Source organism: Boleophthalmus pectinirostris, unplaced genomic scaffold (genome assembly GCF_026225935.1).
Source record: "Boleophthalmus pectinirostris isolate CB_2022bp ecotype Guang Dong unplaced genomic scaffold, ASM2622593v1 HiC_scaffold_12, whole genome shotgun sequence".
NCBI classification, from domain to species: Eukaryota; Metazoa; Chordata; class Actinopteri; order Gobiiformes; family Gobiidae; genus Boleophthalmus; species Boleophthalmus pectinirostris.
In genome coordinates this window covers 15,499,143-16,016,795 of record NW_026571018.1, presented here as the reverse complement: position 1 = coordinate 16,016,795, position 517,653 = coordinate 15,499,143, and the positions used below count along the sequence as shown (strand labels likewise).

Below are 517,653 nucleotides of genomic sequence, written 5' to 3'. Positions count from 1 at the left end.
AACCCCAGACCACCCCAGATGTCCATATTGGAGCATCTTTTGTCATTTGAAGGCAGTTTGGGGCCAAAACCTGACATGGCCAAAAATGACATTTTTCGTCAGGACCGGCCCTGTCGTTTCGGCTCAAATTTGACCAAATTTTCAAAATGCTCCAAACTGGCTGGAAACGTCCCCAAACAACCCCAGACCACCCCAGATGTCCATATTGGAGCATCTTTTGTCATTTGAAGGCAGTTTGGGGCCAAAAAGCTGACATGGCCAAAAATGACATTTTTCGTCAGGACCGGCCCTGTCGTTTCGGCTCAAATTTGACCAAATTTTCAAAATGCTCCAAACTGGCTGGAAACGTCCCCAAACAACCCCAGACCACCCCAGATGTCCATATTGGAGCATCTTTTGTCATTTGAAGGCAGTTTGGGGCCAAAACCTGACATGGCCGAAAATGACATTTTTCGTCAGGACCGGCCCTGTCGTCTTCGCTCAAAATGACCAAACTTTCAAAATGCTCCAAACTGGCTGGAAACGTCCCCAAACAACCCCAGACCACCCCAGATGTCCATATTGGAGCATCTTTTGTCATTTGAAGGCAGTTTGGGGCCAAAACCTGACATGGCCAAAAATGACATTTTTTCGTCAGGACCGGCCCTGTCGTTTCGGCTCAAATTTGACCAAAATTTTCAAAATGCTCCAAACTGGCTGGAAACGTCCCCAAACAACCCCAGACCACCCCAGATGTCCATATTGGAGCATCTTTTGTCATTTGAAGGCAGTTTGGGGCCAAAACCTGACATGGCCAAAAATGACATTTTTTCGTCAGGACCGGCCCTGTCGTTTCGGCTCAAATTTGACCAAATTTTCAAAATGCTCCAAACTGGCTGGAAACGTCCCCAAACAACCTCAGACCACCCCAGATGTCCATATTGGAGCATCTTTTGTCATTTGAAGGCAGTTTGGGGCCAAAACCTGACATGGCCAAAAATGACATTTTTTCGTCAGGACCGGCCCTGTCGTTTCGGCTCAAATTTGACCAAATTTTCAAAAATGCTCCAAAACTGGCTGGAAACGTCCCCAAACAACCCCAGACCACCCCAGATGGTCCATATTGGAGCATCTTTTGTCATTTGAAGGCAGTTTGGGGCCAAAAGCTGACATGGCCAAAAATGACATTTTTCGTCAGGACCGGCCCTGTCGTTTCGGCTCAAATTTGACCAAATTTTCAAAATGCTCCAAAACTGGCTGGAAACGTCCCCAAACAACCCCAGACCACCCCAGATGGTCCATATTGGAGCATCTTTTGTCATTTGAAGGCAGTTTGGGGCCAAAAGCTGACATGGCCAAAAATGACATTTTTCGTCAGGACCGGCCCTGTCGTTTCGGCTCAAATTTGACCAAAATTTTCAAAATGCTCCAAAACTGGCTGGAAACGTCCCCAAACAACCCCAGACCACCCCAGATGTCCATATTGGAGCATCTTTTGTCATTTGAAGGCAGTTTGGGGCCAAAACCTGACATGGCCAAAAATGACATTTTTCGTCAGGACCGGCCCTGTCGTTTCGGCTCAAATTTGACCAAATTTTCAAAATGCTCCAAACTGGCTGGAAACGTCCCCAAACAACCCCAGACCACCCCAGATGTCCATATTGGAGCATCTTTTGTCATTTGAAGGCAGTTTGGGGCCAAAACCTGACATGGCCAAAAATGACATTTTTCGTCAGGACCGGCCCTGTCGTTTCGGCTCAAATTTGACCAAATTTTCAAAATGCTCCAAACTGGCTGGAAACGTCCCCAAACAACCCAGACCACCCCAGATGGTCCATATTGGAGCATCTTTTGTCATTTGAAGGCAGTTTGGGGCCAAAACCTGACATGGCCAAAAATGACATTTTTCGTCAGGACCGGCCCTGTCGTTTCGGCTCAAATTTGACCAAATTTTCAAAATGCTCCAAAACTGGCTGGAAACGTCCCCAAACAACCCCAGACCACCCCAGATGTCCATATTGGAGCATCTTTTGTCATTTGAAGGCAGTTTGGGGCCAAAACCTGACATGGCCAAAAATGACATTTTTCGTCAGGACCGGCCCTGTCGTTTCGGCTCAAATTTGACCAAATTTTCAAAATGCTCCAAAACTGGCTGGAAACGTCCCCAAACAACCCCAGACCACCCCAGATGTCCATATTGGAGCATCTTTTGTCATTTGAAGGCAGTTTGGGGCCAAAACCTGACATGGCCAAAAATGACATTTTTCGTCAGGACCGGCCCTGTCGTTTCGGCTCAAATTTGACCAAATTTTCAAAATGCTCCAAACTGGCTGGAAACGTCCCCAAACAACCCCAGACCACCCCAGATGTCCATATTGGAGCGTCTTTTGTCATTTGAAGGCAGTTTGGGGCCAAAACCTGACATGGCCAAAAATGACATTTTTCGTCAGGACCGGCCCTGTCGTTTCGGCTCAAATTTGACCATAATTTTCAAAATGCTCCAAACTGGCTGGAAACGTCCCCAAACAACCCCAGACCACCCCAGATGGTCCATATTGGAGCATCTTTTGTCATTTGAAGGCAGTTTGGGGCCAAAACCTGACATGGCCAAAAATGACATTTTTCGTCAGGACCGGCCCTGTCGTTTCGGCTCAAATTTGACCAAATTTTCAAAATGCTCCAAACTGGCTGGAAACGTCCCCAAACAACCCCAGACCACCCCAGATGTCCATATTGGAGCATCTTTTGTCATTTGAAGGCAGTTTGGGGCCAAAACCTGACATGGCCAAAAATGACATTTTTCGTCAGGACCGGCCCTGTCGTTTCGGCTCAAATTTGACCAAATTTTCAAAATGCTCCAAACTGGCTGGAAACGTCCCCAAACAACCCCAGACCACCCCAGATGTCCATATTGGAGCATCTTTTGTCATTTGAAGGCAGTTTGGGGCCAAAACCTGACATGGCCAAAAATGACATTTTTCGTCAGGACCGGCCCTGTCGTTTCGGCTCAAATTTGACCAAATTTTCAAAATGCTCCAAACTGGCTGGAAACGTCCCCAAACAACCTCAGACCACCCCAGATGTCCATATTGGAGCATCTTTTGTCATTTGAAGGCAGTTTGGGGCCAAAACCTGACATGGCCAAAAATGACATTTTTCGTCAGGACCGGCCCTGTCGTTTCGGCTCAAATTTGACCAAAATTTTCAAAATGCTCCAAACTGGCTGGAAACGTCCCCAAACAAAAACAAATGTGGCCATTTGGAGCAACTTTTGGCCATATGGACCAGGAGCTGGGACCAAACCTCAGACTGATTCCATTGGGCAAACAAATCGGGACCCATGAAAAATTTGTTCAGGAAAATGTCGGCTTCACGGTCCTGATTTCAGCAAAATTTGGGGTACAAACCCTGCAAAACTTGCTACAGGTAACTTCACCTTCATTAAATCCAGAAGTCCAATTGGAGCATCTTCCTCTGCCTTTTTGAGCAAACTTTTCAATGCCAAACATGGAAAACCAGACATACAGCACCAGATGATGATGACAAAATTGGCATGAGCACATTCTTTTTCATTTCAGGACATTTCAAAAGGCAGCAAATTGCCAAAAAATTCAAAATGGCTCTGTCGTTCAAAACAAAATTGACCCAGGCTCATGAATTTCAGGTCTAAACAAAAAATTTCACCGCTCAAAATGCTCCAAAACAAATTTTGGCTGGAAACGTCCCCAAACAACCCCAGACCACCCCAGATGTCCATATTGGAGCATCTTTTGTCATTTGAAGGCAGTTTGGGGCCAAAACCTGACATGGCCAAAAATGACATTTTTCGTCAGGACCGGCCCTGTCGTTTCGGCTCAAATTTGACCAAATTTTCAAAATGCTCCAAACTGGCTGGAAACGTCCCCAAACAACCCCAGACCACCCCAGATGTCCATATTGGAGCATCTTTTGTCATTTGAAGGCAGTTTGGGGCCAAAACCTGACATGGCCAAAAATGACATTTTTCGTCAGGACCGGCCCTGTCGTTTCGGCTCAAATTTGACCAAATTTTCAAAATGCTCCAAACTGGCTGGAAACGTCCCCAAACAACCCCAGACCACCCCAGATGTCCATATTGGAGCATCTTTTGTCATTTGAAGGCAGTTTGGGGCCAAAACCTGACATGGCCAAAAATGACATTTTTCGTCAGGACCGGCCCTGTCGTTTCGGCTCAAATTTGACCAAATTTTCAAAATGCTCCAAACTGGCTGGAAACGTCCCCAAACAACCCCAGACCACCCCAGATGTCCATATTGGAGCATCTTTTGTCATTTGAAGGCAGTTTGGGGCCAAAACCTGACATGGCCAAAAATGACATTTTTCGTCAGGACCGGCCCTGTCGTTTCGGCTCAAATTTGACCATATTTTCAAAATGCTCCAAACTGGCTGGAAATGCCCCCAAACAACCCCAGACCACCCCAGATGTCCATATTGGAGCATCTTTTGTCATTTGAAGGCAGTTTGGGGCCAAAACCTGACATGGCCAAAAATGACATTTTTCGTCAGGACCGGCCCTGTCGTTTCGGCTCAAATTTGACCAAATTTTCAAAATGCTCCAAACTGGCTGGAAACGTCCCCAAACAACCCCAGACCACCCCAGATGTCCATATTGGAGCATCTTTTGTCATTTGAAGGCAGTTTGGGCCAAAATCTGACATGGCCAAAAATGACATTTTTCGTCAGGCCTGTCGTTTCGGCTCAAATTTGACCAAATTTTCAAAATGCTCCAAACTGGCTGGAAACGTCCCCAAACAACCCCAGACCACCCCAGATGTCCATATTGGAGCATCTTTTGTCATTTGAAGGCAGTTTGGGCCAAAACCTGACATGGCCAAAAATGACATTTTTCGTCAGGACCGGCCCTGTCGTTTCGGCTCAAATTTGACCAAATTTTCAAAATGCTCCAAACTGGCTGGAAACGTCCCCAAACAACCCCAGACCACCCCAGATGTCCATATTGGAGCATCTTTTGTCATTTGAAGGCAGTTTGGGGCCAAAACCTGACATGGCCAAAAATGACATTTTTCGTCAGGACCGGCCCTGTCGTTTCGGCTCAAATTTGACCAAATTTTCAAAATGCTCAAAACTGGCTGGAAACGTCCCCAAACAACCCCAGACCACCCCAGATGTCCATATTGGAGCATCTTTTGTCATTTGAAGGCAGTTTGGGGCCAAAACCTGACATGGCCAAAAATGACATTTTTCGTCACCGGCCCTGTCGTTTCGGCTCAAATTTGACCAAATTTTCAAAATGCTCAAAACTGGCTGGAAACGTCCCCAAACAACCCCAGACCACCCCAGATGTCCATATTGGAGCATCTTTTGTCATTTGAAGGCAGTTTGGGGCCAAAACCTGACATGGCCAAAAATGACATTTTTCGTCAGGACCGGCCCTGTCGTTTCGGCTCAAATTTGACCAAATTTTCAAAATGCTCCAAACTGGCTGGAAACGTCCCCAAACAACCCCAGACCACCCCAGATGTCCATATTGGAGCATCTTTTGTCATTTGAAGGCAGTTTGGGGCCAAAACCTGACATGGCCAAAAATGACATTTTTCGTCAGGACCGGCCCTGTCGTTTCGGCTCAAATTTGACCAAATTTTCAAAATGCTCCAAACTGGCTGGAAACGTCCCCAAACAACCCCAGACCACCCCAGATGTCCATATTGGAGCATCTTTTGTCATTTGAAGGCAGTTTGGGGCCAAAACCTGACATGGCCAAAAATGACATTTTTCGTCAGGACCGGCCCTGTCGTTTCGGCTCAAATTTGACCAAATTTTCAAAATGCTCCAAACTGGCTGGAAACGTCCCCAAACAACCCCAGACCACCCCAGATGTCCATATTGGAGCATATTTTGTCATTTGAAGGCAGTTTGGGCCAAAATCTGACATGGCCAAAAATGACATATTTCGGCTCAAATTTGACCAAATTTTCAAAATGCTCCAAACTGGCTGGAAACGTCCCCAAACAACCCCAGACCACCCCAGATGTCCATATTGGAGCATCTTTTGTCATTTGAAGGCAGTTTGGGGCCAAAACCTGACATGGCCAAAAATGACATTTTTCGTCAGGACCGGCCCTGTCGTTTCGGCTCAAATTTGACCAAATTTTCAAAATGCTCCAAACTGGCTGGAAACGTCCCCAAACAACCCCAGACCACCCCAGATGTCCATATTGGAGCATCTTTTGTCATTTGAAGGCAGTTTGGGGCCAAAACCTGACATGGCCAAAAATGACATTTTTCGTCAGGACCGGCCCTGTCGTTTCGGCTCAAATTTGACCAAATTTTCAAAATGCTCCAAAACTGGCTGGAAACGTCCCCAAACAACCCCAGACCACCCCAGATGTCCATATTGGAGCATCTTTTGTCATTTGAAGGCAGTTTGGGGCCAAAACCTGACATGGCCAAAAATGACATTTTTCGTCAGGACCGGCCCTGTCGTTTCGGCTCAAATTTGACCAAATTTTCAAAATGCTCAAAACTGGCTGGAAATGTCCCCAAACAACCCCAGACCACCCCAGATGTCCATATTGGAGCATCTTTTGTCATTTGAAGGCAGTTTGGGGCCAAAACCTGACATGGCCAAAAATGACATTTTTCGTCAGGACCGGCCCTGTCGTTTCGGCTCAAATTTGACCAAATTTTCAAAATGCTCAAAACTGGCTGGAAACGTCCCCAAACAACCCCAGACCACCCCAGATGTCCATATTGGAGCATCTTTTGTCATTTGAAGGCAGTTTGGGGCCAAAACCTGACATGGCCAAAAATGACATTTTTCGTCACCTGTCGTTTCGGCTCAAATTTGACCAAATTTTCAAAATGCTCAAAACTGGCTGGAAACGTCCCCAAACAACCCCAGACCACCCCAGATGTCCATATTGGAGCATCTTTTGTCATTTGAAGGCAGTTTGGGGCCAAAACCTGACATGGCCAAAAATGACATTTTTCGTCAGGACCGGCCCTGTCGTTTCGGCTCAAATTTGACCATAATTTCAAAATGCTCCAAAACTGGCTGGAAATGCCCCCAAACAACCCCAGACCACCCCAGATGTCCATATTGGAGCGTCTTTTGTCATTTGAAGGCAGTTTGGGGCCAAAACCTGACATGGCCAAAAATGACATTTTTCATCGTCGTTTCGGCTCAAATTTGACAAAATTTTCAAAATGCTCCAAACTGGCTGGAAACGTCCCCAAACAACCCCAGACCACCCCAGATGTCCATATTGGAGCGTCTTTTGTCATTTGAAGGCAGTTTGGGGCCAAAACCTGACATGGCCAAAAATGACATTTTTCGTCAGGACCGGCCCTGTCGTTTCGGCTCAAATTTGACCAAATTTTCAAAATGCTCCAAACTGGCTGGAAACGTCCCCAAACAACCCCAGACCACCCCAGATGTCCATATTGGAGAGTCTTTTGTCATTTGAAGGTAGTTTGGGGCCAAAACCTGACATGGCCAAAAATTACATTTTTCGTCAGGACCGGCCCTGTCGTTTCGGCTCAAATTTGACCAAAATTTTCAAAATGCTCCAAACTGGCTGGAAACATCCCCAAACAACCCCAGACCACCCCAGATGTCCACATTGGAGCGTCTTTTGTCATTTGAAGGCAGTTTGAGCCAAAACCTGACATGGCCAAAAATGACATTTTTCGTCAGGACCGGCCCTGTCGTTTCGGCTCATGTTGGCAGTGCAATTCCAGCTCCCACAGATGAATGCTGTCGTTATGTCCTTGGGAAAGACATTTAACCCTCCCTTGCCCGTGGTGTCTGCGTACAGAGGTGTAGGCATATGAATGTTTGTGTGAATGGGTGAGTGGTTCCTTGCAGTGTCTTGCAGGTGAAAAATATCTGTATAAAAGTGTGGCCATTCACTATTTTACTTTTTTAGATTTTAAACTCAACTTGTGTGAATGAAACAAGCAAAACTTCTGGTATGTTTTTAATGAGGAAAGAATAGTAATATGGGTCCTTTAAAATCTTACTTAGCGTCACATCTCTGGGGAATGCTGATCTCAATAGTTTACATCACATATCACAGAATAAGAGACAACATAATGAAATATTTATACTTTTATTTTGCAATTAAAATGTCTTAATATTATAAATGCTGTGTGTACATGTGTACAAAGGAGGATTCATTGAGGACGTATTGAAACATTAATTAAACGGGCTTAATGATGGGTGATGCAGATCACAAAACATTATTTAGAATGATTAGCAGTGATATTTCCTCTTGTACAAAGTTGTTATAATTATGCAAATGAGCCGCAGCCCAAAACAAAAAGCAATGCATCAGCCCATTTCCAAACTGAATTGTGATCGTGCTCATAATCCTGTTACTTCTTTATCAGCGGGAAAAAGATGCATCCCAAGTGAAGGAGCGGGGCGCCTATAGAGTATTTATCAGTTTTGTTTATGATAAAGATTGTAAATTGTTATTAAAGCTGGTCTATTATGCAAAATGGGCTTTGCAGCGGATTTAACAATGTTATAGTTGTTTACCCTTCCATTTTACCCTCTCGAACTTGTATTTGGAGTTATTTGTGCATGTCTGAACAATCTTTAAGCACTTATTTTCAAGACGTCATGTATTGCAGATCAATCATTGCTCTGTTCTTACTTCATTCTTCAGTTCTCTTAATCTGTGATAGACGCAGCATTCGGCAGTGTTGTGTAGTCATTTTGAAAAACAATCTGCTGCTCGCTAACGTGATCTGCAGCTATCCACCAGAGACGTAGAATCTTTGTTATGATGATGTTTACGGTGACGCTCCCACTGGGCACCACAGTTTTTCAGTGTGGAAGTCAGCAGACCTGTTTCTTTTATCAAGTCGTTTTAGATGAATATTGTGATTTAAAATGTGCTAACATAATAATCCAGTGTCTCAAGCACAATGTGTGTCCTTGGATACATTACAGTTTGTTTTAGATTGTATTTATCAAGGTTAAAGGTCCATGGAGATCATCAGAAAAGTTAGTGCTCAACCTAAAATGTTCCAGAGTATGGCATTAAGCTTCTCTGTCTTGCATTCATTCAATTACAGGTGTATTTGTAACCCAAAAATACCTCGAAAAACATACATTTATACTGTGAGTGGGTAGGATTGCCTTTCCACAGATCAGACCTATAATTTGGCCTGGTGGAGTCACCTACTTATCTCCATGGAGATAAGGCAAGCTCAGTGCCATACTGTGGAACATTCTAGGCAAAGTAATCAGATCAGATGGCACCTTTAACACTGTGGACTTTAACAAAGCCACACTCTCTTCAGGAGCAATAATATCGTGTCAATATATATTTTAGAACAATCTGTAAAACTGTATCACTAAATGTGGCTGTAATAAAATGTCGGTTTGTTTAAGATGACCTCTGCTAATCTAAGAGTACGGTGCGAAGTGGGAGTGATGCATTATGGGAAAGCTCTGATTAGCGGCATAATGCCTGGTGATGATGATGATGATGAAGGGCTCATTTTGTTCTTCAGCTCTAATGGACTCAGGGGTCAAACTGTGGAAGTCATCACAGACACAGACACAGACACAGACTCGAACATAAACACATACGAACACATTTATTAAAAGCAGAATCATAACAAATGTGCACTGTACAGGTTTTTTTTATTTTTACTTACTTATTTATTTAGCCATTGTTGCATTAGCTCGGAATTCCGCATTTGTAGTGATAGAAATGCATATTTTTGTTGTTTGGACATACATACTAGTAGATGCTGATTTCTAAGGTCTAGTCAGTAACAGAAATTATATTTTGAAATTTCCTGTTACATATTTCTTTTTCTACAATGTAATGAAACCTGGATTTTGCCCCCCATTTGAAATATGAGGGGGCACAGTGGCTCAGTGGTTAGAGCAGGGGGCTCTCATGTTCTTGGTGTGGTGGGTGTGACTGGTGATAGTTTGAGGGGCTGATGACACTGAATGGGTCAGTCTGTCCCAGGGCAGCTGTGACTACAGTAGTATCTTTCCATCACCAAATTATTCATGGAGGGAATGAAAAATTATTACAGTTGAGGGGCTTTGATAACCCTAGCAGTAGTATTAGTATTAGTATTAGTAGTATTAGTAGTAGTAGTAATAATAGTAGTAGTAGTAGTAGTAGTACTATCGTCACATTCTAGAATCTGAAAATCACCAATAACCATTTGAATTCCACAAGCCCAGACTTTACAAAGTAGCTGCTACTGCAATGACTCAACTCTTTGATGTGAATATTGTGTGTAGTGTGGGCAGTGAAACTAAGTGAAACTACTACAGATGTGGAGGTAAAAGGAACATTGTTCAAATGCACATTTGTCTTTGTGTTTTGGGTTGTAACACAGTGAGTTCTGTCTCTTGCCCCGATCTAAGAATATCACATCATCCCATTTTAGAATCTGATAACCACCTGTAGGTGAGTCTAAGATTTAAGACGCTGAACTTGAGCTTGGAGTAGAGACACTGCTCCCTCATATGGACAGAAAGACCCCCAAAACTCTGTAAATGAGATTGTCAGAAACATTTTAAACTCTGGTCTGTCTTACACAAATTTACTGGAGAGGAGTGACTGTCCTGGACCCATGGGAGGAAGAGGAAGAGGAAGAGGAGGAGGAGAGGAGGAGGAGAGGAGGAGGAGGAGAGGGCCCAGGGGAGAACGGGACACACTACAGGGACAGTCAGTGTCTGGGGGACTAGAGATGCCTCGAGCTGAGTACACTGTTTCACTCACAGGACACTGGTTTGTAATGAGCTGCATGATATAAGTGGTGCAATATTATGTCACAATATTATGAGGATTTCAAAAAAGCAAAACCTCCAACTCCAAAAGACAATTCAATGGGATTCATTGTATTATTTTAATATTTCTGTTGCAGTTAAAGGTGCAAGTAACTTTTTTGGTGAGTGCTCCAACACTTATTGCTTTGCTTATAATGCCCTACAGTAAAGTATTAAAGTAAATTTCCTTTTGTTTCAGTGTTTTAAGAATACCTTAAAGACCATGTGTGCATTATAATGTACATACAAGGCTTTATGTTTGTTGAACTGTTTATAATGCATTTATTTATCACTAACTAAAGAAGGAAAAATTGTACCTGCACACACACTGAGCTGTGTTCACTATTGTTCTTCCTAATTCAAAAATGAACTGTGAACTTCACAGAATTAGTAAGAGCAATGGAGAACACAGATGAATACTGTCATTGTGTCCTTGGGTAAGACACTTAACCCGCCCCCAGTGTCTGTGTACACCATCTGCGTACACTGGTGTATGAGTGTGTGTGTAAATGGCTGAGTGCTTCTTTGATGTAAAGTGCTTCGAGTGCCTTGAAGGTGGAAAAGTGTTATATAAAAATGTGACCATATATCAAAGTCTAAATTGCATAATCAACTATTGTAATGTACTCCTTAGATTTTAGGACAGTAACTGTATTCTGAATACCACCAAATAAAAAACTGTACTGGAATACAGCTACTCAAAAGTGATATTCTGTAGACATATTTTTGATACATGTATTTAGTTACTTCCAAATACTGATCCTGGATATGTAGTATTTATAGGCTCTATTCACGCTTACGTCACAAAACAGGAAGACGTTTGGAAAGACAAACAACTTCTGGTGTACAGTAATTACCGACACTGGGCTCACCTAACATGGATCTATTAAAACCGACTGGGATATAATCCACTGAAGTAAATGTCATCAGCGGTAAAATGAAGACTGCTTGGAATCTTGAATTTAGCTCCCTCATCTCTTTTAATCGCATGTACCCAGTGCGCTCAGAGTTGTGTGTCAGTTGAGAAATGATGAAAACTGAGGTATGGTTGTAATTGTTGATTAGTCGAACATAACGGAACGCTACAATGACATGTACATGAAGAAAACTGGGCCTGGGAAGTTGTAATCGCATCTTTCCAAACGTCTTCCTGGTTTGTGACATAAGCGTGAATAAAGCCTGTACTCTGAATACTTAAGTTTACTTTCCATCACTACAAAAACCATCATATCTTACTGAACATATGTGTATAAATGTTCATAGATTATATAAGATTCATGCACGCATTCCTACATTCCTGTGTTTTTGTGTTTACAGATAAATTGCATAAGCTGCTCATGAGGTCAAGGTAAGTCTGCTGTGTACTGTCTGAGCTTTCTTGTCAGAGAATCAGGAAGTGTGCAGTTAGCATGCCAGTTGTTGTTAGCTTTAGTTAGCTGTGACGTCAAAACTGTCTGAAAATTTGTAATATGTAACAGAGGTGGGACCAAGTCTTTGTTTTGCAAGTCTCAAGTAAGTCTCAAGTGTTTGACCTCAAGTCCAAGTCAAGTCCTAAGTCAAATACAGGCAAGCCTAAATCGAGTCTCGAGTCACTGGCCCATAAGTCCAAGTCAAATCCAAGTCGTCTGCTTTGAGCTTCAAGTCATCTCAAGTCTTTAAACCAAAGTACCTTTCACTTTTAAGATAAATTGTACTTTAAAAAATCATAGTATATTTATATATGAATATTTATAGAGTATATAAGAGTTGTAGAATTTAATTTAGTTAATTTTACCTTTTTAAATGTCTTGACAAGATTTTAGTGTGGATCATTTTGGTCAGAATAGAAAGAATTCGGATTTAAAAGTGCTTCTCAAGTCTTCTCAAGTCACAGTCAGAGTCAAGTCCCAAGTCACTCACCTTCAAGTTCAAGTCGAGTCCCAAGTCTTAGTCCATTTTATCAAATCAAGTCTCAAATGCTAAAATAGTGGCTCAAGTCTGACTCGAGCCCAAGTCACAACATGCAAGTCCCGCCTCTGATATGTGGTACAGATTATTTTGGCGCACTGTGTAACTTTTTTGGTGGACGGCCCGTCAAATGCTTTTTTCCATGGTTACTGCTTTGTCTGGAATGCTCCGCAGTATGGTATTAAACCTTCCTATCTTCATGGAGACCAAACCAGACCAAGTTACAAGTCAGATCTGTGGAGAGCAAACCCCCGCTCACAGTCAGAATGTTGTTTTTCTAGGTATTTTTGAGCTATAAAACCAACTGTAATTCAATAAATGTAAGGTTGGGCTGTTTAATGTCATACTGTGGAACATTCCAGACAGAGCAACAAAGGTGACAGACCCCTAACCAAAAAGTTACACAGTGCACCTTTAAGTTTACTTTCCCAACACAACAAAAAACCATCATATCTTACCAAAAATATTCCTATAAAAGTGCATATCCTGTAGATTATATAACTTCCATGCACATATCCCCTCTATATTCCTGTGTAGTTATGTTATGGCTAATGTTTATCTCTTTGCCAGTTGCATGAAAAATGAGAGGTCCGGGGACTGACCTTCTAATGCAATTTCCAGCTCATTTCTTGTGGAGATGATGCGTTCAGGATCCATAAAAGTGTACTTCCCCTCACCACTCTGTTCTGCTGCCTGTTTAAACATATGGTCTTTTTTTTGTGTTAATTACGGCTGACTTTGGTTAATTAAATGCCAGGTTAGCTGAGGAGATGCGTGTGACGGAGATGCTCTCTGACAGTTAAGCTAATTACACGAATGCGCTTTGAAGAAATCATAGCACCTTCTCCAAATGAGCGACATGTGATCACATTTTAACAAGTGTGGCTAATTAAAACACTGGCACTAACTAAGAATAGAGAGTTTGGGCAGGATCTGGATCGAAGTATGAGGTGCAACAAATTTTTAAGTTTTGAAATCAAATATGAATGAATATGTGATTTACAGATCTCCTTGAAGTAACCTTAGGTGCTGGTTGTGAGTTAGGTGCTTTTATTTATGGGCAGGCGTCTCTTAAAGGGCTCCTATTACGCCATTTTCTGATCTGTGTTGTAAAGTTTCCCCATCAAGAACATACCTGGAGTTGTGTTTTGTTTCATTCACACATGTTCTTCCCTCAAACTGAAATCACTTGGCTCCAACTTGTGATGACATGTGGTGAGCCAGGAAGTGTAAGCCCCACTGTTTTTAAACTCTGTTCACTGTTATTATCATTTTGGATAATTTCAGCTCTGGGACCTCTGATCTCTACTAAAAAAAAAAAGTACAAGGTAGCTTTTAACTTGAAAACTACTGATTCATGACATCACAAGGTGGAACAGAACATTTTGAGGTTTTTTGGTTACTTTTTTGATGAGGTAACAACATTATAACATGGTTTAAAGCTCACAAGAATCAATTTCGTGTAATTTAGGACCTTTAAATATTAATGAACTGTGTGATTTATAGATCTCCTTGGAGTAACCTTAGCTGTTTGTTGTGAGTTTGGTACTTTTATTTACAAGGGCACCTGCCTCTTAAAAAGTGGGAATAGGGAAAGTGGGAAGTGAGAATAAAAGGTTGTTGGAATTTGCCCAACAACCTCAAGGTTATCAGAAGTTCAATCAAAGATCGGACCAGTGCATTCTGTTATTGTGTCCTTGGACAAGACACTTCACTCTATGAATGTGGTCAGTGAGTCAGTGATTGGTGGTCACTGATGGTTAAAAATGGACTCTTGTGAGCTTTTAGCTATGTTACAATGTTGGTACCTGCTCAAAAACATACCTGGAGTTGTGTTTAGTTCACAGACTGTATAAAGAAGTGGACTAAGCAAGTGTGACATCACCCACAGCATTTAGCACCCAAATTAATCTTGCAATGCTAATTTGGAGCCAGGTTCTATATTATGAAAAGGATTTTTTTTGACAGACAAAATGGTGAAAAAAAACTAAACAAAACAAAAACAGGATCATGTAGAGAGGGTTAATGCGAACATTATAACATCAAAATGACAAGGCTCACAGCAGCAGTCACAGAGAGAGAGGGGGAGGTTTGAGTAATCCATTATTATTAGTCTGTTTACATTGCCAAAGCTGAAAATGCTCTGTTCCACCTTGTGATGTCATTAAGTGGTAGTTTTCAAGTTAACAGCAACTTTTTATCTTCTGTTCAGTAAAAATTGTCAATTCGAGGGTTGAAATGATCCAGATGTTTCTAGTGAAGGTTTATGGGGTTTAAAAACACAGTAGAGCACTTCTTGAAACAGAGTGTTTACTGTTTGAGAGAAGAACTCAGCCTAAGGGTCTGTTTACACGAGAATGCCTGCAGGTAAAAATGACAAAATATTTTATCAGAAGTGCCTTTCATTTAGACGGTGTTTTTGGGGCTTAAAAATGCAAAAATCTGAAACCACCCTCCAGAGTGGAAAAGCTGAATACGCTCCGCTGTAGCATTTCCGTCTACACTGCTCAAGATGCAAAACTCTGGTCAGATCTGCTCACGTCGTGTACACGTTTACATCACATACTTACAGTACACAGAAACAAACATGTCAGGTCATTTCCATGCGTCGGACATTCAAGCTGCATTGGCAACTCTACTAAACTTACAGGAGGCATCCCGACAAATGTACAGAATATGCAGAGAGACTATTAGTGGACAGAGAAGGATCTGCAATTACCTCTGACAAATTCTGTATGCACCAGTTTGTCGCAGGCGAGCCAGACGGATATGGACAAGACCTGGGATTCCACACACTTTTGTATCACCGTATGCACGCGGATTTCCTCCCGTTGTCTAAACATGGAATAAAAAGTGAAGACGTGATGCCACTTTTGCATCTTCTGTTCAGACCGTCATCATATAAATGTAGCCTAAGTTTGTTGAATTTGTGTGTTAAATGTGTGAACGAAACAAAACACAACTCCAGGTATGTTTGTGATGAGGAAAGAACATTATAACATAGATCAGAAAACAGCCTAATATGAGCCCTTTAATTCATTAATCTTTTTACATGTATTTCTTTTATGTTGATCCAAAACATTTCAGATTCCTTTCACTTAACCCAAAATATTTAGATTATTTATAATATTTAGATCACAGTACCTGTCTCTCCGTCTCCTACATTAGCCTCGGGGTTAGCATTTCGCATGTGCTGCCGGATTTGTTCCACTCCACATTATTAGCTCATGCATACACTTTGGTCTGTTGTATCTGAAATGTCAAAGCTTTTATTCACCTCTCTCTGATGTAGGAGCACATTTGATCACAATAACTGTTTGTTGGAGGATTACGCGCAGGCCCTGAAAGCGGCACAAGGTTTTATAAAGATGGTTTAAATGGAAACATGGATTAAAGGCTGGTGTTTGCTAACAATCCAGTGTGAATAGAGAGAGAGCTGAAATCTCCTCCCACACAGAGTCTCTGGGCGCGTGGTGCCTCGGCTCACACACAGGCGCACTGTCATTACTGCAGGGGGGGGCGCTAATTAGCAACAGACCACACACAAAAGGGTGAGCACAGACATGACAAGTACAAAGTATTTTAGTTTTCATAGTTCAGTTCAGAGACGTGGTTAACAGTTAGGGAGACCAGATGTCCCTGTTTACCGGGACACTCTCAGTTTTGAGCCCTGTGTCCCCTATCCCCGCAGATATATACAAAATCATTCATTTGTCCCAGTTTTATACAAGAAATGTCCCAGGTGTCCCCATTTTTGACCAATTTGACACCCACTAACAGTAAAGAGAGGCATAAATTGTCAATTGTTTGGGTAAAATACACATAATACTGCTTAAAAATTACCAAAACACAAATAAATGTGACTAAACTGACTCACATGTTAGTTGTGAATGGGCTGCAGTACAGTTTTTCCATAATTATACACTCTTTTTAATTTTAGTCTAATGAGGTTCATTTGGTCTTTTGAAAACTTATGTTATTGGATTCTTTTTTCAGATCAAGAGTTTGTTTTTATACCTGACAGTTTCGGCTGCTCACTAACACTCTTCCTCATAGTGATCACGTGATGTTGCTGTGACGATTTATTGATTTATATATGATTTAAACAGGTTTTATCACTGTCTTTCTACTGGAGGAGGCCGGATGACAGCGCCATCTGCAGTCCGACTTCCTCAGGACAGTATTCCAGGTGTGTAAGAGTAAAAAAGCCCCCTCGTCCCAGTTTATAGTCCCCTGGGCACGTTTCCAAATTTCGAATGCCTCTTTAATCCAGCTCTTTTAAAAAAATTTTTTTTTTAGGACTTTTTTTTTTTTGTTCTTTTTTATTACCAACCACCACAAACCAGGGGTTTAAGTTTTTAATTTAGAAAATCTGGTCACCCTATTAAAACTGCACAGTGAAACATTCCTTGCATGCTAATCTCTATGGAGATGATTGGAGAGACTGCATTGCCTAGAATGTCTCACAATAAGGAATTCAATTTATGAATTTAGCATTTATTCATTTACAAAAAAATAGCTTAAAAACATATATTTTTGCTTTGGGCAGGTTTGTCACTCCACAGATCTGAACATGCTCATCTAAATTGTAAATTTTTACTTTTAATGTCAATAACATCACCATGGAGACAAGCAGAAAAGTTGCATAGTGCACCTTTAAAGGTCCTATATTATTAAAATTGACTCTTGGGAGCTATAAGTCATGTTATAATCTTCTTACCTCATCAAAAACAGACTCGGAGTTGTGTTTTGTTTCATTCACACATGTCTGAGTAACCATTTATTACGAGTGTGTCTACATCTCCAAAGCTCAAAATGCTCTGTTCCACCTTGTGATGTCATGAAGTGGTAGTTTTCAACAACTACATGTACCTTTTACCTTTAGTTCAGTAGAGATTGGCAATTCCGGGGAGGAAATTATCCAAATGATTCCAGTGAAGGTGTATGGAGTTTAAAAACACAGTAGTACACTTCCTGTATTACCACATGACATCACAAGGTGGAGTGTTTTTGGTTTGAGAGAAGAACTGAGCTAAATATGCAGGATTTGTGAGTTAAACATGTGTGATTGAAACAAAACACAACTCCAGGCATGTTTGTGATGAGGAAACAACTATAACATAGATCAGAAAATAGTGTGATATAGGCCCTTTAACTAAACTGCACTATGGCTTATAGGGATAGAAAAGCTACATAGTGTATCTTTAAATGAGTTATCAGAGCTTTTTACCCCAGAGCTAAACTGTGTAGCTCCAAACCTTCCCATTTAGTCCCCCATCCTTAAATGTAATAGTTGTATTGAATTCATCTGTAACGACTCCTTCTTTTATTAGCACCACATTGTCTTGGCTCATGTTGCATCAAATCTGGCCTGGAGTTTTTCTTCCAAGTAATTTCCACAATCTGCCACTATCTGTAGAAATAATTTAAATTTCAACAAGTTCTGCTGTAGTGGTTGCTGTTCGTTCCTTCTGCTAAGCCAGTTTAATTACAAATACTTTACATTTACCATAATATAAAGTTTTATACACCTCACAAACATACTTGTGTACTTCTACTGGACAGACAAAAATATAATTAATGGAAACGGGAGTAAAGTCTTGTTAGCGTCATGTCAGTAAGAGCTGCTTTTAAAATTAATCAGCAGAGGGCGACAAACATGAAACCCAAGTCTTCTCTGTTATTTTCTCATATTTGCTTCCTCATCAGAAACATGCCTAGAGTTGGGTTTAATTTCATTCACACATGTTTAACACACTAATCCTACAGGCTGAGTTCTTCTTTCAAACATAAAACACTCTGTCCCACCTTGTGATGTCATGTGGTAATACAGGAAGTGCTCCACTGTGTTTTTAACCTCCATACACCTTCACTTAGAAGTTAGGACGATTTTGGCCCTGGGATTGCCAATCTCAACTGAAGAAAAGTTTTAAAAAATAGCTGTTAACTTGAAAACTACCACTGCATGACATCGCAAGGTAGAACAGAGCATTTTGAGCTTTGGAGATGTAGACAGACAAATAATAAAGGGTTACTCAAACATGTGTGAGCTCCAGGTATGTCTGATGAGGTAAAAGTGACAAAACGCCACAATGTCCAAAAGCTTTTTTTTTAATTTTAAATAACGTTTTGGCAAAAAAAAAAAAAAGCCTTCGTCAGATACTTTTCTTTCTTTGGACCACAGTACACATGTGTCTGATGAGGTAACAACATCCACACGGCTTAAAGCTCACAAGAGTCCATTTTGCATAATATAGGACCTTCACCTTCAACAAAATTACTGAACTTTTCAATTCACGTTTCAAAAAGATGCACACATGTGTCCAGCTCAGACCTGTAATCTGGCCTGGTGTCATTGCCTCTTTGTCTCCATGGAGATAAGTTTCAGGCCAAACTGTGGAAATTTCAGGCTAAGCAATAACATATTCATGGACCCTCCTCCAGAAAAAAGTAGCATAGTGCATCTTTAAGCCTAAAATACAAAAATTAAATCACTTTAGAAACAGAAACGCTTGTCCAAAAGTGTTAAATCTCTACACCACATGAGTCCAGTCAGAAATGAATATAATAAAAGTGTAATTTAAACTGTCATTACGCAATTGGGGTTCATTTGAGGTATTAAAGCATTTATCTTTAGACCGGCCAAACAGTCAACCAATCACACACATTTAAACAGATGACACCACAATCAAGAATCATTGCCTCTTTCTCTATATAGACTCAAATGAGAAAGTCAGATGGCTGGCCGTGCAGACGAGGTTACATCACTGGACAAAACTGCAGCTCACGTTTCTGTTAAAACCTTTATTTTTGGGTCAGTGGAGGATCCTGGACTCTCCTCATGTCTCTACAGTGCAGCAGTGGTTTTGGAAAATGAGACAGTGTATAAATGGTTTGAGCTGGGGCAGGAGCCAGAGCTGTGGGAATACTGGGAATACTGGGAGTACTGGGGTTTGTGGGCGAGCGGTGATGAGTGTGGACTTCACCCAGGAACATAACTGTGAGTCGAGTCAGTGTGTGGCAGCTGTGGAGAGAGAGTTTCTCAGCTAAATGAATCATCAGATTTATGGGAAAGGAATGTTATTGGTGTGTTCAGAAATATACACATCATCAGAGAGATGAAGCGGTACATAAATACAAGCTTTTCCATGGCTAGAACACACAGTCATGGAAGTTTTACTTTTAACAATGTCTGTTTTGTGAGAGTAATTTTTAAAGGGCCTATATGAAAAAACACTATGATGTCATGTCCAGCCATTTTGGTAGGCAAAAAACGTCCGTATCAACAAGTCAGCATCAACATCGTCAACAGTTATCGCCGCACAACATCAGCAATCGTCATACAACAGTACAACGTCAACATCGTCAACAGTTATCACCGTACAACATCAACATTGTCAAGTTATTGGCGTATAACATCAACAATCATTTTACAACAGTACAACATCAACATCGTCAACAGTTATCGCCGCACAACATCAACATCGACAAGTTATCGCCATACAACATCGTCAAGTTATCAGTGTACAACATCAACAACCGTCATACAACAGTACAACATCAACATCGTCAAGTTATCAGTGTACAACATCAACAACCGTCATACAACAGTACAACATCAACATCGTCATACAACAGTACAACATCAACATCGTCATACAACAGTACAACATCAACAATCGTCATACAACAGTACAACATCAACATCGTCATACAACAGTACAACATCAACAATCGTCACATACAACAGTACAACATCAACATCGTCATACAACAGTACAACATCAACATCGTCATACAACAGTACAACATCAACATCGTCATACAACAGTACAACATCAACAATCGTCATACAATAGTACAACATCAACATCGTCAACAGTTATCGCCGTACAACATCAACATCGTCAAGTTATCAGTATGCAACATCAACAACCGTCATACAACAGTACAACATCAACATCGTCATACAACAGTACAACATCAACAACCGTCATACAACAGTACAACATCAACATCGTCATACAACAGTACAACATCAACAACCATCATACAACAGTACAACATCAACATTGTCAACAGTTTTCGGTGTACAATATCAACAATCATCATACAACAGTACGTCAACATCGTCAACAGTTATTGGCGTACAACATCAACAATCATCACAACAGTACAACAACAACAATTGTAATACAACAGTAGAACATCAACATCGTCAACAGTTATCGGCAAGTTTTAACTTTTCAAAGTAACGTTTTTGATCCTCAACATTCAGTGACTTAGAGTAAGATGATGAAATCATGTCAAAACAATTAAATGCAAAACCTATTTCAAAATAAGACAAGTTATCTCATGACAGACATACACAACGCAACTGTCAACACAAACGAGTGACCCTACTGACTTTTTGCATACCAGCCACTGTGCATGAGTGGAAAAGCCGGATCTAAACAAAATCAACGTTTTCTAGTATACTACACTTTTTTCTGATCTGTGTTAGTGTAGTTTCCACATGAGAAACATACCTGGAGTTGTGTTTTCTTTCATTCACACATGTTTAACAAACAAACCCTGCATATTTAGATTCTTGTTGAGTTCTTGTCTGAAACAGAAAACTCTACCCTGGTATCTTCCACTACTGATTTAAAAATTTTATTTCCAGAAACCATCTATGCACGGTTTCATAGTTAAAAAAAAAAAAAAAAAAACCTGCAAAAACCCTGCTCCACAGTGTTTCCATGCCTCAGTCTGTTTTGATGAGAATTCTCTCTAAGCAGAATCTTATTGGAATTATACATGAACTCAGGTAAAGCAGTACTAGGGGGTAAAGGATACTTCTTTAACCAGGCCCCAGTCCCAGTGCAGAGAGGGGCCCTAAAAAAACTCTATAATGTGCTTCTTTTTTTTCACATAGAAAACAAATAATGCTGACCTACCAAGGAGGTCTGTACCCCGGGCTATACGGACGACTGGCATAACTCTAAAAAAAACTTTTGACTATTGTTGATCATTTTCTTTTGTGATGATACCTGGACGACGGAAAGATTACACAGATATTTAACTTGAGGAATTTCCTCGACCACTACTTGTACTTTTATTCAGAAGTAACTTTACTCATATATATTTTTCTAATCTTCTGTTTCAAAAAGGCTACCCATTGTTCATCCAATCAAATACTTTAAGGTGCACTGTGTAACTTTTTGGTTGGAGGTTCGTCAACAGCCTGTTTCTATGGATATGTCCTTGCCCTGCCTGGAATGTTCCATGGTATGACATTAAACAGCTCGATACATTACATTTATTCAATTAAAGGTGTTTTTTATCGCTCAAAAAGACCTAGAAAAACATGCATTCTGACTGTGAGCGGGGTCGCTTCTCCACAGATCTGACCTGTAACTTGGTCTGTTTTGGTCTCCATGAAGACAGAAAGGTTTAATACTACACTGTGAAACATTCTAGACAAAGCAATAACGTCTCCATGGAGAAAAGCATTTGACAGAAAAAGTTACACAATGCACTTTTAAAGTTCTGTCACTTTGGTAACTTATACACAGAGAAGTTCATGTACAAAGTAAAACATAATGAAAATCCTTAATGTTTGCAGGCAGTGTTCACTCAGAGAGAAAGTAAATACAATCTAAGAAGCACTTGTATACTCAACAGAGCACATGTAAGAACTACTTCAGTGAGCACTTTTTATCAAGCAAAGGAGTTCACTTATGTAACTCTTGCTGCAATGTGCTACTTCTGTTTTTTTTTACAATTCAAAATCTTTTAAGGACAACAGTAATGGAACATTTTTAAAAGCATAACAACATTTAGGATAATTTTGTGATAATAAGAATAATTGCTGTTCTTTTTTTTTTTCTTCGCTATGATGTACAAAAATATTCAGTATGATCATTTGAACCGTCACCTTATCGTGGTGGAGGGGTTTGAGTGCCCGAATGATTCTGGGAGCTATGTTGTCGGGGGCTTCATGCCCCTGGTAGGGTCACCCAAGGCAAACAGGTCCTGGGGGAATGGCGTCACCGGGGCCCCACCCTGGAGCCAGGCCTGGGGTGGGTGCTCGAAGGCGAGCGTCTGGTGGCTGGGCCTTCCCCCATAGGGCCCGGCCGGGCACAGCCCGAACGAGGGCCCACCACCTGCAGGAGGATCCATATGGGGCCGGTGCAAAGAGATCTGGGCGGCAGTCGAAGCGGGGGCCTCGATGACCGGATCTCCGGACATGGAGACTAGCTCTGGGGACAATAAATGTCACCTCGCTGGGGGGGAAGGAGCCTGAGCTTTTGCGGGAGGTTGAGTGTTACCGACTAGATATAGTCGGCCTCACCTCCACGCACAGTTTGGGCTCTGGAACCCAACTCCTTGAGAGGGGCTGGACTCTCCATTTCTCTGGCGTTGGCCACGGGGAGCGGCGGCGGGCTGGTGTGGGCCTGCTCATTGCCCCACAGCTCAGCCGCTGTGTGTTGGAGTTCACCCCGGTGAACGAGAGGGTCGCGTCCCTGCGCCTTCGGGTCGGGGACAGGTCTCTCACTGTGGTGTCGGCCTACGGGCCGAACAGCAGTGCTGAGTACCCGGCCTTCTTGGAGTCCCTGGGAGGGGTACTAGACAGTGCACCTACCGGGGACTCCGTTGTTCTACTGGGGGACTCCAACGCCCACGTGGGCAATGACAGTGACACTTGGGGAGGGGTGATTGGGAGGAACGGCCTCCCTGATCTGAACCCGAGCGGTGTTTTGTTATTGGACTTCTGTGCTAGTCACAGTTTGTCCATAACGAACACCATGTTTGAGCACAAGGGTGTCCATAAGTGCACATGGCACCAGGACACCCTAGGCCGGAGGTCGATGAGGTCTGTGGTGCCTGTCGCGGCGGCAATCCCCGAACCCGGTGGTGGACACCGGAAGCAAGGGATGCCGTCAACCTGAAGGAGTCCTATCTGGCCTTATTGGCTTGTGGGACTCCTGAAGCAGCTGACAGGTACCGGCGGACCAAGCGTGCTGCAGCTCGTGCGGTTGCGGAGGCAAAAACTCGGAGCTGGGAGGAGTTCGGGGAGGCCATGGAGGAGGACTATCGGACGGCCTCAAAGAGATTCTGGCAAACCATCCGGCGCCTCAGTAGGGGGAAGCAGTTCTTCACCAACACTGTTTACAGTGCAGGGGGAGAGCTGCTGACCTCGACTGGGGACGTTGTCCGGCGGTGGAAGGAATACTTTGAGGATCTCCTCAATCCCACCGTCACGTCTTCCGAGGAGGAAGCCGAGCCTGGGGACTCGGAGGCGGACTCGTCCATCACCCTGGCTGAAGTCACTGAGGTGGTTGGCAAGCTCCTTGGTGGCAAGGCTCTGGGGTGGACGAGATCCATCCTGAGTACCTTAAGTCTCTGGATGTTGTGGGGCTGTCTTGGCTGAAACGCCTCTTCAACATCGCGTGGCGGTCGGGGACAGTACCTCTGGACTGGCAAACCGGGGTGGTGGTCCCTCTGTATAAGACGGGGGACCGGAGGGTGTGTTCCAACTACAGGAGAATCACACTCCTCAGCCTTCCTGGTAAGGTCTATGCCAGGGTATTGGAGAGGAGAATCCGGCCGATAGTTGAACCTCAGATCCAGGAAGAGCAGTGTGGTTTTCGTCCTGGCCGTGGAACACTGGACCAGCTCTACACTCTCCATAGGGTGCTCGAGGGTTCATGGGAGTTTGCCCAACCAGTCAACATGTGCTTTGTGGACTTGGAGAGGGCATTCGACCGTGTCCCTCGTGGTGTCCTGTGGGGGGTGCTCTGGGAGTATGGGGTCCGGGGCCCTTTGCTAAGGGCTGTCCGGTCCCTGTATGACCGGAGCAGGAGCTGTGTTCGCATTGCCGGCAGTAAGTCAGACCTGTTCCCGGTGCATGTTGGACTCCGCCAGGGCTGCCCTTTGTCACCGGTTCTGTTCATTGTATTTATGGACAGAATTTGTAGGCGCAGTCAGGGGCCGGAGGGGGTCCGGTTTGGGGACCACAGGATCTCATCTCTGCTGTTTGCGGATGATGTTGTCTTGTTGGCTCCATCGAACCAGGACCTGCAATGTGCACTGGGGCAGTTTGCAACCGAGTGTGAAGCGGTTGGGATGAAGATCAGCTCTTCCAAGTCCGAGGCCATGGTTCTCGACCAGAAAAAGATGACTTGCCCTCTCCGGGTGGGTGGGGAGTCCTTGCCTCAAGTGGAGGAGTTCAAGTATCTCGGGGTCTTGTTCACGAGTGAGGGAAGGACGGAACGGAACGTGAGATTGACAGGCAGATCGGTGCAGCGTCTGCAGTGATGCGGTCTCTGTATCGGACCGTTGTGGTGAAGAGGGAGCTGAGCTGAAAGGCGAAGCTCTCGATTTACCGGTCAGTCTTCATTCCTACTCTCACCTATGGTCATGAGCTCTGGGTAGTGACCGAAAGGACAAGATCGCGGATACAAGCGCTCGAAATTAGTTTCCTTCGCAGGGTGGCTGGGCGCTCCCTTAGAGATAGGGTGAGGAGCTCAGTCACATGGGAGGAGCTCGGAGTAGAGCCGCTGCTCCTCCACGTCGAGAGGAGCCAGCTGAGTTGACTCGGGCATCTGTTCCGGATGCCTCCTGGGCGCCTCCCTTGGGAGGTGTTCCGGGCATGTCCCGCCGGGAGGAGGTCCCGGGGAAGACCCAGGACACGCTGGAGGGACTATGTCTCTCGGCTGGCCTGGGAACGTCTCGGGATTCCCCCGGAGGAGCTGGAGGACGTGTCTGGGGTGAAGGAAGTCTGGGAGTCCCTGCTTAGGCTGCTGCGCCCGTGACCCGGCCCCGGATAAGCGGAAGAAAATGGATGGATGGATGATCATTTATTTTGTAGATGAATGTCCATGAACTTGGTGCAAATGGAAATAAGGGTCTGCACAATATTTTAGTTTGTTTGTTTTTTTTGTAATTTTGTCTTTTTGTTGTTTCTTAAAGTGAGCAAGTGTGTTCAAAATTACAAATATACTTAAGTTTGAGTGCTGTACATGTTTTCATAGTTCTATCACATGTCCATAAATATAATTTTCTTTCTCCAAATATTTTTTAACCTATAATTTCTTGGCCCCCTTTTTATTATTTTGATCATGCATCATTCTTATGTCTTTGCTTCTTTTTTAATTATCATATTTGTTTAGCAAATTTTATATTATTGATTTAATTTTTTATTATTTAAAATTACTATATTATGTTTTATCACGTGTTTATTTTGCAGTTTTATACTATTAATTTGAATCACATTGTTTGGAATTCATATTACAGGCTTTAAAGGTGTTATGTGTAACTTCTCTGACTAATAAAATACTTGATTGGCTTTACCATTAGTCTGGAATGTTCCACAGTATGGCATTAAGTTTATCTATCTCCGTGGAGACAATTAGGTCAGGCCATGTTATGGGTTAGATCCGTGGAGAACAGATCCTGCAAATGTTTTTTAAAGATATTTCTGTGTTATAAAATACCTGTAATTGAATAAATGTATGATAGAAGTTTAATGCCATACTGTGGAATATTCTCCATAGAGACAAGGAAACCCTCTATCAGAAAAGTTACACAATTCATCTTTAAATTCCTGAGCATAATTTTAAGGGGTATATAGGCAGAATAAAGCAAAAAAAAAAAAAAAAACATAAATCAGAATTCCAGCTTATTTGTTCTAGAAAGTTTTAGTTTTATTAATTTTATACTGAAACTAACATATGTACATTGTAGTGCGTTATACAGTGATGAAATAAAAATAAATGAATGCTTGAGTACAATTTTGGCTCTGCACTACACAACACAGTATTTGGAGTACACAGGTCCACAGCCTCTCAGCGTGACTAATGAAGCAGGAAGTGAGTGAGGCACAGATCACTGAAACAGGATCACACCTGCTTCACCTGCTGCACTGTAAAATGTGACACTGTTGAACGGCTGCAACTCAAAACCCAATGAGCAGGCCACGAACAGACATCTGATCCAACTTCAGCGCATAAATCACAAGCTCACGAGTCTGCAGCCAGAGGGGAAAAAGAGGACAAATATAAGGTGAGAGATTGAAATATACAAGATACAAGTTATACAAGATGCATTTTATGAGTCACTGATCTTAGATGGGAGTAGTGTAGTCAAAAGTATGTTGAAAATCAGATAGCATATGAAAACTAAAACTACTAAAACTTAAAGTGAAACTAGACACCCATTTGTCCAAGTATCGATACTAAAAAGAGGCAATGGTGGCTCAGTTGGGAGAGTATTTGTCCATTGATCCAAAGGTTACCTACACAAAAAATAACATTGTTTGAGATCCACTGGCCCATAGGTTAGTGGTGCCACTGCAGCTCCAATGGATGAGTGTTGTCGTTGGGCAAGACACTTACCTCGCCCCCAGTGTCTGTGTCCTCTGGTGTATGAATGTGTGTGAGTGGGTGAGTGGTTCCTTGATGGAAATTGCTTTGAGTGCCTTGAAGCTGAAAAGGGCTATATAAAAATGTGACCATATACCAAAATATATACATATATCATGTACAGAAAAAAGTGACTTTTCCAGTTTTAGAATAATTTTGAGCTTCGTCAGAACTGTTATAAGACCATATGGTAACACAGAAGAAAAAAAAATTTAGTGTTTTGTGTTGAAAATTATGTTCTATTGTCTAATAAAAACAGTGTTTTTAATGATCATTGTTTTGTTGTTTACCTTCTTGGGTTCTTTTTAAAGACAATACATTAAAGTGTATTTGCCTTGTTCACATGTTTCGGCTGTAAGCCATCTTCAGAACCGTCCCCGGTGTTGGTGGTGACGTGTCGTATATCAGCTGTTGTTACTTCCTGTAGGCGTGGTCAGCCTGATGGACCTGGCAGGTCGCTCAGACTGACCACACCTCCTGTCGCCCGGTGTTCTCTGGAGGAGGGCGTCTCAGGTGTGTGAAAGGAGGAACACTCCATCATCACATCATGTTTCCTGATTTCAGTGTCCTCCCTGATCCAGTGTTTGAACTTTGTTGTTTTCCGATCCAATGACCCAAGCCCCGTCCCAATCCATAAGGTGGTTCTTTCTTTTTCAGTGGTCCAATATGGCGGATTTTAGGTTTTCCTGTTCTGCTTTGTCTTTTTGTGTTCTGGTGAGTCTCCCTGATGTTTCCTTTTCACATTCCTTTTGGTGTTCCTTTTTTCAGATGTGGAATGCCCGTCCCGTTTCCCCTATGTATGATTTATTGCACGATTTTCATTGAATTGTCTGAGCGACCTGCCAGGTCCATCAGACTGACCACATCTAGAGGAAGTAACAACAGTTGATATACGACACATCACCACCAACACCGGAGACAGTTCTGAACATGGCTTGCAGCTAGCAGCCAAAAGATGTCAACAAGGTAAATACATTTTACTGTATTGTCCTTAAAAAGAACCCAAGAAGGTAAAATACATAAGAAGACAAAATGAACATCTTTGGATAAATTTTTTTGTTGTGTTTGTCCACTGATCCAAAGGTTGGCAGTTCGAATCCCGCTCTTGACGTGAACATCACTGGTAGAGTGGTTAGATCCACTGAACCACAAGCTGCCGGTGCGATTCCAGCTCCCACAGATGAATTGTGTCCTTGGGTAAGACACTTAACCCTCCTTGCCCGTGGTGTATCAGTGCGTACACTGATGCTTGAGTGTGTGTGTGAATGGGTGAGTGGTTTCTTGATGTAAAGCACTTTGAGTGCCTCGATGGTGGAAAAGCACTATGTAAAGAAAACATTTACCATTCCTTATTATGGAAATTGAGTTAAGAATTGTAAACACTGTGGTTCACGGTTCATTCTGAGATCAAGACTTTAAGATAATAATATATCTGCGAGGAGACACTTCTTCACCTCTTCAGTCCCTTTGGCAGTGATTGGCCCATTCTCTACTTATTCTCTGGCTTCTTTAATGATGAGAGAAGAGGAGGGGGGAGGTGCATTATGGACATGGGTCATTTGGCTGGACAGACCTGCAGTAAATCCACAGTGTACATCTCCGGCCCAGACTCCCATTAGCACAGACTCACATTAGCACTATATTACACCCAATTTAGGAGATGACTTCTGTATAAGACGCATCAAAAGGCTGTGTCCTGAGATTCAAAATGGGCTCTTTTTTATTATCACTTTTGACCACTGTCCAATCCTCTTCAGTCTGATCTAACACTTTTCCATGAGCCAAATGGACCAACTCCACTTTGTCTGACAGTTTCATTTCACCAAAAGATGGTGCTATATTCCATAAACTACTTCAAAAGTATGTTGTGGAGTTTTTGTAATTGTCTTCAAATGGAGAAATTTGTCTTGGACATCGGGGGCACAATGAAAATAGATCCAAACACAATTTCAGACAAAATACAGGACTTCCATTCCTCTGGCTGAGCACAGTCCACAGACAATGGTCACTTTTAGAAGAACACAAAAAGGACTTTGATTTTCCTGTCGATAAACTATGAATAGAGTATTAAAGGTCCCTTATTACGTTTAACTGACTGTGAGACTTTATAGTTGCTGCCCTGTGATCACAAACACATCTGGAGCTCTCTCTCTCTCAGTCAACGTCTGTGTCATGCACACGTTACACAACACAACCTGGACATGAATTATTCATGTAGTATTTTATGAAATCCTAAATAAGACCTAAATGCACCTTATATACCTTATATACCCTTAACAAATACACCTTATACTCTTAATAAATACACTTTATATACTTGCAGTAAATACACCTTATATAAATACGCCTTATATAAATATACCTTATATATCCTTAATAAATATACCTCATATAAATATATTTTATATACCCTTCATAAAGCTCAAAGAAAGACTTGATCTTGAACAAATAATTTCTTAAACTTGAGGCTTAGAAACTTCAGAATAAGTATCCTAAATCCAAACTCTTAATGAAATCCTGAAGCAGCAGCATGGTTGAGTGGCTAACATTCACACTTCACTGCAAGAAGGTTGCAGGTTTAATCCCCAGATCGCCTGGACCTCCCTGTGTGGAGTTCGCATATTCTCCCTGTGTCTAGGTGGTTTCCTCTGGGCTCTCTGGTTTCCCCCATCAACCCAAAACCTGCATCATAGAGACAATCCTCCAGCTGAGTCCTGACCAAACCTAGCAACAAGATCATGGAGATGGGTCCCTGAGCACTGTGCTGCAGCGCCCACTGCTCCTGAGCAGATCCCCCAGGGGTGAGTCAAATGAAGAGGATCTTAACCATAGTAAATAGTGTAGTTGTTATAAGGTGCATATTGACTGTACTTTACAACAAAACCAATTTTGTTGAGTTCTATTTTTAGTTCTAGGATAAAACAAAGAAACCTAAAATAGTCACGTGTATAAATTGTGCGTCACCTGCCTTTGACACCAGAACCTTGCACTTTTAAGTGTGTGTTCTGAATAGAAAAGGGCGTGTCCACAAATATTAGGCTTATGTGCTGTTATACTGATCCATTTTCCTTGAGGCCAGATCTCATTGAAACATGAATGACAAACTGATAAATGAAGAATTTGAAACCTCAGGTCACGTCTATAATAGCACAAGTCCTGACTCATGACACAGCCTCAGGTCTGGAGCAGGAGAGGCGGAAGAATTATGGTAGATGGTCAGGTCCAGTTATCATATTCTTCTTCTGCTTCTGTTGCTATGAACATCCCTGAAGTGTTATCTTTTGGCATTTTTAGACTTAGACAAACTTTATTGATCTCAACTTATGGTGTAAGTTGAGAGAAGGCTAGTAGACGAGAAATGTGTTTTTTAAAGTTACTTGTTAACCACCCAAAAACATTTCCCTGCCTAACCTAACCTTGAATGTCCTAATTTATACAAAATGGATTCTTGTGAGTTGTAAGCCATGTTACCTAATCAGAAACATGTTTATGTGTTTTTTGTTGTCTTTCTTATGCCATGTTTACATTTTTTGTGTGTTTGGGGGAAGCTGTGCAGGTTAAGGGGCTGTAAGCTTTCCTTTCGACTTCTTGTATAACAGAGATATTTTTATTACTTATTTTCTATTTTATTTTGACTTGTACATATATATTTATATAATTACGCCTTATTGACACCAGTCTTGTTACCTTTTTTGATACTTATTTAGAATTTATTATCATTCATGTTTGGTCTTTGTTATTATAATATATTGTGAGCTGCTCTGTCCAAGTAATTTCCCTTGTGGATCAGTAAAATTGGTCTAAGTCTAACATCTGTTTTATGTTTTGTTTTCATGTTTATTATTGTATCATTCAATGTTTTATTCTACAGTTGGGTTTCAGATGACACCACAGCTTTCTATAGGCCAATATTAATGAATACAAATGGGGCAAAAAAAATTAATATTGTTAAAATGCCAAATGATGTTGTAACACAGTGAGTTCTTGAGTTTAGTCAAAATACCAGATTCAACATTTGGATATTTCTTGACAAAGTACAGCGTAATCAATATGGGAAAAGAAGAATCACACTCACATCACTTTTTTTTTTTTTTTCAAAATGTACACTTTATTGTCAACAACAGTACAAAAACAAAAGTCTGTATTTACAACACTACTATGGCCTTCTCATCTTACCCTCTTTGGTTTCACTGCTGACCTGATTATTCGCAAAAATGAACAAAAGACGCAACGGACAATGACGCAGAATGACCTACAGCTCTCGGTTGTGCTCGCGCTCCTCTGTCTCCGCACTCACGGTACGCTTCATTTCATGTACAGTCCTTCTGAGGACAGGTTTAGTGGGTGTAAAAGAGACATAGCAGGAGACAGAGAGTTGGAATTGTACATGGCGCGTGCTCCTTCTTGTTAAGTATTTTAACAGCTTTTCAAGTCCGTGACAAGTGGTGTGCCGTGTTATATTACGTGCACATACAATTCAACTTCCAAAATAGCTTCTATAGTCTGACACTGTAACGCTCAGACATAAATATCTGCACAATTTCTTAAAGCCGCAGTGTGGAGAGTCGGTCTGCTTGTCTGCTTGTTTCCATGGAGATGCTATTGCTTGGTCTGGAATGTCCCGCCGTACAGCATTAAACTAAAGACAAGCAAAGACAAGCCACTGGTAAATATATATGGAGACGATTCACAGTAAGAATGCGACTTTTTCAGTGTAATTACGAGCATTCAAAATATGTGTTATAAATGCAAGATACGCAAGTTTAATGCGATACTGTGGGATATTCCAGGCAAGGAATAGCTACACCAGAAATGTTACATAGTGCAGCTTTAAAGGAGATGGCTCAATATTTATTTATTTAATTGTAAATACTGGTTGGAATCCTTTAAGTAAACTAAACATTTCAGTAATAACAAATATTAACTATCCCTTTAAAGATGCACGGTGTAACTTTTCTTGTTGAGGTCAGACCACCTACTCGTCTCCATGGAGATTATTTAACATTTCCCTAAGTTGGTTTAAACATATTTGTCTGGTTGGAAATTAAAATGTAGATTTTTTTTAGACCAGATCCGTGTAAAAACAAGTGTAATTACATATTGCAGCTTTAATGTGTAATGCGCGAACTGTCCTCTGTCACTCATCTGTCTGTAGCGTTGCATTGTGGGAAACGGAGTCATTTCTTTTCCTTATGTCCAATCAAAACCAACAAGACCTACTAATAACAATAATCATTTAATACAGCAGAGTTTGAGCCTGGACACTACAGATACTGTCTTTAGTGGATCAGTACAGTACCTACGCAACACTTGATGCAAAAAAAAAAAAAGAATTATTAAACATGGTGCAGCACAGCCATCCACATTATAAATACATCAAAAATTAAAGACAAAACAATCAAATCAAACATGGCATCAGTAAAGCTTTCAAAATAAAACAACAAAACTTAAGAGGATGACCTAGAGTGGCTTCAGATGAAATTACGTAGTGTGTAACAAAATGAAATCATCTTACAATTATTTTCTTAAGTTCAAACATACCGGCATAGCAACCCGTGTACGCATAGTGTGTTCTATGTGTCAAAAAAATTATTATTATTATGTTTTTATTCACCATGGTGACAAGCCATATACAAGTGTAAGAAATAAAACATGAGCAGAAGATTCAGTATAGTTCACTAAATAAAGCCTGAAATGTTTTTAGTTTTAAATGTCAACAGGTCCGGTTTACAGCAGTGAAGTTATTTTTCTCAAACTAAGGCCTTCTTATCCACACAGCGCACAGAAAAGTAAAACTTAAAAAAATAAAACTTGGCATGCTCAGCCAGGGCACACGCATAATTGTAGATTTCTTATACAGGCCTTTAAAAAGTGTACAGGAATTTACATTCTTTGAAGAAATCCACAAACAGAATCTTTAAAAAAAAAATAAAAATTGAAAGAAATTGTGAAAATAATGGCGCCGCACAGCCTTACACACAGAAAATCGCTCGAAGAGAAAGAACAAGGAGCATTCACCAGGAACACAGAATTTGGGAAAGAAAATGACAAAATGACACAGTAACACGGCAGCCTCAGTGCAGATTGGGTGGGTGGGCATGGGGCAGGGAGAGGAGAGAAGGAAAGAGAGGAGGAGGAGGAGAGAACGAGGGGAAGAGAGCAGGGAGGAGGAGAAATAGAGGGGAGGAGGTGCAGACAGGGGAGAGAGGGAAAACAGAGAAGAGAGGAGGAGAGGAAGATGGGCACGGGAGAGAGTGGGGAGTGGGGAGGAGGAGGGGAGGTGGAGCAGAGTTCTCGGGGTGTAGCTGCTTATGTTGTTGCCTGGAGTGAATCAAAGCAGCCGATTGGGAGTCTTCCGGAGAGGAGGAGGAGGTGGTGGAGGAGGAAGAGGAGGAGGAGTGATGCAAGGCCGCCTTCAATCGCTTCTGTACATGAAAACAAACACAAAACATGACATTAGCAACCAGATCAATTACCCGGCAAACACACACGTCAACCCTGTTAAAGAATCATTTTGCTTGCTTTGCCTGAAATGTTCCACAGTTAGTTAGTTAGTTTATTTTCTTTGGTCAGTTAACATAATCATACATCATCAATATGGCATTAAACTCTATACTTATGGAGGAGCAGTGTTCGAGATGATCCCCTCACAGTAAGAACAAAAGAATGGATAAAATAAGGATGAAAGATGTTCTTGAGCAATGAAAACACCTATAATTCTATATATGCAGGAAGATAAGATTAATGCCACATTGTGGAAGATTCCAGGCAAAGCAAGGAGACCAGCAGACCCCTCATCAGAAAACTTAAAGGTCCTATATTACACAGAATTGACTCTTGTGAGCTTTAAGCCATGTTATAAGGCTGTTATCTCGTCAAAAACATACGAGTTGTGTTTTGTTTCATTCACACATGTTTGAGTATTTTTTTATTTGTCTGTCTATATCTCCAAAGCTCAAAATGCTCTGTTCCACCTTGTGATGTCATGTAGTAGTATTTTTCAACATCTACCTTTTACTTTTTGTTATGGAGAGATCGGCATTTCCAGAGCTGAAATCATCAAAATTATTCCAGTGAAAGTGCATGGAGTATAAAAACACAGTGGAGCACCATATTTAACAGAGTGTTTTCAGTTTGAGAGAGGAACTTATCCTAAATATGCAGGATTTGTGCATTAACCCTTCTAGACTGACGGTGTCCAATAGGAACTTTGTCTTCCGCCAAACGCCTGCGCTCCATCCATTCTGATTGGGCCAAACTTTGCCAAAGAGTGTAGTGAGTCAAGATGATCGACTGCTCTGAGCGTCTGTGTTCTTAACAACTGAAAAAGCCGCTCTAAGTGCAGTTACTTCTCAAATAAATGGCAAATTATGCATCTTGGTCTGCATAATTGCGCATCGCTTGCTATTTTTATTTGAAAGGTTTATTTCACTTACAATGTACAAATACAAAAGTAATATACAGCATGGAAATATAGGAAGTGATGTGGCTCTGTGCCCTGGACCTGACACGAGCTGTTATCTTCACTGACACCAGTAAAATCATGGGGCATTAAGGATATTTTTTGTTTACTTACAGTCTTGATATTTAGGAATTTTGTAGCTAAGGCCCTAACTTAAACATTTTTTATGTGCAAAAAGTAGTTTATTTATTATTAAGTTGTTTGCTGTATGTTTTATACGAAAGAGTGTGTATTTTATTTTCCTTTTTTAATTTATTTTTCCATTTGTATCTCTGGTCCTATAGCTTTTATTACAGCCCTATGACACAATTACAGCATGCAGATTGTGAAATAACAGGTTGTACTGAAAAAGGATGTATAACACTTCATTAGGAGGTAAAACAGGGAGTTTTAATAGCAAAATTTAGAAAAAAATTCAGGCGAAGAAAAATGCACTAAATAGGAAGCGTTAAAAAAAATTCTGGGTATGTTTTTAATGAAGAAACATTGTCATAATACAAATTTGAAAAAGCATAACATGGGCCCATTAAATAAAACACAGAGCCAAAACTATAATCAGCATTTGGTTCTATATTTACAGGTACAATCCCACTAAACTGAGTAATAATTAGAAAAACACAAAAAGCTGTCATACACACTTTAATTGGTTCTGTAGTGAATGCTAAACGCAAAACATGGCATTAACAATCGGTTCAATTAGCCAGAAAATGTACACATCGGGCACGTTGAAGCATCATTTAGCTAGCATGGTTTCATAATTGCGCTGATTCGGATTGTGTGGGGCAGATTGTGCGAGCTCCACTGGTAATGATGCGATTTATGAACATTTCCGTTAGCGGCCGCGAAGGAAATGTGTGTTTGAAAATAGAGACAAGCCATTAGCGTGGACTTTAGCGGACACTTTATTAGGCACAGATGATGAGTATTCATTAAAGGTCAACTTAGGATATTTAGGAAGTTCAGATTTGACTGTATTTAAAGTTTACTGTGTAACTTCTTGGTAGGGGGTCCGTCACTGCTGGTTTCTATGGACATGCCATTTATTTGCTGGGAATGTTACACAGTGTGACATTAAACAGTGCTACCTTACATTTACAGGTGATGTTATAACCAGGGGTGTAGTACTTCTCCCGACGAGATATATAAAAAAATAACAAATATAAAATAGCTACAACTTAAATGTCAAACTGGAGATATAGGCAACGGTGAAAACAACCTGCACAGGCTCATGAAATCTGCAGTACTGTCCTATAGTGACCTGAGACATGAGGGACCAGGACTAAACCAGGACTAAACCAGGACTAAACTAGGACTAAAGGTCTGGAAGGGCTGCTCCCATCCTCTGTGCTCGAGGGCTGCAGCTGGTTCTGAGGTGGTGCAAAGAAGCGTAAGTCCTATTGGTTGGTTATATATTATTCTGAGCAGTCTGTCCTCCCTGCACTTGGGTCTTCTCTGGAAAAGTGCTTCTCAGGCAGAGGCACTTAACAGGACCAAACTAGGCTCCAGCTCCTCTGAGCCCGGCCTGAACCGGAGCTGCAAGAGTCTGGTTTGTATCTAAACCGACTGTAGCATTTCTCACACTAGGCTAAAAGCAGGGGATTTTTGAAATTGATAAATTGACGAGGCTATTGCCTATTGCCATAAAATTATTTGGTTAATTAATAGCCTAAAATAACAAATGCTGGTTGCTACGTAAACATGGGGAACACCGGGAACACCCCCCCCCAATTTTGACTCACTGTGGAGCACACTGGTATTTGCTCTGATCTTCGTGTATTACATTCTCTATCTTGGCCAATGTTGGCAAAATATCCAATTCGGAAATGAGTGGGGACGTCATCGATGATGTCACGAATTGCGCACCCCCACTTAAAAAATCCCCACTACACCATTGGTTATAACTCCAAAATAACTAAAAAAAACACAGATATGACCTTGGTCTGTCCATGAAGATAGAAAGGTTTAATACCAAACTGAAATATTCCAGACAAAGCACTGATGTTTTTTCAATACAAAATGAATTGGATGGAGGCAGCATATAAACAGTCTATGCATTAAACTTAACACTCTCCATGGAGACGATGCAACCACGCCAAGCTACAAGTCAGATCTATGGAAAGGCTTTCTTGCTCACAGTAAGAATGCTTGTTTTTCCAGGTATTTTTACCAACAAAAACGTCTGTAACTGTAACAGCAAGATAAGAAGTCCCAATGTCATACGGTATAAAAAAAAGCAATAAAATCTCCACAGAGACAAGGCAGTAGCAGCTTCCCAACAAAAAGGTTACACAGTGCATCTTTTTCACTGTTGTTTTGTTGGTTGTATTTATAGAAGGTTCTTATGGAGGCTTTGGTTTCAAAAATCTATTCATGACATTTTCATTTTCTACTAAACCTTTTAGCAATGTTCACTATATTTAAAAACATGTTCTAATCTATGTTATAATGTTGTTTCTTTCCACATAAATCCCGCATATGTGATGTCATGTGGTGATACAAGAACTTCTCCACTGTGTTTTTAAACTCCACACACCTTCACTGAAACCATTTGACAATCTCTACTGAACAAAAGGTAAAATGTAGCTGTTAACTTGAAAACTGCCACTTCATGACATCACAAGGATGAACACAGCATTTCCAGCTTTGGAGATGTAGAACACTGTTTCCCAAAGGCTTTTGCGACCCTCAGGTGGGTCACAAGATTTTTTTTGGGCCGCCTGATATGCTTGTTACGCTCTCCTCCTGCACCATGAACTGGAATGCTCTACAAAAAAGCAGACAGGCCCACCTATCTCATTAGAAATATTGACATGTTTTGTATAATTTCTAATCTTTTTGTAATTATTTTATTGAGTATTTTGTTCCAACATTGCTTGTTCAATTGAATGTTGAAAAGAAAAAGAAATGGGAAGCATTTAATGTCCAAATAGGCGTCATATGGATCCTTTTATTCCTGGTTCAATTACTGTTTTTCATTGTGTAAAACTTCAGAGAGAAACAATCACTCAGTCAACAATGAAATATCCTCATTAATGTTCAATAATGATCAAATCCACATTTATTTTGTGATTTATGAATAATATCTATTGACTTGGGTTGCAAAGGTTTGTGACTCTTAAAATATGGGTCCCCAGAAAAAAAGTTTGGGAAATACTGATGTAGACAGGCTAATAACAAAGGATTACTCAAATGTGTGAATGAAATAAAACACAACTCCAGGTTTGTTTTTGATGAGGTAACAACATTTTAACATGAATACAAACTGGCATTAGACAATTTTGTAGAGAGACTGCATTCACACTTTCACACAAACTGGGATTAAACTGGAAATTTACCTCAACTGAACCAAGACTAAATCAAGACCAAACGAACTCTACATCAGAACTAAACTCAACTCAAACCAGGATCAAATGAGGACCCTTACAGTTAACTCACATTGAGAAGTTGCTTTGAACCTTTGACGCAGCCTTCCTTAAATAGACAGATAGTAGACAGTCAAATGAATAAATGAAAATAATCCCTTGTACAGGCGATTACACACTGACTGCTTGACTTTCATCCGTACTTGGGCAGTCATCTCCTGCTGTGCTTGTACTTGTTGTGAATAGTTTAAAAATGAGGAATTACACTTGGACGAAAAAACTCAAAATCTGGACACTCTGGCCTTCAGTCCACAGCCGACCACAGAAGTCCAGTCTGAACTCTAAAAATAGCTCTGAGAATTCAATTACTGTTGGCATGCTTCATCTCATTATGGGTATGACTCGATCTTGTGTGCAGCAACAGCCCAGTGCTTTGGTAACGCTGTCTCTGTGTAGCTCTGTGTACTGTCTCTTTAAATGTGAATGTGCCAGATGTTTGAATGAGAATGGACGGGACTGTTTAAAGACACACTAGGTAACTTTTTAGTCGGGGTTTCTATGGATATGCGATTGCTCTGACATTAAACAGCTCTACCTTACATTTATTCAATTACAGATGGTTTTATAGCTCAAAAATTCCTAGAAAAACAGGCATTCTGACTGTGAGCGGAGTTGCCTATCCACAGATCTGGCCTGTAACTTGGTCTGGTTTGGTCTCCATGAAGATAAAAAGGTTTAAGCAATAACATCTCCATGAAGAAAAGCATTTGATGGACCCTCCACCAAAAAAAAGTTGCACAATGCACCTTTAAAGTGGGAGTAAACACCTAAACTCCACCCACAAGCACATTTCAAATAGAGACGCTAAACTGGGGCAGTACCTGGAGGACTAAACGGGAGAGTGAGGGGGCAGAGGCGGGACATATAAGGACCAGTGTGATTGGTCTAACAGGTATCCACACTTCAAACTCCCCCCTTGCAGTTAGGTGTTTGTAATCGAAACACATGGCAGTCTTTTGTGATGTCACCAACTACTGGAAATTGCAATGACTACTAGTGTCAATACAAACTTAGATTTTGGTGTTTTTGATGAGAAAGCTACAAAAAAATAAATAAATAAAAGGCCAACAATAGTAGATAATGCTATAAAGGGACAGTGCAGAATTTTGGACATAGGACCTCATTTCCTAGTGAGCCAGAGTGTTGGAGATGTGTGGAGACACTTTTTAAAATATTCCATCCAGTCCTTGTATTTGCACAAGTCGCTGGTGCTAGGCTAGTGCATGTCAATGGCCACAGTTATCCTGCCACTAAAAACAGTCTTACCCACTCCATAAAGCCCCCGAAGCAAATCTATTATTACGCCAGACTGTCGATGTAAATGTCTGTGTTGATAGAATAATTTTAGAAGTAAAACCAACCTTGCATTTGAAGGATTTATGTCTCAGCAACAGCAGCCAGTTGTACTTCTTGATAGAAAGCTCGGCAGCGGCAAACTGATAACACCTAGCACCTATCTTACCGGCAAAGTTAAAATTCTGCTGCTGCTGAGAAAATAGTCCCAGCATGTGACAATTCATGCGATGCAAGACTAGTTTTATTTCAAACATTATTCTATCGACAGACATTTACATCGACAGTCTGGCATAATAATAGATTTGCCTCAGGTGTTTTGTGGAGTGGGTAAGACTGTTTTTAGTGGCAGGATAACTATGGCCATTGACATGCACTAGCCTAGCACCAGCGACCTCTGCAAATCCAAGGACTGGATGGAATATTTTTAAAAGTGTGTCCACACGTCTCCAACACTCTGGCTCACTAGGAAATGAGGTCCTATGTCCAAAATTCCAGACTGACCCTTTAAAATCCATATAGAGTTTAGTGTTTACTTGAAAGTGAGAAGTTATGACAAGTTAGATTACAATTTTTTTCACTAAAACATGAGACCAAAATGTGTCTAAATTACACCATAGTTATGATTAGACTAATAAAAATAACTAGCAAAACATTAATTTTAATTTAAACTATCAGCAAGTAATTTAAGTTGACAACATTAAATGAGTTTACACCGCTCCTTCAGATAAAATCATTTTTCATATTTTTGTAAAGACCAGATTTTGTGCATTATTCAATGTTTTGTCCTTCAAATTACATTAACTTTAAATTATACACCAGACAGTTACTCTTTAAGTTACTAGTCGTTTTCCCAGATATTTTGCGACTCTCACTTTTGTTATATTATTTTAAGGTAACATTACTCTTACTTAAAGGTGCACTGTGTAACTTGTTTAGTGAGGGTCTACCACTTGCTTGTTTCCATGGAGATATTACTATTTTGCACTGATTGTTCCACAGTATGGAAATAAACTAGGTAATCACAATGGGGACAGGTTAATGGTCAGATCGATGGAGAAGCAAGAAGTACTTCAGGTATTTTTGAGCTATAAAACATCTGTAATTGAACAAATGTAAGATATATTTTTAATGCCCTACTGTGGGACATCCTTGGCAAAGAAAAAACATTGCATGGAGAAAAGCAATTAGTGAATTCTCCATCTTAGAAGTTACACAGTGCACCTTTAAGTATAATTTTTGTCTTGTCCCACCTCTGTACTTTGTGTATCTCAGCCTGATGACTGAATGCAGTGTGCAGCAGCGGCAGTGTCCTGGTGCTTTGGTGCCGCCTGTTCCTCTGTGTACTGTCTCTTTAAATGTGAGCGTGTCACAGTTTGAATGAGGATGGGACGGTGCTGTGCTCGCGGTCATGGAGACAAATAAACACATTATAGCGAGGCTGTGCACAGAGTAATCAGGTGAAGGAGTTCTTTTAAAGTTTGACGTCTGCGATGAGTGGGACTTTAAGTTAATGTGCAGCCCGCAGTGCCTCCCTGTCTCACTCCCTCTTTCTCTCTACCTCTCTCCTTGTCTCTTTCTCTTGTCCACATTCTCTCTATCTCTCTCTTTCTCTCTCCCACTCCCTCCCTCTCTCTCCCAGTCTCTTTCTGCCTCCCTGCTCTCTTTCTCTCTTCCTTTCTCCCTGTCTCTTTCTCTCGCCTACACTCTCTCTGCCTCTCTCTTTCTCTCTCCCTCCCAATGTCTCTCTCCCACTCTCTCCTTCTCTCTCACGCTTTCTTTCTGCCCCCCCCCTCTCAGTCCCACTCTCTCCCTCTCTAGTTCTGCCTTCCCCTCTCTCTCAGTCCCACTCTCTCGTTCTCTCTTCCCTCTTTCATTCTTTCCATCTGTCTCCTGCTCTCTTTCATTCTCTCTCACCTCCTCTCTTTTTCTCTGCCTCTCTCTTTCTCTCTCCCACTCTCTTTCTGTTTCTCCTCTCTCTGAGTCCCACTCTCTCCCTCTCTTTCTCTCTCAGTCTTTCTTTCTCTGTCTCCTTCTCTCACTCTCTCTCTCCCCTTCTCTCTCATTCTCTCACCTCCCTCTCTTTCTCTCTCCCTCTTTCTTTCTGCCCCCCCCTCTCAGTCCCACTCTCTCCCTCTCACTTTCTCTGTCTCTCTCTCAATCTCTCTCCCTCTTTCTCTCTCTGTACGCCTCTCTTTTTCTCTCCGTTCCTCTCACCCCTTTCCTCTCTCTCTCCCTCTCTATCTCACTTTCTCTCTCTCAAACTCTCTCCCTCTTTCTCTCTCCCTACCTCTCACCCTTCTCCTCTCTCTCCCTGTTTCTCTCTCAGTCTTTCTTTCTCTCTTGCTCTCACTCACTCTCTCATTCTCTCTCCCTCTCTCTTTCTGTCTCCCCCTCTTTCAGCCCCACTTTTTCCCTCTCTCTTTTTCTCTCTCACCCCCTCTCTCTCTCTCTCCCTCTCGCTTTCTGCTCTCCCCTCTCTCTCTCAGTCCCACTCTCTCTCCTGCTCTCTCTTGTTCTCTTTCACCCCCCTCTCTTTTTCTCTCCCTCCTTCTCTGTCCTTCTCTTTTTCTTTCTCCCACTCTCTTTCTGTCTCCCCTACTCTCTCAGTCTCACTCTTTAACTTTCTCTCTCTCTCCTTCTCCTCCCTCTCCTCCCTCTCTCTCTGTGCTTCCCTCCCTCCATCTCCCTTTCTGTGCTGTCTCTCTCTCAGCTGGACCTTTTGCACTATGAGGGAAATGCACTGATTTATTAGCTCTAATGAACTCCGTTGGGCCACTGTTTAGATTCTACAGCTGTGAAAAGAGGAGCTCTGAGCGCAGAAAAACATTCACATTATAAGGAAAGAGTAAAAAGGCTTTACATGGTCCATAATGATGGTTTAATATGAGATAAATTACATTAATAGGTGCATAAGAGTTTGCAAGTGGAGCCTGTGTGACCTGTGCCACTTACTGAACAGTGAGCGAGCAGAAGCGTGGGGCGCTGCTAATTCATGTAGGTATATTTAAGAGTGGTTAATGGATACTATTTTTGTATAGATAAATAAAAGAAAAATAAATATTACAAAAATACTTGAACATAAACAGTGAGCTAAGGCAGCCTTCAATACTTAGTCATTGAAATTGAGTGAATGAATTCTAGGTACTGGAAACGCAACAAAAATATACAAAGATAAATACTGAAGCAAGCATACATTTAAAAGTACACAGTGTAATTTTTCAGATTTTTCTCCATAGAGATGATTTTGCTTTGTCAGGAATGTTCCATAGTTTGGCATTAAACTTGTCTATCCTGCATTTATTTATATTTAATTACATGTTTTTATTGCTCAAAAATACCTTGAACATTCTAACTGTGAGTGGGGTCGCCTCTCCACAGATCTGAGCTGTTACTTGGTCTGGTGGCACATCTTGCTTTTCTACATAGCGACAGATAGGTTTAATGCTATACTCTGGAGCTTTCTGATGATAATGATGATGATGATGGATGATGGTGATATGTTTATTCAGATGTTTCCATAAAGAATAAATGATAAATTGCAATATCATGCAGTAAATGATAAATTTCCTTATTATGCAGTAATCAACAGATAAATGCAATTATTTTAGATTGCTCATTACAAATATAATGTCCAAAAGTAAAATAAAAATAAAAATCTATCAATTCCAGGCAAAGCAAAATCACCTCCATGAAGACAAGTAGATGACGGACCCTCCACCAGAAAAGTTACACAGTGCACCTTGTTGCTTGTTGCTGTTATTGCTTTGTCTGGAGTGTTCCACATTATGGTATTAAACCGTTCTTCTTCATGGAGACCAAGCCAGGCCAAGTTACGGGCCAAATTTGTGGAAAGGCAACCCCACTCAGAATGCTTAGAATACCTATTAGTATTTTTGAGCTATAAAACCACACATCGAATAAATGTAAGGTAGAGCTGACATATTCAAAGAAACATGCAGGTGACAGATCCCCAACCGCAAAGTTACACCTCTAATGATTAAGTACTTTTTAAAAATACTTTGTGACAGATGAAAAAAAATTATCAAATGATGAAAAAATGGCACTGTCTTCCCAGTTGAAGTGTGAGGACTATGACATGGCAAGTTTTCAGACTATAACAGCAGCACTAAGCACAGGTCCCTTTTGTCAGATGAGCTCATAAAACTCCAGAAGTCTGTAATGTACCTGAACGCAATTATAGAGCGAGTCTTATCCAAAAACGTATAACGTGTGAAAATCTGCGGGTTATTGACACAGCATGGGTGATTTAAAAGCACTTTAGTATTCCTAATCCTATAGACACCCATGGGAGTCCTGACGTAAAGTGGCACCTTCTTCATTTAGAGCAGCAGTCTCTGTGAGGAACTATAAAGTCAATTACCACCACAGCACAGAAGCAGTTATCATTACACAGGCCAGGGGTTAGATGAGGAAAAGAGATAATTGGACTATTAGACTCAAGCTACACACACACTATGATAACTATTTACATATTGTATTAATGACTTTGTTCTAGATCATGTTTATGTATGGAGTTTGCATGTTCTACCTGTGTTTGGTTTGAGTTTGAGTACTCTGATTTATCTGAAAGTATGCAAAAAATTACTAATCTCCCAGCTAGATGATCCTGACCAAGATTCAAGCTCAAGATCTGAAGATTAAAATGAAATAAAATTAATAATATATGTAATTTGACCGGCGGTACAAGCTGTTTCTGAATGAATGGGCTGCGTTCATGTTTTAGAATTTGATTATAATTTCAGATGGAGGGCAGGAGTTTATATAACTCTATGGGAGGTTTACTGTTTAGGAAAGAAATATCCAAACTTATGATCCGCAAATGTTTACTTTATCATTATTTGTTAGGGGATCGACTCCACAAACTTGTCATATTAACCTCAGGGTTTAAACTCAGTTCAATTGTGAATAATGGCGTTGAAACTATTGTGAGAAAGCAATTTCACTTTTGTTTATTTATTCTGTCAGAGAAGATATTGAACTGAGCTGAGAACGTACAGAGAAATTAACAATAAACCAGGTCAAAACATCAAAACATGATATGACAAGTTGTGGAGTCAATGCTTAACAAATAATGGTGAGGTTCAACATTTGTGGATCATAGGTTTAGATATTTCATTGAAATCAGTTTTTTTTTATAGCTCAAAAAAAAACAACAAGAAAAACAAGCATTGTAGTGTGCAATACAAGCATTGTACTGTGAGCAGAACTGCCTCTCCACAGATCTCACCTGTAACTTGGTCTAGTTTGGTCTACATGAAGATAGAAGGGTTTAATGCCATACTGTGAAACATTCCAAACAAAGTAATAACATCTTCACTGAGAAAATGTTTGACCAGAAAAGTTACACAAAAGTTGCACCTTTAAGAGAGCAGTGTAATCACATTTTGTGTAATTATCTCTTCATAATAAAGTGTCCAAAATAGGGACGGGCATGATTAGTCGACTAATCGATAATTGATCATTAAGAATTTAATCAATTACGTTCATTTTTAATCTACAAACCGATTGTAGGTTGCTGTACGTAGAGACAAAGCTGCGTCTGACAGCACAAACACTGGAGTCTAGGCCTCACAGTCCCACATCTGGGCTCTGGCACCTCCTTGGAGATCACTGTCCCACTCAGTGAGTGTGTTTACATGCACATCAGTCTCCCAGTTTCATCATGGTGCATGTACACGCAGTATCCCGGTTACTGCAACATAAAGGGCTGCGCTAAACCTGCACACGTACAATCTTTGAAAACATCACAACACACACAGAGAACAGACTCGCCTTCAGCATCAACATCCCTCTGTTACAGAAAGAACACTCATATTCCACTGAGTCGCGTCCTTTAGTCCGACAGAAGCGGAACTGCACCAGCGCACAAGAGCGTTTTTTTTCTCCACTTAGTTTATGCAAATTAGCCAGGCGGTTTTAAGTTTTGTTTCTGTAAGACTTGGGCAAAGCTGCATTGAACACATTCTAATCTCAAACAGGCTGATGTGGCTCTATAGTGGTGATGGTTTATATGTTGTAAAGTTTATTTTTGCAGATTAGTAGTGCAGATAGTAATAATAATGATGATACTTATTATTATATAAGAACGTTAATGATTAATCGAAAATTGATCGTTAATTCTCCCGACCATGTAATGCCTAATCGATATATCGGTTTATCTTTAACATGAATGCAACCTCTTCACCTCTCACTCACACTACCACTGGGGCATATAAGTTTGAAGTGGTATCAAAGTGAGCAGGCAGTGTAGCTGAAAGCCCCTGCTGTTTGTACTCGTCAGGTGCTGCTTCATAGGTGGAGAATGTGTGGTGCAGGGCCAATACAAGCAGAGCCTTGGCACAGACTGTGGGGGTCAGCTCGCAGGCTTGTGCTTAGGATTTGTGTTGAGGCCCAGGGGAGGTCACGGCCCCTCTGCTCACGGCACAAAAGCAATCTGGGAGTTCTTCTAAGGTGAGTCACTTCTCCCCTCGGCCTCCAACACCTCGTCTTACCCATCAGGCCCGGCAAATCCCACTCTAACCCTGAGATGTAATACAAGGAATACAGTGGGCCCAATAACGCCAATGTGCTGCTTTAAAGTTTGGTTCTGCCTTCAAGACGCATTACCTGAAACTCCACCGAAACCTTTGTTGAACTCAACTTTTTCTTTTTGAATTACTTTTGCAGTTAAAATGTAGTAGAAAAATGACTGCAATCACACCATATTCTCAGCTGCTACTATCTGCCAGGGTTCATATTACACTATTTTCTGATAATGTTGTTCCCTCATCACAAACATACTTGGAGGTGTGTTTTATTTTATTCGAAACATGTTTAACACACAAACCCTGCATAAAACACTTTGTTTCACCTGCATTTAGACCATAACTGAAGAAACAGCTTGGATGAGCTGCGAAGCGTATTCGACCAAATAAACTTTTTAAATTTCTCCTTTTGCCATAGATTCTACCTGAATGACTGAGGGATTTTACACAGATCACTAGATGGACCAAAGCATTTTTTTGTTGTAGTGTCAAGAAAGTGATTCATGAAGTTATTGCTTTACCTATAATGTATGACTTTTTTTTTTTATGAAGACAACCTGGTGACAGTCCAAATTACAGGTCAGATCTGTAGAGAGGCAAGCTCACTCACAGCAAGAATGCATGTTAATCAGTGTATTCGTTAGTGTTGGAAGCACCTGTTGTTGTATAAATGCAATCTGTATAATTTTAAAGTCATACTGTGGGACATTTCAGTTAAAGACATCTCCATGGAGACAAGCAGCAATCAAACAAAAGGAAGCAGCTATTAAAAAATAAAACATAAGCATAAACAACTCTTCCATCTGTAAAAATCAATACTTGAAATGATTTGATGTTTATTCGAGATCTCATAAAAAGTTGCTTTAAAGAAATCCCTACATACTCTACCTTAAATATCAACTATAAGGGCATATTATTGATTCTCTTTACTTTGCTGATGATCGTTAAAGCAATGTTTAGGCTGTTGATTTGATTTATATGAAATGTAATGTACACTATGCAGCTAATGAGAAAACCTTATTGTACTGCAAACCATAGATTTGCAAGCAGTCATAAAAGTATTGGATACAACTGTGAAAACTGTTCCAAAAATAATCCTGCTCTTTAATTAATTATTGCAGCATGCTTATAGAATGATGAATACATGTTTGTGAAATCGACTGAATTGGGGTGAAATCGTGTGTGTGTGTTCGTGTTAATGGGGGCAGGTTTTCCAGGTCACATATCATGGCTTTGTTTATTTCTGCTCCTGTCTGAAATCTAAGGAGCTGCTATTTTCATCAAGCAATTAATTTTACACAATTAATGTTTGTTATCAAGATAATTACCTTCTCCCTGTTGTGTGTATTGATATGGTAATGCAAAAGGGACTATATTACACTATTTTCTGATCTATGTTATAATGTTATTTCTTCATCACATACCAGGACTTTTGTTTCACTCACACGTTTAACACACAAATCTTGCATATTTAGGCATATTTAGAGTTCTTCTCTCAAACACAAAACACTCTGTTCCACCTTGTGATGTCATGTAATAATACAAGAAGTGTGTTTTTAAACTCTATACACATTCACTAGAATCATTTGGATGATTTCAGCCAGGCTGGCACCACCTAGTGCTTCCGTTCAATTTCATTTCTCTCCAGTGACCAGGTCAGGAATCAGAATACACTAGACAGTTTGCAAGAACCATGGAAGTGCAAGTCCAGGCAATATCCAATCAGCGAAGTGCCATACATTCTGTGGTGGCAACAATTCCCGAGATCGAGAATTTAAAGCCGGAACAAAGAGAATGTTTGGTGAATTTTATCAAGGGGGAAGACATTATTGCCCATATTACATATGTCACAACCAAACAGCAGCGATTGGTTAAATTTAAAAAAGTACACGCCTACCGTTGAGAGAACGAATTCTAAAGCTGCAAGGTCAGACGGTTTCCACAAAGTGAAACTGTCTGTTAGGCTGATGAATCAGACTAGATAGATAGAATTGCCAATCACTGCTGAACTAAAGTTAAAAATTAACTGTTAACTTAAAAACTACCACTTCATGACATCACAAAGTAGAACAAAGCATTTTGAGCTTTGGAGATGCAGACAGACTAATAATGTAGGATTACTCAAGCTTGTGCGAATGAAACAAAACACTACTCCAGATATGTTTTTAATGAGGCAGCAACATTCTAACATGGCGTAAAGATCACAAGAGTCAATAGGACTTTTAAAAGACAAAATATATATGTGGGAGCTACGCCTTACATAGCATATCTCAATTCATTTTAAACTATTATGGTTGGTTGGGTCTTGGCACAACATGCTTGGAACAGCTCCAAACACATTAAAAAAGAGGATTTGCGGGCCAGTGGTTACCAATTACAGGCTATCATAAATATTTGGCTGATCTATTTGATATTCATCCAAGCTAAATGAAGTTGGCCATTTCATACTTCTGGACCACATAACTTTCTGGAGGTGGTTGGTCTTTTGAATAATTCCATGGAAATATGAAGTTAAATCTATGACTAATACTTTGGAAAATTCTCCATGAAGATCAGTTAGTTTTATGCCATACTGTGGATTTTTACAGCAAAAATAACATTTACATGGAGACAACCAGGCAAGTATGTGTCAAGTTTGTGGAGATGCGAGCCCAGTCACAGTAAAGATGCACAGATGCATTTTTCAGTGCAATAAAACAAACAAAATGAAAAATATAGAAAGATATATTTATTTTACTTTTTTTGGCTAAAAGTGGTAGAACGTACTCCACTGTGTTTTTAAACTCTATACACTTTTACTTCACTAGAATCATTTGGATAATTTCTGCCATGGAAGTTCCAATCTCTACAAAAAAGATAAAAGCTAGCTATTAACTACCTCTTCATGACATCACAGAGTTGAACAAAGCATTTTGAGCTTTGGTGATGAAGATAGACTAATTACTTGAATTATTTAAATGTGTGAATGTAAAAAAAAAACACAACTCCAGGTATCCTTTAGATGAGGTAACAACATTATAACATGTCTTAAATCTTACAAGAGTCATTGTTGTATAACAGTTTTAAGAAAACCCCATAACTGTGAAGTTGCATGTGATGTTAAATACCTCTTTTATTCCAGTTAGTCGAGCCAAGGCGGCCTTTTAAACAGTGTGATTGTTCTCCTCTAGCTTCTTGCTCTCCTCGGATGTCCCCACTTCCTTCTCGTTCGTCTTCCAGCTTCCTTGTCTGAAAGAAAACACAAACTCAAAATCGTGACCTGCCCCTCCTGCTCCAGACACTAGGGTTGCCAAAAATATGGAAAATCAAATACTAACCAATACTAAAACTACTATCAAAACTAAATACTCATTTCAGCAGGTATTGATACTAAAAAAGTCACACTCACAGGCCAGACACCCATGGATCACTATTTATGACTGAGAGATTATATAGATATAAGATGACATTGTACTTTTATTTATGTTGAAAAATCACATTCTATTGTCTAAAGAAATATGTATTTAAAAAAAAAAAAAAATCATCATGGTATCAGAATCAGTACTGAGCATCAAGTCTGTTCCTTAGTAGGGATGTAATGATATCCAAGTCTCACGGTACAATATTTTTCACGATATACATCTCACGGTATTTATTGTGGGAGGCCAACAAAATTGTAAATATGCTTCTTTTTCCTCTTAACATACCTTGACAAGAATTAATTCAAAGAACTAAGATTTAAGAACTTAGATTACACAATGATCAAACTAATAAAATAAATGACAATGCCTTTATTTTGTTCAATATTCAATCTTTGTTTAATATATAATATTAATAGTAAAGTGCCATCTTTGCATATAAATTGAGATGGACTTGAAATCTCATTGTGATAACACAGGCAGAGTGATTCTGTTTTAGAAGTCAGCACTACTTCCTGTATTTTTGTATTTTCTTCTCATCTTTTTTTTTGACTCAAACTGGCACTTAACTCATGTCTAAATAAAGAGTTTTTAAAATGATCAATGTGCTATCGGATTCAGTATTTAGCACTGAGTATATTCCTTGGTATTGAAATTTTAGTATTGTGACAGCACTTCCAGATACACGATCAGTCACTTGGCAGTATTCTGAACTCTTATCTCCTCTGTAAGGGAGCATCACTCTTTCTGCTAACTCACAACTCCGCTCCATCACCAGAGTACCGCCTGCCAGGCACCGTCCCCGCACGATAACACCAACAGCTGCTTATCGCCATGCTGACATATGTGATCATTTGAGGGCACACGTTTCATTTGTTCCATCTAACGTCTGTGCCTCTGTGCTGCTAAATGTTTCAGATTATTATTATTAACTAGGGATGGGCCATATTTCAGTTTGATTTCAGCCAATACCTGAAAATATGGCTTTATGAAATTATTTTATACCCCAGACAAAACCATTTTCTTTTTATTTTTACCATAGACTGTAAAAAATGTTGCTCTTCTCTCTGTAACTGCTGCTGTCAAGGTCCTCATCTTGGTCTTAAAATGTTCATATTAACTCACTCTACATGATTCTGGTGTTTTTATTCCTATATCTCTGCCACCACTCCACAGCGTTAGTATTATTTCATTTCATTTCATTTACATTAAGTTAATTACAGCACACATAATTTAATTCCTTTATTTAGACTTATATTCTAATTTGGGTGCACACATTTTAGTTAATATAAGACTGAGTTATTTACTTACAATTGCTCTTTTTTGTTGCTTGAGTGGCCAAATGGAGGACCCTTGGCAGAGACCATCCACGCCGAACAAAAGCGGGGAGCACTGCTTAATTAGTTTTACCAAGTTTGTTTGTCTCGTTTGTTTAAGGTTACTTTATTAACACTTATTATTTTCTGCATTATACTTATACCGGTAAAAGTTTTAGAACACCACACTTTTTCCAGTTTTTTACTCTTTACTGTTGACCAAAACATATTCTAAACTTTTTATTCATTAGTGTCCACCTTTGGCAGATATAACAGCTGAACACATTCGTGGCTCATTCTTTCTACAATAGAATATCAAATATTCTTCAGAAAGTTCTTTCCAAGTCTGTTGCAGAAGGTCCCATAAATGTGTGGCACTTGTAGGTTGCTTGACTTTCACTCTTCTGTCCAGTTCATCCCAAAACCAGCTCGATGGAGTTTAAGTCTGGAGACTGTGCTGGACACTCCAAGTTTTCAAAAGTTTACCATCTTGTTCGTTTTTCCTGAGGTAGTTTTGGCAGAGCTTGGACTTGTGTTTTGTATCTTTTATCTTTTTTTTTTTAACCCTCTGGCTGTTCCGTACTTGCCTTTGTACCATTTCAAGCTCTTCATTGGACTTGCACGACTTGAACTGGAATAAATAACTGGAAAAATTAGGGTGTTCTAAAACTTTTGACCAGTAGTGTATTTGCCTTCTTGTTACTTTGATTAAGTTAGTAATTTTAGTTAATTATTTCACATAATTCCCCCCTCTTATGTTCAGGTTTAGTTGGCCCTCATATATTTAAACACCCTTGTTTTTTGTCTGGTGGGATTAGTTTTGTTCTGTTCAGTTTGATTTAAGTTACCCCTGTTGGGCCTGGCTTTTTGTTAATGATTTACCAAATTAGAGCCTTTGTTAAATAACATATATTTTTTTTAACTTTATTAAATTTAAACTTATTTTTATGCCTTGTCATTGCCTTTCTGTTTGGCCCACTACAGGAGCCAAACATTATAGGTAGGGATGTGCAAAAATATTGAAATATCGATATATTGTATTGTTTAATGTGATGATACAGTATCAATATTGGGGACTGCTGTATCGATATATCACCAAGAGTATTTTTTGCTGTATTTTATTAAATTATTTTGTTACAGAGCTACAGTTTTATTGCTTGTTTAGAGGAAGGAATCCCATTTCTGCAACACATTTGACATTTTCACTGTTTTGATGATTTAAATGGGAGTGTTTCATATTAACTTTGCACAAGAAGTGGTTTAACAAAGACTTTTAGTATCACAGCTGTGATTTAACCTTTATTTTTATTGAACCATATCAAATCAATTTGAAATATATTGAAACAAAAGCTCACTGTATCGTATTGTGGCCTATGTATCGTATCGGTAACTTCTTAATTATCCCCAGCCCTAGTTATAGGTGATGTCACCCTCCCTCAGTCCACTGGTCTATACAGTCTATGATTTAAACAAAAGTGAAACCTTAATTTGTGACTTTGTGGGGCTTGCTATGGATTTTAAAAGCTAAATATCAGTATTGGCAGGCCAAATATCGGTTATTAGTAGAGCTGGGTATCATTAAGTTGCCGATATGATACATACCTCGATACATAGGCCAAGACACGATACATATCTCGATACAGTGCACTTTCGATTCAATATGATAGATTTCAAATTGATTTGATAAGGTTCAATAAAAAATAAAGGCTAAATCATGGCTGATACTGAAAGTGTTTATTAAACCACTTTTTGTGCAAAGTGAATATGAAACACAACATTTTAATCATCAAAACAGTGAAAATGCCAAACGTGTCACATAAACAAGTTTCCTTCCACTGAACAAGCAACAAAACTGTAGCACTGTAACAAAACAGTTCTGTAAAATATCCCAAAAAATACTCTTGGCGATATATTGATACAGCAGCCCATGATATCGATACTGTATCATTACATGAAACGACATGATATATTGAAAATTTTTGCACACCCCTAGTTATCAGTTTAAGAAAAAAAAAAATTAAAAATTAAAAATCCATGTCGAACCGTCCCTCCAGCTAACTACCACTCTATCCACCACATTATTATTCCTTGTTTTTCCGCTCCTGTTTAGAATGCAGGGCTAACTAGCAGAAGTGCCACAAACGCTCCGGCGGGGACTTGCAGATGTGATTGTGAAATGCTAATGTATGCATGCGCGGAGGTGCTAGCCAGCGTACCTTGAGTTCTTCATGTAGAGCCAGTAGATCAGAGCCACCACTGCAGCGGCGAGAATCAAACCCACAACCACGCCCACTATGAGCTTGGCCTGGTCATCGGACTCCTCCTGAGAATCTGAGAGACGTGCAGATCATTAGCAACTGTGCCAAGAAATCCACTGTCACTGCAAATGAGCAATACAGTTTCTTCAACAGAACAGAGCAGAAAACCCACAGAAATGATCCTGGTTTTGATACAAACAGATAGATGGATAGATTAGAAGAAAAAGATGAAGAGGGAGGAGAAGGAAAAGAAGAAGCATTAATCTAGTTTTGATAGAAATAGACAGATAGATAGATGGATAAGAAGAAAAGAAGGACAAGAAGAATTATTCTAGCTGTACTAGAAATATAGATGATAGAGAAGAAGAAGAAGAAGATAAAAAAAGGGAGGAGAAGGACAAAAAGAAGAATTATTATAAATTATTAGTTCTGATAAAAATAGATAGATAGATAGATAGATAGAACAAAGAAAAAGAAGATTATCTTTCTATTCTAGTTTTGATAGAAATAGATACAGTAAATAGATGATAGATAAGAAAAAGAAGACGAAGAAAGACAAAAACATTTATTCTAGTTTTAACAGATGGAGAGACAGATAGATAAATAAGAAGAAAAGGAAGAAGCAGAAGAATTATCCTAGTTTTGACAGAAATAGATAGATGATTAATAGATAGATAAGAAAAAAGGACAAGATGAAGAATTATTCTAGGTTTGATAGAAACAGACAGATAGATAGATAAATAAATAGAAGAAGAAGCAGAAGAAGAAGATAAATAATTATTCTAGTTTTCAATAGATGGAGAGATAGATATGTAAGAATAAAAAGAAGCAGAAGAAGAATTATCCAAGTTTTGATAGAAATAGACAGATAGATAAAGAAGATTCTAGTTCTATTCTACTTTTGATAGAAATAGATACAGTAAATAGATGACAGATAAGAAGAGAAGAAAAAGAAGAAGAATGACAAAAAATTATTCTAATTTTAATAGATGGAGAGACAGATAGATAAATAAAAAGAAAAAGAAGCAGAAGAATTATCGTAGTTTTGACAGAAATAGATAGATGATTAATAGATAGATAAGAAAAAAAGGACAAGATGAAGAATTATTCTAGGTTTGATAGAAATAGACAGATAGATAGATAAATAAATAGGAAAGAAGTAGTAATAGAATAAGAAGAAGAAGAAGAGTTATTCTAGCTTCAATAGATGGAAAGATAGATAAGAAGAAATAGAAGAAGCAGAAGAATTATCCAAGTTTTGATAGACAGATAGGTAGATAAGAGGAAAAAACATAGATTAGAAGAAGAAACATTTTTAATCACAAACCTCTCTGAACACTACTGGACATCATGACACCAGCTAATACATATATAGTTAATAAATAAGGAGTTTTAAATATTTCACTGCCTTATTTTTAATGCATGCTCTTACTTTAATTGATAACATAGTTTAAAAGTTCAATTATTAATCAGTGCTTTATGTTTTATGGATAAATACAAATAAAATAGTGTGCCCAAACCAGCTTTTGAATTCTGTGGTCCTTGCCAGTGACTTAGTAGCTTTATGTAGTATCTCTAGTGCTTTTTATTTATTTATTCCAACTTAATTTGACCAGGGAAAATGCTGGACGGTTGAGAATAAAAACATTTGCAAACATGACCTGTTCTTGACCAGATCTCTGCTTCTAAAACAGCTATATTTGATCTTTCTAATGTGCACTTAAAACGCATTGAAGTGCACTTGACACGGAGAGCCCTATATGCCGGCTGTCCAATCAATTACACTAAACACCGAAGACCTAATGAGTCAGAAACCATCTTCAAAGTTGGTGATTATTTAGATGTATATTCATGTAATCATCTTGTGAAGCTCATTCAGAAAGCTAACTTAACTCTGAGCCCCTTATCTCATTCTAAAATCCTATTAGCACAACATGGTGGCTTCTGATGAGAGACTGGCCATCCTGTTCTGGAGTCATTCAGGAGTGTCGCTAAAATGAGTTGTATATTTTTATGCAAAATAGAAGACCTTGGACCTTAAAATAATATTAAACCTAATATATTAATGCATAATGGAATCTTCAGGCATTATTGTGGCATATTTTAAGCATATTTAGAAGCCCAGTGTTCCGTGTTTCTCATTTTTTTCATTAGTTTCTCTGAAGATGAATTTATAACATCAAAATTATTAGCTGTGCTTTATTGCATTTTCTGTGAGTGCCAGAAAATGTTTTTAGTTGGGAATTTTCTTATAAAGATTGTGACTGCGTTTTGATTAGCGTTTATTTTGGGATAGTCGAATTCTGTTCACATTTTAAACATGCCATTAAAGGTGCATTAAAGGTGCACAATGTAACTTTCCGGTAGTGGGTCCGTCACCTTCTTGTTTCTAAGGAAATGTCATTGCTCTGCTTGGAATACTCCACAATATGGCATTAAACAGATCCACATTACATTTATCCAATTACAAATGGTTTTACAGCTCAAATGGATTTACAGCTCAATAAAAAACAGGGATTCTGAGTGTGAGCGGGGTCGCCTCTCCACAGATCTGACCTGTAACTTGGATCCCGTTTACACCGAAACGAATTCGCATATCAGTGTATCAGAAACGATCTGCATCCACACACGTCATTTCTGTGTCCGCAATCCTTCCTTATGTGCACAGCTTTGAGCGTATGTTATGTCTTTACAGAAACAAATCTTAAAACCCCATGGCTAATTTGCATAAACTGAGAGAGCAAAATAGCTCGCTATTGTGCGCTGACGCGATTCAGATTCTGTCGCACTAAAGGACAGGACTCAGTGGATTATATGTGTTCTTTCTGTGACAGAGGGGTGTTCTGCTAATGGTGAGTCTGTTCTGTGTTTCTACTGCGTTACAGATGATTCATGAAACTTTTCAGAGATTATTCGTCTGCAGGTCATATGCATGGACAGTATATATGAATACATGATATCCTCTTAGCGTTTTGGCCATGAATTAGCTACTTCGCAGTTTCGGTGTATCAGTTTTTCAGGTGTCCACACAGTGCAGATCAGATTCATACTTAGATGAATTCGTGGGAGCTGACGGCACCAGATCATTCCGTCTCTGGAGCCGTTTTCAATCAGATTAGTGTGGACGAACACTGCAGTCACAACAAAATCGGTTCGAATACGTACTAGCATGGACAGGGCCTTGGTTTGGTTTGGTCTCTGTGATGATTGAACGTTTTAAAGCCATACAGTGAAACATTTCAGACAAAGCAATAACATCTCCATGAAGAAAAGCATTTGATGGACACTGAAAAGACCCTGAAAAGATCTGAACTGCTACACTAATACAAGAATCCCATGAATTTCACAACATTTCTCTAGAGGTCTGAACTACATGATTAGCGGTTTTTAACATAATAAGCCAGTTGTTTGCAAAGGAAATAATGTTAGCTTAATAATTACAGCCCTTGCGCTTTGCTAACTGAGACTATTCAAATTTTGATTAGATTGGAACATATCTTGCAGCCCTAATATCTAATCAAGTCTGAATTTAATATTGTCGTGAATATGTAGTTTTCATTTCACCATGTGTTGTGAAACTCAGCCCCCAGATAATAAAAATCTGACACCACGTTCGAATCCTAACGTGTCTGTGTGAAACGTGGCAGGCGGTACACATTTTTTATAGCGTGCCTCGAATGAACTCTTTGTCAAAGCCTAAATCTCCAAACACTTTATTGCTAGAGCCGCTGTTTATATTTCTGCTTCTTGTTCTCGTGGTTATTGTAGCGACGGAGGACCCTGGAGCTTTTCGTGTACATTCTGGGAACATCAACGGCGCTCCATGATGCCCAGGATATTGTTAGGCCTGCTACGTTCTTTTAATAGAACAAAACTGCAATGGGATATGCTTTAAAGGGCCCACATTACGCTGTTTTCTGATCTGTTATAATGTTGTTTCCTCATCCAAAACATCTGGAGTTGTGTTTTGTTTCATTCAAATATTTAATGCATAAATCCTGCATATTTAGGCTGAGTTCTTGTCTCAAACTGTCAATGCTCTGTTCCACTTTGTGATGTCATGTGGTAATAAAGAAAGTGCTCATGTTTTTAAATGCCATACACATTCAGCAAAATCATTTGGATGAGTTCAGTCCTGGAATTGCCAATTTCTACTAAACAAAAGGTAAAGGGTAGCTCATGCAGCTAATATCCGGAATAATCTTCCTAAAGATGTTAAACAGGCCTGTACTTTGATGCAATTTAAATCCAGGCTCAAAACTCTTCTGTTTAGCTGCATATGACTGAAAGGTTTTCATTTTTCATTCCGCACTCTTCTCTCTAATTTAATGTCTCTCTCCCTTTTTAATTTTATGATGATTATATATGTTTTGATCTGTTTGTATTGTAATTTTAAAGTATTTATTTTTCTCTAAAGCACTTTGAATTACTTTGTGTACAAATGATGCTATACAAATAAACTTGCCTTGCCTTTACTTGAAAACTACAGTTTTGTGATGTCACAAGGTGGAACAGCAGAGGTGGGACCAAGTCGTGGTTTTCCAAGTCTCAAGTAAGTCTCAAGTCTTTGACCTCAAGTCTGAATCAAGTCCCAAGTCAAAAACAGGCAAGTCCAAGTCGAGTCTCGAGTCACTGGTCCATAAGTCCAAGTCAAGTCCAAGTCATCTGCTTTAAGCTTCAAGTCATTTCAAGTCTTTAAACCAAAGTACCAAATACCAATACAAAAGTACCAAGCTTAGATATTTTTTGCAATTTATATGAATTTTAAAATAAATTGTACTAATACATTCAAAGTATGTTTATATATGAGTATTTATAGTGTATATAAGAGTAGAAGAAATACACATTTTTCCATTTTAAGTGTCTTGACAAGATCTTAGAATGAATCATTACTGTCAGAATAGAAATAATTCAGATTTAAAAGTGCTTCTCAAGTCTTCTCAAGTCACAGGCCTCAAGTCAGAGTCAAGTCCCAAGTCACTGACCTTCAAGTCTAAGTCACATCCCAAGTCTTAGTCCATTTTATCAAGTCAAGTCTCAAGTCCTAAAATAGTGACTCAGGTCTGACTCGAGTCCAAGTCACGACTTGTCCCCACCTCTGTGGAACAGAGCATTTTGAGGTCTGTAGATGTAGACAGACTAATAATAAAGGGTTACTCAAACATGTGTGAACGAAACAAAACAACTCCAGGTGTGTTTTTGAGAAGGTAACAACATTAGAACATGGCTAAAATGGTAAATGGTCACATTTTTCTATAGCGCTTTTCCACCTTCAAGGCACTCAAAGCGCTTTACAACAAGGAACCACTCACCCATTCACACACCAGTGTACGCAGACACTGTGGGCAATGTGGGTTAAGTGTCTTGCCCAAGGACACAACATTCATCTGTGGGAGCTGGAATCACACCAGCCAACCTGTGGGTCAGTGGATCTGACCGCTCAACCTGTGATGTTTTTGTCAAGAGCTGGAATTGAACTGCCAACCTTCAGATCAGTGGGCGATTGCTCTACCAACTGAGCTACTGTCGCCCAAATAAAAGCTCTCAAGAGTCAATTTTGTGTAATATAGGACCTTTAACATTGCCAGTTAACTGTGTACTCTCTGTTTTACACATGTCTCAGTCTAGCACAGCGGGGGAGGAGCCTGTCGTAACGCATTATTCATATGGGCTGTGTTGACATGTTGTGACTGCATGGGGGAAGCCTGTGGGACCTGCTTGTTGTTGTTGTTGTTGTTGTTACTGATAACTGGTGATGTCTGTCTGTGTGCAGGTACAAATATGGAGTAGCAGATGGCCAGTGTACGATCCATATGTTCACGCTTCTGTGTGGATTGTACTGTATTTCACATAGATGCAGAACGTGTGACTGTCTATTGTTGGTCTTATATTCACTGTATAAGCTATTATATTATTATTATTATCAGCTTGTTTCTATGGAAATGTCATTGCTGTGCTTATAATATTCTGCAGTATGACATTAAACAGCTCTACCTTACATTAATTCAATTACAGGTGATTTTAGGTTTTATAGCTCAAAAATACCTAGAAAAACAGGTATTTTGATCCCGAGCAGCGTTGCCTCTCCACAGATCTGACCTGTAACTTGGCCTGGTTTGGTCTCCATGAAGATAGAAAGCTTTCATGTCATAGTGTGAAATATTTCAGACAAAGCATTAACATCTCCATGGAGAAAAGCACCACCAGAAAAGTTACACAATGCACCTTTTAAGGGCATGTATCTGATTTTGTCCCATGTATCTGAGTTAATTTTGTCTTGTCTCAGAACAGATGTATTGGATAAGTAGCCCTTGAGGTCAAAATATGTGCGCTGCGTGCTGTCTGCTTTTTATAAGAAAGCATTTTATTGACCGATAATCAGTAAGTGCGCATTAGCATGTGGTTGTTGTTAGCTTTAACGTCATGGCAATGCTCCACACTGGTCTCTGAGAGTTTTGAAAAACACCCATAAGCTCACTGCGGTGAATAATTAGGATGCTCTGAATAGAGAGACCGATATTTGCCCTTTTTAGCGTATCAGCTATGGGCCATAAATCTCCAGTAGAGGCAGATATTTTGTTTGTTTGCCCCGACCAGCAGCCTAAATAAACATAAAAAATATATGAATAAAGCTTTGTTTGAACACTCTAGTCCAAAGAGGATACTGCAAAAATGTGGCCACACTGGACTCTACACAGTTTGCACTAAAAGAAGGTTGTGGATGAATTTGTACTATATTTTAATTTAGGAAAAATGACTCAAATCGGCTCTACATAACGGCCCAAAAATATCAGCAGAGCTTATCGGTGATCAGTTCCTTTGGATTCTAAACAGTTTGTCTCAGTATCAACCAGAGGTGGGACCAAGTCTTTGTTTTGCAAGTCTCAAGTAAGTCTCAAGTCTTTGACCTCAAGTCTGAGTTAGGTTCCAAGTCAAAAGCAGGCAAGTCCAAGTCGAATCTCACTGGCCCATAAGTCCAAGTCAAGTCCAAGTCGTCTGTTTTGAGCTTCAAGTCATTTCAAGTCCAAATATATCTTAGATTTTTGCTATTTATTTGACTTTAAAAATAAATTGTACTTAAAAAATCATAGTATATTTAAATATGAGTATTTATATAAGAGTTGTAGAAATACATTTAGTTAATGTTTCCTTTTTAAATGTCTGGACAAGTTCTTAGTGTAAATCATTACTGTCAGAATAGACAGAATTTGGATTTAACAGTGCTTCTCAAGTCTTCTCAAGTCATAGGCCTCAAGTTGAGTCCCAAGTCTTAGTCCATTTTATCAACTCAAGTCTCAAGTCCTAAAAATAGTGACTCAAGTCTGATTTGAGTCAAGTCACGACTTGATAGTCCCACCTCTGGTATAAACCATGAAAAAGACACAAAATGCCTCGTATACTGTACATATATTCCTATCTAAACTCTCATAAACCAAATACAACTCAACAGTGTAATTCACTTAAGTGACTTTAAACACATATGTTTTCTTTTTAGACCATTGCAATTGTTTTAACTGAATGCCTATAGGTTCAACAAATATGTATATGTACATTTTATTATGCATTTTTATAAATTTTAAATCTTTTATGTTTTTAACTATGTACTCATGGCCCTTAAAAGTGAGGACTTAATGATAAGATAAAATTTAATTGAACTGTATAAGAATACAGATTAATTTAGCAATTTATCCCTATGATCCCAGCGGAGAAGAAACAATCATTAAAATGTGTAAGAGGACGTGTGTGTGTGTTTTTCTTATTTACCCAAAACTATGCACATTTTTATTAATCCCAGCATCATACTCCTGATAATCTGGAGTCTATAATCTGTTTTATCTCCCTCTTACATCTTATTAGCATGAGAGAGAGCGGCTCAGAGCAGTAATGAAGATGGAGACAATGAGATGAGCGCACACATACACAGACGCTGCGCTTGTGTACCAAATTAAACCGCTGGATGTTTACCTATAGCGTCATCAACCAAACCATTAAACCCAATCTCTTTGTAAATATTGTTTTGGGAGAAAATAAAGTCAAAAAAGAAAAGGATAAAGCAAAAAAAACCAAAAAAAAATCTTACCTTTTTTTTCTGTATCTTCATTAAAAACTGAAACCAAACAAAAGTAAATTAGAAATCATAACAAAACTAAAACAAAAGAAAGATGCAGTGTAATGTAATGTAGCGTAGAGCAGACGATGCCAAGCAAGATCAAAGTTACATCCCCTTATTGTACCTCACAGCGGTAATCTTGGCACATTTTGAATAGCATCTACAGGCTAGAAATTATATGCTTTCAGGACATAAAACAGGGCAGAAAAAGGGAGACAGGCTTAGCTCGCAAACAACAAGAAACCCAACCCAAAAGACACACGGATTACTGCACATTCAGAACAGGAAGGAAAACGCGATGGTAATGTGGTGTTTAGCATGAAATGAAAGAGGGCTTGCATTCAGCATTAGCCTTTGACAGTCTGACCATTCATTACATAGGCTTATTTTGTTGTATTCTGTATCTGTAGTGGGCTCGGTGGTGTAAATATGCAGTGTAATTGGTCCTTCTGTTCGCGCATGTTTTTATGGGAGCTGCTTGTTGTAAACACCATTTCTCAGAGGTTTCATTCAATAACTGGCTTTTGATAATAGTGGGAGAAAATGGATCATAAACAGCATTATTTAATTATTGCTAATGTATTCACTGGAGAGCATGCCGAGGTAAAGGATGTGTTGATTGCGGTTTCATTAGTGATTTTATTTGAATGTTTGATACAAGTAACGGCAATTAATTAAAGTCAGGAGTTGAGTCTTTTTTCTATTTGCGATTCAACATAAAAGATCTGTCTACTCTGTGCTTAATAGAAAGTATAGCTCACATCCAAAAATGTTTTAATGACTAAACTTCGGCTCACTTCGGTTTAAAGGACCCATATTACGCTATTTTATGATCATATAATAGTGTGTAGTTTCCAAGTTAAAGAGACAGTCCAGAATTTTGGACATAGGACCTCATTTCCTAGTGACCCAGAGCATTGGAGACATGTGGAGACACTTTTTTAAATGTTCCATCCACTCCTTGTATTTGCAGAGGTCACTGGTGCTAGGCTAGTTCATGTCAATGGCCATAATTTGCCTGCCACTAAAAACAGTTTTACCCACTCCACAAAGCAACTGAAGCAAATCTATGATTACACCAGACTGTCGATGTAAATGTCTGTGTCGACAGATTAATTTTAGAAGTAAAACCAACCTTGCATTTGTCGGATTTATGTCTGAGCAGCAGCAGTGAGTTGTATTTACTGATAGAAAGCTTGGCAGCGGCGGACTGATATCACCTAGCACCTATCTTACCGGCGAAGTAAAATTCCACTGCAGCTGAGAAATTAGTCCCTCAACATGCAGCGATTCATGTGATGCAAGGCTAGTTTTATTTCAAACATTATTCTATCGACACAGACATTTACATTGACAGTCTGACATAATAAGTGATTTGCTTTGGGTGCTTTGTGGAGTGGGTAAGACTGTTTTTAGCACCAGTGACCTCTGCAAATACAAAGACTGGATGGAACATTTAAAAAAGTGTCTCCACATGTCTCCAACACTCTGGCTCACTAGAAAATGGCGTCCTATGTCCAAAATCCTGAACTGTCCCTTTAATAGCTACCTTTTACCTTTAGTTCAGTAGAAATTGGCAATTCCAGGGCTGAGATCATCCAAATGATTCTAGTGAAGGTGTGTGGAGTTTAAAAACACACTGGAGTATGTCCTGTATTACACCATGACATCACAAAGTGGAACAAATTGTTTTCTGATTGAGAGAAGACCTCAGCGTAAATATGCAGGATTTGTGTGAATGAAACAAAACACAACTCCAGGTATGTTTTTGGTGAGGAAACATTATAACATAGAGCAGAAAATAGCGTAAAATGGGCCATTTATATGAACAAGTCACTTCCTCTTCAGTGAATACAAAAGTGGCTGCTCCTACTACTACTTATACTACTAATACTACTACTAGTATTTTCTAATGCATAAATTTCAGCTTATACTGCCCTCATAGGGGGTAATAAATAAACCAACCCTGCCACTTCCTCTTCAGCGAATACAAAAGTGCTGCTCCCTGGTGAGACATTTTTCTTGTAAATAAAATCAGTTTGCGTTGACAAAGTACATGAGCATACATTTTGGACTCACTTAGTAACCATGTCTACTCCACACCGCAGCGCAGGGTAATTACTCGAGAGCCAGTAATCTGAGCCTCATTATGTCCAAAAAGCAAATAGCCCAAGCGCTCCTCGCAACATCTGCATTGCCTTTCATAGGATATAAGCAGGAACTGACAGTATACACCAAAGAAATCAATACTCAAACTACGTCTGCTTCTTTCTATGCCGTCGCTGCCTAGAGCCCTACACAATACCGCTGTGATGTGATGGAGATGTGTGAATATGGTTGATGACAATTTAAGATTTGTCTCTTGCTTAAAATACTCAAAAGGGAAATGACGTAAAATAAGACGCTTTCTATTTCACTAGAATACGTTCTTTCTATGTGATTTGATTTAATATTGTGTGCATTATTCAGAGGTGAAAAAGCAATTAGAGGTATTCAACTTTTTGGGGAAATTTCAGAGGAAGTTTTAGCAGTGGCAGCAGACGATGTAAGTATCAGTAGTGGGAGTAATACTGGTTTGGGTATAAGTACACATAGTCCACATTCAGGAGCAGTTGCAGGAATAATGCTAGTAGTAGCAGTTTGTTAATTGGTAGTAGTAGTAGTAGTAGTAGTAGTAGTATACAGTAGTGAGAAGTAGTAGTAGTACTATAGAGCAGTGAGAAGTGGTAGTAGTAGTAGTATAGAGTAGTGTGACGTGGTAGTAGAAGTAGTAGTAATAGTCTTAGTGGTAGTAGTAGTATAGACTAGTGAGAAGTGGTAGCAGTAGTCGTAGTAGTAGTAGTATAGAGTAGTGAGAAGTGGTAGCAGTAGTGAGAAGTGGTAGTAGTAGTAGTATAGAGTAATGAGAAGTGGTAGTAGTAGTACTAGTAGTAGTAGTAGTAGAAGTAGTAGTAGTAGAAGTAGTAGTAGTAGAAGTAGTAGTAGTAAGTAGTAGTAGTAGTAGTAGTAGTAGTAGTATAGAGTAGGGAGAAGTGGTAGTAGTAGTAGAAATAGTAGTAGTAGTACAGTGTAGTGAGAAGTGGTAGTAGTAGTAGTAGTAGTAGTAGTAGTAGTAGTAGTAGTAGTAGTAGTAGTAGTAGTAGTAGTAGTAGTAGTAGTAGTAGTAGTAGTAGTAGTAGTAGTAGTAATAGTAATAGTAGTGGTAGTAGTAGAATAGAGTAGTGAGAAGTGGTAAAAACTTTGCGCAAATTATTGATAATTTGCAGCGAGATCACACCGGGGGATGTTCTACATGTATCTCTATGGTGGAATGCTCAGCAGTTACCATGGAGATACAATGCACAAAAACTGTTGGCTAATGCCAGCGTACAAGACTTGTTTAACAGCGCAAATCACCTCACCTGCTGTAGCTCCAGCCAACTCAGTTCTTTACGATCAGATTGTGTTAAAATAAAGCTCAGATTAAAGTCTAACAAGCCTCAGACAGAGCAGTGCCTACAGTTGGCATCACACCCCCAGGAAACGTTGATGACATCAGCTGCAAAGTATCAGAAGTGCAATTACACGTACTTGATAGCGCATCATTCTCAAAGCCAGTGTAATATGTTATGTGGTATGTTTTCATCTCCTCTTCTTCCTGTAGCTCTTTGTGCTTGTCACGGCTGGTTCTATAATAACTATACAATGTACACTGACTTGGCTCCATTTAAATGACCCAGTTTTCGTAGCTGTGCAGAGCCTATCATTAAACTTCCTTATCTCCTGGGTGGGTTGATCATAAAAGATAAGCGTCTCAACACAGAGCTTCTTTGCGTAGCTGTTTGCTCTACTTCCCCTGCACCGTTTAATGTCACTTCTTTTGTTACTGCGCAGAATAGCATTGTTAAAACCAAGCAGTCATTATTAAAATGAGCCTTCAGAAATCAAAGAAGGAGCTGCTGGCGAAAGAAACCAACTCCAACTGCAATTTGATATTGCCACTAATACAATGGAGTCACCGGCGGCCCTGTGTGTTCCCCACAGAGCTGAGCTACACAAAACTGGAAAAGCGAAATAAGTGAAGGTCAGGGAGGTTAGCGTCTGGAAAACAATGTCCCGACAGCGAATGAGATTACGCTGATTTAATGTTTTAATGACTGTCAAAAGCAATGTTTAGAGAATGCAGCATCCCTCACCACACTTAAGCTCAAGATTAATTTGACTAATTTCGCTCTCTCTCTCATTTCGGCTAATGCGTCTTAATTAGTGCTAGCCAGCTTGATACATTAACTGGCACAATACAAAATGACTGCAAAGCCTATGCTAATGTCCCATTTGTATCTGGAAATGCCCAATATTGTGCATTTTAGTAGAAGAAGAACAGTACCTTAAACCTAATAAAAGAGCCAAAAGCACGAATAGTGTAAAATAAAGCTGTAGTTGCAGTAACAGAAGTTGCAGTACTGTAAATATTTTTTTTAATATTACCATGTTTTTCACACTGTAAGGCACACCGGATTATAAGGTGCAATATCAATAATGATGAATTCTCTCGTCTGTTTTCAAACATAAGGCGCACTGGATTATAAGGCACATTGAACGAAACAAACACTTGAGACTGATCCCTTAGCCCAGGCATCCACGATACATCGACAGATCATGGTGTAACTCGCCCAGCGTTGCCTCCCTGTCTTGGTGAGTAAGTATTATGAATGTTAATGTGGGAGACTAATAATAAGTTTGTTTTTTTTATTTCCTACTAGGTGGACTCAAATATACATTGAGTAATAATGTGTTTAATGCAGCTTTGACCACATTTGTTTATGTTTTACAGAAACAAAACTTAAAACTACATGACTACTTTGCATAAATTATAAACGCTGAAAAAATAACTCACTCCTTGTGCCACAGATGGGGTCAGCTTCTGTCGGACTAAATCTGCAAGCCTCCTGACTATGGTAACGGTAGTCGTAAAGCTCCGACAATCCATCAAGCAGTACGTCTCTGTAGCTTACCAAAGTCGTACTAAAACATTTTGACAGATTTTTGAGCGCCGTGTACCACATAAAACTGATTCAAGGTCAGTAAACACAACCTGAATTAATACATAAGGTGCACCGGATTATAAGGCGCACTGTTGATTTTTGAGAAAATTAAAGGATTTTAAGTGTGCCTTAGTGTCTGAAAAATACGGTAGTAATAGTAGTTTAAAGGGCCTGTACCAGATTTTTGCCATGTATTTGAGAAAAATTTGTCTTACCCCAGTACAATTACAAGCAGCTCTTGAGGTCAAAATACGTTAGCTGCATTTATAAGTCCAATAATCAGGATGTGCGTGTTATAAACTCATCGCGGTGAATAAGTAGGATCCTCTGAATGCATAAGGAAAGTGAGGAATAACTATGGACCCCTGCAGACAATTGAACTAGTGGCATTTTTCAAGATTTTTTAATACAGTAAAATCAGGTACAGCACCTTTAATAAAAGTGTAAGAAACTGTAGTAGAGTTGTGTGTAAGGTTCTCTATAAGTTCAAGCAGGAAATATAAGAAAATGTGCATCTAAAACTCACCAGAGGAGACGTTGATAGTCATGGCATCTTCTCCTAGCTTGTTGCTGACGATGCAGGTGACGGTAAGGTTCACCTTGGGTATTACGGTAATTTTATGGGTAGCCTTGCCTTTGGTATATTCACTCCACTCCTGCTGGGAAATGAGAAAATGAATAACAGGAAGCACAAATATTTGCAGTAAAAAAACCACATGGCGCTCCCTTTACACATTATAGACATACACATTCACGTTCGGTTGGAAGTGAAGTGATGAGTTGGGATGGTGACAGAGCAGATGATTGCGGGACATATAACTGAAAATGGAAAGAGGAGGTTGGATATGCACTCGCTCAGAATGAACATAACATAAACAGAACGTAAATATTTCTCATCTCATCCAAAAACACAACAGGTCAGAGGAATGGAGTGATCACAAAATGCATCAGTGCAAATGTGATCTGCACTAAGGCGGCACTAATTTGGAAAAATATCAAATTGCTGGGTTTTTTGGTATATTTTTTGGGCATTTTTCACAATATTTTTTTCTGAATTGTCATGACTTAGTGATTTATGCACTGTCACTTTTCTGGTGGAAGATGAGCAACCGCCTTGTCACCATATGTCACCAGATGTTATTTTTTTGCATAGAATGTTCTACTACATGACATTAAACTAATCCTGCACACATATATACAACTACAGGTGTTTTTACTGCTCAAGAATACCTTAAAAAGATTATTTCAGCATTCTTACTAAGAGGGGGTCTCCTCTGCACAGATCTGATCAATAAACTGGCCTGGTGTTTGTTTTTACAGAGATGGATAAGTTTAATGACATACTGTGGAACATTCAAAGCAAAGCAATAACTTCTTTGGAGACTAGCAAGTGACGCACCCTCCACCAGAAAAGTTACACAATGCACCTTTAAAGGCAAAGAGAGAAAACTGAAATATGAGCTGATAAACTAATATAAGAAGCATATACACTACCGGTCAAACGTTTTAGAACACCCTCATTTTTCCAGTTATTTATTGAAATTTAAGTCGTGCAAGTGAAGAGCTTGAAATGGTACAAAGGTAAGTACTGAACAGCCAGAGGTTAAAAAAAATATAAAAGATACAAAACACAAGCCTAAGTTCTACCAAAACTACCTCAGGAAAAAAGAACAAGATGGTAAAGCTTGAAAACATGGAGTGTCCAGCACAGTCTCCAGACTTAAACCCCATCGAGCTGTTTTTTGGGATGAACTGGACAGAAGAGTGAAAGCCAAACAACCTACAAGTGCCACACATTTATGGGACCTTCTGCAACAGACTTGGGAAGAATATTTGAAGAATATTTGACTTCTATTGTAAAAAGAATGAGCCACGAGTGTGTTCAGCTGTTATATCTGCCAAAGGTACACTTTCATGAACCAAAAGTTTAGAATACGTTTTGGTCAACAGTAAACATTAAACTGGAAAAAACTGGGAAAAGTGTGGTGTTCTAAAACTTGTATTTCAGAACATGTTTGTAGAGGTCAGAACAACAGGGCAAGCATTTTGTTTTTTACATAATAGAAAGGAGAGGAAGTTTTGCTGCTTAGATAACTGCTGTCTTGCGATTTCCTAATGGCGACAACTAAAATTGAGATTTCTATTCGAATATGATTTATCTTGCAGCCGTAATCTGCACAAACAGTGGGACAGTAGCTCTGGGAGATTAAACAAAAACAGTTTCTACATGTCTTCCATCCATAGACTGTAAAAGTGGACAACGCTAACCTACTAGCTGCTGCGTTTGAAATAAGAAAATGAAGCCTGGCTCCAGTTCACATTCTATTGAAAAATTGACGAACATTAATGAATGATTCGTGAACATCAATAACAAACTCCCATCTTTCTCCAAGGTCGGCTCCAGGTAGTGTTAGCAACTGGTTTGATTGACAGCTATCGTGCTTCGTTGCTATGCGCCCGCCCCTTGACAAACTAGCGGCGTGGGCTGGTGCCTTCAGCGCACTCGTAAGTCTAAATATGAAACCAGCTCCAAATTATTATCCCCTATAAATGCAAGCCTCGGTAGGTTTCAGCTGTCTAGAGTCGAACAATATGGCATCTCTTGGTCCACGTCTATATAAAATTTATGGTTTCATCTTATCATTTGTTGAATTTAAAGGGCCAGTATTACACAAAATTTACTCCTGTGAGTTTTAAGCCATGTTTTAATGTTGTTACCACATCAAAACATGTCTGGAGTGGTATTTTGTTTCATTCACACATGTTTGAGTAACCCTGGATTAAAGCCAACAAACAAAACACCACTCCAGATATGTTTTTGATGAGGAAACAACATTATAACATAGATCAGAAAAAAGGTGTAATATGGGCTCTTTAATAACACTTTGGACATAGTTAAAGTATTAAGTTTATATGTGAGTAGTGATGTGTTGTTCGAAGTTTGTGGTTTAAATTCTTGTTATGTGATCTCGACTTGGCAGCAGAACAAAACTCAGTGATCAGAGAATAAAAGAAAGTTGTTGATGCCACTGAACCATGCCAACATGTTTTTTTCATTCAGACAAGCAGCCCAGAGTGTACCCCCACAAAGAAACCACATTTACAAGGTTAGACTCCAGTACCCACCACTTCTAAGTCGAACTGCAGATGTAAAAGGATGAATGATTTGTTTAGTGTAGTTTTTAAATTGTGGAACTCAGTGTTAATTGTGTTCTTGAACCAGTGAAATTACTTCAAATAATTAAAAGTTCTTTCTGGTCCATGGTAATTTTTGTATTTTCATGATTTTAGATGATGAAAAACAGGCTGTATAACTACTACACCTTAATAAAGCGTACTTCATAATAAAAAAAATAGTTTATTAAGATTGATTCAGGCTTGGTAACTATTTAAAGGTGCACTATGTAACTTTTCTTGTGTTTGGTCCGCTACCAGCTTGTCTCCATGGAAATGTTATCTTTCCATACTTTGCCATTAAACGTATCTATCTTGCTTTAATTAAATTATAGGCGTTTTTACTGATGAAAACCTTGAAAAAAAGTGCATTCTTGCTGTAAGCGGGGATCTTTCTGCAGATCTGATCTGTAACTTGGCCTGACGGCTGTCTCCACAGACATAAACAAGTGAAATGCCAGACTATGGAACATTCTAGGCAAAGCAGTAATTTCAAAAAACAAGCAGGTGATGGACCCACTTCCAGAAAAGTTACACATTGTACCTTTAATTAAAAACACCTAACACTAAACCCTACCGTGCCCCTAAGTACCGTATTTTTCAGAGTATAAGTTGCACTTTTTTCATGGTTTGGGAGGGCCTACGACTTGTACACCAGTGCAATTAAAATTTTCACACTGACAGCCTCAAGAGGATGCTCTACGCTTGTGTGCCAGTATCTGCTATTCCTGTTACTCCTGTACCACTGTCACTTTGCACTTTACTGCACATGTCTCCTGCAGAAAGAGCCGCTGTCCTGTCTGTATCATGTCAGTCGATCACACCATTACTTCTTTACTAACTTCTTTACTGATTACTAATTTTAACATTTAAACAAACGTAAAGACAACCCACACCAACCTGTCGGGATTCAGAAAGGCCGGAATAATTCTAACTAGAACTGAAGCTGAGTCTGATGACAGCTACACAGAAGAGGAAGTGGTGCTCCGTTTACCTCTAGAGGTCACGGAGTTGCACAGAAGTGACACTGAGGATGAAGTATTCAACGGATTTAGTGATTTGGAGTGAGTTGTTTATGCCATAGTTAGTCTGTTGTTCTCTGGTCTATTACTATTACTATAACTTGCGTTTCAAGATGAGATCAGTTCTTGGTCCCTAATTTTATAAAACAAATTTCCCCCAAAAAGTGCGACTTATATATGTTTTTTTCTTCTTCATTACGCATTTTTTGGCTGGTGCGACTTACTGAGTTATTCCTAAAAAAAATATTGATTCATTATTAAGTAGGTCTGTTTTCAAGCTTTAAGGCTGTAAATATATTATACTGTACAATAAAGTGTTACCAAAAAATACTGCTTGGGAATTCAGATTTTCTAAAGGTTTGAAAATACTGACTGCTTCTAACACACATTTCCATATTCCCATGAGGATCAACACAGTCCCTTGAGTGAGGATTGGGACAGAATAAATTATGACTTCTTGATATAAAACTAATTATTAGTTAATATTTTCCTCAATAAAAATTACTCAAAAACTCTTTTACGGAGTGAGTGGAAGACAAGATTTTCTACTTAGCTTCGGAATAGCGATAAACACAGCAATCTGTATAAACATCTAACGTGGCTTATCTTTAATGTAATCTGAAATACGACATAATAAGATGTGAAGACTTTGGACTTCAGACTTCCTTTAATGATCTTTCTCTGAAGTGCTCGCAGTCAAAAGCTTTCCTGAGAGAGAACGCTGCCCCTAGTGGCCTCTGTAGCGCTGGACAAATATTAGTGAGCTCCTTTTAAGATCCCCTCTCTGCTGTGCTTTCATCTACAGCCCTGTTTGATCACAGACTGTAAAAGTTTACGATGCATCTCTGTGCACACGCAGACACTTACAGCAAAGTTCAATAGCAACGTTAAGTGTATCTAAAGGTGCGCTAACTTTTCAGGTGGAGGAGGCCATAAGTTGTCTCTGTGGATATGTTAGGAACCATCACCTTGCATTAAGTGTTAAGGTGCAATTTGTAACTTTTCTGGTGGAGTGTCTGTCATCTGCTTGTTTTCAAGAAGATGTGCCTAGAATGTTCCACAGTGTGGCCATAAACTTACTGTATGAATCTCCAGAGAAACTTGCAAAAGCCAAATTACAGGTTAGATCTGTGGAGAGGTGACCCCACTTGCAGTAAGAATTTATGTTTTTTAGATATTTTTGAGCAATAAACAACACCTGTAGTTGAATAAATGCAAGAGAGCCACAGTGCACCTTTAAGTTTAAGGTACATTTTATTGTCACTGTGGAGAAATTTGTTCACTACAATTAAAGAGAGAAGCAGGGAGCAAACCCCCCACCAGAAAAGTTCCACAGTGCACTTTTAACTCAACAACTCATGAGGGTGTTAGTGAAGATATTATCAAATGCTTTATGCTTTTTTGTGTCTGTAATCCAGGGTAAAAACAGCAGTGTACAGAGCTGTCAGACTGAAGAGGAAAAAGTGAGTAAGGGAGCCCAGTAGGAGCCCTCCTTCACTTTTTGCTTTTCCTGGAATGTTCCACAGTAATGCGTTATACCTCTATATCTCTATAGAGACAAGCAGGTGACACCACCAGGCTGAGTTAAGGTACAGCACAATTTATTGTCGCTGTGGGAAACTTTGTCCCCTGCTAGACTTAGTCACACTGCCACCATTACAGACTGTTAGAGAAAGTCCATTTCTGTGCCACATCTAAGGCAATTACTGCCAGCTCAGTCCTTGTTATCTTCATCTGCATCATCAGAGGTATAATACTCCCTACAACAGAAGCATAGCCAGGCTGGACTGTACTAGACTAGAATGGACAACACTATCACAATGTCTTGAGGGCTCTTATTTCAAGGTGCTGGGTCCAGTACAGATGTAAATAAACCTTTCTATCTTCATGGAGACCAAACCAGATCAAGTTACGGGTCAGATCTGTGGAGAGGCAACCCCGTTCACAGTCAGAATGCCTGTTATTCTAGGTATTTTTGAGCAGTAAAACCACCTATAGTTGAATAAAGGTAAGGTAGATCCTTTTAATGCCATATTGTAGAACATTTAAAGTAGAGTAATGACATAACTATAGAAGACCCCAACCAAAAAATTACATAATGCACTTTTAAATAACTGGCATCCTGTGATTTTCTAATTATGATCACTCAAATTACAGTTACGACTGATGGCAAATAAACTCTCCTGTGTTAGAATACCAATCAGATCTGTGGAAAGGCAAGCCCACCCACAGTAAGAATGCAAGCAATAAAAACTAGGGGATGTAACAATAACCAAAATATCGTGATATCGTATCGTCAAAGTTCTCACAATAATATCGTGTATATCAAATTACAAGTCTCTTTGCTTAAATTAAGAGTTATGGTGCAGCAATAGCTGAAAAAAAGACAGAGGGAACTACATAGACCATGATCCTTTGCTCCATTTCAGTGTAGACTACATGAAGAAATAACAGTTCTAAGCACTTTGAAGTCTTAGTTCTTTGTATTAAGTCTTGTCAAGACATTTTAAGAGGAAAAAGTAGCATATTAACAGTTTTGTTAGCTTCCACAAAATATCTCAATAAATATAGTTGCGTGAGGTTCATACAGTGACGATATCGTATCGTGAGACTTAAATATTGTTACACCCCTAAAAACAATACCTTTATTTGAATAAATGCAAGCTAAATAAGGTTAATACCATACAGTGGAACATTCCAGGCAAAGCAACAACAGCTATCGGACCCTCAGCCAGAAAAGTTACATAGATCTTACATCTTTAATTTTGTTGTCTTTGACTCTTGTTTAGTCCTGGTTTGTTCTTTATTTTGTAATTTAGAAGCTCTTGTTGTGAATGGTCAGCACTATTCAACAATTATACACAAGCAAGTAGCAGACCCCCACCAGAAAAGTTCTACAGTGCAGTTAATCCTATAATTGATGTGGGTGTTAGTGAAGATATTATCAGATGTTACTTTATATATTTGTCTCTGTAGTCCTCAGCAGATAGTGGTGTAAAAACATCAGTGTACAAGGCTGTCAGACTGAAGAGGAAAAAGTGAGTGAGGGAGCCCAGTAGGAGCCCTCCTTCACTTTAATTGCCAGAGCAAAGTGAACTCTGACAGAATCCTCAAAGAACACTTTAATCACAAGACGCTGTTTGCTGTTATGGGCCTTCCTCTTGCCAGCAGCAGCAGGAGGGGCCTACACAGACACACAGGCTTTGAGACTGTCACTATTTAAACTAATGTGTTCAGATACGAGAGGCGATCATTTTAAAATCCCTTCATCTGGATGACACTGTTTATGGCTCTGGTTTATTATGGTTTGTGCACAGCCTAATCAGAAATGAGGAGGAAGACTACGATGAAGACCACAACAAAAATCTGTTTTTGACCAGTGACTTGTCCTCTCTTGGATTTTTGTTTTGGGCTCTAACAAATCGAATTTAAAAGTACTGCTACTGCTGTAACTTGTCACTACAGTTACTACTTCTTTTTTTCCTGACAAATACAGAATAATAACTCCCTGTATTTCTTTTCTTTTCTTTTAAAAAAAATAGATTTTAATATTTTACAAAAAAAATTTAAACAGACAAGAAATAAAACATCTCATCTCTCTTTTCTTATACAGAAGGCTGTCAATCTGGTCCCCACACACTCAACTGTGTTGTTTGTGTAATTAGAAACTTTTTAATTTTTTTCCTGATGGAGAATGCATGTCCCTCATCTAAAAATGTACTAAAGAACTACCATATTAAAGTACTGAAGGAGTGTGTACACTGGATCCCAGAAAAATTATCCTGGGCTCTAACGAATTTAATTGAAAATTACTGCTACTGCTACAACTTCACTATTAATACTACTGCTACAACTGTAATATATTTGGATCTCATGGTTATGAGGTAAAACCAACACTACTGACATCTAAATGCCATAAGTATTTTAGTTATTTAGAAATTTGACAAGAAGTATGTGATGAATATATTCAGAAAATAGCTTTATTCACTTTGTATCCATAACCATAATATATAATAAGGGATTCAAATCTGTTTTAGATGTTGTAATGTGTGTTTCCATTGACCATTAATGAAAAAAGGAATGGTTTTCTGTGTGAAAGTGTAGTTTGGCATAAGGCTCCAACTAACGAGTATTCATATTTTGATAATCACATCATCTGTCTTTCATTCTTTATAATACATGATTAGCTGATGCAATCATGAATATGAGACTTTGAGTTTTTCTGAGATTAAGCTAAAGAGATTGCCTGTTGAGAACGTCTTCAAAATTGTTTTTTAATTAAATCACTAATTTAAGTCTCATTTTGACAGGAATAACTCTTTATGCTACTACTTTATAACAATAAAACAATAAATATTTTTGTAGATAGACAGTATCATTGAAATATATACAGAATGAAACAATATTTAGCCACAGAAGTGACTTATTCAACCCTCTACAGCTCAAATCTTATGATATTATAAGAAAAATAACAAAAATCTCCACAAAAATTATTGAACCCCAAAATATAAGTCAATTTGTAATAAATCTGGCCTAAGCACATACACTTGTAAAATCTGTAAATTGTAGGTAGTAGTATAGTAGTATGGTAGTATGGTGGTAGTAGGAGTAGGAGTAGTAGTAGTAGCAGTAGTAGTTGCTGCTGTAGTAGTAGTAGTAGTAGCAGCAGTAGTAGTAGTAGTAGTAGTAGTAGCAGCAGTAGTAGTATAATGTAAGTTGGTGACTTGTACTTACGTTAGAGCCATTGACGCTCCATTGGAAGATGGGCTCTGGTACTCCCTCGGCTTCACAGGTCAGGACTTTGTGGTTTCCATCTGAGGAGCGCTGTTTGGTGAGACCGGTGATCACAGGTTTACCTACAGAAAACAGAAAATACAGAAGCAGTTTGAGGCGGTGAGGCTGTGTCAGTGTGGGCGGGCTACACTGTGCTCTAAACAATGGACACTGTAGCAGTGGGAGATGGGTCCTGTGCTGTTCTCTTATAGAAAACACAAATTCTCCAAAGTTTAAAACCGAACTTTTTGGTTTGATGGCTTGAGGTTGCATTACCTTTGCATGACTCTACCAACTCTAGCAACAACAAGCGTGCAGTTCTGTTTTTTAAGTTGCACAGTGTAACTTTTCTGTTTGGGTATACTGTCCATCATATATTTTCAAGAAGATCCAAGGAGATGTTATACTATGGTATTAAAGTTATCCAGCTTGCTTTCATTCAATTACAGGTCTTTTTATGGTTAAAAATACATGAAAACAGAGATCCTTTCTGTGCTTTGGCTCGCCTCTCCAAAGATTTGATTTGTAATGGCGTAGTTGTGTCACCTGCTAGTTTCAGTGGAGATGCCATACTGTGAAAAATTCCAGGGACAAACTGTTACTGATACTGGTATGCAATATTTATGCCAATCCAGGAAATTTGGCTGAACAGAGTGTCAGCCCCAAGATATCGGTTCATCAGATATCCTGTTTGGGCCTTTTCTTTGATGTAATAAAACTGTTTACCGGACGGAACTGGCTTAGAACTTCTTATACTGTTTGAACTTCAATTCATACAAAGCTGTTCAGCTTCTTGCAGGAAAAATAACAGCTACAGAACACAACTGAATCCATTTTGTAATAAGTTAACTGAGTTTTAGGAGGGAAAAGGCCATTCTAAGTCCCTACACTGGTATAATTTAATACCAAGTATTGGCAGATACTTAGAAGATTGGACTGATTCACTACAATTACATGTGAAAGACCTAAACTGAAGATATATATTTGTGACCCCTTGTGACTATAATATTTTTTATGAGAGACTTGTTTAACTGAAACCAGGAATGAGTGGGACCAAAAAACATCCCTTCACTTTTCCCCCACAAATCAGCCTACAGTGGAAATTGAGGACTGAGGGGTGAGGGGGGTTGACGCTCAATTTGGGACGGTTTATTATTATCCAGTGCAGCAGACAGCCATTCTGGAAATAGCCAGTCCACCCCTGATTCCAACTATGTCACTTCTTTATCATCAGATTGTGTTCAAACGAGGATCAGAGTGAATTAAAAATAGAGCTTCATACAGAGCAGTGCTTCTAGCTAGCTCCACCCCTTAGGCAATGGTAATGATAGCAGTATCACAAAGTATCACAATTGAAACAAACTGCAGTAAAATGAAAACGCCCTTTTACCCTCAACCACCAGCTCAAAGCTCTGATGTCTGGTGACGGCTTCAGTGGTCACTTCACATTTGTAGACTCCAGCATCCAAGTACGTCAGCTTGGTGAAGACGGGCTCCTTCACAGTTTTCCCATCCTGAAAAGAGAAGTGGAGGCCACATTACTAGTCTGTATTTTCCACCACATAATGGGCCTGACACCGCCATTTAATCGTAAACGCAACTGTTGTCACGGTAATTATAGCTTCCTCCCTTTTAAACGCCATCATTTGCACTTGTCCAGCTGCTCCCACACAGCGTTTCACGGGCACGATTCTAACTCACTGTCTCTTCGGGTCACGAGACTGTTCCAAGCTATAACAATACAAAGCTCATATCTCATCTTTACTTTTTCCTCATTTTCTCTGAGCGTTATCTTGAGCGAAACCTATTTTTGCAGTCTTAATGACCAAACCCGGCCTTCACCTTATCTGGAATATTATCTTAACATTCATAGGCTGCTAAAGTTGTACAATAAATCAGCCATGACTTCTTCTGGTTCATTTTAGCTTCATATTTTAGCTGTGTTGAAAATTCATTGGATTCTCTGTGAAAATGTTTCCACCTGAGTCATTCACTGTTATGATAGTTCTGTAGATTAGGGAGGATTCACTGTCAAATATACAAAGTAGAGCAAATGTCCAACGAAGTCATAGCTCAAAGCGCAAACTGTTTTACAAAATGGTGAAATAAGGAGGCTTTTTTCTATATTTCAACACATCTCAATACTCTTTATTTCAATAAGATTAGCATTGTATTACACTGTGTCTTCTTTGTATTGGTTTAGGATATTGCACATTTAGTTCAGGAGTCTGCTTTAAAGGGTTCATATTATATTGTTTTCTAATCTAGGCTATAATGTTGTTTCCTCATCAAAAACATACCTGGAGTTGTGTTTTGTTTCATTCACACACGTTTTAAGGGTTCTTATATTTATCTACTGTATATTTAGGAGTTCACTCAAACAAAAGCTACTATGTTCTATGTTGTGATGTCATGTGGTAATACAGGATGTGCTCCACAGTGTAATTTCAGCAATGGAACTGAACTTAAGATAAAAGGTAGCTGTTAACTTAAAAACTACTGCTTCAAGGTGGAACAGATCATTTTGAGCTTTGGAGATGTAGACAGCCTAATAATAAAGGTTTACTCAAATGTGTGTGAATGAAACAAAATGCAACTGTGGGTATGTAGCATTATAACATGGTTCACAAGAGTAAAATTTGCATAATATAGGACCTTTACACTTGTACATTGAGGTAAAAGCTTCTTTGTTATATCAATAACGACAAAACAAACCTAACAAAGAACATTTACGTCTGCTATATAATTATGATCTATTATATGATATGAACATTTTAAATAGCTATATTTATCTAAAATAACCGACGTGTATCACCAATTAAGAAAAAAAAGAAGAATGAAGTAAGTTCAAAGCAGTAGGCGTGTAGGGCGGTTGGTAAAAACTGACTTTTTTTTGACAAATGTGAGTAGTTTGAGTGATTCAAAAATGAATCACTCAACAACTACAACTTAGAAAATTAGAGGAAATTATAGCATGACTAAAAGCTCTCACAAGTTAATTTTGCAAAATAAGTCTCCTTTAAATTATGCTGCATAATACTCAAGATGCATGCTAAAAATTTGGATTTCAAAATATGTTTTTGGTTGATTTTGATTATTTTGCCCAAATTATGCAATTTAGAGGACCTATATTAAACAAAATTGACTCTTGTAAGCTGCTAGCAATGTTAAAATGTTGCTGCCTCATCAAAAACATACCTGGATTTGTGTTTCGTTTCAGTCATGTTTGAGTAATCCTGCATTATTACTCACGTTCTGTACTTCCTGTATTACCACATGACATTGCAAGGTTGAATGTTGAGTGTTTTGAGTCTGAGAGAAGAATATATATACAGGGATTGTGTGTCACGCATGTGTGAGTGAAATACTCCAGGTATGTTTATGATGAGGAAACAACATTATCACATAGATCAGAAAATAGCGTAATACAGGCCCTTTAAATTGAGCACAAACTCACCCACCGTCTTCTTTTTTATCCACAAACCTATAAAAGTGCTGTGTAGTCATGTTTTGTGGTCAGCTAAAACAAAATATCTCTGGTCTGTCTCTACGAACCATTTTCTTACTTGCTAACACATAACCAAATCCATCAAATAATTTCAAAGCTTTACTCAGTTATTAGAGCATCAAGTTTCCTTTTTCGTTTTATTTTTCGGTGTATCCATTTGGGAGAGGTTTTTTGGTGGCCTTGCTTGGAGCTTTTATAGTTGAGGATGGACTCTCTATCAGACATATAGTGCAGACTAAGTGCAGGGGCTAAGGAATGACCCTATCATCTACTAGGGGAAAATTGCTACTATTCACAGTCTATAAGAGCGGTGACAGACTTTCTTCAGTCTCCTTTGATTACCGACCGCAGGGAGAAAGTAAACAGGCAGTTAGACAAATCACTCTGTTCTTACAAACTTTTTCATTTCCTCTTTGCTTCTATCTTGCCGCGCAGTTTCCCTCTTTGATCAACGGCCGACCTCAGTGCCACTTACCTTTCTCCATGACACGGTAGCTTCGCCCGAGGAGCTCTTTTCCATCTTCACAGACAAGGTGTCCCCTACTGTCTTCACCACCCTCCCGGTTGGACTCAGAGACAGGTCCAGGTCTGCACAAACAAGTTACAAAAAGCGAGGTTAGCTGAGTCACATCGGAGAGGTGAATATGCGTACATTAACAGCGCTCATTTCACTCCTTTTCTTATTTCTGTTAAAGCTGCGATGTCATAACCACTTCACAGGGGCTTTTTATGTAAAATAATTACAGTAAATTCTTTTGAGGTTATACTTTCATGTCTCGTGGCAAAAAGTAGGTAGAATAGTCAAAGATTGAGTAAAGTTAAGTAGAAGTGGAAGTAAGAGCAAAAAGTACCACCGCTTAAGTAAAAGTTATTGTAACTGTCAGGACATAACATCTGATTTAAAATGTGTTAGTTTATTAAAGGTGCATTGTGTAACTTTTCTGGTGGAGGGTCTGTCAAGTGCTGTTGTTGCTTTGTCTGGAATGTTTCACAGTATGGTATTAAACCTTTCTATCTTCATGGAGACCAAACTAGACTAGGTTACCGGTCAGATCTGTGGAGAGCCAACCCCTCACAGTCTGAACACCTGTTTTTCTAGGTATTTTTGAGCTATAAAACCACCTGTAACTGAATAAATGTAAGGTAAAGCTGTTTAATGTCATACTGTGGAACATTCCAGGCAGAGCATTAACATATCCAAAGAAACAAACAGGTGACGAACGCTCCAACCAGAAAAGTTATACAAATGCACCTTTAATAAACTAACAAATTATAAATCAGTTGTTATGTCCTGACAGTTACAATAACTTTTACTTGAGCACTCATACTTCCACTGCTCTTACTTCCACTTCTACCTAACTTTACTCAATCTTTGACTACTGTACTGACTTGCCACGAGACAGAAACAGGTGACGGATGCTCCACCAGAGACGTTACACAATGCACCAATAAGTTGATGTAATTGGAAAGACAAAACCTTAAGTAAAAACAAATGTTGTATTTTCATAAATACCATGAAAATTTGAAGAATTAAATCATACCTGAATGAATACAAATGCTCAAATCATTTTTGTCTGTTAGTCTGTCCCAAGGCAGCTGTGGCTACAATAGTATCTTACAATCAGCAAGTATGGACTGAATGAACAATACAATGTAAAGAGTGTTTTGAAAGGTGGTGTTTAAATCCAATATATTATAGTTATCAACAAAAAGTGTTGTCAGTTAGGCCTACAGACTTATTCTCAGTAATCAAAACTTTTACCTAAGTAAGAGTATAACGTAGGTTGACCGTGAGCGGCTTGGGGTTCAGTGAGCAAGGTAAAAAACAAATCCAGACACAGACAGGTAGTTGTGGTCCACGGTTTACTTTTGTTTCTTCAATGATTATAAAGTGCAAGTGCAAAAAGTGCAGGGTGCAAAATGGAGGCAGGCAGCAGTTTCCTCTCCAGCAGCAGAACACAGACTGATCTTGAAGGCGCCTTTTATGCCGGTCCTACTGATTGGATAAAACCACTATGCTAAAACAGGGATGGTTAAAATTATCATTAGCGTAAAATCAAAACCTAAACCTCCATAAAACAACCCAAAACCCAGATAACTAACTAAAACCACCAACTATATACATAAAACCCTAAAACCATTACACCAATTAAATGTTAAAACCCATAAACCAATAAAACACCTAACCTAAAACCCCTGTACAAAATGTTACACGTGGTCCAGCCCGGAACCATAAAAGAGGGAGCTCGTTTCCGGGGGACTCTTTTCACACCTGGACAGAAGATAAAAAGGGGAGGTAAGTAAAAGCAGATCCACCATTCATTAAAACACAATAAAATACACTAAACACATCAACACTTAAAACATTCTAAAACAGATATTGCACCATATTTATTGCACAAAGTCAATTTAAAATGTAATTTGTTATTGTCTCCCTTTTCCTCCAGGGACAAGCAACTTTCAATTAAAGTGCTGTGCCTCAGGAATAAAAAAATGTTAAAGGAAAGCCAATAAATATTTTTTAAAACCAATTGTGTGCAATTTATTTTGTGATGTGCAAATATGTTAAAAGTGCTAAGAAAGTGCAGTGTTTTAAAGTGCTCTAGTGAAGGGTGAAGGTGCTAAGTGTGGTTTGGGGTAACAAACCAGCCTGTTTGTTACAAAGAGTAATGTACTTCGAACTAAATATTACTCAGGGTCCTCTCACGTGCTTGCTTCTATGGATGTGTCATTGCTCTACTTGGAATGTTCCACAGTATGACATTAAACAGCTCAACTTTACATTTATTCAATTACAGGTGGTTTTACAGCTCAAAAATACCTAGAAAAACTGGCATTCTGTCTGTGAGCAGTCCCACCTCTCCACAGATCTGACCTGTAACTTGGTCTGGTTTGGTCTTCACAAAGACAGAAAGGTTTAATGCCATACTGTGAAACATTCCACACAAAGCAATAACATCTCCATGGACAAAAGCATTTGACAGTCCCTCCACCAAAAAATTTACACAATGTGCCTTTTAAATAAAATTACTCAAGTATAAGTGAGTACTATCCACCTCTCTTTATGGCTCTGCAGATCAGTCTTGTATCTCTACATTCTGTTCATGTACACACTGACTCTGCCTCCCACATGAACAGAACCAGACTAGTGTGAAATTAGCATAGCCCTCACGCTGAGTCTGCCAATGGAAGCCAGTATTGTGTCTTTGTTAACATTAAATACAGGGGCTATGGCTGACCAAATTAACTTATATGTTAATTCATTAGCCTCATAGCATTATTATCAAAGTCATCTTTCAAGGTTTCCCGGAAAACACAAAACTAAGCAGCTAATGTAACAAGATTAAACTGTAAAACTGAGACAAAAAACTCAATTTGGGAAAAAAATGACGATGAATTTGCAGAATTTTAAAATCTTTTCTTCATGGAGATGTTATTGCTTTGTCTGGAATGTTTCACAGTATAGCATTAAAGCTTTCTATCTTCATGTAGACCAATTTAGACTACGTTACAGGTCAGATCTGTGGAGAGGCAACCCCCGCTCACAGTCAGAATCCCTGTTTTTTAAGGTATTTTTGAGCTTTAAAACCACCTGTAACTGAATAAATGTATAGTAGTGTGTGTTTAAAGTCATACTGTGGAACATTCCAGGCACAGTAATGACCTATCCATAGAAACGAGCAGGCGACGGATCCTCAACTGAAAAATTATACAGTGCACCTTTAAAGATTTTCGCAAATATCCACAAAACTGTTAACAAAATGTAAATCTGCTTGGTAGCTGTGCCAAAAAGTGCATCACCTAATAACAGAGCTGTTTTCGAACAGAGGGCGGAGGCTGAGTGTTCTGTGCTTTCCTAAATTAAACTTCATTAATAATATTGTATACTAAATGAGTAGGCCCATTTCGAGATGACAAATACACTTGGATGCCACACTGTGAAACAATCAGACTAAATGAAACACTGTCAATAGCAATGGGCCTGTTTAAATGTGCGTAAAAGTTGTGAACATTTCGGTGACCAGATAGAAACATATATTTTTAACTTTTATGATAGAGGGTTTTGACATCTGCTTGTCGTCATGGAGATATTATTGCTTTGCCGAGTATGTTTGGATTGTATCTTGTATTTAATTGATTACAATTGTTTATCCGCAAAACGACCTTGAAAATAAAGCATTCTCACTGTGAAGAGTGTACAGTGAGTGACGTCAACCGCTTGTCTCTATGAAATCAGATAAGTTTAATTGCCATATTGTGGAACATTGTAAGCAAAATAATAACATCTCCATGGAGACATGCAGGTGACAGACTCTTAACCAGAAAAGTTATGCAATGCAGGTTTAAGACAGAACTTAATTGAGCTCACCGTGGATGAAATATGCTATATTATGCTATTTTCTGATCTGCAGATAAGTGTTTTTTTCATTCACACATGTTTAACACACAAACCCCGCATATTTAGGTTGAGGTTTTCTCTCAAACTGAAAACACTCGCTCCAAAGTTCCACCTTGTGATGTCGTGTCATACTACATGAAGCGCTCCACTGTGTTTTGAAACTACATACAACTTCACTAGAATCATTTGGAAAACCTCAGCCCTGGAATTGCTGATCTCTACTGAAGAAAAAGTAAATGGTAGCTGTTAACTTGAACACTACAACTTCATGACATCACAAGGTTTGAAGATGCAGACATACTAATAATAAAGGGTTACTCAAACATGTGTGAATAAAACAAAACACAACTCCAGGTATGTTTTGAGGAAGTAACATTATCCTAACATGGCGTAAAGCTCACTTGCGTACTATAGGACTTTTAATAAGGCAGCTCTTAATTCACAGTAAGGTGCAGATGTAAGGATAACAACACTGATAAAAATAATAACACCATAAAAATACTAAAACCAGCTCGAACCTGACTAAGACTCTCCTGCAGTCAGAGCCAGTCTATTATACAGCAGCTGTGGGTTAAGTGGGAACATTAGAGCGTCTTCATGTGGCCCGGAGGAGCACAGGCCCAGAGCCACGAGCTACAATGTGTGTTAATTACTTTTAGATAATTGAATTAAATGGATTAAGGCACCAAACAGGCCAGAGCGATAAAGAGTGGACGACTGCGCAGAATTATACTTTACATTTCTGTTGCTTTAAATAATTTTTTATGCGGTGCATTTAACAAAATAGATTTGGGCTGAATCCAATTAGTAATGATTCAATACAAGTGCTGATCTACAGTCCCCGAGCACAGAGGGGCACGAGGTTTATGAGGGTCCACAACTGATTTTTGCCAAAGTCAATTTAGTGGATTAGACTGGTCCTGGCTGAACTGATACAGGGCGAAGGCTGCTAATATTTAATCCTCTGAAAAGATTAAATCTACAATGAATCCAGTGAGTAGACTGAGACATGAGGTGCATTTGCATGGCCAGAAAATCAGATAACTAGAATCATCACATAACCTAGTAATGAGTTCTAATTTTTGAGTTTACATGCATGAAAGAAGTCTGATAATAAAAACACCTGGTGACATGTGTCAGTGAATCAATGATTTTAGAGTAACTGTTGTATTTGACACAGACAAAGTACAATGGATAAAAAAAATAAAAAAAAACTCTTTCATTCTTTAACATTTTCTCTTTCATGTTTCCATAATTACCCTTGTCAAAACCTGCACAGGTCTGAACAATCAGAGAAACATGATTAAAAAGATGTAACTGCTCACATTTAACAACTCCAGAAATCAGAAAATGCTGAGATGCTTGGTGTTCACGTAAACCTCACAGATGAGTCCGCTTTTACTTTATCTAAGATCCTTGCAGCACTAAACATCCAATATAATGTTAACTTTGAGGGGTAGTATAAATTAACTACTTTCATTAAAATGTTTAATGAAGGGTTTTCTGTAATACAGATGGTAAAATGAGTTTGGAATTTATGAACACAGAGCAGACGTAGTAGCAGAAGTGATAACAGTAATAGCACATATTTAATTCATTATAATAGTAGTAGTAGTTGTAGTATTCGTTGTATTAGAACAAATACGACTATGACATTTACATAGCTCTTTTGTACACACCGTGGGTACTCAAACTGTATCAACAAACCTTCATCACACTCACAAACACACACAATCATACATTGAGCAAAAACACTACAGACAGGTGACGTACTTTGCCCAGTGGCATCGTGCACTGATGTGAGGAGCAATTGAACCAGCAACCTAAAGTGGACAAACACTCTGCCAACCACTACTGCTGCTCAAAGTTCTGGTATGGTAAGGGAGTTAAAACTTCTTGATGACTTTTATTTTCACTTTAACCACTGCTCGCATCATTTGTTTGAGATAAGTAGTGGTCTGTTATCGTGTCATGTCAGATTAAGTTTTCTTTAAACAGCACTTAGTGTTTTGTGTAAACATGGGTCTTGTGGAGGACAAAGCGAGCGAAAGGTAAGAGTGACACTATTGTTGTTAACAGTGTTGTTTCTCAGCCATAGCTTCAGCTTGTTTTGACACAGCTGCACGGTGATGCCAAGTTGAAATGTCACACAGCCTGTTGGTAATACCAATTACCACTGGGAGCCTGACACCATGTTTTCCACAGAGCCCCTTTAAATTCAATATAAAATCAATCTGGCATTTTCTGCCTTTTACTCTGGTGATGGCGCCAGGTATGAGCTGTCCACAGGAACATCCATATTAGTCCAATGACGGCTGGCCAAAGGATAAAACAAGATAATGATTTTCACCAGTGGTAGAAACTGACAATTCAATGCTGAAGTAGTATGCAAAATGGACCCAGAACACCCTGAACAGTGATGCATATTCAAGGGTCAAATAAAGTCCACAGATGATCAGACTTCATTATACATAAACAAGTGACTGAATGTTCTGACTACACATTTAACAGCCTTAATAAATCTTGAACAAATACTTAATAATGAACTAATAGTTTTTAAATGATTTAGGCTTAGTGACTACTTATCTAATACCCTCACATGGTCACAGGGCAGCTGTGGCTACAATTGCAGCTTACCACCACTGAGTGTGGAGTGAAAGAATAATGATCTGTAAAGCGTCTTTGTGACATGAGTCAGTGAAAAGCGCTACATAAATACAAACTTTCTTACTCACATTTTTATACAGAGCTTTTCCACCTACTAGTCACACAAAGCACTTTACATCACACAAAGCACTTTACACACACACTCATACACCAGTGTGCACAGGCATTGGGAGCAAGGAGGGTTAAGTGTCTTGCCCAAGGACCCAACAACAGTAACTACCAACCTTGGGATCAGTGGACAAACACTCACACTCAAACCAAGTGAGCTACAGTACCTACTTAATCAATACCCTAACCCTTTAAGTAGCGTTTGAACCTGAATCATTCTTAATTAACTATTTGTACATTGTGAATTTAACTTTTGTCCATGTATTATTGAGGATAATTCAGTGTAGTTATTTTTAAGTGGTACCAGCAACTGAGTGAAGCCCTTTCAAAATAAGTTCAAACAATTATCAAGATACAAAAGCTATAATAATGCAATCCTTCATCATCTTTTCACAAAAAAACAAACCTATTACAATAAAGCTATACAATATGACTATTAACACTTCCTATAATTGATAGTCTATTCACCTCGGCACTTTGTAGCTTAATAGCGTTCCACATTATTAGTGCTAAGTTGACAATACACATGCATGTTGGTGTGAAAATGCAGTATAAGCAGAGAACTTCAACAGGAAATGCCGGTAATGGCGTCTAATTTATGTAATGAATTGAAGCTAGTTTTTAAAAAATCCATATTGATGTTTCTCATTTGTTTCCTATTTAGACTAAGAGGTGCTTTTAGAGGTGGAAAACAATGCTAGTCTGCCATTGTAAATTGCTTCTCCCGTGTTGGCACGGTAATTGACCATATGTATTTCAAGATTTGTTTATACTTGCAGCTAGCGCTTTTGTCTTCCCATAGTTAAATCAGCCTAGAGTTTGTCAGCACCTGGGAAGAGTGTGGAACAGCATCAACTAAATACTTAAAGTGCCTATATTACGCTACTTTCTGACCTCTGACCTATTTGTTTGTTTTGTATCGTTCACACATGTTTAACACACAAACCCTGCATATTTTGGCACTTCTTCTCTCAAACTGAAAACACAGCGCCCACGGCAACTGCCAGAACACAATGAATATGAGCAATAAAAACACTTAGAACTTGATAAATGCATGTTAGATACGTTTAATGCCCTACTGTGGAACATTCCAGGCAAAGCAATACATCTCTACATCAGTGTTTCCCAAAGTTTTTTTCTGGGTACCCATATTTTAAAATGTAAGTAAGTAAGTCGGTCTTTATTTATATAGCGCTTTTCACAGACATTTTTTGTCCCCAAACACACTTTACAGAGCATTATTCAGCATTATTCATTCACTCTATACCCTGGTGATGGTAAGCTACTATTGTAGCCACAGCTGCCCTGGGACAGACTGACAGAGGCGCGGCTGCCATGCCACTCAGCGCCATCAGTCCCTCCAACCACCACCATCACTCACACACACCTCTTTCATACTAGGCAATGTGGGAGAAGTGTCTTGCCTAAGAACACAAAGACAGAATTGATTGTATTTAACTGACCTTTTTTTTTTTTTGGAGACCTGTAACATGTTTTAGGTTGATGGGGGAAACCAGAGCAGGGGAAACCCATCCAGACACGGGGAGAAACATGCAAACTCCACACAGAAAGGCCCGGGCAACCCGGGGATCGAACCCAGAACCTTCTTGCTGTGAGGCCTGAGTGCTAGCCACTCAGCCACCATGTTACAAATCAAAGTCACAAACCTTTGATTTACGAATAGACATTATTTGTAAATCACAAAATAAAGGTGGATTTGACCATTATTAAACATTAATGAGGATATTTTATTGTTAACTGAGTGATCGTGTCTCTCTGAACAGTAATTGAACCAGCAAAAAATTCTGATCCTTAAGTCGCTTATTTGGGCATTAAATGTAGCCCATTTCTTTTTCTTTTCAACATTCAACTGAACCAGCAATATTGGAAAAAATATAGTCAATACAATAATAACAAAAAAAAAAAGATTAGAAATTATACGAAATATGTCTTAACATTTCAACAGTTCTAATGAGATAGGTGGGCCTTTCTGCATTTTTGTAGCACGTTCGAGTCTGGGGTGCAGGAGGAAGTGCAGCAGCAGTTCAGACTCAGCATTCAGTCTGTTTCTGTGCTTCGTCTTCATTTTGGTGAGCACAAAAATCTTATGTATCAGAACTGTACATTGCAGGTCTACTGTACATGCAGATCATGACAAGGCGACCCAAAAAAACTCTTGTGACCCAGTCTTTCGAAACACCGCTCTATAGAGACAAGCAAGCGGCAGATCCCTATAGAAAGTTACATAGTCCACCATTAAAGGAGTACACAAAATCAATTCTTGTGAGCTTTATGTCATGTTATAATGTTGTTACACCAACAAAAAAAAACACCTGGAGCTGTGTTTTGTTTCATTCACACATGTTTGAGTAACTCTGATTTATTAGTTTGTCTGTATCTCCAAAGCTCAAAATGCTCTGTTCCACCTTGTGATGTCATGAAGTGGTAGTTTGAGAGAAGAACTCAACCTAAACATGCAGGGTTTGTGTTTTAAACCTGCTTGAACGAAATAAAACACAACTCTGGGTAATTGTGACAAGGAAACAACATTATAACATCAGAAAATAGCATAATATGAGCCCTTTAATGTTCCCAGCCATCAAGCAGCCTGGGGTTTAGCCACTTATTTTTTTTTCCTGTATAAGTAAATAATTCTCAGGGGGACTCACAAATGCACACACACTCGCAAAATATCTTAAACAATTTAGAAAGCGATTGTTTTTCTCTGCTCTGCCACAAACTCAATTTAAAAGTTGTGTGTTGTGAAAAACCCACTTCTTTGTTTAAAATGTGTGAAGGGCATTAGGATCCATATGGGACAGTGGAGAAGGGAGGATGTGTCAGACTTATTTTTATTACAATCATACGGCCTACTTGAACTGAAGCCTTGCAAACGTTCACCTGGGGAGAGGGCAGTAATTACGTAAGGGAGAGCTACTGGGAGGGAGGATGAGGAGGAGGAAGAGGAGGAAGAATAGTAAGAGAATAAAATGGCGTTTATCAGTTTGCCCTGGCGTCTTGCCCACCCAAACACTTTGTCACTTCTTCTCTTTCCGTGTCAGAATTTTCTAATTAGTTCTCCTCCTCCTCGGTACTGCACTGAGACTCCCTGCCAGGCTGGGTTCTCCAAAGTTGAAATTTGATTAGCATCGCTCCGCTTTCATGACTTTATTTACAGTGAATGAGAGACGCTTGTTACGCGGCGTGTTTATATATAGAAGTATTTAATGGGCCCATATGACGCTGTTTTCTGTTCTATGTCATAATGTTGTTTCCTTGTTAAAAACATACCTGGAGTTTTATTCACTCATTCAAATATTTACACAATATTTAGGCTGAGTTATTTTCTCTGCTAAACAAAAGGTAAAAGATAGCTGTTAACCTAAAAACTACCACTACATGGCATCACAAGGTGAAACAGAGCATTTTGAGCTTTGGAGACATAGAAAGACTAATAATGCTAAAATAAATTATAAAAAAAAATAAACTAAAGTAAAATTTTGCATAACATAGGACCTTTTTAACTACATAATTAGGGCTGGGTATTGTTAAGAAGTTGCCGATATGATACATATCTCGATACAGTGCACTTTCGGTTTGATACCATATATACCATTTAAAATTTATTCGATACAGTTCAATAAAAAATAATGGCTAAATCATGGCTGTGATACTAAAAGTCTTTGTTAAACCACTTCTTGTGTAAAATTCATATGAAACACACCCATTTTTCTCATCAGAATAGTGAAAATGTCAAATATGTTGCATAAATGAGTGTCTTTCCTCTGAACAAACACACCTACACATAATCATAGCATACAATAATATACACTGACGGGAAGAATACTATTTAGCTATAGTATTCTTCCCATCATGTATTTAGTTACAGAATACTGAATACTTGAATTAAAATGTATTTTGTATCTGTATTTTGTATACATTGTCCAATCAGAGTCCTGTATTCTGAATACTTGGAATGCTCTTACATCAAGTAAAATTATAGAGTAAAGACGCAACATAGAGGTAAAAACATCTTGATGTTTGTTTCACCATTTCTTTCACATTTCCTATCAATAACTGGAGAAGGAAAAATCACACATGCACTCACCACAAGAATGGTGTTTCATATTTTTCTTGCTAGTTATGTGCAGTTTGAAATTCTGAGATCCCACAATATATTCCAATGATTTTAGGAAAGTAACTGTACTCTGAATAATACCAACAAATGAAAAAGTAACTGTACTGGAATACAGTTAACTCCAAACTAGGGATGGGCATTCGATGAAATTTTCTTAATTGATCGTTGGAAGAATTAACAATTGATTATCGATTAATCATTAACGTTTTTATATTAAAATGATCATCATTATTATTACTATCTGCACTACTAATCTGCATAAATAAATTCAACTTTACGACATATAAACCGTAACGACTCTAGAGCCACATCAATCCGTTTGACATTATAATGTGTTTAATTCAGTTTTGCGCAACTCTCACAGAAACGAAACTTAAAACCGTATCGCTAATTTGCATAAATTAAGCGAAAATAAAACTACAGCTCTTGTGCGCTGATGCAGTCAATTTCTGTCGGATTAAAAGACATGACTCAGTGGAATACAGGTTAGTGTGACCAGGACACCGTACGGGGGATGGGAGGTGGGGACTCGTCATCGACATTGCGCGACTCTCACCTGGCAAAGCCTTTTCCCACTGGACACCGAAACATATGTTCCTGCTTTGTTCACTGTGCACATGGACTCACACTTGTCCCAAACGCAACGGAAAGCGTGGAATTTCTTGTACAAATCATCGTTAAATACGCCTTTGTGCTTCGGTACGTTGCAGACTGACCGACTGTTTCTGTTTGCTCGCTCCTTCTGAGTGCAGAGAGCTACATGTACGGACCGCTGTTTGGTCACGCTACGCACAGCAACCTACATTCGGTTTGTCGATTAAAATTAACATAATCGATGCAATTCTTAATGATCAATTATCGATTAATCGATTAATCATGCCCACCCCTACTCCAAATCAGTATTCAGACTACGTATTCTCTTGTATTCAATTAGTTCCCAACACTGATAAAATGCAATAGAAACTAAATTAAAAGAAAATTCTGAAAGTGTCATATCAAACTTGAACTATAAACAAGCTCCCATAAAAAAGCTAACTATTGCTGCTCATTTACACACAGTTTAATGGAAGCAAGCGTGAATGATTGTGCAATGACTAAACACGAGGCGTTTGGCAACTTTAAATACGAGTCTGGAACAACACATACACTTATATCATTTGTTCAATTCTCCCAAACTACACAAACTAAATCCCCCGCAGTGTGGCAGTCTGTAACGTTCTTGTAGCTCTATGAAATTTCTATCATGTAGTGCAGCTTGGAGGAGAGAGGGGAGGGAGAGGAGGGAGATGCGAGAGAAGAAAGAGAGAAGGAGAGGAGAGAAAGGAGAGGAGAAAGGGTAGAGCGAGGAGAGAGGAGAGAGAAGACAGAGGAGAGGAGGGGGGGCGGGCTAGAGGGAAACCAGGGACAACAGTTGGATTTGTGGGCTATGTCTGTTGTGATTTCTTGTGTTTGATAAGGCTCCCGTATGTCATGGGTACTCACAGCTGACCACGATGCTCTGGGAGGCCTCCATTTTCTCGTTGTCGGCCAGTGCACATTTGTATTCTCCGCCCGCGTCGCGCCCGATGCCAGTCACAGTGTACGTATCAGAATTCTCCACCAGCGTTTTCTGGCCCTGGATAAACGGAGGGAGGGTTTATTTCAAATCAAGGAGAAAGGGAATGCATAGTTTAAAGTGCATATGACAGGTTAGACTGCACTCAGCGCTTGCACACGTTGTACGATTCATTTCCAAGACATTTTAATGCAATCATGGCATCTACAAATACATAACCACCCTATGTTTTTCTAGGCTATACCCAAACTCCATGATGATTGCAAATTAGTTATACACAAAGACCAACACACAATTCACACAATTTTCCGATGTGTTATGATTAGGGCCTGACCAAGATGGATTTTTTTGGATCTGATATGAAACCCATATAACCGATATAACAGTGATAGTGATGTTCAAATTCACTGTAAGTCTTCAGCTGATTATAAAACTTAGGTTTGACTCATTTGGCTTTAAGATGGGTTTGTTTAGGCTATATTTACTGTTATTTTACCTCTTTATAGTCATATTTAAAGACAGTAGGTCAGCCTAATGGGATTTTTTGCATGACATTCTTGCCTGTAAACAAAGTAAGTAAACTACCACTTAGCCTTTAGCAGTTGTCATAAATGTGAGCCCGCACCACAATAATTATTAAATGCGTAAATTCATACTTCTAGTCACAGTTCATTTACATATCAATGTAGGTCCAGTAACGTGTATACTGCCACTATAGTCACTTTAAAATAGACCAATGTAAGAGAAAAAAGGTTGTTTATATATAGTAGCTAACAATAGCTCTCATTGGTTAAGTGTTAACCAATGAGAAAGAATGAAAAGAACTTCTAAAGCCGACACATTTGTAATGCTCACCGCTCATACAGGCTCTTCTCAGATCACAAGTCTTCACAAATAAGTGTCCTTTTAATCCTGACTCAAAATGACTGTGCGTAAAAAGAATATAATCCAGCATGTCAACAACAGCTGTGTATGTCCTCTGTCTGTGGGAAAGTCCTCTCTTCTCCGCACTCGCACTTTGATAAAAACAAGCCGTAGTTTTGTTGCTGGCCTAAACTTCGCTTAAGTTAACTTTTACTTATAGGCATTATTGTTGATCAGACACAAGAGCATTTAAAGTTATCGTCTCAGTGTTGCGCACTGGTGTAAACAAGAACACTTGAGTCACTTGAGTCTGGGTTGCATTCAGGGGCAGTACGGCATCACATACATACATACTCCTCTGATAAATACTGATGTGTTGCCACATATTAGGACATTTATCTGTCTGTAAATTGGGTTAAACAGATGCAATACAGACAGTAGAAGACTTATAATGAGATATAACATGCCGGCGTGGACCCATATTGGCAAGATTTAGGCAGATAGCTGATATGTCTCCAAGTGCCCATATCGGCTAGGCCCTAGTTGTGATCGCATTGTATATTCATACATGCGTATGTACCATAGACCATATATAAATGGACATAGCTAACCCACTAGCTGCATTCCAAATAGGATGTGTTCATGGAGGCGCTTGAGGCTCCTTCGACTCTTTCCAATTGACTTTATTCTGAGAAATTGTCATCCCTCTCTCCGTAACTGCTGCTGTGAGCCTTGTCACTTTGGTCTTAAAACATTTGTATTAACCCACTCTGCATGTTTTTATTTCAACATTTTGCTGTTAATGAATTCCTATTTCTAATAGGAATTAATTTACCCCTATAACCGCTCGTCTCGGTGATCTTAATTTGAATGGAGCCGAACGGTATGGGTGACGTCACACTCCCTTAGACCACCTTTAGTTTGACAGTTTTTGGTGACATTTATAATTTTACTTCCTGGTTGGACACAGGCAGCAGATGTGCCATTTACAGACATAATTCTGTAACTCCTACTTAGCAACCATAATGTTTAACAAGCGCTAAAGCTTGTCTAATTTACACAGTAGGTATGATCTGACTAAGAAAACTATTACTTTTGTTAAAACAAGGTTTGAACTGTCAGAAAAATGTCTCTGCATTTTGAATGGAATTTTGTGTATTGAGATTCCTTTTTTAGACTGAACACTATTTTTTTCTTCCAATTTTTATTGGAAACTGCCTCTTGACTGATGTGAAACTACGATAAAATAGTAATAATTAGAAAAAACATGTGAACCTTTCATATGCACTAAGATGAGATGACAGTCAAAACATAACGTGATTTGCAGAAGGACTTAATTGTAGTCAGATTAAATTTAATTAAAATGAGATTGGCTTTAGTCCTGGGACCTATATGGCATTACAAGCTCTCCCAAATATGTCAGCTTCATCATGACCCCCAAATTGAGCTTCTTCTGTTCGTCTATTCAAATATATGATAAGCTGTAACAAGTGGCTGGGAGACTGAATAGCAAAGAGATGGCAGACTTCACAATGGTCCAGTATTATTCTTGAATTTCAACAGTGCTCGCCTCACTGACCTTGATGTGGAAGTAGAAAGCTTTGGGCGGGGGGTTGCCATCAGCGTGGCACTTCAAAGTCACGTTATCGCCCTCGACGATGGGACCCTTGCTCAGGACCTGGAGGCTAACTTTCTCCGATGGATCTGCAATTAGAGAGAAAAGATAGAATATTCAACAGACTGAAGCACAAGCACAGTCTGCATCTGCATTGCAAAAACAAAAATCTATCCGAGTTAAAGGTGCATTGTGTAACTTTTCGGGGGGAGGATCTGTCAAATGCTTGTCTCCATGGAGATTCGATTGCTTCATCATGGAGATCACACTAGACTAGTTGTGGAGAGGTAACACTGCTCTATTTCTGAGCTATAAACACAAAAAGTAATATAAGGCAAAGGTGTATTTAATATCATACTGTGGAATATTCCAGGCAGAGTAATGACATATTCATAGAAACAAGCAGGTGATGGACCCCCAACGGAAAAGTTACATAGTGAACCTTCATTTTAACTTACCTAGATATTGCTTTTTGCAGTGTGCACAATAGGGTCAATTCTCCACACAAGCTCAGCAAAATAACCATCCATCAGGTGTTACACAAAGTGACCCACCTGACTTGGATGTGCGCTCGGAAAATGTTGCCTTGAAGCTAACAAATTGGAAACTCCCCACTGAACCGCCAAGCCCTCACAAGATCCGGTGCTTGGTTTTATTGACTCCCCATCTCCTCTTCAAAGTCCGAAGATGTGAATGCAAAATTTTGAGCTGCACCATACTGACAAAATATCAAGTTTTTCTGACAAGCATGGAGATTAGATGTGTGATTTATGTTTTAATAGTTGGTTTCAAAGAGTACATATAAACATATCCACGAGCATTAACATTTGAGAGACGATTTAAATGAGAACACGTATATTATAATCCCATACATTTCAAAACAAGTTAATTGAGGTCTAAACTAGAGTTGGCAGAGTTGTATACATAATAAGACTGGATATTGGCTTAATTCACTTTTCACTTTTCTGGTGGAGGGTCCGCTACCTACTTGTCTCCATGGAGATGTTACTGCTTTGCCTGGAATGTTTCATGATATGACTTTAAACATTTCCATCTTTCATTTATTTATTACAAGTGTTTCTTTTGCTAAAAAATACAACAATTCCTTCTTTGAATAGACCTTTTAGACCTTTTCACAGGTGCCTCGATGTAGGGTAAACAGCACTTATGTTAATGCTTTTCTATGGCAAAATATCTGAGGAAATGTCTCGCGTATTTTCCACCAGCTTCATAAATCTGTCCCATCACCAGATCTTCATCCAACAAGGTCCACAAAAGAAATATTCTGTCCATGAAGAATTTATCCACAACTATCAAGGTAAGAAAGACGAAAATGTAAATGCTAACAACAATGAGCATTAGTGAACTACTCTTGAGCAAAACTAACATTATGGTAATGAATAAAACATAAGTAATAAGTAAATCATTAATAAGTAACTTGTTGCAGATTTATGAAGCTGGTGGAAAATAAGGGAGACATTACCACAGATATTTTGCTATAGAAAACCATCAACGTAAGTGATGTTTACTCTACATCTACATTGTGATAACTAGGTTTAATCTATACTGTGGAACATTCAAGGCAAAGCAATAACATTTCCATGGAGAGAAGTACGTGGCGGACTCCACTAGAAATGCTACATGGTTCATCTTTGTGATTTCCTAATTGCAATCATTCAAATTGCAATTTAATTTTGTTTGCAATATATCTTGCAGCTCTATACAAAATAATAATCCGCAACTGATACATTGCAGCTGACGCCATTTACATTCCTTGAGGGTGTGATGCTAACTATAGGCACTGCTCTGTCTGAAGCTCTTTTACTGAGCTTTGTTTTAACAATCTGAAAATAAAGAACTCGAACTACAAAAGGTGAGCTGATTTGTGCTATTAAACAAGTCTCTTCTTCTAATAAAATTACAGTTCCAAGACTTTTGTTGAAAATCAAACTCCTAAAACAGCACCGTGACTTGTATTGATTTTGTGTTTTGTTTTCAGACAATTTAAAATCTTTTTTGACAGTGTTTGTTAATATGTGCATTGTATCTCCACCTTCTGAACATTCGACCATAAAGATACAGGTAAAGCACCCTCAGCGTGCTGCCACTACAAATTATCAACAGGTATTCCCACCTCAGCAACACTCCAAATCCTGATAAACCATAACTGAGAGGTCCACATTGTTCAGTGTTTTGTTATTACAGTTACAAAGCCCAGTGACAAACCTGCCACACACAGAGCATTGTTCTTCTGTGTACACACAACACAGCCCCAAAAAGGCTTCTCTGTGGAGCTAATGCTAACAGGAGTCTCATGTGAAATGAATACAAATATACGGTTATTTACTAGGGACTTTGACTGAAAGAGCCTAGATTTATTTGTCCTTTATTTCAGACACAGTGTAAACATTGAGCACGGGGAAATGGCACTCACTCCTTATGACTTCTTATGTAGCTGCGTCCTTGAATAGCACTCAAAGAATATGTTTCAGAACATTCTTCATTTTAAATGCAATTGTGGTTAAAGAGAAAGCATTGTGATTTAAAACCTCAATTTGTAAACAGCAGGAATAAATTTCAAATAGAGTTTCTTGTGTTAGTAGCATGGTGACTGAGTGGCTAGTGCCCTCACCTCACAGCAAGAAACTCACAAACACTGCAATTATTTACAGGGCTCATTTTATATTAGATTATATTTTCTGATCTATGCTATACCTGGGGTTGTGTTCTGTTTCATTCACATGTTTAACACACAAACCCTGCATATTTAGGCTGAGTTCTTCTTTTAAACAGAAAACACTCTGTTCCACTTTGTGATGTCATGTGGTAATATAGAAAGTGAAATTTCATACACCTTCACTAGAAGCATTTCGATGACTTCAGCCCTGGAATTTCCAATCTCTACTGAACATTAGGTAATTGTTAACTTGAAAACTAACACCACATGACATCACAGTGTGGAAGAGAGCATTTTAAGGTTTGGAGATGTAGACAGACTAATAAAGACAATAAAGGGTTACTCAAACATGTGGTGTGGGTAACCATGTTACTTCCTCAAAAACAGGTATGTTTTTGAGGAAGTAACAAGACTACAAGATCACAAGGGTCAGTGTTGTGAAATAACAAACATGTTATGAAATGCATATGATTCTTGTATTAGTTCATGAGTTCACATTTCAGTCTCAAATATTAAATGCTCCTAGGTTTGTCAAAAAAAATGGCTATAGGTATTAGTGTCTGAGTGGGTTTTGCTCAGGGCAGTTTCACCCATCAACCCTAAGCATGCACAATACAAAATCCCCAGGCTAAGGTACTGTAGTCCTGACCAAACCAAGCTCAAGATCTGGAGATGAGTCCCTAACAAGTTTCAAATAGGGTCAAATGAGGACACCCAGAGGACAAATTTCCTGCAGGGACAATAAAGTGTAACCTGGCATGCTTTACTTCCTTGGATCATCTATGAAACTTTGAACAATGAAGTTTTGTTCAGTGGACACTGAGTTTCGATAAAGCTATAAGGAAGTGTCTCTCGCAAAACCAGGCCGGACATTTTGCTCCAAGCGTCTGCAGTCTGTTGAAATAACAAACCACTTCTTGTACTGGGACTATAGGGTATTATCTATGGCCTGTGGTCGTGGATTGCCTTGTTAGCTTTGGTTTAGCTGTGTTTGCATTCACCTGTTAAATATCATCATCACATCCACATTGTCTCATTGCACAAGACATTCATTGATTGCTTCCCCCTATTATGAGCTGAACTACCTAGTCACGGCGCCAATAAACCATGATAGAATAACCCTTGCTGGGGATGAATAGTTTTATTCATTTGAAATAAGTCTGTCTTGTTCCCACTGCTGCAGCCTGACTAGGAAATCAGTCTCGGCAGGAAACTAGCAGCCACAATCTGCCAAGTCTTCAGCCCACAGTGAGGTAGAAGAGAATAGTGAAACAGAAGACTTGTTTTTGCAGCAGGGACACAGAGCTGGTACGTTTCCATTACCCAAAATAGTCCAAATTATCCTGCTATGAGCTGTGCCATGCTAGTTTTGGGGAAAGCTATCCGTGGGTTTTCAAAATGATAAAACATGAAAACTGTTGCCATAGAGATTAGCAAGTTAAAGGGTTCACATTATGCTTTTTTCTGATGTGTGTAATTTTGTGCTCTCATTACAAATATACAATATCTGGAGCTGTGTTTTGTTTTATTCACACATGTTTAACACACAAACATTAGGGATGCAATGATACCCAAATCTCCTGATACAATATTATCACAATATGCATCTCACAGTACGATATTTATTACGATATTTTGGAGATGCTGAAATAATTGTAGATACGACACTTTTTTTACTTTTAAAATACCTTGACAAGATTTTGGTGTGAATTATTTCCGTCATAATCCCAAGAATTCAAGTAAAAAACATATTTCTTCATGTTGTCTGTGCTGAAATGAATTATGGGATGTGTAGTTCCCTATATTTATAAGCTGTTGCAACTATAAAAACATGCATTTAAGCAAAGGAACTTGTGATTTGATATATTGCCCACGATATTATTGTGAGACTTTTGACGATACAATATCACAATATTTTGGTTATTGTTACATCCCTAACAAACACACAAAAGTTCTTCTCTTAAACTGAAAATACTCTACAGGAAGTGCTCCACTGTGTTCTTGCATTCCACACACCTTCACTAGAATTGGATAATTTCAGCCCTGGAACTGCCAATTTCCATTGAACTAAAGCAAAAAGGAAGCTGTTAAAAACTGCTGCTTCATGACATCACAAGGTGGAACAAGAGAATTTTGAGCTTTCTGAGTACAGACAACTAATAATAAAAGGTTACTCAATCGTGTGAATGAAACAAAACACAACTAAAGGTATGTTAATATTAATATTATTTACAGCAGACACATAATTAACATGTTTAATATAAATTTGTTAAAAGTGCCACATGTTTATCTCCATAGAACTGTTCTTTCTTTGTCTGGGATGTTCCACAATGAATGCAAGATAGATAAGAGTAATGCCATAATGTGGAACATTCCAGGAAAAGCATTGAAACTCCACAGAGACAAAAAGGTAGCGGACCCCTCACCCAAATTTCATATTGCACCTTTAAATGAAAAAATGCCAAATGTGATAATGCCATGTTGCTTTGACTCACAGTGCACAGAGAAAGGTCCCACGATGGCAGAGTCGTCGCCCAGCTCATGTTGGGACACACAGGTGAAGACAGCCTCTGCGTCCCCCTTAGAGGCCACATACTGCAGGATGGACGAGGTGGTAGACAGGCCAGTAGAGGGCTCCACCTTTGTGCTGGTGGTGATCACGATGGCTACAAAGAAGAGATCAAAGCTGTTAGTAAAGCGCAATAGACAGCAGCCTCAGGTGGGATGACAGAGCGCAGCAAATAGTTTTGTTTGTTGTTCTTTTATGGCGAGTCTGTGCTGTGTCATACCAGAGGGACGCGAAGGCAGAGTGTACATACCTGTGTACAATTGTCATTATCTTCAAAAGAAAGGACGTATTGTCAATAGTGAAGTATTTTTTGAATTTCGAGCAGCTAGAATAGTCAAAACCTGCACAATCACCAAACCAAAATTTTGACTAAAACAGGACTAAACTTGGACTATAACAGGATTAAAGGGCCCATATTACACTATTTTCTTGTCTGTTATGTTGTTTCCTCGTCAGTAACATACCTGGAGCTGTGCTTTGTTTCATTCACACATTATTTATTTATTTAAGTTAAGATCTTCTCTCAAATTTCTGCCTTGTGTTGTCATGCAGTAACCCCAGAAGCACTCCACTGTGTTTTTAAACTCTGTACACCTTCACTAGAATCATATGGATGAGTCTTAAAATTGTCCATTTCTGCTGAACTAGGCAACGTAAAATAAAAAGAGCCGTTAATGTGAAAACTACCACAACATGACATGACTAATAATAAAAGATTACTTAAACATGTGTGAATGAAACAAAATTAGATAACAATATTATAACATGGCTTAAAGCTCACAAGAGTCAATTTTTCATAATATAGGCCCTTTAACTCAGGACTAGAACAGGATTAAACCAAATCTATACTAAAAACCATCTGGAGTCACAGTCACATATTCAGATGTGAAATGTGATAGTAAAATTATGCATGATAATACTGTGACTGTAATGGAGGTCATATGACTGTTATAAAACAAAAGAAATAAAGTCATAAATTGCCATAAAGTCATCTATTGCCATAAAAAACAAACATGAATAAACAACCCTTTGGGCATTAGACATTTGTTTATTGGGGGCCCATTGATAAGTATGTAAAAATGATTGCGCTAGCTATAATACAAGTGAATAAAAACAATGTTAAGTACAAAACAATCCAAGCGCCTAGTGTTTTTATTGCTACTTTTGACTTTATTTACTATCTGTATATCCCGAAGTAAATTCTAGCTCATAAATGTATTTTTATCTTTATTGTGACCACCCAAGAATGTGCAAAATGTTTATGTATTAAGCTGTTGTCTATGTTAATAATAATGTTGTTCCCGCATCACAAACATACCTGGAGTTTTGTTTCATTAACACATTTTTAACACAAACTGCATATTTAGGCTGAGTTCTCCCAAAACACTCTATTCTACCTTGTAATGTCATGCGGTAATAACATGCGCTCCACTTTGTTTTTAAACTACATACACCTTCACTAGAATCATTTGGACACTTTCAGCACTGAATTTGGTCATCTCTATGAAACGTGAGGTAAAAGGTAGCTGTTATCTTGAAAACTATCACTTCATGACATCACAATATTGAGCAGAGCATTTTGAACTTTGGAACTGTAGACTAATAATGAAGGATTATTCAAACATGTGAATGAAACAAAACACTACTCTGGGTATGTTTTTTGATGAGGTAACACCATTGTAATATGACTTAAAGCTCACAAGAGCCAATTCTGTGTAATATAAGACCTTTAAAAACAAATCAAGCACTTCCTTAATGACATTCTGCTAATGGCTTTGTTTACTTAACTCGAAATGTCTTTTATGTCTGTTTGTCAGTCTGGAGGATGCTAGCGACTATGTACATAAGTGCGCTCTTGGGCAACAACTGCTCTGTCATCAGGTTCTTGTACGTTTGTTTCTACATACCACTACAACTCCAGCTGCTACTGTTTGAAGCTCAGATTTAGTCCAATGAAAACGCAGTATCACCTTTCCTACCGCACTGAAATTTCAATCCCTCGGGGGACAAGACTACAAGACTATTGTTTAAGCTGCTGTGGCGCGCAAATGCGATATATAGAATGACGGATTGAATTTTCTTTGTGTTTTTGACAGCTGGTAAAAAAATAGCAACACTGCGTCCACCTGAGGGGAGACTCTGGACCAATGAGATATTAATAAAAACTAGAGAGGTCATAGATTTTAAAGATGAGGCAGTTGTGGTGGCCATCTTGTGAGTGGAAGAATAAACAAATAATAATAAATAAATATAATAATAAATAAATAACAAAGCCAGGAAATTTATTGATTAAAGGGTGTAAACTGACATATCTCTGTATATTTCTGGTCCTAACAATGCATCTGTCAAGACATTTTTTTCTCCAACTTATAAAAATGAATACTTAAAACCAAAGTACTGGTCCATACACTGTAAATCCAAATAAATTACCAGAACTTAAAATAACTGAGACAATCGATTGACTCAATTATTCACAATTAGTCACATATTTGCAGTTAATATGGCTCATAATTATATATATATATATATATATATATATATATATATATATATATATATATATATATATATATATATATATATATATTATATATATATATATATATTTCAGCCCGTTTGCCATTTGCCTTAATCAAATGATTATGTTGTGTAATTGCAGTTTATTTCTTCTGATAGATTTTAGTATTTATTTGCTGAAGCGCTTTGAAACTGTATTGTATTTTAGCATGTACTATATAAATTAAGTTTATTTTTAAATCATTCCTCTTTGCAGCGTTTAATTACTTAATTCTACTAAGTTTGTACCTCATTTGTGTTTTTGAGTTATGATCACTTATACCCACAAGAGTCCCCTTTAATTTAAAAAAAAAGTTAAAATTACTCAAAAAGAAGAGCATGTTTGACATAATTAAGTTAGTAGGATTATTTCTAAACTTTGAGTATATACAACTTAATCTTTTTAATTAGTTTGAACATTCGGGTTTACAGTGTATTTTATACAGAAAAAGCATATTTCTTCTTTTGTTCCCCCACATAGTATGGTAGGACACATAAATAAAGTACATGGATGATATGAATGATACAAAAAAGTCCAGTTATTGAAGTATGTAAGAGATATGCTAGTTAGCTTGAGTTGAGTTAAATCCTACAGTCACAACATGGCGGCTGTAACTGAATACTCTTACTCTAGGTTACCATGCCGACGAGCTCTCTAGCCATTTTTAATACTTAATCGCTTAATCGTTCTGTACATTTTGTGGGTGGTGTCGAAATAAACGTACCTTTATCGTCGGCTACCAGGGCCTGCCCGTTCTTCTTCCATGTGATGCTAGCTGGAGGGTTAGCATCTGCTACAACACATGTTCCCACCTAAAGAAAACAAGAGAAGAAGAAAGGCTGTGAAAACCAACTTCCAAAAACGCCTCTGCAACTGAAAAAATATATATAAATGTGTGCTATGATAAATTTAATTAGCACAGGCAGTGGAGGTGAAATAACATATTTCTATAGGCCTGACAATGACTTTTATCTATTTCTATGCAACAGTATAAATGATGTACTTGCTTCATTAACAGTGTTACCATATGGTCTTAAGATTTCTTGTTTTTGTAGTTTTGTAGACAAATGTGTTGTTTTGTATGAGAAAAAATAGTTTAAATTGCCTTACAGCCATTTGTAATCACTATATTTTCAGTTAGCCTGATCATTGATCATAAAAAGCAATAATTAACCAACACAGTTACATTAAAAGGTGGACTATGTAACTTTTTGGTTGAGGGTCTAACACCTGCTTGATTCTATAGATATATCACTGATGTGCTTAAAATGCTCCACAGTATCACATTAAACAGCTCTACATTACATTTATTCAATTATAGGTGGTTTTATAGCTCAGAAATACCTAGAAAAACAGGCCTTCTGACTGCGCCTCTCCACAGATCTGACCTGTAACTTTGGTCTGGTTTGGTCTCAGTGAAGATAAATACTAGATTTACATAGATTTTATACTAAATAGACAAAACAATAACATCTCCACAGAAAAAAGCACAGACCTAAACAATGTCTTAATGGTTTAATATTAGGGATGTAACAATATCCAAATCTCTGTACTATATTATCACGATGCACATCTCACGGTACGACATTTATTGCAATATTTTGGAGAGGCTGATATAATTGAAGACAGGACACTTTTTTGCTTTTAAAATACCTTGACAAGATTTTGATGTGAATTATTGCCATCATAATCCCAAGAATTCAAGTAAAAACATATTTCTTCATGTTGTCTGCACTGAAATGAGTCATGGGATATGTAATTCCCAATGTTTATTAGCTATTGGTACTAGAAAACAATGCATTTAAGCATTTAAGGATTTTGTAATTCGATACATTATGACAGCCCACAGTATTATTGTGAGACTTTTGACGATATGATATCACAATATTTCCGTTATTGTTACATCCCTATTTAATACATGGCTAAACCACACTTATATAAATATTCTCACTCTCTATTTCACACTAAAATGCTGCACTGATTCCAAAAAGAGAGTACAGTACTACAAATGCATCTATTTAACACAACTCCATTCAAACTAACTCGTAGCTTTGTGGTAAACCCCCATTGGTGCTGAAGAGGTCTCTGTGTTATCAGAGGCACAAACACGGGTTGTATAGAGCAGTGAATGAGAGCCTCTTTTCATCAGATCACTGTCTCTCGGATACATTTACAGAGCTGAAGGTCAAAACATCCGCCACAGACAGAGCGCGTGTGAAACAGATACAAACTCAGTCATAAGAACATTCCTCTCCCATATTCTGCTCCTCAGTGTAGAATATGGCCCACAATTACAGCTAAAACATTTTATCACAAAACACATCCTGCCGATCTAAGGACACCGAACTTCAGGAATCAAACCTCTAACCTTCAGGTCAACGAACAAGTGCTCTAACCACTGAGCCCTTGTTGTGCATTTAACAGTTCAAAGTGTCAATAAGGCTGCTTAGTGGTAGTTTTTATAATATTTGTACTTGTTTCGGGTTATTTAAAGATGCACCGTGTAACTTTACGGGTACAGGATCTACCACAAGATTGTTTGCCAGAAAGGTTTCACAACATGGCATTAAAACTGATTTACACTACTGGTCAAAAGTTTTAGAACACCACACTTTTCCATTTTTTTTTTTAAAAATTGTTTCCTGTTTACTGATGACCAAACATATTCAAAACTTTTGATTCATTTGATATAACAGCTGAACACACTCGTGACTCGTTCTTTTTACAATAGAAGTCAAATATTCTTCAGAAAGTTGCTAGAAAGTCTGTTGCAGAAGATCCCATAAATGGGTGGCATTTGTAGGTTGCTTGGTTTTCACTTTTCTGTCCAGTTCATCCCCAAACCATTTTTTTTTTTTTTTTTTTCCTGAGGTAGTTTTGGCAGAGCTTGAACTTCTGTTTTGTTCTTTTATCTTTTTTTTTTTAACCGCTGGCTGTTCAGTACCTACCTTTGTACCATTTCAAGCTCTTCATTGGACTTGCACAACTTGAATTGCAATAAATAACTGGAAAAATTAGGGTGTTCTAAAACTTTTGACTGATAGTGTATGTTGCATTTAATCAATTACAAGTGTTTTAATGCTCAAAAAATACATTAATTCCTATAGTAATTCCACAGATTTGACCTGTTACTTGGCCTGGAGGGATTGTGGGCTTGTCTCCATAGAAACAGATAAGTGTAATGCCATACTGTGGAATATTACAGACAAAGCAACAACATCTCCATGGAGAAAAGCATTTGACGGATGCTCCACCTCAAAAGTAACACAATGCACATTTAAGTTACAGCTATAATTTCTTCCTCCACTCGCTCTGAGCTTTAGAATTAGCAATTTGACACAATTTGCCAAAATCTGAGTCTGCCTCCCCTCAAAACTGAGAAGAAAACCGGCTACAATCACAACATTCCACATTTCATATTGTCCCCATGTCAAGATACCTCACCAGTTATATGATATGGCACGGATGGACTCACAACAGCCATTAGTCCATAAAAACATGTGAATTCAGAATGCCCGACAAATACTGTATGCAAACTAGAGCTGTTTAAGTGTCAGGAGGAAAATAAATGTTGTCACTGAGTAGGATTTTTGGAATAGCTTCGGGGTAAAATGGAGGAGTACGTGGCCAACTTGCTCTCACTACTCCCTGTCAGCTTGTGTGGATCTATTTTAGTGAAACCCAGAGAGGGAGGGAGTAATAAAAGTACAAGAGCCACTGTGCCAGAGACTCAATCTTACAGCTACTACAGCACTGTACTTTAGTGAGCAAGAGATACAATGGCATGGGGCATTTTTGAAAGAGTATGTGGAAATGTGTCTTATTCACATGGGTTATCAACAATGTCTAGTTCATGTCTAAATAAAAGTGATAAATAAAGACAGTTTTCTTGTCCTTCTGGCTGTGAATTGTCCGAACTGACCATTTAGTATTTTTTTACAGCAAACTTTGAGATACTAGACCTTTAAAAATCCATTATCAAACATTTTAGTGTGTCCCATTTTGGATCTGAGCCTGAATAAAGTCACAGTGGTCCAGATATATCTGAGCAAAATGCAGCTATTTCAGGATCAGAGAATGTTGTACTGCCAGTGTTAATGAAATTCACAGATAGAATTTGCCTCAGACATAGTAACATAATACACTGAAGAATAATAGTAAAATGTTGAGACACAATTTGTAGCGTGAAAGTACAAAGGAACAACAATCTCTTACACGTAGCTTTAAAAATATATGTGATAAATATGTGTTTAATATCACACGGATAATTTCCCATAAAAGCTTAATGTTCATATGTGTATTAGGGTGTGTTCACACTTCTTTTTAGGTCCTAGTTTAAGCCCAAATGTAGGCTTGGTTTAGTCTGTTCCAGTACTAGTTTAGTCCCAATTTTTATGTAATGTGATGTAATATTAAATGACAATGACAAATCAGACTGATATAGGGCTTTCTTGGACACACAAAAACACTTTACAGGACACTATATGCACTGCCCTCAGACAGACTGACGGAAGCGAGGCTGCCAGTCTGCCTCATCGACCACCATCAATCATTCACACCACTCTCATTCTAGCCAATGTGGGTGCAGTGTCTTGCTTAAGGACTTGCTGCTAGCGCCCTACTGTGGCACCTGGAATTCCCAGCGGTTTCCCACCCAAGTACTAACCAGGCCCGCCTTTGCTGAGCTTCTGAAATCTGATGAGATCAGTCTTTGGCAAGTTACCATGGCCATGAATATGTGGTCGCACCCGTACACACCCATTATTTTGAGTTATTATATTTACACATTACATTTTATTAAAGGGCCTTAACTTTGCTTCCATGTATTTCAGTTAAATTTGCCTTGTTCACTGTCTACTGTCTAGATCTAATTCTAAAGATTTATTGTGTCCAAGAATCAGGAAGTGTGTGGTTAGCATGTGACAGCAAATTTGTTATGAAAAGCCCATTCTAAACTCATTATGATGAATAATTAGGATGCTCGGAAAGCAGAAGGTGAACAAGGAATAACTTTAAACCACTGCAAACTGTTTAAATGGTGTAAACTGTAGCTATTAACTTGAAACCTACCACTGCATGACATCACAAGGCTGAATGGAGCATTTTGAGCTTTGGAGAGGTAGACAGACTAATAATAATGGACTTCTCAAACATGTGTTATTGAAACAAAACACAGCTCCGGGTATGTTATTCATCAGTTAACAACATTATAACATGACTTAAAGCGCACAAGAGTACTATATTCATACACAATCGTTCAGAGTGAGCACATGGTCGCATGACTCTGCTGCTGGCTCTGTGTGTAACTGATCTATTGACCTTAGCTGTGAGACTCCATTGGCCCTGTGTCCTGTGCAGCTCATTGTGTCCACAGTCTGTAAGTCTTAAACATATTTACTCAGGAGATGACTCTGGAAAAGAAGGAACGCTGATGTGAATCCCTCTGCTTTGATCCTTAGACAAGCAGTCCATTGACACTCGGGTCCTGTGTCAACCTCTGCCATTTTCCTTTCGCTGGCGTCTGATAATGAGCGGGTCTGAATGATAAATTACACTGGTACAGAGAGTATCTATATCCAGTCTGTCAGTGCAGGCTCTGGCACTTGTCAATAACCATGTTTCTGCTATTTAGTCTCAATGTAACTGGATACTTTTAAGCATATGTCACTATGAAAATTGTCCTTCTCTAATTTCAATTTCTTTTAGAGTACTAGAAAAGAAAAAGAGTAACTAAGTAGTAATATGTGTGTATGTGTAGTAACATGTAGTTGCATTATGTGAAATCTGACCTGTTTAAAAGGCCTCATAGGGAATTAGCCTATATGCTGTTGTGTTAATCCAGGGGTCACCAAACTTTTTTCTTTGGGGGCCACATTATTGCCCCTGACTGTGATGGGGGACCAGGGTCGGGTAGGCCGTATAATAGAATTTTATGACCCAGACGAAGCAGATTATTTTCTTTGAAAACCGCCACACTTTCTTTATTAGACAAACTGCACGGTCCGTACACTGAACAAAAAAATAATCGGTAGTCCACTGTTCTCTGAAAACTCGGCATGCTCTGTCTCTGTTTTCGTACTTTAACACTAGTCATTTTGCTGTCCTTAACTGCACTACAGAACTCTGCGCATGTGTTGACTGTCACTGTTTGATCTCGAGCTTGTCAGGTGATGAAAATTCAGCGGCAAATTTAAATATAAATATAAATACTTCATATAAATATACATTTTTAATTGAACAAATCAAAAAAATACAAGAGGCAGACGTGTTGTTATTTTCCAAAAAGTAATTTAAAAAAATAGGTCATTGCAACTTTTGAGGATTGCCTCATGGGGCCAGTTCAAGTGGTGGGGGACAGAGGGGCTGGGGTCAGGTCAAAGGAGTGTGGAGGGCTGGAGTTCGCCTGAGGGCCTTAGTTTGATGACCCCTGTGTTAATCCATGTTGAATCTGTCCCTATCACATAAATTTAAAAGTGCATTATGTAACTTTTTGGTTGGGAGTCCATCACCTGCTTGTTTCTATGGATATGTCATTGCTCTGCCTGGAATGTTCCACAGTATAACATAAAACAGCTCTTACATTTCTTTAATTAGAGGTGGTTTTATAGCTCAAAAATACCTAGAAAAGCAGGAGTTCTGACTGTGAGTGGGGTTGCCTCTCCACAGAGCTGACCTAAAATGTCTCATTGAAGATGGAAAGGTTAAATACCATACTGTGAAACATTCCAGACAAAGCAATAACAACTCCACGGAGAAAAGTATCTGACGACCCTCCACCTTATACACCTTTATATTTAAATTATACAAAATATGCTAGTATGCTGAACTCCTGCTGGTTTGTTCATTTTTGGCTCCATTTTAATTCAAAAAATTAAACTAACTCCAGTTTGGGAACCACTGCATAAAGGTCCGTTCAGACTGTGGTGTCAAAAAACGCCCTGGACGCCTCTATTTAGATGCCTTTGCATTTGAGTTTAGACACCCCCAACACACATCTTGGATGCCGTGGACGAATGGGAGAAAAATAATTGATGCGCGTCCATTGCCCTGGAAACAAGTGCCATTTCCCAATATTTTCCTGGTTTAGTCCTGGTTTAGTCCTGGTTTACTCCTGGTTTACTCCTGGTCCAGTTCTGGTTTAGTCCTGGTTCAGTCCTGATCTAGTCCTGGTTCAGTCCTGGTTCAGTCCTGGTTGACTCCTGGTTTAGTCCTAGTCCAGTCCTGGTGTAGACCTGGTGATCGGCTCAGTGGTTGTGGCGTGTATATATTTATACTCCGCTAATGTTTGTGGATTCCTGAATCTTCCTCTTTCTTCTTCTTCTTCTGGACAATAACATCGTTACGTCACTGGATAGTCATCCCTGATTGGTTGACGCCAGATTCGTGCCACGCTGACACTTGAAGAAAAACACAGGATGCCCAAGACGTGCGTCCACATAGACTTTGCATATAAACTGGACGCCTTGACACCCCAGTCTGAATGGGCCTTAAGAGTACGTTTACTTAGTGGGCTGTGGTCCTTTAGTGATTTGATGTTTTTATTATTTATATTATTCTGTTTGTTTTATTAAGGTTTATATGCACATGTCATAAAGAAGACAGCACAGAGAAGTTTTGTATTTAAGTCACTCTGAGTTTGGCATTTTGGACGTTACTGAACAGCTGAATGCTTTCTCCCTTACGTACGAGCTGTTTACTTCTCTGTATATAATGGTTTATTATATAGCGAGGTCATAATAATTTTGAAAGTTTTTGTCAGCGCCGCACTGCTCCCTCCTTTAATAGATTCATCAATGCACGGGGCATATCTTTAATCGATTCTTTGGTTGACTACAGCTCCAGAGCACAGCGGCCTCTCCCTCCTCTGCTCATACATTAGCTAAGCAGGGTGTAAAACTGCCATAAATAGAATTATGGCATGGCTTTATTGTTTCAGGGCCAACAGTGCATCACTTTTCCAACTGTAAACAACGTATGGCCTATGCTGAGTTATGAGTCAAAGATACAAATGCTACGAGTTACATGAGTTAATTAAAGTGATCGTCAACGCCCCATAAGGACTAAGCAGGCTATGTACCCCCATGATAAATCCAAACGCAGACTTATTGTTTCGACTCTGGGCCTATTCAGCACTGTATCTGCTCTGTTTTTTTTTCCGCTGCTGGCCATTTTCTCATAACTCCCTCGTCCATCACAGTGCAGTTGAAAATGCCATTAGGTCGCAGGGAGATGGGGAGTGCCTTCAAACAAAATGCATGCTGGGTGATTTTTCTGGCTCCAAAACAAAGGGAGGAGGGAGTGGGGAGGAGGGCGATGGATGCGATAGTTGAGAGAGTGACAGTGATTAAAGATGTCTACAGGTAAGAGCATTAGGTGGTGTAGAGCTGTGCAGTCAGTGGGACATAGGTCTGTGACAGGCTTCTGCTGGTTAAGAGTGGGTGAGCTGAATCCTCAGTCTTACTCTGTACAAACAGTAAAGTGAGTTTCATATACACTATATAAGAGCGAACAGGGCCTCACTTTCTATTCTTAGTGAGAGTCTGTATATGAGGCATCACTAACAGTAAAACCTAGTCTAACCTTTACATATATTATGCTTAATGTTGTGCTTACGTGCTTTTGTCTGAATATAAGACAGATGTACAATAGAGGTATACTATATTGCTGTTTTCCATATTTTAGCAGAGGTGGAAGGTAACCATGTACAAAAGTAAAAAAGTTTCTAGTTTACTGAAGTAAATTTTACAGTGGATGCATTTTACTTTTACTTTACTACATTTGAGATCATGCTTCTGTACTTTCTACTCCACTACATTTTAGATCTGAACCGAAAAGTAAAAAGGACTTTGAAATGGCTGAGAGTTTTTTTTAGCATATTTAATTTGCATCTCCATCCCACTTTGAGCAAACCAAATACATAAAAACAGCAAAAAAAAGTGTATAAAATCAATGGAATCACTTAAAATTAGCTAAATTCTTTATCAAAATCACAATCACTACATTTCATCCTTCAATCTCTACAAAATACTTTTACTTTTTACTTTAATACCTTTATTTAAGTCGATTTTTTTCATTTGATACTTTTACTTGAATAACTTTTTGCCCCCATATTTGTACTTATACTAAAGCAACAAAACTGAGTACTTCATCCACCACTGTATTTTAGTATGTGATTATATCGTCCTTTCAAACAAGCAGATAGTTTTTCAGATTCAGATTCAGAAAACTGTATTGTCCCAGTGTGCACTCCTTTTACAGCACTGTCAGAGCAGTTCTCACCTTCACATAACAATACACTACAACAATATATCATAATGTGAATAAAAACACTTCCATCAGAGTTGAGTCATTTAATAGCAGAACGCACGAAAGAATAGGCCTGTCATGATAATTACTATTTTGACTTATTGTTCAATATATGAGAGACGGAACAATATTTCTTTGGGATCAGTATTTATTGTGTATTTTTTCTTTGTACTACGGGGGATGTGTTGGTTATGTTTTTTATCTATATGATCATATTTGAGCTGTAGAAGGTTGAATGACTCACTACAGATGCAAACTAAGTACAAATGGGTTTCATTCTGCTAATTATTTGTTACAGTCATGTTTTTTGTTTTTTTTTTAATTTTGTAGATATTAAAAAGATATTAAAATATTTTCATGGTATAAACTAGGGCCTGACCGACTTTTTTGGATACAATTGGAAACCAATAAAACAAGCTTTGGAGCTGCCGATAGCCGATAAAACAGTCGATATATTTAGTGATGTAAAAATTAACTTTACATCTCCTTTTCATTATAAAACTTAGGTGTGGCTTTATGGGATTTTAAATTGGGGTTGTTATTTTGCCTCTTTACAGTCATTTTTAAAAACAGTAAGTTGTAAGTAAGTAAGTAAAAATGGCATTTTTGTATGACATTCTTGCTTGTAAACAAAGTAAGTAAACTACCGCTTAGCCTTTAGCAGTTATCCTAAATGCGGGTGCACAGTGGTAATTAATTATATGCCTAAATGCCGATCATTCACACCTCTATTCATGGGTCATTTGCATATCAATTCAGGCCCAGTAGCATGTGTACAGACAATATAGTCACTTTACAGTAGACCAGTGTAAGAGAAAAGAGACTGTTTATGTGTGGTATTTTGCAGCCACTTAGAGCTAAACAATGAGGAATAATGAAAAGTAGCTTTAAAACCGACACATTTGACACTCACATAGGCTCCTCTCAGATCACAAGTCTTCACAAATAAGTGTCCTTGTAATCCTGACTCAAAAAGATCGTCCATAAACAGAATATAATCCAGCATGTTGACAGCATCTGTGTGTGTCCTCTGCTCCGCACTCACAACAAAACAAGCAGTAGTTTTGCTGCTGGCCCAAACTGTGCTGAAGTAAACTTTTATTTACACCCAGTATCAGACTACAAAAGCATTTAAAGCTAGCGTGTCAGTGTTGCCTCGGCAGAGAATGAGATTACTCAGGTGTAAGCAAGAACACATGAGTCATGTGACTCTGTGGGGGTGCATTCAGGGGCAGTACGGCGTCACAGACACAGACATATTACTAATCTAATACATATTAATGCGGTGCCACATATTAGAACATTTATCTCTGAGTAAATTTAATAAAATTTACACAATATAGAGTCTAAGCTTTATAAGGACGTATAACATGCCCACGTGTATTATTGACAAATATCGGCTAGATTTAAGTGCCCTTATCTGCCGGTAATATCAGCCAACTGATATATTGGTTGGGCCCTAGTGTAAACCTGCTTTAAAGTTATTGTGTGGCATAAAGTAAGTTTCAAAATTATTGTTTATCATCTATATTTACTTCATTAATACAACACACATTAACATTTGTTATTGGGACACTCCTGTGAAAGAATTACAGAAGTGATTTGTCTTCCATACCAAACGAACGCCCTGTAGGCATCATGGCAAAGTCAGGAGCCAGAGGATTTAGGGGCTGAGCCAAGAGACTCTTTGCTTTGCTCAGCACCTGCTCCTCCCACAGAGAATGCAGCTCTCTCATTTCAAATAGTTTTTTGTTTGTGTGTGTTTTTTCCATGATAATTGCATAAAAATATACAAAAGGAAATCCCAGCATGTGAAACCTCATTTTAATCGTCACTGCAAGGTCCTTGAACAAAATGATCTCAAACAAAACAGAGAAGTAGTAAACAGCCTCTTCATACATGAAAAGTCAAATTACACGGTCAGTCCCAAAAATTTAAGGGCCCATATTATGCTATTTTCTGATCTATGTTATACTAGTAATGTTGTTTCCTCATCTAAAACAGACCTGGAGTTGTGTTTTTTTTTCATTCACACATGTTTAACACTCAAACTCTGCATATTTAGGCTGAGACAGTTACTCCTTGTGATGTCATGTAATGCAGAAAGTGCTCAACTGTGTTTTTAAAGTCCATACACCTTCACTAGAATCATTTGGGTGATTTTAGCCCTGAAATTGCCAGTCTCTACTAAACAAAAACGTAAAAGGTAGACGTTAACTTGAAAACTACCACTTCATGACATCCCAAGATGGAACAGAGCATTTTGAGCTTCAGAGATGCAGACAGAGTAATGACCGGATTACACAATTACTCACGTGTCAGGGAAACAAAACACAACTCCATGTATGTTTTTAATGAGGTAGCAGAATTATAAAATGACTAAAAGCTCACAGGAGTCAGTTTTGCATAATATAGGACCTTTAAGATTATTCGCTCCATGAATTATCCTTGCTACTATGGTCCAAACATCTTCATAATACTAATGAAATAATAATTAGAAATAAAATAGTTAGAATTGCAAAATTGGACTGAGAGATTAATTGACTAAATGACGAAAGGCGTACAGCTCTGCTCGCTATACACTCTAACAACAAAAATCACCATATTGGCAATAGCAATGTTTCCTGCCCAAATCTCATTAAATATTATAGGCTTATATTGCAGAGCCTGACAACGGGGACACTGTGAAAAAAATCCTGACGACTACCAATGAAGACTTCTTTTTTGGCTATGCTCCATTATGTTTATGTTTATGTCTTGTTCAACAATATTTTTATAGCCATAGTCATGCACTTTACTTTATTGGGATTATGCAACTGAACCACAGCAGAAAGGAGAAGGCGGAGTGTGATTGTTACCGCATCAAACACATACCTGGAGTTGTGTATTGTTTCATTCACAGGTGTTTGAGTAACCCTTTATTAGTTATTCATCTGTCTCCATCTCCAAAGCACAACATGCACCACCATCCATCAGAGGTGGGACTAATTATTGTTTTGCAAGTCTCAAGTAAGTCTCACGTCTTTGACCTCAAGTCCGAGTCAAGTCCCAAGTCACAGTCTCAAAAGTCCAAGTCGAGTCACGAGTCACTGCCTCAATAGTCTGTCTAGTCCAAGTCATCTGTTTTGAGCTTCAAGTCATTTCAAGTCTTTAACCCAAAGTAGATTTTTGCAGTTTATATGAATTTTAAACAAAATTGTACTTAAAAATTCATGGTATAATTATATAAATATTTATATAAGAGGTACTCTGCACTGAAATGGAAAGGATCATGTTCTCTGCAATTCACTCTGCTTTAATACATTGTACTGTACTGTACTGTAGATTACTGTAGTACATTTGAGGACACCATATCACTGTACTTCAGTTTCATCCAAAGTAGCAAACAGAAGTGGGAGGGACATGTTCCAGTTTGTTCCTAAAATTAAGCACCGCATTTATCAACTGTAAAGAGAAAAGTATTTTCTAAAAACATACCTTTTATTAGAAGCGTCAAGTCTTCTCAAGGCACAGGTCTCAAGTCCAAGTCAAGTCCCAACTCACCGATCTTCAAGTCCAAGTCAAGTCCCAAGTCTGAGTCCAAGTTGAGTCCCAAGTCTTATTTTATCAAGTCAAGCCTCAAGTCCTAAAAATAGTGACACAAGTCTGACTAAAGTCCATGTCACAATTTGCAAGTCCCCACCTCTGACATCCATCTACCTTGCGATGTCATGAAGCAGTAGTTTTCAGCTCTTCAGCAAGTTAACAGCTATCGTTTATCTTCAGAGATTGGAAATTCCACGGCTGAAATTACCCAAACGAGTCTAGTGATGGTGTATGGAGTTAAAAAAACACAGTGGAGTAGAGTGTTTTCTGTTTGAGAGAACAACTCAGCCCAAATAAGCAGGATTTGTGCGTTAAACATGTGTGACTGAAACAAAACACAAATCCAGGTATGATTTTTGATGAGCAAACATTATTAAAAAATCAGTGTATCATTCGTTTATTAATTTTTCAATATAAAACCAAAAATAAGAAAACAAAAAAACAACGGTTTTCTTCATTATATGTCTCCAAAACCAAAATGAAAAAACAGATAATGATTCATTTTTTCAGTTTTCGATTTTGTGTTTAAATGAATAATGGGAAAATATAGGAAAAGGAAAAGTTTTCTTAAACTGAGTGCCGGACTTCTGCGCTGCATATGGACTGAACCAGATCTGAACTTCCGGTCTGGTCCTGGACCTGGTTTAGTCCTGTTTTAGTCCTGGTTCAGTCCATATGTGGTGCAAAAGTCCGGCATCGCAGTTTAAGTCATGGAAACGGGAAACGGCTGTTATCCATTTTTTCGATTATTCATTTAAACACAAAATCAAAAACTGAAAAAAAAAAAAAAAAGTCGTTATACGTTTTTACATTTTGGTTTTGGTGACAAATAATGAAGAAAATAATTGAATAAATATAAGAAATAGTTTTCTTATTTTTGGTTTTATATTGAAAAACGAATGAACGAATGATACACAGATTTCTATAACATAGATCAGAAATAGCGTAATATGAGCCCTTTAATTGTTGCACAAGGCATGTATTTAGTCCACTAAGGATTTTTTCAGTCGGCTGCTGCTTCTGTAACTCCGGCGGTATCCTATATAACTGTGCGTTATGTTTTTGTTCATTTTCTTCTCTTCTCTATTCTTCTTCTACTCCCGCTGTGGTCTGGTCTTAATATAGGGCCCTGTTGTTTAACTCTGGGGCAGTTGGAGGAGAAAAAATCACTTCGTCTCACCGTCTGATTCAGATAACACAAAACCCCTCCATAGCCATTCATCCTGCGCAAGTCCTCACAAATACAGCGAGCTTTTAACATATGTCTCTTCATACGCCAGCAATCCTCCTTTAAATCACCAACCAGCCACTCAGCGCTGTGTCCTATACGTTCTCATTCGGGGGGAAATGCAGTGCCTCGCGAATAACAAATTATCCAGAATTCCTTGTAAAACAGCCTCCCTTCTCATCCTCCATCTTATATAACATTTATCTCCAGGCAACGAGGTGGAAAATAATGCCGCAGTGTTTTGTTCGCAAATAATTAGATACAGGTAAATTTGGATCTTCTAATAAGCACGGTGTAGACATTGTGGAGTAGAGAATGCTGTCTCTGCTAAAATGAGCCGGTGAAGTAAGCATTTTAGTTTCATAATGTTCAGTTACAATTATGGAGTTTACTCAGATACAACTTTTTCATAACATTTTACTTCTCTGATTGAGTAATATCTTGACATTGTAACAACATTCTTTAGGGATGTAGTAATAACCGAAATGTCATGATATCGTATTGTCAAAAATCTCACAATAATATCGTGGACTGTCGCAATATATTGAATTAAAAGTTTCTTCACTTAAATGCATGGTTTTATAGAAGCAATGGGAACTACATATCCCATGGTTCATTTCAGTGCAGAGAACAAGAAGAGATATGTTTTTTACTTGAATTCTTGGGATTATGACGTAAATAATTCACACCAAAATCTTGTCAAGGTATTTTAAAAGCAAAAAAGTGTCCCATCTACAATTATATGAGCCTCTTCAAAATATTGCAATAAATATCGTACTGTGAAATGCATATCGTGATAATATCGTACAGTGAGATTTGGATATCATTACATCCTTAACATTCTTACTTAAAGGGCCCATATTCTGCTATTTTATGTCATAATGTTGTCTCCTTATCACAATCATACCTTGGAGTTGTGTTTTGTTTCATTCACACATGTTTAACACACAATCCCTGCATATTTAGGCTGAGTTCTTCTCTCAAACTGAAAACATGTCGTTCCACCTTGTGATGTCATGTGGTAATACAAGAAGTGCTCCACTGTTTCTTTAAACTCCATACACCTTCACTAGAATCATTTGGATTATGTCAGCCATGGATTTGTCAATCTCTCTGAACAAATGGTAAAAGGTAGCTGCTAACCTGAAAATTACAGCTTCATGACATCACAAGGTGGAACAGAGCATGTTGAGCTTTGCAGATGATCAATCAGATGCTATTGTTTTCAAGGTTTTGTTGTTTTCAGTGTGTCGGGTGAAGTCTTGTGTGCATATTAAAGACGTGAGTAGTGGTTTAAAAAATGCACACATATACCTCAACATGTTTGCAAGTTTTGAAGTTGTTAGCAATAACAGATTATAGAAAATGTGTGTTTAAGAGCCAATTAGATGTTAGGAAATGCTAAGTGCCAGGTGCTAAGAGCCAGCTAACGACCCGGGATTATTACGGAGCTATTATCCCTTGTTTCTGACGTGTGTGTTTGTATTTATAGAGTATATTATCATTTATATTTTTTACCCTCTGTTTGTATGTTTCAGGACTACACACACATACAAACACACGCCCACACAAAGTTCAACGTTTTCAATAAAAGTCATAAAACGTCATCATCTCTTATCGTGCATTCTTACCGATGCCCCCTGGTGGTTTCAACAGTTATAAGCCACACAACGAGCGCTCCCCACAACACAGGATTACTCAAACATGTGTGAATGAAACAAACCCAACTCCAGGTATGTTTTTGAGGAGGTGACTGCATTATAACTTGACTAACCTTAAACTCATTTGACTCATTTGTGAAATATAGGACCCTTAAGTAAAAGCTTTGGTTACTCTTCCTACCTGTGAGAATAAGGGACAAAAGCTTTATGTTAACAATATTAAATTAGGTTTTAATTTTTTTACATATCCTTTGAAATACTAGATGTTTTGTCCTTTTAATTTCAATAACTTATAAAAGAATGAGAACTTCGCACATCAATTACTTGAGAAGGGTGCGTTGGAGGAGACGGAGCAGCCCAAGAACATAGAGAAAAATCCCGCACACCATCTTACTTGCAAATAGTGCGATTTATTAGGACAAACTGTGCAACGTTTTGGCACTAGGCCTTTTCTCTTATTTTTCTCTTATTTTTCTATTATTGTTCAATTTTTTTCTATCATTCAATTTTTCTATTATTGATTTTTCTACTATGATTAATATTTCATCATTATTATTATTGCAGTGTATATTAACTGTCTTTGTTTTTTGAATTATGGTGTTTTGGGTTCACTGTTTCTTTATGACCTGTCACCCCTGGGTGCTTGCCACACCCTATTTCAGATGGCCACCTGAGCTCTCATTCTGTTTGCCTGATGAAGGCCTAGTGCCAAAACATTGCACGGTTTGTCCTAATAAATCTCACTATTTGCAAGTAAGGTGTGCAGGATTTTTCTCTAATTTCAGTAACTTAGAAATGATGAATCCTGTGTTACGCTCAGGAAGCTGAGTAGTTACCTCCCTAAATATGTTTTGTAGGATGTAACAATAACCGAAATATCATGATATCGTATCGTTAAACTTCTCACAATAATATCATGGACCATCAAAATATAATGAATTACAAGTATCTTTCTTAAATTAAGAGTTATGGTGCAGAAATAGCTAATAGACCATGATTCTTTGCTCCATTTCATTGCAGACTACATGAAGAAATAACAGTTCTACGCACTTTTAAGTCTTAATTCTTTAAATTAAGTCTCGTCAAGGCATTTTAAGAGGAAGAAGTAGCATATTAACAGTTTTGTTAGGCTCCACAAAATATCGCAATAAATATTGTACCAAGAGATTTGGATATTGTTACATTCCTAATCGTGAGTCTCCCCACCATATTGTGAGCTTTCCCAAGATATCGCAATAAATATCGTACCATGAGTTTCATACCGTGACGATATGCATGGTGAGACTTTGATATTGTTACACCCCTAATGTTTTCTTCTTTCCTATATCACCACTTTGTACTTCTACTTGACTAATACCATTTAGAAGTAACTTTACTCTGACATGAATACAATTTTGGCTACACCTGTGGAAATAAACAACATAGAAATGAAAAACATATTTTGTGGGCCGTGCTGTCTCTCTGTCTCTTTCAGTCAATTAGCCACAGCCACGAGAAGCAACAAGCAGAAACTCAAAACAAATCACCAATTCATAAACAGCATTCGGACTGGGATGAATAAAGGCAGATCTGGGACCACTGGCGACTGCAGGGCGAGGTGCATGAAATGTCAAGGTGTGAATACATATAGTGCACTTGGCATTTAATAGTGAGTCTAAAAGTTCAAATAAATATGAGATATAAATTATGATAGACTGGCCTTCACTTTACTTGTGCTTCATTTGAATTTCATATCATAGATTCGTAAATGGTTAATGGTCACACTTGTATATGGCAACTCATGAGTCCAGTGCTTAAAGGGGCCATATTACACTATTTTCAGGTCTATATTATACAGTCAAGTTATTTCCTCATCAAAAACATACCTGGAGTTGTGTTTTGTTTAATTTACATTTACTGAACACACAAACCCTGCAAATTTCTTCTCTCACACTCAAAACACTTCATGGCCTCACAAGGTGGAACAAAGCATTCTGAGCTTTAGAGATGCTGACAGACTAATAAAAAAGGGTTACTGAAACATGTGTGAATGAAACAAAACTCCAGATTTTGATTTCTTAAAAAAAATCAATAAGCAAATCTGCGTGCTTTCAAGCCCAACATTCGCTGCGGAGTATTTTCAGAAATAAAAAACTATGAGAATGTGAGGCAAGACGATCAAATATCCTAACGACATAAGTAGTAAAGCTCTCTATGTGCTATATAAATCCTACGATGTGAGCACAGTCCAACTATTGACTCACAGAGCTTTGAAGAAATCACAAGATCTGTTACTAAGGCCACTGGCGTACTGAGAGGGGATGTGGAGTCCCTATCTTTAGTCCGGTCTCAAATAGGCCCGCAGCAGACAAGTTAGCAGAGAATAGGGCTCCAAGATTCATCGTGATCCGAAATTGCAGTTTGAATGGACGCAATTAGCAAATTGTGAGGGCTGCAATTTCTGTAGTACCCTAATTTCCTCCACAAACAATGAAAACGTGTCTACTCTACACTATAATGATGGATAACCTTGAAGTTTAGATCTGTACAAGCATTTGTAATATTTGTCATATTTCAGTATTTTGTCAGTGCTTGTAAGACAAAATTACAATTATATGTCAATTTCAACCCAAAAAAGACCACAATAAACTACAAATAACAAGACAATTTTGCTTCAAGTTCAGTTAAAGGTGAATTGCGCAGCTTTTTTAATGGACCACCTGTCACCATATGTTACTGTTTTGTCCAGAATGTTCCACAGTATGGCATCTGAGTGTATCTATCAAGCAGTTATTTAATCAGTGGTGTTTCATTGCACAAAATACCATGAAATATATGCAATCTTACTATGAGAGGGCTTGCCTCTCCATAGATCTGACCTGTAACATGGCCTATACAACATATAACTAAGGAATATTTTAGAACATTTTAGGTAAATCAATCAATAAAAAACAACCAAAGGGCATTATATTCTCTAGAAAAGTTACACAGTGCACCTTTAAGCAGTATATTAGAACTTTATTACGTCAAATTGTATTTTGCGTTTCATGTATTTTATTGAAATTAAAGCTAATTTAGACAAGCTGAGGCATGCCACAGTGGGACTTAAGTGAGACAGGTTCTTTAACTTCTCACAGCAATGCAGTATTTTCAAGGTTATCCGACGGGAACAATCTTTTAACATCTTCAACTGTCATATTTGAAAATCAATAAAACCTAAAAGTATATGAGATACTGTCAAAAATACAGACATCTGGACTCTTAATTCACTGTATATAGTTCTTGACTTGTTGCAAACACAATTTTCTCAGTTAAAGTGGGACTAAACACTTAAACTCCACCCACAATCATAATTTGAATAGAGCCGCTAAACTGGCCAGTGCCTGGAGGACTAAAAGGGCGAGTGAGTGGGCGGGGACTATACATATAAGGAACAGTGTGATTCGTCTAACAAGTATATAGATGTAAAACTCTGTCATTACACCCAAGTGTTTGCAGTCCATGCAGTACAGTGTGATGTAATGTACACTTTCAATTTTTGACTATTTCATTAACACAAAACTGCAAATTGACCTTGTTTGTACTAAAATGGTCCCCCTAAAAAGGGAATGGGAACAGCAGACAATGTTATTAAATACTGTATACTTTTGACCTCTTGTATATAGCTGAAAGTTATATATTACTTCAGTCTCTTGCTATTTTTGTTACTTATATTTAATGTATTATTACCATTTATCATTTTTCTGTTTGTTGTTACAATACATTGTGATGTGTGAGCTACTGTGTCCAAATAATTTCCCTTGAGGATCAAATAATTATGTCTAATATACACAGTTTAGGTGTGAAAAAATTTGATTTAGTGTTTACTTCCATCTTAAAACTGCAGCAAACACTTATATAAGCAAATATCTCCACAACACTCTAATAAATAATGGCATTCATTCTGGTACGTTGAGTTTAACCTCTGTGACGAGCGTGTGTTTGTTTCCAGGTGGATGTCTCATTCAGAACGTGCAGTGTTTGACAACGCTCCGTCCTTGACAATCTGCAGCTTAACAACAAAACAAACAGGATCTGGTACACTGTGTGCTCCTCTGCTTTGGGAAACTTTTCACCTTACTTCATGCCTGCACAAAGCAGGAAATCATATACTAATAATTATAGTAAAATTAGTATCAAAACTCATTTGAGCAAGAATCAACTCTAAAAAGTCACATTCACAAGACAAAAGTGAACCGTTCCTGAATAGCATTGGAATAATCTTGAGCTGTATTGGAATAATAAAACCACATAGATTAGTATACACCCCCAGCGATTACAGCTAACAATATCTGAGGTTTTAAAACTTGTCTTAAAAAGAGCTGAGTAAGACTCTGTCTTATTCACAAGGGATATCTTTTAAAGTGCTCTTTTTTGCTCTTTCAATCTTATCTGCTGATCCAGTGTTGTACTTTTATAACTGTCTGTACTAGAATATTTGATTGCATTTTTAAGTAATGGACCCCAAAAAGAGTAGTTGCTACAAGATAACAACTATTGGTTTATATGGATCATATAAACAAATAAACACCTTACATAAACACATACATTTTTATATAACACTTTTCCACCTTAAAGGCACTTCAAGTGCTTCACAAAAAGGAACCACTCAACCTTTCACACACACACACTCACACACCAGTGTACACAGACACTGGGGGCAAGGTGCATTACGTGTCTTGCCCAAGAACACAACAACAGCATTCATCTGTGGAAGCTGGAATCGCACCTCCAACCTGTGGGGTGATGGATCTGACTGCTCAACCAGTGTTTATGTTGAGAATAGGATTCAAACCGTCAAACTTCAGATCAGTGAACAAATGCTCTATCAAATGAGCTTCTGTTGCCTCACTGCTATTAAAATATCGAGTATCGAGTCTATTCCTTAGTATCGAAATCGAGTTGTGTCCTAGTGACAACGCTAGTACCAAGTTTTAATGAAAGACCAGATGGTTCACATTGCTGATTTTTGCTACCTGTTTGCAGTTTTTACAGCCTTTTCTGCTTGACATGACAGTTTTGCCCTAATTTGAGATTCCTCTTGCGTATGAAGCATCATTCTTCCTCTAAGTTATCAAAACTGAAATCCCCCCATCCATTCCCTCGCCACTCTCTCCTCTCCTGCCTCACTACAAAATGCTCAAAGCTGTTGAATAGCACCTGGATTTTTAGATGGGAATACCAATGCAGACAGCGGTGCTCACTTGATCCATAATAAATGTGAGTGTGTCTGATGCATGGGAAAATTGTGCATTGCTTGCTAGACTGGAGCTATGGAGATGACCGCTGTGAGTGGGGCTGCCTGCAGCTTTTCCAAACTTTCTCTCCCAAAGAAACATTCCAGCCTGGCCCATGTGAGGCGTGTTCAGGAAAAATAAACAAGAAAACAGGATTCTTGCAGGAGCAGCTGTTTAACTATGAATCAAAGGGAGTTCTCAAAGTGGGGAAATGCATGTGGTGTCTCAGTGACGTAGGAGGGTTGAGTCACTGGCAGTGTGCAGCTAAAAAGGGGACATATCTTCAAGACTCTCAATAACAGGTGAAAACAAATGCTATAAAAAGAAAGGCAGGTGGTTTTTATGTAGGGTGATACTGACAGAAATATCAATGTGCTTTGTGCATTGTCGCCACAACAATATTACAACAATATTTTAAAAATGTCTAGGATGAGGTTCACGTCTAGCATAAAATGTGAACGTATAGTGCAGGGGTAGGCAAACTTTTTGACTCATGGGCCACAAAGGGTTCTAAAATTTGACTTAAGGGTCGGACAAGGAGCAGACGGATGGAGTGTTTTGGTAATCCACCTCATAAGAGAAAAAATAACATATGGGATATGTAGAAAACATGTGCTTGAATTTCAATTGAAAATCATTACAAATCATTACAAAGCATTTTAACTTTTACAACATTATAATTTATTCAAGTTCGGCGGGCCAGATTAAAAAGATTAAAGGGCCGCATTTGGACCCCAGGCCGTAATTTGCCCATCCCTGGTATAGCGTGTAACTTAGAAGTGGAAACTGCATAATTCCATGGAAATAGAAAGTTAACACCATAGTTTGGAACATTCTCCATGGAGGTAGATCAGTTTTATGCCATAATGTATATTGTGAATATTGTTCCTTGCTGACTGTACAGCACTTTGTAAACATAGTGTTTTATAAATAAAGATTTATTATTATAATCTTGTAGCGAAAACAACATTTCCTGGAAGGCCCTCCTCTAGGACAGATAAAAGACAGCGCGCAGGTTTTTCTAAGTTTTCAGTGCAATGAAAACATAAACATACTTTATTTCTGCACTAAAAAGTTAAATATTGTGGTTTTAACCAAATATGCCTTTATACCTTTGTGTGGGAAATTACACTAGATGTGTCTGTCTTACTTTGAGATCATGTTAACAGTTTCAATTACAGACTATATACCGTACTCAATATTCAAATTTTCTATTTCTCCAAAACAACAATTTTTTCTTTATATATCCCACCTCAACCATTTTACTGTTAAGACTTTCTCAGTTACCTGGGTTTAGGATGTCACATATTGTAAAGACCAATCATTTTAATGGAGACAAGAGAAAAATCTAATTAAAAGTATAAACAAGAAGAGTTTTGTTCTGATAAAGTTGAAGGCTGGAGTCAGGAAGCTCAACCAAAAATCTCATACATATTTGTACATTTCCTGCCAAAATATCATGTAATCAATAAGAAAAATAGATTCTTGTTCCCACACCTGAAAGTATGGCATTGTAAAATTTAAAATCCTCCACTATGCAACTCCACAGCAAACCTTGCACATTTTCCACACTGCTAACAAAAAACACACACAAAAAATCTATGAGCTTCCTACATAAAATCACATTCAAGCTAACTGTAACTGAAAGCTCCACTGCCAATAGAGTCCAAAAGTTCTATTACATAAATCGCAGCATTACACAGTATTTAGTTTCTTGTTTTTATACAGAGGCTGCATTTTCCAGTTGGTGGTTTCCAGGTTCAAGAATGTAATGATTTCATACTCCCAGATGAGGGACAAGAATCAATTTTCCTTATTAATTACATGATATGTTTTCAGGAACTATACAAATATGTTGAGCCTTTTTATTTATCTTGCTGTTTATCCATGGGTTTCAGAATGATGAAAAAATTAGGACCATTGCCATAGTGATAAAAGGTGCATTGTGTAACTTTTCTGGTGGAGTGTCCGTCAAATGCTTTTCTTTATGGAGATATGTTTGCTTTGTCTGAAATGTTTCACAGTATGGTAATAAACCTTTCTATTCCAAACTGGACCAAGTTACAGGTCAGTTACAGATCTGTGAAGAAGCAACCCCGCTCACAGTCAGAATTAGGACTGGGTATCAATAAGAAGTTGCCGATACGATACATACCTCGACACGTAGTAGAACAAGATATGATATATATCTTGATACAGTGGGGCCCGGTCAAGCAGAAGTAAACAGCAAGGCCAAAAATTTAAGTTAATGCCTCTCATATAAAAAATGTATTCAACAGATACATATGTACTCTAGTTTATGAAACTGTTTACCTTTTTTCTGTACCATTTTTGGTTCTAAAGTTACATACGTTTTAAACAGACCATGTATGAAACATGGAACAAAAATTATTTCCCAAATTTCAAAGACCTGCAAATCATGTAAATAAATGAATGTATTTCATCATATCTTGTGTTATTCCATCTTTGAACTGTTGATGAAGGTACATGATTTTTCAAAAAAGCATGTATTTAAAATGATAAAAATTTGCTTGGAAGGACTGACATATTTTATAGAAATAGTTACCTTTCATTTTGAAGTAATATTAAAGTATCCGGCAGAAAAAATTTTCTCAGTTTTCCCTCTATTACTTTTCCCTCCGTTACCATGACGTTTCTTAATAAAAAATCTCATTACTCAAAAAGTAAAATGTTTTTCAACCTAATCTTGTCCATATGGTAGAAAACTATATTAAGCAAATATTCAAACCAGTTTGTTAAGGATATGTAAGTGAGAACCGCTAGTTATCGCTGTTCGTATTTATTGCCCAAAAAGTGCTGCATATTTCATTCCCTCCGTTAAGCAACATGAGTTTTTTTATTTTTTGTCAACAACTTGAAAGAATATAGCAGCGTTAACTTTACCCTGTTGGAGTGTTAACTCTTTCCTACATTCTGATACCTTTACTTATTTCAATAGTCCCTCTAGTTTCTGAATAAGAGCTATTTGAATCTAAAAAATCTGCCCCTGTTTCCCTCCGTTACTGCTTGACCGGACCCAGTGCACTTTCGATTTGATATGATATATTTCAAATCGATTCGATACGGTTCAATAAAAATAAAGGCTAAATCATGGGTGTAATACTAAAAGTCTTTGTTATAACATTTCTTGTGTAAAGTTCATATGAAACACACCCATTTTACTCATGAAAACTGTGAAAATGTCAAATGTGTTGCATAAATGAGTTTCTTTCCTCTGAACAAGCAACAAAACTGTAGTGCTGTAGCCAAATAATTCAGTAAAATATACAAAAAAATCCTCTTGGTGATATATCGATACAGCAGCCCATGATATCAATACTGTATCATCACATTAAGCGATACGATAAATTGATATTTCAATATTTTGGCACACCCCTAGTCAGAATGCATGTTTTTCTAGGTACTTTTGAGCTATAAAACCACCTGTAATTGAATAAATGTAAGGTAGATCTATTAAATGTCATATTGTGGAACATTCTAAGCAGAGCAATGACATATTATCCATAAGCAGGAGACAGATGCCCAACCCAAAAGTTACACAGTGCACCTTTAAACAAAACAAAAACAAGACATCTTATGAGAAAAGATCCACAAAATGTTGCATAAAGCCATACATTGATCACACTGGATTTTTATTACTATTTCTACTAGCGACTGGCCCTTAACCTCGCAAGATAATAACAATATTTTGTCTAACAGCAACACTAGTAATTTTACCTGCCGCATCTCCATTAGATATATCTGTATAATGTTGTGTTGTAATGTCAAACCCAGCAATATGGCAATTAACTGGTCTGTCCCATACTGGGCTATCAGATATCATAAATAAGCACTTTGTATATGCCCTGGTGGTAGCTGCCAGAGGACATAATCACAGTCTTCATTCGAGTGTTAAACAGAGAATAACAATTAAGCAACAAGCCGGATCGCTCTATTAATAACCCCATAGACAGTCTCGTCACTTGTGTGGAAGGAGACACGTGTTGGAAATGTAATTAGCTGTTTGGAGCCTATCGCCGCTGACGACCTGGGGGCATGCACGCGCGGTTGGAGTGTGCCGTGAAGCCTAAGCACTAAATCAATGCTATTAGTTTACCGCTATGGTCAATTTAACCCACGGTAAATCTCGACTATTTCCCCATTAAATTGACTTTGATTAAAGGGGTGCTGCGTAACTTTCAAGATGGCGGGACGACTACCTGCCCGTTACCGTGGAGATATAGATTGGCTTGGATATTCTATTGTACAGGATGAAACTCTCTACCTTGCATTTATTCAGTTACAGGTGTTTGTATTGACTATTTCTCCATTAACTTGACTTTGATTAAAGGAGTTTTATGTAACTTTTAAGATGGAGGGGCCATTACCTGATCTGATGTCACCATGGAGATGTTACAGATTGACTTGGATATTCTACAGTATAGTATAATCTATATATCTATCTATCTTATGCATTTATTCATTTATAAGTGTTCATATATCGGCCAAACGATATATCGCACCGATATCTTCACTTGGAGACACATTGGCTATGTTATCCAGCCTGGCCCCTCATTATCAAGCTTAGACTCTATATATTATGTCCATTTAATCCAATTTACAGATAAATGTCCTAATATGTGGCACCGCATCAATATTTATCTGCTGAGTAATTTGTCTGTGTCTGTAACACCGTACTGCCCCTGAATGCACCCCCAGAGTCTCGTCACTCACTTGCGCTTATTTACACCCTTGCGCAGCCACAGATCCATGCGAGCAGCACTGAGGCACTGGCTTTAAATGCTCTTGTAGTCTGATCTACGATACTGACTATAAATAAAAGTTAACTTCAGCGCAGTTTAGGCCAGCAACAAAACTACTGCTGTTTTAATCACAGTGTGAATGCAGAGAAGAGCAGACTTTCCCTTAGAGAGAGGACCGACGCAGCTGTTGTCGACACGCTGGATTATATTCTTTTTACACACAATCGTTTCGAGTCAGCATTAAAAGGACACTTATTTGTGAAGACTTGTGATCTGAGAGGAGCCTGTGTGAGAAGTTAGTGTTGCAAATGTGTCCATTTTGATACTACTTTCCCTTTTCGTTCTTTCTCATTCAATGTTCAGAAAATTGGTTAGTCAAGGTGGTGGAGATATGGTATCACAGTGTGAATCATTCTAACCACTGCGGGTGTTTGTATTGCTAATTTGCTTGCTTGAAAACCATGCATTCTTACTGTGAGAGCATCAGTGGGAGTGCATCTCCACAGCTCTGACTTGTAACTTGACCTTGTCAAGTCATCTACTTTTCTCTATGGATACTAGACAAGTTCAATGCCATAATGTGAATCACAAAGCAGACAAGCAGGCGGTGGACCCTCTACCAGAAAAGTTACATTGTACATCTTTACAAAGTCATGTTATTCCATTTTGTCTAATAAAAACACTACTGTTGGAATCCAGCCGCAATACAAGAACGAACTGGCACCAGAGGAAAGCAAGCTGTAACTCATCAATCATAATCAGACTGCATTTTTCAATAAGTGTCAGAGCAACAAAAGCTGTCTGCCAAAATATGCATTATCGACTATGTGGGCATCCAGATATGTAGTGAGGCAAGAGCTCATTTGAAGATGTCAAGTATCACTATTGTCAGATTTGTCCTTGAATGCAGCCATTGAGTGCCTCATCTCAAGGCTGGACCAAGCCAAAGCAAGTCAACTGTTACCTAGATACGCTGTAAGAATTTCTCTGATATGAATAATAGTGCTGCATTTATGGGGATTCTCATAAATTTGGAAACTGTATTGTAATCCTTCAATAATTTCAATGCTAATGTTGCATCGTTAGCAGGGCACTTCAAATTTCAAAGCAACATTGCGGAACTTTTTGGAGGTGAAGCGTAGCCTCCTTGGAAATAAAGGAAGTTAAAACCATACTTTGGAACATCCTCCATGGAGATTGGTTAGTTTAATGTGGGATATTAAAGCCCTGCTAGAGGCCAAGTAAAAGTCAGATTTGTGGAGATGCAGGCCTGATCCTAAGGAAGCATGTGTTTTACTAAATTTTTCTTGATAAAAACATTCTTTACATTGGTGTCTTTTAGGTAAAATGTGTCAATGAAATGTAATGCCTGTCCATTTGAAGTGCTATGTTGACCAGTGTGGTGGCACTCCTTGCAGATATGTAATCAAAGTAATGACTTAAAAACAAACACTAACTACATTAATACAACATATTACATTTGATTGTATGTAGCCCAGCGGTCCACAACCCCTGGGCCGGGGAGCGGTACCGGTCCGTGGATCGTTTGGTACTGGGCCACACAGAAAGAATAAATAACTTACTTTATTTGCATTTTATTTATTATCCGAGTCTGAAGAATGTTTTATTTTGAAAAATTACCAAATTCTCTCCTGACTATGACTCACTCTTGATTCAAGATGCTTGTCTTGGTCACGTGACACATTAATATTAATATTAAACCCACAAGCTGCAAAATAAGTAAAAAACAGATGTCTTTGGAAATATGTATTATTATATTTACTATATACAACACCACAGTTTTTGTTTTGGTCGTATCATTTTATTTTGTGGTATTTATCCATCACACCTTCAAGGCCGGTCTGTGAAAATATTGTCTGACGTTAAACCGGTCCATGGCACAAAAAAGGTTGGGGACCGCTCATGTAGCCACTTGAACTATTTATCCTACTTACATTGTATTTCATTCTACTTTACACTGTGTAACTTTTCTGGTGGAGGTTCTGCTTCCTGCTTGTCTTCATGGATATGTTACTACTTTCCTTGAAATGGTATGACAATAAACATGCCCATGTAGCATTTTGTCATTATGTGAGTTTCTGTTGCTCAAAAACACAATAGTTCCTTCTGTGAATAGAGGCGACTCTGCACAGCTCACTGTTCAAATCATAAAACATAAAATAAACAACCTATTAAAATTCAAATTAATTGAAATAAACACTACTCAGTTTTGTTTATATGTAGAATACTTCAGTTCCTGGTGTTGTTTAATATTTATTATGCCTCAAAATTGGGATTAGCATTTAGACACAAACATCTCTCGTTTTATACTCTGAAGTGTCTCCTTCGTGACAGATAAGTTTAATCTATACTATGGACCATTCCAGACAAAGTCATAATATTTCCATGGAGACAAGTAGATAGTGGACCCTCTGGCCAAAAAGTTACGCAATGCAGCTTTAACTATTTTTATTTCATCCAAATTATCATCTTTGGCAAAGACATCAAGACACTACTACAACTGATTCCCTCTGGTTTCTTAGCATGCAAACTGTAAGTGAAGTAGATCACGTTGTCTTGTTTGTGGCATGTAGTGCTCTCTCCTCCACTTCCTCTTACGCCTGGAGCTTCTTGAACTGTGTAAATTATATAGTACTCCTTTGACCACTGTGGACCTCTCCTCTTCTCCTCTCTGCCTTTCTTGTCACGAGGTCCGCTGTGTTGACCGTGGGCCGTCGGCAGCTCATTCAGTCCGACAAAGTGCAGTCTGCACGCTGGGTAAATATTTACATAGAGCGCATACATTACTACCGCGACAACAACCTCACTCAACCTTACCATTGTTGGCTTGTCTTTTTGCAGCACGTCAGCCTTGTCCATGACCTGCACCTGGGCCGGCTTCTCTGCAAACGTGAAAAAACAAAAGTCAGCTCCATGATCAATACTGCAAACTTTACTACAGCTATTGATGCTGATGTAAGATGGATATAACATTGCGAGGTGAACCCGGGCGATGTGAAAGAAGCTGTATAAGTATGTGCAAACTTTTACAATCCGATCTGTCCATCTGAAATGCTCGGGAAAAAAACTTATAGCATAGTTAATATTGCGTCTGTAGGACATCATTCCAACATGGCCGCACTTAACTACAACCTAATGCTATCTCCAAGGCCTATTGAGCGGCTCTCCTCATGTCCTATTTCACGCTTGGTTTTGCAAAACCCATTAGCAGGTGATACATGGACATTTTTGGGGAGTAAAATTCAGATTCACAACTATATTTCTCCAAGCATGAAGGGAAGCGCAATGACACCCCGGCGTGGCTAAAAACAACATTTCAACGCAATTAGACACAATACTGGTAAGCTAGCGTCTCCACATATCGTCCATGTATCCGTGAATAAGCTTTGCAAATGTGATTGTCTTCAGTGGAGGGCTAATTAGTCAGGGCTAATGCTTCTGTTGAAATAATCATATCAATGGTTTCAGAGACTTGTAGTTATTTGTCTGTGCATAATATTGACTCAATTAATAGACCGCTTTGGTGCAGATTTATAAAAAGAGTGAGTTGAGATGTGAGTTGCAAAAATAAATAAAAAAGCTTTGTTATTTAACTGTGTGGGCGTATTATTTGCCCTTATATTTAAAGCAAATATACACCGACTATATACAGGTTTTGTGCAATTAGTTCAAGTCAGATGTGTTTCTTGAGCTTAAGTTTTCATTCACTGGTCTCCATAGCAACATCGGTAAAAATTTTTCCTATATTTTACACATTTATTATTTATTTATTACTATATATTATATTATTATTATTATATTATTGATTTATTAGAGTTTATTATTCAGCATTTTTTATTCATTTTAACATTTACATTTTTTTTTCATCTTTGCACTGTTTCTCTTTACGATCTCTTGTACATAGCATTGTATTACTATATTTCTATATTTTATTTTTACTTGTACATTTACATTTATATAATTATGCCTTATTTGACAACAGTCTCTTGCTATTTTTTTCTGTGAGCTGCTGTGTCCAAATAATTTCCCTTGTGGATCACTAAAGATTAAACTTGTCTATCAAAACTATGTGAAATTGTGTGCTACGATGTGTTTCTTAACTTTTGTGGTTAATTTTATTGTCCATGTTACTACTTGAACCTCAACCAAGACATTTACAAGCAGGTTTCGGCACATTTTAAATTTCCCTTTTCACATTTGATTTCTAGGAAGACAACACATGCTAGTGCGTACTTCCTGATTTTCAATAAGTGTGACTGACAGTTGTGTTTACCAGTTAGAGAATCACATGGTCTTTTTGTGCTTATGTGTAAAAATAAACATAACTATATATATTATTTTATAAATCAAACTTATTAATCAGACTACTCATTGTCAATGTTGCACCTATAATTTTTGGAACAGACTTCAGCCCCTCCCATAGGCTGTATATATGAAGGGACAAAACTCCAAATAGGAAGTAAGCGTACTTCCAGCTCCATCAACTCTGTTTCCAGTTGACTTTACATTGAAAATTTGTCACCCCTCTCTCAGTAACTGCTGCAGTGAGCCTCGTCATTTTGCTCTTAAAATGTTTGCATTAACCCACTCTACATGATCCCGGTGTTTTTATTTCATTATTTTGTAAAAAAAAATGGAACCGGATCCAAATTTGCCCTATACCCCAGTAACTGCTAGCCTGATGAGCTTGATTTGACTGGAGCAGCACACTATGGGAGACGTCACACTCCTTTAGTCCACTTCTTTATACAGTCTATGGTCCCTCCTGACCTCTACTGGGACAAAGTGTGAGAAAATGGATGCGTATACAAAACAGTGTCTATAGTTATGAAGTTATGAATGAGAGTTCTCACTGTGCACGGAGACAGAGACAGGAAACTCATTGAGGTTGGTGGCAGACACGACCATGCAGGTGAAGACGTGCTGGTCCATGAGCGTTGCCCCAGTGATGAGGAGGTTGTACTTGTCGTCAATGCTGACTCTAGAGGCGTATCCGTCTGTGGCCTGGACTGTGGCCTCCTTCTGGTTCTGTTTGACCAGCAGATCACCGGGCGAGCCGTCAGCTTTCTCCTAAAGTCGCCACAAACACAATGAGATCAAAGTTAGGGCTGCAAGATATATCACAGTCTAATTGAAATGGCTGCAAGATGGAAGTGGCAGGTCACCTATATAATTCAATGAAAATATAAAGTTAAAACCAAACTTTGGAACATTCTGCATGGAGATAAAAAGGTTAGACAAAGGAACAGGAGCGGCGCCACACATTTGTGGGTCAAGGCGCTATAGGGGTTGCCAGTCTGTTGCCACCTAGTGCGTCCGCTTAATTTCATTTCTGTCCATTGTCTAGGTCAGGAATCAGAATACACTAGATGGTTTGTAAGAACACAAGAAGTGCGAGTCCGTGCACCAGTCAGTCAGCGAAAAGCCATACATTCTGTCGTGGCAACGATTCCCGAGATCGAGGATTTAAAGCCAGAAGAGAGATTTGGGTGAGTTTTAGCAAAAAAGTCGTGGCAGACGATTCCAGAAGAGGAGGATTTAAAGCCAGAAGAGAGATTTGGGTGAGTTTTAGCAAGGGGAAAGCCATTATTGCCCTTCTTCCTATGGGATTTGGGAAAAGCTTAATATACCAGTTAGCCCTGTTAGCGGCGCATTACATACATCATGGCCAAATAGCAACAATTGGTTAAATGATAAAAAGTACCCGCCTACTGTCGAGCCAACGAATGCTGCGAGGTCAGACAATTTCTATGAAGTGAAACCGGCTGATAAATCAGGCTATTATAGGTTTGCTTCATATTTACATTTTAGACACTCTGTGGTCAAATTTGAACATTTTGAGTCTAGTTTGAATGTCTTATGAAAATGAACATTTTTTTGTTATCTTTGGGGGGCCATGGGGGTGCCCTTCTCCAAATAAGAGTCAAGTTTTGTGGAGATACAGGCCTGCCCACAGTAAGTACACACGCTTTTCTATTATGCTTTTTCTTTGTAACTGTTTTATTTACTATTTACTGTCTTGTATTGTCTTTGATTATCTGTGCTGCATTTTGGAAACTGCTAGTTTATGTGCTATACACATAAAGATGACTAGATTTTCTTTGTTTTCCACTGTAATAAATACAACCAAAATAAATAAAACATGCTTTTATTTAGGTCTATTTTAAGTAACATAATTTCCTCAACCAAGAACAAAACACAGTGTCTAATCATGGCTAAAACCTGCTAGCCCTGTGCCTGAGACCTCTACAAACATGTTTTGAAGTACACAGGATTTTTGTATTAGTTTAGCAGTTCAGATTTCACTCTCCTCTGAAACGTTAACACTGCTGGAGTTAAAATGTGCACTGTGAACAGAACCTTACTGTCAAAATATAAATAACAAATGTAATCACAATTGCAAAGTTTGTGAGAGATACTGCAATTAGATGTTTTTCCAGTTCCAGAGTTATCGTCATAGGAGCAGATCACAGCCGCGTGTAGTGCAGTGGTGGGAGGAGGTGTCTGTATGCAGCTATGGAGCCTGTTTCATCTGTTTGCTCATACCCATGATTCATTTCTCTGACATCTCGAGGCAAACAGAGCCTACAGCTTCTCTGAGGCTGTGCTCGGCCATATAAAGGAGGGGCAGGCTGGGACTTCAGGGACAAGCCATGGCTGTGTTAAACCAAACAATAGTCACTTTAAAGGAGTACTGTGTAACTTTTCTAGTCGCGGGTACGCCACCTGCTGATATTGAAAATTCTGATGGATCAAATATCGGCCAGAAGATACCGGTTCATTTGACATCCTATTTTCGTTTATAAATTGGTGTCAACATTCATAACTGTATTAAGTTTCAAATCTATAACTTTGTATAATTTGGTGTAATAAGAGGATTTACTGACTACTGTTGGCCTAAAACACCTCATAATAGGGGTGGCCGATATCTCAATATTTAAAATATATCAAGATATTTTTAAACACAAAATGGATTCTGACTAACCCTTAAATAAATTTCAATAAATGTGTGCAAAACTACTTTAAACATATTATAATCTCACTGATGTGGCTCTATAGTAGTTTTTATGTTTTATATGTTTAGTAATGTAAAGTTTATTTATGCAGAAGATTTTAATTAATAATCTGCTGCAGTGTAGAACTTGTACAATAGTATTTGGAAATGTTCGGTTTGATCTGAGCAGTGGATTGTGGGATACCTCAGAGCTTTTTACCGCTGGTTAGGAACATGGATGTATTAAAATAAAGCACCTCATGAGCTTCCTCTGCTAAATATGATGAGATGAGTTGAGTTGTTTTATTTTTGAATAAAAAGAAGGCAATATGCATTATTTCTTCCTTATTTTACAGTTAAATTATGATTTTTGTATACAGGGCTTTTTTATTTAATTTTTTCATGTCACAGAAGCACTTCGTTCGAGCATGAACTGCCTACCTCTGTGCACTTCGATAAAAAAGACCTTGTGGAATATGGCATATTTGTTTTTGCAGGATTATTTTTCCTGTACAGATATCGAGATTATATTGTATATCGAGATATCGCAAAATATATTAAGATATATTTTTTGCTCCATATCTCCCAGCCCTACCTCGTAATACTGGACTGGCAAAGTTGTTCTGTAGTTACTTTAAATGATAACAGTTACAAAACATATTTGGAGTGGATATCGCAGACACTTAAGCCATAGTATCGTCATCAATATTGGAAAAGAAAAAGCTGGATCGGCATCGTGCAGTCCTCATTGAGCTATTACTGTTTTGTGAGCAATGTTCCGCAATATGGAATTAGAGTTGTCTATTTAAATGCAACATGAGGGCAAGACACAGGTCTGATCTGTGGAGAGGCGACCCTGCTCATGGTAAGAATAAATGTTTTTCAAGGTATTTTAGATCAATGAAACATCTGTAATTGAATAAATGCATGATAGATACATTAACGTCCTATTGCATATACTAATCAAAGCCAGAACCACAAAAGTTACACAGTGCACCTTTAAGTTTTCTATCGACAAAGAAGGTGACTATTCTCTATATTATTACATTATTGAGAAGTGTTCCGAAAAAGACATTTGGCCACACTCGGTACATTTATTATTATTTACATTACAACACAGAGCATAAATTATTTTATATTCACTGCAGATGCCCTGAGTTTGATCCCTCCATCTTTCTCGCTGTTAGACGTGTTAGCGCCTTTACGGTAATCTGCACTCTCGAGTGTCTAGTTGGATTCATTTTTTACGGCTTATTTACAAAGTGGTTTATATTGTAAATTGCCTTTTGTTTCCACAAGAGTTTGAAATAAATTGAGTTTTTAAAATGTGCAATACAACCTTTTGCATCCCTCTATTACAGAAATGCATTAGTGTAATTGTTAACTTCAGAATCACTCAATGTTTAATATAAGGGCCAGACTGTGCCAAGTCCCATTGTCTCGGCGAACATTAGCAGCCTCAGACTGACAGCTCCTCATTTCTTTGGCTAATTACACCAGAGACTATGACGGCCCATATTTACTGCCATCAGGAATCCCAGGCACACATCCAAGGCAGATGCTGGGTTTCATTTGTAACGTTTAGTCAAAGACCATCCATCAGTTTCCTCTGAACACAAGCCCTGCGCTTGGACAGGTACGAGTATCTAGTGTTCTTCCGATACCTTTTTTTGGTATTTGATCTGATACCAATACTTGAAATGTACCTTAAGTGTACTTGTATACTTTCATTTTTCATAATCTGCTCAAAATGAATAAATTAAAAAATGAATACTCGTCCATACTGATATCAGTCCAATACCGCATAGTGCGAAGAAGGAGACAAATTTTGTAATTCCGTAACAGGACAAGAGCAAAAAATAATGACTAAAAGGCCATCTCTATAGAAAATGCACAAGAATGTGATTTTGAGGCCTATAGTATTAGAGTTATGACTTAAGCACTTTTTACTTTTCTACTATAGAGCGTAGATAAAAACAGCAGTGTTGCCTGTAAAAAGATGCTCATCCTCAGAGCATATGGCTAATTAAGCAGAGTAAACAAATTCTGAGTTAGCCTGTTTTCGGCACTGCCCTCTCCATAGCTTTGTGTTAGTACTAAGTTCAGCGTCCACACCAAAGACAAATAAAGGTTTCAAAGAGGTAACACAAATGCCTCTTATTATTAGGTGTTTTAAGTGTCTGCAAAGCCTCCACACAGTGTATTTAACCTAATCTGGGCCTTAACATCAGGCGCAAATGTCAACAGAGGCTGCTCACATCTGTGGCTCCTCATTCAGAAAAATACAGTCATATCGAATCAGTGATTTGGCCTAAGTACTTGCTGATAAGATACCTGAAAAAATGTTCAGTACTGGAGCTTTTGCTGATGAGTATGGGTATCGGAACAACCCTACGAGTAACAAGGCTGTACTAAGAGAGGAAGCTGCAGTTCAGATAGGAAAGAAGACCCAAAAATACCGGAGTACGCTGAGTAAAGTCAATTTTCCTCAATCAGACACACACAGTACAGTCTGTGCTGGAGCAGCCCTGAAACACAGCTCTAAAGCACTATATGGAAAATAAGAATGGAAAAGAAATCTCAGCCTTTTTATTTGACATTAGACTTCATTATAGTTTTATATTCTGAGAGACAGATATGGCTCTCAGGTTAATTGATTACTGTGTAGAACTGAACTTAAAAGGTTCTTGTCAAGAGATGGGGACCAAATCTCAAAGCTCATTTGTCAAATTATCCCAGATGACTGGGACTTTGCTTTTAACAAACTAAGTTAGTTCTGTTATTATTTTCCATTATCTTGCAGTAGTACAGAATCCTTTCAAAACTCCACCATCTTTTTCAGTGAAAGTTTCAATAGTATTTTATTAATAATGTGTGAATCATTCAGACTGTACAGACCTTTCTACAATATGTCAAGTTGTATTAATAGTATTATACTCATATATTCATCTTTCCTGCGATGTACTTTGAGAAGCTTATTTTGTTTAAATTTAAAGGGAGAGAGTGGTCTACAGAAAAGAAAGGTCAGTGCTGTCACTTGTCTCTTTCTTCCTGTGTGATTCTCAGTGAACCCAGCCCGGCCCTGTCACAATCTGAGCACTATTGACTGCATATAAATATATATACACACACAGTATATATATTTACAGTGTATATCTATTGACTTACATATTTCCACTTGATGAACATTAGCTCATTCAGAGGCGGTGATCCTCCATTGCACGGAACAACGATGGTCTCTCCATACAAGGCTGTCACGCCATCCGAGGCCCACACTGCAACAGAGAAAAAGAAAGAGAACACACATTTAGTATAGGGAGAAATATCACACTTGTCAGTCTAAAATAACACTGAATATATTACAGGATAGAACAGGTATTGTGTCCCATGGATAATAGGGATACAAAGATGCCGATATTGGTACTGAATATGGCACCAATACTGAAAAATTAGCTGGATCGGGTATCAGTTTTATAATAATAATACATTTTATTTATATAGCGCTTTTCATTACACTCAAAGACACTTTACTAGAGCCCGACCGATATGGATTTTGTTGTGACCGATATGAAACCGATATAATGGGAGTTGGCGCTGCCGATAGCCGATATAATCGCTGATATATTTAGTGATGTAAAAATTCACTGTAAATCTTGAATTGATTAAAAAACTTAGGTTTGGCTCTAGTGGATTCTAAATTGGGTTTATTTAGGCAACATTTATTGTTATTTTGACTCTTTACATCAGGGATGTCAAACTCATTTTGGTCCGGTGGCCGTATCCAACCTACTTTGATCCCAAAGGGGCCAGATCAGAAAACTCATGTCATATAAACCCCAAAAATAGCAATAAGTTCAGATATTTGTGCAGAGAAACACAAATCTTTTACAGAAATCTTTTTTAATTGATGAAATCTTTCTTTTACAAAATATTATAATATTATGAACAACCTGAAACTTTAAGAAAATGCTATTTCAACACAACATTTTAAAAATAACTTGTATGAAAATAGGAATAAGTCAATTTTTCTTGTAAAATCCTGCACTCGGCTCCACTTTTCTCATGTTGGACATTTTGTTGATGAGGGTGTCACTGTCAACAGTCAAAACGATTGTCCTTTAAGAGCGTTTGGAAAGAGACAAGTCTTCATTTGTGCTGCTCTGGTGGGAGGGGCCACGTACAGATGCTGGAGACACTGCTATACTAACCACCGCAGAAAATTATAAATTAAACCAATACTTTAATAGAAAACATAAATAAAATATTTTAGTAGAAAATCAGCCGAGGGCCAGATTAAAAGTCTTGGAGGGCCGGGTCTGGCCCCCGGGCCTTATGTTTGACACCTGTGCTTTACATCATATTTACATACAGTAGATTGGCCTAATGGCATTTTTGCATCACATTCTAGCTACTGTTACTGTCACTGCTAGTGATGGGTATTCCAGTTTTTTTTTTTCCGGCTCGGCTCACTAAAGCAACTGGCTCTTTCGGCTCCCAAGCGACTCTTGAGATGGTTTTGTTGCAAGCAGGACTAAACTAGAACTGAACCAGGACTGAGTGTCGGGACTCGGTTTCTATCTCTCTCCTTCACTCAAGCCCAAGTTTAGTCCTGGTTTATTCATTTTATGCTGAACTGCAGCCAAATATGCACTTTTTTATCCTATGCACACGCAGATTTCTGAAAGTTTCGTTTTCAGCCGCTGCTGCTGTCAAACTACAGGTCTACATGCGGCATGAAGAGAAAAAGTGAGAAAAAGAGAAAACACGGCTCCCAATAAGAAGCAGGCTCCTGTTGTTCGCTTCAAAGAGTCGGCACTAAGAGCCGCTTCGATCGCGACCGACCCATAACTCCTAGCTAGTAAACTATCGCTATTAGCCTTTAGCCGTAAAAACGTGCGCACCGCGGTAATTAATTATATGCATAAATGTGGATCATTCACACGTCTATTCACAGCTCATTTACATATCAATGCTGGTCCAGTAACAAATATACGGCCAATGTAGTCACTTTACAATAGACCAATAGAAAACAGCCTGTTTATGTGTGGGAGCTACAGCAGCTAACCGCTAACAAAACCTAAACTAGCTTCAAAGTCGATGTATTTCCAACACTCACCGCTCACACAGGCTCCTCCTCACATCACAAGTCTGCACTAATAAATGTTCTTTTAATCCAGACTCAAACCGATTGTCCGAAAAAGAAAATAATCTCAGTGTTGCGCACCGCTGCGGGTGTAAACAAACACACGCGAGTGAAGTGACGTCACTCTGTGGTGTGTTCAGGGACAGTACGGACACAGACACAGACAAATTACACCGTAGATAAATACTGATGCGGAGCCACATATTAGGACATTTATCTGTCTGTAAATTGGATTAAATGAACATAATGTAGAGAGTCTAAGCTTTATAACGAGGTATAACATGCCCACGTGAAATATCGGCCCATATCAGCAAGCATATCGGCCGATAGCCAATATGTCTCCAGGTGCCCATATTGGCCGATAATATCGGCCAGCCGATATATCGGTCAAGCTCTACACTTTACAGAACAAATTAAAACAGTCAAAAGAGCAATAAACAAATAAGAGAGGAAAGATGAAGCAGTGACTCATACTGAGAAACGTTACACATTAAAAGCTCTTCTAAATAAAATGATATCGGTTCAGTCAATATACTGGTTGGGCCTTTAACTGGATATAACAAGACTATTCACAGGCTCATTTTGGCCTAGAATGTCTCATAAAGTTTGAACTTTAATTCATACAGAGCCACTGAGTATTTATCTGAAGGATAAATTACAGTTACATAACACTACTGGACATTACTTTAAGGAAATAAATGTTATTTTCCATCCCCGTCCCTCTCGTATCAGTTAATATCTGGAATTGCCGGATACTCAAAGTCAGTATCGATAACTAAAAAGGCTGGATTGGTGCATCCCTAGTGGCATATAAAGTGACAAATTTTAAATGTCCTCTATCTGATTTTGTTCCATATATTTGAGTAAAATGTGTCTTTCCCCAGTACAATAGTAAGAAGCAGCATGAAATTATAATGTGGTTTATTTTCTGAGAAGCAGGAAATACGCGGTTTTCAGCTTTCATTCTCATCTCTTCCTCAAGTCGAAAGCATTTAGAAACTCATCGTGGTGAATAATTAGGATGTCCTGAATGCATAAAGTTACACATTTTTATGCAGCAGAAATTTTGCTGAAATGTGAAACGACAGTAACATTTGTACAACGTCAAACCAAATCAACAATGTTATTATGGTAACTCTTAAAGGTGCATTGTGTAACTTTTCTGGTGGAGGGTCCATCGAATGCTTTTCTCCATGGAGATGTTATTGCTTTGTCTGAGATATTTTCCAGTACGGCATTAAACCTTCTATCATCATGGACACTAGCCTGCTGGAAAGCGTCTGTCCTCGCAGTATTAGGATTTGTTCACTCGACGGTAGGTGGGTACTTTTTTATTTAATCAATTGCTATTTGGTCTTGACGTATGTAATGCGCCAAATCCCGTAGGAAGAAGGGCAATAACATCTTTCCTCTTGATAAAATTCACCAAACATTCTCTTTGTTCCGGCTTTAAATCTTCGATCTCAGGAATCGTTGCCACACAGAATATACGGCTTCGTCTACATCCATCTCGACCGCTTTGTTTACTGTTGTGCTGTACCACAAAAAAGACCCAGACAGGCGCTTGAGTGTGACGTCATGGCTTCACAGCTCTTCACTGATTGGCCAGTGCACGGTCTACAACTTTCAGAGTTCTTGCAAACTGTCTAGTGTATTCTGATTCTTGACCTAGACACTGGAGGGAAATGAAATTGAGTGGGGGCACAAGGTGGCGCAAGCCTAGCTACATGGACACCAAACCAGACCAAATTCACAGTCACAGTCAGAATGCCAGTTTTCTAGATATTTTTGAGCCATAAAACTGCATCTAATTGAATACGTGTAAGGTAGAGCTGTTTAATGCCATATTGTGGAACATTCGAAGCAATGACATATCCACAGAAACAAGCAGGTGAAGTTACATAGTGCACCTTTATATCTTTTCTCTTTTTTGCACCACCTATATATTCAATTCAATTCAAGATTATATTACAGTTTTACATATGTATTCAAGCCCCTGCTCAAAATCCATTTCTCAGGTCCCAGCCCATTGAACAAGCACTTTAAAGTCTCTATCTAGTTTGTGCATTTGGGCCATATTGTACAATACTTATATGCTATAAGGTGAGTGAAGTAAAATGGTGGCAATTCCAGAGCTGCAGTTTAAGAGCGTGTTTTCAGAACTAGTTTCCCAGAGCCAAAGATCACAGGGACAAAAATAAAATGAGAAAAAGTAACTCTCAGATGGCTGCTATGAGTAAGAAGAAGTTTAAAGGTAAAATGAGAGTTTTGACTAAAGGTAAACTTGTAAACTATGTTGTGGTATATTTAATCACTGGTTAAAGATATTGGAAGTGACTCTGTGGTAATGTTATGATGGAAAACTTTTTCAGCTGTTTTCTCATGTACTGATCTTAAAGGTGCATTGTGTAACTTTACTAGTAGGGTCCACCAACTGCTTGTATGGAGATGTTATTGTTTTGGGCTGTGAGTATACCGTATTTTCTGCACTATTAGGCACTCTGAATTTTAAGGCGCACTGTCATTAAATGGTCTATTTTTGAACTTTTTTCACAAATAAACCACACTGGACTTTAAATGAAACACAGTTAGATGGGTCAGTGGGACTTTGTTTGCCGCGTTCACGGTGACTCTGGGCTTTGTTCAGTTGTGGCGTGTAGGGAGGGTGCTGTCTGGGATCGCTGGATTCTTGGCGTGTTCGCAGTGACTCAGTTGTTCAGTTTTGGCTAGAAGTGGCACATTGTACTCGCTTTTTCGGTTCTTTCCTCCGTTCCATTCCTCGTCCGCGTGGAGTGATGAGTGTGGCTGCGGGTGTTTTTCGCTGTGCGGTTGCTGTCTGCTCTGTGCGCATTTGCGTGCGCTGTGGGTGGTGAGGCATTGTAGTTTACTGAAGTCGTGCTGGGACACCCGAGTGGACTTTTGTATAGGGCGCTCTGGACTGTGGGGCGCGCGGTCGTTTTTTCATGGGGTTGGAGGCTTAAGAGCGCACCCTATAGCCCGGAAAATATGGTAACGGCAATAATCGTATCTCCATGGAGACATTCACCAAGCCATATTACAGGTCAGATCTGTGTAGAGGTGACCCGAGTAACAGTAGGAATGCATGTTTCTGTGGATTTTTATTGATTTAAAAGACCCAGACAAAACAAGCAAGTGACACATGAAAAGTTACACAAGCTGTATTTTGGCATTTATGGAGTTTTGCTATAATAGGTTTAACTGACACTAAATATATTACTTTAAAGGTGCACTATGAGGGTCTGAAACTCTTTTTTTCCATAGATATTATTATTGTTTTGCCTGGTTCAACAGATATTTCCATGGAGACAAGCAGCTGACACCACCAAACCAAGCACTTATTTGTATTAAAATCACCAGATGTAACTGAATAGAAGAGGCAAGATAGATATGTTTAAAGCCACACTGATGAACATTCCTGGCAAAGCAATTCAATTTTCATAACATAATCAAGAAATGAATAAGAAAACTTACATAGCGTACTAATAGCAAAGCCACTTCCAGCTCAGTTATTGTTATATGGTCTACATCCTCAGAGGTTATAACATTCTCTGCAATGGAAATATGGGGAGACTTCAGTGGAAAATACTACCACAATGTGTTGAGTGTCTCCAGGTCCCTTACTGATGATAAATACACTTCTCTCGCATTAGACTCCAGCCTCTCTTAACAACTCTCGAGCTACTTCAATTATTCTTTAACATACGCCTTAGACCTATTAACAGTATCTTCCAATTATGTAGATGATTTGAAATCCACTTGAGACCGGAAAAAATTATATTAGCCAATCAAGCCAGTCAATCCAACCCCATTCTTTACTTGCGAAAAGACATAGTCAAGGTCTTATATTACACAGAATTAACTCTTGAGAGCTTTAAGCCATGTTATAATGTTGTTAGCCAATCAAAAACAGACCTGGAGATGTGTTTTATTTCATTCATACATGTTTGAGTCATATTTTTTTATTAGTCTGTCTACATCTCCAAAGAACGTGTGAATGAAACAAAATAAAACTCCAAGTATTTTTGATGAAGAAACAACATTATAAAACAGATAATGTGTAATAAGGGCCCTTTAAAACTAAAATGGTTACACAACTATACTAAATGTTTCAGAATAAGAAAGTTTTAATGATGCGCTTTGATTTGTGTAAAATTTAACTGAGCATAATAATTGTGTAATAAATATAAACTGAGATAAAATAAAAATGTGCATGAAATAGTGTCAAAATAAACATTAGATAACAAACATCAAGATCAAAATACAATAAAATAAACCAACAAAATTGCTGGGTTAGCTGATATCTAAAGCACTTTTTATTTGACATTAGACTTCATTATAGTTTTATATTCTGAGAGACAGATATGGCTCTCAGGTTAATTGATTACTGTCTAGAACTGAACTTAAAAGGTTCTTGGGGACCAAATCTCAAAACTCATTTGTCAAATTATCCCAGATGACCGGGACTTTGCTTTTAACAATGTAAGTTAGATCTGTTATTATTTGCCCTTATCTTGCAGTAGTACAGAATCCTTTCAAAACTTCACCATCTTATTCAATAATGTGTGAATCATTCAGACTGTACAGACCTTTCTATAATATGTCAGGTTATTATTAGTATTATACTCTGTGATAATGTACCATATATGATTCACCTTTCCTGTGATGTGTGTGTGTGTGTGTCTCAGGCTACTTCAATTATTCTATAACATTCACACTAGGCCCATATTACACTTTTTTTCTGATCTATGTTATAATGTTGTTTCCTCAGTTCCAGATATCAGTACATGACATCACAAAGTGGAACATAGCATTTTGAGTTTTGGGAAAGTAGACAGACATATAAAGAGTTACTCAAACATGTGTGAATGAAACAAAACACAACACCAGGTATGTTTATGATGAGATAACCACATTATAACATGTCTAAAACCTCACTAGAGTCAGTTTTGTCTAATATAGAACCTTTGACAGATCAAATCCAACAAATCAAAAATGCTGCAGAGTTAACTAGTATTATGTCTGAATAGAGTTGCTTTACGAGAGAAACTTATGAAGTCATCTTAGGTGGGCTGTCTGTGTGACCAAAGCAGTCCAAACTAGAAGAATGCCAGTCATTCCTTTGACTCTGAAACTTTTGGTCAACGCAAACTCAAAAAAAATAAATAAAATAAAAGTATAAATAGCTATAGCTCTCGGCTTTTGCACCCCGATGACAAAAAGCTCCAGGTCCGAGACATCACATTTGCAGCTCGCCTCCCATTACGCTTAGAGACAGAGGTGACAGGGGTCGAGTGAGGCGGGTCAGAGCTTGAGCATTTGAGAAGAGCGCGGCGGAGGAGTGGTTACCGTGGCAACGCAGACCAGCCGTGTCCAGCGTGGGCGGGGCCGGTGACAGAGATAGATGGACAGGGGTCAAAGTCTTCAGAGTGCACAACAAAAACTAAAATCTTGCCAAGCTGAAATGACTTGAATTAAGAGCTTATTATATTGATATGAGTAAATTTCACATAAGTAAACGTTTTCTACCAATGGGACAAGTCTTTTTGTAGTTGAAATCGGAAAATACACTCAAACAGTGAGAGATACAGGACTACAAACGGATAATACTCCCTACAACTGTATGACAACTCACCCTTAGGTAACAGATAATACTCCCTACAACTGTACAACTCACCTTTCTGTAGCAAATAATACTCGCTACAACTGTACAACAACTCACCCTCATGTAACAGATCATACTCCCTACAACTGTACAACAACTCAAACTTATGTAACAGATAATACTCCCTACAACTGTACAACTCACCCTTATGTAACAGATAATACTCCCTACACCTGTACACCAACTCAAACTTATGTAACAGATAATACTCCCTACAACTGTACAATAACTCACACCTATGTAACAGATAATACTCCCTACAACTATACAACAACTCAGCCTTATGTACCAGATGATACTCCCTACAACTGTACAACTCACCTTTCTGTAGCAAATAATACTCCCTACAACTGTACAACAACTCAAACTTATGTAACAGATAATACTCCCTACAACTGTACAACTCACCCTTATGTAACAGATAATACTCCCTACACCTGTACACCAACTCAAACTTATGTAACAGATAATACTCCCTACAACTGTACAATAACTCACACCTATGTAACAGATAATACTCCCTACAACTATACAACAACTCAGCCTTATGTACCAGATGATACTCCCTACAACTGTACAACTCACCTTTCTGTAGCAAATAATACTCCCTACAACTGTACAACAACTCAAACTTATGTAACAGATAATACTCCCTACAACTGTACAACTCACCCTTATGTAACAGATAATACTCCCTACACCTGTACACCAACTCAAACTTATGTAACAGATAATACTCCCTACAACTGTACAATAACTCACACCTATGTAACAGATAATACTCCCTACAACTATACAACAACTCAGCCTTATGTACCAGATGATACTCCCTACAACTGTACAACTCACCTTTCTATAGCAAATAATACTCCCTACACCTGTACAACAACTCACCATTATGTAACCGATAACCCTATGTCCTTATCTTTAATTTTTACTTGTACATTTACATTTATATAATTATGTCTTATATTTGACTCCTGTCTCTTGCTCTTTTTGCTTCTTATTTAGAAGTTAATTTACTATTTATATTTCTGTTCTTTGTTATTATATTTATTGTGATGTGTGAGCTACTGTGTCCAAATAATTTCCCTTGTGGATCAATAAGGTTTATCAAAGTCTAAGTCAAACTAACAAAAATAATAAATCTTTGTGCCTGAAATAAGAAACTAACTCGTATTGTTGTTTGAATTAAGAAAAAAAAGACTTAATCCATTGGTAGATAATTTTACTTGTCAAGTGAAATCTACTCAAATCAAGTGAAATCTTGGAACTTACTCAGATATTAGTTTTTGCAGTGTGTGAGTAAGGATGAAAGAGAGAAAGAGAGAGAGGGGAGGGGGTGGGGGGTTTCTATGGGGGTCTTCACGCTCGAAATCGTTTCTCTTTTGAGTTTTCGGTGCTAAACTGGCAGAACTAGACGCACGTTAACATTCTGGTCATTCCACAGCGATGAGGCCGGAGAAGTGCAGCTGCTGAGTGAAGTAGCTCCTCTCGTCTCCTCTCCTCCTTCGTGACACTTTTTAGGGTAATAACATGGATCGAGTTAGGTCAAAAATACTCCGAAAGACAAGAAGGCTGAATTATTTATCAAGAAGCCCAGCAGTTTGAGGAGTCGTCTAGTTCGAGGTGACAAAAGCACACATGAAAGATGTTAATGTCGGGGTAAAAGTGTTTTCAATTCGTTTTCAATTCAATTCATTTTTTTGTAGAGCTCAAAATTACACCAACAGTGGCCTCGCAGGGCTTAGCAAAATTGTTATAAAGTTAGAAAATCAAACAATGAAACAGTCTTTGAAAACACTCTGTTCTACCTTGTAATGTCATGAAGTAATACAGGAAGTGCTCCATGGTGTTTTAAACTCCTACACCTTCACTAAACTCATTCGCCTGATTTCAGCTTTGGAATTGCCAATCTCTACCGAGTAAAGGGCAGCTGTTAACTTGAAAACTACCACTACATGACATTACAAGGTGGAACAGAGGATTCTGAGCTTTGGAGATTAGAAAACAGGAAAAAACAGGATTACTCAAACATGTGTGAATGAAAAAAGAAACAACTCCAGCTATGTTTTTGATGAGTTAATAACATCCTAACATAGCTTAAAGGGACAGTCTGGAATTTTGGACATAGGACCTCATTTCCTAGTGAGCCAGAGTGTTGGAGACGTGTGGAGACACTTTTTTAAATATTCCATCCAGTCCTTGTATTGGCAGAGGTCGCTGGTGCTAGGCTAGTGTATGTCAATGGCCATAGTTATCCTGCCACTAAAAACAGTCTTACCCACTCCACAAAACACCCGAAGTAAATCTATTATTATGCCAGACTGTTGATGTAAATGCACTAGCCTAGCACCAGCAACCTCTGCAAATACAAGGACTGGATGGAATATTTTAAAAAGTGTCTCCACACTATATACAAAATTCCAGACTGTCCCTTTAAAGCGCACAAGAGTCAAGTTTGTGTAATATAACCCCTTTGATGCTACGAGACAGGAATACCGATTGCTAGTGTTTACAAACTTTTCATCCGATCTTATTTTCCTCAGAAACAATCTTGGACTTCGACAGTCTTCATAATCTACACATAAATCATTGTGAATTGCTTTGAATAAAATATGGTGGATGCAAGGCCGTGTTGTGATACAAGCTGTTTATTGCATTTTTACAGTAATTTATCACACTGCATTGACCTTAAAGCAAACTCAGAATTACAAACCCAGTAATTCTGCATATCCCAAACCATGAAGCTTGAAAGATCTTGTGTCAAAGAGGAATATGCGAAAGACAGCCATAATGACCACTTTAGTGCATGGTAAATAGATTAATTGCGGACCAGAAATTCCTTCATTTAGTCGTGGCAATTTCCTGAATTACCTAATCACAGCTGCGGAGACGGAAAACAGACTCAGTGCCGGTGGTGGTGCGATATTTTTTACCCAGCTCCTGCTTCATTAGTCAAAACGCTGTAGCTTTAATACCTCCAGCTAACCCACTGCGCACTCCTTTAACAACAACTATTTGTTTGTTCAATTGGCTCTGACGGTTCGGCTGAAGTGAATGCTAATTGAATGTGCCCATGTGTTAAAAGGAAGAGCTTGTGCGTTTTCGGAAATTGAAAGTGAAGGTAAGGGAAGGGTCACTTTATTATGATAGAGAGATTTGCCTTCTGCATTTGGCCCAACCTTCAAGGTCAATGGGACAACCTGGGACCCATCTCCAGATTGTGAGCTACAGGGTTGGTTAGGACTATCTTAGCTGAAGGATATTAGCTATTGTGCATGTTTTTGTAATGCAGTATTTAAACAAAATTGAACAAATATTTATACAAACTAATAGAGAAAAGCACTAATGAGTAAACTTTAGAATGGTCTATGTCTATCAGAACTAATATCCTCCTAAGACCCGAACTCTTGCATGGCACGCTTCATTGATTTCTCTTTGTTATTTGGGCTGATTGGGACCTGATTAGTGCAAAACCAAGGATTTATATTTTTATAATATTTTTGTATTTATATGTCCACGTATGATATATAAAGCATTAATTTTATGTTTTAATTATTTTGATGAACAAATGAAGTCACAATTGAATAATGATTTGCAAAAACTATTTATTAAGTGCCTAAACAACCCAAAATGTGTGAATGCCAGGTCCTAGGAGGCTGCAAGACCTCATAGTAACCTTTAAAGGTGCACTATGGAACTTTTCTCGTGTAGGGTCCACTACCTGACAGTCTCCATGGAGATTAGTACCTGAAACAATGAAGTAGTGCTGTCTATCTCTCAGAATAATGTTAGACCTCTTAGTAATGTTTGAAGATGCACTATGTGACTTTTCTTGAGTAGAGTCTAATACCTGATAGTCTCCATGGAGATGTTATTACTTTGTCAAGAATGTTTCACAGTATGGCATTAAAGTTGTATATCTCCGAAGGAGACAAGCTAATGACACCTCCTGTTACTTACAAGTCAGATCTGTGAAGAGGTCAACCCGCTCACAGTAAGAATGGAGGTTTTGCAGTAAAGATTGAATTGAATAAATACAAGGTGGATACATGTAATGTCATACTGTGCAACATTCCAGGCAAAGCAATAACATCTCCATGGAAACAAAAAGGCCACCGCACCAGAAAAGAAACTTCTATTACTTTGTGCTGAAAAGTGCTTTTTTAATATCATTGTGAACTCAAAATTGGTATCGTGTATCCAGCCTTTTCCTTTTAAATTTCAGTATTAAATTCAGCACAACAATAAAATCTTTCTGTATAATCAGATCTTTTTTTTTAGCTACAAATCCCCATTTTAAAACGTTTGATCCATATCTTCATTTGAGTCCCAGACGTTTTTACAGTGCCTGCGTTGAATCGCTCATGTTTTATGTGGCATTAAGCATATGGTCTTTTTAAATCGATTTTCACAAAGCCTGCAAAATATTCTGGTGAGTAATGAGATAATCTGTTATGTCAGCGTATTTGAGCAAAAAAAAAAAAAAAAGGGTGAACTTCAAATAATGCAAGTCGTATTGATTTTCTGCATGCAAATCACAAACAAAGCACATTTAAATGAAAGGGAATGTGTGTACGCCATGTGCTACTCTAGATGTGCTATAATCAGTGATGGATGAAGTGCTCAGTTTTGTTACTTCAGTAGAAGTACAGATACAAAGATAAAAAGTTACTCAAGTAAAAGTATCACATGAAAAAATCTAATTAAGTAACAGTATTAAATTACCTGTTTAAAAATGTACTTAAAGATTCAAAAGTATAAGTTTTTTGCTGAGATTTTTTTTAACAGTTAAAGGATGAAATGTAGTGATTTTGAAAAAGAATTTAGCAGATTTTAAGTGATTCAATTGATTTTATAATTTTTCTAGCTGTTTTTGTGTGTTTGGTTTGCTCAAATTTGGGATGTTAACTCAAGTTAAATGTGCTAAAAAATAAAGTCTCCACCATTTTAGCATTTTTGCTCTAAGATGTAGTGGAATAGAAGGTACAGATACACATTCTCATATGTGGCGAAGTAAAAAGTATCCACTGTAATGTACTTAAGTAAACTACAGATACCTAAAATGTGTACTTAAAGGTGCGCTGTGCAACTTTTCTTGTTACACTGCGGCATGTTATTACACTGTGCCTGGGTTAGAATTGCCCGGAATGTTCCACACTATGGCATTAAACTTATCTAGCAAATATTTATTCAATTAATATGTACTTTTTTCCTTGCCAAAAATACACTGAAACATCACGGTCTTGCCTCTTCACAGAGCCATAACTTGGCCTGGTGGCTGAATGCTGTGGAACATTCAGGCAAAGCAATATTATACTTATTATGAAGACAAGCAGGTCGTGAACCACAATGCAAAGTTACATAATGCACCTTTAAGTACTGTACTTTTATTTTTGTACTTAGTTACCTTCCACCACTGGGTATAATCACGAGGAAAAGGCAGAATGCATTCCTGGTAAAGCAAAGGCACTGGCCGCTTGGGAGTTGTGCTAAAAGAATCAGCTATATTTATCTCCTAACAACAACAAAAACAACGACTATTGGGAAGAATTCATAGAGTCTGAAGAGAGTATGTGCCAATTATGAAAATATCTATCTGCTTGTACCACAACAAATGTGCTGTACTGAAAAGTGTTAATGATTTCACAGGTTTGACTGGGGCTAATTTAGTCTCTGTGCCAAGAAATATGCAAAAGGATGGTTTTATTACAGGAAATTAGGGCTAATAAGTAAATAAAAGAATGAAGTAAGGTTGTTAAAAGTATTGAAAATCAGATCGATACTAAAACTAGTACTAGTATTGAAACTACAATACTAAAAAGTCACATTTACAGAACAAAAATGAACTTTTCCTGAATAGCTTAGAGCTGAATCAGGACAAGTATAAGAGCAAATAGACTAGTATATGCCCATGGACCTCTGTGGAACTCACTTGGACAACTGAGGGACACAGATGGTGATATATAAGAAAGTACTATGATTTAATGTTGGATTATACTGTCTAAAAAAAAAAGAGTGTTTTACAATCATCGTGGCATCGGAATCAGTACAAGTATCAAGTCTATTCCTTTCTTTCAAAATCAAGTTTGAAATTTCAGTATCGTCAAAACACTAGAAACATACCAGGTAAGTCATGTAAGGTCCAGCTGCACATAGTTTACAAAGAAAAGAACAAAGGTAAGACAAACTATAGATCAAATCGCAATCACATTTGACCTACAGACACTAGATCAAACTACCTAAAGCCAAACTCTGGATAAAAATGATGACCATTTCAATGAATTATGATTAGGGATGCATCGATACCATTACTTGTATCGAATATCTGTGCCAGTCCAGGAAAATTTGCAGTACTGGGTATAGGTTCAGTCAATATCCTGGCTGGACTCTTTACTAACATTTTTCCACACAATTCCTACACTGGTATCGCTTAATATCGGATATCAGCAGATACTTAAAGTCATAATATTGAAAACGGTATCACAACATGGACCTATTTATAATAACAAAAGTAGGTTATGATTTAGAGAAAACATTAACAGCTTAAACAAGTAAAATCACTTCCTGTTAAAAATCACAGATCTGACTGATATCTTCCTATGTTTTTATATAGATCACTTATCATTTATAACACAAATCACAAATAAAGTGACATTTCTCTCACCTCAAAATAACAGTTCAGTGTTTCGCTCAGTGATTCTGCTGAAATTCTGACTGGCACAGAAAATAGAGCAGTGGGTGGAGATGGGTGGGTAGATGAAAATAGGATTACTCAAACATGCATGAATCAATCAAAAATAAAACTAAAGCTAATGACGAGGGAACACTGTCATAACAGAGTTTGCAGCTTATAAATGTCAATTTTGTACAGTATGTCCCCTTAAAATTTGCAAAATACAAGTCTCTAACCCCATTATAGAACCAACTACTGTGAACATTCCCCCGAAAACTTCCTAATAATAGTAATGGATTTGATTTATGTCTCTACAATCCTGTCAAGTCTCTCATAGCTCTGATACATTATTCATTCACTCACTCAAAAAGGTGGCTGCCATTCAGGCTTCCTCCACCACCATCAATCACAATCAGCCTAACGCGTCCGCACATCAAGAGGTTGAAGAGTGGAGCAGTACGGGAGGGACTGAACCGCGAACCTTTCAGAGAGTGGGCTCAGGTTTCACTGGTTAAAATGGTGTAGTAGTAGTAGCAGTAGTAGTGCTAATGTATTTACTTATTTTTTGTTTTTGTTTTGTAAAATATTCTAATAACCAGATACTATTGTTGTTTTGTGAGTCTCAAGTAAGTCTCAAGTAAGTCTCAAGTCTTTGACCTCAAGTCCAAGTCAAGTCACTGGCCCATAAATCCAAGTTAAGTCCAAATCGTCTGCTTTGAGCTTTAAGTCATTTCAAGCAGTTAAACCAAATTACCAAATATAACTTAGATTTTTGCAATTCATATGACTTTTAAACTAAATGGTAAAATGTCATGGTATATTTATATGAGTATTTATATATGAGCTGTAGAAATGTAAATTTTTCCTTTTTAAATGTCTTGACAAGATCTTAGTGTGAATCATTATGGTCAGAATAGAAAGAATTAAGATTTTAAAGTGATTAATAACTGTTATTTTGTCATATAGTCTGCACTAAAATGGAAGGATTGTGTTCTATGCAGTTCCCTCTGTTTTTTCTGTATTGTACAGTAGATTACTGTAGTACATTTGAGGAGACCACATCACAGTACTTCAGTTACATCCAAAGTAACAAACAGAGAAGTGAAAGAGACATGTTCCAGTTTGTTCCTAAAATTAAGCACCACATGTACCAACTGTAAAGAGGGAAGTATTTTCTAAAAACATATCTTTTTTTTAGAAGCATCAAGTCTTCTCAAGTCACAGGCCTCAAGTCCAAGTCGAGTCCCAAGTCTTGGTCTATTTTATTAAGGCTCAAGTCCTAAAAATAGTGACTCAAGTCTGACTCAAGTCCAAGTCATGACTTGCAAGTCCCCGCCTCTGACAATTAGTATCAGATTGACGTACTCACTGGAACAATTATGGATCTATATTAGAACTAGTGTAGAAAATTACAGTCTATTGTCTAAGAAAGAGCATTTTTATTATTATGGTATCAATTATTAAAGGTACACTATGGAACTTTTCAGGTAGAGTGTCCACCAGTTGCCATGGAAATGTTATTACTTTGCCTGCAATGTTGGGCAAGTATGGCATTAACTGTAGTGTGCCAAGACTTCTTAAAGGCCCTGTTCCTAATGTGTGTGCTGTCTGCATTTAAATATAAAGAGTTTTATTGTCAAATTATCAGGAAAAACGTGTTAGCATGCTAGTTGTTGTTATCATGGTGAATTATTAGAATGCTAACGAGGCATAAGGGAAGTGAGGAGTAAGTTTGGACCACTGCAAAACGTTTAAAATAAACTAGTTCAGTTTTTCATGTTGTTAAGACAGTATCAGCCCCTTTAAAACACGAAAATATTGCTTTACCACTTCAGTTTTGACTTTCTTCATAAGGAGAAGATAATCAGCATTGTAAACTTTTATTGATAACGTACTATTCTAATAACTGTCTCCAAAAATACTACTTCAGAAAGTATGAATACCATTAAACGTCATATTAAACAAAAAAGGGAATCCCGAGCTTGCAGTTTCTCTATAACATGATAAAACCAGCCGGGTCCATCTGCCATGTTGCACAGAGAATAGTTATTACGCCTGAAAGTGTATAAAAAATACATTGTTAGAGGCAGCAGCTATCTCTCTCTCTCTCCCGGGAAGTACTGCGCGTAACTTAGCAGCACTGAATGAATCTGACCAGATATCTCAAGTCTTAGTGCTCACTTTTATAATGGGTTTTCCTTATGAGAATACATAGCTGCGGGCATACCTCTAAAATCACTCTTTTTATTAATGTTTGGACAGCACAGTGCGTGTATATCTATCAAAAAGCTAAGTATGCAGAAATAATGGCGAAATATAAAAAAGATTATGAGCAAAACTGTACTGCGCTATGTAAACAATGGCAGCGAATAGTATGATAGCGAGAAATAGGAATGAGATGGGGAGTAGGTGTCCAAATATTTTCGTTTATGTACCTGCATACCAAACGATATCACGCCAGACTAGAATTCAGAACAGATAAGGCGCAGTGGAGTCTGCATATAGACTTATGTTTAATGTTTAACCATAGAGGATCTCCTACTGTCATGTACACACACTGGATGAATGGTTAACAGTAATGTGCTGTGCGTCATGCTCAGGTTTTGAATACAAATTTACAATCTATTATGTTCAGTCCACTAGTAGAACAAATTAAAGTAGTAAAGTACACTACCTAAGTATACATTTTAGGTATCTGGACTTTACTTGAGTACATTTTAAGTCTACTTTTTACTCTTACTTTACTACATTTGAGAACAAGTATGTGTACTTTCTGCTCCATGATGTTTTTGGACAGGACTGAAAAGTAAAAGTATTTCTTTATTATAGTTTGAAATCTGCTGAAAAGCCTGAGGGTTTGTTTTTTATGTGTTCATAGTTTGAGCAGAAATAAAAAAAATCACAAATAAAAAGAGATGCTGAAAAATCATCTCAATTCCATACTAAATACTCAATACTTTTACTTTTTAGTCTTTAAGTAGATTTTTTCATGTGATACTTTTACTTAAGTATTTTTTTCTGGTATCTTTACTTTTACTGCTCAAAATCTCAAACTAACAAAATGTCCTCACAAAAAAAGTACAAAACTAAAAATATAGAGACACCAAAAATAGTTTCAGCTCTATGTTACTGACCCATCAATACAGTAATTATTGTGATAGGCCAAGCTAAGTTTATTTCTGCACACATTGGAGGTGGAGAGTCTGCCACCTGCTTACCTTCATAGAAATTTTGCTTTGGAATATTCCACAGTATGGCATTAAGCATGGCAATTTTGCATCTATTCAGTTACAGGTGATTTTATTTCTCCACACTACATCGAAAAACTTGAAAAATCTCCTCAGATTTTAGCTGTAACTTGGCTTGCTGGCATCACATGTCATATCACGTTTGTCTCCATGGAGATAGGTAAGCTCAATGCCATACTGTGGAACATTCAACACAAATAATAACATTTCATGGAGGCAAGCAAGTGTTGTACCCTTCAACAGCAAAGTTACACAGTGCACCTTTAATGAGAGTGTATTAAATATAAAGTGCTCAAAAGCCACTTCTGGAGCTTGGCAGGTTTGCTTTTCTGTCAGGGTCACCCATGTTTACAAAACAAGCCCAGCTAGTACCAATGTCCTTTGTGGAAATGCAGATGAGCTCACCTGTTTTATGCAAACATGTGCCCGGTCAAAGCTTCCCAGAACGCACTGAATATTCTCACCCATTAAATCATTTGTTAAACCAATATTATGTCTTTTGACACAAATGTCAGAAAAAACATGCTCTCAAAACATGCTGCGCAAATAACAAAAGCGTAATTGTGAATTTTCTGACAAGTATTGAGACGATTAGACTCGTGACATATGTTTTAAAAGTAGGATTGTGCTCAGAGTAAACATTGTAAACAACTAAACAAAGGCTGAAATATGAGCTGATAAACTAATACGAGAATCCCGTGCATTTCAGAGCATGTTTGTAGAAGACTAAACTACGCATATAATAAGACAGGATATTTTGTTCTATGCAGAGGACTTCCTATTGTCTAAATAATTGCAGTCTTTGTGGTTTGATAATTGCGGCAACTCAAACTGCAATTTTGATTCATTTACGATATATTGTTCAGTCCAACACAAACACAAGACAAAACGTTCAGTTCTTGATTGTTATGATCTATAGCAGGCTATATCAATAATCAGATACTAATCAATACTAAAAGTAGTATCAAAATTCACAGAACATAAGAGCACACAGACTAGTATACGCACATGAACCACTATGGAACTACCTGGACCACTGAAGGATTACACAGATATAAGATTATAAGGTAATATAAAAGAAAATAAATTATCAGTGATTATCAAAATTATATGTACAATTGAGAACTGTACGTCTGTTTGTCCAACAATTTATGTTTTTTTCATGATGTTTTATTGTCAAGCTGTTTCAGTATCTTGTACATCAAATTAATTTTAAAGGATAGGCAATATAGAAACTAGCCAGGCTGGCACCACCTAGTGCCTCCGCTCAATTTCATTTCTCTCCATCGACTAGGTCAAGAATTGGAATACACTAGATGGTTTGAAAGAACCCTGTAAAGTTGTAGACCGCGCCAATCAACGAAGAGCTGTGAAGGCATGACTGGGTCCCTTTTGTGGTACAGCACAACAGTAAACAAAGCGGTTGAGATGGATGTAGACAAAGACAGACATTCTGTGTTGGCAACGATTATCAAGATCGAGGATTTAAAGCCAGAACAAAGAGAATGTTTGGTGAATTTTATCAAGGGGAAAGACATTATTGATCTTCACATTACATACATCACAACCAAATAGCAGTGAATAGTTAAATAAAAAAAAGTACCCACCTACGAACAAATCCTAATGCTGCTAGGTCAGACAGTTTCCTCAAAGTTAAACACACACAAAAAAATGTGTTTATATGTTTGATTTATTGAAAAAAATATTAGTCAAAAAGTGTAATTTAATGTGGAAATCAAATCAAATTCTATTGCCTAAAGAGTTTTTATCTTTGCAGTATCAGAATCAGTATTTCTAAGTACTAAAATCAAGTTTGAAATTTTTGCATCGTGACAAGTGACTAGTTCACAAGGGAATTACCTTACAGCAGACATTATAACCCTAATAGCAATAGAAAATACTACCACTTGGCTGATCTTGGGTGGAGTCTGTATCTGTACTACATATTCTCTCTCAGGAAGCACAGGAAGCAGTGCCAGCGCCCACTACCCCAGCTTATTGTTCTGCAGGTGGAGAGGAAGTAATGGCACATTAGCCTCCTCCCTGTGATTAAACAGAGGTGAGTATGTGTGGTCCACTTCTTAGGGTTTCAAATTGCGGGCTTGCACTGACCGCTGTGTGAATTACGATTTCAAGTCCACAGAGCTTTGCGTAAACATCCTCTTCCGACTGACGGGGAGATGACATGTTATGCTAAACAACCAGCACAGCGTCAGATTCTCTTTAGAAGCGCTATTAAAAAGTTTTGACACCAAATTGCTTAAGCCATCGTTTAATTTTAATGAGTAATTATACATTGAGTGACTGCCTGTTGTGCTGGCTATACTGCAATTTCAGCGTCAGTCTTTGGGCAGAAATAATAGTATTCAATCTCACTGTTGGTGCAGAATCCATAAGGGTTAGATGTGTTTTTAGAGAGTCTTATTTAAAAGTGTGTCTGGATAAAGACAGTGGTCCATTGAGAAATAAAATGAATTGTAATTGTTAAGAGTGGCTGCAGTAAATAGGACTTAAATAGGACTACCAAAGGGTTATGCTTAAGCCCAGGTTTGTACATTCAATATAAATAAAGAGCTGTGGTAATGGGTGGGTTCAGTATTGAGTTGGTTCAGAGACAGTTCAGTGGATTATAATGTTTCTAAAACTGTGCTGCTCGAGCTTTCTGGTGGTCCTCGACATTTGTAACAAGTGCATATGATCAGAGGTAAATATTTATCATAGTTTTATGTTAGTTAAAGGTGCACTGTGTCTGCTTGTCACAGTATGACATTAAATAAATTCTTGTATTTCAATTATGTTGTTTTGTTTTATTTATTATGCAAAAACATATTAATATTAGGGCCTGCTTCTCCACAGATCTGACCAGTAACTTTGCCTAGTGATGTGGCTTGCTTGTCTTCATGGAAATAGATTTAGACTGAGATTTAGGCGAGGATGAGAATTTTTTTTTTTTATGTGTGTTCCAAAGTGTATAAATACCTATTAGACATACTTAGAGTGATTCTGACACCTGTGAGTAAAACTATTGGGTGTTACCTTACAAAAAAAACCAAAAACAAAACTTGTTTATATGCAATTGAGGGTTCACTAATGGCAATCATTTTAGTTTGGAGAGGTCAGAGCAATTTCACAAAAATGTCCTGGAATTTTATGAGGTTAAATATAATGTCATACTGTAGAACATTCAAGTAAAAAAACAAAACAAAACAAATAAACATCTATATGGACTCAAGCGGGTTTCAGACCTTCTACCAGAAAAGTTACTCAGTGAACCTTTAAGTGAAAAAGTTGCGAAGAAAAGTACATAAATACAGGAAGTAGCGTACAATATTTATTGCAATATTTTGAAGAGACTGAGATAATTGTAGATGGGACACTTTTTGCTTTTAAAATATCTTGACAAGATATTGGTGTGGATTATTACCATCATAATCCCAAGAATTCTATTAAAAAACATATTTCTTCATGCTGTCTGCACTGAAATGAATCATGGGATATGTAGTTCCCTATTTTTAAAACTATGCATTTAAGCAAAGGAACTTGTGATTCGATATATTGTGACAGCCCACGATATCATTGCGAGACTTTTGATGATACGATATCACGATATTTCAGTTATTGTTACATCCCTTGGTAGTAGTACTAGCAAGTAGCAGCGAGTTATAAAATGGAATACCTCTATCATTCTCATCAACTTGAAAATTTCGATTCAAAATGCAGGGACAATTTGGAGACACTTTTATCCCTTTTTGGTCAAGTATTGGCTAGAACTACAATAGCAGCAATATAGTCCATTTTTAGACCTGGTTTAACCCTACTTTAGACCTGGAATAGACCTGTTTGAGACTGCCTTTCAACACGCAGTAATGCAGTGAGTCTTTGTACAATTTGTTCTATGTCATTGTTTAATGTTTTGCATGTCTTATATTGTGTTGATTTTAATGGAAAACACTTTGGTCACCTTGTGGGCACTACAAATAAAGACTGATTGATTGTTATTGACCTGGTTTAGGTTTGGGGGTTCTGTGCAGTCTAATCTTTTGTTAGGTGGTCGATTGTATATTTATGGCCTATTATATTCTCAGTACATTCTTAGGAACAGTATGGCTTAATGTACAGAGCATTTACCACTTAACTAAATAATTCACATTCAAGGTCTGTATCCTCATTATCACACTGCATTAAAGATAATGGCAGCTTGATAGGTACTTATAGTTACTCACTCAGCACTTTTAGACCCATTCTGCCCCGCTCAAGGCTTTCAATCTAATGCACAATCCATCAGTATTTTTAAAGTACCTGAGCAGATGTAGCGGATTACTGGGATCCTGTTTCCGTATTCCTAAAGTTGATGCCTCCATTTAGATGTGAACGATCTGGGGAAAATATCTGAAAGTAATTCTTCAGAAAAGCATTGTGAGTGTGATTAGAGTTGTAATTTATGTTTAAATAATGAGATTTTGTTCAATTTGCCTGTGAGAATTGAGAAAAAGATGGAAATAAGCGGACTGACAAACTAAGACAAAAGTCCCATTTCAAAACAGGTTTGTACAGATCTAAACTCCAGGGTTAGCAGTTTTTACGCAGAATTAGACGAGAAATGTTTTGTGGAGGAAAAATGATGGTACTTGAAAACTGCTGCCTTTGCGTTTTACTAATTGCATCCATTCAATTTGAGATTTTGATTTGTTTGCAATTAAGGGCCCATATTACATTATTTTCTGATCTATGTTATAATACTGTTTCCTCTTCATAAACATAATTAGGCTGAGTTCTTCTCTCAAACAAAAAACAGTTCCACCTTGTGATGCCATGCTGTAATAAAAGAATTGCTCCACTGTGTTTTTAAACTCCATACACCTTCACGGGAATAATTTGGTTAGTTAAATTGCCAATCTCTGCTAAACAAAAGGTAAAAAGTAGCTGTTAATTTGGGGTAGGGAATGATTATTAAAGAAATGTTAAATTTTTTGATCTGTGAAAGGAGCAGGGTTTATATAAGATTTGTCTTCTTCCTGTTCCTTTTGTTCTTGCAGCAGAGACAAGGTAAATAATGGTAGACATATGTATTTATGTTAATTGTCAGATTTGTTGTTGTTGTTGTTGTCTTTAAATTGATCGAAACAAAAAAATAATAGCATGAGCAATAAATAAATAAATAAATAAGTAAAAACGAAAATAAAAAAACTACCACTTCAAGACAGACTAATAATCCAGGATTACTCAAACATGTGAATGAAACAAAACACCACTACGGGTATGTTTTTAAAGAGGTAACACCATTTTAACATGGCTTAAAGCTCACAAGAGTCAATGTTGCGTAATATAGGACCTTTAATCTCGCATCTTTACCGCCATTCACAGTTAGTGGATTACTCATTTGAGGTTTAGGCTCAAAATCTTCTTAAAAGTTTTCAGCACCCCCCGCTTTTGTCTCGCCAGTCTCGATAACCTCCTTTTCTAAACAAAAAGCTGCTACCAAGCGAGCCCTAAAGGCACCATTTTGTTTGCTCGGGCAGCTCTGACACAATGCCTCTTATCTGAAGATCTTCCAACTGGAGAACAATGCTCCTGCCCACACGGAAGCAGGAGTATTAGGGAGTCCCATCGAACCCCCCCTTCCACATAAGCCCCGAAAGTGGGCAAACTCAGTGCTGCAGTTTCAACTTTCCAACTGAACGATACAACTTGTAGACGACTTGGGTTTTTTGCAACTCAAGAGTGTTTTGTTTCATTTATATTGTGTGGGAGTGTCAGGAGAGCTGAGAAAAACGTGCATGTTTAATCAGGAAACTACTGTGACATCCCCTTGATCAACCAACTGACGCCGTGTCCTATATTGCTTCGTTACCAAGACAATTTCTTACAACTGAAGGAAACGTCAAGCCCAAAAGATGCCTTAAAGAAGCTTGTCTCCATGACGATGATTGCTTTGCCTGGAATGTTCCACGGTTTGGCATTAAACGTATCTCAAGTTAAGCAGGACATTACCAAGCATGTTTTTTTCAAGCAATAAAAACACATGTAATTGAAGTTTAATGCCATATGGTGGAACATTCAAGGCAAAGCAATAACATCTCCATGGACAGACCCAGAAAAGTTACTTAGTGCACTTTAAATCTTGGTGTAGTCTTAAAATGAACCTTACTTGTGATTTTGTGATTAATATTGAACCAGATTTAGCGATTCTAAAACAGATTTCAAAAAGTGGTGCAGAATTATAAGTAGGATTCAGTGCCGACGTAAGTTGATTCTTTCTTCATTTTCTTGAGTCTTATGTGGAAATCCTCTCTTCTGTGGAGCTGGTTTTCTGTTAATACAGCCCCAACGTCTGTGGCATGCAAGTCAACATTATGAAATATGTCCTCTTTAAATATGTGCAGTCACAAATAAGCCCTACTTTTGATTCTGTTGTTAATATTCAACAAGCCTTAGCTATTTCTAAAATGGATTTCAAAAAGTGGTGTAGAAATATTAAGTGGGATTCAGTGTTGAGGTTGGTTGATTCTAACTTTGATTTTCTTGGGTCACATAATTAGATCTTGATCCCTCTGCTGCTGAAAGAAGCTTCAAGGTGCACTGCGCAACTTTTCTGGTTCAGGTAATGCTGCTGCATGGGTTAGGGTTGCCAGGAATGTTCCAAGGTATGGCATTTATGTATCTATCAAATTCAATGAAATGTGTGTTTTATTGCTCAAAAATATATATTGAAAAACATGTAGTCGTATTTTAGAGTGGGCTTGCCTCGCCACAGACCATAACATAACTTGACCTGGTGGCATTACCTGCTTGTCTCCATGGAGATATAAAAGTTGAATGCCAAACTGTGGGACATTCAGGCAAAGCTATAATAGTCATCATAGAGAAAAGCATTTGACAGACCCTCCACCAGAGAGTTACACAATGCACCTTTAAGTGCAGTGACAGTAAAGGTAACAACAACTAGCATGCTAAGATGCACTTCCTGATGATCAAACAGTAAAACACTTCAGATGCAGACAGCATGCAGCAGACTTTTTTGACCTCAGCAGCTGGTTACACAATATATCTGCACTGGGGCAAGACATGTTTTGCTCAGATACATGGGAAAAATCTGATACAGGGCCTTTTATAACCAGGGGAATTCAAATTTGTGGTCTAAGTTGGATTTAATGTTGTTCATGTTTAATGATAACTTGTTTCAGAGAGACAGTATTTAAATTTACTTCAGTGGTTTTCCAACTTTTTACACCAAGTACCAGTCCACCACAAAAAAGATTTGGCTGAGTACCACCACATATAAATCAAGTGTATATCAGGACTAAAGCTCTTATCTCATTACACCTTACAAATGATCCCTCTGCCACTGAAAGGAGCTAAAACTAGGCCTGGTTTTATAATACAAATAATCGTTTTTCATGTTTTTCTAATTACTAAGGTGCAATAAAACTTTTGATAAACTGTTCTCCATATTCTTTTCAACAGTACCAATACACATTTCTCCAATACTTTTTGAAGATGTGAGTCTGGTCACCAGTGAATCTCGCAGTTTTCAAATGGGTGTAGACCAGGTGGATCAACCAATGGGGACACACATGGTCTGTCCATATTGGGAAGAAGAAAGGAATCAGAGAAACATAGCGGATCTCACGTTCTTTTTGCACACACAGGGCAATTACAATTTTAATTGAATTTGTCAAAGCAGGGACTGCTCGTCTTTTAAACGGAGGAATATCTTTACATTTTAATTTTGATTATATTCTATTATTTAAGAAATTCTAAACAGTTTTCAATAAAATTTGTATACATATCTACCTGTAATTGCACCATAACCTTGCTTTGCAAGTGAGAAAGTCAGTAAACTTGTTTCATAATAATTCTTGAGTTATGTTTCAAAATCTCAAGTATTAAAAACCTGAATTCATCAAATGTATTTGATGAATTGCCCAGCCCTAATCTGAGGGACATACAGATACATCTGATTTTATTTGTAAATCATATGTGACCCTTGAGCTCCTTCCTTTCACGTGTCACTAAAAAAAAAAATTATTGCACCCGTTTGACCGGGTTACAGATGCAGTGGACTGGAGTAGGGACCAGACTGATAGCAATCTGTATAAAAATACAGATAGTTCTCATTTTGGATTTACCAGGCACACTATCTTTGACTCTTAAGCAGAAATCCTGTTTTGCGAGTCTGTCTGTGTGTCAGTCCAGGGCCCGTGTCTGTGTCTGGCCTTGCTCGAGTAAAGAGAGCCACGTCGCCGTAGGAACAGCTCGCTTCTCCGGTGCATCTGGTTAGTCACATCTTGGATGTGTGCCACGAGCGACAGGGACACAGAGCTGTTCAATGGAAGGATTATTCTGCTCTTTTCTTTTTCCACCATGTTTACACAGCATCAGCCTGGGGTCAGCTCAAACCAGACATGGAATATAATAGGAATAAAAAACAGGCAGTGTAAGCTGGTGAGGATGAACGCCAAACCGAACATAGGAAGCTGATAACTTGATCAAGATTTTAAACTGTGTAACTGTGATCGTGATTACTTTACAAAGTACATTTGAAAGTACATTTTCACTTTTACTCCACTATGTCTCTGAGCAGGTATCTGTGCTTTCTACTTGAACAGGACTAAACAGTAAAAGTATTTTCACAGATTGAGACTTGCTGGAAAGAGGGTTTATTTTTAGCACGTTCATAGTTTGAGCAAACAAAAATATAACAACTAATAAACAAATAAACACAACCTCGCTCACAGTCAGAAAGCCTGTTTTTCAAGGTATTTTTGAGCTTTAAAACCACTTGTAAATGAATAAATACAAAGTAGAGCTGTTTAAAGTCATACTGTGGAACATTCCAGGCAGAGAAATGACATGTCCACAAGCAGGTGACCGACCCCCAACCAAAAAGTTACATAATGCACCTTTAAGTAACAAAACCGAGTACCTCTTCCACCACTGCCTTAAAGCAAACTCCACCAAACACATTAACATTTGAGAGAAGACTGAAATATGAACTTAAGAGACTGTTCTATTATCAAAATAACGTCCACCTTTGAGATTTCATAATTACACAAATCCGACAGAGATTTCACTGCGATTGTGACATATTGTGCAGCCCTAATTTGAATAAAAATATTTTGCTTCCTAACATGATTGTAATGATAATAATAATAACCTAAAACATCAAATTACGCATCTGATTGAGCTATTCCTCTGGGACTATGTTTTCAGCTGTGTCCAATATGGAAGAAGATGGCGCCATTTTACATCCAATATGCAATCTTCATTTTGAACTGTGAGTAATTATCATTTTGCTGAGCAGCGGCTGCATTTTGATAGGAGCAAAAGCTAAGCCCGCGAGGCACATTTTTATGAGTGTATAAAGCAGACAGGTGGAAAACTATTGGGACTTAAACAGGTCTAGAAACGAGAAGAATGTCCTGAAAAGGTAAAGTTACAGCACTCCTCTCTCTTCTCAAAGAATTCACTTCATTACTTGTACTAAATAAACATGACAGCCACGTTTTGATATATGCGCATAGACAACAGAAATCTGCCAACAAAGACAAAGAAAACACTATTGGGCCAATCATGACACCGTGGGATAATAGAGCAAATCACAGAATGAATGGATAACACTTTATAATATCCACACTTTAATTAGGCTTAATAAAGCATAAAGAAAGACATACTTCATAATAAACTCTTTCTTAATTAAGAATCATTCAGGATTAGCAACTACCAGTGAAAAGTTTGGGCACACTTAATGTTTTTCAATGTCATTCAATGTTGTTTTTTTTCTTTTACTAGTTTCTACATTTTATATACACACAGAAGACATCAAATATATGATTATGTATGCAGTGAAGATAAAAAGTTTTGCAGTACTTTATACTCAAGTCCTCAATGTAGCCACTCTTTGCTTTGTTGGAAGTTCTTTTTAATTATTTTTATTTTTTTTAATTTACTACATAATTCCATTTATCTTGCATCATACTGTATGTTATGACCCAGCTCGCTAGGGTCAGGGAAGTAAGAAAAAGAAAAACATGGTGGAGAATGGAATAAATTAAGTAATGTTTAATTAACAGGAAAGGGAAAAGGGTAACTTGACAAAACAGGCTAAAATATGTACAGAAAATAACCTAAACTAAGAAATAAAATAACAGGATTGACATTTAAAATGTTTTGTGCCAAAAAACGGGTCCCGCAGGTCTATACAAAAAACGAGGGATTAAACTAAGGGACACACAACTAAACTAAATCACAAGTGCCCTAAAATAAAACCACATAAACGCACAAACATAATCGAGTGACAAAATAAAAAGGCACAAAACAGAACTAAAGAGGGACAAGAAAGAATTTAAAACACACACAAAACAAGTCAAAGAAGTGGAGGCCAGGAGATTTGATGTCTTCTGTATGCCAATAAAATATAAAAAGCAGTCAAAATAAAGAAAAAATTATAAATAATGAGACTGTATTGTACTTGTATTGTGCCTGTATTTTCCTACACTTAATGAAGTACTTACTAAACTTGAAGAACTCTTAGTAAACTATTATATTCAATTAAATCTTTTGTCATTATTTATTAAGAGTGTATATTATAAACCAATATATGGACTGTGTTTTCTGATTGGTGGTTGTTTTGCCTGAAATGTTTTACCATGTGACCGTAAACTTATTTAACTCCAAGCAAGTTACAGGTCAGATCTGTGGAAAGGCAGGCCCGCTCACTGTTGGATAAATGTTTAATGTAATTTGCTGTGAAACATACAAGGCTAAACAATCATTTCTGTGGAGATAAGCAGGCGGTAGACAATACATCAGAGAAGTTACACAGTGCATCTTTAAACTCTGACAGGTTAAAGTTCCGATAAATTGTGTTTTTGATCTATGGCGTGTCATTTAAATAGTGAAAATGAAAAAGTATAAGACAAAAAGTGACGCCTGAGGTTAAAATTTTGCATGACTGAACACAGCACAAAACTATATATGGATTTTAACAAGAGACTATATACAGACTTCCTTGAGATATATTTCAAATCAGTCTGCCTCTCCGACATGTCAAACTATTATAGAAGATGGGTGAGGGTGAGCGCGCATATGGCCCCAAACTACGCCTGTGCACGGTTGTCACTGTGAAATGTGATTCGTCGTGTCAAGCAAGTCCTACCAATCAAACTGAAGCTGTGATTGTACCTTATAGATGATCCCAGCGACTGAAAGGAGCTTAAAATCCAGGAACTTTAAAACCAGAGGGGGATTGGGGCAGATTTAAGGGTGAGTGACGATGTGAGGAGACAATAAACTGGTCTGTTCATCCTTCATCCTTCATCACCTTCGGAGCGTGGCCCAGGTGTGGACTCGGAGCTCTGAGACAAAGCCCACCAGCTCTGTGTGGACACTGTCTTTTGTCTTGGGCGGCTAAGTCAACAGTGAAGGAGTGATATGAAGAGACAGCCAGTGACCGGAATGTAGTGCTTGCATTTAACACTTCCAGTGAGTTCAAATAACAAAAAAAAAGATTTCTTTCTTACACTCACGATAGATTCAGTTGACTTATTGTGTGTTAATACAGTTAGGCAAAATAAGTGTTAAAGGAATCTGTGTATCATTCGTTCATTTGTTTTTCAATTTAAAATCAAAAATAAGAAAACGAAAAAACAACAGCTTTCTTCATTATTTGTCACCAAAACCAAAATGAAAAAATGGATAACAATTATTTTTTTTCCATTTTTCAATTTTGTGTTTAAATCAATAATGGAAAAAAGGGATAACGACCATTTCCCGTTTTCGTGACTTAAACTGCAAAGCCGGACTTTTGTGCCACACACGGACAGAACCAGGACTAAAACAAGGCTAAACAGGACTAAAACAGGTCTAAACCAGAATTGAACCAGGACTAAACCAGGTCTCAGTCCCAGTCTGGTCCCGGTCTCAGTCCTGGTCTTAGTCCCAGTCTGGTCCCAGTCTAGTCCCAGTTTCCTGATGACCCGACAGTCTACGCGGGTGCATGTCTTGGCCAGTCCCGACACTCCTTGTTCAGTCCTGGTTTAGTCCTGTTTCAGTTCTGGTTTAATCCTAGTTTAGGACTGAGACCAGGACTGGGACTGAGACTAGGACTGAGACTGGTTTAGAGCTGGTTTAGACCTGTTTTAGTTCTGTTATAATGTTGTGCCCTCGTCAAAAACATACTTGGAGTTGTGTTGTTTTTTTTTGTTTGTTTGAGTTTTTTTGTTTTTTTATTTACACATGTTTGAGACAAAAAAAAACCTGCCTATTTAGGTTGACCAAGGAAGTGGTCCACTGTGTTTACGTGCAGTTAATATGATTAGCTGAGATTCAGGCGCAGGACCACACCCCAACCACCCTCTCCTCTCACCAGTGAACCACAGCTCACCTCGACCACACCTCTAATTTCCCAGAAGCCTATTTGTAGCAGCCTTTCCCATCATCCCAGTTTGTCTCGGCTAACTCAACCCCTACTTCCCACCTCCTATCTTGTTTGTCTTTCAGTCATAAGACGCCTACGAGGGTGGTCAATTGAAGACTGAGACGGAGCCCCCACCCAGAGTCTCAACCCAGCCATCTCCGCCCCACTTCGTACATTACCAATAAACTTCTTCTTCTCACTGTGTCATTGTTAGCGTGGTCCTTGCAAGTGAATAGAATCATGTGGATAATTTCAACCTTGGAACTGCCAATCTCTGCTGAACTAAAGTCAAAAGGTATAGCTGTTACCTTGATATTTTCCACCATTTCCACCACTTGGAGATGTTGACAGACTAATAATACTCAAAGTTAGGCTACGTTTATATGGTGATAGTCGGAACAGAAGTGGTGTTACGGCTTCACTTTTTATTCCGTGTTTAGACAAGCATTTTCAGGAGGAAATCTGCGTGCATACGGTGATGCAAAAGTGTGGAATTTGATTGGGTATGCAAGCCAGGCGGCTGGGTAGTGATGTATGTGTTGTAAATGTGTGTGCGACATGAGCAGATCTGACCAGAGTTTTGCGTCTTGGGCAGTGTAGACAGAAACACTATGGCGGAGCGTAATCAGCTTTTCCACTCTGGAGGGTGGTTTCACATTTTTGCATTTTTAAGACCCAAATCTCTGTCACAGTCTAAACAAAAGGCACTTCCGATCAAATATTTTGTTGTTTTTACCCGCAGGCGTTCTCGTGTAAACAGGTCTTTACTCAAACATGTGTGAACGAAACAAAACAAAACTCCAGGTAAGTTTTTAATGAGGTCGCAACATTAAAACATGGCTTAACACTCACAAGAATCAAATTTGCTCCCAATCAAAAGTAGACCGTGGAGTTATATTTCCAGATGTATGTGAGATATGTATCTATAGGCAACTAATTGAAATGCAAGCTAGTGTGTCAACGTGTATAAAATGTGATGCCTGTAGAGATATGTGATTCTTTGATAAATGCTTAAACATGGCCTAACAGGATTTCAATTCAAACAGCAGCCTCTGACATACTCCACTTTGTAGCTGTTTGAACCTGCCGGGCTAATATGTATTCCCCACTGCTAATCTAGTTACACAAGCCCTATGTTCAAAGAATACACCAATGCCGCCAGCTTGGCACACCACAGAGGGTTGCTATAGCATCCTTCGCTGGTTTTTGGCATGTTTGTCTGAGAATGGGCACGAATTGTTTCAAAATTTGGAATTTTGTAAGCATGCCTATTTCTCTGCAAACATTTTTTTTTTTTTTATCTCAGTGGATTTGACCAGTATGAACTGTTTTGAGATGGAGAAGAACATTTCTTTGATTTGTTGATTTCTTCTTCCAAAGCAGAAATTGTCCAAACCAAAAAATGAAAGGAAGAGAATGACAATTTCACATTTTTGGAGGAACAGTTGCGAAATGGACTGTCAGTTTGACCCTGAAGTTACTGAACAAATAAACATCCAATCAGCAACGCGCAAAGTTTTATCTCCGGTTTGAATTCACAGCAGAAGCAGGTATGCTGTGTATACCTGCGCTAGTATTTTTAGCCACAAGTCATTACACTCCCATTTGACAAAAAGAGAGACCCCTGATACATATTAGGTGCGTGGCGTCTGGCTCATTTATCAAGCTGGTTGGACGCTGCGTTGATGCATTCATGTATAAAATGCCACCGTGATCATTTTTCTCAGCTTCTCTCAAGCTCACGGACAGCGTCTAAAAATATTTGCATATGCGCTGGCTCACTCCAATATCAGAAATGTGAGGGTAAGCGTCCATTCTGTAGACGAGTTGATTAACATGTATTAGCATAACAACAGGTCCACTCGTCTGCACTTGGAGACATAATGGGCCCGGGCTTGACTTTGTATGATGTCAGTGAAAGCAGCTGGACACTCCAATTTAAAGCACTGCAGTGTGTTTATGACTTTTTCTTAGCTTAAAGGGCCCGTAGTACACGGTTTTGTGGATGATTTCAGCTCTGGAAGTGCCAATCTCTACTCAACTAAATGTAGCTGTTAACTTGAAAACTATCACTTCATGACATCACAAGGTGGAGATGTAGACAGACAAATAATAAAGGGTTACTCAGGTATGTGTGAATGAAACAAAACGCAACTTCCAGTATGTTTTTGATGACACAACATGATTTAAAGCTCACAACATAGGACCTTTAAGGGCTTTAAACACACAAAATGTGTCTTGTTCCACCCATTGCATATATAGTATAAGCAACTCAAGGTCAAAGTATGTGTGTGTTAGCATCCTAGTTGTTGTGTCTGTACAGTGATGGGAAAATTCTTTACTGGTCGATTGTTTATGCACTCATCAAAGTGAATAATTAGATTCAGAAGCCATAATTACATGAGAAAAAACTTTGGATCACCACAAACCACTTAAAATTAACTAGTCAAGATTTTCTCATTTAAGACGATTTAAGTGCTGTTAAGTGAAAAAAGTGCTTAATTATAAAAACCTGCTTGATTATTTGGGTAAACAGCATTCACCAGTGCAAGTCACTTATAGTCATGAGGTCTAGAGCATTGTTTTCCAAAGACTGGGTCACAAGAGATTTTTTTTGGGCTCGCCTTGTCACTATCTGCATGTAGGTCTGCAATATACATATACATACATCTCTGCGCACTCCCACTCCTCATTTTTTCTCTGTGCACGGAATCTCCACGCACCCGCCGCCCCCTCATTTCTTCTACGTGCATGGAATCTCCGTGCCACGCACCCTTCTCCCCCGCCTTGCCTAACCAATTTTCAGTGGGAAACACTGATTACTGTTTTTCATTGTTTAAAACTTGAGTAATCCTAATTGTTCAGAGAGACACGATCACTCAGTCAACAATAAAACATCCTCATTAATGTTCACTAATGGTCAAATCCACCTTTATTTTTTGATTTACGAATAATGTCTATTGACTTGGGTCACGAAGATTTGTAACTTTTAATGAGAAAAAAAGCTTGGGAAACACTGGTCTAGGGTATATAAGCTAGGTATCCATATACATATACTGAATATGTGCTATATAAATGTAGTGGCCGTACACCAGAGGATTTAAAATGTGTGAAGAAAATTCTCCACAGTCTTTCGCAGCAGTGGTGGAACATAATAAGATGATTGAGACCATCAGCTTCACATGAGCGGAGTGCACGCTTTTGGTTTTGCAGTTGTAAATGGGACTCCTAGATGCACGGAATAGAGTAGTTTAGATGAATTAGTAATGGTCTGCGAATGAGAAAGTTTTTGCAGCCAGCGTGGTGTGCGATGTTTATTTAAATTATGAAAACACAGCACAATGACCAAAAAACCAGCCTTTACAATGCAAATAACAGGGTTCAAAGCAGGCGCGCTGTGTGAATTAATGAAATGTGACACACGCTCATGTAAATATGTAATTCTGTTTCCAATTCCAACTGAAATGGTGACAGAGGAGAGAGCAGCGTACAATTTGTGTCAGTCTAATCATCAACTCACTGACTTCGCCATTAAAGGGTCCATATTATGCTATTTTCTGATCTGTTATAAATTTGTTTTCTCATCAAAAACATGGAGTTCTGTTTAGTTTGATTCATACATGTTTAACACACAACTCATTCTATGCCACTAACATTGTCTGCTAATTTATTTACCAAACTTAACATTCTTAATATTTATGATATTAATATTTATCAAATTTGTATTTTTATGGATAAAATTCTTTATAATTCAACAACGATCCCGAAACATTTCACATTTTACTTTAAAACCAATTCACAGATACAAAACTCGACAAAATCATAATTTTCATGTTACAAAATGTGTCACATCAAGAGCTCAGTTTTGCTACGATACAGAGGCTGTAAATTCTGGAGCCAGTTTTCACATCTGGTTAGTGACGGCACATCAGAGGCGTTTAAAAAGAGTTTGAGGAAATGTTTGATATTTCATGGTAATGTTTGATAATAATTCAATTGTGGATGTTTCATTGTGTTTTAATTCATGTTTGAATCAAATGAATTTAATTCATGGGGTTTAAATGTAATTTTTATTTTATTCTTTTCAATGCACAGCAATAATGTTAATTTTTTAATGTATTCAAAAGGTGGAGGCTTTAATATAAACCCTTTTGGGGGGCTTTGCCTCTTCTGGCACCTACTTTTTCATCTAGTGTGCTTTTATATTTATGTTATACGTGCAAAATAAATAAATTAATTAATTAAAAACCCTGCACATTAAGGACTAGTTCTTCTCTCATACAGAAAACACTTTGTTCCAACTTGCGATTTCATGTGGTAATACAGGAAGTGCTCCAGTGTGTTTTTAAACTCCATATACCTGCACTAGAATCATTTGGATAATTGCAGACCTGCAATTGCCAATCTCTACAGAACAAAAGGTAAAAAGTAGCAAATAGATTTGTCTTGCCGACTAGATAAATTGTATAAGCAGCTCTTGAAGTTAAAATGGGAAAGCTGTGTATTGTCTGCATCTAATAAAGCGTTTTTACTGTCTAATAATCAGGAAGTTGTTAGCTTTACTGTGACCGCAAAACTCCGCTCTGGTCTCTGAAAGTTGTGAAAAGCGCTTATAAACTAATTGCTGTGAATAATTAGAATGCTAGGAATGCATAGGGTAAGTGAGGACTCCTAGGAACTGTTTAGAATAAAATAGTTCTGTTTTTCACATTTTTAAGACAGTAAAAATCAGGTATAGTGCCTTTAATTTGCCTTTTCACACATTAAGATGCTTTGTACTTTTTGCTCTAAACCTAATGAGCTTACTAGTATTACGCCATTCCCCTTTTAGTCAATTAATCAACACACAGGGCATGTCTTTAGTCAACCAGGATTATCTTTAGTCGACTATAGCCCTAATAAAACCAGTGTATAAAACAATATATGGTGTTGTATCTAATGTTATGAGCTGGGGGAGATTTGCAGTTATTTCCTGACGTGAGTGGAGCTTCCAGTGTGGTCTCCACTGCAGTGAGCCATCTGCTTGAAAGATTTGACAGTCTGGTCATTCTCCACTGACCTCTGAATACAACATGATATTTTCACCCCTGCAGCTCTACCACCCACAAAATATTTTCTTTTTGGAACCTTTCATGTGAAGAATAAGGCTGTTTATGAGTTGGAGATCCTGCTACAACAAAGCCAAAAATCTGCCCTGAAATTTTGCACTTAAATCACCTTTTGTGCCATGTAATCTGTTAACTTAAAGATGCACTATGGCAGGGGTGTCAAACTCAAATTCACAGAGTGCCAAAATTTAAAAATGGGACTAAGTTGTGGGCCAGACTAAATATTTATTGAAAAATTTCAACAACATCTGCATGTTTTCTCTTCTTTCGAGATATGTAATGTTAAACCTTTTCTTATTAAAATAAATGTTTAATAATAGTTTTGCTTAAACACTGAATCCAAAACAAGCAAAATATAAAATAATAACACAATTTTAAATAAATAATGTCTTTATAGCCTATCTGTAGCTTTGGAACTCATTTTAAATGTTTTTATATATTTTTTTTTTTTTCACAAGCCAACAACCAATCAAAAATAACTTGCTTGAATGAAAATCCAATCTTTCAACTATGAACAACAACAGTCAAAAATCATAAAGAAAACATTCATCCAAGCTCAGTTTGCTAGACTATGATTTACTCTGATACACATGGATCCGAAGCAGATGCAAATACTTGGCATCTCTTCTTAGATACAAGTTAATCAAAGTAGCACTATTAGTAGTAGTAGTATTAGTGGCGCATGAGCCATACTGGCGTGGCAGGCGGTGGGCCAGCTCTAATACATATTTGATATGAGCTCACAGGCCGAATATAATATAACCGTGGGCCAAATTTGACCCACGGGCCTGAGTCTGACATGTCTGCACTATGGTGATGTTTTTTGGTCAAATTTTAATATAGCACTTTTCTTCACGGAACTCAAAGCGCTTTACATCAAGGAACTAGAGGTCTGCGCAGAATTTTCAGTCAGAATATTCAGAATTGTAATGTTCATTCCCACTCCTGCCCGCATCTGTGATATTCTGTCCCACTCCCGCCCGCAAATTCCACAAGATGATGACGTTTGCTTTCTTAAGCTCTATTAAACATGGAGAAGCGGAAAGGAATTGTCTAAAATGTGAGTAAAATTAGAAACATCCACAAGTTTAGGCTGCTTAAAAAGTTTGTATTAATGCCAAATAAAATATCCAGCACAAATGATATATGATAGGCATACATTAATCATTTGTATACTTTACTTTACACTCAGATTTAGTTTGCGGGACTGCAGTTTATCATCCCACCCTCCCGCTCCCGCATTTTGTAGTTTTAAAGTTTTAAAAATGTGTCCTGTGCCGCACTGTTCTGTGACAGGTCCTGCAGGTCTACAAAGAACCACTCACACATTCACACATATTCAAACACCATTGTACGTAGACAATGGTGGCCAGGTGGGTTAAGTGTCTTGCCCAAGGACACAACAGCTGCATTCATCTGTGGGAGCTGGAATTGCACAGATGAATCGTAATTTTTCTAATGGAGGATTCCCTCACTCCATGGAGATTGTATTGCAGTGCCTTGAATGTTCCACAGTATGATTTGCATTTATTCAGTTTCAAAAAATGTGAATTCTTACTGTGAACGTTTTAAAAATGCATTGTGACTGGTTGCCTCTCCATAGATCTGACCTGTGAGAACTTGGCCTGGAGGTATCAGTTGCTCCTCTACGTGGAGAATGCCAAATAGGTAAAGCTATAATTTCCATGGAGCAGACTGTCCAACAGAAAAGTGAAACAAAGAACCTTTAAATTACTTCTCTTTACCATTCTAATATTTTATTTAATTTATTTTTTTGTTTCTACCATGCAATGTGCTGAGTACAAACTTAAACGTAGAAGCAGCAGAGCAGATGTATTTCATTTACTTCCCATTACGCTCATATATTGAAAACAGACCAGCCACTGAATAACAAATGGTATCTGTTTACATTAGTCAGTTATGCACGTTGTATTTCCTTGTCTGAACTCAGGCTTTTGTGCTTGAAAAGAATATTTCATCTGCAGTAACATGATGCAGACCTCAGCCAAATTGGCCTGTACTCAGACACACAGAAGCTCATGTTGTGAATGCTGACAATAAACAGACATTTTACAAGAGGGTCAGAGTGTTTTATCTCGTCTACGGGGGAAAGTTAGTATAAGTCTTTTGTACAACAAGCTGGAGCATTGTGGTGAGGAGAGCGCTTGGGATTTTTGCATTTAATTTTATGTTTTGTTATCTTATATATGATGATAAATTGTCACATTTTTATACTGCGCTTTTCTACCTTCAAGGCACTCAACGCGCTTTGCACCAAGGGACCACTCACCCACTCACACACCAGTGTACGCAGAAACACAGAGTTAAGTGTCTTGCCCAAGGACACAACAACAGCATTCATTTGTGGGAGCTGGAATCACATCGTCAACATATGGGTCAGTGGACTCTACTGTCACCTCGTTATAATAAAGTAAACGTTTAAAGGTACACAATGTAACTTTCCTGGTAAAGGGTCCAATCCCCTAGCCTGATTCATGAGCCGGTTTCAATTCATGGAAACCGTCTGACCTCGCAGGATTAGGATTCATTTGCTCGACGAAAGGAAGGTACTTTTTATTTAGCCAATCGCTGCTATTTGGGCAGTATGGGTATGTAATGCGCCAAATCCCGTAGGAAGAAGGGCAATGTCTTTCCTCTTGATAAAATATACCAAATGTTCTCCTTGTTCTGGCTTTAAATCCTCGATCTTGGGAATCATTGCCACAAAATGTATAGCTTCGTCTACATCCATCTTGACCACTTGACCACAAAAGGGACCCAGACAGGTGCTTGAGTTTGACGTTATGGCTTCACATCTCTTCGCTGACTGGCCGGAGCGCAGTCTACAACTTCTGGGATTTTTGCAAACCATCTTCCGATTCCTGACCTTGTCACTGGAGAGAGATGAAATTGAGCGGAGGCAGTAGGTGGCACCAGCCTGGCTATCCACCGCCTGCCTGTCTCCATGAATATTCTTTGCTTTGCCTACAACAGTGTTTCCCCCAGCACTTTATAGTTAAGGCCCTGCCTTGACTACGTCCCTCTGAAACACATGAATCCTTGCAAAACTACGGTCGTTTTCTCCGTGCACTGAATCTCCACGCACTTTTTCTGCAGCACCATCTTGCCTAAGCAATTTTTTGTGGGAAACACTGTATAATGTTCCACAGTATAACAATAAACTGATATCACTATAGATACAAGCAGGCAATGCTGCCAGGCCAATTAATAGGTTAAATCTGTGAAGAAATGCTCCCACTCACTATAAAACTTTAGGTTTTAAAGGTGCATTGTGTAACTTTTCTGGCGGAGAGTCAGTCAAATGCTTTTTGCCATGGAGACGTTACTGCTTTGTCTAGAATATGTCACAGTATGCTATTAAAACTATTTTCATGGAGACCAAACTAGACTAAGACTAACCCTGCTCATTTCTATGATGACAAGAACGTGGTAGACCCTCTATTAGAAAAGTCACATAGCGAGACTTTAAATTAGACTAAAAACTAGCTGTATCATTCTGAAGGGTCATTCGGGGTAAACACAACAGCAGACGGTTCGATTTATAGAAAGCATTAAAAATATATGAAGCGTTGACTTGTTTTTCTTGTAAACTTTTACATTGCCGATATATCAATTTTCTCCGGCGCTTTCAGGCATATTTTGGAAGCAGATGTTAATGCAGGTTCAGAACTTGTGCTGATGCTGCTCTGGAACATATCGTTAAGAGCAAAGCACAAACCCACGGCTGTGAATGGGGCCAGCCCTGACGGTGCACACAAAACACTGCTATTTGCAATAATGACACACGAGGCCACCCAACATGATGGACCGGATCAAACGCTGTAATAACCACTGAGATACTGAGAGTGTGTGTGCATGTTTGAGTGTGTGTGTGTTTGTGTGTGTGTGAGTGTGTGTGTGTATGTGTGTATCTCTGTGTTTGTGTCTCTGCGTGTTTGTGAGTGTGTGTGTCTGTGAGTGTGTGTGTGTGTATGTGTGTATCTCTGTGTTTGTGTCTCTGCGTGTTTGTGAGTGTGTGTGTCTGTGAGTGTGTGCGTGTTTGTGAGTGTGAGTGTTTCTGTGTGTTTGTGAGTTTGTGTATGTCTGTGTGTTTGTAAGTGTGTGTGTCTGTGTGTGCGTGTTTGTGAGTGTATCTGTGTGTTTGTGAGTTTGTGTATGTCTGTGTGTTTGTAAGTGTGTGTGTGTGTGTCTGTGTGTGCATGTGTATCTGCGTGTTTGTGTCTGTGTGTTTGTGAATGTGTGTGTCTGTGTGTTTATGAGTTTGCGTGGGTGTTTATGAGTTTGTGTGTGTGTGTGTCTGTGAGTGTGTCTGTGTGTTTCTGAGTGAGTGTGTTCCTGTGTGTGTATTGTGTGTGTGTCTGTGTTTGTGTCTCTTTGTGTGTGCACAAGTGTGTGTGTCTGTCTGTTTCTGTGTGTGTGTCTGCATGATGTGCGTGTGCATCTGTGTGCGTGTGTTTGTGTGTGTAGTGTGTGTATGTATGTGTGTGTGCGTATGTGTGTGTCTGTTGCTGTGTGTGTGTTTGTGTGACTTGTGTGTATGTCTATGTGCATGTGTCTTTGTACATGTAGCTACACGTGCATGTGTCTGTGTGTCTGCATGTTTGTGCTTATGTGTTTTCGTGTGTGTCTGTGTGTGTCTGTGTGTTTGTGCGCGTGTGTGTTTGTGCGTGTGTGTGTTTGTGCGTGTGTGTGTCTGCCTGTGTGTCTGTGTGTTTGTGTTTCTGTTTGAGTGTGTGTCTGTTTGTCTGCATGTGCATGAGTTTATGTGTTTTCCTGTGTGTGTATGTGCTTGTATGTTTGTGTGTGTCTGTACGCATGTTGTGTATTCACATTGTCTTTGCCTATCTGCATTTGCCATCAAAGTGCGGTTGCCATGGCGGTGATCAAAGGAAGCTCAAAGTCAGACTCGGAGCTTGTGTAAAAATGGCTGCTCCGACGAGGGAGGGTCGAGGCAGTGATCCCAGCCATCTATTCCACTGTGTGTTTGTCATCGCCAGGTACCAGGAGATGTTTAGAATTCGCCCACGCAACATCTCTATCCAGATATGTGACACAAACTGGACCTCCTTTAATGGCGATGGGGCTGTCGCTAGGTAACAATGCGGAACTTTTTTTCCTCTTCGCGACTGTCCTCGGTGCAGATTGATCGGCGATGCAGCAGGGAGCGTGAATGTTGGCCTGTGCTGCTTGGTTCTAAAAGGTCCAGAGTGGTTTTGCCTTGTGCATGGCCTTTCTCTGTGGAGTCAGCCATGTTTATCCCTGCGTGAGTTTGCTCTAAGTACTCATGCTACTATTGAGAAACTCGGCCAAGCAAATAGTCACTGGTCAATTGATGCCTGCTGCTCAAAATAAGTGGATGCTAATTTTACCAAATTTTATTCCTGTTGATTTAACTGTGGCCCATTTTCAAAAGTAGTGAGATTATTTATTTTTTTAAAACCAGTTTTAAGATCATTTTAGGACTCCATACTCCACATAAATCAACAAATAGTACAATGTTTCATATTAATAAGAAGAGACTAAACTGGCCTCCCATAGTGTGGTATTCTCCCCCATAGACTAAAAACAAAACCACACTTTGTTGCACATTGTCTTATCATAAACAAGTAAAAGTAACTACACTGGGATAAAAAGACTGCTTTAAGATCAAATAAAGGCAATAAACGCATTTATACTCAAACAAAAACACACACAAATGATTAAAAGCTTGTGCCACCATAATCTCTTTTAGTTTGTATTACTTTTAGGTCCAACACAATTGAAATTCATGGTTTGATTATTTTTATATCTGGTGTTACTAAGCCTTTCTTCAGATGTATTACAAATGAGCACAACTGCAGAGAAAGTACTTTGAGTAACGGATAGACTCATGTACAGGATGTTCTCTGATAAAAAAATAAAAACAAACAGTCTTTGCAAGATGCATTATCAGGTACTTTTATTTCAGAATAATTCAATATCTGTTCAAGACTCCAATTCCCACTGTCATCACTGTTATCAAAAATAGCAAGTAAACAAGCAGCATTCTACTTCCATCACTAAATTACAAGCATTACAGCTAAAATATCAAAATACCGCAATACTAACCCTGGTGGTACAGTATCATTATCATGGGCTGCTGTATCAATATATCGCTTGGTATTTTGTGACAGTGTTACAGTTTTGATGTCTGTCCAGAGAAAGGAAACTTGACACATTCACTGTTTTAATGGTTATAACTGGTTTATTCCATACTAACTTTGCACAAGTAGCGTTTAATAATGAAATACTGTTATTAAAATGTATTTGGTTCTTAAAAATAGTGATATATTGCAGAATATCATGTGCAATATTTTGATTATTGCATGTATCACCAGATTGTGATAATAACTTGAGCCATGTATCAAGTATCGTATCAAATCGTAAGTAACCCAGCGATTCCCAGCCATAATTACCGCTGTCAATCATCCATGGGTAGTTAAAATTTCAGCTGCTGTGTGTGTATGAGTGATAAAAGTTGTATATTTTTTCCCAGTACAGGTTTCCTGTGCAAAGGTCAGACCAAATCCCCACGGCAATACTGATTTTACAATCATAAGCACTTTACAGGCAGCAGCTTCTCCGTCTTTCTCCTCTTCACTGCTCCGCGCCCACAGTGCCAATGCATCTCCAATACTTGGCCATATCAACATGAGACGGATAGCTTAAAACCGCTATCTCAGCCGTAACCAGTCCCACCGTTGTGCACTTGAAATCAATAAGGCCTATTAGCAGAAGTCCAAAGAGAAATTTGGAAATGCTCCCTCACATAAGATGCTATCATTAGGGCCGAGGACACTTTACAAAGGGCACAGCTCGTCTTGTAAGATATCTGCTGACGTGGAGCCTGCCACAACCCATGTTTTAAGTCTCACTAAGTACATGGTGAACTTGTTCTGTCAGGGTGAGATGTGGCACTTGTGTTGAAAGCGTGCATTTAAGGACTGCAGCCCAGGTCCAAAATGTAAGGCGTAAAAAGCTTCCTGAAACTTGTGCGATATGTAACAAGTGAGGCCATTTTTTGAGATGAAAAACTAAAATGGACAAAAGCAAAGGTACTTCTCAAAGGTCAAAAGTCGGTCGGATGGCTAATGCCAGGGTTGGAGTGAGAAGAGAACAAATACAGGCTGTTCTATGAGGGGAAGCTGTGTCTAAGCTCCATCCGAAAGAGCAGAGCAATATCGCTTTAATGGTCTGAGCCCCGGACCCCAACATCAGCGCAGTGGGGAAAATAACCAGCTGGCACTTCCTTCACTCGCGCATAATGGTCCTCACCTGGTGGAGACGCAGCCATACAAGAAGCCCGCCCAGCCAAAAATAAAAATGAAAGCTGTAATCTTATTTGGAGGGATGTAATTGAAAACAAGCCAATGTGCCGAAGCCAGGAAGTGCAAGTGAGCAGATGGTAATTAGCTGCTGCGTGATCCATGGATCAGATTAAGACCAGACTCACACATTAGCAGGATGTCAGCTCTGGGAGAAGATCTCATCCACAGTTTACGTTTTCAGTTCAGCGCTGTATGACTAATTTAAGTATCACTCTAAAAGAAACCCGCCTCCTCTCTTCACAAATAAATCCTGCATTCAACTCTTCATTCAAATGCTTTTGCCATTCCAGGAAAACGCTGTGTAGCATATTGATAAGATGTTAAAAAAAAGTAGCGTTCTCCCACTCCGAGTGAGATTAATTATTCTTACCAAGGTCATGTGCCCCGCAAAGAAATGAAACATCTTCAATCACTGCTGTCATGATGGCTAGAAAAATAAAAGGGAATCTTAAAAAGCTATTAGGAATCCAATCTTTTGCCAAAGCTGAGAAAGTATTTCATTCATTGGGATTGTTTTTGTAGAGGATCTGGCTGGTTTCCCATCAGAGCGTCAGGTTAAAACTTCAGGGACTGGGGTGAGGTCTCAGAGGTAAATGATGGCTACAGTGTCAGCACTTAAAGGAGACACTTGTACCAGATGCATGTAAAGCTACACCGCTGTGGGACCACCTCCAAGCTGTTCTGCTCGATGCCAAGAATGGATTGGGTTTCGAGCTCTTAACAGATAATTTGTCGCGAGCATAAATGGCAATCAGGAGGCCATATGTATGTCAATGTCTTTGTCAATACCTAACGGCTGCACCATCTGTATCAATCTGACATAAAGCGAACGGGAAAACATTTAACTCTGTAACTCCCCCGACTTCAGTGTCAAAGTTGATATCTGACCTGCTATCGTGTTACTCAAAGCACTTATCATAATGCTTCAGATTCGTGTGACTTTTAGAGCACCGTTTAAACCTTTTTATTTATTGAATTGAAAGAGAGAACGCAGTGAGATCTGTCAAAGAGCTCATATTGCGCTATTTTCTAGTCTTTGTTGTAATCTTCTTTCCTCATCAAAAACATATTTACAGTTGTGTTTTGTTTCATTCACACATGAATAACACACAAACCCTGCAACTTAAGGCTAAATTATTCTCTCAAACAGAAAACACTCAGTTCTATCTCATCTTTTTAAACTCCATACACCTTCACGAGAGTCATTTATGTAATTGCAACCCTGGAATTGCCAATCTCTACTGAATTAAAGGTTTTAAAAAAAAAAAAAGAGTTAACTTGAAAACTACCACTTCATGACATCACAAGGAGGAACAGAGCATTATGAGCTTTGGAGATGTGTAAAGACTAATACTAAAAGATTACTCAAAAATGATGATGGTGAAAATCATATTAGTTAAGGATAGGGACTAAAAAATGTTATTAAAAAATGGAATGAAAATAAAAAATGTAAGGGGGCCTAGTGGTGTGTTTATGCAGCACTACCACATTACTTTTGTTTTATTTAACCAAATTTGTGTCGGTGTGTGGTCTCTCTTGTACTTTGTTAAATGTTATATTCTGTTGTCTTTAATAAATAAAAAAAAAAAACATTACTCCAACATGTGTGAATGCTACTAAACACAACTCTGGTCATTTTAACATGGCTTAAAGCTCACAAGAGTCAGTTTTGCATAACAGGGGCCTTTAAATAGTCAATACAAAAAGACATAATCATAAAACCCAGGTATGTGATTTGATTCAAGCCAAGGTTTTGCATATAAATGACTTTATCATGTAAATGTCTCAAGAGGTAACAATAAACACAGTCACGGTTTTTATTGTGTTTATATATTGTGCAATGAGTTCAGGAAATGTTGGCCTCTGTGGAGAAAACAGAAGTTGCTTTGGGATTTAAAGTTTAGTACTGTAGAGCTATGTGTGTTTTATGCAAGTTTCTAATTAAAAATGTTTACAACCACAAGTGAATCAGTTGTTTCAATAGATCGGGTGCGTTGTTCCCACAGGTAGCTACATTCCTGCCTGTATAAAACATATTTACATATTATGCATTATTAGGGGTGTGCAAAAATATAGAAATATCAATATATCATATAATTTAATGTGTTGATACAGTATCGATATCGAGTACTGCTGTATTGATATATCACCAATACTATTTTTTGGTATATTTTACTAAATTATTTTGTTATAGTGCTACAGTTTTGCTGCTTGTTTAGTGGAAAGAAACTCGATTATGCAACACACCTGACATTTTCACAGTTTTGATAACTAAAATGTGTGTGTTTTATTTGAACTTTGCACAAGAAGTGGTTTAACAAAGACTTTTAATGTCACAGCCGTGATTTAGCCTTTATTTTTTATTAAACCGTATCAAATCATTTTGAAATATATCGTATCAAACTGAAAGTGCACTGTATCGAGATATGTATAGTATCGTGGCCTATGTATCGAGGTATGTATCGTATCGGCAACATCTTAATGATACCCAGCCCTATGGATTATATTGTCTGCAGTCTTCTTTATGTTACTGTTTACTTTGTCATACAATGTTAAGGCCAACTGATACTGTGCAGCAGATGTCAACAACATTCGGTGGGGGTGTGACGCTAACTCGGCATGTTTCGTCTGAGGCTTTAATTAGAGCTTTATTTTAACACAGTCTGACTAATATAAGTATAACTATTGGCTTAGTTGGAACTACAGGGACCCCAGAAAAGCGGAAGAAAATGGATGGAACTACAATGACAATGATAGGCTCCTGAAAACTTTGTTGTTTATGTTGATTTTGTATTTTTTTTTTATCTTAACCCATTAACGCCTGAATTTATATAGATGTATATGAAAAAAAAATGTTTTGTGTGTTTTTGCCTTCAAGTAGATGATAAATCAAGTTGAGATGATTAATTTGACTATAGCAAAAAAGAAAATAATAGAAATTTGGGTATGTTACAAATTTGCAACAAATAGAAATAAGTGGTTCCTAGGAAGGTCCTACATATGCCAGGGGTCTCCAACCTTTTTTCTCCAGTGAACTACCTTTACGAAACAAAAATGTCAGAGAGCTACCAATTTCAGCTGTCACAAAGAAACTGAGTAAATATTAGAGCCACAGCCTTAGATGGGGAACAGTTTGATGCTTATAAAACATAAACCATTATCCATTTATCAGTGCACCAAGTTGGGCATCAAATTAATATATGGTATCATATTTTCCCGGCTATAGGGCGCGCTCTTAAGCCTCCAACCCCATCAAAAAACGACTGCACGCCCCGCAGTCCAGAGCGCCCTATACACGAATCCACTTGGGTGTCCCAGCACGACTTCAGTAAACTACAAAGCCGCACCACCCGCAGCCACACTCATCACTCCACACGGACGAGGAATGGAATGGAGGAACGAACCGAAAAAGCGAGTACAATGTGTCACTTCGAGCCACAATTGAACAACTGAGTCACTGCGAACACACCAACAATCCAGTGGTCCCAGACAGCACCCTCCCTACACGCCACAACTGAGCAAACCCAAGAATCACCGTGAACGCTCCAAACAAAGTCCCACTGACCCATCTAACTGTTGTGTTTCATTTCAAGACTGGTGCAGTTTATTTGTGAAAAAAGTTAAAAAATAGACCATTCTTATAATCCAGAGCGCCTAATAGTGTGGAAAATATGGTAATTAATCAAATTTTACTTATTATCCACAATACACAGAATTCAGAAATCCCTTGGTGGGCTACTTGGAAGGGGGTGGAGAACTACTGGTAGCTCCCAAGCTCCAGGTTGGAGACCCCTGGCATATGCACTGTCCCATATTTGTGACAGTCAGTGTTAAGGGGTTAAAACTTATTTGGCCATGTTAGCTAATGTGTGTCTTGTGTCTCGATGGTAAAAGCTGAACATTCCACCACAGCGATATATGTAGAACACCTCCAGCATGATCTCACTGCAACGTATCAATAGGCTGGGATCACGTGGCATTGCAACCTTCTTGAACCCTAAAGTTTAAGATTGAGCTGTAGGTCCCGTTCACTGTTTCACTGTCAGATTGAAGATTTCTTTACCTGGTTTACGGTTCATATCTCTGTAATTACTGGGCCTATCCATGAACAAAAACTGGCACAAAGTTCAAAGTCTTCTCTTTCAGTATAAATAAACAAGTTTATTTCTTCACAATAGCCTCAGAAAGTGGTAACATTCAAGTGGTGTCTTCAGGCATTGTCTGTTGAAAGGACAGAAGAATAATACTGCAGGTTTGTGGAGTCCATTTCTAACCATAATGATACGAGTGAACATTTGTGGATTTCTATTTTGGATATTCTCTCAAACCTTTTTGCCCACCATCTGAGCTTATGTCATCATTAAATTCTAGGGTGTGAACGCAACTTTTCCATGAGTGTCAGAATGAAGAGAATCCAGGAGCGTTGCAGTAGCGATTAACAATTGAAAACAAAAATATTATACCTTTTGAATGGGAATAAGTCTTCAAATTAGACCTGTCATGCTAAACAATTTTCAAAGCATGATATATATAGTGCTACGGAGAAATATTAAATTGAATATTGAAACTATTTTATGGCACTGACATAGGAAGTAGGATAATCCCAGCAAACCAATTTTTATAGCTCAAAAATACATAGAAAAACAGGCATTCTGAGTGTGAGCAAGATCACCTCTCCACAGATATGACCTGTAACTTAGTCTGGTTTGATCTCCATGAAGATACAAAGGTTTAATATCACTGTGAAACATTCTGGACAAAAGAAAACATCTCTTTGGAGAAAAGCGTTTGACATGCCCTCTGCCAGAAAAGTTACACAATGCACCTTTAAATTCTATAATGTGAACTCAACCCGCACATTAGTTGAGAGAATGAAAAGATTCTAGGACTGTTGCTAAGGCTGTGCAATTAATTGATTTGATCGGGATTTCGATTTGTATGTCATTCAATCTCCAAACTCATTTAATCAAGTTGAAACCATTTAAAGCTTAGCACAGTTTATTTTGGGATATTTTTTAATATAAAGAAGTATATTGATTTTACTTTTTAAATATAAAGATTGTACAACAGCTGGATATATAGTTTATTTTGGATTATGTTTTTCTATGCTTTATTTCATATTTAAAGTATATTTTATTTATTTTATGTTTTATACATTGCAAAATTGCTCTAAGGTTCATATTTGTAGCCTACATTTGTTTTCAATTTAAAAGTTTTGCATAAATTATCAATAACAAAGTGTTTTTTTTTTTTTTTTTTGAGAGAGAGAGAAATGTTGAATAATGCATCATGTAACCAAAAAAATTGTTGTATGAATAAATGTGATAAAAATTCAATATTGACCAAAATAATAATGATAATGATTTTTTCCATAATCGAGGAGCACAACTGTTGCCATAGTGATTAACAATTTAAAACAAAAATATGACGTATTTGAATGGGAAAAAGTCCGCAAAATGTTGCATATAACAGGAAGCTGAAACCCATGAATACAGCAACTAGTATAATCTATGAAAACCCAAGTAGTAAAGTAACCCAACTCCAGAGGTAGACTTAGTGCCCTTAAAGTCCCCGTCGTAATTCGTCTAACTCCCAGCTCCACGGTCTCCTAAATGCTTACAGTAAAGTAAAGCCCAGCTCAGCGTTTTCTCAGGCATCTCTAAGTCTAATTGATTTTTCAGAGGCTCATTTGTGGGGTCTGTGGCGCTCTAATAGGAGTAATAAACATGTATACATGGTTTCCACTCGCTGGGACAATCTGCTCGCACAGGCTAACAGCTCCCATGATGTCTCTACAAAAGCGGCGTTTACGGCTCACAGTTGCTACGGCGATGGTGCTACACGAGCCCCTCACAAGTCGGGTTAAAAATGAATAGGAGAGGTTAGAGGATAAAACATACATAAGGGAGACTTCCTCTGCTGTGAGGCTGTGTCAGCAGAAGAGATTCAAGATGCTTTAGTTCATCATAATTGAAAATGTATTCTTTTTTCACACTGAAATAATAAAATAATGCAATTACAATTTCGATAGAGCTGTGGTGCCCCTGCCAAATAAGTTAATTAAAATCTGGATGGAAAAAATATATAGGCACAGGTATATAAGCGTGATGTGAAAACTAATAATGCCTGGAACATCAATCTTCCATGGATTTACAGCTGAAGCAACAAACCTTTTTTTTCTCTTAAATATAAAATAGTAAATAGTAAACAGTAAATTTTGTTTTACAGCATGCAAGTTATTGTTTAAGAAGACAACATACTAATTAATACCATACTGTGGAACATAAAAGGCCAAGCAATAGCATCTCCATGGTGATGGACCCCCAACCTGAAAAATTACATGGCGGACCTTCGGCTTCGTTCAGACTGCAGCCTGAAGTGACATGATCCGATTCTTTCGCCCTGCATCTGATCTTTTATTGACAGTCTGAACAACACGGATCCGATTTTTTCAAAAGCGACTCAGACCACTTGGATATGTGCTCTTAAATCCGATACATATCCGATCTTTTGACCCACCTACACGTCAAGCTCGGAGAGGGAAAACGAGGTTAGCGAGTTAATTAATATTTGGGGGGACTGCTGTATTCAGGCCAAATTGGAGAGGTCTTGGAGGGAACTGGGCGGTTTCTGAAATGATTGCCAAAGAAGTGGCCGAGTGCAGCTACAGGCAGTCCTGGCTCCAATGTCAATGAAAAATAAAGAGCCTGCGAGCCAAATACAATTAGGCTAAACACTCAAACAAACGAAGCAGCCGTGGACGTGTAACCTGTCTGTTTTACACATAACTGGACCATTTTGGGAGACAAGCCTAGCATTTAGGCGACTTCCGTAAACACTGAGCATGCTCGCTGCGTGTGATGTCGTGTCCTCCAACGCACATTCCAGACTCTTCTGAGGTGTTTAAAGTTCACAGTGGAGATCACAGACAAGTTGCATTTAATTGGAAATGTGAACGACCTCAAAAAAAATAAAAATAAAAAATCGGATTTCACAAAAAATCCAAATTGAGCAATAAGCCCTGCAGTCTGAACACAGCCTTTAAACACTTCTTCCTTTCATGGTTTGAAAATCAGGTACCCTATCTTTAATCTTACAGCCAGTGGTCTATATCTAGAGTCTCGATGAAAACTGTCACTCAACTATGAAAACTTTAGCATATTGGATTTTTGCACTATAAAGACCTTCTGGAAAACCTATGAAATCACTGTTTAGTTACGATACAGAAAACATGCACAGTAATGGAAGCTTCAGATGTTGTTTGAAAAAGCAACTATAGTTCATGCTCCCCATGTGAAAACATGCTGGCTCAGTTCCTCTTAAGAAATCGAGGTTTACTTACAGTTATTTTTTTACAAGAGGGAAAGTCTAGGTTAGCACGCAACCTGAACAACAAAGCTGGAAGAGTGGGGACAGTGGATTGACCTTTGACTGAGCGCCTCATAAAATCAAAAGAAACTGGGTGTGGCTGTGTTTAAAAGGGAGTCTTCGAGCAGCTCTTGGGCTCTCGCTCCTCTCTGCCCTCTGCTCCTCCCTGCCTTATAGCATCTCCTCTCTCTTCTTCAAAGTTTTCAGCGCATTCCAACACAAGCCGTAAAAGAACCAGTTTAAAGCTGGTTAAGACACGTCCCAAACACACCAAAGCAATGAAATGAAAGAGGTTATGGCAGGTTATGTTACTTATTTTCACTAAAACGTATTAAACATATTTATATTTAAGATTCAACCCCAAAATGAATAAATTTCATTCATTTATTATTCTTTATTTATACGCCTGGGAGTGAGAAACACAATTTTGATTCATTGTATGAAGAATTGATGATATACTTTTTTGAAACAGTGTACTTTCGATTCAATACAACTCAATATGATATAGTTCAGATCGATTTGATACAGTTCATTGAAACAAAGGCTAAAGTCTGTGTAAAGTTAGTATGAAAATCACCCATTTTACTCAAAACTGTGAAAATGTCAACACAACTGCATCTCTCACACAAAATAATTAAATAAATATACCTAAAATGATTCTTGGCGATATATTGATACAGCAGCCCACGATATCGATACTGTATCATAAAATGCAATATATAGATATTAGAGGAACCACTGTGTTTTTAAACTCCATACACTTGTACTTGAATCATTTGGAAGATTTCAGACCTGGAATTGCCAATCTCTACTAAACTAAAGGTAAAAGGTTGTTGTTAACTTGAGAACTTCATGACAAGGTGGAACTGAGCATTTTGAGTTTTAGAAATATAGATAAACTAATAATATAAAGTTACTGAAACATGTGTGAATGAAACAAAACACAACTCTAGGTCTGTTTTTGATGAAGTATCGTTGTTAAAACATGGCTTAAAGCTCACAAAAGTCATTTTAGCATAGTATAGAACCTGAATCTGAAACTGATGTAAAACTATGATAAATATTTGCCACAGGTACTATCCACCAAACTGAGCAGTAGCTAGAAAAACCTGCCATACGCACTTTGAATCAAATGGAGGCTTTTGACAGGGTCCTGGTGAGGGGAATATCAGGTATAATGAATCTGAAGTGTACTTAGCGGCAGAACAAAAGCAGACACAAAGGCGCTTAAAACTTATTGTTTACTTTTGCATTATTCAAATCTGCCCCGCGCTGTCATTACGCGCTTCTGTCCGGACGCTTTTGGGGAAAAAAGACAGGTTTTATGACAATTCTTCTACCCTCCGAGTGACTTTGTGATGCCAGCTGGAATTGACAAAGTGGGAAAACTGCAGGTGATGGTGACTTACCAAAACATTAGAAAAAAAGAAAGTTCGTATCTGAAAATGTCGAGATTTCTTTTCTTTCTTTTTTCTTTTTTGTCAACAGCTCCACCAGTGTCCAAATGAATGCTTGTGTGCAACCACCTACAAATACTCTTCACGTTTTTGTTGTGTGTTTGCTGACAGGGTCTTGTAACGCTTCATCTGTCACTTGTGGACTTTTTTCACTCTTATTCTGTTTAGACCACTCCAATTCCAAAAACATTACTTTTTATTGATATTTGTTGGCAATTATTTGTTGGATATTTTCTTCTGGACCAACAACGATAATTGCTACATCAACTTTAAACGTATGAAATATATATATCTATAAATTAAAGATGGAACGATATTTTTGTCCACAATTTTTGTCTGTATATTTTCTTTGTTAGTTACATACAGTAGTTTATTCTTTATTTATTAAGGACCATGTACAATTTCATTAATTTCAGAAAAGAAAAGATGATTTGTACCAAATTTAGCTTTGGCTACTTTCCATCTGCCATCCCTGGGCAGGTGAATACACAAAAAATACACATTTCATTACAATTAGACTAACTAAAATACAATAAAAAAGCTATAAATCCAAACAAATACAAAAATATGATTGCACTAATGGAGACACTTTTTGTTATTTTTCTTTTTATATACTACAATATCATTTGAAGTAGATGTTTGTATAAGTAACGTTTATGACTCATTAGAGATAGTGGCTTTAATCATTACACACAAACACAAAAATAACAAAATGTCTTCCTCCAAAGTCTGAACTCTTCTCCAGACTCATGATTCACAGAGTACTGCCAGTAGTTCCCTAGCCTGATTCATCAGCTGGTTTCACTTCGTAGAAATCGTCTGACCTCGCAGCATGAGGATTCATTCGCTCGACAGTAGGTGGGTACTTTTTCATTTAACCAATCACTGCTATTTGGTCATGACGTATGTAATGCACCTCTAATGGGGCTAAGTGGGATATTAAGCTTTTCCCAAATCCCGTAGGAAGAAGGGCAATAATGTCTTTCCCCTTGCCAACACAGAATGTTTGTCTTTGTCTACATCCATCTCGACCGCTTTGTTTACTGTTGTGCTGTACCACAAAAGGGACCCAGACAGGCGCTTGAGTTTGACGTCATGGCTTCACAGCTCACAGCTGATTGGCCAGTGTGTGGTCTACAACTTCTGAGGTTCTTGCAAACCGTCTAGTGTATTCCAATCCCTGACCTAGTCGCTGGAGAGAAATGAAATTGAGCAGAGGCACTAGGTGGTAGATCCCTCCATTAGATAGACCCAAGTGATGATTGACAACTGAATGAATGATTCTTGATCTTGATAAAAACATTAAAAATTGCAAAACCCTCATAAACACTGATGCATATGGAGAATCCTGGAAGTACATTGGCTAAATGTATGATATATTATGAATTTAAAGAGGAAGAAATCCAGATTAGGGCTGAAAGATGAATCGAAATTTCAGTTTGAATTAGCAAATGGCAAAGGCTGCAATTTTTATAGTACCATAATTTCCTCCACAAATAACAAAATAACAAAATATCCTGCCTTATTCTGCATAAAGATTGCTAACCTGCTACTTCAGATCTGTACAAACTTTCTCTGAAATGTGCTTCTTGCATTAGTTTGTTTGTTCTTATTTCAGTCTTTTTGTAAATTCTGGATGAGCTCAAAATGTGGGCTTTATAAAACGCAAACCAGAAAAAAACACACTAACATATTTTCCCTAAATTGTTCAGGTAAGTGCAGGTAAACAAAAATTATTTTCAGAGTAGTCTAGCAGAGGCTATGTTAACAATAGTAAACACAGCTTTTCTTAGAAGGCGCTGCTGTATCCTAAGAAAAGTTGTGTGCCTCTGGGGTGTTTAAATGACTACCCATGTCTACAACCTTAAGCATAACACGCAGAGTTCAATAGAAGCTCCTGGCAGTCGGACTGTCTGGCTCGCTCACAAATGTATACACAGTTTAGCAAACAATGTCAAAACACCTTCCTCTAAACACTATCATTGAAAGGCCAGGGTAGGATTTACTGCGCCGCCTTGCCTTAGCCCAAATGCTAATTCCCTCTCCTCAAATGCACTCCCCATAGCGATCGAGCATCTCTGATTAAAGATACACTGTGTAACTTTTCTGATGGAGGGTCCACTAACTGCTTGTCGTCATTCCCTGGAATGTTCCATGGTATGACATTAAACATATCCAGCTAGTATTTATTAATTACAGGTGTTTCTATTGATCAAAAATACGTTAATTTCTTCCTGTGAATAGAGGTGCCTCTCCACAGATCTGAACTGTAATATAGCCTAGTAATGTACTGTATGAGAGATCCAGGACTTCATTCATACCATACTCCATACAACAAGTCACCCTTATGTAACAGATAATACTCCCTACAACTCACCCTTATGTAATGGATAACCCTATGTCTTTCTATGACTTCTTGTATAAAGCTGATTTTATATTTTATTATTTTTCTATTTTATACTGACTTGTATATTTACACTTAAATAATTATGTATTTTCTTTTTCTTTTTTTACACCTGTCTCTTGATATCTTTTTTTGTTACTTATTTGGAATTGATTATTACCATTTATATTCTTGCTCTTTGTGATTATAATATATTGTGATGTGTGAGCTACTGTGTTCAAATAATTTCCCTTGTGGATCAATAAAGTTTGTCTAAGTCTAAGTATCTGCTGTCTCCCTCATGATAGACAGTTAAATCTATATCTGTGGAACATTCTAGGCCAGACATGTCAAACTCAGGCCCGGGGGCCAAATTTGACCCGTGATATAATTATATTTGGCCCACGAGATCATATCAAATATGTATTAGAGCTGGACATTATTTATTTAAAATTTTGTTATTATTTTATATTATGCTTGTTCTGGATTCAATGTTTAAGCAAAACTATTATTAAACATTTATTTTAATAAAAAAGATTTAACATTACATATCTCGAAAGAAGAGAAAACATGAAATTTTTCAATAAATATTTAGTTTGGCCCATGACTTAGTCCCAGTTTTTAATTTTGGCCCTCTGTGAATTTGAGTTTGACCCCTGTTATAGGCAAAGCAGTAACATTTCCATGCAGATACGCAGATGACAGACTCTCCTCTAAAAATGTTTCATAGTACACCGTTAACATTTTCACAGCAAAAAGCAATATTTAGGTAAGTTAAAATTACTTAAATTAAGACAATGTCCCTTTAAAACACTTGTTCCATTGGAGGATAATTTTACTTGTCAAGTTCAATTTGAGTAGATTGAACTTGACAAGTAAAATTATCAAGCAACATTAAATTTGGTTTCTTATGTTAAGTCCAAAGAGTTGTTACTTTTCTTCTCTTAAGTGCAGCAAGACGTATTTTCATATTTTAAGTACAAAAAGCCTTGTTCCATTAATGGATCACTCTAATTGCCAAGTGAAATTTACTCAAATCACGATGAAACTTTCTTAATTCAACTCATTTAATTTGGCTAGATTTTAGTTGGTGTTGTGTTTTCAATCTGGCTGACCTGTGCCGCATCTCATTTTCTACAATACAGTGGAACTATTTGGAAATACTTTTACTTTAAAGGTGCACTGTGTAACTTTTCTGGTGGAGGGTGCGGATATCTGTCTTGTCTGGTATATCCCGGTGTGGCATTAAAGATATCCATCATTTACTCAATAACATGGGTTTTTTATTGAACTAAAAGCTTACTGTGTGTGGGCTTGTCTTTCCACAGATCCACCCTGTAACTTAAATAACAAAATACATGTAATGCCATACTTTGGAACATTCTAGTCAACATCTCCATGGAGAGAAGCAGGTGATGGACCCTCCACCACAAGTTACACAGTGCACCTTAGAAAAATAATGAAAAAAAAGGAGATGTTTGAGTAATTTTTCAATATAATTGGAGGTACATAAAGCATGAAAATGATTGGAGACAGTGGTGGTGTAATATTGGATTGTTTTTGTAAAGTAGAATTGATCTCGATATTCAGAGATATGTTAAAAGCATTTGAGCACAGGATTCACATCTTAATCAATTTGTGCTGTTCGGCGTGAAATGAAACAGCAGGTGTGGGTTGACATTGTTCAGTAGCTTTGTCTAATCTAAGAAATCTAAAGAAAAGAAAAGAATACTTAAGAAGGTGCCTTATATGCATACATACTATACAGCTCTGATTGCAGTTGATTGGAGTGGCTGCCCCGGCCTACAGGCTATAGGAAACTGGAATATGAAGGAAACTGAAAAGTAGTTTAGTTTATCCAGGTCAATTTAAATGTCATTGTGTTGTAAAAAAACAGACTTTATGTGAAATGGTGATGTGGGTGAGAAGATGAACTAATTTGTTTCAACTGTTTGAGGTGTTTTTATCTGGTGTATAACAGCAATACAGGAAGTGCCCCACTGTGATTTTGAACTTCATACGCCTTCACTAGATTTATTTGGATGATTTCAGACCTGAAATTGCCAATCTCTACTGAACTAGAGGTAAAATGAGCTGTTAACCCTTCCAGACTGACATGTTTTACATTGCATAACTTTAAAACCATAAAAGATAGAAACTTACTTTTTAAAAGCTGACAGTTGCGGCTTTTCAAGCATATTTGCGGCATTATCTAGCACATGCTGCGTGATGATGTAGGCAAAACAAGGAACAACAGGAACTTTGTTTCTGCCAAACGCATGCGCTCCATCCATTTTGAATGGTCCATAGTTTGCCAAAGAGTGTGCTGTGAGCTGTATGTTTTCAATGAAAACACACAGCGCTGTTTGTTTTTTTTCATATGTATTTCTGGTCCTATATCTTTTATTACAGCCACATGACACAACTACAGCATGCAGATTGTGAAATAACAGGCTGTACTGAGAAAAGGATGTATAACACTTCACTAGGGGGTAAAAGGGGGAGTTTCAATAGCAAAATCAACGAAAAAAATACAGGCGAGAAAAATGTACTAAAATTGCCCTTAGGTCTGGAAGCGTTAAATTGAAAACAACCACTTTATGACATCACACTGTGGAACAGATGTTACATTATAACTAAATGCTCTGAATGAGTCAATTGTGCATAATATTGGACTTTTAAACACTTTATACCTCTGTAGCCTAACACACTACAGAGGTAAACCTAACATCAACTAGCATGCTAACAGCACAGTTTTTTGGAGAATAAAAACACATAATTAGATGGAGACATCACACAGCTGTTTCGTTTTGACTTTAGGAGCTTCCACTATAAATGCACAACAGGGCAAAAAATATTACATGAAAAAATCTCAGGTACAGCCCCTTTAAGTGTAGAGACTATGACATATGATTGTCTGTCTAAAAGAAGCTCTATAGGCTCCATCTTGTCTGCGGTCTCGAATAAGTGCAATCCGCAATCAGGTAGTGGGGCCTAAAGGACGCCCGGAGAGTAAGGTCCATCCACCGGAGAGACGGTAGTGTGTGTGGGCAGGTATTTCGCACAGTGTGGGGACTAAAATCTCGATAAACACTCATTTCATGGGGACCTGCCACACTTACGGGAACACTATGACGTAAATGTTTTATTATTGGGTCAACAACATGGTTTAAAGTAACGATGTGGGTTACGGTTAGAGTTTAGGTTAAGACTATGGTTACATTAGGATCAGTCTCCAGGAAATGAAAAAACTGGTATCAGACATTGGAACTGATATTGAAAATTCTGATGGATTGGATATACAGTATGTCCCAAGATACTGGTCCAGTCGATATCCCATTTTAGTTTATAAATTGGTGTAATAAGACGATTTACTGGCCAATACTAGCCCAAAACACCATGTAATATCGAACTTGCATTTCTTGTGTTTTTGTTGTGTAGTTCAGACCACTTTTTCATATAATTGTTTTCCTTTTGTGTTAATAATATTCTCAGTCTCTCCCCTAGTATCGGTTGATCGAGTATACGCAGATACATAAACCCAGGGTATCAACATCAGTATCAGAACATAAAAAACTTGATTGATGCATCCCTAGTCATGTATTGTCTCCAGGAAGTATGGAAACTCAGTGTGTGTGGTTGTGTGTGTGTGTGTCTGTGTGGTAGGGGGATTGTGGGGTTTTGTGGTTGATGTAATGGCGTGTCTCAAGGGAGGGACTTCTTTCACCTCCCTGTTTCTCCGCAGGTTTTCTTCATCCATCACTGGGCTGCAGTTAAATGATAGGCCATCAGGCGCACATGGCTGAGTGGAGTGACTCTTTAAGCCCGATCATTATGGATCATTACAGAGCTTTGCTAATTAGCAGTTGTTAGTCTGTCGCTAAGTGCAACAAGCCCCCGCCTTGAAAACAACATACATGTCTGGTTGGAGAAAACTACACCAGCGTTTACAACAGCCTGAAAGCAGGGTTTGGCGGTATTTGGTGGTATTTGTAATATGGAGACAGAGAGGCGCACATCCAAACCGTGAGCTCAAACTGTACAAAATACAGGACTACATTCATACTATACTCCAAGGGTCTAATTTGGCTCACAAGGGGGCTCTGAGATTTTAAGAAGAATCTCTTTTAAATCAATTTTGTATTGAACAGACAGTCCAGGGATGGGAATGGGGCCAATCCTGTCTATTTCCTAATATTTTAAGTCCATTTAATCATACATTTCTTTGTAGAACAACATTTTTATGTGCAAAATATCATTAGATTTGGCCTTTGACCACTAATGCGCATTTATTTTGGCTCATCGAAGGAAAAACTTTGGGTACCCCTGCCATAGACCAACTGTACAACAACTCGCCCTTATATAATAGATAACCCTGTCATGTCTATGACTCATTCTCCTTAAATCTTCTTGTACATAGTTAAAATAATGTAAGAGCTGCTATGTTGTGTGTGAATAAAATTTGTCTAAGTCAAGGTTCAAAATTTCAAAACTGGACAAAGAAAGTAGATTCGCACAGTAGTTCTTTGGCTCTGCATTTGTATTTTTTTTTATAATTACACCACCAGTGATGTCTCGGGTCACAGCCATTGCATTTGTAAACGGAAACTGCTTTGTAGCGCTCTAAGATTTATCCAAATCAAAAACACAATTTGAATGGACGCAATTAGCAAATCGCAAAGGCTGCAATTTTGGGGGCGGCCCTGTAGCTCTCTCTCTCTCCTCCAAAGAGTACCGTAATTTCCTCCACAAACAATAAAATATCCTGTCTTATTCTCTGTAAAAAACAGTTAACCTTGCAGTTTAGATCTGTGCAAATATGTTCTGAAATAAAGAAAAAAAATGTGATTTGAGTATCTGTCTGTCGATTAAATTCTCCTGGACTTGTTTAAAAGGGCTATATTACACCATTTTCACATCTATATTCTTATGTTGTTTCCTCATCAGAAACATACCTGGAGTTGTGTTTTGGTTCATCAACAAAAGTTTAGCACACAAATATTGCATAGTTTTACCTGAGTTCATCTCTCAAGCTGAAAACGTTCTGTTCCACCTTGTGATGTCATGTGGCAAATACAAAAAATGCTGAACGTTTATAAACTCCATACAACTTCCCTAGAATTATTTTGATAATTTCAGGCCAATCTCTCCTGAACTAAAGGTAAAAGGCAGCTGTTAACTTGAAAGTAACTTGAAAAATACCACTTCAGGTGGAACAGAGCATTTTGAGCTTTGGAGATGTAGACAGAATAATTAAAAAGGATTACTCAAATAAGTGTGAATGGAAAAAAACACAATTGCAGGTATGTTTTTGATGAGATAACAACATTATAACAAGCTCCCAAGAATCAATTTTGTGTAATATTACCTTCAAACTGTGAACTTTGGACGAAATTCTATTATTTAACAAAAAGAAAAAGAAAAAAACACAAAAAGAATCAGATATTTTACCAAGCCTTGCTGCTTTGTGTTTACACTGTGTGGAGTTGACGACAAGCTACTTCAAATAACTGAAATAACCAGGGCATCACAAGTTGCATTTCAACTTGGTGTGAACTTCTCAAAAGTTGGGCCGTCGCCAATAGCAAAATTAACAGATGCAAATAAATCCTCATGTGTAGCTTTGAGTGGAGGGGATAATAAGCTCTAAGTACTGCTGGATAAACGGCTTCATAAAAAACACATAGCAGAGTGTTTCTGTTGTAAGGCCTCACAAAATTACAAAAACAAGGTATTTTTCCGTACAGAATCTTCCAGAAATTACTTTACCAGCTATTTTTATATTAAACATTGTACCCATAGACTGTATATATAAATGGTCAGCAGTTCCAAATAGGAAGTAAGCATGGGCGCACTTCCGGTTCCATCAATTCTGGCTTCAGTTGACTTCACATTGAAAAATTGTCACCCCTTTCTCTTTAACTGCTGTACTGAGCTTTATCGTTTCGGTCTTAAAATGTTCGTATTAACCCGCTCTACATAATCCTGTGTTGTTGTTTTTTATTTCGCTATTTTATCCATAAATAAATTCACAGTCTATGTTTGTACCTGATTATGACACGAAATTTGATGAGTTGAGCTCTTGTTGTTTTCTCTATGTTGATACACAGTTATCAAACGGCTGCTATATGGAACACCCGAACAATATTACAGCTGCAATAACCTTTGTGAAATAATAATGCAGATGCAGATATTGAGATGAAATGATAAATTTGAAATACCTAGCACAGGCTTGCGTTTAATGGAGTGTGGAGAATAGAAAAAGTGTTCGCATTCAAGCCAATGCTGTAAATGTCAACTCTATCTAAAGGCAGAAGCAGTACCGAACTGACTACAAAGGACTATAATAAAAAGATGAGAATTATTACTTTAATAACTTATTTGATTGAGTTTTTCACCCCTGGGCAGATTTGGAAGGGTGAACTTCTGTAGTTTGAATTTTCTTTAAAAGGTCTGATATTGCGACATTTTCTGATCTATGTTATAATGTTCACAAACATACCTTGAGTTGTGTTTTGCTTAATTCACACATATTTAACACACAAAACCTGTGCATTTAAGCTTTGTTCTTCTTTCAAACAGAGAGCACTCCCACCTTGTGATGTCATGTGGTAATACAGGAAGTGCTCCACTGTGTTTTTAAACTTCGTACATCATTACTAGAATCATTTGGGTAATTTCAGCCCTGAAATTGCTGATCTCTATTGAGCAATACGACTGGGTATCATTAAGAAGTTGGCAATACAATACATACCTCAAAACATAGGCCACGATACGATACATACCTCGATACAGTGAGCTTTCGATTCGATACGATATATTTCAAATCGATTCAATATGCTTCAATAAAAAATAAAGGCTAAATCATGGCTGTGATACTAAAACTCTTTGATAAACCACTTCTTGTGCAAAGTGAATATGAAACACAAACATTTTAATCATCAAAACAGTGAAAATGTCAAATGTGTCACATAAACGAGTGTCCTTCCACTGAACAAGCAACAAAACTCTAGCTCTGTAACAAAATAATTCTGTAAAATATCCCAAAAAATACTCTTGGTGATATATCAATGTAGCAGCCCACGATATTGATACTGTATCATCACATTAAGCGATAGGATATATTGATATTTCGATATTTTTGAACACCCCTACTGAGCAAACACAAAAGGTAGCTGTTAATGTGAAAACTACCACTTCATGACATCACAAGGTGTTACAGAGCATTTTGAGCTTTGAAGACAGACTAAAAACAAAGGGTTACTCAAACATGGGAGTAAAACAAAACACAACTGTGGGTTTTTGAGAAGGTAACATCAATATAACCTGTCCTAAAGCTGGCAAGAGTAAATTTTTTGTTACAGTTTTGGGAAGGCTATGGTTCTTGGCAATTCTAATAATATCATAGGATCCCATTTGAAGGGACATCCCCAGTTTTCAACCCAATAGTCTCCCATTATTAAAAAACCATGACAATATCCTTTGCCAATTACCATCTTTTTCATCTGCTGCTTGATATCTCCTCTCATGCAGTCTCTGTGGTATGAAGAGGAGCCTACGTCTTGACCCCCATTTAAGAAAAGCGCTCCCGGCAGTCCAATTAAAACATGTCGACTCGGCTATTTTTACCCACAATCCCCAGCAGTTCTAATCATATCACAAATAAATACTTTGACTGTGAGAAAACACAGCATGGATTCACGTTTAGATGTGATGGATGAAGTATTCAGTTTTGTTGTTTAAGTACAAGTACAGACACAGGGGCAAAAGATTACTCAAGTAAAAGTATCTGAAGTACCTGTTTAAAAATGTACTAGTAAAAAGTAAAAGTATTTTGTTGAGATTTTTTAGAACCATTTAAGCATCAAATATAGTCATTTTAATAAAGAATTTAGTTGATTTTAAAGGATTTCTTAATGTTTTTCAGCAGTTGTTGTGTTTTTGTGCATTTGGTTTGCTCAAAGTTAGGACTTTAACTCAAATTAAATGGTCTCAAACCAAAAAGAAAAGTTTTTTACTTTTTATTTTTCAGTCCAGATCTAAAATTTGGCAGAGCAGAAAGTACACATATATGCTCTCAAATGTGGTGAAGAAAAAATAAAGTTTACACTGCAAAATGTACTTCAGTATAGTACAGATACCAAAAAATTTAACTTGTGTAAGTATTGCACTTTAACTTTTATATTTTGTTACATTCTACTACAGATTTTCAGCTGTATTTTTAGCGCTTCAGTTGACAAAGATCTCAGTTTTGTGGGAAAAATGAACAAAAACACCAACAGAATGAGGATTAGAAGTAAAATAAATATGTTTGAAGCCAGCGCCAACACAGCCAGTTCGAAACAGTAGCTGATTGTCAAAAGCGTATTCCCAGAAGACATCAAACTTAAATTAGCATATGAATTTATTTATTATATTTAACTCTGATTAGGCAAGCTTGTCGCGCAAATCGGCACCAGCTCGAAAGATTAGCGGATAAGCACAAGGGACTCAAAACATTACCACAGCTCTCCTGCTTGGAATACAAAAAGTTGTGAATATATTTTCTCAAGCTATATTTAAACATGAGCTTGGCCGATGTTTGCACTGTAAATGTAGAGTCACAGAGCGTAGACGAGTCAGAGATGTTCAGGAAATGTGGACAAATGTGAACACGGGGTCTCTCAAATACAACAAGCTAAAACGACAACATTTTTTATATGGAAAGAAACAACAGAAAAAATGAAATCATAAAGCATAAAGGTCAAAGGGTCCTGTAGGGGATGTGCAGGGAGGGTGGGGTGGACTGAGAGGGTGGGAGGGATGAGGTTGGGGATAACTAGGCTGCACAACAAGGTCTATTTTGGCTAAGCTCTTGGTTGACTTGTTATTATTTTTCCGTACCCCTTATTTCTATTTCTGTCATATGTATCTGCTTTTCCCCATTTATGAAAAGGAAGGAAAACATTAATAAAAAACTTATCACACACACACACAAAAAGTAAATGTGGTAAAGACAAGCATTGTTCTGTTTGACTAACAGCCGTAATATTCAGCGTTACAAAATTATCCTGTTATGTTGTTTTTGAGCTTTCACTGTCCGCGTGATTCAAGTTCACAAGTTCAAAAGCGCAATTATGGAAGATGAGGAGAGGACAATACTGGGTACAAGCTAAGAGACAAGGTACACAAAAATGTTTTCTTATATACATTTGTTGGTTTTCCCATTGATTATACATGTGCTTGTATAAGAAATATCCACCAGGTAAATGTATAAAAGTTAGGAATGTAACAATAAAGTGATATCGTATCATCAAAAGTCTCACAATAATATCGTGGGCTGTCACAATATATTGAATTACAAAATCCTTTCCTTATCAATACCTAATAAACATCGGGAACTACATATCCCATGATTCGTTTCAGCGCAGACAACATGAAGAAATTTGTTTTTTACTTGAATTCTTGAGGTTATGTCAATAATAATCCACATCAAAATCTTGTCAAGGTATATTAACAGCAAAAAAGTGTTCCATCTACAATTATATCACCCTCTCCAAAATATCATAATAAATATCGTACCGTGGGATGCACATCATGATGATATCGTACCGAGAGATTGGGATATCATTACATCCCTAATAAATGTTGAACCTGATCATTACTATTATCGACAATATACATTTTTGCTGTACTTCTCTGTGTTAAATAGTATTGGCCGATATTGTTGTCATCATCACTGATGTCATTTGAAATAATAGTAGTAATATTTTCATACAAAAACACTGTAAGGTTTTTAGAAAATGTTGTATTTGTAAGATTTAAGGATAAAAAACAAACATAACAGCCTGCAATGCTTCCTTTCAAAAACAAAACATTTCCTTATAAAAACAACATTTTCGCCTGCCACAGACAGAAAATGACTTAATAAACTTAAATTAAAGTTTCTAGAAACACTCTTCTGTGTAAGAGACAATACTTCTTTTCTAAAATAAACTACATTTAATAAACATTTCCTTACAAATATAACACTTCACTGCCTTATTAAATAAAGATAACTACTACCATTATTGCCAGCTACCACTTCACCACCGAGGAGAAGAAAATCACACTTAAGTAAAAGTTCCTAGAAACTTTCTTGTGTGAAAACATTCCCAACCATATCAGATCGCACTAAGAGCTGATTTCACTGCCACGCTCTGCTTTGTATGTGTGTATTATAAGCATATTAGAGACACAGACGTCCCTTTCTACCAGCTCCTACCACTGCAGAGAATCACATCGGCTTCACTCTTATGATGTGGCCATGACGAGCAGAAATAGGCCGGTTTTCATTCATAGGGGCAGTTATTATAATGATGGAGTCGTGACCCCTGTGTTGTGATGGGGTAATCATGGCTAATAGTGCCTTGTAGTGAAGAGACCCTGCTGTGGAGAGGGGCCCCGCACCAGTACCTGTCTGTATAGCGTATTTTCAAGTGTAAAATAGTGCTACATACAAATATGATAAACAAAGCTACTCTAAACCTACTCTCGTACAATAACCCAAAGCAGGACAGTACCATACAACTTTCCTAAATCTACAATATTGTTTTAAAAAAAAGCTGTAATAAAAAAATAAAGAATAAAGAATGTTATTTTTATGTGGTATTAATAGGGTTGGGTATCATTCAAAAGTTGCCGATGATACATACCTCGATACATAGGCCACGATACGATACAGATCATTCAGTACGATATATTTCAAATCAATTCATTATGGTTCAATAAAAATAATGGCTAAATATTGGCTATGATACTAAAAGTCTTTGTTTTAACCACTTCTTGAGCAAAGTTCATATGAAACTCACACATTTTAATCATCAAAACAATGAAAATGTCAAATGTGTTGCATAAAGGCGTTTCCTTTCTCTGAACAAGCAATAAAACTGTAGCACTGTAACAAAATAATTTTGTAAAATATACCAAAAAATACTCTTGGTGATATATCGATACAGCAGCCCACAATACCACTACTGTATCATCACATTAAACGATACGATATATCAATATTTCAATATTTTTGCCTACCCCTAGGTATTAAGCCTAAAAAAATAACATTTGAGCTGTAGTAGTAAGTGTTGAATAATTAATAGGCAGAACATTCAAGTATTGTTGTGCTATCTATTGGTTGAAAATATGGTTCACTTAGAAAAAGGTTCACTGGTGTTATCCTGCTTTACGCTTAATGTGTCAGGGATATAAATTTGTTTAATATAATCGAGTATCGTGATATTTTTTGATGGCAAAACTTCAAAATTTGTTTCTTGATAAAGCCCTGTGATAACTGTCTGGTCACTGGTTATATGTGTCTCAGTTCAGAAGGACATGATTGACAGGTGGATTAGACAATCAGGGACAGAAGTGCTAAATTGGTATCAAAATAAATATGGCTACTAAAGTGAAAAAAACAAAAGGGAAAAAAATCACAGAGGACTGAAAAAGAGCTTGTATTTCTGTATAATCAATGAGCGAATCATGTTAATTACTAGACTGACTTATTGTTCATTACATGTTAGATGGAGCAATAATTTTTGAAGGTCTATATTTATATTTATTTATCGTGGGGACTTTTTTTTGTACTAGAGGGGAAGTTTTTGTTATTTTTTTCTGCTGTACGATTAGATCTGCGCTGTAGGGCTGAATAAATAACTTCTATGACTCATTATAAATACAAACTAACTACTAAAGTGTCTCATTCTGCTATTTCTTTATTGCAATCCATGTTTTATAAAAACTTTTTTACAATATTGTACATTTAAAATTGTTTTTTGGATGTATTCCTGTTTTAAGGTTCCACACTATTCTCTCTAATTTATGTAATTAATGTCTTTCTTTCTTTTTTTTTCATTTTAATCTTTAATTTTATGATGATTTTTATGTTGTGATTTTAATGTATTTCTTATTCTGTAAAGCACTTTGAATTACTTTGTGTATGAATTGTGCTATACAAATAAACTTGCCTTGCCTTACTTTGCCTTTAAGGTTGTATAAGTGGCATAAGTAAAATATTTAAATATTACAGTTTATCGTCTACATTTTCTTCAGCAATACATCACACTTCAAAAATTCACACAAACACAACGAGACAGGCCGACTCCTTCGTTTCACATCTGTCACTGAAATAAACAAATCTGACTGCACGGTGCTGTGTGAATCTGGCTCAAGGCGCGACACAGTGCGTGGTGACCTCTGGATAAAAACACACACATATACCAGTCTGGACTTAGCGGGCAAATGAGACAGTGCTCAGTGGGAGAGGGTGGTACCACAATGCCTTTCCGCCCACACCTCCTCGTCCACGAAGCGACTCCAGCCCCGAGCAGAAAAGCAGCCCGTCAATGAACATCAACGCTTCATTATAGCGCGGGCATTACGCCAGATGGCACGCCTGAGAAACACTGCCCGAACCTGTAGTTCCCACAGTACAAGAAAGCACAGACTAATATTTTGGTTATCCTTTGTTTCACAGGACAATGAGGAGCGTGTGAGAGATTTGTGCAACTATTTCAACAAGGGCAAAGGCGGGCGAGGGGAGGTAGGTGGGGGGACGATGCCTACGGGGTGGGGGGTCTGTCGTGCGCTGGCAAAAGAAATATAGTTGGTGTTTTTAGGTGACAGGTGGTCAGGTCTGGTATTAGTACTCACTTCAATGGACAATAGATATTTTAATTGTCATACAGCAGATGCACTGTGTAACTTTTCTGGTGGAAGGTCGTTTGCTTGTCTCCATAAAAGTGCTGTGGTTGAAATGTCCCACAGTATGGCATTAAACATATACGTAACTTTTGCTTGGAGGTTCGTCACCTCCTTGTTTCTATGCAGATGTCATTGCTGTACCTTACATTTATTCAATTACAGGTGGTTTTAGAGATCAAAAATACCTAGAAAAACAAGAATTCTGACTGACTGGGGTTGCCTCTCCACAGATCTGAACTTGGTTTGGTGTCTAGAAAGGCTTAATGCCATACTGTGAAACATTCAGAGCAATAACACCTCCATGGAGAAAGGCATCTGATTGACCCTCCCCCAGAAAAGTTACACAATGCACGTTTAAGATACAAAAACACAAAAAGATCTTAAAATAAAACATTAATTTGTCATGATGTAACAATAACCGAAATATCGTGATATTGTATCGTCAGGGTTCCCACAATAATATCGTGGACAATCAAAATATGTTGAATTACAAGTCTCTTTGCTTAAATTAAGAGTTATGGTGCAGCAAAAAGAAAGAGGGAACTACATAGACCATGATCCTTTGCTCCATTTCAGTGCAGACTACATGAGGAAATAACAGTTCTAAGCACTTTTAAGTCTTTGAATTAAGTCTTGTCAAGGTATTTTAAGAGGAAAACGAAGCATATTATTATATTATATTGCAATAAATACCGTACCGTGAGGTGTACAGTATATGGTGAAAATTTCATACCGAGAGATCTGGATATTGTTACATCCCTAATCGTGAGTCTCCCCACCATATCGTGAGCTTTCCCACGCTATAAATATCATACTGTGAGGTTCATACAGTGACAATATCTTATTGTGACACTTGGATATCGTTACACTCCTATTCATTTGTGATCAGGCTGTTTTGTAACTTTGTGAAGTGTTTGCTATCACAGCACTGCACAGTACACACTAATATCTCTAGTAATATTCGCAAGTGAAAGTGTTGGTAATATAAAAGTTTGTTTGACATTTGGATTAGGCTCACACAGACTTCAGCAGAATCCCCCCAGGGTGAGCTTGGACCCCAGATGCACCAGCGGTAGGCTCTGTTGGGGCATAAGCAGAAGAAGAGCTCAATGCCTACAGCTACATAGACTCCGCAGCTCTGCAGGTGTTACAGGACGGGCCTATCATTAGCTCCCTCTCCCTCCTCTCTACCCCTTCCCCTCTCCCCTCCCTCCATGTGGGCCCACCCCGCTCACTCATCTGTCCCCGTCCGCCTCAAACCAGCTCTAACCCTTGAATAACAGCTTTGATCCAGACCTAATCCTTTACCATTGCTAGCTGGAGAAGAGAAAATTGACAGACAGCCCATAATCCCAGTCTCCCTCAGACACGTTACCTGGGCCTGTTCAACAACCCTTCATCAAAATCAGTGGGGACAAACTAACTAACTGTAATTTGTCACACAATGCCCTGATTATGATAATGTCAAAAAAGTACAGTATTTGTGAAAGAGAGCCCTGAAATTGGATTCACTACTTGTACCACCAAATAAGTATATCTTTTTTATATGTTAGATAAAATTTCAGCGTGGAAATATAAGATTTTTTAGCACCTCTTAAATAAAAGCAAACCAAAGTCAAAATTATGCGTTACAATATAGGAAAACAAATGATCCAATGAAAAAGATAGAGTGCTCAAACTTTTTAGTGCATGCCGTGTCTGATTTTCCAAGTCCTTAAACACCCTGGACTTATGTTACTCCATGTATTTGAGCAAAATTTGTCTTGTACAGATATTGTGCAGTTATATTGTAAAAGCAGCAATGCAAATCCTTTGTGTGTATCTAATGATAAAGCCTGTTATTGTTAAGTATCAGGAAGTGCACAGTTAGCATGCTAGTTGTTGCTAGCATTGATAGCTAATAAGGATGCCCAGAAAGACTCATTAATAAGTGAGAAATAACTTTGGACCATTGCAAACTTTTTAACTGGTTCTGTTTTTCACATTTTAAGACAGGTGATACAGGAAGAGCTCCATTGTGTTTTTAAACTCCATATACCTTCATTCGAATCAGAAATCAGATGGAATGTGTCCCTGACTAGAAAGTGCCCACACTGTAGAGTCCCTCTGGCTGGAAAGTCCCCCTGAATTATACCCTTAATGAAAGTTAGTTCATCTTAATCTTAATATATATATTGTATTAATTACATATGCAAGTATCTATACCTAAACACATTTGTTCATGTTGAGCATTAGCAAATATTCTGATTTGGGAAGGATGAGCACCCTGCTTTTATCCCCTGTTGCATGATATGACACCTGACATGAGCTGATTATGTTCATGGCAGGTAAGGAAATAATGAATATTTATTCCCAAATCCTCAGTTACAGATGCTATTGGACATGGGGAACAAGAAAAAAGTATTTAAAATTTGATTTCATAGTAAACTTCTGCGAGCAAATGAGGATCATATTGATACTAAAGGCCAGTGAGAACGTAAGCCCTCTCCTGGGCACAGCAGGTACCCATGTGTCACCCAAGAAAAAGGGGGTGCCCGAAGAGAGAAGGGGAATGTTCCTGTCAAGAAAGTATGGGACGCTCGATCTGGTATTCCTAGAATCATTTGGGTGAATTCAGCCCCGGAAGTACAAATCAGGTACAGCATCTTTACCTGACTCAGGCCAAATCTTCCAAAGACTGTGAGCTATCATAGGCCAAAATATATATTCCTTTATATTCTTCTGCTTTTCAAACAGAGCATTCCAACATCAATATGCATACAGTGAAGTGGATAATAGGCTTTCGTTTATAATGACATTGACACAGCCCAAATCCTCCAGCCGTACCTCTTCTTTTCCATAGCTGGGAAAAACCTGATTGACAGCTCATAATCCCTTTACCTGCACACGCACTTACACACATGGACGCTACCTGGTTGTCCTCAAAGACCATTAATCAGAATCAAAAGTCCAGTGTGAAACAATGAGTCTTTTCTTTGCAGGAGAGGTTGTGACGTAGTAGACGGGATGAGGAGGAGAGCGAGATAAAGCTGGTCTCTGTGTTTGTCTCTTTGCTGAGGTGGCACTCCCCCGGGCATACCTAGATAACACAATCTGGACAAGCTCAAATCAGGTGGCATAAATACTGGCATACATTATTCACTCGTATTTCATCTGAAGAGGAGTGCAAGTGAAAGGAAGTGGGAGTCTCTTTATCTAAACTAAGAAATCCTTGAAATGGTAAATAGTGGAAGCATAATCAGAATCAAACCAAAACAGCAATTTGAATGAGCGTAATTATTTATAAATTTTCAAAACCGAAAAGATTTATTGGAACTTTACACATTGAAAATCATGTTTTAACTACAAAAAAACCCCTAAAAAGTCATTACACAATCCAAAATAGACAATATCTGCTCAGAGGTTCAGCCACATTCATAAAAAAAGAAAGAAAAGAAAATCTGAAAAAATATTATGAAATTTTGTCTGAAATCTGTTAAAGGAGTGGACCTTGGGAACAGAACTTAAATTGTGACTCTTTTTCACTTTAAAAAAAAGTTTAACATTTTAATTCTGGGCAGATACATGAATTATGATGTTTATTTTGGGTTATAGTACTTTGAAATACTTTGTTGTTTCCTTTTACTATCTTTATGAATATGAATGATGCTATGAAGCAGAGAAATAAAGGTTAGGCCGAACTTGTTGGTTTCTACATGTTAAATATGACTGTTTCTGAAATAATATACTTGTCAGAATATACTTGTGACCAAAATAAACAAATCAATCAATCAATAAGCAAATCACAATGGCTGCAATTTTTGAAGTAACACAAATATTCAGTCTTACTCTGCCAAAACAGTTAACCCTGTAGTTTAGATCAAGCTCTGAACCGTGATCTTTGTATTTGTTTATCAGTTTATGTTTTAGCTGTTTGTCAGTTCTTCTAGACGTTTTAAAAATGTAAACTCTGAACCGAATCCCATTAAAACATATGGATGCAATTTGATATTTTTTCCCAAATTGTTCAGCCCTACTTCACTTCACTTTTAATTCATGTGAAGAGGAGGTAAGCACAGGGATGAGGGAGGTTTCCTTATCTAAACTAAGTCCTTCAAATGGTAAAAATGTCTCTGTCTGGCAACAAAGTTCAACGCTGAATGAAGCAGTGTTGAGCTATAAAACTGTTTAAAAAAAACTACAAAAACGAATGAAGTGCTTTGAAACCAGGCACCAGGTGTAACGGAGGAAATGGGAAAAATGTTACGTAATGACAGGGCAGTAAAGAGGATTACTAAAATAATTTATATTACGGTTTAATGAGATGGATATCACCAAGAATCCATTAAAAGTGAGAATAAATTTGCTTTAAGTTTCAAAGTCCACTGTGAGTTCTGAGTCTTCTTACACTCACGGTTGCCTCATAAAATACAGCTCTACAAGAAGATTCCTTATGCCAGTAAAATATGGACATCTCAGTCTATTAAAGTCAGCTTTATAGCACATTTCATGGTTTAGACTGTGAGGGGGGAAACGGTACAATGGTACTTCAGTGTGCTCCAGGTTACACTGAAGCAGACAATGTATCATACAAAAATGTGGAGGGACAGTACAATAAAAATACACTATAAGTCAAAAGTTTGGACACATTTTCTGATTCAATGTTGTTGTTTTTTTATATATGTTAACTACTTTTTATATTTTATATATATACAGAACACATCAAATATTTCTAAGTAAGTAAGATATATAGAAGGTTAAAAGTCCACTATGATTGGTTTGCCTGGAATATTCCAAAGAATTCAGGGATGTAACAATAACAAAATATCGTGATATTGTCAAAAGTCTCACAGTAATATCATGGGCTGTCACAATCTATCGAATCACAAGTTCCTTTGCTTAAATGCATGGTTTTATAGTAGCAGCAGCTTATAAATATTGGAAACTACATATCCCATGATTCATTTCAGCGCAGACAACAGGACGAAATATGTTTTTTTACTTGAATTCCTGGGATTATGACAGAGATAATTCACACCAAAATCTTGTCAAGGTATTTTAAAAGCAAAAACAGGCACAAATCTATAATTATATACACCTCTCTAAAATATCGCAATAAATATCGTACCATGAGATGCATATCGTGATGATATTGTACTGAGAGATTTGGATATTGTTACATCCCTACAAAGTATGTTATTAAAATTGTCTATTTTGCATTATTTACTCCATTACATATGTGTTCATTGCTTAAAAATGCCATGAAAAGAGGCATTCTTAGATACACTGAGACGCCGCTCCGTAGATCTGACCTGTATCTTTCTGCATCTTTCTGCTTATCTTCATGCAGATCGATGAGTTTACAGCTCCATGGAGACAAGCAGTTGGCGGACCCCCTACGAGAAAAGTTACACAGCGCACCTTTAAATAACTCTACTAATTTTATAAGTATATAATTTATAAATCCTCATGTAGTCGCCCTTTGACTTGTCTTCGCAGAACCTTTGCTACTGCTCAAAAATTCAATAACGCTCTCTGTGAATAGGGGCATAGGGGCGCCTCTCCACAGATCTGTACTGTAATATAGCGTAGTGCTGTAAGCTGCTTGTCTCCATCGTGATAGATAAGTTTAATCTATATGCTGGAACATTCAAGACAAAGTAGACAAGCATGTGGCGGATAGTCCACTAGAAATGTTCACTTTTAAAGCTCAAGATCACTCTTTTCAAACTGTCCAGGAAGTTCAAATTTTGCTTTTTTACTTCCTTATAAGTGGATCTTGTTTCGATACTAGTTTTTAGTACAAAGCCGTATCTGATTTTCACTATTATCAACCCTATTTTACAGCCCTAATTTCTTCGTTTCTCACCACTATGCCAAAATCTATCACTAACCACCCGCTCCCACAGTCTGAGAAACCCTGACGCAGCACTTTCAAACTTCCATCTGTTAAATAAACAACTCCACAGCACAAAAGGAAGATTTGGACAAACAATCATTGAAATGACACCACAATCCACAACCCCACCACCAGCAGCTGCACAGATGTGAAATTAACCAAAAGTCCTAAACAACAAACAAACTCAGAATTGTGGTATTGTGGTGATTTGTGCTCGACAAAAGAGAGGAGCTTTGTTTTGCTGCAGAGCGTGGACTGTGAGGGCCAAACTCGCGTAATTAGAGTGGGCACCTGTGCACTCCGTCGCTCCAGGGAGGAAGAGATGGAGCATTTCTACTGGCCAAAAGCGGCCATTTTCAGTTCGGGCTGCTCCCGATGACTGCCGCAACGCTTCTCATATTAAGAGGGTATAAGTCCACGCTAATGAAATTTGATTCTGAGCCACTGTGGTCAGGGATGTTATTGTTTTAGAAATAGTAGTGTTAAAAGGCGCAGTGAGTGAAAATTTAACAAAAATAAAAGTGGTATTTTGTTTCTGTTTTTACTTTGGATGTTTTTAAAACATGTGTCCTTACTTTGAGCAGGCTTGCATCTCCACAAACCTGACTCAATGTGAAGTTTTTTTGTGTTATTTTTTCCCCAGAAGTTATTGTGTTTGTGCAATGTCTTTCTTATTGTTTATTTAACACAAAAAATATCATAAATCTCATTAAAAAATCATAAATAATCTTTAGGGATGTTCAATATATCGGTACCAATATCATTATCAGACAATATCGATATTCAGTACTGCGATTTTTACTCTTTTTGAACTGACTAAAGAGGCAAGATGGAAATAGAAATGCTCCATATGGCTGTATTGTTCCACAAACATGGAACTAATTATTTTATTTCCCACTAAAAAACAGTTTGTTATTATTTTTACAAAAGTTAAAAGTTTATTTGTGATTGTTACTTTAACCCTCTCCAGGCAGGCGTTGCAGATTTGCAACAGCTAAATTCCAATTACCTACTTACTCTAAATCCATATTTTATGAGCTTTTTTTACTCAGGAGCGTTTTCTCCCATCCATGCTGATAAACGTGGACGATGCAGACTGTGCAAGAATGGCTACACACACAACGGCCTGCCAGAAGTGCAAAATACTTTTTTTGTTTACAAAGGATAAAAAAGTCAGGATTGTATATTACTACCCCATATTATAATTTTCCCCAAATATCAGATTTTTCCTGATACTAAAAATTAATTTGAGCCTGAGAGGGCTAACTTTAACTAAATGTACGGGCCTTGCTATGCATTTAAAATGTGAAATATCAGTATTGGCGAATAACAGTTATTGGTCACAGCAGCAGGACAAATATCAGATATTAGAATTGGCTCAAAATAAATAAATAAAATAAAACAAGTAATCCATATCGGCCTATAATGATATAATAATAATAAGAATAATAACTTTTCATGTCATAAAATGTATCCACGGAATCAAACAGGTGATATGCCTCCTCCAAAAAGTTACACACTGTACCTTTTAGATACAGTTGCTTCATGGATAATAGACAAGATAAAGATAATAAACACTGATCAGTACAACAAAACCTTTAATGACTCCCCACCTCCTTCAAAACCGTCATTTAAAAATCCTTATGAAATGGACTGTGGCCCTTTAGACTCTGCGTTCTTAAAGTGAGATGACATTGGGAAAGTGCTTTGGTTTAAGTAGCGGATACTTATTCTGAAAGTTGTAGTCAAACTACTTCAGAGATTGTATTTGCTTATGAAAACACTTTTAAGTTAGTATAAACAACACAGTAATTGTCTTAACAGCATCTGAAAAGTGTTTTAAATTTTAGACTTGGTACAACAAGCCAGTGGGAGCACTATCAAAACACAGCTAAGTTTAGTACTCAAAATATGAAAAATGTCTCCAATATTGTAATGTAGAAACAAAGGATCAATCGATGGCTGCTTTCATGCATAACTGTTCATCAATTCTTTATGATTCATATCAGAAATGGACCGAGCCCGGCTATTTGTTCTGCAGTAATAGGCTCAGCATAAAGCAATGTTTCATAAAGTTCTGAGTCTTGACCAAAATTTCAATAATGATTTGATACCATAATGATAATAAAAATGGACTGTAATTTCACATAAATCTTATAATATTACTTTCTTCATGTTACCATATGCTGTTATACTAGTTCTGATAAAACTCAAGATCATTCAAAAGCTGTATCTATTACGGATGTAACAATAACCAAAATATCGTGATATCACATCACCAAAAGTCTCACAATAATATCGTGGGCCATCACAGTATATCAAATTAAGTCTCTCTGCTTAAATAAATAGTTATAGTGTATCAATATTCTTAAATATTTGGATTATGACAAAACCAAAGTCCTGTCAAGGCATTTTATTGGTAAAAAGTAACATATTCACAGTTTTGTTAGCCTCCACAAAATGTCACAATAAATAATGTACCGTGACATGCATATCGTGGTACTATCGCATCGAGAGATTTGGATATTGTTACATCCCTAGTTTCTAGTATATAGTTGCCATTAGTTTTAGTGTCAAGTAGAGTTTTGCTGCTTCTGACAGCCACTTTCTATGACTCTGAAGGTGTATGGCCACAAATGAACTCCCTGGATATTCAAAAGTTTCACTGAAGTATTGTAATAAAATAATGTAGAAGACAGATTAGAGGTTTTGACTCTGAATCAAGTTAGGTACGATACAGAATAGAGCACTAGAACTGTACAACTATATGAAAAATGAGAGAATAAGCAGTACTCATTCATATCATACTCTACATAACTGTATAACAACTCATCTTTATTTAATAGGTAACTTTATGTCCTGTCAATCACTATTTTCACAGTTTCTCCTTACAACCTGAGATATATTTGTATTACTATATTTCTATATTTTATTTTACTTGTGCTGATACATTTATATAATTATGCCTTATTTAACACCAGGCTCTTGCTATTTTACTGCTTATTTAGAATGTATTATTACCATTTATATTTTTGCTCTTTGTTATTATAATATACTGTAATGTGAGAGCTACTGTGTTCAAATAATTTCCCTTGTGAATCAATAAAGTTTGTCTAAGTCTAAGCTGAAGAACTATATATGAGAAGTCAGAGTACAAGCAATACAGCCTGTCTTTTTCTATGACTCTGAAGATATACAGCCTGGAATGAGCTCCATGGGAGTCCAAAAAAACGAAGATGCCATAAAGGACCCAGCCCTGACCTTGGCGTTGCCCGCACCAAAAAAAGCCCCCAGCCGTGTGCAGCAAATCATAAACGCAGCGCTCGGACATAGGACCACAGGCTCCGAATGTTTGGAGTGTTTTTCCATTCCTCCATCAGCTCCTATTGTTTGAGATTAGATTCCCTTCATTCCCACAGACACCTGCTGCTGGCCCAAAACTGTGCAGCAGCGTTCCCAAAACAAGAGCAGTGCGATGTCTTAACTCGTTTGGAAATCTTTCTCGGAGCAGATGTGTGGAATCTCGACAGGTCAGGTGTAAGGACATAACATGATCACTGAGAAGGTCATGGAAATGATCAAAACAACCGTAAACCTTTTATTTTAAAACTCTTGTAGTTGTTTTTTTCCATGTATTTCAGCAAAAATGTTCTTGCCCCAGGCAGTACGGATATGTGTTCAAAATAAGTATGCTGTGAATCAGGAAGCTTGTGCTTAGCATGCTAGTTGTTAATGACATACCATGATCACTGAGAAGGTCATGGGAAAGATCTAAAAAATAAATTTTTAAAATCTTGTACCTGTTTTAATTTCATATACAAGAGCAAAATTTGTCTTGTGGTCAAAATAAATAAAGCATAATTTTGTCATTTTGAGCGAGAATCAGGAAGTACATTGTTAGCATGCCAGTTGTCATTAGTATTATTGTCATGGCAAAAATCTGATCTCTGAAAGTTGTGTCTCATTTTAAAGTCTTGTACATTATTTTTTTTCATGTATTTGAGCAAAATTTGTCTTGTGGTCAAAGTAAATAAAGCGTCATTTTGTGCAAGAATCAGGAAGTACATTGTTAGCATGCTAGTTGTCATTAGCATTACTGTCATGGCAAAAATTTGAACTCTGAAAGTTGTGAAAAGCGCTAATTAACTCATCATAGTGAATAATCAGGATGATCGGAATGCGTTAGAAATAACTTGGGAAAACTGCAAAGTGAATAGTTCTGTTTTTCATGTTTTTAAGGTAGTAAAAAAAAATCAGGTACAGCACCTTTAAAGCAAACAACAGTTCAAAATGACAGCTGAAAACATATGGCCTTAAACTATGTGCGTGGAGTTCAATGCGCCCTTTTCAAAACACTTCGAAAAATGCCCTCTAACTTTCTAGGCAGCTTGTAAGCTCGTCCTTCAGGTCACGCTTTGTTCTTTGCCAAACGGAAGAAAAAAAATCATATTCCGGATATTATTTCTCCTTGCAAATTTGAGTTTCAATTCACATTCGGCAAAAGTATACGTTTAAAAACACCAAATTGACTTGGACCGCAGGAAGGAGAAATAACTTTTTTGCTCAGGCAGAAAATGGTCGAAGTACCAGTCCCCCGCTGTTATCCACACCCCCTGCTGAAGGAGAGACGCTATGCTAAAAGTGGGGGAAAAAACAGTACTTTGGGAGCTGAAAAGGTGTTGTGGAGACCCTTTTTTGTCGCTAAAAAGCAGAACATTGTCTATGCAAATTCCGGACGGGCAGACACGAACACTCAGCTGGAAGATAAAATGCCGAACAGGTGGTAAGCCGGAAAAAAAACAGGGCTCTCTCGGAAACGCAGCCCTGAGCCCAAATGGATGGTGGAGGTCGCGGGGGTCAAACAAACTGTTCCAGCCCCTCTGAAGTGCCTCGGGGGGAGGAGCAGCGGAGGAGGGGGTGAAGGGGGTCGCGGTGGATACTTCTACCTGACAGCTGCTTTTGTCATTACAGAGCTACCTGGCACAAAATGGACGGTGGATATGTGACTTCTGTTTGCACTTCTGTTTCTACCTGACTATTAGATAGTTACTGCTTCACAGACACACTTGGCAAGTTTTAGTTACTGTGAAAAGATTATATTAAAGGTGCCGAACCTGATTATTACCGCATTAACAATGTGAAAAACAGAACTTTTTAAAGTGTTTGCAGTGGTCCAAACTTATTCCTCACTTCTCTAACCCGTTGCTAGTATCCCTAATTATGCAGAGGAATGAGTTCATAAGTGCTTTTCACAACTTTTTCTTTTCAGAAGCCAGAGTTGTGCAGTCATGCCACTGCTAGAAAAACTAGCAAGTTAAGCGCACTAGTTTTACTTTCCTGATTCGTGGACAATAAAAATGCTTTATATCTTTTTATTATTATTATTATTTTTTTAATTTGATTACTATTAATATTTTTTTTATTTGTTATTAATAATAGTAGTATACGTATTATCGTTCTATTTTTATTACATTATATGACGCTACTACTAGTAATTTGTTTTTGTTAATTAGTTTTGTAAGTTTTATCTGATTAAAAATTTAAAAAGTGTGTGTACATGTGTTATTTGTATGACATCTCCATCTGTTTACACATGAATAAAAATATGAAACCAAAAAACACTTTATAATTTGATGTAGACCGCACACAGTGGTCTCAGTTTGACCATGAGAACTGCTTTCACAACATTGCCTGGGGGAGCGATGCTAACTGTAGGCACTGCTCTGTCTGAGGCTTTGTTAAGACTTTAATCTGAGCTTTATTTCTACACAATCTGTTCAGAAAGAACTGATTTAGCTGAAATTACAACAGGAGAGCAATGTCAATCAATAGGGCACAACAAATTTGACTCTATTACATGATAGTATAAAGTCATTATTGTAATGTCAATATCACAGTGCAAAAGTTTCAAATTTAGAGCTTTTAACTTGCTCTGTAGTCTTAATTTTGGCATAGTAAGTTTGTAATTTATGTTTTATCCAAAATCAATTGCACCTCCTTTACACCTCATCGACGAGTCATACAAGCACCGCAGTTTATTAAAGGGATCAATATTACACTCTGATCTATGTTACAATGTTGTTTCCTCATCACAAACACACCCGGATTTGTGGTTTGTTTCATTCACATGTTTAACCCTGCAGATTTAGCTCGACGTTCTTCTCTCAAACCAAAAAACTGGTGTTGTTTATTATTTCATTCACACATGTTTGAGTTATCCAGGGATTATGACATGTCTTAAAGCTCACAAGAATCAATTTTTGCATAATACAGGACCGTTATCGCATTGTTCAGAGCAGTTGGATTTGGTTTAGTTCATGTTGGGTACATCTTGCTCACTTCTTCCGAGGAATGCGTGTTACTGAAAGGTCCGATGGGGTCAGCTGTTTATATTAGCACCATGACAGAAAGAAGGAGAGATTGATTATGCGACACCTCTGGGTTTAAGTCCAGGCAGAACAAAAGCCGAGTGTGATTAAAAAGCAATTGACCCCAGAACTAAATGGTAGCACGGAAGACTACGCGAGGCCTCCTTCAAGAGTGCAGGCGTAATGAATGCATGGGGTTACTGACATCACCTTTAGTGGACCTGAAGTTTAAGATACAAGGAAATTAACCAGGAATCTGCTGGCCATTACAAGATTCTATTAAATTCTGGTTCAATAGCCCATCACTGCAGTGTTTCAACAGTGTAATGTGATGAAGAAATGGAGAGGCTTTGTATTTGGTTTCAGACAGTGCAGCTCTAAAAATGTAGAATTATATGAAAAGTTTCTCCATGAAGATGTTATTGCTGTGTCTGAAATGTTTCGCGGTATCATATTAAACCTTTCTATCTTCACGGAGACCAAACTAGACCAAGTTACAGGTCAGATCTGTGGAGAGGCGACCCCTCTCCACAGATCTGACCTGCAATTGAATAAATGTAAGGTTGGGCTCTTTTGTCATACTGTGGAACATTCCAGGCAAAGCAATAACATCCTCACGGAGACAAGCAGGTAACAGACCCTCCTGAAGAAATGTTGCACAATGCATCTTTAAGAAATAAGTGTTGAAATGCAAACATAAGAATATGCAGATTAAAAACACCCATACTGATTACTGACAATTAGAAATAACTGAATCTCTATGCTGTACTGGATATGTAGTTAGAAGATGATTAAATTCATTTTCTACTACGGCTGTGCAAAAACATTGAAATATTGATATATCGTATCGCTTAATGTGATGATATAGTATTGTTATCATGGGTGCTGTATCGATATATCACCAACAGTATTTTTTGGTATATTTTACTAAATTATTTTGTAACAGTGCTAGTTTTGCTGCTTGATTAGTGGAAGGAAACGTTTATGCCACGCATTTTCACAGTTTTGATGATTAAAATTTGAGTGTTTCATATTTACTTTGCACAAGAAGTGGTTTAACAAAGGCTTTTAGTATCACAGCCATGACTTACCCTTTACTTTTTATTGAACCATATTGAATTGATTTGAAATATATCGTATCGAATCAAAGGTGAACTGTAACGAGATATGTATCGTATCAGCAACTTCTTAATGATACCCAGTTCTATTTGCTGTAAAACATTAGACCAATTTCAAATATGTCCTCCTAGGACTGTAAGCCTTTAATTGTTTGGTTGATTAATTGGCCAATAGCGTTTTAGTTGACCAATTTTCTTAATTAATTGACTAATTATTTTATTTGGATTAAGGATTTATATGGGACAACAGCAGAAAAGAGAATTTATGGTGTTTATCAGGATAAACAATAATATTGCAACTACTTTATGGCACTGTCACAATAAAAAATAAAGTAAGATAAAGCCAGTAAACCATTAAAAAAGAAAAAAGTATCATTAAAAAGCCTGAGTTACAACAAATAAGTAGCAGAAAGAACCAGTAATTAGTCCTAGATGTTACTTTTTTATCCCTCTACAGCTCAAATCTTATCATATTACATAAAACATAGCAAAAACCTCCCCACTATTGCAACAAAAATATAAATAAATCAATATAGTAATTATTGTGACAGGCCTAGCTGCAGTCTTTATCTCTCCACTGTATCCACGACACCATTTGGACAAGACTTAGATCCAGGCAAGTCAGGCTTTATCTTGTGGTGGAACAGGTTTTTTGGGAAGTGACACAAGCGCCCTGTCATTGCTCTTATCTCTTGTCTATCTTCTGTCTGCTCCTCGTCCGCTCATCCCTCTTCACCCTCCTCTTCCACCTCTTCACCCCTTCCTCCTCCTCCTCCTCCTCCACCCGTCTCTGAGACTCTACTGATGTTGTTTGAGCAAGTTTTCTTCAACAGTTTTGAGAGTGGAGCTGCAACTAACAAGTATTTTAGAAGTGGTTCTTTTTTTCAGTTCTATTATATTTTCTTATTATTATTCTGAGTGTAAATTTAGATATTGAAATAACTATATATATATATATATATATATATATATATATATATATATATATATATATATATATATATATATATATATATATATGTTGATTTAGTGATACAATTCAGTTCAATCTTCATTAAAAACACAGAATATATTGTTCATTTTTATTAAATATGAATAAAATTTAACATTATACATAATAAATTTGGCGTGTTTTAATATATAGAGATAGCACAGCCAATGTCTCCACAATTTACCACTGTCTTTGAAATAAAAAGGTCTTTCTGTTAATGTTTAAGTGTAAGTATTTAAGTAGGATTATGATACGATCTTTTTTTTTAGTTGATGAATCATTGTGATGCTTCCAGGTTAACTTAGGTTTGTTTTATTTCCAGCCACAAATGCCCTGAGATGACTTAGTTCACAAATTGGTGCAGGCACTCGGCAATTAACAGATGAAGACAGGCCAGAATAAAAAGATGTGAGATGTGAGCTCTGTGGAGAATCTGCTGTAAGGAGGTAGAGCCACCATTATGTTTGAACACAAAAGTGATACAGAATATAAAAAAGCCGTGGCTAAAGGAAAGGCTGACAAGCTCACAACAATTCTTCACAAAGAACTTCTTCCCCGAGCTACACAATATGAAAGAAAAAAAAAAAAAAAGATGCAAATGGTGCTCCTATTGTGAAACTACAAAACTCACCACTCTTATTTCAGAAATGTTTCCAGAAAATGTTCGGTAATATGAAGGAAGATGTATGTTCACTAACTACAATGACAGTCAAAGGTTAATTACCTACAAATGATCAGCGTATAATACAAGAATCATGAAAAAAATTGATGTAACAAAAGTATATTATTTGTTTTGTTCCGCTGTTGTAATGCTTTGACCAATCAGATAAAAATGTTCTGTTTTTTTTTCTAATCTCTTTCAGCAACAGCCATCCCAGATTGATAAAAGTGTAGAACTCAATTCAAAGACAATAAATGCAAATTAGCCACATTTGGGCATCATTGCAGCTAAGGATATACTCAAAATATCATCTAATATCCTGAATCCTGTATTGTATTGTCTTATGAAGTTCTTGGTAATCTTCAGCTCTAATTGCAGAAGTGCTCTGAGGTCAGCTACAAAGCCACAGAGGAAGTGAGATGAGCTCGTGTTTGGTCAAAGCGATGAGGAAATGGTGCATAGTTGGTATCACATGAACTTCACCTCTGGATCACATGAAAACCACACTTCAGCCACACAAACACTGGAGTTTTGCCTACTTCCCATCAGAAAAACCAAAGCTGAGGAGCTGATTCTGATGCAGTGTGGAGTAGAGCGGGTGGAGTTATATGAGAGCAGAAACCTAGCAGAGAGATTTGGGAGTGAATCATGAATTTACCCAGCTATACTAGAGAGATTTTCTAGTATTTTTTCTGTTTAAATAATTTTGCATGAGCTCCAGTACAATAGGGGCAGAACAAGATACACTTTCCATGAGAGGAACCATGAGATGGGATCTTCAAGAATGAGACAGGATGAGATTTAGACATTATTTGATGAAGTACATTTTGCATAATATATCCAAATCCAAATCCAGTTTATTTATAAAACACTATTAAAAACAATATAAAACTGACCAAAGTTCTGTACAAGGAGATAAAAACATATGTATAATACAGCAAAAAAATATATAAACAACAATTATTTAACAGTAAAACCCTCAAAACTTGTTAAAAGCCAAAGAAAACAAGTGTGTTAAAAGCAAGAAGAGAGTCAGCTTTGTCTTATGTGAATAGGCAATTCATTCCTTAATTTAGGCCCAACAACAGAAAATGCACAGTCTCCTCTAAGCTTCCTCCTGGGCTTAGGAACGACGAGCAGAGCCTGGTCAGCAGATCTGAGGGAGTGCTTTGGAGAGTATGACACCAGCAGGTCAGCAAGGTATTGAGGGGCAAGGTCATTATCGGTATTTAGAAACCAATAAAAGTATTTTAAAATCCACTCTGAAACGAACAGGGAGCCAGTGAAGGACAGACAGGATTGGGGACACGTGGTCATATTTCCGTGTGCGAGTTACTACAGGACATTTAATTAGTTTTTGCCACACCACCTTTTTAGTCATTATGTAACTTTTTAGTTAGGGTGTCACCTATTTGGTTCTATGGATGTGTCATTGCTCTACCTGGAATGTTCCACAGTATGACATTAAGCATTTCTATCTTACAGTTATTGAATTACAGGTGGTTTTATAGCTCAAAAATACCAAGAAATTCTTTGAGCGGCGTTGCCTTTTCACAGATCTGACCTGTAACTTGATCTAGTTTGGTCTCTATGAAGATAGAAATGTTTAATACCATACTGTGAAACATTTCAAACAAAGCAATGGAGAAATTTGACAGACCCTTCACCAGAATACTTACATAATGCACCTTTAATCAACCACATTTTTTTTTTTTTTGTCGACTACAGTCTTAGTGTAGCTCTCTGTCTCACGGGCCCATATGTTATTACTGCAGTGCTCTTCATATAAACTCTGTGATGATCAGCAGCTTGGCCTTCTGTGCTCTTGTGAGTGGTGCCCTGTAGTAAAAGGAAGGAGATGGAAAAAAGCTGTCCCTGGAGAATTTGGGCTAATTGATTCTATATGAGAAAAATGCCCTGTGCTGCTTCAGCAGGCTGGCGGGCTCCAGTTAGTCTGCCAAACACACACTGAGCTCTTCACAAAACATCACAACAATATAAGAGGCTATTGTTAAGAGAATACATGTGAGTGCTTTTGATTAAATGCACTGATTGGTCAATTCAAGCCAAAACAATGCTTTTTCCAATTTAATTTAGGACAACATCAAGCTGTTATGAACATATCCTGATTTGCCCTGTAATGAGATCTGCAGTGGAATTTGAGAAAACAAAATGACCCATCACCTATTAGCATATTGAAATTAAGTAGAAATTGGTCATTAAGGATCCGCAACTAACTATTTTAAAGAGGAAATGCTGACTTTCCAGAAAGTTAGTCACTCACTTTCTGCAATAGATCATGTGCAATTGGCAGCTGGTACAAACGCAACGATTGCAGACATGTTTGTTTATTTCAGATTCAAAACAGCGCCACACAGAGAAATATGATACAAAACTGAAAGGACGATGTAGCTTCAGAGATCAATTCAAACAGAGTTGCTCTTGTGTAGTTTCAAGACAATTCAATAATTGCGTCATTCAAATGGGTGCATTTGAAAGAGCTTTGACAGAAAACCTATTTAAAAGGACCTGGAACGGTAATTTCAGGTCTATATCACAATGCAGTGTGACGCTGTTGAGGTAATAGGGGTAGAATTATTTACATATATAATGCTAAAGTACTCTGCCTATGATCACTCGGGTCACAGTTTGGACACCCTGATATGGAGTCCTACATGTATCGTAAGTGTCTTGAATATGTGTTACATAGTTGAATCGTGTAGTTTCCCTGTTGTGACGTCTGTATTGTGAACGTGCACTGGGCAGTGGAGGGAGCTGATAACACAATTGCCCACTCAGAGGTGGTCCATTACAGCCCAGAGTTAACTGGTGGCACCACTCAGTTTTTATCGGCTGGATATTAATGGACGTGGCCTGTCAAGTGATGCACTCCAGCAAATGGTTAAAAAAAGGTCCATCAGACGCTAAATACAGTGGTCACAGGCTGACAGCTTGGCCGATATGGAACAAAGAGACTAAACAGCGCTGTGAATGGACACTTTATCATGATGAGGTCTGGAGATGGGTATCTCCACCCTCTAAATCCACCTCATCCCTGATACTGCTGGGAAACTGACCGTCCAATCCGTTTACCTGACCAGCCAGAACCCCTCGCTTTGGCAAAACTTAACAAAGACAAATGGATCTGGAGCTGTTTCCTTGATTTTAGAGGGTGTGATTGACAGGTGGATTAACCAATCAGAGAAACGTATCCTCTGTTTATCAGTTCATCTGTCAAAAAAGTAGAAATAACAACATAAAAGAATGACAAACAGCGTGGATTTGTACAGGATCAACAATCGAAGTACCAAACTATTACTTATCTCAGGTAAAAGAAGTTGTATATTTTGTTCTGAAGCTTGCAAGAATTTTGGAGAGGAGATGTCTTCCGCATTTGAGAAACACGTGCTACAAATTAGCAGCTGTCTCAAGATTGGACAGAGGATTTTCCGGGTTCCAGTCCCTTTTGGATTCGAACAGAATGTAAAACGGACTAGGCTGGTCAGACAAACAATCCATATCTCCCAACTTTGTAGATATATCAACAGGATTAACCAATAAGCACGAAGCTAAAGGTGTTTCTCAAAACGCCAAGCACAAAATGGATGGAGGAACTGACATTTAGAAGAAAAACTCAGGTCCAGATCAAAGTTTTGACTCAGTGATAAGTAAAGTCAAAGCATTCGGCGCTCTGCCAATACCTCACAAATGACATCAGCGGTCCCAGCGTGGCCGGGATCCATTACAAACATGATGTCAGACATTTGTGAAGTTTGTGCCGTTACAACTGTTCCTTTGTGCACACGGCTCTGCTCCCGCCGCACCTGTCGCTCATTGTCTCGTGCCTTTTTCTTTTCTTCTGCAGCGGCTTTGGAGATGACAGGGCGCAGCTGCCGTAAATACTGTCTGGCAGCTATAAAATGACAAGCTGTAAATAGGGCTTTACTCCATTCATTCATCATCACATGACAGGAAGTTCGCCGGAGTTTTGACTAGTGGAGTCGACAATGGAGGACATAGTTTAGTTAAGACTTAAAACGCTCCTTGGAATTAAATTTAAATCCATATTCAATTGCAGAGATTCAAAACATGATAAAACATACAACAAAAAATTTATCATACAAGTACAATTAATTATATAGTATTGACCGATGACGTAAAATGTGTACTTTCATGCACAATCGAATTAAAAAATGAAAGGTTCACTGTGTAATAGAGCCCAACCGATATATCGGCTGGCCGATATATGGGCATCTGGAGACATATCGGCTATCTGCCGATATACTTGCTGATATGGGCCGATATTTCACGTGGGCATGTTATACCTCGTTATAAAGCTTAGACTCTCTACATTATGTTCATTAAATCCAATTTACAGACAGATAAATGTCCTAATATGTGACTCCGCATCAGTATTTATCTGCGGTGAAATTTGTCTGTGTCTGAGTCCGTACTGTCCCTGAACACACCCCCAGAGTCACGTCACTTCACTCACGTGTGTATTGTTTACACCCGCAGCGGTGCGCAACACTGAGATTATATTCTTTTTACGGACAATCGGTTTGAGTCTGGATTAAAAGGACTTTTATTAGTGCAGACTTGTGATGTGAGGAGGAGCCGGTGTGAGCGGTGAGTGTTGGAAATACATCGACTTTGAAGCTAGTTTTGGCTATTTGTTATTAGCGATTAGCTGCTGTAGCTCCCACACATAAACAGGCCGTTTTCTATTGGCCTATTGTAAAGTGACTATATTGGCCGTATATTTGCTACTGGACCAGCACTGATATGTAAATCAGCTGTAAATAGACATGTGAATGATCCACATTTATGGATATAATTAATTACCACGGCGCGCACGTTTTTACGACTAAAGGCTAATAGCGCTAGTTTATTTACTAGCTTGTAGTGATGGGTTGGTCGCGATCGAAGCGGCTCTTAGATCCGGCTCTTTGAAGCGAACAACGGGAGCATGTTTCTTATTGGGAGCCGTGTTTTCTCTTTATCTCTCTTTTTCTCTTCAAGCCGCTTGTAGACCCGTAGTTTGACAGCAGCAGCGGCTGAAAACGAAACTTTCAGAAATCTGCGTGTGCATAGGATTAAAAAAAAAAGGTTAATATTTGGCTGCAGTTCAGCATAAAATGAATAAACCAGGACTAATCTTGGGCTCGAGTGAAGGAGAGACCGAGTCCCGACACTCAGTCCTGGTTCAGTTCTGGTTTAGTCCTGTTTTACACATGGTTTAAATCTGTTTTAGTCCTGGTTTAGTCCTTTTTCAGTCCTGGTTCAGTTTTGGTTTAGTCCTACTTGCAACAAGAGTCGCTTGGGAGCCAAAAGAGCCAGCTGCTTTAGTGAGCCGAGCCAAAAGAGACGGTTCTCCAAAAAAAAAAAAAAAAACTGGAATACCCATCACTAGTAGCTAGAATGTGATGCAAAAATGCCATTAGGCCAATCTACTGTATGTAAATATGACGTAAAGAGTCAGAATAACAATAAATGTTGCCTAAATAAACCCAATTTAGAATCCACTAGAGCCAAACCTAAGTTTTTTAAACAATTCAAGATTTACAGTGAATTTTTACATCACTAAATATATCGGCGATTATATCGGCTATCGGCAGCTCCAACTCCCATTATATCGGTTTTATATCGGCCACAACAAAATCCATATCGGTCGGGCTCTACTGTGTAACATTTCTAATAGAGGGCTCGTCACCTGTTTGTTTATATGGAAATATTCATGCTTTGTCTAGAATGTTCCACAGTATAGATTAAATTTATCTATCGTGATTCATATCTGTGGAGAGTTGCATCTATTTCCAGAAGGAATTATTGTATTTTGGAGCAATAGAAACACGCGTAATTAATAAAAACTAGATGGATGTGCTTAATGTCATACCATGGAACATTCCAGAAGGCAAAGCAATAACATCTCCATGGAGATAAGCAGGTGGTGGACGCTCAGGCCTGAAAAGCTGCGCAGTGCACCTTTAAATAAGACAAGCAGAAATCAGTAAGTGAAAAAGAAAAAGCACTTGCGTTTTCTACTGCAGACTGAATGTAATTTGTAGTATTAAAAAACATGAAAAAAGTTTTTAAAATGAATCATGTCAGTACAATTAACTATCCAGAATCGACAGATGAAGTAAAATGTGAACTTCCATCATTAAAAAAGAACAATATAAATAAGACATAGACATATTTTCGTGAAGTAGAAATCGATAAGTTAAAATGCACTGCCGTTTTTTACTGCCGACTGAATGCAATTTGAGCAAGCCTAATTCAGTTTCGTGTTTTATCACTACGGCGATAACTTGATTAGCGAGAAATAAGAGTAACATGTCTGAATTGGGACAAAGGTCACATAATGAGGCTTTTAGCTGGAATCAGAGCATGGCCCATGTGCTGTTTAAGATGTGAGACACTAGAGACTTCTCTGAGTGTGTGGCAAGAATGTTACTCTGCCTGTTATTCATGTCTGTAAGTCTGTTTAAAGATGCACTGTGCAACTTTTCCATTGGAGGGACAGCTACCTGCTTGTCTCCTTGGAGATGTTATTGTTTTCCTTGGAATGTTCCATGGTATGACATTAAAAGTAGTGATGTAATTATATCTAAATCTCACGGTATGATATTATCACGATACGCATCTCACACTAAAAGCAAGTAAAAAGCATATTTCTTCATGTTGTCTGCACTGAAATGAATCATGGGATATGTAGTTCCCCATGTTTATAAGCTGTTGCTACTGTAAAAGCATGCATTTGAGCAAAGGAACTTGTAAGTCGATATATTGTGATAGACCACAATATTATTGTGAAACTTTTGACGATACGATATCAAGATATTTCAGTTATTGTTACATCCCTAATTAAAAGACCTATTAGAGTATTTTCTGATCTATGTTTTAATGTTGTTTCCTCATCACAAACATACCTGGAGCTGTGTTTTGCTTCATTTACTCATGTTTAACTCACAAACCTGCATATTTAGGCCTTGTGATTAGGGCTGGGTATCTTAAGAAGTTGCCAAAATGGTACATATCTCGATACAAAGGACACGATACGATACATATCTTGATACAGTGTACTTTTGATTCAATATGATATATTTCAAATTGATTCAATATGGTTCAATAAAAAATAAAGCCTAACTCATGGCTGTGATACTAAAAGTCTTTGTTAAACCACTTTTTGTGCAAAATTTATACAAACACGCCCATTTTCATCCTCAAAACCGTGAAAATGTCAAATGTGTTGCATAAATGAGTTTCCTTCCTCTAAACAAGCAGCAAAACTGTAGCACTGTAACAAAATAATTTAGTAAAATACACCAAAAAATATCTTGGTGATATATCGATACATCAGCCCACAAGATCGATACTGTATCATCACATTAAACGATATGATATATCAATATTTTGATATTTCTGCACACTCTTGTGACGTCATGTGGTAATAAATGCTCCACTCTGTTTTCAAAATTCATACACCTTCACTACAACTTGAAAACTACTGCTACATGACATCAAAAGGTGGAGAAGCATTTTGATCTTTGGAGATGTAGACAGACTAATAATAAAAGATCACTCAAACACGTGTGAATGAAACAAAACACAACTCCAGGTCTATTTTTGATCAGGTAACAGTATTATATCATGGCTAAAAGCTCACAAGAGTCAGTTTAGTGTATTATAGGATTTATTATATTTAATCTATACTATGGAACATTCTGGACAAAGCAATTAACATTTCTATGGAGACAAGCAGGTAGCAAATCCTCCATCAGAAACGTTGCGCAGTGCATCTTTAAGACGCGTCACCCTAGAGACTACGCCAAGTGCGTGGCAGGAATGTCACTCTGCCAGTTATTCATGTTTGTCAGTTTGAGGATTAAAAGAAAACAATGACAGGAAATCAACTACAGCGTGGAAGCAATCTGTTTCTGAGGAAAAAGACGTATCCTGAAGGTGATGGCACCAATTTATACAACGCCAACAGCAGATTAAGGGGGAATTAATAATCTGAGTTTTGGCAGACGAAGGTGATTTAGGGACTACGCGGCGCCCCGTAATGACAGTCTGTTTCTGGGCTGACTTGAATTTACGTTGATTTATACTTTTTTTAACATTTTGTACAAATACGACAAACATAACAGATTGACAGTAGTGGGAGGAGGCCTACAGAGCGAGGTAATGGTTTTAATAACAGCAGAAAATCAGCATTTTACAACACTCCTGATTTGAATGGTGATCGTACTTTTATCCCTTAACCTGTTTTCTTCTTCCTAGGGCTGAACAATTTGGAGAAAAATCTCATTTGAGATTTCTAGTAAGCATTGTGGTTCTAGTTAGATTTATGGTTTAATAATAGGATTGTGTTCAAAATTCATGCAACCAGAAAAACTGACAAAAACACTGAAACTGAGAAACTAATACAAGAATCACAATTCAGAACATGCACGGATCTAAACTAGCAGGTTAGCAGTTTTTATAAGAAATAAGAAAGGATATTGTGTTGTTTGTGGAGGAAATTATGGTACTTCAAAAACTGCAGGATTTGCTACTTAATAATTCAAATTTCAATTTTAATTTGAATTATTAAACGTGAAAAACAGAACTAGTATTATATATTTTGGATGGAGTGTACTTGTCCAAAGTTATTCCTAAATTACCTTATGCAGTCCGAGCATTTTAATTATTCAGTACAATGAGTTTATAAGCACTTTCAGAGGCCAGTGCGGAGTTTTGCTGTACTAACAATGCTAGTGCTAACAATAACTAGCATGCTAACTGCACACTACCTGATTCTCTGACAATAAAATGCTTTATAATTAGATGCAGATAGTACACGACATGTTTATTTTGAGCTTTTACAATATACCTGCAGATTTTTTGCTTAAACACACAGGTCCTTTAAAGGTGCATTGCATAACTTTTCGGTTGGGCGACCATCACTTGCTTGTTTCTATGGATATGTCATTGCTCTACCTACAATGTTCCACAGTATGACATTAAACAGCTCTATCTTACATTTATTCAATTACAGGTGGTTTTCTGGCTCAAACGTATCTAGAAAAACAGGCGTTCTGACTGTGAGTGGGGTCGGCTCTCCACAGATCTGACCTGGTTTGGTCTCTATGACGATAAAAATGGTCAGTATCATGCCAAAAAAGTTACACAATGCACCTTTAATCTTACAGCCTCCACGTGTCTGCAGTTCTTTTACATATTCTTATCACTTTCATATTGTTTCTTCTGAAGCCAATTTAATTCCAGGAACTCGGAGAAATCAGAAGACATTGGATATTCACACAGATTTGGAGCGAGTTTGCAGGATATTGGTCTGATTAGGTGGGCTTTGCGTTTTAAAGAATTCTGCTTCTAACAATCTATCAAAGGGGGATGCTTTTCTGATGGTGGCATTAGCATTGGACTGGTGTGCTAAATTACTTCACAAATATCACATAATAAGCTGCAAATGTTCCCGCAGAATTTCAAAAAGTCTGTATCATTTGTGGCTGCTTTCCAGAGAACACTAAACAATTGGCAAAGCTTAAGCAAAATTGTGCACAACGAGAGGACAAAAGCCATGACAAAAGTGCAAATTTTGACTTTTGTGGGAACTGAAAGATGTGTGTGCAAACTGTGAATATACAACTTGTATGCCCCGAAGCTTCCAGGTAAAAAGCCTCATATTACCATATTCGTCCATATTATATTAAGCAGTACTTTTTCTACTAGTTTTAAAAAATCGACCTGATTCTATCCTGTTGTAAGTGCAAATATCTGAATTGTACACTACTTACCACCAGTCTATGGAACTCAACTGGCTCTTTGCTTCATCTAGGTTTTGATATGCCGCTCTTATGAAATAAATTGCAATATAATGTAAAATCCTGTAGCATAATTTGAATCATTACCACTGTAATACACTGAAATCACTTAACCTTCTATTTATTCAGAGCTGTATTATACAAAGACAGCCATACTGTACAGAATATAGTTGAGTATCCTCATATTTTATTCTACACTTGAGTTATATTTTCTTATTTTTATGCCAATATTCTAATATTCAAGTAAATTATTCTAGTTTCTGTCTACTTTTAAGGGTTGTATCTGTGTGATTGCATTATCTTTATTATTCTATTGTTCTCTTGTTATTGCAACACTGGACAAATAAAGGCTTGTCTTGTCTTATCTTGTTACCATGTCGCTCAGTATTTAGTTAATCAGTGAGATCCGACAACAGACACTGACCAGATGCGAAAAGATGCTAAAAGATGCAGAATATTAAAGGATTAGATTCTTGTGAGCTGCCAGTGAGTTGGTTTAGAACATTAGGGTTTGGATTTTGCGCTCTGAATGAAGCACAATATGAACAGACTTTTTCTCTAGATATTGCATACTATTTGCTACAGATGGGACAGGTTCTGGCGCCTCAATATCTTGCAAGATAAAATATAAACACAGTAATTAATTAAAACTTGTGAAAACAGGTCAACGTGACAATTGTGTGTTGACCTGGTTATGTCAAAATCTTCTCAGTCTGATTCTCCTGGACAAAAGCTTATGTCTTGTTTCATCTTGTGAAAATTTGTTGTGTCCTATCCTTAATATTTGTCCTAAATATAAATATATAGATGACACAGTAATATTTAGACCATCTGTCAATATAAACAATGTGGAAAAAATAAAATAGCCTGTTAAAGATGGATTGTGTATAATTTTTCTGGTGGAGGGTCTGTCAAATGTTGTTATTGTTTTGTCTTGTTTTATATTTATGGAGCCAAACCAGACCAAGTCACGGGTCAGATCTGTGGAGAGGGAACCCTGCTCACAGTCAGAATGCCTGTTTTTGTTGGTTTTTGAGCAATAAAACCACCTGTAACTGAATAAATGTAAGGTAGAGCTGTTTAATGTCATACTCTGGAACATTCCAGGCAGAGCAATGACATTTCCGTTGAAACAAACAAGTGACAGACCCCCAACCAAAAAGTTACACAGTGCACTTTTGAGTTCTGAATCGTACAAATGGCCATGTGGACAGAACTCAAGGTCGTGTCTGTGGCGTTATCTGTGGCGGTGTGAAAATCGTCGGCCCAGGCAGGAGGGTGGGTGGACATATCAGCATGTGAAGCTCACAGTTGGATCTTTAGCGGTTTCTCCTCCTCACAATGGGAGATTTCTTCAGCTCTTACTGCACAACTACGCCTTCTGTAGTGTAAAATGGACCATTACGTGCAGGGGGTGTGAAGGCAGTCTATGTATTACCTGCAAACTGACAGTGACAGAGGCCAGAGCAGAGTGACTCAAATATAATGGAAAAACTATTACATTTTAGCTTTGAAAGTGCAGGTGTCAACAATTAAAGTGCTGTACCTGATTTTTGTGGGGTTTTTCTTTTTAGTAATTCACAGTGCTTGATTCCATGTGTGTTATTGTTTTTTTTTCCCTAGAATGTTCCACAGTATGGCATTTAAATTAACTATCTCCATGGAGACAAGCAAGTCACATCACAAGGCCAAGTTACAAGTCATATCTGTGGAGAAGTGGGCCTGTTCACAGTAATAATGTATGTTTTTACTGTAGTTTTCAGAAAAAAGAACACCTGTAATTGAATAAATACAAGATATTAGGGATGTAACAATATTCAAATCTCACGGTACGATATTTTCACGATATGCATCTCACGGTAAAGTATTTATTGCGATATTTTGTAGAGGCTAACAAAATTGTGAATATGCTTCTTTTTCCTCTTGAAAATGTCTTGACAAGACTTAATCCAAGGAACTAAGATTTAAAACTGCTTAGAACTGTTATTCCTTCATGTAGTTTGCACCAAAACGGAGCAAAGGATCATGGTCTATGTAGTTCCCTCTGTTTTTTTAGAAGAAACTTGTAATTTGATATATTGTTATAGCCCATAATATTATTTAGACTTTTGACAATACGATATCACAATATTTTGGTTATTGTTACACCCCTACAAGATAAATTGGTTTAATGCTATACTGTGGAACATCCCAGGCAAAGCAATAACATCACCCTGAGACAGTTAAATTTTTTGATCTGGGAAAGGAGCAGGGTTTATGTATTTATGTTAAGTTTCAGATTTTTTTGTTTTCTTTAAATTGATCCCAACAAAATAATAGCATGAACAATAAATAAATAAATAAAAAATAAATAATTCCATCAGAAAAGTTGCGTAGTGAACCTTTAAACTGCAGATTACCTAACTTATTCCTCTATTAACTTTTAACTATTATTAGCACATCCTACTTTTAAATTTTAGAGCTTTTAGAGGCCAGAGCGAAGTTTTGCTGTCACGGTAACACACGTTAACAACACTTTATAATTACTGTAGATGCAGACCGCTCACTGCAGTCTCACCCAAAACAATCACTTTTACAATCTGTACAGAGAAATTTGACCTTAGTGAAAAATCTGTACAACCACTTTGACCTAAAATGAACAAAAGATAAATTAGTATTAGCAGGCGTTCATTTGCAAAAAGAGATAAGTGCCATTTGAAGCAGTTTCCTCTTAATACAGTAATACTTCCAAAAGCCAAATAAATTTTACTGCTACTAAAATATAATTCCACACCTTCTTGTTAAAATCCACTATAGATTTTTGTCATAGTCTAGAAAATGGGGATTTTTCAAAACCCATCTGTTTTTGCAATTGAACTCTTCATTTTGATACCACAAATAACTGGCAGGAAGTTAGGTGGTTTGGCTTGTACTGTAACACTGTCCAGAAATACGCAGAGAGGTGGCCGTTATACATCATGATGGCATTGCACAGCTGCTAAAGACACACAATGACGCTGTCCTCCAACTATTTGTGGAGCGAGAGGGGCTGTTGACTCTGGGGAAGGTCCCATTGTCACTGTCGTGTGTACCTGGAGTGTTTACAGTGGTTCAAAACTATACTCCCTGGCTCACCTCTCCTGTCTGCTGCAGAAATACATTATATATTTAGTCAACGGTTGGTCTCGCCACATTCGCCGTGACAGATATTTTACAGAAAAGTGTTATCCTCAAACTGTCACGATGGCGCTGACAGAAAAGCAGTGAGACGAAAAAGGAGAAGGAAGGAGCCAGCCAGGTGTTGGGCCAGCGTTGCTATGGATCCGCTGTTTACAGCGGCTTTGAACTTAGTCCTAATGGGGTCTTGTGTCATCAATAAAACTACTGCGGAGTCCATTAACAAGAGAGCAGTTGGTGGCTAATATTTGTTCTTAAACTGTATCAGTGTTTCCACATTAAGAGCCCATGTTACGCTATTTTCTCATCTATCTTGTAATGTTTCCTCATCACAAACATACCTGGAGTTGTGTTTTGTTTCATTCACACACAAACCCTGCAAATTTAGGATCAAACTGAAAAATCTGGGATGTAATGTGGTAATACAGAAAGTGCTCCACTGTGTTTTTTAACTCCATACACCTTCACTAAAATCATTTGGATAATAATTTCAGCTCTGGAATTGCCAATCTCTACTCAATGAAAAGTAAATGGAGCTGTTAACTTGAAAACTACTGCTTCAAGACATTACAAGGTAGAAAAGAGCATTTTGATTGGGATGTAACAATAATGAAAATATCGAGATATTGAATCATAAAAAGTCTCACAATAATATCACTGGCTCTCACAATATATATCGGATTACAGATTCCTTTGCTTAAAAGTAATATTTTATAGAAGAAAAAGCTAATAAACAGAGAGAATTACAGTACATATCCCATGATTCATTCCAGTGCAGACAACAAGAAGAAATATGTTTTTTACTTGAATTCTTGGGATTATGACAGTAATGATTCGCAAATCTTGTCAAGTATTTTAAAAGCAAAAAAGTGTCCCATCTACAATTATAGCCTCTTCAAAATATCACAATAAATATCGTACCATGAGATGCATATCGTGAAAATAGATTTGGATATTGTTACATCCCTAATTTCGATCAATGGGGATAGTCTAATAATGCAGGATTACTCAAACATGTGTGTGAATGAAACAAAGCACAACTATAGGTGTGTTAGTAAGTATATTTAATATATTATCTTTTTTTTTCAGGGGGGGTATTAGGAGAATTTTTGTTGATATTGTAAACAAAAAAATGTTACTGAGAAAAAAACAAAAGCTTTTAGTTTTTCGACCTCTGCGAACACGTTGTGAAATGCATGGGAGAAAGTTTCAGCAGTTCATAATTCAGTCGTCTCTCAAACTTTAATGCTCCTGGTTGAGCTTGAACTTTTATTTATTTAAAAAAAATGTTCAATATTTAACAGAAGAATACAGTTGGGGGTTAGATAACATATTTGGATCTATTTTGTGATATTTTCTTCTGTGTTTTAAGGAAATAGAGAACATCTGTTTGTCTTTGCTGTCTCTGAGTCATTTACTCCGGCTTTATTGGAAACAGCAATTTCCAGGTGCAATAACAGCAAAACACAGTGCTTATTTCTATGAGGGACAGCACTAACGCTACACAAAGGCTACCAACACCTGCACATAAACTTTTTCCGTATTTTATTTGAAACACCAACGCATTTTCAGCACCACAGGCAGTCCGCTATTATATAGAGTAAAATTTCAACACAGTTTGACAAGCAGATGAAAAGAGGCAAGAAGTAGAAGGTTCTGTATAAAAAAGTTCAAAATCAAAGTTGCATAAAGTGGTAGGCAATGAGTTCTTTTAAAACATTTTAAAGGGCCTATAGTTTACGTTAAATCAACTCTTGTGAACTTTAATTTATGTTATAATGTTGTTACCTCATTATAAACATACTTAGTGCTGTGTCTTGTTTCATTCACACATGTTTGAATAACTCTTTGTTATTAGTCTCTAAATTTCAAAATGCTCTGGTCCACCTTGTGATGTCATGAAGCTGTAGTTTTCAAGTTGCTGCCTCTTAACCTAGTTCAGTAGAGATTCAGTAGAGATTGGTAATTCCAGGTCTGAAATCATCCAAATGATTCCAAAGAAGGTGTATGGTAGGGCTGCTCGATTATAGAAAAAATTATTAGCACGATTATTTTGGTCAATATTGAAATCATGATTATTCAAAGGATTATTTTTTAGTTACACAATAAATTTTTTCAGCATTTCTCACTCAAAAAAACACTTTATTATTGATAATTTATGATAAAAATATTCAAATTGAAAATAAATTGAGGCTACAAATATGAACCTTAGAGCAGTTTTGCGATGTCTAAAACATAAAATGAATAAAATATACTTTGAACATGAAATAAGGCATAGAAAAACATAATTGTATCCAAAATAAACTATATATCCAGCTGTTCTACAATATGAATATTTTAAAAAATGAAATAAATATACTTATTTAAATAAAAAATATCACAAAATAAACTAAGGTGCTAAGATTTAAGATTTCATTTCAAGTCAATCCAAATTTAGATTTCGATTAATTGTAGAGTCTTAGTTTAGGGAGTTTAAAAACAGTGGACTACTGTATTACCACATGACATCACAAAGTGGAACAAAGTGTTTTCTTTTTGAGAGACGACCTCAGTCTAAATATGCAGCATTTGTGTGTTAAACATGTGTAAATGAAGCAAAACAGAACTCCAGGGCAGGTTTGTGATGAGGAAACAACATGATATCATAGATCAGAAAAGAGCGTAACATTGGTCCTTCCAGTATGCAAAATGATTACTTGGAAGTGAACCCTAGCCACCTCTGTGTCTAAACAGGAAACTACTTGTGTGTTTCAGAACATTTTGACAACTCGCCCTGGAGCTACAGCATATATCTCCACCTTCAAAGGCTGTAAAAAGAAGACAAGTTTGTGTTGCCTCTAAATCTCTGTGACTACTACATTATAAGCTGCAGCTATTGATGAATGTCCATTAAGTCATAGTCAGTAAAAGAGCCTTATGTCCTGAACGTGGCTCGTAAATAAGACTGGGAAATTTGTGGAAAATATCTAAAGCATTGGGATTCTGTTCAGGATTGCTTTTCAACGTTCACACAGGAGAATTAAAGGGCCCATGTTAGGCTACTTTCTGATCTGTTATAATCTTTCCTCATCACAAATATCTGGAGTTGTGTTCTGTTTCATTCACACATGTTTAACACGCAAACTCTCAGGTCTCTCAAACCGAAAACACTCTGTTCCACCTGGAGATGTCATGTCATCACAAGATGTTACAAAGCATCATTCTGAGCTTTGGAGATGTAGACAGACTAATAAGAAAGAGTTATTCAAACACAAGTCTGGGTATGTTTTTCATGAAGTGACAATGTTCTAACGTGGATAACCTTTAACAAAAAGACAGAAAGATAAACTAACAAACTAATACAAGAATCGCCTACCAAAACATGCTTATACAGATCTAAACAGCAAAATAAGACAAGTTATTTTGTTGTTTGTGGAGGATTATGGTATTTAAAAAAGTGAAGCCTTTGCAGTTTGCTAAATGTGTTTCATCAAAAAGTGTTTCTGCGTTTGATCACCATTAATCTTGTGGCCCTATTGGCAAAAACATAGCCCAATACAGAGAGAGTTACTGTTCTGGTTTGAACATAAAAGGTGAATTAACACATTGAGAAAATATTTGATCTGCAGAAGTAACAGATCCAACAATGACGGTGTTGAGATGATGATAACACTCACCAATACAAAGGTCCTGGAGGAAATGACAATATCTTCTAAGCAAAACAAAAAACCTTCAACTGAGTTTTATCTCGAAAAAGGAAAATTGTCAAGGTTGCGAAGCTAAAATGTATAAAAGTTAGTAATTACGTTGCTACACTGCTGTTTCATATTATTCCGCGGATGTCATGTCTTTTCTTAACCTTTGAAGAAACTTTAAAGGTGTGATTCGCTCCTCTTTCGACGTGGTGAGAATTGAGAATCTCTGCCTCGATTTCCGAAAATGTGCACGATTACGGATGGCAATGGCTTTGAAAATGACTTCCCTTGTCCAATTTGAGGAAGCAAAAAATTTCTGGCCTGTGAGATGGAAGTTAACATGAAAACCAGCGCGTTTCATCTGGATTTCAAAAAGGTCAAGTGATGTGCCAGGGTTGTTGGCATTCGTTGAATCAGCCAGCCCACTCATGAATAAGCAGGTGAGGCTTATTATCAAAGAGTGTGGAGAGAGAAACTGTAATATAATGCCAATGTGTCAAATGTAGGGCTGCAAAGTTAATCGCAATCAAATCGAAATTGCAATTAGAGTGGACGCAATTAGCAAACCGCAAAGGCTACTGCTTTGTTTGTGTGTTATGGTATTAAACTCATCTATTACAGAGCTCAAATATACCTTGAAAACTACGCATTATTGCTGTGAGGAGAGGGTCACCACTCCATAGATATGACCTGTAACTTGGCAGGTAGACAGAAGTTAAATGACCCACTGTGAAACATTACATCCATTCATTTTCTTCTGTTTATCTGGAGCAGTCTAAGCAGGGACTCCCAGACTTCCCACACCCCAGACACTTCCTGGGTTGAGGGAAGTCTGGGACATTCCTGACAAGTAATAACATCTCATCAGGTGGTGGACCCTCCATAAGAAAAGTTGTGAAACATGTGAACTTTGAACTGAATCCTCTTAATAAAACATAAATCCCAAATCTATTCACACCGTTTAATAGAAAAATCACCTTTAGTGCCCTATTACAATACAAACGTACACTGGGTTTGTCTGCAATTTAGAAAGTACATGTCAATCCTTTGCTCCAGCGCATCATTTCTTATTAACAGGAAGTAGTTCTGGCTCACCTCATCAATGGAGCATCTAAAATTTTATGTATTAATTATTTTGCGCCTGTAACCTCAGACGCGATGCAGCCGAGCGCGAGGCTTGTCTGGTTTTCCAAAGACCAGTTGGAATTCTCGCCCGGAGGCACTTTACACATAGCTGTCTACGAGGAGCTTCTTCTGAATTCTGCGAGTACAAACTTGACCAAATAGGAGTACATGCTGTTCTAGTCAATACATCAGGCTCATACCCAAAATCTTTTGACCTTTGCTCAGAAATGTGCTGAGTGTTCTTTAATTTGCGTGAATAGAAATACCACAAAAGAACAAGTGGGATTAAAAACAAAATATGTAATGTACCAGCATCTTGAAGTGTACATCACTCTCTTTATTGTTACTGCTTAGCCTATGGTTTTTCACAGAATGGATTTCAAGATGCATTGTGTAACTTTTCTGGTAAAGAGTGCGTCACCTGTTTGTTTCTATGGATATGTCATTAGTCTGGAATATTCCACAGAATGACATTTAACAGCTCTACCTGACATTTGTTGAATTACAGGCAGTTTTATTGCTCAAAAATACTAGGAAAAAAAAGAATTCTGACTTTGAGCAGGGGTGCCTCTTCACAGATCTGACCTGTAACTTAGTCTGGTTTGGTCTCCATGAGGATCGAAAGGTTTAATGCCATTCTGTGAAACATTCCAGTCAAAGTAACAACATTTCCAAGTAGAAAAGCATTTGACAGACCCAAGAAAAGTTACGTACATCTATCTTGTTATTTCAACTGCATGTGTTTTTATCTTATCTCCACGGAGATTGTTAAATTTTATGCCATTTTGTTTGCCTGGGATCAAGAATACAGACTTCTTCAACTCTTGACTGAGTCTGGTCACCTCCCAGTTTTCAGATGGGTGTTATTGACAGGTGGTTTGGCCAATCAAGGACAAGGATGGTTTGTCAGATTGGAAAAAATATCACAGGGGGCTGAAAAACATTGCGGATTTCTGTAGAAACATGGAACAAAGCACTCAGTTCCGTTAATCTGAGGTTAGATACATTTGTTTTCATTTGTAAATGATACGTGACCAATGAGCTCCTTTTTTTCACGTGCGTCACTGAAATAAACAAATCTGATTGCACGATGATGTTTGGAAGAGCTTCAGATGCAGTGGAGGGCGTGGAGACCAGCCTGATATCAATCTGTATAAAAAATACAAAGAGACAGATAAAAAGGGACCATTTTGAGGAACATTCCAGTCAAAACAACAACAGGAAGAAAAGACCACATCATCAAAAACTTAAATTTAGTCAACCACCAACTTTATAACGAGAAACTATTCAATTCAAACTGCTGTCGACCATAAGTTCTACCAACTACTGTTAAAAAAAAGTAGAAGAGATGAAAGCTAGTTTATTCATAACTCAAGTGCACGTTTTGTCATAAATCATTTTGTTTATTCATTTGAATCTCCATTAGCTGAACCTATGGGCCAGCTACTTTCCCAGAGTCCATTTAAAACACATTAAGCCATTATTTTATTCCATTAACAAACATTTTATATAAAGTACCGATCAGTTTGAAAGAGAAATAGAGCTATATGTCATATTTACAGCAATGGAACTGAACTGCACTTTCTGACTGTCAACAGTAAAAAATATAATTTGTACCTTACAGTCAAGCCTGAATCGTGATCTGACTTTGCTTGTTATCTCAAATGACACGGGGAGATGACTTTGTTCCCCGGGCAACCAATTTATTTATTTGGCAAATAATTAACACAATTGAGTGAGCATCAAAACCAGTCAACAAGCCTATCAGGGCGACATCGGGCTGATTTCAAAGCGCCCTGTCACACTTCCAGCCCCGTAAGAGTGAAAGAGAGGTAGAGCTGCAGAACAAAGCCCCAAAGCTCCAAGTTATCTTTGCCTGCATTTTGGGTTCATTTGCATATCACGTTTTCCCTTCCTTCTGTTCATGGAAGCAAGCCGTTCTAACTTTACAACAATGTAACAGAGATGAGAAAAGGTGCACTGCGTAACTTGTCTGGTCCAGGGTCCCTCAGCTGATTTTCTCCATGGAGATGTTATTGCTTCGTCTGAGATGTTTCACAGTATGGTTTTAAAATTTTCTATCTTTACGGAGACCAAACCAGACCAGTTACAAGTCAGATCTGTGGAGAGGCAACCCTGCTCACAGTCAGAATGCCTGTTTGTCTAGGTATTTTTGAGCTATAAGCCCATCTGTAATTGAATAAATGTAATGTAAAGCAGTTTAATGTCATACTGTGGAACATTCCAGACATTCTGGACTCACATCTTTATAAAAACATATTACATTTGTGCAGACAGAGGTATAACAAAGAAACTATAAAAAAAATAATCATATCACAGAATATGCTGTAGAACAGGGATCTCCAACCTGTAGCTCAGGAGCCACTAGTAGCTCTTCACCCCCTTCTTAGTAGCTTGCTCGAGGATTTCTGAATTAAATGTGTTGTGCTTAATAACGACAATCAGGTTTATTTCAAGTAAAAGTGCCATTTTGATGCCAAACTTGTGCACAAACAAATGGATAATGGTTTGCGTTTAATGAAATGAGTAGCTCTTTGGCATTTTTGTTTCAATAAGGTAGCTGTAGAATACGTGCTATATATAAATTATCACACGTATTGTCATATCTTGAAGTTATCTTTGTGTGCATTTGGATTCATTTGCATTAGGGGTGTGCAAAAATATCAAAATATTCATATATCGAATCGTTTAATGTGTAGATAGAATACCAATATTGTGGGCTGCTGTATCAATATATCATAATTTTAGGTATATTTTTACTAAATTGATTTGTGTAAGAGCTACAGTTGTGTTGACATTTTCACAGTTTTGGGTAAAATGGGTGTTTTTCACAAACTTAGAGGACTTTTAGTATTAAAGCCTAGTATTTGTCCTTTTTTACACTGAACTGTATCAAATTGTACTGAATCGAAAGCTCACTGCATCGAAAAGTGTATCGTATCGTGGCCTATGTATCGAGATATGTATCGTATCGGCAATTTCTTAATGATACCCAGCCTTAATTTGCATATCATGTTTTTTCTTATATTTGAGTTATATTTGAGTTTAATATTTGAGTTGACAGGGCTGACACCATCGTCCTCGCTGTGTCGTAGCTCTCGTCCCTTCTGATGGAGCCACACAAACAGGAGATAATGTGAAAAACAGTTACTAAACAATGAGGAGTTTAAGTCTGCGCGAGTCATGATCTTACCGCGTCTGACTCATTGATCGAACGCAGAACTTGACAGCCAAATTGATCCAAATCTCCGAATGGTTTTGGGAGCTTGTGTTATTGATGTCTCAAAACACTTTCGGCTGAATTTTGTCTTTACAGATGATGGGTGGGGGCTTTTTAAATCCCCTTTGCCGGCAACCGTGAATCCATCTTTGCTTTAAAAAAAAAAAAAAAAAAAAAAAAGGAAAATTTTTCAAGGATACACGATGCGCAGCGGTGAGAGGAGAAAAATTTCAATGTTTTAAACAAAAGACGGAATAATGGCGATGATTTAAAGGTTGAGACACTTTGTTGGTAATGAGTGGGATTTTTAAACATGGTCTCGGCCCACTAATCATCCCTAACTAGACCATCAATGACAACTTCCCAAGCACCAGGGGAATGCATGAAAAATGTAATTGGATTGCAGACTGTAATTAGTTTTTGTGAGACAGAAAATTACACACCTGGATGGTTATTTTGCACTATTACAATATCTCCGGGGTTTTTCAGGTAAAATGAGGAGTTTTCAAAAGGGTAAAAAAAACAATTTTACTTTTTTTTTATTTAATTGGAGAAACACATTTGAGTAGGCTGAATATGTTGGCAGACTGCAGCATATGACAATTGGTGCTTTTTTAGTTTGTACAATTTTGTGTTTTGTGTTTACTTCCTGTATCGTATCTTGGGATTACACAGACATTTCCACACTATATCCATGACTAAAAGTGCCAGGGTATGACTGTTTACAATGAAGTAGCATATTCTCAAATGCTGAACAAAAACAAGGGATTTCTTCCATATAAAAATGTTTACGTGATATATTTCTCTCTCTCTTTTTTTAAAATTTCTACATGAAACAATTTGTAAGGACCCAAAAGCACATACATTAACACAGACATCAACAACAGAATTGGATGGAGTAGGGGTCCTTGATTGTAGGGATGATTTCGACACAATTCCTTTTTAAAATCAAATAGGTTCTGTGCTATAATATTGAATGATTGATATATATTTCATCATATTAAATTTGGTGATTCAGTTTTGTTATTGTGGGCTGTTGTGTTGAGATATATATATCTGGTTTTATTGCTTGTTTAGAAAAAAGGAAACTTGTTTATGCAATATATTTGACTCATACTTTCATGATTAAAATGGGGGTATTTCATATTAAGTTTGTGAGGATTGTGGTTTTACTCTGAAACCTCCCAGTGGAAATTCTTCTAGGGAGTTGTCCTTTCATCACCGATCATAACAACAAAGCGAAATAAGAATGAGGCTTAGAAAACGCTTTCCTGTTGTGTTTATCTGGCTCCCACTGGATGCTCCTGTGAAGCCCTGGGCTGTAGGACACAGAGGAGGGACACTTTTGTTCAGAGGGCTGTTCCTCTCCTCAAAGTGCCATGACACAGATCTGCTGACCCTACTTGACAAGTCCTCCTGTTGAACTGCACTGAGACCTTTGAGAACTTTCATGACCTAAAGTGAACAGCACCCTACATTTTTTTTTAGAAGTGATCATACTTTTAGGACTAAATATGAAATGTTGACCCTTTCCACTCACCTTATGGTTTGGTATTATAGTTTTTTAACATTCAAAATACTGTCAGTGCATTTATTGTCGTCTCTTTTAAACAAAAGGCGCATGCATTCATCAAATAATCATAATAGCCTAATGATAACTTAACAGAACGCTGTAGTTGAGTGAAAGAGATACTACAATTCCATGACTTTTCCAAAACTTTCATTGAAGTTACAAAATTCCAGGGCCTAGAAAATAACATTTTCAATTTCCATGACTTTTCCAGGATTTCCATGGCCGTGAGACACAAACGAAACTGAGAAGCGCAGTCCATTTCTGCAGCTAAACTTGAATTTCCCTCGGGATCAATAAATTCTCTCTCTTTCCACCACTGATTATCTTATGTATTACCACAATGTGATAATATCATATTGTGAGCCATGTATTGTAACAAACCACGAGGAGCACTGTGATTCCCAGCCCTGTTTCAAATTCCACTTCTAGATTCTGAGCTAGCCCGAAATGGCAAAGCACTATAGCAGGCTGGTACTTAGTCTCTCACCGACCACATTAGTAAAAAGTAGCAGTCGCCAAGTTTCCGTTAGCAGAATGTTCGAGCTGCTTTATCCCCCCTGTCCAGACAGATCAAGAGGCGGAGGGGGCTCTCTCTCTTCTAAAGTCATAGCCCAACTGCAGTACTGGAATATAAAGAAGCCACGGACCATAATGTACTTACACCGGGGAGCGGACAGAGACACCAAGAAGTCCGAGAAGTGAGAGAAAACTCCTGCTCAGGGGAGAAGCCTATTCCTCAGTGGCCGGGGCTTTGCTTTATTAGCCGCTGTACATGTCAGCAGGAGACAGGCGGCACCTTTTGCTCCGCAGCTGTGGGTACTTTTATAAATGAGCACCGATGTAGCGCTCCCCCATTCTCACACACTCACCGGAGAGCCACGGATGGACCCTCACTATCGAGAACTAGTGTGCGCACTTTGTCATGCTCCACTAGGTAAGACACAGATACAGATCCCCCCCCCTCCGAAACAGAAATCCCACCCTGGTTTCTTATCAGTGGAAAACACGCTTGGAGAAGAAAAAAAATACTTGTAGCAGGCTTTGGTTGATAGAGTTAAAAGCCAGGAAATGTCAGACAGTGTTTCGGCTCTTACGCATGGCTGTTGAGTTAAAGGGCCCATATCACGCAATTTTCTGATCTATGTTATAATGTTGTTTCCTCGTCACAAACATACTTGGAGTTGTTTTTTCCTGCATATTTAGGCTGAGTTCTTCTTTCAAACGGAAACACTCTGTTCCACCTTGTGATGTCATGTGGTGATACTGTGTCCGGCCCAAACTCTGGAACATCCCCCACAGTAGAAAGTTTTAAGTTTTCGTCTTCAAACCCACGTTTATTTTCTGGCTTTTAACACTACGTGAGTTGTGTGGTCCTCTGTGGCTTTTATTTATTTGACTAATTACTGATATTTTGTAATTTTTATGGTTTTTGCTTTTATTTTGATTTTCTCGTTTTATTGTTTTCAAACTGGTATGAACAAATTTTAGCTATTTACTTTTTTGTTGTCTTCATTTTAGGATCTCTGTGCAGCACTTTGGAAACTGCTTGGTTTGTAAAATGTGCTACAGAAATAAAGTGGATTTGGATTTGGATTAATACACAAAGTACTCCACTGTGTTTTTAAACTCTATACACTTTCACTAGAATCATTTGGCTCATTTCATCCCTGGTTTTGCTAATCTCTACTGAACCAAAGGTAAAAGGTAGCCGTAAACTTGAAAACTACCACTGCATGATATGAAAAGGTGGAAAAGAGCATTCTGAGTTTTGGAGATGTAGACAGACTAATAATAAAAGTATTACTCAAACATGTGTGAATGAAACAAAACACAACTGCATATGTTTTGGATGATGTAACAACATTACAACATGGCTTAAAGCTCACAACAATTTTGCATAATACAGGACATTTAAGAGTGAGAGAGTAACAGGGGGGGGAGAGGCCAACGCACAATACTTGCCAAAGTGTACTAAGATCAATGGTGCAGTGGAAGTTATCTAGGAAGGTCTACAGGAGATCACCCTGGTATTTCCTCAATAAGGGGTGAAAGAAAGAGAAGAGGGAGAGGGCAGAGTGGTTCCCATCCAGCCCTCGGGTTAAAATTAGACTTTAATTCCCCTGGCTTCAGCGCAGGACATCAGGGGAGCAGAGGATCAGGGCGAAAGCTGACCCCACCGTCTCTCACAGAGCCCTAAACTTCAACACACAAATAGAGATGTGCGGAGGATCAAAGTTAGTTTAATATTTCATCGGACGGGCCCCACGGTGAGGCTGTCTGAGGGAGATGGTCTCTTCGAACATGCCATGAAATCTCTTAAAGGTGCATTGTGTAGCTTTTCTGGTGTAAGGTATGCCACTTTTTTTTTCTTTAGGCTTGGCAATAAAGTCTATTTTTGTTTATTATTATTATTGTTCAGAAATGCTTGTCCACCAAACTGATCTGTGCCTTGGCCTGCTTGCCTCCATGTAGACAGAGAAGTTTAATGCCATAATGTGACACATTCTAGGCTGAACACTTAAGTAAATTTAGTGTTAAATGTAGTGCATTCTCCCCAAGAAAAGTTGCACAGTGCACCTTTAAAGATGGTGGATGTGAAATTACAGTAATATGGAATCTCATGTTTTGATGGCTAAGACTAAATCAGGACTAAACCAGGACTAAACCAGGATTAAAGCAGGACTAAACCAAGACTGAACCAGGACTAAAACTGGACTAAACCAGGACTGAACCAGGACAAAAAAGACTAAACTAGGACTAAACTGGGACTAAACTGGGACTAAACCAAGACTGAACCAGACCTAAAGCAGGACTAAACCAGGACTAAACCAAGATTGAACCAGAACTAAAGCAGGACTAAACCAGGACTAAACCAAGATTGAACCAGAACTAAACCAGGACTAAACCAGGACTAAGCCAAGACTGAACCAGAACTAAACCAGGACTAACCCAAGACTGAACCAGGACTAAACCAGGTCTAAAGCAGGATTAAACCAGGACTAAACCAGAACTAAACTGGGACTAAACCAGGCTGTAGATGTGTCCAGGACAGGGTTCAAATCACAAAATTGAAATTAATCAAATTTCAAAATAATCTGTTTTTCCCCAATCCAGGTATGTTGCTTTTCGGGTAAAAATGAAGCTGTGATGACAAAACTCCTTCCTGGCCACACTAATAGTTGCAAAAAGCACATATAAACTTGAAAAATTGGGATGTAGGAAGCCGATAAGAATAACATTTGTAACATAAACTAGTAAATAAACTAAACTAGACAATAAACTCATATTTTTTAAAGTTTTTATGACAGTGAAAATCAGTTACAGCGCCTTAGAAATACAGTGAAAGCATTTTAATGGCTGAGGAGATAGAAAAGGTTGAAAGTTCAATCTCCACTGAGTTTTAATTAGGCATAGATACAAAAAAGACTATCTCTGGGTATTTATCCTTGTTAACTGCCAGCGTTGGAGGTTTTGTAATTTAATCAAAACAATAGTACATTTTCTTCTAATAGCACTCCCCTCCAATTAACTGGTGATGCACATCTGTTAAGAGCTATTTACGTCCATTACAACGAAGGCTCCATGACCTCTGGCTGTCAGGTTCAGCTGCTTTTCTGGGGTCAAAGGGTCGTGAAACCCAAGCCTAAAATCACTGTCAGTCAATTTGAAAATCTATGGTGAAAATAAACAGCAAATAATTGGATACAACACTGATTCAAAGATAGATAGTTTGACATGAGATCTTTTTCTAAAGTTTTATAGGAAATACATGATTTAATAAAAACAACAGACTACTTTGAAATTTGATTAAGTTCAATTTTGTGAATAGTGCCTGTCCTGGACACACCTACAGCCTGGTTTAGTCTTGGTTTACTTCTGGTTCAGTCTTGATTGAACCCTGGTTTAGTCCTGGTTTAGTGCTAGTTTAGTCCTGATTTACTTTCGGCTCAGTCCTGGTTTAGTCCTGGCTTGGTTCCGGTTCAATCTTGATTTAGTCCTGGTTTAGTTCTGGTTTATTTCTGGTTCAGTCTTGGTTTAATCCTGGTTTAGACCTAGTTTAGTCCTGTTTCAGTCCTGGTTTAGTCCTGTTTTAGTTCTGGTTCAGTCTTGATTTAGTCCTGGTTTACTTCTGGTTCAGCCCTGGTTTAGTCTTGTTTTATTTCTGGTTCAGTCTTGATTTAGTCCTGGTTTAGTCCTGGTTTACTTCTGGTTCAGTCCTGGATTAGTCCGGATTTAATCCTGGTCCAGTCCCTGATTAAGTCAAAGCAGATAGTTCATGACACAAACTCTACTTCTAAAGTTTTATAAGTAATTAATAATTCAATAAAAACAACAGGATATTTTGAAATGTGCTTAATTTCAAAAAATCCTGGGCTGGAATAGAAAATCTGAGCATCAAGTATTCTTCACAAAGTTTAGATCTATGACAAAATAAACAGCAAATAATTTGATACACTATTGATTTGAAGCAGATAGTTCATGACATGAGATCTTTTTCTAAATCTAAAATAAACATTTTTCTTTATAAGTAATAAATGATTCAATAAAAACAACAGACTATTTTGAAATGTGCTTAATTTAAATTTTGTGCCTGTCCTGGACACATCTACAGCCTGGTTTAGTCTTGGTTTAGATCTGGTTCAGTCCTGGTTTAGTTCTGGTTCTGGTTTAGTCATTTTTTACTTCTGGTTCAGTCCTGGTTTAGTCCTGTTTAAGTCCTGGTTTCATCCTATTTTAGTCCTGGTTTAGTCCTGATTTAGTCCTGGCCCAGTTCTTGTTTAAGTCAATGCAAATTGTTCATGACACAAGCTCTACTTCTAAAGTTTTATGAGTAATAAATAATTCAATAAAAACAACAGGCTATTTTGAAATTTGCTTAATTTCACAAAAATCCTGAACTGCAATAGAAAATCTGAGCATTAAGTATTCTTCACAAGGTTTAGATCATGGTGGAGAGAGACGTGATGAGCGCAAAGGGGTCGAACTGGTATAAACATATCTTAGAGGCTTATTTTAAGATGTCTGAATTCTGGTAGCGGGACTTCAACTCTAGAATAACTCTTAAATGACAAGCGATCCTGTCTGGCCCTCTCACTATCTTGTCTCCACAGTCCATGTCTGTCCTCGGCTAATGATTTTTAATGCATACTCCAGCGAGCATCAGAGCCCAGTTCTGGTATATGTTGTGGACCCCTGAATCCTGAAGAGAGGGGATTTTCAGACACTGACAGTCGCTGCAGACAATGCCATCTGTACGCTCGGCTGGGCATAGCACCGCAAAAAAACTGCCTAAATCCAAAAATCCAATAGTGAGAGGAGGGAAAATGGCACAAAGCTGTTCCATCGCTGCAGCGATATGACAAGAGTGACATTATTAACATTTGAGTCAGGTACCAGGCTGTAGTGCTGTTTGGATCACGGATAATTGACCATCTCTGGCTGTGTTCTAATGAATAGCATGACACTTTCTGACAGGGAGCTGACAGGGAGCAAATTCACAAATTTGTCATGCTTTGTATCACCAAGCTTAATATCAATTTAGCCAGACTATTCTTCAAATGTGAGTCAGGCAAAATATTGACAAAGGTCTTGAAAGTGTAAAAAAAAAAAAAGTGCGTAGGTTGGTTATGTTGATGTGTTGCAGTAAAATCATGGTGGGGGTGCTCTAAACATTCCACCAAAACACAAAATGGATTTAAGCAACACATTTCCAGGAGGCTGTGATCAATACAAGCATTCGTGGTCCTGTTTAGGTGTTTGATTTTCAATAAAAAGGTGGGAGTGACTAACAGAAAACCTGTTGGCTAATGCTGGCTATCAGCAGACTGTAATTTTACATGTGTGACACTTGTTTAACATCACAATCAGCTGACCTGTTTTTTTGGTCTTTCTGGTCAGATTGTGTTAAAGTAACCCTCCGATTAAGTCTAATTTGAGTAACAGAGCTTCTAACAGAGTAATAGTTTCAGTTAGCTTCTGGGAATGTGGATGAAATGAGCTGCAAAGTCTGAATAGGAATGTAGCATGAATAGAGTACTGGTCAACAGAAATAAACGTGACGCCTGATTCTGTGTGACCGTCAAGTGACTCTTCAAAGTTGTGGAATGTTGTGTGGTGATTATGATCCACATAGTTTAAAGGAATACATTAATTTGCTCCACGAGATATGTTTTACAGTATAAAATCAACTCATGGTCAAGTTAAATAGATTTCAGTGTGACAAACTTCTCTTAAGTCAAGTTTGTTCAATGTGTTGATGTCATAGGTTACGTTCAGACTGCAGGGCTTAATGCTCAATTTGGATTTTTTAGTGAAATCAGATTTTTTTGTTTACATTTAATTACATTACATTTTTTTTATTTAATTTACACTTAAATACGACTAGTATGTGATCTTGTACCATTCTCACAGGAGGAAAAACATTGAACAAAACATTGGCCTTGGGCTGTATTGACAACAGGTGTTTGTCACCGCGTTGTTATGACGTGTAGGTCCCATGAATGCAACCTGCCCGTTCAGATTCAAGTCGCATGTCAGAAGATCGGATATGTATCGGTTTTAGAACCACATATCCAAGTGGCCTGGGTTGAAAAATCGGATCTGAGTTGTTCAGACTGTCATTAAAAGATCAGATACAGGTCGCATAGGGGCAAAAAAAAATCAGATTTGGGTCACTTCAGGCTGCAGTGTGAACGTAGCCATAGTCTAGATGGGGGCAAAAAACAGTGCATGGATGAAAAACAGTCCAGAACTACCAGAGGAACTCTCATTTCTACAGTAGGTATAGTAAGTAAAAATCATAGGAATTTTAACAGACATTTTCACAGACACGGATGATTCGAGAGGGACTAGAAGCACAGACAACAGTCATAATTATTACAATGACCTGGGGTCCCTAGGTGAAACTAATCTGTGAGAATTGGTCCTGTTCTAGTCCCATTTTAGTTGTAGTCTGGATGTAGTGTGTCTACAAATGTGGACACAGCCTAAATGGTAAACTGTCTGATTTAATTGTGACTGTCTGCTCCTTCAAATCAGGCCAGTAACTTGCTGCAATGAATACTTCCCTTACCCCAGAAATCTAATAGAGCCTCCCTTTTACACAACACAGAGCCAGTTAAATCTAGACTATAAAAGGAAGGATGTGAGCTCATAAAAGTTCACGTCTGTGTCAAATGTTTATAGATAGAGCTATAAAGGGAGCTCCAACATGGTGTGAGTTTGATTACATAGTGGAGTAGTCTGGTCTTACTGTGAATGGATATGTGTGTCTGTCCTGGACACATCGACAGTCAATCCTGATTCAGTCTTGGTTTAGTCTGGATTTAGTCCTGGTTTAGTCCTGGTTTAGACTTGGTTCAGTCCGGGTTTAGTTCTGATTCAGTTCTGGTTCTGTTCTGGTTTAGTTCTGGTTCAGTCCTAGTTCAGTTTCTTTTAAACTTCTGGTTCAATTCTGACTCAGGCTTGGTTTAGTCTGAATTTAGTCCTGGTTTAGTTCTGGTTAAGCCCTGGTTCTGTTCTGGTCCAGTCCTGATTCAATCCTGGTTCAGTCCGAGTTCAGTCCTGGTTCAGTCCTGGTTCAGTTCTGTTACACTTCTGGTTCAATTCTGATTCAGGCTTGGTTAAGTCTGGATTTAGTCCTGGTTTAGTTCTGGTTAAGCCCTGGTTCAGTCTTGGTTCAGTCCTGATTCAATTCTGGTTCAGTCCTGGTTTAGTCCTGGTTCAATCCTGGCTCAGACCGGGTTTAGTCCTGGTTCAGTCCTGGTTCAGTTCCGGTTTAGTCCTGGTTCATTTCTGTTACACTTCTGGTTCAATCCTGATTCAGTCTTGGTTTAGCCCAGATTTACAGCTGGTTCAGTCCTGATTTAGTCCCGGTTTAGTCCTGGTTCTGACACATCTACAGCCTCTCCGTCTCTGTGAGTGGATTTCGCTTTCACTGTGGTCCCCTTTTAAATTTCGCTTTTTTCCCTCTGGATTTTGGACCCTCTTAGAACAGGGGGCGCTCTGGGAGAGTTTTCCATTTGCTGATATCCTGTGAATATTGGTTAATTTCTCTGCTACTGAACAATGACAGCTTCACTATTTGAAATCTAACTTTGTGAACCCCTGAGACGCGACAGCTGTTGTCATTTTAGGCTATTCAAAAATAAAGTGAACTGAATAGTCTAACATCTCCCAGGAGGAGAGAACCAGAGCCCCGGCCTGTCTTTCATGACTTCTCCCAAGAAAGAGTGTGTCCGAGCAGCATGGCTGAACACAGCAGCCCATTCCTCACCTGCATGACTGCCCCATGTCAGACAACATCCCGTTTTACTCAAGTCTCCTGAAGCAAAACTAAATCAGCACCAGTGACTCCCCAGCCATCTGCTCCGGAGCTGACCCCAAAGATAGATAAAGACAGAACTCGCCTCCAGTGGGGTTTAATAAGAAACATTACATTATTATTATAACGAAGTAGAGAGGCACGGTAAAACAGCTGGGAGCGCACGCAGCAAAAGAGCTGGAGTTTTACAGTTTACATTTCAAATCCTTAACAGAAGTCGGATCTACGGACAAAGCTGTGCCCCAGTACCAGGATGATGAGCACTGTGCACCTGGCCATGGTTTTATAAAAAGAACAGAGAAAAAAAGAGAGACAAAGAGATTTAGGAGCAGGTATATTAAATTTAAAGATACAGTAACATGTAACTTTTTAGATTAAGAGACTACAATAAAAGCTTGTTGGGTTTTTTTGTTTAGTTTTTTTCATTTTGGTTGTGTTTATTGCATTGAAAAACCCATGTCCTTACAGTGCGCAGGCTTGCATTTCCACAAACCTGACTCTTATGTGGCCGGGGAAGGTCCTCAGTTTTTGTTTGCTATCTTTCTCTGTTTGGCATAAAGGTTATCTGTTAGGGTTGTAACGATATCCAAGTCTCGCGATACGATATCGTCACGGTATGACCCTCATTGTACGATATTTATTGCGATACCGTGGGAAAGCTTGCGATTAGGAATGTAGCAATAACCAAATCTCATGGTACGATATTTGTATATATTTTGTGGAGGCTAACAAAACTTAATATGCTTCATTTTCCTCTTAAAATGCCTCGATAAGACTTAATCCAAAGAACTAAGACTTAAAAGTGCTTAGAACTGTTATTTCTTCATGTAGTCTACACTGAAATGCAGCAAAGGATCATGGTCTATGTAGTTCCTTGTCTTTTTTTTTAGCTATTACTGCACCATAACTCTTAATTTAAGCAAAGAAACTTTAATTATAAGTAATTAAGTAATTCGATATATTATGATGGTCCATGATATTATTGTGAGAACACTGACGATATGATAGCACAATATTTCGGTTATTGTCACATCCCTAGTATCTATCTCCACGGAGTTTGGAGAATGTTCCAAAATATGGTTTTAACTTCCTGTTTCCATAGAAAGGAGCAGGTGATGTGATTTTTTTGTACTTTTTTCAGTTCCTATTTTTGTTCATTATCATCTAAAAGGACAAAAGACAATTACAATATGCATTACTCCCTTTCTATAGTGCTTTCCCAGGACCCACGTGGCATCAAAACTTGTTATTATAAGATAAATAATTCTTTTGGTACCAGTTTTTGTTTACATTTTCTGTTTTACCCAAATCTAATTCTTCTGTACAACACTGTTACTTTTAAGCAACATATTCACAAGCCAACAGAAAAAACACATATTTTTTGTTTTGATGTTTTTCTAAATTTTGTTTGCATGAAGTTTTTTTTCTCTTTTCTTTTGAGTCGCACCCAACAACATGCAAACAAAGCAATGCCATGGCCCACTCTCTGACAGTGCTGTACTGATCTGGAGAGGCCTGGTTCGGAGATGGCAGCGCAATGCAGAAAAATCCGAGGAGAGGAGGAAAGCACAACACCCACGGATCACTGTAGAGTCTGGAGACGGGCTGGGAGCGCTGAGCAGGAGTTACAGGCGCGCATTGTTCCTGGGTTTATTGGAGACAAAGAATAATCTCACAATTACAGTATAGACCTGGTAAACACGAATAGCACAAGGCCAATACCGGCTCATTTGTCACTAAGCTGCTGTGTGTTGGCCATCTTTGTTGAGTGAAAATCAATAGCTGCATGGACGACTTAGCAGTATCCTTTTGTGCGTGTGTGTGTATTGATACCTTGCAGTTGATGTCATCAATGTTCCCTGGGAGTGTGACGCTAACTGGAGGCACTACTCAATCTGAAACTCTGTTACTCAAGTTAGACTTTAATCTGAGCTTTGTTTAAACACAATGTGACCAGAAAGAACTGACTTATTTGTACTCTTAAACAAGTCTCTCACACGTGATATTAGTCACTCTCGACCATAAACGCTTGTATTGATCACAGGCTCCTAAAAATGTGCTGCTTAAATTCATTTTGTATTTTTTCTTTTAGTATTCAGACTATGTTAAAAAAGTTATTCTGGATGCGTTTGCTAATGGGTGCATTGTGTCACCATTGTAACTACATGTACAAAGTATTTACAAGATTAATGGTGCGTTCAATTATCCATCCGTATCCCACTCAGACCTCAGATATGACGTCACGTCCAAACTTCAAGCGTTTAATTATGTTTCGCGCATAGACTGTATATGAATGGACATAGCTAACCACCCCACTAGCCACCCCATTCCGGTTTTGCGTGTCCGACTTGAAGAAAAACGTGGACACCAACCAGAAAGCTGTTATTGTTGTTGTTTATCTTCTGTTAGCAACCCTCGGGATGTTTAGCAACACCTGTTTAAACAACAACTTTGTTCAATATTGGCCTCACCACAACACCAACTGCCAAACCCAACTGCAGTAATACACAGTAATACACATGACTGAAATTGTCATTTAAACCACCAAAGCATCAAACACGATGAAAACATTTCATACTTAAAAGTGACACTGGGTGCAGTCACTTTGGATTCTATCTCAGAATCTTTGCTCGGTCATCATGGATCTATCCCATGGATCTATAATAAAAATTGGATAAGGCATTCCCCCTCTGTCCCAGCTCGGGACCAATTGATACTGCAGCTCCCAGGAGCTTGGGCCCAGAAAGAAAGTCTCCCATAGAAGCACAATGCATTTTTTGGGAATTAAAACTGCCCATGTTTGGCTGACAGGGCATCCACAACTTTGACAAAGGTTGAATTTTGTAACTTTGTAAGAATTCTTTTCTATTTTCACAAGATAATCTTTTAAAAATGTTTAAATCCCCAAAGCGCCTAAAAGCCCCTATTGAGGAAGTAAATGCGGAAGTGAACTTTTTTTTAGGCCCATGCACCAGTGAGCACAGACCACTGAAAACAATACGACACCATCTTGGGTTCACCTTCCAGATTTTATTATAGTCTCTCACTTCTTCCGAGTTCTGCTGTCAGAGGAAAAGGGGCGTGTCAGTGCGTGTCGCTAGGCAACGTCCTCGGACCTCTGAGTCGGATGGATAATCCAACGCACCATAAACCCTTGCACAAGCCTATTACTTTTTGTGTTTGTCATAGTTGACAGCATCTTCATTTGTTGTCCGTGATTGGATGACAGGGTAGTTTTACTGTTTTTACCGTTTTACAATTCTCTAAATAGAGAACTGTCCAAAAATAAAACCTTCTAAAGTAGTTCCATATTTACAAATGTCTCACTTAAATATAATTTCAATCGCACGCATGACACTTCAGTATTAATATTAATGACATTTTAGACTTAGCTTGAAATGTTGCAGCAAAAATAACTACAAGGCCTTTGACAGAGCAAAAAGTGCTGTCAACATTAACCACTTCTCCACTTATTCAAAGCTGTGTTTAATGCTCAAAGTGAATGCAGCTCCAATGTTTTTCAATAAGGGACGCTACAGAAGCAGTATGGACTTGTACACATGTTAAAGATGCACTGTGGATTTTTTTTTAATGGAAGGCTGTTATTGCCTTGAATGTTCCACAGTTTGGCATGAAACATCTATCTTACACTTATTCATTTACATTTTTTATTGTTTGAAAATACCTTGGAAAACATAAAGTTGTATTGTATTGTACTGTTCGTATCAATTTATTAAAGGTGCACTGTGTAACTTTTTCTGGTTGAGGGTCTGCCATCTGCTTGTCTCCATGGAGATGTTGCTGCTTTCTTTAGAATGTCCAGTATGGTATTAAACATATCCACCTAGCATTTACTCAATAACATTGTTTTTTATTGATTTACAAACTTGTGAGTGGTTCGCCTCTCCACAGATCTGACCTGTAACTTGGGCCTACTTGGTCCCACGGGAAAAGTTACACAGTGCATATTTAAGTTAATGACTGAAGAACATAAACAGCAACTACCACTACTACTTCTAAAGCTTTTTTCATGCAGATAGATAAGTTTAAAGCTACATTCAGCAACAACATCGCCATGGAGACAAGTAGATTATGGATCCTCCAACATAAAAGTTACACACTGCACCTTTGATAATAATGATTTGTTTTTATTATTATTTGGTTGACACTGACCTGACCCTTAACAAGAAAAGGAAATGACTAAAGCCCTCACATCCTGTTTGAACCTGTGTTTTGATTCATTGCTAAACCATTGAAATCAAGAGATCTTTTCAGTCACTTCTTTTTACATCTGAAAGTTACACAAGTCAAAAGTTTGCACCCTTCTCAATTTTTTAACTTTCTACATTTTAGATACAAACAGAAGACATCAAATACATGAAGCAAGATATAAAAATGATGTAGTCAAGAGTGGCAGTGAAATCATTTTTAACAAAGCAAAGAGTATTAATTTCACTTTTTTTTGCTACACAATTCCATGTATCTTACTTCATATATCTATATATCTATATGTCTACTGTGTAGGATTGTAACGTAATTGTATCACGACATGCATCTCACTGTACAATATTTATTGAGATATTTTAGAGAGGCTAATATAACTGTAGATACAGTAGGACACTTTTTTGCTTTTAAAATATCCTGCTTGCTTTTAAAAAGAATTTGGTGTGAATTATTTCCGCCATAATCCCAAGAATTCAAGTAAAAAACATATTGCTTTAGGTTGTCTGCGCTGAAATGAATCATGGGATATGTAGTTCCTAATTTTATTGCAGCTGTAAAACCATGCATTTAAGCAAAGGGACATTGTGATTCAATATACTGTGATGGCCCATGGTATTATTGTGAAACTTTTGATGATACGATTATGGTTATTGTTACATTCCTACTACTGTGTGTATATAAAATGTACGAAGTAGTAAAAAATAAAGACATTAAACACTGAAAGAGATGGTTAACTGGTTGTGTATTCCAGTGTTTTAACTATAGTATATCTTGTACAATGAATTAGTGTGAATACAACATCATAGTCAGTGATTAACTCCTATAGAAGTTAATTGGAGCGAGTACGTCTTGCCTCCAGTTGCGGATTACATTAAGACACAGTGCAATTAGCAGAGATGAAGTTTTTTTGTTGTTCTTTTTTCTTCATCCCTGCTTTGTTCTATCACACTTCTAACTTGTCATCTGTGATCAGAGGTTAAGGGGGTATCTCTCGTTTCAACCGCTCCGTTTAAGACTTTAACGCTCGATAAATACAGATCTTAATGTTCCCGGGCGTAGCAATGGCACACTTCAAAGCTCGGAGTCTCTGCTAATCCTTTTAAGATGTATTCATTTGAAACTCCTGCAGATTGTGTGAACACAGGGCTCAGGCGCGGTTGAAACCCGAGCAGCCTCGCAGTGACAGCACCACAGAGCCAAAACTAATGTCATATGTGAGGTATTCACCGTACCTCCACAAAGCAGGGCTAGATGTCAAGCTTTAGAAGAAAAAACCCAAAGCCAGGCTAGCGTGGGGTTGGGGATGGGGGGTATAAGGTTTAGGATTACCAACAGAAACAGCGCACTAAAAACAAGTTCAGATGAAGCCAGGCCAAGAACGGTGCAGTCATGTGATAGGGCTTGAGAAATGTTTTGTTCGACTGACTTTTGTTCAAAGGTGTAAATTCCAGAGGAGCAGAAGACACATGACCCCATTATTAGTTATATAATACTCTACAGTCTACAGTGTTTAATCTGTACTATTTTAAAGGCACACAATGTAATTTTTCCAGTAAAGAGTCTGCCACTTGCTTGTCTTCATGTTCCATAGTATGGCATTAAACTTATCTATCTTTGTGGAGACAAGCGGCTGTTTTTCAAGGTATTTATGAGCAACAGAAACACCTGTAATTGAATAAATGCTAGATAGTTTAATGCAATACTCTGGAACATTCCATGTGGCAGACTATTCTACTTAAAAGTTACATAGTGCACCTGTAGAGAACCTCTATGTGACTTTTCAAATGGGGAGATGTAATTTCTTTTCCTGTTATTTTCCACATTATGGTAATAAACTGATTTAATATGCATTGATTTAATTAAGAATTATAATTGTTTATTTTTCTCAGTAATACCTTTAAAAACATTCTTCCCATAAGTAGGGCTGGGTATAAGTAGTTGCTGATACGATACATACCTCGATACAGTGCACTTTTGATTCGATACGATATATTTCAAATCAATTCAATACAGTTAAAAAAAATAGTGGCTAAATGATAATAAAAGTCTTTGTTAAACCACTTCTTGGGCAAAATTAACATGAAACACAAACATTTTAATCATCAAAATATCAAATGTGTTGCATAAAAGAGTTTTCTTCGTCTGAACAAGCAACAAAACTGTAGCACTGTAACAAAATAATTTAGTAAAATATACCAAAAAAAACTCTTGGTGATATATCGTTACAGCAATCGCCAATATCGATACTGTATCATCACATTAAACGATACAATACATCGATATTTCAATATTTTTGTACACTCCTAGCCATAAGCTGGGTCACCTATCCACAGATCTGACCTGTAACTTGGCCTGGTGGTGTCTCCTTCTTGTTTCAATGGAGAAAGATGCAGTAAGTTTAATGCCATACTGTGAAACACTCCAGACAAAGCCACAAAATCCACGGGCGGCATGCGCTCTCCCAGAAAAGTTACACGATGCAACTTTAAATGCTTCACACTCTCCACATCTGTTACGCTCATTAGACAGAGTTAATGAATGAAATACCCTTGCATTGTACAACAAAGCTTCACTTGATGCTTTAAAGATGAGACAGAATATTGAAGTATTTAGTAAAGTTAAACTCGGTACACGTGATACTGCGAGACACGAGCACAGACTGATAATGTGCCTGTAGTGTTCAGAGCACAGAGGAGAATTTATAGCCTGAAAGAACACATTTTTTCTTTAAACTAAGTCACACTGGCAGATGCTGACACTTGTCTAAATGAACTACAAACCCTCAATGAAACAAGCATGCGTTTATAATATCCCTCCACTGTCCAAGGTCAGGCTTTGAGTCGCTCCTGTTTAAAATTCTCAGCAGAGAACTGGTGCCTCATAGCATTGCTCTGGTACTCCTGGCAAATATTCAGTGTTTTACATACTGTAGGACTGTTTATTCCAAGCGTATCATGAGAGTTCCAAATATGTTCTGAAAGAGGTGGGACAAAATGGATGTAAATTAAATGCAAATGAATTGGCTTTGTAACAGGGTCATTATTCACAGGAATTCTGAAAAATATAGAGGATACACAGCACTGGTTACTGGAGCTGGGTATCGTTAAGCTTGCGATACGATACATACCTCGATATATAGGACATGATACGATACATATCTCAATACAGTGCGCTTTCAATTTGATACAATATAAATTTCAAATAAATTCAATAGGGTTCAATAAAAAATAAAGGCTAAATCATGGCTGTGACACTAAAAGTCTTTGTTAAACCATGTCTTGTGCAAAGTTCATATGTAACACTCCCATTTTAATCCTCAAAACAGTGAAAATGTCAAATGTGTTGCATAAACGAGTTTCCTTCCTCTGAAAAAACAATGAAACTGTAGCTCTGTAACAAAATAATATAGTAAAATATACCAAAAAATACTCTTGGTTATGTATCGATACAGCAGTCCTCGATATCAATACAGTATCATCACATTAAACGATACGATATATCGATAATTCAATATTTTAGCACACCCCATGGTTACATTAAACAATTACATATAGAGAAAGGCCTGGACATCCGATTGAAGCATCTTAGTTCTAGTTTCTAATTTAATGGGCCCATGTTACGCTACTTTTTAAATCTATGTTATGTTGTTTCCTGTAATTTGTTTCATTCAAGACACATTTAACACACACATCCTGCATATTTAGTCTTAGAAATTATTTTTGAGGACTCTGCACCAGAAAAATCAGGCCCTTTTAAGCCCTCTAAGTTCATAATTGCTGTTTACAATGAACAAAATGTAAAACAAAGGTCTAGTACTAAATGTCCTCTTAGTGGACATGTTTTGTCTGGAATGTTTCACAGTACAATTAAACGTTCTATATTAATGCAGATTAAACCAGACCAAGTTACAGGTCAGACCTGTGGAGAGGCAAGCCCACTCACAGTCATAATGCCTGTTTTTCTAGGCATTTTTGAGCTATAAAAGTACCTGTAATTTAATAAATATAATGTAGAGCAGTCATACTGTGGAACATTCCAGACAGAGCACATATCCAAAAAAAAAAAAAAAAAGCATGGACAAACCCCCACTCAAAAAGTTACATAGTGCTCCTTTAATATATATATATATTGTGTTTGGTACAAGCTAGTTTTAAAAAATCCTCAATAGAGACTTGTTTCACTTTGGCAGGAAAGTGAAAGTGCCTCGTAAATACTTAATTCATTTGAACTCCATTGGAATGCTACTGACGCTTTTGTTAATACAACATGTTGACCCAGTCCATCAACCGTGAATGTGCTGGAATGAGGAAACTCTTTGCTAACTACTCCTCACATTAAGGTGCGTTCATCATGCTACGCCTAAGCAAACTCCATTTAGGCCACTCTGGTAAAACAACAGAGAGACACAGCACAGCGAGTTTCAATTTGCTCCTCTTGACCCACTTGCTGTCTACTTTACAAGTCCCTTTTATTTATTTATTTTTTCGGTACATTTCTGTGTTCTCAAAGATTTGTCAAGCAATCACGTTCGTAAGCAGACCTCGGAGAAAACAAGTTCTTCTCCGTCAACAGGCTCCTTCATACACACACGAGCTAATTATTCTGCGATGCAAATCCACAGCGGTTGCCCTTAGCAACGCTACAACCCACAACAAAAAGTATCCCGTAATAAAGCTAAATTATTTTATCAGCGCTGTTTCTTAAAGGTGCATTGCCGGCATGGAGATATTATTGCTAGAAGATATGTAGCAGATTTATTGTTTATATGGCTCAAAAACGCCGTAAAATAGGCATTCTTGCAGTGAGCGGGCTTGGCTCTTCACAGATCTGACCTGTAACTCTGGTCTGGTTGTGCCACCTGCTTATTTTTACGGAGATCGATAAAGTTAATTGAATGTCTGAGGAGGAACTTGGCCTTAGACGTCGCATTGTGGTGTCGTTGAAATTGAAATTTGTGAGCTTCAGGGAGCTGCAGTGCGGATCTCTTTCCTTTTTTTGTACTGATTTTGTCTTTGGACCTAGCGCGAAGTCGGAATTTTGTCAGATGTGCATGTCTCTATCTACCAATATCGATAAAGTTAATGCCATACTGTGGAACCTTCTTGGCAAAGCACTGACATCTCCTAGGAGACAATCAGGTGATGGGCCCTCTACCAGTTAAGTTACAGTGCACCTTTAATTAAAAGTATGTCAAGATGTTTTGTGAGCTGTCAGTCACTTTGCAAACTTCAAACTCACGTGTCTTTTGGTGGGTTACTGGTGATATGATGGTAATCCTTTATTTTTAGCCTTAAATCCAAATCTCCAAAGCTCAAAATGCTCTGTTCCACCTTGTGATGTCACGTAGTAATAGTTTTAAAGTTATCAGCTGCTTTTTACCTTTTGTTCAGTAGAGAATGACAATTCTAGGGCTGAAATTATCCAAATGATTTGAAAGTGAAGGTGTATGACAGAGGTGGGGGCAAGACATGACTTGGACTCGAGTCAGACTTGAGTCACTATTTTTAGGAAATGACACTTGACGTGATAAAATGGACTAAGAGTAAGACTTGGAACTTGACTTGGTCTTGGGACTTGATTCGGACTTGAGGCCTGTGACTTGAGAAGACTTGAGAAGCACTTATAAATTTAATAGAAGCACTTATAAATTGCAAAAATCTAAGCTATTTTGGTACTTTGGTTTAAAGACTTGAATCTACTTGAAAATCAAAGCAGACGACTTGGACTTGACTTGAGCCAATGACTTGAGACTCGACTTGGACTTGCCTGTATTTGAATTGGGACTTGACTCGGACTTGAGGTCAAAGACTTGAGACTTACTTGAGACTTACAAAACAACGACTAGGTCCCACTTCTGGTAGATGAAGTTTAAAAACACAGTGGAGTGCTTCTGTTTGTCAAAGTGTTTTCTGTTTGAGAGAAAAACTCAGCCTAAATATACAGGGTTTGTGTGTTAAACGTGTGAATGAAACAAAACACCACTCAACATAAGTCTGAGATGAGGAAACACTATAATATTAATCAGAAAATAGCATAATATGAGCCGTTTATTGTTGGTAGCAACCACAGCACCAAAAAACAAATAAATGAGTAAAATCGTTATCATACTATTTTTTTAAACCCTTATCGGACATTCCCTAGCCTGGATTTGAAACTTGGCCATTGCAGGAGACAGCTAAAGTGGGTCATGTTGACATTGTTTGCTACTTTTTAATTGGCTGGTCTCAGTTCCTTCACAAAAGCGCGCATTCATCTGGAGCGCTCCCCCTGAAGGCTGCTAATGCCTGATGAAAGCACTACAGTTGCGGATCACCATGTTTGTGTTAAACCTCTCCTGACTTAAGTGCCTGCCACCTTCTATCTCTACGGCTCTCGCATTCTTTTGTCAGATAATGCTCTTCTTGACAAACAAAAGACTTTGAGTTTGGGGAGTTTGTGAAAGAAGTGATTGGCAGCTACACTGCAATACATCTTGACGTAGTTTTAATTAATCGCTGCCACTGGTGAATGATTTTGTTTTATTTCAGGTGGGGATGGTCCAATATGGATTTTTTGAGCTGATCTTCACATTTCATATTAGTCCAAAAGTGGTTTTAAAGGTGCATTGAGTAACTTTTTTGTTGTAGATGTCATTGCTCTGCCTGGAAAGTTCCACAGTATGACATTAAACAGTTCTACCTTACATTTATCCAATTGCAGATTGTTTAATAGCTGAAAAATACCTAGAAAACAGGCATTCTGACTGTGAGCGGGACTGCCTCTCCACAGATCTGACCTGTAACTTGGTCTAGTTTGGGCTCTATATAGATAGAAAGACAAAGCAATATCAGTTCCATGGAGCCAAGCATTTGACAAAATCTTCACCCGAAAAGTCACACAATGCACCTTTAAGCTTTAAAAATCCTAAGAACGGACCACAATTATTATCAAATTAAATTAAAGCAGCACTATGTAACTTTCTGTAGGAGGCACATCAACTCCATGATTCCATGGAAACAGTGCATTAAAACCATACTTTGGGACATTCTCCATGGATATATGTAAGATTTATGCCACTGTGGATTGTTATAGCCAAAATAACAACATTTCAGTGGAACCAAGCAAGAAAACAGGCTCTCCTCAAGGCCAAGTAAGGGTCAGGTCTGTACAGGTGCAAGCCCACTCACAGTGAGGACACATGTTTTTCTACATTCTTCAGCGCAATAAAAACATCCAAAAAGGAAAAAAAAAACAAAAAAAACATGCTGCTATTTTGGTCAATTTTTCAACCAAAAAAGCTTCATCATAGCAAGGCTTATACATTTACGTTAAGTTAAATTAAAGTTCATAAATAAGCAATCCACTTTTGTAATAAACTGTGTCTATCTTGATATAAAACCATTTGTTCCATGATTGAGTCAACATACCATGTAAGCATATTTTTATCCTAATTGCTGTTCTCTCAATACTCTGATTAATAAGGCACCATAAGGAGCTATCTTTAATTTGTTTGCTTCATTTTGTTGTGATATTAGATACAAAAAATATACATAGGGGATTTCGGATATCTTATTTAGTATTTGAGAAAACTTGACATTGAAAAATTTCCTAAAAATGTTTTGGATCAGTCTTAAAATTAGATAAGAACAAATCCATCTTTATGTTTCATCACAATTATGTTAAGTGCAAGACTGCAAAGTTTGGTGTTATGTTGGTGCTACTTTTTGAGGTGGGAGAAAATGCATTTTGAGAAAGCTGACTTTGAAGTTACAATGCACCATATAATTCCACAGCTGGATGTTTATTAAATATTAAAACTAGGGCTGGGTATCATTAAAAAGTTGCCAATATGATACATACCTCGATACATAGGCCACAATAGGCATTTTTTGATACAGTGCACTTTCGATTCAGTACGATTCCATACGATATATTTCAAATCGATTCATTACGGTTCATTGAAAAAAGACAAAATCATGGCTGTGGTAATAAAAGTCTGCTAAGTTTCTGCAAAGTTAATATGAAAATCACCAATTTTACTCAAAACAGTGAAAATGTCAACACAATTGTAAGTCTTACACAAAATAATTTATTAAATATACCAAAAATTACTTTTGGCGATATATCGATACAGCAGCCCACGATATGGATACCGTATCATCAAATTAAATGATACGATATATCAATATTTCAATATCTTTGCACACCCCTAATTAAAACATCTTCTGGTGCAGATTGGACTATTTTGTTGTTTTCACATGAAAGCGTCCATGCCACGAAACCAAAAAAATTGAAAAAACAAGTTGTGCCTGTAGTGTCTCCTTTTAGAAAATCTGATACAAAGGACAAACTGAACTATTTGATATGTTTGTAGTGTATATGTTTTGAAAATTAATAAATAAACAATCCACTGATATCACTGATACCAATACTGAAGCTAATATTGGAACAGATACACAGACATATCTCAGTTGGTGCTGATAACACTCTGCCTGCATTCCTACCACAGCACAACACAGAGCGGAGAAGCAGCATGGTGCCCTCTGCCCGCGGCCATGTTTGTACCTACCTCCGTATATACATTGTGTAACATGATCCCTGGGCATGCCAAGAACGGCTGCTCACATCCAAACGCTTTTAAGAAGATCACGACTCATCCCAGACTGACAAGCTGTGTGTTCTGAGGCTGATCGCAAATATTGGAGCACAGACTGTATGTCAACAAGTATAGAAGTGTTACACATGGGACGGCTTCAAATATTGATATGGTGGATGTTGTTTTGAAGTAGGGCTGTCAAAAGGATAAAATAAAGAGTGGATACTATCTATATTAAAACTAGTATCAACACTAGAGCAAGCACTCAATACTGAAACAATCACATAACTGGATAAGACTGGACATTTCCTGAACTGTTTTATATTATCTTTTATATTATTTTATATCATGTTATATAGAATGAAAAATTGCAACTATTTGGTGTTAAAAATGACATTAAAATGATCATTTGTGTATCAAAGTCGGTATCGTGTTTCGAGTATCAAGTCTCTTGTTTAGTATAGTGTAAAGTTTAGTATGGTAAAACACTATTTTGAAGATATGCAAACTTTGTAGACTGCGTATATGGTTTATAATTTAAAATGTTGGGGGAAAAAAAGCAGATTAAAAATGAAAATATGTGAAAATTGTATGAGAGGCCACTGGGCTTCACTAAATTTTTGAGTTCTACGAAAATACATTGATATGAATGAAAAAAGAAAACTTGCGCTCTAAACTTCCAAGAAAGAACGTGAAGTGATAATTCTGCATTTTTTTTGGTAATTTTACAGTCATTTGTCACTTAACTTTATACTTAAATCTTAATTTTTACATCTGAAGGCATGTTTCCGTTGGATTTTGTTTGAATATCTTTATTAGGACACTACAAAAAAGCATTACGTTATAAATTTTTCTCAATCTCACGATCCCATACTGAAACATCACACATAATCTAGTGTTATAGCATTATATCTGTCCACATACACTTAACATTCACACACTTGAAGAGGTCACACTGTCAAAGTCTTCTTGAGAACTCTAACTACTCCTGAAACATTGTCCATCAAAGTGTCCTCTAAAATGCCACGTTAATTTGTCTTGGCGCTGATTAAAAATGTTGCCAGCCACTTTAAAGGTGCACTGCGTAACATTTCTAGACGAGGGTCCACCATCTACTAAACGTATCTATCATGAAAGAGACAAGCAGGTTACAGCACTACGCTACATTAAAATTCAGATCTGTGGAGTGTTGTCCCTTAGCCAGGCTGGCGCCACCTAGTGCCTCTGCTCAAATTCATTTCTCTCCAGTGACTAGGTCAGGAATCGGAATACACTAGACGGTTCGCAAAAACCCTGGAAGTGCGAGTTGGGGCAAAAGCCAATCAGTGAAGAGCCATACATTCTGTCTTGGCAACGATTCCAGAGATCGAGGAGAAGAAGCCGGAACAATGAGAATGTTTGGTGAATTTTATCAAGGGGAAAGACGTTATTGCTCTTCTTCCTACAGGATTTGGGAAAAGCTTAATATACCAGTTAGTCCTGTTAGCGGCGCATTATATACGTCACAACCAAATAGCAGCAATTTATTAAATGAAAAAAGTACCCGCCTACCGTTGAGCGAGCAAATTCGAACGCTGCAAGGTCAGACGGTTTCTATGAAGTAGGGCTGGGTATCATTAAGAAGTTGCCAATACAATACATACCTCGATACACAGGCCAGGATACTATACATATCTCGATACAGAGCACTTTCGATTCGATATGATATATTTCAAATCGATTCGATACAGTTCAATAAAAAATAAAGGCTAAATCATGGCTGTGATACTAAAAGTGTTTGTTAAACCACTTTTTGTGCAAAATTCATATGAAACACAAACATTTTAATCCTCAAAACAGTGAAAATGTCAAATGCGTTGCATAAATGAGTTTCCTTTCACTCCACAAGCAACAAAACTGTAGCACTGTAACAAAATTAATTTAGTAAAACACACGTAAAAATACTCTTGGTGATATATTGATACAGTAGCCCAATATCAATACTATATCATCACATTAAACGATACGATATATATCGATGTTCCGATATTTTTGCACACCCCTACTACGAAGTGAAACCGATTGATGAATCTGGCTAGTCGCCCCTATTCTCAGGAGGAATTACGGTATTTCTGGGTGATAGAAAGACCCATAATGGATAAATGTTAGATGGAAATGTTTAAAGTTATACCAAGCAAAGCAAGAACATCTCCATGGAGACAAAGAGGTAGCATACCCTCTACCACAAAACTTGCATAGTGTACCTTTACCACATCTGAATTCCAAGGACGAGCTCATGTATGGCAGTAACTCAGTCGCTTGCATAACTTCATTTTTAGCACAGTGCTGCATATCTGACCTGTACCTCTGAGGAATGAGGGTCAAACAACTAATCAAAACCCTGGAGTATCCAATGTCAACTGGACCGGTGATCGTAAACATGTGAGTGTGTTTAGCCACTATAAAACTTAACACTTGTGCTTAAAATTACTACTATTGTGCAAGGCAGAACTATATTATTATTCTTATTATTATTATAGTTTAATTTAGTACAGTACACATAAAACCTACTACAGAAAGAGGTATAAAGAGGTTTGAGTTACACAAAAGCTGCTAATTTCTCCTTCAGTCCCTGGATAGGTTGTGAATGGGGTACATGCCAATAAAAATACAATGTATATTAATGCAATTATTCATCCAGTCAATCAGTAAGTAAAACTAGTCTCATTCAATCTCAGTCCTCGCATTTACATACTATATTACAGTTCATTTTGCTGCATTATACTACTGCAATCAAATCAAAATTGCTATTTGAATTGGCACAATAATCAAATCACAAAGGCAACAATTATTTAGGTTAAAGAGAAGAGAACAAAATGCCCTTTTTTTATGTAGAAAAGTCTTCCTGTAGCTGCAGTTTAGGATTGTCAAAAGTATCAAAAATCAGATTCTGATCGATACTAAAACTAGTATCGAATTAGACTAGAGTATTGATGCTAAAAGGTTCATTTCTGTCAACAGGACAGAAATGAACCTTTCCTGAACTGGACATAACATCAATGTAGTACTACTTCTACTAGTAGTAGAAGTAGTAGTAGTAGTTTATTCGGTCATTTTGCAGCACTACAAAACAAAGCAAAACTAAAACATAGACTACAATCCCATAGATCATGACTGAAAGGGCTTAAGCTGAAGTAAAATGTATTTATAATGCCAAACCCTTTTAAACAATGGCAGAATTCCAAGAAAAAAGCAGTGTATGAACAGCAAGTTAACATTTACAATTTCATTTACGACTTACTGTATTTATCATAATGTAATGTATATGTGGTATCAATACTGACTGAATAATGAGTAGTGTCGAAATTTTTGTATCCTAGCAACAGTTTAGACCTCAGCAAAGTTCTGAAATGCATGTGATTCTTTTATTAGTTTATCAGCTCATATTTCAGCCTTTTTCAATGTTAAAGCTCCTGAAGTTGTTTACAATGTTCACTCTGATACATACATATATTGTAAATCTAATCATAATTGCAATACTTGTCAGAAAAATCACGCTTAATTTTTTTTCCAAATCATGCAGCCCTACTGAGTGAGTGCATGCACTGTTTACTTTTTATGACTGCGTCTTGTTTATTACATTTGTCTAGATCTAATCCCAGATATGTTACCCCCAGGAATCAGAGTCATTTTTTATACATGGATTTACAATCAATTTCCTCAGGCAAGTTTTCTCTGGTGCTATAACTTCAGACATCCTCCGCTGTGATGACAGATTGACAATGATTCGACGGGAGGGTGAGCTTTTTGTCCCAAGGCCTTCTACGGAAACACTGCAGATTGTCCCAAACACGATTTTTATACGATAGCATTAGTCTCAAGTGGAGCTGATGCTCTGTCAAAAGGGGAAAGCGCATTCGGGCACGTCAAGCAAAACTGAAATTAATTCTCATTGTCAAAATACAATCAGAGAGTGTTCAATATGAAGTATGGCAACGCTTTGTAATGAGGCAGCTCTATTTCTGTTATCTGTTTGAAAAGTCGTCTAGGTGTCACAATATCAGATTTCAGTGTTAAAGGTTCTATATTACGCAAAATGATTTCTTGTGAGCTTTAAATCATGTTATAATGCTGTTACCTCGTCAGAAACATACCTGGAGTTCTGTTTTGTTTCATGTACACGTTTGAGTAATCATTTATTATTAGTCTGTCTACTTCTCCAAACCACAAAATGCTCTGTTGCACCACCTTCAAGATAATTTCTACCTTTTACCTTTTTTTTAGTAGAAATTGGCAATTCCTGGGCTGAAATCATCTAGCCTGATTCATCAGCTGGTTTCACTTCGTGGAAACCGTCTGACCTCTCAGAATTAGAATTTGTTTGCTTGATGTTAGGTTGGTACTTTTTTTTATTAAACCAATCGCTGCTAATGGGGCTAACTGGTATATTAAACTTTTCACAAATCCCGTAGGAAGAAGGGCAATAACGTCTTTCCCCTTGATAAAATTCACCAAATATTCTCTTTATTCCGACTTGAAATCCTTGATCTCGGGAATCGTTGCCAACACAGAATGTCTGGCTCTTCACTGATTGGCTGGTGCCCGGACTCGCACTTCTGGGGTTCTTGCAGACCGTCTAGTGTATTCCAATTTCTGAACTAGTCGCTGGAGAGAAATAAAATTGAGCGGAGGCACAAGGTGGCACCAACCTGGCTAGAAATTATCCAAATAATTCTAGTGAAGGTGTATGGAGGTCAAAAATACTTCTTGACACTTTGAAAGATGAATTCAGCCTAAATATGCAGGATTTGTGTGTTAAACGTGTGAATGAAACAAAACAAAACTCCAGGTATGTTTTTGATATTTTTGAGTATAAGTATATATCATTCTTAATAAGTATATCATTCTTAATAAACTACTAATAAAATATATGTTTCTAAGGAAGAAAGTTTTTCTTTGTTCTTTATAAACGCTAATTATGTAGTGTCGCTATTCTAAAGCGTATCCTATTTGTTTAGTTCTTATTCGTAATTATACTGTACCCTGAATTATCACAATTATCGATTCATAATAATAATCTTGGCATTTCTGCTGCAGACTGAAAAGGCCTCTTTAGTTTTCACTGGATATCAAATGCAACATAAAGCAGGTACTGTGTCCATTATTAGGCCATCCTTCATCGCTGTAATGTCCGCAGGATAAATTGCTTGTTAAATGGTGTATGACCAAACTAGCAGATCTCCTCTTCTATCGCCATAGCTGCATCCTGGTTGCCTATTCACTGGGGTAATTGGAGGCTTTATGGATCAGTGTTAATCCTATAGACTAGCGAAGTATTATGGTCTAGTTGTAAATTGGTGCTCGGGCTGAGCAATGTGATAAAAAAGTTAAAGTATTAAACCCATACAGAAATAATGACAAACAGACTGAAGTTTGAAATGACAAACAAAAGAACCACATTTTAGAAGTTGTTTGTGCAGGTCTAACTGCATCCATTGCGATTTGATTGGAATTAATCCTGCAGACTAGTATTCAGTATTCTTGTCTAGACTTTACAGATATGTGTGCCCATTAGGTTTGTCAAAAGTGTTGATATTAAAACTAGTATCTAAACTAGATACTCATTTGGACAAGTATCGAAACAAAAAAAGTCACATTCACAGCACTGAAATGAACTATTCCTGAATAGCTTTAGAATGATCTTGAGCTGTATTAGAACAAATAAAGGACCACTATGGAACCTACAGGACGACTGAGAGATTGCACAGATGTAAAACCACATGGCAGTATAAAACACTATAGTGGCCCCCCATAGCATAAAATTCGACACCGTACTCTAAAAACCACCAAGACTATACATTGGCATCACAAAATCACAATTCTTCCCTATTGTCATATCATAAACATTTAAAAGTAGCTTTAATGGTCTAAAACAGGAGTGTCCACACTTTTTTCATCAAGGGCCACATACCTAAACACAGACAAAGCAGAGTGGCCGTAGACTGATGCTCAGCACAGTGAATAATTGAAATATGTGCATGTTTAACATGTTAGAATGAGCCATCAGTCTTTATTCATGCTAAGATCCTTAAAACCACACACTAAATATTAAATATTCGCTTTATCAAGGTAGATTTTCAAAAAACTTGCAGTAAAAAGTTAATTTTATTTGATGCAAGGTCATTTGGGCCAATTCACCTGGAAGCCTGAGGGCTAAGAAAAATTTGTCTGAGGGCCGCATTTGGCCCATGGGCCATAGTTTGGACATTCCTGGTCTAAAAGGACTTCTTGAAGATAGGAAATAAACAGCATTTATACATTACAAATCATAAATGAAATAAAATGAAATTATTGAAATCTTGTGGCATCATAGTCTTTCTAGAATCTATTGAACAAGAAAGAGCATTTGTTAATTATCATCCTAGTATCAGAATAGTTATCGAGTATCAAATCTACTCCTTGGTATCGAAGTTTGAAATTTTAGCATCGTGACAAGACTATCCCACACACACAAACGTCTTCATTATAAGTTAATTTCCCCATGAGGTGCACAATATGATCTGAGCTAGCAGCAGTCTGACATATGAAATCTCGAGGGAGGATACGGGGCTACTGCTGTTGCCGGTTGATGGCTTTTTTCCTGTGGACCTCTCCAACTCAATGCCGATGGGATTTTCTTTCTTCTCCGTTTCCTTTCTGGGGCCACTCTCGGCAACATCCGGTAAATTGACATCTGAGGCGTAGGGAAAGGCGATTGGCTGTTGGGGTTTCGAGGCCAGTTTCCTTTCATGGATATTGATTTGTGGCGTTTGGAGGGGTGGGGATTAAGAGGCTCCCCCGTGCTTTTCAAATATTTAGCTCACAAATCCCTGCTGGAAGAGGTAGTTAGTTAATTGTCAATTTGAAAAGCGTATTCAGTGTACTAGCAAGGTCTGTAACAGAAAGTAGACAGGAGGTTTTGGTTTATTTTGGGGGTGAAATAAGCTGAATTGAACCTCTTGAATCTAAGTATGTCTGGTCCCAAGGGTGGCCAGCTGAGAGTATTTTTGTCTACAGTTCCTTTACCAGTTTTGGCTAATAAATTCTATGACTACAAAGCGAAAGCACATTGCAAATACATTTATTCTATCTTTTATTTAATAGTTATCTAACACCAATTCTCAGTAGCCCTCTCAGAGCTGCTTGGTTTGGCGCTTGTGGGTAGAAAATACCTCTTATCTTCATAAATAATGGCCCTTCCACCCCCGCTGTAAATGCTGGCTGTAAAAGTAACGTGACCATTTGGGATTTTATCAAATGTAAAATTTTTCTCGGCACCAACATGAAAAAGAATCCTTGAAGCAGTTCTTTCTTGGGCTTGTTCTAAACTGAATGAAGAATCTTGTGTAAAAGTTTAATTTCAATTTGCATGAACGAAGAGGCTCCTCAGGGGAAAAGGCAGGAAATTCCCCTGGAGTCTTAAGCCTAATAGCAGGTCCCATCCCATTTTGTGGCTGATTAAAAGTGCTTTAAAATGCATGTAAACATCTCAAAGTGTGAGTAGTGACTGGAATAGAGTTGTAAGAAGGACACTATGACGCTGCTTATTACTGCTTGTACATCTAGTTTAGTCTATTTAAGTTTTTAAAGAACACATTAAAGGATGATTTTATGAGCTCTGGAATGGCTTTATTGCTGATTTCATAATAAACATAGTATCTAGTTATTAAGATTTCAATTATCGTGTTGTCTATTGTGTTTTTAGACACTTAAAAGAAACAATATCAAGTTCACACGCATCTATTCTGCTGAATTTCACTTTACATCCTGGCTGGACATGTTACCTAGCAGCCATAAAGTTAAAGGCCAAAACTTGCTTAAAATCCACAATAGTTATGATTTGACATCTTTATTTTTTATGAAAAATGTGTCCCTTGTGCATAAATTGTCCCTTCCTTTTTGGATGGAACTTTCTGTGTTGATGACATAGGTAGTTCTCCGTTTTGTAACTCTACTCTGCTTCCTGTATTTTTTTTTTTACTTTTCTTCTCAACTTTTCCCCCACAAACTGCCGCTTAAATGACAGTTCTCAATGTTTTACTTACATTGGTGGGAGGATAATAACTATTGTAAATATAAATTATAGTTTTGCTCCAATCAAGAAGCAGTTTGTGAGGAAAATCTGACAAAATGTACAGGAAGCATATTGATAACATCACACTAAGGAGAATTCTGTACAAACTTTAGGCACAATTTGTATGCAAGACATGATTTCAACAAAATAAAAGTGTTTTCTTATTATTTTATTTGTCATAATAATTTCTGTGTGCATTAGAGGAGTTTTGGGAGCCCAGTGTACAACATGGTTGCAGGGAAACAGTTACGGAATATATTAGTGTGATTATTTCCAACCAGGAAGTTCATTTGTAGACCTAAAATAAAGGCCAAACTGGGAATAAAAAAAAAAAAAAAGTAGTTAAGTAAGTAGTCTAACCTGTCATAGGCACTTTAGGATTATGGCATCTATATATCGACAGCAGTATTTTCTGAAAGTAGCAGAAAGGTTTGTCCAGACACATGTTTCCTTTTACTGTCATGGTGCTCAAGAGTGAAGCATTTTTATGACTTTATTGCTTTTCTATCAGCGAGGGCTCAGCTCTTAGCCTGTGAATAGACATGAACAACCCCACGTGGCTCTCAGCTTCCCTGTCACTATCTATTCTCGTCAGGTGGCACTCCTTAATAGATCATCTAATCATTCCAAAAGTAACCCACTCTGTTTACAGCGGTGACGAAGGACACAGCCGAGGAAAACCACCACTAACTTCCGAGAGGGGAACGGTTGCCCCATGAAAGGAATATCAATTTCTTTCTATTGACTTGAGAACACAGCCAATGCATAAAAGCACCTCCACATTAGATTCAAACCACATTGCTTGAGTCCTTTTTTTTTTTCGTCAACAGGAGAGTCAATAAATCAGAATGCAGACGGATGATAACGCTACTTATTTATCTGCTTTCACTTCACTTTTACTCACCGTTTTTCTACTTAAAGCTGCACTGTGTAGCTTTTCTGGTGGAGGGCCTGCCACCTGCTTGTCTCTTGTATATAGAAATATTTGTATTACTATATTTCTATATTTTATTTTGACTTGTACACATACTTTTATAACTATGCCTTATTTGACACCAGTCTCTTGTTATTTTTGCTGCTTATTTACAATGTATTATTGCCATTTATATTTTTGCTCTTTGTTATTATAATATATTGTGGTGTTTGAGCTACTGTGTCCAAATAATTCCCCTTGTGGATCAATAAAGTTTGTCTAAGTCTAAGTAAATATGACTGTTTTTCCTTGATTATTCCACACTATGGAAATATCAATCTCTTTCTATTGACTTGAGAACACAGCCTATGCATAAAAGCACCTCCAGATTAGATTCAAACCACATTGCTTGAGTCCTGCTTTTTCCATCAAAAGGCGAGTCAATAAATCAGAATGCAGACGGATGATAACGCTACTTATTTAACTGCTTTCACTCACTGCTGGCCCATTCTAGCTTCATTTCCCCATGGACTTTTTCGTCTTGGCGAAAGGTGGACTCTATCGAATTTTAATTTTCCTGTGCGTTGAACAAAGCTGCGGCCGTGGCGTGGAGATTGGGAGCAAACACAGCAGTTAACTTGTTGTTTTGATACGGTTTTGCTCTCGGCGCCGGACCTGTCCAATGAGTTTCTGGGCATGACATCATTATGGGAGGAGAGCGGCGAGCCCGACTCACAACTAAGACTGGCCTTATCAGACTCCTGGAGATTTACAAAGGGAATATGCATGAAATCTGGAATACTGTGAAAACCTAGGGTGACTTAAAGGTGCACTGCGCAACTTTTCTGGTGGTGGTTCTGCTACCAGCTTGTCTCCATGGAGATAACACTGTTTCACCTCGATTATTCCACAATATGGAAATAAACTTGGTAATCACTTTATATCAAGTTATAAGTGCAGAGCTGAGTTTTGCCGTCACAGTAAAGCTGACAACTAGTATGCTAATGTGCACTCCCTGATTACAGACAATAAAAATGCTTTATAATTAGATGCAAAAAACATTATAAATGTTATTAATTAAAGATACATGAAGCAGAACTTATAGCTATAACATAACTAGTCCAAAACAAATGTAGCCTTAGGAATCTATAGGTTTTAGAAACATGAAAATTTAGGACTGTTGCCATAGCGATGAATAATTTAAAAGAAAATGTATCTTTATAATGGGGAAAAGTAAAATGTTGCATGTAACAGAAGCTGAGACCTATTAATATGGTCAATCATATGATTATTACAAATGTTCTACTGTTCTATTTACATGTTTCTATATTCATGTTAGAACATGTGTGACTGTCAAATGTTATTCATTTATTTGCACTGATAATTTTGCACAGTAGTTCTGCCCATACTGTATTACCGTTCTATTTGTATATCAGAGTCTACTTTTATTTCCCCCATGTTATTGCATGCCCTTATTTTAATGTTATCATCATAGTTCATCCTATTTCTCATTGTTTTATGTTTCGCCATAGCGCTGAAGTAAGTTCCTCAAGTCTGCCTGTGAATCTTTTTCTTTTTTTTTTCTGATAATAAATGTTGGCCATATCACTGTGCCCTACTAAACATGGGCAAAGTGCAGTGATACTGAGTCATGTGATACTGAGTCATGAGTGCTCAGAGTGTTTTCACTGGGCTTTCCCATGCTTGAATTTACTTTCATTTTAGGCTGGTATTTTAGTTCAGTGGTGAATGAGTAGCTCTCTGTGTTGACCTCAGAGTGTGGTGCAGGACTGCAATTACTACTAACAACTTCAGCATATGACAAATGGGACAATCATTTTTGGGGCTTAGTATGTATCATGTGGACTTTTTCTTTGTACTAGAGAAGAACTTTGAGGGTTTTTTTTCTATATATGATAAGTTCTGAGCTGTAGAGAGCTGCATTAATAACTTCCATGACTCATTCTAGGTACTAAAATGCCCTAAAGTTTCTGGTAGTTGGTTTTGATACCACAATGATGGAAAAAATCTAAAACACGTACACAATAGAATGATAATAATAGTGCTTTAGTTACCGCATGGTGCAAGATTATTCAAAAACTGTTCAAGAAAGCTAAATTTTTCATGTTTAAAGGATTGTTTTCAGTACTGATACTTGTTCATTTGAGTGTCTATTTTAATACTGGTTTTAGTATCTGATTTTTGAAACTTTTGACCACCCTCGTCCAGAATAATACAGGTCTATGTGGGCAGAGTGAAAGGCCAGTGGGGTGACCCTCTCTCAGACTGGGCCCCAGCATTAGACACAGTTCTAACCTTGACAAAGAGGACTGGCGCAGCTAAAGCCCACTGAGCAAATCTAAGTTTCAAAGATGGTCACAGTATTTGCATTTTCTCCTGCTGCTCTGTGCACTTGTGAATGGGGAAGGGCTGGGTGACATAGCAAAAAAATAGACAATTTGATTGTTTTTTCTCTTTTCAAAAAGAAAAAGGAAGGTGCATTGTATAATTTTTTAATGGTGGAGGGTCAGTCACCTGCTTTTCTACACAGAGATCTTATTGTTTTGTCTGGAATATTTCACAGTATGGCAGTAAAAAATTCTATCACCATGGAGATCAAACCAGACCAAGTTACAGGTCAGATCAGTGAAGTGGCAACCCCCCTCACAATCAGAATGTCTGTTTTTCTAGGTATTTTTGAGCAATAAAACCACATGTAACTGAATAAATGTAAGGTAGAGCCGTTTAACATCACACTGTGAAACATTCCAGTTATGTTTCCGTAGAAACTGTGACAGAGCCCCAATCAAAAAGTTACATAGTGCAGTATTAATTTCCTGGACAATCATACATAATTCTTCTTGTATACAAATCTCTGTAATTAGTTCTAACATTGTATTGGGTGAGCTACTGTGTACAAGTAATTTCTCTTGTGGGTCAATAAAGTTTATTGATCCAAAAGAGAAGTCAAAAGTCTAAACAAGACAGACATTAAATTAGTGCAATGTGAAAGATCTGTACCTGATTTCAAACCATGAGTCAGGAACATGTTTTAGTTAGAATTTTTAGCCCTGCCCACTTTGTCCTTTTGTCATTGTGATTGTGCACCCACCGTGACACAGAAACTGTCTGGGATAGTTTCAGGCAGTTGGATACACATAATTCTTAGAAACAATGTGTCTGATTCAAACCTGTCAGCAGCTTCTGTATTAGTTATTACCAGAGGAAATGCTATGTAAAATGAAGAGATTATATTTTACATTCTCATTTTTTCTTATTTAGCTGCTTTTATCTTGACAAGAATCAATTAAAACCAGGTAAAGGTCCTTTAACGCCCAATTTATTTGATCAAAATCCAAACTCTACTCCAACCCATCCTATACTGACAGAGCAACGGCTGTGGACCTCTCAATTAAAACCACTCAAGCTGGTAATTGACGATTAAACCTGGATTTCAATTCAAATTCAAATCACTGCCCGGCCCTAGAATGGGGTATTACCTGTTTTACCAGAGAGTCTGGGCCAAAACAGCGTCTCATAAACATTAAGCGGCTCCATTTATCTAAATTAAACTGTGGAGACAGGTTTCCTTTCGCCCCTTTGTCATAAAGCATATTAGCCCACTCAGGTTTGGCTCGCGCTCCGGTGCTGAGCAGTCTGTGAACCTGGCCGAGCGGACGCTATCTCTGCTAGCTGCTAAACGTCAACACAGATGTGAACTTCTCCAGGGTGTTTCTGTAGAGGCAGCATTTGTGTCCTTCTTTATAAGAGTTAAGAGTGAGGCAGGCTTTTAAAACACAGAAGGCTTTCAAAAGGTTTTAAAAGTTAAAGTTGTTTCGCTGCAGTGTTTTTCAGGTCAAGGCTCATTTACAAAGCCTATCTGTGATTAGGGCTGTAGTCGACTAAAGGAATTCTTGGTCGGCTAAAAGTATGTCCTACCTATCAATTATTCGACTAAAAAGGAGGTGTGACAAAAACTCCCAAGACTATTATATATCTCTGTGTGTCTTACCCAAACTGCACTCACAAAATTACAACTGCACGGAAGTTTGAAAACAATTATTTATGCAGGAAACGTACTAGGAAACAATGCATTTATATAAAGACAGATTCATTTGTTGAATCTGCCCTTTTCCATATAATACCAAATAATTTAAAATCTTCAGCTAACTTACTCACTAACTTCTCCTTCCTGCCTTTCTCCATATAAATTAGGGATGCATTGATCCAGCATTTTCGACACAACAGCTTGGTATAAATAAAAGTTCAAACATTCTGAGACTTTCTGGGCCCATTATGTCCAATCATCCTGACTGTCTAAACCATTATTTGGAAGCCGATAGCCTCATCCAGCAATATTTCAGTATCAATTCTGATTCAGTACCGAATGCAAATGTACCTTTTGGTCGACTAAGACACCATAGACCGATTTATCGACTGCATGAATAAAGGTCTACTGCCCAAGTGCAGAAACGCCTGGTATATTTTCTCAGCATCGGGGAGGACACATTATTAAAGATTTCATCTATTCGGCACTCCTCTGGGACCTCTATTGGACAGTATGTTTGCATATATACACATGAATGAGGGAAAACAAGTGAATTAATTAACTGGCACCACATAGAAGCTGTCAAGGCTGCTGACTGAACTGTTAATCCAGCTCAGGGCTCCAGGAGGGAAGTGTTCAATCAGCCCTATGCTCAGACTTACTGCCAAGGCAACATGCAGAGGTACAAGCTACAAATATAAGAACAGGGTGATTTGTGATCTTATCATTATGCACAGTGTGATGCAGATTTACAGGGCTTTTGTCAGGTGCAATGGGGACACTCTATGCTTTAGTGAGGACTCAGAACTCAAGGTTGATTGTATTAAAAAAATATTATACAAACTCTGCTGAGTAGTGTTACAACATAAAAATTTAAAAGGAATAAATTTGATTCACAATGCTGATTCCGATAAAACGGTGACAGTAAAACGCTTTATTTAGACAGTTGAATCTCATTTTGCACATTAAATCATATTTTCTTTTTTATTACCATGTGGCCTTGTATGTATCTGTGTAATCCCTCGTCGTCCATGTAAGTTCCCTAGTGGTCCATGGGTGTATACTAGCCTATGTGCTTGTATACAGCTCAAGCTCATTCTAAAGCTATTCAGGAAAGGTTCATTTCTGTCCTGTGAATGTGATTTTTAGTAATTTTTTATAAGTATCAATGTCTGCTTAAATAAGTATCTAGTTTCCATACTAATTTATGTTTTGATTTTTATCATTAGTATCTGATTTTTTGACTGATTGTTTGGATCTTCTTTCTTCACTAAAGGTTCACTCTCTGTCTTTCTAATTAGTATCTTGGGCAAAAACTACTATAGAAGTACAAGTAAACAGGAGGGATGTAACAATAACCAAAATATTGTGATATCGTATTGTCAGAAGTCTCACAATAATACTGTGGGGCATCACAATATATCGAATTACAAGTTCCTTTGGTTAAATGCATTTTTATAGTAGCAATAGCCCATAAACACTGGGAACTACATATCCCATGATTAATTTCAGCACAGACAACATGAAGTTATGTTTTTAATTTGAATTCTTGGACTTAATTCACTATGGACATAATTCACACCAAAATCTTGTCAGGGTATTTTAAAAGAAAAAAAGTGTGCTGTTTACAATTATATCAATTTCTCCAAAATATCATGATAATATCGTACCGAGAGATATCGTTACATCCCTAGTAAACAGCATTATCATAAAAGGCAGATTAAACTGTCACGTCAGTCCCAAAACTCCAGCTAACTGACCCCATGCTCTCTCCTTTCTTGTTGTGGTGCACATAAATGCTTATAATCATGATAAATAATGAATCAACTAAATGACTAAAGGTCTACAGCTCTAACAATGACACCCACTCAAAGAAAAGTTTGAAATAAAGTGACACCAGTTTAAATAATTAAGATCAGTCGGGAACAACTGGTAGCAATTGTATACCAATATTTTGCATATTCAAATTAGGTCCACAGAGTTAGGTAAATCAGTGTCGTTGCGGTATCTAACAGACGCAAGACCAGCCCACAAGCCTATGTAAACCAGGAAGCTCTCTGTGACACTCCCCAACAAAAAGCGATGTAACTTTTTGGATTGGTTGGCGGTCCGTCACCTGCTCTTTTCTATGAATATGTCACTGCTCTGTCTGAAATGTACCACAGTATGACATTAAACAGCTCTATCTTACATTTATTAAATTACAGGTGGTTTTATAGCTCAAAAATACCTAAAAAAAAAAACAGGGATTCTGATTGTGAATAGGTCACCTCTCCATAAATCTGACCTGTAATTTGATCTAGTTTGGGCTCCATGAAGATAGAAAGGTTTAATATCATACTGTGAAACATTCCAGACACAGCAATAACAATATTAGCAATAACAGCACCAGAAAAGTTACACAATGCATCTTTAAAGTCAAGTCTTCAGAAGGATATAGTGATCAAAGCTTGAATCGCTGTGACGACTGTATATCCGACACTTAATTCTTTCAAAATAATGCCACCTCTTGGGACTTGCCATTATTCTCGGCCCAGAGCAAACACTGTCAACTTTAACCCCCTTTACATGACCCAGGTGAATTATGGGACGTTTACGGGACATGCCTGAGCTGGGAGGGGGAGTGGGCAACAAAAGTCTGTGAACAGCGGATCAAACCAGAACCATCTGAGAGAAAGATTTAGATGGTGCTTCAAACAGACTTCGACCTTTCATAAATCGCGCTACTGGGGGTTGTGGATAGAAAGCTGACCCCCCAAAGCCCCTTCTTTGGACCCTCTCATATTTCAATATTCTTTAGCCTTTACCTTTGCACCCCCCCATCGAGGTATTTCCCCTGCAGAAAAGTGACGATCGAGGCTACATGTCAGGGCAGAGGGAGGCAGCATACAAGCTATACTCGTCCCCTTAAGCTACAGAAAGTGCATACCTTACACATTATCCAGTCTGGGTGACCTGTTTTATAGCTTTAAGTTATGGTGCGTTCACTCAGATGTAGGGTGGGCTTGATTAAAGGGGTGGTGCCTGGTTTCTTTTTTTTCATGAGAAAATTAAAATGAGTAAAGTAAATTTCTTTAAATGAGTAAAGTAAATTTGTTTTATCCCAGTATAGAGATATTGTAAAAGCAAGTTCTGTAAGTTCAAAATGAGGCCATTGTACGTATGCTGTTTGTGTTTAATTATAAACTGTTTTATTATCCGTGAACCAGCAAGTGTATTGTTGGCATACTAGTTGTTGTTGTTAGCATTACCTGGCCTTGTGGAAAGCATTTATAAACTTATTGCATGAATTACGTTTACACTCAAACAAATCACAGTATCACCATATTGGAAACGATTTGCGGCCCGACATGATCCACACAGTAACCCGAAACCACCTGAAACGCTAGTCACATGACATGATTAGGCTGGCGTCACGACTTTACAACGTCATGTGGGCAGTAAAAACAAGCAAAGGAGCACCGTGTCTGAAGTTGTAGCAGCGATTTCAAGCCGAGGAACATGGCAAGCATGAAAACAGTCTTTTCTTCTAGCAAGTAGCTCTGTTTCTCGTTTGTCTAGGGTTTGTTTAAGCTGTTTTCTGCAATAGCGTCACATGACCGATGTCACAAACCCAGTGAATCAGGAAGGTGCAAGTCACAGTGACGTGGTTCAATAATTACAGCAACTAGAGCTCCTACGTCAGCGTATCAGCGTTTTCAGGAGTCCACACAATGCCAGATCAGACCCGTACTCGTAGATGAATTCATGGGAGCTGGCGACACCAGATCGTGTGAATGAACACTGCATCCACAACAAAAATTACTCGAATGCATACTAGTACTAGTGTGGATGGGGCCTAAGTAGGATGGTCTGAATGCATAACGTAAGTGGGGAATAACTTTGGACCACTGCAGAACATTTAAAAACAACTTATTCTGTTTTTCACATTTTTAAGACAGTAAAAATAATAAATAATAACATTTATAAAAATCCACATCTAAGAGTCTGCCAGAAAGCCAGAAAGTTAGCTAAAAAAAATTATACAGGTATAGTGTCCAATTAAACAGTTGAAATTCAAATGAATACAGACTTTAACTAGTTTTTCCATTCACAGCACCAAATAATATCCCCGACAACCATAAAATCAGAATAATCATAACACTAAAATTTAACAGTCCCTCCCTTGGCACAGGGGGAGTAGAGGCGCTATCCTCCTTAGGCATTCTTGCACTTAGGTCCATTTCAAAGCGCATGTGTGTGGAATATAATTACAGGCTAGCTGCTATGAGTTATAATGCGCCAGGCAAGGATCAAAGCCGTACACCAAAGGGCCAGGTAGAGTAACGCGCCTGGGAGAGGAGGTCTGTGATGGGAATGGTTAACAGGGGAAATGTTCTGTCCATTCAGATGAAGAGATGAGTGCTGTGTTTTGATCTGGTGTGGTATTAACTAGCAGCTGGTTAATGTTCAATTATGCGTCATTTGATTTATTGAGACGAATGCATTAGGGACGGCCAGTGGGAGCGTCAGAGTTCTTATGGGGTTAAACAGGCGGGTCTGTGCTGATATCATTAAGTACTTATTGCTCTGTGGTTTTATTACAGGTTTTTTAGCTTGACGTTTCAAATTACAGATGAGTAGTACACACCTCATAGTCCTAACTGTTAAGTAATCCTCTGTTAAAATGTCTATAGATAGTCGTAGACGGTGATTAATTTTGTTTTATTTAAAGTGCACTGTGTAACATTCTGGTGGAGGATATGCCATGTGTTATTTCTTTGCAGGGAATGTTAAAGAGTATGGCATAGCAAAACTTATCTATTGCCATGGAGACAAGCAGGTGACACCACCAGGTCAAGTTACAGGTCAGATCTGTGAGGATATGCCAAAATAATGCAGAGATTTCAAGGTATTTTCCCATTAAAATACTTCTAAATTGTAATGTCATTCTGGGCAAACCCCCCCCTCCCAACACATCACCGTGTTACCGTCTATTGTTTTGAAAATGCTACATGCGTCAAATCATTAACATGTTTAATAAGTTTCACTTTCATTTTGGAGCTCTGAGTCCGCCTTCAGAGCACAGTCGCAGCACAGCCAAGGTGCATCCTGCTAATGAAATCTTACAGCTCACCATAAGGAGGGTTCCTATAGGGCACAGAAGAGATCGGTAAATTACTCAAGCAGGCATGAATGACATCTAAATCCTCTTCAGGCATGTTTTTGATGAGGGAACAACGTTATAACAAGGTAGAAAGCTATGAAAAAATCAATTTTGCATAATATCCTTTTAACAAATACCTAAATATGAAACTCTAAATATGAAAGCAATATGTTTGAATCGAAACCTTGCAGAGTGACTGAAATGAAAATTAAAGTGAAATATGACATCCAGCTGTCTCGAGATGGTAGATCCCCAAAGAGTCTGAACCTAAACACGCCGGTGAAAATCCAGTCTTAAATCCGTGTCACTTTCCGTTCCACTTAGTTTGAGTTATCCATTTTGTTCTGCCACTTAATGCCACTTTAAAGCAGAACATGAGAGCCACGTTTTGTGACCTGCCATTCAATATAAGGAACATGAAATAACATTTGACAGCAGTGGCTCACAAAATGTGTTTCTAATCAAGCTGTGGTGTTGTGTGGTGGATCATGTCTCAGGCTAGGGGAACATGGAGAGGGCGTCTTTGAGGAGATGACAAAGAAGTCTGATTGGAGTCCCACATGTCTGAACTTGCTTAAGTGGGTCTGGGTTACTCTGTGCTACTTACTACAAGAGACACAATGAAAAGCATGTCTAGTTACTCAGTCAGATCCTAGAACAAATCATTACAGGGACAATCCAATCATTACAAAGACAATAGAGAAATGACAGCTGATCTAAAAAAGTCCCACCCTGGTCTTAAGTCCTGTTAGCACCACAGGGGATCAATCTGAATTATGTTAAGTGCTTTTAATTGTACCAAACTTCAGAGTGTGTGCTACGGCTTTTCTTCAAATGTCATTCCCTGTCACTAATGATGACTTTGTCTAACAGTGTTTACTATGCACCTCTCTCTCTGTTAACAGCCCATTTGTGCTGTATCCTTCACATCTGCACTGGCAGCATACCACGCTAAAGTCACCCTGAAACGCCTCCTGTGGTTTCAAACTTCTAAGTTTCCAACTGGCTTTGAAAGTCCTCACTCTTTGATGTGTGGAATGCTACAGATCAAGCTGGAAACTGACTTGGGCTGCTATCTGCGCTGGTGCTATCTGTCATTATGTTCAGGATAAATATGGATTTCATCATGAATGAAATGTGACCAGAGATACAAAAAAGTGTCCCCCTCTTTGCCTCCGTGAAGTCAGTGGAGCGGAGCCGGTTCAGATCAGATCAAGTGATGGAGATGGAGCCCCTGGCCGTCCAGCTATGCCACCAATCACCCCCTGCGCTCCGCCCACTGTCCCCCACAGACAGAACGCCCACTGCCCCACACATACACTACGCCCAGCCCCCCACCCCTTCCCTCCTCCCCCCCCACACACACACACACACACACACACACACACGCACATACACTACGCCCAATGCCCCTCACACACACACACCAAGGCAGTGGCCAGACAGGCTGCCTGCCCTCCAGCCGCCTGACAAAGAGCAGCTCTGTGAATGCCAAGAGATGGCCACTGACACAACACAACTCATGAGATAAGGGCAGAGAGAAAAAAACATTTATTCTCACTTATCCAGGGTAAGTGACACTGGCCGCTGTCACGGTGCCAGTCCGGGTGATACTTTGAGATGCTTTTAGGAGCATGCTCCTTGTTTTTCCACCAAGAAAAGACATTCGCTATCAGCCTTTGAAATTAGACAGGCTGAGGCTGAGGGCTGCGTCCCAAAATAGGAGTTAGACAGCCCCAGGAGCTTTGAATACAGTTCCCATACAGACACAGAATTATCAGTGACATTACAAACATACCAGGCTATTCTTATTAGATGTGTGGGAAAAGATTAGTGCTACAAGTCCAACTCATTTGTGTGTTAGCCAAGAGTCACATAAAGACAAAAGCCATTAACTGTGTGTGGCATTCTTCTCCTGGTCTTTTTAAACACTGCCAATAATAAACAGGCTGCACAAACCAAGCCACGCTCTAGACACACAAACAGAGGCTTGGATTACACGTGGATCTAAACAACCACATCCACTAATTACAAACAAATGATCTGATAGCAGCGACCACATCTTCACCCCGGGGTTCACATTCAGCACCATGACACCGCATTACCGCTCCACGGGAGAAGGGAGAGGAGGAGGGGGCTCTGTTTGTTTGGTCAGAGACGGTCAGGGAGTGGGCTTTATTAAAGTCATTACCCCCGGGGCTGCGCAGCCTGAGCACACCTGCATGTCGTTTACCTGTTTATTTACAGTCTAGTGCGTAAGGTTGACGCGGGCAAAATGCTCCAAAACTCGTGGCTGGAGGCTATAAAACTCATCAAAAACGAGTTTTTTTCCCTTTGGGATATTTATACCCTGACAAACTGCCAAACCTTTCAGTAAATATGAGCTGTATTGTCTATGAAAAAATAAGTCATTGATCAGCTATAGTCTAAAACAGCAGAAGCGCAGTCAGGGATATCCATCACTGTAACAATGTCAAAGCGATAACTTCAGGTGCAAGTTATTCGCTGCCACGGAGTTCCTCGCCGGAGTAGCCATAGAAAAGAAATAAAATACGGAAATCTACTCATTGCCTCTTTAAATGCACACTTTGGTGACCTGAGTTCGGCAGCATATTATAAGAACGAGTCTTACCTTGAAGAAGCGTCCCAGCGCACACGGAAAACAGCAACAGGAAAGCAGCCGACTCCATCCTTGGAAAGTAGACTCAAGGTCCAGGGAAAACCTCTGGCGACAGACGGTGATTTGAAGTCGGAGTGAGGAGATCAAATAGCCTAGAGCCCGGAGATATGTCACTGTAGCGGTGAAGGCGGCGTGGAAAGTCCGAAAGGGAACCCCGAGTAGTGGTGTTGTCAGCCGCGGAGCGCAGGTGAAATAGAGAGTATGGAGCGGAGCGCCAGGATAGAGCGCGAGAGGAGGGAGGAGGAGGAACCAGCAGAACCAGCAGCTCATACACGGGGCTTTTGGCCTGAAACAATGCCCTCTGCAGGCGCTGGGGGAAACAGAAACAACGTGTCAGTAAGTTTTGCGCGGGGCTACAAATAAAGTGACCACTGAACTCTCTTTAAGTTATTCTACAAAACAAGCTCCCAATACCTCGTCCTACTTATTAGAACAATACCCTACTTTTTATTGACGCCACGTGAGTTATTAAAAGTGAGATTTAGATGTTTTATTTCGGGGTTTTTTCCCCTCCACCCTCACCCTCTTTTTCTACTTATCGAGGTAGCCACCCTATCAGCAAATAACCTTACAGTGACTCTAACAATAGAGTTCACAACTATCGGTCATCTGGTAAATCTATAAATGGAAGAGGAAGAGAAAATTCCACTTAATCAGATTACTCACCACGACTGTCACAAGAATCAACAGTAAGGGCAAACAAATTGTAAGTAATGAAGGCTAACCGAATTAATCACACAGTCAGCAATGTGGTCACACTGGTACAACCACCTAACGCGCAATAGCTTTATTTTTCCCAGGAAACCATTAATCAAGCGCAAACACGCGTTAAATATTTCTTCAATGACTAAGAAAAGTGGACAACTAGATAAGTGGTGTGTCTGCACAGTAACACTAAATTATCTGAGTAATTATGCACCTGTTAGCGTGTTATTATTCTTTTTTTTATGGGTGGTCATTTACGCAGAAAACGTGGCCCAATTCCCGGAAGCGCCTCGGTGAAATGGTACGAGCGCATGTATTTGTGGTTAATGTTAAGCAGATCCCTCCTGAGACTGAAAGGAAATGTATCTGGTTTTGTTCATGACTCAAGAAGATAAGAACAAATTGGTGTTTTCCCGCCAGCAATCTTGTTAAGTAACTTTTTATTGGTCTACATGACGGCTGCGGAGGCTTACGAAAGTGTATATTTAGTATATTCAAGGGACTATATTACGCTATTTTCTGATCTAGGCCTACGTTACAATGTTTCAGCATCGAAAACATGCCTGGAGTTGCGTTTTGTTTCGCTCACACTCCCACCTTGTGATGTCATGTGGTAATTCAGAAAGTGCTCCACTGTGTTTTTAAACTTCATACACCTTCTCTAGAAACATTTGGATGATTTCAGCCTCGGAATTGCAACAATGGACAGAGCATTTTGAGTTTTGGAGATGTAGACAGTAGAGGTGTAACGATATCCAAGTCTCACAATGCGATATCATCACGGTATGAACCTCACGGTACGATATTTATTGCAATATTGTGGGAAAGCTCACGATATGGTGGGGAGGCTCACGATTAGAGATGTAACAATATTCAAATCTCTCAGTACAATATTTTCACAATATACATCTCATGGTACAATATTTATTTGCGATATTTTGTGGAGGCTAACAAAAAAATCCCTTAACAAGACTTAATCCAAAGAACTAAGACTTAAAAGTGCTTAGAACTGTTATTTCTTCTTGTATTCTGCACTGAAATGGAGCAAAGGATCATGGTCTATGTAGTTCCCTCTGTGTGCTTTTATCTGTTGCTACACCATAACTCTTCATTTAAGCAAAGACACTTGTAATTCGATATATTGTGATGATCCACGATATTATTGTGCGAACTTTGACGATACGATCACAATATTTTGGTTATTGTTACATCCCCTAGTAGACAGACTAAAATAATAAATCAGGATTACTCAAACATGTGTGAATGGAACAAAACACAACTCCGGTTACGTTTTTGATGAGGTAACAACATTATAATATGACTTAACTGTCACAAGAATCAATTTTGTGTAATGTAAACCCCTTAATATACAAATATAATGTTGTAAATACATAGTCCACGATACAGGTTTATATGAATTTGAATTTATTTGTTTGGAGGATAAGCCCCTTGAGATGTGTCACCATCTCGTTTTCAAGGGGGTCCTTGTATTATACGAGTTTCTGCGCCCCTGGTATTGCAGTAGGTTATGGTGTAGTGTAGTAAATACCTTTCATAAGGCTATATCAAGCTCTGAAAATTGTTCAATACACTATAAATGGTCTTGGCTATTGGCGCACTCAAGAGGTTATTCTTTAGTGAAACACACAGTAACTTAAGCCTAGAAGAAATACTGCTATAACCTAAAAGCAGTAGCTCTTGCTGTGGTAGCACTAGCCTTTTTAATGCAATAGTTTCGATATTATCAAAAGGATTTATGAATTCGGTGTATATGGATACTGAAGAAGTAGTTCTGTTTAGTATACTGGGTGTTTTCAAAAATATATCTTTTATGAATCCTTATAAACCATACTTATGAGCAGAAAGTGAAGAATGTGTGAAGTTAAATCAATGTCCAATACACATTTCATTGCTGATATTTCCCATATATCTCTACAGACTACCGAGTGCCAATCACTTTAAGTACTGACTGTTTTTATATTTAAACAGGCCTGCAGTATGGAGCCGGTAATCATTCAGCCTCACTCAAGGACACTTGATCTGTATGGAGCTCTGCAGGAGTCTTGACCTAAACTCATCCAGCTGTTGGAGTGTGGTTGGTATAGAAGTCAGGTAAGTAAAGCAAAATGAGCAAACATAGAGTTAATTTAGACATGTATATTATTAATTGCATTACGTTGTCCCATGGTCAGAGAAAATACCAATGGTTAGCTGTTGTGCATATGTTTCAGATTAATCTCAAATTTTGGCTTAATTTTGTTGAATAATACTTGTTGTAAATGTAAATTATAGTTTGCAACAACCAAGAAGCAATTTGCAGAGAAAAGTTGAAAAACGTGTTGAAATTTACAGAAAGTAGAGAGTTCTATTTTAGAGATACTGATAAAATAGTGTTAGGGAGATTTCTGTTCAAAAGTTCGGCACAATTTTTACTTACAAACCTTTTTTTTTTTTTTACTTGTAATTTTATTTCTGCAAAATAAAGGTATACAGTATGGTGGCTAGGGATCAGTTATGGAATTCTCCAAATGGGAAGTAAAATTTAATACCTAAAAAATGGCCAAATTGGGAAAAGAAGAAGAAGTAAAATCTAAAACATAATGATCTTAATTGTGTTTTAGTGAAATATGTTCTGTCATAGGCACTTTAATACTGCATAATAACGTTAATACTGCATAATGCAAGTAGTCCGGCAACAGTTTGGCTTAAATCACATTCAATATCACTGCTCAGCGGCCATCCCCAACAAACTGCTGTGAGTAGGAAGTAGGAACTAGCTTCATTTAAAATGCTGAAATAACTTATATTTTAGACATTTATAGACAGTTAACAGACTTTTCAAATTCACAGGTGAGACATTTCAGCTTGTAACATGGTATAAGCACATTAAACAACTCGGAGTCATGCATTATGCAGTTTTAACTTGAAGTGCGGCTCCTCAGTGTTTAATGCTTACTTAGGGATGCACAATTTTGGAAATAAATCTAATTGCTTTTTTCAGAGAGAGAGAAAAAAGACAGAATACTTAGTTCTTTACAGAAAACATTCTATTATATAAATAATTGCAGCTTTTGTGATTTGATACACACCAACTCAAACTGCAGTTTTGATGTCTTTTGAAAGTATATTGTGCAATCCTATTATTAAGAAATATTACAGTCAGCTATGACCTTTGCATTGTAAAGCACCCTCCAATAATGAACACTTGTAATTAGCCATGAGTAGCCCTAGATCCAATTTCACAAAGTAGTAATGACATAATCTTTTGTGCCATTTGACATAACCAGCACTGCAGCAAACACACTGAAATAAAGGTGCATTATGTAACATGTCTGGTGGAGGATCTGCCACCTTTTCACTATGGAGATGTTATTACTTTGCCTTGAATATTCCAGAGTATGGCTTTAAATGTATCTATCCTCCCTAGTGATAAACAAGGTATGCCATTTAAACAAGTCACAGGTAAAATCTGTAGAGAGAAAGTCCTACTCGCAGTAAAGATGTGAATTTTTCAATGTCTTTTTTTTAGCAACAAAAACACCCAGAATTGAATAAATGTTATTGTGATCCATATAATGCTCTACTATGGAACATCCCCGGCAAAGCAACAGCATCATAGCAGCCCCCCCAACAGAAAAGTTACACAACACATCTTTAATCCTACAGCTGTATTTTCAACAAGTTTGTCCAAATTAAGTCAAAATAAAGGTGAACTTTGAAAAGGGTATCTGCTACTGTCCAGGTCACTCTGTGGGTAGCCTGCTGCGGTGACTGTAAACAAGCCCGACCAGCAAAGGTGGCTCTAACCTGGAGAAAAAAATACAGCTATAAAGCAGACTGACCAGCAATGACCTAGAGAGAGACGTCACACAGGCAGGAAGTTCATATAAGAGGCCAGTCAGGTGATCATTATCCCGGTATCCCAGCGAGGGCCTCTGCTGGACAGGTAGTGCATAACTGGTACTGCATGAAAAATGACACAGAATTCAGGAGGGAGTATTACGTTTCACCAACCCCCAGACAGAAATTTTAATAATTATCATGACGCCAGACTTTATCAACGTCCAGATAACAGATAACACACACAAAGTAAAAATGAAAATAATACGAGTGGAAGAACTGAATGGAGGAGAGAAAGAGAGAGAGAGCAGGTGCCATGGTTGGTGAAGCGGAAAAAACAAATCTGATAAATCGGCGACTGGCAGCAAAACAAATGAGATACACACTAAGTTTCAATGAATGTTCAGCTCAACGAATATTGTTCAAAAAAAGGAACGCAGATGCTAGAACAAGGATCACTGTTTAGTGCATGAAACTGTGAATACAATACAATTATGGTGACCTAGTGTTGTCACAATACTAACATTTAAGCTTGATTTTGATACTAAGGAAAAGGCTCAATACTCGATAGCGATTCTGAAGAAAAGTAGGTTCCATAGTGGTCCATGGGCGTAAACTAGTCTATGTGCTCTTATATTTGTACTGATACAGCTCAAGATCATTCTAAAACTATTCAGATAAGGTTAATTTCTGTCCTGTGAAAGCAACAGTTTTATGAGGATCTAGTTTCAACACTAGTTTTAGTATCGATTAGTGATTTTCAGTACTATTGGCAACCCTAGTGTGGTTAGTGTAAAACATGTGGCATCTATTTTCATACTTGTTCATTCAGTCTTATGTTTCTTCTTGTTCTTTATTTATACTTGAAGTTATTACGAAAGTTATATTAAAACGCGCATTGTTTGTTTTCGACCCCCCTGGTAGTTTCTGGTCCTATTGTAAGGGGCCCAGCTATAGACTGTTTAGACTGTGCACAATGCAAACTAATGAAGGAGTTGAGTGATGATTTTTACTTTAAATGAAAACCCCTAGCAGAGAGCTTTAATTAAAAGTCTGCAGTCCGCATTCACCACACTACGGGGTATCAAGAGTGTATTAATATATCTATGTGTAATGAATGTACTAAATTACAGCAGTGTGTTTTCACAAGGTAAGGGCCAAGTAATGTACATGCAAGAGGGAATGATCAGAGTGCCTCCTACTGGGCGAATAAGGAATTACCTAAGAAACAAATGGAACAAACAGAAACTAGACCTGTGACGGTAATCACTAAATGTATTTATCATTCAAAAACAAGACATAGAACAATATTTCAAGGTTCAGTAGTTATGCTTTGTCATTTTTTGTAGTAGGCTTGAATAAATTAGACTTTATTTTGAAGGGACAAAGCACAGAGATTATTATGAGTCATAGTATAACCTCAGTGACTTAGCAAACAGAACAGCTAAATAAACTGTAAATGACATAGGAAATGCCATTGAATGTTATTAATAATGACAGCTCTATCGGTTTGAGTTCATTTGTTTGCTTTATTTAGAGGAACAATGTACAGAGATTATTAAAGAATAACTTCTTTGACTCTAAATCAACAACAATAATTTCTATATTAACTGATCTTTCAATATATGAAAGTTAGAACAATATTTTTGGGGGTCAGTGTGTACAATTTCTTTGCACTACTGGGAAATTCTTGGTTATTTTTTGGCTGCACGGTAAGATTTAAGCCATAAAAGTTTGAATTTATAACCTGTATGCATCAAGACAGATGCAAATTAAGTATTATAGTGTTTCATTGTGCTGTTTATTTATTGCAGCTCACATTTTTTTAACAAAATTGTAGATTTACAATAGTTTTTGTGGTTTAAATCTGCTCTTGGGTTTTTTTTTTTTTCAATCTTTTATTGTCTATATTTGACAGGCCGATATGACTCTGCTTATTTAGCAAACAAAACAGCTAAATAAAGTGGAAATAGTATAGGAAATGGCATTGAATGTTGTGCTAATATTGACAGCTCTATCAGTTTGGGGTCACTTGTTTGTTGTTCATGGGGAGTGTGCGTGCGTGTTGTGTGTGTGTGCATGTGTGTGTGTGGATAGTGCTAGTGCTCCTTATTCACTTTGAAGGCCTGCTGCTGCCCTGGTGCTTCCAGAGCCGGTTCAAAGGCAGGATGGATCTCTAGTCATCTTTTCATAACAACCACCCAACGTCACTCTCTCTGCTTTTACCTTTCCTCTCTCTGTCACTGTCTCCGTCTCTCTCTTTCGCCTTTGACTCCCCCACTCACATCATGTAACCCCCCTCTCTGTCTGTCTCTCCTGTCTTTTTCCTTTAACTCCATCTGTCTCTCTATCCCTCTCTATTTATCTTACTCTCTTTTGCACCCCTCACTCCCTCTCTGTCTTCTCTACTGTCTCTCTCTCTCCTTTGGCCCCCCTCTGTCTTTGTCTTTGTCTCTCTTTCTATTCTTTGACCCCCATGTGTCTCTCTCTCTATTTATCTCTCTTCTTTGCACCCTCTCACTCTCTCCTTTTCCCCATTCTCCCCATTCTCTCTTCTTCTTTTTTTGCTCTTCTATCTCACTCTCTCTCTTTTTCTCTTTCACACTCTCTGTCTTTCTCAGTAACAGAGCGCCGTGCTGATGGAGGTTCCCTTTGAATTCACGGTGCCTTTTTCAGCAGAAGCCAAAAAAAGAACTTCCATCTTATTATTCTCAAGTCAAACAAAGCTGGTCGTGTGGATGAAAGTAAACTCAAAACAACACGAGGCGGTGCGAGGACAGTCTGGTATAAGCAGTGATGGAGGAACAGCTGTACATACATTTACACACTGTCTGAATGGCTTAAGCAGATGTAGAGCTGTGGGTGCTGGTGTTTTTCGTCTGGAGACCCTTAAAACTCTCATCACACTTCCCCGTACCCCTAACTCATGTAATGCTGATTAAAGGTGCATTGTGCAACTTTTCTGGTGGAGGGTCTGTCAAATGCTCGTTTCCGTGGAGATGTTATTGCTTTGTTTGGAATGTTTTTTTCACAGTAGGGAGACCGACTATCTTCATGGAGACCAAACCAGACCAAGTTACATGTCAGATATGTGGAGAGGCGACCCCACTCACAGTCAGAATGCCTGTTTTTGTAGGTATTTTTGAGCTGTTAAACCACATGTAATTGAATAAATGTAAAGTAGAGCTGTTTAATGTCACACTGTGGAACATTCCAGGCAGACCAATGACATCTCCATAGAAACAAGCAAGGGACAGACCCCCAATCCCAAAGTTAACATTTTCTTGTTCTAATAATTTGGGTTAAAATCATCAACATTCCCAATGATGTAAAATTACTACTACAAATACAATTATATTATTATGTGTAAAATCGAACGCATGTGTATGTATGAAAAAGGAAACTGTTGTGCAACTGTAATGTTTGAAATGCACTGTTTTTAAATGTTTAGTAACCATCTGTGTTGATGTATTATCTGGAAATGGGAAAAGGGGGGCAAATCACATAAGATTACTCTTCTTTTTGCTCCTTCTGCGACTCCTCAGAGCAATTTGATTTTCTCTCAATATGACATTAAATGAATTAAATGAGAGTAGTTTACTTTATAATAATCAATAATAACAATAACAATAATCATAAGAAAAAATAATCATCATCATATGTAATGGATGTAAACAAAAATGTAATTGTACCAGCAAAAAAATAAAACTACTTTCAGCTCCAATACACCATAATTCAAATAAATAGAGATGGGCATGTCTAAAGAACAATGGGGAAAAACAGACAATAAATATATTAAAAAACTAAATAAAACAGAAAAGCGGTGCATTATATTGAGGGCCCCAAACTCAAGTTCACCTAGGGCCCCCAAATTGCTAACTCCACCACTGAACACCGTTGATGTCTTTTTATACTATATGAATAAAATAAACAAACAAATAAATAAATAAATAAACAAATAAATATTATGCTGTTCAATTTCACCATTTACAGCATGCCATAGTATGTCACAAAATAGAAAAAAGCAGAAAAATATCCTAACTCTGCTGGGTGATAGTAGCTCTACAGGTTGGCGGTGCGATTTCAACTCCCACTGCTGAATGCTATCATTGTGTCCTTGGACTCTGAGTGCCTTGAGTGTTTTATAAAAATGTGACCATTTACTTCACAGGTCTTATTTGGTCCCCCTGCTTGTCTCCATGGAAATGTTGTTCCTTTGGCTATAATATTCCACAGTATGGTATACAATTTTTCTGTCTCCATGGAGACTATTCTGAAATATTTTTAACTTTCTATTTCCCTGGAATCATGCAGGTGACTGAAATCATTCCAAGTGCCCGCTGGTCAGCGCTCACTTACTCCCAAGGGTCCTCGTACTCCAAGGTTGGAAACACTAGAGGATTTACTTAGCTTTATCCATGTATCCAAGACAATATCATCCAAAGCATTGCAGTAACAGACTCCTCTATCTCAAACCAAGTCTGTAACAAGCACAAGCTACAGCACACGTCTACACGTGAATAACTCAAATTCAAAACGCTATAAATTCTATCCAAATGTGTCCTTACGATTCAAGTCCATTCAGATCTGAAAGAGACAGGAGCACAGTGAGAGCGAGTAGGAATAAAAGGGCATAATACTCAGAGATAGGAGATGTCATGTCTGAGGGCACTGGCAATCATCCGAATTCATTCAGATGTAACATAATAGTTTCAGTATGAGGAGCGATTGGACGTCACTGTTAGTTTTTCTCTTTGCCTCGTGTATGTGCAGAATAGCTCATGGGTGTCAAATAGATAAGACAGGACGGGTCATATTTTATTTTTTCTGTTCACCCTGCGCCCAACCTGCATCTAGCAATATGGCTGCTAATATGTACAACTATGCACGCAATGTCACCTTTGCCAAGTCTTTGAAGAGTATTCTAAACTTTTTTCTCTCTCTTTATAGGTTAAACTTAAAGGTCCTATATTACGCCTACATTGATTCTCATGAGCTTTAAGCCACGTTATAAACAAATGTGAATGTGAATGAAACAAAACACAACTCCAGGTATATTCGTGATGAGGAAACAACATTATAACATAATCAGTAAATACCATAATATGGGCAGTTTAAGGTACACTTTATTGTTGTCTGCATTTGAGTTTCAATTTCAGATTGTTGGAACCTGTTAGGAGCAGTGTACGCTGCAGTACCGCACATGGGGACACACCTCCAGACCTTGAGCTAGACTTGGACTTAAACGGAGGATTTTATCTATAGTGCATGTGTTTGGTAATCTAATTAATCAGCTGGTTTCACTGTCTGACCTCGCAGCATTAGGATTTGTTTGCTAAACAGTAGGCAGTTACTTTTTTTATTTAACCAATCGCTGCTATTTGGTCGTGATGTATGTAATGTGTCACTAACAGGGCAAACTGGTATATTAAGCTTTTCCCAAATCCAGTAGGAAGAAGGGCAGTAACGTCTTTCCCCTTGATAAAATTCACTAAACATTCTCTTTGTTCCGGCTTTAAATCCTTGATCTCTGTAATTGTTGCCAACACAGGGACTACAAAAGCGACCCAGACAGGTGCTTGAGTTTGACGTCATGGTTTCACAGGTCTTCGATGATTGGCCAGTGCGCCATCTACAACTTCTGGGGTTCTTGCAAACCATCTTGTGAATTCCGATTCCTGACCTAGTCGCTGGAGAGGAATGAAATTCAGAGGCAGCAGTAGGTGGCTCCAGCCTGGCTCTGTGTTTGGGTTGACAGGGAGGAACATGAGGTAAGCGTGCTTGACATGAGTGACTGGCATACATGAGCATATATATTTTCTCTCAAAGAAATCAAAACCTTTGGTGCTTTGGCTTTAAGGGTTGTGTTAGAATTGATAATAACACTGGAACATATGGTGTTATTGCAGTTATTATGGTATGACATTTACAGAAGCTGTCCTTACATGTCCCGCTGTATTCAATGCCTATGTCCCATCTTTTTGTACAATTTTCAGTGATCACCCATCTGTCAGTTTCCTCCTTTGCATAGTTACACTTTAAAGTCTTTGTTATGTTGGACAAGGCACTTTCGCAACAGAAACTAGCTGAATTCCAAGTGGTCTCCTGCAAACTCGGGTCAAGACCACATTTCATAATATACGCTAAATATATGAAAACAAAGTAAAGTTTCCCTGTCTCCAGCTACATAATTATCCCCATACCTGCTGAATCATGGCTGGTCACCTGCTGTTCTGTAAGGTATGCTCTCCATTTGAAAGTTAGAACAATTTCCCATCTAAAGGTTTCACGTCGCCGGGAGTAACGCAAAGCAGTGACATTTAAAATTCATTTTGGATGTAGCACACCGTCTCAATTAAGAATGGCGGGCTTTTCGTCTGCTACTGGCTTCCTCTCGTCATTATTCTGATATGATGAATGCATTTTACATTTAATTTAATATAGGTTTTCATTTCTTATCAAAATTTCAGAGCAAATTTGTTGAGATAATTAGATCAAATTACTGTTTTATTAAGTCGTTATAAGCAGATGGTTTGATGTCACTCTGTATGGGTTCACAGTGTGATTTAAAGGTGTGTTATGGAGCTTTTCTGGTAGTGGGTATGCTGCCTGCTTGTGTCCAGCACCGCCTTGCCGAACCAATTTTCTGTGGGAAACACTCATTACTGTTTTTCCTTGTTTAAAACTTGAGCACCATATTTTTCGGACTATGAGGCACACTTAAAATCCCTTAATTTTCTGAAAAATTGACAGTGCGCCTTATGTATTAATTCTGGTTGTGCAAATTCTAGTTTATGCAAATTAGCCATGTGGTTTTAAGTTTCATTTCTGTAAAACGTAAACAAATGTGCACAAAGCTGCTAAAGTCTATTGACTTGGATCATGAAGATTTGTGACTTTAAAATATGGGTCCCCAGAAAAAAAGTTTGGGAAACACTGGCTTAAAGGACCCATATTACTATGCTACCTGATAACCTTTAAAACTATCAACTCTCTTCCAGCTAATTTAAATGATTTATCTTATCATAAGTACAAACTTAGAAGCAATAGAAAATTTTATCAGCTGAAATTTAGAACTACTTTAAAGTCAATGAGCAACTTAGTATGTGGAGTTAATATGTGGAATGGATTTTCAGAAGAACTAAAAGTGGAAAGGAGTATTTAAAAAAGAAACAATAAAAAAATACCTGGAGGAGAGACAGTGCTGCCCTCAGCACAGAGCGTGAGGTCAGGCGGAGGGAGGTGTAGGGTCAGAGAGTGTTGAGCCAGTGTGGTGTCTGATGAGTGTGTGAATGTTTGTTTTGTCTTATCTTGTTATGTATCATGCACATGTATAATTGAAGTGTTGTTTTGTGAAGTGTGGGAGGGGATTGGAAATGTATAAGCCTTTTCAAACCTGCATGTTTGTATCTGCATCTGTATTGTTATGTTGTTATGTGAATTGTATGTGCAGGTTTGAAATAACTAACTAAACTTTACAACTTATACAACTTTGCAACTTATACAACTTTACAACTTATATAACTTTACATCTTATACATTTTACAACTTTACAACTTATACAACTTTACAACTGATACAAAAGTACCACTACATGACATCACAAGGTGAAACAGAGCATTTTGAGCTTTGAAGAGGTAAACAGACTAATAATAAAGGATTACTCAAACATGTGTGAATGAAATAAAACACAAATGCAGGTATGTTTTTGAGGAGGTAACAACATTATAACATGACTGAAAACTCACAAGAGTCAGTTTTGCATAATATACAACCTTTACACAAAACAATGAAGACAAGCAGGTGGCGGACCCCCCTCTAGAAAAGTTACATAGTGCACCTTTAATGGGTTACTGCATTGGGGTGAAAGCAGTGAGGAGGAGGCATCAGTCTGATATTCTGAGCATGTTTTTGAATGTGAACAGGGAACTTCAGCCTGCAATATCGGACAGGTTTATGTGGCACACAGCTGCTCTACCACCCAAAAAAGGCAAGAGCAAAGAGACTATTCATGCAAAATCTGTCCTCCTTCTTTGGCTGGATCAGTACTCTCTCGGGGTAAAAATCTTCCAAAAATTCTGTTCCTGTCAAAGCATTTCTTGTTCAATCTCACCAGTGTCACTCACATCACTGGACACGCTGCACTGTATTTTCAAGCTATTATTATCAAAGTTAGCAGGCACATTTATATGGCCAGTAAAAATCAGATAACTAGAATAATCAGACAAGCTAATAATAAGATCTGATTTTCGGCGTGTGTTTATATGCACTAAGAAATCTGATCAACCAAACACCTCGTACATCAGTTAGTCAGTTAATTAATGGATATTTGGAGAAACTGGTGTATTAATGAATTTTAAAATATCTTTCAGTATTTGACATTTTAAATTTCATTGTCACATTAGATTACCAATTTTATAATATCCCATGTCAAAACATGGGCAGGTGTGAAAAATTGGAAAGAAATCTGATTACTCACATTAGATAGAACAGTTTTAAAGGAACAGTTCGGAATTTTGGACATAGAGCCTCATTTCCTAGTGAGCCAAAGTGTTGGAGACGTGTGGAGACACTTATTTAAATATTCCATCCAGTCCTATGGTCATAGTTCGCCTGCCACTTAAAACAATCTTACTCACTCCACAAAGCGCCTGATGCAAAACACTTATAACGCCAGACTGTCGATGTAAATGTCTGTGTCAATAGAATAATTTTAGAAGTAAAACCAACCTTGCATTTGAAGCATTTATGGCTGAGCAGCAACAGCGAGTTGTTCTTCCTTGGCAGCGGTGGACTGATATATGAGAAAATAGTCCCTGAACATGCGACGACTCATGCGATGCAAGGTTAGTTTTATTTCAAACATTATTCTATCAACACAGACATTTACGTAGACAGTCTAGCATAATAATTGTTTTTCCTCAGGTGTTTTGTGTTGTGGTGTGGGTAAGACTGATTTTAGTGGCAGGCTAACTATGGCCATTGACATGCACTAGCCTAGCACCAGTGACCTCTGCAAATACAAGGACTGGATGGAATATTTTAAAAAGTGTCTCCACACGTCTCCAACACTCTGGCTCACTAAGAAATGAGGTCGTATGTCCAAAATTCCAAACTGTCCCTTTAATGACATTTCAGTAATGTGATAACTCCAGAAAAACAGAGAGATAATAAAGGATTACTCGAACATGTGTGGATGAAACAAAACGCAACTCCAGCTCTGTATTTGTTGATGTAACAATATTCCAACATGACAAAAAGCCCAAAAGAGTCAAAACTGCATAATGTAGGACCTTAAATCAACAATATTTAAAGTGTGATATTAGTATGTAGCATAGTAATAGTAATAAAAATGTAGGACATGCAAAAGGCATAGGTGTGGTCTGACCATTGTCCAGAGGATGACGCTGACTTCGAGGTATTGGATGTCCCCCATTTCCACCGAAGGCTGTATGTTCAATAGCGGTACTTTCTGAGATGTCTCGTGCTTACAGGTCAAGGTAATGAACAGGCTGTATAGATGAAGTCTTAGGTTTGGTGTCACCCTTTGTGGCTGTGTGTCTATAACTGCAAACTGGATACGTCTTTGGAAGTACCTTGTGAAGCTCTAATGGGGTTGAAGACAAACAAGAACGTTCAAGTAATGGATACATGACCTTGTAACATCATCCACTATTACATACTGGTTGCATCTTATTTAAAGGTGTTTCCATGGAGCTGCTTTGCGTAGATTGTTGCACAGTATGAAATTAAACTTATCTATGCTTCATTTATCAATTACAGGCATTTTTTATTGCTCAAAAATTCTAAAAATGCTCATTCTTTCTGTAAGCGGACTTGCCCTCTCCACAGATTTAACCCGTAACTTAGTCAGGCAATGTCACTTTGTCTCTAAGTTTAATGCAATACTGTGGGGCACTTATGCAAAGCAGTAACATCCCCATGGAGATAAGCTGCAAGTGAAAAGTTCCATGGTGAGTTGCGTTAAGAGCAAATCTATTCTCTTTATGTATTCTATGTTGGTTTCCTGTAGAAATCATGTGTAATGGTAAAATCAATAAGACGAATGTTGTTGTGACAAAAGCCATCGACTCACACAAGGACACTGCAAGGACTATAATGTACTAATTCCATGATATATATAGGTACGTTATGTAACTTCTCTAAAGGAGGGGGTGTCACCTGGATGTTTTCCTGCAGATGTTATTGTTTTGCCTGAAATAGTAAAAAAAAAAACAACATTAAACTCATCTACATCCATGGAGGCAGGCAGGTGACACAGTAGTCAGTAGTTACATGTCTGGACTGTGAAGAGGTAACCCCACTCAAAATAAGCATTCATGTTTTTCAAGATATTTTTAAAGAGCCTATTTTCTGATATATGTTGTGGAGTTGTGTTTTGTTTCATTCACACATGTTTAACACACAAACCCTCAATATTTAGGCTCAGTTTTTTTCTCAAACAGAAAACACTTTGCTCCACCTTGTGCCCTGGAATTTCCAGTCTCTAATAAATAAAAGGTAAAAGGAGCTATCATCTTAAAAATCTACAGCTTCATGACATCACAAGGTGGAACAGCCCATTCTGAGATTGAGAGATGTAGACGATGTTTACACATAGCCGGATATGTTGAGAAACGAATATTTCCCTCCCTTCAATTTCCAAAATAACATTGTGCACATAGCATCGTTTTCAAAAAAGTGTTCATTTACGTCAAACCGCATAAATATGCCACTGAGCACCATCATGACTACGCCAAGCCTCTAGACGACAACTGGATTAGATTCAAACCTGTAGCATTTATTTCATTTCAATTATAAGTATTACTCAAAATATCTTGAAAAACGTGCATTATGTTTTTACAGATATGATATAAAAAGTGGAAAAATTGTTGACCTCCAAGTTCTCATTCTTGTCTGGTCATTGATATGAGCTGTGTATGCAAGTTGTGTCAGCTGTGGATGCAAATGCAAACACATGAAAAGTGTCTGCACCAGAAGAAACGTGAAACTGTAGTTTTCCAGAATCTCCGCTCTAGCTGAAGTTTTAGAAAGATTCATTTTCAGGTGCAAATTCACCGTTTGCATATAAAAGATGGGAACAAACAAAGGGAAATGTCTCCATTTTTAAAAATCCCCTTGTACGTGTAAACGGGGCCGTAAACAGACTAATAATAAAGGGTTACTCAAACATGAATGAAACAAAACTCCAGGTATGTTTTTGAGGAGATGACAACATTCTAACATGGTTTAAAGATCACAAGAGTCAATTTAAGCAATAAAAACACCTGTAACTGAATATACGTGTACTTGAATGTGTACATTGTGGTTATGGTTGTTAGTGTCTGTTTGTATTCTCACTACCTAATTGAACTGTTATGCACAATTGCACTTTTTTATATATAATTCTTATTGTTGTGTTTTTAGGGCGACCATGTTTACCATCTGTCCAGGGACTACAGATGAAAAATTGTCTCTCTCGCTAATTCTGGTACATTTACAGAAATGTTGATTAATGTACACTGTCCCTGTTAAATAAACCAAAATGAATAAATAAATAAATACAAGATATATACTGTATGTTTAATACTGTGAAAAATATTAACATTTCAATGGTGATCAGCTGGTAGTGGCTGCTCTCCAAAAAGTTAAATGGTGCATCTTTAATTGGTTTGTGGGCTTTAAAAGCAGCAAAAAGAGCTCAAACTACCCAGAACAACCTAATAGAAATAATGACCTTTCTTGTTTGATCAATGGGGTTGGATATGTGACATGAGGACTATGTAATTTACAAGTCTGGCTATTGGCTTGAATTGTTTTAGTAAATGCAATTTCATAACATTGCACGATTGAGCAATGGAGCAATATTCTGAGACAAATCCATTATAGTTCAATTATGTATTCCCAACAAATGGAAAAAAAGAAACATTACCACACATAGGCTTGTTGACTGTTGATTTTAACAGTTTATTTAATGAGAACTTGTATCAATGTAACACTTTCCATATACATTATAGAGCTGCAGTAAAAGAAACAACACACACAATCTCTGCATAATAGTGATGAGATTATAAAAAACATTAAAAAGACCATTGCTTCCCATATACAACAGTTTATTCTCTAACTTTGCATGCCCCCCAGCCATTTTTAGTAATAAGTACACAACGCGGGGATTAATATAAACATAAATATATTCCTACAATCTTAAATCTATTAAAAAATGACATTGTGATATTTAAACAATCTTCATTATCAGTCATTTCTTTGCTTCAAAGTGCAAAAATCTGACAATACAGACCTCATAACTTCACATTATTCACAAGTGCCTTTCCAGAATGACCAAAAGCTAAACCGTGTCACTCTATTCCATCAAATCTTTAAAAAACATGTATGTAACTTTTCAAATTAAGGGTGCACGAAGCATTAATGTTACACAATATGGCTTTATGCTTATCTAAATCTATGGACAAGCAAATGGCACCACCAGGATGCGATTTTTCAAGCTATTTTTGAGCACAGAAATAATAATTGAATTGAAGATCTGCAATAGATAAGTTGTAATGCCATATTGCGGAACATTCCAGGCAAAGCTATACATCTCCATGGCGGACCCCTCTCTAGTAAAGTTACATAGTGCTCCATTAAATAACAGCACCATTTCCATATCAAAACCTGTCTTTTTGCTTTTGCATTCATGGTCTATCATTACTCATGCACATAAAATACCATGAAACCAAACTAGAGTCATGCGATAAAACTGCTACCATAGCGACAGACATGACGTATGGTGCTTCATTATGTTTGTTCTTTAGTGTTTGAGTCTCTTGTAGAAGACAGCAGCCACCACAAAGACAGCAGCCACCGCCACAGCCAAGATGCCCACCGCGATCTCCAGACCCTTCTTTGACTCCCCCACAGACCTCTCAGGACCTGCGAAAACCACAAGACCAAAGATTATGATGGATTTAATTGGGTGCCACTTTATAATCACTACTACCTTAATTATCCTTAATACACCTACACCTTAATTAGCCTTAATAAAGTATGAACAAAGATTTGAAGGTATGTTGTGTAACTTTTCCGGTGGAGAGTCCATCAAAGGCTTTTCTCCATGGAGATGTTATTGCTTTATCTGTTTGGTTTTGTTTTTGTTTTTTTTTTGTTTTTGTTTTTTTACAATTTTTGAGCTATAAAACCACCTGTAACTGAATAAATACTGTGGAACATTCCAGGCAGAGCAATGACATATCCATAAAAACAAGCAGGTGATGGACCTCCAACCCAAAAATGACACAGTGCAAAATACATGACAAAATGAACAAATAGTTTAGAATGATCCAGGCTTTGGGAATTAGGGTTTAAAGTAGTATTACTAGTACTAATCTGAGTCAGTGCTGATTCATTCTCAATAAACTATTTGTTCATTGGGAATTAAGTCTTTCTCAATGATTTATTAAGGCAATACTGTAGTCTAGTCTAGCTCAGAATTGAATTATCATCAGACAAGGCTGTTTAAACAACACGCATTTTGATCTAATTGCTCATGTAAGATTTAGCAGTTTGCATGTTATTTATATCATTTTAAAAGTCTGATACAAAACAAAGCCAGTGTGGGTTTGTTTGAAGTTTGTAAGAAAAATACTTATTACTTATTATTAGGAACTAATAATGCCTAATAATACAGCATTACTTATATAAATTTTTTTTTACTGTACCTTGTACCGGAACAGTTTCTTCTGAAAGAACAAAACAATTACAAGTTAGAAACATATGTCTGTCATTTTCTTCATCTTAAACTAAATGTGCTTTCTCTGAAAAAAAAAAAAAAAAACACACAACAGGTTTTCTATAATGCTGTTATCAGGTTTGTCCAGTTTAATTTAATGTCCAGTTTAATTACCATATTAGAATGCTGTTACCTCCTCAAAAAGTTTCATTCACACATGTTTGAGCAATCCTTTACTATTAGTCTGTCTACATCTCCAAAGCTCAAAATACTCTGTTCCACCTTGTGATGTCATGAAGCAGTAGTTTTCAAGTTCACAGCTACATTTTACCTTTAGTTCAGTAGATTGACCCTTCCAGCTCAGAAATTATCCAAATGATTCTAGTGGAGGTGGATGGAGTTTGAAAACACAGTAGAGCACTTCCTGTATTACAGAGTTTTCAATTTGAGAAAAAAACTCAGCCTAAATAAACAGGGTTTGTGAGTTAAACTTGTGTGAATGAAACAAAACACAACTCCAGGTCTGTTTTTGATGAGGAAACAACGTTATAACATAGAGAAAACAACGTAATTTGGCCCTTTAACCAAAACCTCATCTAACAATTATCTATAGTTTATTTTTGTGTAGTATTACATATAGTTTAGAATAGTTAAGAATTGATTGCTCATACTGTTGTTGTTCTGGGTCACTATTGGGATCTTTGAGGTGAGAGTGGTGAGGTCTCCGAGTTCAGTCGACTTGATTTCTCTTCTCCTCCTCCTACTGGAACATTGCTGTAAATACACAGATACACATGATCTTAACAAGATGACACCAACTATAAACTGTATATATAAATGGATAATGTGCTAGCCACTGCAGTCTAAACAGGAAGTGAACATGGTCTCCATATTGGATCCAATTCTATTGAAAAATCTTCACCCCTCTCTCTGTAACTACTGCTGTCAGGCTTGTCATTTTGGTCTTAAAATGTTGGTTTGAACCCACCCTATATGATCTTGGGGTTTTTATTTCATTATTTTGTCCCTAAATTAAGATATGAACATTAATAACCGACAAATCCGGTGCCTGCTTTCCCCAAGGTCACTTCATTGACAGATTTGTTGCTAAGCGGCTGCATCACGTTACCTTCAATTTCTACCTTGTTTGGGTTAGTCATTGCCTGGTTTAGCTCTGGTTTAGATCAAGAATAGTCCAGTTTTAGACCTGGTTTAAATCTGGTGGTACTCAGAAGTCTAAATATTTTCTTAGTTTTTGATCCACTGTTCTAACACTAACTCCTAATCCCTCAATTAAGCAGCTACTAAGCCTATTTGCTGATTAAATTAAGTCTTTCTTTATCAAGTGTAGTAGCTATAGAGTGTTAGAGGTGATAGACTGAATACTAGAAGAGAGGGAACAGTAGTCTTCAGACCTTGAAGGATTCACAGGTGCTGATTTCACACAGCCGGGTGATGCAGTGCAGATAGTACGTGGACACGGTCTCATTCTGTTGCTCCAGGAAGCGGAAGGCCTGGAAGGAGAAGGTCGCCCTGTGTCCGTCTCCGTTCAGGTAGATTGTTGTCAAAGGATCTTGGGAACATCTGTAGATCAGAATCATCTTTAGATTGGGATTGTCAAAAGTGTCAAATATCAAATACTAATCAACATTAAAACTAGTATCAAAACTAAATACTAATTTGAGCAAGTATCGATACTCAAAAAGTCACATTCACAGGACAAGAATAAACTTTTCTTGAATAGTTTTAGAATGAACATATAAGACCACATAGACACTCATAGACAACTATGGAATTTGTTAATTGACAATGGCAATAAAACTTCTTCTGATTCTTAACACACAGCATGATGTTTTTTGTTTCCGACAATGTAACCACTTACGGCACAAATAAGTTGAAGAAAGTGGAGTTTGTTGGAAGTGGAGAAATGGAGGCGTAGCATCTGTCCATTAACACGCTGTACCTGTTGGTCAGAGCATGCAGGGGTCAGGACTTGAACACAGTCATTCAGTGTATTCCAGTGGTTGTGTCCATATTGTACCCACACATAAACATAATTTAGAGGTCCCATATTACACAAAATTTACTCTTGTGAACTTTAAGTCATGTTATAATGTTGTTGCCTGCTCAGAAAGATACCCAGAGCTGTACATTGTTTCATTCACAAGTTTGAGTACCATATTTTTCAAACTATAAGTCACACTTTTTTTCATGGTTTGGGTGGTCCTGCAACTTATTCTCCAGAGGATATTAAAATTTTCACCCTGACAGCTGCGAGAGGGCACTCTAGGCTCATTTGCCAGTATCTGCTATTCCTGTTACTCCTGTACCACCGTCTACTGAGTATGTCTCCTACAGAAAGAGCCTCTGTCCTGTCTGGTACACAGTTCTATGGTCTGGTATCATGTTAGCTGATCGCACCATTTTTGTACCACTGAAAATGTTTTATTTAAACAAAGATGGCTGAGAAGACTGAACACAAATGCCCCCAAAAAGAAAATCATATTTTGCAGATTACAAGCTGCAAGTACTGAAATATACAGCTGAAAACGATAATCGAACAGCAGAAAGAAAGTCTGGAGTGAACGACAACCGGGAGGATGCACCATGTAACTTTTCTGGAAGTCATTGAATGGACGGATGGTCCAAAAAATATGGCAACTCTTTATTATTAGTCAGTCTATATCTCCAAAGCTCAAAATGCTCTGTTCAACCTCATGATGTCATGAAGTGGTAGTTTTCAAGTTAGCCTCTACCTTTTACTCTTAGCTCATTGCAAATTGGCAATTTCAGAGCTGAAATTTTCCAAATGATTCTAGTGAAGGTGTATAGAGTTTAAAAACACAGTGGAGTTTTTCTTGTATTACCACAACATCACAAGGTAGAAGAGAGTGTTTTCTATTTGACAGAAAAACTAATCCTAAATATGCAGGGTTTGTGTTAAACATGTGTGGATGAAACACAACAAAACTCTTGGTGGGTTTATGATGAGGTAACAATATTTTAACATAGATCAAACAGTAGCGTAATATAGGCCCTTTAATCTTTTAAAACAAAGGCTATGAACCAGTGCAGTGTTTTGGGCTGTTTTTACATTATTTACCCATTGACCACAGCAATTTCCACGCCATGATCTCTCCAGCCTTTATTCGTGTTCTACTGATATCTAAGGATTTAAGCAGCATTATCAAGAACAACATTTGGACCTTACTGGTCAGTCAGGTTGTCCGCTCTCACCATGACCCAGATCACAGTCCTGAGCTCTAGACCCTCCTTTGGTACTGTCAGAGGGATTTTAAATTGCGAATCCTGAAACATTCACATCACAAATAAAAAAAGTATAAACACAAAACTTCCATTATTATGCATAGACTGTATATAGAAGTGAACTAAGGGACACCATACTGTTTAACGCTGGCCAAATCCATGTTTAGAGTGCAAGAGTGCAGGTTTTGTGGCAATTGAAGCGCCAATCAGAAGCAAGGTTGTTGAAGGTTGCCACTTACTAACCTGCGCCGCTGGTGGGCACGGGGCTGATGCTTAACAATAGCTGTCAGTCAAACCCGTCCATAACTGTAGCCTATCTCGGGGAAAGAAGGTGCCTGATTGGTCTCTTATTAATGTTCATATCTTGATTGACAGACAAAATAGCAAAATAAAAACACCAGGGGCACGTAGAGCTGTTTAAACAAACAATTTAAGGCTAGAATGACAAGGTTGACTAAAGAAGTTACAGAGAGGGGATTTTTCTTTAGAACATGGAGCCAAGCAGGGGAGCTATGTCCACTTATATATAGTCTATGTTAATATTGCACAATGATATGACTACAGATGTACTTACACTGTACAGCTCTATGCTCAGAGTGCTGATAAAACTTCCATTGTTGTCCCTCACTGCAATGGAAGATGCCGACCTGAATGAGACCAAGGGCAGAGTTACATAACATAAGTGACCATGGTACAAAGTAGGAAGTAGAGGTGGGCTGTACTCTTCAGAGTAGTTTTTGGACAACTGGGAGGATTTTACTCACACTTGAATAATATTTAGTTAGAGGTAACAGTATATTTGAGTAAAAGTTTTGATTACTCTAAGTCTACAAATGGCAAAAGGGTTATGTTGATAATTTTAAATGATTTAAACATTTGTTCATTTTTGTGGTCCTTTCATAATACCACAGTTTGTGCATTATTTATTGCTTTATCCTTCCATTTCCATTAACTGAAAACAAATTAAATCAGATGTTATGTTCAGACTGTTTATAAAAAATACTTGTACTTGAGTAGTAATTTCTCCAAAATACCTTTTTACCATTAGTCATTTCTTGTACCACTACTTTTACTTATTTTACTAAGATTATATTTAAGTAGCGTTATTCTAGAGTACAGTTTTGGCTACTTTACTCACCTCTGCTGGAAAGTATATAAAATTATAGATTACTCACACATCTATGCGTGTGTTGTTGATCAAGTACTCCAGGGGGTAGGCACATGAGTAGAAATATGACAGTTCTGCGTTATAGGTCACTTTTCCCTGAGTTGGATCCAGAGAAGTCACACTTCCACTGATGTTTACTGTCTCGATGTTGGAGAAGTCAGCAAAGACCCCTGTGCCTGGTCCACTGATGGTCTGTAAGTAACAATGAGAACAATCTTAAAAGTGCATATGAACGGCTCAACTGCTCATTTCACTAAATCGTAGATAAAGATGCACTGTGTAACTTTTCTGGTGAAGGGTCTGCAATGTGCTTGTCTCCATGGAGATGTTGTTGCTTTGTCTTGAATGTCCCGTGAGACATTAAACTTATCCATCTTGCATTTACTCAATAACATGTTTTGGGGTTTTTTTTACCTAAAAAATTGCAGTCTTACTGTGAGTGGCTCGCCTTTCCACAGATCTGACACGTAACTTGGCCCTATGGCATTACCTTCTGTCTCCGTAGAGAAAAATAATTAAAATGCCAAACTGTTGAACATTCCAGATTGTAGCTTTAACTGACATAAAACTATAAATATTACACTGAGTTTTTCTTCCAAACAGAAAACACTCCACCTTGTGATGTCATGTGGTAATACAGGAAGTGCTCCACTATGTTTTTAAACTCCATACAAATGGAGCTGTTAACATTAGAACTACCGCTTCATGACATCACAAGGTGGAACAGAATAGTCCAATGAAGTTCATTTGGTCCTCCGATAATTTATATTATTAGGTTCTTATTTCAGACCAAGAGTTTGTTTTCATACCTGACAGTTTCGACTGCTCACTGGCGGTCTTCCTCAGAATGCTCATGTGACCTGAGGAAGTTGGACTACAGATGGCACTGTCATTCTGCCTCCACCAGTAGGAAGACAACACCAAAAAACTGTATAAATCAACTGACCGGACACGTCACAGCAACATCATGTGACCAGTCTGAGGAAGACCGCTAGTGAGAAGTCGAAACTGTCAGGTATGAAAACAAACTCTTCATTTGAAAAAAGAACCTAATAACATAAGGTGGAACAGAACATTTTACACTTGGACGATGCAGACAGAGGCATTACTCAGACATGTGTGAAAGAAACAAAACACAAATCCAGTTATATAACATTCTAACATGGCTTAAAGCTCACAATTCAATTTCAGTTTTGCTTAATATAGGACCTTTAATAAACATGGAGATTTCTAAACACATTTGAAAAATAAAAATGCACGAACCACAAATTTGCTTCCACAAGCGTGCGTCATGTTGATGGGGAACCTGAAGCGGACCACGGGAGGAAAGACCGTCTCATCTAAGGTGCCTTTACAGTTGGAGTTACCAAAAATCTGGTTGATAATGAGCAGAGTTTCATTGTAGCCGGTGTAGAGGACTGGGCACAGCTGGATCGCCAGACCTATGTATGATGTCCCACATTCAACTGAGATATCGCTCAGTACTGGAAGAAAGGGAAAAGAATTAGTTAGAAATGACTGAAAACTATTTGAACATCCTGAGAGAATGTGACATGACTGTTGATGTTTGAGTGTATGTCCAGTGTTTTTTGTTTTTTTTTGTAGTTTTGATTGTGATGGGTGTGGACAGAGGAGTGAGTTGTAGGAGTTTTTTTTTTTTTTCCCCAATTTTTTGTTTTCATTATGTATAATTTAAAAAATATATATATATATATTGTAAGTTGGTACCATTTTATAATAACTACACCTTAAAACAGCCTTAATAAAGCATCAATAAAGACTTAATTCATAATGAACTAATCCTTTTTTAAGAATGATTCAAGCTTAGTAAGTACTGTTTTTGTTCATGCTTTATTAAGGCTATTTAAAAGGTAATTATTATAGTTAACAACATATTATCAACAACACAACCATAAAAATTTACAACAAATAAAATGTAAAATTAATCATCTCTTTATGTTTGGCATGAAATATGAAAAAAGTCTTAAAAAGGAATTTCAAAACTCTCTTTTTCAGTGTAATAGGTTAGCAGATAAAAAGGTAAACTATATGAATGCCATTTTCAGATTTGAACATAGACAAAATAGCATCTGTACAGTACCTGGTCTCCTCCAGTCTGTAGCAGACTGAGTACATACAGTTGGGTTTGATAGAGCAGTTTGCATCCCTGCGATCTGACTGGTGATCTGGCCTTTGTTCACAGCCACCATTGAAGCCACCATGGAAATAATAATAAAACGCTTCATGTTTATCTTGGGTTTAGAAATCTGCAACAAAATATTTTCACAATTTCAGAATTTTTCAAAAACAAATTAAATTGTGCTTTGAATGATCACAATTAGCAAATCGCAAAGACTGCAGTTATTTTAGTAACATAAATTCCTCTGCAAAAATGTAGGATGTAAAAAAAAAAATCAAAAAAAAAAATCTGTAGTTCAGTCCTCTACAAACATGCATGTGATTTTTGCATTAGTTTATCAGTTCAGATTTTAGTCTCCTCTCAAATTTTAAAGCTGAAGTGCCTTTAAAATGTGCACAGAATATTGCAAACTAAACATAAATTGCAAATAAAAAAACAAATGCAATTCGATATTTTAAAATCATGCTGCCCTGTTCACTAGTATTCACCTGTTTCAGATAATCCCACTGAACACGTCTTTGTTTTTTTGACCAGATTTCACAGTGAAAGTTAGTTTTATACCTTTGACACTTTCATAACGCCGTCCTCTGATTGGACAAAAATAAGGTCGCCGGAGCTGAGTTTGGCGTGCCCATCGTCTCTTGACTATATGTGATCAGTGCTTTTGTGAAAAAAGGAGCTGGAACTTACCTTAAGGCTTATTAGGAAACCAAAGCTACTTGTGTTGTTTGCAAAGAAGGGGGCTGCACAATGGAAGTGTTCCTGTTCTTTAAAACACAGGTTGTGTCAGAACGTCATTATGAGACTTTGTGAAGTATGTGTCAGATCCCACGGGGCTGCAGACAAAGCTTTGATGGCCTCGTAGGTAGAAGTCTTCTGCCTTAACAACAATGACCATATACTTTATCATGGAAATGGTTCACATCCCAAGAGACTACTGGTATTGAACTTGGATGATAAGTTTACACGAGACCTTCTGACCTGTGATTTTGCTCATCAAGAATAGATAAATTTACTACTAAAGCACACGCAATGCAAATTATTATTATCAAATTGTTTAATTACCAGTGTACTGAAAGAAAGGTTAAAGTTGACCCTTTTTAATGCATTATTCAGAGTTAAACAAGTGCATAAGAGGTCAAGCAGCTACCACTGTTTTTTCCCAAGTGATCAAGTTTCTAAAGCAGTGCTTGACACACAAACATAATAATAAACATAATATCATTAACATGTCATTCATCAACAGTCACTTTTAGCCTCATTTAGCATGCAAGGGATCAGCACATATGGCTCTGTTTACATGCACAACACAAATCTGATTGTAATTTGATTATAATCTGATTTCTGGAGTTATCAGATCATTGAAATGTCATGTAAACAGTGGCTCTTAGGGGTGTAACAATATCAAAGTCTCACGATATAATATCATCATGGTATGAACCTCACAGCACGATATTTATTGTGATACTATGGGAAAGCTCACGAATGGTGGGGAGACAACAATGTCTAAATCTCTAGTTTTAGATATTTTCACGATATACATCTCACGGTACGATATTTATTGCGATATTTTGTGGAGGCTAACAAAATATGCAACTTTTTTGTCTTAAAATGCCTTGATGAGACTTAGTCCAAAGAACTAAGACTTCAAAATGCTTAAAACTGTTATTTCTTCATGTAGTCTCCACTGAAATTGAGCAAAGGATCATGGTCTATGTAGTTCCTTCTGTCTTTTTTTAGTTATTGATGCACCATAACTCTTCATTTAAGCAAAGAGACTTACAATTTGATATATTGTGATGGTTCACGATATTATTGTGAGACCTTTGACGATATTATATCATGATATTTCGGTTATTGTTACATCCCTAGTGGCTCTGTTTGCACGCACACCAAAATCTGATTATGATGTGATTGTCTGGACTGTTAAGATTATTTAAATGACATGCAAACCACCAGATCTGATGCTACTAATCAGAGGGACCATGATTTGTGTGATTTTGCTGTTTACAAACTCATTTTAATAATCTTATAATTTCCCTTAATCAAATAATTTCCCTTGTAGATCAATAAAGTTTGTCTCAGTCCAAAAATCGTACGTTAATCAGATTCAGTTACATCTGATGTGAGTAATCTGTTTTCTTTCTGATTATTCATACCTGTGCAGGAAATTTGGCATCCAAATAAATAAAAAAAATTAAGAGAAATTGAAAGTTACTCTAAAAATCCATTCATTAACTGACATGTCATGATTTTGATCAGTTTTATTTTGGGCATGCAAAAATAAGAGTATAACATTTGGTTGTCTGATTCTTTTCTATTCTGATGTTTTACTGTCTTTCTAAATCTACTCTCTCAACTTGCCACATATTCCCAATGAAAATGATTAACCAGAGCAAATTATATGTTGTTTAAAGGTGCATTGTGTAACTTTTCTGGTGGAGGGTCCGTCACATACTTTTCTTCAAGGAGATGTTATCGCTTTGTTTGGAATGTTTCACAGTATGGTATTAAACCTTTCTATCCTCATTGAGACCAAACTAAATTACAGGTCAGATGTGTGAAGAGGCAACCACACTCATAGTCACAATACATGTTTTTCTAGTTATTTTTGAGCTATAAAACCACCTGTAATTGAATAAATGTAAGGCAAGGCAAGTTTATTTGTATAGCACAATTCGTACACAAAGTAATTCAAAGTGCTTTACAGAATAAGAAAACAATAAAACAAATCAAAACATAAATAGTCATCATAAAATTAAAGATTAAAATTAAAAGAGAGAGAAAGAGACATTAATTACATAAATTAGAGAGAAGAGTGCGGAATGAAAACCTTTTAATCATATGCATGGTACATCTGTTTTTGTATAGTTTGTGTTCACAATTTAGACTTGAATCACCGCATTATTTGGTGTAACAGTTTTTTTCAATTAATTTACAATACAAACCCACAAAACCACCCGTTACTAGCTTGGTTCAGATGATGCCTCCAACTTTCAATTTTCCCATAGTTTCAACTTGACCCAGAAAGAAATGTCAACAAGCACCAAGCCAGAGAAGTTCTCCTGGGTCTGGCTGTGCAAATCCCTCCATTTGGAATTACATTCTAGAAACTCATGAAAGAAACCCACAGACAACTACAGACATATACTTTTTTCCGGTAGCATAGTATTAAATGATTTGATACTTTGCACTGACATCATTCTGAGGGTGTTCTACATAAATGTGTATGGCAGAATGTTCAGTAGTTACCGTGGTGAGACAAAGTATTATTCACATATTCCCAAACACAGCTAAAAATACAAGAATACAAAATACATTTAAGCAACACATTTTCAGGAGCCTGTGATCAATACAACTGTTCACAGTCTTGTTTACCTGTTTAATTTTCAACAAAAAGGTGAGAGTGACTAACTGAAAAACTTTTGGCTAATGGTAGTTATCCTATGACTATATATAATTTTATGTGTGAGAGGTTTGTTTAACAGTAAAAATCATCTCATCTGTTGCAGTTTCAATTCAGGGCCTGTTTACACGAGAACGTTTGCGGGTAAAAATGACAAAATATTTGATCGATTTTAGACAGTGATGGCGTTTTGGGGCTTAAAAATGTAAAAATCCAAATCCACCCTCCAGAGTGAAAAAGTTAAACACACTCCGCCGTAGCGTTTCCGTCTGCACTGCCCAAGACGCAAACCTCTGGTCAGATCTGCTCACGTCATGTATGCGTTTACGTCACATGCATCACCACCCCGTGTCACCAAGTAGCTGCCTGGCACACATACCCAGTCGAATTCCACACACTTCTGCATCAACATATGCGCACAGATTTCCTCCTGAAAACCCTTGACTAAACGCAAAATAAAAAGTGAAGACGCAATGCCACTTTTGCATCTTCTGTTCAGAACGTAACATAGCCTAAGTCAGTTCTTTCTAGTCTCATTGTGTTAAAATAAAGTCTAACGTGACTCACAGAGCTGCAGATCGAGTAGTACCTTCAGTTAGTATCAAATGTATGCATTAAATGTTGATCAATATTTACATTTTGTGCTTTGTAAGATGCAATATTGATCTGAAGCAGCTTAATAACACAGACAAGTCCATTAAAGTCCTGTTGGAAACTCTTAATAGTTTTCACTGTAGCAGGCTGTATAGATTTTCATTAGATTTTATCACAGAAAATACAAAGTCCTTTTTTAAAGCAACATAACCCAAAATCTAGGCCTTTATATAATGTTATAATGTGTTTTGTTTCATTCACACATGTTTAACGCACAGACCCTGCATATTTAGGCTAAGCTCTTCTCTCAGACGGAAAGTGAAGAAGTGCTCTACTCTGTTTTTAAACTCCATACACCTTCACTAGAATAATTTTGGACGATTTCCGACATGGAATTGCCAATCTTTACTGAACAAAACTACAGCTTCATGACATCACAAGGCGCAGAGCATTTTGAGCTTTGGAAATGTAGACATGTTTGTTGTTGATGAGGAAACAACATTACAACATGACTTAAAACTTAGAAGAGTCTGTTTTGTGTTATATAGGACCTTTAGTAATCAGAAGTACAGTCATCTCTCGCTATATTGCGGTTCACCTTTCGCGGTCTTGCTGTTTCCCGGATTTTTTTAGTGCAATTTTGCATGTATGTATGAACGGGCAGGAGTAACACCAGAACTAAACCAGGACTAAACCAGGTCTAAACCAGGACTAATCTTGGATTTAAGAGAGAGAACACCGAAGCAGGGTGTCCGCAAAGCATGATCGGGCGACGGCCATGCTTACCTTCATGAAGTGCGGAGCTGAGCCGGTCCTTTCTCCTGCGGCTACCTCCGAGCACATCCCGACAGTGAGTCCTGTTTCAGTTCTGTTTTAGTCCTGGTTTACTCCTGTTTTAGTCCCGTTTTAGTCCTAATTCAGTCCTGGTTTAGTCCTCTTGTTTCAGTTGTGGAATCAGTCCAAAGTTAGTCCTGGTTTAGTCTTGGTTCAGTCCGTGGCGTGTGCAGCGCAAAAGTTTGATATAATCTCGGGTTACCTGTACTGCGCAGGTGCGCGTGGGTGCGGGTCTCCAAAAATGGACCCGTGCAGGACTCTGCGCTGTAGGGCTCCATTACGGAATAAATTAATCTTCAGTTCGTTACATAAAGGAGGAAAATAATAAAAGGACGGCAGCAGCAATAAGAATGATGCAAAAAGTTTATAAAGTTTGTAGTGAGGGGTTTTACAGCCTTAAAACATATATAATAACTGTAAAATATAAAGTTGACTACTATTGTGGGTTATTTTTAGAACGTAAACCCCACGATAAACAGGGACCACTGTATAGGTACAGAGCAGTAAGTGAGCATTTGAGGCACTCAAGCCTCAAATGCAGGACAAAGCAGGATTATTTAAATACGCATGAATCAATCAAAACACAACTTTGAGTAAGCTAATGAGGAAAGCCTGTTACAACATGGTTAAAGCTCATAAAACGAAATTTCACTTAATATGTCCTCTTTAAACAATAATATTGTCAGTGAAAACGCGTTCATCTCTGCATATTGGACCGTAGCCACACTCGCTAATCAGCATTACTTGTGACAGTGTTGATTACTAAGTAGGACCCCTCACCCTGATGTTTTTAATAATTGTTAGTTTAATAATAATGAGTACACACGGACACATGTAAAAGAGTAGAAGATCTCTCCACGCCGTTGCCATGGTGACGCTAGCTTTTGTTTATTCTCAGCGACAGGAGCATCTGGCAGGTGTTATGAAAGAAGATGGGGCCCTTTGTTGTTGTTTTTTTTTTTTTTCACACCGGGACGTGAGTACAACTGCAGAGGCACATTTAACTGTAAATTCTAATATGTTCAGATGGTGGGAGCTGACAAAGCCCACAGAATCAATAGGAGAGCTGTATTCACCCTCTGCTGCAGCCATTCATAATAGAAATGTACTTAAAAATATAAGCTACCTTATTAATACTTTGCAGCTGATGTTGTTGATTTAACTTATTTGCTATATTATACAAAATGGACTCTTGTGAGCGTTAAACCATGTTCTAATGTTGTTACCTCATCAAAAACATCTAGAGTTGTGTTTTGTTTCATTCACACATGTTTAAGTAATAGGAATGTAACGATATCCAAATCTCACAGTACGATATTATTACAATATGCATCTCACGGTACGGTATTTATTGCAATATTTTAAAGAGACTAATATACTGTAATTCCAGATGTGACACTTTTTTGCTTTTAAAATATCTTGACAAGATTTTGGTGTGAATTATTACTGTCATAATCCCAAGAATTCAAGTAAAAAACATATGTCTTCATGTTGTCTGCGCTGAAATGAATCATGGGATATGTAGTTCCCTATGTTTATAAGCTATTGCTACTATAAAACCATGCATTTAAGCGAAGGAACTTGTGATTCGATATATTGTGACAGCCCATGATATTATTGTGAGACTTTTAACAAAACAATATTACAATATTTCGGTTATTGTTTCATCCCTATTGAGTAACCCTTTATTTTTAGTCTGTGTACATCTCCAAAACTTAAAATGCTCTCTTCCACCTCGTGTTATGTCATGAAGCTGTGGTTTTCAAGATAAAGATAAAGACAAACCTTTAGTTTGGTGGAGATTGTCAATTCCTGATCTGAAATTATCCAAATGATTCTAGTGAAGGTGCATGGAGTTTAGAAACACACTGCAGCACTTCCTGTGTTTTCTGAGAGAAGAAGTCAGTCTAAATATGCAGGGTGTGTAAGTTAAACATGTGTGAATGAAACAGAAACAACATTATAACAGATCAGAAAATAGTGCAATATAGTGTAATGTAAAATTTGACTATTTCACAGAGTTTATTCTTAGAAATGGAAACAAAAACAATTGTATTTGACCAGAATCATCAAAGTTAGAGGTTTTACTTTTCTAAGCTCTGCTTCGTTTTAAATTGTTTTTATACTTAGTCAAGAAAACAGTTTGTATTCCAAAAGTAAATTCTCAAATCTCAAAAATAAGTAATTAATCTGAATCAGGTAAGGTTCCAAATCAGGGAGTAACAGATGTCTTCAATGTTCCTTGCGGGATAAAGCTAACTAGAGGCACTGCTCTGTGTGAAGCTTTGTTACTTAAATTAGACTTAAATCTGAATCTTACTTGGATCGACAGCAGGTGAGCTGATTTGTGCTGTTAAACAAGTCTCACACACATAAAATTACAGTCACAAACAGTTTTTACAGTTAGTCTATTACACAGCTAAATGGGACCATGAGCAGAGAGTTTAATCCCAGACTCATGAAAATGTGTTGTTCAAACCCATTTTGTTATTTTTATGAGCTGTGTTCACTCATGTTTGCACTGTGTCATCATGGTAACAGCTGAGCATCCCTCTATAGACATCCATACAGAACCCCCAGCATGATGTCACTACAAAGTATCATTCAGGTATGTTCAAATTGTATGAGCTGACAAAGCACACTGAAGCAAATACAAGAAGTGAGTTTGCCCCCCTGCTGTAGCCATTCAAAACAGAAATAAGGTCTATTGTAAAACCTGTCATGTTACCGTATAGAAGTGGTGTTTTAACCTGCACAATGGGGAGCAGACAAGCTTGTATAAATACTGTAAGTTGAAGAGCTCCTACTGAGTACATTTAAATGGCCAGTGAAATTCAGATAACTACAATAATCAGTATGGCTGGGTATCATTCAGAAGCTTCCGATACAATACATATCTCGATACAGTGAGCTTTCGATTCAGTACAATATATTTCAAATCAATTCGATACAGTTCAATGAAAAATAATGGCTAAATCATGGCTGTGATACTAAAAGTGTTTGTTAAACCACTTGTGCAAAGTTCATTTGAAGCGCACCCAGTTTACTCATCAAAACAGTGAAAATGTCAAATGTGTTGCATAAACGAGTTTTCTTCCACTAAACAAGCAACAAAACTGTAGCAGTGTAACAAAATAATTTAGTAAAATATACAAAAAAAAAACTCTTGGCGACATATATATACAGCAGCCCACGGTACCGATATTGTATCATCACATTAAACTATACGATATATCAATATTTCAATATTTTTGCAAACCCCTAATAAAGAAATATGATTTTTTTTAAAACACTTGGTGACAGGTTTCAGTCACATGTACCCAATTTTTTTCCCATGTGTTTGAACAAAATTTGTCTCGTCTCAGTACAGATATACAGAATTGTCTGAGCAGCTCTTAAGGTGAAAATAAGTCAGTCAAAGCATTTTGTTATCTGATAATCAGGAAGTGTGTCGTTAGTTTCACTGTGACTGCAAAACTCTGCTCTGGTCTCCAAAAGTTGTGAAAAGATCTTATAAACTCATCCTGTGTTTATAATCTGCAAACAGTTTAGCCCACATTGCGCTATTGCCACTTCATGACATCACAAGGTGGAACAGAGCTGGAGATGTAGGCAAGGTTTACTCAAATACGTGTGAATGAAACAAAACACAACTCTGGGCAAACATGGCTTACATTTTTAAGACAGTAAAGATCAGATACAGCACCTTTAAATAGTACAAAGAAGGTATAGTTTCAAATAGTTTCTCTATCATTTCAGGTATGCTCAGATATTTGGTGAGTATGTAAACACAGCCAGAGAATTTCATATTTTTGGACTCTGCTAATGCATTCAGAGGAGGATAATCTGTAGAATCTTGTTAGAGCATATTTTCCCAGATCAAACAATTCCCAACATATTTTCCTGCAACCTGGCAACAGACAGACAAATATTGGGACAGAATGAACCATTAGCGATGTCATTTCACAGAGCTCAGGCTGACAGTAAACAGCAGGCAGATTCAAACACACTGGAGTTCAAAGAGTGAGCCTGTGTAGGCACATGGATTATGTAAAAACATACGTTTTTATGAGCTGGATATGTTTGTTTGATATAAGATCACATGCATATTGATAGAAAATCGACCAGGATTTGTTAATGGGGCAAATAAATGTGGACCAGGACTAAGGAATTCACACACAGCGTTCGTCTCCAGTCAAATGAAGCCCAAGGAAATTTGGAGCTGAATTCCATATTAGGAATAGGAATTTATTTACGGACAAAATAGCATCTCTTTCTCTGGCCAGAAAACAGGGACCAGACTGTTTTTGTGGAGCCATGCTTTGGTACACTGTTTCCCTGCAGGCCCGCACGTGTCTCCTGCGATTACCCCTACGAACTGTTTTCCGCTGCCTGGACTTCCAGCTAGTTCCTGGGTGCACACTCAGCATCTATGCGCCCACTCACTCCTTACCTGTTGGTGTCTTCACGCCGCTTCACAGGCCAAATCAGAGCAATTCCTGGTGCCTGCACGCTTTTAGGCATCATGTGAACACGGCCTGAACATTGATCATTTGTGTGTTTATTCCCCGATTTCTTGAGTTTGAGTTAATAGAGTAATAGACATATGGGGAAATATTGATGTCATTTTGATTACGTTGATAAACAATTTGCTTTATGGTTATGAGTACAGTTTTTGCCAAGTTAAACCTTCAAGCCCTCTGTTTTGTTAATTGGTGGGAGGGGCTAAGGGGTATTTAAGGGGGAGATTCCACTCATTCTGGTGGTTGTCCTTTGCCTGACTGTGGGTATTGGCTTTCTCCGTAACGTCTACTGTAAATTCTTAGTAAAAATTTTAAATTTTAAAAGTTTTTAACTAACTTAAGTGAAGTATGTGTTTCTCAGCCATAATTTTTTTCCTCATTTATTCTGCACGAACCCGTGATAAAAGGGTAATAAAAAAAATGTTAAGACCACAATGACGAGGCTCACTACAGTAGTAACAGAGAGAGGGGTGACAAATTTTCAGTGTAAAGTCAACTGGAGCCAGAGTCAATGGAGCTGGAAGCGCTTTGTCGACACTAAGATTATCGCACTACTCGTCATAGCAACATTAGCTCAAACAGTGCATAAATCTCTTTCCTCTAGTGTGTGCTTTTGAGAGTGAGTGTTTGTTCACTGATCCGAAGGTTGACAGTTCGAATCTCTCTCTCGACTTAAACATTAGTGGTAGAGCGGTCAGATTCACTGGCCTGCAGGTTGGAAGTGCAATTCCAGCTTCCATGGATGAATGCTGTCGTTGTGTCCTTGGACTTGGCACTTAACTCACCTTGCCCCTGTTATCTCTGAACACTGGTGGATGAATGTGGGTGTGAATGGGTGAGTGGTTCCTTGATGTAAAATGTTTTGAGTGTCTTGAAGGCGGAAAAACGCTGTATAAAAATGTGTGTGATCGTTTATTCACTGCAACTGAATAAAACTTCTTTCATTTGACTCGGTCTGGATGACGTGGTTCTTATCAAATGGACTGGAGTAGACACACAAAGACAAAACACTGTTCTATTATCCACTGTCCCACCGTACTGTATTACCCAACTGTAATTAAATTAGATGACCCAGGGCAGAGAGAGAGAATCATACAAAACAATATTCACACGACAAGACCAAACAGCTTAAAGTGTGTATGGTTTTCCTGTTTTTGTAATTATTACTTTAGAAAAAGCTTTGTTGGAATTGTGTCTGTGGTGAATATTGATCATAGTTTTACATCTGTTAAGTGGTAGTTTGTGGGAAAAAGTTGAAAAGAAAAATACAGGAAATAGCGGTGAATTCTTAAGTCATCAATACCAAAAACCCCATGCAAAAATGAAATAGGCAAGATGTTTTTTTTTTAATCTTAAATGTATTTGTTATGGCCTTTAAAGGTTATATATTATGCGAAATTGACTCTGATCTTTAACTCTGATCTTCTACTTTGTGGTCATCCAGTCAGATCTTAGAAGCTAAGCAAGGCTGGACCTGGTTAGTACTTGGATGGGAGACCTCTGGGAAAATCAGGTGCCACAGTGGGGCGCCAGTGTTCTTAGACAAGACACTTCACCCACATTGCCTAGTACAAATGTGGTGTGTGCGTGAGCGATGGTGGTGGTCAGAGGGACCGATGGCGCAGATTGGCATGGCTGCTGTGCTTCCGTCCGTCTGCCCCAGGGCAGCTGTGCCTACAATAGTAGCTTACTATCACTGGGTATGGAGTGAATGAATAATGCTCAGTAATGCTCTGTAAAGCGTCTTTGTGACAAATGTCTGTGAAAAGCGCTATATAAATAAAGACTCACTTACTTACTACTTTAGAATGTTGTTACCTGCTCAAAAACAGACTTGGAGTTGTTTTTTGTTTCATTCACACATGTTTGACTAACCTTTTATTATTAGTCTGCCCACATCTCCAAAGTTCAGAATGCTCTCTTCCACCTTGTGATTCATGAAGTGGTAGTTTTTAAATTTACAGCTACAGCTTTACAGCAGAAAACATTCAGCAGAAATTGCCTGAAGGTGTATGGAGTTTAAAAACACGGTGGAGAACTTCCTGTATTACCACATCACAAGTTGGAACAGTTTTCTATTTGAGAGAAGAGCTCAGCCTGAATATGCAGGATTTGTGCTGAACATATGAATAAAACAACTCAACTCCAGCTATGTAGTTGATGAGATATATTATAACAGAGATAATATTGTAACATAGATCAGAAAACAGTGAAATATGAACCTTTTAATCAAACACAAAATAGGAAAGATGATGAGAGACAGAGGGACAGTCTAACCTTGGGAATGTCTCACCTGACACCAGACTGTTGAGGAGCCTCCTGAATGTGATCACAGACCTGGTGTTATACAAGAGTTTATTGGCTCACACAAACAATGAGCTCACAGTACAAGGCCATAGAACCTTTGCTACACAAGACTTCTACAGTGTATTGTGTGAGCTGCACAGTCTGCTTTGATACAGTGCCTCAGATTACACACAATAAATTACCAACAAATATGGGGTGCCCTTAATACACAGTGTTCTTATTTTGAAAGAAGCTTTGTGGTTATTAGAGGTAGTAGCACAATATTGCATGGATCAGTAACATGGTCAGTTTTTCAGTAATTATGTTCATTTTTTTGTGTTATTTTTTTTTAAAGGTACATTATGTTTGCTGGAGGGGTTATTGCTGTGTCTGGAATGTTCCACAGTAGCATGGCATTGAACGTACGTTGCATTTAGTCAATCATAGTTGTCTTTGTTGCTTAAAATACCTTGAAAAACATGCATTCTTACAAACTAAGAGTAAGAAGAAGTTTCCAAATAAATTATAGCAGAGATAACGCTATACATTTATAATGGTAGTCAATGGGAGAAATCAGCATGAGCAACTATTTTTTTTTTCCCAAATTGACAATATACCAAAACTAAAAATGCAACAAACTCTTCCCACTGTTATTTGGGTGAGTCACAAGGATATCAGGAAAAGTCACACTTGTTTTCATTTTATGGAGTGACAGTATATGGCAATATAGAAATAACCATGCATTTAAGGGCTCATTGAAAAGGTGGTAATTTAGTGATTTTTAAAATTTACATAATTGACATTTTACATATTTTTTTGTGAATGGACTTGCCATTCCACAGATCTGACCTGCAACTTGACTGGGTAGCGTTGCCCAATTGTCTCCATAGAGATTCAAGGTTTGGAATTAAGCATGTGGCATACCCTCCTCCAGAACAGAGAGTGCACTTTTAACTATGCTATCAATTTGGAATCAACCCTTTTAAAAGTTTACATGCATTTAGAGGTAATATACAGTACATGAACTATCTGGGCTTCTCCTTGTGAGAGCAATAGGGACTTTGTTTGAACCTCCTGATGGGCAGAAAATGTGTAACACTGTATTGTTTAAGCATTTTTATTATTAGGCAAATCATATCAGTAAAAACAATTTGATAATTTATGTGTGAAAAGCATCTCATCTGCATGGGGAAAACAACATTGTTTCAGTGCAGCCAGATATTTGAAAATAGCCTTGTTAAAAATGACAGTAAATGAGACATGGGGTCTCAAACTTGTCGCATGTCACTTTAGGACACTTTAGGATTTAGAATAGTGCTTAAAAACCTGTAATAAATCATGAATATTAATTTTATGAACTAGCATATTATTTTCATAACCCCATGAGGGTCTCTGTCTTGCATTATATATACAATAATATAGTATCTTAGTATATTATTATAATGTTTTATTATTATTATTATTATTATTATTATTATTATCAACTTATTATTATTATGATCAATTGTAGCCTATTAAATAGATATAATATCTAGTGCTGTCATGCGATTAAGAAAATTGAGAGATTAATTAATTATGATCTGTAAATAATTAATCTAATTAATCTAATTTTAATCTCACCTAAAAATTGCTGAGAAAAGCCTTCAATTTGAGGTATTTTCATTTAAATTCATTATTACATTATTGTGGCAGATCAAAAGACTAATATAGAACAAAAAAAGTGACTTTAAAAAGTAATTTATTGTTTAACAAATATCTCCAAATTGGCTGTTGAGCCCAAGTCTCCATGAATAAGAAACTGTTTGCTGTAAAGTAGCAAAGACGAGGAAATCTGAACATAATAACTTTTGTCTACTTAAAGACAATAAAAAGTCCAGTCTTTCCTTAACCATATTAAAAATATTATTGATAGAGAAATGCTTTATATATGAGATCACTGGTTTTAGTCCTTGTTTTAGTCCTGGTTTAGACCTGCTTTAGTCCTACTTTAGTCCTAGTTTAGTCCTGGAATGGATTAATCCTGGTTTTAGTCCTGGTGTTAGTTCTGGTTTAGTCCTGGTTTAGCCCTGGTTTAGTCCTGGTTTTAGTTCTGGTTTTAGTTCTGGTTTAGTTCTGGTTTAGTCCTGGTTTAGTCCTGGTTTAGACCTGGTTTAGTCCTGGTTTAGTCCTGGTTTAGTCCTGGTTTTAGTCTTGGTGTTAGTTCTGGTTTAGAGGCTCACAGGAGGAAGCGCGGTTTACGCAGCGTACGCGAGAAAACACGATCCACACGCGGCTCACGGGAGCACGTCGGTGTCCGCGCAGTGTCTACGGAAGGAAACGTGGTCCGCGCGTTCTCAGGTTAATGACGATGATGAAGGTGTGTGTTGTGTGTGTTTGTTTGTGTGTGTGTGTGTGTGTGTGTGTTTGTGTGTGTTTGTGTTTGTGTGTGTGTTGTGTGTGTTTGTGTTTGTGTGTTTTGTGTGTGTTGTGTGTGTGTTTGTGTGTGTTTGTGTGTGTGTGTGTGTTTGTGTTTGTGTTGTTTGTGTGTGTTTGTGTTTGTGTGTGTTTGTGTTTGTGTGTGTTTGTGTGTGTTTGTGTGTGTTTGTTTGTGTGTTTGTGTGTGTTTGTGTTTGTGTTTGTGTGTGTTTGTGTGCGTTTGTGTGTGTGTCCCCTCATGTGGCAGGTCACTATAGGACAGTAGTGCAGACATCATGAGCCTATGCAGGTTGTTTTCACCAGTGACATTTAAGTTGTAGGCGATTTTATATTTGTTATTTTCTTTTATATTTCACGTCGAGAGAATAATTTCCAAGACACGAATGCGTTTTTACCTGTGCACTGCTGCCTCTGTTCTACTGGCTCTACGACCTCGTCCATTGTGCGACTGACGCCGTAAACGTCGCTCTTACTGCTCGTGTTTTGTGTGGGTTTCCGACAATGAGTGGAATTGCCGAAATAAAAGAATGTATAAATGTGTTTTTTGTTTGTGTGTGTGTGTGTGTTGTTGTCCCAACAACACATAAAAACAGGTTTTATAATAAAGCAACTCACATACAGAAACACTAAAGTTAGAGATTAAAAATGAGATTAACGCGATTAAAAAACATAACGCGCTAAATATGACTGTAATTAATTAATCGCAATTAACGCGATAATTTGACACCCCTAATAATATCTAATATGTTATATAATATGCTGCTCGCAACCAAAATTGATTTTATAACTTTATAACTTCGGCCCCTGCTCCAGTTGAGATTGAGATCCATTGATATATTGATATAATAGACTGTTACATTGAACTGAAGGTGTGTGTCTAGTGATGTTTGAATATTCATGTATGTGAGCTCATCAAGCCTTCTCCAGCATGAAATCCCATTAAGTTTTCCAATTCTTGACTTGTTAGTTTTTAAAGGTCCAATATTACACAAAATTGACTCTTGGGAACTTTAAGCTGTGCTATAACGTTGTTACCTCATTAAAAACATGCCCGGTGATGTGTTTTGTTTCATTCACACATGTTTGTGCAATCTTGCATTATTAGTGTGTGTACATCTCCAAAGCTCAACATGCTCTGTTCCACCTTGTGATGTCATGAAGTGGTAGCTCTTAAGTTAACATCTAACTTTTACCCTTTAGTTTAGCATAGTTTGGAAATTCCAGGGCTGAAATCCAAAGAAATCCAAATGTCTTTCATGAAGGTGTACTGAGTTTAAAACCACAGTGGAGCACTTCCTGTATTACTACATGACATCACAAGGTGGAACAGAGTGTTTTCCGTGTTTCCGACAAACTCATCTTAAATATGCACAATTTGTGTGTTAAACATGTATGAATGAAACAAAACACAACTTCAGGTATGTTTTTAATGAGGAAACAACATTATAACACAGATCAGAAATATAATATGTGTAATATGGGCCCTTTAAGGCACCGTAGAGTTCACATAGTTGTCCAACGTACTTCCCTAACACCGAACATAATTCCTGTAATGGAATTCAGTGTGTTTCGTCCTCTCCCAAACAGGGCTCCTCACCACTATGAGACAGATGGTGGATCATTATTTGCAAGTCTAATTGGCTGCGTTACACTCATATAGGGCTTTCATATGCATTAATGAGGATACAGACCCACTTTGGAGATTTCTCGCTAAACAGTCCATACCTCCAGAATTCATTATCTGTAGCCATACAAAGAACTAAACCGCACTGAGAAATTCACAAGCACAAACTACATCAAATAATTACAAGAAAGTACAAGACTATCTATGGTCAATAATGCCACATATAATTTCTTATATACTTACTATTCCTGTTCGAGAGTTTGCTATGTGCTTGTCTCCTTGGAGATGTTATAACCTTGCTTGGAATGTTCCCCAGTATGGCGTTAAATTTATTTGCAGGGAAACAAGCAAGTGAAGTTAACAAGGTCAGGTGCAGGTCAGGTGATCTATGTTATAATGCTGTTTTTCTCATCACAGCTTCACTAAAATCATTTTAATGTTTTCAGCCCTAGAATTGCCAATTTCTTCTGAAGAAAAGGTAAAAGGGTGCAGTTAACTTGGGCCTCATCCACACTAGTACGTATTCAAGTAAATTTTTTGTTGTGGCTGCAGTGTTTGTCCACACTAATCTGACTGAAAACGACTCCAGGGACGGACCGAACTGGTGCCGCCAGCTCCCATGAATTCATCTGAGTATGGATCTGATCCGGCACTGTGTGGATACATGAAAACACTGATACGCCGATGTAGGTCTATGCGCCACAAAGTAATTCACTGCAAAGAGACTAGATTCTATGTCCATTCATATATACAGTCTATGCGTATGACCTGCAGACATAGAATCTCTGAAAACTTTAACATGAACCATCTCCAACGCAATAGAAGCACAGAACAGACTCACTATTAATACCTCTCTGTCACAGAAAGAACACATATAATCCACTGAGTCATGTCCTTTAGTCCAACAGAAGCTGAATGCATCAGTGCACAATAGCGAGCTGTTTTTTGAGCGCTCAGTTTATGCAAATTAGCCATGCAGTTTTAAGTTTTGTTTCTGTAAAATGTAAACAAATATGCTCAAAGTTGTGTAGATAGGGAAGACTTGTGGACACAGAAACGACGTGTGTGGACGCAAATCCTTTCTGGTCCAATGATACGGTGATACGCTGATTGTTTCAGTGTAAACGTAATCTTTAAACTCCATACACCTTCACTAGAATCATTTGGATGATTTCATCCCTGGAATTGCCAGACTCTTCTGAACAAAAGGTAAAAGGCAGCGGTTAACTTGAAAACTACCACTACATGACATCACAATTTGGAACAGAGCCTTTTTGAGCTTTGGAGATGTAGACAAACTAACAAGAAAGGTTTTCAAACATGCGTGAATGAAACAAAACACAACTTGAGATATGTTTTTGAGGAGGTAACAACATTATTAACATGATTAAAACCACACACGAGTCAATTCTGTGTGATACAGAACCTTTAATGCAATACTGTGGGACATTCCAGGTGATGCAATATAATCTCCACGGAGGTAAGCAGATGGCTGACTATAAGGTTACATAGTGAGCCTTTAATAAAGCAGCTAAGTAGCGTTAAAATATAAGAGCAATGATTTTTTGACCATATTTTTATGGAGGTATTTTCATTGTGAATTAAGTATAGGCCCAGTCTCCAAGCACTGCCAACAGAATAAACATGAATTATTAAAAAGAAGCTACTATGAAATATGTAGTGAGTAGTGCTCATGTTCTGGCAGTAGGGAAATCCATGTAGGAAGATTGATTGACATAGAAGCCCTTGAGGTTTTTTTTTAAAATCCAAATCTACATAAATCAATTGTCAGTGGTACAGTGGTGCAGGCATTCAGTTCATAATAAACGCTGTATTATTTAACATTGCTGTGCAGTTACACAAACAATACCATCCAATAAGAGTCTTGTTTTGCTTTAAAGCTTACAAGCTGTTATTATATTCTGCAGAGTGCATTTTTTAAATGCCAGATTTTTATTTATTTTTTAAATATTTGTTCATCCTAATTACAAGAGAAACAGAGACAGTTGTCTTCTGTCTTACATTGTGTTCTCAAAGCAAATGTTTTCTTGTTTCCATGGAAATGTTATTACTTTGCCTGGAATGTTCCAAAGTATGGCAAAAGAGTCAAAAGAGTTCAGAAGAGTTTGTCTGATGCCATCAGACTATGTAACACAAGACTAGAAGTGTGCAAAAATATCAAAATATCATATCGTTTAATGTGCTAATACAGTATCGATATTATGGGCTGCTGTATTGATATATTGTCAAGACTATTTTTTAGGTATATTTTACTAAATTAATTTCTGTAAGAGCTACAATTGTGTTGACATTTTCACAGTTTTGAGTAAAATTTGTGTTTTTCTTATTAACTTTGCACAAACTTAGTGCCATGATTTAGCCTTTGTTTTTCACTGAACTGTATTGAATCGTAAAATATATCGTATCGAATCGTATTGAATTGAAAGCTCACTGTATCGAGAAGCGTATTGTACCATAGTCTATATATATATATACATATCGAGGTATGTACTGTATCGGAAAATTCTTATTGATACCCGGCCCTACACAAAAGTTACAAAGTGCTGCTTTAAAAGATTAAAAGAATATCACAAAAAAGTATTATATATGATCACTGTAATCTGTTAAGTATATTTATTTAATTTTTTTTAAATATAGTGAGTGTAGAACAGCTGGATATATAGTTATTTTGGATACATTTATGTTTTTTGTCAGAAAATAACAGAGATATTAACACAAAGAAACTCAGAAGGCAGAATTCAGTTTTTTTACTCGTGGCGAGGGACAGAGGCGCTGCTACAGCTCTTAACTGCCGAAGAGCCACCGTCCAACGTCACGTATTTATTGAATCACACAGGTTACAAGAATAAATGGGTGGTTAAATTTTTCTATCACAGTAAAAAAACACAGAGAATAAAAGTGTGTATTGTGTGTGTGCCAGCTGCTGAGGTGTAGGAAGGGATGTGTGTTGGGAGGACTGTCCTTGCGGAAGATAATGGATAATGAGAAGTTGGTTTTCCCGTGAGAAATACACTTTGAGAAATACCCTTTAATAAAATAAGACAAAGAATCGTCTATACAGCATTTGAAAAACTCTTTAACATTTTTCTATGCCTTATATATGTTCAAAATATATTTTATACATCGCAAAACTGCTCTAAGCTCTAAGGTGCATATTTGTAACTGATAAAGTTTTCCATAAATTATCAATAACAAAGTGTTTTTTTGTTTGTTTGTTTTTTTTAGAGCAAAATGCTGAATAAATGCATTGTGTAACAAAAAAAGAATCGTTTGCATAATCGTGATTTCAGTATTGACCAAAATAATTGTGATAATGATTTTTTCCATATTCGAGCTGTCTTGGTTTAATGTTAAGTGTCTGAAAAATCTAAAATCTACTGAAATGTATTTTTACATGTGGTTTCATTAAAAGTGAAATATAAACTAGGGATTCGGATACTATTTTGTTCCTCAAAGACATTAAAGGTGCACTGCGTATCTCCATGGAATGTTCCACAGTTTAGGTTAAATCGATCTATCAAGCGGGTCACAGCACTATGCTACATTACAGGGCAGATCTGTGGAGAGTCGCCACTATTCACAGAAGGAATTATTGTACTTTGACCAATAGAAACACCCATAGCAAATAAATAGATGGATATACTTAATGTCATACCATGGAACATTCCAGACAAAGCAATAACATCTCCATGGAGACAAGCAGGTAGGGGACCCTCCACTAAAAAAGTTGCACAATGCACCTGTCACTGAGATGACATGAACTGAGAATAGGCCTTCAATATTATCAGTTTACCTTCTGTGCATCTGCAAAATATGATCCGGTAGAGATCACAGCATGCTGGATATTGTTGTTTTTACAAGTTCAGACCAAAACAGGAAGTGAGTCGTTAAACGTGAGAGGAGAAGAGGACACAGTATCAAAGGTAGATAAGGTTCCAGCCAAGCATGTTTTTATTAGTAGCCACCGCCCATTGCACACAATACGGACACAACACGGCGACAATGTGTGAAAAGAAAATATCTCTGAAAATATTAGAGCCCTTAGGTAAAACTATCACTGAGTCACTCCTATAATGTCCAACATGATATCTGTATTCTCTCTGGGTGACGCAGATGGGAGCTGGTTTCAGGGATGGCTGCAATTCAAACTGTGAAATACATTGGAGACAAAAGTAGCACCTGGAGATGTGAAGTGCACTTTTATGTAATTTTGTATAATGAGGCCGCTATGATACTTTGCAGTGGCATTATGCTGGGGACGTACTGCATGTACGTCTATGGAGGAATGTTTATCAGTTACCATGGAGACACAATGCACACATAAGCAACACAGACTGATATGTTTAGCCTGATTCATCAGCTGGTTTCACTTTGTGGAAACGGTCTGACCTTGCAGCATTAGGATTTGTTTGTTCGAAGGTAGGCAGGTACTTTTTTTATTTAACCAATCACTGTTATTTGGTCGTGATGTATGTAATGTGCCAAATCCCGTAGGAAGAAGGGCAATAATGTTTTTCCCCTTGATAAAATTCACCGAACATTCTCTTTGTTCCGGCTTCGTCTACATCCATCTCGACCGCTTTCTTTACTGTTGTGCTGTACCGCAAAAGGGACCCAGACAGGCGCTTGAGTTTGACGTCATGGCTTCACAGCTCACAGCTGATTGGCCAGTGCGCGGTCTACAACTTCCGGGGTTCTTGCAAACCGTCTAGTGTATTCCCATTCCTGACTTAGTCGCTGGAGAGAAATGAAATTGAGCAGAGGCATTGGGTAGCGGCAGCCTGGCTATGATATGTTGGCCTGAAAACTCAATAAAAAAATAGATTTAAACTAATTTTCAGGAACATGTGATCAGTACCAACGTTCATGGTCCCCTTAAGGTTTTCAACAAAAATGGTGAGAATGATTAATTGAAAAACAGTTGGCAAATGCCAGCTAGCTTGTGACTAATTTAAGTTCTTTATGGTTAGATTGTGTTAAAACAAAGCTCAGATTAAAGCCTCATTTGAGTGACAGAGCAGTGCCTCCAGTTAACTACACCCATCAGCTGAAAAAAGTATGTGTACATTTCTCGGTCTCATATACAGCATACAGATGTGGACTCTCATATTTGTGCATATTTTCCATGTGATGGCCACATAATTATGAACTTCCATTTGTATCTCTCTTTTTGTGTCCCTCTGCCCTTCGTGGTGTTCAAAAACAGATTCTTCACATGGGGACAAAACACAATAAAGCATTGCTGACACAGTTAGAATTATACTCAGTAAAAACAAAGTATTCTCTTAGTTTTATTGGTATAGAAAATATAAAACAATGGCTAGACTTTTAGATTCCACGTAGTTTGACACTAATGTATTTGTATATAGGCAATAATAAATTAAACTGTAACACTTAATAATGGTACTTAAGTTAATGCATTAGTTCATCACGATTCCATTAAATAGAGTGGCTACAGTGCACTATAGCTTTTCTAATAAATAAAATAACATTTAAATAATTCCTCCATTTTACTACATCTAGTCATTTATGATTCAAATACTTGAATGTTAATATATTTTTGACTATGTTAATAAATATGACAAGATGACGATCAAGTCAAAGTGCAGTATTTTTCATATGCACAGAATAATTCTGACATTTCATGAATACATATTCAGTGCCCTTTCCACACAAAACTATAAGCACATACAATCAAACAATATTTATTTATTTGCACAAATTCTATTAGTTGTTCCCACGGTAACAGCTTGTCTCCCTGGGCTAAAGTGACAAAAAGGAAATGAACTATGATAAAATCACAACTTAGCTAAGTAATAATTCATTATTTTTAATAGATATATTGTAGATAAATGACTTTATTTTAATTAATTTAAAGCAGAATTACATTTTCCTTTTATACCTACTTAACAGTACATGATAAACTGACAGATACACACTGTTAATAACATGAACATCCCTCGTAAGCACCTGAACATTGTGTCTGAGGTATAAAAATGAAGCTCCAAATGTAGAAAAAGTCTGAAATAAAAGTCATAAAGTTATTCCTGAACGCTATAATGAGAGTGGACCTGTATCTGTGTCTTTAGAGTGACCACCTGCCCCTCTTTTGGTTGTCTTGCACTGGCATTTAGGCACCGGTCCCCTGTCCCACTTAGGGAGACAGTGTCCCAATTTTTCCACATTCACTTTTTTCTTGCAAAGAAATCAAGATTTTCAGGTCAACTGGTTTCTGGGTTGTAATATGTTAGGATCTATTCTTGCTCCAGTCTCTCTCTGTGTGTTATGATTGATATATTAGTCTCTCGCAATTTTTGTGACATAAATGTGCAACTTTGCTGGTGGAGGGTCTATCACCTGCTCATCTATTAAGTCATATTAATTTAGTTATCAGTGTTTTCACTCATAATTACCTTGAAAAGCATGTATTTAATATATTATAACTTTGAGAGTGGGCTGTAATTTGACCTGATGATGTGACGACTTGTCTTTAGGGTGATGGATAAATTTAATGCCATACTGTGGAGCATTTTGATTAAGACAAGCAAATGCAGAACCTTCACCAATAAACTTACACAGTGCACCTTTACTTTGAATTTTTGTACCATTTATAATTTGTTATAATATTGAGATGTGTGAGTTACTGTGTCCAAGTAACTTCCTTTGTGGATCAGTAAAGTTCGCCTACGTTTAAGTAAAAATATAGATTTTTCTGACAATCATCGCAATTAGATTTGAGTTTTACTTTTAATTGTAGTCCCCCTAGTGGTCAGGTGTTACAGTGCATAGACTTGTCTCTAGCTGAAGACTGGGTTGTGCGCTCCGGTGAGGTTGCTAGGAGGAAGACTTTTGCGTCTGAGGAGGGTGAGGGAGAGGACGAAGAGACACGTGCTCATCACCCCCAGAATGACCACACCAGAGATCAGAGCACTGGTCACTGAGTTCACTGGAAATGTGGAGGCTTTCAGATGACCTAGAAGAACAAACAGATGAAATGTGGTGTTAAAGCTACACTGTGTAACTTTTCTGGTCTTCATAAAGGTAATACTTTGACTGGAGTGCTTTACTACAGGGCAGGGGTCTTCAACGTGTAGCAGATGAGCAAACAGCAGGTCTCTACCCCATTCCAAGTTGCTCCTCAAAGGATTTAGGACTTATAGATATTATGCTATAAATAATTTAAATTTGATTCATCACATGATTGTATCATAATGAATGTCAAGTTTTGATTGATTGATTTGATTGGGACAGCTCATGTTAATGGACTGACATGACAAAATAAACATAAATGCAACCAAAGGCTAATTTCCACCTGTTGTCCCAATACACCCCATCTAAAGTTATAGCTGTTACCTTTATATCGGCTCAATTTCATGCAGCTTCTAAAAGATGTATCTCTCTGTCATTTTTGTTTTGTAAAAGTAGCTCACTGGGGAAAAGGTTTGGAGACCCCAGCTATATGGCATTAAACATTTCAAACCTGTATTTATGTTTTTACTGCTCAAAAATCCCTTGAAATGCATCTACTATAAAAGTACAGCTAAAGCAGATTCCTACTCCACAAGAATGAAGTATGAATTGTTTTTTGCTGTGAGCGGGATTGTATCTTCATAGATATGACCTGTAACTTGCTTGTCTCCATGGAAACTTTGGGCCTGTATCTTCATCCTAGGTCTCCAATAAATTGTGTGTGCATTTTAGTTAAACTTGTACCAATAGTTAATCAAAAATAAAAGTACAGTGTCCTTTATCTTCTGTCTATTTTGCACTGATGGATGTGCGTGGTTGTCCAGCGTTGACTCATGCACTCCAACCATGTCCTCTGTACATAAACACATGTCTGTATACAGTTTCCTTTAACAGTTCGTTTTTTCTTATTCTAGCCCTGAATTACCCAACTTTCAATGCCGCAGTGAGAAATTTCCTGCCCATCTACAATGACATTTGATAGCTCTGAACGATTGAGAGTGTGAACAGCGGGAGTCAAACTGCTATGACATTCAAAATCAATGGGAGTAAGAAATCCATCTGGTGAAAAAGCACACACTCTATTTCCTGACCTGATATTTAAGTCAAATAAACCAGAATAGGCTGGGAACAACTCGTGCACTTTGAGCCTTGTTTTGAAAGGATAGCTTCTCTTTGCTGCTTAATTGCTTTGAATTGCCTTCTCCCACCTGCGCTATAGCAACAATTGGAGTGGATTTTTCAATAGTCAATTTAAATAGTCTAGTCGGAAATAACCCGCCGAGGTGCAATTATAATGAATAGGAGGTCCCATTAATGCACCTGCCAGGCATAAGGCTGATAACAGGTTTTTGGAGAGTTTTAAAAGATTTACCACTTTAAATAAATTATATAATCGAATCATTAGAGGGCCTGTATCCGTTTTCTCCCTCATGTATTTGAGCAGAATGTGTCTTGCTCCAGTACAGATATATTGCATAAGTGGCACTTGAGGTAAAAATAAGGGAACTATGTACTGTCTGATCTAAATATAAAGCAAAATAGCTGCAGACCATTTAAAGAGATGTTATATATGTGTACTGTTATAGCAATAATTTGTGAAAGAAGCAGGTGGAGGGCCAACTCCAGGCAAACACGAGTCAACACTGTGAAGATACAAGCCCGCTCACATTAAGGACACATGTTTTATCTATATATATTTTTTTGTCTGCAACTAAATTTAAAGTGTTTTATTGTCAGAAAAAGTCTGCAGTTAGCATGCTAGTTGTTACATTAGAGAAATAACTCTGGAAAGCACTTAAAAACTCATCACCATGAATAATTACGAATGCATAAGTTAAAGGGACACTCCAGAATTTTGGACATAGGACCTCATTTCCTAGTGAGCCAGAGTGCTGGAGACGTGTGGAGACACTTTTTAAAATATTCCATCCAGTCCTTGTATTTGCAGAGGTCGCTGGTGCTAGGCTAGTACATGTCAATGGCCATAGTTAGCCTGACACTAAAAACAGTCTTACCCACTCCACAAAACACCTGAAGCAAATTTATTATTACACCAATCTGTTGATATAAATGTCTGTGTAAAACCAACCTTGCATTTGAAGGATTTATGTCTGAGTAGCAGCAGTGAGTTGTTCTTCCTGATAGAAAGGTTGGCAGCGGCGGACTGATATATGAGAAAATAGTCCTTCAGCATGTTCATTCATGCGATGCAAGGTTAGTTTTATTTCAAACATTATTCTATCAACACAGACATTCACATCGACATTCTGGCTTAATAATAGATTTTCATGGGTGCTTTGGGGAGAGGGTAAGACTGTTTTTAGTGGTAGGCTAACTATGGCCATTGACATGCGTTAACCTAGCACCAGCAACCTCTGCAAATACAAGGACTGGATGGACTATTTTAAAAAGTGTCTCCATGCATCTCCAACACTGTGGCTCACTAGTAAATGGGGTCCTGTGTCCAAAATTCTGGACCATCCCTTTATGCAGGCAATGACTTTAGACCACTGCAAGGGTGATAGTATGTTATATATATTTTATACTGAGCAAAAAGAACATAATTTTTGTGGAAGCAAGCACATTAAGGACACATGTTTTTCTCTATTGCTTTTTTTTTCTTTATTGCAAAAAGTTACATACTATGGCTTAAAAAACAAACCTGTTTTTCACATATAGGTCCCACTCTTTAAAGGTTAGGTATATTAGCACTACATAGTCCAGTGAGAAGTCTTACCCCATTGCGAGTTGTTAGTTGGTGTTTCTTCTGCAAAACAGCACAAAAATGACATTCAGGGACAAGTGACGTGGGTTTTGAGTAGACAGCACATGGCACAGCGGTCGGCTAATTTCTGAATCATCAACATAAATCACTAGAGTAGCTTCAGGCACTTTTCACACAAACTAGGTTGGCTTAGATAACTGTCATCTTCAGAAAGCCAGTATCATATCTCAAGTCCGTTAAGAGCTGTGGTAGGCAGAAATCAGGACACTGCTTTAAAGATGGAAGAATACAGCCCCTTTCTAAACAAAAGGACAGTACACAATGACATTAACTGAACTGGGTTATTCTGAATTAGCATCAACATAAAAGAAGAATACTTAAGTACAAAGTCTTACATAGAGGTCAGAGAAGTTTTCTAAGTTTTCGGAACAGTAAATTTCAGTAACGCTTTATAATAACCACAAGCATGAATGAAGACTTAATCCATAATGGGCAAATATTTTTAAATAATGATTCAGGCTTAATAACAACTTCCAAGGTCTTACATGATGCAAAATTTACTATTGTGAGCTTTAAGCCATCTTATAATGTTGTTTAGAGTTGTGTTTTATTTAATTCACACATGTTTGCAAATCTGGCTTGTTTGTCATACCTTTTGTTCAGGAGAAATAGGTAATTCCAGGGCAGAAAGTTTCCAAATGATTCTCATGAAGGTGTATGGAATTTAAAAACAGAATGGAGCACTTCTTGTATTATCACATGACATCACAAGGTGGAACAGGGTGTTTTCATTTTGAGAGAATAACTCAGCCGAAATATGCAGGATTTGTGTGTTAAACATGTGATGAAACAAAACACAACTCCAGGAATGTTTCTGACGAGAACACATTATAACAGATCACAGAATAGCGTAATATAGGCCCATTATATGATACCTTAACTCCTAATCTTAAATAAGTAGTGATTAGTGCTTGATAAATTATTTGTTCATTATGAATTAGCTATTTGTTGATGCTTAACTGAGGCAAATTGAGCTGTAGATATTATAAAGTGGTACTCAAATGTTTATAGTTTTTGTTTTTGCAACTAAGCAACCGACTGCAATGCAAAATGGTATTGATGTGCACTATGTAACTTCTCTGTTAGTGTTAATTTTATTACTTTGTTTGGAATGTTTCAGAGTATGGCATAAACTTGTTAATCTTGCATTTCTTCATTCCTAAGTGTTTTTACTGCTGAAAAATACATTTGAAATACATGCTTTCTTACTTCAACCAGGGTCACCTCTCCACAGATGGCTTGCTGCCTGCATGTCTCCATGGAGATAAATAAGGTAAATGCCATACTGTGGAACAAATTTGTACACCTTCTTTTAAACAGGTGTGGTACCCTTGTTCAGAAAAGTTACACATAAGCATCTCTGTTATTTTTCATGGTTTAGATTGTATATTTTAGATGATCACAATACCAAAAAATGATTTTGGGTTGAACAAGATTAAAGGTGCACTGCGTAACATTTCTAGTGGAGGGTCCGCCACCTGCTTATCTCCTTGGAAATGTTATTGCTTTGTCTAGAATGTCCCACAGTATAGATTAACAAGCAGGTTACATCACTACACTACGTTACAATTCAGATATGTGGACAGTCGTCCCTTTTCACAGAAGGAATTATTGTATTTTTGAGCAACAGAAACACCCATAATGAATAAATTCTAGATGGATATGTTGCTATGGACCATTCAAGTGATAACATCTCCATGGAGACAAGCAGGTAGCACACCCTCCACCAGAAAAATTGCACAGTGCACCTTTAAACTGCATTTTTTTCTTACATAATCATTGCCCTATATACACCACTAGTCTCATACAAATGTTCAAAAAGACTGCAATCACTACATCAGGATTTTTTACCCTTACATCTTCCCACCAACAAGGCTGAAATGAACACAACATTTACAGCAAATCATAGCTGTGAGCTTGGATGTTTTTACCTTAGAGTCTGTAGCACTGCACCGTAAGTACTATAGTTGAGAGCGAATGAAAAAGACATCTCGATACAGATGGAGAGCTATGGCAGTCGGCTGAAGCAAGGAAAATAGACTGTAAGGAGGAGTGGGAGATAGAGGATTTTTATCAAACCATACCACTCCGCGTGATGATAGGCCCAGCAGTCAGAACAGCGTTTCCAGATGCTGCGTTAGTCTCCTTCCCTTCGGAGAGATCTCGTTTTTTCCGACTGCCACAGATCTACGACAAATGGGGAAAGCAGATATGGTTAGCAGTCAAAGCAGTTCCTTCCTGTGTTCCATTTTTTGCTTGCGATAAGGTATTCACGGGCTATGTAATTTGTCTTTTTATGTGGAGGAAAATATAGTCCTCCATATTACAAAGCAGTGTGACATTTAGAAATCTGATAAAGAGCATATTGTTGGATTTAAAGTGGTAGACTGCACTGTATATATATATATATATATATATATATATATATATATATATATATATATATATATATATATATATATATATATATATATATATATATACATCATATATTAGATTTGTCTGTTTAGTTGCCAGGTTTGTAGATATATTATGTAATTTTATATTAGAGGTCCTATATTACACAAAATTGACTCTTATGAGCTGTTATCCATGTCAGAATGCTGTTACCTCATCAAAAACATACCTGGAGCTGTGTTTTGTTTCATTCACATATTCACACCCTAACCCTAATCTTTTATTATTAGTCTGTCTATATCACCAAAACTCAAAATGCTCCGTTCCACCTTGTGATGTCATGAAAAAGTATGTTAACAGCTACTTTTTACCTTTTGATCAGTCAAGATTGGCAATCCCAGGGCTGAAAGCATCCAAATGACGGAAGGTTTATGGACTTTAAAAATACAGTGGAGCTTTTCCTGTATTACCACATGACATCACATGTGATTTCCGTTTTCAGTTTGAGAGAAGAACTCAGTCTACATATGCAGGGTTTGTGTGTTAAAATGTGTGAATGAAACAAAACACAACTCTGGATTCCAAAGAAACAACATTATAACATACACTACCGGTCAAACAGTTTAGAACACCCTAATTTTTCCAGTTATTTATTGCAATTCAAGTCGTGCAAGTCCAATGAAGAGCTTGAAATGGTACAAAGGTAAGAAATGAACAGCCAGAGGTTAAAAAAAGATAAAATAACAAAACACAAAGTCCAAGCTCTGCCAAAACTACCTCAGGAAAAAAGAACAAGATGGTAAAGCTTGAAAACATGGAGTGGCCAGCACAGTCTCCAGACTTAAACTCCATTGAGCTGGTTTGGGAGGAAATGGGGTGTGAAAAGAGTGAAAGCCAAGAAACCTACAAATGCCACACATTTATGGGAACTTCTGCAACAGACTTGGGAAGAACTTTCTAAAAAATATTTGGTTTCTATTGTAGAAAGTATGCCACGAATGTGTTCAGCTGTTATATCTGCCAAAGGTGGACACTTTCATGAATCTAAAGTTTAGAATATGTTTTGGTCAACATAGTAAACAGTAAAAAATGTTAAAAAGTGAGGTGTTCTAAAACTTTTGACCGGTAGCTCAGAAAATAGCATAATATTGTCTCTTTAATAGTTTACTAAGAATGACTGAGGCTCAGTAATCACTTAAATTTCATTTCATTTTGGTCTTAAAATGTTCGTATTAACTTGCTCTACATAATCCTGGTGTTTTTATTCCACTATTTTGTCTGTAAATTAATTCCTAATCTCAATAGGCAAATTGGCTCCAAATTTGCCCCTACTGCAGACCTCATAAGCTTCATTTGACTGGATCCGAAAGTCACACTCCTTTAGTCCACTTCTTTATACAGTTTGTTTAGACAAGAGGTCACTGGTCATCCATGTATATTGTTCAGCCTGGTAGTTTATAGATCACTAGCTATAAATTGCCTATTCATCTGTGTATTATAATATGTCTAATTAAATTTTTAATGAAAAATAAAGATGTTAATAAAAATCACTAGCTGTCCACACGTTGTTAATTAGGCATCAATAAAGCACTGTTGGAAATGGGAGTGGGATGTCAGGCAGTTACTTAGCCTCTATTAATATAAATGACCTGAGCTTAACAACTGCTGATAAATCTGTTTGACTTTTTAGTTTCTTGCATGACTGCTTTATTTAAATGAGGATGGTAATAAATATGTACCTACATCTACTCATTAGTAAAAGGCTTGTTGATAAGATCCCATCTGTTTGAAGTCAAGTTTCTGTGTTTGGCAAATAGATACAGTTATAAGCGGAGGATTATATGCACATTAAAGTTTTAGAGGTTCAGCTAAACCAGGTCTAAAAGGGGACTACAGCATTTCCACGACAGCTCTAAATAAGAAATCATCCAAAGGAGAACTAAAAAGGGGATAAAATGAACTCAAGTCAAATGAAGCTCATGGAGGCTGCCATTTATGGGACAAATTTGTCTGTGTTTCATTCTAGGAATATGACTCTATTTAACAGAGAAGTAAAAACACCAGGATCATGTAGAGCGGGTTAACATGAACATTTTAAGACCAAAATGACGAGCCTGACAGCAGTAGTGTGCCTATGTTCACTTCCTATATGGAAAACCGTGGCTAGCTAGCAGGTTAACTATGTACATTTATATACAACAGACATGTCAAACGCAGGCCCGGGGGCCAAATTTGGCCCATGATATAATTATATTTGTAGTGATGGGCAAATGAGACGGAGCTCTGGAGCACTTCTCGTTCTTTCTGAAACAAAATGCTCCGAAGCACTGCCTCAAAGCTCGTCTCGCAGCAGCCGCTCACGTGACCAAAGTGTCGAAGTGTCGGTCCCTCCCCCTACTGCTTCGCTCTGCATGTCAATCACTTCAGAGTATCAAAGCGTTTCATTGGCTCAGCGAATGTTCCACTCTGCGATTGGTTCAGAGTGCTTCAGAGTGTTCAGCGCACTTCCGTGGTTTGACAAGCGCTAAACTGCTACAGTATAAAAGATGCACCAATATTTCTTAAAAATGTTGGGTAGTGAGGAGTATTGTGTGACATTAGTGGTGATTTTGGTGACTTTTGGCAACTATTAGCATTTGTTTAATTTTTGATGGCATCTACAAGTGGAAAAAAGCGATCCATGGTATGGGATTATTTTGATCTAATTCCACCTAACAAGGTAACCTATTTTCTTATTTACAGCAGCTATTTACGTTGCTCTTTACATATTATTTAAAATCATCGTTATTATTGTTGTTGTTAGGTACGGTGTATGCTCTGCACACAAGTATTGTCTTACACTAACAATATTTCATCGATGCTGAGACACCTGTGTGCCAATGGTTAAATTTGTCCACCAGAGGTCAGTGTTTCTCCAAGGCCCCAGACACGTCGAACCATTTGAGACAATATTGCGACTGAGGTGTCAGTGCTTCACGAGGCTCCAGTCGCCCATCACTATATATTTGGCCTGCGATATCATATCAAATATGCATTAGAGCTGGCCCATCAGCTAAAGCTAGGCTATACAGACATTATTTATTTAAAATTTTGTAATAATTATTTTATATTGTGCTTGTTCTGGATTCAATGTTTACGCAAAATTATTATTAAACATTTATTTTAATAAGAAAAGGTTTAACATTACATATCTGGAAAGAAGAGAAAACATGCAGATGGTGTTGACATTTTTCAATAAATATTTAGTTTGGTCCACGACTTAGTCCCAGTTTTTAATTTTGGCCCTTTGTGAATTTGAGTTTGACACCCTTGATATACGGTATATAGTCTATGGTACCACATTTTGAGAACCTATAAACCATAAAGTCCTTAGCTGTCTTTGATATTCCTCATGTCTGTATGTGTGTATAAGTAAGAGTATAAGTATAAGATATATAGTGTCCTTACTGGCATGAGCATGGGGCAATCATCGGAGCGGCACAGCTTGGTCACACAGTGCAGGAATACTGTGGACATCTTCTGATTCTTGTGTTTTACGAAGCGGAACACTTCAAAGGAAAATCGCCCCATCTGGCTCTTCCCATTTTCCAGGATAGCCGTCTGAGGGTCCTTATCACAGCTGGTATGAACAGAGGAAAAATAATGACTTAAAGTGCATTTGACAGGTTTTCAGGTTTTCTAATTATAACTGGGTTTGGTGGGATAGTACCTGTGGGGAGTACTTATCATATTTTTTCCTCAGTTAAGTGACAGGAAAAAGAGTTGGCAAGAAAAGTACGAAAATACAGGAAGTGGCGGTGAGTGGTAAAATGGAATACCTCTCCCTATGTCATCAACACAGACATTTCCATAAAAACGCAAGGACAATTTATGCACATTTTTCTGAAAATATTCATTTAATAAAATATGCCATGTATTTTTATTAGTCATGCCTATTGTACAATTTCAATGTTTTTTATTTTTGATTTTGCAAGTATCAGCTCAATATGGTTGCTAGGTAACAGTTATTGAATTTCCTCTATGTATGTATGTATGTCATATCTGCTGTCCGTGTCCAACCAGGAAATAAAATGATCAAACTTAAAAGACAAGCTATGTTTTTTTTGCCAAATATAATTATGTTAACAATATTTTAGTGAAATTATTTTACTTTAAAGGTCCTACATTACACAAAATTGTACTCCTGTGAGCTTTAAGTCATGTTATAATGCTGTTACCTCCTCAAAAACATGTCTGGAGTTGTGTTTTGTTTCATTTACACATGTTTGAGTAACTCTTTATTATTAGTCTGCACACATCTCCAAAGATCAAAATGCTCTGTTCCACCTTATGATGTCATGAAGCAGTAGTTTCTCAAGTTAAGCTCTACTTTTTACCTTTAGTTCGCAAAAGATTGGAAATGCCAGGGCTGAATTATTCACATTATTCCAGTGAAGGTGTATGGAGTTTAAAAACAGAGTGGAGCACTTCCTGTATAACCACATGAGAGAAGAACTCGGCCTAAATGTGCAGGGTTTGTGTGTTAAACATGTGTGAATGAAACAAAGCACAACTCAGGGTGTGTTTGTGATGAGGAAACAACATTAAAACATAAAACAGACAACGGCGTAATATGGGCCCTTTAAACATGATCATAATTCAGAGAGAAAAAACATTACCTGAAGAAAAGGTCGTAGCGGAGATCATCGTTGGGGTTTCCAGAGGGAGTGGTGTAGCAGTAGTCCATCATAACGTTCCATCTGTTTCAAATAAAAAAGCTTCGTGTTATGTCCTGTGCTATTTTAAGAAGTGTTTTTGTACCAACACCTCTAAAATATTCTCTCTCAGTTCCACAACTTTAGTTATTCAAATGTATTTCCTCCCTAGGGCTGTTTTTGCTTCGGTTTAACTCTCCTCTAGTGAAAGGTTATTGCAAATTCACAACTCTTTCAAACAACTTTCCACAACACTGAAACAATGTTCAATGTAGTAAATGGTTGGCTGGGATCCAGAATACACACTCCTCCATTATTTTACGAATATGTGAGTCTGGTCAACGCTGAATGAGTTCAGATGGGCGTGACTGACAGCTGGATTAGCCAATCAGGGACATGCATGGTTAGTTCAGATGAAAACAAATATGGATATGCATGCAAAACATAAAAGAAAAACATTTCACAGGACTGAGGGCCTGTTTACATGAGAATGCTTGTGGGTAAAAACGACAAAATATTTTATCGGAAGTGCCTTTCCTTTAGAAGGTGACAGTGTTTTAGGGTCTTAAAAACGCAAAAATCTGAATCCACCCTCCAGAGTGGAAAAGTTGAATAAGCTCCACCATAGTGTTTCTGTCTACACTCCCCAAGATGCAAAACTCTGGTCATATCTGCTGATGTCGCATATGTGTTAACGTCACATACATCACCACCTATAGCGCCACCATCTAGCTGCATGGCATGCATACCCAATCGAATTGCACACACTCTTGCATCACCGTATGCACACAAATTTCCTCCCGAAAATGCTTGTCTAAATGTGGAATAAAAAGTGAAGAAGCGATGTCACTTTTGTGTCTTCTGTTCAGACCATCATCATATAAACGTAGCCTGAAAAACATTGAGAAGGAAGGAAATAGGAAGTGAACATGAGGGCACTTCTGGCTCCATCTACTCTGGTTCCAACTGACTTTACATTGGAAAATTATCCCCCCTCTCTCTGAAACTGCTGCGAGCCTTGTCATTTTGTCTTAAAATGTTTGTATTAACCCACTGTGCATGATCCCGGTTTTCATTTTGCTATTTTGTATCTAAATAAATTCCTATTCCTAATATGAACCTGGCTCAAAATTCGCCCCATAACCACTAGCATCGTGAGCTTCATGCAACTGAAGCTGAATGCTGTGGGTGACGCCACACTCCCTCAGTCCACTTTTTTATATGGTGTCACTGCCATAAAACAAATCTAAATACTTGTTACTGAATCTACAGAGTGAAGTGACCAGACTGACATCGTTCTGTATAAAAAATAGATTTTCTATATAGATAGAAATAGATATTCTGTGCGTGCTATAAACGGCTGAAAATACCATATGTTGGCCGTTCTCGAAGATACAATTATAATGCTTTTACCATACATTCTGAGAAGAGCTCTGTGGAGATAATTGAGATTCAAAGCACTATAATGAAGGCATCTGAGTCAGTTTGACAGGAGAACATGAACTTCCTGCCATATGTGCACTGTAAAAACAACAGCATGTTTAACTTCATTTAACAGCAGCACACCTGTTTGTCTAATTAGCAGTTACCACACACTTTCACTTTCACTTTAATGTTATAGTAGTTTAAAGCTCAACTGTCTGCTTTATACTGTATTTTAGAAATAATCATAACAATGTTCACTTTATAAATGCATTTTGTAAAAAGTAACATACTTGCCTGTGTTCCTATGCTGCATAAGATATTTTATTGTGTTTTCAATAATGCGTGCTGCATAATTGTTTTGACATTGTTTGCAACATTGTTTGTCTTTCTGGTCTTACTGGTCTTTAATGGTAGTCAGGCTGGCGTGACCTAGTGCCTCCGCTCAATTTCATTTCTCTCCAGTGACTAGGTCAGGAATCAGAATACACTAGATGGTTTGCAAGAACCCCAGAAGTTGTAGACCGCGCACCGGCCAATCAGTGAAAAGCTTTGAAGCCATGACATCAAACTCAAGCGCCTGTCTGGGTCCCTTTTGTGGTACAGTAAACAAAGCGGTCGAGATGGATGTAGACGAAGACATACATTCTGTGTTGGCAATGATTCCCCAGATCAAGGATTTAAAACCAGAGCTAAGAGCATGTTCGGTGAATTTTATCAAGGGGAAAGACGTTATTGTCCTTCTTCCAATGGGATGTAGTGCATTACATATGTCACGACCAAATAGCAACGACTGGTTAAATAAAAAAAGTACCTGTCTACTGTCAAGCGAACAAATCCTAATGCTGTGAGGTCAGATGGTTTCCACGAAGCAAAACTGGCTGATGAATCAGGCTACTCTAAAGGTGTGATATATAAATTTTCCAGTGGATGGCCTGCAACCTGTTTGTCTCCATGGTGATGTTACTGCTTTGCCTGGATTGTTCCACAATACGGCATTACATTTGTTTATTATGCTTATTGATTTACAAGTGTAGTTACAAACAATACCTTAAAAACTAGGATTCTTTAGCCCTATTCGCACAGGATAAGTACAACCTGGGAACGTCTAGTAATTTGCAAATTACCTCCCCACCTCTGTGTTACTTGCAGAGCATTCGCACGGGATAAGCCAAGTCTGTAAATTACTCTATTTTGCCGACACTGACACTGAGATTGAAAGAAAAAAAAGCAAAAATAAAAGAAAGAGATAGAAAATGCACAGAATTACAACAACACTGAGATGCAGATTGGCACTGGACTAGTATCACTGGATGTCTGTGTTTGGCAAAATATAGTAGGCAATTTGCGTCTTCACAAATTGCAGACATAGCGCATCTGCATGGGCTTACGATCTCAGGCATCCTCCACAATCATTACAAATCACCAGAGGTCCACACCTCTCCACAGATCAGACCTGTAACTTGGCCTTGTGGGGTAACCTGCTTATCTTCACCAGAGATGGATAGATACTAACAGCATTTTTACATTGCAATTTGAAAATCTAATGCCTTCTGTACTTAATAGATTTGTTCTCTATTCTGGATTGTTTTAATTCAAATGTCATACTTTTAACAGTCATTATTTCAACTATGATGTAAGTGGAAAATGACAGTATATATTTCTTAGCTCGCTGTATATTTAGGCCAGTGTTTTAGTCTTTTCTTTTCTTCACAGTGTTAGAGCGGCATGTCTTTCACAACCATTGTTCTCCATGCTGTGAGTGGGCGTCTCCCCTCTCACACTTTTACTTTTCATTTTTACAGTGGAATAGAGTTTCAGCTCAGTGACATGCTCTTTATTAAACCCAGGACAGATGAGATTAGCCGCTGAATAAAGGGATTTGGTAGCCTACTATGCCGCTGATAGATATCGAATAAAAAAATGGAAAAAAAAATGAATTTGATCTCTGTCTCATTGAAGTTGATACAATACCTTCTGTCCAGATTGGTGGCTTTGACCGCTGCAAAAACCCTGGTCTTCAGAGTCAACCCGGCCATGGGGATCGCCAGCTGCTGTACGTACGATGAATCCTAGAAGCACAAAACGCACAATTCATTTCTCTATCACCCAATTTGCAGGATAATTTCATCATCTGGCAACCATAGAATTCCACTTATTATTCATATCAGGATCAACTTGACAAGAGAGATCCAGCTCGTGACATGAATTGAGGGTGAATTGAGGATAATCTGCTCCAATTAGAGGATTATGGGTAATTTGTAAGACTTCTGAGGCTTTGGGTAACTGTCTTGTCTCCTACACAGATCATCGCCTGGTGTAATTGCAGCAATACAAGTCTAAAAAGGTGAAAATGATATGAAGCTTCCTCTGCAATTGAATGAGTATCAAGACGGGTTGGGCGAAAATGACAACAAAGAATATCTCAATGTTTTTGCATAACCTCGATACTTATATATTCATAGGATATTTTAAAGGTACAGTGTGTAACTTTCTGGAGGTGGCACATCAGCTGCCTGGTTCCAAGTTTGGGCCATAGTTTGAACCATTCTCCAGAGACAGAAGTTTACTGTTTATTGTGAAATAATATAGTCACAAGTCTGTCTATAGTTACAAGTCTGCTCATTGTAAGGATGCTTGTTTTTCACTGCAATTAATTAGAATCTAATCTAATCTGGAATTTTTTTTTTTTTTTTATGCATTTTTTTTTTTTTGTATGAATGGAGCATAAAATTAACCAGAAAATGGTATCCCTTTACAGCCTTGCTTGGGATATCAATCCTTTGTTGTCTTTTATTGATTTAAATTATTTATATGAATTTTATTGTCATACCCTGTTGTTTTTTTATTATGTTTATCTTCTTGTCTTATCTTATCTTATCTTTTATCGTTTATCTTATTTATTTATTTTTCAATTTTATGGTTGTATTTACTATATAAAAAGTGGTACATAAAAAAGTGGACTGCATTACAATAGCCATATGTAATACAATATAACTCAATATTCTAATTTAGCATATCAAAAGAACAGTTTTGATATTATCAATTTTTCATGCCCACCTATTGTTCCATGCAAACATATGCATCTTTAGAGAGAAGTAACAAGCTCATCTTTTATATTGGACGAGAAGGAACTCACGTTGTACAGGAGCAGGTTGAGCGTGCTGACGAAGGTACCATTGCTCTCCTTCACGGAAATTGCTGCCGCTGACCTTTGATAGAGATAAAAATGAAAATATTTCTAGAAATGAAAACAAGTAATAAAATGACCTCTGGTGATATCTGGAATATATATGTAGTTTTTCAGATGGTGGGTTTATTTGTGATTGTCCTTGATTAACCTCTAAATCACATTATAGCACTGTAGAATTTCATTATCTGCAGACAGTAAACAGGAAGGCGTATTTTTAGCCTAAAGAGACCTGTAAAATAGTCTCTAAAACATAATGAAAACTGAAAATACTGGTGGAGCCTTTAGTTGAATCTGTTCTATTTTCCCCCGATTAGGTCAAATGTACGAGTATTTATTTCTAGCAGGTAATTATGTTGCTAACCTTGTCAGTGTTGTCCATAACACCGGGCTGTTCTGAGCCTAATGAAAAAATCCTATTATTAAAAGCTATATAATTAGTAATGGTCTAAGGAGAAAATGTATGTACCTTATTAAGTCTTTTTATAGCAATCTGTGCTTTTCTCTGTCTCAAAACCTGCATTATAAACCAATATAACCTTCTTCTAATTATTCTCAATGAAGGTAGAGCATCTACTGTAGGTACTGGAAGCATATGGTGCAATAGTAAAGATCAGTAATAGTCAATAAGTAACAGTCAATAATGAATGAAGATCAGACAAAAAATGCAACTAAAATTATTATTGGTCAATTGAAATAATGTTTTTTTTAAATACAAGGCTGTGATCACAGGCCCAATGTCACTCTTCCAATCCACAAGCTTCACAGATGTCGTTTTAAAGGTGCACTGCGTAATATTTCTAGTGGAGGTTTTGCCACCTGCTTGTGCCCATGAAAATGTTATTACTTTATCTACAATGTTCCAGACTACTCCTATATATCACAAAGGAGACAAGCAGGCACTATGCTACATTACAATTCAGATCTGTGGAGAGTTGTCCCTATTCACAGAAGGAATTATTGTATTTTTGAGCAATAGAAACACCCATAATGAATAAAAATGGAACATTCCACGCAAAGCAACTACACGGAGACAAGTAGGTAGTGGACTCTCCACCAGAACAGTTGAGCAGTGCACCTTTAAGGCCCTTTATTCTCTGGTATAGAATAAATGCATAAAAAAAAAAAAAATATGCATTGGATTTATATAGCCCCTTTGAAGACAGGACATTATTCAATTATTCATTCAAAGTGTTTTTGCTAATTAACAAAACATGCGTCACTGTTTAATTAGGAACATCTACGAACTATTTACAAATGTTTATTAATCATTACTTACTGATGTGCTAATTATTTTTAATTAAATTTTAAGTAAATGATTAGTTAATGGTCAATCAAAATCAAATCAAACTTTATAAATAGAGCGCTTTTCATACAAAAATGCAACACAAAGCACTTATAATAAACATTTGCAAATGATTTTCACATATGCCTTATAATAGGTGTTACCTAAATGTCCCCCATCCAAATACTAACCTGACTCAAATCTGCTTAAGTTCTCAGATCATGAGCACTGTCGAGGGAGTATGGCTATATCCATTTTATCTATTCCATATTTCATTCTAAAAAGCTCCTCTGTAATACTAAGGCTGCAGTTTTATTAAATAGAGTGCATTTGTCAGTATCAGGCGTACAGAATGCCACCCTCTCCCATCTTCTGTTGTGGCCAATATAGCCCTTATCTAAGAGAAGTAATAGACTGTATCCTCAAGTACCTCTACAAACCAAGTGAGAGACTTCTAAACTAACATTACAGCTTCGAAGTGTTCTCAGTCCTTAACAGTACCCAGGCAACGCTTTTATTCTGTAGACTGTGGTGTAGGGCTGTTAAAGGTATAGAATATCAGATAGTAATCGATACTAAAACTGGTATTGAAATTAGATACTCATTTGAGCAAGTATTGATACAAAAAAAGCCACATAAACACAGCAGAAATTAACTTTTTACGAATAGATTTAGAATGATCTTGATCTTGAGCTATTGGACTTGATTGACTTTTGGCTTTATTTGTGTGTGCGTTTTTTTATTTGTTTATTTCTGTCTGTTTATTTTTTGTTTGGTTTTATTTTGTTATGTATAATTTCAAAAACAAAAAAGAATGATCTTGAGCTGTTTTGAGGGATTACACATATATAAGACCACATGGTAATATAAAATAAAGTATTATGATTTAATATAGAAAATCACATCCATTGTCACATCTAAGAAGGAGTGTTTTTTAAATTGTCATTGCAGTATGGGAATAGGTATTGAGTATCAAGTCTATTTCTTAATATCGAAATAAAGTTTAACAGTAGTACTGTGGTGACTTACGAGGCGAGCTGTGTGTTATTGACCAGATACTCCAGAGGGTAGCTACAGCTGAACTTGTATTGTAGCCCGGGCAGGTAGCTGATGATAGTGGAAGGGTCTGGGGTGTCGATGTACCCCGAAATGCTCCCAATCTGAACCAGAGACATGTTTCCATAGGCATTAGGGCCATGGGCTGTGGAGACCTACAACCACGAGACAAAAAGAACTGTCACTTAAAGGTCACACACAATTGATTTTTGTGAGCTGTAAGACATGTTAGAATGTTGTTACCTCCAAAAAAGTGTACCTGGTGTTGTGTTTGTTTCAGTCACACGTTTTAGTAAATCTTCATGATTATTCTGTCTACATTTCTAAAGCTCAAAATGCTTTGTTGCACCTTTGATGTCATGAAGCAGTAGTTTTCAAGTTAACAGCTGCCTTTTACTTTTAGTTTAGTAGAGACTGATGTTTTCAGGGCTGTATCACATGACATCACAAGGTGGAAAAGAGTGTTTTCTGTTTGAGGGAAGAACTCTGCCTAAATATGCAGGACTTGTGTGTTAAACATGTGTGAACAAAACAAAACAAAATTCCAGAGAGGGTGTTGATGCGAAAACAACACTATAACACAAAAAACAGTGTAAAAGAAGTACCTGAAAATGTACTATTGTGATATAGGCACTCATCTTTCCAACTTGGTACAGTGAGAAAACTATTATTGGACAGAGGCCACACTGGACGGACCACGATTGTATCACCCATTCCACAGAGCATATAATCCAAAAGTCCATCAGCCTTATCTAAAGTACACTCCAGGAACTGTCCCACAGCGTGTGGTACATCAAGACAGAGGCACGCAGCTATGCACACTCTCGCTGTAAACTGCCTTCAAAGTGCTACATCCAGTTTATTTTTTTCCTCAACATAACATGAGATAACGCCTCTCCTCAGATCTGAAATGTTGAAAACTTGAACCAGTGCCGTCATATAATTGTCTCCGTGGAGAAAGACTTAGGTTAGGTTTCATGCAATATGTTGGAACATTCCAGATAAAGCTCTTTTATATATTGTGTATCTTAAAATGCTATTTTTTTACCCTGCAAGATCATAGTAGTCCCACATCACCTCTCCACAAATCTGTTCTTTGGCCTAGTCCCATCATCTCCATGGAGATGTGTTTCATGCAACATCATCGGTGGATAGATAAATTTAATGCAATAGTGTGAAACATTTTAGGTAAACTTTATCTGGTAAAGTAACAATATCTCCATGGGGACGAGCCAGTTGCAGACACCAAAAAAGTTAGCATCTTTAAGAATTACATATCTTAAAAAGCTTGTCTCCATGGAGACAGATGCAGTAGTGTTGAACATATCAGGTCAAGCAATATCTGCACTAAGACAAGCTCTTTAAGAATTATTATCTTAAAGTGCCTATGTAAGATTCTAACATACAAGAAGAAGGCCTGCTGCTGTCATCTTCTCATCTCCCTGAGATAAATAGGTTTAATGCAATACAGTAGAACATTCCAGGTAAAGCAATAATAACTCCATGGACACAAGCTCTTTGCAGACCCTCTGCCAAAAATAGTTGCATAGTTCACCTTTGAGAATAACATATCTTAAATAGCTTGTCTCCATGGTGATGCAATGCTAGTTTCAGGTAAAGCAATAATATCTCCACCGAGACAAACTCTTTAAAAATTACGTATCTTAAAGTGCCCCCTGTGAGATCATACGATAAAAGATAACAAGCTCTGGTCTAAGTTCCCATGCAAGACAAACAGGAGAGTGAGGATGGGTTCATTGGAGAAGACAGACGTTGCGAAAAAACAATAATTTGAACTCTTTGTACTCGGCTCTCTGCTCTGTAAAGAAAAACTCGCTGCTGGAGTTTGCCTTGTCAGCTCTTACTTGCAAATCTATGCTCATGCATGTTTAATGAGATGTTGAGGCCTAATGGGTATTTGGGATGTAAAAATGTGTCAAAATCCATGGCAGCTGAAGAGCATAGAAACAGATGGTACTAGAAAGACTAAAGCAGGACAGTAATATCATGTTTATGTATTAATTTCATTTGAGCAACTCAGCCAAAAATGTATAATTAATAGATAATAAGAAAACAAGGTGGAGCTTAGTAACTACTTCATTAAGGGGGTCAGGTTAGAAGTTTGGGTTCGGGAATGAATTAAAGTGCAGGTTGGACTACAAATTTTTCTTCCTGGTTGGAAAATATGAAATCACACTGGGGAATTACATAACTGTTACTCAGCAACCATCATTAAATCTGGGCCAAAACCCCTCTAATGTACACAGAGATAATTATTTAACAAACAAAATCTATGAAAACACATTTATGTTGTTGAAGTAATGTTTAAGGATCAGAAACATGTTTCTTTTGTGTAAATTGTGCTGAACTTTCAGATTTTCTTTTCTTTCTTTGTAGGGTGATAACTATAATTTATATTTACAACATGCATTATGCCACTAAATTAAGTCAAAATTTGAGAATGATCAAAACTTCAAGTAGCTACTAAGCCTGAATAATTTTTAATAAACTATTTGGTCACTATGAATTACCGTAGTATTGCTAGAGTTTGCTCTTTTACTGTCACATTGCAGATTTGTTACCTGCTTTATGGTTGTTGCATCTGTAACTACTGGACCAATTCACATCAGACAAAAACAGGCAAACGCGAAATGCCAAATCTGTCAATATGAATAAACAAAAGCAAAATAATTTTTTCACAGCAACCTCAGAAAGTGGTGCCATTATTCAACCCAAAAGACATGAGTAGGTTGAAAGGATTTAAAAGCAGAAGATTAAGTTTGCAAACAAATACTGATAAGGTTCAACATTTGTTGATTATACATTCAGGTATTTGTGATAAACTTAAATCTCCAGTACAGTTGCTAGTATATAGTCCCCCAGCCCTCCATCTGAAGTTATAATGTTAAAACATTCTAAAACATGAACATGACCTACTTAGCTTGATAGACCATGATCCTATATGACAAATCTCACCCAAATATTATTCATGAACATATCCTACTAAATAAACATGCATTTGGTCCATTGTGTACCTTTTTGGATAATTTATGCTTATATACAGCCAGAGCAAAGCCAGTGCTGTCCTCATTCTGTTTGTGTAAGGTCAAACTCTATTTTTACTGAGAATGCCGCTTCCAGGTGTTTTAGTAAGAATATATGCAAAGGTTTACAAAATTAGGTCCTTTATTTTTGATTAAAAATAGGTCATGTTCATGTACTAAAAGTGGCTAATGTTATCATTTCAGATGGAGGACAGGGGCCTAAATAAGTCTATGGAATATTCACTGAAATATATAAAGTTATGATACAGAAAAGTTGAACCCTGTCATTATTTGTTAGAGGTGCACTGTGTAACATTTCTGGTGGAGGGTCCGCTACATGATGTCTGCATGAAAATGTTATTGCTTTGTCTAGAACATTCCACAGTATATGTTAAAGGTCCTATATGACACAAAATTGGTTCCTATGAGCTTTTAGTCATGTTAGAAAGCTGTTACCTCATCAAAAACATACCTGGAGTTGTGTTTAGTTTCATTCACACATGTTGAGTAATACTTTATTATTTGTTTGTCTACATCTCCAAAGCTCAGAATGCTCTGTTCCACCTTGTGATGTCATGAAGCATTAGATTTCAAGTTAACAGCTACCTTTTACTATTTCTTTAGTAAAGACTGGCAACTCCAAGGCTGAAAGTATCCAGATGATTCTAGCAAAAATGTATGAAGTTTTAAAAACAGTGCAGCACTTACTGTATTATCACATGACATCACAAAGTGGAACAGAGTGTTTTCTGTTTGAGGGAACAATGCCTAAATTTGCAGGGTTTGTGTGTTAAACATGTGTGAAAGAAACAACACACAACTCCAGAGATGTTTTTGATGAAGAAACAACATTATAATATAGATCAGAAAGCAGGGCCCTTTAACTGTCCACACAAAAACTACTTTTGTCTGACCTATACTGAAAAGTTAAAAGTTTCAGCGTAGCTAGCTAGCTCAACCCTTGTCATGAACCATCAAATCTGGTACATATGTGGTACACTGTCTGCCCTGTTCTCATTACCTGGATGTTTCTTACCATTACAGAATAGCCACAGGACCCCAGGGTGGCCAGGCTAATGCTAAAACAAAAATTAAGGAATTAGGTTTAAGCTGTTAGTTGCCTGGATCATTTTAAATAAACAGTTTCTTCTTAAAAGTGCATTGTGTAACTTTTCTGGTGGAAAAAGGGGTCTGCTACCTATTTTTCTCCATGGAGATGTTATTGCTGTGTCTGAAATGTTTGACAGTATAGCATTAAACCTGTCTATCATCATGGAGACCAAACCAGACCAAATTACAGGTCAGATCTGTGGAGAAACAACCCCAGTCACAGTCAGGATGCCTGTTTTTCTAGATATTTTAAAACTATAACCACTTGTAATTGAATACATGTGAAGTAGATCTGTTTAATGTGATATTGTGGAACATTCAAAGCAGAGCAATGACATATCCATAGAAACAAGAAGGTGACGGACCCCCAAGTGAAAAGTTACACAGTGGAACTTTAAGTCTTTAAGTCCCGCTTGATGCTTGGCTTGTGGTTGTTTGTGGAGTTATTACAAAGTGTTCCCATTGGCAGAGAAGATATTCAATTTATGCCACTCTTTGTTTCATGAGGATATTGTCCCAGTAATTACAGAAACAATAACTATAAACCAGGTCAACAAATCTGCAATCTGAATAAAGTAAACAGCAAATTTCATTATAGGAAACTTACCAAACTTCCTGCTCTATTCTAATTGTGTTGTGGAGTCCAATGAATGCAACTTAAAGGGCCCATATTACACTATTTTCTGATGTTATAATGCTGTTTCCTCATAAAAAAAACAAACCCAGATTTGTGTTTTGTTTCATTCATACATGTTTATCACGTAAGCCCTACATATTTAGGCAGAGTCCTTCTCTCAGTCAGAAAACACTCTGTACCACCTTGTGATGTCATGAGATACAGGAAGAGCTACTCTGTGTTTTTAAACTTCACACATCTTCACTAGAATCATTAAGATTATTTCAACCCTGGAATTGCCAATCTGTCCTGAACAAAGGTTGCTGTTAACTTGAAAATTACCATTTCATGACATCACAAGGTGAAACTGAGTATTCTGAGGTTTAGAAATGGAGACGAACTAACAACAAAGGGGAGTATGCCTATGGTTCCTCAGCCTTACGTTCCCTAATTTCTAAGTTTGTTTTTTTTTTCTTTCAAAATTTAAGCCCTATGTTCCCACATTTCCTTTATCATCAATTTGCATAAAATTTTATCCCCATTTCTCCAAACATGATCATCATTTACACTCAACCTATTATCCAGCAGCAGTAGACTACAGATGCATTGCAGAGGTCATAGTGCAAAGGATCCTAGGTTGAAATTATTCTGAATCATCCCTTTAAATGTGGTATAAAAATAAAAATGACTTGACATAGAGTTTAATTTTGAGAAAAGTCTTGATTACTCAAATGTGTGAATGAAATAAAACACAACTCCAGATATGTTTTTGAAGAGGTAACAACATTATAACATGGCTAAGAGAAAGACTCATTTTTGTGCAATGGCCCTTTAACTGTCCACGCAAAAACTACTTTTAGCTGGCCTGTACTGAGAAGTTAAAAGTTTCAGCGTTGCAAGCCAGCACAGCCCTTGTCATGAACCATCACACACACATATCTGGTACACTGTCTGCCCTGTTCTCATTACCTGGATGTATCTCACCGTTAAAGCATTGCCACAGGACTCCAGCGTGGCCAGACTGATGCTAAAGATAACCAGCGTGGGGAAGGTGTTGTTATTGATGAACCCTCGGCAGTGGGCATCTCCATGGCGACCGTTGAGGGCCAGGTCGGTGTCGGTGTAGCCGGAGAAGAGCACGGGGCAGAAGTTAATCTTAAGGGTGATGGTCTGAACTCCACAGTACACGCTGATGTCCCTCTCAGCTGTGGAGTAAAAACAAAAAGGAGATATGTTTTGATAGAGAGATAGGTTGTGTGCAAGGTGTTTAAACCCAAGATCTCACTTCAAACTTTTGAGGAAATTTGCGAGTGGGTGAACAAGTATCATGGAGTGCTTTTTTTTTTTCTTTTCTTTTCAAAGAGCTGACAGAAAGATATACAGCTGAGTTTCAAGTTATTACAATAAGCAAGTTATTGGACACAGTTGTTATTTTGGTGAGGAAAAATATAAATAAAATAAAATACGTTCCACTATAATCCCGTTTAAAGGTCCTGTAACTTCAAGTGGAGGTTGTACCAACTGCGTGTATTTGTCAGCATGTTCCACAGTATGGCATTAAATCATCCATCTTGCATTTCCACTATTTTGTAACACTTTTTCAGGTTAAAAATAACTTGTATGTCATGCATTCTTACGATGAGCATGGTCGCCTCTCCACAGATCTAACCTGTGACTTGGCCTGGTGCTGTTATCTGCTTGTCTCCATGTAGATAGACATGTTTAATGTAATATTGTGGAACATTTCAGGTAAAGCAATAACATCTCCATGGAGACAAGCTGGTTGCAAACTCTCCACCAAAAATGTAACATAGCTGAACTAATATATTCTTATCACTCAGATCTGTAAAGGTGCACTATGCAACTTTTTGGTTACGGGTCCGTCACCTTTTTGTTTCTATGGATATGTCACTGCTCTTCTTAGAATGTTCCACAATATGACATTAAACAGCTCCAGCTTACATTTATTCAATTAAAGGTGGGTTTATAGCTCAAAAATACTTAGAAAAACAGACATTCTGACTGTGAGCGGAGTCGCCTCTCCTCAGATCTGACCTGTAACTTGGTCTGGTTTGGTCTCCATGAAGACAGAAAATTTTAATACCATACTGTGAAACATTCCAGACAAAGCAATAACATCTCCATAGAGAAAAGTATTAGAAAAGTGACACAATACACCTTTAATAAGATTAGTTCAAACTGCAAGCTGGATACTGTTTCTCTCACATGTATTTTCCCTCTGAAATCTCTTTGAGGCTTCACCCTTGAAGGAAACTATGAGCGTGTTACCATGGAATTTTGTGAGCTTCTGTTTGGAATAGTGTAAAATTAGACTTCTTCTGTCTGTAAAATTTCATTAGTTTAAAATGTCTGCATGTAACATAGTGTAACAAAGGGCACATGTGTGGAAAAACCGCACTGTAGTTTTGTATTCTCACCGGGGATTCGGCTGTGAAAGGTGCCATCACAGTTGTATCCATTGAACTGAGCTTCGACAGATAAAACCTTACCGAAGAGTAAAAGAACCAGAAATATATGTTCCATTTCAGCACCTGCAAAAAAAAGAGACAGAATTTAAAGTTAAACTAAAACACCAAAACTTAAATTTCAGCTTTGTCACCTCTGCAAAGCTCAAAGTTACACAGCTCAAAGTGAAATCTCATATTTTATTCTTAAACCCAGGCTGTATTCTTGTTCTTCGGCTGGAGTGGGGTGGGGGGGGGGGGGGTGGTCCCTGAAGATTGGGAGCTATCTTACAGTTTTGACTTCACAAGAACAGAATCAAAGCAGACAAATGTCACAATGAATTATGTCTGAACACCTGCAGCTTTTGGTCTCAAAGAAATTACGACGGACAATTTGGCGATAACTACTGGCATTTCAGAGTATAATGTCTTATCTCTGAGCACACATCTGATGGCTTTCTCATCACAAAATCGCCTCAGCTCTAATTTAAAGGGGGAGCTTATGGTCTTAAAGGTGCACTGTGTAACTTTTCTGGTGGAGGGTCTGTCACCTGCTTGTCTCCATGGAGATCTTATTGCTTGCATTAACCATCTTGCATGTACTCAGTGACATGGGTTGTTATTTACCTAAAAACCCACTTTCTTACTGTGAGTGGGCTCGCCTCTCCACAGATCACAGCCTGGCTCTGTAGTGTCACCTGTTGTCTCCACAGAGATGAGTAAGTGTAATGCTATACTGTGGAACATTCCAGGCAATATCTCTTTAGACAGAAGGAGGAAATGTTTCACAATGCACCTTTAAAGGGAACAAGTACAAGTACTAGAATGGTCCACAATAAGGCATTAAACAGAGTGTCCTGTATTTATACCATAAAAGGTGCTTTACTGCTCAAAAGTACCCTGAAAATCATGCCTTCTCACTGTGAGGGGGCTTTCCTTTTCACAGATCTGACCTGTAACAAGAGCTAGTCGCGTCACCGGCTTGTCTCCATGGAGATAGAGACGTACTGTACCTTACTGTAGAAAATTCCAGGCCAAGAAATGACATCTCCATGGAGACAGGAGGAGCAGGTTATGGACCGACCATCCACCAGAAAACCTGCTCGTCTCCATGGCGATGTAATTCCTTTGCCTGAATGTTTCACAATAAAGAATGTATGTTATTCGTTATAGCAAATACCTTTAATAAAAGCCTTCAATAAAAGATTTTAGAGTTTAATACATTCCAAGCAACAATGTGCGTTATCATAGAGACTAATGCGAGACCTCCATCAGAAAAGTTACATAGTGCACTTTTAAAGGGGTAACACTTCTTTTCAAGTGGTTGGTCCATACCCTGCTTGTCTCCACGGAGATGTAATTGTCATTGCTTTGCCTGGAATATTACATGCTAAGACATTAAATTTAGCTTTCCCCATGCAGGTGACACCTCCAGGCCAAGTTACAGGTCAAAACTGTGGAGATGTGAGCACACTCATAGTAAGAATGCAAGTTTTTAAAGTAGTAGAACATTCTTTAATGAAATAAATGCAAAAAGACAAGTTTAATAGACAAAGATATAACTTCTCCATGGAGACACACAACCGCCAGTCTCTCAACAGAAATGTTATATAGTGCACCTTTAAAATCAGTTATCACATTTAATCTCGAGTTGGCCCAAAGGCCTTTAAAACTCACCCTGGTCAGGTTAGCGGTTCTCCATACGCTTGGACCAGTCGACGCGATGGTCCGCACAGCATCCCTACCTGGAGTCTAGGAACTGGGGCCGGGGATGCACTGGGTCAAAAAGGGACGCTACGCATAAGAGATTCATTATTTGAACATGCCAACAAAAAAGAACTGTCCACTGGCTACATGGGAAAGGCCATCATGTGTCACTGTGTTATACAAATCCTTTCACAACTGTTGAAATACGAGCAGGTTTTCAGGTTTCCCACTCGGATCCTTTCGGCCCAGTCTGGCTCTGTCACTGCTCACAAATGGTTCTGACGCTGTGTGAGGCAGGAGGGGGTAGAATTATCTTTTCATCACTCTTGGTCGGGAGTTTGGCCTTGTTGACTGAGCTGCTCCCTTTTCTAGCCCCCCTACCGAAGCCTCAGTGGTGGTGCTCGGTGGGGTAGAGCCGAGCCCACTGCGCTGAATGCCCCCAGAGCTAGAAATCCATGCTTTTTTCATGTTTTTTCTGTGTGAGAGTGTGGGCCAGGGCTCAGTCAGCAGAGCAGCAGGTGATTTCGAGTGGCACTATCCTCCGTGAACTTTGAGTCCTGAGTGGAAAAAATAAGACAGCAAAAGGCAAAGGTTCAGAGTCTAGGGGATTATCGTCTCATCTCTGACCATTTTTTTGGTGTGTGGGTAGAGTAATAGCCAGAGATTATCCTTATATAATATTACTCAAATAGTGGTTGAACAAATTACTCAAATAGGAGTGACAATGCATTTGGGAAAACAACTACTCAAGTAAGAGTAACTTATAAGTGCATTGTGTTACTTTTCTAGTGGAGGGTCTATCAAATTCCTGTTACCTTTCTATCTTTATGGAAATCAAACCAGACCAAGTTACAGTTCAGATCTGTGGAGAGGCAACCCCGCTCACAATCAGAATGCCTGTTTTTCTAGGTATTTTTGAGCCATAAAACCTGTAAAACTTGTAATTTAATAAATGTAAGGTAGAGCTGTTTAATGTCATACTGTGGAACCTTCCTAGCAGAGCAATGACATATCCATAGAAACAAGCAGGTGGCAGATCCCCAACCAAAAAGTTATATAGCGCACCTTTAGAACCTAACTGTTGGAACGTAAATGATGTAATCTGAAGGACAAAACGTAAAAAATAATGCATAAAATCTGGTAATTTCAAAGGATAGGCACAAAAATTAGAAAAACTAAATTATATCTGAGGGAGCGCATTTTTATTTTTTTCAAATTATTTAATGTTGTCAACATACACTTTGTCACTTGTAGACTCAGTGCAAAGAGTAACCAATCACTATTTTGCTTTTACTCAAGTAAGTACTGTTACTTGATTAAAATATTATTCAGGAGTAAAAGTATGCTGCTAGAAAATTACTATGAAAAGTACAATTTCTTTAAAAAGTTACTCTAGTAAATGTAACTGCACAGCCCAGCTCTGATAACAGACTGCCAAGCTAGCAAAGTTGGAGAACACAAACATAACGCCTGTCACTATAATTACTGTATCGACTTGCCATTCTTTTTGTTATTTTTCTGTTGTACAATAAGATTTGAGCTGAACAAAGTTAAATAAATCACTTCTATGACTCATTAGAGATACAAACTAACTACTAAGAGACCAACTAAATGTTTCATTCTGTTATGTATTGCAACTTGTGTGTTTTTTTAACAATATTGGACATTTAGAATAGCTTTTTCAGGGTAATTTTTTAGGATTATTGAGTCAGTGGCATAAATTAGTTAGTAGTTAGTCTTAAATATATTGCAGTTCAATCTTTGTTATTGTGACAGGCCTTATACATAAACTTTTTGCAACCAGCTTTGCAATTTCAGATGTAAACAAAAGGGGCCATTGTTCAATTTCACATTCCATCCCTCTTGAAAAATCACCTATACTTTCTTGTCTATTGTTGTGCCCCAGTGACAATTTTGTACCAGGTTCTGCCTTTGTAGCAAACTCACAATTTTGAGTGCATTACAGCCTCTCCTATATCTTTGAAGTATCTTGAAAACACAAAATATGTTGTATTTTTGCAATAAATTCAGCGCACTTACCTTACTCTGTTGTATTGTTTGGGCATAGCAGTATCTTAGTGTGTTCCTGTTGTAAATAAAAAAAAAAAAAAACTCTGCTGATTTGAATTCAAATTTCTATTTAAGAAGATGAAGATGCTATTTAGTATTATCCACCATTCTGCTAATAATCTTAAATAAATATAAATAAAGCTGTTGTGAGTAAATGTGAGAAATTATCTTTTTAGTTATTACCTAAATTAAGCAAATATTTCTTCAAGATCCTCTCACCCCGGGCCCAATCTTGAAATGATGCTCAAAACTGGGATCTTATTTTTAAATACTAATCGGGGTAATTTGTAATGGCCGGAGATTTGGCAAAAAACAGCAAAAGGAACAATGTAGATCTATTCGAGAGGGGCCCGATAGCGATCTAGAGTGGGACAGCACCTCAATTACCCAGAGTGCATTTCATCACTTCGTCCAGGGGTTACATGGGGTCTGTGTTATCTGCGAATCTTCTTCCAGGAATCACAGCAAACAATGGGGCTACAGGACATATTTGGACATTCATTACCTGAAACAAACAAATAGAGTTACATAAGACGAAAAACATTTGGAAAATTTGTTTTCAATAGACCAAAGGCATAGTTTTAATTCATTTTTGTGCAAGTAATTTCAGTTGGGAGCATGGCCTCATATGACCCAGCACTGAACTCATACAACCTCATCTAATTGAGAGCCACGGGTACAAATCATGTTGCTACCCAAGAATGTGGTACTGTAATAAAAATGCTGTGTTACATTGCATGGGATTATTAACTGTTATAATTAAGGATTAAAATGAAATGAAAGTACGTGGGCCATCTTGGAGTGCTTGGAATGTAATAAATTACATGCAAAATACATCAATAAGTAGAAATACAATAATAATTAAAGCTACTTTCTGATGTATGTTGTAATGTTGTTTCCTCATCAAAAACATACCCGGAGTTGTGTGTGTTGTTTCTTTCACTCATGTTTGCAATACACAAACCCTGCATATTTAGTGTGTGCTCGTTACTCAAACAGAAAACACTGTTCCCCTTTGTGATGTCATGAGGTAATACAGGAAGTGCTCCACTGTGTTTTTAAACTCCATACACCTTGACCAGAATCATTTGGTTAATTTCAAGACAGGAATTTGCCAATCTCTACTGAACTGAAAGTAAAATGTGTAGAACTAGAAATATGTAGAACTTTGAAAGCACTGTTTAAAGCACCCATATCTAATGTGATAATGTTGTTTCCTCATCAAAAACCTACCTGGAGTTGTGTTTTGTTTCATTCACACATGTTTAAAACACAAATTCTGCATATCTCAAACAGAAAACACTCTGTTCCACCTTGCGATGTCACGAGGTAATACAGGAAGTGCTCTGCTGTGTTTTTAAAGTCCATACACCTTCACTAGAGTAATTTGGATAATTTCAGACCTGGAATTGTCAATCTCTAGTGAACAAAAGGTAAAAGGTAGATGTTAACTTGAAAATTAGTGATTCATGACTTCACAAGGTGGAACAGAGCATTTTGAGCTTTGGAGATGTAGACAGACTAATAATGAAGGATTACTCAAACATGTATGAATGAAACAAAAACAAAAAAAAGAAAAAGCCCACAATAATATTTTTTTTTAAATATAGGACTTATATTCCATACTTTTCAAGAACACATTGCTTGCACTTATATAATAACTTAAATGCTAATCATGGAAGTATAATAAGGCTTATTACATAACTATGATGCTAAAACTATAGTAGCAGTTAGCTGGTACCAAAGCTATTTTTCTTCACCAATTCCCCATTTGAAAAAAAAAAAATCTTCTTAGATTACATTATACCACGCTTTTTAAACACAGCCATGTTGTTTGCACATAATAAAATGCTTCATAACTATAGTAAGTGATCGACAGGTCTAAATTAGAAAATCACAAAGGCTGCAATTTTTTTTTGAAGTATCATTTCAATCATCAACAAATTATCCTTTCTTATTCTGCATAAAAACTACTAGCCCGGTTTAGATCTGTGTTCTGAAATGTGATTTGATTTCATATGTATTTTTGTCAGTTCTTCAGGATGAATATTATTATTAAAGAATATTATTATGAAAACATAAATCGCTAATTAAATTGCAGTGCTTGTCAGAAAGATGAATCACAAGATAGTGCTAGAGAAATATAGCGATAAACGATACTACTGACACTACTTAATGTCACTAACACAAAGCAGGACAATCCCATTAAACAGATTTTTAAATAGACCATATCATTAAAAGTCATGAGCTGCAAACAATATATTACAGAATTAACAGATAATTAGCCAAGCAGTAATTTACTGCTACTCTCTACAGCTCATATCTTTCCTTATTAAATAAAAATCGCAAAAATCTCTCCACTACTGCAAAGAAACTGTCCAATATATTTTGAGCCCCAAGACATATTGTTCCACTGTTCATATAATCAATGATAAGTCGATATAGTATGTATCACGACAGACTTACAATTTGATATTTTTACCAAATCAATAAATCCCATTTTGTGGTTTGTAACTCTGTAGAATATTAAGCAGTTTCAGGAAGTAACTGAATGTGATGTACATATTCTGATTACAAATTTAGAGTAACCGTATTGTAGTACATTACTCTTTCATTTGATAGTATTCAGATTACAGTTACTGTTCTAAAATCAAAAGAATACATTGCTGTATTTATTTACTTATTTAGACTTCAAACTACATAGAATTTCCAGTTAGTGATGGAAATTCATAAGAAACTGTGAAACTTTTTAAATGTATGTTGTGTCTTTACACTATCATTTAAATGCAAATTGATGTAAAAGTATTGTGTGTTTAACTATTCAGAACACAGTACTCAGACTGGCCCATGTACTGCAATATGTTACAGAATAAATTTTAATGCAGGTATTCAGTATTCTGCAAATAAAAACATTTTTCAAAGTACTTCTTTTCAAATATGTTTCAACATAGTCAAGAGTTAATTCAACTATGACAGTGCTGTAGAGTAAAAAAAAGTCGTTGTTGATTCACAGTGTTAACGTCAAAAACTTAGAAAGTGTCTGTTTTGAATATTACACTACATCAAAGTTGGCCTTAGAGATAGGATGAGGAGCTCAGTCACACGGGAGGAGCTCGGAGTAGAGCCGCTGCTCCTCCACGTCGAGAGGAGCCAGTTGAGGTGGCTCGGGCATCTGTTCAGGATGCCACCTGGGCGCCTCCCTCGGGAGGTGTTCCGGGCATGTCCCACCGGGAGGAGGCCCCGGGGAAGACCCAGGACACGCTGGAGGGACTGTCTCTCGGCTGGCCTGGGAACGTCTCGGGATTCCCCCGGAGGAGCTGGAGGACGTGTCTGGGGTGAGGGAAGTCTGGGAGTCCCTGCTTAGGCTGCTGCCCCCGCGACCCGGCCCCGGATAAGCGGACGAAAATGGATGGATGGATGGAAGTTGGCCTTTTGTAACATTTCCAGCGAGAGAGCTGCAGTCCGAGAGAGAAGCCACATTTCACCGTCCGCTAAGCTAAGCTAACAGCTAACAGCGTTTGTGTTTCAGTCCATGGTTTCAGTAGAACTGAACTCAACGAGAGCCTCAAGTCCAACCACCTTGACCAGGACTAACCCGACACCCGCATACGCCTAAACCAGCTGAGTCCCGCTCTGCCTCTGTTCCGTCTCGAGGAGACCGCAAACAGCGGGTCCACGATCACGCAGCCCAAATCCAAACACCCTCACACGGCCCTATGTCTGCCTGCACCCGGTGCTGATTCCCCATTTCCAAACGAAAATCAAATGTCTTCGACACGGAGCCCCGGTCTGTACTGAAGTGAAGGGCAGGTTAGCATTACTTAGCTTAGCATCGTTAGCTTAGCTCTTCCACGTTTTCACCGTGTTGTTTTTCACGACTAATTGAATTTTATATATGTGCTAAGTAGTTGTAATTTTTGCCTTAATCTCATTCTATTTTTGTGATTAATGGCATTTAGGGGTTTTTGTTTCATGTGGGTCTTGTATTTAAAAATAAATAAATAATAAATAAAAGTAATAAAATAATAAAAGGGGCAAATTTTTTTTCAAATTACCCTTCAAGTTATTTATTTGAATGGTTCCTGTATACAAAAACATACAGCTCATGCAACAGAATAACCTGCTTAAAAGGAACAAACAAATAATGATATATGCACCATAATGTATTTACTATATATTTACTTTTTAATTTTTAATCATGTCTCATGAAATATTGAATAGCCCGTATAGCAAGGTGGTCACTTGAATGTTAAATTTTTTTCTATTCTATATTTTATTTTACAGATCGGTATGGACACATTTCTTGCTGGTTGAGCCTGGATGGCACGGCCTTTCTACCTGTGACTGAGGTGGGAAGGACAAAGGTTTTTTATGTCATTGTTGACCTGGCTGAATTTGGTGAACACTTCATGGCACTTGGTCCTCAGACTCTCACAAACTTTACACCTGTCTTCAAAGGACTGTCTACAACATGGACGTTGGATGTGTCAAAAGCAACCCCAAGAGTGAAAGACTGACTCTTGAGGCAAAAAGTTTCTGCAATGTTAATGTTTCATAATTAGCAAGACTCCCTCTATTGTGAACATTGTTATTTTTATATAATGGAGAGAAGATCTTGTTTCAGTCAGACATGCTCCTCATTTTTGGAGATGAGCATGCCTGAATTCCATTCAAAACAAGATCTTGATTCATCCATTGACTGCTTGCATTGAAAAATCAACTTTAAAAAAGTAAATGACAATCTTTGTGACCAACTGCTGAGGGCACAGAGAATTCCTGCTGTCAGTTGGATTTTGCAAAAATAGTATTGTGTCATATGACTTGTTTAAATTGTGTTGATTGTATGATGTGCATTGTTTTAATACAAGTTAAGTTGAAATGGAATTTTGTGGTGGTTTTCATTATTTTACATTTGTAAAAAGGGATTATGAACTAGAATGACCACAGCATTTACAACGTATTTAGAGAAGAAAGAGTTACTATTGAATAGTGTTACATGAAGAACACTACATTATTTCTACTTCATGAAGTGTTAAAACAGCAAAATAGAGTAATTAGTTTTTCACTATACACTAGTGCAAAAAAAATCAAATCTTAATCAGTGTCCAATTCAACTATGAGGAGTGTGATTACATCACTTTACCAGTGTTGAGCCCTTGACATTTTGGAAAGTGTAGTTTTAACTCATTTTATTGTGGACCCCATATGACATGGTAAAAGTGTTAATTCAACTTGTATATTGGTAATTTTAACACTCTTGAATTTGCTGTTATTTTGTGCTACTTATTTTGAATTCATCATTACCATTTATATTGTTGCTCTTTGTTATTATAATATATTGTGCTGTTTGAGCTACTGTGTCCAAATAATTTCCCTTGTGGACTAATACAGTTTGTCTGAGTCTAAGTCTATGAGCCCCAGTTTGCTGTTTATAACTAGTAAGTGACTGACAGGTCTAAATGAACAAGAACACATCTGGCTGGTTCTATTTCCAGGATGAATCTGAGCAGAGCTGTATTCGACAGGAAAAAGACATGATTCCTGTGTCTTTCTTTTGTCTGTGTTTTTAAAAATGTGGTGTTAAGCAACATGATGTAATAAAAAACAATTTGTTGGCCTTGCTAGCTCGAGGTACAGCATCAAACAGTCTGAGCGCTGATGCTTCCAGACGTCTGCACTTTGCACCAATGTAACTCATTAGAATAAAGTAAAAAGGCAATGTCTCTCTGACAAGGCCACAGCGCTGAGAAGAAGCTGTGATTAGCCCCAAAAGTTTCTGCTGTAAACATTATTGCATAAAGCATTTCAGTCAGACTTGTCTCATCAACAGTTTTGTCAAAAGAGCTGGCATATTCTTGCATATATTTAACGTATAGTATTTCTCTATTCGGAGGCAGTAAGTAAACAAGTATTATTGGTTGTTTATATTGCAAAAGGTCCATGTGAAGCTAAAATGAAGTTGTTTGACACTATCCTACATTATATTTTACTGTCAATGGTTTCAGAAGCCTTAATAAATATGGATAGAAAAGTACTAGATTCAGCACTATTGGCTTTTTATGTCTAGCAGAGAAGTACAGAGGAATGATCATTATTATTCTAGCAGTCTTTATTCTACTACTATCCTACTTATAAACTACCTTGCTTTATCTATTCTCAGGCACATTGGTATATTAAAGATCCTATATTATATTATTATTAAATTGACTCTTGTGCACTTTAAGTCATGTTATAATGTGATTACCTCACCAAAGACATACTTGGAGTTGTGTTTTGTTTCATTCACACATGTCTGAATAACCATTTATTGTTAGTCAGTCTACATTTCCAAAGCTCAAAATGCTACCAGGGTTTGTGTGTTAAGCATGTGTGAATGAAACAAAACACAACTCCAGGTATGTTTTTGATGAGGAAACAACATTATAACATAGATCAGAAAATAGCGCAACATGTGCCCTTTAATTTACATCACTGAATAGCATGGTACTTATCACGATTATTTTCTCAATCTGTACATGATCCATTGTTGCTGCACTAATTAAGTCATAATAAAGTCTGACCCAGTGTCCCAAAATGATTAACCTTGATAAATGAAGGAGAAATTAAAATGCAGCCCTGCGTTAGTAATGGCTTCAGTGTGGGTCCAGCCAGCTGTTTTCTGTTGAGACCTGCCTTAGTAAAACCAGAGGGGAGCTAGACCAGTGGTGGAATGAAGTAAAGGTATTTAAGCACTGTATTAAACATGCACTGTGTAAGTTTTTAGGGGTCTGTTACCTGCTTATGGATATGTCATTGTTCTGCCTGAAATGTTCCACAGTATGATAATAAACAGCTCTATCTTACTTTTATTAAATTACAGCTGGTTTAATAGCTCAAAAATACCTAGAAAAACAGGCATTCTGACTGTGAGCAGGGTTTCTTCTCCACAGATTTGACCTGTAATTTTGTCTGGAATGTTTCACAGTATGGTATTAAGTCTTTCTGTCATCATGAAGATCAAACCAGACCAAGCAATAACATCTCAATGGAGAAAAACATTTGACAGAGCCTCCACCATGAAAGTTACACTGTGAACATTTAGTTAAAAAAAAGCAGATACTTTTACTTCACTACATTTTTTAACTGGACTGAAAAGTAATAGTATTTTTATTATAAGTTGAGACATGTTGAAAAGGCTGAGGGTTTTATTTTTAACACATTCATAATTTGAGCAAACAAAACTATACAAATAAAAACTGGAGACGCAACCCTGCTCACAGTCAGAATGCCTGTTTTTCTAGGTACTTTTGCGTTATAAATCCACCTGTAATTGAATAAATGTAAAGTAGAGCTGTTTAATGTCATACTGTGGAACATTCCAGGCAGAGCAATGGCATATGCACAGAAACAACAGTACTTCTTCCAACACTGAGCTAGACTGACTCCCAAAACAGTGCTGTCAATATTAGCCCTCTTGTACACATCCAGACTCGCTCACACTGACCTGAGAAGAACTATGTAAATCTTTGGGACTGCTGCTGTCAGCCCATCACACAAACTGCTCAAATGAATGCATGCTTCTATTCTCCACGCACCACTGGTTTTCATGCTCTGTCCCGAGAAAACCCTCACAGCATATTAATGGCTTAACACTGTGACCCAAATTACAGGCTTTAAGGAATAGTTTAGAGACATAAATGGATCTGATGTTACGCCATTAGTCATAAATGCTACTTTCAGCCCACATGGATTCTCTTCAGGGAGCAGACAGGTAGGTATTAAGAGGTATGGAAATCTATAGATACTTTTAGCAAATGTCATCGATGTTCTGTAAGAGTGTTATGCTAATTGGAAGCACTAGAGGCTCTGTTATTTGAGTTATATACACTTAATCTGAGCTTTACTAGTATTTTAACACAATCTGATCAGAAAGAGCTGACTTGGTTGGAGCTACAACATGTGATTTTGATTGATTGATTGATTTATTTTATTTATGAGACAGGGACAGTGCACAATATACATTAACCTTAACAGGAGAGATGCATCGTGCCAGCCTGTAACACTAGAGCTAATTTCCACTTGTAGTCCCTGGTGCATGTTTTTTAGGTTTGATGAGATGATTTGTGCTGTTACACAAGTCCCTCACATAAAATTACAGCACAAGCTAGCCAGTTTTTCAGTTAGTTACTCTTTTTTTTTGTTGAAAATCAAATAAAACACTTTAACAGGACCATGACCACTCATACTGATCACAGTTTTCCTAAAAATGTGTTTAAATCTGCTTTGTTTTTTTCTTGAGTTTTCAGACTATTTTAAAACTTATTTGACAGTGTTTGTTAATCTGTGCTTTGTGTCGCCATGGTAACTTGTAAACATTCTGCCAATAGAGATATATGCAGAACACCCCCAGTGTGATATCACTGCAAAGTATCACCTGAGTGTAAATTAAAGACAACAATGAGAGGCTTCACATCAGTCATCACGATAATTAACTGAAAGTCAGTCAGAAGTAAATCTTAAAGAGGCACTATGTAATTTTAGCTTGTCTCCATGGAGATGTTATTGCTGTCCCTGGAATGTCCCATAGTATGGTATTTGAAAGTACAGTATATGTGGCATTTATTTCTTTAGAGTTAATATACTTTGAAATTTGCTGCTCAAAAATACCTTAAAAACATTACTTCTTATTGTGAATTAGATTGTCTCTCCACAGATCTGACCTGTAACTTGGCCTAGTGGCATCACCAATTGTCTCCCTGGTGATAAATAAGTAAACATAAATTACAGCAAGTTACATAATGTATTTTTAATGTAATGTATTAAAAGTCTGGGTTAGCATCTGTTATTGACATTATATTGCAAGATAAATCATCAAAAGTAGCAGGAACAGGAACAAATAAATAAAAAAAATAAATAAAAACTACTATACATGAACAATAGTCTATTTATGCTTGAGAATGCTTATTTGTTTATGGGTAAATTTAGAGCAAAACACATTGGAACAACATTCAACAAAGCACAACTGTTGAGTCAGTAGTATGAGTTAGTATTAGTATTTAGTTTCATTTGTGATAAACTAGAATTACACATTGTGGTGGGACTGATGCATGTTTTACCTCATAAACAAAAGCTGTGTGAGTCACCAGTACTTCATCACTGGAGCTAAATGACCCCGACAAAGGCCATTGTTCATATGCCTGTCAATCACAACCACTTCTAATCAGGTTCAGCTTTTAGCATTAGCTCTGAGAGGTGAATGGGCCTCACAGTCTACATCTGTTTTCACCGAGCTGTTAATGTTTGTTAATGCTGAGGCTGGACCGTTGCCAAATTGTTTTCCACATTTATTATATTTGAAAACACATCCTGTCTGTCACTGGGGCACGCACTATTTTGCAAACCACTGCTGACTCATAAGGTAAAGTACAAGAGGACGAGTAAACAAGAGGGTGCAAGCAGCTTTTAGTTCATACTTGTCTATTTACTGTTGGTTTCTTGTAGGAAATTGAGTTTCCGGGTTCATCCACAACTAAGACAAGACAAGTTTGAAAGGGCCCATGTGACGCTATTTTCTGATCTATGTTATAATGTTGTTTCCTCATCAAAAACAATCCTTGTGTTTTGTTTTATTCACACATGTTTAACACACAAACCCCGCATATGTAGTATGTGATGTCCTGTGGTAATACAGGAAGAGCTCCACTGTGGTTTTGAACTCCATACACCTTTATTAGAATCATTTGGATAATTTCAGCCATTCAACTGTTAACTTGAAAACTTTCATGACATCACAAGGTGGAATAGACCATTTTGAGCTATGGAGATACAGACAGACTAATAATAAAGGCTTACTCAAACATGTGAACAAAACTAGGTATGTTTCAAGGTCATAAGAGTCAAATTTGTGAAATACTGGACTTTTAAAGAAGCTCCAACACACATACCATTAGAGATACCGAGTATGAGGTCAGAGAAAAAATATATAAAAATGTATAAATTAATAAGAATGTATAAATCAATAAGAATGAATAATCTATTGCAATTTAAGGACATCATGCCACCATACTGGTTATAGTTGGTTATGTAAACAAATGCATTAACTGCCCATATTATCTGTATTAATATAGTAATTTATCAAAAGAGATTTAGTGAAAGATAGTCAATTATTTATGTTTAAATGCTTGTAAATGAAGACTATGCTACATCCTGTCTATTTTTATTTATTGTATTTTTTGTATTTTTATTTATTTTCTGAGCCCAGTGGGATGGGAGGGGGTTATTTTATATACAATTTTCTCTTTTATACAAATAAATGTGATTGTATATTACTCACACAAAACTAATAAAGTCTGGAAAAAAAAGTAAATTATCAGGTTTTAAATCAGTTTCTGTGAAAAAAATCATGAAAAAAAAGGTTAGATAGATTGAGTATGACGCCCACTGCCCCAATATCAGCACTGCCCTGTGTGACATTAGCTCAAAGAAAATGATTAAAATGTACAGATTAGGTTGAAACAGGTCAAACGCAACACTTTCAACCTCAAATACAGGTCACTCAGAGAAAAGTTGGAAGTCAGTATCTTTTATGTGAAGTGAAAATCTATCTGGACTGGGCGCCGTCGTGTTGACCCCCTTTAGCCATTTGACTGACACACAAATAATTTGGCGTCTTTGACAAAATGAAAAGGCCAAGTCTCCTGGCCTTTTGGCGGGATAAAATGTCGCCGCTTGGCATGCAGACACCACTCGCGCTGTCCCTCGGAGAGTATCCCTGCATTAGCTCCTCTTCCCTGCCATTATATACATGAGCAATGCATTTATTCACAATACTGTATTGGTGGCAACAGTATACAGCAGTGTCTATCAAACTTCAAACACATTTATAACCTCGTTTTTATTCCACGCTCTTGTCTCTTCTTTTTTAATATAAGTTTTATGATGATTATTTATGTTCTCATCTGACTGTATTGTGATTTTAATATCTTTCTTATTCTGTAAAGCACTTTGAATTACTTTGTGTATGAACTGTGCAATACAAATAAACTTGCCTTGCCTTGCCTAGTTCATTTTATTAGTTTGCAGGGTCCAAAGTTATTCCTCACTCGCCTTATACATTCAGAGCATCTATTAACTAGGGATGCACTGGTCCAATGCTGGTAACGGATATCAGTGTTGGTATTGAAAATTTGTTGGATCTAATACCGACTTTTAAATATCAGCTTTCTAATATTGGTTCAGACGGATACATTGATGTAAAAAGACAATTTACTGGTCAAAGTCTCATAATGTTTGAACTTTTATTTACACAAAACTGTTCTCTAATTACTTGATGGATGAATAACATGATGGATAATCAGTTTTGCCTTCTTTTGTTTTAGTTTAAAGGAAATAAATACTGTTTTCAATCTCTGCACTGGTATCGGTTGATATTGGTTACGGGCAAATACTTAAAGCTTTATTATTGCAATCAGTATCAGAACATGAAAAAGCTGGATCAGTGCATCCCTAAAATTAACCACAATGATATTAAGCAATTATAATGCCCAGACACCAGAGCTGAGTTTTACAACTTACATATCTGTTCATAATACATATTAAAAATAATAATTATACAGCTCACCGGGCCTTTAATTGAACTATGTACCCATTTTAAAGGTGCAGCATGTAACCTGTCTGGTGGAGGGGGCCGCTACCTACTTGTCTACATGGAAATGTTATTTGTTTGCTTGGAATCATAAGTAATTCAGAACTAAAACAGACCAGAGCTAAATCAAGTCAAACTTCATGTATACAGAAAAAAGGGACATATCAAGACTAACCAAGGTCAGGACTAAGCCAAAACTGGACCTGTACAGACCAAAATTCAGGATATCATGATCTTATGGAGTTAAAATCTGGACTAAACTTATAGAAAACTGGATTTACACTCTTTTCCAGCATTTTCAAAAATAGGGTTGTACTTAGCTTTACCGCCCTGGTCGCATTGCAGCAAACTCATAGTGGTGCATAATTAGGATGCTTGGAATGCATAAGGTAAGTGAGCAATAACTATGGACCACTGCAGACCATTTACAGTGAACTAGTTCAGTTTTTTTTTTTAACTCTTTTAAGAGAGTAAAATCAGGTACAGGGTCTTTTAAGGTTCTATATTACACAACTGACTCAAAGCCATGTTATAATGTTATTATCTCATCAAAAACATTCCTGGAGTTGTGTTTTATTTAATTGACACATGTTTGAGTAAGACTTTATTATTAATCTGTCTACATCTCTAACGCTCAAAATGCTCTGTTCCACCTTGTGATATAATACAGTGGTAGTTTTCAAGTTAACAGCTTCTTTTATCTTTAGCAATTCCAGGTCTGAAATTATCCAAATGATTCTAGTGAAGGTGTATGGGGTTTAAAAACACAGTGTAGTACTTCCTGTATTACCACATGACATCACAAAGTGGAAGTGTTTTCTGTTTGATAGAAAAACTCAGCCTAAATATGCAGGATTTGTGTGTTAAACATGAGTGAATGAAATAAAACACAACTCCAGGTGTGTTTGTGATGGGGAAACAACATTATAGCACAGATCCAAACATAGCGTAATAAGGGTGCTTTAATCTTGGACTAAATTCTATGGACTACAAAAAGGAAAACAAGATGAATCACTAAAGTTTCACCACCAAATCAAATGTGTGCAGGACTGATATAAATAAACAATGCATTAAAGTCTAAAATTTCCTCTGGGTTATTTTAGCCCTACAAATCAATATATCTTTTTAGATCGGGTACTTTTCATTTTGGAATACAATTACCAGCAAAATGGTGAAATCTATTGCTTTACTTTCCGGACTTTAAATTGAAGCAGTGCCTTATATACTGGCACAATAATTTAATTTGAATAGATTTTCTCTACAGGTTTGACTTATCAGGGCGACAACAGCTTCTCGGTTGAATGAAGTGACAGCAGTAAATTACTTGTGTTGGCAAAGGAAAAGCTCGGGGGAACTAGCAGAAGCAGAGAAGGCACTACTTTTTCATCTTGCCTGTCAAACTCTACAAAACGCACTAAAAACAGTATCCCGATGTCTATACGTTTTGCTTTGGTTTCCTCTCCTGTTACATAGATATGATACAGCATATTTTAGTCTATCAGAAAGATCCAGTGTCATGTGTTTGTTGCATACTGATGTTATCTTCAGTGATAATCCCTTTACGCTTTTGTGGTTATTGTTGTTTTCCATTTGTTGGGCCTTCTGCTGTGGACTATGTGGAAATCCCTTGTGAAAATAATACTGCATTATCTCACCTTATCTTCCTTACTTTGTATAAACAATGAAGTTCGGCTGCATCTCGGCTTATTTGAAGCTGTTAGCATCTGCAATAGACAAGAAGAAAGATGTCATGTGGAAACTGTGATTAACTGCAATAATTGTGGAATAATGTTATTTATTCAAGCAATTTAAAACCCACTGCTAAACTATCAATTCAGATAATTTGACATTTATTTTATTATTTATTTATTTTGACATTTATTGTACTGCTTATTTTAAAATGTAACTTGTCATGTTGGGGATCCACCACCTGTCAAAAATAGCTTGAAAACATAGATTATTTATTTTTTATTGTTAAATACCACTTTAACTGCAAAAGAAAAAATATACAGTATGTATACATTACTATTTTTTATTTTTTTTAATAGCAGTTAAGTAATAAATACATTTTCAAATATTGATTTAACATACTATCAACATTCAGAGCAGGCTAGACCATGTTAATCTTATGTATTTAATTCAAACTCAAGTTTACAATGGAAATATAGGTACTTCTGTAATGGCGGCCATTGACCACTAGATGTCATCATTAATCTAGCAAATGGGAAGAAGTAGTGGCACGTGAGCAAAGAAACATCAGCCACTTCAGTAATTGCTCTGACAGGTGACACCGGCTCGTCTTCATCAAAATGTGTCTGCTTTCCCTGTAACTATCCACAGCAGTATAACGCAGCATGTTTATGTATACCTGTGAAGTGGAGAACCTGTCATATGAAAGAATTCCTAAGATCCTTCTAAAAGACTGTGTTCCCTGACCGGGAATCGAACCCGGGCCGCGGCGGTGAGAGCGCCGAATCCTAACCACTAGACCACCAGGGAAACATACCGGAAAATATACACGTGACAGTTGGGTAGTTCACTCATACTGTTGTGACAAATTTCTGTATACATAATATAAAAATTGCTACAGGCAATACTTCACCACAAATATTGCAACATATGTTTGTGCTACAAAACAGAAAGCACTCCTGCAAAAGGTTGTTGTAGTTGCTCTAGACTAGAGGCGATAATTAGAGAACTACATCAAATTTCAGGCCAGGCCAATAACCTTATAAAGTTTTATTACACAAACCTCGTGACAACACTCCTCTGTGCATGAGAACCAAACTTTAAAATACCGGGGATGTGGAGGAAATACACACGCCATTTTCCTTGAAAGCCATCAGTCCATTTAAAAGATGATTTAAAGCCAGCGGAGGGAGGCGCTGTAAATAACTGGACTGAGTTCAGCGTGGGAAACGACAAAAAAAAAAAAAAAAAAAAAAAAATCACAACAGCGTCAAGTTACATTTCTAACTACGACTGTACCGGAAAAGAGAAGGGTGTAACTTCAAAATAAAATGTGGTAGACGCGTTTTAAATGATTTGTCAAGTTCCGCTCCAAATATTTAAGTGACTTGTATTTTTTAATTCATAATTTTGAATATTGTACTTAAAATAGTTAAATTACAGCAGGATTACTGTGATTTAGAAAATATAAAATCACACCGGGTTTTATACTTGAAGTACCGCATGTGGAAGTCGCGTGTCTTGCCCGTTTGTGTGGCTGTGAGAGTGTGAGAAAGACTTGTACGGGAAGAAGAGAAAAGACCGTAGACGTGTGTGGGTGCGATTTAAATATCTGGGTTAGTATCTTTTGACCTTAACCTCACTGCATTTCTCACTGGTGTTCGCTGATGGCTTTTACATTTCACCGCGGCATGTCTGTGATAGTTTTACGCGTGTTAGCTCCGCGGCTAGAGCTAGCTTAGCAGCGAAACGTAGCGCCTCATTATATCCTCTGTCTTCCTCTTCTCTCAGTGTTCTCAGGTGGCACCCGGCGCTCGGATTGACATCGACAACAAGACGACTCCATTGGATCTATTATTTCTACTAGGGTCTGTGTTGATTTGAGGCAGAAAAATGTCAGGACAGAGCATTACGGACCGGATAACCGCGGCTCAACATAGTGTCACCGGTTCGGCTATTTCCAAAACTGTGTGTAAGGCGACCACACACGAAATAATGGGGCCAAAGAAGAAACATTTGGACTGTAAGTATACATTTAAAGTCTTCCCTTGTCTCGTATGTTTAATCTGTCTGTGATATTTGAGGATACGCATGGTTTTGTATCGTTATGCTGCAGCCGTGGATCGGAGGCCTCTGGTACATTTAACTCGAGCAGCTGTGCAATGGAAACAATGCACCGGTTTTAACCCAGACGAACTCTTTTAGCGATAAAGTTACAGCTGCGACGCATTTCAGGAAAGCAACTAACCAACAATTATTGATTTTTAACTATTTAAGAATTCCCCATGCATATATAGTCAAAAATGTACCCCATAGTTTAAATATAACCTGGACTTTAAACTGGCATAGCAAAATTAGACTTGCTTATTAGAAGTAACTCAAGTTTATTTATATAGCGCTTTAAAACACATATATAACTACAGTAGATGTACAGTACAATGAACAAGATTAACATGGACATTAAGATATAGCTAGAATGCTTGTTTAAACAGGTTAATTATTATTATTGTAATATTTTAAACATATAAACTACACTAGTAACTACACTGGTCTAAAAATTACAGCTTTAACCAAATGAGACATTTATACTCCACAAATGGTATAAAATTTTTTTTTATTAAAATTAATTTAAAACGTCTCTCTTGACAGTCTATGGGGAACTCTGTGCTGCTACAATAAGGAAGTTTAACCTGTTATTTTAAGGGATAAATTAGGGGTAATACAAATTCAGCAAACATAATTAAGTATTACTGTACAAACCAAATATTTTAATCTGTCTGGCACGTCAGACGGCTCTTGTTGTCAGTTGGGTACTGGCTACATTCACAGTAGTACTGTAGTTTGAGAGATAACTTTATAATAACTATTCTTTATGTCGTATTTGGCATTGAAAGAGGGCAATACATGCCATTTAAACCACATGTTTTTTTTATTGGTGTAATAATGTAAACTGACCCTGCTGCCTGTGTCAAACGTAGGCTATTGCTTTGTATAATTTTATTTCAGGAAGTGCATGTGTGCTGTGGACTTTGACTCCGATCATTATCAGGACACTGTTTCTTTTCATTGGTCTGACAACATGTCCCCTTGTTTCAGGACAGGCTTATTTTGGTCATCGATCTCCCATTCATAGACTTTGGAATTCGTTATCTAGAGCTCAGCATGATCATTATTCACTGACATACTTGATGCTTGATGGAAACTTCTAGTCGTGGCACAATTTTTTATTATGTCTTTTCCAAGTTTTTGCAACTTTTTGTCAGAATTCTCCACTGAGGCAACTTAGGCCAGCCCCAGTATTCATGAAAGAATATTTTGTATATAAGACACTGTCACCAAGAGCTGTGCAATAAATTTATTTCACTCAGTTTTAATTCATTTCAAAGTCATTCATTCAGTCATTTCTAATTATCAATGGTATACTTGGGTCTTTTAACAGTGACTACTAAAAGGTCTACAGCCAACCATAAAAAAAACCCTCATTTATTTAATGTGAGAAAATTAATAAGATTTTTTTTTTGTTTGTTTGGGGGGTGTCTTTTGGCTTAATATCACACAGCTCTACTTCATGATTACTTTATGATTCTATGACTATTTTAAAATGGCGGCAAAAAGAGCTGATTAAAAATAAATGTAACAAAGAGCTAGTCTAATCTTCCAAACATTTTTGCCCTTTTCTGGTAAATTTTTTTTGTTAATTCTGTGCGATAATTCAACCTCAACTCAAGATATTTATAGGCATATTTTAGCACATTCCTGATCCAAATAATTTCCCTTGTGGAGCAATAAAGTTTGTTGTGTGATTATTGTTACCCCGGAAATTCGAAAGACCAACAAGATAATAATTTTTGACAATATCACCCATACCGTGCATACTTTTTACCCATGAAATATGATGGGTGCTGTGTGTTTGCAGTGAAGAGTCAGGCCCGTGACTCTCCTGAGTACAGACAGGTGATCTCTGGCTCCTCCGTGCTGCCTGTCTGGAGTTAATCTTGAGACACTTGTGCTGGCAGCAGTCACACTTAGGTTGGAAGTATTTAAAGAGGTCTGGACTCCGATCTTATGTTTGAACTATCCACGTAGGGCCAGATATAGCCTGTGTGTGTGTGTGCTGGGCTGCTCCGTCTTCCTCCTGTCTGGATTGCAGGTGAGATTGTGTGCTTCTCTTCTGGGCTGGAGAGGGGCCTACTTTGACATTCTTTAACGCTGGCATGCTAGATAAACTCAGTCGCATAACTCGAGCACTGTGCAGCTCCCCAGACACAGCCCGGTGAAGAAGGCACAACAATCCATCTATCTCTGACAACCACAGCAATTAACATCCTTGTTTGTTTTAAGGACGTGTCAAATGACTCTTAAAGGTGTGTGCATTTTTTGTTGGAGGTCCGTCACCTTTTTGTTTCTAAGGATATGTCACTGCTATCTTAGAATTTTTTGCAATATGACATTAAACAGATCTAGCTTATATTTATTCAATTACAGGTGGTTTTATTCCAGTTATTTAAAAACAGGGATTCTGACTGTTAGCGGGGTTACCTCTCACCAGATCTGAACTGTAACTCGGTCTGGTTTGATCTTCATGAAGATAGAAATGTTTAATGCCATTCTGTGAAACATTCCAGACAAAGCAATAACATCTCCATGAAGAAAAGCATTTGATAGATCTTCCACCAGAAAAATCACACAATGCAGCAAGTTAATTGAGTTACACAATAAACTAAATTATTAGAAAATATGTGTGGCCGATATTGACAAATTATTATCTTTTTTTTTTTTTTTGCATGATCCCAATAGCAATTTTCAGACAATATTTTAACACGTAATCTGGATTTTAATAAAATGTGTTTGAACATGCCTTGGTTGAGGCTCCAGTCAAGCACACAACGTAAATGGACCTTATAATTAACCACAAAAGGGCAGAAATGTCACTTCTTTATTACACTAGATGTGTCTGTCTAGTTTATTTTTAAGGTTATTTTAAGCCTGTCATGATGAAATTTTGAAGTGAGATATATTGCTGAAGTCAATACAGATGATAAACGATAATATCGAAACCAAAGCATAAAGCAGAATTATCCCTCAAAACGTATTCTAAATGTACAGTATTGTTAAAAAATTAACTGTAATCAATGAAATCAGAGAATGCAAGTTCATAATTCAACCTTCTACAGCTCAAATCTCATCGTAGAATAGAAAAAAATCGAAAATTTCCCTATGGTACGAAGAAAAAGTCCCCACAATAAATATTGACCCCGAAAAATGATTGTTCCAGTCAATGTAGTATTTATTGTGACAGGCTTAGTTATTTTTACTAGTAATTATACATGATAACTCTATATTCTAATCTTGCATATTTTCAAAACCACTTTTTTTGTTAGATCTCCCACCTCTACTAAAGAAATGCCTATGGTTTTTAATAATATGGGTTAAAGCTGGTTGCATTAAGTATCAACTGTAGATCAGGAGTATTTAAATGTCCATTGTGTAACTTTACTGGCGGAGGATCCATCACATGCTCTCATGGTAATGCTATGGCTTTGTCTGGATGTGTCTCAGTATGGCATTAAACCAGACCAAGTTACAGGTCAAATCTATGGAGAGCAACCCCGCTCAAAGTTTTTCTTTGTATTTTTGAGCTGTAAAACCACCTGCAACTGAACAGATGTAAGGTCAAGTTGTTTAATGTCACACTGTGGAACATTCCTGGCAGATGAATGACATATCCTTCACCAAAAAAGTTACACAATGCATGTAAAAAATCTTGCCTCTTGAGAAATCTGGACTTCATTGACTGCCTTCTCCTTTTAGTGTTTTTCCATTTAGGGAAGAAACTCATTTCCTCCATTTGTCTTAAATTCACATGAACGTGTAAAGCGTTTAGTTAGTGGCACTTTAAAGTTTGTGTGTGCTGTCATGGAGGGATTAACTCACCGCGGTTACAGACGGTGCTATAACTTCCCTCTGTGTGGCCTTTATTACCATTTGAACATTTGGTATGCAAATACACTGCCTGGTTGGAAAGTCACTCCCAGGATTCAAAGAAAACTGCCTCCTATTGCATAATTATGAAAATTTAGCAATGTTATGCATAAAGAAGACATTATGGTTTCGGGGGTAATTACATTTGTTCAATGACAGGTATTTTATAGCTCACAAATATTTTAAAAACATGAATTCTTACCATGTGCAGGCTTGCTTATTCTTATCCTTAGATCTGACCATTGACCTATCTCCATTGTGTTTACCAAGTTTATTTCCATACTGCCAAATAATAAAGGCAAAACAGTAATATCTCCATGGAGACAAGCAGAAAAGTATACAGTGCCCCTTTAAGTACAGAACAATGATTTTACATTTTGTTAAATAAAAACAGCCATATTTATATAAAATGGCTTAATGAAACTGCTAAATTGACTTCAGAACTGTAGAGTTGAGAAGCTCCACCTTTCATATTGACATTTCATGAGGTCACTTTTGTTATTTCATTTCTTTGTAAAAAAAAAAAAAAACAAAAAAAAAAAAACTTTTATTTCTGTCCACAGTTGCAGTAGTATTTGTCAAGAATTTGTACTGATAATGCGCCAGTTGTCGTCTTCAGCAAATTCCAAAGATTCAGAAAGCATCTGAACATTGTTGTTTGACCCTGGTGAATATTATGAGTTTATATTATTCACCGTTTTTGACCTGGTAGTAAATAATACTAGAGTATATTTTATTGGAGCATACTTTTCATTCCAAGGAATCTCTATGTGCAACAAAGAAAACAAACAAGAACAAGAAAAATAGGCAGCAATTAAAACCCTTTGTATATATATTAAAAAGGTCATACCTAATTGTTTTTTCTTTCCATGGATTTTAGCAAAAATTGTCTTGCCCTAGTACAGATATATAGTATAAGCAGCTCTTGAGGTCAAAACAAGACAACGGTGAACTATCTGCGTCTAATTATTAAGTATTTTATTGTCCAGTTATCAAGAAGTGCACTGTTAGCATGCTAAACTGCTGTGGCCGATGAAGCTTGTGAAACGTGCTTATAAACTCATCGGTGTGAATATTTAAAAATTCAATCATAAGGTAAGTAACCACAGCAAATAATTAAAAATGAACCAGTTCTGTTTTTCACGCTTTTAATGCAGTAAAAATCTGCTTTAAAACTGCACTAAATTTACCAGAATCAACAATTAAAGGTCCTATATTACGCAAAATCGACTCTTGTGAGCTTTCAGCCATGTTATAGTGTTGATACCTCCTCAAAAACATACTTGGAGTTGTGTTTCATTCACACATGTTTGAGTAATCCAGCTTAATGCTAATTATTAGTCTTATCTACATCTCCAAAGCTCAAAATGCTCTGTTTTAGGTTTGAGAAAAGAACTTGGCCTAAATAGATCGATCAGAATAGCGTGAAATAGGCCCTTTTTAAAAGACTGACTAAATAAAAGTCTGTAGTTCTAAATATGACCCATACACGTCCTCAAAAGTGATGTCAAATAATTTCCACTCCTAACTTGGCGAACCAATGAACTCCAGTTTTTGAAGCTAGCATGTCTACAAAGCTGCTCTCTTCACCTTTGCACACCTCACGCACACTGACTGTAAGCCACACGCTTATTCAGAACTGCCCTTATGTTCCACAGCCACACCCAGCTATGGGCATACAGACTCATTTGTACTGGGTGAATTTCAGGAATTTGAATGTTTCTATTCATGTCTCACCTGTTCTGAGGTCTGATGCCGGAGGTGGAGGAGTTGTGTTTTTTGTGTCTGGTTTTATGTTGCTTCTGGCACCATGATCCGACCACACAATTTGGTATTATAATTATTAAACCCTGTAACGTTTTTCCTAGCACTGCGTATAAAAGAAAGTCTTGATAAGAGGTGTAATTAACAACAGCGATTATACGCTATGGCTCCTTACCAGTTAATGGTACATGACATTACGTAACGTCTTGAATAATGTAGTTATAAGGAAGTCGAGGGTTCAGGGTTCATGAGAGGACTTAAAAAAAACCAAAAAAAAAAACCCAAAACTTTTCTTGTATTATAGGTACATTGTGTAGCTGTTCTGACAGAGGGTTCGTCAAAAGCTTTTCTTTATGGAAATGGTTTTAAACCTTTTTATCTTCTCAGAGACCAGTACAGAAGTCTCAGGCCAGATTTGTGGTGAGGCAACCCCACTCACAGTCAGAATGTTAGTTTTTCTAGGTATTTTTGAGCTTTAAAACCACCCGGTAATTGAATAAATGTAAAGTTGAACTGTTTAATAACGTTCCAGGCAGAGTGTATTGATTGAATATTGATTGAAACAAGCAGGTGATGGACCCTCCACCAGAAATGCACCTATAAGTTAAGAGTCTGAATCTACCTGATTTTTCTGTTTTCTGCATTGATCTAAACTGTACACTACATAGTCTGAAAGCATGTTTTTACCAGAGAAATGTTATATTTTATTGTTACTTGTATGCAGAGGAAATTATAGTAGCCATTGCGATTTACTAATTGCGACCATTTTTTAGTTTTTGAGTTGTAGGTCTTTTTGTTGATTAATTGCATCGAGAATGTCAACACTGTCAACAGAAGATTATAAGGATTTATATAGGCCACAGCAGAAGGGAGAAGGCATAGAGTGAGTTAGCTGGAGTTCTGGTAGTGATTGGACATTTTAACCTACTTTTGAAGATGCTGTTTACTAGTTCTTCTCTCTGTAGTTTTTGTACGATACCCTAATGATCTTGAGATCTTATTCCAGAGTCACACCATGTCCTTTTTAGTCCACAAATCAGCCAAGAATTTCTTTAGCTGACTGCAGCCCTTGTGATTTTATGATTTTAATTGGTTTGTGATTAGTCTTTCCTCCCTGTGTCACCTGTTCTCCCTGAGCTCTGTGCTGGGGCATCGAGTAACCAGGCTAGAGTGTGCTGCAGACTTACCACTTCTGCTTAGTCTGAGCTTTAATGCACTTGTTTTAGGTTGAACAAACTAATATTGTGTATTTATAGGGCAGTAAGGTTTAAAGGGCCCATTTTATGTTATATTCTGATCTATGTTATAATGTTTCCTCATCAAAAACATAACCGGAGTTGTTTTGTTTCATTCACACATGTTAACACCAAGCCCTTCATGTGTCATTGTGTTCACTTGACTGTGTTTTTCTACTCCATAAATCATCACTAGAATAATTTGGATGATTTCAGTCCTGGAATTGCCAATCTTTACTGAACAAAAGGTAAAAGGTAGCTGTTAACTTGAAAACTACTGTTTTGACATCACAAGGTGGAACAGAACATTTTGAGCTTTGGAGATGTAGACAGATTACTCAACACGTGTGAATAAAACACCACCGCAGGTACATTTTTGATTATGTAACAACATTATAACATGGCAGTTTTGCGTAATATAGGACATTTAAGTCAAATGTTCTAATGTCAAATCCGTCTAGTCAACCAAAAATGAATTGGTCGAAAAATATTCTTGTTGACATTCTTGGCAATTTATGAACAACAGCAGAGATGACAATAGGAGTGAGTTGGCTCTAGATTTAGTAAAGAATTGTGCTTTTAATCTGCGATTCTACATACAAATATCCAGTTTTAAGACCAGTTTTTCAGCCCAGCTTTTAGTTGTCAAATGGATGCACAGAACATGTCTTTAGTCGACCAGCAATTTCTTGACTTGGATATAGCCCTAGCATTATGACACCCGCTTATTTATTGCTGCTGTGGCAAATCTGTGGAACCGTATTTCGCCAGACTCATGACTATACAGTGAACCTAGAGGTGATTGTGAAATGTAGAAGAACTTGAGCTAACCATAACTTCATCTTTTGTCTCTGCCGCAAGAATTAATGTGAATAATTGTAACTAGGTAACTATTTAAAGGTGCTATAATCATGTAAAACAGGACTAGTTCATTTTAAACAGTTTACAGTACTCTAAAGTCATTCGACACTTACCTTTTTGAGATCCATGTATCCTAATTTTTCTCGGTGATGAGTTCATAAGTGCTTTCACAACTTTCAGAGGTCATCACTAAAGCTAACAACTAGTATGTAACTGTGTAATTCCTGATTTAATTTTAGAATTACATGCAGATGGTACACAGCTGACTTATTTTGAGCTCAAGAGCTGCTTGTACAATATCTGTTCTGGGTCAAGACATTTTACTCAAATACAGGGGGAAATATGTGTAGAGGGTGTGTAAATAATCATTGGCTATTTTTAGTCATTATCTCGTACGTAAACAAAACTCCAAGACAGATTAGAAATTGTTTTGTCTAGTCAACTAATCAAAAAACAAATCATTGACTAGTCTCCCGCTAAAATCCCTAGTTGTAACCCTGCCCTAGCCTCTACAGCCTACATTCAGTTCGCTTAAATATCAGGAAGTATCGTAACTCATTGTTGTGGTGTCAGCAGAGTTTTGCCGGCTCTTGTGTTCCTGCGCCTGAAGTGACTGGCCTGTAAGGGGTTAGACATTTCCGGATACAGGAAGTGTCCCTGTAGTTCCTAAAGTGAGCTCCGAATCGCCCAGGATAAACAGCCAACAGGAAGTCATTACATAATCCCGCCCCCTTCCCAGAGCGCTTGGAGACGATCACAAGTCAGATTGGCTCAGATGTTTTTGATGCTCTTCCCGTAATTATGGCTCTGATTACACGACTGCATGACCTCAGAGACGAACTGCAGCGGAGGAATGTGTTTGACAGTGTCCGCATGTTATAATCATGTTATCTTAAATCCTCCCTCAAGCTTTTCAAACTCAGCTACATCAAACTGGAGACTGTAAGGGCGTTATCCACACCAGGAAGTAACAAGCACAAATAAAACATTCCTTAACTATAAGGCTCTTAAAAAAACATTCAATCTTTTAGTATTGGTGCGGAGTTAAAGGTGAACTATGTAACTTTTCTGGTGGCGGGTTCGCAAAACCATACTGCAGAACATTCTCCAGGGAGCTTTGTAGCCAAAGGAACATTTCCATGGAAACAGGCCCTTCTCTAAGCCAAAACTCAGGTTTGTGGAGATGTAAGCTTGCTTAGAGTAACGTAAGGACATTTATTTTTCAGAACAATAATAACAACAAAAATGTAAAAAACATACTTTATTTTAGTCAGTCTTTGGGCTAAAAAGGAAACTCTTTTGACCACTATATTACATGATCAAAACCAACATATCCGTGGAAAAGTACTAGAATCGTCAATGTTCAGAGAGAAGAAAACACACTGTGGACTAATGTGTAGTTCCAGAGAATCACAACACAGTAGCGTTACAGATCTCGTACTTCCTTTTTTGCGCAAGGGTTTACTCATCACTTCCGTTCTCATGTTCTTCTTGGACCGGCACTCAGCCTCATGTGCGAATGCAGCCGCACTCTCAGAGCTACTTTAATCCGACTCCTGTCATGTTACCCCTTTTGGAAACCCTCCATGGAAGCACCACCAGAACGCTGCTTCTTATAACTAAAGCCTTGTCTGACTCTAGCAGCTGCCCAGTTTTCTTTGGCCACTGCTTCAAGCCATGTTTCCTTCTACTGTGTCAACTGTGCCAGAAGTCAGTTTTGTTCATCTCTCTACTCAGGATGGGACAGTATTAAGGTATAACATGGTATTAAAATGATTGAGCTTCCTGACAGTACTCACAGCTTGTTCACAGCATTTCACTGGGTCTGTGGAAAAACGGCACCCCTCACAGCCTTGAGTTCATAGATAATTTTTGGTCATCAGGGGATCCCAAAATAATATGCAATTGACCAGGGACGCCCAAAATAAAATAGTTGACAGTAAAAAAAATCTGGTCTATTGTGTTCTTGACTGTTGTTCTTGACTATACTACTATAATTTCACCATATTATACTGTTTTCAATTTTACAAAATTATAAAACAATGCTTACGGTGTAATTGTTAAATTATATCTGGAAATCATCTCACAACCCCCAGGGAGAGTTTGACCCCCACTTTGGCAACTATTGACATATGGGGCTATCATATCACACAGTAAATAACCATAGTCTGAAGTCTATTTCTACGCTGTGCTATATAGACTTCACTGAAGGCTACTTGTTTTGACCTGATAATTGTTTCCCCGAATCTCTGTGCAATAAAGTAGTGAATAAACAAGGAGCAATGTCAAATGAAAACACATTTTCAGTTAAGAACTCCCGTATTTTTGTTGAAGGTGCATTATTAAACTTTTTGGTTGGGGGTTCGTCATCTGCTTGTTTCTAAGAATGTCATTGCTCTGCCTGGAATGTTCCACAGTATGACATTAAACAGCTCTACCTTACTTTTATTCAGTTATAAAATTTCCCCCCAAAAAACAGGCATTCTTACTGAGTGGGGTTGCCTCTCCACAGATCTGACATACAACTCGGTTTGGTTAGATAGAAAGGTTTAATGTCATATTGTTAAACTTTCCAGACAAAGCAAGAACCTCTCCACGGACCCTCCACCAGAAAAGTTCGACAATGTTTCTTAAATATACAACTCCACATCATCAATTTCACTCGTCCCATCCCATTCTGTATTATATGTGCTCTTACATTGTTTATCAATGCTGTGTCTGTTAATAGTTTTATCTCTTGTGCTCTTTGGTGCGTGTTATTCTCAGAACATTTGTGACTTGAGTGGCACATTGCCCATATAAATAAGTTCACAGTAGCACTGCTCTGGTCTATCATTGACAGTGGTTTTCAATACAGTATATTTGTTGTTGTAAGAAACCTCTTTGTTTGACCTGAAATGTCCTTTTAAATGGATCCTGGCAGACCATTTCAGCCCACAGATTGAGTGATAGAACCCACTGTGTCATGTTTGTGTAAATTGGAGAGTCATCATGCAAATGTTGGCAGGGATTTAATGGGCTTTTCCAGTCTGGTATTAACAGCATTTGTAGGCAATTTTATATATATTTCTGGTGATACTAAAATACAATACACTAGCAACCACCAGCAGTGGAAAACACAGAATGCCATAAATGTATTTTCAACTGCACCAAAAATACCAATTTATACCAATTTTTACAAACTACTTTTGACATTTGAATTTCTTTTTCTGCCATTCTAATTACTTTATTGCAAACATTACTTACACAATTCAACATATAACATTACTGTTTGAATCTGAGACTGTCAGAAATCACAAAGGCTGTAGTTCTTTAGCCTGTCGCGGTAGATAATCTTGCTGTACCTGTAGTTTAGACCTCTGCAAACATGTGCTGCAATACAATGTGTACAATGTGCACTCTGATCAAAATCCTACTTTTTAATCTTAAATCTCAAATCTAATACTTGTCAGAAAAATTGCAATTGATTTTTATTTCAAAATTGTGTAGCTTTAATTTAAATTTGCCCTTTTATCTTTCTGAGCATCTGATTTCAGTTCAGTGGCGCGTGTCCGTCCAGATAGAGCTTATTAAAGTCTCATAGCCTCTCAGTCTCGGAGCAGAGCGACGGGCAGCTTGTCTTACACATATCAGCCCCAGAGGAGAAAGTGGCTGGTGATTCTGTACCCTCTGCATCCATGTCAGGAGCATCTGAAAAGGCCTTTGTTGTCACATGGGAGGCCCATTGTCTATATAAAAAGCATAAAGGCTTTTGTGTAAAACACTGAGGAGGATTCATGGACCACCCATGTAAACAGGCCTCAGTAGGTCACAACGCCTCCTACTCCAGTCAATGTTACTTTAAGGCGGCTTCAATAAAGGACACTGTTCCACTGGTATGTGTGTATTTGTACAGTCACTGATAGCATTTGGTGCACTATGTTGTGCCTGGTTGTAAAATATCTCCCAAATCGCATGCTGTTTTCACATGTTAATGCGCTTTGTGTGCACTGGATATAGTTGTATTTACTTCACAATCGGGTAGATCCTTTTTACACACACAACCCATCACTCACCCCGGACACCACACCATGAGTACGGAAATCAAACCTCTGACCTTCAGATTGACAGACGAGCAGCAATAGCAGTATGTCTTTGTTTAATACATTCTACAATATATTATAAGATGCAGGACAGTTAGATAATAATTCAAAACCCCAATTATAGGAAATACACCTTTAAAAAAACAACAACAAAAACACTGGTGGGAGGATCCCCAGACCCCTCTTTTCCTATATATGTACTATCTCAACCATTCTCCTTCTTAAAAATAGTCACCCACCATTCAGTATTATATTTTGAAATATAATCTAGTAATTTACTTGATTTGCAGTTTTCCTAGATTATAAAAACAGGAGCTGGAGATGTCACCCTGAAAGAGAATGTAACTTGTCTGAAATATTTATTCTCTGGCTACCAAACCCCTTTGGCATGTGATGGCTATGAATGTTAGATAACTTGGAAGGCTCTGTCTGTGTCATATGATTCTCTGGAGTGTGAAATATTAAGGCAGATTTGGTGGTTCATTCATTAAGCGGGGCGTTTGCAACCTGAGTCTAAAGGGAAAAATTGTAAAAAGGAAATCCGTGTTGCAGTTCTTTGGAACTCTCAGTTTTAGAAAAAGCGAACATGAACTATAAGTAGCAGTAGCACTGATTTGATGTAAAAATGTATTTGTTTAAAAGAGTGATTTATCGCAGAATATGCAATAATACTGATTGTCACATGTATCTCCATTGGCCATATAGCATGATCCCTCATGTTTACATCCATTTATCCTGTCAACATTTTGTGCCATTTCCTCCTAATTATCAGCCTTCTCTCATCTGAAAATGTCACCTATCATTTGCCTCTGCAGATAAAATGCAAATGTGGTATCTGTTATTTTAACAAAATGCCCGAGCCTGTGAGTGAGGACAGTGTTGAATCGCTCTCTGTCACAGGCTGCGTTTCATCAGAATGTCAGGTTGTGCTGGCGTGTGCATTTGTGCGTCCGTGCGTAGATATATGGAGCGCAGGCGTCATTGATCAGTGCAGTGGCCATAATGGAAAGAGGAACTAACCATGAGGCATTTTCTTTCACTTAAGTCCAGATGGTCATGGCCTCGCGGAACTGAAGATGTTGTGTTTTCTGACAGTGTGTAAAAATAACATTAGGACTGCTTGATTTTTAGAAGTAAAATGTCGAATTGACACTTTTCTGACAAGCATTGTGATTAGATTTGCAGTTTATGTTTTAATAGGATTCTGTGCAGAAAAACTGACAAGAAGACAAGACTGAAATAGACTACCAGTCAAAAGTTTAGACACACCATCTCATTCCATTTTTCTTGCTTATTTTTGCTACTTTTACCACACGCAGAAGACATCAAATATATGAAGTAAGACGTATGGAATTATGTAGCAAAGTGTGTTTGATGTGTCCTGTATGTGAACAAAACGTAAAAAGCTGTAAAAATAAAGAAGAAAAAACATTGAATGACAGGGTGTGTCCAAACTTTTGGCTTGTAGTGTATAAACTAACACATTAATACAAGAACCAAAACTACATGGTTAGCAGTTGTTTTGTAGAATAGGGGAAGATATTTTGATATTTGGTACGTGGCTTCAAATATTGCAGCCTTTGTGAAATATGACCAAATAATGCATTTCAGATCATGTTTGTAGAGGTCGAGAACCTGAAGGGTTGGCGTTTTCTTTTCTTTTTTTCCAATAACAAGATATTTTGTTGTTTACAGTACACATTCTGTTACCTAAATAACTTCAGTCTTTGCGATTTGATAATTGTTTATTTAAATTGTGATGTTTATTCAGTTGTGATACATTATTCATCTCTACTCAAGATTAGACTAGAACCACTTTTTATTTTAAGATAATTATTTTTGTTCTTATGTATATTTTCTTAAGTAGTCATGTATTATTATAATTCGGTTTCCCCTGATTTATAGATAAAAAAAATTCGTCTTTTGAGGTCATGATGAAAGCAATTTCCTCTGGCTCCGCTTTGGAGAACTATTTGTCTGTCCTTAAAGCCAAAGTGCAGGTAAACATGGCATCGCTCACTGTGCCCATCATCACTTTATCAGCAGCGGTTCGCTCGAGGTTGTGGTTTTCAACTGGGACCGATAAGTGAAAATGAGGAAATGCCATGAAGAAAGTGTGTAACATAAGTTTTCTCTGAGCTAGGTTGGAATGATTTGGGAAAGCATCTACTCCCGGATAAAGTGGAAGAAAATAGATGGATTTTTCTGACAAGCATTGTTATAGTGATTCGGTTTTCGATTTATTGTAAATGTTTCTCTTCAAAGTTCACATTTTGTTTTGAAGAAATGACTAAAAGACTCAAATATGAACTGCTGAATAGGAATGGACCGATCTGATACTGGCTACTGGATATAGGTGGCGATATTGAAAATTTTGCTGGATTGGATCTTTTTCCAAATATCCAATATCCTGGCTGGGCATAAAAATTTATGTAAGAAGACAATTTACTAGTGGTAGTTGGCCCAGAATGTCTCATAATGTTACAGCAAAATAACACATTTCGGTCAGTTTTGTCTTTTTTAAATTTTTGTTTTAAGGAAATAAATGCTGTTGTTCAGTCTCTGCGCTGGTACCAAATATCAGAAGATGCTTAAAGTTAGTATCGGAATTTGAACTGATATGGCTGGAATGGTGCATCCCTGTTGCCAGACTAATACATGAATCGTAAATCATATTTGTACAGATCTAAACTATAAGGTAGCTTTTTATACAGGATATTTGTTGTTTGTAGAGAAATTATGGTACATCAAAAATGTCAGCCTTTTCAAATTGCAATTTCAAATTAATTGTGATTAATCTTGCAGCCAGACTCTGAGCTCTTTACCTCCTCCTCACTTGCTTCTCTCCTCTCCACAGACCTGATTCAGTGCACAAATGAGATGAATGTGAACATCCCTCAGTTGGCCGACACACTGTTTGAGCGGACCGCCAACACCAGCTGGGTGGTGGTCTTCAAGTCCCTCACCACCACACACCACCTGATGGTCTACGGCAATGAGGTCAGCCTGGTCTCTCTTCACAAATGTTACTATTGCACAAGATTTGAGGATATGAACTTGTGGTAAAAGCTTTTATGCACCTCTCCAATGTCCTGTTTTTTTGTTGCAGAGATTTATTCAATATCTGGCTTCAAGAAACACTCTCTTCAACCTAAGCAACTTTCTGGACAAAAGTGGTTTACAAGGTACAGACTAGTACTGTCACAATGTTAAAATTTCAAATAGACTTGGTACTACGATGATAATAAAAACCCTCTTTTCAACATTAAATCATCATGCTTTCTTTTATATTACCATGTGGTCTTATATTTGTGTAATTCTTAGTCATCCTTGTAGGTTCTATAATCGCCTATGAGCTTATACTAGTCTAGTTTGTGTGGTTTTATACTTGTTCTGTTACAGCTCAAGATAATTTAAAGCTATTCAGGAAAGATTAATTTCTGTCCTGTGAATGCGACTTTTTTGCATTGATATCTGCTCAAATTGGTATTTAGTTGCGATTACTAGTTTTGGTAACTATAAGTATCTGCTTTTTAATACTTTTGACAACCCACCATACCCACCAAAAGGTTATTTCACACCACTGTGCACTGAAGTATGCCATGACATTTCCCTGACCGTCTCGTATGTTTCCAGGTTACGACATGTCAACATTCATCAGGAGGTATAGCCGCTACCTGAATGAGAAGGCTGTGTCCTACAGACAAGTTGCTTTTGACTTCACTAAAGTGAAAAGAGGGTAAGCAGCTTTGATTACCAATGCTCCACAGTATTGGATCTCACCACAGGTCACACGGCCGCATGTCCTACATCCATTAACAGCTCTGTCAGAACGCCTGGGAAAACTCGTTCTGTCAATTTCAAAACCTAAAACATCATCAGGAATGTTATGTGTACCTTATGGGCTGCACCATTTGGGAAAAATATCTAATGAGATTTGAAATTTATTTATAATAGGATTCTGTTCAAAGCGTTGTCACAATAATTTCAAACTATTTTGATACAAAGGAATTGACTGAGTATACTGATTACAATATCACATTGAAGATAAAAAGTAGCAGAATATAGTTTTTATATGCAAAAGAATGGTATTTCTTTAATCAAAGCATAAGGTCTTGTATTTGTTGTGATAAAGCTCAAAATCATGCTAAAACTATTCCAGAAACATACAATTTTATCCGATTAATGTGATTTTCTTTTCAGTTTTGATACTTGCTCAGATGAGTGCCTAGTTTCCATATTAGCTTTAGTATTGATTAATATCTAAATTTTTATATTTTTGACAACCCTACTTAAACTCAAGTAGAAGTACTGACGAAAACACTGAATTATGAACTGACAAACTAATGAAAGAATCCCATTTCAAAACATTACAGTTAGCAGTTTATATTTTGTGGCGCAAATTAAGCTACTTCAGAAAATTGTAGCCTTTGCGAACTGCAAATTGCACCAATTGTTATGCAGTTATTTTAAATACTGCTTATTACCCCACAGTTCTTACAAATAGTGAAGTGAAACAAGTTAACAAAGGTCTCTTATGAAATTGCTGTCTTGGTTAAAAATGCCCTTTTTTCTTCAGGTCGGATGGTGTAATGAGAACTATGAACACAGAGAAGCTTCTGAAGACGATTCCGATCATCCAAAACCAGATGGACGTCCTCCTCGACTTCAATGTACGACCTTTATTCTTTCACTCTTTTAGGGCTGCACGATTTTGGAAACTATCTCATGGTGATTTTTCTGACCAGTATTACAATTAGATTTATAATTTATCAATAAAAAGTAGAAACCTTCACATTGTAAACAACTCCAGGCACATTCACATTTGAGTGAAATATGAACTGATAAACTAATACAAGAATCCTACGCATTTCCACAAGATTTTTTGTAGAAATACATTATATTTAGAAGTCAGGGCTCCTATTGACCTTGTATAACATTAACCATCTTGCACACAATTTATTATCAGCCTACACTATGTAAAAAATTATTAATGTAAAGATTTTCATAACTGTTATTTTATAGAGGATAATTTATTATCCAAGTAATTGTAGCCTTTGCGATTTGGTAATTGCCTCAACTCAAATTGCAGTTTTGATTTAGTTTTAATATATTGTGCATCCCTGCCCTGTTTAATCTCACATGACCCTGACCGTCTTCTTCTCCTCGACAGGTCAATGCCAATGAACTGACAAACGGAGTGATCAATGCTGCCTTCATGCTTCTGTTCAAAGATGCCATTCGACTGTTTGCAGCCTACAATGAGGGGATCATAAATCTTCTTGGTAGCGTTTTACTGTTTATTTGTTTATCTGTTACCAAGTTACCGTCAGCTACTCTTCCTGGGGTCCTTTTAGAAAATACTAATACTAAACAGTTTCCAGACATTTGAAACACCCTTACCACTTATAAAATCAACCATTTATTACTTCTGAAATACTTAAAGGAACTTTGTTTAATTTCAGATTATTCTTTATTTGTCAGGGACCATGTACAAGTTAATTAATTTTACAAAAGAAAAGATTACTTGTACCAGATTTAGCTACAGCTACTTTCCATCTGTGGTCCTTGGGCAGGTGAACATACAATGCGTACAAATTTACTTACATTAAAGTGCCTATGACAGGGTCGACTACTAATTTTAGAAAAACACACTTAAGATCATAATATTTAAGATTCTTTCAAAAATATTCATTAGTTTTCCCAATTTTTCAGTGTTATTGGTTTAAAAATTTACTTCCCAGTTGGAAATCACAAAATGACACTAGGGAATTTATAACTGTTACCTAGAAAAGCTTCTCTAATGTACATAGAAATTATTATCTGACAAGTACAAGTATAAGAAAACGCCTTTAGTTTGTTGGATTAATATTTACAGTATCAGAAAAAATGAGTTTCTTGTGTGCAAATCGTGCACATTTTGCACAGAATTCTCCCAAGTGTAAAGTCATCAGTGTGTTAAAACTCTACTTCCTGTAATTTTCAACATGGTTTTCCACTTTTCTTTGCAAATTGGCTCTTAATTTGTGCAAAACTATCTTTTATATTTACAGCAGTTATAATTCCACCAAATTAAGTAAAAATTTGAGTTTTATAAAAATCTGTCATACACACTTTAATGTTGTTCTTGAGAAAGGTTATATTTCATTTGAACATATCTACCTTGTATCTCAGGCACACAGTTAGAATTTAAAATCAAACTATTTCATTCAGTATAGATTTTTTTCAAAAGTCATTCTGTGAATATATAGTGAGACTACCATAGACTGGATTGCATAGCTTTGCACAGTATTCTCTTTTTAAAGAGTGTTGTTGGCATTCCTCTCACAGCACAGATTATAATTACTAGTACATGGCCTAGGATCCTGATGGCTTCCTGCAGTCTCTCCACAGACTGCTAACAAGCTGATTTCAAACAAACTTTACAGGGGGCTGTCATCAAACATTCAGCATTTGCATTTGTTCAGAATTTTGATTTGATTCAAGTTCAAAATTAATATGCACCAGGCTTTATTCTCAAACTTAAGTTCATGCGAGTTCAGTGGCCCCCAAGCTTTTCACACCATGTACTAATCCACCAAAGAAAATATTTGACTTTCTGAGTATCACAAGATCTAAACCAGGTCTATAACAGATTCCAGGTCTAATCTAGGGCTAAACAAGGTCTAATAGTGGACTACATCATTTCCACTGTAGGTTTAAACCAGAAATTATCCAATGGAGATCAAAAAGTAGATAAAATGAACTCACTACATTAGGCAACCCTACAAAATGAAGAGCTTGCTTGAGAAACAGTGCTCTAGTTTTTAATTTCTCTTTTTGCTTATGTTACATCTTTATTAACAGAAAAATACTTTGACATGAAGAAAGTACAGTGCAAAGAAGGTCTCGACATCTATAAGAAATTTCTCACACGAATGACTAGGATTTCAGAATTTCTCAAAGTTGCAGAGGTAAGTTTGTACTGACTTAACAGCAGATACAGTGTATATATAGCACACAGCTTTTGCACAGTACTGAGTTTTGCCTTGACTTTGCAGCAAGTAGGAATTGACCGAGGAGACATCCCAGATCTGTCTCAGGTATGCACAACCTCTTTATACACACATCCTAACATGACTAACTGGCTACTTTGCTATTACTAATTTAACTAATTTAACCTGAACTTTCTTATTCTTGGCTTAGCAATAAAAATGGCCAAATTTTGGGATATCATAGGTTGAGTTTCATTGTGGCGTATGGTATCAATTGTAGGTATTCTAGGAAGCACTTTATAACATCTACAGTATTTACAGTTTTAATAAAGTGTGAAGGAAGACTTAAATCATAATTAATAAATGGTTAATTAAGAATGATGCAGGCAAAGTAACTATTAAACGCACTGTGTAACTTTCCTGGAGGGGGTCCGCAACCTGTTTGTTGAAGATTTGGTTTAAATTGTCCACAGTACGGTATTAAACTAATCTGTTTTGTATATATTCAACTACAGGTGTTATTTATTGCTTAAAAATATCTTCATTCTTACTGTCAGTGGTGTCGCCTTTCCACAAATCTAACTTGTAATTTGGCTTGCAAGTCTCCATCGTGATTCATAAGTTTACGGCCATACTGTGGAATATTCCAGACACATCTCCATGGAGACCAGCAGGTTATGGACCCGCCAACATACAAATTATACAGTGTACTTTTAAATTGTTAGGATTAGAAGTTGGGGTGAAGGTTGCATTAGATCAAGTTACTAAATTACTAAACTTGATTAATTCTTAATAGACTATTTTTTGCCAAGTCTGTTTGTTCATGCTCTATTATGAATTAAGTTGTAATTATTATAAAACGTTATCTAAAATAGTTGTGACATGGAAAAAAGTGACTGAGCAACTAGGCTTGTATGTTTTTAGAAGGTAAGGGAAGTTTAATGTGGATTATCTAAGTCATAGATGTTATCATATGCTAAATTTGTGAAGCTCCTGGTCACGTTTTAGTCGTATAATCTTGTTTGTTCTTCAAGTAGCTCTCGAATCCAAAATTTGGCTATTACCGTTTGCTGACCGGCTGGCCCCTACAGCTTTAGCCTCTCCAGTACTCGCTAGGCAGTCAGTGCATGAGCCTGTAGTTAAAACTAGAAGCTCTCCATAACCACAGTCACTCCTGACCTTGCCCTGTGTACAGCAAATAAAGGTGTGAATCCAACTCTCACCGCTTTAGTCGTCACTACCACAGAGCAGGTGTGTCCGAGCCAGGTGGGAAAATTAAAGGGGCTGTGCCTGATTTTTACTGTCTTTATAAGCATAAAAAAAATAGATGAGTTCATATTCATTTGCAGTGGTCCAAAGTTATTCCTCAGTTATACATTCTGAGCGTCGTAATTATTCACTGCGATGAGTTTATAAGCACTTTTAACAACTTTAGAGGCCAGAGTGTAGTTTTGCCAGCATGTTAAAGCTTATAACTAGCATGCTAATGTGTACTTCCTGAGTGTCAGGCAATTCAACTCTTTATAATTTTATGTGGACAGTACGCAGTGGACATTTTGACCGACCTCTAGAACTGCTTATAAAATGCATCTGTCCTGATAAGTTTTTTCAGATACCTGGAAAAAAAATCAGGTACAGGGCCCTTAAGCTTTGAAGATAAGTTAATTTAAGAAGAGGTCTTTATATGATCTTAAACAGTTACCACCTTTATTTTCTGTATTTTTCCTTTCCTATCTCCTTCAGTTTACGGTGTGTGTAAGTATCTGAACATTTTCTCTCTGTGTCTCTGTGCTGTATTTGGCTGTGCTCAGTAATTGGCATGCCTCAGTGTTAAACCATATAATGTGCCTTGTCAGTCTTTTCACTGTATTCTAACTTAATGTGTTCCAATGATTTTGCTGCCAGGCCCCCAGTAGCCTGTTGGATGCCCTGGAGCAGCATCTGGCCTCTTTAGAAGGAAAGAAAGTCAAAGATTCGACAGCAGCCAGCAGGTAGGTCCAAACACACTGACAACATTGGTCAACAATTCAGGAAGTAGTACAGCCCCCTCATTGTTTTAAAATTGTATGAGTATGACATCATGACATTTAAACTCCGGCCAGACTGCTGTGAATAGGAACATTGTTTAGTTAAAGGGCACATGACAGGTTAGATAGACTACTAATTTAACTAATTTTAACATTATTATCTTTAGAACTTTACATATACTATATTCAAATCACAGTCATATCAACTTACCGCACACGGGCATCTGAGGTGACATAAGAGAGCTAATTCCAAACCAAATCTCATCTAAATGGTACTATAGTGAAATCATTTATATCATTTATTTAAATTCAATTTCTTTGCTGTATTGAAGGTACTCATTACCATCAAAGTTCTTGGTATCTTAGCCTTTTTGTGATCAGAGGTGTAATATTCCCTACAATGGAAGCAGTGTGTTAAGGGTTCGTATCTCCAGGTGCTGGGTCTCGTACTGACCGTAAATAAACTTCTCAAGCTTTAGAACTCACATTGTGCTTCAATTTTACAACAGTCTGGCTAATACAATTTACATTACTACAAATTTAATCATCACACTTTTATTTAGTTAAGTGTAGGTTTAAACTGTTAGGTGCCTTCCTTGCTCATAAATGTCCCAGCATTTTGGGTGGAATTTTCTGTATTCTACTACTTCCTGTATTTTTGTTCTTTTCGACATTTTTTCCAGAAACTGATTTAAAACTATGATAAATATTTACCACAGATACCAAGTAACAATTGGAAAAACATTACAACCTGTCATATGCGCTTTAAGTTTATGTATTTGCTGGTGCTAGGTGGTATGCCAAAAAGTTTAATCTGTAACTTCTGCCACTGTTGCTGATTTTGCCTTTTCTGACCCAGGGCCAGCACTCTGTCCAATGCAGTCTCGTCTCTGGCTAACACGGGCATATCCTTCACCAAAGTGGATGAGAGGGAAAAGCAGGCTGCGCTGGAGGAAGAACAGGCTCGCCTAAAAGCACTAAAAGTATATTTGTTTCCTCACCTACATTCCTTTGAGCTTACAGCACCCAGTTAATGTGCAATTGACTTGGAGAAGGACTGAAGCAGGAGCTGTGTTCAGCTCTGCCAATGTACACTTGTGTTGTTGATAGGGATGTAACAGTACTTAATGTGCAATATAATATCAAAATGTTCAGCACGACCCTCACAATAGCTGGGTTTCTGAAGAGATAACATTTTATTGGCCAATAATATTTAATACAGATGGGCGGTATGTAAAATTGAAATAGCTAGCTTGTGATTATGTGTGTGAGGGGTTTGTTTAACCACACAAATCACCTCACTTGTTATAGTTCCAGCTAAATCAGCACTTTAAGGTTAAAACAAAGCCTCAAAAATATTGAAATATCGATATATCATATCGTTTAATCTGATGTTACTGTATCTGTATCGTGGGCTGCTGTATCAATATTTCGCTAAGAGTATTTTTAGGTATATTTGACTAAATTTTTGTGTCAGCGCTACAATTGTGTTTACATTTTCTGTTTTGATGAGTAAAATGGGTGTTTTTCATATTAACTCTGCACATACTCAGTGGACGTCGTAGACTTAATAAACTTTAATAAAACTTTAATAAACTTTTAGTATCATAGCCACGATCTAGCCTATGTTTTTCACAGAACCGTATCAAATCGATTTGAAATATATCGTATCGAATCGCATTGAATCAAAGGTGCGCTGTATCGAAAAACGTATCGTATCATGGTCTATGTATTGAGGCATGTATTGTACCGGCAACTTCTTAATGATGTTCAGCCCTAATCAATACACAGTAAAATATTATGTTCTTTGACAGTTTGCATAAAAATAACAGAGGAAACACAATTATACACAAACTTATTGAAACTATGCCAATACTGTGACCCATGTGTCGATATATATTGAATTGCTAGTAAACTGTATTGTTGCATCCCTTGTTGTTGTTGCCTGGAGTTTTGTTGAAAATGCAGTTGTTTATGATCACGCTTCTCTTTTTCAATCTGTTGTTGTCCAAGGAGCAGCGTCTGAAGGAGCTCCAGAAGAACCCAACAGCGGCCACCACAGACTCTTCTCCAGTCTCCACAATGGGAGGCAGCATCAACTCTGCCCCAGCTATCGACCTCTTCTCCACCCCTAGCTCCAACAACAGGTTAGGACACTTAACGTTGCTGAGTTACACCTCTTGAGAAGCTGTTGTTCCAAAAAGCAGTGTAATAGCTCTGGAACTGACAATCTCTACAGAACAAAAGATTAAAAGGTAGCTGTTCACTTGAAAACTACCGCTTCATGAGCATTCACAAGGTAGACCAGAGCTTTTTGAGGTTTGGAGATGTAGACAGACTAATAATTAAGGATTACTCAGAGAGAGATTACTGTGTGAAGGAAACAAAACACAGCTCCAAGTACAACATTTTAACATGGCTTAAAGCTCACAGAATCACCATCATCTCAAAAGAAGTGTAATCTTGAAAGCAAAACTGTAAAATAAAATGAATAAAAAAGAGTAAATCCAAACTTTCATTTTAAGCTATGCCAAAATCTTGTCTTGTCTCAATCTTGTCTCATGTTGTCTCTTAGGAATTTTCTCTTCCCATCTCTAAACAATACCCAATCCAAGTTTATTTATATAGCACATTTTATAAACAAGACCAAAGTTTTCAAAGTGCTGCCCATAGCAATGTAAAACAAACAACAATTATGTTTCAGACAAATGGAACTAATAAAGTCATAAAACAAAAATCAATAAATAAAAACAGCACTAAAAATAATAAAATGGATTAAAAGATACAATATATACTTTCACGAAATGATTATGCATTTCCTTTAGTAGTTAGCCCCTCAATCTGTTCAATGATTTGTTACAATGCATTTTCATAGCTCCCTTTTGTAAACTTGTAAGTGCAGCATCTTTTTTGCAATTGCTGTCTTTTCAGTCATACTTTATTCAGCCTATTACACAAACATTTAAAGCTAAATATTAATGTTGACAGGACAGCTTTGCAGTCTATATCAGTTTTGGTGCTCCAGTGGAAAATATTATAGAGCCTAGGCATGTTTATTCTGATTCTGACTTGAAGTGACTCAGACTAATATGACGTGACTTGGGACTTAACAATGTGATGAAAATATTTGACTTGGCTACAACATTAAAGAAGGTCCCAGACACTCCTGTATTTGAAGAGATAGATGGAGTGACATTGCACGGGATGCTTGTGTTCTGTGTATCTGGCAGCTACTTAAACATAATTGTTTTTCAGAGTGACATTTGTACAATGCAATGTTCTCCCACACTATTCAGTAGAGTTGCGTAGATAAATGTTTTTAATTTCTCCAAACTCATTTCCTTGTAGGCAATAAATTAACAACAACATGACAGGACTTTCCACAAGTGAATGACATACAATGTGAACCAAATTTAACACGCAAACAAAATAGAATAAAACAGGGTTGAGAGGAAACCATAAGTAAAACCATCACATTGTATTCCATGAAAGGGCCCATATTTCGTTATTTTCTGAACTGCTCCACTGTGTTTTTAAACTCCATGCACCTTCACGAGAATCATTTGGATAATTTCCGCCCTGGAATAGCCAGTCTCTAGAGGAAAAAAAGAGGAGAGGAGCTGTTAACTTGAAAATGACCACTTCAGGAGGTGGAACAGAGCATTTGAGCTTTGGAGATGTAGGCAGACTAATAATAAAGGATTATTAAACGTGTGTGAATGAAACAAAACACAACACCAGGTATGTTTTTGTGGAGGTAACAGCATTGTAAATAGCTATAGCTCACAGAAGTCTGACACTGCTGCATACCACTTTCCCTTTGGAACATTAATAAAGTTGAAAATTGAAAGCTGTCAAGTTTGTGCACTTAGTCATTCTTATCAAAGCTGTTCTCATAACCAACAGTGCTATGAGTCTCACCTTTACTTCAAAACAGATTTCTTTGTTCCCATTTTTCTTTTTTGTTACATGAATTTGTTTGGATAATTAGTTTAACCTTGAAGTAAATCATTAGTGTTGTTATAATGTATTTGTCCTTTCTCTCCTTCAGCAGCTCTAAAGCCGCCAATGACCTTCTGGACCTGCAGCCCGCCTTCCAGCAGCCACTGCCCCTGTCCACGGGCAACACATGGGGAGGTGAGAGCTCAGCCTTCTGCTACAACCGTAATACATGTTTCACCATCTCATACAGAACTCTGGTATTAAAGGCGCTGTACCTGATTTTCACTGTCTTACAAAAGTTTGCAGTGGTCCAAAGTTATTTCACACTTTCCTAATGCATTCCTACCAGTCAAATTATTCACCACAATGAGTTTATGAATGTGTTTCACAACTTTCAGATGCCAGAGCAGAGTTTTGCCATCACTGTAATGCTAACAACTACTAGCATGCTAACAGTGCACCAACATTACTTCCTGATTAGAAGCAGAGCGCACACAGTGGTCTCATTTTGACCTGCTTTTATGCTAAATCTGGGCAATGAGGCAAAACACTGTACTGTATTACATGAAAAATCAGGTACAGCCCTATTAACTAATCATAGTTCTAATATTGTCCTCAGTACTTTACATTGTTGACTTTTGTGTTTCATATTTACTGTTGTAGTCTTATCTCATCTTAAAGTGTGTTTTTCACTCAACATTCATATCTTAGTCGTTTAAACAATGCAGTTGACACAAAAAGATAATAACTGAACAATCTATTACATAACAGAGTAAATGTTTGAAGGAAGGCACAACTGTAGCCTTGTAGACGTGGTCCTTTTTTCACAAGACTGAATTTAAAGTGGGACTAAACACCTGAACATGAACGCCAATAGTTTATAAATTGGACAGGTAATAGTGGACTAAATGGGGCTTGGTCTGGAGGTGTAAGGAACAGTGTGATTGTCAAACAGGTATCCATACATAAAACTCCACCTCTACAGCCAGGTTTTTGTAATCAGAAACACTTGGATTTAATTAGGCCAGTACAGTGTAATGGCACATAGTACTTGAAATTGAAGTTGCCACTGGAGGCAGCACACAATCAGTTTTTGACTGGTTTTGACTAAATAGAAAGAAAAAGTTTGTACAGTAATTAATTACACAAATATTACTAGGAACAGTACATAATGCTATTAAAACACCATGTACACAATTTGGTAGCAAAAATGTTTATCTTCTGTTTAGTTCCACTTAAACTATAAAATGCTAGATACTTTTATAAGCTCCATAATTTACTGGCTGGTAAGTGTGGGCAATTTATCTCTCTGTATAAAAGGTGGGACAAGGCACAATTTGCACACAAATGAGACAAGACTATTTTCTACAGAAGATTATTTATTACATTTACAGTTATTGTAACGCTGCTTTTTGTTGCTATTTCTTGCCATTACTTCAGCCCTTTTTGTCCAACCCAAATATAAACACATGAAAAAAAAAAATCTCACAAGATCAATTTTCTCATGTCGTGGAAAATTTTGTCTCACAAAGTCTGTGCATCTATAGTTTCACTGTCATTTGCCTTAGCGTTGTTGTCTTGCATGCACATTTTTAACATGTCTTTTGTCCATAACTCATGTGTCCCTGTACCATTTGTGCTCTCAGATCCCTTTGCGTCTTCTGCCGATGTTGCGGAGGACATACCCAACGCAAACCCTTTCCTCACTCTTCCTGTTGTTGATGTCCACCTGTCCATGGCGCCCTCAGACAATGGCAGCCTGTCCTCTAGAACGCCTAGCCATGAAATGTTCGGTGGGGTTGCTAAAATGCATCTTGATAGATTATATTACATAGCCCATTTAAAACTGCATGGTGATTTTGACTCTAGAAATGGCTGTTACCTTATTGTTTCTGACAGCTGAGCCAACTCGAATAATAAGATGACACAATTGGCTGTTTTACAAATGTTATCAATCTTGGAGTTGTTGCTCATCTGCTAAAATAAGTTTTTCTTGCTTGGAGTTGATAAATATAAATTTTTTATACCGACCATAACCATTCTGTAGCTGTTGGAATGGACTTTTAGACTATTTTTAAGTATTAAATGTGTTGTGCTGTCTGTTCTGAATTTAACAGAAGTGACTGCCAATTGCACTTCTTTCTAGTACATTTTGCATGAAGCTTAAAGAAGACATATTATGCTTTTGTTCGCTATAGTTACAATCTATGGCACCTGTGGGTCAGTATTTTTAGAATTTGGACATTTAAAGTTGTAATTATCTAAAGCAATTTGATAAAAGAAAGGGATCTGTTGATTTCCAGCATCAGACCGTCCTGTTGCACCACAGTTTTCAGAGTACGTTACCCTTGGGCTTTTAATTGGATTTTATAATTTTTTATTATTTCTATTTACTGACTGATGTAGGCCGAGGATTTCAATTCATACAGCTGTTATGTGGTTATTTGCAGGATGAATAAGTTACAAAACACTGTTGGATCAAATTTGTTAACTGTGTTTTGAGAGAAAAAGGTTTTCAATCCAATTCAATACACTGGTATCAGCCACTATCAGATATCGGCAGATACTTAAAGCCATAGTATTGATATCAGAACAGTAAAAGCTGCATCAGTAAAGTAAAGAGTAAAAAAGTAAAAAGTGAAATCATCCCTAGCAGTGAATTGAGTACAGAGCAATGGGTATATATGGAAGGACAGGGAAATGGTGTCTTAAAAGCAGAACAGCAAATTATTCAAACATGCTTGACTCACTCTAAATACAACTTCAAGAGTGTAAATGCGAAAGGAAAACAATTATAACATTGTTTAAAGCTATTAAAAGTCAAATTTGCATAATATGTCTTCTTTAAACACAGTGTGCAGTGTTATTAGACCCTGCCTGATGGTCCCACAGCTTTCAGACCAAATGCAGAAATGAAGGAAATTCCTGCCGTGACTTTGGGGTCAAGTGCCAGAACATAGTGTAGTTCTCTGCCACTTCTCTCACATACATCTCCTTTCTGGCTCACTGCCTCGTCTCTGTATTTACCCTGCAGAAAATTTGGGTTCCCAGTGTTTGTGGTCTCCTCCCCCGCACTGTTTGACTTGGGCTGTTTAATCTTCTGCTTATTTCTAAGTTTGATGCATGAAAATCCATCTTGCTCGTTGTTTGCAGATTGTTGCTCTCCGCTTTTTGATTCAAACTCTTCTCTGGCGTCTAATATTGATTCTTCGTTTCATGTAGAGCAGATTTTATCAGGTATTCTAGATTTCTGTCAATGTAGTACTTGGGAGTACTTAAAGTGCATATGACAGATTAGACTATTTATTTCACTAAAACACAGTTAATAAATACTGTATGTTTCAGATTTTTAAAAAGAAGTTTATCGTTTTTCTTCCTGGTAGGGGAATGGAAAGCAGATATGGCATACATAGAGGTTTATTCCATAACTGCAACCTAGCACAGCAGTTATCATTAGACTAATAAAGATAAATAACTACACCTTCATTTTGTAAAATGGACCTTTATACTGCCAGAAATTGTGCATAAATTGGATGGAGTGTGGATGGAGTTGTTACCTCCTCAAAAACGTACTGGAAGGTGTGTTTTGTTGTTTTGTTTCATTCACACACATTTGAGTAATCCTTTCCATCTCCAAAGCTCAAAATACTCTGTTCCTCCTTGTGATTTCAAGTTACCAGCTGCCTTTTACCTTTTGTTGAGAAGAGATTGGCAGTTCCAGAGCCGAAATGATCCAAAACATTCTCGTGAAGGTGTATGGAGTTTAAAAACACAGTGAAGCACTTCCTGTATTACCACATGACATCACAAAGTGGAACAGTGTTTTCTATTTCAGAGTAGCACACAGTCTAAGTATGCAGGTTTTGTGTGTTTAAACATGTATGAATGAAACAAAACACAACTCCAGCTTTGTTTGTGATGAGGAAACAACATAACATAGATCAGAAAATAATCTCACTTGGTCCCTTTATAAATATTTACCACGTGAACTACCCCACCAAACCAAGTAATTACAAGAACATGAAAACCTGTCATATGCATTTTAAAGTCAATAAAAAGCGATAGTTTGTTCAGAGTACAAGTGGACAGTCATAAAGTAGCTGAGTAAAAGCTTAGTTTGTCTTCCCTCCCTTACACTTCCCACCTCTCTCGGGCTGTAAACTGTATTGTCAGCATAGTTATATAGTTAAACGCCACCCTAAAATTCTGTTCTTTATTTAGTCTAGACTCCTTATGGGCTCATGGGTTTCCTCTGCTTTTGTCTCCCTCAATCCCGATCTTTGTTCTCCCTCTGCTTGCAACTCGGCTGCGTCCCATTCCTCTGTGTTTTTATAATCTCTCTTCCTCCTTTTCTCTCTCTCTCCTTTGCTCTTTGTGTGTTAGACTCCTTCTGTGGGCCAAACCCTTACGCCACCACTCCTCTGTACCATTCTGAGCCCACTGCTGTAGCTGGTCTATTCAGAGGTACGTCTGCTTTTAGACCCCCCCATCCCCCCATCTCCAGTGCTTATAGTTTCACAGTGTACAGTAGATGGAGTCTTTAAACGGTTGGGAAACACATATTTTCAAATTTCAGAATGGAGGCAAACGGAGGCTAAATGGATTTAAACATGATGCGATTTTAATGGGGAAACTGGAATTATGTGCAGAATCTGTAAATGTGGTGAATTTAAGGTGGTTTTGGTAAATTGAAACCACCAAGAGAGCAGTCAAACACTTGGGTTAGTCCTGGTCTAGTCCACATAGGTAAATCCAGGTTTAGTTCCAGGCATAATTCCAGGTTTGTCCCAGGCTTGGTTCAAGGCTTAGTGTCAGACTTAGTTCCATACTTGGTTCCGAGTTTGGTTCCAGGCTTAGATTGAGGCTTATTGCCAGGCTTAGTTCTAGGTTTAGTTCCGGGCTTAGTTTGAGGCTGGGTTTCAGGTTTAGTTTCGGGCTTCGTTCGAGGCTTAGTGCCAGGCTTAGTCCCAAGTCTGGTCCCAAGTCTGGTCCCAAGTCTGGTCCCAAGTCTGGTCCCAAGTCTGGTCCCAAGTCTGGTCCCAAGTCTGGTCCCAAGTCTGGTCCCAAGTCTGGTCCCAAGTCTGGTCCCAAGTCTGGTCCCAAGTCTGGTCCCAAGTCTGGTCCCAAGTCTGGTCCCAAGTCTGGTCCCAGTTTTAACGTGATGAATGTGTGAAGTATGTGGACTATGAACACATCCTTAGATACATGTAATTAATATCAGAGAGTTTAGGTTTATTTAGGAGATTATTACACTTTTTTGATTTTTATGTTTTTACTGGACTCATACAAAATACTAAATAGTTTTTTCCATTGTGTCTAAAGTTTGATTACATCCTTCATCGCATGTTTAGCCTTGAAACTGTATTTTTCCGTCCCTTGTGATAGATATGCAAACTGACACTTCAGCACTGGAAATCCCCAAATCTTTGACATCCCTTGGAATTCAGTTCATCATTGAAAAAATATATTATAAAATTTCACTTTTGCCTCCACTTGCCTCCGTTCTGCAATTCTGAAGTTTAAATAGCATTGAATGGGTCTACCAGGTTTCAGATGTAGGGGGGATTTTTGCATTGTTAGTATCCTCTTTTATAATGTTTTTTTTTTCTTTCCTTACCAGGGTTCAATGCCTCTCCAACGCCACAGAACTCCCAGGGCCTTAATGTTGACTTTGATTCGGTGTTTGGGAACAACACTAACGCCAACAACCTGGACTCTACAGGTAAGCACTGCTCTATGCACATTTGGATTTCACTGGATCGTGTTACTGGAAAATCAAAGCGCTGGACTTTGATTTGTTTACTGTGTGGAAATGTGTAGAGCAAATGCTTGGAAGTCTTTCTAAACAAGCAAGTACGTGTTATTCTCTAATATGGTAACCCCTTATAATCCAACGTCCAGCTGACAGTATTGGCTTCAATTTTGAAATGGGAATTGGCAACACACAGCAAATAAACCCCACTACAGCTTTACTCCTGTTTATATTTACCAGAAAGAGTCTAGACGGTGTTTGAAATCTGATGTTCTTCTGTGCATAGTTTGTCACCACTTAAAATTAAACAACAAAGGCCAAAAGTACAGAGTTAGCTTCACAAAGATTATATTGGATTAGACCATTGATTGCCAACTAGTGTGCCTTAAGATATTACCAGGTGTGCCTTGGAAAAAGTCCAATTTTATTTCATTTCATTCTTACTAGCTTTTCAATTAATTATATAACATTTTGGAGTGTCAAAGCCAAAATGAACCATTTGAGAAAGCAAACAATCATCAGTGCTAAATAGAGAGAGCCAAGCGCCAGGACAAGGAAAATATTTAAACTTTATAAAAAATTTAAAGAGTTCAGAGACAGATTCAGTTTTAACTTGATAGGATTTTGTCAGACATTCAATTAGGGACATTTAGCTGTAGTCATAAGGCGTTAACTGTACAGTATAATCACACTGGACTTTATACAGTGTAGATATTGTAAGTGAATGCTCCTTATATAAGTTAGTGACAAAGGTGAGTGGTCATGTGGCTGTACACATCATGGAGCTGGCGTCATGTGCGTGTACCATCTCACTGGTTTATTTTTAGCATGCACAGGTGCAAAACTGTGGTGTGTCATTCTGTCTTGTAGTCTTGTACTGCAGCTAAACACAGTGTAAACATTTACGTTATTACAAGTACCACATAGGCAAAGAAACATACCTTTAGTCTTTTATCCATTAGAGGAAGCACAGTGTATTTCTGTTTACAAATATTTGTAACTGACTTGTAATAACTATGTCTTAAAGGGCCTATATTACACTATTTTCTGATCTATGTTACAATGCAGACATACCTGGAGTTGTGTTTTGTTGCGGACAGCCTAATAATCCAGGGTTACTCAAACGTGTGAATGAAACAAAACACAACTCCAGGTAAGTTTTCGAGGAGGCAACAGCATTATAACATGATTTAAAGCTCACAGCAGTCAGTTTGTGTAATATAGGACCCTTAAGGCTTATTAAAGTGTAGTTATTATAAAGCGCTACTAATATTTGCTGTAAATATGGTTGAATCTGGATTTACTACCACAGCTTGTGCCACTGGAGTGTGATGGAGGTTAATCTGACTCATGGTGTCATTTATTTTAGTTATCCAAGGTTTAATGATTGTCTGGTATTAACCAAATTAAAAATGCTTTGGTTGAATAAAGATTAACCTCTGTCACACCCACACAGCAGCTGTTGTTCTCCTGACGACCGTCGCACAAAGACAAACTCTTGGTTGAGGAACAAGTTTTCATTTATTTTCAGTATATTTAATTTCTTAAGATTGAAACATGTGATTGTAACTTTTATTTTATTTTATTTCTAAGCTTAAAGTGCATATGACAGGTTTGAATAAAGGTCCAAACAAGGAATCTCCCTGTGTCATGAATGTACAAAGCTCCATCTAAAATTCATGACACTTTAAACAATAATGTAGCAAAATAAAGGCAGTTCATAATTCATATATACCAATTAAACTATAACTGCTGGATGAATTAAATTAGTTTTGTTTACATTATGGTCGCCAAGTAAATAGTTATTTACCTGTATATATGTTTGTCACATCTGCTGCCTATTTTTAAGCTCATCAGAGAACCCTAAGAAGAATAGTTTGCTGTGGTATCATAGACTATGTATATAAATGGACATAGCTAACCCACAAGTCACCGCGTTCCAAATGGGAAGTGAGCATGAGGCACTTCCGGCTCCTTCCTATTCCTAATATGGAACTCTGACAAATTCGCCCTGTAACTGTAAGCAGGGCTGCGCAAGTTTCTGATGCAATACATATCTCGATACATAGGCCACAATACATTACATATCTAGATACAGTGAGCTTTCGATTGGATACAACATGATATGGTACAGTAAAAAATTATGGCAAAATTATGATGAATATAGTGATTCTGAAAGTCTTTGTTAAACCACTTCTTGTACAAAGTGAATATGAAACACGCCCATTTTAATCATCAAAACAGTGAAAATGTCAAATGTGTCGCATAAATGAGTTTCCTTCCTCTGAACAGGCAACAAAACTGTAGCGCTGTAACAAAATAATTTAGTAAAATATACCAAAAAATACTCTATATCGATACAGCAGCCCACGATATTGATACTGTATCATCACATAGACGAATGCTATGGGTGACGTCACACTCCCTTAGTCCACTTCTTTATACAGTCTGTTCTTGATAATAACTAATGAGGATCCATCATAAAGAATAATGAATATAGAATAAGGATATATGTTGGTTGTGTTTTAGTGAAAAGTGTAGTCTGACCTGTCATATGCACTTTAAGCTTTAAGACTCAACCTTCAAACCACTTGCGTATTATCTAAAAAAATCTGCACATATATTAAATATGCTATGGTTTACTTATTTTATAGCCCTTAGATAGATCTTTGTGCGGCCGGCCTCAGTCGTGTTCACTTGTTGTAGGCAGCTCACACTCACTTGTTCTCTCTCTCCCCTCATCCTGGGCTCTCTCTCACTGCGGGGCCTTGGCTTTTTGCATGGCATAATCAATGGCATATGCATGTCTGGGTGAGTCTACTGCACACACACTCCTCACACTGTACCAGCTGCTCATAGGCCTGTCACGATAATTACTATATCGATTAACACTCAACATATTATAGATGGAACAATCATTTTTGAGGTCAATATTTACCATGCGTATTTTTTCTTTGTACTAGTCGGGAACGTTGTTTTTCAGTACTATGAAGGCATTGAAAGTTATATTATGTAATTTTTATGGGGTCCTCCACCTGCTTGCGTTGTTGAAATACGATATTACACAGTATGGTATTAAATGTATCTATCAGGTGATGCCATTAATTCAAGGTGTGGGGAGGCGACTCTACTGAACGTGAGAATAAACGTTCAGGGATTTTTTTTAACAATAAAAATACCCGTAATTTAATACATGACTAAATGAGTGAATAACGAATGTGAAGTTTAATGCCATAATGCAGAATATTCCAGGCAAAGCAGGTGTCAAACCCCCACCAGCAATGGCACATAATGTACAGTTAAGATGAAGATTAGTATAGTTTCTAAAACACTTTATAGATGGAAATTAAGTATTTGATTTCCGACATTTATTTATTGCATCTTAATATACATTTAGAGAACTTTGGAGATAATCCTGTTTCGAATAATTCTGCTTTAGGCTTCTTGTGTCAGTGGCATACATTTCGATATTATAATTTATCATCTATATAAATTAAATCTATTCCTTCAATAATATATCAGTCAAAATGTGTTATTGTGACAGGCCTATTGTTACATTTATGCCAGCACTGCTTCTTCATGCCACTCATCCTCTCTTTGTGTGTGTGTTTTTGTGTGTTTTTTTTTTGTTTGTTTGTTATTGTTTGTCGTATTGTGTCGTCACCGATTCTGGGCTCCCCGACCTTTCACCTTTACCCCTCCTTCCTCTTCCCTCCGTCTTGCCCCTTTTCTTTAAGATATTTTAGGTGGCATCCTCAAACCCACAGTGGCATCTTCTCCCAACCAAGCCCTGACTCCCAACGGACAGCAGGCCAACAAGCTCGTGTCAAACGATCTGGATTCCTCTCTGGCCAACCTGGTCGGCAGTAAGTGCTCAGTTTGGGTTCATGGGTTTACACTTGAAGTAAAGGTGCACTGTGGAACTTTTTTGATAGGGCTAAAAATCACTAGCCAGGCTGGTGCCACCTAGTGCCCCCACTCAATTTCATTTCCCTCCAGTGTCAAGGTCAAGAATCAGAATACACTAGACAGTTTGCAAGAACCCTGAAAGTTGTAGACCGCGCACTGGCCAATCAGAGCTGTGAAGCCATGATGTCACACTCAAGCGCCTGTCTGGGTCCCTTTTGTGGTACAGCACAACAGTAAACAAAGCGGTCGAGATGGATATAGACGAAGCCGTACATTCTGTGTTGGCAGCGATTCCCGAGATCAAGGATGTAAAGCCGGAATAAAGAGAATGTTATCAAGGGGAAAGACGTTATTGCCCTTCTTCCTACGGGATTTGGGAAAAGCTTAATTTGCCATTTAGCCCCGTTAGCGGCACATTACATACGTCACGACCAAATAGTAGCAATTGGTTAAATTAAAAAAGTACCCACCTACCGTCGAGCGAACGAATCCTAATTCTGTGAGGTTTACAAAGGGAAACCGACTGATGAATCAGGCTAAAAAAATCACATCGTCCCTCAGAATTTGATGTGAAAAACGAGTGTGTGTCCAAGCTCAAAACTTTTCAGACTTCAGCCTTCAACACACAGTAATCTATTAACAATCTGCACAATTATTTTTTATTTGACTTAAATGTTTTACATGGTTCTATACTGTTGATTTTATTGGAAAAGCACTTTGGACACCTTGAGTGTTGTAAAGGACTCTATAAAGACTGATTCAAAATTGTACCACTGTCATAAAATTATTTTGTAAAAGATACCAAATAATACTCAAGGCAGTGAATTGATACTGCAGTCTACGTTATTAATATTGTTTTACCAGATGCTACCTGGTCAAGTTAAGTCAGAGTCCATTCAGAGTAAATGCAAGATGGATTTGCTTGATGTCATACTGTGAAATATTCCAGGCAAAGTAATAACATCTTCTTGGAAATAAGCAGGTGTCAGATCCCCATTAAAAAGTTTCATAGTGCACATTTAAACAAATATACATGTGCTAAAAAATATTAAGATTTGTGGAAACTGTCAACTTCACTGCTTTTTCCCTTCCTGTAGATTTGGGGATTGGCAATGGAACAGCAAAGAAGTAAGTGCTGCTAATATTTAACTTCACATCTTTCCTTACACAAGCTTTTAGGACAGAGGTAACACTGTGATCGTATCCACACAGCGATCTGCACTGGAGTCAGCCTGGAGAGAAGAAGCTAACCGGAGGAACCAACTGGCAGCCCAAGACTGCCCCCTCCACCACCTGGAACCCCGCTACCATGGTAACGACACGCTTAACTCTCATCTAGCGAGGTCGTTTTGTTCTTTTCCCTTTGGACCTAATACATGCGTGTGTGATGTGCGATTGTCCACACAGAACGGCATGCTATTCCCACAATACGTAAGTCCCATTTAGAGTTTTCTCGTAGTTCTTCGCCTCGCGCTGGCATGTGCCCTTAAAATAACCGCTCTCATTCAGTTTCACAGAAGCCACACTCACAAACTACAGGAAGTCCATTAACACTATGGCCCTCTGCATGCTGGGGCCCGCGCTCACTACATTAGCAGCACTTGGCTCTGTCTGGGCAGCCTCAGAACGGACCATCTCCACAGCTCTGATTATTACTGCTTTCAGCTAATGTTAGACTCCTTTCCTGTTTTGTCAGATGCCAAGTGTGTCCTTGTGGAGTGTGAGTAGAGATGGGCAGTTTCCTGGATGGCCTGGAGTTTTCCTGAATTTCCCCTTTTGTTTAGTTCTGGGCTCTTGAGTGCCCTTCATTTTGTTTATATGGTGTCATAATGACCATAGAGAGATCCTATTGAACAAAAAGGCTGTATTCATGTCAGCATTTTAGGTAGTTGACAAGTCATGGGCTTCGTGGTGGTAAGATGTGATTGGCTTATGTCTCACAGCGGGAAGGTTCCAGGTTTGACTTCTTCATCGCCTGGGCCTTTATGTGTGGAGTTTGCATGTTCTCATCGTGTCTAGGAGGTTTCCCAAATCATGCAATAATCAAATCATGCAGTCCTGACCAAGACTAGCTCAATATCTTAGAAAAGGGCTCACCATTACTGTACTGAACTGTACTGAAGGATGAGGCAAATGCAGAAAATACATTTTCCTGTCTCAAGGAACTAATAAAGAAACTTTTTAGTTTTGAATTGTTTATTGCTTGAGATGGGACAAGATCTCGCAAAACAAATTGGACATAAGATGTGCAATGAAAAATGATCTTGTAAGTGTAAGGATTGGTCAAAAAAGTCACATGTTGTTGAGTTACAGCTCTTTTAGTTCCAAAAAGTGGTACTACAATGCAAACCTAAAATATTAAATAAAAAATAATAATTAAAAAAAAATTAAATGTGAGGCCAAAATTAGAAATTGAATCACAAAATGTATTGGGAACAATGTCAAAATCTCGTCTTGTCTCGTTCCCGTGGATCCAAACTGTTCTTGTGGAAATTGTCTCTTGTCCCCACCGCTATTTATTGCTATTACAACTGTAATTTTTTTTATTACTCTAAAACTCATGGATGGGGGCTTGACATTAGTCTGTTCGTAGTAATCCCAGTGTGATTCTCATGTCTAGACCTGTCACTCAAACGTCAGTGCATCAATAACGGGACATGTGGAATTAGATCTTGAGTTTTATTTCATGTTGAGATTTTGCCAGCAGCCTGTCTGACTTGTGCCTGCGTGGCCCTCGAGTGAATAGTTAATGAATTGTATCCTTCCCCGGAGTGCTGTGGCTGCGCATTAGAACAACCTGGGTTTGTTATCACTTCAGGGGCTTCACACAAAAGGCCTGTTTCGTTTTCTAATATTGCTGTATACGAATGCTGCACCTGCCAGCACCTGTCAGCACCTGCCAACACCACTGCGCAGCTCTTATCACTGACTTTCATTAGCCTTTGTCTCTCACAATGTCGCACACTTTGACAACATACATGCAGGAGATTGCTGTGCTCATGATTTTTGCAGCTATTTCATGATGTGCAGAAAAATGCCTGTTCTTTTCCTAAAATCAGTAATGTATTTTTGTTGTTTTGGATGGGTGATTCTCAGATTGTCCTCAGCGCATCGGATTTATCTTTTTGAAACAGAGTAATGAATAAAAGTGGAAATTGGAGCTGTTACACTAAAAATATGGCCATATGTTTACACAATCATACAACAAATTATTTTAAAAAGCTAATTTGTAATCTTTAACATACATTTGACAGCCTTGCTATGAATTTTAAAATATCAATATTAGTATTTGTTAAATGCTGGTTTTCTGACACAACTGGAAGCTAATTATTGGATGTCAGTAACTGCTTAGAAAGTCCATATCGGACCGTACTTAGGTACACTAGTTGATGTAGACAGTTTTCCAATTGTAAACATTATTTTTAAAGAGAGTCTGCCACTTGCTTGTCTTCTGTTTTTGCTTTGTCTAGAATGACCCACAGTATGGCATTAAACTTACCTATTTCCATGGAAACAAGCCTACAATACTTCCAGGTCAAGTAGGAATGCGTGTTTTTGTAGTTTTTTTTTAAGCAGTAAAACACCCGTAATTGAATAAATGCACCATAGATGAGTTCAATGCCATACTGAGGAACCTTACTGGCAAAGCAATAATATCTCCATGGAAACAAGCTCGTGGTGGACTCTCTACCAGACAAGTTACACAGTGCACCTTTTAAGTTGGGAAATGTGAAATGCATATCTCCAGGTAATCAAAAAGCATGTTTAAAAGGGAAATAAATCCACAAGAGTGCACAATGTGTTCTTTAATATTGGCACTGGCAAATTGGTTATTGGACACAACTCAAACGACACAAAAAACGAACAAAATCATATCCAGACTCACAACAAATTCCTTGTCATTCCCCCAAAATCAGTAACACGCTTTTGTTATGCCTTTTTAACTTTGAATTTTTGTGAAAGCAGTTCAGGGGGAGAGCGTAGCAGCAGGGGTCTTTGAAGTTGAATGAGGCGTAGGTCGTCTGTAAGTCAGAACAAAGTTGGCTCACACATATCCTGCTCGAGCCTTGCAGCTGTGAATGCAGGTGAAGCTTAGCAATGCATATTCCTACTCCTCAGAACAGATAGAAATGCTGAGTTCTGGTATTATTGTTTTATTAATTTTTATTTTTATTTTTTTTTGACTGTTTGAGCATCTTGATTCAGTGGCTCACTCCTTATTTCAAAGGGGACAAGCACTTGACGCTACCTGGTCAAGTTACAAGTCAGATCTGTGATGATGTGAGCCCATTCACATTTACATTTACTCCTCACGTTTGAGTTATTAGTCTGGCTACATCCCCAAAGCTCAAAATGCTCTGTTCTAGCTTGTGATGTCAAGAAGTTACCAGCTGCCTTTTGGAAATTACAGGGCTGAAATCTTCCAAATGAGCGTATGGAGCATTCCTCTTAGAATAAATAGAAATGCTGAGTTCTGGTATTGTTGTTTTATTAATTTACTTTTAGCCTGAGTTTGAGCATCCTGATTCTGTGGCCCAGATATGTCTCTCTCATCGTGTTTTTGTGTCACTTCAGGCTCCATCTGTCATGGCCTTCCCGGCAACCACCCCGACGGGCATGATGGCATATGGAATGGTAAGGCGACAGGGACTGCACCCGCCTCGCGCAACTGGCACATATTCAGCGAAGTGCACCAAGTTTGAAGAAAACATAGCGTAACTAGCTTTTGTACAAACTAGCAAGACAAATCTTCAGCAACAGAATGAAAATTACACAATAACACTGAATAGTAGAGATTGAGAAGGAGGTACAGAGAGATTCAGTACATAGAGATAGAGAGATAAATACAATGATAGAAAAACGGAGAAAGAAAGATACAACGAAAGAGAGAGAGAAACAGAGACAGAGGTAGAGAGAGATACAAAGAGAGATACAGGGAGAGAGAGAAACAGAGATACAATGAGAGAGAGTGAGAGATATACAATGAGAGATACAGAGAGAGAAACGGATACAGCAAGAGAGAAAGAGAACACCGGGCGACGGGAGGCGTGGTCAGTCTGAGCGACCTGCCAGGTCCATCAGGCTGACCACGCCTACAGGAAGTAACAACAGGTGATATATGACACGTCACCACCAACACCGGTGACAGTTCTGAAGATGGCTTGCAGCTAGCAGCCGAAACATGTCAACAAGGTAAATACACTTTACTGCATTGTCTTTAAAAAGAACCTAAGAAGTTAGAGAAAGAGAGAGATACAGAGAGAGAGAACTTTACTGATTTCGAGGGAAACTCAAGTTTTGGTTTAGCAACATGTACACTATGCTTCTCAGTCAAAGGTCTCAGTGCAGTTTAACAGGAGGACTGGTCAGGTAGAGTCAGCAGATCCAGGTAATCTACAAAATCTTGATGTATTTTGAAATTAATGAGATTTCCAGGTATTGGGACATGTCCTGATATAAAAGGAATATAGTTTTTCACGCCTCACAGCAAGAGGGTTCCTGGTGCGACTCTCTTTATGTGGAGTTTACATGTTTCTCTCCATGTCTTAGTGAGCTTCTCTGGACACTCAGGTTTCCACCATCAACCCAAACACATGCGCAATAAGACAAATCCTCCAGCTTTGGTAGTTCTAATCAAGACTAGCTCAAGATCTGGAGATGAGTCCCCAGATACAGCACTGACTGGTTGCCCGAGTAGCACTGGTAGAAGGAAGATTATCTGTTTTGGCATATGTATTGAGTTGTTTTGTGTCTCCTCTCCTCAGCCTCCACACATTGGTTCCATGATGATGACCCAGCCCACAATGATGTACACTCAGCCTGTGATGAGGCCGGCCAACCCCTTCGGTTCTGCCTCTGGAGCACAGGTAAACCACTCCTCCGTGCCTCCTGGAAATCTGTTTAGAAGTCATAGTTAAAGAGCCTGCACCCGATTTATTTCATATGATAAAGTAAAATCCGTCTTACCTCTGTACATGGATATTGTAAAATTAGGCCGTTTTGTGCGGTTTGCATTTAATTATGAATTATTAATGTCCATGAAGCAGGAAGTATTTGCATGCTAGTTGCTGTAAGCATGACAGCAAAACTCCGCTTTGGCCTCTTATAAAACTCATTGCGGTGAATAATTAGGATGCGAGGAATGCACTGGGAAAGGGAAGGATTACTCTGCAAACTTTTTAGAATAAACTTTTCAGTATACATTAATTATTCATTATGTTTTTTCACATTTTAAAACTGTAAAATCAGGTACATGCCCTATATATTTTTTTCTGGTGGAGCATTCTCTACTTACTGTTCTTTATGGAGATAGTAATGCTTTGGAATCTGTAATGTCACAGTATGGCACTAAACTTATTTATATCTCCATGGAAACCACCTGAAAAGTTACATAGTGCACTCTTAAATGACATCTGCTACCCGGTCTTTCTGATGTATTTCTTAAAGCTTCTCTTGATTTACTTCATTCTTCTTTCCATGTCTCTCTCTGTGTTTTCATCTCCTTTCATGTCAGTCACCTTCCACTTCTAGCCCCTCCAGTCTGAGCCCCTTCAGAGTCCCCGGGGAGGACCCTTTCGCTCAGCTCTTTGTGCATAATTTCTTATAGAGCGCAATTAGGTACAGCGCCCCCTGTGTGTGGCTCACAGCATCTACAAGTCTAAATGTGGCAGAGAGTAGAGCTGCAACTATTAATCTGGATAACTGTCACTAGTCAACTATTACAATAACTGTACTCATATCAGTAAGTTTTTGGTTGGGGGTCTATCACCTTCTTGTTTCTATGGATATGTCACTGCTCTGCCTGAAATGTTCCACAGTATGGCATTAAAACAGCTCTACATTTTATTTACTCAATTACAGGTGGTATTATAGCTCAAAAATACCTAGAAAAACAGACACTCTGACTGTGAGCAGGGTTGCCTCTCCACAGATCTGACCTGTAGCTTGGTCTGGTTTGGTGCTCATGGAGATGGAAAGGTTTAATGCCATACTGTGAAGCATTCCAGACAAAGCAATAACATCTCCACGGAGAAAAGTGTATGATTGACTCTCCACCAGAAAAATTACACAATGTACCCTTAATAAAGCATGAACAAAGACTAGATTCATGTTGAACAAGTGTTTATTAAGAAGGATTTAGGTTAGGAGTTAGGAAGTAGGTACTAAGCCTGAATAATTTTTAATTCATAATAGCAAACAAATAGCTTATTAATTCATCTTTATTAAAAAACAAACAAAATAAAACAAACAACAAGAACAACTTTTGTCCAGTTGACAGAATTTTATTTCTCCTTTGCTATTCTTTATTAACGCTAATAAAAGTGTACTTATAAGTACTACTGATGACTGTTATCTGGGCTGTACAGACCATAAGGCTGTAAAATAAATGAACATACAGTATCTACATAGCTTCATTTGACTGGAGCCTAACGCTATGGATGATCGATTAGTCCACTTCTTTTTACAGTCTATGATACAAACAGTCAAAGATCTTTTTATAACAATCTAAATTTTTGATTTTCCTCAATATTACACTGTAGTTGTAAGTTGAAAGTATTGAAAAAAATAATAGCTGACTAGTCGACTACTAAAATATTGGTTAGTTGCAGCTCTAACAGAAGGTGCATGTCACTTTTACTTGATTTTCTGTCTGTTTGCCTCCACACGGACTGTTTCACTTCTAAGAATACATTTTCCTTCACTCATTTGCAGCTATATTAAAGCAAGGCTAGTATCACACATGACTCTCTACGTAGCCTATTAAAGCAACCCAGAACAGAACACAAAGAAAATATCTGGGTTTCTTTAACAGGCTTGGAGATTCAAAACATCACAAAGAAAATTAATTGTTAAAGGCCCTATATTATGCAAAATGGACTCTTGTGAGCATTAAGCCATTATATGTAGTCAAAAACATGCCTGGAGTTGTTTTGTTTCATTCACAAGTTTGAGTAATCTATTATTATTATTAGTCTGTCTGCATTTCCAAAGCTCAAAATGCTCAGTTTTACCTTGTGATGTCATGTCGTGGTAGTTTTCAAGTTAACTGCTACCTTTTACCTTAATTTTGTTCAGTAGATATTGGCAATTCCTAGGTCACGAGGTCATCTGACTGACTCAAGAGAAGCTGTATGGAGTTTAAAAACACAGTGGAGCACTTTCTGTATCACCACATGACTATTAAAAGGTGGAACTATGTTTTTTTCTCTTTGTAAGTAGAACCCAACCTAAATATTCAGGGTTTATGCGTTGAACATTTGTGAATGAAACAAAACTCCAGGAATATTTTTGATGCAGAAACATGGAAACATAGATCAGAAAATAGTGTAATATGGGCCCTTTAAATAAATGTTTCCTGGAATGATGCTGGTCTAGTTGTAAATGGATTGCTCACTGCTTTGTAATACCAGCCACAAAAAAACTCCCACTTCTGGTTGAATTTATGTTTCTTGGAGTTTTAAGGTAGTGCAGTATAACAGTGTTTTAGTTATAATACAAAAATATAATAATAAAAATATGCATTGGATTCTTTTAGCACCCATTTTACATTTGCATTTTGCAGTCACTCCATACTGTGGTCAGATACAACTGCCCTGGGGTGGACTGACAGAACTAATCAATTAAACTAACACACAATCACTTTTTGTTCAATACTGTGTTAGAAGTTGGCCTTGAGCACAGCAGCTCGCCATTTCCCAGGTTAAATGTAGGTATTGTTCAGTTGTTTAGGCCTAAAGCACTGGTTATGTAATCCCAGCAGACGCATGTTGAAACTGTTTTTAATATAGGTTCTAATAACTACCTGTATTTATTTATTGAGTTCATTTCGAAAGCTAAGCCCATTTTAAACTGGTGTATTGCACAGCCTTATGTTAGTTAAAGTTGCTCTATGTAGATTTTCTGTCGGGGGGTTTGCTACCTGCTTGTCTACGTGAAGATGTGATGACTTTGTCTGGAATGCTCCACAGTGTAACATTAAACTCTTGCATTTATACAGTTACAAAAGTTTAATTGTGAAGAAAAATACCTTGAAAAACATATAATCCTCTCTCTGAAGATCTGATCATTAATTTGTCCTGGTTGCATCACCTGCTTGTCTTCATGGAGATAAATACAGTTAATGCAATACTGTGGAACATTTTAGACGACTGTGGTAAACAAGCTTCTTCAGGTGGTCCTTGGTTTGTGTTTCATCCAGTTAATTTTATCCACTTTTGTCCTCCTGGATTATTTCTTCTACAAGAACAACAGTGAATATTATGTAGTCCACTTTTAGGACCTGTTTACACAAGAACGCTTGCTGGTAAAACTGAAAAAATATTTTATCGGAAGTGCCTTTTGTTTAGACTGTAACAACGTTTTTGGGGCTTAAAAAGGCAAAAATCTGAACCCACCCTCCAGAGTGGAAAAGTTGAATACACTCTGCCGTAGAGTTTCCGTCTACACTGCCCAAGTCACAAAACGTTTACGTCACATACATCACCACCTAGCATGCATACACAATCAAATTCTACACACTTCTGCATCACTGTATGCACACATATTTCCTCCCGAAAATGCTGGTCTAAACACAGAATAAAAAGTGAAGACGCAACACCACTTTTACTTCTTCTGTTGAAACCGTCATCATATAAACATACCCTTAGACCTGGTTTAGCCCTAAATTAGACCTGGAGTAGTTCTAATATAGACCTGGTTTAGATCTGGTTAGTCCTTGGAAAGCCAAATCGTTTTTTTTTTTGTTTTTTTTTTGCTGGTGGTACTTTGTATGAAAAGACTCATTGTTCTCAGCAAAGTGACATCTTCATGGAGACAAGCAGATGATGGATGCTCCTCCACCTTTTAATTGCACTTAAATTACTTAAATCCACTAAAAGTATCATCTCTAAACAATATATAACACATTTTTCTTTGCTCCCTCTAGATGCAGTTCATGTAACCTGTACACGGGGAGGAGTTTTCCCACCTGAAGAAGCTTATAATCAGTCAAAACTCAAAGCAGGCTTCGGTTTGCTCCTAATAAACTCATCGCCCTCTGAGATGGAACGGCCCGATATGGACTCGAGGAATAAAACCACACGGATCGGAGGGGCCTTCTCAGAGCGGCATCAGTGTGGACTTGTGCCCATCTTGTCATGTCTGCGTCAATAGGAGAAAAGTGCGTTTGTCAATATTCACAAACCACATGGACAGGGTTTGATCAGACTCTGCTACACCCTGCACTCAAGAAAGGGAACATTTTTCACACCATCGTACCTGAAAAAGAACAATAACAAGATTCAAAGCAGTCTTTCTTTGTCCCAGGAAGTTCTACCCATCTAGATTAAAAAGAAAAAAATCACATTTACTCCTGTTGATACCACAGTTTCTTTAATTTTGTATATTGTTTGCAGTAGACATTCCTTGTTTTGTTTTTTGTTTGTATTTATTTATAATTACCTGCAAAGAGGATGATATTAAAAAGGAAATGTAACTAGTCATTGGCCTCCCTCATGGCGGCTCTTCAGGTTTATATACATAGGTATGACTGATTGTAGAGTTGGATTTGGAGTGATTGAGATGATTTTTAAAAGAAGTTAATATAAGAGATGTGTTGTTTTGCTGTTGGGGCTCTGAATATTCTCTGTACTCGCATGAAGCCTTGTGCAGTTAACCGTGGCCTATAAAGGTCACAGTACACACGTGTATGGACTTGGGCTGGGCGATACGGTGAGGAAAAAATCGAATCGTGATAATGTGTGATTATGATGAGATCTCTTCAAATTACGACTCAGTGCTTGCCTTTCCATCCTATTGACACTTTTCAGAGACGTCAGTTGGGAAGGTGTTTCTATGTATTTCTATGGCGCAGTGTTCATCAGTTACCATGGTGACACAGTGCACACATTAGCAATAACAAGAGGGTATCGCTAACAACCTGCCGATACGAAACGTAGGCCACGATACGATACAATACCGTGAGCTTTCGATTCAGTTGTATATATTTCAAATTGAGTCGATAAGGTTCAATAAAAATATCATGGCTGTGATACTAAGTCTTTGTTAAACCATTTTTGTGCAAAGTGAATATGAAACACGCCCATTTTAATAATCATAACTGTGAAAATGTCAAATGTGTTGCATAAATAAGAGTACTTCCACTAAACAAGCAACAACACTGTAGCACTATAACAAAATAATTTAGTAAAAAATGCTCTTGGCGATGTATCGATATAGCAGCCCATGATATCGATATTGTATCATCACATTAAACGATACAATATTTTGATATTTTTGCACACCACTAGCAATAACTACCAAAAAAGTTTTAAGACTGTCTGAAAACTCAAGAAAAAATACAAAATGGATTTAAACAACACATTTTTAGGATCCTGTGATCAATACGAGCATTCACGATCCTGTTGAGTTTGATTTTTGACAAAAAGTGAGTGACTAACAGTAATTTTATGTGTGAGAGATTTATCTAACTGCACAAAACCTCTCACATGTTGTAGTTCCATCTAAGTCAGCCCTTTCTGGTCAGATTGTGTTCAAACAAAGATCAGATTAAACTCCAACTTGAGTAACAAAGCTTCAGACAGAGCGGTGCTTATAGTTCGCATCACAATCCCAGGAAATGTTGATGACATGAGTTGCAAAATATCAATACTAGGGACACAACAGCAACGGCCTGAATCTGCTATATTCAAGCAGACAGATGAAAAGATGAATTTACCATAAAAATAACAGAGGACCTAAAATGTTGTATTGATATTATGATGTAAATTTGACTTTTGGTAAAACTATTGTTGCATCAGAATCAAATACACCCACTTGTCCCCTTGGTCATCCCCAGTCAAGCTCAGAGTGAGTGACCGCTCGATTCAACCCGTCACAGTGAAGAGTGAAGTCTCAGAAGCAGTAGATGGCTTTAGTTAACTCTTAATGACAGAAAAAGACACTAACTCATCAACTACAAAAATAATGGTTAGTTACTGGCCTAAACAGCTTCAGTCTAAAACAGAAAAAGCAGGAAATTGTGATCTCTCTTCTAAAAAAAAAAAAAAATCATGCTAAGATTTTTTTATTGCCATATCGCTCAGCCCTATTATGGATTAAAAAAAAAGAAGACAAAATCATAACCTTTAACACCTGATGCTTAGTGGACTCAGTTTGTACCGATCTGTTGAGGGAACATTTCTGACTTGAGCACTACATACTTTTGGCGTGTGGGGCGACATCGCATTGGAATCTGCATTGGTGCTTTTTGCCGCTTAGCATGCCATTTATTCTTACATTTAACGACGCTCCTGGCTGCACCTCCAACATGAATGTTAATGGCTCTGCTCATGCTTCGTACTTGTTTTTATAGGCGTGCACTAGCGAGGGCATTTTGGGCACTTGGGGCAAACAGGGAAAAAGTTGGGAGGGTTGAATCTAGGGATGTCATGATACCAGATTGTAACGGTTCAACTTTGTGGCTTTCTATAGACTAATGATATTTAAAGGTGCACTGTGTAACATTTCTAGTGGAATGTCTGCCCTCTGATGTTTCCATGGAAATAATATTACTTTGTCTAGAATGTTCCACAGTATAGATTAAGCCTATCAATCATGAGGGAGAAGATAAAGTTACAGCACAAATCTACGGAGAGTCCTTGCTATTCACAGAAGGAATTATTGTATTTTTGAGCAATAGAGACACCCGTAATGAATAAATGTTCTATGGAAACGTTTTAAGTTATACCGTGGAGCATTCCAGGCAAATCGGTCACATCTCCATGGAGACGGACAGGTGTCGGATTCTTCACCAGAAAAGTTGTGCAGTGCACCTTTGATACAGATGGAATACAGCGAGTTTTTTTAATAGAAGTCAAGTTAAAGTTAAAAAAATTTGTTGCCAATTCTTCATAGAAAGAGCGTACAAAGAATCAAAATTGTGTTCACTATCCCATGCGTAATAAATAAATAATAAATAGTAATGAATAAATGGTAAATTGAAATGATCAGGTTCAGCAATTGTGAATTTATCTATTGGATATTTCAAAGCAAAGTACAATGTTGCCAAGAGAAAAAAAAATGATCTGTTTGTCTTAATATTTGTATATTAAAACATGATCTCACTCTAGAATCAGAAAACCACCAATCGAAACTACAACCAAATGGCAAACTCAATCATTTTGTTTAATTTTTGTTTAATTTCCAGTGCTTTTCAGATTTAACTTTTTCTAGCAAATCTTTCTTTTTCAAATCTAGCAAAGCTTTCAATCAAACTTTCTGTTAATGTGACATAAACTGCCAGAAGAGAAAAAAAAAGAATAGTAATTTACTTTTTGGAGTATAAATTAAATTAAAATCGCTTCTAAAATTGTCCAGATAAATATACTTTTTTGCGTTGATTCTGTTATGAGCTTAATCCATAACCAAATAATCTTGATATCCCTGCGTGAACCAAATGCCATAGAGGAAGCAGTGCATTGTGGGTCTGTTCGGGCACCATAGATTAAAGCACTGTTGATCGGTGCTTTATTGTGTCTCTATAGATCTTACCAATCACACAGAAGGGGCGGGCACGCACATGAAAACTGAACTAAGCATGAAAGGGCTTTATCCATTTACTCGGCATATTTGCTGTAATGTCCATGCAGTTTATATTTTGTTATTTTTTGTTTTCCAATAAAGTGCAAGCTTCCACAGTCCTGTCTCACTATATTTTGATTTATTTTTTTTTGACATTTGTAACTTGTGGAGTCTAAAACTACACACTGTTCCTACTGACTTGATTCTAAGGTCGAATGAGTTATCTAATCTGATGTTTTCATAGTTTTGTCAATAAATCCACTAGAATAATCAAATGTGTATTGTACTGTACGTCACTTGACAGCTACATTAGTGCAACAGTGAGTGTATGGTGAGAGTTTTGGTATGTTTTTGTCTGATTTCTCAAATATTAAACATTTAAAAACTTAAAATATATATGATTTTGATTTTAAAGGGCCTATATTATGCTATTTTATGATCTATATTATAATGTCATTTCCTTATCAAAAACACACCCAGAGATGTGTTGTTTTGTTTGGAATTTTGTTTTGTCTGGAATTTCCAAGCTGGTAGCTGTGGGTGGAGAGTCCCTGCCTCAAGTGGAAGAGTTCAAGTATCTCGGGGCGTTATTCATGAAAGAAGGATGGAGCGTGAGATTGACAGGTGGATTGGTGCAGCGTCTGCAGTGATGCAGTTGCTGTATCGGACCATTGTGGTGAAGAGAGAGCTGAGCTTAAAGGCAAAGCTCTCAATTTACCGGTTGATCTGTGTTCCTACCTTCACCTACCCTGAGCTTTGGGTAATGACCGAAACAACGAGATCACGGATACAAGCAGCAGAAATTTGTTTCCTCCGCAGGGTCTTAGAGATAGGGTGAGGAGCTCAGTCACACGGGAGCGGCTCGGAGTAGAGCCGCTGCTCCTCCACATCTAGAGGAGCATCTGTTCCGGATGCCTCCTGGGCATGTCTCAACAGAAGGAGGCCCCAGGGAAGATCCAGGACACGCTGGAGGGACTATGTCTCACGGGTGGTCTGGGAACGCCTTGGGGTCCCTCGAAGGAGTTGGAGGAAGTGTCCAGGGTGAAGGAAGTCTGAGAGTCCCTGCCTAGGCCGCTGCCCCTATGACCCGATATCAGATAAGTGGAAGAAAATGGATGGATGTAGCTGTTAACATGAAAACAGCATTTTGAGCTTTGGAGATGTAGACAGACTAATAAAGGTTTCCTCAGACGTGTGAATGAAACAAACCACAACTCCAGCTTTGCTTTCGAGGAGGTATTGATATTGACTTAAAGCAAGACATAACTTAAAGCTCACAAAAATCAATTTCGCATTATATACAATCTTTAAGCAATAGGTAGGCTACATTAAGAGCTAAATGAAATGCAACAAGTAAACTATACAAAATAAACACTACAGGAGAAAAGCCATACAGTCTGATCAGGTTCGACAGGTCTTCTGATATAATTATACTTTAGTCTCTTATGTAATTATTAAGTCTGTACCATTATATACAGTCTATGGTCTGAAGAAACTAAAACTAAAATAAAACCTGTATAGCCTACAAGCATGCTACTGTCTCCTCTCCATGTGAAGGCATCTGATGGTGGAACCAGGTGCAGGGTCCCCCACAGTACGAGCCCACCAGACACTCATAAAGGAACCTTGATGGTGAAGCTACATCCTGCTTGGCACCGCGTCTCCACCATGATGAGAGGACTCTTTGTTGTGGTGCCACTTCCTGTTCGCTCAGATGAGGTTTAAAGAAGTGGTCTCTTTCTGTGTGAGATGTTGGACTTTCATGGTGGAATTAATTGGTGACTTAATCAAAGCCTCAGTGTTCAACAGGGAGCTTTTTATTGAGGATGTTCACTTCACAGTATTTCTAGAGGATTAAACCAGGGCAGTCTTATCTTAAAACACTTTATTTGTTGTAAACTGGAGAAATAGCTATGCTTTAGCTATTTTGTATAAACACTGCTTTAGTTCATTATTGTACCAAGGTCAAATGGAGATATGGGCTATGATCAGACTCAGACATATACAGTGTGTCAAGACAAATACATGATATTCTACTCAATATTTTTCACAGATACAATGGAATACACAATGGTATAAACATATTACATAACTTTGCTAGAGGCTTAAAAATTAATAGTCACAGAGCTCAGCATGTGCACTATCTGCATTATGCATAATACAAATGTTACAAGTGTAGAAAAATAAATAAACAAATACATTTACATTTTATATTTCAAATTCTATATATTCTGTACAGTGCTTTTGTTTTCATTTTATGCTTTTGTATTTGTGCAGTAATTTACCGAACGTACATAAGAGGGGCTGATAAACAACAAATCTGTGTTTCAAACTAAACTATCTAAAGTCATACACTACAGGAGAATTTGCTCAATTTTAGCTGCAATTTGCTTCTTCCTTGAGTTCAGGAAGGCACGATCCAAGTTTGTGTCTTTGTGTGTGATTTTGAAGCCGCTGTGCTCCTCCTGTGTGTGTGTGTGTGTGTGTGTGTGTGTGTGTGTGTGTGTGCGTGTGCGTGTGCGTGTGCTCCTCGTGTGTGCGCGCGCGTGTGTGTGTGCTCCTCATGTGTGGTGTCAGTGTGACTCTGAGCTGCTCTGTCAGATCATAACCAACAAACATCAGCAGCACTATGGTAAAAGCCAAGATAACAGAGCATCAAGGGCAGAGGAGTGATGGACACAGAGGCCCAAGATACAAACTCAGGGTATAGTGAAAATAATAAGAAGACTCTAACACTCACCTCCCTTTAAGTAGTAAAAAGTGAAAAAAAGTGTAAAAAGTGTTAAATTAAAAGTGCAGCATCTCATCTACTTGGGCACAGTGTGCATGTGTATGTGCGTCTACCCCTGAGAGAGGCGTGAGGTCATGTGAGCGTGGGAGTGTGTGTGCAGGCATGCAAATGTTAAAGGGCACGCACTCACCTGGGCCAGTATTCATCTTACAATATTCATCTTTGAAATATTTCCGCTGTCTGTGTCTGCACTCGTACGTTGCTGCTGTGATTGATAGTTTGCCAGTTGCCCATTCATTAAACCATCGCAAAACGCATACTGGATCCAGTCTCTTTGTTTTACTTTGCATTCAGTATGTCATACTTTTTACTGGACCCAGTTCTACCTTTATGCGTCATATAGCCATTATAAATATTGCAAATATTCATTCAAGTTTATTCTGTGTGAGGCTGCATGATAGTCTGGTGGTCATGTATAATGTACTGTATAATATGCAGCCTCCGACCAACAGTGATTTTATAACTTCGGCCCCTGCTCCAACTGAGTTTCAGAGCCCTGTTTAAGATGTAGTGACTTTCTGGGGTTCTGTGTGCTCTTTGAAGCCCCTCTCAGTATTCAGGGGGTTGTTCACAGAAAATCAGTGTGTGTTATCAGACTTTAAAGGTACTGTGTTACGCTATGTTACACTTTTTTCCCACAAGTTTAACACACCAACTCTGCATGTTTAGGCTGTTTTTTTTTTTCTCTCAGATTGAAAACACTCTGTTCCACCTTGTGATGTGACGTGGTAATATAGGAAGTGGCCCACTGTGTTTTTACACTCCATGCACCTTCACCAGAATCATTTGGATGATTTCATGCCTGGAATTGCAAATTTATACTGCATAAAAGGTAAAAGGTAGCTAATAACTTAAAAACTACTAGTACATGACATCACAAGGTGGCACAGAGCATTTGAGCTTTTGGGGATGCAGACAAAGTAGCAAAAAAAGAGAACTCAAACATATGTGAATCAAACAAAACACAACTCCAGGTATGTTTTTGTAGCTTTGTCTTAAGAGTCAACATTTTGTAATATAAGATCTTTAACTGTAAGCTTCTGAAAGTCTCATATCACCATGACAACGACCTCCACAATGTCCAAAGAGTCTCACTTTTATAATTGCGTAACTTCCCAGGCAAATCAGTGGAGTTTTGTGAAGTGGTTCACCTGAGGTCACACTGCTGCTCCCAGTGGAGCCAGGTGCACTGCTGTTGTGCTCAGTTTGTCTCGTAGACCCACGTTTGCAATTCAGACTGTTTCACACGAGCGGGTCTACGGCCTTTACCGAGACCACGCGCGTCCAGACCCAGACACGCGCACATGTGATCCAGTCATGATCTTCTGAAAACACGTCACCCACTGGTGTCGAGCCCACACGTGCTCAGCCAACTGGGCTCTTTAATCACGGCCTAACAGACGAATTACACACGGACATTGTGAGGAATTGATTTTAAGTAAGTAAGTTCTGCCCCCTGGTGGTGTCAAGGAGAAGTTACAGATTAAGAAATGTGTTAAAGTCAGGCAAACGAGCCAATTCAAAGCTGTCAATCGAATGACTTCTAAGACTAAAACTACCAAACAATACCGAATTTGTCTTGATTCAGCGAAGAAAAAAATCGTATTGTTTATTCTGATTATCAAGACCTCGTGGCGCAACGGTAGCGCGTCTGACTCCAGATCAGAAGGTTGCGTGTTCAAATCACGTCGGGGTCAATTTATAACAATTTGCCCTCGTGCCCTGTCTACTTGAGGAATAATTCGGCAATGATGCAACTTTCAGCTGAATATTGTGATCTATTCTGTTCACTCTTACCCCCTCGTCATTTGAAATTCTAGCCTGAAACGTAAAAAGTATTAAATAAAATGTTAAAATGCCACATAGGTTTTTCTTCCCAAACTGTGTAGGCCCAGTTAAAAGCCTTTCCACGTGCCTCTGTGGCTCCTCCCTCCACCTGCAGAGGGACAAGTCCACACACCAAACCCGGGCAGCTCCCACAACTACACATCCAAGGTAAGGAAACTTTTCTACATTTGAGATATAGGCTCAAGGGTTTTACTTTTTGTCACAGATCAAGGCTTCTCTTTCCCAAGTCTAAATAGTTCAGATCAAGTGAGATAAATTTACAAGGGACAATGTATAATGGGCAAACCTGTTACCACACGTCTGCTTTTATTTTCAGTAGTCTATACGTTGCTGTTAGTCAACCTAAAACTAAACAAACATTGTCCTATAACTACTGTGTTCTTTAGACCTGCTTTGCATTCGCAGATAGTTTGGTCATATGTGGGAACTTACACTTGGGACGTAGAAAACTTTTTTAATTCACAAGGGAAATTACTTGGCCACAATAGCTCACACATTACAATATAAGCTAAAAACAAAGGGAAAAAAAGTTTATAAAATTCAGATTTCAAAATAATTATAGGTAAATTAAGTAAAATTTCTGGTGAAAAGTCTGCCATCTGCTTGTCCCCATGGGAATATTCCACTGCATGGCATTAAATGTATCCATCTCCATGATAACAAGTAAATGATAAGGATAAGTTACAGGTCAGATCTGTGGAGAAGCAAGCCCGCTCACAGAATGCATGTTTTTAAAAGTATTTCTGAGCAGTAAACACAGCAGTAATTGAATAAATACAAGTAAATTATATCTTTAAAATGTGTTAGACTCTTCACCAGAAAAGTTACTTAGTGCACCTTTAAAGTAGCAAAAATAGCAAAGGACTTGTGTTAAATATGGCACAAATATACAGATTTGTATAGCCTACTTGTATGTACACGCAGAATAAAATAAATACATATATTGGCAATGCACAAGAGGTAGTGTTGTAAAAAACTGAGAACAAAATATTATACAACATGATATTGGGTTCTCAAATGCATGTATAGTGTAAGCTACTTTATTTCACAAATAAAGTAATGTTGCCTATTCAAAATTATTCTTATAAAGGTTAAAGTAAACTGCAGAGTGTTTTTGTAGTCAGAACATGATGTTAAATGAGATACAGTTTAACTGTGGCCATTCAGGACAAGGAAGCACACCTTTCATTAACTACACATTTCCTTTTGCAAACATGACCTGCAGCATTCTTGGTTTTGGTACAATACAAAACATCTGTGGCCCCTCGTAAGAAAATAATACTGTACTGTGTAACCAAAAGCCCTGCTCCTAAGCACAGAGGCGATTACAACTCACTTTCATAATATGGATTACTTAAAGGTGCATTGTGTAACTTTTCTGGTGGAGGGTCTGTCTCCATGGAGATCTTATTGCTTTGTCTGGAATGTTTCACAGTGTAGGATTAAACCTTTTTACCAGACCAAGTTAGAGGTCAGATTTGTGGAGAAGAAACCCCGCTCAGAGTGAAAATGGCAGTTTTTCAAGGTATTTTTGAAGTAAAAAAACAACAACTGCAGTTTAATAAATGTAAGGAAGATCTGTTTAATGCCATACTGTGGAACATTCCGGGCAGAGCAAAGACGTATCCATAGAAACAAGCAGGTGGCGGACCCCAAACCAAAAAAAAATTTGATAATACAAATTAGAAGATTAGGAGCTAACTAACATTTCTAGTGGAGGGTATACTATTGACTTGTCTCCATGGCGATGTTATTGCTTTCCCTGGAATGTTCCATAGTATAACTTTAAACATGTACATCTAGCATATATTCATTACAGGTGTTTCTATTACTTAAAAATACAATAATTTCTTCTGTGAATAGAGGCGACTCTCCACAGATCTGAACTGTAATGTAGCGTAGTGCTGTAACCTGCTTATCTCCCTCATGATAGATAAGTTTAAGCTATACTGTGGAACATTCTAGACAAGCAATAACATTTCCATGGAGACAAGCAGGTGGCTGACTCTCTATTATTCAGATTTCCTCAAATATCTATTATTTCATAAAGATCTAATCTACAAAATTAGCACCGATTTTTCTTGGGTCAGAAAGGAGAACATTTTCAGCAGTCTGTTTCCAAGACATGTCAAGGCAAGTGAAAGTGAATTAAAGTTTTGTTCAGCTTTTTATGGTTTTGTTGTTGCCACTTTTTTAGGGCTTACCTTTAAAGTTCCTATAGTATGCAAAATTGATTCTTGGGAGCTTTGTGACCTCCTTGAAAACATATTCTGAGTTGTGTTTTGTTTCATTCACACATGTTTGAATAACCCTTTTTTCAGTCTGTCTACATCTCCAAAGCTCAAAATGCTCTATTCCACCTTGTGATGTCCCGAAGTTTTCAAATTAGCAGCTCCTTTTGCCTTTTGGTTAGTAGAGATTGTCAGTTCCAGGGCTAAAATAATCAAAATGATTCTAGTGAAGGTGTATGGAGTTTAAAAGCAAGTAGTGGCACATTTTCATGTTTTCAGTTTGAGAGAAGAACTCAGCCTAAATATGCAGGGTTTGTGTGTTAAACATGTGTGAATGAAACAAAACACAACTCCAGGTATGTTTGCGATATAACATAGATTAGAAAATGTCATGAGATGGGCCATTTTAGTTGATTAATTAGTAAAACATGAAATATTTACATTGTGTGGTTGCAGTGTCTTGCCGTTGTTCATTTGAGCAAGACACTGGATTAAGTAGGTCAATCGAGCTAAACTCCTAATTCTCCAGATAGTGGGGAACCAGCAGTCAGCATCTTTTTTTACGTTTGGGTGGGTTATATATAAGAAATGTATTTGATAGCTCGACAAGTCAGTACAAGCATCTCTAAAACTGCAATGATGCACGTTCCTATGCGCAGTGGTCAAAATCAGCCAAGTCGTCCAAAAAATTTCAAGTGAGGAATAGGGTGTGATCTATGTGGCCTGAATCTGTCTTATTAAAAGTAGGTCAGAGTGCACTTTTACTGATATAAAATTGGAATTGCAATCAGAGCTGAACCCGGCTTGCCAGTGCCACTTCACATTGCAATATGTTTATTATAGGCTCTATTCACACTTACATCACAAACCAGGAAGACCTTTGGAAACATGTGATGACAATTTCCAGTGTAGTTCCTGACACTGGGCTCGCCGACCGACTGTGATAAAACCCATTGTAAATGTAAATGTCATCAGCGGTAAAATGAAGACTGCATACGTATGTGCTGTTTGGAATTATCTTGCGCCCTCATCTCTTCTAATCGCATGTACTCAGTGCATTCGGAGCTGTGCGGCACTGGCGAAATTATGAAAATTGAGATATGGTTGTAATTGTTGAATAGCTGACATTAAGGGAACGCTACAATGACTTGTAGATGAAACAAACTGGGACATTTTCTCATTTTTTCCTAAATTTTGTCAGCCTTACTACTGCCAACAGAGCCCTCCAGAAGTCATCGCAGGTTTCCAAACGTCTTTCTGGTTTGTGCCGTAAGCGCGAATAGAGCCAATTTATTCCTGTTAAAGCTGCATTATAGTTCATATTGAAGTGGTGCATTTTAAAACGGAATCGTATGTAGCCTGTGGTTTTACAGTTTTAAAAAAGGTACAATCACAGGATACAATACAGGAGGCATACAAGTTTTTCTCATTCTCAGTATATGGACATGTTCTGCCTCAACTCAGAACCTCCAGAATTCCCTCATTAAACTGCAAAGACTGCACTAGCACTTATTCATGATTGGCTGTAGATCAGAGAGAGTCCTTTTAGGTCCATTTGGTTTTAGTCATAGAAACAGGCAACTCAAATGAGAGACTTGTGTGAGGCTGATTCTACTTTCTGATTGGATAAATGTCTCGAGAACCAAAACAGCTTTGGCATCACACGGCAAAAAAGCTTGGCCAAAATTTAAGATATAAACATTTAAATATATCAGAAAATTACTTAAAAGTGGTGAAATTATCTGTCCATGCAGCTAGATAATTTTACTTGTTAAAATAAACTTCCCCTAGACTAGAAGTAAGCAGTTTCTGAACTAGTAAGTAGACAATAAATCTGAAAACAAGATGAATAACCTGATATAATTTTTAAAGTCTTGGCCAGATCAGAGAAATTTGCAATGGATGTGCAATGTTTTTGTAATTAAGAATATATAATTAAGAACATTGCAATTATTTTCAGTAAAAGCACTTGATTTGAACATGTTTACCTTGTAATAGGAGACACAAATATATAATGTTTTCCATATTTACTCAACAATGATTTATCTGTATTTTTCAGTTTCCAAAATGGCGGAGCAAAACGAGACCCGTGATGAGTGGGCATGCTAACAGACTTTAACTACCATGGATTAACTTCAGATTATTACACATGGCTGGCCCAATGAAGCCTAACTCAAGGTGGTGAAGATGGTGTTTTGAAACGTCACTGCGAATTGGGAGAGAAAAACGTCGGACATCATGATCGACCTGAGCTTCCTGACGGACGATGAGCAGGAGGCCATTCTGGCTGTTCTGAAAAGAGACGCAGAGCTGAAGAAAGCCGAGGAGAAGCGAGTCCAGTCAGTCTTATATGGAGAAAGCAGTGATGGTTTTACTTAAAGGGGTTTTAAAAGTTTTTAAAAATAGTATTAAGTTAAAAATTGCTTTGTGTCAGTGCAGATAAGAGTTGCCAGATTTTCAGCGAGTCCAAAACAAGTGACCAAACAAAAATAGAAACAGCTGGTAATATACTTGCTAATGAGCTGTACACATTTTAATAGCATAACTTACAACAGTAAGGACTTTAAATGTTAACAACTTGTACTAAAATAATTACTGTGACTATTAATGCGAAGCTAAATAAAGCAGAACATTTTATGGCATGAAAGTCCCGTCCGAAAATTTGCAAACAAGCCCAAAGTAGCTGTAAAGAAACTGACTTGGCAACTAGGGGTGTGCATTGCCTTGAGTCTGACGATACAATACATGTCATGATATGCATGTCATGATTTAATATATGCTGATTTATCCCAATATATCCTAATACTAAAACAATGGATGATTTATTGCAATTTATCAATAATTACTTCCAATAATATTGTCAAGTTACTACACTTTGACGAGAACCAAATTTCATGAAATATTACCTTTTTTAAAATCATGAGAACAGTGAATGCAACTAATTAATTTTTGTGAAAAATATTATTAAAAAAATTGATTCAGATGCATTTTGAATCAATTTGAGAATTGTGCAATGAAGTATCATGATATATCACTGAATCAATTTATTATTTTTTCTTACACCCCTATTGGCAACTATGGTGCAGAAATATTATAAAAGCAGCTCTAGTGGTAAAATGACACCGCTGTGTGCTGTCTGCATCTGAATATAAAGCACTTTTATCATCTGTGAATCAGGAAGTACAGCAGCTGTTAGCATGCTAGTTGGTTTTAGCATTACTGTGACAGCAAAACTCTGCTCTGCCCTCTGAAAGTTCTGAAAAGCATTTATAAACTCATTGCAGTGAATAAATAGTAGTGTGTTCAGAAAGTGAGTGCAAACTGTTTGAGATATACTTCAAGTTTTTAAAGGTACATTGTGTAACTTTTCTTGTGGAGGCCTGTCAAATGCTTTTCTCCCTGAAGTTGTTATTGCTTTATCTGGAATGTTTCACACTATCGTATTAAACCTTTCTATCTTCATGGACACCAAACCAGACCAAATTACAGGTCAGATCTGTGGTGAGGCAACCCCGTTCAGTCAGAATGATTGTTTTTTTAAGTATTTTTGAGTTATAAACCCACCTGTAATTTAATAAATGTAAGGTAGAGCTGTTTAATGTCATACTGTGGAACATTCCAGGAAGAGCAATGAAATATCCATAGAAACAAGCAGGTGATGGACCCCAACCAAAAACTTACATAGTGCAGCTTTAAAACAGATACAGCGCCTTTACTTTAATCTACCGTATAATGTCTCTCGTGTCACAGGAGGCTGCAGCAGATGGTAGAGGACAAAGGGCAGCTGAAGTACCTAACGGGAGAATGGTTTTATGAGACCAAACAACTTCGGCACCAGGAGAGAATCCACGGCTCTGATATCATCTGGGCCTCCATGAAACACACTCACAAACCCATCACTATATGTACGTCTTTATTATTATACAGTTTCATTATACATTAAGACACAGGTGTCAAACATAAGGCCCTCCAAGACCTTTAATGTGGCCCTTGGGTGATTTTCTACTAAAATATTTTAAATGTTGAATTTGAATTTTTCTTAAAGTTTCGGGTTGTTCATAATATTATAATATTATAATAAGAAAGAGTTCATCAATTAAAAAATATTTCTCTAATAGATTTGCGTTTCTCTGCACAAATATTTTAACTTATTGTTATTTTTGGGGTTTATATGCCATGAGTTTTCTGATCCGGCCCCTTTGGGATCAAAGTAGGTTGGATACGGCCCCCGGACCAAAATGGGTTTGACACCCCTGCATCAAGAGTTACTGATGCCGTGTACTTGAAGGTCTAACATTACACAAAATTGACTCTTGTGAGATTTAAGGCATGTTATAATGTTGTTACCTCATCAAAGACAAACCTGGAGTTGTGTTTTGTTTATTCACACACGTTTGAGTAACCTTATTATTATTCTGTCTACATCTTTAAAGCTCAAAATGCTCTGTTCCACCTTGTGATGTAGTGGTAATTTTCTTTTACTTTTAGTAGGGATTGGCAATTGGAAATCATCCAAATTAGTGTTTTCTGTTTGAGAGAAGAACTAAATTTGCAGGGTTTGTGTTATAAACATGTGTGAACGAAATAAAGCTCTAGTTTTTTAGGGTTTTTTTTTTTGATGAGGAAACAACAATAAATCTAAATCTCATCTAATGTTTTTATTGCTATGCATGTGAGAATGGGTCTATATTTATTAATTTTTACTGCAACAGATTTGCTCTGTTGAAGTTTTGTTATATTTTGTACAATGACAATGAATCTAAATCTTATCTAATATAAAATATAGCACAATAAAGGTTAGCAGTAGAGCAGCTTTATTTGACAGAACATGAACAACATTTCTGTGAAGAGATGAGACAAGACAAAATTCCCACAAGATGAGACGACGTGAGGTTTTACTGGTACTTAGGCGTGCACATCTGATAAAAGTTGACTCCAAAGACACAAAGATGCACGATTTTGATTAATTCAGTTCAAATGGTTTTACTTTATGTTTTTGCTGTCAGTGTAGCTCTACTTTTGGAACTACAACTTCTTAAAAACTGTAACTTAACAGCTTTCAAGCTAAATATAAACAAAAAAAGGTCAAATAAGTATAAGTTAATTTTCTATTTTATTTTGTGAGATTTTATCCCATCTCCACTGCATGTCTTTTTAGTTTTTCCCTGTGTGTTTTTGCAGTGGAGCTCTCTCAGATGATGCCGGAGAGACCCAGTTTTGTGAGCAGTGAGAATCAGGACGTGTTTGTTCCAGCTGTCCTCTCTGGTCTGTTACAGGAGCCTCGAACTCCGCCCGGCAACAGCTGGTAAACCACACTCACGTTTGGACATTTAGACAGTGAAAAAGACATTATTCTTTTTTCCGGTAATTAAACTATAGGCCTGTCACAATAATTACAACATTGCCTTATCGTTCAATTTATGAAAGTTGGAACAATATATTTTTTAGCATTACATTTTTATGTAATACATTAAGATTTAAGTTGTAGAAGGTAGAAAGTGACTTCTATTGTTAATTATTGCTTCATTCTGCTATTTATTTGTTGCAGCTCAAGCTTTTTAATGATACTGTATTTAAAATTGGGTTTACTGGGATTATCCTGCTTTGTGTTTGTGGCATAAAGTAGTTTCAATATTATTGTTTATCCCAGTATTTCTCTATAGCAATATAGAATGCTTCAAAATTTGTTATTGTGACAGATAATTATTTTAACTGTAAACTGCAATATTGATCAGCTTAACAAAAGTAACTGGTTCATTAGTTTCCTGTTCAAAACTGCATAAATAATGAGCTTGGCCTCTTTGCAGTGGCGTTTTTTTTTGTTTTGTTTTTTTGAAAATCAATTACGAGACCATTCTGACCTCTGTATGCATGACCCAAAGTCTGAATCTCTTGAGTAAACAAAAGCATATTGTTTGTTGGTCTGGTAGTGGATTACTATTTTTCGTTGTGACATAATTCAAACTTATAGTAAAAAGTCTCTGTTATAATCTTCTTAAGAGGTCACATCTCACATGTTCATGTGTACCACCAGATTTAGAAGGATGGGGTCACAAAATCAGATATTTCTCTGGGCCCACTGGCACGTTTCCTAAACCTTAAAGGAGATCTATTATATAATACTGATTTATAAACACTTTATTCCATGTTCTAATGGTGTTCCCTGATCATTGACTTACTCAGAATGGTATTGATTGATATCAATTGATTCATGTGTGTTTGAGTAATCCTTCACTGCATTTGAGGCTCTGAAAATTCCTGTTTTCACCAATCTCCTAGTCTACTTTTCTGTACTTTTGATCATGGTATTCAAAAAATTCAGACTCCAGGTCACACGTGTTTAAAAAAAAAAAAAAAAATGTAGTATTTTTCAACATTGAAAACACAAACACAAGAATTGTCACTGAGAAGTTCTATGAGTTCTGCAGTTTTGAGCACAAGCTGTTTCTATTATTTAAGTGTTTTAGATCAATATTGCACTTTATATTGTTTTTTTTACATGTAAAATCATAATCTAAATATGTATTGAATAGTTCTTTAATATAAATTTAACTTTAACGTACAAACTGATGATTTATTTCCCTACTGATTGTCATGTTATTTTTTAATAGGGATCATGTCGAGAACACATATGAACAAGTGACCTCCAAACCACTGTCACCCACAAAAGTAAGAAACCATTTTAAAATCATACAAAAAACACAAAACATATGACTATTTTTTATTATATTTGTTTATTTATTTTCTTTCCAAAGCAGAGGATAAATCCTTTTAACAGTGGACCAGAGGAGCCTGCGTGTACAGAGGACACAGAGCAGCCATCACAGACAACACAACAATCTCCATACTCACAAACTGAAGGTATGTTTGAACTCATTTCTCACTACATGCCCATATTAATTCTGACTTGCTTTTAATAATGAAAATATATTATTATGTTTCAAATGAGGACATATGTTGGTCAAGCCATAATGACACGTGTAAGTCTCAGATTTGTCTTTTTGTTCCTTGGTTTTCTATAATGTGGGCTGCTGGTTTGTTTTCTCTGCTGTAATTGTTGGTTTGGGTTTTTGTCATAGAAGGCAGATGCATGTCTTAACTTGTAATTTCCCAACTTTATCTGAGGCAGGGCTTTTACTTGGAATGGCAATGTTTTTAACTTGAGATTTCCATACTGGCTGCTGTTTTTTTCCTTTTGTAGGTTTATCATTGTTATTGAATGTGGTATTTTTCTGTCTTTTGCTTTGGGTAGTCAAAATAACAACTAACTATTATATTAAATTACCTACAGTACCGGTCAAAAGTTTTAGAACACCCTAATTTATACACTTATTTATTGCAATTCAAGTTGTACCAGTTCAATGAAGCGCTTGAAATGGTACAAAGGTAAGTACTGAACAGCCAGAGGTTAAAAAAAGATAAAAGAACAAAACACAAGTCCATACTCTGCCAAAACTACCTCAGGAAAAAGAACAAGATGGTAAACTTGAAAACATGGAGTGTCCAGCACAGCACCTCATTGAGCTGATTTGGGATGAACTGGACAGAAGAGTGAAAGGCAAGAAACCTACAAGTGCCACACATTTATGGGAACTTCTGCAACAGACTTGGGAAGAACTTTCTGAAGAATATTTGATTTCTGTTGTAAGAAGAATGAGCCACGAGTGTGTTCAGCTGTTATATCTGCCAAAGGTGGACACTTTCATGAATCAAAAATTTAGAATATGTTTTGGTGAACAGTAAAGACTAAAAAAATGGAAAAAGTGTGGTGTTCTAAAACTTTTGACCGGTTTTGTATATTACAGTATTTTCTGATCTATGTTCTAATGTAATGTTCTAATCTAATTTTGTTTCATTCACACATTTATTTATCTTTAACCTCCATACACCTTCACTAGAATAATTTGTTTAATTTCAGCCCTGGAATTGCTAAATTTCTACTAAACAAAAGGTAGCTCTTAACTTAAACTACACCTTGATGACATCACCAGGTGAAATGGGGCATTTTGAGCACTGAAGATGTAGACTATAATAGTGAAATATTGCTCAGACGTGTGAATGAAACAAAACACAACTCCGTGTCTGTTTTTGATGAGGTAACAGCATTCTAACGTGGCTAAAAGCTCAGAAAGAGTCAATTTTGCGTAATTTTGGACCTTTAAAGGTGTCAAGTCTGCTACATGCTGTCTCCATGGACTTTCAAAGCTTTCTCTGGAATGTTCCACAGTATGACTTTGAAATATCCATCTAGAATTACGTTTATCAAGGGTCTTTTTAATACTCAAAAATACCTTGAAAAACCCCTTCTTACCAAGAGCACTTTTCCCCATCTTGACCTGATGGCATCACATACTATCTCCATGATGACATGTATATTTAATGCACTACTGTGAAACATTCCAGGCAAAGCCATTCCATCACCATGGAGACAAGCAGATGACTTGCCATCCTCCAGAGAAGCTACATAGTTCGTTTTTAATAATTTAGCAAACTGTCAGGTTCCATTAACAGACACAAGATGTAATTTATAGTACTTTTTACTATAGCAGAAGTAGGTTATTTCATTTATTTATACACAGACTCAACAATCCCGAACACAGTGTAGGACTCATAATACCCCATAATATAGACTTGTATACAACATTTTGCGTGATTGTTGTGAGGAGAGTGTCAAACCTGCTCAGTGAAATAAGCCCAAACACGCAAGACCAACCGACTAGCCACGGATTACAGCCAAATACATTCCAGCGCTTTAATCTTTACTGCATGACTTGTGGCCATTAGGTTTCACATGGGACTTCTGTGGAAGATTCTAAAACCAGAAATGGAAATAGTCCAGAATTTGTACTTCCACCTGTTATGATAATTACATGTATTGATTTATTGTTCCATATGTTATAGCTGGAACAGGATGTTTTGGGGCACAGTGTTTATCAGATGTACATGCTTTTTAGTGGAGAATTTTGTCATTTTTTGTAGTACTATAACATTTCAGCTGTTGAGAGTTGAAAAAGTAGCTTATAAAATGTCAAATTTTTGTATTTGGGATTGTACAGTGCTCTTTTAAATGAAGTGAAATTACAGGGCTAGAATTAAACTCAGTTACAAGTACAAATAATTTAGAATTTAAAATTTTACTGGAACACATCCATTATGTCTTTGCAGAAGTAGTAGGAGGAGTAGTAGGAGAGATTTTACTCAATTACAAGTTTGTTTTACTCAAAAAAGTACAACAACTACTACTATTTATAATTATAATAATATTAATACATAACACTTGTATAGCGTGTTTCTTTACCCGAAACGAACAAAGACAAACAGAAGAAACAAAAAAGTGAATTAAAAGTGGTTTGAAAGTGATGGGTTTTCAGGACTTTTTGAACATTGTGAGTGTGGATGAGTCTCTGATGTGTTTGGGGAGGGTGTTCTGGATGGTGGGGCAGCAGCGGAAAAGGCCCTGTCCCCCCAGATTTTGCTCAGTTACTTCCCAAAGAACCTACTCACTTCTAATAACTTTCTAAAACTATTTGTTACTTTCCACTCCTGTCTATAACTAACACAAATTCATAACATATATAGATATATCTGTATAAATGTTGCTCATTAATAACACTGCATTGTCCTCTTCGTTTATCTTTCAGAGTACATCTTACCAACGGATCTTGTCAATCCTTTTGGTCCTTTACAAAACCTGGGCCCCACCTATTTGATTGACCCCATTTCACCAAAGTCACCTCTCCAACCTGTACCTGAAGAAAACATCACCAGTATTACAAATGATTATATTAACGAAATGGAAGACTTGTCCAATGATGCTGCTCCAAGGGGAATCCTAAAGTCAGATCCTGTAGTTTTAGATGAACAGAAGTCAACCCAAGCAGAATCTCCTACTGAACAATGGATAGATAAGAAACAGGTGAGGTTTATCAAGAGGAATGATGGGAAAGAAGTGGGAGAACACAGCCTTTTGGATGTGGACTCGTTTACTCCACAAGAAGAGGAGAGAAAAGAAGCAGAGCATCGTACAGAAGCAGAGGATGGAGCAAAACCGAAGTCTGAAGTCAAATCAACAGACAGCGAGGTGGCAATGCAAGAAGGAAGCCAAGAGGAAGTTACTAATGGTAAATGATTTGCTTGATTTGTTGACATAACAGTAAAAAAGTGAACTAAAATTGATTTGAATTTGCCAAATAAGAGAATAAAAACATACAATATTATTTAGACTTATTTATACAGGATTGGGATGGTTTTAAAGCAATTTAAAGTTCCTATATTACACAAAATTTACTCTTGTTGAATGTTGTTACCTCATCAGAAACATACCTAGACTTGTGTTATGTTTCATTCACACATTTTGTAATCAAACATCATAAGGTTGTCTGCATCTCTAAAGCTCAAAATGATCTGTTCCACCTTGTGATGTCATGAAGCGTTTTCAAGATAACAGCTCCTTTTACCTTTTGTTCAGTCTAGATTGACAATTCTGAAATTATCCAAAGGATTTTAGAGAAAGCGTATGGAGTTTAAAGAAAACAGTGGAGCACTTCCTGTATTACCACATGACATCACAAGGTGGAACAGGGTGTTTTCTGTAAGAACTCAGACTAAATATGCAAGATTTGTGCGTTAAACATGTGTGAATCTGACAAAACACAACTCCGGGTATATTTTTGATGAGGAAACAACATTATAATATAGATCAGAAAATAGTGTAATATGTGCCTCTTTAACTTTTTGCATTTATTCAATTCAATTACAGATGTTTTTATTGCTGAAAATACCTTAAAAACATGCATACTGTAAATGAGGTCTCATATCCAGAGATCTGACAGGTAATTTGGCATCACCTACTTGGAGATAGATACATTTAATGTTTTATTGTTGAACATTACAGGCAAAGAAATATCATCTCTGTGTAAACAAGCAGCTGCCCGTCAAATCAATTATGTTTTCTTTAGAAAGCCACTTTGATTACCTTGTCATTACATCTTTATAAAAATACATCAACAGGATTAAAACATTTTATTTCAGTAATCCATGTTTAATCTCTGTTTAAATTCTTGTTTTACAGATCAGACAGAGAAATATCAGAGCCAAAGTTCAGTACCCTCTTTAATATCAGCTGTACTGGAGTCACATGAAGCTGTCCATGTTGAGAACCAGCCAGAGGAAGACCACACACCTCCCATCACTGAAGCTTCTTCCCTCATTGAAGCCCATCTCATCACCGAAAAAAAACTGACCAATGAAATCTCAAAGAAATCGTCCCATGCGGTTTCACCATCAGCTAAACAGCGACTTTTGGGATTTTTTAAACGAGACAAGACTAAAAGTACTGAAACAAAGAAGCAGAAACCAAGTGAAAATGAGGATAAATTAATTTTACAAGATGAAGCAGTGGTATCTGTAGAAGCCCCATTACAGATAACTGAAGATAGAGAAAAAAGTACACCTGAACTGAACACATCATCTGAGAACACTGGTTCAAAAATAGAAGTAAACAGAGAAGAAGTTCTGCAAATTACAAAAACAGAATCCTTACAAATTACTCAAGCAAATCTACATACACAAAATGTACTCGGTAATGTCTCAGGAAGTGAAAATGATGTTGAAATTGTGGCCAAAAGCGATGAAGATTCTCAGTGTAAACCTTTGCTAGAGTCCTCCAATGAAGATGGTACATACAGGGCATTCCCAGTTCTGATTTATGAAGACAACGAAGACTCCATTGTGTGCTCAGTCCCAGAGACGCAGATCATTGAACTCAACTCAAAACCATCACCAGTGGTCATTCCTAAACAGCTGTCTTATATACCTCAAGATGATAAACCTGCAAATGTTGTTGAGCTGAAAAACTTTTGGGAGGAGTGTTCAGGAGGTAGGGCAAGTGCTCCTTGTAGTCCGGTACACTCAAGTAAAGGTTCTTCTGTTGGTTCTCCATTGAAAACCGCAGGAAGCCAGAAGAAGCCAGATCCAATTTCTCCTTCTAAAATCATTACCGTCAAATCCGTCATAGTTAACGACAAAGGATTTGTGAGCCAAAGCAGTGCGGAAAGATCACAGGAAGCACCACAGAGTCCAACCAGATCTCCAACGAAACGATCTAAAGAACAATATGATGAAGTGAAGCGTAGCCCGTCCAAAACATGTCACCCAAGGGTCCTGCCAAGAGAAACGGCAAGCCCTGAAGGATCTAGACCTGCATCGCCGTTGAAAACATTTCCAATTGTTATAGATACAGATGAGAAGCCAAGACAGAAGAAAAGCCCATCTCCTGAAGGAAAAAGTAATCTTGAAAATACTGAAACTAACTACGTATCTCCCCTTGCGAGATCTGTCATATCTCAAGATTATGAACACTACTTGGGACCACATGACAAAGCACACGTACCGCCATTTCAGAGCATGCATGCAGAAGAAATTGGTGATCAAAACAGACCACAAAGCCCTCTCAGAGAGTTTGTGGCTAACCAAAGTGGGAACAAGGATCCCAGAGTCAGTTCCTGGATTGAACAGATTAAAGATTGCAGTGATGACACATCTACGAAGGCTTGGTCTCTGGCTCGGGCAAGTTCAGGCAGTGAGAATATCATTTCTTTCTCCGCTCCTCTTTCTTGTTATTGAGAAATGATGATGGTTTAAATGAATCATGCCCAGAGGTAACACAAAATAAAATATTTGTATCGTAATTGTAGTTTCCACGCTTGCAATCCTTTTCAATTTGTGTTAAAGGGTCCATTTTGTGCGGTTTTCTGGTCTCTGTTATAATGTTGTTTCCACATCACAAACATACCCGGAGTTGTTTAGTTGAATTGTTTAACACACACATCCTGCATATTTAGGGTGTTTTTTTCTCTCAACCTAAAAACACTCTGCTCCACCTTGTGATATCATGTGGTAATACAGGAAGTGCTTCACTGTATTTGTAAACGCCATACACCTTCGCTAGAATTATTTTGATGATTTCAGCCCTGGTGTTGCCTATTGAAAACTAGAGCTTCATGACATCACAAGGTGGAACAGAGCATTTTGAGATTTGGAGATGTAGTCACAGAGGTACTCAAACGTGTAAAACAAAACACAACTGGTATGTTTTTAATGAGAGAACAACATTATAATATGACTTGAAGCTCAATTTTGCGTAATGTAGGACCTTTCAAAAGTAGTTTGATTGTTTAGCCTGACTAGTTACTGCTCCTTTCTGTATAAATAACTAACCCTTTTACATTGATCTGAGATATCAAGAGGTAACAAAAATGTTTGGATTTGTATTATAATTGATATATAACAAGAGGAAAATCAAGTACAAGAGAAAAAAAAAACACTGTGTGTATTTGGTTATGTCTTTTTACAATTCCAATCAATGAAATAATTGGCTGGTCAAGCCATTGCTCAGTATATCCCATTGTTAAAGGAGCACTGTGCAACTTTTCCAGTGGAGGGTCCGCTTCCTACTGGTCTCCATGGCGATGTTATTGCTTTGCCTGGAATGTTCTGTGGTATGACATTAAACATATCCATCTGGCATTTATTCATTATGGGTGTTTCTATCCCTCAAAAATGCAATAATTCCTTCTGTGAATGGGGCAACTCTCCACAGATCTGAATTGTAATGTAATTTAATGCTGTAACCTACTTGTCTCCTTCGTAATAAATAGGTTTAATCTATACTGTGGAACATTCTAGACAAAGTAATAATTTTCCCATGGAGACAAGCAATTGAAGGACCCACAACTACAAATGTTATGCATTGCACCTCTAAGTCTACATTTTATGCATGTTAACTTCACTTCCACTGCAGTATTTCTCTGTATTCCTGACAGATTATGGGGAGAAGTCTGGCCCGGTCATGTCTGCTCTGAAACGGTTATCATCTAAAATGTCCTCCTCCAAAAGTCTGGAAGATCTCACCACCTCAACACGTAACAACAGAACTCTGCATCTGATTATAAAATTGTACTCAAACAACAAGTTTAAGTTTTGTGTTTTCTCACAGGGGAAGAAAAAGAACACATGAACAGAAGTGTGGATGATGGTAAAAAAACAACACAACAATATCAAACATTTATATATTTTTCTTTACTACTATCACTGTTTAGGTCTAAAGTTGCACCGTGTCACTTTTCTGGTCGAGGGTCCGTCAAATGCTATTTTTCATGTTCTTCATGTTCTTCCTTTGTCTGGAATGTTTTACAGTATGGCATTAGACATTTCTGTCTTCATGGAGACCAAACCAGACCAAGTTACAGGTCAGATCTGTGGAAAAGCAACACCACCCACTGTCAGAATGCCTATTTATCTAGGTATTTTTGAGCTATAAAACCACCTGTAATTAAATAAATGTAAACTAGACCTGTTTAATGCTATATTGTGGAACATTCCAGGCATATCCATAGAAACAAGGTGACAAACCCCCAACCAAAAAGTTACACAATGCACCTTTAAAGGCACACTAAAATCTGATCATGATCTGGTTTCTGGATTTCTGGAAATGTCGTGAACACTTACATTTGATGTGAGTAATGAGTGTTCAGAGTGTTCAAACCAGTGCAGGTTTTGACAAGAAAATGTGTAATTTATGTCCAAGTAACTCTGTGGGAGATGAAGTGAGTGTACACTTTGTGAGATGATGAAACTCAGAGAGAAGTACATTCCAAAGTTTTGATCTCAGCTTGTTGGTTTTTATTTGATTAAGACTACTTTATGGGGGTTCTTGCTTTATTTGTTGGAAAAAAAAAAATCTCATTAACACATTACATTTTTAAAAAGCAAACTATTAAATCTGTTTTAAAAAATATTGTTTTCTTTGTCTTCCAATCTGTTGATTAATTTAATGTCACCAGATGCTTTTTGATGATTTCTTTTCATGTAAATCTGAGCCATAAATCTGTCTAATTTTTAACCCTCTGTATTTTCAGTTTCAGAAATGCCTTCAGCAGACTCTTTTGCCACCTCCAAGAAATCAAGCGCCTCTGTGCCGGCCTTTCAGCTGGACGAGGTATAAATACACTAGTACAGTGTGTTTGATTCATGTATTATTCTGTAAATATATATCACAGTACAGGGATTTGACTATGTTATCAACAAACAAAAAAAATCATAAAAACTACCCAACTTTTCTGGTCAAGTTTCTGTGACTTGTCTTGTTTAAATGTCTTTCCCTTACCTAGAATGTTCCACAGTATGGCATTAAATGTATCTATATGTGCATGGAGACAAGTATGCCACTTTGATTTACGGGTCAGATCTGAGAAGAGGTGACCACGCGTAATGTACAAATGTGTGTGTTTCAGTGTGTTTTTGAACAGTTAAAACCTGTAATTCAACAAATGCAAGAAAAATAAGTTAAATGCCATACTGTGGAACATTCCAGGCAAAGCAGTTATATCTCCATGGAGACGAGCATGTGGCAGATTCTCCACCAGAAAAGTTAGATAGTGCACCTTTTTTTTTTTTTTTTTGGATAAAACGGTAATTAAATAAATTAAAGCAACACTGTGTAACTTTGTGGAAATAGCAGAACTTTCTCAGTGGATATAGATGAGCTTCATGCCCTACCTCGGAGTATTATAGCCAGTTACATAATTTCCATGGTTACAAGCAGTTAGACGTCCTCCTATAGGCCAAGTAAGAGTCAGGTTTGTGGACCTGCAAGCCCACTCAGAGCAAGGATGCCTGTTTATCCTTGTTTTTCAGTACAATGATAACAAACAAAATGGAAAAAAAAAGATTAAGTTGTAGTCTGTTTTGGGGTTAAAAAGTTACATAGTGTGGCATAAACATTTTTCTTGTGTTCAGACCGACAGTGACAGTCCTTTTGAGAACAATATGAGCTGGAGGAGGAACACTGGGAGCTCCACGTCCAACGTAAGCCTTTCCTCTGGCATGGCGTCGATGTCCTCTGTATGTTATGGCTCATTATTTTGTTATTATTATTTACTCAAAATCAAATATACGCATAAAATGACCTTTATACACAGGTGAGTGGGAGCATGACCAGTATCTACCACGCAGACCTGGGAGATGTTGATGTCCAGGGCACTATTCAGTTTGCGGTCAACTACATCCAAAAGCTGGGAGAGTTTCATATCTTTGTGGTGCACTGCAGAGGTCTGGCACTAGGGGACGCTAAGAAGAGCCGCTCCGACCCGTAAGTAGTCCAGTGTATGCCAAATGGAGATCAACAGTGACCTGAGGGGGAAAATAAATGGAAAATTTACTTCTGGAATTTACTTCTAATTACAAATACTCACATTATTGTATTGTAATTGACATATACTTGCTTGTAACTGAGTATAATGCTTATCCATTCATGTTTCCTTTAATTCATTTAACTGAAGATATTGCTCCTTGCATAATTAATCCCTTTTAAAGGTCCTATATTACACAAAATTGACTCTTACAAGCTTTAAGCCATGTTACAATGCTGTTATCTCCTCAAAAACATACCTGGAGTTGTGTTTTCTTTGATGATGATGATAAACTTTTGTGTGTTTGTGTTTGTTTTTTAGATATGTCAAATGTTACCTTCTGCCTGATAAAACCAAACTTGGTAAAAGGAAGACCTCAATCAAGAAGAAGACTGTAAACCCTACCTATAATGAAATCCTTCGGGTAATTTGTTTATAAGAAGATTAATATAGATTTGTATATCTGTTATCTAATGTTTTTTTTTTCTTTTTTGTAGTTTAAAATATTGCTGGAAGTTTTAAAATCTCAACATCTGAACGTGTCAGTTTGGCACAATGACACTTTTGGGCGTAACAGTTTCCTTGGAGAAGTGGACTTGGATTTGTCAGAATGGGACTTCAGTAATGCCCAGATCAATGAATATGCGCTGAAAGCCAGGGTAAATGTTTTTCATTATAAATAAACATTTTAAGTGTACAGGGAGAAATCTGGAATCTAGAGAGGTATCAATTTCCTCTGTGTCTTTCTTCCATAAATGTAGTGTACGTAAAAAAACAAACAACTTTTTCACTAATGTTTAAAAACTGACAAAATTTTACATATTTGGGACATACAAATCAGAGAAACGACATGCAGATTTTTTATTTAGATCTTACTGAAAATTGTGCTAAATATTAAAATTTTGCCCGTTTTTTTTTTAATTTTTTAGTTAAAAACTTTAATAAACCTTAATAAATAAGGCATAGAATTAGATATTAAGTCATCTTTAAAATCAAAGTACAAAGTGGGCCAGTTTTGGTGTATAAATTTGCTAATATAAGAATATGTCCTGAAGTCTGAAGTTACAATGCCCCATATAAATCTATGGATGCATGTTGAATAAATTAATATAATAATAATAATAATAAAATATGTATTTGATTTGAAAAAAAAAAAATGAATCAAGGGTTTTTTTGCCTGCTGTGTCTCACCTTAATTATGAATTTGCTTTTGAATAATAGTTTATTATTTATTCTATAGTCAGCCTCTTCAGCTCTGACATCCACCCCCTCTCCCACTCGCTCAGTGGACAGCAGAGGGCAAATGAGAGTTGCCCTGCGATTTCTGCCCCAGACCTCCCCAAGTGAGTGCAAAACTGTTATGAATGTGTATGTACAGTAATTTTCCTGATGGAGAGTCCGCCACCTTCTTGTGTCCATGGAATTGGCTTGAAGGAATGTTCCCAAATTTAGCATTTAACTGGGAGACAAGCAAAGACAAGTTACAGGTTAGATCTGTAGAGAGGCGATTGTTCTCACAGTAAGAAATTGTTCATTAATGGGCAATAAAAACAACTGTATTTGAATAAATGCAAGGTAGATGAAGTTTAATGCGATAAAAGTGATAACATTTCCATGGAGACAAACAGTCGGCAGACCCTCCACCACAAAAGTTACATTGTACACCTTTTATTTTTTACTTTTTTGCATACAGGTAAAAGAAAATCCAGGAATGAAACTGGAGAAGTCCAGATTTGGGTGAAGGATTGTAAGAATCTTCCACCAATCAGAGGAGTCATCATCGACCCTTTCGTCAAATGGTAAAATACGTTTCTACTGGAACTGCGATGGCACTACAGACTATTAATATTTCTTTTTTATCTATTTTTATACATTTCTTTTTTTTGTTACCAGATTTTTCTTGTTTTTCATGGAACAACTAAATAATATACAAGCTAACACGTGACACGTTCTGGACAGTCAGTAACAAAAGAAAAAGAATAGTGCTCATCTGTACATACCAAATTTAAATTATCGTGAATATTAGTGTGAAAATGTAGTTTTAAGACCCAATTTAACCCAATTTTAGACCCAACTTTTTTGTTTTTGATCACCATACAGCTTTAAAGGAGGCACATATAGCACATTTTTTATTGCAAGATGAACTAGAATTTTAATAAAAAACAATATTTAAGTACACATTAAACATCATTTGTATTTGTTGAAACGGACAGAAATATAAATGGTTGGGATTGAGTTGTACATGTAAATTTTACTATGTGCATTGCAGTACTGTTCTTCCGGACACGAGCAGGAAGAGCCGTCAGAAGACTCGTGTGGTGAAGCGGACAGCAAACCCCATGTTTAACCACACCATGGTCTATGACGGCTTCAGACCTGAGGACTTGAGAGAGGCCTGTGTGGAGCTCACTGTGTGGGACCATGACAGGCTCAACAACCACTACATCGGAGGGGTCAGACTGGGGCTAGGCACAGGTGAGAGGCTACAATAAGGCTTTTTAAATATATTAATATATTATAATAAAATATTATATATAACAAAAACAAAAATAGACAAAATACTAAAAAGCTCCCAACCCCACCCCTCTCTCTCTACTCACATACAATAAACTAATAATAATAATACTTTGGTTTTATATAGCTCTTTTCACAGTAACACAAAGAAGCTTCACAATTAAGTAACAGTATAACAAGGACAGGACAGACAAAACAGTAATGTAGTCATGTGTGGGGGCTATAGGCTCTGAGGAAAAGGTGTGTTTTGAGCAGTTTTTTTAAAAAGATGTTTAGTGAGTCTGAGTTCTGGTGTGAAGGTGGAGAGAGCTCCAGAGGGTGGGGGCAGTCATGGCAAAGGCTCTGTCCCCCAAACTACACAAAAACCATGGGGTAAACAAAACAATAAAGGTTTAAAGGTTCTACAATCACAACTGAACCTGTGTCCAAGTGCCTTAACTTGCATATAGAGACTTTTTTCTCATTCTCGGTATATAGACAGGCCAAGTCTCATGTCTCATGTATGAAAGCTCAGAACCTCTAGAATTCACTAATTGAACTGCAGAGGCTGCACTAGCACTGATAAATATAAGTACTTATACACAATTCTCCATATTAATTACACATCATCTACTAGAATATGCTGTTGTTGCCTTGGCTTTATTGGTTTTGTAACCAGAAAGCTGTGAAATTGTAGAGAAATGGAGGAATTATTTTTCACATTAGACACGTGGTTAAATTTTCTGTTTTGTGTCTAGGGAAGAGTTATGGAGTAGATGTGAACTGGATGGACTCAACCACAAGTGAAGCCCACCTGTGGAAGAGGATGCTGGAGTCTGACGGTGAATGGGTGGAGGAGATTTTACCCCTGAGAATGCTGCTGATGGCAAAAAGCATGGCCAAGTGACCCTGAGATGTACTGAGACAAAGAAAAAATATGGACCAGCTATGTTAAACTAATAGTGGAATTTAACTTTGAGGAAAATGCCATCCTCACACATAAGCTTAGCAAAAATATTGCAACAAGAGATGAGTAATAGACCTGGGGCTCTCCTTGAGTTTCACAATGTTGAAAAATCAGGACTGTTGCTTAATGATTAACAAAATTAAATCTTGTCTGGGAAAAAGTCACATATAACGGGAAGCTCAAACACAGGAACTTTCAACTTTCATTTATGTATTATAAATCTGACCATTTCCTTTGATTAAAGACATATGCTCTTGATAACAAATTATTAAAATATATAAAATATATTCTCCCCAATGTCTTGGTATTATAATTCAAAATAATTTATTTATGTTAATCTTAAAATGGTAACAAGTGCTTGTGATGTGCATATGATTTTTAGGCTTTTGTACCATTATTTTATTTTCCTGCTTAATGTGCTTAAATTGCCCCTCAGGGACAAATAAAGTGATACTGATGATGATCTATGATTTAATATTTTAACCTATGGTAATAAACTGTACACAAACAAATTACGTTGTTTATTTATTGATAAAGTTGCTTATGAGAAATCATGACATCTGTAGTATTTTTAATATAATTTATTCTTTTTTTGGAAATTTGAGGAAAATAATGCTGCTTTTTCTAAGTCTAGTGAGTGTACTGACTAAATAGAAACGTAAGAGGGCACTGTTGAGCTACCTATAATCTCTAGGCTCATTTATGATGGGGTTTTTATTTGATGAACAAATGCAGGAAATATGTTAAGAGTTATGTTATTTGCCAAAAAAACACAAAGTCCTTTTAGTATTTAGTGAGCTCATTGGTTTCATTTTTTTTTTTAAATACCATAAGAAGAAAGCTTATTTTCAAAGCCCTCCCAATATTTACTTCTTCATCCAACATCCCTCTAGTTCTGCAAGAAGAGGAAACATTAGGTAAAATAATTCATTAATAAGTGTTTAACGACTATGTGTTGCATTTTGGTAATGACTGACTGAATTAAACCTATAAATACGATTTAGGATAAACAATTAGATCAATTGAATAAAACAAAACCTCCAAAAATCCTTAACATTGAATATATTGTGTAGAGATATTTTTTAGACTCAAGTTTATTAGACCTCTTCCTATGCATACAGTCTAACCTGCAAATGGTATGATATGGTGGTTAGGCTAAGGGCAGGCTCCTGTTGTGTTTTGGTTTGCAGCAGGAATGTGAATTTCTATAGGTCTACTACAGGAATTTCTATAGGTCTACTTGCAGCACACAGCATATTGACATTGGTTAACTTAATCCACCCTGATGCAAAGGAAACAGCGGTATGTGACTGGCTGTAGGCTCCTGTCAATCAGGATGCAGAGCACCATCCCAGAGCATCCGCTGCGCTGTGAAGTTAAACAGCTGCGCCAGTGCGTCCCAAAGCCGTCTGCGGGCCTTTCAAAATAACATTTCCGCTGGACTGGAGGCTGGGAACCTTACAAGACATAAACGCCTATTCTTTGTAAAACGCAGATAGACAGCTATGATACAGTAAAAAACGGAGTGAAATTATGTATAGCCTCTATGCAAGTCTTCAAAATATACATATGTAAGAGGGAATTTAAAGATGAACTAGCCTTATGTGTTGTCATTGAGATTGCAATGTTATTTCTTTGCCAGAAATATTCCCACAGTATGGCATTAAGCTTATCTGTCTTTCTGTGTTTGAGCTATTCTTTTACCAATGTATTTATTGCTCTAAAATACCTTGAAATACACGTATTCTTATACCTGGCGTAGTGGTGTAACTCACATTCTCTATGGAGACAGATAGGTTTAATGTCGTCTATATAGAGACAGGTGGCAGACCCTATATGAGTAAAGTTACATAGTGCACCTTTAAGCTTTATCATCTAAACCACTCTGTTATTTAACATAGCCTATTTTACTTTTACAATTTGCAATAAATACTTGTATAAATAAGTACATATTTTTTTCACGTGGCTATGCATCTGTTAAAAGAGAGCAGTGCAGTATTGACGATTCAGTTTTAGTTAGGAGTGTGCAAAAATACTGAAATATTGATATATTGTATAGTTTAATTTGATGATACAATATCGATAATGTGGGCTGCTGCAACGATATATTGCCAAGAGTATTTTTAATTATATTTTACTGAACTATTTTCACAGTTTTGAATAAAATTAGCGTTTTTCATATTAACTTTGCACAAACTTAATGGATTAATAAAAAGTTTTTAGTGAACCGTAGTGAATCGATTTGAGATATATCATATCAAATTGTATTGAATCGAAAGTGCACTGTATCAAAAAACGTATTGAATCGTGGCCTACGTATCGAGGTATGTATCGTATCGCCAATTTATTAATGTTCCCCAGCCTTAATTTCAATCCATTGATCAAAAGCTCGTATTACATAAAATGCTGTGGTGTTTTATTGTGAAAGGGCTGGCCGGAAGTAGCCGTGCCGTAGCGCTTTAGCTTCGTTAGCTTGTGCTGGTTTCCAAACTGCTGCTGATGCTGTCACTTCATGAGGCTAACGCTACTGTACCTGCTTAAGGAGAACAGAGATGTGGCAGTGCGAAGATTTTATCCAATATTGTTCATTTAGCTCCGTATTTTTGTCCGGAGAAGGCGCGACATCCCGGGGAATATGAATTAGATGGGGACATTTGAGAACCATGCGTTTTCACCTACACTTGGCAGCGGGCAGGTATTTTCCAACCAGGCGTCGCACTGGAGGAGAGGCATCTGCTGATTTAGCTTGAATGCTAGCTAACTACTAGTCCACAACATGCATTTTTATCATTGTGCATGGGAATAACTGCAGCAAAAGACCAAAGGGATGCTTTTAATTTGAAGAATATTCCCAAAGCTGCCTCATGGGGGGCAAATTGATCGACCTGCTCAAGTCCAAACCTCCAGACCAAACTCTCAAGTGATTGTGTCAGACAGCAGCTTTTATTTCCCCCCAAATCAGATATATTTTCCCTTCTAATTAACACGTGTGTTTACCTGTTTTCAGACCTGCTATGTACAGTGAATTCAACTTTATTTATGGATGATGAACACGTTTTATGGAGCTATTCTTCAGACAGGACACTGACCGGGAGCTCGCCCTACACACCGGATGTTTTTGCGTCAAGATCCATCGCTTTGGAGGCTAGCGGTACATCTCCTGCTTTATTGTGTCTACTAAGGATTTTTTTTTTCATCTGTCATGACAAGGCGCTTCTTCTACCCTCTGCCTACCCATAAGCCAAATAAATGATGCTTTTCCGGACAGAAACCTTTGCACTTCTATAGTCTGAAATTGTACTTCCATAATAACACATGAATATCTGCTGCTGAGTTGATATTCAAAGAGGCAATGTCCTGAGATATCTATAAATTCTCATGTTGTGCCAAGGTTTGAGGTGTTTTTCTTTCTATTAGGCACTGAACTGCACTTTTGGGGGCCGTTTTAAACTCCTCCCCATGACAGTGACCCCCTCGTGAATACAGCTGATAATAATACAACTTTTCTTGCACTTAAAGGAAAGAAATTTTTAATCATGCACTGAAAGGGAGGTTGAAAAGAAGACTCGAAACTGCACGCCTTACCGAGAGTCAAGTTTACACTGAGCCAGCCATGCCTGTTAGGAAAAAAGGTGAGTGCATTCCCTCAGTAATCAATACTTTCTAGCATCTGCTCTGGTCTGTGTATTGTCTTGATTGTTAAAGGGACTATATTACACAAAATTGACTCTTGTGAGCTTTAAGACATGTTATAGTGTTGTTACCGCATTAAAACATACCTGGAGTTCTGTCTTGTTTCATTTACACTTGTTTGAGTCTAAATCTTCAAAGCTTAAAATGGTCTGTCCCATGTTGTGATGTCATGAAGCGGTAGTTTTCAAGTTAACAGCTCCTTTTACTTTTTTCAGTAGAGATTTGCAATTCCAGAAAGTATCCAAATGATCCTACTGAAGGTGTATGGAGCACTTCCTGTATTACCTCCTGACATCACAAGGTGGAACAGAGGGTTTTCAGTTTGAGGGAAGAACTCAGCCTAAACATGCAGGGTTTGTGTGTTAAACATGTGTGAATTAAACAAAACACAACTCCAGATATATTTTTGGTGAGCAAACAACATAACATAGAACAGAAGGAAGAATAAACTGTGCATTCAAAGAACTCCAGGTAGCTCACCCCATGATCTCTCGTTTGTTCTAATATATATAGCTCCCCTAAAATAATGACTTTCAGTGTCGCTTTTATTTTCTCTATCACATTTACAACAACACCAGACACCCACATGCACAATAAATGGTAGAAACAGTACAAAATCAGTGCAAGAACATTATTAGTGCACACATAAAAACAAGCCACAAACAGAGTGTATGGCAGGTTAGACTACTTATTTAACTAAAACATAGATAACATTATTTTATGATTTGACTAAAAACATTTTCTGTTTTTGTAGTTTTTAATGTCAGTCATCTTTTTACCGACATGGGCAGCAGATATGACATGTTGCCTAGAAATTGTAATGTTAACAAGGGCCAGAACTTCCACAATAGTTATGATTAGACAAAAATAATATTGACAGTGAATGACTTTATTTTGAGAAATTAATGTACATAGGTAGACGTAGCCTACTCCCTCACTGCTACTTCTTGTATTTTTGTACTTTTCTTTGAGACATTTTCCCCACAAACTGATATTTTGGTTGGGGGTCCGTCACTTGCTTGTTTCCGTGGATATGCCATTGCTCTGCCTGGAATGTTCCACAGTGTGACATCAAACAGCTTACCTTACATTTATTAAATTACTATTCATTTACAGCATTTATTACAGGTGGTTTAAAATGCCTAGGAAACAGGTATTCTGAGTGGGAGCGGGATTGCCTCTCCACAGATCTGACTTGTAACTTGGTCTGGTTTGGTCTCCATGAAGAAAGGTTAATAACATACTGTGATAACATCCATGGAGAAAAGCTTTTGACGGACCCTCCACCAGAAAAGTTACACAATGCGCCTTCAGCCTTTTAATATCACATCAAACCAAGTCATTATAAAAACGTGAAAACCTGTCATAGCACTTAAACTTGTAAACCAACTGTGTTAGAAAAAAGATGAGTGCTTTCCCTGTAAATCAATACTTAGCCTTTCTAGCATCTGTTTTGTTCTGTGTATTGTCCAGACTGTTAACATGAGTCACACACCATGACTTCCTCTTTTTTGGATAAAGCTAAGCACCAACTGGTAGTTCTGCCCTTTCACCCCTCATCCGTAGTGGACCACTCTAATGCTTGTTTATGAATTGAAACAAATCCGGTCTATGTCGTCCTGGCTCTAAAATATAGTAGAGAGCTTTTCCAGTGGAGAATAGACACGGGCACCATATACAACAGATTAATGTGGACCTCTTTAGCCATCTCTTTCCAATCTCATAAATTGGTTTCATACGTTTTTTAAGCTGTAGGGTATTTTTCGTGGAATCTCATGTACCTTTATGATGACCTCCAGAATATTGTGTCATAATGTGTGATATTGTTTGTATGACCTGTCATATTTGAGTGCAACTGCTTACTTTAACAGTTTAACTTGTTTAAATTTGACTCACATGAATATGCAAATAAATAAGCAATTAAAAAAATTTAAAAACAAGACTAAATACAACCACAAGGTCAGAGCAAAGGTGGAACTAGATCTGTAAACATTAAACCTAAGCATTAACTATCAGTTATTAACACTGGTCTGTTAAAAATCACTTTTATTTGATAATAATATTGGAACTGTCACATTGTTTGACATTTATTTAAGCTGACTTCTTTTCAAGTAATGAATTTTAAGATTTCACTGTTACACAACAGTCTAGTCCAGTCTGGAGGTGGCACATCACCTACGTGATTCCTTGGCAATGGAAAGTTAAAACCATACCTCAGAGTTTTATGACATACTAAAAATATAGCCAAAGGCAGGGGTGTAGTACAAAATTTTTGAGCCCCAGGTACAGATCATCTTGATGGGCCCATATTAGATGTTCTCTATATGAAAATTGTGTATTACAGATTTTGGGAATTGCCCCTGCTCTGGGCCCTGGGTAAACCCCCCAGTCCGATGCCCCTGGCCAAAGAAACAACAGTTTCATAGAGACAAGCAGGAGAATGGCCACATCCAGACCAAATAAGTCAGGTTTGTGGAGACGCGAGCCTGCTCTGATTAAGGGTGCATGTTTTTCAGAGCAACAAAAACAAGAAAAGGAATACTTTTGGCTTAAAAGTTACATGGTGGGGCTTTAAATGAAACATTTAGGCAATTGCTGGAATCTTTTTGTGTAATATTAGTTCTGATATTGTCGTAATATTTTTTATTTCGTTTGATCTTTACTTATGTTTCCAATCGTCATCTATACACCAACATGCTGATGCTTTGCAAATAGTTTTTCTATTGTTGTAATTAAAAAAAATGATTTTAAGCGTGTGATTTGTCATTCACAGACACTGTACGGGCCTTGGGGCTTCTAGAGGAGTACTGCACTAAACTGACAAAGCCAGAGGAGGAGCAGCTGAAAACTGCCATAGAGCGAGTGATGGGGATCTTCAAGAGTAACCTGTTTGAGGCTCTGCTCGGTAAGACCATTCTCTCAATGCCTTTCCCGTCATGTGCATCTCTTTGCTCCTGTACGTCTGCTGAGGGTAGAGCTATGCATGATTCTATTGATATCTTTATTATATTACTGCAACCCTAATGAAATTGTACCTTACACAGCACAAGCAGGGGTTTGTATTATGTCTTCATTGTTCTTAAAGGGCCCATATGACGCTATTTTCTCATCTGTTATTATGTGGTTTCTATCAAACCTGGAGTTGAGTTTTGTTCCATTCACACATGTTTAACACACAAATCCTGAATATGTAGGCATTTAGTTGTTCTCTAAAACTGAAAATACTCTGTTCCACCTTGTGATGTCATGTGGTATTATAGGAAGTGTGATTTTAAACTCCATACACCTTCACTAGAATTATTTGGATAATTTTAGGACTGGAATTGCCAATATTGCCAACGGTAAATGGAGCTGTTAACCTGAAAACTACCACTACATGACATCACAAAGTGGAACAGAGCATTTTGAGCTTTGCAGATATAGACAGTGTAATAATGAAAAACACATCTCTAGGTATGTTTTTGAGGTAACAACATCATATGAGTTAATTTAGCATAAGATGGGTCCTTTAAAGCAACAAGGGTAGATTGAATAAATGGTCTTATAATAGTTTTATAGGATTCTCCTCAAAGTGCGCACTTTAAACAGGTCCAGAATATTAACATTTGAAAGATGATTGAAATATTAATTGTAAAAATACAAGTCTCATTAATTTCTGATGTCTAAACTGGAAGCTTGGCAGATTCAATACATGAGACAAGATATTTACAGGGTTACAGAGGAAATTATGCTACTTAAACAACTGCGATTTGTTAATTGCGACAATTCAGAGGTTTTTTTACAGCCTTACTGCATAATTTCTCTTTAGGTGGAGCCATAGTTTGGCTACGTACCTGTATTTTTGTACTGTACTCTGCTTGACTGCTGAACGTTGCCCCACTCCTGCATCTAGATAATGTTCCTCTCAGGTTTCCAGCCCAGATCATAACAGATCTTCTACATTGTAAAGTGTGTAAATGGCTCAGGCCGTGGTCAGGCTGCAGGAGCCTTTTAGAGTCTTACAATAAAAGTTGTTAAGTTCGAAGCATGAGTACTCCCTCCTCTTTGAGGCTTTGCTCTTGTCATCGACCGAACCACAGCTCGCCACAAGATCACCCAGAGTGCACCAGCTTCACTAATGACACACGATGAGCCTGTCGGACTGCAGCTGTGGACAAACTGCTCCATAATTTAACTGGCTTCATTCACTGAACCTTTGTGTGTGTGCTACTGCTATCACCACACACTGTTTAAATTAGTTGTACTTAAATATATCTGAACTATTTTAATGGACACAAATTCTATATTGTGCTCAAAGGAATGTTCTGGCTCTTTTGTATTTTTAAATTTTGCTTTCTATTCCTCTCTATGAGGTGGTTTTACACAATTCCAGCACATACGTCTTCATTGAAGAGGCCAAAATGAATCAGTGTTACTTGGGAAAAGGAGCAGTATCATGTTTCAGTTGAAATTGTATTTCCTTACATTATCCTTTAGTGGGAAATGATATTAGAGTAATGCACATGCTCTGGCTCTGCGGACACACTGGTCTTGTATCGACAGAAGTACATTAAACAGCAGCAGCTCGGCTCAATCACGAAGAGCGCTCTCTGTCACTCAGCTGGAGACGGACACTGCAGCAAAGACTGCAGCCTGAACTGTGAAAGCCTCTGGGCACAGGCCCCTGTGTATGAGTGTCACAATAGACTCTGCACTCACCTGTGCAGAGGAAGTGAACAGAGAATATAAGGCACATCTTACTTTACTTACTCTCATGTAATTTTGACAAAACAAACCTTCAGTTGAACTCAGGGTGAACAGATGGGTCTAATGTGCTTGAATGGTCAAATGGTTCTTCAGATCCACAAAATACACGTGAACCCTTTGGGGCCACCTTATGGTGAAGCCCAAGTACCAGGTTCTCACTGTCGAACACCTGTAACATACACGCATAACTGGCTTGTAGTGTTGTGACCTTGTCCATGGAGGGCTTCAGCAGCTCTTTTCCTGACCCTCACAAATCGTTTATCTTGAGTGACCCAAGAGCTCGAAGCCCTCAATAGCATGACCAACTAATTCTGATGCTTTATGCCAGGTTTTTGGTTTTCTGTATTGCTCTATATTGTTAATTGTACAGAGCTGCTTAACTGGAAAGGATAAACCTGCATTCCCTTAACAGTTTGTTTACTCTCCCCAACATTTTGTTATATTGAATTAAAGCCATTTGAAACCCTCCAGCCCAGAGGGTTCGAAAGCCGTTTGTTGGCAAACAACACAGTACAAAAGAATGTTTTTTCTTGTGACAGTGGATGAACTCCATTAAGTCTTTTTCAAATTTATTGTCTGGATTATGTCCACTTTAAACGCTTACATAATATCCTGCAGCAGATGTTGCCTGCAGCTCGCTTGGACAGGGTCTTTCCTGTGTAATATAGTGGAATGTACAACAAAGTAAGATCCTATTGTAGAACCAATGTTAAATGTCCTAAAATGTCTCACTGAGAAGGTCTGAGAACAGTGAGGACACAGGTGAGGAGCTTCTAGAGTCAGATATAGTTCTGTTGTAACAGATTTCTGTGCAGTGTAAAAGCATGCCCTTCTTAGAGTAACACTTGTTCACACTCTCTGAACAAAGATGGTCTCTCAACATTTGACCCACTCCTTTGTCAAAGATGAAGGACAATGAAATGTAATCAAAGCCAGTAGAAAGTCAGTGATGGAATGAATGTCTCCTGAAATAGATGTAATCATCTTACAAAGCATTAGGTGCTGTGTAATCGTCCAGTGGCGTGGGCGCCCATGTTAAACCCCATCACTGCAGAGTGGATCCATGTGTGGATTAACCCATTCATCATCCCACTGTTCCTCAGCCCCTGCACACTCAGGACTCTTACGCACGCTCATACACTGGACACAAAACGCACATCTTTATTTGTAAGAGTTTTTCTTAGCCAGGTGCTGTTACTAAAATAGTCATATATGGAGTTTGCTGCCCTTAAAGTTAATTAAATTTTCCCTTCAAATGGCCTGTTATGATAATTACTGTATCGACTTATCATTCAATATATAAAAGGTTGAACTTCTATGAGATGTACAGATGCAAACTAAGTTCTAAAGTGTTTCATTCTGCTGCTTATTTATTGCAACTTATGATTTTTAACAATATTTCACATATACAGTAATTTTTGTGTTAAATCTGCTCTTGTGTTATTGTGTGGCATACACATTACATTTATCGTGTATATTTACTTCAACAATATTTACTTCAGCAATATATACCGTACTTCAAAATTTGTTATTATGTCAGGCTGATCTACCTGACCACCTGTTCCTAGTGAGCCACAAGGCCACAGGTTATCTGTTTAATATAAAATGTCACTATAACATCTGAAAGAATATCACTATCAACAGTAATTAAGATTTGCAAAATTCAGGGTATTGTGTATTTTGTGATTGAAAAGCTGCATGCTGGAGCCATTCATTAAACCATGTGTCTCAATTGTGCAGTCAGAGATCCTTTCCTGGGAGACTCCATGTTAATCTATTCTCAGCGTTAATTGAAACCGTCCCAGGCACACTGTTAATACCAATGGGACCTCGCATTGGCCTAATATCGTACAGTAAAATGACTCTCAGAGCTACTTAACTATAGACCTCTCTGTGTAATTAAGTAATGATTATAATGACAGAGTGTATTTCTTTAAGTTCTTAAAAGTCAATTCTTAAACTGTATGTAATTTTAATTTTAAATTCTAAAAACATGACCTAACTGGGTCACCCATAGACATACATACATATAAATGGACAAAGCTAATGCACGAGCTGCCTCATTCCAAATAGGAAGTTAGCCTTTGGCCGCTTCCGGCTCCGTCTGACCCCGGCTCCTATTGACTTACAGAGAGAGGAGCCACAATATTCCAGTATAATTGCTGCTGTGAGCCCTGCCATTTTGGTCTTAAACTGTTCGTATGAGCCTCTCATTTGGGTTACCAGTGTGAATGCTGAAATCAGTTGGTTTAAACCAAAAATTCCTCTCTCTAATCTGAATGGTCTCTACCTAAACCCAAGCTCCTGCAGTCATTCATGAATCAGTGCTAGTGCAGCCTCTGCTATTCTTACCCATTTTGCATGAAAACAGCAAACTCTGTAGTTTAGATCTGCACAAACATGTTCTGAAATCTGATTATATTATATTAGTTTGAAAGTTCATATTTCTGTCTTTTTGTCAGTTTTTCTGGACATGTTTAAAATGTGAACTCTGAACAGAATACTATTATTTAAACACAATTTGCAAATCTAAATATCTAAATACTTGTCAGAAAAATCACAATTATATTTTTCCTAAATGGTCCAGCTGTAGTCCATGTTACTACGGTGTGACTTTGAGTGTTGGAGGTCCTGGAAGGTCAGCAGTATCATTGATAGGTTTTAAAGGTCTCATGTGTGCTTAAGTGATTACAGAGCTGTGTAAAGCTTCAGATCAAATAGATGATCCCTAGAAGCAGATACAAGCGTTCAAATATTTTCTATTTCTATAAATCTATGCTTCATATTTAATCGTGTCACACCGAACATGTGACTGGACGTCTGGAGGTTGGAGAAATCCCGGATAATGAAAATAATCCTGCTTCTGTATTATTCTCACAGACAGAGGCAGTATTCAGTGAAATGTGATCCATGTTTTTGGCTCAAAGTTGAGTTATGTTTCAGCACTGAGCAAAAGTGACTGATGCTGTTGTTGACACTGATAGTGAGGTGTAAGAATATTCAAGCACTGATGAAGTGAAGTCTGCCCCCCTGTGGACAGAAAACCCGAATGTGCCGTAGTCAAGTACAGAGGGATAGGGATTTTTCCATAGAGCTGTGCCCGCCTTTACTTTACCTGTGTGATTAATCAAATTTAGAGATTTATTCAATTCAAACTGTCTAATATGCTTGTCTGTATCTGATCAAGATGTCCATAGCCAATCCTTTGTCAGGAATAGCATGTGGTTTAGAACAGAGTTGTGATTTTGAAGTGAGAAATTTGCTAAAAACACGGGAGGTGAGCGCTTCAGAAGGTCCTCTTAGTGTAAAATAATGAAAAGGTGCTCCTGAAGGACAGAGCACAAACGCTAGCAACTGGTGAAAATGACCATAACTGTAGTAAAAAAGCATACTGTGACAAAGTTAAATAAATAGTAAATAAATAGTGAAAAGTTCTGAAGTGCTCTGTTAGTGGAGGTGAAAGTCCTTTATTAAGAGATTTGCTCTTTTGGTGTTTGGCACCGATCAAGTTATTATTAAGTCTGTTTTGTTTGTGTTCATAAATCAATGTTGATTTACCACCAATGCAGTAATATATAATGCATTTCTATCCTTATTACTGTGAAAGCAAACATTTTATAGATTTGTCAAAAAATGTATAGTCTGAAAACACAAGAAAAAAGGAATTTAAACAACACATTTTCAGGAGCCCATGATCAAGGTCATGTTTAGGTATTTGATTTTTGACGAAAATGAGTGACTTGCTACTAGTTTGTCACTCTAATTCTATGTGTGAGAGACTTGTTTATCAATACAAATCAGCTCACCTTTTGTAGTTGCAGCTAAGTCAGTTTTTTATGATCACATTGTGTTAAAATAAAACTCAGACAGAACAGTGTCTGCGGTTCGCACCCCAAGGAAATACTGATGCCATCAGCTGCAAAGTATCAATAAACAAAAGCTTTATGATTTATCTCAAAACAACCCTCTCATCACTTGTGTTTCTTATGTTACACAGTAAATTCCTCCGTACAGACTGAGTGAAATGGGTAGTGGATAAATCTATACTGATGTGTCCAGTAGAGGGAGCTGTGACTGAAGAGTTGACCACTGAATACCTCTGGATCTGCTGATGCTGACTGCATTTATAATGAAAACTCACTGCCCACTGATGCATCCTGGGTAAAATTATGCAGCACTTAATGAGATACAGATAATTTGCTGTGCACTTAATGGTTTGATTTCTATCTCTAAGTGGTGTCATTTTCATTAACTCTTAGAAAATTACTTGAATGCTTGGATTGCTGTGTGAAAGATAAGGATCTGTTGAGTGTGCCAGCTACAGTGAGTTATGTAAGTAGGGTTGTTAAAAAAAGATACCCACATACTAATTGATACTTTAAACTAGTTTTGAAACTCTTTTTGATGATATTGAACACAAAGTAAGAGGACCTTTTGCCCACTCAGCTCCTCTTGTTTGGAACGTGTAGAAAGCCTGACCACTGACTGAGCTCTTAAATCTTAAACCGTAAATGCTTTTAAATCTAAGGTGAACTGGTGCACTGTTTTTCCTCATCTGTGATCATGTCATTTTGTTGTTGTTTGTATGTGTTGTAACTATGTGTTCCTTGTGCCCCTTGGCCTGGACTCAGAGGGATTTGTTTCATATCAAAGGCTGTTCTATCTGAATTGCGGCAACTCATATTTCGATTTTATTGTAATATATTGTGCAGTGTAGAATAAGATGTATTGAAATTGGTATCAAGTGTCAAGACTTTTCCATAGTATCAAAATTAGTTGAAAATTGTATATGGCTTTAGAGTTTTATAGTGCTGCTCTTACACAGTTGTTATGTCCAAACTGTATATTTTATTTTGTTAAATATATGACTAGGGATGTTCTACATGTATCTCTAATGGTGAAATGTTTAGGAGTTACCATGGTGGCACAATGCACACATCAGCAAACACTGTCAAAAAAGTTTTAAGATTGTCTAAAAAGTCACGACAGCAAGTGGTCATGGTCCTGTTTTGATGTTTGATTTTCAACAAAAATGGTGAGATTGATTAAATTAAATAAATGGCTATTGCTACCTAGCTTTTGACTGTAAATTTATATGTAGACTTGTTTAAAAGCACAAATCAGCTCATCTATTGTACTTTATGGTTAGATTGTGTTAAAATAAACTCTGATTAAGGTCTAACAAAGCCTCAGACACAGCAGTGCCTACAATTAGCATCACACTGTCAGGAAATGTTGATGACACCAGCTGCATCTGTATAACACCTTCATGTTTATGCATTTTATCATAGTTTCTATTTTAGTATTAGTGTTCATTGTTTTATATTGCACCATATTTACCTCTTTTAAAACTACCCTCTTTAAATGTTTATTTTGTGCTGCGTTGTTGAGTGTTTGGAAAAGCGCTATATAAATAAAATGTATTATTGTATTACCAAGGCTAGTTTGTAGATTATGTTCACTAACAATGGCCCTCACATTCAGATTCTTTATGTAAGAGACTTTATTACGCCATTGTCACTGCCAGGAGTGATGCAGATAATGTTATAAAATGCTATAAGAGCTGTATGCCTGCTTTAGTGATTCCTCCTCCACTTGAGGTCATTAAGACACCCACACGTCTCTGACCCTGGTGCAGTGGACTGTGCATATCTTCAGCCCAACTCTTCATCACACAGCCATGATATAATGAAAACGCTGTAGGCTCTGTCACGCACACGCCAAAGTGTAGCTTACAATCTACTCCCTGCGAGCCATAATCGAACAGTCTTCTCTCAGCTTATGCTTTTTATTATTATTAAGTGCTATGATTAAGTCAATAGCAGAGTTTTGTGTTGCTATTTGATTCAGTATTGTCAATGAGAAAGTTGTATGCATATAACAGGTGGACTATTGTAGCATGATATAAGCAGCTCTAGAGGTCAAAATATAAGTCTGCTGGGTGCTGTCTGCATTTAATAATTGTTAGCATGCTAGTTATATTTTTATCTTTATGGCAAAAGTGCTTATAAACTCATATCTGTGAATAATTAGGATGCTCACAATGCATAAGATAAGTGAGTAATAACTTTGGACCACTAGAAACTGAAACTTTAGTTTTTTCAAATTTTAAGACAGTAAAAATCAGATACAGCACTCGCACAAAAATGATTTTAGATTTACCTAGTACATATTAACATTAACACATTTTTGCAATGAAAAACAACAGTTGTCAATCTCAATCAATTACATAATAAAATTACTTATGTAAAAAGAATATTCAGTGTCACTCTTACTGTCTAATTTTCAAATAAAATATCAAGATCGTCGTGTTTTTCCTCTTGTCAAAATTAATTATTGTTGATTCAGAGAAGGAGGCTGTTTAGAGAAAATGTTGTAGGAAAAAAGTTTGAAGTTTGTGCATTGGTTATCAAATCAAATCAAACTAATTAAAATCAAGCTAATTGTAGGAATGCTGTTGGCTATGGTGGTGTAGAAAAAAATAACCATTTATCTGTGAGTTCTTATTTAAGGTCCTATATTATGCTGACTCAAACGGACTCTTCTGAGCTTTAAGCCATGTTATGATGATGTTACCTCATCAAAAACATACCTGGAGGTGTGTTTTGTTTCATTCACACATGTTAGACTAATATTAAAGGAATACTCAGTCTGCATTGCCAAACCTCAAAATGCTCTGGTCCACCTTGTGATGTCATGTAGTAGCAGTTTTAATGTTTTGTTCAGGAGAGATTGGCAATTCCAAGTCTGAAATTATCCTAACGATTCTAGTGAAGGTGTATGGAGTTTAAAAACATATTGGAGCACTTCCTGTATCACATTTTCTGTAGAGAGAAGAACAAGATTTGTATTAAACGTGTGAATGAAACAAAACACAACTCCAGGTATGTTTGTGATGACGAAACAACATCATAACATAGATCAGAAAATAGCATAATATCGTTCCTTTAACCGACCTGCGTATAATTTATGCAAAGCGAACAGAATTAACAGAACAATGGGAAAATTACAGTCATAACATGGCAGTTTTCATCATTGCTGTGCGCACTCTCTAATAATAGTGCACTGGTACAAGTGTTATGGATTCAGACAATGATCCATTAGTCTCACACAATCACTGGCTGTTCCTGGTGAGTCCCATCACATCATATGCTGTCAGGGCAAGTGTTTTGTCACCACTGTCAATTGGCTCAGTCTGTTCAACTTCTTTTCTCTACTATTAAATGGGACGTATGATATAAAATTGACTTTAAACAGTGTTATCATGTTATTCCTCATCATTAGAGTTGTAGTTCCATTGATTTATCCAGGTTTGAGTAATCTTATATCGACTTTTAACCATAGTTGTTTCTCCTTCTCATTTGCCCTCTCCAAGTTGTATTTGGAGTGATTTGTGCATGTTTCAGCAATCTTTAATCACTTATTTTCAAGACGCCATATTGCCGAGCAACCCTGTTTTTACTGCCTCTCTTTGTTGTGATGACGTTTACTGCAATGTCAGCTCCCTTTGGGCACCACAGTTTTCTGACATGTTTCTTTTATTAAGTCCTAGTTTTATTAAGTTTTACATTAATATTACGATTTAAAATGTGTAAATTATAAAATAATGATCCATGGGTGTCATAGATTAGATTGTAACTATATAGCAGGCTGGCTCAAGCACAGTAGGTGTTTTTTATGTGCTTTATAAGTATAATAGAAGTTCTTTAGTAAGTTTTTACCTCGCCAACAATAAAATCATAAAAATCTGCTGCATGTTACAGTAAAATGCCACCATGAAAAGGCAGGGCTCATCAGTTCTACAATTTTGAACAGGAAGTCAGCAGACCTCTCTCCACTGTTAAGCTATTTAGATCACTATTTATATATATTTTGTTTATAATGAACAAAATATAGAATAATGATTAACATAATGCTGCTGCAAAGTCATAGTAGTTGGTATTTTTCTAGAGTGTTTTGACATTCAAGTGTTCCCAGCTGTATGCTGACACATTATGTAAAATTGACTTTTAACAATGCTGTGATGGTTATTCCTCATCATTATTTTTCTCAGAATATTATTTTGATTTATTCGTGCATGCTTAAACAATCCTGCCTGAGTGTTGTCATGCCTTTCACCACTTGACACAAATTTTCATAAATTCAAGTTAATGAAAATCCACTGTGAAAATGTCACTATAAAGAGGCTCTCCAGTTTTGAACAGAAAGTCTATGGTCAAGTCAGTTTATTTATATAATAATATAATCATGATAAAACAAAAAAGTGTGATTTTTCAGCATTAAATCATAGTAATTTATTTTATATTGCCATGTGACCTTATATCTAATCAGCCGTACACTGGTAGGTTCCCTGGTGGTCCATGAGCGTATACTAGCCTATGTGGTCTTATACTTGTTCTGAGACAGCTCAAAATCATTCTAAAGCTTTCAGGTAATGTTCATTTCTGTCCTGTGTATGTAACTTAAAAGAATTTCTAGTATCAATGCTAGTTTTAGTATGTATTAGTATTAGATTTTTGATATTTTTGACAGTCCTACTCAGAAAGAGGGAAAAAGTTTAGAGGGCAAAAAAGTGTTGAAAAGTATATAAGTGCAGGCTGCGGACCTCTTAAGCTCCCTTAGATCTATGGACATCTGCAGAGAACACTGGGACACATGATCAAAAGACTTTGACTGCAGACCAGACTGAGGCCTTGTTCAAAGTTTCTCTTCTCTGGGTGCTCAAGAAAACTGAGCACTCAATTCTTATAATTATATTTCTAAATTTTCCATACTGTGATTCTGCACACATGATATAACCATATATCTACCATATCAGTGTTTCTCTGACTTTGCTACGTGAGCTCCTTCAGGTGGTGCTTGGACAGCTCTTCGGTTTGTGGGTTTGCCTTATGTAAGAGTTCATTTTATCCACTTCTTTTTCCTCCTTTTTTGGTCTCTTTGGATAATTTCTAGTTTAGAGCTACAGTGGATTTTATGTAGTCCACTTTTAGACATAATTTAGCCCTAGAATAGTAGTCCTGTTATAGACCAGGTTTAGGTCTAGTGATACTCTGAAAGCCTAATCTTTTCTTTTACTTGGTGTGAAAGGTTTGAGGGCCACACTGTACACACTGTGCTTGTACTTATCTTTGAAGCTGAAGTACAGGGCCAGTTTTCACCAGATAAAATCTGATTATATCATAGACTTATCTGTAAATCTCACCCAGAGGTGCGTGGAGTAGCCCACATTTGTTCTCTGGTTCATTTACTTTAAAACAATGAGAAAGTGTAATCCTTCATTTGTCCAGGAGAGATTCAATGTAGAGACGGTTTCAGTAGTCGTCTGGACTCTATTTTGACTCCCATCCAGAAGCTATTTTATGAGTTTATGTAACTGGACAGACAAAACATGAAATAATGATTTATGCCATTTCCTGTCCAAAGTGATTTTTTATCAAACACTTAAACACTTAAATATACCATTTCAAACACATTACAATATATTTTAATGCCCAAACCCTCAGAACAATATGAAAAAATAAATGAAACAACAGGCAAAAATATTTCAGACTGGAAAGTGAGATAGCAATATCATTGATCTTACTCAAAACAGGTTGCCAGGTATTGAAAAACTAAAACTGAAAATTGGCCCAGCCTCTTACAGAAAAAACGATTTCCTCTCATGTTAGATGTTATATAAGGTCAACAAGCCACAATCTAAAGCTTGGAGGCTGTTTGTCTTTCCACTAGAGAAGTATTCTTCTTCTGACCAGGAGTGTGGTAGATTTATGGCTGAGGATATCTGAAGATAAGGAGCAGATGTTCAAATCATTCAAGTAAAAGTATCGTATCCAATTTGTTACTTGTGTAAAAGAGACTAAATATAACCAAGTACAGCGCATAACATAAATGTGTGTAGTCCAAGGACAGTTGAAGTGAACCTCTTGTTGCTCAATGACATTGTACAATAAAATAATAATTCACAGACTTGTTCAGTTGAGATGGTTCGGCACTGAAGTGTGATCTCTCTCCTGCGGTGAATACAGTGTGGAGCCTTGCAGTGTCACCTCTTGAGTTTTGGAGAAAAATCTGTTTTGCACACTTTCACATTGTTCGAGAAAGTGTTGTAGTTTCTATGGAGACGCCATGAGCCAAGTTATTCAATATGACCTCCAGTATGTAGAAAGGAGTCTGGGGAATGACCTTATAACAAATCAATGAAAATAAACATATATTTCTAAAACTCCATTTGTACATAAGCCTGTCACGATAATTATGACTATATTGACTTATTGTTGAATTAAATAAAAACTGAAACAATATTTTTGGTGCTCAATATTTCTCATGTGTACTTTTTCTTTGTGCTAGTGAGGAAATGTCATTTTTTTTGTGGTATGATACAATCTCAGTTACAGAGTCTAGAATAATTTCTTTTTTCTTTTTTTCTTCTTTCTGTTGTATTTCAGCGAAACTTCTCTTGTCCTAGTACAGATAAACAGCTTTTGAGTTCAAAATAAGTCAATCTGCATAGAATGTTATATTGTCTGAAAATCAGAATGTGTGTGATTAGCATTCTAGTTTTTGTTAGTGTTTCCATGACGGCAAACTCGACTGCAAACCATTTAAAATAAACTAGGTCATGCTTTCTCATTTTAAGATGTTTAAGTGTTTCATGTGATATAGAGGGGTGCAGTGGGCATGGATGGTGGTACGCCGTCCATCCACTTCTCCCGATGTGAGATATTAAAAAATAACAAATATAGAATAGCTACCAGTGGACCAGGGCTGGACCACGACTGAACCATGACTGAACCATGACTAAAACAGGACTAAAACAAGTCTAAACCAAGACTAAACCAAGACTAAACCAAGACTACACCAGAACTGAGTGTTAGGATGGGACCGGAGGTGTGCCCGCTTAGACTGTCGGGTGACCGCAGGCGAAAGGACCAGGGCAGAGCTCCACACCTCAGCGCTGCATAACCGTCGCTTGATCGAACACTCTGCTCCGTGGGCTCGTGGTTCTCTCTTTCTCTCTCTCTCAAGTCCAAGATTAGACCTGGTTTAGACCTGGTGTAGTCCTTATTTAGACCTGGTTCAGTCCTGATTCAGTCCTGGTTCAATCCTGGTAACTAAACTAAGTCACTAAAAAATCCCCACTACACCATTGCTGATACATGATTATTGCAGTTCATTTTTCTTTTACGTTATTGTAGCAAAAGGTTTAATGGGATGATGTATGTATGTTTTAGGGTAACTGTGTCAGTGGCATAAAGTAGTTTCAATCGTATCGTGACATTTTCTGTAGCAATATAGCCATCTTTACATTTTGTTATTGCGTCAAGCCTTTCTGTACAGTCATTAATGTTAATTCAAGTTCTCTCTGTTCTGTCAAACTGGATGTTAAATGTAAGTGCAGCTGTCCGCCCACCCCGGGTTTCAGGCTCCACGGTTGAAGCAAAATAAGAGTTGAACTTTTAAATCACTGATGTGTGAAATACGTGGCTCACAGGTTAGAGGAAGGTGAAATCTAAGTGCTGAACAGTGAACACAGAGCAGTTTATTTGTTACGCTGTATGTGTTCCTTTCAGTGGTCAGGCTGAAAGGTATGTGGTTCCTTTTAGCCTGGTCACTGTATTTTGACTTTATCATTTAAATGCTATGAGTGGTCACTAACTATGTTTACATACAGACCAAATGTGACCATTATCTGATTTCTGGAGCTATTGGATAATGTAAAAAAAATGTAAAGTAATATGACAAAGACAAAAATAAGAGAATATGAGAGAATATGTCATAAGTTGAAAGTTATTTTAAACTTGATCCTATTCTGTCTTCCAAATACAACAGTTAATCCACTACTAATCTATTGATTAACTGGCACATGTCACAAGGTTCTGATGAGCAGATTTATCTTGTGCATGTAAACACACCAAAATTATCCAAGATTATCTGATTTTTCCAGTTATTGTTTAATTTTTACTGCCAGTGTAAGTGTACCCAGTGTCAAGATATTGTTTATACTTAAAGTTTGTTGTCTTCAGTGCCTCTATATTGTAACTGTACGGTGTAATAGTGGATTGTCTGTGCTGGAAGCTGCCAAGTCCTCTTTCCAACATAAAATATTAAACTAGAACTTTCACTGCTGTCTATATTTACTTGGAGCTCTCAGGTTCATATTGACCAAGTGTCTAATGGAACTACCGGCACACAAACGCTGTGGTAGAACAGGTCCTGTTGTCACAGTGGAGAAAAGGTGATATGCTTTTGTTGAAATTACCCCATCAAACCTGATTATTCTTCTCAGGAAAGCAAAAAGAGGTTTTAGCTGTTGACTACTTAGCAGTTGTGTTTTCAATGTGTCAACTCATCGAACAATTAAAGGCGCATTTTGTAACTTTTCTGGTGGAGGGTCTGTCAAATACTTTTCTCCATGCAGACATGAAATTTTTCACAGTATGGTATTAAACCTTTCTATCTTCATGGATTCTAAACCAGACCAAGTTACATGTCAGATATGTGGAGATGTGACCCCGCTCACAGTCAGAATACCTGTTTTTCTAGGTATTTTTGAGCTATAAAACCACATGTAAATGAATAAATATAAGGTAAAGCTGTTTGATGTCATGCTCTGTAACATTCCATGCAGCGCAAAGATGAGCTTTTTAATTTATATTTTCAGTGATATTATAATTACTATTTCTAAAACACAGGTGGTGAATAACAGGTGTCCCTTTCTCTTGTTTTTGCTTTGTCTATTCATAAGCTCTTAAATAGTGTTTTAGTGCCAGTATTCTTCTTCTTCAGGATTGTAGCAATAAAGCTCCTCATTGTAACAGCCCAGTCATTGTGCATGGTGTTTTCCTTGAGGCTAATCTGAGCCAGAGGAATGAGCAGAGATGTATTAGTAATAATTGGTAGCGTGTCTAAGGAATCCGTGTATCATTCGTTCATTCGTTTTTCAATATAAAACCAAAAATAAGAAAACGAAAAAACAACTGTTTTCTTCGTTATTTGTCTCCAAAACCAAAATGAAAAAATGGATTCAGATAACGGACGTTTTCTGTTTACGTGACTTCCGTTACTGCGATGCCGGACTTTTGCACCGCATACAGACTGAACCAGGACGGATCCAGGTCCGGGACCAGAGCGGGACCAGAGCGGGACCAGAATGGGACCAGGGCGGACTCTGAGCTTTGACTCTGAGCCTCCGTGGGGTCCGAGCATCAGCTTCGAGCTCCGGCCCTGCCGTGGGCTCTGAGCCTCTAGTCTGCTCCTGGTCTGGTCCCGGTCTGGTCCCGGCCTGGTCCTGGTCTTGTTTTGTTCTCAGTCCCGCTCTGGTCCCGGTCTGGTCCCAGTCTCAGTAGCACTATGGTCCCGGTCTCAGTCCCGCTCTGGTCCCGGTCTCAGTCCAGCTCTTGTCCCGGTCTGGTCCCGGTCTGGTCCCGGTCTGGTCCCGGTCTGTCCCGGTCTGTCCTGGTCTCAGTCCCGCTCTGGTCCCGGTGTGGTCCTGGACCTGGATCCATCCTGGTCAGTACGCGGTGCAAAAGTCTGGCATCTCAATCACGGAAATCATGTAAACAGAAAATGTCCGTTATTCGTTTTTTCCATTATTCATTTAAACACAAAATCGAAAACTGAAAAAAGGAATCGTTATCTTTTTTTTTTGTTTGGTTTTGGAAACAAATAATGAAGTAAACAGTTGTTATTTCGTTTTCTTATTTTTGGTTTTATATTGAAAAACGAATGACTGAATGATACACGGATTCTAAGGTTGCACAATTTAATGTTTAAAAAAAAAAAAAAAAGTCAGCTGCAACTGCTTTTTTCTGTGGGGTGGATACATTTAATGCCACCGTGGAACATTCTAGATTAAGCAATAAAATCAAGCTGGCGAACACTCCACCAGAAAAGTTACATATACTGCATATACTAGGATTCTGTTCGGCACATTACAAACAACTCCAGGAGCATTAACATTTGAGAGAAGACTGAAATATAGACTGATAAAATAACACAAAAATCCCATACATTTCAGAACATGTTGTTGAGGTTTAAACAATAGATTCAAGAAGATCATTTTATTGACCAGAGGGGATATTTTGTTGTTTACTGTAGACATTGTATTCTATATAATTGCAGCCTTTGAGATTTGATGATTGCCTCAACTCAAATTGCGATATATTGTGCTGCCTTAGCGTCTAGTGGGGGTATTTATCAAAATCAGGTCAAAAACGTAAATCCTTTATTATTAGATTAGCAACATGATTTAATGTTCAGATATGTGTTTAAATAAATTAAGATTATTGCTTAGGTTATGTTTAGGCAAGTAGCGACCAGGGATGTAACAGTAACCAAAGTCTTGTGATATTGTATCTTCAGAGATCTCACAATAATATCGTGGACCATCACAATATATCGAATTAGACTCTTTGCTTAAGACTCTTTGCTTAAATTAATAGTTGTGGTGCAGCAATAGCTAAAAAAACAGAAGGGACTACATTGACCTTGATCCTTTGCTCCATTTCAGTACAGACGACATGAAGAAGTAACTGTTTAAATCTTACTAGGGTTAAGTCTTGTCAAGGCATTTTAAGAGGAAAAAGTAGCATAATCACAGTTTTGTTAGCTTCCACAAAATATCAGAATAAATATCCTACAGTGAGATGCATATTGTGAAAATAATATCGTTACATCCCTAGTAGTCACCATGGTTAAGGCTAAGATCGATGCCCGGAATGGAAATCAATGTAATCTCCCCAAAAAGCATGGAAACCCAGTTTGTATCCTAAAATATTAAATCAACGACATGGTTTGAATTTCAGGTATATGTGTTAAAATAAAGGTTTAGGTTAAGGTAAGTAGTGACTGTATGGTTAAAGGTGCATTCAGTAACTTTTCTGGTGGAGGGTCCATCAAACGATTCTGTCCATGGAGATGTTATTGCTTTGTCTGGAATGTTTCACAGTACGGTATTAAACCTTTCTATCTTCATGGAGACAAACCAGACGAAGTTACAGGTCAGATCTGTGGAGAGGCAACCCCGCTTCCAGTCAGAATGCCTGTTTTTATATGTGTTTATATGTATTTTTGAGCTATACTAACTATATGGAATTTAATAAATGTAAAGTAGAGCTGTCTAATGTAATACTGTGGAGCATTCCAGGCAGAGCAATGACCATAGAAACAAGCAGGTGACAGACCCCTAACCAGAAAGTTACATAATGCACCTTTAAGACTAGGATCAGTGTCCAGAAAATCAATGTAAGCCAATGTAATGTCGCCAAGAAGCAGGGAAAACCAACTTGTGTGTGCGTGTTATAAGGATTAGCTGGCACCTTAGTCACTGTGGGGGAGGGAGAGGATGCAGCTGTTATAATGGCTCCCCAATGAAACACAGCCACACAGAAGCCATCACTGCAAACCCCCCTCTCCACCCACTGCTTATGCAAGAACCAGCTCTGCATTGTGACTGTGCAGGGAGACACTGTACCAGGGCTGTTCACAAGTACGATTCTTCTGGTCATTGAAAAACGCTATCTTCAACAGCAAATGGCAAACATAATGCAGAAAGAAATCTATTATGGCTGAACTATTTCAGAAAAATATGTAATTGTGATTTTCCTGACAAGCCTTGTATTTGTGATTTGATTTGCGATTTATGTTTCAGTAAAAGGATTCTGTTCAAAGTTCACATTCCTGAAAAACTGACAAAAAGACTGAAATATGAACTGACAAATACAGGAATCACATTTCTGTACAAATCTAAATCACAAGGCTGGCAGTTTTTGTGCAGAAATCAGAAAAGGTTCTGGACTTCATTAGGAATTGGTAAAAATTGTTTTTTGAAAGTAATGTTGCTCTTAGGTCTATTTTTGTGTGTGATTTCACTGCGAAGATATTACTTCTTGGGGCTAATATAAGAGAATAAATATATTTTTTGTTTCATTACTTCTATGACCATCTTTTATATTTGCTATAACTCTAGTAGATACAGTATTTTATTTCTAAATGTAATCCTTCCCCCAATACCTCCTTTTATATTGACTTTTATATTGCTTATACATATTATACATAAATTAAGTTGCAAAAAATAAAAAATAAAAAGAAACACATCTGTAAAGCAGCACACAAAAATATATCCAAAAACATGGCAGTCTTAGATTCATTGCTAAAGATGCCCATGTTGCCTAGGAAACCTAAAAGGGGTGAAGCATTAGCCATCACTGTCAAATACTTAAATAGCAGAAAGAAGTGATTTGGCCAAGTAGTTTTAGACCAGTAATGGCAGCCTTTTCCATAGTTTAGGTCAATGGTGAACAGTTTACAACCCTCAAATTGAACTCAGTGTTTTATTGCTTAATATGAGATGGTTTCGAAAATTGCTCTTTAATAATGGCCTTTATTCACAGGTCGTAATGCCTGACATGGCTTGAATAATTGTATAAGGCTTTGATGATAATAATTATGAGAATAAGTTACAATACTTGTTATATATACAGTATATAACTACATTTTTTACTGCGATAACTATATTATTGCGTTATTTCAATGTACACGTTTTATATATATAATAAGTTCAGCTAATTAAAAACTAAAAAATGCACATGTCAGATCCACTTTTTCAAGTTTTGTCAAAGCGTGTGGTTCTGGACGGACAGATATTAACTGGCATGTATGAAAATAACGCGCTCTGTGTACCCCTTGGTAAATGAGTATCAGAGGAGAGAAAACTGTGTATGTGTAAAACAGGGAGTGAAATGTGTGTGAGATTAATCAGCGCGTAGGTTTATGGTTTCATATAGGGGACCAAGTTCTGTCTACAATCAAAGAGAATCTAGCTCTGCAGTAAAAAGATAATCCACTAGGAAGCTGCAAAGCTGCAAGGCCAGCATCTATTGGTATGAGGACCGCATTTGGCCCCTGAGCTGTAGTTTGGACACCTCTGCTTTAGGTCGTTTAAAGTCTTCAAATGGAGCACAGTCTTTTATGGCCTAATATGAGGCAATTTGCAAAATGGTGCTTTAATAATGGGCTTTGTTCTCAAAATTCAGTCTTAGTCATCCTTTAAAACCTTGTCAAGATTTGCTCTTTTCTTGAGACAGAGAGAAGCACAATTTACACTTAAAATAATGAAAAGCACAGTTTGTCTGCACTGTTGTAGGTTCACAGATCAACAAATGTTACTTCATTATTCTAGTACAAGCACAGATGGACACAGATATGCTCACTTAACTGTCTGTTTAGTCAGGATGCAATGAAGTGCTGTTTTAAAATCGCACACACCAAAATGTCAGATTTAATACTAGAAAATGTCTATTGTGTTTTAAATAGGATTTAACAGTGAAAGAAAGGGCAAAAAGAAAAGCAACATGGTGGGTTAGACTGTTTATTTACTAATACTTAGTTAACACAAATATATTTAAGATTTATACAAAAAAATCTTAAAGGGCTTATATTACACTGCATGTAGTCATATATTTCAAGTTAGCAGCCACCTTTTACCTTTTGTTCAGAAGAGATTGTCAATTTTAGGGTTGAAATTCTCCAAATGATTCTAGTGAAGGCGTATAGAGTATAAAACACAGCAGAACACTTCCTGTATTACGACATGACATCACAAGGTGGAACAGTTGAAGTGAACTGAATCAAAAGGAAACAACATTACAACACGGATCAAAAAATAGCGTAATATGTGCCCTTTAGCTGATGTAAAATGATGATCCCTGAATCCCACAAAACCAAGTAATATTTATAAAAACATAAAACGCTGTCACTTTAAGTTCAGTTGGGGCCATCACGATACAACATGTGACACTGTTGGGAAAAACACTCACCAGATTGGGATTTTGCCATTGTGTTTTTGATAATGCCTCTGGATTAGTACTTAATGCCTAGAGCTTATCCTATACTTCCAATGTTGAAGTATAATTACATGATTACAAATTTTAGCAAGCACGGTTGAGCCTGTTAGATAACTTTGGACATCCAGGCTGTTGTCCATCTACGAGAGAATCACAAAAAGATTCATGTTTTGATTTTAGTGAAGATCTGGATCAGCAAAGTAAATTTCATGTCAATAACTACATCTGTCACAATAACAAATGTTGATATATGATATATTACTGAAGTAAATATAGATGATAAATTAACTAAAACTAAATTATGCCACTAACACAATAAACACTGAGCAAATTTAAACCACAAAAACTCTCGTTCTAAATTTACAGTACGGTTAGAAAAATATGAACTGCAATAAATAAATAGCAGAATGAAACACTTTAGTAATTAGTTAACATAAATTATTAATTTATGTTAACTAATTAAAAATTATTAATTCAACCTTTTACATCTTAAATCTTATCATATAGCCAAAAAATGACAAAAAATTCCCAGTAGTGCAAAGAAAAAGTACACACTATGAATACTGACTCCCAAAATATATTGTTCTAGCTTTCATATATGGAACACTAAGTCAGTATAGTAATTATTTAGTTAGATGTGTGATATGTCAACAAAAATAATCAAAATATTTTCCCCTTATATTGAAAGGTCATAGATTTATTAAAAGCAAAATACTGGCCTTCAGTGGCTTTTACGCAATACAGACCTTTTATTTAATTTAACACAAAAAACTGTCAAATTTTGTACTCCAAAGTCTGAACTCTGCTCCACGCCACATGATTTTATTGATACTTTTCAGATCATGTCATCAATATTCCCTGGGGTGTGATGATAACTGAAAGCACTGCTCTGTCTGAAGCTCCGTTACTCAAATTAGACTTTAATCTGACCATAAAGAACCGATTTATCTAGAATTACAGAAGGTGATCTGGTTTGTGCTGTTAAACAAGTCTCTTACACATAACGTTACAGTCACAAGATAGCGAGCAGTAGCCAATAGTTTCTGTACATGTAGAACACCCCCAACATGATGTCACTGCAAGGTATTATTTGACTGTTCATTGACGATTAAAAACAACTAAATCTTGATTAAAGTAGATTAATATGCACAAATCTAAAGGTCAGTGAATCTTTTTAGTAATTTATGATTTAAACATTGTCATGCGACTTACATTTTATGGCCCATTTTGACACAAATTTGACAGTGTAAGCTCCTCTTTAGTGTCATTCCCTCATTCATGCCTTGGACGTGCGAGCTGTGTTTCTTTAAATACTGTACCATCTGCCCTCCTAAAGCTGCTCAATGTTGAACTGTCTGAATGAGTGTCCTCTACGATGTTTGTGATAAACCCCTGATACCTGCCATGATACGATGAAAAACTAGAACCCGTCTTACGTGTACAGATTTTTTATGCTGTTGTATTTGATCATTTTTTTCCCCCCAATACCGATATTAATATTCTACAATCCATAACAAGGCTTACAAATTTGTTAAATTATATAACTGGGCAATTAATTTAATAAAATTTATTAATTTGTCTTTTTGATAATCTAGATTTTGAAAAATTGCTAAATTGTGAATCGAAGATAATAACTTTATTACTGACAAAGCAAGGTTTTTATGCAATTAAACAATTTACATCATAAAATAAAATCACATTCTGGCAGTTTAAAATTAAAAAAATATCATATGATAAGAATGAACATGTAAAGAGCTTCCCCCTTTTGAAAGACTTAAATTAAAATAGCTTAAAATCATAATTGTCTGATGTATAAAATAAAGTTCAGATTTGAACTAAATCTATTTATCTGGATTAAAAAAATCATTTGTCTCATGATTGTGTAAACATACACACATATTTTTTATCTAATTGCTCTTCTGTTTCCATTTTTAATGACAAGACTGTTCAAAAAGACAAACCTAATGCACTGAGGACACACTGGGAATATCATATGGGCATGTCACAAGTGCCTATACAATTTTCAATATTGGACCAATACCATATCTCAAAAAACTTTCCAGTATCACCAATATGCAACTGGAATATGGTCCATCCCTATTGAAATCACTACAGGAACAGGGCTGAAGTATTTTTTAACCATAAATAATACACTTTAACCAACATCACAGACAAGAACAAGCAAATATACATAAATAAAAGGACATATTTTCAAAAGATTTTCCCACATGACTTGTATAACAAAAAATAAACCAAAAAAACAAAACAGTGCTGATGAGTTGTTTAAGCTCTTAAACTCTCAATGCCCTGTGGTCTTAAAAGGGAGCTGTCTGAATTAGAAATCGTCCATGTGGGGTGGAAGGTCATTATGTGCATTGAGGGAAACAGGCGGCCTCTGTGTTGGAGGATTAAGCTGGTGGTAGCATCGTGCATCTGGTACAGTGACAGCACACAGCACAGAGCGTATCAACACAACAACATGACCGGAGACTGCAGGGAGGTCCTGTCACACCACTGTAAGTTACTGCTGACACATGTTTTTGGCTGTTTGAATGGAATGTAATTACTTTTGTACAATGGATAGAAGTACATTTTGGTATTAGTCAAGGTTTTTTATCTTATGTCATAGGGTGGCAAGTTAGTTGTAATTGAAGCGAAATCAGTATTTGAATGGACAAAATACAAAGGCTATAGTTTCTGAAGTACCTTTTTTCCCCCTTTTTTATATCGTCTTATTCTACAAAAAAAAACAGCTGTAGTTTAGATCTGTACAAACATGTGATTTTTGTATTCATTTGTCAGTTCATATTGCAGTCTTTTGGCAATTAATCTGGACATGTTTAAAATGTGAATTTTGAACAGAATCCTGTTATTAAAACATAAATTGTGAATCCAATTGCAATCACAGTATCAGAAAAAAAATAACACAATTCCATATTTTTTCCTAATTGCTAACCTATATTATTTAATGAAATTGCTTGAGTCAAAAGGAGAGAGTACAGTATTCCTCCGGTAATCCTAAATCTTGAACAAGATTGTGTGTGTTATAACGTTATTGATTCACAAAGACTTAAAGACAGTAAGTTTGGAGATGTAGTTCTGCTGTACAGGTTTGGGCTGCTTGCTGTGAGCCATCTTCCGAACTTTAAAATGTATTTAAAATGAACCAAAGTTTGCAAATATAAAATACAAAATGAACGTTACTGGGGCATAAATTATTCTTTTAAATGTGCACAATGCAACTTTTCTGGTGGTGGGTTCGTCACCTGCTTATTTCCATGGAGAAGTTATTGGTTTGCCAGATATTTTCCACATTATGGCATTACAGTTTTTTATGTACATGAAGTCAAGCAGGTAACACCAGTGCAAAGTACAAGTATGATCTATGTATGTATGTATGTTCCAAGTATTTTTGTAGCAATAAAAAATACCAACTAAATGGAAGATATCGGAGTTTAACACAATACTGCTGAGAATTCCAGGCAAAGCAATTGGATCACTTGAGACAAGCTTGTGGCAGACCCTCCAGAAAAGTTACAGTACAGCTTTAATTATACCAATTTTTAATATTATTTCTCGACCAGTGTGTATGAAGATAAGAGACTTGTATTCCAAGATTATGCTTTATAGAACAGGTTTTATAGACCATGTTATAACCAAAACAAGAAAGCGAGCACAATACTTGTTGGTGTATTTTCAGTGATGTACTGTAGACTTGTGTGTGTGTGTAGCATGGAGGACACAAACATGACCCAGTGTTTGGTGCTGAATGCTAATAGCTTGTTTTTATTAAGCTCCATTTGAATGTAAATGGGTCTTTTATGTGCCAGGGCTTTAACATCGGGCAAGCGTGGCAGAATGGCTGTTAAAGGCTTAGTTTCTTTGGCTGGAACATGGGCACCCATTGATAAAATGTGTCTGGATTTTGGAAAACAATAGCTCTTGTGTAGAAGGGCCCACAAAGTGTTCTCTTGAGATCTGCGATGCACAGTTGTTGAGGAAGATGTGGTAATGATGCAGAGACAGATGTTGGGTCTCCAGCACTGACAGTTCTGTGGCTGTGACTCACACTGAAGTCTGCAGTAACAATGATCTAAGTGTCACGTCCTCCAACTGGTTTATCTGACGTCATTACAAATTTGTATTCTGAGCCATCAAGTTTTTTTTGTTTTTTTTTTATATGGTCAATATAAAGTCCAGGCCAGGCAGGAGCAGTGTCTAGCAGTTGGAGCATTCATCCACTAGCCCACCCTGGCCATGTGTCTGTTAGTGGTGGCAGGGACTGATGCCACATATTGGCAGCTCTGCTTCTGTTAGTCTGCCCCAGGGCAGCTGTGGCTACAGAGGTAGCTTACCAGCTCCAGATGTGGTGCTACATTTTTTGCAAAAATAGTTAAAGCCTTTTTGTTATGAATCCCACCTGCACAACTGAGGGATTACACAGACATTACACATACTATTTTTAACATTGCGAAAAAGCTGTTGGCAAATCTTCTTAGAAGTTTTTGATGTGCAAGTGAAAACAATTGAAAATGGTTAAACTAGTTAGTTGTAATGTAAAACACAGCATCCCAGAGAATTAAGACAGATTGTTTAACCTATAACCTGGCTTTAGTTGACAGTATATGGAAAATAACCCAAACTGAATTTTAAAGACAAAACTTTTTTGTGAGTCTGAGTTGTATTTGTGTGGGCTGTTTTTACAGATATCCAGGAGTTCTACGAGGTGACACTGTTGAACTCCCAGAAGAGCCGTGAGCAGAAACTGGAGGAGGTGGAGCACATGGCGGAGCAGTGGGAGAGGGGCTCTGTGCAGGACCCTGAGCCTGCACGCTCCGCCTGTACGCTCGAGGTGAGTTTATATATAATCTATATCACTCTAAAGCTACAGCAAAACTGAGCCGTATGTCAGAGGCCTCTACAACTTAAACTGACAAAGGTTTGATTTAGCCTGGAGATAGTTCTGCATTTGAGAAAGAGTTTTTAGTGTTTAGCTTCTATTATATAATCATAATATAAGACGTAAGTACACTTCTGTTTTGAGAGAGCCCCTATCAATAATTAAAATCAACAATAGAATTGACATTAGACTGGCTGTCCCCCTTCTCATCGTACTGAAGCACATTTGCTTACAATGGAAACATGCTGTCAGTCATATTTCCAGCACAGATACAGGTGAGACATCATTAGACATGTCTCAGATGTTGTCTGTTGTATGTTGTTTCCTTTATGTTGTATGTTGTGGTGGCTGCTTATTCCACCGTATCCAAGCTTCAGCGTCTCCTGGTCTGTGCTTAGAAAGATCAGTTTCAAAGGTTTGCAGGGATGTGATGCAGTAATTGGAGCCCTCAGGGCCAGCCTTTGTAAACAAACCAGTCTCCCTCTTCCGGTTTATCCAAAACCCACTGAAGCTTTGCTCAGTCACAACACTTCACAAGAGTCACAGAGAAGGCCTCATCAGACAGTTAGACAGTTGTTTCTTATTCCTGTGGAAATACTAGTAAACACACCATTATAACCTCAAATGAGTATTTTAGCTATAACTTCATGTGAGCCTTTTTCACACTGCATTGTGACAGCTCAAGTGCAGTTGCCTGGTACAGTGTATTTACAGTGCTACAAATGTGGTCTTTGTCCGTTCTAAAGTTGTGGGACTGAGTGTGTCTGGCGTGAGTGCAGAGCTGATGTATGTGCACATACTCTCACTGTGACATTCTAATTAAGGGGGATAAATAGAGGGGGCTGGATGGTTGAGGGGCATGAAAAAAGCATGACGGTTACAAATGTAGACTCCAGGAAATACTTAGAAACAACAGTTTTCTCTGCGTTAGACTTCTTTCATTTATGCTCTTATCACACGTTGTTTTATGCACTGTTAGGAGATAAGGGATCCCAGTGGACTTTCTGTATTGTCTGTGTGGTCATAATTCTAGCACTTCTAGACAGTTGAGTCTGCTGTCAGTTTATTTTTCTTAGTAAACAGTGTTGTTATGACCAGCAGTCAGCCTTAAGGCCGCCACACACTGCAGAAGAATTTGCCAGATTTTAGCTGTGATTTGCTTCTTCCTATGTTCAGAGAGACATGACTCGACTTTGTGTCTTTGTGTGAGATTTTCAAGCTGCTGCACTCCTCATATGTATGGTGTTTTTGTGACTCTGAGCTGCTCTGTCAGATCCTAACCTCCAAACATCAACAGCGCTACAGTAACAGTCAATAAAATAGCACGTCAGGGGCAGATGGAGTGATGGGCACAGATGGACAACATACAAACTCATGAAATAGTGAAAATCATTATTACTCACCTCTCGAAAAGTTGTAAAGTGAAACTGCAACATCTCATCCATATTATCTATATAATGTGTCCTCCGCAATGATGTAACAAAGTCTATAAAACATCACTTTTAATTCAGTTTGAAGCATTCTTTAAAAGTAAAAAGGCCAGAGTAGTTCCTCACGTGTGTCTGTTTACATCCACACAGTGCACAGATCGAGGTGAAGCTACAGATTAGCAATCGAGACTCTATTTCCTGTGAACTTTATCGCCAAATTTCTGTGCATTAAAATCATGTATCTGAAGAATTGCACCACATTTCACACATTATAATAACTCAGTTTTGACTTGCATCTAAACTAGAAATGCAGTGCTCTGATCTTTTGAACACTTAAGAGTCTTAATGCGAGTAATTTTACTGTAGGCAGGAACTGGCAGATGCGAGGTGCGCTCACAGCTTTGTAGCCTGGAGTTTGCAGCCATATCCCACAGCAGTCTTTGCAATTGTAGGTTTAAAATCTAACAAAATTCTCCTCTGTGGTGTGCACTTTTTGTTGCCTGTTTAAAAATCGTTTAAGAAAAACCAAAAAATCCTGTAGTGTGTGGCGACATTTAGTTCAGTGTTTTGTCTCTCTCCCAGTTCAGCCAGGATCCTATTGTGTGTTTGTTACGAACTCATTTTGAACATGTATTCACGGTGTGCCTCATTATTAACCTATCAGAGCTGAAATGGAAACCAAGCCTGGCTGACAAACAGCTAAAGACCCTGGAGTCCTTGAACATAGATGTAATCCCTCTTCCAGGAGTGGGGTATGGTAGAAAAGGTTTAAAATGTTTTAAATTAGACTTAGACTTAGACATAAATTATAAATGTATGTACAGAAAGTAAAACACAAGTCTCTTAATATAAATACAGTATATCACAGTTAAGAGGTCGTAAGGACACAGTGCAAGATATGATGATTGACAAATGAAGACATCCAGGGAAAGTAAACAACTCCACTGGAAATCTGAGTGTATAACTCCTCTTTCAGGTCAGGACTAATCTAGTTCCACTCAAGCAGTGTAAGCTGTAGCTCCTCAGACCAGTACATTCTGGCTGATAATGGCTTCTTGATAGCTGCTGGAATGTCTTTATTTTAAAATATTGCCCAAATTACCATGAATATTTTGGCATTGCTGTATCTGGCCAGCCCGAGTTTGCTTGTTTCTGGCCACACATTGTAGTAGATTGATACTGTATACCTTATATGGTATGACCCAGATCCGACATATTAGACTGGCAGATGAAAAGCAGTATTATATAAACATGAATATGTAGGCCAATACCTCTGGGTACCTTCACAGTTTTGATGACATGCTTAAAACCAGCCCCTCTGTTGTCTAGAAAACTGCAGTTGTCTAGATCATCATTATCTGTACCTACTGTTATTGTTGTTTTTTCTTGGAATGACACCAGTCTGTTTGGTAATCCTGCAGTAATCCTATTAGTTTACACAGCCATACCATTTAAAGCACACTACCTGTCTCTGTTACTGCAGTTAACGAGAGGAATACACAAGTACACACTAAACAAGTATAGGGCTCATTTTACTGATAGAGCTGAACAGAGGGGGGGATAAGTGAGAGATTAGAGGAGTCACAAGTACTTGGGTGTTACAAACTTCAAACTGAGACATGGACCGCTCAGGATTAAGCTAATGTCAAACCAGACAGCAGAGGTCATCTTCCACAGTTAATGAGGCACTGATGTTTAAATGGACATGCAGCGAAAAACATAAAATTTTGATGCAAATACATTCACAAACATTAAAATATAAAGTTTTCATTCATAATCAGTAAGTAATATTGTGCAGAATCTTATAATCTCCATAATTCACACACACAAAAAATAGATAAAATTCCTAAGCAGCAATTAGAGTTTAAAGGTGCACTATACTACTTTTTGGTTGGGCGTTCATCACCTGCTTGTTTCTGTGGAAATGTCATTGCTCTGCCTGGAATGTTCCACAGTATGACATTAAACAGCTCTACCTTACATTTATTCAATAACAGATGATTTCATAGCTCAAAAATGCTGGCATTCTGGCTGTGAGCGGTGCCTCTTCACAGATCTGACCTGTAAGTTGGTCTGGTTTGGTTTCCATGAAGATTCTAGAACGGTTTAATGCCATACTGTGAAACATTCCAGGGAAAGCAATGACATCTCCCTGGAGTAAAGGATTTGACTGACCTTGAACCAAAAAAGTTGCACCTCAAACACAACATTTTTACTGTGTAGAAATGACAAACCACTGAAATGGTACTGTATTTTGTTAAACCTTTGTCTATTACAAATTAATGCAAAGAAAAAAAAAAGATGAAATTCATAATTAGATAGACTATAAAAAGTTTGAAAAGAACTGTTATAAAATGCATAATGAAACTTGTATTCTTATGGTTTAGAATATAAAACTTAAAATGTTACAATAGAAGCTCACTATAGGCATGCAGGAGACGTGCCAGTGGTATTTCTGGAGTTAGGCTTACGCCATCCAAGCTGCTAATTAAAGACTTTAGAAAGTAACAGACAGACTGACAAGCTAATGATGACACCACCACCGTCAGTGTTAACTCAGGTAACGCACTATTAATAACTGCATGGACAAGTGCTTTCACAACACTTTAGATTTGAGGTTTTATACACAGAGTTTTACAGAACTGGAAAAACAAAATACCACAGTCTCACTAAATCAAGGAAGGAAAGTATACTGGGTACAAACTGTGCAGATAGTCCATGTTTAATATCTCAGTAGTTTGAGTTGTTTGGCTTCTATTTAGAGTCTCATGTCTCAACTTGTTTTTAATTTAGGGTTAAAAGGGACTGTATAATTTAGATTAAAAATTTCATAAACATGACACATTTGTAGTACAAAGCGCAGGGTCTCTCATCTGGGTTGCCAGTTTCAATGCTGAAATCCAGTTGGTTTCAATCTAAAACTCTGATCCTCGCTACATAAACCCCAGCAACTGCAGCCAATCCCGAATCAGTGCTAGTGCAGCCTCTGCAGCTCAGTGAGGGAATCCTGGAGGTTATGAGCTTTTACATTTCACTGGCAACACAGGTGCAGTTCAAAGTTTAAAGTTACAAAGTACAAAGACATTGAAATTACGTTTCTCTCTATCCCATGTAGACAAGACAAGACATACATTAAAGTACAGAACAGGACAACATTTACATGCACAGATACAACAAATAACATCATCTCTAACCACTACAGTAACCACAGATAAATAAATTAAGCTAAAAACACTAGTGTACAGTACAGTACGGTTCACGTCAGATCAAGTGTTAGCAGCAGCTATAAAAGCCAGTTTTTCTTGTGGGTCTAGTGCAAATGGTAAATAGTGTAAAGCACAAGACATCTTTTTTGGGGGGTAGGCCAGTTGTGATTGTAGTTACTGTTCCTTTAAACTGCTATTGGATATTAAAATGGATTTAATCATTAGTAAAAAATGAATAAGTAATCTTTGTTTGTGAATGAATTAAATGTATTCCCCTGTATGTTGTTTCCAGCAGAGGGCGCAGAGTGGCTCAGACCCCAGTGGAATCGAGCGCCCAGTGAGCAGTGCCAAGACCTGTGAGGTGAGTCCCCCAGTCATGAACACATATCACAATAATCCATCATTCAGTCACTGTATTTCAATTAGGGCTGAGTGATTTCAATCTTGAATTTAGGTTCTTTTCAAAAATAAAATAAAATGGCTTTCAGTATGGATTTCATGAAAACAACCAGTATAGATTTTTAATCATCGCCTTTTTTAACACACAAAAATAGTCAGATTTTTTCCTCCAAAATCTGAACTCTGCTCCAAACCACATGCTTTCACTGACAGAGATGATTAAACATGACTGAATCTCAAAGTCCATAAAAATTTTACGTATTGCTCAGCCCTAAAACTAAAGATGCACTATGTAATTTTTTCTATTGGAGTGCCTGCCACCTGCTTGTCTCTATGGAGCTGCTATTACTTAGACAGGAATGTTACAGGTTACAGGTCAGATCTGTGAAGACGTGAGGTTTTTAAGCAGTAAAAACTGTAATTAAATAAAAACAAGATAAATATTTAATGCCATGCCAAGGAATATTCCAGGCAAGCAGTAAAGTAGTTGGCACGCCCCCCACGAGAAAAATTACCTAGTGCGGCTTTAATCTGAACATAATACACTCCACTAACTGCATTTCCATCTAGTCCATGTGAAGTTCGTCTCATCTCATCATTAGTCACACTGTGGGTCCTACCACTGTGCGCAGTATAGCCCACATCTGTACATAGTAATTTAACAACAATTCCTCGAGAAGCAAGTCGCTGCTTCTTAATCGGCCACAACAATGAGCTCACTACAGCAAACGAGATTATGTCCAGGGCAGGCTAGGGCGCTATACGAGCATTGACAGGCTAAAACCAGAATAAATAGTGCAGCGCCAATAAAATTTTAGCCCCCGGGGTCATGGCTGTGATGACATAAGCTGTTTCTTTTCTAGTGAGAACCAAAACGGGCAGTGTTGGTGTTGATGACAGCTGCTAATGTTTTGCTTCTGTTTCTTACGATGAAACGAGTAGAGAGATGTAGGTCGTGGGAAGCTATATTATATTTAATTGAATGCATACTGTATATATATTTTTTGTGTAGGGGTATGAGAGCTTTTTCCCAAATCAATAGCAGCTTGTGTTTGTTGGAGTTTGTTTTTTGTAACGCTGCCATGTGCTTAAGTGAATTGAATGAATATCCATGGATTTACTTGACTCTGTAATTTATAATTCACCATTCCTGTAAAGGCTTTTCTGGTGAGACTGGTGAGATTCCTGATTCTCTGGCAAATTATTAAATGCAAACGGTGCGAAATGGCCTCATTTTGAGCCCGAGCAAGACATGAAAAAAAAAATCCAGTTTGATTCAATAAGCAGCCAGTCTTAATACTTGAACTGTAATGTTAAACACAAGTTGAACCTTTGCTTCTGTTTGCTACATCTTTGTTTATATTGATTTAAATGCTCTGTCTCTTCTATTACATTTAGTATTTTAACTGCTGTTAGAGATTACTTTGTTCAGGTGTGGGTCACTGCACGGTCAACCTTGGTTTACAAAGAGCATTCTATAAACTGTGGAGTAAATCCTTCGAGCAGGCTGTGAGCACTGTCAGCGCTGCCATTCAAACACACACACACACACACACACAAGGCCAAATTTGTCCCACATAGACTTCATGTACTAAGGCTCTGGGCTGAACAAAAGAGGTTAAAGTATTCCCTGTGTCTAATGCAATAAGCCCTAGCTGCCTGAGCCTCTCCACCTGAAAAGATTAGCCATCCTGAGTGGACAGGAGGAGGCTATGCTACGTACATGTAGAGCGACGCAAGCTTGGGAGTGTATGGGCGCTGCTTTGGCCACAAATGAAAGCTGTAATCAAGGTCCAATTCTATGATAGACCTGAGGATGATAAAAAACAGGTAGGAAATCAAACCTTTATTCACTGTAAACTTATATTAGAACAGTGGCTGTGATTACGTGCGCACTCAAAATCTGATTATTAACATTTTTTTTAACTTATGACTATTAAAATGACGGTCCCTATGATAACTCACATACAATTTTGCAGTTTACATGTCATTTACATAATCTTAAAGCTCCAGAAATCACATAAGATAGGATGATGTGCATGTAAACATAGCCATTGTCAACAGGGAGCTAGCAAGTTTCTTCTATTAGGTAATGTTTGGACTAGATGCTAGTAGCTATGGGACCATATTGAAGCTGTGTGTCACTATTATCATGGTTAAAATAATAATATTATAATAACTGTTCAAATTGCTGACATTTTAAAGATCTTATGGATATATTGCTTGTCACAATAATTACTATATTGTTTAAGAAATGATGGGTGGAACAGTATTTTCAATATTTACTTTAGGTGCTTTTAAAGGTGTAGATGATAGATGATTTGTTTTATTGTTGTATTTATATATTGCAGCTCATGTTTTTTATTGATAGTGTACATTTAGAATAGTTCTTTTGGGATAATCCATTAGTTTTAATATTAGTGTTTGTTGTCTATTGTCTATATTTTCTCCAGTAATATCGCACTTCAGAATATGTTATGACATGCAAAATGGACAAATGATTATTTTTATTGATTTATAGCGGAAAATTATACAATTGCTGTAGTCTCTTGTGTTAAAGGGCGCATATTAAGCTATTTTATGATCAATATTTCTTCTCTCAAACAGAAAACACACTGTTCCACCTTGTTTTGCCAAGTGGTAATACAGGTAGTGCTCCTCTCTGTTTTTAAACTCCATAAAATCATTTGGATAATTTACAAAAGGTAAACGGTAGCGTTAACTGGAAAACTACTGCTTCATGACATCACAAGGTGGAACAAATCATTTTGAGCTTTGGAGATGTATATAGATTAATAATGTAGGGTTATTCAAACATGTGAGAATGAAACAAAACACAATGGGGCCTATAAACTTGTAGATACATTTTTAGTTACAGATGATTAGCATGAGCATAAAGATGAGAATTGTTTTGCTCGTGAACAGCTTTGAGGTTTCCATATTTTTACATTATGCCCTCTGTAGTTACATGAGTGTGAACAAGCTGCTAAATAATTCCTCATCGTTTCTGTAGCATCTGTTGTCATTTCATTGTGGTTTATGTGGGGTGTGCTGTGAATGAGGGAGGGATCAGCTATTAGCATGTGTTAAAGAGGTGTCTGAGGTAGATGTATGCGCAGATAAAAATGAAATCTGCACTGTAAGATGATGCACCCTGTTATTCTATATCTTTGTAATTGTGTGTTGTAGTGATATTATTTGAAAGCTCTACCATTCATCATGAAGTAGTGTTTACATTTTTTTGCATTGTAGTCGCTGCACAAACCAATGGACATTTGTGGACTCAGTGGTTCTCAATGATTGTTGAAATTATTCTATCCTAAATAATTGCAGCACCTGGGTTTCTTAACAAGCAATTTAATGATGATATTGTTTTTATTTGAACGATTTTCCATTTCTAATAAATAAAAGATATGTACCTTATCCAGTTTGATATACCAATATATAATCAGTTCAAATTAGGAATGCACTGATCCAGCTTTTTTACTTCTGATACCAATTCTGATTTATCTGCCGATATCTGATATCACCTGATACCAATGCAAGGACTGAAAATAGACTTAATTTACCTAAGAATATATATATATATATATGTATATATATATATATATATATATATATATATATATATATATATATATATATATATATATATATATATATATATATATATATATATACTAGCCCTGTAACACTGCAATTTTTATGTGCTGTAATTTACTAAATAAAATCTTATAAACATGTTCTGAAATGTGATTTGTGTATTAGTTCGTCAGTTTGTAATTCAGTCTTTTTGTCAGTTCTCCTGTACAAGTCCAAAATGTGAGCTTTGAAAGAAACCCTTTTATAAAACATAAATTGCAAATCTAAACTCAATGCTTGTCAGAAAAATCACAATCAGATATTTTCCCGAAATCGCTCAGCTCTTTTATCCACTGATGTCACTCTGTCCCACTCACACTGAGCACAGCTCTGGAGATTAAATGAAACCAGCAGTGTTGATATTAAGTTCCATCAGTACCACGGGGGCTAATGGGCAGTAGGGAGGAAAGCATGGGAGTCACATTCATTCCGGTGCTCTGACGCTGCCGTCCTTCCCTCCGCTCTGGCTCATCCCGCTGTAGCTCGGAGACGCAGACGAACGCGAGGAGGAGAGGAGCTGAGACCAGAGACACAGGATGGATGAGAGGGGGGGGAGTGGAGCCGTTTAAAGCTTTCTACAGTGGGTTCGCGTGCCCGTTCGGACTGATGTGGAGATGGTGATCGGAATAGCGAGAGCCTTCCGAGCTGTGGAGGAGGTATCCCAAAACCCAGGGGTCCACAGGCAGTAACGTGTCCGCCGTGGCTCTCTCCTCTTCCTCAGTGTGTGTGTGTGTGAATGCTTTCCTCTTCCTCCTCCTCCTCCTCTGCTGCTAGTGCTGTTTTTCTGCAAAGCCTACAGTTTTTTCCATTGGGCTTTGGTGCTTTTATTGGTATATTTTTACCATCTTTTTTCCTTTCATAATTTTTCTTGTGTGCTCCGGAGGTGACATGGTTTGTAACAGAGGCTGAGTTCTGTCTTTTGTCCAGCCGATATGGACTGTCTTTGCATTGTGACAACTAAGGTAAGAGCTATTGAATGAAGTGTAAGATCGTGAGAGAATGAGATTTTGGAAGTGTGCAGTAAAGCAGGGGGATTGAAGCTTGCATGTGCTTTTGTCTTAATGTTATTATTTTTAGTTTAGATCTGAGCTCTTAATCACTGGTTACACGGATATGAATATATATATAGGATTTGTGGTTCCCTTCAAACCCAGTGATTGTGTGAGCAGCCTTTGCTTGGGCGCTGTTTGGAGAGACACGACAACAGAAGTTAGATTGAACTTACCGGCTCTTGCTCTCCCCACGAGCACCTGTAAGCCAGTCTATATGATCAGCTCACCTATATAAGGATGGAGGATTTTATAAACATATACGTGGTTATTTGCATTTAGCTCATGTTTATTATTAAAGATGCACTATGTAACTTTTCAGGTAGGAGTCCATCACATGTCTGGAATGTTAAACAGTATGGCATTTGATTGAAACTTTTTTGCGATATTGTTTTTATTGCTCAAAAATGCCTTGAAAAACATTGACAGCGGGGTCGCCTCTCCACAGATCAGAGCAGTAACATGACCTAGTGGTCTGGTCTCCATGGATAGTTAGATGTGTTAATGCCATACTGTGGGGCATTTTTGGTAAAGCAATAACGTCACTTTCATAGATAGCAGACCCACTACCAGAAAACTTACATAGTGCACCTTTAACTCTGGAAGTGAACAGCTTCTTTAACCTTGAGCTTTTTACGTTCACTCTTGATGTTATTTTGTTCTAAATTGCGTGTATTTTATTCCTGATGTGGACTTGGTTTGATTCTGTTCTAGTCTTTGTTTAGTCCTGCTCTAGTCCAGGTTTAGTTTCGGGTTTAGACCTAGTTTCGCCCCAGGTTTTTCAATGTGATGAATGTATAATTACTGTCAGTCTGAATTAAATAACATGAGCAAAATCCTGGCTCCTGACCACTGGAAATATGAAAAGAATACAGTTCATTAATGATGTCACTGTTACATAATTCTACTTTTTCCACATGTACGTTTGATGTCAGTTGTACAGACTGTCCCTACAATGTATAGAACAAACAAAATAAATATAATATCCACGGGGTGCCATTTATGTATGTGTATGTACGTCCCTTTACAACAATAAGATATTCAGTCAAATTTTACAACCTACTCTGTGTTTGCTTTTTGTGTATGATTTACAGTAGTATATCTTAGGTCATTAACACATTAAGATTTTATAAGCCATTTTGCTATCGATCAGTGGTGTGGAGTTTTGCCATGATGATAAAGCTTACAACAACTAGCATGCAAGCACACTTCCTGATTATAGGAGATGGAGACTGCATACAGTGGACTTATTTTGACCTCTGCTTACACAGTGGGTAAAGAAAAATAAGGGTGCAGGTCTTTTTAAGTAACTTTATTTTCAGTTTGTCGTTCACGTGGATTATCTCAAATTAAGTAATTTGAAATGGGTCTGATAATATTAACCTCATTTAAAGGTACAGGCTCCTCTCCTCATATGTTGCAGAACACATGTAAGAGCTGCACGGACCAAAGACGATACTGAAAGCCGTGGTGAAATATTTAGGTCTTCTTCGCATGAAAGCTATTACCACATTCGCGTTAGCATCTGCTCTAGTCCACGCTGAAGGGGAGATAGTATGGTCAAAACCACTCTATTGTAAACAGTGATTTCAGTGTTTCCTTATATTCAGGAGCCAGTTTTCCCTGTTCATTACATTGTATTTTGCCATGAAATATCCAAAAGGCAAATATGCAAATACTGAACCTGATCATTTCTTTTACTGACTAGACCAAAGAACTCACTGTATTACACATTTATGAAATATTATTGGCCTGTTGTGATGCCATCTGAAACCCAGCAAAATATATTGCTTTTTTCTCGTACAATTTGAGTATAAAAGTTTTTTTTGTTTCACTTAAAGAAAGAAATGTAATTTTTTGTCCCCCCGTTGAATTAATCATTATTTAGAACTCCCTTTCTCAGTGTTTAATATCGTTTTAGATCTAACGTAGTCTACTTTCAGACCTAGTTTAGCCCCAATTTATATGATATAGTCCTGGTTTAGTTCTGGTGATACTCACAAACTAAATATTATCTCAAGTGGTAATTTGAGAAGTCTCCTCTAATGGGAAACACTGCATTGTGAAAAAGACAAATTGTAAGAGACAGAATACACTTTAGGCCTACTGTTGTTTCCGCTGTGGCGTTCTTTTTATTCTGGTCATGATCGTCATAAATGTTTGAAGAGGTCACTCCACAGTGATATACCTGTAGCACTAAAGCTAAATTCTCTCTGGATATAAAGCTAGCAGCCAATTAGCATCTTTATCCTCGAGCATGACAGGTCCATAAAACAGCCACCCTCAAAGCGCTCTGAGTGTTGTTGGCAGATAGCAGTAGCTCAATATATCACAATCAAATCTAAATCACAATTTGAGTTGGCTGCAGTTATTCAGATAATAAAATGCTGTCTCCAACTCAACTCTCAAAATAATGCATTTTATTGTACGATAATCAGGAAGTGCACAACTAGCATGCTAGTTGTTAGCTTTACCATCATTGCAAAACACCACAGTAATCTCTGAAAGTTGTGAAAAGCTCTTATGAACTCATCATGCTGAATAATTAGGATGCTCGAAATGCGTAAATTGAGTGAGGAAAGCAAACTTAAAAGTAACTAGTTCTGTTTTTCGCATTTTTAAGCAATAAATATCAGATACATATTCTGAAATGGAATTGGGAACTAATAAGACTGATATAGGGCTGGGCGATATGGCAAAAAATTAACCATCAACATATATAAATCACTTTTAATTATTGCTATTCAATCTGTGACACCCGTGGATCATTATGTTATAATTTGGACATTTTAAATTGTAGTATTCATCTAAAAATAAAAGATTAAAGATTGTTCAAACATGCACATCGTTTTTGCATTCTAGGTCTGCTTTAACCCAAAAAATGGCCAAATTTCTTCCTCCGAATCTGAACTCTGCTCCAAACCACGTGCTTTTACTGACAGGGGCTTGGCCGTAGACCTCTCCATTAAACAGATCCAACCGCATCATTGATAATTAGACATGACTGAATGCTGATCGTGATAAAACTTTGATAAATTACCCCGCTCTGGTCGATCAGAAAGTGCTGCTTGTTGCCTATTGCTTTGTGGGTGGGGCCCGGAGGCTTGTATGACATCATTGTTGACATGCTTTATGTAAGTTTTCCCTCAGCCCACACACTACTGATACCAAGAATAGATTTCCTACTGATTCTGAAGCATTGACTGCCTCTGTACCTATGACTATTACCTCTTTTACCCTGTGGAGGCACGTGCCCACTGAATATTTACAGATTTAGAGAAACAGTCAAATTTTAAGTGGTTTTTTACTGCTTATCCTGCACATGAGAGATCTGCTATGACACTGGCAATTTACAATTCAGCTCTGCCAACTTATGTATTCTGTTTTCCATAATGAATGTGCACTACTGCGTAATGAGATGCAGTTTTTATCCCATAGCCATGTTATGTAATACTTAGGAGGCATCATGAGTACTGTGCTGTAGTCAGTAAGAGAGGGAGAACAAAAGTCACCGGAAGAAGGCACTTAAACAATGTCTGTGGTATTGAAAAAAATATATACTGGAGGAAGCAGTAGGTATTATTGTCTGTGTCTGTCTGTGTCCCTAGATATGAGGTAAACTTGTTCAAATAAAATATAGTTTTTACTTTAAAAGGTCCATATTAGGTTATTTTCTGATCTATGTTATAATATTGTTTACTCATCACAAACATACCTTGAGTTGTGAATCCATGTATCATTCGTTCATTCATTTTTTTCAAAATAAAAAAATATGAGAAAACGAAAAAATAACTATTTTCTTCATTATTTGTCTCCAAAACCAGATACACGGATGACGATCTGTCTTTTCAGTTTTCGATTTTGTCTTTAAATGAATAATGGAAAAAAAAAAGGATAAAACGGCTTAGCCAGGTCTAAGCCAGGTCTAAACCAGAACTGAACCAAGATTAAACCAGGATTAAACCAGGTCTACCAGGACTAGACCGGAACTCAGACAAGGACTGAGACCGTGACCAGACTAGGACTGAGACTGGTTTAGTTCTGGTTTATACCTGATCCAGTTCTGATTTAGACCTAGTTTAGACCTGGTTTAGTCCTGTTTTAGATCTGGTTCAGTCCTGGTTCAATTCAACTTCGCAGTTTAAGTCACGGAAATGAGAAAAGGCTGTTATCCATTTTTCCCATTATTCATTTAAACACAGAATCGAAAACTGAAAAAAAAGAATTGTTATCCGTTTTTTTTTTTCATTTTGGTTTTGGAGACAAGTAATGAAGAAAACAGTTGTTGGTTTTATTTTGAAAATGAATAAATGAGTATTCACAGTAATTGTTGTGCTTTGTTTCATTCACTAATTTTTAATATATAAATGCTACATATTTAGACTTAGCGTTCATCTCTCAGATTAAAAACGCTCTGTTCCAGCTTGTGATATCATCTAGTAATTCGTCAAGGGCTCCATTATGTTTTTAAACTGCATACACCTTCACTTGAATAATTTGGAAAATGTCAGTCCCACTATTGCCATTCACTACTGAACAAAAACTAAAAGGAGCTGTTAACATGAAAGCTAGCGGTACATGACCTCACAAGGTGGAACAGAGCATTCTGAGCTTTGGAGATGGAGAAACAGAACACAACTGTGGACATGAAGCTGTTTGTTTTCATTTGGTGTTTCGATTCTCAAGACAATTATCTAATCAGAAAGCGGAATGAGCCTCACATGAGTTTCTCATTTGGGTTGCCAATTACACAGCTAAAACTGTTGGAAATTCACCTAAAAAGAAATCTGAATTTTCACGACCTAAACTCCAGCTCCTGCAGCCAGTCATTATTTTTATGTGCTAGTGCAGCCTCTGTAGCTTAATGAGTGAATTCTGGAGGTTCTTTCACATGAGACATAGCCTATACCCAACCTTTTAATGTATATATAGTTTTAATTTCAGAATGCATAAGACAAGTAACTGGTTATAGATTACAGCCCTGGATATTGCATTGCACAAGTAGAACAAGTATTGCACATTTACTGAGGATAATATTATAAGATCGTCTGTCAAACCCTCTATAAAGTCTTAATATTTGCTTTTATTGCTGTTTATAATATGGTTTTTACACCACAATAACTTTTACCTGTAAGTCTTATACTGCACTGTAATAGCCTGTAGCTGTAGTTCTTTATAGGCCCATATAACGCCCTTGACCTCACTGCAGTGTTTTGGAGCCACCATGAGTCTCCACCTTGTTAATTAAGCAACAGCTTCTCTTTAGAAACCTGATGAGTGGACTCTATGGCCGCTCAATAACATTGATTCACCAATTACAAGCCAGGAAACAGAGTGGAACAAGAAGTCTTTGTGTGCCTTTATGTACTTGTTTGATTGGGGTTTACAGAATGTATGGTGAATTTGATGTCTCAACACTAATTAAATGCAGAATGCACTAGGCAAAATGAAATCTAAAAATGGAGTTGTCTTAGAGATATTTTTGTCACAAGCTGAGCAGAACTTCAAGGTGCAAGAGTTGTGTTTGAAGATGGTAACAGTCTATAATCACTCTTCTTTAATTAGTCTTAATAAAGCATGAACAAAGACTTTTAAACTATATGCATTTGATTATGAATTATTAAGAATGACTGAGGTGTATTATATATGTAATACCATAGACCTAACTCAACTTAAGCCCTGAAGAAGCTGCTTGGTTAGCAAAATGTCAGCTTTCAAACTGAGATGATCCAGCAGTTATAGTCTGACACCTGGATGTCTTATAAACTTCCTCATAAATAAGTCCTAACCGATGCTCTTTAAAGTAATAGTATGTAACTTTTTTGGAGTAGGCACCTCACCTGCAAAATTCCATGAAAATAGAAAGTTAAACCATTCTTTGGAACATTCTTCATGACTTTTTATGGCATTCTGTGGATGATAGTCAAAGGTACAACATTTCCATGGAAACAAGCAGTTTCCAGGCCAAATAAAAGTCAGGTCACAAGAACAAAAGGAAGGAAAAAAGCTTTTTATTTCAGTCTTTTATTTGTCTAAAAAGTTACATACTGTGGCTTTAAGAATGACTTAATACCCAAACCATAACTCCTAACCCAAAGCTCATATTTATAGTTACCAAGCCCTATTGTTCATTATGAATTAAGTCTTTGTTCATGTTTTATTAAGGCTAAATTTAGAAGCAGTTATTATAAAGTGGTACCAAGCTCTGTGGTGGGCATCCCTTTCTATTTATTCCTACACCCTTTAGTAAACCTGCAGTAAAGCCCCCTCCAGGCGTGAATCACACATATTATTTACACCCAGCAGGCTCAGTGCACTGTACCCCTGCATCCTCTGAGTTAAAAATACCAGCTTTTGAGTTTTGTCCAAAAGTTTGCTGGCTCATACAACCAATTGGCTGAAGTAACATCTCAAATCTTTTCATAGCTTTTGTAATAAGTCACGGGTTTGACCTTGTCTGTTGTTCTCTAATTCACTCCAGAGACTTGCGTTTTCTGCATATGATAACAGCAAAAATCACTGCCTGTGTCTCACAGTTTAAATGCTGTATTATAGTGGTTTGTAAGTTGCTGGGAGGGATAATAAAAGAACAAAAACTAATAGTAGATACTAACTGCCCTGATGCTCCCAAATAATAATTTTCAAACTCTTTAAACTATTTAGACTTTCATTAGAACTGGTATTTTTCTCCAGTTGTGGTTGTTTGTAGCAGAATCATATGTCAAGACAAAAGGCTGACCATACAGAAATTATTGCCAGTCAGAGACTTCTAAGATATTTGGTTAATTATAATACACGTTATAAAATCAGTAATGAATTTGATTAAGTCTTGAAATCCACATATTTGAAATCTTTTTTTTTTCCTAAAATTGGTATGGTGTGCCATTATTTGTACAGATGGAGTGCACAACAAAACATTAACCAAGACCAAAGTCACAGGAGATGTGCTGGTGCAAGGTTATAGCATGAATGCTAATTTACACCTATAGTCCCTGAGCAGGTTGGTGGAAATACTGAAAATATGGTTTCACTGTATATAGATAAACTATTAAAATAAAATAAACAAGGTCACATTGTTCAAATATTATTCAAATACTATTTTAAAAACAACATACAGCCATACACGCAAGCACATACATTCTCTATCCAAACTGTTCAACTCATGACAAAAAAACAGAATACATTTCACTTGCACAGAGCCTCACTGTGGCACCATCCCCATTACAAGAATGACATTTTACTTGTCTCTTTTAAACAGCTCTCCTCAACCTTCATCACAGCATGTTGTGGCTGCTTCCTCTGTAAAGCTCAGACTGTGAACTGAAGGTAAACTAACCATCAAACTCAATGGGAGAAATAAAACCTGCATCATGTTGTTTGGTGAAAAATGCATTATTTTATAGGTCTGCTGGTTTTAGAGTCGCTCAGAGAGAACTGTGTTGTACAGTGCTATACTAGGGCAATTTATTTTACTTATATTGCTATTTTATGATTTTATGGTTTTGCTTTTATTCGATTTTAAACTGGTTTTATTGTTTTAGGACTGGTATACATTTTTTAGCTGTTATACCTTTTCTTGTTTTCTTTTTATGATCTCTGTGCAGCGCATTGGGCTCTCCTTTGTTCGTAAAATGTGATAAAAAAATAAGAAAATTTTGACTTTGGATTTAGGGGTGATTAATCGTAATCAAATCAAAATCACAATTTGAGTGGACGCAGTTAGGAAATCGCGAAGGCAACAAAATATCCTGTTTTATTCCACATAAAACTGCTAACCTTGTCGTTTAGATCTATATAAATCATGCGCTGAAAGGTGACTCCTGTATTAGTTTGTCAGTTTTTCTGGACATGTTTAAAATATGAACTTTGAACAAAATTCTTTTATTACAATGCAAACAGCAAATTGCAATGCTTATTAGAAAAAAACAACAACACAATTAGATTTTTTTTTTTTGCCAAATCGTATACATCCGTGGGAGTATATTGTAACTAGTATTTGGAAAGATCATTAATTACCTGACGACAGAGAACCACACGCTTTAACAAAACTTTACAGAGACGAGTGGATCTGTAGCTGTCTCCTGTCCAAACCAATCAGAGAGATGTGTGGTCCATTCGCGGCAAAGCTAAACATGGCTGCTTACACGTAAAAAGACGAAAAAAAAACAAAAAAACAACAAAAAACAATGTGAAGGACTGAGAAAGAGCACACATTTTTACATAATCAACAATCTAAGCACAAAACTATTACTTATCTTTGTTTTGAAAGTTACGCGAATTTTACTTTTGAGAGACCCATAATACAAACTGGCGGCTGTGGTTGGATCATCTCAAGATTGGACAGAGGATTTTCACCCTCTGTTATCTAGTTCGAGTCCCTTCAGGATTTACAAATTTGCTTACAAATTGGCTTTCTCATACTCCACCACAACTCACTGAACAACATTATTTTTGTTCCCATTTTTGTAGTAACATGGCAATTTGTTGAGCGTGGCTAATTCCTCAAAGAAAGAATTATTAGATGATTAAATTATTCTGCACCATTTGTATCTTCATTTCCTGGTTTAACTAACTGGCCTTGTTAAATTCTGATCATGCTTTGAATCTAGTCTCCTGTAGCAGTGCTAAAAGTTCCTCCCACCACAGCGCGCCCTGCTGGGTAGATTTGTGATGACGGTGTTGCCTGGAAACTGCACTGCTTCTCTATAGGGGTGAGGAGGACAGACTTTTGGATAAGGCCAAACAGTCACACGTCTAATGTTACTAGAGCTGTAAGATCAATCGAAATGTAGTAAAAGATGCAATTCTGCTTATTCTGCATAAAAATGGCTAACCCTGTAGTGTGTGTGTACAAATATATGCTGAAATGTGAGTCTTGTTTTTGTTTGCTAGTTCATATTTCAGTCTTTTTGTTCTTCTGGATTTGTTAAAATGTGATGTTTGTGTTGTGTCCTAATATGAATATTTAGACAATATTAAAAAGAAATGTGTTTAAATGTATTACTTAAAGGTGCACTGCACAACTTTTCTGGTGGAGAGTCTGCTGCATACTTGTCTCCATGGAGATGTTATTGCTTTGCCCAGAATGTTCCATGATATGACACTGAACATATCCAAATATTCATCCATTTATGCATTCTGTGTGTTTCTATTACTCAAAAATACAGTAATTCCTTCTGTGAACAGAGACTCTCCACAGATCTGAACTGTAATGTAGCATAGTGCTGTAAACTGCTTGCCTCCCTTGTCATGGATACGTTTAAGCTATATTGTGGAACATTCTAAACAAAGCAATAATATTTCCATGGAGAAAAGCAGGTTGCGGACACTTCACTTGAAAGGCTCTGCAGTGCACATTTAAAGGTTTCTAATATTTCACTTTTAACATTTTGTAGCAGAGGTGGGAACTCAAGCCAGACTTGAGTCACTATTTTTAGGACATGAGACTTGACTTGATAAAATACACCAAGACTTGGGACTCAACTTGGACTTGAAGGTCAATGACTCAGGACTTGAATTGGAATTGAGCCTTCTGACTTGAGAAGACTTTCTATTGTAACTGTAATAATTCGCACCAAGATCTTGACAAGACATTTAAAAAGAAAACAACAACTCTTATATAAATACTCAGAAATATATACCATGATTTAAAATTACAGTTTAGTTTAAAATTCATATAAATTGCAAAAATCTAAGCTATATTTGATACTTTGGTTTAAAGACTTGAAATGACTAGAAGTTCAAAGACGAGTTGGACTTGACTTGGACTTATGGGCCAGTGACTTGAGACTTGACTTGTACTTGCTTGTATTTGACTTGGGACTTGACTTGGGCTTGAGGTCAAAGATTTGAGACTTACTTGAGGTGGCTTGGTCCCACTTCTGATTTGTAGTATAAATTATTCAAACTTTGCATATATTCAAAACAACATTCAGAATATTTATTTCAAAAACCTGCCCTTCTCTGTTAGTGTATATTTGTTTCTTCCTCTTCTCATGTGTTTCCTCTGAAGCTTGAGCATAAGAAGTAAACCAGTGCCTACAAGATCTGAATAGAAACGCACCATAACAGCAGTGTATTTATCAGCAGGTTGGCAGATACTGTATAAACATGGATCTACAGCCAGGACAGACCGCTCAAGGCACTGCTATAAAAGACAAAAAAAACATTACAAAACATCTTTCCAAGCATAATCATGAATCCACTAATGATGTAATGAATTTGAGACCGAGCACTTCTTAATGCTGAGATTGCAGATTTCTAATACAAACAAGGAAGAGTTGCATTATTTTCATTTTTTGAGATAAAAATTTTCAATATATAGATACAGATTTGTGCTCTGAAGAATGTTTCCCTGTTAAACCCACAGTATATAACCTTTTAGCAAAAATAGATGATTTTAAAATTATTTTTTTATTTGGTTGTGTTTATTGCACTAAAAAATGTCTTGCTTATCCACAAACCTGACTCTTATTTTGCCTACTGCTTCTTTTCATAGAAATGTTCTTCCATTGGCAATAATCTTCCACAATATGACAAAAAATCTCTCTCCATGGATAATGTTCCAAAATATGGTTTTCATTTTCTCCAGGTGACATACCACCTCCAGAAAGTTCCATACTGTATCTTTAAAAACATCCACAGATTGGTTAGATTTTTTTGATAGAGCTTTTGCCAAAGCCAAAACACAAACCCGGATTTAAATACAACAATTAAAATGATGTGCTTCCTTGAAGCCCACACCATTTTATATGAATCATCTGCTCGTTATTAGAAACATTAAGTGGTTTTTATAATTCACTGTGTTTCGATGATTAATAAATGCTCAGTTAGTTCAAAAATAAAGTGAATCTGAATTTAAACCATTATTAAAATAAAATAATAAAATACTAGTAAATATATATTGAATAATAGTAATTGCACACGTCTTTCAGTAAGTGTCAGCATTAGTCTCATCTGTAAAACTGCTTTTAGTGAATAGTAATGTCTGTTTGTGACTCGTGCACACACAGGCCAGGCCAGGCTGTTGTTTTATATCACTGTTTATCAAGTACAACTCCAACGTACATGTATATTTATGGGTCTATTGATACTTTGAAGTGATATTAATTTCTGGGCTGCCTACATGTATCTCTACTGGTGGGATGTTCAGCATGGTGACACAACATATACATTGTACACACAAAAATGTTTTAATATTGTCTGAAAACTCATAAAAAATTACTAAATGAATTTAAACGGCACCTTTTCAGGAGCGTGCGGTCAATACAAGCATTTATGGTCCTGTGAAAAAGGTGAGAGTGACTAACCGACCACCTGCTTGTAGCTTGTGACTGTAGTTTTACGTGTGAGACTTGTCTAAGCAAAATCATCTCACTTGTCGTAGTTCCAACCAAATCACCTCTTTCTGGTCAAACTGTGTGAAAATAAAGCTCAGATTAAGTTCAGTTTGAGTAACAGAGCTTCTAACAGAGTAGTGTTTTCAGTTTAGCATCAGATCCTCAGGGAATGTAGATGGCATCAGCTGCAAAGTATCAATACTATCCAAGTTACTATAAAGGGAAATTCTTTAACCGCAATAGCCCTAGTATCTGAAAGTCATATATTTTCTTTATTAATACTTGTTTGAGAGCCACTAGTCTAGATACCTCAGCAATGTATCACACTTAAAATGTGTTATTGTGACAAACGTACATAAAAGGTCTCAGCATTTTACACCTCAGGGCCCTCTTAGCCCCCTGTCACTTACCATTACTGTAAGAGGCTGCCCATACCAATGATTCTTCTCCATTTGAGCTCTCATCTTCACGAAGTACACACAGGGCTGGACTTCATGCACTTACAACGCTCTTGGATTACTGCAGCACCAAGAGTCACAACCCAGGGATTAATCCAGGGCAACCCTCTTTCTAATCTTTGACAAAGGTTAAGTGTTGTGGCAATTAGGTAGGCCTGTCACAGTAATTACTATGTTGACCGCTTTCAGTAAATTATACATGGAAAAATATATTTTGAGGCTTAGTATTCATTGTGTGTACTTTTTTTTGCACTGGGGGGAGATTTTAGTTATTTTTTAATTTGATCTTAACATCTATGGTTAATTATTGGTTTGTCCTGCGAGTTATTTGTTGCAGTTGATGCTTATACCGATTTAATAAAAAAAAAAAAGTTTACTTGGATTATTTTAACTGTATTGTTATAATGTCAGTTTCATTAAGTAGTTTAAATATTACTGTTTATAGCAATATTTCTCTGTTACAATATATCGCACTTCAAAATGTTATATTATCTTGGCAATTCATTACATTTTAATTAAGACTGAGATAGATTCATTTGTAATTGTCAGTGATATGCTTGGTTCTTTTCAACATAGAGATCTAATGATAATAATAATGAATCTTTTTTTGTGGAGTACTTTTAAAAACAAGGTTTCTACACTTAGGATAGCAACATAATCAAAAAATAATTAAAATATCATACAGGAAGCTTACAAAAAGAGCAGAAGCAGATTAGTAAATAAAATAAATGAAATGAATAGCATTAAAAAGAGTTAAAGGGAGGCCCGTCGATAACATTGCGAAGAAGTGATTTAAAAGATGATGACTAACCTTATATCGGACTGAAAATGCTCAATCACAATCCTCAACTGAGGATCTTAGGCTGCAGTGAAGGCTCATACAGGGTTAAAACTTCTGAGATGTAAGACCTAAACGAGCTTTAAAAGTGATCAGTAAAATCTTAAAATCAATAACACACACAGACAGCCAGAGATGGGAAGCTAAAACCGTGTTGATGTGTTGATGTCTGTTAAATCCAGTGAGAAGACGAGCTGCTGCGTTCTGAACCAGTTGGAGGCGGGAGTTAGATTTGGTGTCAAGGCCGTAAAGAGGGAGTTGCAAAAATCTAGACTGGAGAAGAGAAGCGCGTGGATGACTTTTTCCAGGTCAGTTCAGGAGAGGACATGTTTTATTTTGCTAAGTGTACGGAGGTGAAGAAAACAAGATTGGGTGATTTTGTTGTGAAGGTGGAAGTTGACATCGTGCTGGGGGTATTCTACGTGTATCTCTATTAGCGAAATGGTGGTTACCATGGCGACACAATGTGCACATTAGCAAACACAGACTAAAAAGTTTTAAAATAGTCTGAAAACTCAAGAAAAAAATACAAAATGGATTTAAACAACACAACAAAATGGTGAGAGTGACTGAAAAACTGTTGTCTAATGCTTGTATTTTATGTCTGTAATTTTATGTGTGAGTGATTTGTTTAACAGCCCAAATCAGATCACCAGTTGTAGTTCCATCCAAGCCAGCTATTTCTGGTGAGACAGTGTTAAAATAAAACCCAGATTAAAGTCTAACTTGAGTAACAGAGCTTCACAGAGAGTAGTGCTTTAGTTAGCATCACACCCGCAGGGAATGTTGACGGCATCAGCTGTAAAGTTTCAATTGAAAGCGAGAGGGGTGAGACCATTACTGATATGGTGATGATGGTGTTATGGCGGATTGGGGAGGTTTGATTGAAACGATTTTGGATTTGGAGGTTTTGAGTTGAAGGAAGGTTTGAGCCATCCAACTGTTCATATCACCGAAGCAGTCTTAAAGTTAAAGCCAATGTCTTCAAGCAAAAGTATAAAGTAGTTTGGAGCAGAGTTCAGATTTTGGCGGAAGAAATGTAGCTGTTTTGTTTGTCGCTAGTCAAATATCAATGACTAAAAGCCTGTATTGTTAATGTCATTGATATTGAAAGCCATTTTTTAATTTTTCTTAAATTAAACAAAATAAAATTAAAAAAAATGTGATCAACTATATTTTTTGTCATGTCACAAAAAAGTGTCAGCCTGCTCCAAATCCTTAAATAAAATTTCCATTCATTTTTCCATAGACATCATGGAGGCTAAGCAGCTTCATGGTCACTAATATCCATAACTAGGAGTGTGCAAAAATATTGAAATATTGATAAATTGTACAGTATCAGTATTGTGGGCTGCTGTTTTAGAGTATTTTTTTGGTTTATTTTGTGAAAGAGCTACAATTGTGTTGCTTGAATGGATTAAAGGAAACTTGTTTATGCAATACATTTTCACTGTTTTGATTATTATAGTGGGTGTTTTTCATATTAACTTTGCATAGACTCAGTGGTTTAATAAAGACTTCCCTGGCCTTAGTTTTTTATCAAACTGCGTGAAATCAATTTGAAATATATCTTACTGAATCATATTGAATAAAAGGTGCACTGTACTAAAAAAACATACCATATCGTGGCCTATATATCGTATCAGCAACTTTGTAATGACATAACACGGTTGTTTTAAGCTCAAAAAAGCAGATTTAAAATACAAAATTCTGCAAAATGTTTTCTGTCACTGTGGGTCATTGTTGAACTCCATAAAATAAAAAGCATAGACTGAAATTTGCATTGTTGCTTTTAGTATACATCAATGTTCACCCCTCAGTCAAGTGTGTCATAGCATAAAAGCGAGCTGGTAACTTCTTCCATAACATCATTACACAGTAAATACATTAACATCAAAAAGCCTGAGTTACGTAAGTAGCTTAGTGAACATTTAAGAATGGTGTAGTATTGCTAGTAGACATCAACGCCAGTCAGTCCGGAGTAGTTTGATCTTGCCTCCAACTCGCCCGCCCCCAGATTTCTTCCTACCTTCTCCCCTCCTCTCCCTTCTCTTCCTCCTCCTCTTCTTCCTCCTCTTCCTCCCCAGCTCAACCCATCACTCAGAAGAAAAGCTAAATCCAAAACCTAAAGGGTGTGGGGGGGGTGGGGGTATCCGTTCATTTTCTTGGTTAAGTAATGCTTGCAGAATCGATGGACAGTTACCACGGTAACAAGGAGGCTGGTACCAAAAATAAATTCTATACAACATCTTTTAATACCTCCCGCTGCATTAGTTTACCAAGTGCTGCATCCTCCCACATACGTTAAGCCATGTGTGATTCCTTAAGTCCTTCCTACTATCTACTGGTTAGCTAACTTAAAGTGGACATATTATTATTTTTTGTCATTTTAGGATTACCATTTTACATTTATGGACTTAAGGGCCCATATTACACTGCACATTTTCTGATCCATGTTATACCGGTAATATTGTTTTCTCACCGCAAACATATCTGGAGTTTTGTTTTGTTTCATTCACACATGTTTAACGAAGACATCATGTACAAAACACACTTTTTTCACATTTTGATGTCATGTGGTAATACAGGAAGTGATCCTCTGTGTTTTTAAGGTCCATACACCTTCATTAGAATCATTTGGATAATTTAAGCCCTGGAATTGCCAATCTCTACTGAACTAAAGGTCAAAGGTTGCTGTTAACATGAAAATTACCTCTCCATGACATCACTGGGTGGATCAGAGCATTTTGAGCTAATAATCAAGTGTTACTCAAACACGAATTAAACAAAACACAACTCCAGCTGTTTTCTGATCAGGTAATAACATTATAACATGGCTCACAAGAATCATTTTGTGTAATATAGGAGCGTTAAAACACAACTTAAAAACATCACCTCCGGTTTCCACTGTTCTTTGCTCCTTCCGCTCTCAGCAATGCAAATGAACAATGAAAAAAATAAATAAATGAAGCCCTTAGGAAATGTGGGTTCTATGCTAATAGAGTGTGTGTGTTTGTTTGAACAGTGAACCAGTGAAGGCTTATGGACTTAAAGATCTTGCAGAAGAAGTACAGATTTTTACGTGACATGACACATGAATTCAGGCAAAATTCAAATGGAGTATTTTTGAAAGCTTCAAAAAGACACAAGTAAACGTTAGTGTATTAGAATTAGAATTTGTGAAACAAGCTTAAGTGAAGCAAAATGATTGTTTTGGATGGGGGACTAGGGACGCAACTAATGATTATTTTAGTAGTTGACTAGTCAGCAATTATTTCTATTGTACACAGACCAGCGTTTAAAGAGCCATTAAACACCCTCCCGAAGCTTCACTCCACCCCAAGCAAAATCTGAAAAATCCTCCAGAGTGGGCGGTACTCGGCGGGTGGGGGAGCGGGTGTGGGGCGGGCTCTGTAGTGATGATTGACAGCCGACTGACAGCCGCAACAATCCAACACGGTGCAGACCGGTGCTCTCTGGACTTTGAAACAGAGTGGACATTTGTGCTTGGATCACACCGTTTCACTTTTCTCCAGACACGGCATGACATCACAGTGCCCAGCGGTGCCAGGTGGGGGCGGGGCTGAGAAGTGCTCCTTATGTACCGCCCGTAGATGCCAGTGGCTGCCCTTGTCACGTGTTAACCTGCATCTGAGCATTAGTCCAACCCGAAAATTCAAATGTAATGGCCGTAGTTGAAAGAGGCCGTTACAGACAAATACCAAATATGGACTAAAATACACTTCTATTTTAGACCCATTTACACAGATAATCAGTAGAAAAGCATTGGTTTGAGGTTGAGGTTTTCTTTACCCAAATATAGGTAAAAAATATGGTGACCGAAGGCTCCTTGATAAAGAATATTTATTTATATTTATTTATGCATGAATGGTTATTTTTTTATATTTTTGACATTTTGTTTTAATAATACTTCTGTCTTTTGTGATAAAATAAAATAATAATAATAATAATAATAATGAGTATCAAAATATAGGTATGATTATTTTAATAGTTGACTAGTCATGATTATTCTGATTATTACCACCAAAGAGGAGACAGCCATATAACATGATTAAAACCTCAAAATAAAGTCAGTTTGATATAATATATTGTAATTCCTTGAAGTTATTGTTTTCATCATAAGGACCAGTAATCAACATACATTTTTTTCAGGGATCGGTTGAGGGGGGCAGGGCCAGTGCCAGGAATAACAGCACAAAAACAGTATAAAACAGAAGCCAAACTCCTTTTAAAGATAAATATTTTCCTCTGGGGTCTACTCCCAGATAACTCATGGCCCAGTGGTTGAGGACCTCTGCTTTAAGTTAAATCAACATGCCAGACTACACCGTTATGTAGCAGTAACCATAATTTCTTCCCCAAAGTTTCCTGGTTTGACCTTTTGGTGCCTGCTCTCCTCCTAAAATAATTGGCTGAGATGCAGTGAACTACTGTTTGACATCCAGGTCTCCAATTACCACAATGAGCCCTATTCCTCAGCTGTTTTATTTTTCCTTTATTTGAATACTGGCCTTTTCATTACCGCTTTACTGCAGCCGCTTGGATTGTAAAACAACCATGACCTAATCTGATTGAATAATCTCCTTAGTATTTGACTGAGACCTTGATAAAACAAATAATGCAGTCCTAGCGTAAAACACTGTCAGGCAAAGTATTCATTCAGTGTGCAGATGAGAAGTTAGATATTCATTTAAAAGTCCAATATTGCACAAAATTGACTCTTGTAAACTTTAAGCTGTGTTATAATGTTGCTACCTCCTCAAAAACATACCTGGAGTTTGAGTAATCCTTTATTATTAATATGTCTACATCTCCAAAGCTCAAAATCTGTGTATCATTCGTTCTTTCGTTTTTCAGAAATAAAACCAAAAATAAGAAAATTAAAAAACCCAACTATTTTCTTCATTATTTGTCTCCAAAACCAAAATGAAAAAAACAAACAAACAAACAAACAAAAGATAACGATTCGTTTTTTCAGTTTCTGATTTTGCGTTTAAGTTCATAATAGAAAAAAACGACTCTGTGACTTAGACAATGCTGGACTGAACCAAGATTAAAACAGAACTAAAACAGGACTAAACCAGGTCTAAACCAGAATTAAACCAGGACTAAACCTGTCTCAGTCCTGGTGTCAGTCCCGGCCTGGTCCCAGTCTGGTCCGGGTTCCCTGATCACCCTATTGTCTACGTAGGTGCACCTTGGGGCCCGTGTTGACATTCCTGGTTCAGTCCTTGTTTAGGCATCGTTCATTTCTGATTTAGCCCTGGTTTAGTCCAGGTTTAGGATTGAGACCAGGGTCAGACCAGGACTGAGACTGAGATCAGACCAGGACCAGACTGAGACTGATACCGGGACCAGACCAGGACTGAGATCGGTTTAGTCCTGTTTTAGTCCTATTTTGTTGCAGTTTAAGTCACGGAAATGGGAAACAAACAGCCGTCATCCGTTTTTTCCATTATTCACTTAAACACTAAATCGAAAACTGAAAAAACTAATTGTTATCAGTTTTGGTTTTTTTTCATTCTTGGTTTTGGAGACAAATGAAGAAATGAAAAAAACTTTTGTTTTTTCCATTTTCTTCTTTTTGGTTTTATTTTGAAAAATGAATGAACGAATGATACATGGATTGCTCAACATATTTTCAAGTTAACAGCTACTTTTCACTTTTGTTTAGTAGAGATTGTCAGTCCCTGGGTTCAGATCATCCAAATGTTTCTAGTGAAGGTGTCTGGAGTTTAAAAAAACACCGAGGAGCACTTCCTGTATTACCCCATGACATCTCAAGGTGTATCAGAGAGTCCAAGTATGTTTTTGATAAGGTAACAACATTTTAACATGGCTTGAAGTTCAGACGAGTCAATTTTGCATAATCTAGGACCTTTAATTTGGGGATGACAATGTGGGACAGATGAAACGCTTTTATCTTTCAGCTGTTTGCAGGCCAATTCTGAGTCTTGAGCCCCTGCCAATTCCTTCTGCAATGCACTGTGGGAGTGACAATGTGGAGTACTGCGAGTTATGTAACAGTATGGTGAAGGCTGAGACTATTTGATCCAAGATGATGCGCTACAAGCAGGAAATAGGTGCTGTGCAAATATAGAACACTGTTATACACATGTCTCTTATTTCTCTCTGCTCAGGCGATCCTTATATATGTTTGTTTATGTGTATTTACAAGTAGCATTTCTTCTTCTTTTCTGTATGAAGAACGCATCTCATCACCCCCCTCCCCTCTTGCCAACTCAGTCCCGCCTGCCTGCCTGCCTGCTTCTCAGTGAGCGGCTTTGGAGCTTTGCGTTTTTTGTTTTTTTTTCCTTTTTTCCAGGCTTGATATTTCGTTGTCGAATAGAAAGGGATCCTGTTGCCTTAGCATGCTACCGCCACAAGACTCAGGGATGATAACACTTGGTTCTCATATTGTGGTGCTTCTCTCTTGTGTTGTTTGAAATCCTTGAAGAAGTTTGTTAATCTCCAGCTTCCTCCATGTTACTACTGTACTGCTGCCATGTTTTTTGCTTGCTACTTTTCCCTCAGGTCAGACGTACAGGTAAGGGACATCCGATTAGTGTTGTGAGAATATGTGTGTAGCATAACTGGATTAAGTTAAAGCTAAATCATATGAATAATTTAATTTCATGTGCTGTGTGGAGTATGAATGTGATTTATTGTATTTAATCTGTAAAATCTCCTTTTTCCCAGTATAGTAACTTTTAAATGTTGTGCACTGTGTAACATTTCAAGTAAAGGGTCCTCCGCCTGATGTCTCCATGGAAATGTTATTGCTTTGTCTAGAATGTTCCACAGTGTAGATTAAACCTGTCATGATGGAGACAAGCAGGTTACAGCACTACGCAACATTACAGTTCAGATCTGTGGAGAGTCGCAGAAGAAACACCGGTAATGACTAAATGCTAGATGGACATGTTAAATGTCACACCATCCAACGTTCCACACAATGCAATAACATCTCCATGGAGACAAGCTGGTGGCGGACCCTCAACCATAAAGTTGCACAGAGCACTTTTATGATAATGTGATGGGCAACAGAATGTGATTTTTCTGATGCCAGAGTAATCATAAATTTCAGAATGATGAAATATTAGCACCGTTGCCATAGTAAATCACAATTTACAGCAAAATATCCGATCTTTTGAATGGTGAAAATTCCTCAAAAATGTTAACAGGACAATGAAACCCATGACTACAGGTGTTTTTTTTTTTTTTTTTTTTTTTTTGTCTTATTTATTTATTTAGTGTCTAACCTGTTATAAAAGTCAGTTGTAGTTAAAGTAAAAGCTTACACTGGCCACTTATTTGGTTAATCTATTTTGCCCCGAGTCTAGTAGGGATGTAACGATATCCAAATCTCATGGCACAATATTATCTTGGTATGAACCTCATGATACGATATTTATTGCGACGATTTTGAGTTTATGCTTACAATAAACTTAATACAGTAATTTGTCTGTATTTTTCAATTATTTTCTAAAGTCCAAAATTAAAAACTAATTTATGTTTAGAACATTTGCAATGTTAACAACAGACTGGTGGAGTAGTAAAAAAAAGAACGTTTGAACAAAACTAAACTGTGCTTAATTACATTGCAATTTCTTGCTCTGTAATGCGCTTTGAATAAGGCCCTGCTTTATGTTGTGCACAAGAAATTTCTCTGGCCGATCCAATAAATATAACAGTGTAGTAAAGTTGATACTATTATTTTTTGTCAACCTCAGAAAACATACATGAATCACTGGCTTGTGAAACTTTCTTTGTATTTCCTGCTTGTATTTGCTGTGTCTCCGCAGAGCTAACGCTACTACTGCTCTGTTGTTCGTCTGTCTTCTTTTGTCCATTAGCGCATGTGGTCTTGACAAAACCAAAATGCATCCGTGTGCTGCTGTGTTGTTGTTGACACGAGTGTGGAATTCGAGCAGCGTGCGATCCTATTGGCTCAAACAGTGGAGCTGACGAGTGACGCAGAGCAAAGGATCATGATATATGTAGTTATAATAGGTTTTATACAGAAAAGAGACTACAACAGTATCGAGGCAATTTTGATACTGTGATATCGCCAATATCGTTACATCCCTAGGGTCTAGATCTGGCTTTCCGATTGAAGTAAATGTACAGCAGGGCTGCAACTAACAATTGTTTTAAATTCAATAGTACTTACTTATATACTGACTTGTATAGGACTTTTCAAAACACTCAACGCAATTTTAGTAGTTGAATAATCAGTGGTTATTTTTTGATAAATACATTTGGTGACTGAACGCTTCTACATGGAGAATTTTTACAAATAAAGTTTAGTATTGATGAAAATAAGAAATTTATTATTTTCGGTCAGGTTGAGTTAATAATGGTGCTATCTTAGCTATTAAAGTTTTTTTTTGTGATGTCATGTAGTCGTAGTTTTTGAGTTAACAATGTGTGAATGAAACAAAACTCAACTTGAGGTATGTGTTTGATGAGGAAACAACTTTATAACATGGATCAGAAAATAATGTAATATGGGTCCTTTAACAGAACTGTTATTACTGACAAAATGGAATAATTGTTTTGACTTTAACTTTGCTCTCGTGGGTGTATGGTGTCATCAGATTATGGGAAATGCACAGTCCTCATATTTAGGCTGTGATGTGAGCCTTGAGAGCTAAGTCTGTATAAAGTTATGGTAATCCAGAAAGAAAAGTTTGCTTAAATTATACAGTGAATGTGTAATAATAGCTGCCTAAAAAATCCTGACTAAGGTAACAGTGTTGTATTACCCTTAATATAATACACCTACGTCATTAGGATTTTAATAAAGTCCTTTGGTCCCTCTCCTATTCTGTGATATCAGTATCTCACCTCAAGACACTATATTAGGCTGGACTTCATAAAAAGTTCATTTTCTTTCTCTGATGGAATCTTGGTACCGTATATGACCTAAAGAAATACAGTTTCTCAGATATCTATTGGCTTTCTTTGAAACCTTCCTAAATTGCATTTCATAAAATTCTTTTGCATTCATATTTCTCCTGTAATACTGTCATCACTTCACTTGAATTAAACCAAGTAAAAATATATTGCTATAGCTTAAATTACATCTGGACTATAAAAGAATCTTATGTATTCCTGTTGCATTATCAGTGACATCTTTAAAATTATGAGGCTCATGGTGGAGTGGCTAGCCTATAGCAAGAAGGTACCACGTTTGACTTTTCCTGTGTAGAGTTTGCATGTTCTACCTGGGTCTGGGTGGTTTCCCTCCAGACACTCTGTTTTCCTCTAGTCCTGCTCAAAGTCTGATGCTGCAGGTCCCTGGGACTGCAGGTTGCACCAGCAGCATAAAAAGTATTTGTCACTCACAGATTTCTTTAAAAACTGAAACTAATGTTGATGAATCATCATCGACTTTTAGCCCCTTCTTCCTCTGCCTTTGCTGTTGTCCCTCCAGCTCTGTAAAGCATTGTTCCCATTGCTGTTCCCTGCCTCCCTCTACTGTTCACAAACACACTGTACCTGACAATCTGTAACAGTACATCTGAAAAGAAAAGAAAGTTAATGAGCTTTATACCACATAGTGTGACGCCCACTAATTGTTGAAATGAAAACTGATTTAATAAATTAATCTCTGTCTGTCTGGAGCTTACACAGACTTTGAGACATGTTCTCTGCTGTGAGAATTTGCTTTATTAGCATGACAGCGCAATTAAGTCATGAAAAATACATTTAATATAGCCCAGGTCATGGTTAATAATGTACGGTCCATTAAAAAGTTCTTAAAGCAAACTTATAGAGCAAAATTGACTTTTAGGTGCTTTTATATATGTTATAGTTGTTTCCCCTGTACATTTACCCTCTCAAAGTTATATTTAGCATGATTCATGCATGTTACATATTCAAGACATCATTGCTCCAATTTACCTATGTTTTCACTGTCATGATATACCCTGTTGCTCTGCTCTGCTCTGCTCTTCTCTTCTCCAATTTTAAAATGAAAGTGTGACATGCAGCTATCCATAGGAGGTACAGACAACTGTGCAACACTTTGTTCTGGTTACAGTGATGACAGCTCGCTTTGGGTACTTCAGTTTTCTAATGCAGAAGTCGGCAACTCTTCTTTTATTAAGTTTTAGATCAATACATTCAAATTTATGTCAAATTATAACATAAAGATTCATGGGTGTCATTCAGTTTTCTAGTTCATGATCACATCTGCTCTAATAACAGAATGATCAAATGTCAAAATCACACCCTCATTTTCTCTGAATTGAATTAACAAATGTGTGTGAATTATGAGCTGCAGCGTACAGAGTGCAGATGAAGGCAGCTGTCTGTTATTTTAGAAGGCCACAGAAGTGGGTGTGTGGGCTGAACGATTTGGGAAAATATCGAATTGTGATTTGCAATATGTTTTGATACTAGGATTCTGTTCAAAGTTCACATTTTAATTGTGTCCAGAAGAAATGACTATACTGACAAACTAATACAAAAATCACATATACATCTTTGTACAGTTCTAAACAGGATTAGCAGTATTATGCAGTATAAGACAGGAGCTTTTCTTTCTTATGGCGGCAATTACGTACACTGCAGCGAGATGTTAACTGCGTACATTCAAATTGTGATTTCAGTTCGATTGCAGTTATTCCTGAGTGTGGCTGTTATATTGCATTATAATGGCTGGCTCAGTTATTTTGCTGAATGTCTGTCAATCTGCTAAATCAAGTGACAGCTGCTTTTATTCTGCTAACCTTGGCATTTTTAGTTTGAGACATAGTCCTATATCTGCCTTTTTATGGATCACATTTGTAATAGACTCTTTTGAGGTTTAAGTCATGTTATGATGCTGTGACCTTATTAAAAACATACCTGGAGTTGAGTTTTGTTTCAGTCACATGTTTAAGTAATCCTTTATTATTAGTCTGTCTGTGTCTCAAATGCTCAAAATGCTCTGTTCCACCTTGTGATGTCATGAGTAGTTTTCAAGTTGACAGCTCCTTCTACCTTTAGTTCACTGGTGATTGCTAATTCCAAGGCTGAAATGATCAAAATGATTCTGGTGAAGATGAAAGGAGTTTAAAAACACAGTGGAGCACTTCCTGTCTTACCACATGACATCACAAGGTGGAACAGGGTGTTTTCCGTTTGAGAAACGAACTAAATATGCAGGGTTTGTGTGTTAAGTATGTGTGAATGAAACAAAACACAACTGCAGGTATGTTTTTGAAGAGGAAACAACATTATAAGACAATATAGGACCTTTAACTCACCATACTCAAAATTACAGTTTAAACTTTTTCTAAGTAAAAGTAGAAAGTTGATAATTATCTCAATAATTGTCCTCCTACTCAAGCGGAAAGTTGGAAAAAAAATAAATAAAAAAAATCTGCCTAGCAACTGTTGCTAAGTTATGAGCTATACTGAGTTGGCACCAGACTTCAGACCTTGAACAGACTTAAACCAGATCTCCAGACTTGGGACCATTTACAATGCCACAGTTTTCTGAACCCAACTGACAGTAATGATAAACGATGATGTTCTGAAGCTCTGCAGTAAAAATGTTGTATTAAAGGTTTCGTGTCAGTGACCTTTTTGGTAAAGAGGAGGTATTATGCTAAATTAACATTATAACTGCTTTCTCCTGTGTTTTTCTGTTGTTCTCTCATCAAAACATGTCTGAAGTAGTTTTGTGAGTCATTCGTGCTTTTTTTAGTGATCTTGCGGTCTCTCATAGGTGAAACAAAATGGAAAGAAATTTTACTTGTTTTTGGTGAATATTTTCAAGCCAACAAACATATAAAGGATATCTAAATATATTATGTGTTAGCATTTAACATCCCATAGAAGTGTAATAATGTTGTTTTCCCAGCTCTTCATGTTCGAGGTATCCTGAATATTTAGGCTCTTTCTTCTTGATAATTTTTTTACTTTTACTTATTGCCTTTACGTTGCCTTCATTCTCACTAAGCTCATTTAAACTGCTTCTCTGTGCTGACGGAGATAAAACGCAAACCAAAAGCTTGAAGAATGCATACAACAGGTCCTTAATGTTTAGACTATATTTTTAAAAACATCTTTTTGACATAACAAAGTGGTGGCCTATGCGGTAGAGTCGATGTCCTATAACTATTGGGATGATGATTCATTCTCGGTGCATTTAAAGTAGGTTGGTGATTCATTTTCAGTTATTAAGACAAGTTGTGAGCTTTTAGTTGTGTTATAATGCTGTTACCTCATGAAAACATACCTGGAGTTAGGTTTTGTTTCATTTACACATGTTTGAGTAACCTTTTATTATTAGTCTATGTACATCCACTAAGCTGAAAATGTTCTGTTCCACTTTGTGATGTCATTTTTTTTAATTAAGAGTGATATTTTACCTTAAGTTCAGTAGAGATTGGCAGGGCTGAAATTGTCCAAATGATTCAAGTGAAGGTGTCTGGACTTTAAAACACAATGGAACACTTCCTGTATTATCACATGACATAAGATGGAACAGAGTGCTTTCAATTTGAGAGAAGAACTCAGCCTATGCACTGTTTGTGTGTTAAACATGTGTGAATGAAACAAAACACAACTCTGGGTATGTTTTTTATGAGGAAACATTATAACATAGATCAGAAAATAGCGTAATGTAGGCCCTTTAATATTTTACATAATAGTTATCATATTATAGTTACAATTAAAACCTTAAATTCAACTCAAACTAATGCTGTTTTTTAGTGTTTTGTGTCTTTGTGTTCCCTCTTTAGTCGCCCGTGTGGCACAAGAGCTGTCCGCACGATGGTTCCCTCTTGGCTGCTCTTGTTTCTCTGGGGCGGGGTGAGGCTGGGAACTTGTTTGCCGCAGTTGGCGATGCAGCGATGGGGAAGAAATTCATTGCTGTCCCCCTCTCCCACTGTATTCTTACACACACAGCCAGCCACAGGGGTGAATGAGAAGCTGCTCTAAGTGCTGCTAAAGAACCCTGTAGTTTGAATAGAGGTTTTTTCCAGCTAGAAAGACCCACACTAGCAAAGGCACACAGTTTAACATGCTCTGCCCTACACACATGCAGGAGGACATGGAGAGCAACGAAGAGGTAAGACAGTTTAGTTGTCTGTGTGTATTTACTGCCAGGTGTCCAGGCTGTTTCTTGGGAGTAAGCCTAGACTCTGCAGTAAAGTGCCTTATTATTATTTTTTTTGCTCTCTTGCTTTTTCTCTTGCTTCTGTTTGGTTCCATACAAGTTCTACGCACTTTGAAGTAGGGCTAGACTATACATGGAATAATACTGATTTGATTGGATGGTGATATGTGATCGGGCTGTTAAGTTCTCCTTATTATTTTGATTTTTATATAGTTTTAGATACACTAAGTTCAGTTCATGTGCCTTCTACTTAGTCTGTCAAAAATAAAAACATAACAGACAAACTCAAGATTAAATCCAGGCTTTGTAAAGAAAATAATAATATACAGAAACACATTTTCATAAAAAAAACATAATTTCTGTGATATATTTAGCTTGTTTCATAATTTATTGTTGCAAAAACCATAATTGTGGCATAAATACTACTGTAACATGTTGTAAATTGATTATTGCATAAATCTATTGCTGTATTGGTACTTTTGCAATGTACTGTGCAGTCCTACTTCGGCGTATTTCTTGAGCCAAAGTTGCCTTCATGCTGTTCGTTCTTTTGCCTTTGAAATTGAACCATCGATCTTGATTTTAGACGAGCCAGCCGTTTTCCTGCCCCACTATGTGATGATGCGGTAGATTCAGGCATCACATGGCGTTTACACATGTGTGAGTACGGCAGGTCCTACAGGGTTTATCAGAACAGTGACTCACAGGTACAGTGTGGCTTTTCTGTGTGACTCTGGTTTTGTTTACTACACGCGTTCATTCATTAAAAGTGCACCGTGTAGCATTTCTAGTGGAAGGTTCGTCACGTGTTTATATCCAAGGAAAAGTTGTTGCTTTGCCTGGAATGTTCCATAGTATGGGATTAACCTTATTTAGTTACTGATCAGATCTGTAGAGAGGCGACCCCGTTCACAGTGGAATGCATTTTTTTCAAGGTATTTTTATTTTGAGCAATAAAAACACCTGTAGTTGAATAAATGCAAACGATATTGGTTTAATGTCATATAGTGAAACATTCCAGGAAAAGAAACAACATCTCCGTGGTGACAAAGAGATTGCACATCTTCCACCAGAAAAGTTAAGCAATGCACCTTTAAAGTGTCTAAGGATAAGACGTGACACAATTCCCACGAGATGAAACAAGAGACTGAAATTTCATATAAGTTTTAGTAAATAAATTGTGCATTCTGTTCACAATTTTCTCCTCACAGTTTTTGATTTTATTCTTATTGTAGCACTGCTTTTTGGAACTACAATGATAATTTTTATATTGACTTATCGTTCAATATATGAAAACTGGAACACATTTTTTAAAATATATTTTTTATGTGTACAATTTATTTTCAATAGTGGGCAGAGTTTTGCTATTTTTATGTAATAAGGTAATATTTGAGCTGCAGAGGGTAGAATAAATGACTAAATATTGGTTCATGAAGTAATATTTTTTCATTCTGGTCGTTTTAAGTGTCATTCCTTCTTTACTTAAGGACTATTCATGGACAGGTTCTGAGTGGCCATATTGTTATTTATAGAGAAGATATGAAGCAGAGAACTGTATGTACAATTTTACAGAGTTTGGTGAACTTTGCATTATTTTATTTTAAGTCAGTGGCTAACCACGTGCTGTCCTTAGTTAAAAAACCCTATATTACTCTATTTTCTGATCTATTATTATGTTGTTTCCTCATCACAAACATACCTAGAGTTGTGTTTTGTTTCATGCACACGTTTTACACAGAAATCCTATATATTTAGCCTCTGAAAATGAAAACACTCTGTTCCACCTTGTGATGTCATGTGGTAATACAGGAAATGCTCCATTACTTTTGTAAACTCCGTACACTTTCACTAGAATCATTTGGATGATTTCAGCCCTGGAATTACCGATCTCTACTGAATTTAAGGTAAAAGGAGCTGTTAAATTGAAAACTATCACTACATGACATCACAAGGTGAAACGGAGTATTTTGATCTTTGGAGATGTGGATGGATTTATAATAAAGGATTATTCAAACTTGTGTGAATGATACAAAACACAACTCCAGGTATATTTCTGATGAGATAACACCATTCGAACATGGCTTAAAGC

General features: G+C 37.5%; 5 protein-coding genes, 1 long non-coding RNA gene and 2 other non-coding genes across 25 annotated transcripts; 3 read left to right on the top strand and 5 right to left on the bottom strand.

The window, feature by feature from the left end:
* Positions 1–31,235: 31,235 nt before the first annotated feature.
* Positions 31,236–283,884, bottom strand: alcama (activated leukocyte cell adhesion molecule a). Of its 2 annotated transcripts, none has more exons than XM_055148331.1 (16): positions 283,554–283,884; positions 137,583–137,689; positions 132,274–132,490; positions 130,238–130,302; positions 102,326–102,413; positions 98,971–99,141; positions 93,763–93,887; positions 91,247–91,379; positions 78,928–79,040; positions 76,335–76,458; positions 74,906–75,027; positions 66,502–66,634; positions 60,922–60,948; positions 52,800–52,914; positions 48,977–49,097; positions 31,236–33,569 (listed from the first exon to the last, which is right to left on the bottom strand). In XM_055148331.1, the coding sequence occupies exons 1-15, from the start codon at positions 283,609–283,611 to the stop codon at positions 49,013–49,015; spliced, it is 1,683 nt and encodes a 560-aa protein (XP_055004306.1). In that variant the 5' UTR covers positions 283,612–283,884; the 3' UTR covers positions 31,236–33,569; positions 48,977–49,012. The 2 variants fall into 2 exon arrangements, with proteins under 2 accessions (XP_055004306.1, XP_020790209.1); XM_020934550.2 differs by having other exon boundaries at positions 31,237–33,569; positions 66,502–66,631; positions 283,554–283,881.
* Positions 283,885–300,954: 17,070 nt separating this feature from the next.
* Positions 300,955–313,290, bottom strand: si:ch211-103f14.3 (zona pellucida-like domain-containing protein 1). The gene is made up of 11 exons (XM_020934526.2): positions 313,234–313,290; positions 308,409–308,574; positions 307,571–307,791; positions 306,315–306,499; positions 305,714–305,786; positions 305,084–305,181; positions 303,755–303,835; positions 303,288–303,456; positions 302,544–302,646; positions 301,862–301,882; positions 300,955–301,076 (listed from the first exon to the last, which is right to left on the bottom strand). The coding sequence occupies exons 1-11, from the start codon at positions 313,288–313,290 to the stop codon at positions 300,955–300,957; spliced, it is 1,296 nt and encodes a 431-aa protein (XP_020790185.2).
* A 16,856-nt stretch (positions 313,291–330,146) lies between these two features.
* On the bottom strand, positions 330,147–355,262 carry zpld1a (zona pellucida-like domain containing 1a). The gene is made up of 10 exons (XM_020934605.2): positions 355,157–355,262; positions 353,703–353,923; positions 347,922–348,103; positions 345,557–345,629; positions 344,392–344,489; positions 340,960–341,040; positions 339,749–339,920; positions 335,989–336,091; positions 333,857–333,886; positions 330,147–331,123 (listed from the first exon to the last, which is right to left on the bottom strand). Exons 1-10 carry the CDS (start codon positions 355,260–355,262, stop codon positions 330,948–330,950), a joined length of 1,242 nt encoding a protein of 413 aa, XP_020790264.2. The 3' UTR covers positions 330,147–330,947.
* Positions 355,263–359,369: 4,107 nt separating this feature from the next.
* Positions 359,370–373,429, bottom strand: LOC129407541 (uncharacterized). Its single transcript, XR_008631602.1, has 3 exons — positions 373,336–373,429; positions 372,239–372,307; positions 359,370–359,465 (listed from the first exon to the last, which is right to left on the bottom strand). It is a non-coding gene; the product is annotated as an uncharacterized LOC129407541 (long non-coding RNA).
* On the bottom strand, positions 373,011–373,082 carry trnae-cuc (transfer RNA glutamic acid (anticodon CUC)). Its single transcript has one exon. It is a non-coding gene; the product is annotated as a tRNA-Glu (tRNA).
* Positions 373,430–373,783: 354 nt separating the features above from the next.
* picalma (phosphatidylinositol binding clathrin assembly protein a) lies at positions 373,784–418,882 on the top strand. 13 transcript variants are annotated; one of them, XM_055149025.1, is made up of 22 exons: positions 373,784–373,888; positions 374,064–374,295; positions 389,054–389,196; positions 389,306–389,381; positions 389,833–389,935; positions 390,776–390,869; positions 391,370–391,481; positions 393,043–393,149; positions 393,237–393,278; positions 395,076–395,161; positions 396,057–396,180; positions 397,211–397,344; positions 399,249–399,334; positions 400,786–400,932; positions 404,760–404,861; positions 408,638–408,757; positions 409,898–409,928; positions 410,013–410,112; positions 410,208–410,231; positions 413,376–413,435; positions 414,566–414,667; positions 418,726–418,882. In XM_055149025.1, the coding sequence occupies exons 2-22, from the start codon at positions 374,166–374,168 to the stop codon at positions 418,738–418,740; spliced, it is 1,938 nt and encodes a 645-aa protein (XP_055005000.1). In that variant the 5' UTR covers positions 373,784–373,888; positions 374,064–374,165; the 3' UTR covers positions 418,741–418,882. The 13 variants fall into 13 exon arrangements, with proteins under 13 accessions (XP_055005000.1, XP_055004999.1, XP_020790254.1 ...); XM_055149024.1 differs by having other exon boundaries at positions 397,202–397,344; positions 399,252–399,334; XM_020934595.2 differs by having other exon boundaries at positions 397,202–397,344; positions 408,659–408,757.
* Positions 418,883–426,776: 7,894 nt separating this feature from the next.
* On the top strand, positions 426,777–426,848 carry trnaw-cca (transfer RNA tryptophan (anticodon CCA)). Its single transcript has one exon. It is a non-coding gene; the product is annotated as a tRNA-Trp (tRNA).
* Positions 426,849–427,085: 237 nt separating this feature from the next.
* On the top strand, positions 427,086–449,392 carry sytl2a (synaptotagmin-like 2a). Of its 5 annotated transcripts, none has more exons than XM_020934581.2 (19): positions 427,086–427,146; positions 431,290–431,569; positions 432,981–433,135; positions 434,412–434,535; positions 435,842–435,899; positions 435,989–436,091; positions 438,872–439,351; positions 440,302–441,810; positions 443,054–443,152; positions 443,227–443,265; positions 444,149–444,228; positions 445,029–445,133; positions 445,211–445,380; positions 445,742–445,844; positions 445,918–446,079; positions 446,661–446,763; positions 447,114–447,219; positions 447,690–447,895; positions 448,672–449,392. In XM_020934581.2, the coding sequence occupies exons 2-19, from the start codon at positions 431,469–431,471 to the stop codon at positions 448,818–448,820; spliced, it is 3,852 nt and encodes a 1,283-aa protein (XP_020790240.2). In that variant the 5' UTR covers positions 427,086–427,146; positions 431,290–431,468; the 3' UTR covers positions 448,821–449,392. The 5 variants fall into 5 exon arrangements, with proteins under 5 accessions (XP_020790240.2, XP_020790241.2, XP_020790239.2 ...); XM_020934582.2 differs by having other exon boundaries at positions 435,986–436,091; positions 445,029–445,097; XM_020934580.2 differs by having other exon boundaries at positions 435,986–436,091.
* Positions 449,393–517,653: the final 68,261 nt, after the last annotated feature.

Bases quoted from the DNA above. Each gene is read 5' to 3' on its own strand.
- alcama (XM_055148331.1), bottom strand. From the start codon at position 283,611: ATGGAGTCGGCTGCTTTCCTGTTGCTGTTTTCCGTGTGCGCTGGGACG. The intron at 99,142-102,325 runs GTACGTTTATTT...TCTTCTTTGTAG, and splicing joins CCTGGTAGCCGACGATAAAG to CCATCGTGATCACCACCAGC. The intron at 60,949-66,501 runs GTGAGTTTTAGA...GTTTGGTTTCAG, and splicing joins GACTATCAACGTCTCCTCTG to TTTTTAATGAAGATACAGAA.
- si:ch211-103f14.3 (XM_020934526.2), bottom strand. From the start codon at position 313,290: ATGTGCTCGGAGGTAGCCGCAGGAGAAAGGACCGGCTCAGCTCCGCAC. The intron at 306,500-307,570 runs GTTCGTGCATTT...TGTTACTTACAG, and splicing joins CTTGTGGAAGCAAATTTGTG to ACCATCAGTGGACCAGGCAC. The intron at 303,836-305,083 runs GTAAGGTCCAAA...TCTGACCAACAG, and splicing joins GCGGACAACCTGACTGACCA to GTACAGCGTGTTAATGGACA.
- zpld1a (XM_020934605.2), bottom strand. From the start codon at position 355,262: ATGGAACATATATTTCTGGTTCTTTTACTCTTCGGTAAGGTTTTATCT. The intron at 348,104-353,702 runs GTGAGATACATC...TCGTGGTTGTAG, and splicing joins CCTGTGGCAATGCTTTAACG to GTCTCCACAGCCCATGGCCC. The intron at 331,124-333,856 runs GTAAGACTTCTC...TTGTTCTTCTAG, and splicing joins AACTAACAACTCGCAATGGG to GTCATCTGAAAGCCTCCACA.
- picalma (XM_055149023.1), top strand. From the start codon at position 374,166: ATGTCAGGACAGAGCATTACGGACCGGATAACCGCGGCTCAACATAGT. The intron at 389,382-389,832 runs GTACAGACTAGT...GTATGTTTCCAG, and splicing joins GGACAAAAGTGGTTTACAAG to GTTACGACATGTCAACATTC. The intron at 391,482-393,042 runs GTAGCGTTTTAC...CTTTATTAACAG, and splicing joins GGGGATCATAAATCTTCTTG to AAAAATACTTTGACATGAAG.
- sytl2a (XM_020934580.2), top strand. From the start codon at position 431,469: ATGATCGACCTGAGCTTCCTGACGGACGATGAGCAGGAGGCCATTCTG. The intron at 445,134-445,210 runs GTATGTTATGGC...CTTTATACACAG, and splicing joins GCATGGCGTCGATGTCCTCT to GTGAGTGGGAGCATGACCAG. The intron at 446,764-447,113 runs GTGAGTGCAAAA...TTTTGCATACAG, and splicing joins TCTGCCCCAGACCTCCCCAA to GTAAAAGAAAATCCAGGAAT.